This window comes from Clavelina lepadiformis, chromosome 5, assembly GCF_947623445.1.
Source record: "Clavelina lepadiformis chromosome 5, kaClaLepa1.1, whole genome shotgun sequence".
NCBI classification, from domain to species: Eukaryota; Metazoa; Chordata; class Ascidiacea; order Aplousobranchia; family Clavelinidae; genus Clavelina; species Clavelina lepadiformis.
This window is the reverse complement of record NC_135244.1, coordinates 16,707,284-17,257,701: the sequence shown is the minus strand read 5'-3', so window position 1 is coordinate 17,257,701 and position 550,418 is coordinate 16,707,284. Positions and strand designations below refer to the sequence as shown.

At 36.2% G+C, this 550,418-nt stretch overlaps 53 protein-coding genes, 1 long non-coding RNA gene and 108 other non-coding genes across 190 annotated transcripts; 136 read left to right on the top strand and 26 right to left on the bottom strand.

The window, feature by feature from the left end:
- Nucleotides 1–22,854: 22,854 nt before the first annotated feature.
- Nucleotides 22,855–32,296, top strand: LOC143459906 (protein Wnt-5a-like). Its single transcript, XM_076957221.1, has 5 exons — nt 22,855–23,131; nt 26,432–26,673; nt 29,095–29,234; nt 29,336–29,488; nt 30,988–32,296. The coding sequence occupies exons 1-5, from the start codon at nt 23,043–23,045 to the stop codon at nt 31,438–31,440; spliced, it is 1,077 nt and encodes a 358-aa protein (XP_076813336.1). The 5' UTR covers nt 22,855–23,042; the 3' UTR covers nt 31,441–32,296.
- A 7,302-nt stretch (nt 32,297–39,598) lies between these two features.
- LOC143458964 (very-long-chain enoyl-CoA reductase-like) lies at nt 39,599–41,537 on the top strand. The gene has a single exon (XM_076955877.1). It carries the CDS (start codon nt 39,679–39,681, stop codon nt 40,594–40,596), a length of 918 nt encoding a protein of 305 aa, XP_076811992.1. The 5' UTR covers nt 39,599–39,678; the 3' UTR covers nt 40,597–41,537.
- Nucleotides 41,538–41,607: 70 nt separating this feature from the next.
- Nucleotides 41,608–47,252, top strand: LOC143458963 (uncharacterized). Its single transcript, XM_076955876.1, has 7 exons — nt 41,608–42,149; nt 42,269–42,395; nt 42,522–42,623; nt 42,747–43,739; nt 44,434–44,536; nt 45,682–45,801; nt 46,099–47,252. The coding sequence occupies exons 1-7, from the start codon at nt 41,628–41,630 to the stop codon at nt 46,283–46,285; spliced, it is 2,154 nt and encodes a 717-aa protein (XP_076811991.1). The 5' UTR covers nt 41,608–41,627; the 3' UTR covers nt 46,286–47,252.
- On the bottom strand, nt 47,101–50,814 carry LOC143458965 (U2 small nuclear ribonucleoprotein A'-like). The gene is made up of 7 exons (XM_076955878.1): nt 50,668–50,814; nt 49,494–49,641; nt 48,728–48,956; nt 48,542–48,621; nt 48,186–48,267; nt 48,022–48,115; nt 47,101–47,390 (listed from the first exon to the last, which is right to left on the bottom strand). Exons 1-7 carry the CDS (start codon nt 50,747–50,749, stop codon nt 47,332–47,334), a joined length of 774 nt encoding a protein of 257 aa, XP_076811993.1. The 5' UTR covers nt 50,750–50,814; the 3' UTR covers nt 47,101–47,331.
- A 5,177-nt stretch (nt 50,815–55,991) lies between these two features.
- On the top strand, nt 55,992–58,386 carry LOC143459815 (uncharacterized). Of its 2 annotated transcripts, none has more exons than XM_076957103.1 (5): nt 55,992–56,174; nt 56,627–56,725; nt 56,855–57,168; nt 57,799–57,880; nt 57,975–58,386. In XM_076957103.1, exons 1-5 carry the CDS (start codon nt 56,061–56,063, stop codon nt 58,044–58,046), a joined length of 681 nt encoding a protein of 226 aa, XP_076813218.1. In that variant the 5' UTR covers nt 55,992–56,060; the 3' UTR covers nt 58,047–58,386. The 2 variants fall into 2 exon arrangements, with proteins under 2 accessions (XP_076813218.1, XP_076813217.1); XM_076957102.1 differs by having other exon boundaries at nt 57,799–57,898.
- Nucleotides 58,387–58,817: 431 nt separating this feature from the next.
- LOC143459816 (uncharacterized) lies at nt 58,818–64,407 on the bottom strand. Of its 2 annotated transcripts, none has more exons than XM_076957104.1 (6): nt 63,823–64,407; nt 63,437–63,682; nt 63,104–63,228; nt 62,194–62,307; nt 59,131–62,019; nt 58,818–59,041 (listed from the first exon to the last, which is right to left on the bottom strand). In XM_076957104.1, the coding sequence occupies exons 5-6, from the start codon at nt 59,633–59,635 to the stop codon at nt 58,974–58,976; spliced, it is 573 nt and encodes a 190-aa protein (XP_076813219.1). In that variant the 5' UTR covers nt 59,636–62,019; nt 62,194–62,307; nt 63,104–63,228; nt 63,437–63,682; nt 63,823–64,407; the 3' UTR covers nt 58,818–58,973. The 2 variants fall into 2 exon arrangements, with proteins under 2 accessions (XP_076813219.1, XP_076813220.1); XM_076957105.1 differs by having other exon boundaries at nt 59,407–62,019.
- Nucleotides 64,408–64,541: 134 nt separating this feature from the next.
- On the bottom strand, nt 64,542–68,575 carry LOC143459813 (uncharacterized). Of its 6 annotated transcripts, none has more exons than XM_076957100.1 (6): nt 67,759–68,574; nt 66,662–66,851; nt 65,680–66,520; nt 65,311–65,467; nt 64,907–65,064; nt 64,542–64,712 (listed from the first exon to the last, which is right to left on the bottom strand). In XM_076957100.1, coding segments are annotated over exons 2-6 (1,263 nt in total). In that variant the 5' UTR covers nt 66,767–66,851; nt 67,759–68,574; the 3' UTR covers nt 64,542–64,710. The 6 variants fall into 6 exon arrangements, with proteins under 6 accessions (XP_076813215.1, XP_076813214.1, XP_076813212.1 ...); XM_076957099.1 differs by having other exon boundaries at nt 64,542–64,685; nt 66,662–66,844; nt 67,299–68,572; XM_076957097.1 differs by having other exon boundaries at nt 64,542–64,685; nt 67,299–68,571.
- A 1,543-nt stretch (nt 68,576–70,118) lies between these two features.
- On the top strand, nt 70,119–80,918 carry LOC143458552 (UDP-N-acetylglucosamine--peptide N-acetylglucosaminyltransferase 110 kDa subunit-like). Of its 2 annotated transcripts, none has more exons than XM_076955327.1 (22): nt 70,119–70,300; nt 72,472–72,622; nt 72,708–72,827; nt 73,040–73,163; nt 73,238–73,306; nt 75,672–75,788; nt 75,864–75,943; nt 76,023–76,213; nt 76,287–76,432; nt 76,532–76,714; nt 76,907–77,080; nt 77,187–77,366; nt 77,513–77,671; nt 77,775–77,882; nt 77,975–78,082; nt 78,234–78,404; nt 78,763–78,915; nt 79,027–79,152; nt 79,283–79,435; nt 79,629–79,839; nt 79,905–80,073; nt 80,215–80,918. In XM_076955327.1, exons 1-22 carry the CDS (start codon nt 70,216–70,218, stop codon nt 80,363–80,365), a joined length of 3,129 nt encoding a protein of 1,042 aa, XP_076811442.1. In that variant the 5' UTR covers nt 70,119–70,215; the 3' UTR covers nt 80,366–80,918. The 2 variants fall into 2 exon arrangements, with proteins under 2 accessions (XP_076811442.1, XP_076811441.1); XM_076955326.1 differs by having other exon boundaries at nt 77,775–77,894.
- A 6,572-nt stretch (nt 80,919–87,490) lies between these two features.
- On the top strand, nt 87,491–101,918 carry LOC143460842 (cytochrome P450 1A1-like). Its single transcript, XM_076958484.1, has 6 exons — nt 87,491–88,059; nt 88,222–88,651; nt 95,955–96,041; nt 98,943–99,019; nt 99,125–99,341; nt 99,493–101,918. Exons 1-6 carry the CDS (start codon nt 87,848–87,850, stop codon nt 100,285–100,287), a joined length of 1,818 nt encoding a protein of 605 aa, XP_076814599.1. The 5' UTR covers nt 87,491–87,847; the 3' UTR covers nt 100,288–101,918.
- Nucleotides 101,919–102,898: 980 nt separating this feature from the next.
- On the bottom strand, nt 102,899–107,501 carry LOC143459370 (uncharacterized). Of its 2 annotated transcripts, XM_076956493.1 has the most exons (12): nt 106,222–107,501; nt 105,955–106,034; nt 105,773–105,881; nt 105,158–105,313; nt 104,980–104,991; nt 104,691–104,788; nt 104,428–104,593; nt 104,248–104,318; nt 104,097–104,145; nt 103,870–103,964; nt 103,711–103,782; nt 102,899–103,548 (listed from the first exon to the last, which is right to left on the bottom strand). In XM_076956493.1, the coding sequence occupies exons 1-12, from the start codon at nt 106,238–106,240 to the stop codon at nt 103,435–103,437; spliced, it is 1,041 nt and encodes a 346-aa protein (XP_076812608.1). In that variant the 5' UTR covers nt 106,241–107,501; the 3' UTR covers nt 102,899–103,434. The 2 variants fall into 2 exon arrangements, with proteins under 2 accessions (XP_076812608.1, XP_076812609.1); XM_076956494.1 differs by lacking the exon at nt 104,980–104,991 and having other exon boundaries at nt 106,222–107,497.
- A 269-nt stretch (nt 107,502–107,770) lies between these two features.
- Nucleotides 107,771–114,504, bottom strand: LOC143459369 (beta-centractin-like). The gene is made up of 10 exons (XM_076956491.1): nt 114,290–114,504; nt 112,277–112,341; nt 111,708–111,822; nt 111,284–111,495; nt 110,756–110,890; nt 110,312–110,393; nt 109,820–109,912; nt 109,572–109,746; nt 109,244–109,346; nt 107,771–109,100 (listed from the first exon to the last, which is right to left on the bottom strand). Exons 1-10 carry the CDS (start codon nt 114,335–114,337, stop codon nt 108,998–109,000), a joined length of 1,131 nt encoding a protein of 376 aa, XP_076812606.1. The 5' UTR covers nt 114,338–114,504; the 3' UTR covers nt 107,771–108,997.
- A 9,252-nt stretch (nt 114,505–123,756) lies between these two features.
- On the top strand, nt 123,757–139,286 carry LOC143459494 (short transient receptor potential channel 5-like). 2 transcript variants are annotated; one of them, XM_076956682.1, is made up of 18 exons: nt 123,757–123,957; nt 131,657–131,807; nt 132,085–132,270; nt 132,458–132,995; nt 133,209–133,335; nt 133,428–133,503; nt 133,626–133,798; nt 134,610–134,725; nt 135,682–135,777; nt 135,950–136,167; nt 136,299–136,494; nt 136,635–136,841; nt 136,994–137,126; nt 137,248–137,369; nt 137,609–137,806; nt 137,932–138,186; nt 138,315–138,457; nt 138,571–139,286. In XM_076956682.1, exons 2-18 carry the CDS (start codon nt 131,677–131,679, stop codon nt 138,677–138,679), a joined length of 3,024 nt encoding a protein of 1,007 aa, XP_076812797.1. In that variant the 5' UTR covers nt 123,757–123,957; nt 131,657–131,676; the 3' UTR covers nt 138,680–139,286. The 2 variants fall into 2 exon arrangements, with proteins under 2 accessions (XP_076812797.1, XP_076812796.1); XM_076956681.1 differs by lacking the exon at nt 123,757–123,957 and adding an exon at nt 130,470–130,857.
- A 1,301-nt stretch (nt 139,287–140,587) lies between these two features.
- On the top strand, nt 140,588–144,053 carry LOC143460307 (actin, muscle-type). The gene is made up of 6 exons (XM_076957766.1): nt 140,588–140,747; nt 142,216–142,359; nt 142,531–142,855; nt 142,963–143,124; nt 143,243–143,434; nt 143,524–144,053. Exons 2-6 carry the CDS (start codon nt 142,228–142,230, stop codon nt 143,847–143,849), a joined length of 1,137 nt encoding a protein of 378 aa, XP_076813881.1. The 5' UTR covers nt 140,588–140,747; nt 142,216–142,227; the 3' UTR covers nt 143,850–144,053.
- Nucleotides 144,054–157,664: 13,611 nt separating this feature from the next.
- Nucleotides 157,665–160,893, top strand: LOC143461024 (uncharacterized). Its single transcript, XM_076958764.1, has 4 exons — nt 157,665–158,696; nt 158,796–158,977; nt 159,057–159,210; nt 159,302–160,893. The coding sequence occupies exons 1-4, from the start codon at nt 157,826–157,828 to the stop codon at nt 160,045–160,047; spliced, it is 1,953 nt and encodes a 650-aa protein (XP_076814879.1). The 5' UTR covers nt 157,665–157,825; the 3' UTR covers nt 160,048–160,893.
- A 1,167-nt stretch (nt 160,894–162,060) lies between these two features.
- Nucleotides 162,061–165,654, bottom strand: LOC143460762 (beta-1 adrenergic receptor-like). The gene is made up of 4 exons (XM_076958379.1): nt 164,510–165,654; nt 164,188–164,369; nt 163,664–163,817; nt 162,061–163,526 (listed from the first exon to the last, which is right to left on the bottom strand). The coding sequence occupies exons 1-4, from the start codon at nt 165,402–165,404 to the stop codon at nt 163,057–163,059; spliced, it is 1,701 nt and encodes a 566-aa protein (XP_076814494.1). The 5' UTR covers nt 165,405–165,654; the 3' UTR covers nt 162,061–163,056.
- A 10,685-nt stretch (nt 165,655–176,339) lies between these two features.
- Nucleotides 176,340–184,581, top strand: LOC143458578 (transcription elongation regulator 1-like). Of its 2 annotated transcripts, none has more exons than XM_076955361.1 (21): nt 176,340–177,224; nt 177,875–178,108; nt 178,269–178,377; nt 178,458–178,568; nt 178,648–178,797; nt 178,964–179,047; nt 179,430–179,627; nt 179,864–179,922; nt 180,048–180,172; nt 180,560–180,708; nt 180,792–180,861; nt 180,965–181,079; nt 181,204–181,293; nt 181,458–181,576; nt 181,856–182,006; nt 182,828–182,995; nt 183,114–183,287; nt 183,400–183,500; nt 183,696–183,858; nt 184,011–184,111; nt 184,203–184,581. In XM_076955361.1, exons 1-21 carry the CDS (start codon nt 176,964–176,966, stop codon nt 184,402–184,404), a joined length of 2,934 nt encoding a protein of 977 aa, XP_076811476.1. In that variant the 5' UTR covers nt 176,340–176,963; the 3' UTR covers nt 184,405–184,581. The 2 variants fall into 2 exon arrangements, with proteins under 2 accessions (XP_076811476.1, XP_076811475.1); XM_076955360.1 differs by having other exon boundaries at nt 176,769–177,224; nt 179,849–179,922.
- Nucleotides 184,582–185,272: 691 nt separating this feature from the next.
- On the bottom strand, nt 185,273–190,985 carry LOC143458579 (E3 ubiquitin-protein transferase MAEA-like). Of its 2 annotated transcripts, none has more exons than XM_076955362.1 (10): nt 190,356–190,985; nt 189,093–189,176; nt 188,745–188,934; nt 188,507–188,571; nt 188,282–188,416; nt 187,906–188,105; nt 187,698–187,755; nt 187,453–187,637; nt 187,026–187,215; nt 185,273–185,977 (listed from the first exon to the last, which is right to left on the bottom strand). In XM_076955362.1, the coding sequence occupies exons 1-10, from the start codon at nt 190,356–190,358 to the stop codon at nt 185,882–185,884; spliced, it is 1,206 nt and encodes a 401-aa protein (XP_076811477.1). In that variant the 5' UTR covers nt 190,359–190,985; the 3' UTR covers nt 185,273–185,881. The 2 variants fall into 2 exon arrangements, with proteins under 2 accessions (XP_076811477.1, XP_076811478.1); XM_076955363.1 differs by lacking the exon at nt 190,356–190,985 and adding an exon at nt 189,332–189,350.
- A 1,124-nt stretch (nt 190,986–192,109) lies between these two features.
- On the top strand, nt 192,110–205,589 carry LOC143461278 (ubiquitin thioesterase zranb1-B-like). Of its 2 annotated transcripts, XM_076959135.1 has the most exons (12): nt 192,110–192,549; nt 192,709–195,508; nt 196,182–196,362; nt 197,243–197,433; nt 197,646–197,799; nt 197,986–198,057; nt 198,467–198,668; nt 202,320–202,434; nt 203,035–203,164; nt 203,373–203,485; nt 203,941–204,045; nt 204,408–205,589. In XM_076959135.1, exons 2-12 carry the CDS (start codon nt 194,591–194,593, stop codon nt 204,612–204,614), a joined length of 2,388 nt encoding a protein of 795 aa, XP_076815250.1. In that variant the 5' UTR covers nt 192,110–192,549; nt 192,709–194,590; the 3' UTR covers nt 204,615–205,589. The 2 variants fall into 2 exon arrangements, with proteins under 2 accessions (XP_076815250.1, XP_076815251.1); XM_076959136.1 differs by lacking the exon at nt 192,110–192,549 and having other exon boundaries at nt 192,557–195,508.
- Nucleotides 205,590–206,120: 531 nt separating this feature from the next.
- LOC143461279 (DDRGK domain-containing protein 1-like) lies at nt 206,121–208,269 on the bottom strand. The gene is made up of 6 exons (XM_076959138.1): nt 207,752–208,269; nt 207,587–207,680; nt 207,195–207,426; nt 206,871–207,032; nt 206,589–206,694; nt 206,121–206,510 (listed from the first exon to the last, which is right to left on the bottom strand). The coding sequence occupies exons 1-6, from the start codon at nt 207,843–207,845 to the stop codon at nt 206,344–206,346; spliced, it is 855 nt and encodes a 284-aa protein (XP_076815253.1). The 5' UTR covers nt 207,846–208,269; the 3' UTR covers nt 206,121–206,343.
- Nucleotides 208,270–212,189: 3,920 nt separating this feature from the next.
- Nucleotides 212,190–213,992, bottom strand: LOC143459784 (uncharacterized). Its single transcript, XM_076957059.1, has 4 exons — nt 213,595–213,992; nt 213,381–213,455; nt 213,031–213,115; nt 212,190–212,564 (listed from the first exon to the last, which is right to left on the bottom strand). Exons 1-4 carry the CDS (start codon nt 213,743–213,745, stop codon nt 212,477–212,479), a joined length of 399 nt encoding a protein of 132 aa, XP_076813174.1. The 5' UTR covers nt 213,746–213,992; the 3' UTR covers nt 212,190–212,476.
- A 736-nt stretch (nt 213,993–214,728) lies between these two features.
- On the top strand, nt 214,729–222,005 carry LOC143459333 (cilia- and flagella-associated protein 337-like). The gene is made up of 22 exons (XM_076956432.1): nt 214,729–215,033; nt 215,398–215,492; nt 215,562–215,682; nt 215,783–215,967; nt 216,076–216,205; nt 216,421–216,560; nt 216,680–216,822; nt 216,928–217,095; nt 217,265–217,413; nt 217,495–217,607; nt 217,745–217,865; nt 218,036–218,177; nt 218,322–218,416; nt 218,588–218,762; nt 218,929–219,108; nt 219,284–219,529; nt 219,740–219,866; nt 220,012–220,222; nt 220,468–220,645; nt 221,081–221,302; nt 221,433–221,554; nt 221,628–222,005. The coding sequence occupies exons 1-22, from the start codon at nt 214,887–214,889 to the stop codon at nt 221,823–221,825; spliced, it is 3,408 nt and encodes a 1,135-aa protein (XP_076812547.1). The 5' UTR covers nt 214,729–214,886; the 3' UTR covers nt 221,826–222,005.
- A 105-nt stretch (nt 222,006–222,110) lies between these two features.
- Nucleotides 222,111–231,550, bottom strand: LOC143459334 (anoctamin-7-like). Of its 2 annotated transcripts, XM_076956434.1 has the most exons (22): nt 231,292–231,550; nt 230,874–231,021; nt 230,375–230,550; nt 230,102–230,209; nt 229,705–229,841; nt 229,509–229,621; nt 229,332–229,423; nt 228,738–228,873; nt 228,465–228,555; nt 228,145–228,302; nt 226,406–226,626; nt 225,959–226,057; nt 225,574–225,676; nt 225,295–225,406; nt 225,064–225,216; nt 224,758–224,900; nt 224,443–224,648; nt 224,157–224,277; nt 223,942–224,048; nt 223,635–223,766; nt 223,288–223,326; nt 222,965–223,104 (listed from the first exon to the last, which is right to left on the bottom strand). In XM_076956434.1, the coding sequence occupies exons 1-21, from the start codon at nt 231,376–231,378 to the stop codon at nt 223,306–223,308; spliced, it is 2,664 nt and encodes an 887-aa protein (XP_076812549.1). In that variant the 5' UTR covers nt 231,379–231,550; the 3' UTR covers nt 222,965–223,104; nt 223,288–223,305. The 2 variants fall into 2 exon arrangements, with proteins under 2 accessions (XP_076812548.1, XP_076812549.1); XM_076956433.1 differs by lacking the exon at nt 223,288–223,326 and having other exon boundaries at nt 222,111–223,104; nt 231,292–231,533.
- A 3,362-nt stretch (nt 231,551–234,912) lies between these two features.
- Nucleotides 234,913–236,581, bottom strand: LOC143460226 (uncharacterized). The gene is made up of 3 exons (XR_013117840.1): nt 236,442–236,581; nt 236,012–236,148; nt 234,913–235,626 (listed from the first exon to the last, which is right to left on the bottom strand). It is a non-coding gene; the product is annotated as an uncharacterized LOC143460226 (long non-coding RNA).
- Nucleotides 236,582–243,209: 6,628 nt separating this feature from the next.
- Nucleotides 243,210–245,799, bottom strand: LOC143460639 (tubulin alpha-1 chain-like). Its single transcript, XM_076958225.1, has 7 exons — nt 245,695–245,799; nt 244,904–245,126; nt 244,710–244,814; nt 244,448–244,644; nt 243,822–244,319; nt 243,562–243,755; nt 243,210–243,453 (listed from the first exon to the last, which is right to left on the bottom strand). Exons 1-7 carry the CDS (start codon nt 245,695–245,697, stop codon nt 243,318–243,320), a joined length of 1,356 nt encoding a protein of 451 aa, XP_076814340.1. The 5' UTR covers nt 245,698–245,799; the 3' UTR covers nt 243,210–243,317.
- Nucleotides 245,800–247,633: 1,834 nt separating this feature from the next.
- On the bottom strand, nt 247,634–248,294 carry LOC143459577 (general transcription factor II-I repeat domain-containing protein 2-like). The gene is made up of 2 exons (XM_076956792.1): nt 247,931–248,294; nt 247,634–247,773 (listed from the first exon to the last, which is right to left on the bottom strand). The coding sequence occupies exons 1-2, from the start codon at nt 248,292–248,294 to the stop codon at nt 247,634–247,636; spliced, it is 504 nt and encodes a 167-aa protein (XP_076812907.1).
- Nucleotides 248,295–252,947: 4,653 nt separating this feature from the next.
- LOC143459516 (carboxypeptidase B-like) lies at nt 252,948–256,924 on the bottom strand. Of its 2 annotated transcripts, none has more exons than XM_076956714.1 (10): nt 256,819–256,924; nt 256,262–256,394; nt 256,082–256,154; nt 255,514–255,741; nt 255,044–255,250; nt 254,839–254,934; nt 254,618–254,711; nt 254,291–254,493; nt 254,076–254,163; nt 252,948–253,296 (listed from the first exon to the last, which is right to left on the bottom strand). In XM_076956714.1, exons 2-10 carry the CDS (start codon nt 256,342–256,344, stop codon nt 253,109–253,111), a joined length of 1,260 nt encoding a protein of 419 aa, XP_076812829.1. In that variant the 5' UTR covers nt 256,345–256,394; nt 256,819–256,924; the 3' UTR covers nt 252,948–253,108. The 2 variants fall into 2 exon arrangements, with proteins under 2 accessions (XP_076812829.1, XP_076812830.1); XM_076956715.1 differs by lacking the exon at nt 256,819–256,924 and adding an exon at nt 256,664–256,746.
- A 2,113-nt stretch (nt 256,925–259,037) lies between these two features.
- Nucleotides 259,038–261,550, top strand: LOC143458915 (heat shock cognate 71 kDa protein-like). The gene has a single exon (XM_076955823.1). It carries the CDS (start codon nt 259,196–259,198, stop codon nt 261,107–261,109), a length of 1,914 nt encoding a protein of 637 aa, XP_076811938.1. The 5' UTR covers nt 259,038–259,195; the 3' UTR covers nt 261,110–261,550.
- Nucleotides 261,551–261,682: 132 nt separating this feature from the next.
- LOC143458914 (1,4-alpha-glucan-branching enzyme-like) lies at nt 261,683–265,640 on the bottom strand. The gene is made up of 15 exons (XM_076955822.1): nt 265,443–265,640; nt 265,184–265,350; nt 264,979–265,088; nt 264,750–264,881; nt 264,427–264,653; nt 264,126–264,335; nt 263,886–264,001; nt 263,659–263,786; nt 263,444–263,542; nt 263,255–263,365; nt 262,981–263,152; nt 262,651–262,835; nt 262,406–262,536; nt 262,194–262,311; nt 261,683–262,064 (listed from the first exon to the last, which is right to left on the bottom strand). The coding sequence occupies exons 1-15, from the start codon at nt 265,553–265,555 to the stop codon at nt 261,939–261,941; spliced, it is 2,145 nt and encodes a 714-aa protein (XP_076811937.1). The 5' UTR covers nt 265,556–265,640; the 3' UTR covers nt 261,683–261,938.
- A 580-nt stretch (nt 265,641–266,220) lies between these two features.
- Nucleotides 266,221–270,162, top strand: LOC143460092 (1,4-alpha-glucan-branching enzyme-like). The gene is made up of 15 exons (XM_076957476.1): nt 266,221–266,405; nt 266,487–266,653; nt 266,748–266,857; nt 266,957–267,088; nt 267,182–267,408; nt 267,502–267,711; nt 267,835–267,950; nt 268,050–268,177; nt 268,294–268,392; nt 268,471–268,581; nt 268,684–268,855; nt 269,001–269,185; nt 269,300–269,430; nt 269,525–269,642; nt 269,796–270,162. Exons 1-15 carry the CDS (start codon nt 266,293–266,295, stop codon nt 269,928–269,930), a joined length of 2,154 nt encoding a protein of 717 aa, XP_076813591.1. The 5' UTR covers nt 266,221–266,292; the 3' UTR covers nt 269,931–270,162.
- A 5,587-nt stretch (nt 270,163–275,749) lies between these two features.
- On the bottom strand, nt 275,750–301,508 carry LOC143458911 (1,4-alpha-glucan-branching enzyme-like). Of its 2 annotated transcripts, none has more exons than XM_076955816.1 (17): nt 301,338–301,508; nt 289,825–289,926; nt 280,240–280,459; nt 279,919–280,085; nt 279,664–279,773; nt 279,126–279,257; nt 278,731–278,957; nt 278,391–278,630; nt 278,192–278,307; nt 277,951–278,078; nt 277,732–277,830; nt 277,426–277,536; nt 277,112–277,283; nt 276,811–276,995; nt 276,595–276,725; nt 276,354–276,471; nt 275,750–276,219 (listed from the first exon to the last, which is right to left on the bottom strand). In XM_076955816.1, exons 3-17 carry the CDS (start codon nt 280,350–280,352, stop codon nt 276,088–276,090), a joined length of 2,181 nt encoding a protein of 726 aa, XP_076811931.1. In that variant the 5' UTR covers nt 280,353–280,459; nt 289,825–289,926; nt 301,338–301,508; the 3' UTR covers nt 275,750–276,087. The 2 variants fall into 2 exon arrangements, with proteins under 2 accessions (XP_076811931.1, XP_076811932.1); XM_076955817.1 differs by lacking the exon at nt 301,338–301,508 and adding an exon at nt 296,266–296,383.
- LOC143458912 (uncharacterized) lies at nt 288,252–293,450 on the top strand. The gene is made up of 7 exons (XM_076955819.1): nt 288,252–288,397; nt 288,516–288,634; nt 288,846–288,998; nt 289,165–289,370; nt 289,524–289,668; nt 289,754–289,938; nt 290,182–293,450. The coding sequence occupies exons 2-7, from the start codon at nt 288,540–288,542 to the stop codon at nt 290,817–290,819; spliced, it is 1,422 nt and encodes a 473-aa protein (XP_076811934.1). The 5' UTR covers nt 288,252–288,397; nt 288,516–288,539; the 3' UTR covers nt 290,820–293,450.
- Nucleotides 294,881–300,512, top strand: LOC143458913 (uncharacterized). 2 transcript variants are annotated; one of them, XM_076955820.1, is made up of 6 exons: nt 294,881–295,592; nt 295,813–295,965; nt 298,363–298,568; nt 298,723–298,867; nt 298,950–299,134; nt 299,669–300,512. In XM_076955820.1, the coding sequence occupies exons 1-6, from the start codon at nt 295,516–295,518 to the stop codon at nt 300,304–300,306; spliced, it is 1,404 nt and encodes a 467-aa protein (XP_076811935.1). In that variant the 5' UTR covers nt 294,881–295,515; the 3' UTR covers nt 300,307–300,512. The 2 variants fall into 2 exon arrangements, with proteins under 2 accessions (XP_076811935.1, XP_076811936.1); XM_076955821.1 differs by lacking the exon at nt 294,881–295,592 and adding an exon at nt 296,053–296,137 and having other exon boundaries at nt 295,827–295,965.
- Nucleotides 301,509–305,554: 4,046 nt separating the features above from the next.
- LOC143459043 (uncharacterized) lies at nt 305,555–310,569 on the top strand. Its single transcript, XM_076956005.1, has 6 exons — nt 305,555–305,744; nt 305,853–305,996; nt 306,357–306,562; nt 306,822–306,957; nt 307,187–307,371; nt 310,370–310,569. Exons 1-6 carry the CDS (start codon nt 305,653–305,655, stop codon nt 310,375–310,377), a joined length of 771 nt encoding a protein of 256 aa, XP_076812120.1. The 5' UTR covers nt 305,555–305,652; the 3' UTR covers nt 310,378–310,569.
- On the top strand, nt 309,727–318,025 carry LOC143459042 (1,4-alpha-glucan-branching enzyme-like). The gene is made up of 15 exons (XM_076956004.1): nt 309,727–312,298; nt 312,382–312,548; nt 312,922–313,037; nt 313,345–313,470; nt 313,591–313,817; nt 314,104–314,313; nt 315,067–315,182; nt 315,558–315,685; nt 315,801–315,899; nt 316,077–316,187; nt 316,354–316,525; nt 316,622–316,806; nt 316,950–317,080; nt 317,198–317,315; nt 317,464–318,025. The coding sequence occupies exons 1-15, from the start codon at nt 312,189–312,191 to the stop codon at nt 317,506–317,508; spliced, it is 2,061 nt and encodes a 686-aa protein (XP_076812119.1). The 5' UTR covers nt 309,727–312,188; the 3' UTR covers nt 317,509–318,025.
- Nucleotides 318,026–318,108: 83 nt separating this feature from the next.
- On the bottom strand, nt 318,109–319,760 carry LOC143459044 (NADH dehydrogenase [ubiquinone] 1 alpha subcomplex assembly factor 3-like). 2 transcript variants are annotated; one of them, XM_076956007.1, is made up of 4 exons: nt 319,319–319,760; nt 318,565–318,769; nt 318,417–318,483; nt 318,109–318,347 (listed from the first exon to the last, which is right to left on the bottom strand). In XM_076956007.1, exons 1-4 carry the CDS (start codon nt 319,384–319,386, stop codon nt 318,109–318,111), a joined length of 579 nt encoding a protein of 192 aa, XP_076812122.1. In that variant the 5' UTR covers nt 319,387–319,760. The 2 variants fall into 2 exon arrangements, with proteins under 2 accessions (XP_076812122.1, XP_076812121.1); XM_076956006.1 differs by having other exon boundaries at nt 318,565–318,772; nt 319,319–319,754.
- Nucleotides 319,761–321,819: 2,059 nt separating this feature from the next.
- Nucleotides 321,820–329,140, top strand: LOC143459299 (alpha-1,3-mannosyl-glycoprotein 4-beta-N-acetylglucosaminyltransferase-like protein MGAT4D). Of its 3 annotated transcripts, none has more exons than XM_076956390.1 (10): nt 321,820–322,353; nt 323,812–323,985; nt 325,303–325,428; nt 325,530–325,744; nt 325,866–326,099; nt 327,001–327,120; nt 327,416–327,579; nt 328,194–328,294; nt 328,474–328,661; nt 328,933–329,140. In XM_076956390.1, the coding sequence occupies exons 1-10, from the start codon at nt 322,330–322,332 to the stop codon at nt 329,138–329,140; spliced, it is 1,554 nt and encodes a 517-aa protein (XP_076812505.1). In that variant the 5' UTR covers nt 321,820–322,329. The 3 variants fall into 3 exon arrangements, with proteins under 3 accessions (XP_076812505.1, XP_076812504.1, XP_076812503.1); XM_076956389.1 differs by lacking the exon at nt 321,820–322,353 and adding an exon at nt 322,379–323,369 and having other exon boundaries at nt 325,306–325,428; XM_076956388.1 differs by lacking the exon at nt 321,820–322,353 and adding an exon at nt 322,382–323,369.
- Nucleotides 329,141–329,470: 330 nt separating this feature from the next.
- LOC143459301 (acidic leucine-rich nuclear phosphoprotein 32 family member A-like) lies at nt 329,471–332,483 on the bottom strand. Of its 2 annotated transcripts, none has more exons than XM_076956392.1 (6): nt 332,285–332,483; nt 331,860–331,953; nt 331,560–331,687; nt 331,202–331,390; nt 330,859–331,004; nt 329,471–329,609 (listed from the first exon to the last, which is right to left on the bottom strand). In XM_076956392.1, the coding sequence occupies exons 1-6, from the start codon at nt 332,351–332,353 to the stop codon at nt 329,528–329,530; spliced, it is 708 nt and encodes a 235-aa protein (XP_076812507.1). In that variant the 5' UTR covers nt 332,354–332,483; the 3' UTR covers nt 329,471–329,527. The 2 variants fall into 2 exon arrangements, with proteins under 2 accessions (XP_076812507.1, XP_076812506.1); XM_076956391.1 differs by lacking the exon at nt 329,471–329,609 and adding an exon at nt 329,985–330,590.
- A 4,945-nt stretch (nt 332,484–337,428) lies between these two features.
- Nucleotides 337,429–340,116, top strand: LOC143461060 (E3 ubiquitin-protein ligase MARCHF5-like). The gene is made up of 6 exons (XM_076958816.1): nt 337,429–337,608; nt 337,726–337,931; nt 338,096–338,226; nt 338,445–338,629; nt 339,290–339,455; nt 339,701–340,116. The coding sequence occupies exons 1-6, from the start codon at nt 337,451–337,453 to the stop codon at nt 339,824–339,826; spliced, it is 972 nt and encodes a 323-aa protein (XP_076814931.1). The 5' UTR covers nt 337,429–337,450; the 3' UTR covers nt 339,827–340,116.
- Nucleotides 340,117–341,717: 1,601 nt separating this feature from the next.
- LOC143459530 (adhesion G protein-coupled receptor A3-like) lies at nt 341,718–356,272 on the bottom strand. Of its 2 annotated transcripts, none has more exons than XM_076956733.1 (30): nt 356,011–356,272; nt 355,382–355,482; nt 354,499–354,579; nt 354,199–354,270; nt 353,777–353,848; nt 353,242–353,313; nt 352,534–352,703; nt 351,422–351,534; nt 351,096–351,222; nt 350,715–350,902; nt 350,322–350,432; nt 349,958–350,116; nt 349,530–349,694; nt 349,199–349,372; nt 348,758–348,840; nt 348,385–348,689; nt 348,090–348,256; nt 347,686–347,819; nt 347,237–347,342; nt 346,892–347,043; nt 346,608–346,700; nt 346,339–346,506; nt 346,096–346,186; nt 345,711–345,878; nt 345,218–345,482; nt 344,852–345,075; nt 344,526–344,681; nt 344,116–344,237; nt 343,805–344,007; nt 341,718–343,383 (listed from the first exon to the last, which is right to left on the bottom strand). In XM_076956733.1, exons 1-30 carry the CDS (start codon nt 356,128–356,130, stop codon nt 342,809–342,811), a joined length of 4,737 nt encoding a protein of 1,578 aa, XP_076812848.1. In that variant the 5' UTR covers nt 356,131–356,272; the 3' UTR covers nt 341,718–342,808. The 2 variants fall into 2 exon arrangements, with proteins under 2 accessions (XP_076812848.1, XP_076812847.1); XM_076956732.1 differs by having other exon boundaries at nt 344,116–344,240; nt 356,011–356,271.
- Nucleotides 356,273–364,879: 8,607 nt separating this feature from the next.
- On the top strand, nt 364,880–372,816 carry LOC143459051 (uncharacterized). 3 transcript variants are annotated; one of them, XM_076956016.1, is made up of 7 exons: nt 364,880–365,036; nt 369,001–369,110; nt 369,987–370,103; nt 370,270–370,441; nt 371,527–371,694; nt 371,967–372,041; nt 372,595–372,816. In XM_076956016.1, exons 2-7 carry the CDS (start codon nt 369,072–369,074, stop codon nt 372,681–372,683), a joined length of 660 nt encoding a protein of 219 aa, XP_076812131.1. In that variant the 5' UTR covers nt 364,880–365,036; nt 369,001–369,071; the 3' UTR covers nt 372,684–372,816. The 3 variants fall into 3 exon arrangements, with proteins under 3 accessions (XP_076812131.1, XP_076812128.1, XP_076812129.1); XM_076956013.1 differs by lacking the exon at nt 364,880–365,036 and adding an exon at nt 366,541–366,824; XM_076956014.1 differs by lacking the exon at nt 364,880–365,036 and adding an exon at nt 366,541–366,824 and having other exon boundaries at nt 371,527–371,698.
- Nucleotides 372,817–373,386: 570 nt separating this feature from the next.
- LOC143459049 (contactin-associated protein-like 2) lies at nt 373,387–375,552 on the top strand. Its single transcript, XM_076956011.1, has 6 exons — nt 373,387–373,641; nt 373,695–373,776; nt 373,957–374,094; nt 374,296–374,447; nt 374,729–374,861; nt 374,962–375,552. Exons 1-6 carry the CDS (start codon nt 373,429–373,431, stop codon nt 375,150–375,152), a joined length of 909 nt encoding a protein of 302 aa, XP_076812126.1. The 5' UTR covers nt 373,387–373,428; the 3' UTR covers nt 375,153–375,552.
- Nucleotides 375,553–375,690: 138 nt separating this feature from the next.
- Nucleotides 375,691–378,893, top strand: LOC143459050 (very long chain fatty acid elongase 7-like). Its single transcript, XM_076956012.1, has 7 exons — nt 375,691–376,554; nt 376,834–377,024; nt 377,215–377,352; nt 377,557–377,662; nt 377,976–378,112; nt 378,480–378,576; nt 378,714–378,893. The coding sequence occupies exons 1-7, from the start codon at nt 376,494–376,496 to the stop codon at nt 378,851–378,853; spliced, it is 870 nt and encodes a 289-aa protein (XP_076812127.1). The 5' UTR covers nt 375,691–376,493; the 3' UTR covers nt 378,854–378,893.
- Nucleotides 378,894–379,796: 903 nt separating this feature from the next.
- On the top strand, nt 379,797–384,981 carry LOC143459047 (crystal protein-like). Its single transcript, XM_076956010.1, has 13 exons — nt 379,797–379,928; nt 380,298–380,392; nt 380,605–380,898; nt 381,129–381,246; nt 381,387–381,588; nt 381,661–381,794; nt 381,978–382,183; nt 382,300–382,555; nt 382,785–382,945; nt 383,234–383,395; nt 383,691–383,820; nt 384,031–384,208; nt 384,609–384,981. Exons 1-13 carry the CDS (start codon nt 379,914–379,916, stop codon nt 384,686–384,688), a joined length of 2,031 nt encoding a protein of 676 aa, XP_076812125.1. The 5' UTR covers nt 379,797–379,913; the 3' UTR covers nt 384,689–384,981.
- Nucleotides 384,982–386,541: 1,560 nt separating this feature from the next.
- On the top strand, nt 386,542–391,023 carry LOC143459045 (crystal protein-like). Its single transcript, XM_076956008.1, has 10 exons — nt 386,542–386,857; nt 387,084–387,201; nt 387,340–387,541; nt 387,614–387,747; nt 387,931–388,136; nt 388,253–388,508; nt 388,731–388,891; nt 389,183–389,344; nt 389,613–389,736; nt 390,448–391,023. Exons 1-10 carry the CDS (start codon nt 386,574–386,576, stop codon nt 390,928–390,930), a joined length of 2,130 nt encoding a protein of 709 aa, XP_076812123.1. The 5' UTR covers nt 386,542–386,573; the 3' UTR covers nt 390,931–391,023.
- A 244-nt stretch (nt 391,024–391,267) lies between these two features.
- LOC143459046 (para-nitrobenzyl esterase-like) lies at nt 391,268–395,445 on the bottom strand. The gene is made up of 10 exons (XM_076956009.1): nt 394,752–395,445; nt 394,437–394,560; nt 394,090–394,291; nt 393,857–393,990; nt 393,539–393,759; nt 393,054–393,330; nt 392,759–392,907; nt 392,376–392,546; nt 392,072–392,198; nt 391,268–391,842 (listed from the first exon to the last, which is right to left on the bottom strand). The coding sequence occupies exons 1-10, from the start codon at nt 395,039–395,041 to the stop codon at nt 391,636–391,638; spliced, it is 1,902 nt and encodes a 633-aa protein (XP_076812124.1). The 5' UTR covers nt 395,042–395,445; the 3' UTR covers nt 391,268–391,635.
- A 7,029-nt stretch (nt 395,446–402,474) lies between these two features.
- LOC143459817 (crystal protein-like) lies at nt 402,475–406,245 on the bottom strand. Its single transcript, XM_076957107.1, has 10 exons — nt 405,938–406,245; nt 405,648–405,765; nt 405,308–405,509; nt 405,100–405,233; nt 404,689–404,894; nt 404,316–404,571; nt 403,903–404,063; nt 403,595–403,756; nt 403,260–403,386; nt 402,475–403,093 (listed from the first exon to the last, which is right to left on the bottom strand). Exons 1-10 carry the CDS (start codon nt 406,219–406,221, stop codon nt 402,779–402,781), a joined length of 1,965 nt encoding a protein of 654 aa, XP_076813222.1. The 5' UTR covers nt 406,222–406,245; the 3' UTR covers nt 402,475–402,778.
- A 4,028-nt stretch (nt 406,246–410,273) lies between these two features.
- Nucleotides 410,274–414,971, top strand: LOC143460713 (cholinesterase-like). Of its 2 annotated transcripts, none has more exons than XM_076958318.1 (10): nt 410,274–410,595; nt 411,118–411,229; nt 411,384–411,585; nt 411,669–411,802; nt 411,965–412,179; nt 412,285–412,552; nt 412,805–412,956; nt 413,084–413,266; nt 413,544–413,670; nt 414,373–414,971. In XM_076958318.1, the coding sequence occupies exons 1-10, from the start codon at nt 410,312–410,314 to the stop codon at nt 414,568–414,570; spliced, it is 1,875 nt and encodes a 624-aa protein (XP_076814433.1). In that variant the 5' UTR covers nt 410,274–410,311; the 3' UTR covers nt 414,571–414,971. The 2 variants fall into 2 exon arrangements, with proteins under 2 accessions (XP_076814433.1, XP_076814432.1); XM_076958317.1 differs by having other exon boundaries at nt 414,370–414,971.
- A 1,457-nt stretch (nt 414,972–416,428) lies between these two features.
- On the bottom strand, nt 416,429–423,928 carry LOC143460162 (terminal uridylyltransferase 7-like). Of its 2 annotated transcripts, none has more exons than XM_076957573.1 (9): nt 420,587–423,928; nt 420,114–420,195; nt 419,577–419,767; nt 418,314–418,436; nt 417,729–417,932; nt 417,451–417,528; nt 417,194–417,337; nt 416,925–417,086; nt 416,429–416,779 (listed from the first exon to the last, which is right to left on the bottom strand). In XM_076957573.1, exons 1-9 carry the CDS (start codon nt 420,587–420,589, stop codon nt 416,534–416,536), a joined length of 1,233 nt encoding a protein of 410 aa, XP_076813688.1. In that variant the 5' UTR covers nt 420,590–423,928; the 3' UTR covers nt 416,429–416,533. The 2 variants fall into 2 exon arrangements, with proteins under 2 accessions (XP_076813688.1, XP_076813687.1); XM_076957572.1 differs by having other exon boundaries at nt 422,141–423,927.
- A 2,395-nt stretch (nt 423,929–426,323) lies between these two features.
- LOC143460693 (kelch-like protein 23) lies at nt 426,324–431,871 on the bottom strand. Of its 2 annotated transcripts, none has more exons than XM_076958299.1 (9): nt 431,214–431,867; nt 430,858–431,047; nt 430,133–430,360; nt 429,445–430,050; nt 429,230–429,366; nt 428,925–429,077; nt 428,481–428,601; nt 427,549–427,640; nt 426,324–426,711 (listed from the first exon to the last, which is right to left on the bottom strand). In XM_076958299.1, the coding sequence occupies exons 1-9, from the start codon at nt 431,299–431,301 to the stop codon at nt 426,575–426,577; spliced, it is 1,752 nt and encodes a 583-aa protein (XP_076814414.1). In that variant the 5' UTR covers nt 431,302–431,867; the 3' UTR covers nt 426,324–426,574. The 2 variants fall into 2 exon arrangements, 1 of the variants encoding a protein (XP_076814414.1); XR_013117936.1 differs by lacking the exon at nt 426,324–426,711 and adding an exon at nt 428,351–428,431 and having other exon boundaries at nt 427,587–427,640; nt 428,519–428,601; nt 431,214–431,871.
- Nucleotides 431,872–436,290: 4,419 nt separating this feature from the next.
- LOC143459576 (uncharacterized) lies at nt 436,291–444,525 on the top strand. Its single transcript, XM_076956791.1, has 8 exons — nt 436,291–436,515; nt 437,720–437,838; nt 440,617–440,740; nt 440,940–441,103; nt 441,518–441,925; nt 442,437–442,592; nt 442,848–443,002; nt 443,730–444,525. Exons 1-8 carry the CDS (start codon nt 436,415–436,417, stop codon nt 443,850–443,852), a joined length of 1,350 nt encoding a protein of 449 aa, XP_076812906.1. The 5' UTR covers nt 436,291–436,414; the 3' UTR covers nt 443,853–444,525.
- A 3,534-nt stretch (nt 444,526–448,059) lies between these two features.
- Nucleotides 448,060–448,131, top strand: Trnag-ucc (transfer RNA glycine (anticodon UCC)). Its single transcript has one exon. It is a non-coding gene; the product is annotated as a tRNA-Gly (tRNA).
- Nucleotides 448,132–448,345: 214 nt separating this feature from the next.
- On the top strand, nt 448,346–448,417 carry Trnag-ucc (transfer RNA glycine (anticodon UCC)). Its single transcript has one exon. It is a non-coding gene; the product is annotated as a tRNA-Gly (tRNA).
- Nucleotides 448,418–449,197: 780 nt separating this feature from the next.
- On the top strand, nt 449,198–449,269 carry Trnag-ucc (transfer RNA glycine (anticodon UCC)). Its single transcript has one exon. It is a non-coding gene; the product is annotated as a tRNA-Gly (tRNA).
- Nucleotides 449,270–450,055: 786 nt separating this feature from the next.
- Nucleotides 450,056–450,127, top strand: Trnag-ucc (transfer RNA glycine (anticodon UCC)). Its single transcript has one exon. It is a non-coding gene; the product is annotated as a tRNA-Gly (tRNA).
- Nucleotides 450,128–450,335: 208 nt separating this feature from the next.
- On the top strand, nt 450,336–450,407 carry Trnag-ucc (transfer RNA glycine (anticodon UCC)). Its single transcript has one exon. It is a non-coding gene; the product is annotated as a tRNA-Gly (tRNA).
- A 217-nt stretch (nt 450,408–450,624) lies between these two features.
- Nucleotides 450,625–450,696, top strand: Trnag-ucc (transfer RNA glycine (anticodon UCC)). Its single transcript has one exon. It is a non-coding gene; the product is annotated as a tRNA-Gly (tRNA).
- Nucleotides 450,697–451,481: 785 nt separating this feature from the next.
- Trnag-ucc (transfer RNA glycine (anticodon UCC)) lies at nt 451,482–451,553 on the top strand. Its single transcript has one exon. It is a non-coding gene; the product is annotated as a tRNA-Gly (tRNA).
- Nucleotides 451,554–451,764: 211 nt separating this feature from the next.
- Nucleotides 451,765–451,836, top strand: Trnag-ucc (transfer RNA glycine (anticodon UCC)). Its single transcript has one exon. It is a non-coding gene; the product is annotated as a tRNA-Gly (tRNA).
- A 666-nt stretch (nt 451,837–452,502) lies between these two features.
- On the top strand, nt 452,503–452,574 carry Trnag-ucc (transfer RNA glycine (anticodon UCC)). Its single transcript has one exon. It is a non-coding gene; the product is annotated as a tRNA-Gly (tRNA).
- A 217-nt stretch (nt 452,575–452,791) lies between these two features.
- Nucleotides 452,792–452,863, top strand: Trnag-ucc (transfer RNA glycine (anticodon UCC)). The gene has a single exon. It is a non-coding gene; the product is annotated as a tRNA-Gly (tRNA).
- A 497-nt stretch (nt 452,864–453,360) lies between these two features.
- Trnag-ucc (transfer RNA glycine (anticodon UCC)) lies at nt 453,361–453,432 on the top strand. The gene has a single exon. It is a non-coding gene; the product is annotated as a tRNA-Gly (tRNA).
- Nucleotides 453,433–453,638: 206 nt separating this feature from the next.
- Nucleotides 453,639–453,710, top strand: Trnag-ucc (transfer RNA glycine (anticodon UCC)). The gene has a single exon. It is a non-coding gene; the product is annotated as a tRNA-Gly (tRNA).
- A 509-nt stretch (nt 453,711–454,219) lies between these two features.
- On the top strand, nt 454,220–454,291 carry Trnag-ucc (transfer RNA glycine (anticodon UCC)). Its single transcript has one exon. It is a non-coding gene; the product is annotated as a tRNA-Gly (tRNA).
- A 212-nt stretch (nt 454,292–454,503) lies between these two features.
- Trnag-ucc (transfer RNA glycine (anticodon UCC)) lies at nt 454,504–454,575 on the top strand. The gene has a single exon. It is a non-coding gene; the product is annotated as a tRNA-Gly (tRNA).
- Nucleotides 454,576–454,787: 212 nt separating this feature from the next.
- Trnag-ucc (transfer RNA glycine (anticodon UCC)) lies at nt 454,788–454,859 on the top strand. The gene has a single exon. It is a non-coding gene; the product is annotated as a tRNA-Gly (tRNA).
- A 206-nt stretch (nt 454,860–455,065) lies between these two features.
- On the top strand, nt 455,066–455,137 carry Trnag-ucc (transfer RNA glycine (anticodon UCC)). The gene has a single exon. It is a non-coding gene; the product is annotated as a tRNA-Gly (tRNA).
- A 503-nt stretch (nt 455,138–455,640) lies between these two features.
- Trnag-ucc (transfer RNA glycine (anticodon UCC)) lies at nt 455,641–455,712 on the top strand. Its single transcript has one exon. It is a non-coding gene; the product is annotated as a tRNA-Gly (tRNA).
- Nucleotides 455,713–456,491: 779 nt separating this feature from the next.
- Trnag-ucc (transfer RNA glycine (anticodon UCC)) lies at nt 456,492–456,563 on the top strand. Its single transcript has one exon. It is a non-coding gene; the product is annotated as a tRNA-Gly (tRNA).
- A 509-nt stretch (nt 456,564–457,072) lies between these two features.
- Nucleotides 457,073–457,144, top strand: Trnag-ucc (transfer RNA glycine (anticodon UCC)). The gene has a single exon. It is a non-coding gene; the product is annotated as a tRNA-Gly (tRNA).
- Nucleotides 457,145–457,356: 212 nt separating this feature from the next.
- Trnag-ucc (transfer RNA glycine (anticodon UCC)) lies at nt 457,357–457,428 on the top strand. The gene has a single exon. It is a non-coding gene; the product is annotated as a tRNA-Gly (tRNA).
- A 212-nt stretch (nt 457,429–457,640) lies between these two features.
- On the top strand, nt 457,641–457,712 carry Trnag-ucc (transfer RNA glycine (anticodon UCC)). Its single transcript has one exon. It is a non-coding gene; the product is annotated as a tRNA-Gly (tRNA).
- A 206-nt stretch (nt 457,713–457,918) lies between these two features.
- Trnag-ucc (transfer RNA glycine (anticodon UCC)) lies at nt 457,919–457,990 on the top strand. The gene has a single exon. It is a non-coding gene; the product is annotated as a tRNA-Gly (tRNA).
- Nucleotides 457,991–458,493: 503 nt separating this feature from the next.
- Nucleotides 458,494–458,565, top strand: Trnag-ucc (transfer RNA glycine (anticodon UCC)). Its single transcript has one exon. It is a non-coding gene; the product is annotated as a tRNA-Gly (tRNA).
- Nucleotides 458,566–459,344: 779 nt separating this feature from the next.
- On the top strand, nt 459,345–459,416 carry Trnag-ucc (transfer RNA glycine (anticodon UCC)). Its single transcript has one exon. It is a non-coding gene; the product is annotated as a tRNA-Gly (tRNA).
- A 509-nt stretch (nt 459,417–459,925) lies between these two features.
- On the top strand, nt 459,926–459,997 carry Trnag-ucc (transfer RNA glycine (anticodon UCC)). Its single transcript has one exon. It is a non-coding gene; the product is annotated as a tRNA-Gly (tRNA).
- Nucleotides 459,998–460,209: 212 nt separating this feature from the next.
- Trnag-ucc (transfer RNA glycine (anticodon UCC)) lies at nt 460,210–460,281 on the top strand. The gene has a single exon. It is a non-coding gene; the product is annotated as a tRNA-Gly (tRNA).
- Nucleotides 460,282–460,779: 498 nt separating this feature from the next.
- Trnag-ucc (transfer RNA glycine (anticodon UCC)) lies at nt 460,780–460,851 on the top strand. Its single transcript has one exon. It is a non-coding gene; the product is annotated as a tRNA-Gly (tRNA).
- Nucleotides 460,852–461,065: 214 nt separating this feature from the next.
- Trnag-ucc (transfer RNA glycine (anticodon UCC)) lies at nt 461,066–461,137 on the top strand. Its single transcript has one exon. It is a non-coding gene; the product is annotated as a tRNA-Gly (tRNA).
- A 210-nt stretch (nt 461,138–461,347) lies between these two features.
- Nucleotides 461,348–461,419, top strand: Trnag-ucc (transfer RNA glycine (anticodon UCC)). Its single transcript has one exon. It is a non-coding gene; the product is annotated as a tRNA-Gly (tRNA).
- A 217-nt stretch (nt 461,420–461,636) lies between these two features.
- Nucleotides 461,637–461,708, top strand: Trnag-ucc (transfer RNA glycine (anticodon UCC)). The gene has a single exon. It is a non-coding gene; the product is annotated as a tRNA-Gly (tRNA).
- Nucleotides 461,709–461,922: 214 nt separating this feature from the next.
- Nucleotides 461,923–461,994, top strand: Trnag-ucc (transfer RNA glycine (anticodon UCC)). The gene has a single exon. It is a non-coding gene; the product is annotated as a tRNA-Gly (tRNA).
- Nucleotides 461,995–462,206: 212 nt separating this feature from the next.
- Trnag-ucc (transfer RNA glycine (anticodon UCC)) lies at nt 462,207–462,278 on the top strand. Its single transcript has one exon. It is a non-coding gene; the product is annotated as a tRNA-Gly (tRNA).
- A 490-nt stretch (nt 462,279–462,768) lies between these two features.
- Nucleotides 462,769–462,840, top strand: Trnag-ucc (transfer RNA glycine (anticodon UCC)). The gene has a single exon. It is a non-coding gene; the product is annotated as a tRNA-Gly (tRNA).
- A 217-nt stretch (nt 462,841–463,057) lies between these two features.
- Nucleotides 463,058–463,129, top strand: Trnag-ucc (transfer RNA glycine (anticodon UCC)). The gene has a single exon. It is a non-coding gene; the product is annotated as a tRNA-Gly (tRNA).
- A 498-nt stretch (nt 463,130–463,627) lies between these two features.
- Nucleotides 463,628–463,699, top strand: Trnag-ucc (transfer RNA glycine (anticodon UCC)). Its single transcript has one exon. It is a non-coding gene; the product is annotated as a tRNA-Gly (tRNA).
- Nucleotides 463,700–463,904: 205 nt separating this feature from the next.
- Trnag-ucc (transfer RNA glycine (anticodon UCC)) lies at nt 463,905–463,976 on the top strand. Its single transcript has one exon. It is a non-coding gene; the product is annotated as a tRNA-Gly (tRNA).
- Nucleotides 463,977–464,467: 491 nt separating this feature from the next.
- On the top strand, nt 464,468–464,539 carry Trnag-ucc (transfer RNA glycine (anticodon UCC)). The gene has a single exon. It is a non-coding gene; the product is annotated as a tRNA-Gly (tRNA).
- Nucleotides 464,540–464,756: 217 nt separating this feature from the next.
- Nucleotides 464,757–464,828, top strand: Trnag-ucc (transfer RNA glycine (anticodon UCC)). Its single transcript has one exon. It is a non-coding gene; the product is annotated as a tRNA-Gly (tRNA).
- Nucleotides 464,829–465,611: 783 nt separating this feature from the next.
- Trnag-ucc (transfer RNA glycine (anticodon UCC)) lies at nt 465,612–465,683 on the top strand. The gene has a single exon. It is a non-coding gene; the product is annotated as a tRNA-Gly (tRNA).
- A 205-nt stretch (nt 465,684–465,888) lies between these two features.
- On the top strand, nt 465,889–465,960 carry Trnag-ucc (transfer RNA glycine (anticodon UCC)). The gene has a single exon. It is a non-coding gene; the product is annotated as a tRNA-Gly (tRNA).
- Nucleotides 465,961–466,451: 491 nt separating this feature from the next.
- On the top strand, nt 466,452–466,523 carry Trnag-ucc (transfer RNA glycine (anticodon UCC)). The gene has a single exon. It is a non-coding gene; the product is annotated as a tRNA-Gly (tRNA).
- Nucleotides 466,524–466,740: 217 nt separating this feature from the next.
- On the top strand, nt 466,741–466,812 carry Trnag-ucc (transfer RNA glycine (anticodon UCC)). Its single transcript has one exon. It is a non-coding gene; the product is annotated as a tRNA-Gly (tRNA).
- A 783-nt stretch (nt 466,813–467,595) lies between these two features.
- Trnag-ucc (transfer RNA glycine (anticodon UCC)) lies at nt 467,596–467,667 on the top strand. Its single transcript has one exon. It is a non-coding gene; the product is annotated as a tRNA-Gly (tRNA).
- A 205-nt stretch (nt 467,668–467,872) lies between these two features.
- On the top strand, nt 467,873–467,944 carry Trnag-ucc (transfer RNA glycine (anticodon UCC)). Its single transcript has one exon. It is a non-coding gene; the product is annotated as a tRNA-Gly (tRNA).
- A 491-nt stretch (nt 467,945–468,435) lies between these two features.
- Trnag-ucc (transfer RNA glycine (anticodon UCC)) lies at nt 468,436–468,507 on the top strand. Its single transcript has one exon. It is a non-coding gene; the product is annotated as a tRNA-Gly (tRNA).
- Nucleotides 468,508–469,005: 498 nt separating this feature from the next.
- Trnag-ucc (transfer RNA glycine (anticodon UCC)) lies at nt 469,006–469,077 on the top strand. Its single transcript has one exon. It is a non-coding gene; the product is annotated as a tRNA-Gly (tRNA).
- A 490-nt stretch (nt 469,078–469,567) lies between these two features.
- Nucleotides 469,568–469,639, top strand: Trnag-ucc (transfer RNA glycine (anticodon UCC)). The gene has a single exon. It is a non-coding gene; the product is annotated as a tRNA-Gly (tRNA).
- A 782-nt stretch (nt 469,640–470,421) lies between these two features.
- Nucleotides 470,422–470,493, top strand: Trnag-ucc (transfer RNA glycine (anticodon UCC)). Its single transcript has one exon. It is a non-coding gene; the product is annotated as a tRNA-Gly (tRNA).
- A 205-nt stretch (nt 470,494–470,698) lies between these two features.
- Nucleotides 470,699–470,770, top strand: Trnag-ucc (transfer RNA glycine (anticodon UCC)). Its single transcript has one exon. It is a non-coding gene; the product is annotated as a tRNA-Gly (tRNA).
- Nucleotides 470,771–471,261: 491 nt separating this feature from the next.
- On the top strand, nt 471,262–471,333 carry Trnag-ucc (transfer RNA glycine (anticodon UCC)). The gene has a single exon. It is a non-coding gene; the product is annotated as a tRNA-Gly (tRNA).
- A 217-nt stretch (nt 471,334–471,550) lies between these two features.
- Trnag-ucc (transfer RNA glycine (anticodon UCC)) lies at nt 471,551–471,622 on the top strand. The gene has a single exon. It is a non-coding gene; the product is annotated as a tRNA-Gly (tRNA).
- A 783-nt stretch (nt 471,623–472,405) lies between these two features.
- Trnag-ucc (transfer RNA glycine (anticodon UCC)) lies at nt 472,406–472,477 on the top strand. Its single transcript has one exon. It is a non-coding gene; the product is annotated as a tRNA-Gly (tRNA).
- Nucleotides 472,478–473,245: 768 nt separating this feature from the next.
- Trnag-ucc (transfer RNA glycine (anticodon UCC)) lies at nt 473,246–473,317 on the top strand. The gene has a single exon. It is a non-coding gene; the product is annotated as a tRNA-Gly (tRNA).
- A 497-nt stretch (nt 473,318–473,814) lies between these two features.
- On the top strand, nt 473,815–473,886 carry Trnag-ucc (transfer RNA glycine (anticodon UCC)). Its single transcript has one exon. It is a non-coding gene; the product is annotated as a tRNA-Gly (tRNA).
- A 491-nt stretch (nt 473,887–474,377) lies between these two features.
- Trnar-ucu (transfer RNA arginine (anticodon UCU)) lies at nt 474,378–474,449 on the top strand. The gene has a single exon. It is a non-coding gene; the product is annotated as a tRNA-Arg (tRNA).
- A 205-nt stretch (nt 474,450–474,654) lies between these two features.
- Trnag-ucc (transfer RNA glycine (anticodon UCC)) lies at nt 474,655–474,726 on the top strand. Its single transcript has one exon. It is a non-coding gene; the product is annotated as a tRNA-Gly (tRNA).
- Nucleotides 474,727–474,943: 217 nt separating this feature from the next.
- Trnag-ucc (transfer RNA glycine (anticodon UCC)) lies at nt 474,944–475,015 on the top strand. The gene has a single exon. It is a non-coding gene; the product is annotated as a tRNA-Gly (tRNA).
- A 783-nt stretch (nt 475,016–475,798) lies between these two features.
- Trnag-ucc (transfer RNA glycine (anticodon UCC)) lies at nt 475,799–475,870 on the top strand. The gene has a single exon. It is a non-coding gene; the product is annotated as a tRNA-Gly (tRNA).
- Nucleotides 475,871–476,075: 205 nt separating this feature from the next.
- Nucleotides 476,076–476,147, top strand: Trnag-ucc (transfer RNA glycine (anticodon UCC)). Its single transcript has one exon. It is a non-coding gene; the product is annotated as a tRNA-Gly (tRNA).
- Nucleotides 476,148–476,638: 491 nt separating this feature from the next.
- Trnag-ucc (transfer RNA glycine (anticodon UCC)) lies at nt 476,639–476,710 on the top strand. The gene has a single exon. It is a non-coding gene; the product is annotated as a tRNA-Gly (tRNA).
- Nucleotides 476,711–477,208: 498 nt separating this feature from the next.
- On the top strand, nt 477,209–477,280 carry Trnag-ucc (transfer RNA glycine (anticodon UCC)). The gene has a single exon. It is a non-coding gene; the product is annotated as a tRNA-Gly (tRNA).
- Nucleotides 477,281–477,771: 491 nt separating this feature from the next.
- On the top strand, nt 477,772–477,843 carry Trnag-ucc (transfer RNA glycine (anticodon UCC)). Its single transcript has one exon. It is a non-coding gene; the product is annotated as a tRNA-Gly (tRNA).
- Nucleotides 477,844–478,060: 217 nt separating this feature from the next.
- On the top strand, nt 478,061–478,132 carry Trnag-ucc (transfer RNA glycine (anticodon UCC)). Its single transcript has one exon. It is a non-coding gene; the product is annotated as a tRNA-Gly (tRNA).
- A 497-nt stretch (nt 478,133–478,629) lies between these two features.
- Nucleotides 478,630–478,701, top strand: Trnag-ucc (transfer RNA glycine (anticodon UCC)). The gene has a single exon. It is a non-coding gene; the product is annotated as a tRNA-Gly (tRNA).
- A 214-nt stretch (nt 478,702–478,915) lies between these two features.
- Trnag-ucc (transfer RNA glycine (anticodon UCC)) lies at nt 478,916–478,987 on the top strand. The gene has a single exon. It is a non-coding gene; the product is annotated as a tRNA-Gly (tRNA).
- Nucleotides 478,988–479,482: 495 nt separating this feature from the next.
- Trnag-ucc (transfer RNA glycine (anticodon UCC)) lies at nt 479,483–479,554 on the top strand. Its single transcript has one exon. It is a non-coding gene; the product is annotated as a tRNA-Gly (tRNA).
- Nucleotides 479,555–480,052: 498 nt separating this feature from the next.
- Trnag-ucc (transfer RNA glycine (anticodon UCC)) lies at nt 480,053–480,124 on the top strand. The gene has a single exon. It is a non-coding gene; the product is annotated as a tRNA-Gly (tRNA).
- A 217-nt stretch (nt 480,125–480,341) lies between these two features.
- Trnag-ucc (transfer RNA glycine (anticodon UCC)) lies at nt 480,342–480,413 on the top strand. The gene has a single exon. It is a non-coding gene; the product is annotated as a tRNA-Gly (tRNA).
- A 214-nt stretch (nt 480,414–480,627) lies between these two features.
- Trnag-ucc (transfer RNA glycine (anticodon UCC)) lies at nt 480,628–480,699 on the top strand. The gene has a single exon. It is a non-coding gene; the product is annotated as a tRNA-Gly (tRNA).
- Nucleotides 480,700–481,758: 1,059 nt separating this feature from the next.
- On the top strand, nt 481,759–481,830 carry Trnag-ucc (transfer RNA glycine (anticodon UCC)). The gene has a single exon. It is a non-coding gene; the product is annotated as a tRNA-Gly (tRNA).
- Nucleotides 481,831–482,885: 1,055 nt separating this feature from the next.
- Nucleotides 482,886–482,957, top strand: Trnag-ucc (transfer RNA glycine (anticodon UCC)). Its single transcript has one exon. It is a non-coding gene; the product is annotated as a tRNA-Gly (tRNA).
- Nucleotides 482,958–483,174: 217 nt separating this feature from the next.
- On the top strand, nt 483,175–483,246 carry Trnag-ucc (transfer RNA glycine (anticodon UCC)). The gene has a single exon. It is a non-coding gene; the product is annotated as a tRNA-Gly (tRNA).
- A 215-nt stretch (nt 483,247–483,461) lies between these two features.
- Trnag-ucc (transfer RNA glycine (anticodon UCC)) lies at nt 483,462–483,533 on the top strand. The gene has a single exon. It is a non-coding gene; the product is annotated as a tRNA-Gly (tRNA).
- A 1,858-nt stretch (nt 483,534–485,391) lies between these two features.
- On the top strand, nt 485,392–488,669 carry LOC143459658 (uncharacterized). The gene is made up of 6 exons (XM_076956883.1): nt 485,392–485,511; nt 485,711–485,844; nt 486,315–486,722; nt 487,249–487,389; nt 487,643–487,797; nt 488,529–488,669. Exons 2-6 carry the CDS (start codon nt 485,763–485,765, stop codon nt 488,649–488,651), a joined length of 909 nt encoding a protein of 302 aa, XP_076812998.1. The 5' UTR covers nt 485,392–485,511; nt 485,711–485,762; the 3' UTR covers nt 488,652–488,669.
- A 4,624-nt stretch (nt 488,670–493,293) lies between these two features.
- Nucleotides 493,294–493,365, top strand: Trnag-ucc (transfer RNA glycine (anticodon UCC)). The gene has a single exon. It is a non-coding gene; the product is annotated as a tRNA-Gly (tRNA).
- Nucleotides 493,366–493,579: 214 nt separating this feature from the next.
- Trnag-ucc (transfer RNA glycine (anticodon UCC)) lies at nt 493,580–493,651 on the top strand. Its single transcript has one exon. It is a non-coding gene; the product is annotated as a tRNA-Gly (tRNA).
- A 497-nt stretch (nt 493,652–494,148) lies between these two features.
- Trnag-ucc (transfer RNA glycine (anticodon UCC)) lies at nt 494,149–494,220 on the top strand. Its single transcript has one exon. It is a non-coding gene; the product is annotated as a tRNA-Gly (tRNA).
- A 217-nt stretch (nt 494,221–494,437) lies between these two features.
- Trnag-ucc (transfer RNA glycine (anticodon UCC)) lies at nt 494,438–494,509 on the top strand. The gene has a single exon. It is a non-coding gene; the product is annotated as a tRNA-Gly (tRNA).
- Nucleotides 494,510–495,001: 492 nt separating this feature from the next.
- Trnag-ucc (transfer RNA glycine (anticodon UCC)) lies at nt 495,002–495,073 on the top strand. The gene has a single exon. It is a non-coding gene; the product is annotated as a tRNA-Gly (tRNA).
- A 214-nt stretch (nt 495,074–495,287) lies between these two features.
- On the top strand, nt 495,288–495,359 carry Trnag-ucc (transfer RNA glycine (anticodon UCC)). Its single transcript has one exon. It is a non-coding gene; the product is annotated as a tRNA-Gly (tRNA).
- A 212-nt stretch (nt 495,360–495,571) lies between these two features.
- On the top strand, nt 495,572–495,643 carry Trnag-ucc (transfer RNA glycine (anticodon UCC)). The gene has a single exon. It is a non-coding gene; the product is annotated as a tRNA-Gly (tRNA).
- A 5,888-nt stretch (nt 495,644–501,531) lies between these two features.
- Trnag-ucc (transfer RNA glycine (anticodon UCC)) lies at nt 501,532–501,603 on the top strand. The gene has a single exon. It is a non-coding gene; the product is annotated as a tRNA-Gly (tRNA).
- A 206-nt stretch (nt 501,604–501,809) lies between these two features.
- On the top strand, nt 501,810–501,881 carry Trnag-ucc (transfer RNA glycine (anticodon UCC)). Its single transcript has one exon. It is a non-coding gene; the product is annotated as a tRNA-Gly (tRNA).
- A 217-nt stretch (nt 501,882–502,098) lies between these two features.
- On the top strand, nt 502,099–502,170 carry Trnag-ucc (transfer RNA glycine (anticodon UCC)). Its single transcript has one exon. It is a non-coding gene; the product is annotated as a tRNA-Gly (tRNA).
- A 212-nt stretch (nt 502,171–502,382) lies between these two features.
- On the top strand, nt 502,383–502,454 carry Trnag-ucc (transfer RNA glycine (anticodon UCC)). The gene has a single exon. It is a non-coding gene; the product is annotated as a tRNA-Gly (tRNA).
- Nucleotides 502,455–502,556: 102 nt separating this feature from the next.
- On the top strand, nt 502,557–502,628 carry Trnag-ucc (transfer RNA glycine (anticodon UCC)). Its single transcript has one exon. It is a non-coding gene; the product is annotated as a tRNA-Gly (tRNA).
- A 217-nt stretch (nt 502,629–502,845) lies between these two features.
- On the top strand, nt 502,846–502,917 carry Trnag-ucc (transfer RNA glycine (anticodon UCC)). The gene has a single exon. It is a non-coding gene; the product is annotated as a tRNA-Gly (tRNA).
- A 1,064-nt stretch (nt 502,918–503,981) lies between these two features.
- Trnag-ucc (transfer RNA glycine (anticodon UCC)) lies at nt 503,982–504,053 on the top strand. The gene has a single exon. It is a non-coding gene; the product is annotated as a tRNA-Gly (tRNA).
- Nucleotides 504,054–504,259: 206 nt separating this feature from the next.
- On the top strand, nt 504,260–504,331 carry Trnag-ucc (transfer RNA glycine (anticodon UCC)). Its single transcript has one exon. It is a non-coding gene; the product is annotated as a tRNA-Gly (tRNA).
- A 497-nt stretch (nt 504,332–504,828) lies between these two features.
- Nucleotides 504,829–504,900, top strand: Trnag-ucc (transfer RNA glycine (anticodon UCC)). The gene has a single exon. It is a non-coding gene; the product is annotated as a tRNA-Gly (tRNA).
- Nucleotides 504,901–505,681: 781 nt separating this feature from the next.
- Trnag-ucc (transfer RNA glycine (anticodon UCC)) lies at nt 505,682–505,753 on the top strand. The gene has a single exon. It is a non-coding gene; the product is annotated as a tRNA-Gly (tRNA).
- A 208-nt stretch (nt 505,754–505,961) lies between these two features.
- Nucleotides 505,962–506,033, top strand: Trnag-ucc (transfer RNA glycine (anticodon UCC)). Its single transcript has one exon. It is a non-coding gene; the product is annotated as a tRNA-Gly (tRNA).
- A 503-nt stretch (nt 506,034–506,536) lies between these two features.
- Trnag-ucc (transfer RNA glycine (anticodon UCC)) lies at nt 506,537–506,608 on the top strand. Its single transcript has one exon. It is a non-coding gene; the product is annotated as a tRNA-Gly (tRNA).
- Nucleotides 506,609–506,822: 214 nt separating this feature from the next.
- Trnag-ucc (transfer RNA glycine (anticodon UCC)) lies at nt 506,823–506,894 on the top strand. The gene has a single exon. It is a non-coding gene; the product is annotated as a tRNA-Gly (tRNA).
- Nucleotides 506,895–507,681: 787 nt separating this feature from the next.
- Trnag-ucc (transfer RNA glycine (anticodon UCC)) lies at nt 507,682–507,753 on the top strand. The gene has a single exon. It is a non-coding gene; the product is annotated as a tRNA-Gly (tRNA).
- A 206-nt stretch (nt 507,754–507,959) lies between these two features.
- Nucleotides 507,960–508,031, top strand: Trnag-ucc (transfer RNA glycine (anticodon UCC)). The gene has a single exon. It is a non-coding gene; the product is annotated as a tRNA-Gly (tRNA).
- Nucleotides 508,032–508,244: 213 nt separating this feature from the next.
- Nucleotides 508,245–508,316, top strand: Trnag-ucc (transfer RNA glycine (anticodon UCC)). Its single transcript has one exon. It is a non-coding gene; the product is annotated as a tRNA-Gly (tRNA).
- A 217-nt stretch (nt 508,317–508,533) lies between these two features.
- Trnag-ucc (transfer RNA glycine (anticodon UCC)) lies at nt 508,534–508,605 on the top strand. The gene has a single exon. It is a non-coding gene; the product is annotated as a tRNA-Gly (tRNA).
- A 498-nt stretch (nt 508,606–509,103) lies between these two features.
- Nucleotides 509,104–509,175, top strand: Trnag-ucc (transfer RNA glycine (anticodon UCC)). The gene has a single exon. It is a non-coding gene; the product is annotated as a tRNA-Gly (tRNA).
- A 498-nt stretch (nt 509,176–509,673) lies between these two features.
- Nucleotides 509,674–509,745, top strand: Trnag-ucc (transfer RNA glycine (anticodon UCC)). Its single transcript has one exon. It is a non-coding gene; the product is annotated as a tRNA-Gly (tRNA).
- A 207-nt stretch (nt 509,746–509,952) lies between these two features.
- On the top strand, nt 509,953–510,024 carry Trnag-ucc (transfer RNA glycine (anticodon UCC)). The gene has a single exon. It is a non-coding gene; the product is annotated as a tRNA-Gly (tRNA).
- A 2,196-nt stretch (nt 510,025–512,220) lies between these two features.
- Trnag-ucc (transfer RNA glycine (anticodon UCC)) lies at nt 512,221–512,292 on the top strand. Its single transcript has one exon. It is a non-coding gene; the product is annotated as a tRNA-Gly (tRNA).
- Nucleotides 512,293–512,509: 217 nt separating this feature from the next.
- Nucleotides 512,510–512,581, top strand: Trnag-ucc (transfer RNA glycine (anticodon UCC)). Its single transcript has one exon. It is a non-coding gene; the product is annotated as a tRNA-Gly (tRNA).
- A 214-nt stretch (nt 512,582–512,795) lies between these two features.
- On the top strand, nt 512,796–512,867 carry Trnag-ucc (transfer RNA glycine (anticodon UCC)). The gene has a single exon. It is a non-coding gene; the product is annotated as a tRNA-Gly (tRNA).
- Nucleotides 512,868–513,079: 212 nt separating this feature from the next.
- On the top strand, nt 513,080–513,151 carry Trnag-ucc (transfer RNA glycine (anticodon UCC)). Its single transcript has one exon. It is a non-coding gene; the product is annotated as a tRNA-Gly (tRNA).
- A 217-nt stretch (nt 513,152–513,368) lies between these two features.
- On the top strand, nt 513,369–513,440 carry Trnag-ucc (transfer RNA glycine (anticodon UCC)). The gene has a single exon. It is a non-coding gene; the product is annotated as a tRNA-Gly (tRNA).
- A 1,627-nt stretch (nt 513,441–515,067) lies between these two features.
- Trnag-ucc (transfer RNA glycine (anticodon UCC)) lies at nt 515,068–515,139 on the top strand. The gene has a single exon. It is a non-coding gene; the product is annotated as a tRNA-Gly (tRNA).
- Nucleotides 515,140–515,356: 217 nt separating this feature from the next.
- On the top strand, nt 515,357–515,428 carry Trnag-ucc (transfer RNA glycine (anticodon UCC)). Its single transcript has one exon. It is a non-coding gene; the product is annotated as a tRNA-Gly (tRNA).
- Nucleotides 515,429–516,121: 693 nt separating this feature from the next.
- Trnag-ucc (transfer RNA glycine (anticodon UCC)) lies at nt 516,122–516,193 on the top strand. Its single transcript has one exon. It is a non-coding gene; the product is annotated as a tRNA-Gly (tRNA).
- A 7,205-nt stretch (nt 516,194–523,398) lies between these two features.
- LOC143461009 (ciliary microtubule inner protein 2B-like) lies at nt 523,399–526,345 on the bottom strand. Its single transcript, XM_076958742.1, has 7 exons — nt 525,876–526,345; nt 525,271–525,442; nt 524,899–524,998; nt 524,470–524,645; nt 524,215–524,353; nt 523,897–524,151; nt 523,399–523,709 (listed from the first exon to the last, which is right to left on the bottom strand). Exons 1-7 carry the CDS (start codon nt 525,956–525,958, stop codon nt 523,612–523,614), a joined length of 1,023 nt encoding a protein of 340 aa, XP_076814857.1. The 5' UTR covers nt 525,959–526,345; the 3' UTR covers nt 523,399–523,611.
- A 1,642-nt stretch (nt 526,346–527,987) lies between these two features.
- LOC143459975 (5,6-dihydroxyindole-2-carboxylic acid oxidase-like) lies at nt 527,988–530,817 on the bottom strand. Its single transcript, XM_076957303.1, has 8 exons — nt 530,502–530,817; nt 530,079–530,291; nt 529,638–529,897; nt 529,322–529,483; nt 529,100–529,252; nt 528,823–528,991; nt 528,543–528,697; nt 527,988–528,385 (listed from the first exon to the last, which is right to left on the bottom strand). The coding sequence occupies exons 1-8, from the start codon at nt 530,774–530,776 to the stop codon at nt 528,174–528,176; spliced, it is 1,599 nt and encodes a 532-aa protein (XP_076813418.1). The 5' UTR covers nt 530,777–530,817; the 3' UTR covers nt 527,988–528,173.
- A 438-nt stretch (nt 530,818–531,255) lies between these two features.
- Nucleotides 531,256–547,313, bottom strand: LOC143458571 (ribonuclease 3-like). Of its 2 annotated transcripts, none has more exons than XM_076955350.1 (31): nt 546,583–547,313; nt 546,141–546,181; nt 545,895–545,937; nt 544,815–544,937; nt 544,625–544,684; nt 544,383–544,450; nt 544,196–544,236; nt 543,855–543,912; nt 540,542–540,659; nt 540,022–540,180; nt 539,610–539,746; nt 539,267–539,403; nt 539,033–539,151; nt 538,637–538,889; nt 537,689–537,876; nt 537,447–537,569; nt 537,123–537,245; nt 536,770–536,839; nt 536,491–536,612; nt 535,190–535,427; nt 534,829–534,931; nt 534,536–534,651; nt 534,136–534,293; nt 533,867–533,961; nt 533,572–533,685; nt 533,163–533,296; nt 532,917–533,037; nt 532,754–532,829; nt 532,588–532,634; nt 532,066–532,167; nt 531,256–531,865 (listed from the first exon to the last, which is right to left on the bottom strand). In XM_076955350.1, exons 1-31 carry the CDS (start codon nt 547,176–547,178, stop codon nt 531,822–531,824), a joined length of 3,927 nt encoding a protein of 1,308 aa, XP_076811465.1. In that variant the 5' UTR covers nt 547,179–547,313; the 3' UTR covers nt 531,256–531,821. The 2 variants fall into 2 exon arrangements, with proteins under 2 accessions (XP_076811465.1, XP_076811466.1); XM_076955351.1 differs by having other exon boundaries at nt 546,141–546,178.
- Between the last annotated feature and the right edge of the window lie 3,105 nt (nt 547,314–550,418).

Sequence of the window (550,418 nt, the reverse complement as noted above, 5' to 3'; positions counted from 1 at the left end):
TGGTTTACTTCGTAACATGTTTGGGTAATGGACACTAGGAAGAATGTTGTTTTAGCGTCTAGTACTCTAGTATAAGATATTACCCCAAACAAACAAATCTATTCCAATCAAGGATGTTGTTAAGCGTTTCTATTGGGCCTACAAGTTTACAAATGCAATTATTTGCTTGGCCAATAAACCATGCGATAAGTTATTCTAAAAATGTCATACAGTAATTACTGGTAGGCGACGAAGTGCCGAAAATATAAATTAAGCGGGTAACTGCATTCTAACTTTGCTGGATTCGGTCTGAAACAGATTTAGTCCTGCATAGAAGTCATTCATGACGATATACTTCATTTCAGTTTGGGTTTTGGTTTGCAAGAAAATTCGTAAAATCTTTCTTCTACTGTAGGTTGGGCTGGGTTGCAATGATGACCAAAGCAACCTGCAACAGTACGGCAGATTTTGCAAACTTTCTGTTGTCTGTTGAGTTGTGGTTTCTAGAGTTCTGTACTGAAATTTCGAGATTAAATTTGTGTGCTTACTAGTTACAATTTCGTATCTTGAGGTCGTGATAATGTTTACTTGAGTGCAAAAGGATTGCTCTGTTTTGATGCATGAGGTAGAACAAATAGATTAAAGCGATGGATGATGATGTAGGTTAATTGCCTGACGTTTTGCCTGTATTGTGATCGATCGAGCGGTTAATTTAATGCAGCAAAAAGTTTGTAAACCATTTGACAAACGATGTGAAGGATGGCAGGGCAACTGTTTCATTAGCTGTCTTGTAACCGAGCAAGCTGCTAGCAACTTTTGATAAACGATTCTTTCGCGACGTACTTGTTTGTCCATTACAGCAGTTCTAAATAATCCTACGTGTAACTGGTGTTTTGAACCACTTAAACAACGTTATCAGACGTTAATGTAAGGGACAGCTTTCTTTTGAAACCTGTAGCGAACAACACTGCTTTGCGTAACGTAGCACGCATTTTGTTGTACGCGCGTGTGTTGAGGAGTAGCAGATTGTTTACGTACGCTTTTGAAGGAGACGCTAGCAGGAGGGAAAGATAATAGGCAGCGGATTAATTGAATTTCCCTCATCCGTCAGGAAACCAGACGATTAGGTCAAAGGAAAATGCTGTAGTTGAATGAGTTGCCAGAAGTAAGTCTTGGTGACGGAATGATAGGTATGGCCGAAAATAGCGCAAAAATATGTGAGTATTGACTATTACTGAAGACACTCATTGTGCACGCCTGCATGTCCAAAAACGCATTTGCCAAACACAGTGGCACAACTTGCTGATTATTTACCAAGCAGTGCGTAAACTGATTTGTCTCTTACTACACGATGACTAGAGGTGTGGTCCCGGGTGTCAGAGTTCAGGAGTTTTGTCATACTTTTTTTCTTCACAACCCATTTGTTGCCCCAAACTAATTTTTGAGGAATTTTAGTCGTCAGGTGTCATTGCATGCTCATTTCCGAACCTAGCAGAAATTTTTGAGGGTTGTTGCACAGCTTTAAAATTTACCTTATATAAGCAAGCAAAAACATTCTTGCTGTTACAAGTATGTATCCTACATACCTTATGTGATTTTTCTCACGCCTCCCACTGTATAAAGCTAGCATGTGCGTTTTTACATTTGCGCGTTACCTGCCTTTTTGGGTGAAAATTTTTCGGGGTTAAATACTCGCCACACATACAGCTTTGATGTCTGTTTTCTTTAGCAAACCAGCGGTAACTTGTTGAGACGCCTCGTCTATCGCCACTTGCACTACCAGTCTACCACACACCAAACCAACCTATACCCGTTAAGTTGGGATTCTGGTACAAGGTCATTCATGACAATATGCATTGCTAACTCTGATGATTTCGGAATGTGAACGAAAGTAGTAGTAGGTATGCGATAAAGAACATTGAGTATGATCTATTTGAATTCTGACGCAACTAAAGCCCGAAGAATAGGCCAGGTTGGCATTAATAAAACCGGAAAATGTTTTCATGTGATGTCCGAATTGCGTTCGACTGTATTCCTTAGATCAAATGTAAGCCGTTGAAAGCTGTCAACGAAGGGTTACGATTGCTATCAACATACATCAAACATTATGATAATAAATTACATTAAGTGCGTGCGTTGTGAACACCCCTATCGGCAAGTCGAGCATTAGCATTCTAAGATTGTTTGATGGTTTTGCCAGTGTTTTGTAACAGACACCATACTCAGCTGCTGTCCTAGTTGTTTCGTAACTGTGTACAGTTCTTGGAAAAACGCAGTAATTATATTTGAATTATAGGTTTTTCCGACACATTTCGTTGAAGCAGTGTTTGGTTGTAAATAACATTTGACATTGCACACATAACTTACTGCAAGGTAAAGCAGCAGTTACTGAAAGGGATCCGATGTAACAAAGTCCTCCTCGAATATCACTATTGCGGACATTATTTTGTTGGACACTATCGCCCATTAAATCGACACTAATTCCCCCAAATCGAGGGACCGAGAAATGGGCTCTTGTTCGCAAATCTTGGCCAACAAAGGTTTTTGACTTGCTAGTTATTTCTTCAACTTCTCGAATTTCTGGGGTCAGACCGTTTAACCTTCTTTTCATCTTCCTGAGTGCTTTGATATCTGGGATATGATCGTTAGAACAATTTTTTGATAAGAGATTGAGCCCTTAGTTTCCTTTGAATTGGGTTTTCTCGTTTCCAATTTATGCTCACAACGCATTGATCGTAATACAATTACGACATGGTATGGTGATATGCTAAATACGCTTCAAATTTCAAACCATTAGATAATGGACAATAGTGGGTGACGCTTATCGTATGGGCATGTGATTTTAGAGTGATTAGAGCTATTTTTATTGGCCAGTACAGATTACTCTTGTCATGCCGGTAATTAAACTTCAAAGGCCCCCTATGGTTTTCATAGCCATGCTGTAAAAAGCAATTTCATCAGGAACCGATACTGTTTTACTTGAAAACGATAAGTGCTGTGTTTTTTCCACGGTTAGTCCTTTAAATTAAAGCTTGCATTACGACTTAGACGCCAAAATTATATGTATTGCACATACAAATCCACTTTAAAATTAGTGCACCTTGTCACTAACATTACGAGTTATGAATTATTAAGTGTGGCCCTGCTACATTATCAACCTGTCTATAGTTATAACGTGTTTATGTTTATTGTCGTCAAGAAAATTTTATAATATGGCTTTGCTGTTCTGCATATTGTATTGTTGGAACTGATAAAGTTATTAATAACTTACTTGTTTCAGTTTTTTTATACACCATACAACCTTTTTGGTATAGTATGCCTTTGTCTGGAGTGCGGTTTCGTTGCTAAGATTAATGCCGTGCACAACCGTTTAGTTTATTTACGGTGTTATTTTTTAAGTGACATTTTCCTTCGTGGATATTTTTAACGAAATAGTTTACGTATGTTCAGTTCTGGTATTTGGCTTTTCAGTGTCAGATTTCATCTGGTTTGTCATTTTTGAACGATTGGTAAACTCAAAACCGCTGTTTTAGTTGAAGTAGTGTCTGCTACCTTGGGAGTGTTTTCCATAAGCCGTGACATGCGTTTTTAATTTGAAATTTCAAATATGCATTTGTTTTATCATAACGATCTGTTCATATTTTGCTCCTTTAATCCGCTGTTTACCTAAGGCAGGTTGATAGCTTTCTGTTCGCACCCATGTTTGTAATTTCTTTCAATTTAACTGGATTTGATCTTTATCTGTGAACATCCGAACATGTTACGCACGTCATTGAGTTTACATATCTGTAACAGCTATAGTTCAGTATCTTTTGAATGTTAAGGATGTTAAATTGGATTTTATTTGCTTCCTATTCAATTGCCCTGACTCTTAAACACTTCCTCCGTCGGCGACAGATTTTACTATAATTAAAGAGCCGGTTCTTAAATTAGCGTATAGTTGCCATATCGGATTTCAGTTTTACGACTTTTGAAGGGTTTATCACTATATATCTCATTCCGGGTTCTTGCGTAATCTTGGAGAAAACGTATGTATTCCACCAATGTCGGGTGGTATTAATTTGCAAGTGTTGTTCTTCTGCGCAGTTGTGTGCATTTCTACAATAAAAGAGAGCTGTTTTTAATAAGAGAACAACCTGTAATGAAACCACGTTTTTACACAAACACAAATGGTTGAAACTGACATTACAGAATACGGAAATAGTCAAACCAAAAGACATTCTTCAAGTGGTGGAAAGCTGATTACACTTATATCCGATTATAGTGGTTCCTGAACTCGAACATGTAATATGTGATTGATTAAATTAATGCACGAGAAAGCGTGGTTGTTATTTGTCAACCGTGATTCTTTTGCAACCAAGTCTAACAGTCACGTTTACCAGTGGGTAACAAAAAGGTCAAAGCGCTTGACACTCACTTGCGAGTGAATGTCTTTCCACTGCAGCAAGTTTACGCGTAGTTATAACCGTGTGTGTCTGCTGTTTGCGTCTTTGACAGGTACACGTGTGTCGAGTACTGTTTTAAACTGTTGTTTTTGTTTCTTTTTTTAATCCAAACAAACAACATTAGCGGCTGGCTTACGGTTGCACACACAAAAGCTTTTGGTAGCTTCATTTTTTGGGTTTTTCGTTTGCAGGAGCCGTTAACTTTAGTACTGTTGCCCTTTTTAATGTTAGGCCATGTATAAACCAAAATACACCTTTTTTGCTAAAACACATTTAGTTTTGTTTGTTTTTGCTTCATTGTGAATGCCAGTATGTATTCTAAACTCGATTACTTATCACATATGTAATAACGCTATGTTTTTCGTTGCCAGTTACACATTTGTTGCACTTTCGCGTCTGTAGTAAGTTTATCTGACGATTCAATCTTTCAGCCTTGTGCTCTTTGCGATGCTCATTGTTTGGTTGGAGGAGTCAGCCAGGCTGTACATTTTGCCTTTGCTTCTCGGTTAATTAGTTGCAGTCTGTCAATTGTGAGCAAGTTACATGCAAACTTGCCTCAATTATTTGGACAGAATTTGAAGTGTTTTTATGTTTAGAATGCAAACATAATCTTTCCATTGTATAAGATAATGATGCGCAACGACGCTGTGCTATCTACGTATAATACGTTCAATGTATAGTGTACAGTTGAGTAAGTATGCCATCCCAAGTAAATTTTAAGGGAAGACACTAAAGCTGTGCATGTTTTTTATTGCCGACGAAATATGAAAACAAGTTACTAAACTGCCATCTTCACAAAAAGATTAATTCTCTCTTGTTGGTACAAAACATGGTGCGGTTGTCCCGACAACCACCTCAAACAAAACCACCGCATTTTTGCGGCACATGCTTCCGCGCTGTTAGCTAAGACAGTTAGCGTTGTCACGTGACTACATGCCATGCAAATACGTGTCTCGATGCGAATCCCGTTGCATCGTATGTTTTTAGCTAATGTTTTCACCCAACAGTGGAAGTTTATCGGTAAAGTCTGCAAATTTTTGCAAGATCTCTCATTTCAAAGAGCCCTGTTTTGGACTTTTAAACAAAATGGCGTGTAGGTGCGCAGAATGGCGCCCGTTAAATCATTAACTTCTTTCTGATTATTGAATTTCAGCTGGTGAATAAAGCTGATTGATGTTATCTGTTAAGATCTACACCTCTAGCAAGGACCCGACGAACTTGGCGTAAAACAGTCATGAAGTCAACGCCTTAGCAAAAAATTTAGGCTGGGATATAACGTTATGACATTGAACAACAGAACTATCACAAACGTCATCAGTAAACAGATCTTTATGGATAAACACAAGGCGACAACAATTTGTTGACTCTTCGAAACTATTTGCGACACTTAGGCTATATATCCTGGTTTCTTGAACAGTTCAAGATGTATTTCGAGACTTTCTCTCAAATGCGAACAAAGGGAAAATGCTTAAAAGATCGCTTGGAAAACCAATAGATAAGAAATGGTTGATTTATCAACAATTTTAATACGTTCCGACACTGACGCAGAATGTATCTGGTTTCGTTGTCGGTCTTTGTTAAACGCGTTGTGGATTTTATTATGTTACGTTATGTTATTGGCTACTGCCAGGTTACTACGCCCTAAACCCCACATGATTCATTTTGATTATCTCAGCTTGATTAAGGGACGCCAATTATTATCAATCGTGACGTTACTTAATTAGGGTATTGTGTTTAAAGATTTGAAATGAAATCAAAAATCATGCACTTTACGAGGCCAGTTCATGAGTAGGTTACGTAGTCGAGCTGCACCACATAGATCTATTTATGGGGTTTGGAGTTTGTTTTTAAATCGTAATTCTTGCAGTTTTTTAAAACACGAAGATCAGCATTCATGACTTTACAAACAGCCGGTAGGGTGGTAGATCCTTTCCCAACACAGTTGAATTAATGTGAAGCATAAATTTGTTGCTAAAACGTATTAGGTTTAAGGAAAATGTTGTTGTCGATTCCTGTGAGCGTGCCCGAATCGTTTAGCGACATATTTTATGAGAATGCAGTACCGTTTATCGTCTATACTGTATATACTCTACAACTAAATTTACCAGAAAACATTATCTATAGCCTACTATAGATGTCTATAGTCTACTCTATGATGGGATTTTTATCAACATTCAAACTTCATTTCACCACGAGTAGGTCATACGAGTCTTGAATTGTGTCCGCAATCGTTTACAATTTCAAGTGCTTTTGGCTTATATCACAGGGAACTGTTTTACTGTACTTGAAATGTTTATATTTAAATTAAATTTCACACCGTTTTGTTGAGAAAGGAAGTGTTGTGTTGCAAAGATTGTTAAGTTCCAAAGTCCGATGACATTTTTTGTCTCACTCCTTTCGTGGAGCATTGTTCGAACGAAATGTTTAACCGAGAATTAATGTTTGCCTTATTAATAACGTGCGTATTAGCTTTAATACTAATATAAGCTCGTGATCTTGTGTATATTTCGTTGTGAAATATGGTAATCTGTCACGCGACAGGGCCGCCTGAGAACAAGTAATTTTACCGATCTTTTCATTTCAGACATCCTTTGATTACTTAGGCAACTTGCTTTTTGATGTTTGTCGTTGTAACGCTTTCAAGTATGCCCTCTGTCAAGTAATTTTCCCCAGATTTTGCTACCAACGTCAGCCTCAAGGGTTTTTGATGTATTGCTAAGGATTTACCGTCACCTTAATCCGTTATAATTTTATAAAAGTGTTTCGAGATCAAGCCAAAAGAATGTCATATTTCTTTTTGACATGTCTCACGCTACTGACCATTGTTGCTTTTGAATCGATGAAAGATAAGCATGAAAGCGTCTTTGTCAAAGAAAATCTCTTTTCAATAAATTGTTAGATTAAGCTTTGAAAAACCTCAGCCCAGGATTTGCAAGGTACATGACTGCCAATCACGACAAGTGGATGTTTGGCGAAACATTAAGGCATCATCTTTTTATCCTTCCCGGAAGATCCTCTTGCGCGAAAAAATCATCAAATCTTCTTCAGTCATCAATCCAATTAAACTGTACATTCGTTAATGTAAGGATAATCCGATCGTGACGAATACCGAAAAATTTTGGGCAAAGCTTTGATCATGATTTAAATGATAAAGCTTTTTTTACACCCATGAGGTCTGTTATTTCTCACGGTAATTATCACGGTTAATGATGTCAAATGATGCACCCAGCATGTCATATAAGGGACTGCTGCTCCTTTAGATCATAGAAACTTTTCAGTTTATCCTTTTGCGCGCATGTCTGACGCAGATATTAACGGTCAGTTGCAAATAATGATGATGTAAAGCACATATTTTCATGGCGCGGAATTCCTGTACAAGTTGTGCAACTAAGAATAAATCTTTGTATTCTTAAATCAAAATTCCTTTGGCATTTTAGTTCACATTGAGAAAGAAGTGCGTCGGACCTTTGTCCTCAGTCCTTTGTAGAATTTTAATTGGTTAAGAATTGTTATTTTTTGTGGATGTGGAAATAAACGGGGATGCATTTCGGAGTTTGTTATCAAATCCCGGCAATTTGCGTTTTGTAATTTTAGCCTCAAGTTTCTTCTTCGCCGGTCTGTCGTGGGAAATGTGGTTTGATGTCGCGAAACGTTCAAGTCGAATTGACTGTGACATTTCACCTAAGGTCGTGAGCATCTTGTTAAACAACTATATAAGTAGTAACATTCTGAGAAATTGATCTTTTTTATTTTGATCTTTTGTACAGTACTTTATGGCCATCGTATGTAACCAAGTGTTGCACCCAATATTATTAAGGGTATTGTTTGAAGTTTGTTCCATATTTAATACAGAACTGAAAATACGAAGATTTTCTTAGTTCGTTGTTTCTACGCTTTGTTACAAAATCGAGTAAATTGTCACGTGAGGGATTGATTGTATAGTATAGTTTATTTTTAGCCATTTACTGTGCGGAGCGAAAGTTGCGATGTAAATTGCTCGTTTCTATTTTCGTCAAATGGTAAATCACAATTAGATGGTATTTGGCTGGGCACGGAAGAGATACGATAATCGCGAGAAACGTTTTGATGACGTAACATCGCTTAAATTATTTCTGCAAAAGCAAGAAAAACCTTGTTTACGTCGAAGTTGATGAATACTACGAAACAATTTTGGACATTTTTCACGACTTGACGCATTTTATGCTGTTGTTTTAGTGATTCAGATTCTTTTAGGGTTGTTATAATTCCATGAATTACACATTTATATTGTGCATTATAAATCTCACAAAGATAAAGTCAATCACATATGCTGAACGTAAAAACCATTCTGATGGCAAAATGTTATTACCAAACTAATTGAAACTTTTTCCGGTGAATCGGTCTTTTTGTGTTCGTATTTTATAGTTCTGACGCCCCACATACGTCAGATTAGGTATCGATTACATCGAAGAAATTGGCAAAAGACTTTCCCGCCATCTTGGTTTTTCTTGGTATTTGCCGGTTTTTAGAGAGATTTTTCTCTTTGCTACAAGTGGATTAAATTGCTGTAACTTGATATCGAGACCGAAATTGGTTTTGTGACATTTGCATTACTTGAAGAAGACTTTGCCATGGCACTGGTTAATTTAACTTGACTTTGGTGATTTTTCTACTGAACCAGGCTGAGTAGGTTTGGAACATAATGGTCAAGATTGAACATGATTTTAGGTGTAATGGATACAGTTTACTTATTCCTAATACACTCGGTGCAGGAATTCGACTGTCGCCAGCGTATCTTGTTCCGGCTCGTTTTTACTCTTGTAGGTTACCAGAGTCAATAATGGCGGAAAGAATTGAGGCAATTTAGGTTTACATCGCTCAGTTAGGATTTACACTCCCGTAATAAATTCCCACTTTTTGAGTGGCCTTTTCCTATTTCTAGTTATTTGAACACCAGATAATCTATTCAGTGTGAGTAACACGACCACAGTTTTGTTAATTGCTTTTCAACAAGTGATGGTCATTTTCGAAAAAAATTTTTGCCAAGGCTATTATCGAAATTACACTGTACAAGAAGCGGTCAAAGTTAATCTCAAATCGCGAATGGATAAACAACAGCCCAATAGTCATAGCGCGCTATTAGCGACATATCAAAAATGTCATCGCTTTTCCCTGTGATGTCGGCCTTTGATGTCATCAAATTCTCCACTTTGTGAGATGTCATATTGATGTTCGGGCGACCAAGATAACAACCGTTGTGCGTTCACGGCCTGTCACTGCATCATGCAAAACAACGAATCCTCTCTTATTGAATGAAATGATGTAATGTCAAAAGTTCGTGGTGGAAAGTGACCCGGTGAAACATCTTGAGAAAAATTAATAATGTTCAATCGCAATTCAATCAGTTTCAGTTATTCTCCTTTTTACTGCAGAATATTGTCTGGTTACATTGCGAGATCAAGTTCATATTAATTTAGTGATTACTTTCTAGAGTTTAGATGACGTGGGTTTTGTTCTTGAAAATTTTGCTATGTTTTACTGCATATGGTCTAGAACGCCTAAATGACCTTAACCTGTCTTCGTCAATAGTACTGTACAAAACATTTTAATGATGCTCGTTTTGGCAAAAGTATCTTTGTAAACCTCGCAATAATGTTTTTATCCGAAGAGTATAAGGAAAAATAATTATTTTGGGCGTATTTATCGTCTAGAAACAGTTTTTGAAAGACGCACCGACCGAGTGACACTTTGTTTACACCCACCCAATTTCTTCAAGTTTGCAGCCCGTCTTCACGGTTCAAATCCCGTATCTCTTCCTGCAATTGGGTGGAGTCAAGCTGAACGTTTTCCAAGAATACTTACACTTTAGTTCCCAAAATAATTGGCGACCTGTTCATATCGAAGCGGCTATTAACAATGTGCATGTTTCATGTCGCTGGAGTTAACACCAACACAATTATTTCAGCCTGCGAGGCTGCGATTGACCGGTTCTCCGAACTTGGTGGCTCTTCAATGGTCTTTGTCAGCTTATCAATGGCTTACAAAGTCTCTCTTTTGTATCGAGCTATTGTAATTGTAGCGTTGAAGACATAGTAATTATGAGATACACACGTGCACCGTCAGATAATATGTTGAAACCGCCTCCTGAAACGTAAAAAGTAACCCTGCGTATTGGTGTGACCGGCGCGACCCACCTAATCCCATTAGCAGAAAAATTTCGAATAACATTACACCTGTGTGTTTTGGAGTGCGTGACGTCGACTCTCCCATTAGTTGTTTTTATAGAAGGGAGGTTCTTTGTGTCCAAAACGCACCGGTTTCACGGGAAATTGCTTCGGCTCTTCACCAGTAAACGATCTCCAAATAATAGGGTTGATTAAGGCAGAAAAAGAACGACAGGTGCTGAAGATCCCGCCACTTGTGTTACGATCGCGTATGCTTTATGATGCTGCTTTGAGGTAACACACCAAGGTGTTACAACTTTGTGTTTTTTCAACTAACTTACAGTATAGTCTTGCTTAGATTTGTGAAACTATTTTGATAGAATTACACAAAGACCAGCACCAGTTTATCCTTACGGTGCCTCTTGTCTGTAAGTGATGATGGTGTGAGCTTAGTCTCGCATTCAAACATCCATTACTCGAACTGCAAAACCGCAGCTTTTCCACCTCACTTTGAGGTTGAACATGCACTGTATAGAACAAATGCTATTTTTTGCGGTAAAGTGAGATGACTCACGAGATGCATTCTTGAGGGGAACGGTTTTCATGAATGTTAGCTAAGACCTAAACTGCAAAGGAAATAGTGTGAAAAACCGGCTGGGGTCAAATTGGCCTGGACCGCGTAAACTCAAGTGTGCTTGACAGCAAAGTTGTATACTTTTTGCGTTATCTTAATCAAGACATATAACTTTTTTAAAGTGTCGAGCACTTCGGGTAAAGATGGACACGTTTTAACAGTGTATGTGTATTACTTATGTACGTCGGCTTTGTGCTTTGAAGTTGAACTTAAACCCTTTTATCTTTTACCTTTTCGACATTATATTTCTTTAAAAAGATTGCCAGTCCAAAACGCAGGAAAGTTACACAAACTTTACATATGTAATGGTTCAGTCGCATGCGATTTTTGTCAACGTTTTCCGAGCATGTCGTTGTGTCTCTCAGAGTTGAGTGTCTGTTAATACGGTTAAATCCTTTACTGGCGAGTACAAGTTATCGTTTTGGTTTCGCTTTTGGTGATCCATCAAAATTAACCACCCCGAAAGCTGTCCTCAACTATATTGTCGACCGCAACGTTGGTTGCGATCTTTTGGCTTTCCTTTTTACCAGTTGGTACTGATACAAGAAAGAGCACTTCGAAATGTATCGTCTTGTGAAAGCCGCATAATATTCTCAAATTTTGCGCATTGAGGAAACATTTGCCACTGATATTTAATATCTAGTTAATTATACTAAAGATTGTTTGCGACTGCCAGTGCCAGTTAAGCTTAGCGAAAGATGTGACATGACCCAACATAGGGCTTTTGCATTGCGTATCATTTTTTAAACATTTCAAAAATGAACTTTTGACATCTTGCTCGCGAGTTTCTCTTCACGTTTGCGCGAAAGCATTTTGCGAAAGTAGCAATTATTTTCATCGGTGCCGTAACGTCAATGGGAATTAAATACGGATTTGTAGGAACTCAAATGATAGCTGTCGGGTAACTTAAGCCGCTTGACCTAGGCAGAGGTTAAGGCAGAAATTGTTATTCTTACCTGCTTTCTTCACACTTTTCGTCGTTTCTCAAGAGCCAAAACAGTGATAAAAAATCTTGCTTCAAAAATAAAATGGGCATATTAGTATCTTTGAAACCTTCAACTGGTTATCAATAATAATCGAAGTCGTTAGATAGAAACACATTCATATACACACAAACGTTATTGCAAGGCTAGGTCAGCAATCATTCTGACAAACAAATTTCAAGTAATTAACAGAAGTTGTAAACCTCGCACTCGAATTAGGAAGAAATTTGACCTAGGGTGGGCCGGATATTAGGCCACATCGAGACATAGTAGTTGCGTGTAGACACTTGTTTTCGAAGAAGAAAAGCATGGTCGACAACATTGTAATTGAAATTTCAAATCTTGAGGCTAAATTGCTACCTTTATTGACCTCACAAACCTATCATTATGATGACAAAGTGGTTCAGCATAGAGGCTGCAAATTTTGAAATACCAAAGCTCGTAGAATGAATTATCAGATGTCTATTTTTAAATGAAATTGTATGAATTCATCGAATGTTGCGTAAATCGGCACATCCTTCAAGTTTATTCACTTTTCTTTGTGTTTTCGTTGAAGATAAATAGGGAGTCAATGAAAACCACGTCAACGAAAGCAGAAAGTTGGGGTCGCCAAAACAATTTCATTCATGATTTGAAAGAACGTTCAACGTTATTTGATAATTTTCGGCTGATTGTAGGATCACTTATATTTTAAAGCTTTTCAACAAACTATAATGTTGACCCGCAATAAGTTGGCAATAATAATGTTCAGATATGTGTATTATTTGAAAAAATAAAAACAGTTGGATTCGTTGAATTCGCGGGCGAGAACACATCTATACAACAACCAGCAAACAAGTTTAACGGCTTATTTTGCTTTGGTGGCGACCAGTACGGTATACTTCAAGCGCTAAAAGGCTTTACAGACCGCACCATTAATCTTGTAATGACTTTGGTTCTTTTCTCATTATTCGACCTCGAGATTTTTGGATTTTGAGATTGATTGAAAATCTATCGCTCATCGCATTTTCTAGGTTACAGTTTCTACAAAGCGGCCTATCTTGTTTGGACCAGAAATAGCTACAAACTATTTTAAGCTGATTGTGATGCCAACAAGTGCGATACTTGAAAAAGTGAGGTTTCTGGAAAATCGTATTTTTACAAGGGTAGAATTTTGACTTACAAATTGACAAATTTTATTGAAGTTTATTGAAGTCAAAAGACACAGAGAATCTTTTGGTTTTCAGCAGAACTTGTTTATTTGAAGCTGGTTCGGATTAGTTTATAAAAAGTCTATTTGTTGTAATGAAATAAAATTTACGCAAGAAAATGTTGGTTGCCTACCCATTATCATATGCGTCGTTTTACTTTGCGCAAGGGTTTGAATTATTTCGAGGATGTATTGAAAGGGCGACTTAGTTAGAAGATTAGTTTTCCCGTGCTCGTGATACTCGTAGCTTCACGCTTAGTCAGCTTATGTTATACTTGACAGTATTGTACAGGACCATAGCAGTGTCGCTTTGAAGCTGTTGATAACAGTTTAAGCCATATAGTCATATGGGGAATATTCCACTACTCAGAAAACTAATTCAGATGCGAGTTGAAATGGTTTGAAAGTTCAGCGCATGTCGTTCTATTCTTGCATAATTTGGTTTGCTTTGTAACGTTGTACAATGCGTACTTAAAATGGCATTGTGATGGAAAACAGAACACATTTAAACGTGTTCATTTTTGACAAAGTTGGAAGACTTGAATACATAAAAGTTGTTTTTTCCGTAGGACTAATATGAAAAGCAAATCCCGGAATAAATATCTTTGTTAAATCAGTTGGATAAGAAGTATATACGAATGTAATCTGTGTGCATGTACCCTATAATTTGATAAATATGTCGTATATATATGCTATTAAAACCGTATGTTAAAGCTGTAGTTGTATGTCCAGGAGTGAGTTTTGTACTTTGGTCGTCCACAGTTATTGGCTATACGTGGTTCGTCGGTCGCTGAACCCGGTTTAACCCTCCAACCTTCGTCATGTTTATGGTCGTTTTCTGCACTTCCCTTTTTGTGGGTTTTTGTCTGAATATTTTAAAGGGGTCGGTGAGTCAAAGCAATGACGTGCAGCTATGCTAATAATTTCGATATTTCACCTTATACAAATTATTGCCGACGACAGTAAATCCGTTTGTAACCCAAGAAAGCTTTACCGGGTTTCGTTACCCTAAACTTCTCTACTTCTATCATACCCAATCACACACCGCATACGTATCATCGGCGTCATTCGCCAAAATGGTTTAGATGCCAACACGCGACCAAGCGTAATGAATTAGCGGTTCTTATATTTACTAGACTGTCCTCGAAAAACTGACTATCGCGAGGATAATTAGTTTACCCTTACTTTGCCACCCCTGTCGCTATCATATTCATTTGGGTGGTCGAATAAGCAACGTTATGGGCTATCCGCTGTCGTGTAATTTAACATTTCGTTTCAAGGGTAAAATCCGAGGACAATTAAGATGTTACATAGCAATTTTATATGCGCGTTTGTCCGTCAAAACTTTAATTATGTTAAAATCGACTTTAGACCTGACCTTAAAAGTACGCGGAAACATATCATTTCCATCTCTATTTAAAGAAAGTATGCAAAAGATTTTGTTAAATTTTACTTTTAAAGCCTGGTATAGGCATGCGTTTTAGCTAAGTTTACGGTATTGGTCAGAAAGAGCCCATTATTATATATACCATCTTCCCAGCGTCACCATATACGGCGCTGTTTGTTGGAAGCACCAATCTCGGCTCAGCAAAGCAGAAAATCAAGATGCAGTTTTCTTCATCGTGGAGGAACGCTAATTAAGGCGGGAGGGATCATCGTTTTAAGCTGGACAAACCCCAGAGTAACTCAGCCACCCACCTTTGCCAGACGCCCCTAGTATTTATACCAATACCAGCGCTCGCTCTCAAACATTTTAGTCACCACATAAGCTGAATTCTTTTACCCATTCGCTAAGGACACAATATGTTGGCTGCGTTGAGATGAGGTCAAAATGTACTTAACATGCATCGGTAAATCCAAGTTTTTATAACGAGGCCTAAGTCGCAGAAACCTTTCGCAGACAACGGTAGATTCTCTAAGCTCTTTTTCAAATTTGCGGTCGAAAAGATTGCACTGCACGTCTGTTTTATGGGTAATTTCAAAAATATCAAACACCTCAAGCAAGGATAATATTGTGTCTACGAAGTAAACTTTTTAGTTGCAGTCACATTTTAGAGCAAAAAATATCAGAATCTTTGTCTGACCAAGTAAATTTCATCTCCACGTGCAAATGGTAGCTTGATGTGATGGAGAGACGTTTTGGTTGTCACTTTACGTATAGTGTTTCCTGCCGTGGCTGATACCTAATAGGATATTTTAATTACGCAAATCGTGCAAATCCTGCTGGAAAAGCTGCTTGGGTTACACTGCTATCGCTTGCAATCGATGAAAAACAAATACCTGCGTTCTAAGTCAACTATTGCTCCCGTTACATTGTCGAATGCTTTCCAGCTACTTCACTTGTACAAGTTTTGTCAGGAGGAGTAAAAGCAAGGTCGGTTGATTGTTCACGTTTAGCTTTATCGTGTTACTGTTTGCTGATGCCGTGCGATTAGCTGGGGCTGAGTTAACATAAGCGTATAAGCTTTTCTAGATAACCCCTGTTTGCCGAAGATAATTGGTGTGCAAGGTGTAACCTTGGGTCAGGGGTCGTACTCACCCCGGTTCCTCATTAGAGGAACGAAACCCGACACCCGAAGGCACTGACGCGTTTTTGAACCCCCTTTGAGTTTTAAAACCCTAAATCTTAGTGTAAATAATATTTTGCATTTCAAGGCTTTATCTATATCTTGCTAATTCGTGCATTGACCATACCTAACACCAATCTGCCCTAAACGTGTGAAACCGAAGTGTAATCCTTACCTCTTGCATACAGGTGAGTATGTTGCCTGCTTGGCCCAAACGACTTCAGTTCAGCGGCTGCGCTAAAGCGATGAAATGCTAAATGCCACCGAGTGTAGCTGACGAAAATTAGGACTAAATTAGCAATATTCAATACACGGATTATATGCCGCATTGTGCTTTGAATTAAGTCATTAAACACTTACTGTTTTTTGCTGTTTGTGTTATGCGTCATTTGGTGCATTTTCCGACATGTAGACATGTGACGCTAAATGACTTAATTACTGGTTACTTATCTAACAACTTTATACTATCTTAAGTAATTGTGACGGTAGGTCCGTGTGATGTTTTATAGCCTGGGATTTACAAGCAGAAAACAACTGTCGATTAACGTTTTGAGAATATAACGTTTTTGTTGGACCAAAGTTAGTTATTCTCGGACGTAATTGCAGGATGTTCGCACGCACGACAGATGCGCCTTTATGACCAAATAGGCGCCCTTTCATTGTGACGACATTTGTGCATCTATTTGTTGAAATTGCGTGAAATTTACGTCCACACTATTAAACAGACATCTTCAAAAAAAACCGCTCGTTAAGCCATCAACTATTTGTCTTGGAATGCGTAGATGAATTGCGCACCCGCAAAGTTTTTGCTCGTAAATTTGTCGTAAACATTTTAACGACTGCAAATAGTGGTATTTCATAATCGATCAGTTGTCGCAACTTTTGTCAAAAGTTATGCAGTGCATTCAAGACTGCGACATTTCAGTATTTTTCGCCCCTTTTTCATTCTTGCAAGTTGCAATGATTTGTTTACCAGCAGCTACTTCAACGAAAACGTTGTTCGGACCTTAAGCCTTTAAGCTCCACGGGAATCCATGCTTTTGGTGTGGATAAAAAACATAAACATTGCCTAGCTCACGGTTACTTCAAGTCTTGATTGACTTTTCTTAAAGAGCAAATTTACTGCCTGGTTTGTTTCTGTTGTCAATCGGAAAAACTGCATGCGCGTCTGTGTGATATAACCACCACAATGTAGATTTGCCTTTTCTAGGGTAATTTATCTTCCGCGATTGGTTTGGCTTTGACCTTGGCCCTTCTCTTTACTACTTCGACATATGCTGGATGCACTCAACTTGGGAAGCTAGATTAATTAAAGTTGCAGACTGCAGTGCTTGCGGTGCTTGCGGTGTTGCGTAGGCTTTATTGAGGTCAGGCTTTTGAATTGTAATATTTGTATTTGGTCAAAATATTGTCGACAGCTGCTTTGCTACGACGGAGGTAAGGACGAGCGAAGAAAAAACCATCGTTGTTCTTCGTCTTCAAAGCTTTGGCTATCATTTACTTCTGTCAGTGAGTTACTATGAAACTCTGAAGTCTTGAAGCGAGCACCGAATTCTCGTATACAAACTCATACACGGATAATCCAGAGCGAAATAATCGGGTTTGAAATTGTAACTTGCTCCGACTCTCCGTTCTCCCCAGGCTGTATCAAAGGTGACGTACGGTATGTTGACAACGTTTTGTGCTAACTTACTCAAACCTCCATTCAAACTTTCATCCCCGCACCGATACGTGTGAACTTTTGCGCATCCTGAACAGATCTGAGGGATTATTGAAAGAGCACAGCTTTTGGAAACCAATGCGCCATATTAGGTAGTTTGTGTATATAAATATTCTTGTCTCTGTGGTAGCATAACATGACAAATAAGGCTTAATTAAGCAAGCTGCGAGGTACCACTTGCTTCTAGGACATTCCAAGTTGGCGGCTTGTAGGGGTAAGACTGCCATTTGTTTTAGTACCATAACGTTCTAAAACCTTGGTAAATTTAATAGCTTTTTTTTACTTTTGACAGCATCAGTGTGTTTGGAATGTAGTTGCTGAAGCTATAAGTGGTGTTCTTAGCTATTAGACAGGCATATGTATAAGTTGCGCAGATTATTCTGGAACTATACCAAGTTTGGGGTGAAAATGTGGTCAATAAAGCTTAAGAAACGATTTGTTTAAACTAAGTTTTAACGCTGTCACTTTCATCTTTCTTCAGAGGGATGAACGCCTGAAAATGTGCAGGTTTCTAATTAAAATCGAACTATTAACTTTGGTCAAGTGCTGTGTTATTGTTTACCCGAGAAACAGTATTTACTAAGCATGATAAACGATTAGTTAATAATGAGAAAAGATTTCTAGTGGCTTTGAAAAAATTCGGTTGCTTTGAATAAGAAAACAAACATTTCACTTTTGGGCTTTGACCTTGTTATTCTCTCGCTTAACCATCTTGTATAATACAATATGGTTAAGTGGTTATTAACAGTTACTTATAAAACTTCAACTTCCACTAAAAGCTCGTGTTTGTACATATATTAGCGAAACGATCGTTAGATGCATCTATCATTATAGCCTTATGGGCATACGTGTCAACCTGGATGCACAATCACGCAAAAATAACCAATTTTTAAAATATTGTTTTTAAACCTAATGCCGCAGTTTTGTATTAATTCCATGACAGTTTGAAGCTCGTAAAAGTATGAAAATATTTTTTTTTTAATTTGATGTTTTTAATCAGTATGATGTCGGAAAGGTGCTATTAGTGCTTTTAGTGAAAGCAATGTGATTTAAATCAGGAAATATTTGAAAACTGATAATTGTTCATGTTTTTTACGTTTCATTTGGTATTTTTCGTTGTGGAAATTTCATTTTGACTTCAGACCTTTGGAAACGTGTTTACCGTTCGAAATCCTTTTTTTAGTTTTTTCACGTATGTACCGCAGACATTTCAAAATATACACCTGAATGATTCTTCGTAGAAGGCGGTAGGCAAACTCTCATTTATCAAATGTCATTAGTGCCAAAGAAAAGGCAACTGAGCGTATTTAGTTTACCAACATAGACCAGACGAATTGCACACAGCGAAAGTGGCCAGATAAAGTAATGTTACTCTTCGTCTCGATCTTCAACCACTGTAAGTGTAAACGTGAGAAATGCATTTTTGCAGTTTTTCCACCGTGTTTTGTTCGTTTATCACTCGTTACAATAACCGTTGTAGAATTTGGGGTTTTAGGCGACCGAAGCTCATAAAAATTCTCAAAAATTCGGTTTACATTTTAGAAATATTTTCCCTAATTAATCATAAGGCTTGACCCCCATGCAATACGACTTCACATTATTCCACTATGAATAGGACCAGTGGAGGTTTACGTTATTGCACTAATCCGAAGCAAATGCTCGTATTTGACGACACACAAGCACAGACTGTGAGCTTGACTGATAATGGGCATCTATTCATGGCGCACAATTCGCCATGTTCAATTTCGCCTTCCATCTTACAACAAACATAAACATCACTCGGTTTTCGGCTAAATCCAATCAGGGAGTGCGCGTTTAATGGTACGTGGAGTTGCTGATTTTCATTTACTAATTGTGCGGTGCGGTTCTAGTTTGGCTCAGAATAGTTAATGATTTGAAAATTATACCTTTAAATATTGTTAAACATGTTAGTGTGGATTTTAGATAAATCATACTCCAACTAAGAGCGTTATTTGCTTAATTTGCTGCACTTATTGTGTAGTTGGTGTCAAAACCTGCTTCTTTTGTATACAATGCCAATGAATTTATTCTTTCATATATTGGCAGCTTTGTTGAGGCCAACATAGACCTTACAGAAGCATAGAAATCGAAAATTTCTAAGAGGAATGTACATCAATAATTCCTTCATTTATTGGAACACGTTATATTGCTTAGTAACACTGTTTTTTTTTGTAGAGATTAAGTTTACGATGGAAAGTAATTGCATTGTATCATTGCTTACTATGATTACGAAATCATAGTAAGCTATGTATTGTATTGATCAATTCTAGGCTAGTTTATGGTAAACAGAACTCAAAGTGTTATCAATATTAGACTTTTATCTTACCCCAAACCCCATTCACACCTTTTGCATTTCATGAAATTACGACTTTCTTTGAAATCTTTTTAGCTCAGTAGAATACCACAGCATGATATTTGAATAAGGATTATCAAAATTTGCCAACTGGTGGTTGGTGATAGGTAACAACTTTTCGCTCATTATCTCACCTTTACTTACAACATATTATTCCAGAATAACAGCATGACTCAGGTATGCAAGGGTTCGAATAACTTCAGGAGTTTTTCACTTTATTTGGCTTATTTTGATCTCAAATGATGCTGTGGTCCATGTAGAAATTTACCAATTATACGTTCATCGTACTTCAATTACATAGCACCACCATGAAATATATCAACCGCGATGGCCAATTAAGTTACATTAAACGTGGGCGATAGCGTGGAAAGTTGTCATTGCATTGATCACATTTAACAAGTACATTAGTGGGATATTTGTTTTTGACGGGTGGCTTAATTTGTTGTCGACTTTATATAACCAAGTCATTTTGAGGTTATTTGAAGATTGTTTCTTATTTCGATATTAAGCACATGGATTGTGACAGTTCTTGAAAATCGTGCACTCAGCACAAAGCACAGCCAAACCGCTGCTTCCACTAATAATACGAGGGTACTTTTGCACTTGTCACTTTGTCTCTAGGTTTTGTTCACGATCTTTATTTTAATACTTTCTGCAGAACCAAAATCAGAAGAATTTTTCTCTATTTCCACCGCCAACGATCACCGGTAGTAATTAAATTGATAATTTACGGTGCAGCACAATTTCGAGGCGGTTATCAGGACGGAACGATAAAGAGTATTTGCTGGGAACTAAAATCCCAGTTAGTGGTTGTCCATTATCGGGTCGGACGTGACGAAATTGCGGTTTAATGACCCCGATCACACGGGAGTAACAGGAGGCATGAAAAATGACACGTGCGTCGTAGGGAGCAGTTAGGATCCACCAGGGAGTTTCTGATAAAGAAAAGAAAATGAAATAATGTCCGGAATTTTCGCCCCTTCTCTATCTCGTGAACGCTAATTACACCCTGGATTTTTACTTTTTTCTTTCTATGCTGACCAGTTATAAATACCTGCAGCAGTCGCCAGTTGAAATCAAACATGTATCCAAAGCAACTTGTTTGATTTTGTTCAAAAGTGCTTGGGCACCGAAGCCAAGTTAGATAAGTGAGCCCGCTCCATTTGGTTAATGGGGCCTAGGCATTATAAGTCGATACATTTGTGTTTTGCACACAAACAGATACCGTTGCTTTGATTTAAGTTATTGGACCCGCAATGTAAGCGCATTAAAGTTGAGCTAAACAAGGTTGAAAATGATGTAAAGTTCCTTTAGCTTCGGGTCGAGAACGACACACTTTGTGAACGTTACAAACAGAAATGCCCACAGTCAACGTCAGAACTGCAGCAGTTTTATAGGAGCAACAAGGTTTCCTCAACTTCTGTTCTGCACCGAAAACGCTAGGGCAAAGGCAAGGCGACAAGAAAAAAAGGGGGCGCCTGAGAAGAACGTTCAGTCAAAGCTCTCGCGTTCTTAAATGCTTTTCCTTCAGGTAACGCTGACAGAAGGAATTAGTCAGCCGGACGGCGTATTGTGACGCGATCTTCACCGAATAATACATTTCGCCATGGGCGTAGAGTGCATTTGTAATCAGGCAATCTTAGATGAAAACACGAGTTACCGACTCGTCGAAGCTAACTCCAGATCAATAAGAATTATCAACCCACTTAACACATGCCGCAGTCAAAGGAAAGGAAGTGAATCAATTGTTCAGGTTAATAGTTACGGAAAAAGCTAAAGCAACTGCATGGAACCCAAGAGTTCAATTAACCTAGAACAAAACCTCTCTCACGTAAAACGACAATTGGTGAGCTTTGTGAAAGGGACCGGCTGTAATTTTGAGCAGAAATTGCAACAAAAGCCATAATTAATAGCAAGGTAAGAAAACGAGTAAAATATTTGTTTTACCGAGTCGAGTCTTACTAGCAGAGGCTGTTCGCTCAGCGATACCAATAAATCAGTTTATCTATGCCGAAGTATAGCATTGTAGACAGTGGAAAGGAAAGCTAGCATTTAACAATAGGTCATAATGGAATCACAACATTTGCCGAGTATACGGCTTGAAATGTGAAACAATGAACGCCAATTCGAGAATGACTTTCCAAAGTTTGGTTCACCAGCAGCAGAAATAAATATCATAGAAATTGTATTTGTGAAGTACCCATTGTTTGATTTTATCAGGTGTATTTTAGCTGAATTGTTCTCAGAACTTTTATCACCTGGCGCGTATTGACAAACGGTCCATTAAACAAATCTACGTACTCGCCGAAGCGACGGTCATTGACAAATAAACAAGCATAGATTTTTAATGAACTTTCGGCACTTGAAGCTATCACAGCGTAATGGGGTAATTGCTTGATTACGATAAGCGTTCGCTCTGCATGGCTCCGTGGGAACGCGCTGTCTGCTACAGTGTCAGTTTTCTTGCCTACGATTGTTAGAGTTTTTTTTTCAAGAAATCTGTCGCGATTCACGCTCGCGGCTTGACTCCACACAAGGCCAGGCGAACGAGTTGGAGAAAAACACAAGGACAGATGAGTAGACAGCCTCCTCTCCGCATATCGGTCATTCGCCTTGGCTGCTCGTCGGGTCAACAAGGGACACCTTACCTGAGCTTGCTATAGCTTCATAGATTTCCTTCGTTTGAAATACGAATAGTTATAGTTGTTTTCTGAAATACTATGGCAGTGGTCTCACAGTTGTTAGCGTTTATAGACTTAAGTTTTTTTGTAAATTTATTCATGTTTTTTATTACATGAATTCCGTTTTTCTTACAGTTTTTGGAACTCTATAATATAACTAAACAATTTATTGCTGTTTGCAATAAATAGTAGCAATAGTCTAAATTTTGAAGCATATCAAAACAAAGTGTTAGTGCCTTTATACAAAGTGTGGAATAATTCTGAAGTGATTTACGTCTTTGGATTAGCAGCGCAACCTCGCCAAATAGCTTAAACGATACCCGAAATATGGCCTTCAAACCCGGCAGAAGAAATATTCTTGTCCCGATGATGGTCATATATGCTGCACTTATCTCCAAAGTCAACTGTTATTGGTGGTGAGTGCTGTTTTTGATCGTGATTACGGAAATACACTTGGCAACGTATACTTTGTAAGGCAGCAGACAGAAGTTTAAAGTTTAATTACATTCTTGGGCGTCAATGTCTACAAAATGTCAAGTTGGCATACGGTTAAAAAGATGGTTACCTTAAGATTTAACTATGCTAAGTCTAGCAGATATTAAACGAATAAAAACATTCACAACAAAATAACCTATTGTGTACTTTAATCCGATTTCGATATGAATGCAATTTGCGCAGGCGAACGCTAGATTGCCTGAGATAATGACATGCATCAAAAGTGGGGTAATAAATTCGAGTGAGCTTAATCCCCTTAAATAAATTTAAATCATATTCAAGGCATCCGAAAACCACATAAGTAGCAAATTGGACTAATTTTGTGTTGAGGTGGTTGTTTAATAACCCGCTCCAATGCTTTTATATAGATGAAAAGCTAGTAAGAACTTTTTCAAGATGATGTATTACGTCTACAGTATAGCTGTTTGGTGCTAAGTTCGGTTTCTAGTTCACCAATGAAGACGTATTTTGCTATCAGAGCGCGCTAGAACTGCACTGACACGGTATCTGTGTTGCTGAGTTGTCATTGTGATCAAGCTTATTGCCCTATAGCCTAGGGTTTGCCCTTTCTTACGGTTATGGATACGAAATACTTTTTTGAGCTATCACGTTTAGCAAAGCCAACAAACGTTACATTAGCAGACCCACTAAATTGCGTTGGAGACATGTGTAACCATCAATTAGATACATTTTAATACTATTGTACCATTTTCACGCACGATGCTTAATTAGTCACAAATCCAGTCAGTAAGCTTGCGTTCGCTCAGGTCATCGAAGCTGAGGCATATGACGTATCAAATGATATAACCATTGCTCAGATTTGTCCCACAAACAAACTCAGTAAAACCAACACCGTGCAAAATGAGATGGCGCTTTCTCTGTAAACTGCAAATACTCGATCTATTTGCCCAAGCGAATAGAAATGAATTGCCTTCTCAACGTGAGCGGGGCCAGCATTGTTAGTCATCGAGGTTTTAAAGTCGACCTCCAGACAGAGAATATTTGAATATTTCTTGATGATAAGCCACCCACCTTTTCCCCTGCGACCTGATGTTTAGTTTTTTTAATGGTTGAATCTTCGTCAGAAAAAGAGAGTTATGGTATTTTTATCGACGCTTGCGGATATTGACATGTTTGCCTACCACTTTCACTTGTTTTCAAAACAATTTACCGCATAGCGCCTGCTTAAAACGGCCTGCTATTGCACTCATGCGTTCAAATCAAGAGTTTTGTCTCAGAGCCTTCAGTACGTTTCGCGGTTCATGGATATCGCCACAACATCATTCTTTTCTTGCGTTAAATGACGCTCGCAAAGCAAGTGCGTTAAACTAAGTACAATCGTAAACCACTCGCCTGCATTAGTGAAAACTAGAACCATAAACTTGGTTCTGTTCGTTTTACGGTCAATTGAATTTGAGGTTATTAGCCATTGAATATGTCAATTTGAACACGTTTTATTAGACACGGTGTTAAGTTAAACTAAATATGAATCTGATAAGTTTATTATCTGATGACAATACTATCAATTTTTCCTCTCAACACGCCTTAAAAATGATATATTGATTTGGCTTGCGGTTTTATTTAAACATTCGGGTCCAGAGACTTCTACCATAAGCTAAGTATTCTAGTTAAACAATTCCGTTAAATTTCAGCATTTTCTTTACTGGGAAGTAATATGCCCGTTCGCAAAAACTTCAAAAATTGTATAAACTTTACATTGAAATAAAACCCAGAAATGACCCGCGGAACTGAAGCTGGATTTCTGTCTTGTTGTGCGGTTATCAAATCCTATTAAGTGTCTGTTAGTGGATGCTTCACGACCATGACTAACTTTACACTCGAACGACGGTTAATAGCGATAAGTTCACCAACAATCTCTTGAGTTTTAAGATTTTAGAAGAACTTGTTTTTAAAGCGAGGTAGATTCTCTGTCCATTAGGAGCCGTAATCCGGCAGCACACTTACAAATTGTCGTGGGTTTAGCCTCACTCTGTACAAAAGCATAATTCTTTTCGTTCAAAGCTGTTTCCTACATTAGCATTAACGTCATATTGTGTGGAACGTCAAGGTGACCTCTAGCGGATGCATTTTGTAAAGTTGAAAGCTAATTTGAGATCTAACTCTGGTGTTGAGTAGAAGTAGTATCTTATCCTGTATGGAGTATGGCGACACTAATGCGATTCTAATTCTCATCCAAGTGCTAATTCTCGGTTTTAATCAAACCTAAACTTTACATTTTTTCATTTGAATAAATGAATACGATTTTGATTTAAAATTTTCACATCTGTTGCGACTGATGCCACAGTCAAGACAGCTTACATTGTCATTTAAGATTAAATAAACATTTACATTCAAAAGGTTAAGCTTTCACGATGACTATATCTGATCTATTTCGTTTGTGGAGGTAGCAATTTTCGCTCAAAAGTGAACAATCACTCGGTCTGCATGTAGAAATCCACTTGAGATGAACATAATTATCGAAACATTATGCCTGTGATAAGGCTGTAATATGACTTTAAGTAAATGGGTTTTTGACATTTTGATTCCCCTGTTGACGTTTTCCGTTGATCAAAGATTAGTCATTCTTGTCAAACGTGATATGTTTATTGTTCTACTTTTAGCTCTGTTTAAAGTAAAAGTGATTAAACCAATGATGGCAAAACTCATCGGGCTCGCTCGCGTGTTGCTTTGCTCTAAAACTTTTTATTTCTTTGTCCGATAAATGACACAGATTGATGTCAGCTGTGGCTATTACGAGGTTGTAAACAGAGGACGATAAGGCCACGAGAAATCCACGAATAAACAAGAAACTATCTGTTTTAACCATTAACCCCTTTTAGCGATGATGCGAAGAAAGTGCTACTAGTTTTAGTGCCTTGCAGTCGCATAATCACCTAAGCGGCAATACCAAGGTCTTGTAAATCGTGGGAACGGCAACAACGCGTTTCCAGGTGAAGGATGTTTAGCCCGCTATCGTTTCCGCTCTAGTTTAGAGCAATCAAACTTTCTCAAGGGCTATGGTAAACTTCTTCGTAATTACGACGCAGTGTGCGCCAGTTTGTCTTATACATTACCCCGGGTTAAGTGCGCTGTAGGTTGAAAATGCTGGAACTTTATGATTAAGAAAACACCGCGACAAAGAAAAAATTTAAGCTAATAACCTATCTTAGAGTTCTACAAATGGAAATTATCAAGGCACTTAACAGTTCCATTTTTTCCAGGTCTATGCCTTACAATCCAGTCATGGACACCTTGATACTGGGCACCACCCCGCTTTGCAGTAGCCTGGAAACCCTCTCTGTAAACCAGCAAGCACTGTGCCGTCGTTATCAGAGTCACATGCAGTTTGTGAGCAGCGGGGCCAAAACAGGAATCGAAGAATGCAAATGGCAATTTCGCGGGGACCGTTGGAATTGTTCTACCTTCGATGACAACACTGTGTTCGGAAAAGTCTTAAAAATCGGTGAGTCGAAATTCAAACCTTGAACATAAAGTTGAAATCACCAGCGCTTGAGAACCTCCTCGACGCCAAATTACTTCTATTTCAATTCCCCATGAGTTCTCCTGGTATAATAATTATAAGGTTTAATGGTACGCGGTTGCCCGCTTTATTCGAAACTATTTCAACACTTGTATCGTAATTGCACCGTGAGTAAAGCCGTGGCGAAAGAATATTACGTAGTCTTGTCGCCGTATACATTTCCTAAGCTACGCAATTTTTAATCACAGTTTGCTGGAAACTCTTATTTAGTTGATGCGATCTGTTGTGAAGCATCACCACAAACTTACCAACTCATGATTTCCCAGCGCCCGTTGATTTGTTTCATGCCCAATTCTTTTGTCCTATAGAAAAAATACACAGACCAACTCCAAGAGTGCTTTAACGTTTAAGAAATAGTTTTATTAAAACAGAATTAATATTTTTTTTCACGTATAGACTATAATATTATACTTGTATGAAAATTATAATCTATCAGCTTTGGCGTCTAGCACGACTTTGGTTACGCACTAAAGCGAAACCTATGAACATCAAACGTACATAGTTGGCGTATTTTCACCGTACAAACACGTACTGGAAGCATTTAAAGCGAAGATCTCCGTGTTTGAATTTATGAATTTGTTATATTTCCACTTAAAAGAAATTTTAAGCCTTACCAGAAATCTAGCCGAAGTTCTTCTGTTTACATTTTGGGTTAAGTTCCGACGCTACTTAAAACAGATGAATTTTGCCCCACGCGTAGCGTTTCATTGGACGAAATCTCAACCATTGATCAAATAGAATTAAGGATTAAAATCCGAATTACTCGTAATAAAAAGCGCGATTTGACCAATTCTACTCAGCAACATATTTTGAATTTTCGTTTGTTGTGTGGGTGAGGTTGATTTACCTGGATTTAGCATCGGAATTTAATATTTCAGCTGTTCATTCCCAAAACCTACAGCTACTTCCGAAAGTCACTGATTTTAATCGCCAAGGTCAACAGCGTTTTGTGTATGCAAGAGAGTCGATTTTTTTAATTCTTGTGTAATAACCTTATGTATTAGATCGCGTACTATTTACTTCTTGGATGGTATCTACTTTTGCACTAAGCCTATATAGACTAGAGCTTTTGCAGTTTGTCGATCTCTCGACATGCCTATTCTAAGCTTCTTGCCAAACGCAAAGGGCATTTTCTTTCTTGACTTCGGTACATTTCATGTCAATATTGAGTTTCAATCGTTGTCATAGATGGCTACATAATGATCATTCACTTACAGCCTTTGTGTATTGTACTGTTATTGAAAAGAAACCGGTAATTTTGACACACTTGTAAGAAAACCTATCCAGCAGTAAAAGCTTAAGCGGTAAACCTTATCCCATAAAAGGACGTCTGTCCACGCCCCTTGTGAGAGTCTAACAGAAGCTTTGACCTTTGCTATGTACCCTACCACATCCGTTGATCCGTGTGTGAAAACGTGCTGCAGATTTTTGTTAAAAAATATCCGCGCTTTAGACGGTAAGTGCACTATACATTTTCCAGCGAATTTCCTTTGCAAAAGTGTGTACGAGGTCCTGTTTTGAGCGTGCATCACTTTTACAATAAAAATCAACCATTGTTGTTAATCGTTTTAAGCCTAGCCCATATTGTAGTCGCCTTGCTATTGTTGTTTTGATTGTGAAACAGCTTAAAAGCCTTTGGGTCGCCCACGTAGCCATCAAGTAGTGCTCATTTATGTCAATTCTAGCGTTCACAAACATCTTTATCCATCCACACGTCTTGGAAGAATGTTTTACCGGGCCGCAGGATGTCAACAGCCGGGCAGATTTGGGGTGTTAATGCTTGCCGCAGCCGTCAATTTTCCTGTGCTGCTTGTAATCTGTGCTGTCTTTCCGGCACTTGAAATAGTCTAGCGGATTTGTCAAACTCAGCAGAGCTGTCGCAAACCGCTTCAATTAGGCTAATTGGGCTTTGGTCCTTTACTTGTAAATCTACTTTAGAGAAGAACTATCTCGTCAAAAGCTTCAGATTTACTGTAAATGCTATACAAAACCGATACAACCGATACAAAATGATTAATTGTGTGAGTGTGCTGCTTTTGTTAAAACGTAATTCACACCGTCATTGCGGTTTGCTCGCTCCACATTTAAGAACCAACGCGTTATTAACGATGGAACGGGATACGACCACGCTATAAAATGTGGCGCCGGTCACGACACCGTTCGATTGGTGTAGGAAGCCACATACACATCAAAGTAAATTATACCAAACTGTCCCTAGGTAAAAAATCAGAAATTTGCAAAGAAACTCTATACTTAAGAACACTTGTGCAAATCAAGCAGCCTATGTAATATGTATATAGTTACAGAGAATTTATTTCAAAGCAGCTTACATTTCTTTCGCAGGAAGCCGTGAGACAGCCTTTGCTTACGCGATATCAGCGGCTGGTGTGGTATACTCTGTGGCAAAGGCTTGCCGCAACGAACAACTTGACGAATGTGGATGCAGCTCGGCAAGAAGACCAGAAGGACTCGACAATAGCTGGGTAGGTGTTAAGCGTCAATTCAATATTAGTAGAGAGCGGTTGCTGACCTCACCCCGTCGATATCCTACTAACAAGCGGGTACTATTTTTTTCTGTATACAGCGTTGGGGTGGGTGCGGCGACAACACGTTTTACGCGTACGGTTTCGCACGGGAATTTATCGATGCCAAGGAACGCGATAACACAAAGCTCAGACGAGGGAAGGACAAAGCAAGGAAAGCGATGAACATGCACAACAACGAAGCTGGTAGAATGGTGAGTATTTTAAAGACTCCATCACCAAAACATAGCCCAAAAACAGCTGAACCTTTTTTGGGTAGAACTCCGAAACGATTTCATCTCACCAAACAGTCAAATCCCAGAAGCAGCGCTTGATGTTTATTACCGATAACGTCCCTATGATAATAGCGGCCGGAAAACCTCAAAATTACGTTGTTTTTGACATGGCGGCACTAAATTTCGCCTTTAGCGGCAATGTTCTTTCTCCTGTGATGACAATCTTACCATTACGTAATGCTCTTGAAAGCAGAAATTAAGCAGGTCAAAATTGTTTTCATCTTTTCTGTGTTCAGAGATTGTATCTCTTCCTTAAAAGTGCTCGGTGCATCTCAACCGTACTGTTATAGCCAGTACTTGCCACACTGTAGTTAACTTGGTGCACATAATAAAATAGAAGAGACGAAACGCATCCATAACGACAGTTTGTTTGTATAAGCCCAGGTACCCGTTGCTTTAATGCGTTGTCCCTGTTTAGGACACAACCAACGCCATTGTCCGAGGGCGACAAGTTCAACTGTAGATGCGACACGGTGAAGTGCATTTATCAGCAATCGGCTTGTCACATCGCTATTGATACAAGCTGCCGATTGCATTCAATAAACGCCCGAAATCGATAAAGGCAACCTGTTACTATTAGTTGTTACCGGGCAATAGATTTCCGTTATTAAACACGCTATCTGTTCGATATTAAAGAAATTGGAAACGATTGCCGATTTTAATCAACCTTACGTTGCTTTTTCATGTCGAGTTCATTGGGTTCGTGAGGTCCATCGAGATGTGTGTTTTAAATTGATATTCCTAAATGAAACCGTCATCAATCAAATACGTTCATTATTAACATGAGCAACATATGGATCAGTAACGCCTTTTGACTTCGCTTTATAGGCGAAGAAGGGATTATTTGACAGTGCAATGTCCTTTCTATACTATAGGGTTTAAATGCTCCCCGTTCGTGCAGACAACCTGTCTCATTTAGGTCACGTGATCTAACGTGCTCCTAGATGGGATCTTGAACTTGACAGTGACTGTTGTAATATCGTCATAAGTCAATATGTGCTATGATTCGGCCTAACGAAGCGATTGTTTAAATGTGCTAATGTTCAATTTTGACTTTCGTGTCTTTCTATAAAGGTCGCAGTGATAGGAATGTAAATACGTATGCGTCATCAAATTGCTATAATGGAAGCGCATCGCTTAAGGGGTCCCGTTGTTCTGCAAAAAAAGTTAAAGACATGAAAGAATTTAAATTTTTTTCAACTTCCTGATACTGAACGTATTTTCATACCATTATGCCTTACGATAAAAAAACATAACATCGTTACAAGGTATACACATTATCATATGTCATTTGGTAAAAATAACTCTGATTTCCTCGTTGCATCTAAAATTCAAATTATTCAGTGTATTTTTCGATCACTGTAATCTCAAGAACGCAAATTGCAGTCGTTTTAGATATTTCTTTTTCTTTTCATCAGGCAGCGGTGCGTTCAGCCACACCCACTTGCAAGTGCCATGGCGTGTCCGGCTCGTGCAGTCTGAAAACCTGCTGGATGCAGATTCCCAACTTCCGTCAGATCGGAGATGAGTTGAAAAACTTGTACGGCGGAGCCGCGGAAGTTCGCTCCAACAGTCGAGGGAAGATAAGAAGAAGAGACGGGCAGAACATCGAGCTCAACAGTTTAGTTTTTCTTGAATCTTCCCCGGACTACTGCGACCGGCACAGGAGAACCGGAGTCACCGGTACGAGAGGACGCGAGTGTGAAGTTGGCTCCCATGGCCCAGACGGATGCGGGTTCCTCTGTTGTGGACGCGGATCTACTCCTCACCAGATTACAGAAACCGTAAAGTGCCGCTGCAAGTTTGAATGGTGTTGCGAGGTTAAGTGCGACACGTGCAGGAATGTCGTCGAGCGGCATATTTGCAACTGATTTTGTTGCCGCGAGATGGCGTCGAGGGGCGCCGTTTAAAAAACTTGACGCAATGTGGCGTGTGTAGACACCGGGCCGGTTGACGGACGGACGGCGCTGCAAAACAGCCGGAGGGCCGAAAAGGCGCGGTGATGGTCATCGTTGTAAGAAAAAACTTTTCTTTTTCACTACTTCCATTGCGCAGCGTTTGGGTGCAGCAACGAACAGACTAAATATTTTAAGTGCTGGTCAAAGAAGCAATGGATTTGCGACGCGAAATGGCAGCGGTATGCACTTATTTATTCCGTTTTCAAGTATTAATATGTCTATAACTTTTATTTATTTTCTCAAATGCCTACAAACTTTTACTTCTCATTCGCTAGTCGTATTAGCACGACAGTTCGTTATTAAGCCCAATTGGTTTTCTTTTCCCACCAAAGTAGAATTCAAAATGGCAAGGCAACTTGTTAAACGTTTTTCCAAACTCGTCTCACTGCCGCAGTAAGCACTGACAACTTTTTAAAACTGCACTTTGACCTCAAAATAAGATGGTTTTTAAGCACTCCATGCGTTAGCTTCTTTCCCGAAGCGCAACGTCAACAAGTTTTGTGTTTTTCCAGTTTTTGACGTCACACGTTCACACCGTGCTTGCACTTTTGTCTAGCGTTTTTTCTAGATTTTGAGACAATAGCTATTTGAAATATGGCTCCCACTAAAATTTTTCAATCGTGTTCATTTTTTATAATAATGTAGCGTTTTTGTAACATTTTGTCATTATTGACCATATGACGTCTACTCTTTGGACTTGACCATCGACAGTTTTCTTTTTCAAGTTTGTCTTTTTCCGATTAATACTTAATAAAGTGTTAAAAATGAATTCTCGATGCTAAGATTTCATGTGAAGTAGAATCGTTTTACTGACACATCAGAAATAATATTTTCTCGAAGTTACCCCTTTACCGACAGTGCAACGGACAGGTTAAATGGAGTTTTTTGTTTATAGAAAGGTTACAGTGAAGATGTGCTGTATGCTAACTCCAGAGTAGTACCAAGGAATCATAAATGCAGAAATAAACCAAATATATTGTCATACAGTGGCAATGAGTTCGCCACGTTTAAACAGACACTTGACGTATTATATGCAGCAAAGTAGGGTAGCGGAAAAACTTTTAGAGTCCCGGGTTAAAAGAAAACCTCACCATCAAGAGAAATATATAAAAATGTAATTCCGTTTCTATAACTTGGTGCTACTTTTTTAAGAAGAGTGATTAATTATCTACCACACGAATATTTCATTAAGTACTCGCCACAGCTCGCGTTTGAGCAGGCTAGGCTACACTCTTGTTATAGGCTTGTGGGTCGCGGGGCGACTTCCTGGATGACACTTCTGCTGCCAGGGACCTGCGCAGTGGGGAATAACTTATATGATTATGTAGAAAATATGTAGAAGTAAATTTGGCATGCTTTCATGAATAATAAGAAAAGCAATATCCACCCGTTAGATTTGATAGGACCAAAGCCACTTTTCCTAAAAAAGCGTGTGGCCTACATCTTTTACGCTTTTCACGCAACTCTCTTTTGACAGATGCGTAAACGCTCTCCTGAAAACCAGACCAGGGTTACCCAATACGCATTTATGTGCGAATGTACATCGAGTTGTTTGTATGTCAATAAAATTATTAGTATTTTACTTATCATTTGCAAGTTTTTTTGTTACTTTCCATACGAGAAAGTTATTCCACTGATTTTAAAGTCTTGGTTGAAGTAAAAAATGTTTGAATATTTTGCGAGTTCAAGTAAATATATTAGTCCATTAATTACTTAAAGCGTTTGGTATTAGAGCTTCTTTATCAGTCGATTATTATGACCTTACCATTGCAAATTTATAAATTATTAAATTGCAAGCAGCCCAAAATGACTGGACACCCTTGCTGAAAAGTGAAAAACAAATGAAGAAGAAACAAAGCCAAAACGTAGAAATAAAATGTGGGGTTATTAGTCTAGTTCTAGTATATACTATGACTATACAGTGCTATAAGTTCAAATCTGTACAGACTTTAATGAAACATCGACGGGATGGGTGTTTTTCTTACAGAATTTGCTTTTATTCCTATTGCATTTTATTTAATTTTGTTCGTTGAGCTTGTTGCAACCTTGTTGCTTTTTCTTATGTTTGCCCATTCTCATAGCCTACAACGTCCTACCGCCATCTCGCGGTTAAAGACATTAAAAATATCTTCAATTTCAAACTTTGTTTGGCCATTGCATTTTAAGAAAAGGATTACTTGCAGAAACCGTTTCCACGATTATATCTAACTTTAAAACGTTAAATATTTGTAAGTATTTAAGCTATATAGAGTACGGACAAAGTGCCGGACTACTTTTTTGAAACAGTAGCCGCTGAATAGCGGTACCAGGTACCGTCGGTACATTTTTCGAAGTACAACCTGTACAGGTACCGACGGTGCTTTTAAAGGGTGCCGAGGAGGATCAACGGACCCAGGAGCGGCCTTTTTCCCCACTCCCCTCTAAAACGTATCTTTTGCTTTAGGTAGAGTTATGAAACTTGGCAGTCTTATTGATGAAGTCATTTGCAAGCTACTTATTAAAAACTAACCGTTTTGCATTTTTCATGCACTTGAATTTAGTGGTAACCTTGTCTCATGCCAAGCGAAAATTATTGATTTATGACCTTGAGAGGGAAAATAAACTGCCTTCTAAGGCAGTAAACGCAAATAACGTAGCATCCCGTTTAGCACGTTTTTTATAGATTTTGTATAAAAGTAGGCTATAAATAAAACGTGAAACGTGGCCTGCTTTTCCTATTAGCCTACATCGCCAATATCACGCTAAGTCGATTGCCAATTTGAAGGGGAACTGATCAAAATAACATCACGCTCCATCAAATTGCTAATTATAATGAATGGTAGATCTTTTGTTTATAAATCGGCCAGACTTGGATAATTGTAATTGTCTTGTTTCGAGCACTAGGTCAAAATGCGACACCACACAACTTGTAATGTTACGCAAATAAGCCGTATTGATGGAACAATGTAAAAAATATTTCATTCTTTGGCGTTGGCAGAACGCAAAGAAAAAGTCATTACCCGGTAAGTCAAGTAGAAATCAACAAAGTTTTGCAAAATCATGGACTTGTAGGTTATAAAATGAATGCATGGAGAGTTTTTAAGAAAGTCACAAAATTACCAAGTCACGGAAAACTCTCTGCTAAGATAAGCGTGCCCCAGTTTTATTTGAGACAATAATAATTGCAGATGGTGCCAAAGCGGAAAGTGGATGTGTAACACTTGTCATTATCCGGATTAGTGGACAGGCTTATTTTTCTATTGATTTAGCATATCCGTTTCTAGATTACAGTGTCGGAGTCGGACAGCGAGGTTTCCCGTATAAAGAAGTGAAATGCAAGGGAATAAGCAGCTTCTTACAGGTTCAAGTCGGAGTCCAAGGATTCTGTGTTTTGAGGTTTGACTGGACACGATTTATCTTTTAAACAGGCAGCCCATATCAAATCCAAACCACTAGTAATCCTGTAAAATATGCTAACTCCGGCCGGAGTCCACTCCGACATTCCTGCTCGGTGATCACATCTGCTGCACTTGTTGAATTTGGAAAATTGTCATGGATATCAAATAAATGAAAAACCCTCATGGAAAATCCTAGCTTAATATTGATCTGGCCAAGGCTTAGGCTAGCCTAGTTTGATAGTAGAGAGACGCATCATAGGTTATGTGCTTTGTCTGTGTGTAGTAAGTCAAGTTTATGACAATTTTGGCAATAGGAACTGTTTTACCGAAGGAACCGGTAGGCCATAGCCTAAATTAAGCTACCGGTAGGCGGCAGACTGACAGTAGGAGGCCTACGATGACGGTAGGCTAGATTACTACCGTCTGACTCAGTGTTCGCCATTGTGTACCGTGGTAGCCTACAGTACAGGTCTAGCCTATACCGGTATACTGTATTACGATAAATGTAAATTTTTATCGGATGTCCTAGCCCTGCCAATACTATGCGAAGTTGACAATGAATGAATGACATGAGTTAGACCTGCTTATTGACCAGATTGGAAAGTTTGCTGTTTTTGTGTTAGAAATGCCTCGCTCAACAAGCTGACAAAATGACCATTATACGAGCAAAACTCGCACAAAAAATGCTTGCCCGCTTGTAATGTCAGAATGTACAAAAAAGTAGCCTATCTACAGGTTGGCATTTCTTCTAAGGGCCGAGGTTTTTGCAGTTATTTTTAACCAAACAAAAACTGTGATGAGTATAAATACGTTTGACTGCTAAGTAAAATATGAATGCTTTTTTGTTGTTTATAATTTTTGACTTTGCATGGGTTTAAGTTCGATCTTTCACGCATAGATTTAACTTTGTTTCCTGACAAGCGTTGTAACAATTTACTATAAATATATCCTCAACAGCAAGAAAATTTACATCTTTTGAAACATGCAACAAGGCACATTCAGATTGATATTATTCTATAAAATCTACCTGATACAAGGGAACCAAACAGTTTATTTTTTATTTTTAACATTAATTATGTTTGTTTTCCAGTTGGTGCATATAAGCCTATTGATTTTTGTTTGGAAGTGTCTATTTTACCGGCTAGCCGATTACCGAATTTGGAAAAAGCTATTTCGGTAAACGGCTAGCCGGTTACGCAATTGGTAGTTTCTTTACTTCGGTAAACGGCAATTACGCTAGTCAGTGAATTGAAATGTACACTAATTTTCAACTTAAAATGTGCTAAAACTTAAATGCTAATTTCAACTAAGAACGAAGTACTAATTTTTCTAAAATGTAACTAATCTCCTCTGACCGAAAATTGCACTTCTCATGTTTAAATTACTAAGCTAGGCTGCGAATTAAAATAAACGCTATTTTTCAACTAAAATCACATTTTTTCCAAAGTCTAGTAGTAATGTAAAACTATTCCTCTCCAACCCAAACTCTCACCTCTTAAACTAAGTTAAATCAAAATAAATTTAGACAAAGAAAAAGTCAAACAATAGCAAGACCCGAGGCCTCCAACACACGAGCCCCCATCGTTAACCATTTCAGTTTTTTTCTAAGTATGGCTATAACTTTTCAGGCCTGTTGTACTTTCGCACTCTGATTTGAAGGTGTGAATGGGATTGAGTTATGAGATAATACAAAAAAATATGTTGTAATCATTCCTCAATACTAGATTCTGATACAGGATTGCAAAAGTGAAAGTGACCCAAATTTTCATCGAAACTGAAATTGCTTTGTTTATTACAAATTGGTGTGTAATTGAAAAATCTTGTCATGCATGTCGATAAGCAGGGTTGGGATGAGTCGGATCTTAGGCCCATGATTTGGCCGGATATTGGCCTACTTTTTATCTTGCCAAGTCTGAGTAATTATCTGCACATTTGGCTAAAGCTATTTAAATAGATATGATATAGAACATGTGTATACCCACCAACCCGGAACTCGCATATAAACCCTTTTCAAGACAAAATATCAGGCCAAAAAACGTTAGGAACCCTGTTTGTTAGGAACTTATACTTTTATTAAAGTAGTTTTTCGGTGGAAGTAACATACTTGAGTAGGTTACCAAATACTGAAGTAAAAAGTAGTAAGGGTTGTAGTAATTTTCATTAGCAATTACATCTGCACAAAGTGTTTTTTGCCAATTTAAAAAAAAAAACTTATACCTATGTCATCGTTTGGTAAAATATATATGTTAAATTCTTTCTATTTTGGAAAACTGTGTTTTTTGCAAAGAAGTAAAAGATTCCTTAACACCTAAAACACCTTTGTAAATTATGGAAATGATTTATAATTCTACCAAGCTAAAGTGCTTTTTGAAAATGCTTGTTTTGGACTAAACTGAAAAGGTCAGCTTTTAACGACATAATGGCAATTTGCATCACTGAGAGCAACTCGCTCAACACTACAACTTCGAAGACTACCACAAACACAAAGTCTATCCATCTCAGCAGTAAACTCTTGTTACCTGCTGAGTTGGGGGTTGGCCACAATCCTTCGGGGTATTATAAGCGAGTGGCAGCCCAGCCCCTTTCGCTACAATTGCGTCTAAGTAGGAATGGTGGCAACGTGAACCCAAACTGGAGTAGATTTGCCAAATATCACTTGTGTAGAAGATTTGGGCGAACAAGAATACTAACTATGGCGAACCCGACTATAAAACTTTGGTATGAAATAATGATCTGCTTTCCTGGCTAAGCTAAACTAAGGTCAAGTCAACTAAGGTTTACGCCATATTATAAAGACATATTTGCCAACTTTTGAATAAAATTTTTATCATTTGGTGCTGATACGAATAGATTTGGGATTTTTTGCACCAAAAATTTATGATATTCGGTTTTGCACAAATCCAAGTAATCTTTTTTGTAGCACATCCCTACCTTTAAGCATTTATTTAAAATTGCACAAATGCCCAAAAACCTCCGTAATAATCAACCACTATATTAGAAGATCATGATTTGTTTTTAATGAGTGCTCGCAGTCAAATCAGAAAAAAGCAACTTGTTTATTGTTATATCTTTTACAATGTGAAATTTTGTTGTAACTTAACAATTTAATACAGGCAACTCTACAACAGTTAAATTTATATATTTTCGGCTTAAGTGTTGTGAAATAACATGAAAGATCACTGACTCTTAAGAACATGATTATTGTGGTTTATTACGGCATGGCTATCTGTCTATTATACTGTGGTACTGTGATAAGTGAAGTCAGAAGTAGACTAAAGTTATCTGTACTAGAGACACACAAAAAAAAATTTTTCCTATATCAGCCATAGATGATGTTTAAAATGTGAGTTAATACAATGCAAGTTTTTTTTGTTTTCATGGTTTGAAATAATATACAGGGAACACTTTTTACATAGATGCCCCTGGGCATTCAAATTTCTAAAACCTGGATGCTTAGTTTTCACTTAGAAACGTATATATATCATACAGTTTAAATCGTATTTGCGAGTATAAGTTGCACTTCCGGTTGTAATCTATAAACAAACAAATGTTTGTCACTTCTGAGTTCTGACACTTGATAGTGTTTTACTATTCACCTATTAACACCTTGAAGATATACTTACTGCACCAACTCTCACATTTTTAGTTTAACCTATTTTGCCAGATTATCGATTTTTGCCCCTTAAACATTTTACTTATTTGGATGGTTGTTGATAACGTGCATTTCACACATACAGATATGTATACACTGCCGAAGTATTTTTATATCATTACCTGGTCAGAGCATTTAAACTTTAAAACAAGGGTCGGCAACCTTTTGTTGGTCACGGGCCAAATGTCGAGTGTACAACTCTTTGGCGGGCCGGAATTTTCATTAATACTATAATTCACACTCACTTCAGTATATTATGCTACATTGCTGCAATCTCAATCATACCAATCACAAACAGAGCAAAATATATGTTTTCACACTTCAACAACACAGCATTAATGTGACACGGCATCTCTCTTTGTATCTATAACGACTAGTCTAGTCTACAGACAATCTCGTACTTAGTACGGGATACTAGTCTACCGCCTTCGCACCAGTTTTATGGCGTAACAATAGACTACTACGACATACTTATGGCGTAACAATACCACAATTTTTTCAAACAGTGCTAACACTGCAGTTTGAAACTCAATAAAAAAGGGCGGGCCGTATTCTCGTGATAACTAATTAATATGTCTCGGGCCGGACGATTTCGCATGGCGGGCCGGATCCGGCCCGCGGGCCGTAGGTTGCCGACCCCTGCTTTAAAGGATGATGTTATGTGCAGTTTAAAACATCCCTTTTGTGTTATATAGTACCGTCCTAGTAGTTAGTGTCCCGGTAGTTTTTCCATAAAGCAGTGGCATCAAGTTTCCATGACAAGCATTAGCCTATTACCCTATTATTTATGCACTAACTAATCAGCGAGTACTCAGATAAACAATTTTCATTTGTTCAACTACCTGGTTGAATGAATACCAAAAAAAATGATTATTACTTTCCAATGCCTTTCTAACTAACATTTCAACACCAGTTTCAGAATAGTGAATAAAACTGAAATACTTTAATTCAATAAAGTATCATTTTTAAATAAGTAAGTATAATTTTTAAGATCTGCAACTAGTTATCCACAAAACTGCTTTATTGAGCAATTATAAAATCAAAATTAACTCATATAATGTTTGTAACAGGGGTTTATATTTATGTAAGAGTAGCGCTCAGGCAACTGCATATTGAAACAAAATGGAATTGCAAATTCTTCACAGTAAAAATAAAAGTAAGATGTGTGCATTGCAAAGGTTGTCCAGTGCCACTACTGTAAGAGATATAAAAGAGCTTTTCCATAAGCAAAATCCGAAATTTTACCCAAGCCGGCAATCATATCGTTTGGAACCTCGTAGCAAGTCTCTTAAGGACAGTGACACGCTTGGAAGTCTCGACCTTAGCAGTGATGGTGTGCTCTATTTCAAGGACCTTGGAACTCAGTTAGGATGGTCGACTGTCTTCTACTTTGAATATGCTGGTCCTTTGGTGCTCTATCTCATGTTTTACTCTCGTCTGCCATTCATTTACGGAGAAGAATATGCATACAAACCCAGTTCTGCAGATGTAGTTAAAATTGCTGCTGTGTGTCACACCGTGCATTATGCTAAACGCCTCTTGGAGACCAAATTTGTACACAGGTTCTCTCATGGTACCATGCCTATTCGTAATTTGTTTAAAAACTGCAGCTATTACTGGACCTTCGCAGCCTGGCTTGCTTATTTTATCAATCATCCTCTCTACACGTTGCCCATGTATGGTGACGTACAAGTCGATATGGCTCTTGGATGTTTCATTTTTTGTGAGCTGGGGAATCTGTTTATTCACTTGGCACTAAAGAATCTAAGAGCACCTGGATCGACTGAAAGAAAGATTCCACTACCCACCAAAAATCCGTTTACCCTGCTCTTTGCTTTGGTCTCGTGCCCAAATTATACTTACGAAGTGGGAGCTTGGGTATCATTTGCTGTCATGACCCAGTCATTAGTCGGATTGCTTTTTGCCTCAGTAGGTTTCATGCAGATGGCTGTTTGGGCTTTGGGTAAGCATCGCTCATATCATAAGGAATTTCGTCAATATCCACGCTCACGTAAAGCTATTATTCCATTTATTCTGTAAGTGGGTTATCTTTGAAGTAGGAATATTCACCCTATATCTATTTTTATCGTATATGATGGGTTGTAAATAAATGATTAGCTTGTCATGAAACACAAGGGTGAAATTTTAGTTTGAAATCATATTCTTTGCAAAAATTGGTTGTGTTTTGTCTGTTCTATCTGGTCTTGTAAGTTGATTAGCATTTTTCACTTACATAATAACCATTTTAGGTACTTGTGGTACTTACAATATTGATGTGGTGACTCATTGCTAAGTAAAGATTGAAAAATTTGAGCGCTATTAAGAACACGCTTTGATATGCTAGGAGTGTCCTATGTTGTCCACTGATGATTGTATATTGGTAGGCTATGTAAGTTATAGATATGGAACCCTTTAAATTGAAGTGTACTTAAAATTATGTGAATATTTAGTAGAATTGCATGTGAAAGCATTTAAATACTGTAATTTTATGGCAATTTTAAATTACATAATGCAGCAATCTTTTTATTACTGTTTTGTCTTCTGTGTACATATATTGTTTGAAGCTAATTAATTTTCATAGTGTCATTTTTGCTGCTAGCAACTCTTCATGTTAAGCTACCTGCTGTACACTGTTAACTATGCAATTGTCAAGTGTTGGTGCAAAACTTCATAAATTTGCCGACAAAGATATCAATATCAAATATATCAATACTTTATGAAATAAACAAAATTAAAAGCATGCCCACAGTAATGTTGAGACTCGGTAAAATGTTGCTCTAGGTAATTTATAATTTGTATATGTTGTTACTAATAACATTGTGATTTAAATCTCAAGTCATTGACCTTTGTGATTGTTGTTTTTCTCATATTAGACTGTAATTGTGTTTGTGCGAAATAGATTGTGTTGCTTGAAGGATATATTGATAACTAATACAAATATGGTCAATGATTAAATTTAACTAAAGTTACTGTTAGAACAGGATTTTTGGTATAGATTATTGTTTTTTTAACTTGGTACAGAAGTGGTTATCATATTTTCACTGAAATTGGTTGTTTTCACCAAAATCAACATGAGTCGGAAATGGAATCTGTTCAGCAAAAGGAAAGGGAGTAAAGTTGACAGCCATGGTACCACGGCCGCCGACGAAGAAATACAATTTAAACCAAACATCAGACCTGGCCAAGAGTCTTCCCATTGGGGCCTCAACACTAATGCCAGGAATAGGGACTCCCACCCAGCCACAAAAGCCCCAGATTACAGAAAGGCAGTTGGTTCTCAAACTAGTGCTCAAAGTGCGCCACAAGCCCAAATGTTGTCGAATCAAAGAAATGACATTGGTGTGGCAGCTGTGACTGATGCCCAGAAACGAATCTCTGAATTGGATGTGTCGAATAACCCTCGCTTTTCGAATCGGAAACTTCACGTCAAAAACGACACCGAATCTGATAAGAACTCATTTGATCAGCATCCTGTTGTTCCGGTTGCAAATATTCCTCGCACCTCACCAAGAGTCGCCAAAAAACTCATCAAGCCTGGTGCTTCCAACACACCACAGCCTGCTTTCTTGACACCTTCTGGAAATACTAACTTGGTGATAGTTTTTGTCCATGTCACACACTTCTATGATCTACTTTTAAATACTCTATACATACAAAATTTTTACTTTGCTATTTTTGCAATATTTTTTTAAATTTTCTTGAAATATTTTAGGGAGTTTCAGTGTCAGATGAATACACTGACCCCTTCGATGCCGTGCCGACACCAACAAAAGAAAAAACAGGTCTTTCGACTGTTGATGGTTATGTTGAACCTTACGAAGCACAACAGATGTACCATGGTAAGTGCAATAATAAACTTTTTGTTTTAATAGATTGATTCAAGATTAATCGGTTCAATAGTTATTACTGTTGACTGACTAATTGCAGGAAACTCATGCTTGCTACATGATTCTATTTTACTGTAGATGTAACAAATAATAACACCAGTGTCACTGAAGAAGATTCAAAGAAAGCGGTTTATGATAATCCGTGGGATAGCAAAGATATCAAGCCTGAACCCCCACAAGGTATATGATGCTTCATAATTGTTTGCATTCTCTGCCCAGTTTTGAGTACAAAGTCATATTGTGACACTATTATTGTAACACTTTTTCTGTCAAGTTGTAAAGTCGTTGCTCTCAATTTTTTAGACGATTATGAGGAACCATGGGACAACAGCTCTGAAACCTTGCCATACCACCGTCCTCAACATTTGCGACCTCCTCCGCGAAGTAAAGGTCATGAACTAGTTTTAGAATATCCAGCCAACAACGTGATGAATGAGTCAGGGGACTCGTCTACCTCTTCCTCTTCAGCCAGTCTTGCCAAACAGCGGATGGTACGGGTGGACAGCCCCAGGAATTCACCCCATGACTCCCCACGTGATTCGCCCAAACTAGATAAAAGACTAATAAGGCCCAAGGATGTAGGCAGTAACATGGACCCTCGTTCACAACTCTATAGTGTGCCTGGTGGAGGTCCAAAATACAAACCTGTGGATCACCGTTTAATCAAAACTGAACTGTCATTAGAAGAAAGGCGGAATTCCCCTATTGAAAGAGCAAACTCTTCTCGGGGTAGTAGTATTAACAACAGTCCAATGAGCAGTAATCGGGGTTCACCAAATCGCTCCCCGTTAAACACTCTTATAGCTGGCGAAGCCATGGACCGATTGCACAATGAACCTTCGCGGAGATCATCTTCGCCGTTTGTACAACCGGTCAATGTGTCTCATTATCTTTTAAGTAAGGCTAAAAGTCGCTCATTGGACATTCGGAACCGACAGTTTCCCCCTAACGTCAAAGGAAAATACCCTAGTGCCATCCCCAAAAGTGCTTCTGACAATCAGCTCATGCAAAGCGAAATGTATAATCCTGCTGCATATCGCGGCAGTCAGCCACTTGGTGGTGTAATGGAGTATGAAGAGCCTTGGGACACTGGTAGCAACCAGCAGGCCCCCAATTCCCGACAACAACAAATGCCACATATTGCCCATTCACGATCGAAATCATATGAATTGAGTTCTTTTACTTCTTCGAACATGTACACTAGACATGGAAAGTCCCATTCATTTGACAAGTGTGATCCAAGTCGGCCGTTGGACTATGAGCCACCTTGGGATGTACATGTTCCACAGACACATTGTAAGTAGTTACTTACTTTAATTTTAGATGTCAGGTTTTGCAAAAAGTGTTGTAATATATATACAGTAGAGTTCACTTATTATCACCACCTTGGGGCCAGACCATTGTGGTCATAATGTCCGAATGATCACAATAACCGCAGCTGATAAATATATATACTGTGTATTTGTATGTATACTAATACTATAACATTTATATAAATTAAGCGACCGCCACCCACCTTGAAAAGTACCACAAGCACAAAGCTTACACAGCTCAGCAATAATTAGCATTCAATAGCTCTTAACACGGTCTGTAATGGTGTGAGTTTGCTCGATCCTTTTCGCTGTTACCATATTAGCAAGTGGCATGCAAGCTCAATTGCTACATTGTTCTTAGTGAAAATGGTTTGCTTTGGTCAATTTTCACTGGCTATAATGTTCCCAACCACTGTTTCCTGCTTATAAAATTAAAGCATGGTTTGTTATTGCTGAGCTTACATATTAACAATGAAAACCCGGCCGAATGTGGGATGCGGGTTCAAAAAATTTGGTCTGGACTGTGACAGCCATTAACTGAGTAAGGGTAAACTGTTGGCAACTACGACTTGTATTTCTTCGTTTTAAAAAATTCATCAATTGTTACTTTTTATTAAACTCATAATGAAATTGAATATTCATGTTATGTGGCGGTTAACTTAAACTTTTGCTTTCAGTGGAATCCATGCACAGGTTCCAGCAACGCCAGTTGGAATTACACCCATCTGAAGCAATCAGCTTGAGGGACTTTGATCCTCTTTTACCACTTGAAAAACAGAGGTGTGTAAGACTATTCAGTTGCATTTTTGTGGTTTCATTTAAACTCATTAAAGTTATACATGTAAGTGAGCCCAATTGGCCCATTACAAAAGAATTTATGATGCTTGAGTACTTTGGTTTATTTCAAGTTCTTTCAGTCAGTTTTCCGGAATTAATGGACTGCATCTCACAAAACAAATATTTGGACAGATATTAACTGGGGCACGTGCTAGAAATGTTATTTGAAAGCATCATGACAAAGCTCCTATAGAGATACTGTGTGAATCTAAAAGATTTTTAAAGTAGAATGATAAATATATCCAGCAATACTTGTATTTGAAAATGTTTGTTTGACAGGCTTGTAATAATTATTTCTCATTAAAAGCGTCTCTTGCATACTAGTATACGATAAATTATTATGATATTGAACATAGTTTGATTGGTATGAAATAACATTATAATCTGTAAACAAATATATGAATAAACTAAGTGTCACTATCACATCACACTTAGAGTCGTGGTAGTAATATCATCACTTCTATCTGGACTTAATCGATAATTACAGGCCTATACACAAGACAATCATGTTATTTACATACCTTTTTTATTACCGCTTGTTCTCTATTATTAAAAGAAATATAAGTCTCGGGCTACGTAGTGGAAGTTAGTCCTACTTGAGATATTCATCGCTTACATACTAAATGGCAAGGTTGTTATGTAGCGCTATGATATCATCAAGTTGTCATGGTTTTGTTTTCTCTGTTTTATTCCTCCTAATCCACAGGTTTTAGTGAATGGTTGCTATCGCTGATTCACAAAAAGACCACTTTTTTGTTAGCCATATCTAGGTGATAGTAATCTTTGCTTGATTACTCAAACACATCCAAAGAAAAATATTTGCGCTCACGCAAAACACATGAAGTGAACCAGATAGTTTGCTAAATTTGCTATTCACGATTTAATTTTGTGATTGAATAAAAATTAGATATACTATATAGCTATTTCACATAACATGGATGATTTAAACAAATTATGTGTTGACTGAATTAAAATGCTTAGTATTTTATTGATATGATATTTTACTATAATAAGTATCCTTACTATTTCCTTATTTATTTCTTCTCAAAGTTAAATTGTATGATCACATATTACATTATTTACCATAGCTGGTTTCATGGAGCTATCACAAGAGATGAAGCAAATCGAAGACTCGATAAGGAAGTAGAAGGATCTTATTTAGTGAGAAACAGCGAAAGTGTTCCAAATAATTACAGCTTATCCCTCCGGTATGTGTGAAGAACTCATGAAGTAATATGTATGTCATTAGGATGCCTGCAACATAGTCCAATAATAGTACCACTTTTTTCTGTGCTTGTGTGTTCCCAGTCTACTAAATTTAAAAAATACAAAAGTTTTTTTCTTGTGTGCCATTAACTTCTTTAAGTCCAAATTTCTAGCTTATGGTTAATGAAAGCATTTAACATCAACGATGTAATACTACTGTACAAACAGTATCCCTTTTATTGGTCACAAGTCGTAATAATTGTGCAAGTTAAATAAACCGAATCGGTCAATTTTTGCAGAACATTAAATGAAACAATTCACATGGTGATATCTCGGACGAGAGATGGTTTCTGGATCCTCGGTGAATTCAGTGCACCATTTCACAGCATACCGGAAATGGTTGCTTTCTATGCAACACATCGCTTGAAAATAAACGATATTCAACAGATTTCCCTTCGGTACCCCTTGCCAGAAGATTATCCTTAGTTATTTTTTTATCGTTAATGTTTTATTTTATAATTTTTATCTCTTTTCATCTTATTTATTTTCAAGCTTTTGCTTAAAGCACTCTTGCGATAAAATATCTGCCTTAAATTGTAATGCTCTACAATCACACTTTAATCGCTACTATGTTTGTTTTTCTATTTTGAGATTAGTTGGGTCTCTTTTAGGCTTTGAAATTTGTCTTTGGTTACAGTCAAAGTTTACCCCGTTGCTTTGCAACTATTATTGTATATATAGTTATATATACGTTCCAGTAATTTTTTTATTGCATATTTCTATTTAATGTTTTTAGAATATACTTGCGTCTATTGTCAAATATCATGCATGTAATAGTTTACATTTTACAGCCATTGTTGCCGTGGATTTAATGTAATCGAAATTTATATCATTATTATGTTACTTGTGTAATGAAGGTACCACAGTGCATATGGGTATCTTTAAAATGCTAGGATGTTGCATGAGATATTTGCCTTTAAGTTAAACTTGATGTACTATTTCAAAACCCGTGATGGGAAGGTGCTAGCTAGCAAACAATATGAGGTGCTACTGATTCTTATAGTTGTGTTATGAGATGCTGTAACTGTTTTTCTTGACCAAAGTACTGAGCTTCCAGTTTATTGTTACCTACTCTCTCATTTTTGATCTTGGTGTTGATTTGATGCAGTTACTAAATCGTGCAAACATTGACAATTGCCTTCAGAAATTTACACTTGTTTTTATGGTGTATTTTTTTGTTGATTTCATAATTTGTTTTTGGAAATTTGCTAAAACACTTGGTCCTGTGAACGCCAATGAAGCATTGCCCATATTTTGTAATCATGGGGACTATTTTATATCACAAAGGCAGTATTAAAATGAATGCACAAAAACATGTTTCATATGTAAGACATTCCAGGAATATATGTGATGCTGAAGTCGATTCTCTACAGCAGCGTATTCAATGCAGGATTTTGATAAATACACTTCCTCATTAAAATCGCAATGAAAAGTGGGAATTTTACAGCAATCGTCTTTTCATTGCTTCCACCTCAGTCATCCTCCTCCATTTCGACTTCAACAACCTCTTGAGCTTGCTTGTTGTTTTGAGCTAAACACAAATCAAAATTTCAAAGTGAGAGTATGCATTTGCAAGATGTAGTTTGACAAGGTTTGCATAGCGTTTTTGCTTGCAAGTAGATGCATGTAATTAACAGTGAGTGGGGTTTTTTTTTCAAATGATCATGGGTTGCCATTAGGGATGTGCCGCGAGGAAGATTATTCGGGTTCGTACAAACCCGAATATCATGAAGGTCGACACGAACGAATCCCGAATCTATTCGTATTAGAACCAAACAATAAAATTTCATCCAAAAGTTGTCAAGTCTTACTTGTAACATGATGTAATCAATAAACAAATCGCTTTCCTTCAAAAAATAGTGTTTAAAACACGATTGAAAAAGCAAAATCGTTAGGAAAACGACCTTCATTATAAGTACTGCTGACTCTAGTTTAGCTTTGTTGGGAAACTAGATCATCATTTTTAACAAAAGTCAGTAAATTTATAAGTAATATTGTATTCGGGTTCGCCATTGTTGGTATTCGTGTTCGCCCGAATCTTCCATAAAGGCGATATTCGGCGAATCTATTCGGGTTTGGGTACGTATCGGCCCATCCCTAGATGCCATATACAATAGCCAATTAATACACCACTTTAGCCCATATCAACCAAATACTCTCACCATCTGGCAAAGCTTTACTTGGAATTTGACCAGCCTGCAACATTTGTTTAAGCCTTTCAACTTCTTCTAAAGATGTTGCCTTCAAGATTGCTTCCTATAAATAAATTCAGTCATGTGGTGAAACTGTCTTATCGAGTTGTGCCAAAATTTTTGCTCAAAGGTACCTTTATTGCTTCTCTATCAGCTTTCGAAGGACCATCAGTGTGTTCTACACCATTGCTTGTAATAGGAGCTCCAGGCACAAAACTGCCAAGTTTGAACACAATGTTATTAAATCCGTTAACTGTAGTTAGGTAACAAAAAATATGCTGCATAAATCTCAGAGTCATTTATCATAAATGATAAACATGTGCAAGTTCAAAATAAAAAAGCAACTAAAAATCATGATTATGCAAAAGCCAGCCACGAAAAAAGTAACATTGGGGAGTTTCTGTTCTTGTCAGGATAAACACCATATTACAATACGGAAAGCAGGGACTTTTTGTGTAAATTTGGTTCTTTAATGCAATCTATTTCTTACGTTTTTTGTTTTTTGCCAATTTCAGTCATGAGTTTTTTTCCTTGCTTGGAACCAAATAACTTCTTCGATTCTTGTCTTTCCTGGTTCCATTATAACCGAGAAAATCAAAAAATACATAATTTTGGAAGCCACGAACCACGTGCACTACAATAGGATGCACTATGAAACAAAAACTCATGGAAATACCTTCAATCTAACTCGACGAAAGTCCAACACCCGCACTTGAGGTATCTGGTGGATAACGTAAAGACGATAATGCTGTCGATGTGTAACTGGATTCCTAAGAAGACTTAAAAATTCCAACTTCTTAAAGTGTGTCAATGAGTCCAAGTCTGAAAGCTCTCGGATTTCGCAGTTTGTAAGGTAAAGTTCGTGAAGGTTGGGAATGAATGTGTGTACGTCTTCACCAATTCGACTACAAATTAAAATCACACTTGATTAATCAACCAAATTTAATACAAACGACTGTTTAAAGAAACAACATGGGGAACGTTTCAAAAATCTTTGGTGTAACTGACAGCCAAACGATATATACAAGGTTAGACTTCGGAATAGCCCGGAATAATCACACATCTTGGCGCAAACATAGCAGCTGCAAATTCATATTGCTCTTCTGTTATTGTCTTGTTTTGACAAAAAAGAGCACAGTGTCTCCTTTTGTTAGACATCACAGTTAGTATAATGTCTTTCGCGTAATTCCTAATGTACGGAATGCACTCTGGTATGCAAGACTCCGTATTCTGTTACAGACTGAAAATTGGGCTATTTTCTGAGCAAACAGAAACCATTTGATAAAAATATCTATACCAAATGGTACTTTGCTGTTAAACTGTGCGCCCAAATACTTGAAATACAGGCGGTAAATTTTTCGCTTGCAATACAAATTTGGCGGTCTAGGGTCTGTGTCGTGCAGTCATACAACAATCAAATAAAGTGCAATAGATTACTATACCATATCCGGTTGTTGTTAAAATGCAATGCTTTAATTCTTGGAAGCAACGGAAAACCATCCAGCTTCCTAATATCATTATCAGAAAAGTCAACCGTGTCGAACTGGTCAAGTGTAGCTCCCATGTTTTCAATGACTGGGATTTTATATCCTAAAAATCAGTTGAATAAAAAGTTTAATCAAGTAGCTCAAGTAGTTTTCAAGTTTAAAAAGTTTAATCTCAGAGTTTAATCAAGTGGCCAAAAATCATAGAACTTATACATATAGCCTAGTGGTATACAATGCTCAACCGGCCCCATAGTGGAAAGTTTGGCAGCTGCATGAGATTAATCAATGTGCAAGTCAAATATTTTTATCTTCACGCCAATGGTGGTGAAATTGGTTCTTTGGCACCAATTTACCAGATTATAAAGTTTTCTCTTTTTGGGAAACGAAGTGAGTTTTTTTAATCCTTTTTTGTTCTAATTTAAGCCAAATCATGAGAGGGTTGGAGGCAATTAGTTTTAAATTAATTTAGACTTTGCAAAAATATGTGATTTTTAGTTGAAAAATAGTATTGATTTCAATTTGCGAGCTAGCTTTATAATTTATTTAAGAGAAGTGGTAGTTTGGGTCAGAGGGGATTAGTTTTAGGTTAATTTACACTTTGGAAAAATTAGTACTTGGTTCTTAGTTGAAATTAGCATACATTACAATTCACTGACTAGCGTAATTGCCATTAACAGTATTCATATTTTCCTACTTCTGTAAACAGTGCCGGTAAAATAACAGTCCACTTCACGGTTTACCGAAGTAAAAAAATACAATAATTAAGTAACCAGCTAGCTGAAGTAGCTTTTGTCAAATTCGGTAACCGGCTTCTAGTGAAATAAGCACTGCCTTTGGGAAATTCCTCACATAACAAGATAAGACATTACCCATTATACAGTATGTTCAATTAACTTTTATCGCCTGCGCACTTAAAAAGCTTTACAATCTGGCCAATTCAAAATATATAGACAAAGAATTAAGGCTTCGGTGCACCTCATCATGCCAAAATTTCCATCTTTGCACGCACAATTTCTTGTCAAATATTGCCGTATTTTCCACTCTGGAACGGGCCTAGGCTACTGCATTAGGATTATCTTGGAAAAGTAGCTTACCGCTTGCATAACAAAACTACACACATAAACCTCACCTCTCAGTAACAGCTCCCTATCTCTTACTGGGTTAATATATTGAATCGCTTGTTCTATTAAATCTGGAGTTAATTTCACCATTTTGAAGGAAATTATCAGATTATATAAAATTCACGACAGCACGTCTGAAAAACAGCCATAAAAGCAAATTAGGGAAATTTTTATAGAAGCTACCGTATAATGCATATTTAAACCAGGAATCTGCAAAATACTGAAATATCTTTTTTTATATATGATACCTACGGAATGTCTGGCAACGTTTTACGTATCACCTAAACCTATAAACAAACTACACCCTACAGCCCTAGCCTACAACTTAGAAGCACAAATTAGGCTGACACTATTTCACCAAAAAAAGTCGGGGTGTCTTTTACTTGGCACTCTCATATCCGAATCGCGTATTGAGGAATATTACGTCAAAATTCTTTCTCTGTTACCTCATAACTCCTTTCCATTCACCTTCAGGTCAATGTGCAGAAATATATAGGAGACGCAAAAATCGGGTCTAATGCAGGTGCACAACCACAGAATACATAGTATACTAGACCCTAACTACTCTTGTGACGCCATTTGGTTGTGCACATCATCACCAGGCCCTAAAAATCGTTCAAAGCTATTTTTTTCATGGTTTCTTTTTTAACCTAAATTACATGCTAATGTTATAACATAGGCTTAGTAACCTAATTCTTCCTTCCAATCTAAATCTAACTACAATTCAACTCCAAATAGCTTAAACCAACTTTTTGCTTACCCATTCTCCTAGGCTAACCGCTTATCTTTAACTATGAGCTGCGTGAGCTACTTGTGGAGAAATAGTCACTCTGCACAAATTATCCAAAAAATGAACATGGCGGGCACATGCAAAACTCAACGATCCAAGCTAGTGGAAGGTTATACGATGTCTATTGTAGCATATTATCTTTGATTTCTTGGCGCTGTGACAGGTATAAGATGAAACATTTCATCTAAGGCTAAATATTCGAGTAACGTTTACTGTGAGTTTCCATTATATTTATATACTTATACAATACTTAGACAAATTTTGATACTTTTCCCATTGCCAATCAATATCATTTTATTTTATGTCAATAGTGCAACGGGGATGAAACAATAAAGCCGGTTATTACTAACATGCGGCGAACTAATAAACGGAAAAAAGCGACAAAGCCGAAAGGCCAACGCTAAAACGTACCCGAAAATAAAATGGGTAATAAGTGCTGTTAACAATAATAGCACGTCTATTAAGCCCAAAAGTTTTGCTAAGTATGTTATAGTATCAAAAATTTATCCTTGGATTGATGCAAGTCTTGTTATAGTATGGGCATAAGTGGGCAGTACCGATACCGGTTCCGTCCGTACTTTTGAAAAATGTCAATGACTTTGAAAAAAGTACCAAATCTCTATACCAAATTAATTTTTTCAAGAAATTTCTGTCGGTTTCGTTACTTGGTACCTTTCACGTGATAATTTCAAAATTTTAGCATCTGTTGATCTTTTTTAATCTAGAAATGTCAAGTACAATTGCAAGCGATTAACGTCTCGTATATTTTGGCCTGGAGTAATCTTTACCGGGAGCATACAATAGCCGCAAACAATGCATTTGCAGCAACTTCTTTTACACAAAAAGTACCGGTACCGAGTATCGACAAAGTACCGAACTACTTTTTTGAAATAGTACCTAATATAACAGGAATCGACGGTACTTTCAAAGTACCGACTGCCGACCTGTGGGTATAAGCATAGCTTCAATCCAAGCAGAGGCTAAAATTAGTCCTTACACTGACCTAAGAAAAACATCCTTAACAGTCTTCTTTAGATTTTTTTTAAGGCAGTTATTAGTGATATTCTGGCCTCTTGGAGATCCCAAGTTGTTCAGGCCTGAAAGGTTTTTCTTTTGCACAGTTTTCTCGCTTAATGTAACCTACTCCAAAGGTGGCCAACAAAGCATTATTATTTGTCTCTGGTTAGCCCTTTTTATTTCTTTGTGTTTTGTGTAAAAAGTACGCATTTTAACTGCTGCGTGATTGTTTGTTATTTGTCCAAACTTTCTACTAAACTTATACCACGTTTTGAGCTCTCGAGGCATTAGTTTATTGTTTATTCGCCGTTAACTGCGCGAAGAGAAAGTTAGGATGCTAACTGTTATGGTAATAGCACAATAAAACAAATCCTCACAAACAATTAACGAGTAGTCTCCAATAAATCACAGATGAGCTTATGTATTAATTAATAGCCTATATAACTTAAGCAAGGATTCTAACAGTAGCATATACCTGAACATATACCTCTCGGATTAACCTATAACAACATAAGTTCGCCATATTCCTACCGCTATCTGTCCGAGAATTTGACAACATCAACGTTCACTGCACCACTAACTCATTACGTACTAACATCTGAAACGTGATTTATTTTACTGCATAAGTTGTGATCTTCTTGAACATATATGATAGGTTTGACTCTACTATATCTTGCAATTCTTATTATGTTGTTCATTCTTTTGCATTCGACGCTAAAGTATAGTGCTAAACTTGTATTACGATAAGACGTGCTTGCATAATTCGACGAACCAGAGATCATGCGTTAAAAGTTCAGCATAGCCATCAAAGATCAAACCCAGATGGAATGCCTAGTTTTCGGAAAGTCAAAGTTGCAAAGGCCACGAAACAAAACGATATGCTTTTATATCTTGCGAAATTCGTTTGTTTAAAAGTAGTAGAAAACAGGAAAAATGCTATTAAATATTAACTTATCTTAACTTTTGCAAGTCATGTATCATACACACAGCATTTATGCCTATTTGTCAGTGATGGATTTCGAAAACTGGAGGTAGACTCAAGTTAAATGCCTAACTAAGTTGTACTCGTTTGCGTGGATTTCCCTCAAAAATCCATTATAGAAACGATTTATACACGGGCCATTTAAGATTTTTTTAATAGGCCTTGACTTTAAAACTTACTGAATTATTTTGTGCTAATAAAACTATCGTTATTAACGTGCAATGATCAGGACCGAAACTATACATTTCTCGGAGGGGAAAATATTTTTCTTCTTTACTTGCGTGAAAATAACGGGTTCTTTTGTGGTTGTCTTCAACGATTCTCTGTGAAGGACGGCACTAGAAATCCTGCTGTGACTGGAGCAAAAATATTCTCTTATGATTAACAATGGAATTAATTTCTCGTAAAGGTTCTTAACCTCGTTTTTTAGTTCCAATGAATCCTTGAAGTTTAAGAAAACTTTCTAAAATCTCTTTTTTATATTTTTCACATTTCTTGTTTGACCAGCCTACAACGAGGTTAGCATTGTACATTTTGTTCCACACAGTCAATGGCAAAAAATATTACATTTCAAACATAATCATTGCAAATGGGTTACAGTGCGGTAGACTATAGCAGAAAAGAAAAAACATCGTATGCAGAGTGCAGATAGTAAAAGTTTTATCCCATTTGTGATTTAGTTTATGGGTTGCTCATTGTAAAAGTTGAAAAATTCAATGCAGGAATAAAAACGTGAATGGTAATTAAATCCTCTGCTTAATGTAAATGCTTTGTAGACAGTCAGGTAGATTTTTCGTTTGGAACTCAAAAGTTAGTAGTACTGTATAAGTTATCGAGGAGTGCTTAATATGTGATTTACAAGGGAACAATAACTTACAGTAAAATCGGTATTTTACAGTATTTCCTTAATTAGAATGTTTTTAGAGTTTAAACTTGAATAACATAATTATCGATAAGTTCAATTATTGCTGATCACGCACGGGAGTCGTGAAGTGAAAACAGGAAAGTGTTCTTTTTTGAAAATAAGTTTGCCTACTTCGCCGACATTCAGAAAATAAGTATACTATATGTAAATAAAATAAATATAAATATATGTAAGAACTTTGCTCTCTAGTGGTCACTACTCACTATCCACTAAAAGTTTTTAATAAGGTAATCCACTAGGATTGCGTTTTGTGGTAGTTTAGTTAGCAATATAGGCCTCTATGGTTTACGGTATGGGAGTTCAGCTTACTGCGCAAGGGTAGCCCAAATTATATTGCACCATTAATCGTTTTTATGTACATAAATGATGCCCAAGTGTACTTGTATTCGCATAAAAGATATCAATCAGATTAGCTTAGATCTTAATAGTTAATAGTATTGGCTGTTGAGCGTTTAGGCTAAGTCTTATTATTGAATCGTAAAACGCGTGTGCGCATATAAGAATTCAGGCGTAGGCTACATTTTGCCGGTCTTGTATACAAGTGCGTAACCAGGTGACGTCACAATTTGAGTAGCTGTGGTCTAGTATAAAAAGGCATCCTGTGATTGTTCACTTTCATTCTAGCCCAGATTTTGCTTGGTAAAAAATGTTGTGCGTGCACGTGCCCAACTTTCCACTATGGTTCACAATTAACGAGCGTCAAAGTCCCAAGAGCTTGGGTTAAAATTATTCTGCAACATTATTACTGTTAACTAACAGCCAGACAGTGGTGCAGTTGCGGTGTTGTAAGAAATAAGACAATATTCTGTTGCTATAAATTGGGTTTTAGTTTAGTGCCATAGTGGAAAGTGTTGTACCTGTATGCACAAGATTGATTAATATGTCACGCAGTACGCCGATTTATAATAAATAACTAAAGTAAAACTGGTTGTTTGTACGCCAATTTAAAGTAAATATACAAAGAATTGAGGCTTCAGTGCTCGTCATCTGCCAACATTTGCGTGTTTAGACGCACGACTTCTTGTCAAAAACTACTGTACTTTTCGGTCAGGCTCTATAGTGCACAACCATCATGATGAATTTTTATACAAGAACCAAGCCACTGAGATATGATACACCCACCGACTCATGCTGATCATTAATACCAATCAGCACTTAATATGGTTGAAATATTGTATTGTGTTGTTTAATTTTTGTCGTTGTGTGTGAAAAAACAAAAAATAAAATGGTAACCATTATAGCGTGATAAAATAACAAATCCACCAACAAACAATGAGCAAGAAAGAGTAGCAAAGCTCCAGGACTTGTAAGGTGCAAGAATAATGTAACCAAATGATCTAACTTAATTAATATAAACCTTACACACAATGAACAAGTTGAGAAAAAATTATAAAAATGACAAAACAGTGCCGACCAGCACAAAAATATCTAAGAAAATAAGTTATATTAAATTAGATACTGATGCGGTGTGGCAACTACCAATCAGCTAATAAAAAAGGACTTATAAAGATACATTTAGTGGCATGGTAATGAAGGCAAATACTAAGTTAAAAATCTGTAGCTATATATCTAGCATAAGTTGTGCTTGATAAGATTATTGATATTGTTACTGCTTAAACTGGAATCTTTTTTTTTAGCAATTAATTTTCTTAAGTAAGGTGGTGGTGGAAATTTAGCATTTTAGAAAATGTCTGCTGGGGTCTCAGACAATGAAATATGCAATCTGGCTTATGATGGTCAAATGGCATTGTTGGCATACAAAATTAAAGAAAATCCAGGAGCTGTAAATGTTAAGGATCAGGTAACTAAACCTAGCAGCCCTAGCTTATTAGCCTATGGTGCTTGCTTGGGAAGTATTTTCAAGATTTGTTCGTTAGTCTATATATAAGTGGAATTTCAGCATTCGCATTTCATTAAAGTGCATCTATTGTTTTGTGGTTTTAATGTTTAACATTTTGCACATAGCTGATAACTGTACGTGTTATTTGTTTATTTGAAAATAAATTTTGCTCAATTTTGGCTTGTTTCCAATTGAATAAATTGAAACATTTCTGAAATTCTAAGTTGTTTACAATCAGTATAATACTTAGTAGTTGTTGATTAGTTTTATCATTAGAAACAAATGTTATTTTATATTTAAGAAACAAATTTAGGTCCCAAAACCCTTTTGAGAGGATGAACTGGATTGCAATGTGAGAGAGAAAGACAACCAAATTTAGGAACATATAAAATATTCTTGTTACTGTGTTACAGACAGATCGTACACCATTGCATTGGGCTGTTTCAGCAGGAAAGAGAGACATTGTTGATTTTTTAGTTGACAACAGTGCCAGTGTTAATAGCATTGATGATGTAAGCCAGTTAATGTTATTTTAACAACATGTTATGATTGACTACCTACTTTTTAAATGCATCTTTATTGTATCTCTTTTGAAACTTTCTAAATTTTACGTTTACCTTTCTTTGTATGGAAATATTCAGAGTCATTGGGCTCCCATTCACATAGCTGCTTCTGTTGGGAATGAAGCCATTCTCACAACGATTCTTTCTCGTGGTGCTAAAATTAACTGCAAAAACAATACCGGCCAGACCCCACTACATTACGCTGCTTCAAAAAATCGAATGGAAGTTGCCAAGGCATTGCTTGCTCGTGGAGCAGACCCAGATGCTTCAGACAATTATGAGGCTACCCCTCTTCACCGATGTGCCTCAAAAGGGAACACTAAATTAGTACAACTCCTACTTGCTCACAGTGCAAATGTTAATGCTCAGGATTCAGAAGGAAACACCCCACTGTAAGTCTGGGTTTTTGTTTTGGTTCCCATCTAAGTAACTTAAGCTTTAAACATTTTTGCATTTGTTTGAGAATACTGTTAATACTGTTACAGCCAACTGCTGCTCTTGCAGCAAACTGCTACTCTGTGTGTTGAGAAAATAATAAACTATTCATTTTAAGTTAGTTGAAAAGCTGTAACACAATATAGATTTATTACAAACTAGGCCATAGCTACATTGAGGTAAATAATTGACTTGCTTCCATAAAATTTTTGGAATTCTAGTATTTTACAACATGTCTAGTCAGGGACTAATTAACATATATGCCTCCATAAAAAATTAACCCTGGCTATGGCCTTAAATTTATTTACGTCCCAAGTTAAAGAACAGCAGCCTACTGTAATCGCTGATGTGTTTGTGCTTACGCACCTGATTTCAGCTCCTAGATTTTCATTAGGTTATACGCTACGCAGACTGTGTTAATTTGATTGTGGTTCAGTAGTTGTTGATAAAGCTCGTGCATGATTGGATTCAAGAACTGAGCAGCTCAAACAGGAATTAATATTATGTCATAAATGCTGTCCAATTAAAGTAAACCAGTAGAATTTCTCAAACTTTAAAATTAAAATGGAATTTCTTCTTACTATTAGGCATCTTGCTTGTGATGAAGATAGGCTTGCTGATGCGCGCTTATTGTTGGAAGCTGGTGCCGATTGTTCCATTCGTAACAGGGTAATACAGAGGCTTCAGGTTTCATTCCGGTGTTAGTTAAGCATAGCAATTTTTTTGATATAACATTTAAAGAAAGATGTTCATTACAATTTAGGAGGAAAAGACGCCGATGAGGCTTGCGACCGAGACGATGAAATCGCAGCTGAAGAAATATCGTGGTGGATGATGATGTCACTTACGTGATAAATGCCTCACTGTGCTGTGCAGAAGACAATCAACCAGTTTTACTTTTATGCTTTTGTAACAGTAGATTTTTGCGCTTGCCCCAGTAGACACATAGAAAGTCATTGTACCATTCATTGATGAACGTACAAGTTTCCAAAAACCCATTACTACACTACCACAGCACTGTGATTGATAAGTCGTATGTAAGATATCTTTAAAAAAACTTAAATGTGTTATATAAGTTCATTTTATTTACTGTGCTTACCGCGAGGCAATTCTACCGTAACTCTTACCAATTCCCATGTCTTAGCCACTTCGCAAAGTAAACAAAACAAACACTTCGTTCGTCTAATGCCCATTTCTTTCAGCTTGATGTGTAGGTTTAAAAGAAAGTGTTGAAAGTACAGTGTAAATGGTTATCATAACCTGTATAAACACAGACTCTCTTATATGAACGGTAACGGTGGCCTTCTGTTCGCTTTGGAGGAAAGGTGTTATTCGTACAATGGATGATAGTGTTTTTGTTAAGAGTTTATTGTTCTACAAACGACGCGTTTTTAAGACTTTCTACAAAGCGCAGTGTAATAATATGCTTTCAAAGTTATCGTCCGATCAAAAGAAAATGTTTTTTGTTGTATTTGCTTCGAAGGAGATCGCGAGTTGTAACTCTTAATTTGGTCGATGTAAGGCCTTAACGTTTAAGGCCGTGTTATGGTTGTGACCGACTCGTTTTACGTCGAAATTGTGCCCTGTAGGCCTAAATTACAATAGATCAGAAATCATAAAAACTTGATATTAAAATGAAGAAATATACGCAAGCCGCCGACAAATACACATTTATTACAGGCCTATATGAATACGAACATAAATTTGCACCACAGTAGTGTAACAAGGATATACGCTTTCTCTTCAGTTTACGACGATTCGTTCATTCAATGCTTCCTTCTTCTTCAGAATAAAAGTTTAGGTCCGAGTCATGTTCATCAAACTCTCTGTCTGCGGAATAATTTAAATGTTTTATGAAATTTAACGCTAACCACGTCACAACTACAGGAAACTTAATTAACTCATACGCCATGTCACACCTGGATCGATTGAGTCAAAGTCACCTCGATCGGGAAAAGCGAAGCAGTCCCAACAAAATGAGAATCTTGTCTTTGATTTTAGAGTAGCAGAAGAATCAAAATTACTCATGGAGAAAGTTTTTGGCGAATTCGGACACGGAGCCCCGTTACTAACCGTAGACACTTGAAAACTCAACGGGAGGATCGTATGTTGATTCTTAATTCGATAACTTTGCCCGGAAGTCGGTTGACGTATAATCGTAGTATAACTCAAAGTTTCAACCTCACATTGCTTACCGTGCGGTTCGCCCTTTGATCTACATATCATCAATTTTTCAAGCAGGTCAGCTTCGTTTGTGGAAGAGTACGCTCCTCTTTCAAAAAATCTCTTCTCCGACGAAACACTTTGCATCACAGGATACTTTGATGAAGAAGCAAAGTATTCTTTGATTGCTTTGGTATTTTTATTGTTGCCGCAAACGCTGCACACTTCGTCAGATAACATCTCTTGGTTGGCGTTTGACATAAAACTGTCTCTTAAGTTAATAGTTGTTTGAGTCTTGTTAAAAAAAACTTTTGATGGGTTTGCCGTTTTTCACTTTGTGCGCAAACTGCAATTTGTCAACCTTGTAAACGTTTACACTGCTGGCACACGATTGTCAATAGCCTTGCTATTTCTCATCAAACGTCTTTCGGGATCTATCCTTACTAATTTGCATTGTGTTTTATGACATAATTCTTATCCAGATTACATCAGATGCGAATATTGTTTATCTAAAGTTATTCTCTTCTATGCTTGCAGGTTGAATTCTAGGCAATTTATCAGTATGTTTTATGTAATATATACAGTAACACCTAGCAGGTCGGCATGCATCTGAAAAAACATTCTTTTATGTACGCTGGAAAATATTATGCATTACTGGTCGACATAACCTGAGATTATTAATCTTGTATATTGATTAGCCAATAAGTTATAAGCTTCGTCATGCGCATAATTGCAATTTTCAAAAGCGAAAAAAGCAAATGTAAAATTGTTATTACAAGATTAGCCTATTCGCACTTGACCGTAATTTTCGCTGCTCTTATCGATTCTCTACGGGTTCGTTCTCCGACATCTGATTGTTTGATATAATTTTCCAATTTCCCGCATTACTTTTGTTTCTTTGCATGTTGCAGCACGCTTCAGCGACGTCCATATAGATTATATGCACATAAATTAATCATAAGCATGCTATGTTGCTAAAAGTATATATAATAGTTGCTTATATATAAATACTATGGCAATAAGAATCTAAATAGTTGCTAAGAAACTTAAAAAATCACTTTTTATAACTTATATAGGCCTACCTTATAAAGATCTGCCCTTTTTTTCAATAGTATAGCCTGCTCGTATAAAGTGTCACCGTGTCTTTTTGCTGATAGCATCACTTATTCAACAAACAAATTCATACCTGGTTTGTTTTTTCCACTGATCGATGTCGCAGGTTGATGTATAATCTAGGCTATTAGGTTTCTAAGATACAACATACCGGTTCACTGCTGATTAATTTCTTGCATGTTTTCAGTAGATAGGTTACGTTTTGTATTGGTTGTTGCGTAACCGACTAGAGAAAAAAATAGATTTTCTTTGTCTCAAACCAGAGTCTATAATAGGATTGCACTGCTTTCAGCCTGCAAGGAACGTGGTTTGCGGCGAAGTGTTAAGACCACATTAAAAATTTATAAACATGACCTGATAAACGAAAAAAATTTTTCGGTCCTCAAGTTGTGCTCTGTTTATAACGATCAATGTTGATGTTTGTTATCACGAAACTACATTTTGCCCACAGAAAATACAACAATAATGATAGTGTGATTTGTTTTTTCCTACTGTTTCGTAGCCTATATCCAGCTTTTATTTGCCTCAAAAACAAACCTTGTGGGTGTACTACCACTATATAGGCCTATTTCTTGCATGGTTGTTTGCAGATATCAAGGTTTAAACGTTGGCCATGATGTTACCATTTGTCTTATCTAATAATCCAATTCTTGTTGTTTATTTTCTTGTGAAGTTGCACGAAAGAAAAGAAATAAAGCCAATAGTAAAGGCTACTTACTTCGGCGTAACCCCTCATACAAACTATAGAGGCACTTTCAGGTAGTATATTGTCAAAAATTTTAATACTTTAGAATACTTTTAATACTTTGGATTAGTTTAGGCAACATAGTATCAAAGAAATTTGAAGAAATTACTGAATGTTCTCAGATAGAATTCTTATTAAGTTATTACGTGATTTAAACTATTTGCCAGCCCGAAGATTCCAGGAGTGAAAGAATGCAGTTCGGGACTTACGTAAGGTTGTGCACCAAGCTGTCGCTACCGATGTTTTTCACTGTAAGTCCACTGAACGCATGAGATATAAACTTGCGTAAGCTAAATCCTGGTATTTTCACGAAAAAGATTTATAAAACCGCCCTTTAGTTAATTATTTGCCTTGCAGTAGCGAAGTAGCCTATATGTTTCGCATACAACGATCAAATACAAAATATGGTGAAACTAAATTGATTGTCATAGGAACAAACCGTTTTCCGTCCAAAACCTCAGAAATACCTGGTTATTTCACTCAGTGACTTAGAATTAGTTTAAGGTAGCCTGTAGTAATTCCATTTACAGAGCTGTCTTACACAAACCTAGTCTCATATTAACATAGTTCACTTTTAACGTTATTGTTTTTCTGCTGAACGCAAGAGCTTGGCTAAATTTGATTCCATTTTCTATATTATCTTCCACCGCAAACGATCTGAAGCCGACAGTGTAGAGCGTTATCAAAGTGTTGCGAAACATCTGTATTCTTTTGACTATGTTGCTGCGTGTTATACCGGCTTGAAGACGAAACTTCACCGTTAGCTGGCGAATGCAAGTCGTTTGTCCTAAACAAACAAACAAGCTTTGGGATAATAATATTTATGCCTACTTTTGTTTGCTATTAACCACTGTATTCAAAACGGGCACACTTCGTTACAATAAGGTCAGCTGAATGTCTTTACAACGTCCTAACAACATCTTGTGGCCACTGATTTTTGTGATATATAGGGAAGGCCTACCAGTTTCCAACATATACACCAGACTGTCTTCCACACTGCTGCCTACTCCATCGACATCAAATGTGACGTGGTCAAGTATCTTAATACTGTGATTCAGCTTCCGTCGGATTGATTCTATCAAAATAGTAGGCCTATTTATAAAGTAGAGTGGAGTTGCTAAACTCAACATGTTGTTTTTCTCATTGAATGGTGGCATTAAGTAGTAGTATGCTAGGTTGGATGAAACGCTATGAAAGATTAAACATCTCCTTTGTGAATTGTTCAAATGGATGAAAAGGTTTTGCAGCTTTTTAAAAAATAATTTCTAAATCGACAAAGATTGGTTAAATATCACTAATGACGACATTTGAAATAACAATGTTTTCGATCGTGAAGTTCTGCAACGCGTGGAAAGTTCAATGCTGTATAAAACTTCACCTCAACCACAGCAAAATATCGCAAAACAAGCTTTATCGAATGTGCTGTGCTTCTGATGTGAGCCTATCGATTACAACCATAAACAATATGTTAATTTCCTATGAAAGTAACAGTCACTTTCTTATACACGCGTTAGCGCTGAATAAAAGGAAATGAAAAGTTACATTACATCTATAACTAGGCCGATGTAAACCGGTACAAAATTGTAAGATGTTGGGCCAAAATATGCAGTGCATCTGGCAGCAAAATGGAATGAATTCCATTTTTTAGCGATATCTATCTCATTAAGGACTCGAACAATTCACTCAAACCCATCACGCAGCACTCTCTACACTAAATGCCATTCTGCCAAAGCATCGTGCTACTTTTTCTTGCAAAGGACATCAAGCAGATGCTGCATCAGCAAACAGTTACTTATATTTTATATTAACTTGAAGAGTTGGACTTGCATAAGCTATACTAAGCCGTAGGTCTACAATCTAAATATGATTACCTAAAGTCATCACATTTCTAGACAAGACGTTAGTCCGATCACTGTTGTTGGCATGCTGTAAGATATCTGTAGTTTGGTAAAATCTTATTGTAGGCTATTCTTCCTGCTTTCTCCTGCAACGATTTCTGGGACAGAGTAATGCAGCAGAACAAGCAGTTTAATAATCTATAAGTATTTTTGTTTACCAATAATTTCATTTTTCTTGAAAACACTACACCGGTCTTGTTTTAATGATTAAATTATCCATAGATATCTTTTGTGTTAAACTCGTTCGCTTTAACTACAGTGTCTATTTACTTCACCGGTTTCGTACTAAAATGCTCAAAAACTTACTTGGATTAAATACGTGAACTTCACAGCCATAGCGGCCCAGTATTTTCTCTACGTTGAAATCAGATTCAGTTAAAAATGAATAAACAAGACATTCGTTGTACTTGGCATTTCTCCCGTAGGGCCAAAAATCCTTTTCTTGGCATATGTTAGGCAATAAAATGTCAGAAACTTGTTTTTTAAACGTCGCCTGGCACTTGTATTGCGTTAAATAAAGAAACTCTTCAAACGCCGACACCTGTTTCAAAGCTGCCAAAACAAGCAAAATCATACTTATTATACCAAAAAAAGATTAAGTTTATTTTAACTCAGACAACACTTGGAAGGATTGCCATCAGCTTAAAGGAAACAAACTTTCCATATCCTATAACAAAATCTAAAAATCGCACCTGTCAACGGCTCGGTTATTCTTGCTATATAGTGGTAGATAAATCCTAAAGCAATGATTCCGCAACCAATTAGAAACAAAAAAATTAATTTTGTGTTAAAGAATGTTAGATGATTTTTGATGGACATTTTCATGGCAAACACAGAAAATCTGACACAACGGCCAGCAAACGATCAAGAGAAACCTCTTAGAACTTTTGAGCTTTGAAACTTTGACAACTTTTTATTCTTCCTTGCATGCTCTATAATCTATATCTTCCAGGTTTGTAAACAACAACGTTAACGTTTTACTGTTTTCCTGTAGAGTGTTTCTAAGGATATAGGGATTCAATTAGCATTATTTCTTTTCTTAAACCGTAACATGATATTACCAATCGTACCACCTAGTGTTACGACGTAGTTGCTGTATAGCTGTTGTATAGTTACCAACGTACATAGAAGTATGCGGCTTCATTGTTACGGCATTGCTTGGGTTTTGTGTGTTGTCTCCATACATTCGTAAAGGACTGTGCGCGTGAGATTGCTCACCAAAACCTTTGTTGTAATTACAATTCCAATTTGAAACATTGCATAAAATGTACCGAAGAATTGATAATTTAGAGAAATTGTTTGTACTTTTGTTTATACTTGCATTTTAATCTCTCAAAACAATGTCTAGCCCTGCCATTAAAGGTTTTATGTGATGTTCATTACAGACTATATGTATATAATAACAATTGAGAAATGTTTCGATGTTCACATTGCACCAAAGTCACGATAAATCAAAGTCGCGTGAGATGAAAGTAATTTGATTCATATGATTCATATCTTCTTTTTTCACTCATGCAGTCCGATGACTCGCCATGCGAAGACTTTCTCCTGCACCCTGGAACAACACTTTGTGATATCAGCTCTAGAACAAACAAAAGTGAACAAAGCTTCCACTTAAATTTCTTATTTTATGGCAAGAGCAATAGTCTGCTGATAATGTTACACGATGAGCAAAAATTAACTCTTAACTTCAGTAAATAATACGGAAGACAGAACTGTTTAATGTGTCACTATTAGCATAAACGGCAAAAAATAATAAATTTTTTTTATTCTCACATCGTATTTCTTCTTCTTCTTCGCTTACGCTTTGGTTATGCAAAGAGTGGTCGTAGTGCAAGAGGTCTTGGTTGATCAGTTCATCGTTAAGTTCGTCGAAATCATGGTGAACATCAATGAAGAGATCGTGTGCAACCATGTGTTCGTCATAAAGAGACCTACAAATTGACTTGTGCAATTTCCCATTATTTTTCTGAACTACAACTAATTCATATAAATCTTTTGTCGTTTCACCTAACAATCATAATGTCAGGCACCGAGGCACCTAAACAGAGCATGTAGGCTATAATACTGTTATCAGCAATACAGGATGAATAATGTATAATCTCCAATCAACAGGCTATACAAGCAGCACAAGATGAACATCGACAGACACACTAGCTACGTTTTAAGTGATTAATTACGGATCGTTGGAGACCGAAGAGTCGTCGGAATCACCACCACCGTCACTGGAGTACTCAAACACCTCCACTTCATCAATTTCATTGAAATCCTCATAGTCGAACCCGTTTTTGCTTCCGCCTCCGTTAATAGATTCAATACCTCCATCACTTCCGCTTTCTGAAGTATCGGTAATGTTTCGTTATCCAAATATGAGTTAAAGTACGCCATTCTCTATTCCAGTTTATTGACCACAAGGTGAAGGTACCTTATCACATATACCAAGCAGTATACCCCGATAAGTACATATTCCATATCAGAAGTAATCTTTATTCTCGTTTTTTTTTTTTATATAAAGACGCTAATCTATAACAAATATATTTTTGACCTACCTGACTCCAGGGAACTTGTTGATTCTTCATCGGCGTCAATTCCAAGACATTTCCAGCAGGAAAACAAATTAATCCCGGAAGATAATTTGTCTGATCTGGGGGAAAAACTCTCCGTAAAAGACCTCGCACGAAAGCGTACAGATAAAGGGCTCCTTCCATTGGGAGACAATAAGTCCTGGGAGAAGATGTTGCAAACGTCATTGGCGTCAGCAGGCTGTCGAATTGGCGCCGTTGGTTCCTTTGTGACTGGTAAAGGATGATAAGGTGGCGAATACCTCTGAACTTGTTGCTTTGTTCTTTGCGGGCTGAGAATCAGCACAGGCCTCACACTGATTCCGTTTATAAAATAACAAGTTTCTTTTTTCAAGACCAACTTTCTTTGAGGTCTGGTTTTAATACCGGCGTCGGTTGATTCATGATAACTTTCTTCCGGCTCTATGCTAATTTTTGTAGTTTTTCTCATGATACCGTCACCATCTGGAAAGTTGTCATTAGGCACAAAGAATACCGGTTTCTTGCAGCACCTTCCGTCCGGAAATCGCAGCACGCCAACTCCTGTGTAAGCTGGGCAAACAAGGTTACTGTCGTTATATGTGATTCCAGAATTATGTAATCGTAGATCACGTCGTTTGTCAGGAGCATCATTGAAAGAGCGTTTTGAATCTAGAAACCGACTTCCAATCTCTATCGGAGCTTTAGAAGAGGAATTGGAAAACAATCGCTTTCCCCGTTTGATGTTATCCGAAACCAAAAGATGACCTTCTATCTTTTTCATATTCTCGCTGACGGTCTTGTGGAACTTCTTGCTGTCCGTGGTCCGTCTCTCCCTTGAGTGTGCTTCCTGCCCAAACCAATACCATTATCAACAAATATAGAGTTGAAATCGTGCCCATACACATCAACGACAACGAATTCTTATATCACTAATAATAAGATATATAAATGCATTAAGGATTTACAAACACAAAAACGCAAACCTTACCTCTCGTGAGAAACGTTCCCAAGAATTCGAGCACGTTTTGGTGACATTTTTTGAAGTTTTAATTTCCCACCCAATTCTTGAGGACTCCCGATGTTGTTTTGACATTACAGAAAGTTGTTGACCGTCTTCAAATTCTTCAAAGATATTGATCACTTCCAACCAGTGAATTGTCCTCTTTAAATCCTGAAATCTATACTTAAATTAGCTTTTCTGTATATTATACACTGCATGTAGCCAAATAAAAATAGATAACGATAAAAGGGCGCAAGGGGCCATGTATTAATATTTAAAAGGATTCTTGTGTCTCGTCTTGCAACATGAGATCGTAAGAAAGAAAGACGAGATTTTCTTCATTAGCACAAATTAAAAGTTAATGAGTGCATGATATATATGTCCGATAAGCCGTGTATTGACATGGTTTCACATAACCCCGCTTTTTTGCGATAACCAAGATTGTCACTTTTGCTTCTTTCATAAAAGGTAAAAGCTATAAAATTTCATCGGAAAATAGGACGAAAATAGAATACAGTAGGCCTATATAACTTCGAATTTATTTTCAAATTGACCATAGGCTTACATGCATGCACGTGAGTCAAAAACGTATATGTACATGAACATGCACCTTTGAAAGACTTACGATATCGACTTTAGCTTTCTTTATAAGACACTTTTTCGCAACTCTCTTCTGTACTGTATATTCTTTTTCACAAACATATTGTACAAGACTTTTTTCAAAACGTAGCTAAAACAAACTTTACTACAAAGGTTGGTTTACACTCATATTTGATCAAATCGCTCTACCGATGTCACAACTGAGATACTTCTGGTTTTGGCTACCTCTAGCCATGTAGCCTGTAGAATGTTTTTCAATTCGAAGTGTTATTTCATCAGGATTGGCAACCGACTGATCAATTTTTTCTATAGGTGAAACGATCATAGATTATAATTAAGACAGGCAATGAAATCAATGATTGTTCCTGACTGAAAATAAAACTGTTTTCGGTGAAAATTTCCTTTTCTTCATAAGATCCATTCATTTTTTTATAAAATGCCCTTATGCCATACGCATACATGCAATGTTGTATTAAGTTACTTACGCTTAGTATTTTGGTTCACCGCGTAGTAAGTTAGTATGCTTCTCCATTTGTTTTTTTATTTCCTTTTCTTGCATTTTTGCTTATCGTTCCGTGTCGGTAGATTTTTATGGTAGATTATGATTTTAAGGCTACTGTATATACGTAATAGATGATAAACGCAAAACCCGCACAAATGTGGCCTCAGTCATAAAGGTTTTACTTTGACAGGCTTTAATAATAAAATTTACTAGCACGCGCACGATTTTCTTCAGGCATATATAACTTATAGGCTATATTTTAGGCTTACAGTCTATTACTGAGCCGAAATTGACTTCGAATGTATACCGTATAGTCGTATACTGTATCAATAAACACAATTGTTTCTTATAAGCTAACATTTAGCCTTTTTGGTGTTAATTTTTCAGTTAATGTCAATAAGTTGATGACAGCAATAGTACTGCTTGAAGACCCTTGTCAATAATTTGTCTTAGATTTGATTATTTGCCTAATTACATCGATAGGCCTACCAGTAACTCCATAGACTGTATTCTATTTTCATTCAGATATAGGAATTACTATAGCTCGTATTTTCCTAATTCTGTTTTACTTATGTTACGAATTCTAATGCATCCTAAAGTACATATAGGCAGGAAGCAAATTGGTTTATCACAGCACCGATATTAAAACATCTTTTCTATGATTGGACTATTTCTTGCTCCTGAACTTAATAAGCGTAAAATTAAAAGTAACCTGAACCAAACGCGGTTGTCTGAAGACTGTTAACATGAAAATGAAATGATATGCTATATATTTATAGGTATTACTTGGGTAAAGTCGCTTACGTTTATGACCATTTTCGTAGGCCACTATTATGGCTCACGGCGTAAAACGATTGCCAGCCTCATTCAATTACAAGTATAGGCCTGCGAGCCATGCTTGGTTTAATCATTGCAATTTACGTAATTGAATGCATGTCCCTGGCTGTCCCGATCCTTTTAATTGTTCTTGACAGGTCATATATTTTTTGTAGGGCTTGACGTTGTCCAGTTAGGCTAAGCTGTGGGAACAAGATAAAGTTATCTTGGCTTGACCAGCTTCATAAACGTTTGTTAATGTTGACTGATGAATGAATCACCGTTTAACAGACGAATCAAATGCTATTTCTTCGGAACATCGAATAGAGTTGCGCTGCCTAAGGTTGAATTTGGGTCTTGTTATATTGCTTTTGCTTACGGGTTGCTTTAACCGCTAAAACACCATGAAGCAGGGTTGTAACCAATTCCTTTTTTTCTGGCTCGAGTCATTTTGAGTTGTGAATCGAGTCCAGTCGAAGTCAAGTCGAGTCGATTTAAACTGCGATTTCAGTCAAGTCAGTGCCTGTAACCTAAAAACTAACTCCCACTATGCGTTGCGTTAAACTGATTAAGTTAGCATAACGTTTTGGCTGTCTACCAATTAGTCTGGTTGATACTTATTACAGAAAGTTAATGTTTAGAAAAATATCCGCTTTTGTTACACAATCGTCAAAACATGATTGTCAATTGTCTTAACGTGACTCGAGTCATTTTGGACTTTGACTCGAGTCAAGTCAAGTCATTCAGTAACTTTGAATCGAGTCAAGTCGAGTCATCAAAAAACGTTACTGGTGACTCGAGTGATATGAAGTATGGACATTGGGCAGTGCCGGCCTTTAGCCGATTGCATCTAATTGGGCCTTGGGCCCCAGCACTTATTAAACGAGAAAGAATCAAATCAAACAAGGTCGGCCGGTCGCGAACCAATGCTGCACAAAAATCCAGTTGAGCCTTCACTTCCAATGACCTGCCCTGAGTAGGGGGACAATTAATTTTTAACATAACTACTGGTCTCGGTATTAATAAGATACTTCAACAATACGGTCAACACAAATCACAACAACTAATACTCTTGCGAAGAGTTGAATATTTGCATATGCTTTTTTCCATCTTACAAGCAATTGGAATTGGATCAAACTTCAAACCAACACATTATTTTGTAAAATAAAAATCTTATAACTGCTTACAACGTGCGGTGACCCCTGGACTGACCCAAGTCTTTTTTACCCACAATGCAATAGCCCTACGTCAGAGTTCGTGAACAAAAATGAGTGAGAACATACCTTGAAAGGTGCTTTGCACACTAGAAGGGCGTTTTATCCAGCAATAGATTAATGCATAACAAATTTTGTTAACATGCTAGTATTTGGTATAGTTTTTGTGAGTTTACAAGCCAAAGGCCATTTTTTATTTATGTTGTAAAATACTGCGCGTGGTCACGTGGTGTGAACTGTTCTTTATGACGTCACACGATCACAAGATTTCGTGATAGGTGAAAGGCGCGTGAGTGTTTGTGAGAGAAAGAGGTACATAGAAAGCAGGTTCAAGCTATTTTGCGTTGGAAGTGTTTGCTTGTGTGCATTAAAATTCGACTTATATGTTGGTTTACACTTAGACTTGTGTCATGTATTCACAAATTAGTAAAGAAGACGCAGTTAAGAAGATAATTATCAATAATCAACAGCAGTCGACGATTATGGATTCCGTGTGTAAGTAGCGTAGGCCTAGTCTAAAAGGGTGTAGTATACAAATGCACAATCACAAAATGCCTATGTATACTTGACCCCAGCTACTCAAATTGTGACATTATCTTGTTGTACATTTGTATAGTAGACCCGTCTAAAAGCTATGCCGGCTGACCAAACTGCAAAGTTTTTCATAGGCGCAATCAGTACACTTTTTCATGAGCTTCAGTGCCGCACTTAAAGTGCGTTATTCTGCTCTCGATTTGAATAGAACGTTTGTGCGCACAATTTCCAATTGATTTAAAGATTGTAATCAAAATGTGTACATCCCTGTATAATTGCGCACTTCCATTGCGTCTGAGCATTCTTGCGCACCGCACTTCTTAATGTGGTTGTTTGGCGCACCCAAGATCTTGCTGAAATCGGCCATACTCTGCAGTCCAGCCAGTTGACGAAGTAATTGGTCGGCTAGTATATCATCAGATTATGACTTCATTGTGCTAGGCCTACCATTCTGGTAAAAGTTTAAACTACCATACTTTTTTGTTTTCTCTTACATTTGTGTATGTTCAGATGTTGTCTTCCGTTTGGTAATAGTGAAGTACCCGTCAGCCAGTAGGGTAGACTAGCTGGGTATAACATACAAGTACAAAACAACAAGATGCCTTTGTATACTAGACCCCATCTACTCAAATTTTGACATCATATTGTTGTTTACTTGTATACTAGATGGATTAACCAATAGGTGAAACTCAAAAATCGCTAATTAAAGTTTTATTTTTCACTCTTTTTTATTGATTTTCATAGGCAAGAGCTCTTCTTCAAAACATGTCAAATTTATAGTTGTTACCTGCAAAATTTTCATCAATCCTGTCGAAAGAATACACTAACTGAAATGCCATTAAGTCTGATTCCTGCACAAATATCTCACAATCTGTAAAAACAATAAATATTTCACAAACTGTAGGACGTAGAGAGCTCTTTTCTCTCGCAATTTTGCTTCAGTTCCTCTTCTGGCTATCTTTACACTGTTGTGCAGCCATCTAATCTTTCCGTTTCTTTTTTAATCACTTTTTTGTATCGGTTTAACTTTGATCACGTAGCCAATAAACGAAAATATTCTATAGTAGCCTTACAGGGAAGTTTGTATGATGTATAGAAAGCTCGTTTTTGCGCCGATTTTCAGGCGTAGAATTGCCATTTTGCCCTATATTATAAGTATTACATTGGCAACTTTTGGCATTTCAAGTTTTGGCGAATATATCCGGCGCGTTGAAAGCAAATTTTCCACTAAGATATAGTAGAACCTGTTGTCTTAGTTTCAAGTGTATGACTTATTGGCTTCAATGTATTTGATCACTTCATCTATAGTGAAAAGTTACAGCTAATTTATAATAAAAAACCCAGCTGATTGTTTGAACGCCAATTTATGATAAGTAAACAAACAATTAAAGCTTTGGTGCATGCCATCATGTCACATTTTGGGTTTTTGCATGTTGGATTATATTTACTCATCAAAAGCTGCTGTACTTTCCAATCTGGCACTTCATAAAGTAAAATTTTACGACCATAAGTCGAGTATGGAAAGTGTGGCAGTGACACTACTAAACTATGGAAGTGATATCACACTGTACGAAACCTAGGAAGAATATTGTTTGCTTCTCACAAAAGTGGGACACGCACTGCTTCGATAAAAATACGATACTCTCTTAACTGCTGTCAAAAACAAAGGTAGGCGTAATAACTGGTGATATTAACGTACTTTGCCAATAAACAAAAATGATACCATGATATTACCATAAAAGAGCACGCGTGGTGGTATAGGAAAAATTACAGAAGTACTGATGGCCATATAGAACACATATTACATAATTAAATTTCGAGTTATGTTGATCATTGGGTACATGCTTTTACTTCTGGCCAGAGATCGTAAAGGGGCCGGACATGTAGATCAACTTACCCCTTAGTTGCACACCTGCTAGTCATGTCTGGTACACACTTTCATTCCATACTGATTCATGGGGTCTTGGCTCGAGATAGCTTCGAAATAGCTATAGGCCTATTTTATAATGAAGTTAAATCATATACTCTTTTTTTCATAAGCTATAAATTATGTATTGTGGCAAAATATTTTGAAAAGAATGATTTGTTCTATGTTAATTAATTGTAAATTTCTGTGTTATTTTTCGGCAAAGCATTAGGAGAGTTGGCTCATCGCGAATATCAGCAAGGTGATTATGAAAATGCTGAGCGTCACTGCATGCAGCTATGGCAGCAAGAACCAGATAATACTGGTGTCCTCTTGTTGCTCAGTTCAATACACTTTCAGTGTCGTCGTTTGGATAAGTAAGTTATTCTGAGACAATATTCTTAGCATAATGATCTATATACCATTTTCTTTAAGTTGTAATTTAATATTGTTTAATTTAAGGTCTGCTTACTTTTCAAAACATGCAATAAAAACTAATCCTATGCTGGCTGAGGCCTATTCCAATCTTGGTAACGTTTACAAGGAGAGGGGTCAGTTACAGGAAGCGTTGGAACATTATAGGTGGTTATAGGGTCTATTGGTAATAGATAAAATATTTGTTGGTAAATATAAATGTGAGTTGTGTTTGTGTGGTCGTTACTGTTCATAAACATTGTACACGAGTAGGCAAGGTCAAGTGAGTAACTGGTATTTAGTAATTTTAAAAATTAAATGTCAGCGGTGCATCTGTATATCAATGTTTGTTTAATTTGGTAAAATTAATTCTTCTGCAGACACGCTGTTCGATTGAAGCCAGACTTCATTGATGGATACATCAACCTGGCTGCAGCTTTGGTAACTGCTGGAGATTTAGAGGGTGCTGTTCATGCATATTTTTCTGCTTTGCAAATTAATCCAGTAAGTATATATCTTTGATAAAAGTGACACAATGCAATCATGTTAAGTGTTTAAAAGTATTTCTTGTATTTTAGGACCTTTACTGCGTTAGAAGCGACCTTGGGAATTTGCTCAAGGCTTTAGGGCGGTTAGAGGAGGCAAAGGTATTGTTCTTTATATGCAGATGAGAATGCTGTCATGCTCTGTTTATGATATTAAGATAAATTAGCTTTATATCCAACAAGTATGAGACCATAAGAGAGGTGGGGAAGATATATTTAATCATAATATGGTCTCATACACTGTAAATGGAGCATTAACCTGAAGCAAACTTAGAATGGCAATGTAAAACCTGTTTGGTTAAAAGGTATATTTTTACCAATACTTGGTCATTGATTGGGCACTAAATTGCCATGTTCGAAGTTTGAATAAGGTACATGGATTGCATTATTTCATTCAAAATTAAACTCTAATCCACATATAAATTCTAAAAAATACAAGTTTTTGATCTTGTAAATACTTCATGTATCAGCATACTGATAGTTAAAAGCCAGTTAAGAAAGATTAGAACTTGAATAAAAATCACTTAATGTTGTCGTGATCAGAATTAGACAACCAGACAGGAGTTAGTGATCTATAGGTAAATTCTGCTTCTCCATTTCAACAAATGGGAAACTCTGAAAATATCATTTTGATGTGATATTTGCTTCCTTGCAGCTTGGCTCCAGGTCATAATGTCATGACTTGAATCAAAAGTTGGAAACTAAATGATTTATGACTTAATGACTTTGTTTACATCGGAATTGACAATTCAAATTTTTTGAGTCAAGCTGGCAAGTGCTTCTGCTGCGCAAGCTGCGTCAATTTTGCGTTTTGCCAACACCTGCTTGGAATAACTGTACGATGTGTTTGAAGTTTGGTGCTTTCAGAGGTTCAAGCTTATTTAATTGTTTTGCTGTTTCTTTGTTCACAAAACAATTACTGCATTGCTAAAGAACCTTGTCAAAATAATAGGGTTGTTTTCGAAATAGTTTGAATAGTCATGCTGTGTGTTGAATTGCTTTTTGCGTAAATTGCTGGTTGGCGCTAAATTGCGTTTTGAAAGAAGGCCGAAAACATCAAGGTCAAGAGAAGTTTAAGTAGTCTTAGGTGAGGTCCTACAGTTCTAGGAGAGACCTTACTCGGCTTTCTTTCATGCTTACCCTCTTCTTTTCAGGATCTTCATTTATATATGTGAAAGCGACGTCTTAAAAATAATCAAATTCCAACCTATGTAAATACTTAGGTGCAGGTAAATGTTTGGCATTATTCTAATGCAGTCCATGTATCGCTCCCATACATTAAGACAAGGAGTGAAGGAATTACAATGTGAGAAGTTTGTTGATGTTTTTAACTTATGGTACAAGTGTTAAAAACTTAAATGACTAGTTTTAAAGTTAAATTGCATCGTCTCATTGTTGTTTCTTTACTCTTGGAACAAAAATAAACTTAAGTAAGCATTGTGATATAAAAACATCTACATCTTGGACTAATGAAACTTGTTCATTTTATTTCTCCTTTTGCGATATTTTTTGCTCGCGTGAAAGGTGTTAACTGAACTACTCCAGTGAATGGCAGCAATGAAGAAACGTCTGGATCAAATAAACTTGGATAGCGCAGCACATCCCATTCTAAAGTGTGTTTTCTACAGGATAAACCATGTGGCGGTACAGTATGTGTCCTACACAACTGGGGGTCATTCACAGCTGACTTTTTCGATAAACCTGGGATTTTCAAAATTCTTATTCTTGGAACAGTTTTTAAATTCGAGTGATATGTCTATATGGGTAACCGTTAATGTTAAATGGTTAGAGCTAAAGTAAATGTAAAACTTAATTAGTTGGGTTAATGTTTAAAATCCCATGACACATGCGCTTTGCAAACTGCGCGCTGCGGCGACATTCTTGCAGTGTAATGGGTATCGCGCTGCTGCGTCTTTTAAAAAAAATTGTGCAGCTTGTCAACAGCTATTGTGGCTTGGCACATTTTTATTGTGTTGATGCTGGATTAGTTCATTCCACACAGTTCCAATATTTCCTAATGATGTTCATACAACTGAATATCACCATCTGGCTGCACAGTTTTTTTAGGTTGTGCAAAACATTTGCATTTCTTTGTTAAAATGTACAGTTTGGCATCTGCTAGAACTCTAGCAATGAAGTAAAATGCACTTTTGACACAACCTCACTGTCCTTTTCCTGCTTTTCGCGAACTATTTACACTTGTCTGCTATGCACATTAGCAAGGTGTTCCAAAGAGATTGTGACAATCTAGAGTTGCCTGAGCTGTCACCATTAATGTAGCTATATCAGCCAAGTGTAAATTTTACTCTTATCTTAAGCTCCCGTTACACTGCATTTCATTAAAAGTTAGTGCCCTTGCCATAATTGCTAACTTAGCTTTTTTTTGTTTTTGCTTTTCCCCATCTCTGATGACCGAAATTCATCGTCGTGTAAATTGTGGTCCACTCATTGGATGTAAACCATGTAGGCATGCTACTTAAAAGCAATCGAAACTCAACCAAGTTTTGCCGTAGCTTGGAGCAATCTTGGTTGCGTCTTCAATAGTCAAGGAGAAATCTGGCTGGCAATTCATCACTTTGAAAAGGTTATCAATTGTATTGGCATGATATAGCAATGTTTTGCACGTAAAGCTTATTTAAAAGAAAATTTTGATGCGCAGGCTGTAAAGTTGGACCCAAACTTTCTTGATGCTTACATCAATCTTGGAAATGTGTTGAAAGAAGCTCGCATTTTTGACAGGTGTAAATTACAAAAGCCTTTGATATCATTGATAACACAGACACACAGAATTGTAGTTAACCTTTGATAACCTTTGCAGAGCTGTTGCAGCTTACTTGCGTGCTTTGAATCTTTCTCCAAACCATGCTGTGGTGCACGGCAACCTAGCATGTGTGTATTATGAGCAAAGTCTTATTGATCTGGCCATTGACACTTACAAGCGTGCCATTGAATTGCAGCCGCATTTTCCTGATGCTTACTGCAACCTGGCCAATGCTCTGAAGGAAAAAGGTAATGGTTGTGAAAAATACAAAAACCTAGTAGCAATGGTTATGTTATAGTATCTAAATTTGTCCATTTACAGGTAAAGTACAAGATGCCGAAGATTGCTACAACAAAGCACTTCGATTGTGCCCATCGCATGCAGATTCTCTCAACAACCTGGCTAACATTAAACGTGAGCAAGGCTTCATTGAAGATGCTATCGCGCTTTACAGCAAAGCATTGGAGGTATTTTTGCATTATTTTGATTTGTAGTCAAAGGCACTGCAACGTTTTTGGTATATTGTTAGGTGCGTTGTCTTTTTTTATACCTAACTTTGGAATTAGGTTTTCCCGGAATTCGCTGCTGCCCATTCCAACTTGGCTAGCGTTCTGCAACAACAAGGCAAGCTCCAGGAAGCTTTGCTTCACTACAAAGAGGCAATCCGCATTAGCCCAACTTTTGCTGATGCTTATTCAAACATGGGTAATACCCTGAAGGAAATGCAAGACGTGCAAGGAGCAATGCAGGTGTGTGGAATAATGTGGATACAGTTATGTCGAAGAGATGCAATTATATATTGATGAATGATCATATTTATAAGATTGTTTTGTGAAATAATAGTTAAATTTTTCTTCTTTTTCCGTCTTTTAATGGATCATTCATGTTGATTTATTTATCTTAAGCTTTTATGGGTTTTAATCGCTTGTCTTTTTTTCCAGTGCTACACCCGGGCAATCCAGATCAATCCAGCCTTTGCAGATGCTCACAGCAACCTCGCATCAGTACACAAGGACAGTGGAAGCATTCCTGCTGCTATCCAGTCATACAGGACTGCATTAAAATTGAAGCCAGATTTTCCCGATGCCTATTGCAACTTGGCCCATTGCTTGCAGGTGTTTAATTTACTGCACTTCGTTTTGAAGCCAGTTCAGAACTGTTTTTGTTGCGTGCTGGTGTTTAGTACTGAATGGTTGTTTTATATACTTAATTGTTTTTTAGATTATTTGCGATTGGAGTGATTATGATGAAAGAATGCAGAAGCTCGTGTCAATTGTTGCAGACCAGCTCTCAAAGAACCGCCTTCCATCTGTGCACCCTCATCACTCCATGCTTTATCCACTCACTCATGAATTCAGGAAGGCCATAGCTGCCAGACATGGAGCTCTGTGTCTGGACAAGGTACAACATTATTGTTGGATTTTTTAGGTTGTTTTAAAGCAGCATGTTTCATTTTTTTGCAAATCGATGATGTTTATGGAGCTCGATTTGGTACTTAGTACTGTTTTGAAAAGCACCAGATGGTATTTACATTAATATTTATTCAGATCAACATCCTTCACAAGCCCCAATACGAATATCCACGCAGTTTGCAAGCCAGTTTTGGAAAACTTCGCGTTGGTTATGTCAGCTCTGACTTTGGGAACCATCCCACTTCCCATCTCATGCAGAGCATCCCTGGAGTCCACAACTTTGACAAAGTCGAGGTAGTTAAGTTTAATTGTTAACCTTAATGCGGCTAACTAAGGTTTCAATGTGAAAAGTTTGTGTGTATCAGCATTGTTTTACCAAATTATTTCCCCTGTGCAGGTGTTCTGTTATGCTTTGAGTCCTGATGATGGCACAAACTTTCGAAAGAAGGTTTCAAATGAAGTTGATCATTTTGTTGATCTTTCTCAAATACAGTGCAATGGCAAAGTAGGACAATTTGTGAGAAAAAGTTTTATAGTCCTAACTGTAGTCTCAAGCTCTTTAAATTGAATTGGACTGTTAATAATAATTTTCTCTAGGCTGCTGACAGGATCCATCAGGATGGCATTCATGTCCTGCTCAACATGAATGGATACACTAAAGGTGCAAGGAATGAGATATTCTCACTCAGACCAGCCCCAATTCAGGTGGCTTTTACATAACTTACATCATATAGTAACTATTTTCTGCTGGAGGTAGAGTAAATAGTTTTTGACAAATGCTACCACCATACTATGGGTCTCCATATCACAAGTTTGCTGACATTTTATGAACCTGAACATAAATTTTTCAAAACAGGTGATGTGGCTCGGTTATCCTGGGACAAGCGGTGCCACGTTCATGGATTACATCATTACCGACGCTGTGACATCACCATATGAACTCAATGCTCAGTACAGTGAGAAGTTGGCATACATGCCTAACACCTTCTTCATCGGAGACCATGCTCAGATGTTTCCTCATATGAGGGTAAGCTTTGATTAAATCCCTTGGAAGACAGCTTAAGGGGTTTACCAATCACATATTGAGGGTTAGTTAAGTAAAAGCTGGATAATAAATGAAAGTTGTAAGAAGTTAACTGCCTTTTAATATGGAATCCAGGATTTGAGGCGCCATAATTGCTATGATTTAAAGTAAAGAGGAATCATTTTATGCTAAGTGAACAATTAAACGATTAAGAAATACTTATTAAAACATGACTTTTACATGACTCATATAGGTATAACATTATTTTGTAAACACAAAAACAGCTAAAACTAGTTTCTAGCTAAATCGGCTCCATTGGCGAATGAGTCCACCTGAATTACACGGTTCAACATTTAAACAGGAAAAGGCTGTGGTTGATGTAAAAGGAAAAGGCGATGAACAAGTGAGCGACACCTACTGCGTTCTCAACTCTGCTGATATGAATGAGATGCTTGACTGGTTTGGCGAAACTTCTTATCAAAGTTCAGCTGTAAAAGATGAAGAAACCACAAAGGTATGCCATGTAAAATATTAATATTTCTTTCTTCAATGAATTATTATCAATATTTAATGTGCAGTAGTGCACCCTGTCATTGAGTTTTCCTTACAAGGTGTTTTGTTAAAGGTTTTGACTCCAGTCGTCCCAATGAACCAACATTCTGTCAACATCTGCAACATGGTCAAGAACGGCCAGCTGACTGTCCAGCTCGATGAGAAGCACATCGCCCACAATGGTCTTGCCCTTGTCCAGGTCCTTACCCTTTTACAAGTTCTTCATTCTTTTAAAATTGGCTACTGTGTTTTTCAATTCTATCTGCTTCAGTGCTGTCTAAGGTTGTTCATAATGTTTTGTACATTAATTTTGTATAATATTCGTTCAGATTGACAGCAAGGCAGCAACTGGCGAGAAGTCACCGGGTGGCATTGTTGTCTCAAGTCGCTCCCAGTACAGGTTGCCGAGTAATGCTATCGTTTATTGCAATTTCAACCAACTCTACAAAATTGATCCTGCTACCTTGCTAATGTGGTGCAATGTAAGCATTAAGTGCGCAGAATCTTTTCAGACTAAAGAATGTGTATTAACCAATCTTTTCAGTTACAACTCAATACTGAGTAACTATGGAAGGTGGTAAAGATCATTTATAGATGCTTTGTACAATGATTAGTTCTAGTTTTGTGACAATTTTTTGCCAGACTCAACTTTACGATTGAACCTGTTATGTTCAGATCTTGAAGCGAGTTCCCAACAGTGTTCTATGGCTTTTGAGATTTCCTGCTGTTGGTGAAGCCAATGTTAAAAAATTTGCAACGCAGACATGCGGCATTGCACCAAACCGAATCATCTTCTCACCAGTGGCACCAAAGGAGGAACATGTCCGCCGCGGACAGCTTGCTGATATATGCTTGGACACACCACTATGCAATGGACATACTACAGGTGTGATCCGTTAACATTTCCACATGTAAGCTTTACCAATTTATTCAAATTAATTCGCTGTTCAGGCATGGATGTTCTATGGGCTGGTTGTCCCATGGTCACTCTTCCAAAAGAAACCCTGGCCAGCCGAGTTGCATCTTCCCAACTAAATTGTCTTGGATGTCCTGAGTTGATAGCAGAAAACCGAGAGCATTATGAGGAAATTGCTGTGAAACTTGGCTCCGACCCAGAATAGTAAGTGTTTTTTTAAACTTAGTTAAATCTACCCTAACCACTATGCTTTAGCGGACTGTTATTTAAGTTTTAATACCATAAGTCAGTATTGATGGAAAGTGTGATATGTTAATTTATTCATGTGCGTCTTCTTATTTTTAGCTTGAAATCTGTTCGTGCAAAAGTCTGGCACCGGCGCACTGCGAGTCCACTTTTCAGCGTTAAACACTACGTCAGTGATCTGGAAGGACTGCTCTTCAAGATGTGGCATCGCTACGAGAGTGGAGAGAAGCCAGACCACATTTTGAAATGAAGCACGACAACCAAGAAAATGAAAGACTATATTTTAGCCCCAAAAAAGACAACCACTCTGCACGGTGCATGCGATGTATAGATAGTATGCTGCCCGCTGCAGGTCGAATGCTATGACGCGCGCGCAATAACGCGAATCCGGGGCACCCCCGACCTTGATTCACTGGGAATCCTGGTCTATTTACAGCGCCGAGGGGAGACAACCGAAAAGTGGCTGTCGCAGCCGATAACGAATGAAGAGCGATAGAGCAGCGCAGGAGTTATTTATGCTTGCCTTAATTGTGATTTATTTTAATGTAGTTGTTAATAATTATTTGTTTAAAATAACGTCTCAGAATTATTTTAAACTTTTTCATTCTATTGCGCCAACTTGCGAGTATATAGCGAACGTGCTTTTCGCCGCTAGCAGCGATCTTACTTAATGTTGATTTTACTTGGGCGTTGTTTACAGTCACACATCGCAACTGGCGTGTGTAGATATACGCAGATTTTCTTTTTTTTCAAATACAAATTGTTATAATCCCGGCTTTAATAAAAAGCGACTGCTTATTAAATTCTTCATTTTCTGTTAAAATAGTGAGTTTCTTTCGTTGATCACGATTGTGACGGTTTATGTAAGATTCTGTTCCAGGGGTACCGCGGCGAGCACATCATCCTCGCACCACACGGTCGGCGACAAGCCAACAGCACGCAAATTGCAAGGATTTTATATGCTGTGTAAGCACAGCGAAAAAGTTCAATTTGATCAATAACAGTGATGCTGATTACACATACAAACCCTTAAGCAGTTGACTTGAGACCGCATGCATGACCAAGATGTTCATTTATTGTGGCTGTTATTCCACCAGGGCACTGAAATGCAACAGCTGGAGCTGACGAAGGCTGTAGCATGTTCATATCTGAACGAAGTGCCTTGCTCAAGGGTACGGCCACTTTTTGAAAATGGATATAATATTTATCAAAATTAAAAAGTTCACAGCGCTCGGAATCAATTCCTTTACACATCCGAACGCCGCTAGGTGACGATTTTTGTCAACGCCCGAAGTGTTACTTGACTCGATAAAATAAAATTTTACAGTACACCTGAAGAAGCTAGTGTCGATAAATAAAAAGTTAACCTTAAGAGTGCCAAAGTATAGGCTACCCTTTTTTACTATTTTAAAATCTCGTTAACACGGTTCAGACAACATCGATAAAATCTGTTACAAATTTATCTCGCAAAATAGCTGAAGAAACCACATTATAACCGACTTGGAGTCGTACTTTTTACTTAAATTTTTAATAATTTAACATAGTTGTTGTCACTGTAAGAAACGTAATTTTTAATGCAGTTGCAGCTAATTAATCGCAAAAATACTTTATAACTCAATTTAACGCAATAAATCCAAATTTTCTGCATATAACTAAATCAAACTTAACGCAAAAATAAAATGTTTTTATCTCAGTTGGTTTCCACATAGAAAACATTTGACTATAAGGTCAGTTTTCACTTAAATTATATACTTGAAAAATATTGCTCTGCGGTATGGTATACCGTATATCAAGTTTAGTGACCGAAAGGAAATACAGCAGTCAACAAGTCTATTTAACAAAGTCAGACAACAAACGTACCTCATAAAATTAAAAAGTACCTCATACAAAAACGTCAGGCAAACTTTAGAGCATAAAGAATAACTTATTAAAAAAAATACCTTTAAATTTTTGTTTGAAAACTCATGTCTTAGACGCATTGGTCCCGGCATGAAGTAGGAAAAAGAAAATTATTATGCCATCAGTTGTAATATAATAATTTAATAAAATGACTAATAAAGATTAGTTTCTTTATTGTATATTTTTTGAATTGTTGTCTCAATCCTTTGTCCAACAACAAGGAAAACATTGCTTATATGTGTGTGGCTTTACTTTTAGACCTTGCTTGCCAATTTTAACAGCAGTATCAGTATTAGCATGACTTTGTTGATTGTTTTCTAAATTTGCAGAGCGAATTAAACGAAATCATTAAATTTATAGATAACATTTTGCCCAAAGAAGGCTTAAATTTTTCACAGAGTACCCTTTTTTCAGCGAACTGCACTTTTGCCAGTTTCTTGCTTACATCCATGTGCGTGACTGCCGTTTTAAGTATAACAAAGTCAGTTTCCATCCAGCGACCTTCCCCCAAACACAGCTGGTATTTAATTACAACGACCAGGCCGCTATAAGACGTCATTAAATCATAATTAGACAACTCCGGGCATGGTTTGTCGCGTTTCTTGCTGCAAAAACTTTGCTTCTCACGCCACCACTAAACTCCCCTCACGCTCTGTTTACATTATCATCGCGTGTGTCACATACCACGCGTCATTGTGCGCAGATTCTAATAATAACCGATAGCGCTGGCACATGAAGGCAATTAAGTGACCCAATAAAACGCTTTGGTAAGGCAATAACAGGGTGTTGTGAAATATTCTGTGGAAATGGCGCTATAGGCCGCGACACTTTAAATTACGACCGTCGACCGTACACTAACTATGCTTTTTCACCACAGGCTTCTATATTTAAGAAGGCTTATGAAAGAAAATATGCGTACGTTAATAAAGACTTTGTAAGTTTATGAACTCCAGCGAAACATTTCCGGCTGAAAGGTCGCGTTTTAATATTAAATGTGTACGTGATGGGCAGCTTCTGGTCAGTTTAAACGTGTTCAGTTTCAAACGAAAGCATTTTCTTACTCTGCTTACTTAGTTGATCTGGCAATTGCACTGGATTTTCTCAAAGAAGTCTCTTTTGAAATGGTTGTTGTACTGACTGGGTTTCCGCTTGAAATGTTTTGATTGAAACCGCTATCATGCTTTGCTGGTTATAAATGGCCCTCTTTACAATTGCCGACTCCATTCCTAAAACGATTAAATAACTAACCGACATTATTTAGTGTGGTCTATTCGTCAACGAAAATGAGCATGTTGGTTTTGTTAAGTTACCCCACGTTTCGGCTATTTTAAGATGAAAACAAACAAGTAAAACAATCGATTTGTGCGCTTACGGCGAGGAGGTCAACCAGCACAAAACTGGTTTACCGCACGCTCTTTTTTCTTTATCCTTTAAAACAATCGACCCGGCTCACGCTGCGTCGTGGTTACGTTTCGACGCAGGATTTTACGTCGGTCAGTAGCGTCGCTTTTTTCATGAAATTCGCGTGCGAATTCGACGCTCGCGTGCGAACGACTGGTGATTATCTTCCAGAAAAAAAGTGTCTCTGTTTGAAGGTATATCAGACCCACTTGACAGGATAGCTAGCGATTTCAAGTGTGTTTCGGTGCTCGAGGTCGCTTTTAGGTTTTGTTACTGAATCGTCATGACAGACTTGTTATTAATGAAGAGGATCAAAATTTGGTCGGTATTAATGCAGCATCAGATGGACTACACACTTCAAGTTGATTCAATTTTACCGAAAACAAGTGTTAATGTTTCAAGAAGATACTATATCAGAGAAGATCTATAGATGCCAGATAACAGAAAGAGAATTCAGATCAAAAATAAGTTTCAAATAATCAAAAATGCAAATAGACTGAAAAACGTTTATGAAATTTGAGGAATGCATAATAATACTGAATACCGCTAAGTTGGAACCAAAAGTACGATTTTAGCTTGAGGGGAAATAATGCTTTTGATTGCCGATGGCTTATAGGGAGACTTGTGGTTAGTCCCATGAAATGACATTCAAAGCGATAAGTGGCAGACAATTGCACTCATCATGACGAGCCGACTGATTATGTTGTTATAGTAGTGTATAGAACTATAGATGCTACGCAGCAAATATCATGGCAATTTTGACCTTGTAAGAGACAAAGACAGTACCTACAGGCGCCCAGTAAGGCCTTGTAAGATTTAATATAAACTAAGATATCAACGATTGAATTATTGACAGGCGGTCAAAGTTGCTTGTATATTTTATTGTAGCACTTGGCATAAAAGTGGTTTATGTTATCCAGGCCGATTGCGAATAACTAATAAACTGACGTTTCTGATGACGAAGCCATATTCTCGGGAATTAAAATTCCTTCCACAAATGAAATGGGGTAAATTGTTTGGTTGTTCTTTTCGCGCTTTTCCATGAGTTGTGTTTAGCAGTTTGAGTTAAATTATTGCCTTTTAAGTGGTGGACGAAATATTTTGAGCGAGTGAAATCAAGCGGACAAGTTCTGTTTAGCTGCTTCGCACATAGCCTACACCTAACATTTGCTTCAGGCTAAAACGAAATTGCGTATTGACTTTAGGTGCATGTAATATCGTCGTTTGTTTCTGCCTAAATGAAGCGACCACTATGTGTCATGTATTTGAAAGCTTTTCTTTTTATCGGCGTTGACATTATATAAGAATAAAACAAAGATTTAAAAAAGCACTTCCATTGACTGAAATAAATTGCGTTTTTACAAATTGTTACGTAACGTGGAAAACATCCTTGTTAATCTTTAAAACAAATACTTTTGTCACATGATCATGATAAGTTCAGCGTGTGCCCACTGCTTTTCCCAATTCAACGTAAAAAAGCAACCTATGTATACCATAACACGGTACGTTTTCTCAATTTCCGCCGTTCGACTTCTGTTTAAAACTCGACCGGTAATTAGCAGCAGAACCGCACGCACTGGTTGCCTTACAACGACATAATTGCCACATTCTTGGACCATATGATGTACTCTTGACATCGACTTATATTTTTAAACCGCGAGAAACGATGTGCTTGCTATTTATCAACTATAACCTTGCATAGCCAAAAGGATTTTTGGACATAACTTGCATTATAGTGACTTAACTAAAAACTAACTAACTTAAAAGGGCTAAGTGACAGATAAATAATATTATAGCATTATTATAGAACACTATTCAAATTAAATTACCATGGCTTTTAGTGCAGTGTTAAGAAATCTACGCTTCAAGCATTTTTAACCGTTTAATTAATTGTATTACGTACAGTGTTTGGTATTAGAGGTAGCAGCAAGCGTACTTGAAAAATGTGACGTAATTCTTGTCGAGTATGTTTAACCTCAGAGACAACCACATCTTTTTCTGTTAACAACTTTGACTAAGCCAATATTTGATGTGCGCTGCTGTTTAACCTTATTCAAAGGTAGCAGATGTTTTAACCAAGCGAAATTATATGTGGTATTACTGCAGACCTGTTCGTGACTCTTTGAACAGAGGTATGGCAATCTTTACTTTAATAAGATCAGCGAAATGAGCCGTGAAAATCTGTCTCTAGTCTGCTTATTGTTAGAAACAGTTGACAAGTGATTTATCACAGTTGGCTTACAAGTGGAATGGATGCTTTGATATTAGTGTCATAACCTAGATAGACTTTCTGGTAATAAACGAATATTCTCATACAAGTATCACGATGGTTACAACCGTTACATAGAGTTCCCACGTTCGCAAAAATTTGGGGATTTTTATTTTATACGTCACTTTTGAAATCCATACAGAGTTGACGTACGATGACGCGTATACACAGGATAAGGCTGAAGAATGCTTGACGAAGCATATTTCATTTTGGGCTATGTTCCTTGTAAGCTGGAGAAAGTGGGGTTTGGTTGCGAGGTTCTTGCAACTTCGTGTCCGGTATTTTGGCTTATGTGATCTAACATGTACTTATTCTTATCACTGTTAAGACCGCTGTGAAATTTTCAGGGTCTTTATAACAATGGTTTAAGAATCTTTTGCATTGATAGTGGGAAACAGTAATTTGGTTGTATCTGATGCAGCCAACGGTTTAAAGAAAAACTTGCTTTCATGATTAAGCCTTTCAATTTTCTATTTCAATTACTTAGTTTATCATAAGTTGAAGTATAGCATGCATACACGGATTTTAGTTGTGCGCTGTGCAATAGCTGCGTTCCTTTTGCATTTTTTTTCCATGCATGCATGCTTTTAATTCATGCATAACGGTATATCCACAATTAAGCTGTGCCTGCAAATGCTATTTCAACTTACAGTAGAGGTGACAATATTTTAGAGATAGCGTTTTAGTGAAGTGGTTTGTATGTAGCCTATCTAGTGTTAAGTGAAGGCCTTTCAGAATGTTATTAACTTTTTAAAAGCTCGCTATTACAAGGTTGGTAGGAGAAGTGCAGCCACAACACCCATGATAAAGCCTTAACCCGGTCTGCCTATATACCAAAGCCATGTTCTCGGTGTACAAGAGGCCTAACCTTTAAAACCTGGGTATTTTTTTCTATAGGACCTCAATATCATTGTTCTCTGAAAATATCTTGAACATTTACGGCCTGTGCCAATAATCCAGCCCAGAAGAATTTCGTTTCGACCCAATCCCTTGTTGTAGGCATACTCCCAATAATGTAAATATGATTTTAATTTGGTCACCTTTTAAACTGTATTGCTCTAATAACATTAAAGGATTTAACGTTCGGGCGTTACTCCGAGGGTCTTTTAAGACGAAATTTGTCATAATACAGACCTTATGTTGTCACAATAAGAGCGTATTGTAAACTAACCACTATGGCGCGTTTTATGGCGGTTCTTGACAAAAAGTGTCAAACAGAGCGACGATAGGAACTGAAGAGGATAGTTAACAAGCACTCGCAAAAGAATTCGGATATCCATCACTTTTCGATTTTTCATTGACAACAGTTTACAAAAAAAAGTCTTCACATGCGCACGTCACCAATACTCCCGCCTAAAGCAAATTATGACCGTGGCGCAGATCCATAAAATATTCCAAGCACCAAAGAGTTACGTATTTCATATATTATAGGCCTATGTCTCGGTTCTTTGATCGAGATTAAACAAAGTCACCGTGAAAAATTTCGTCCCAATAAAGACTCAACGTTTCTGTCAGTGCACTTGGAAAACCCCAAACTAAAAGCAATGCTGTATCTCTTTACAAGAAGAAAAACGACCTTTGACCTGATTGCAGAAGTGGATCGAAACTGTGTTTACATAATTACGATGCAGAATATGCTCTTTAAATAACCAAAGTTTCTATTGTCATAAATTTCTATTGATGTATAGGCACGATTTTATGTAGTTCGCATCGTCTCCCCCGTTCTCTTTATTTCTTTTGTTACAGCTCTGGATTTGTAGTCAGTCATTTCATCTCTATTTCTTGTTTGCTAACTTCACACGTGTGATAGGTTTCATTGGCTTATTGTAATAGTTCCCAAAATGAGGAAGCAGGTCATGTTAGGCCAGTTAATTGCGCTTAATGTCATCAGTATATCATTACAGGGCTACCTAATTGTGCTTAAAATGTTGTCTGTGTTTACAAGGATTAAATTTTACTCAAGTATTAAACTTTAGTTTGCAGATTTCTTGCAGACATTAAGGCGCTGTCAAATGCATTGACTAGAGAAAGGATTTTTTATAAAAAAATTTTTGGACTAATTATTATCGCTCCAGCGTGATTTCCTCCGAGTTCTAGGCCATCATATCTTGGACAATTTTTTATTTTTGGACAGCAAGTTTACCCGGAAATTAAATCAGAAAAATGCCCATTTTGGATTTGTTTTATGAATTTGTCGGCATGTACAAGAATGAACTCTTAATTGTATTTATCGTTGTTCTACTGACACGTCAATTCATTCAGTATTTGTACGGTAATCGCCCTAGAATACCCGGACCTTTTCCGTGGCCGATAATTGGAAACGCAATTTCACTTGGTAGTCAACCACAGCTATCACTGCAGGCCATGTCAAAAAAGTAAGTCACCATTTTTTCTATCCTACTGTTATGTGGCTCGTAACCTTACTAAATAACCGTCAAAAATAGCAATTTTAAAATAATCTGCTTGTCTGCCTTTGCTGTTAATCAGATGAAATAGTCAAGAATGCACAGAATAGCTTGATATCCTTTTTCCTCCAGATATGGACCAATTTTTCTCATGAAACTCGGTGGGGTTGACGTTTTGGTTTTGAGCACGTACCGCTCCATAAAGGAAGCTTTAGGCCGACAGAAACATATATTTTCGGGCAGACCGCAGTTCAAATCGTTCGAGAAAATCTCTCAAGGAAAAGGAATCGTTTTCAACAGCTCGCAGACCCAAGGAGAAAACTGGAAGATTTTGAAAGGACACATTATTCGACTGCTCCATAAATTCATCGTCTCCAACGAAACAAGAGCGATGTTGGAGAGCTATGTTAGCAAGGAAGCCATCGAAATGGTACGCTCTATAGATGAGCAATGTGCCGCAAGCAAAACCGGTGCCATACAGCCGGAAATGACCGTAAATGTGTCAATAGCAAACGTGGTGTGCGCTTTCATGTTCGGACATCGTTACGAATACACGAACAAGGTACGTGGGGGACACCCTTCATGTTTTTATCTTCGTAGATGCTGATTATTCTATATCTATACTATTGTTTGGGTTTATATTTCTTCCTTTTCTGGACTCTGAAATATCGTGGTTAAGGTTAGGCCACATAAAAAGGATAATGCCATCTCTTGGAAAATAAAAAAATTGGAACCAGAACGTTAGCCCTTGGAATAAGATCAAGGTCGTATAATAAGTTTAACTATAGTAGATATATATAACTAAGATATATTGTTTTGACGGAATTATTCCGACCATTTTAAACTTACTAAAGTGATTATGATGATGACAAACTACTTTTTTCAACTGTAATCATCCAACTCCCGTAGTTTGTCAAAAACTATTTGCTTTTATAAACGCTTATAGTACGGCAGACAAATTTTAGTAAGTTATTTGTAAAACTGTAATTTTGCATTGACGTCCGTAAGATGTGCGCCTAACGCGCGGAGTTGTTTCCAAAGTACACGATGGTTTTGACAGGCAATTGCGATTATTGCTTGAACTTAACAGCGTCCCATGATGTGCCCCCCCCCCCAAGTTTGAGCGATTTAATGGATAAGCGAAGGCAATGCTGTCACGCCGTATTCCAGGTGCTATAACTTGCCCAACCTGTTGGTCGCGCTTCATTGCTTCACATTCCGGCACAAACTTGGCTTTAAAACCACTTCGAAATGAAATTCTTGCACTTTAACCTCAGCGTGTTGATCCCCATAAGGGGAAGTTTGCTGAGTTGGACAAAAAGAGATATTTCAAGGACTTTTTCCTGTCTGGTTGCGCGTTGTATTACAATTTCTTTCATTTTTGAATTTTAGCCGCGATTTTTAACAAATTCTTGACAAGTCGAAAATATAAATTGACTTACTTTCATATTAACCCCATTTTCGTCTGATTGTTTTAAGAAGGGGCGTTTAAGAAAACAATTCATTTGTTATGACACAAAATGGATCATCGTATTAAGACAGTGCTATATCATTAAACTTTCACAGTTGTCTGTGAAGCACCCGGGCCGATGAATCATCATCAAAACATTTCAGCTATGATCACATCCACGTGACTAGTACATGTCGCCATTAGTAACAACCTAAACAATCTCGTGCTGACACGTAATAGTAATGAAGCCATTTTTTACGAGAGCCAGTTTTGTGCAAATCAATAGGTTGATCTTAGATTCGAGATGTGTCCCTTAAAAGCATCCCCTTTTCAGTCAAAATCAAGCGAAGATATTTCTCATTTTGGAAATTCCTCGATTTTTGAAACTTATTTTTCAAAATGCAAGTGAGGCTAAGCCTGTAATGGTTTTTAAAATGAGGACAAATTACGCTTCTCAAAACTTCAATGTTTCTCATTATTGCGCCTTGAGCAATTTTTGAAATCTCAGCAAACTGAGTTTGAGGTAGCTGCATATTGCTTTGTTATCGTTACACTTTTTCTAATGCAAAAAAGAAATTTTTTAGCTAGACATAAATATGTGTTAAGTCGTTCATATATAGTTAGTAAATATCTTTTAAATAACTTATGAATGTATTCCCAACATTAACTTGTAGTAGAATCTGGAGTTTGATTTTTTTTAAAGTCGTTGTTTAGCAAACGTTGATGGCTTTCGAAACTAAACCGAAATGATTTTTAATCGTCGCATTATCTTATTGTCATCTTTAGAAGAAGGAGAAACCATAGCTTGCGTGCGAAGTGCTGACGTTTTCTCTAAAGTTGTTTAAGTGGTATAGCCCAATTGTGGTAATCCACTCATGATTGCATGGACCCGTTCGAGTTTGTTTTGCACCGGATCGAAAAAGAGCAAACCATCAGACATATTTTATAACGTAGGTAAAGAAAGAAACACAACAGGAAACAGAAAAAAGTTAGGTTAGGGTAAAGATGTCTTTTTTCAATAATCCTAATTCGACGCCTAAATGCTCACGTTAACTTTAAGACTTATAGTATTTGCGGCGATAGTTTGCTCGTATCATTTACTTGTCAATCCGTTGAACGTGTATGCTTGGGTTAAGTCACTGTTTGGAAAAGACCTACCGGGTTGCAAATAGAATCGGCTTAAGTGTTGTAAGAATCTCAGATGAAACTATCATTGGTGTCAAAAAACGCGCCTTTTTACCGATCTCATATTACTATACATATAAGCAAGCCGCAACATTCGTTTCGCCCAAATACAGGACCACATGCTGTATTAAGCGTGACATTTGGTTGTCGTCCCCAAACATGTTGCAGATTTTCATGCTTGTCTGGAATTTGTGCAAGCAGGACTATAATCTGGCGACTTCTTTCTGACATATTTTTTGTAACTTTATTTCAATTGTTTGCGATACATTGCCAACACGATCATAATTTGATTTTAATTGTTTAACTGTAAAACATATTTGTTGCATCTCTGTCTGGTTTGAAGCTAAGAATGCTTGCAAAGCAGTATGTATGGCTGGTTGGGCGCCTCGAATTGGTGACTTCCACCTGTACGCAATAATGTAAAACACGAAAAAACGCGGAAAATGGAAAAAATCGTCGTTTGAACTCGGCTGTTAAGTTCATCTTGTGTTCGTGACAAAGGCAAGTGCAACTGCAAAGTGATTGGAAAAAATCGTTGATTTGATGTTGTTTGTTGTGCGTCTGCGACGGTCGACTATTTCGAACAAACTTTTATTTCGCTGGAATGCGATTTTTTTGTCTATAGCGAAAGCGTACCCTCACAATCTGCAAACGCCTGGCGACAAAACGATGAGTGTGTTAAAGATATTGAAAGTTATGTGGATTTTTTTCTTCTGGAAAATTTTTTTTCAAATCGCAATTTAATGCAAAGTAGATTTTTCTAGCAGCAAAATTTCACACTTTGCGTTTCATTGCAAATTCTACACTTTGCGTTTTCCGCATTAGCAATGCATGGCCCTGTACAGAAATTCCGAAATTCGTGTCCCTAAGCGCAAAAAAAGCAAAAATATCGAGACAAGAAAAGAAAATTTTGTTCATTTGTTTGTAAAATGCAGTTTGTGTGGAAATTTCGTGCCGCAGTTTGAACGCAGATCAGAGCGACTGATGGGATACAAACGCGTTGACGAGTATAATTAGTTTGGTCTTTATAGAGTTGCTTATCCATCGCACCAACCGTGATCAATAACAAATGTTCTTAATTTTTTTAAATAAAAAAGCTTTTAATTTGTTTTTTTTTTATTATTTTTAGCTTTTTAGCATTTTAGAATTTATAAACACGTTACTGTTCTTTTGTAGAATTGCTTGTAGTCACGTATAAAGGATTTTAAAAACTTTCATAACTTTAAATATTTCGCAAAACTTGTGGCTAAAAGCTGGGTATAAATGATGAAGGTATCAAATAAACCAACTTGTACCATAGATTTCACATCGCGTGCAGAAAAATAAAAGCAATTTCAAACGCCTTTCGCGAACTTATATTTTATAGGGCAATGTGTCAACAACTTTCCATCTATTCTTTTGAGTATTTTCACGTCTGGTTAAGATTTGCAGCTTGACAAGCAAGACTGAAAGGTTTGCGTGCAGACTCTATCGCGCGCCCGAAATGGTTCATGAATTTGTCCGTGTTTTTACCTCGGCAAAAATAAACACAGTCATCAGTATAGTGCCGCGCTTCAAGTGAAATTTGACAGGATGTCCTGTTGGCAAGCAAGCCAAAATTTAAGTCACGCACCAAGTAAAAACCGCATGAAAATTTTAAGTCGTACCAGGAAATCTACAATGACGTTTGTTACAACGCACTTAACCTTTGAACCTGGACCTTACCTTAACTGGAAAACTGTTAAAAAATAGCCGTGACGACATGAGAGAAGTGTCCGGCGGTTATTTTTAGGCGATGACTCCGTGTCAATGACGAGATTAATGCGATTAATTTGACCAGCTACTGGTTACTTATCTTTATTATCTTAGCTGTGCGGTTAGTCCAGGTTGTTTCATGGTAGTCATCACCGGACGATAGCGTGCTAAGATCGTTTTTTACCAAACAAGCTCCACACGCAATTACCAGGTAAAGATGGCCGACTGTTGCTATTAATGGTCAACTATTTTGATGTCTGTATTGATCGTTGCTAACACGCCCGACTTGTAAGTGTTCTTTTTCTGGACTTGCGTGATTGCTTCAAAAGATAAGAAAAAGTACAAAAAGTATATCTACGTTGTATGACTACGGTTACATAATGCTTGTACAATTTGTAATGACTATGTTTGCTAACAGAGGATAGCGATTATGCACTTGTAAAAATTTTAATAAAGATAATTTTTCTAAGATGACCTAGGTGATAATAATTTGTAAATGTGATTGTGAGTGAACTCAGTTTTGCGACATTACATCCTAAACGTCGGGTTTTAATCTGTTAATAGTTATAAGAATAAGTGCGGATGCTTTAGTAAACCTTAAATATGAATGAGAGCCCGCAGGTTTATAGTTAATTAAGGTTAATTGTTTTATGTTTTTCATTCTTCCATAATGTAGGCACAAAATGTGTATGTGGCGTGGTAAATATCGTGACAACAGACCAAAGTGGCGTGTGAACGCAAAGGTTTCAGCTTTAATCGTTACAGCAAGCATATGACGAACTTTTAAAAAATACACGGTATCTTGTTGGCTATTTCACATTTTGTCCGGTGCTCTTTTTTTGATTATTACGACATGAGTAAAAGACAATTTACTGAATTAGCCAAGACATGTATCGGAAAAATACTTTATCAACATTTTTATCGCTGTAGGATTTAACATTCACAATTTTTACCACAGATTATAATAATGCTGTATCATGTTTCAAAATTGCGATGGAATTCCCTGTTTATATTCATCATTTGAAATGTCAAAAACGTGCATCATTGCGTTTAAAACTCCGTTTGTCTGAAAATCAAATTTTCTGAAAAACTTTTATTCGGTTCTTTTTGGCCATTTGAGCTAAAGTTGGAATCTTGATAGAGATAAGGCATAACCTTGCATGGTGTTTGAAGAAAACCACTTTCTAACACATCTTTAGTGAAAGTTTTCTGTTAAAAACAAGTTTGTCTTTCTTTTCCAAAATTTAGGTGTTCTTGACAAAAGGTTGAATATTGTTTTTTACCCTTTTCGGGTCAAATCCAAAGGTGAAAAATGTCGAATGTCTTTTAATTTTCAAAGCAACTCCAAGATAATTTACTCGTATAGCTGCATGGTCAAAATTAAGATAAGATTTTTGGAAAATGCTACAAGAGAAATGTTTTTTGTGAACCAAACCATGCCGTGTAGCCAAGATTGCGAATATAGAACTTGTATATGTTGTGGCCTGTAAGTCAACGAGTAAACGTTAACCGTTGTTCATGTCCTGGTTTCTATAAAGCTTAAATGTGGTAGGTTCGCGGCTTGCCCTTTGTTTAAAATAGGCCTACATATTTTTTTGAAGTCTAACTATTGCAAAATAAAACGCCTCAAATAAAAGCTTTTGCCATAGTGTACTGTTGCGTACAGTGTAGTAAGTTATACGTGCATGGATTTGGGAAGCAATTAAACAATTAACGATTGCGATAGAGATTTAATCTTGAGCTCGAGCTTCAGAAAGGCGTCGACCGCCATTTCCCTTCGCACGCGACCGTGAATTTCCTTGAATTAAATTGGTAATGTAGAAGCCAAACTAAAGGTGTGGCTTCGAGGTCCTTATCTCATATATTTTAGCCGGTAAATTAACCCTCACTAAGCTGAGATTTGCGACGATTGAACCTAACCGGTAGCACTTTTGGCCACTGCCGAGCGTTATTCTTATCAGACGACTTGTGGTGCCCTCTGTTGTCATCTACAACCTCCAAAAAAATTTTGTCTGTTGTTGACCTGTAGTGAATGCTGATGGATCGGGTTTCCACAGAAGGTTTATTATACAAAGCTAAAGTAGTCTGTGTTGCATTTCGCCAATTTAAGCGAAGCAGGAAATAGTGGTTTTGTTAAAAGCATGATTAGAATTTCCTTTGAGAAGGCTAGAGACGCGTGCGAAGTCTCGCATTTAACCTAAAGAGCTTATACAGCGTATACGTAATAGCCTTCCAGCAGCACTGCTGTCAATAAACCAAGTCATTGAGTTATTGGATTTTGCCGAAATAAGCTACTTTCTTGGTTAATCGTTTTGGTATGCTTTATTTGTTACGTTGTCGTTTTTCTTGATTAAATTCGGTGGTTGCTTTGAGCGAAAAGAAAATGATTTACAGAAATCTCTGTTGGATGCTTGTTGCCCCGTTTTTAAAATCTCTTAAAAACCAATTCATTATAATAATTCCTGTTTTTCCTCTTTTGTAAAAGCGGTCTCAGTTTCCTATACGTTTTAAACACAGAGACGTGACCATTAACAGGTGTGATTTTGAAGTCTTTAAACTTGAAGAATAATCATTCCATCTTATGATTAAGGCATATTGCTTTGAAAAAGTTGCTGAATATATAGTTGTTAGTGTATATTGTCGTTTATTTCAGATTGTGATGTTTTTTGTTTTTTTTTGGAAGCATGACATCACAATGCAGTGGGACTAAGTTCTGGACTTCAATTAAATTGTAATGGATTGACGACTGTTATCAGTCTGGGCTTACATACAAATCACTCAGGCGTAACATTTTTCTTTTCAGTGTAACGTCATGGGTATAATTCAACAAATTATTAGGTACCTATAATCCATTTTTGTATCTCCATACATTGTTATACCTAAATAAGCAGCATTAAAAATAAAGGCGGTGTTTTTACATGAAGTAGATTTTGGAATAACTTACAGGTTATTGCAAATAGCAATAATTTCAAGAAAAGTCTCCCGCCAGTTTAAATGCTTAAAAAGGTTCTAAAATACTTTTGATACGTTCAGCAAAATTTAGGAAGCATAAAAAAATTTCTAGGTTTGTTTGATTGCTGTTCTAAATCTAAATCTAAATTTTTTATTTTCACAAAATCTAAATTTTGCTAAATCAGCTGAACAGTGAAACATCCATAACATGTGATTAATGTCATAGGTTTTTGTTGATGCCTCACACCTAATACTCCATCAGTGAAAGCACTTCAGAATTAAAACTTTATGAAAGCCGTTATACTTTGTAAGATATCTCACTGTTAAGACTTTTTAAGGGTAAAAGAGGATTAAGGAAATGCCTCGTTTTAAGTCGAAAATCGCCTAAACTGTTTAAAAAGGCATATTTGGCGGTAATGTTTATTCATATGGATAGAATTCGAATTTAGACCAGGCGTTTTCCGCAACTAATTATAATTTTTTTCTTTTGACCACCGAATTACAAAGATAGAATGAATGTAATAATGTGCTATTTCTTTTTCAGGAATTTCAAGACCTGGTCAGCCTAAACCTCCAATTTGGCGAAGTGGTTGGGGCAGGAAGTCAAATCGACGTCATGCCTTGGATAAAGGTATATAATTTTTTTCCTTTTAAAAGCGTGTGAAACTACTAAAAATAAAACGAAGTTCCATTGAAATACCCGGGGCACTGGTCATTGTATCTTTTGTCAGATACTTTTACGTCCGGTGGTTTTTATACGGCGACATTTGTTATGAAATATTTGAATTGTTATACTCTGGACACAAAAACGTCTTTCACGGGTTTATTATGCAACGTCCTAAATAAGCTCTGCTTTTTACAGATAATTTAAACTCTTAGACAATGTATGTACTCCCGTATCTTTATTGTTTGTTGATCAAGTGAGTGTTTCTCTCTTTTTGCGTGAATTTGCCAAACTCGGGTTTGATTTTCGCCTGGACTGCATAGATAGTCGGAGAAAACAAACAATACGCGTATGAATATGGGGGCGGAATCTTCAACACAGTGACCGGGAAATTTCCCGATGGTTTGCCCCGTCGCCCGACTAACCTTAGGACTCAAGTTCGTTTATCACGTGGTCGCATTTTTATTGTCTGTGATTGTTCTCTTCCTTTTTCGAGGATGACCCGAGCCGAGTTCATCGTCGGTGGAATGTGCGGCGGCGTTTATCGCGTGACAACCGCCAGGATCGTTACACGGTGGCGAAATGGCTCCTTATGTCGTGGTCTGATTATGCGAAGAGAGCATTGGCGTGAAACATTTGAAATGAACCGTGATATTTCAACCATAACGGCTGCTCGATCCTGCAATTTCTTTTCGATTTTATAGACTTTTCATTGTGGTAATTTCGTCTTGTATCGCTGTTTTACCTTATATCTTGCTTTGTGAAGAGATTAACTGATTATTATATAATGTTTATTGGTAAATGTAATTTTATGCTTATAGTTTCCATATAAACAGTGTACTTGTAATCATACAGGTTTCCTTCGTTGCTTATTTCGTCAAAGCATCATTTATCCCGCGAAACTCTGAGCTGCTGGCAATAATTTTTATCCTTATCATATACTTAGAAGAAGAAAAAGTTAACATTTAAGTTAGTCAAATTCTTGTCACCTGTTCGCTTGTTTACGTTTTTAGCACAGTTTATTTTCCTTCTTTAAATCTATTTTGAAGAAACGGGGCAGTTGCCGAAATTTTAAGTCTCTAATTTGCACCAACGAATGTCTTTCCTCTCTTCTATTTTGGAACGTGCAATTTTCTTTTTATCTGTCTCGTAATCTCGCACCCCGGTATTTGGACTCGCAGGGAAGGTTAGAATGAGCGATTTTGCGGCGTATAGAAATGAGTCTATGGGCGATTTCGTGTCAGCAGTTCGAGTGTATTGCACGCTGTAAGTCTGGTTCGAATGGTGCTATGCGCTATTGGGGTGGGTTCATTAATCATTTTCTAATACAAAGAATTTGGAAAATGTTCAAAATTGAATGACCTTGTCTGTCACAATGTATGCGTTTGCCATTAAGACCTTTACTGACACCAAGCGACCGATCAAAACATGTTTTCAACAGGAAAAATTTTGCTTTTCAGTTGTTCTCGCTGGAATTTCAATAAACGTGCAGTAAAGTTAATATTGTTTAAGCGTTTCATCTCAGCGGTTGAGTTGAGAAGGGATACTAATGTTGTATAACGTACTGCAGTTCCTCTTTGTTTAACTCGCGATATAGCTAGTTTTTTATTAACCTGGATAAGAAAGTCTGAGCTGCAGAAATAATCGTTTTGATTTCGCTTTGATGTTTTTCCTTTGCAGAACGCGGAAAGCTCTCCGAAATTTTTGTAGTAAACATAAAGCTGAAAAACGTGCACCCATTGATGGTTAGTAAACATACATGGGTAAACTTATGAAGTCAACTTCACCTGCCATATAAAAGCTTGTTATTGGTCTACACAAGTAATAATCCACAAACCACAAAAGCGGTTTTCTTTTGAGACGTGTTTAAGCTATTTAGATCGCAATGCGGTGAATGGCTAGGCTACCTTCTAACCGTTTCCTTGCTGACTAATATATATTTGTAATGGTTGCTAGTTTTGACCGATTTTCACCTGGAGGACCAATATATCCTAAAATTAAGGCTTTTGGAACCAAATATTGTTCCATTATCTCATGATAAATAGCTTTATTGTTGTGATTATACTACTAATAAACAACCTTTGCAATACTTTGTCTATGCATACTGATTCCCAGTGAACTGAAATGCGACCTTTGGCAGCAAAAAGTTGCCCCCGATCTAGAATAAAACATTTCGGTGAGACCTTTAGCAATTATACTGTTGCTTCTTTTTTATGCTAATTTGTAATTTCTTTTCTGCTATTTCTTTATTCTGTCAGCCGCCTTGAGAATCACATTTTCAATCTGCTGCAATGGCTATTAGAGTACTTTTTACCTATTTTGTGCCCAAGTGGTCAACTTACCGAGTATTCAAATCGTTAAACAATGAACATTGATCAGGATCCTAATCATTTTGCGGTCGATCCTGTGCAGCATAATTACTCGCACGCCATATAGAAATAATTTATCGTTTTGCTTTCACGAGAAGGATCGTTGGTGACGTATTGTTTCATCGAAATTGGTTGGACGTGTAACGCAGCATAAGAACAAGATGAGAAATAATTAATGCGCCACCGCCAGCCAGCATATTTTGTTGCTCTTTTAGCCAGTCAAGTGTGCACTTATTGTGTCATGGGAGACTTGTGGCGTCATAATAGGTGGTTTGTCCTCTTTCAGCGCCCCTTGGCATCACGAATTTGAAATATGTTTTGCAAAGTTTTGTTGTAATCCTCCACTTGCACATCGCGAGACGGTGTTGTGCTCCGGTCACGCTTTCCTGGAGATAATGTGCGATCACGTGGTTATGCTTTTCTTTGTAATTTTTGCTAAAGAGATATCTAAAGAGAGAAATAACAATTTTTGTCTTCTAATTCTTGCTTTTCTTCGTAGGTTTTCCCAAAATTTAAAAAAGCAATCAAAGATTTCGATTTTCTCACTAACCGCCTCAATAAATGGATGAAGCTACGGTGAGTTGCTTTGTTTAGTTGGTCAACTTCCCCGAAACATCCATTAACCATTAATAAAACAAAATTATAAACAGACAGATGAAACAAATAAAACGAATTTTACAGAACTGAAGAACACAAACAGAATTACCAGTACGGTAACATTCGCGATGTGGTCGACACTTTTATAGAAGAAGGAATAAAGGAACCCAATGGGTTGATGAAAGATGACATCATAATGGCGCTAACTACTGATATTTTCGGAGCAGCGCAAGATACGCTTTCCACTACAATACAATGGGTTCTCATCTATATGATGTACTTCAAAGAGCACCAGAAAAAGGTATTCGATTTTTAGCATTCCGGATGAAAGCCTTTTGTTTATAAAGGAGGAAAAGGTGCTTTTTTGTTATTTTTATAAATTATCTTGATTTTGGTTTGTTGTATTTGTTTACAGAGTTTACAATTAACAGTATTGCTAATTTTCTTTGCAGATTCATCAAGAGCTAGACTCCGTCCTAGCAGGGGATAAACTTCCAGATTTTTCTAACAGAGGAGACTTCCCTTACCTAGAGGCGTGTATGCATGAGATCTTCCGTCATTCCACGTTCACATCTACCACAATTCCACATGTGGTTACCGAGGCAACAGTGCTCGGAGGTTTCCATATTCCCAAGAATATGATGGTCTTTGTGAATCAGTTTGCTGCAAATCATGACCCGGAACACTGGGTCAGACCGGATGAGTTCATTCCGGAACGTTTCCTGGATGCAAATGGAAAATTGATTCGAAATCCCCACGACAAATACTTACTCTTCTCTTTCGGACCTAGAAAATGTCCGGGGGATGAGTTGTCCCGACTTTTGCTGATGCACTTCACAGCGACGTTGCTCACTCTTTGTGAAGTCCAGGAGGATCCCAAGCACCCGACGACTCTGGAAGGGGTTTACAACCTCTCCATGCGGCCTAAGTCGCTTTGGACCAAACTCAGAGTCCGCAAACCAGATCTCCTGCGAAAATACACGGACGTAATAAAGGGGGACACTAAGGTGCCAACCGTAAACAACACAAGAAGTATGTATGATCCAGTGGATGTCCATACTGAATCAACCTTTAGAAGTCCGTCTTTAAACAATTCACAAAAGCCGGAGTTTTCCGACGGTGATGAAGAGACTTTAACTCAATTGAATCAATTTTTCCGTCGCAGAAAACTGTCGAGGAGCAAGCGCGGACAGATTAACGAAATAATTCAAAGCGGAATTTCTGCAGAAAGTGGTCCTTCACGTTGATCTTCCGAACAGTACTGATAGCCCATGGTATAAAATATACGGGCAATTTAAAGAAATGCGAAAGATTCTTCACTTTTGTTGCAAATTTCCGGTCGTCTTAGACAAGTTTACAAGAGGTGTTATTATGCAGGCGACAATGTTTGCAGCAGAGACACACATGAGAATCTAAACATGAGCCGTTTTCTTGCCTTTTGTTTTTCTAGTGTTTGTAGGCTCCAGGTTATGTACATCAAGTATGTTGACAAAGCTACAGACATTGATTCCGAAGCCCAGAAATGTTTTTGCGGATGGTGAAAAGCAAACGGGCTTACCGAATTTTAACAACGGTTCTGAAATCATGCCACAAAAAAACTGAGTTACAGGATGGGGATATAATTTTTTTGTGAAAAGTGATGAAATAAATGCACAATCCTTTTTCATTAGCAGTGGTATCACAAAAATGTCTACCAGTGCGTTTTACTTGCGTCAGTCGAAAATTTCGTCAATGCTTGTCAAAATATCAGTTTTAGTACATGATCTGCTGGTTATCGCTTGTGACTATTTTTTGCATTAATCACTTCCCATTTACTTTTCTTTTACCTCAATCCAATCAAAACAATCAAAGTGGATTCACATATCACAAGAGGCACGTTCTCCTGCCAAGTATGCTGTTTGTTTTAATTGCCTTCGTTTTATTCTGATTACGCTTTTCCCTCAAATCTGGTTATTATTGAACCAGTGCTGGAAGAAGTCTTTGTATAACAACTTTACAACGTGTAAATTCGCGAACGATAATAGCATGTGTTTTTGAATAAGACATGTTTTTTCCAAACTTTTTTCATAATTTGCCATTACTGGCTCAATCGTGGTGAACATAAGGTGTTAAAAATCACGATTTTTTGTAAATCACGATACTTTTGCCATTTTTCTTGCAAAATTTTCCAAGATCGCTTGAAATAATGCAACCCTCTCGTCTAATTCTAATTGATTTTGTCTTCTCGAATTCTCCAATATAATCTTGCCACGCAATTTTTCCACTCTCCTCCATAATTTCGTAACATGTTTTTCAAGTTTTTTTTACGTAATTACTGCCGAATTTAATCAGCGGTTTTCTTGCTATTAGAAGAGCATTCTATGAATTGTGCATTTGTTGTTTGTCGATTTTAATCGTCCAACTTGTTGTTACTTTACTTCAAAACTGTTTTCTTATAGCCTGGAAACAAGCATTTATTCGGAAACAATTTAACTGCTGTCAACAAATGTACAAACTACACCAGTTTTATGTTGGTCTTTACTAAAGATTTTTTCATAAAAATTACAAAATACTTGGGAAGCAGAATGGTCAGGCATGCCCGACTGTGCACAGAGTAAACTATATCATTGTATGTCAACTCAGTTTTATCGTTTATAGGCCTCAAGAATTATATGAAAAAGTCTTTATTTTCATGATTTTTATCAAACGTTTCAAGAATTATACGTTGGATCGAATGAGAACAAATATTCTTTTCTGAGCAATGTACAATGTTTTTACCTCTGTTACATTCTACTTATGATTTTGAGCAGTATTATGTATAAGGTATGTTTGTTTGATTCAAAGTTTGCGTGTGCTGAATATATGTAAAAAGAGAAATCACATTGAACTGCAAGCTCTGTTATTATAGAAGGATCCTAGATTCACATTATGTCTGCTGCTTTTAAAGATTAGTCATTTTCGTCTACAGCTGATACCAAGTGAGGTTCTGTGGAAAGTATTACAGGATTGTTTGAGATTAAAAGATTTTCGGTTATATATATTTGGATATTTCCGTGTTTATGAGAGTTTGACTTTAGCTGATATCGGTACGACACGAGGTGAAATTTTTGCTAAATAGTCAAAAATACGTCGCGTGCCGCAATGTGAGATAGATAATTAATCAAAATACTTATCATATAGTAAATTAAAGTCATCATATAGTAACCTATAAAGTAAAAATCGAGCTCAAACCTCTCTTATGTTGCCACGATATCTAGTACGTCAAATAAATATCTTGTACTTATCATGGAAGACTAAAAAAGCAGTAACACCGTCAAATTATCCATTGACCCATTCAAACGGAGCAAAGTATGACTTTTTTGTCACAAAGTAAGTTTCTTCTGTTTTACCAACAATATAAGTTTCAGAGATATTTGTATTTGCCTTAGTTGCCAGTGCTGAAAAGGCAACCCTGGATATATAGGAACTATCTCAATTAGGTGTGAAAACCGCCACCCTGGTAACACTGCTTTTTACTAGCATTTGCTATCTGCTATGCCTACAAAATCAAATGATTAAAATAATCGCATGATTCTCATTCTATTAAGACTTAGAAGTTGTATGACAAAACATTACGGCGGTGTTATGCGCAGACGAGATGTTCATATAAAAGGCCAAACACGTGTGTTTTACAGAATAAAGCGAGTACTATTTAACGTTGCACGTGACATGAACATGTGTCTTGTCCTAATTTCCAGTGTCTTGTTCATATTTACAATATCAATCTATTTTATAGCAGAACACAGAATAAAAAGTTTCATGTGAGAACGCGTCAAACTCTGTCAAATTAATCTTCACCCGAGACAAAAGGTAATGACATGAATGGAACAATGCCAGATGTCATCGTCACAATTTAATTCGCGAACACATAAACAAGAGACGGCTGCATGCAATAGTAGGCATTTGTGACAGTTACCGATTGTGCACAAAAGTGAAAAGTAACATCAAAATACACGTTGTAGTTCAAAGCAGTCTAAAAATTCTCTCACACTATACCGTACATTGATCTAACAAGTATACATTATTTCTTTTCAATTGAGGCCCTTCTGCCAGGAATACTGTTTCGTGCAATAAACAATAGGCCTAAACATATTCGCAGGGATAACCAATTTTTTACTGAAGATGCTAGACCCAATTTCTTACAGAAAAAGTATTCTCAAATTCGTTTGTCCGTAATAATAAATTGTCTGATTTTTATAAAAACCACAACTACAGTTCCACCATGGATTTAACACTGACAAGCTGCACGGAGTAGAAAAACTGAATCATACTTGAAATAAAAACTACTGGAAATATCAACAGAATGAGTACAGGGGATCAAGTCAAGCTTTGCTTCTGACTCTCATGGTACTGGTTGCAATTATTTCAAAGCGAAGTTAAAACAAATGAACCTTCTTCTTCATTTCCATTCGTTTCCATTTAGGCAATCTCCAAAACTGGTCTCGTGTCATTCCAAAGATTTCGTTAAATTCTTTGAAAGTTAGGTGTTGCTACAGAGCACAGAAATCATTAAAAAATAACAGGTTGTACAATTTCACATTAGAAAAAATATACACCACGCCCAAAACGACTTTAAACGTAAACAAAACTTGTCTCAATACCGTTGAGCATAAAAATGGCGGAAACTGTGCTTGAGGGGCCAAAGCACTCACCTCTAATCTTGTGCGGTCAACACCTTTTGGAAGTCGTCGGTTTAACGTGGAAAGAATGTGGTAGGGGAAGAGCTGCGCATTAAAATTGCATTAGACCACAATCTGAAAACTGCCCTGCAAGAAATGGTTTTTCTGATCAAACAGAAAACCACTTTCTACCTTCACTTGACCAGGAATCGCTGGCATGGACACGCCTTTGGTCAATTTAGCTTCACTGTTGACTTTGATAAACGTACTGTTTTCAAACCCGTCTACTGTAAACCAAAAGAGGAAAAATATTGAAATTGGAACTAACTTCGTCAACAAATGTGAAATTCCTGGTGATATTGATTACCTTTGATGACATGAATTGACAAGATCAAGGAAAACGTAAATATTTTGCTTACCGCTGGTATTCAACGTGTTGTCTACGCTGGGACGTATGTTGTTATCTCTCTGCAAGACGAATAACAAACCTGAAACTGCGCTTAAAACTGATCTGGTCGGTTTATCATAAAACATCGTTGCATATTTAACGTGTATTCACTGTCCACTTACATCAATGGTCAAACTTTGGACGCTGTTTGTCACAATACCTTGTTTGCTATTTGTTACTATTCTAGACGGTGCTGAGCAACAAAAAAGTTTCTAAATGTTAAACAAAGTTGAAAAAAACTTAAGAAATTTTCAAAAGCATTGCGATAAGTGACCACTGCAACAGTAAAGTATAAAACTTACAGGCATTGGCAGGATTTCTGTATCGTGGGTGAACATTCAAGGGATTGTTCGCGCTAGGTGATCGTGAAGTTAATCTTGGATCCAGGCCTTGTTTTTCGAGTTCTATCTCCAATCTCTCTTGTTCTTTTAAAACCATCTTTCCCAAGCTGCATGGTAGTTTTTGAATCTGTGAATATAGCAATGGCATAAAAGGCTGTAAGGCAATGATTGCGAAATATTTTTTAAAAAAGATTGTTTGAGATGAGTCTGTCATGCCAATCGACCTCTTCAGTGTTTCTTCTTCTTCTTTCCTCCTTCATTTTCTCCTGGCGATCCATTTCCTCGGCTTCTTCTTTATCTTCCCACCTTGAATACCAAGAACCTGCAGTATCAACGATTATATTCCAGCCTTACAGCACAAAACGGTTTTTCAATTCATGATTTATTCAGCATGCACTCCGACAACATCGATCTGGAGTAAATTCTAGACATGTTGTCGTAGTGAGTTCGTTATGGTTAAGTCACATGTTAGACTCTGGAAATATATCACAGAGATGTTTGCAATGTACTTACATAAACACCAGGCTGCATGAAACAAAAAGTTGACATTCTTTAGTAAAAACATACATAACTTCCACAGCTTTATGCATCAATCAAAATACAATGAACAATAGAGATACCATCAAGATACTTTTATGGATTTTATATTTCACAATATGCCAATTGTAAAGTGCTGCTAAAAGTATATTACATCTGCTGTAAGGGGATGAAGGTTGCCAGTTATTAAGGTCATTTTCAATGATTGAAGTCCGATCAATTCCTGTTTCTGGATGAACATTAACCACAACTTGTTTTGCATGTTCTACCATGCGAGGTTTCTGGTTATCATTGCCCTCTATGAAATATTCTGCAAAAAATGTAAACATTCTTGAGAAAGTAATAAACAACAGCATTTTGTACAAGTTTATGTGAAGCAATTATAGAAAAGACAAAAGCAAGGTAAAAAGTATGGAAAAGATTTAACATTTGTATCACACACATTGCAAAGTGGTGCAACAACGAGCCACTAAAGCTCAGACGTTATTAAAGATCTGGGATACAGCATAATGGTATAAATTATTTATAGTTCCTTAAAAAAGTGTCAGAATAACTTAATGGAAAAGATCGATTTTGAATACTGAACCATAAATACCATAGCACAAACATTTTTGCAAGTCAGCAAAAAACATTGATGAATAACTAAATACTTATTGTTATTGAAATGACCACATAATATTTGTGAATTTTTTTCTTAATGAAGTAAGATAAGAGGATTTAATAAAAATGTACTTCTGCTTTTTGTATCAATAAACTTGTGCTGAATTACCTGGGTGATGAAAATGTGTTGGAGTTTTCACAGGTGAGTAAGAGGAAACGCTGTTACTTGATTTGCTACTTGTCATTGAACTTGCTTTAGCAGAGCTTACCAACACTTCCTGTGTAATTTCAAATAAATTTTAGCTGGGTAAAATATATAATCAGGATTATTCCTTTATTTCAGTTTTCTACCTTGCTGGATGCAATGACATCATTGTTGTTGTTGTCGCCACTCAAAGTTGCATTCATTGCTTTATGTGCCATTTCACTCACTTTAACAAATATTTATAGAATAGGTGTTACTTGACGCAAATAAAACATTTTTTACTTAAGTTATTCATAACACTGCGAATCTTTTAGTTTACACCAAACTACAAATAGTAGGGTTTGAAAACTTAATATAATACTGTAGTATTGACAACTAAAAGTTTATTAAAAACGTTAGTAATTTTATCATACCTTTAGCATCAAATTTCATTCTTTCATTGACAACGGTGTATTTTTTCAACGCCTAGATTGGTACGAAACAATCACAATAACCTTAATTCTAACTGCAGGTTACTCATGAACAAAATCAGTTGAACCAAGATTTTCTTCGTTTCTATCACTCGGACATAGCCTAGCTCAATAACCGAGTAGGTTCCAACAAGGACTCTATCTACTAAAAACCACTAAGTGGTACTTAACATTCTGAAGTGTGAAGTGTTTAGGCATAAAACAGAAGTTGCAATGTTTGTTGATAAGTGGCATTGTAAAACTGCTCCACTTTCGGACTATATGGATTAACTATTGCTGTTCAATTGAATGGTCTATTTCAGTATTCAATTTTAATAATAGATTAAACTTTGATGCAAAGCACTTCTCAATACAGTACAGTGTTGTTTTATCTTTCTCTGCAAGTGGTCACATACCTCAATTGAACATATATAAACTGCATACACTTAAGTGTACTTCTGAGGACACAACTTGTTTCATGCACAGTGGCGTACAGAAAACCACTCTCTTAATGCACCTGGTTGAGAGGACATAAATTATTGATTTAGTTCAGTAAGATTATAAACTTCTTTGCCAGCTGCTTCTGATTATATCAGTAAAACACTTGAACTATGGACTGGGTGTGAGGTATGCACTGGTGTGCCAAACAAACATGCAATGCATGATCAATAAAAGGATTTAATAATGTACCAATGCCTCCCTAATCCTGCAAAGTACAATGATTGAGTGGCCTAATCTGCAGCTTAAATTATTCTGAATTAAATTGTTTAAGACATAACCTTTTGTTTCTTTAAATCAAATTGATAATTATTTAATTACAAATCACAGTTTAATGTCCACCGACTATTAATTTCCCCTCCACTCAATAATCTGACGGCATCATTAACTTAATTCTATTAGTTAATATACATAAACTGTAAGAAAGAATCAAAGGCAGTCAATAGTCAAGTGTGGCATTTCATCAACTTCAAATAGCTACATGCACACTTTATTAAGATGGGTGTTTTTATGTCATCAGCTGACAAAAAACGTCTCTTAGGAAACACAGCTGCCTTAAATCTATAAATTATTTAATAAACCTTATATTAAATCAATGCTTGATTTGGCATAAACTAAAACAAGTCAGAAGGAATTTAAGTTTACTAACTTGTCAGTTACATGGCAAACCTTCGAAGCACTTCAAAAAATTGAGACAGCGCTAGATAGAAGAAAGAATGTAGTCCTAGGTAAGTAAAATGTGACCACATTACAGATCAGCCCAGCTGTATCTGCTGAAGCAAACTTTTAAATAATTCCCAACATCTGTACAAACATGTGACACAGATAATAAATGCCACACCATTCGAAGTGGTCTGGCAGAATCAGTTTTGAAAGGAATACAAGTCATGGCTAAAAGCTAGTATTACTTGGTAATGGCCTGTCTTGATTCGCTCGTTACCAGAACAACATTTGTTTTGTTTAAATCACAAACCAACAAAATATCCCATCATTTTGAAGGAGAAACAGCCAGATATGTTGTTACAAAACATTGATTTTAATGGCATCGACATACAAGACACCAAGACAAACATTTTTAGAATTACTCACTAGTCATGCATGTTCAACAAAGACGAACTTTATAAAGTAAAGAAATTCTGATCCAGTGTTGTCTTTCAAATCAAATGCAACAGGAGAAAGTTGTGCCACAAATAATTGGCTGATCAGGCATGATCCAACCAAACCTTGAAAAACACTTACTCGCTTCAGAAGTTGAGTTATCCAAAACACTGAGTTAGGGCAATACAAAATGGAACGTTGGTAAATGCCATGTGTGAAAAATCTAGTGCATGTTTTCACATAATTAACAAAACGATACCAACACAGTTCTTAATAAGACTTGATGTTAGTTTTTCATCCTAATCAATTTAAAAGCTTTTCATGATAGATGTCTGAAAAAATGACCAATGCAGTGAAGTTACACCAAAAATTGCATAAATCAAAAAATATTGCAATTTATGAAATTTCCAAAATAAGCTTTTGAAATACCGGTACCATTCAATAGTGTTGGTATGTGAAAAAAAAATTATTTAGTTGAATACAGTTTAAATATAATTCATAGAAACACCACACATGCATTAACAAGGACAACAATAGCAGCCTAATAATTTGTCAATGCACAAACTGCAAATTTTATATTCCAACATTTAAAAAAAAGAAGAAACGCCAACATAAGTTTTCTTTAATGCAGCCTATGTCTTCCTATGCACCATGTTTAGAATGATGTGTTATGCACTCAAGGTAAAAGAGTTAACAAAATGTTGGGTATAAATGTTTTAAATGACTAGTTCTGCGTGCCTTGCTTAAAGTTTATAAAGTTTAAAAGTGTATGTGCAATTTGTATTTAAACCCATTGTTCAGTGTTCACAAACTGAAACAATAATATGTCCACCAACTTATTCAAAATGCAAAAACAATATAATGAATAAATATATTTAATTCTCATTAGCCAAGTGAAAATTGGATAGTCCATTTTCTCTCAATTCCACTGTCACGCAGTATCAACTGCCAAGACCAACAAAACATTAGTCGACAAAAAACATTACAAACATATTATGTGAAAATTGCATGACTGTCGGCACATAACAGTAAACTAAGATGCAACAGTGTTCGTAGCAGCTATTACATCATTCTACTTTCTACCCTGTGAATGCTATAGGGCAGCTTACACACTCTGTTGGTGGCACTAATATCTTAACGCCAATTAAAACATTTTTCGATGTATCGCTTTGTGCCTCTCCTCTTCGTATTCTCTTTTAGTCACCCAGATTTTCTTAAAAGTGTCCAACGACGCCAGAATGGACCCACTAAAAATGGGGGAATAAAGTGCATACTGTGTTATGTTCACTGACTATAGCATCGAACAAAAAACAGTCAAACAAAATCCGAAACGAAAGAATGAAGCATAAATAATAATATACTGTTACATGTAGAATTTTAAAAAGCATACCCAATCCATGTTGAATATAACCGCTCCTGCGTAGCCAATATCCTAATTTTTACATCTTTTGGTGCAAGTCGCTTAACTTCTGTTAGAATTCTATCTCCGAACCCTGAAAAATGTAAAGTACAATGTAAATGACTTCACGAACATTTATTTGGAGCTAAACCAGTTACTACATAAAAAACAAAGAATACTGAGATTGAGGCCAGGTAAAACATTGCCAACCAAATATTACAAGAAAAAACCCAGACGAAAGTGATCTAAAATAATTTTGTGCAACTCACAGTACTACTGAGAGTGACAATATCAAAACTAATTGCAGTAGCTTTAAAACCTTTCAGCAACGTTGTGCCACCGGCAAGGACAATATTTTGATAGAGAGTTCTTCTCAGGTCCATATCGCACTTTTGTATACTATCAGAGAGAACTTCGTGAATACCCTGACACTCTTCGCCGATCAAATCCGGTTGAAACAAGACCTCTGGTGCACGAAATTTAGCTGGACCGATCTATACAGAGTAAAACAAATAAAGGAAAAGGTAGAATTGTTTGGAAAGGAAAAATTGGACAAGCATTGCTTACCTCAATGGAACTTCCATCAGGTAGTGGGTATAACTTCTTTTCATTCTCAACACCTTCTTCTTTTGATGCGTTTTGTGCAACATAACATGCTTTCTAGAGATTAGTAGTAAATGGTTGTTAGGATGTAGTTGGTACCTTAATTAGTCGAGCATAAACCTACTTTAACATTTATGATAAAAATAAATAAGGTAAAAATAATGTCAAAGGAAAATTGAACAAAGTTTAAATAAGTTCTCGAATCCATTAGAGAAGTATAGTCTTTGCCCAAGGAACACATCTTCAGTTTCTCATTCTATTTTCAGAAGAAGCTGAAGATGACGTTTTAGGACGAAGTAGATATTTCTTGAAAACAGAATTATTTCTGATAGATTCCAGAACACAGTAGAATTTCTTTCAAAAATAGCTGTATATGGATCATCATCTGAACCCACCTTTACTACGGGGAGATCCTAAAAATGCCTATGTTAATATAAAATAAAAAAGCGTTCTTACTTCTTTGATAGTTTTCACAATCTCTTTTTCCGCTGAGGTTTTGAAGTTAAAACCTTCTTTTCTCAAAAGTAATTGTAGATATCTATGCAACAAGTAAAGGTGATTGAGAAATTTCAGGTCATTACAGTTCATTTTGTGCAATAACACATGGTAGTCATTGTTGGAAGTTTTGGAGTAAAAAGTGATACATGTTTAAGTATGGAAAAACTGCATTTCTAATTCGACTCATGACAAAAATTTCACATCCCATTTTAAATTGAAATATTAGAAATCCATAATTACAGTGCCGCTAACATGCTTATAATGTGCCACCGTTGCACTCTTATTTTAATAAAGAGAATTGATTAAGCTTCATCGCTAAACACCTTGTGAAAGATGCAGTCTTTCTGTAAAAACTACAAAGGAAGTCTAACAAAAATCATCACAAAATATATGACATGTTACTTGGTCACATCTCTGCCAGCCACATCATTTCTCACAATGGAATGAGGTAATGAAAATCCTTCATAAATTGGCACAGCATGTGTCACCCCATCCCCCGCATCAAGAACAACTCCAGTAGTTTTGCCAGCAGCATACCTTGATATGCAAAACATAGGTTTAACATAAGATCTTTTAAGCATAATAAACATATTTTAATTGAAAGATTGAATTTTAATAGCAAGCATAAATGGGTGCTCGATTTATTCTAGAAACAAACACAACATGTTTACTGATACTGAGAATATTGTTTTCCTTGGGTAGGAAACAATAATTGCTAAAAAGTGGTGCAGTCAATTTTTATGCAAACAATCAAAAAAAAAATCTTGAAAATGACTAAAGACAAACATAAAATAAATCACAAACATGCTATTATGTTTGACACACAATACGATACGGTATTAAATACATATTATCACAATAATAATAAAAAATAATATCTAGTGTCATAATAGCCAAAATTCACATATAAATATCACATAAAAATCTTACAAAGATAAAATAGCTTGTATTGAGACAAAAAATGCAGGAACATTGAACGTTTCAAAAAATATTTCTGCTGCCTTTTCTCTGTTTTGTCTTGGATTTAAAGGAGCCTCAGTTAGTAAAACAGGATGTTCCTCAGGAAAAGTCTGCAGCTCACTTTTGGAATAAACATACTGCCATATTCTTTCCATATCGTTCCAATCAGTCACTATTCCATGCTAAGAAAAAACAAAATCAGAAAAATTAATTTACAAACCTTATTTCATTGCATTTATAGATCTATTTATAAGGATTTCACGCCAAGAGAGTAAATTTACGAATAAAGATGTTGTGTAAATTTCCGCGTTATGTTTCTCAGCATTTTCATACCAGATACCTACAATACCATGATCTGTGCTATCCAAAAGTACAACAACAAGACCATACTTACTTCCATTGGGTATTTTATGCTAAGTAAGCCTCTATGTTCTTGCGCTTTCGGGCCAATAAACATGTCACCTTCAAGTGCGCCGGCCATAACTCTAACATGCTTAGGACGGCCAATACTGCAAAGTAAATACAGAAAATAAAGTTGAAAAAATTGGTGACAAATAACATAAAAATGTGATTGAGGAAAATAGGCTAATATTTGCATTTTGAACAATCAATTGATTTTACGCATTTTTCCTGTACAACTTTTTTCACAATAAAAAATTGTTTGCCCTAAAAGTGATAAGTGCTATATATTAATTCAGTGTGATAAAGTGATAATTTTGCGATAACAGTCTGAACTAATCATGTCCTATGTACCACAGAAACACATTGAGTTAACAAAATTTGTAAGTCAAAATCTTGTAATTAGCTGTCTACATGCATTTTAATAAGTAATTTGCTTCGAGTGGAAACTAATGAAGTTGTTTCGAGTTTTCTAAAATTTAAAATTAAGCACAGGCTAGTTACTAAACTCTTACTGTATGCTAAATATATCCACAAACACTGCACAGCATACAATTAACTTACAAGTTGGGGAAATAACTCTTTGGAACTTGGTCACCAGCAAAACCGGCTTTTACCATTCCTGAACCCTACAAAAAACAAAATATTTAAAAAACATAAGTAGCTAGACATATTGATATACAACAGCTTTTGTATACTCTTGATTTATAAAACATTGCTTCCGAATGCTGTAACGGTTGCAAAAGGTTTGTTGGGCTGCTGCCAACACAATTATTTACTGACAAGTTACAACACACATTAGGCTGGCAAGCAAAATGATAAAAATTATGCATATAAGGTATGGTTAACAGTTAACTTTTCAAGCTTTATGCAAAATAAACCAGTTGTAGGGGCAGGCAAGTGTTAAAACAATTCTGTCAAGAACTGGTTAACACATGAAGTGATTGAACTCAGGCACCTACTTCATGGTGCTATACCAAGTAGCTTTTGTGCGTTTGTCGTAGATGACGAAAGCAATAGCCAATTACCTATGTACAATGAAAGCAACAGTGATATAGTAAGATGAGGTCACTATACAAAACGCTGAGTCAGCGCTGACAAGCTAGTTTACTAACAGCACGTAAGTAAAATATAATTTCGTTCCTAGATGATCATTAAAATTTGTTTTTATTTTTTGCAAATGAGTTTTGCGACACTGACTAACTTTTCCCACTTAAAATGCATGCTTTTGTGTACCAAGCTTATCTCATAAAAAATTCTGACCATGACCATTGTGACGTGTTCCCACACAACAATATTTCGCCCCATTACTGTTTTGATTTCGATTATCTGGATACCTCGCTAAACCGACACTTTGTAACAAAACAAAGTGGTCCCGATAAATGAGGTCTAACTGATTGCTTAACACTGAGTTGTAATTTTACAAAAATTCCGCTTCTTTTCGATGACGGTGAACAGAAAACAATCATTTTTTTGTCTTGTTCTATGTTAAAGGAAGTTGAAATGTAAATAAAATTTATTTATTGTAGCCATTATTAATCGGACTTATTTTCTGACAAACATTTTCCCAAACTTAATTTGTTATCATACTTTATCGACGAAGTGTTTGATCTACTTTTGCACAAAATGCGAAAGCGATATTTGTCGTAGGCCTCGCGCAGTGTGATATCACTTTTACAGTTTAGCAGTGTCACTGCCATACTTTCCATACTCGTTTTACGGTCGTAGCAATAGTTATCAAAGGACGGTTATTACGTCAGGGGGAGCCGAGACAGATATCCGACCAGGAGCCGAGTGTGGATATCGCACACATGTCAATTGCATTTACACAGTGAAATAAGTGAATGTATACAGATAAAAAGATAATTATCGATGTTAAGTGTGCATAAAATATACCAAAAAGTGGGTTGCGTAATAAAAATAAAGTAATAAGCTAAACGTTGGTAACAGCAGCTCCGTTACGTAATTACGCAAGTTTCTTAATTATTATCAATTACGTGCAACACTGTTTGAAAGTGAACAACATTACATTGTTGAACATCGACATTTACAATTCTAAAAGGTTCTTAATATTCAACTCGTTTATTAATTATTTGTGGCAAGTATGACCAAAACAAAACTATTGGGACTCCATCAAATTTCCTATAATATTTACAACAAATAATGACAAGCAATTACAGTTGCAGTTAGACACACATTTTACAATGTAAATTTGATGTTTGCAACATACGAACGCAATTGGTGTCCGAAAATGTGCTGATTATTAATCGCCAAAAAGAGCAGGAGCATGAGTGAAAAAACAAGCGCGCTCTTTTCTTTATAGAACAACGTAAGCACAAGTGAGGCTTTTTTACTAGACCGGTGTCTCTGGGTCTGGTGTGAAACTCACAAATGCGACAACGTCGCTAACATGACCATTTAACAATGTCCTCTGGATAGTAGACTTTCTGAGATTCTATTGCAGATAATATAGTGAAATACCTACATAAAATAGAACTTTTTGTCCCCAATTTACCATATGTCACTTTGAGCTTAATGTGATATCGGTTAAGCTTTATAAGTTGACACACCACTTACATTGTCTATAACGACAGGCTGGTTGGTGATAATATCATAAGAATTCATCTTCACACAAGATTTCTCTAACACATGCAGACATACAGCCTACAGCAAACGCGAATTCCAGGACTTGTCCAACTGTTTCAGATCACAGATCTTGTAGTTACAGTAGTATGTAATCTTAATACATATCCCACTCCACGTTTCTAAATGATCAAATGGAGTTATCATCATAAAGAAAGGATTGTTCTTAAAAAATTATCAGTTTATATTTCATCGTTTAACAGTGTGTTTGTGTGTGATAATTAGAAGAACAAATTAAAGCAAAAAATCCCATCAGGCTGTATATAGATACAGTACTAATGATAACTTTTTACCAATTCACACCAAAAGTGCAATCTCATTCCCTATAAGGCCATACTGGAAAGTTTACTTTCAGTGCGCCTGATAAATATAATGATAAGATTTATGCCACTCTGTCGCAATACCTATTTTACAGAATATAGAGTAAAACAGCAATTCTGTGCTCGAATATTGGCACTAAAGCCAATATGTGCGCTGTATTTCACCACACATACTTGCTGGTAGAGCTACTTACCTACCATACCGTATATACTCGAGTACTGTATAGGCCGAGATTTTCGCAACTGATTTTTGAGCTCTTTGTAGGTTTGTCTTAAACAATTGTTGCTGAAGTTTACAGTTATGCAATTGCTACGCAAGTACTGGCAAGCTAGGCTAAAAATTTCACCATGAAGACAGGTTTGAAATGAAGATCAAGAGCGGGCAACGATAAGTTACTGAGGTACAGTCAGTTGAATGTTTACCGAACCACCGGATGGTAGTGCGGGGAATGAGCTAGTCAACTTATACACGAGAGAATAAGAAGATCTCCGATTTTCAGCGAAAAAGTAGGGGTTGACCTATACTCGAGTATATACGATAAACCAGGGGTGGCCAGACCTGCTTCATGCTCGAGCCGCATATAACATATTCCAGTTTTAAAAGAGCCACAACACAAACACAATAAAAAACACGAATTTATTCACTCACAAAGAAGTGTAGCTATTGATTAACATTAGTGCTGCGTGGTGAATCTATGAGTCTCCAACTGGGCTTCACCAACTCTTTTTGCAATTATTATTATAACCGTAACCAAGACTTAAAACTAGGTCAGCCCTGACGTACAGCTTCAATCTGACAGTTTACTTAACTACAGTGTACAAGTTAGCACACTTCTGTACAATAATGTACTTTTTGGAGTGTAATTTGATTATTGCTCAATGAGTCCACTGTTAATACGTGTGATAGAACGCATTGTTTCATAATCTCAACAAACAACTCGTCTAGACCGGGAAAATTGCATGTCTAATTCAACAATGCTAATTCATTAAAGAGCGGCAATCAAAGGCTCAAAGAGCCGCATGCGGCTCGAGAGTCGCAGTTTGGCCACCCCTGAATAAACCAACATTTTTTTAAATATTCTAAAAACTTTGCAAATAGATGTGTTTAAATGAGACTACTCTTGGATCTAATGTATGAGATTTTAAGCCAGTGTGCAAGTGCATAAGCAAACGCTCAAATTTAACATGTATACATTTACGACGTTTCATTACGTGTTAGAGCGCATTTCTCATGAATTACGCCAAAGATATGACCTACAGTAAAGCAGCATAAATTTAGCTTGACATTGGCGTGGCATAGAACAAATAGACAGCTTGGTGCAACCATATTAAAATCAAGGCAACTACAAGCACTGTTTAATTAATTAAAAAGAAACTAATTCACAATGTCACTTTTTTAGAGATTGCAGTTGGCATAACAGGTCTTTAGTGTTTATCTTTGAGGTACGCATTGCATGAAATCTACCCTGGTATGATATGTGCTGGTTTTTGATCGCTTAACTTTCTTAACCTTGAAAGTACTGTCCCTTTTGATTTACAAAGTCTAGCTGTAATTTGTATTGCCAATTTCTCTTAATTTGGTAAAGGTAGTTATCAAACATCGGAAACAAAAATTTTCAAGAAAGCTTCCCTTAGTTGTTTTGATCATGCATTTGTTACAGAGCAATTAATGATGTGTGGTCAACATGGCAATTTGCAATTTGGCTTAGAAACTGATTTGTTTATCCTTTCGAGTGTCACTCAAGTGCCCCAAGGAGAATGCTTAAGGGTCGCAGACAATCAGTGTCTGTTTCCTCAGTGGCGAGGAGGCTATAATGCTGGGCTCACAATTAGGCGTCCTATGTACCATACCCATTAGTTGAATTTTGTACGCATTTATGCAATTGTGTATACACTTTTTATGCATGGTTCATAGCAAGCTGATAAAGGATTGCTAAAGCAAAAAAAACAGCACTTGAAAGCCTGTGAGTGCACACCTAAAGTGCATACCATATTTTCTTGAATAGAAACCGCGGCTACTATTTTTTGTTTTTGAACGTTTTGTGCGGCTTCTATTTTTATTACATGAAGGACCGGTAGTGTTGATTAGGTGACAATAAAATTCTGCGCTCTCTTTCGACAAAAAGGTTTTATTCTATTACTATCCGATCACTACTGTAATGTGACAACTGCTGTTTTTCGCATGTGCAAGCTCTCAATGACAGCCTTTATAGGCCTATTACACCGGAGCGATTTCAGCATTGTCTTCTGCTGCTTCTATGCCAGGGCGGCTTCTATTAGAGCAGGGGTTCTTAACCTTTTTCTTTTCATTATCCACTTCCGCTACTTAATAAACCTATATTCCCCACATACTTTTAAAACTGACTGAAAAATCAAAATGAATCCTAGTGACCTGTGTGACATATCCCAAAGCACAATGGTATTTAACAAAAAGAACAATTTCAATGAGAAGAATAACATTAAAGAACATTTACGTAGTTTCAAACAACGTCAATGCGATTTTTGTTCTTGCTTTTCAGCGACGATCGAGTCAATGTCAGGCTCTATTTTTGAGATTGCACAACGCAAATCTGATTCCAGATTTAACATTGTGTTTCGTTACCCACTTGAAATCCTCAAATTCCCCACTAGTGGGTAATTACCCACAGGTTAAGAACCCCTGTTTTGAGGGTGGCTTCAATTGTTTATTTTTAATCAAATCGTGCGGTTTCTATTCGAGGGCGGCTTCTATTCAAGGGCGGTTTCTATTCAAGAAAATACGGTACTCTTAGATCTTTTGTGCACCAAAGATTTTGTCGAAAAAGGCTAAAAAATGCAGTTTTTCCCTTGGGCATGGCATTAAAAATACGTGTCTCGTGCAGAAGTACACGAGATCAAATGAAATCAATCATCAAATGATGTCACAAACTCACAATTTCGGTAGCAACGGTCTAGTATGCAAATGTATCACACGGTTGCGCACTTCTGCATTACAGATTAGACCTCATTATAAATTGAAACAGAAAAACATGCAAACTCTGGCCCTATAGACACTGCGATCCCTTCTGGTAGTCTGGAAATCACCATTAAACATAACCTACGCTTTTTTTTCATTCATTGATTGTTCGTGAGCGGGTTATTGGTAACGATAACGTATCCCAAAACTTAGCACTATTTTTCGCTTCCCATAATAGTCAATGGCGAAAAATAAACGACACTATACCATAGATATTATATAAACACCATACTGAACATGATGTATAGACATCGCGTGTACTTATTATTTTGCTATGCAATGAAGTTCTAGCCTAAGAGTATAAAGATTTTCATACGCTTTGTTCTAGAACAGATTTAAAAAAAAACATTTTTCTAAACAGGATAATAAAAAGACCTAGAAACAATTACACAAGAATTAAATAAAATAGAAAAATCCAACTAAAAATAAACAAACTGGATGTAGTTATACAGGAGCTTGTCAAACCCGACAATTTTTAACAAGATCACAATAAGTTTGAATGTGTTAGAACAGAAATTAATCTATATGAATATTCTAAACAAAAAATAAGAGTAAATTAAAAGCATATTTTATGCAAGGCCCTGTAAACTACCAGTATCTATAGTTCATTAACTAAAGTTCTTAGTAGTTTATTAAGGCCAAAAAAAAGAACAGTCAAAAGCGCACGTATTCACTAGATAACCTAGTAAAAAACTACCGCCAGCTGACGCACAACAAGTCAAAATGGAATAAATCAACACCCAGAGCCAGATTAAGACCGTGGTGGACCTCGGGCTGCAAGGTATCAAGAGGACATACGGAATTTTGTGTCTACCATTTAATACAAAACAAAATGCATACAGAATATTCATAAACAGTATTACTCCAAACGTGTAATGAAAATCCTTTATTTTTCGAAATATTCAACCAACACATTCATTCAATCAATATATGTTGGCTATACTGTAATGGGTTTAGGAAGTTAAACGGCGCCTTCACATTAGGGCAATTTGGTGTGAACGCAATTTTTATTGCTTCTTCGTTAATCGGAATCAATTAATTACATTATTCGACGACCTACTTATTTTTATAAACCGAGGTGTTTGTTTGCTAAACCTTTGTATGCTGCTCAGCATTCTACTTTAAACTGCGCGTTTAAGCAATCTTTATTTAACCTTTGTCCTACTGCATAATTTAACACCGCTAAAAGGCGGTATGGGTACAATTGTACCCACATACATTTTATATTGAAATTCCCAAATTGGTTATACTTTTTATACGGTGTGGCGTATTTATTGGTCTGAACGTTTAGCTTCTGTGCTCTACGGAAGTATCACACGTGAAATAACAAAGAGAATCTTGAAGATATGTGGAATGTAGATGCTTTGCCTCTTGTACGTGCAGCTATGTCTCGAGACCGCTTCAGTATGATGCTAAGATTTATTAGATTCGACAATGAAAATACTCGTGCAGAGCGTGTGCAAAAAGATAAAGCTGCACCAATACGAGATATTTGGCTCATGCTGAATAAAAATTTGGAGAGAGCCTACAAACCACATGAATCACCATAGATGAACAATTGTTTCCATATCGAGGAAATACTAAATTTACACAGTATATACCATCTAAACCGGCTAAATATGGCATCAAGAATTCCTGGGCTTGTCATGCATCTAACTTCTACCCGCTACATGGTCAGCGTTATACTGGAAAACCAATAGATGGTCCCAGACAGGTAAATGTTGGTGAGCGAACAGTTCTGGACCTGGTCTATTTGTATAAAGGCTCTGGAAGAAATGTCACCACCGATAATTTCTTCACAGGTATGCAGCTAGCTAAAGTATTGAACACATGGGACATGACTTTAGTTGGAACAGTCAGAAAAAACAAAAGGTTCTTGCCTAGCAACAAGCAGCCTGCCAAGGAAAGGACTGTTTACTCGACCAACTTCGCCTACCATCAAGATGCAACAGTCTGTTCATATGTGCCAAAGAAAAAAAAATCAGTTGTGCTTCTATCGTCAATGCACATGACTGGAGAAGTCGAAGCGACGCAATTAAGCAAACCAGAGATAATCAAGTATTACAACAAAACCAAAGGTGGGGTGGACACTGGACACGATGGACAAAATGCTGGGTGAATACATTGTAAAAAGACGGACATTGCTTTGGTCTTTGGCGTTTTTCTAACTTATAACATGATCGACGTCACTGGTTTAGCGTCGTTTATCATCTACAGGGAACACAACCCAGAGTTCAGAAAAAAGGACCAACGAAGAAAGTTTCTGAAAGATCTTGCGAAACAGCTTTGTATGCCTTCAGTGGAAGCTCGCTCTACCAACCGCATGGTGATGAGAAACCGTTTCCTTCGAGCTGCAGTGGAAATGGTTCTAGGACGGCACACTGCGACACCGCCAGAAGGGACTGCAACTAACCCCAAAGAACCCCATGGAAGTCGTGGAGCAACACCGATTGTTGGCAGCTGATATGTCTGCAGAGACCAGAAACGAAAACGACGTAAGACCAGGAAAAGCTGCGTGGCTTGCGTTCAGCCTGTTTGCGACGAACACTCAGTGACAAAAACAAAGTGTATTACTTGTGAAACGGACTAAAACCACCTCGATTAAGTTTTCGTTCATATTTCGTATCAAATAAATCATTTCTGTAATCTGTTTCACTCAAAATTGGAAAAATTGTCTTTGGGTTATGTATTCTGGCGTCATTTCAATACAAAAAGTGTAAGGGTACAATTGTACCCATGCCGCCTCTTAAGGGTGTAAAAACAACTCGATCCTCAATCTCGGTAACGTGTAAAGATTTTTTGCCGAAATTTACTCTGCATAATCTAACACAAAGATGTAGAGATGTCAGGAAATCTCAGGTCCCTCAGGTTTATAGAAAAAAGACTGCCTTAATTTAAAATTGGAAAGGTTACAATTGTACCCATGCAGTAGGACAAAGGTTAAGAATATGGAATGATTACACGAATTAGTATAATGAAATGTATGCGGCGTGTAACCAAACTTTATCTGCAAACAAATAGTAAGTAATAGTAATAAGAATTCACAGGATAGATTACCAACTTCATGTTTTGTATAATAAATAAATAACCAAGGCTGGTGTGCAATTAGTATTAGCCTCAGCGAACATTCCAAAGTGATTTTTTCACTGGGAGTGGTTTTGCGTCTGTTTGACAATTGCTGCGGCGTGCGCAAATCGCCACATAGTACTGTATTATAAAACATGTGCATGAAATTATATTAGGTTGGCTTATTAGTTTAAGCTCCTGTATGTAGGCGCCATATATGCTTTTACAAATGCCTAATTTCTTACAAAGTGAGATTACTAAAAATGCAATTAATCGAAAAATCCCTGAAATTTTGTATGTCACTTTAGAATGCCTTAGTCTATTATGCTATGAAATTCTAGTTACATCACATATCTCTAACTCCTGCCATAAAATGTTAAAGTATAGACTGTAATTTTAGGCCAAAAGAGTCAAATTTATCAATTTTCACCTACAATTTCGGCTTACCTAAACATGTAGGCTAACCTGCAAATTGTAACGCGCCGCATGCTAGGGTAATCACCGCACTGAAAAACAGCACCGGCCAGACTGGCCTCTGATTGGTTTAACACACTTTTTAACCATTAAGTACTGTAGAACGTCCAACAAAACCATGGAAATCGCAAAAGTTCAGCATATACGGCTGCTATACAGCCTATTTTCGGGTTACACAAACTTTTTAGATCCGATTTTTCTATAAAGAGAGGTAGCCTATATTATTTCATCAATACAGTACCAAAAAACACGCTTATTACATTCGGAGATTGACGCACCAATTAACTGTTTATATACTTGCAGACAGAAAGCGTATATTGCTAGAAATATTTTTTGTGAACTCTCAATATAGGCTACCACGGTATTGTTTGTGCTAGGTCGCTAGGAGCTACAGTAGATATAAAAGAAATAAGCCTATACAAAACACTAACAATAACTATGTACCTGCCGCAATAACACGACTTGTTGTCAGGAGATGATCTATTTTTCTGCAGCTTTAGACTAAATCATGTTTAACTTTACACTGAATGTCGCCTGACGTCACGCATAACCAGCGGCGTTTAAACTTTTCGCAGTTATAAAATTAACAACTCCAGCTGAGTTTTCAAAACTATTTCAAGAAAGTTACATTAAAAGTAGACAGCTGGCAATAAAAGCAATGATATTTGAACGAAATTTAACTTTTGTTCGAATAAGTTCAATCCAAATCCTCATTTTTAACCTGTTATGATTTTGTTGATAAAAGGAATGCCACCATCAAAAATGCTTGGTAGTCAACAGCAATCTTTGTCATGTACAAACAAGAACAAAGAATTTTTGAAGAATTCTAGTTAAAGTGATGATACAAAAATAAACTAGTAAGGTTAGTACAGTAAAACGGAAAAGTAAAGGCCGGCAATTGTATGTTTATGACGAATTTTTGATCCTGACTTAAACTTTTTTCCCAGAGTTTTTCACTATAGCTTGTGGTCACTCGTATTTATCACACTGAGGCAGAATCGAAACTAGTTTACTTTGTAGATTGAGACAAATGCAAGACGTATTCATGGTTCAACTTTCCGCTTCCTTTAGTATTCTTTCTCCGCGTGACGTTGCTAGATGTCAAAACACGACTGTAGTTCTGTACCTGGTAGTCGAAACTCAAACCTAGTTTTTCCCGGAAGCTGCTTTACTTGAAAAAACCTAAGAAACGCTATTTATAGATTATATACGCGTTTTCCCGTTTATTGACTGTATGTGACCGTGTTTTTGTTTTACTAAGCTATAAAAAACTCAGCACATTCTTTCCGTTCTCCACATCCAATGACGAGAATAAATGATGCGATGAAATGTAACAAAACAGCGATGCAGAGTTTTGAATTTAGCTATGGGAGCTATTTTATGTTGCTTTAGGAGCTATTAATTGTCTGCATGGATTGTTTGAATTGACGATTTTACGGCGCAAAACGGTATGTCTCAACGGATGCACTCATAGAATAAGCTACTATTGCTGGTTGTAAACGTTTAAGGGAATAGTATAGGTTATACCTGTCATATAAACAGGTTGCTTGTATTGAAGCATCTTTTACAGCTTCCAAGCATTCTATTGCTATTTTAACCAGTTCTTCAGCCTAGTGTTAGGGGGATTACCCGTAACCTGTCTTTAAATTAACAATAGCAAGTTTTTATTGTTACTTCGTGAGCAAGCTGTAACATTCAGCTTGGAACGGTTCCATCAATCGCGCCCTAGTCTGCGTACAATTGTTTGCTTTTTAAACAAACAGCTGAGCACATGGCATGTGATCGCAAATACATAAAGCGTAACGACTGTCAACAGGCCTCGCATCGCAAGCGACAATATTAAACGTCCCCAAAGGAGTTTTAATGGCATCAATCGCTAGGTATTAACATGCTTACTTGAACAGAGCCAGATAACAGCAGGATGTACAGCACTATATGTAGTTGCTATATAAGTACCTGTTATTTATGTTTATCATCATAGACGTAGATCATTTCTATATATAGCGGCAGACAGCTAAATATGTAAGTCCTACAATTGTATTGTATCGCTTGCTTGAAGCCGTTAGTGTTAGCAGTTTTGCAACGAATCTGCATATTGGTCGCATATTGGCTCGATTGGTCGTATCAGCGTAAAGGACATTTTCTTGCAATATGAGCTGTTGTAAACAACATAGGCTGAACACAAAACGTGAACTGACGTGATGACAATTGCCTTCTGGATTACCAAGCTATCTTCTGCATAAGCAAAAGGCCTATATTGGCAGCGAACGCATGAGGTACCGTAAGTTCACTGCCAGGTTAATTCGCTCAGTTTAGTCCCAAGTGGGTATATAGCAGTTTTTCCCTAACAAGAGTTATTTCTTTAGGGTTTACAAATCAATTGGCGTAAATCGATTCAATGCGGTAGCCTACCAGTAGCAGTTATGGTTTATGTAATACAATCTTGGTTCAAAACATTCTGTCATTTTAACTTTAGCATGGTTTAATCTATGAAGCTCTTTCAGTTAAAACGTGGCCTGCTTGATCTTTTTACCCTTTGCAGAGTGGTATGAACGCATTCATTCATTTAATTTCTTAATACATAGCTTTGTACCTTGCTAATTATTGGAAAACAGTTGTATGGTCATCAAAGAATAAACAAAGAAAGACGCAGCCAGTGATGGATTGAAAAATTTAATTGGCCTGCAAAACCGCTCCAAGAGCAATATTTTTCATTGTCCAGGAAATATTTGAAGCTTGAAGAAAAGGTACGTGTTGTTGATTATTTTAAATCATATTAACATGTTGATGACAAACAGCAAACGGTGTGGGTTGTTTGTACGTTGATACAAGCATAATTGCGGGAAAACGAAGCTTAATAAATGCATTAAAATGAGTAGATTATCGCTGGTATCCACATTTTTTATTCTGTATTTTACGAAGAAGTAAATAAAACGAAGAAATCTGTCACAGACTTTGTTGTCAATATTTTTGTCAACGCCGCTGATATTACGTGAAGGTAACGATCAAGGCTACCACCATTTCACCGCAAAATATCGTGCGTTCGAAGCTATTTTCACAGTTTCTTGTTAAACTAACTTAAATGTTACAACATAGTAAACTAAACCTACCTTCTAATCTAAATCTAACTCCAATAAATCGTTAAATAGCTAAAATCAACTTTCTGCGTACCCATTCTCGTAGCCTAACCGATACTTGACTGCCTGTGTGACCTACATACGGTACATACATACAGAACGTGGCTCTGCTCCTGCACAGACTTTATCAAGAATAAGGTTATTATTTTTAAATACTTTTATCTGTTGTATGGTCCTCTGCATCATTGCACTTGTACATTTCGGCCCATTGCGATAAATAGTTGCAATAGTTGTCAGTTAATCTAGATTATTAGGCTATACTCAAATCAAGTGAACGTCTTGAAATTAAAAAAGTTGGCTGGCATCACACTGAGTACCGCTTCAAATTGGTTTTTATTCATGGAAGCTAATTCAAATCCGACCAGTTTAACGATAATGTCTTTCAGAAGTATTAGATTTTGTTATTCATAGCACAATATGTCACTCTTACATCTGTCACAAAACATCATGAATGCACATGGACCACACATTATTTATTGCATTAAGTTAAGGTTAATGCATGCTAACGAGTCACCTTTTTTTACCTTCACTTTGTACAAAGTATTTACCAATATCAGGTATAGATGTTTAGATTACGTATCCTTGGTATATCTTCATTATATGTAAGATATCAACGCTGAAGTGTTTATGAATAATTATGACCTTTAATAGGCCGGGCGTCGTGTTCGATGAATTAAATTATTAACTTGGTTATTTACAAAGTTTGCAAATTATCTTACTTTCCTAAATTGCAAAGGGTCTCGCCTCTGATAAGGTTTGGTGATTTTCCTCGCTTTGGTAATATCCAATAGTTCTATTCTACGGCAAGGATCTTTCTTCCTTTAGCGATAAGTGAAAAGGGCTGTTAGATTCGTTTATGGTTATGCGGTTTTGATAATCTTAACAAAGTCAAGATTACATTTCGAACATCGCCTGTATTACATTAAAGAGCTTAGCCAAAAGTCTTTTTCGGTTTGATAGTGGATGGATGATGGATGGCGCCTGACCTCTAAATATGCAAAAGTGTTTTAATTTCTAGTTTTGCGACCGTTGTAGGCCTAACGCACTTGAGCATGTACGATGCTTGCTTCTGTTCAGTAGTAAACAGTAAACTATAGTATAGTTCCTACAGTAAACAGTTCCGAATTTGGGAGATACAATATAAAAATACAAATAAAAAAGGATCCATCGCAACTTGCACAAAGACAAGTTTGGTTACCGGGTCTCGAACGATGAGAAAACATCGCCATTTGTACGGTATGTCCGCTTGGTGATGCACACGATTGCAATAAAGCCGGTAGCGTGTGAATCGAAACCACGGGCTGCCGTTGCAGTTTGTTTGAATGAAGAGATGTTTGAAAATTTTTTTAATTTGTTCGTGCTAACAAAATCAAAATTTTTTTTTGAAGGGCTGATGCTGTTTTCGAATTACTTTTGTTTCGTTTGACTGGGATTTCTCGTAGCCTACAAAAACCAAATGCTAAAATTCCGATATTTTCTGCTACTTTTTTGCCATTCATACAAAACTCCTAAATATCGCGCCAATGTATCATAACATGATCGTCATTCAGTTAATGAAGAAATAAATGCGCGCCTGCCACCTTTTTTATATATTGGCTAAATAGGGGAAAGTCGTGTAATTTGAACCCCCTATTCGTTTAAGTTATTAGTTAACAAATTTATGAGCAAAGGGTAAGGCGTTAGGCTACGCAGAGAAAACATTAGGCCAATATTGAGCTAAAACAATTGAAAACATAAGCTATTCATTACTATAATAACTGAAATAGCCTACACTGATAATGGTTTTAGTATCGATCGAAACCTTTAATTATTTGAGATTTTTTCTACTATCTTGGCTCTAGTGGCCATTCTTGGTATGACAAATTTTTTGATTACAAAAACTACATAAACTAGTTTAGGTTGAGCACACTTACATAATGAGTCAGCGTAGCACTTCCTAGTATCCTTTAGAAGTAGGCACTCTTTTATGAGTTACTGAAATGTTTATTAACTTAAGTTATAAAAAAATATTGATTTGGTAACTTATCATAATCCTTCTCCTCGGACTGAGGAAAGTCTCTGCACAACTTAAACTCGGGATTGATTCGTCATCACTTGAGCCCCAGTTACCGAGCTTGTTTTTTCTGTAAGTTCCGCTGAGTGGGCTAAACAAACACACGTTTTATTTTTTTGTTATATTGCTTGAAGTTGGAACTGTTCACCAGGACCACTGAACAGAAGTAAGCGTCGTTTTGTCGTTCAAACCTTCGCAATAACCGCCACTTTGACTTAGTTAATACAAGAAGTCAAAGCGTAGCCTATAACTGCGTGCGAACACAAGTGAAGAATAATATCATTAAACTGTATAGGCTGCATTGGCAATTAAATTTTGACAAGCGTTCATAGCGGATTTCCTATACTGTACTTTGGGATTTTTATGCAAAAACATGTTTTATTATGTGACTTCCGCTTCAAAGTTTTATTTAGAAAATTCGTTTTTTTCTGAAACTGGCTGTTTTCGATCGCTGGTCCTATATTTCGATTGCTTAACAAGAAGAAATGTTTTTATAAGTAGCGTCAAACGGATTCTATTATAGTATTTCAGACAACCTTTCGGTACCATAATCATGAAAGGATACATTTATTAACGACAGAACAACGTTGACGATTTTGGATTGCGGCCAGTTTGGAAGCGATTTCGTTTCGGTTCATGGTTTGTGGTCTTGCTTAAGCTGGCTTAGTCTGGTTCATTGCAGTTCACGTGTGGATAGGGGGTTCGTATGATGGCCTATTATCTTCTTACAGTCGAATAGGTCCGAAAAAATGCAATGAGAATTTCTTTGCCTTTATCTCGCTCGACTGGACAAAAAATGAAAATGTTGCAGTTTATGGATCTCAAGTTAAAGTTAAAAGTAGTACTTCGCTCTTTAAGTGCTCGCCCGCTGGGTTTCTGAAGTATTTATTAGTTTAAAGAGCCTGCTCAACTTCGCAAGGGTATGAGATGTTAGGAGATAAAGTTTAAAATCTGTTTTCCACCGTAGCCATAGCTACGAAAGGAAAGCTATGATATCTTTCGCTTCGCTAATCGTGTTCATCAGCACTACAGGTTATATATATATACCGTATATATATCGATCAGCTTTTTTTTCCAGATTTTTATGTTCGCAAAGAAAACCCGCCATAGATTAACAATATAACCTACACGTGGTCATTTCCAATCGATTTGATCAGTAAGCCGTTTTAGATAACTTGGTTCTGACCAGTGTTACGTAAACCGGTGTGCATTGAGCTTCGACAATCTATACCTGACTACATTACGCTGTGAAACGAATGCTTGGAACTAAAAACTTAGCTTGCTATGAAATTAAATAGAGAGGTGTTTCCGCTTTGCATGTAGCTCTTGACTATTATTATCGATAAGACCTAAGCCTGCACAATAACGTGCCTTCGGCAAGACTTTATTTAGCGTGAGGTTATTACATTTGTCAGCTCTTGAGGGTGTGGATACGTTTTTTGAATGTTGTTTATAGAGCAAAGTAAACTTACTTGAAAGTCAGGCTGCCTATACCTAGTACCTACTAGGTTAAAAGATCTCCCAAATCAGCCAAACGTTGTTAATACTTTAGACCAGAAGTCGGGAACCTTATTGGCTAAGGGAGCCATGAAAGCTACATATTTTTAATTGTATTTCCGTGAGAGCCATATAATATTTTTCAACACTTAATGCAACCAACGTGTGAATTTTTAAGAAAAACCAACAATTTTAGAAACGGTAAATGTCTGAATTTAATCTTGAATAACATGCTTCTTACTGTTAATGCGACTTACAATTACAGAAAAAGTTTTATTCCAAACAATTGTGTTAAGAAATGCCAGCTTAGATTTATCTGCGAGCCAGATGCCGTCATCAAAAGAACCACATCTGGTTCGCGAGCCATAAATTCCCGGCCTCTGCTTAAGACTTTTTGTACTACTATACATTCGGCAATGTGGTGTTTGGTTATAATGGTGATGATGGCAAATGCTTGCTCGTGTTACGTCATTAGCGACATAGGATTACTAGGTAGCTTACTAACGCACTACGTTTCACTTAAGCCTTTACTGTACAGCATTAGTTTTCGATAGCACAGTTTTATATTTCAAAAAAAATACTTGTGGCTTGCGGAATTTTATACACACTTTTGGGTGACTATGTGTTCATGTTCTGAGTTACTAATAAAGTAAGAGTTCATTGCGACCTGAACGCCTGAAGTGATAACGATTAGGATATGCCAGCTTTTGATGTTGACCATCATGTAGTGACTGTCCCAGATTACGTGGTCAAGCTGCACGTAGCCCCTATCACGAAAAGTTGTGACATGGGCAGACCAGGGCAGGAAATCAAACGTGTTGGATGTCACAGGGGTTATAATAGCCTGTCATAAACATCGATTATATTATTATCGTATCGATTTCTTTAACATACAAGGAAGCTTGTTTTGTCTTCTGAAATACAGCATGCAGTTTGAGGCTTGTATAGTTCGTTATGTGATGAAGTTTTTTGAAAATTTCTATTTTCCGGCTAAAAATCAAAATTTTCGAGGTAGGCCCTATACTTTTTTGATGTAGTATGGAGAAGTTTAATTTTAGTAAATTAAAAAACAAAAGCAAATGTTTTGCTAAATGCAATTATTGACGTTAAATACAGGAAAAGAGCATTGGTAACGCGGTAGAAGCTTTTGACACAACCTCCAAACAAACACACGCCTACAAACGAATTACAGGTTAAGATAATTGGAAGTACTGTACTTCCATTCAATTTATCTCGTGAATGTGGTCAAGAGGTAGAGATTAACGACCTAGAAAGGCCACTTTGACTATGCTTCCCCACATTACGAGACAACCATGCCAAGGACAGGGGGTATGGTTTCATATTAAAGAAATTAAATCGTAGTAGATCTATGTCATATAAAGAACTGCAACCATCACAAAATTGCTCTTACGAAGGTAGAAGAGTTATTTTATTGACAGCTATCAATTAATCTATACATTAACTTTTGAGTAGGCTGCCATTGTCTTAATTCTAGTAAACATAAAAAGTGTGACTTTCAGCTATGGTCATTCCTGCAATCACCCACATACAATTGCTATAGCGCGTAGGCCACTGCAAAGCTGACGCTGTAAATTACTTTCCACGATATCAAATTGTTGTACGCTTATGAATACCATGTCCAGCCCAGTATGTCTCATAAACCTGTCGTTGTCAGACTTGTGTACTAACTTAGTTCGGTACATACATGCTGTATAATAAATAATGGTGGTAATACACAGCGGGAATTCTTATCTTGACATAACAACTGATTGGCCCAAGTAGACCGAAGAATTGGATTTCTTAGGCCCAAGAAGTTGCTTGTTTTCTTCACAATCCAGGTGAAGATTTATCAAAACCAACAGCTGACGATAGCATTTGGTTGGCCCAGTTGTGCAAAAGTGCTGTAGTTAAACCTGTGCACAAAAAAACGTTCGAAACAAAAGGTATTATTTAGCCTACACACGGCTTCTGGTTAATGTATAAATAAGATAATAAAATGTTGATTCAAGCATAGAACAGATTCAAGGAGAATACTTTTGAGAGATCTAAGCAGCATAAGGTATAACTGTATCATGAAAGAGATGAGAGAAATGGTCAAGGAGCATACAATTAGTTATAAGTGTCTAACTCACTGGACTTCAACGCTATAGTATCACAAAGCATCGTGCGCAAAACGCAATGTAATGCCGCTTCCGTTGGCAGACTTCATCGACACCATTCATTGTGGATACGTACTTCAGTTTACAGCGAAGTATGACGAATAGGGTTGTTGTTGGCGCTGTTGCAACTGATTAAAGGACGAAATTATTGTCGCTATATCACCTTGTATATAGTCATCACCGGCCTATCAAAAAGTTTGCCTGCAGACTGTACTTTAGAGAAACATGTTAAAAGACAACGCAAAAAGTTTATGGTTTCATTTAAACTTTAAAGTCAGTAGCAACCATGCAGATAGGTAGTAACCCTGCAGCAAGTAGTTATCAGAAATTTTTGCTAATTGCTTATTAGACCGGTGGCGTGGCCACTAAAGTAGGCAGAACTACACACGCTGTGCCGACCACAGCGAGATAAACTTCACCTATGGGACGTGCTGTTGGGCTTGCTTGTAGTCTAGCTTGTGTGACTTCTTTTAGGGCAGTAGTTAGCAGAACAATTATGCGTTTGAAGGATGTCGTCAGTTAATCCACTGACAGAAAGAACAGTTGAAAGAAAGAAGCAAGCCCGAGATATTCCATTTGGTTACAAACCAGAAGTCGAGGGCAGGTTTCATTAGCTAGTTTAAAGGTCTCAAACAAAATAAAATATGGTAAATCAAACATGAACAGCAAGATACTCCATACGAAGGTTAAGAGGTATAATGAGCCATTTTTATTTTACTGTCTTTTTTCACTGTCGCAGACATAAGTTTAATTATATTCGGTTATTGTTGAAATGCACAGAACTGCCAACATGGAAGTGAGGTAAGACATTTTATTGCTCAAATATTATCACTGTAAAAGATATTGACAAGTCAATTGATTATTTTGCGTAAGAACCCGCCCTACGCTCATGTCACGGTCTGTGTGTTGTTATAAACAGTACATATCATGGCGCAACTACAAAACGATCTCATGTAAGAAGCTTAAATACGTCATCAAACCCTTCGCTAGCTCTGCGTGTTCGATAATGTATTTCATGCCATATTATTTATTTTAGTCCCTGACATATTTACAATTGGCGGGATATTTGATGTCATTATATTACGCAACGCGTACAAGCAAAATTCAAACAGTCACTGATGTAGTGAAGCAATTTTCAATCATCAGTTGCTTGAACACACAACCTGCTCGTCTGCTAAATTTTTCGATTTTTTAACCTATGTTTTATGGATTTTACTAAGTATAGATTTAGTGGCCGTGCTAGTTGTTACCAGTAATTATTAACGTTATTTTTTTTGAGCACGTTTTAAGCCTTTTCGGCTTTGTCACTTTTTCCTGTTGATTGGCGCATGTTAGCAACAACTGGCTTGATTTTTCGTCTTCACCGCGCTTTTGACGAAAAATAAATGAATGAATAAATACTAACTGCGCACTGACAATACAATCAAATAAATCATAAATTGTTGTTTGCCTATTAACTTAAATAACTCAAGCGTGACGTTCTGTTCATTAAAACGGTTCATATTTATCATTCAAAACATGTAATATTTGGTATTAGTTATAGGGTGATTTACTAGAACTTGTATTTTTGTTGCAGTAAATGTATGTATGCTTTTCTTAGGTTGAGACCCGCTGTGCGCAATGTCCACTCGGCGACTTTGCTCGGATGATGACCGCAAAGTTGAAAGTAGTTTTTATGGCAACAAGTTTAAGTCTCCAAGACGAATATTAGGTTTCAGAGACCACATCCAACAATCATCCATGAATTCAGAGTAAGTTGGGCTTTTATACAAGGGCCTTGCTGTACATGGCCTAGAACCGCTAGGCTATATAAAAATTTCATACGTGGTCAATACATGCTGCCAGTACATATCTTTGCAGATATTATACTGTAAATTAATTCTCCCAAAACTTTGTTGAATGATCATTTTGAACGTATTGTTAACCGCCTTACTGCTTTTCATCAGCATGGCAAACCCTTTTAGACCTAAGTAGTGTTTTTTCACTGTTTCAAATAGCTCAAGCTAACGCCAATATTGTAAACTTTAGCAAAAAGATCATGACCTTAGAGAGAATGGGCAAACGCGGTGACAACAAAGATAATGGTTATGCCCTTACCTTGCCTCGTCGTCACAATTCCCACTATGCAAAGTTCTTGTCGCTCAGTAATTTCGCCTGCTCATACTTCAACAAACACACGTCGCACATCCAAGAGGAAGAGTTGACCTACTTGAAGTAAATAACGTTTATTTTTTCATTGGTATACTGCTTAAATTGTAAGCTACATTAGCAAACGTGTATTTTGTTTGACAACAAGCCAACTTACCTGCTTGGTAACCATCAACTAGCAAACGCAATCGAATGAAATTTAGTTAAATTCTTGTCAGCTTTTACTTGAGGCTTTCATTTACTCAAAAAACAGGGCTGTCGAGAGCGGAGACTTAGAAACGGTGGAAAACATCCTCAAAGAAAACGGGTCAGCTGATGATAGTGACTGCGAAGGTGACAAAAAACTTAATGGGGACGGTGCCGTAAGCAACGTCAAAAACGATGTTTTTCACCATGGATCGTTAGGAGGTTTTCCTACGGAAATCGAAGCAGAAAAACTCCCAAGATCGGAAAACGAAGTCATAGTTGAGATGGTCGAATTGGACCAGAGCACGCCAGTTGAAGCGCGCTCTGCGCCAAACAAAAGGACTCCTGTTAGGACTAAATTCTCTTCAAACAAGTTGTGGAAGAAGGTTAAAGGAACGACACCCACACCGTTACCGGTAACGCTGACTAAAGATCCAAGCCCAAGAAGAACCGACAGTCCTTATCTCAAAGCAAAAAATTCGCAAAACCCTTCAAAACCGATAACGTTCAATCGAAATTGCAAAGACCAGTGGGGAAGATCCGCCATGTTTATTGCGATGCTGCATCAAAATGTGGAAATGTTAGAGCTGCTTTTAACTTACAAGGTACGTATAAACTTTAGTTTTCATGTTCTTTGTCTATAGCGTATTTGCGAACGTGATTAACATGAAGCGCATTCAAAAATCTTGTTTTAGCATGTCCCGCTGTTTGATCCATCAGTAACAGGGATTTCGCTTATGAAGATCCAAAATACTGTAGATTTTGGCTTGGTAAATAAATAATTACTGTATAAATGTGCTTCGCATTAAATGCACCAGGTGGAAATTGAAGAATGTCTCTACCACGCAATTGACTTTGGCTACTACGACATAGTAGAGCTGTTCATGAAATACGACAAGGATACTACTCAGGTTATAACCGGGGAAGACTCCTTCTATCCACCAGGTATTATCAACAGGCTGGCTCTCATATTTCAAAACATTCATCATTTCTGGGGGTTTTTGAAAATGTAACTGTGTGCTTCATGAAAATTTTAGGTTTAACCCCAATTCAACTGGCAGCTCACAAGAACGATTACGTCATGCTGAAAATACTCCACTCGCACAACTTCAGGTAGACCAATTACATGTCAGGCTCCGGTGGTGCCCAGTTGGCAATAAGGAGTAAATTGCATTCAGCTTATTATTACAGCCAATTTATCAAACTGCAGCTAACACAAATATTTCTTTGTGCAGAATTACAGGCCAGGCGGACAAAAGAGATTCTTCCAAGAAAAGCAAGAAATCTCAAGCAGATAACAAAACCGTACTGGAAAAGGCCTGGGACAGATCGAATAATGAAATTCTTTATTATCGTGCCATGGCAAGCCCAGCTTACCTGGTAATGATGTTTAACGAGGGTTTTGAAGGTAAAAAAGTTTGAATGTTCGACTCGCATGTCCACTTTATTTGCATGAAGACATGTTGAAAGTGGATACATATGCTTTTAAGTAGTTGCCATAAACTACTACGCATGAGAATATATTGTGTGCGTTTTTTGTGTACCTATATGAGATCATATAGGTTTCCAAACGGAGGAACGAGATTAAATTTCACATAGTTTGAGGATAAATTTTTTTCTTGACCTGTGCATCTCAATATTAGCGTGGATTTCATCTCAATATTATAGACTTGTAGGGATATTAAGAATGCTCTAACGAAACAAAGGGGCACGGTCAGTGATAGAGATTGGAAACCCCGATAACCTTCTTTACCAAAGTAAACCCTGACATCGCGTGCCACTCTTAACATGATAATTTGTATTTTGGCTTTTTTTCCTATAAACTCAAATTCTGTTGACTTCTTTGTACAGTAGACGGTTTTCGGTTTCTGTTCGTTAGCACGCTTGGTAATTTTACGTTGCAATGAAAAAACGCAAGGAAATGTTTAAAAGGGGATTTTAAACGAATACTATATATAGTTAACCACCAGAAACCATCAACAACTGCGCTGTTGCGGTTATAAACAACAGCACAACTGTAAGGAATTAACACGGTAACAGTGTTGAGGACTGTATAGGTATACACCTATATAGGTTTTACACCATGTGAGAACAGGTTTTACGAATCCTATTTCCGTTAGCAAACATATTTAAATCTTCGCGACACGGCAGGCATCCACAATAAATCAATTTTTATCGTTCTGTCTTTGGATCGTTTACAATTACTGTCTTTCTTTCAGGCAACACACAGAAATGGGATTTTTTAGAGGAGATATTTCTGTTGTACAGGAAACTTAAAAAGAAAGCAAGCGACGAGCCAACGGTGCGATCACTTTATCTTCCTCTCGCTGAACAAGTAAGAAATAGCATTGGCCGTGTGCCTTCTGCTTCTTGTAATCGCTCTGGTAGTAACAAGTCGCCGAAGTATAGGTGGCGGTCTTAACGTGGACCCTGGCGAAATTTTGGTGAAGTGTTGTTAAACTTTTAAGAAATATTTAATAACTTTTTGCAACTTTCACTTTAAAATTGAATGAGAATGCAGCTGTACCTGTTCAATAATGTACTAAGTAGGAGGGCAACCCCCCACTTTTTATGAAAACAGTTTTTTAAAATCCGCTCGTGAACCAAATGTTTGGGAGCCATATATATCGGCTTCATTTTTGTTCCATTTCTTTCATTGCATTCCCTTGTTTTCGACCACATTTTGGCGATAATATAACAGAAAAAAAACGTACAGTATACGGCGTTTCGTGATTGTACATCATAAATGGCTTCCTTTTCTACGTATAAATGTGAGATTTACATTACATTTCGAGGCGTTCTTAAGCCGTTTTTGAGGCATAAAAATCCATTTTGGGCGATTGCCGAGACGGGCAAATGCTTGAATTTTAGACTCAGCTTACAAAAACGTTTGGTCACCTTTCGGCTTAAACCCAATCCTAAATACGCCACTGATGTCTGGGGCGAAACATTTTTTTCGAAAGCAAAAGTGAGGCCTGGGACGAAAAGGTGGAGAAATACTTCCCTTCAGCATGCATGTGTTCATTGGTCATTCATGACTGTAAGCTTCTATAATTTGGAAACACCTAGCAATCGTTGTTTGTTAATAATTAAATGACGCCAGATGCGTTTCCATTGTTGGCATGGCCAATGCAGGTAGCCTGGTAGTAGGCTAATAGATGCCCTATGTAAATACATGGACGAATACGAATAGTCTGTTACGAAGTAGTCAACGTTAACAATTCATTTACCATTTGTACAGATTTACATATACAGTAAGCTTTACCATAGTCACTTTTTTTCCTTGCACAGGTTGAGGAATTTGCCTGTGACCTGTTAAGCGAAGCGCGTTGCTCTCATGACCTCGTCAGCCTTCTACGCTTCGATCCACCTGGCCAGGCACGCATGGTAAGATTTTGACCAGAAGTTTTTATAGAGATGGTTGACTATATCGGAAAACTTGCTCTATGACACCTATATTAATGCAATCCGTTGCCAAACGATATGCTTTGGCCGGTTTTAATGTTCACGTGTAATTATATTTCTGAGTTTTTAACGATTATCGTAATGTTTAACGTAGATTAGTCAGCGAAGTTTCCTCATGCCCGTTCACAGGGCAATTGAAGTTCGAATGAAGCGTTTTGTTGCTCACGATAACAGTCAACTTGCTATCTCCACCTTGCGCCTGGGTACTCTATTTAAACAAGATCACGGATGGCGCACTAACATGACTCGCATACTGCTTGGCCTTATTTTTCCAATTCTATGCCTTGCTTTCATAGTCGCTCCCGAGTCTAAGTAAGTCCGTACGCCAAGGTTTCTATTTCCTCATCTGTGCCATTTAATCAACGCAATGCATTGCTACTTTCGTTACAGAACCCAATACCAATACGAGACCAACCTAATACGTTTTACCTTCATTTTTGTAGAATTGGGCGACTTCTTCGTAACCCTGTTGTTAACATGAGTTGCCATATCACGTCAGAGATTTTTTTTCTTCTTTTGATGGTTCTTCGTCTTATCCTGCTTACCACGGGTGACGCATCGTGTGACTGTCTGGGTTGGCCTCCTAGTCCTCTCGATTATGTCGTCCTGGTTTGGGTGCTGGCCCGCATTGTAAACGTGGTAAGGCGGATGTCATATAATTGCTTTAAAATATTCATTTTCCGCATACAGCTTGTGAAACATCACGTGTGTACAGATGGTACTAGTTTCCTATACAAGAGCGATAAATGACCTAAATATGTACTTTACATATATTCCAGATCAAAAAGCTTCGCGAGATGAATCTGTTCAATACAGTTGCCAACGTGTGGCAGCTGAATGACATGGCTTCAAACCTTCTTTTCACCTTCATAATAGCACTCAAGATATATGACAGTGTTACATTCGATGACCCAAATCGTGGCTATGACTGTAACGCGTTCAGCAATCCGAATGCAATATTAGCGGGTACCAACATGACGTATCAGGTAAACGTCTGCTAAGGGCTAACTTTTAAATTACTGAATTTCGACTTAAGCTATTGTAAATTACACTACAATGCGTATAATTGGTACTCTTTGATGGGCTGTGCCCACGCAAATGCTTCGTAATGACGAAACGTTTAGCCTATTCCTTACAGGACTCATGCGACCGTTCAAAATGGAGTGTAGAGGATTCCTGGCATATTGCGATTTCAGAAGCAGCTTTGGCTCTGGTGTACCTTCTTATATTTGTCAGGGCCATGGAAATGTTATACACTGACCGAACCTTTGGTAAATGCAGTGACATACAAATTGCTATAACCGTTGAACTGGTTGCAAAGTGCGCGGTTGTAGCAATACGGCCGTTTGAAGATAATTCTTAACAACTCACTAATAAGATTTTCAATGTCAGGTCCACTGCAACTTTCACTTGATAAGATGTTGCTGGACACCATGAGGTTTCTTACCATTTTCCTGGTGACGTTCTTTGCATTTGCTTGTGCTATGACTCAGGTCTTCTGGTCTTATGGAAGGGTGGGTACTACCAATTAATATGAAAACTGTGCTTTAATTTCCATATAGAACGAAAAATGGGCTAACGCGACATGAAAAGATGCTCTACTTTTAGCCTGCAGGACAGCAACAGCCGATTACGTTTAACTCTGCAAGTGTCATAGCCTATTTAATTAAGCTATATAGCATGCAGAGATCTTTATTCTATTTATTTACGGCTTTGGTATGCTTTCGTTATTACATTGGTGATGCATTAACAGACAAATCATGGTACAAATGCTACTGTAAAACACCAGCGATGCCTGGACCCACCAGAAGAAAACAGCACATGCTACCCCGTTTATTCCAATCTCGGCGACTCTGTTCTGGAGCAATATTGGACTTTGTATGGATACGGATGGGGTTCAGAACCTCCACAAGCCACATCACTACCAGGAGAAAACAAAGAAATGACAGTGGTGGGTGAAACGGGATGAGGTTTTTTCATTTTGACGGCTGTGTTAACAAGGCTTTTAGATTATTTTTTTTCTTATACCATATAGTACTACAATCATATTTTAAATGTAGCCGATATTTTTTCTAGATAATCAGTGAAACTTCGGGACAGATTGTCTCCATGCTCTTTCATTTATGGGCAGTAGTGGTCATGCTCAACGTTCTAGTCGCTATGCTTTCTCATTCCTTCGATCGAGTTAGAGACAACGCGGAACTGGAGTGGAAGTTTCATCGTTCTGAAATGTGGATGAAGTTCATCCGCAAGGGAATTTATCCTCGTCCTCCTCCGATGAATTTAATTCCTTCTCCAAGAGATTTGAAGAGTGTTTTTCGATACATAAAGGTAGCTGTTTAAGTCAAGATAGGTGCGGTAGTAATATCCTGTTTGTTGATAAATTTCCAGAATGGTTACCTAACTTTCAAAAATATAAAGTTACGTCAACGCGAAATTCACTATCTTGACTTCCACAGAATTCTTTTAAAAAATGCTGCTGCATAAAGTCGTCTCCATCACGCCATAATGCGAAACGCAACGGCGCAAGTGGCGAAGATATTACCAGCAGCACTCGAGAAAATCAGAAATACCGCGAAGCGGTTACAAGAATTGCAACAAGGTATGTCTTTACGTTAGCTTTAAACACGATCATGGTTTCATCATAATATTTCTGATTTAAAAATAAGCTGGTTTTGTATCGTGTTTTTATACTTGGTGTTCGTTCTCATTCAGGTACATGCGAAGATATCTTTTGCCTGACTTTAGACACGATGATGTGTCGATTAACCGATCCACTGGTGGACGCAGAGGCAGCACAACAATCGAAGAGTCAAATGCATGACGTGATAGTATTAGAACTGAAGCCCTTTAAAACTTCAGGAATTTAACGATAGGCTTCTCGTGATTTGCATCTTACAAATGCAACTGACAGAAACACTGGCAGAGTGTACGCATCGCACTGTGTGGAGAGACTTTCGTTTCGCCTTACACGTAGCTATGGTTGTATTCATGTCAGGTTTGCGAGTTGATTTCTAACTTTGTGGACGTTCTTTACTTAAATGACTACTCCGTCGTTTCTTGTGCACTTAACCGCCACGTGCTCTGTACAGTGGAAAGTATCAATAATTAGTTTCACTAAATTCAATATCTCAGTCTTTATGATTGCCGTCCTAAATTATTTTTTCATGTTCTCAGTATAATTACAAATTTATTCTTGTAGCCTTGTCTACTCCAACGTTTTTGAATGCCCGTGCTTCCTTACTGCTGCTGCGTTTATTGTAAAATCCTTTCCTGCATGAGTTGTGCCTTCCGTCTCCTACAATTTCGAAGGCCTTTTGTTTAAACTTTCTGTTTTTGTGTATGTTTGTATTCAAAATTATACCACTGTTGGCGTGATGCAGTAAGTTTCAAATAAACGGATTTGAATGCGTATACATGTTAAAACAGAATTCTTTCAAGCTTGTTATCGTGCATATGCCGATGATGATTAGAATTGTCAAAGTGAGAGAGATATTTACGATAAAATGTTTTGCAATGAAGTAACTGTAAAATTTTTAATTGCTATTTTGCAGTGATTATTGCTTGTTTTCCTAAAAACTGCTTGTATAGTGCAGGCCAAAACGTGTTATACAGAATTATTTATGTCACCGAATATGTTCACTCAATCGAACTTGGAAGCTCAAAGAAGACACACAAGATGATCTATCATACCAAGGTTCTCCAAACACAAGGCATGCACAACCAAATGCAGTATTACTGTCAAGGGTCCTCGGGGAACGCTGGAAACTGCGATGCTTATATAGACGGTTATGCTGAAATCTCTTAAAAACCACAAGGGAACAACTGTTTTGTTTGAACCGTGTGGCTTTAATTAAACCAGTCATGCCACAGCCAGTCTTCCTGTTATAAACTATTTCACACCAACTTTGCTTATGCTACTCATCATAACTGCGTTCAACAAACTTAAAATTCTTTATAGTTCATGATCTCGGATAAGTTTCCATGACTTTTGTCACTAACGTTAAATTTACTAGGTTCCCATATAGGAGAACGCGTTTTAAACAAAAGCTTGATCGCAAGTGAAACTGCAAATCATGATAAAATCGTATACAAGTCAAACGCTCTGTAAATTTGGTATTGTTGCGAATGAGAAATGACAAAACTTAGTTTACAAACATCTTCACAAAAAAAACAATATCAATACTTAATAGACACGTTAGTGAAAGTATATCTGTGCGTGGGTATTGTGAATGAGTAACATTTTTTTGCAAAACGGTGTTTCACATAATCAAATTGACAATTTTTTAAAATTAGTTTTCACAAAACCTGTTTAATTAAACGCAAATATGATTGTGATTCACTAAAAACATAATGCAAAACTCACTGGTCTGTTTAGGTAAAATTTTATTCTATGTACTGCGTAGCTAAACCATGTCACTGATGAAGTTTTATTCAAGGCGCTCTAGCACTTACCCAGATGGCCCAACGCCTAATAAGGCAGCCATTACCACGCCTATGCAATGACTTACACTGGAGTAAATTAGCCGCTGTTATCGCAGTATCTGTGAGCAGTTCACATGAGAAGATAACGTCACAGTGAAGAAACGCAACTTTGCAGAGTAACCAGACGCAGAGATGGGGTACGTCATCGATAAAGAGAAACGATGAGGAAGATTTCAAGCAACCATAAGCGCAAATGTCCGCTTGGATCACTAAGAGAGCAACAACGGCGGTTCCAAATAAGGATGCCGGAATGACTGCACTCCCGACAACTGACTTGCATTCCCTGATGACGAAGATCGACCGACAGCCGCAAAATGATATAAATTGGACCGGTGACTAAACTCGGCACCTCAGTCAGCAAAAACAGCCGAAGAGTAACTTGTAGAAGTCCACCCACAGACTAACAGGTTGGTTATATTGAACTATGTTAGATATTGGTATTAATTGTACATAGGAATAATTAAGTTCCTATTCCTATATGGAATATTAGTGTACGAGGCGCGGTTAGCTACTACAGCATTCGTAGCATACATAACAAATACAATGTCAATGCATTGACGTCGAAGTATAAAAGAGTGAAAAAAATGCAGCGGGTAAAGCACAAATTTGTTTCTGCCGTTTGCACAGAATGGAGGAAACTTATAAAAATCAGATGTTAAAAAAATCTTCGTTAACGAATGAATAACAGTACCTAAAATATTTCGGGTTATGATAGAGTCTTGCGGTAATCATGAAATGCCGATTTTTTCGGGGCTACGCTCTGCGTAGCAAAATTATTCTGGCGTGAGTAAATGTACCTTGTCTCGTTACGTCAAAGGAATATTGTCAAAATATCAAATTTAAAAATCAAACTTTACCAAAATTAAGCTTTAAGAAGCAAAATTAAGAGCCAGTAATGGGAACTAAATTCTAAAAAGTTGCAATTTGTACATAATGCTGCAAAAATTCAGGTATATAACTTTGGTATGTTTAACTACTTAAAAATCTAACAATTGGTTTCAAGTTTATTCCTTTAATTTCTTCTTTACTTCTTAATTTTTGCTTTGTTCATACTGTAGAGTGTATGTTTTAATTTGTACAACAGTTTTGGGCCGTCTAAATAGAAATCTTTCATTCGGTTTTTTTGTTTTATAACGCTTCAATAAAAATTTCCTTCTTACTGGAAAACTTTTATTTAATACTAATAGAAGGTTTAATTGGTGTCATCAATAGTTATTTTAACCCTACATCAATAACCAAGACCGTTAGACGACGGTAGATTGTGCGTCAAGATCAATTTGAAACCGATAAATAACAAACGCATCGATGAGATAGCTCCACACAGATCTTATTGAGGTTTAACATAGACCCGTTCTCGAGCTAAATGAATTCCTTAAGTGGTTCGTTATCGGGGCAATTAGTGCGATAAACTTAGATGGTTATGACCAAATTTGTTCCGGGGTTCCTTCCTAGACAGCTAATGGCTTTCCGTGGCCTTTTTTCTCAGCTGTCAAATGTTACCCTTTTCAGTGATTAATGGTATTCCCCACTGGATTACAAAGCAGGCTGCCTTATATATAAATACCGATAGACAAATTAATAAGTAAATATCTCTAACCAACTTTTAAAATAAGCTTTATCTTTTGGTATTGGATATTCGTACCACGAAAGAATTTTAACTTAAAACCTGCGAAAAGGTTAGATGAGCCTAAATATACTCTTAAACTTAGAAAACAAATACCTAATAATATTCATATGTTGGGCTATAGCAGTCACCGATACCTATCCCATTTGCCATTGGCTGCTTTCTTTACTCAACAGAAAATGTTGTATTATTTCATCTTACCTTTATCAAAAAACAATCCATACTGAGCTTTCGTCAATCTATGCTTGCAGAAACTCACAGCAATGTCGGACGAAGAAGAAGAACAAACCGCGCTTGTATGCGACAACGGTTCCGGACTCGTCAAGGCTGGATTTGCCGGAGATGATGCTCCCAGGGCAGTCTTCCCATCTATTGTCGGTCGCCCTAGACATCAGGTCAGATATTATCACTTCAAATATAAATGCGAGGGTTAGCAGAAAGATACTTGACCAATTTTTATTAATTTAAATTATTTGACTACATAAATAGATTTTTTTATAGCAATGAAAATAATAAGAGGCGTTTCCGCTTAATTTAAAACTAACGAAATTTTCTTTGCCCTGTAGGGTGTCATGGTTGGTATGGGTCAAAAAGATAGCTACGTCGGCGATGAAGCTCAAAGCAAGCGTGGTATCTTGACCCTTAAATACCCCATTGAGCACGGCATCATCACCAACTGGGATGATATGGAAAAGATCTGGCACCACACTTTCTACAACGAACTTCGCGTTGCCCCAGAAGAGCACCCCGTCTTGCTGACTGAAGCCCCACTCAATCCTAAAGCCAACCGCGAAAAGATGACTCAAATCATGTTCGAAACTTTCAACGTACCAGCCATGTATGTCGCCATTCAGGCTGTACTTTCCCTGTACGCCTCTGGCCGTACTACTGGTAAGTTAATCAATTACCTTAAGAACGATCACATATTACATCAACAAAATCTGGAACAAATATACAGGACGTTTATAAAACCAGTCATTAAATAATTTTATTCTCAGGTATTGTGTTGGACTCTGGTGATGGAGTCTCACACAATGTACCCATCTACGAGGGCTACGCTCTCCCCCACGCCATCATGCGGTTGGACTTGGCCGGTCGTGACCTCACTGACTATCTTATGAAGATCCTTACTGAAAGAGGCTACTCTTTTGTCACCACGGGTACTTTATTTGCAGTAATTCTTGCATGTGATACAAACTTGTAGAAAATGATCGGCTAGATGCTTTGTAACGGTTTTCCACCAATTTTGCAACTATAACCTAAACATTTTATTTGTAGCCGAGCGCGAAATCGTTCGTGACATCAAGGAAAAACTTTGCTACGTTGCACTTGACTTCGAACAAGAGATGGCAACCGCGGCCTCAAGCAGCTCTCTTGAAAAGAGCTACGAACTTCCCGACGGTCAAGTCATCACCATCGGAAACGAACGATTCCGTTGCCCTGAAACCATGTTCCAGCCATCTTTCATTGGTAAGTGGGCTATGTATTGTGTGTAACTTTGTAGGCATTGTAAAACCCAGACACGTCCTTTTTCTTACTAAACTTCGATGCTTGATCAGGCATGGAATCGTCCGGTGTTCATGAGACCACTTACAACTCCATCATGAAGTGCGACATTGACATCCGTAAAGATCTTTATGCTAACAACGTCCTCTCCGGAGGTACCACTATGTATCCTGGTATTGCCGACAGGATGCAGAAGGAGATCACCGCTCTTGCTCCGAGCACCATGAAAATCAAGATTATCGCTCCTCCTGAAAGGAAATACTCCGTCTGGATTGGAGGCTCTATCTTGGCTTCTCTCTCCACCTTCCAGCAGATGTGGATTACGAAGCAAGAATACGATGAAGCTGGTCCATCCATCGTGCACAGGAAGTGCTTCTAAGCGCGATGAAATGCTTCGCACTACGTTTCCGGTTTTAGAGATCTTATCAATGAAAGTTAGCGCTGGATAAGTTATAGCCGTGATTGTTTAACTGTGGTTACGCCCCGTATTAAAATATAGAAAAAAATCCTTGCGTACAATTTGTGTGCTTATACCTTTGAAATGTAAATCAGTTTTCGTTTTAATAAATGAATGTAGAATATGCTAAGTGAGTTTCAGTACGCCGCACAATAACTTACAAATCAATATTTTGCGAATCTCCAGCTTCCCTTCGTGCAGTTCCAGTTTGAAAGAATGATTAAAATAACGCGAAAATAAGAGGTGGTAGCGCAAGAAAGCTTTTGATAGAAGTGTAATAAAAATACTAGGTATACATGTGATAAAGTTTGAGGAGCAAGTTAGACATCTTCATCTGAATTTGCATGAAGGAGTGGCAATTAGCAGTTTGTTCGACAAAGCGATGAAAACCGTCAAATAAGTGAAAAAGTATTTACTAGTTTACTTATAATGAAGTGTCGATTTTATAATTAATACCTCGACCATCTACAACACTATATGGCAGTAGAGGATAAGAGTGTCGTCTGTTTTTTGGTCATTGTAACGAAAATGCACACAGCCATGTAGTTCTAAAGGGCATCTTGAGCAGCTTGTTCGTTGCATGAACAACTTTCGAGCCTTAATCCGAAGGTAAAAAAGTGTTTGTAAATTTAAACTTTCGTTAGTTTAAACAGAAGAAGAAGAGAAGAAGTATATTTTCAATGATGATTTAATTATTACCTTACTCTATTAAGTATTAAATGTAAATAGCGTAAACGCTTATAACTTTTAAAGATGCTCAAATTCAAACGCTGCGACATTTCGCATGATGATGTTGTATAACAATACGACCTTAATAAAAACAATGAGATATTGTTAAGAAGTGGAATATAGGTTGATGAAATAGCAATTGTTACCATGAGACGTCATACAATAGCCACAAAAGGCAACCAAATACAACTTTGCCTAACAGGCAGATCTTTCATGAAGTAAAAAACTGAAGTCCCTTGTTCAAACCTACAAGCAACACACAGTTAACCCTTAGGCCCTAGTAAATAACCTCTACAAATGCCATACTGTAAACATTAAAAAAACAGACAGATAACAAGACAAGGAAGACAAGAAAATCTCGTGACATGCACGGAAACTTTAGACTGTACTAAAACTGGTAAATTAAGAAGCTGGGTTTGATTTTAAATTTACTTTTCGCCTGGTAAATTTTATGAGAATTTCCCTACAGCTCTAAAACGTTAAATCGCAAAGGTTGTCTCGCCGCTACCTTGGGTTGTTGTAAAAATAAACCACTGCATACGTAAAAGTCACACTTGGCTTGCTAACAAGCTCTGTTGTTCCCTAGCAAGTCCGTTAATTGATCAACGACCTCGTTAGCCTTTTTCAAATAATCGCCCCTCAGTCTGATAACTGACCACAAGTTAGGTGAAGTTAGTGGACTGAAATAACTAAATTCATGAAAAGCGTTAACCGGAAACCTAGGGTTCAAGTTTTCAGTTGTTTAACATATACTCGGTTTGTTATTTCTCATCGGTAGCTGACCTGCGCCAAACGCGAGTTTTATTCGGACCATTTAAATAGAGGTAAAAATTCCATTCAGAGCATGCAAATCAAGCATTACGAGTTAAACAGGACGTTTTGGGTTTCGAGTGTCCAATTTAAGTCGCTTTGATATGTGATTGCAACCGAAAGATCGCAAATATTGTTTGTAGACTAGAATGTCTAAAACCGATGAGTGTTATGTATACATACGTTGTATACATTTATTAAGCAAGGCATAAACACATGGTGCTTTAAAGCAAGTATGGGCGACAATTAATCAAGCTTAGGGATGGTAATACCATAGTACAGATTTTAAGATCAGCATTTACGTGTTTATAACAATCGATGAACTAAGTGAGTGTCATAGGAAGTTCAATATACTTACACCCTTACTAGCGTTGATGAGTTTTAAATAGAAGCAACCTAAAGGAAAAGCCATGTACTAATATTGACCTGGTAAATGATTAATTAGATTTCAAACGATGTTACAATACAAGGAGTAACTTCTTGGCAGCTGTTGCCGTGTTTGGGTTAGATTACGTCTTCCAGTGAATAATTCAAGAGCAAGTTAAACCGGTGCAAGTATTAAAGATGAGACTATTATTACTATATAAGCTTTGGTGATGACGGATCATTATAAGCATTGGGGTGAATTTCAGAATGGCAGCTGCAGCAACCAACTGGCGGTAATTGCAATTTCTCGCAAATAAGATTCGCATCTCACAAATTTAGATAATGTCAAGTTGTCAACTTATCAGATCTTAGGCAAGGACACAAGGTGTGATAAAATTGCGAAAAATTTGATTTTTCAGTGATGTTCATAAAAAAGAAAGCTTTGGAAATTTACAATCAAAAATCAGAAATACAGTAGCAGAAATTGCGTAAGCATTACATATTTATCTTTCTCAACAGACAAAATGTAATAATCTATGCAGAATTGGAACGAGCGTTCATTCATGAAACATTCGTATAAGTCAACACTGGTTAACGAAACCGCCTTGTAACAACAACAATCGAGCATTCCGTCATTTGCTGAAATGATTGTAAACAAGAGGTAAAAATCGGCTTAGTCTGGTCTGATATGGGATATAAGTTGTATTTCTGCGTTGAGGTTCAGCCCACACAGAGATTGCGCCAAAGGCGTGCGACATGTCAAAATCACGTGACGCTATTTTCTACGCGCCAGGGTCATGTAGAGGTAATTACGTAACGATTGCGTAAATATAGGAAGCAATCCACAAAAAACAAAAAGGTTCAATAGCTCACCACAAGTTAAATCACCGTTGCACCTTTATATATTTTATGTGTGGCTGTACCTGCATGTTGTAAGCAATGGCGACGAAGTGACAATAATCGGTCCACTCTATCCGCAATTATTGAACTGCCTGTAATAATTCCTTCACGGAATTTTAAGATTTTTTTTTCTGGAATGTTCGTAAAGAGAATTGAGAATGAAAAATTTCATAATATGTTTGATAAAACATAAATTTAATTTCCGTTTGAGAGAATGATTATTGTTTGCTTGCTATTAATTCTTAAAACTGAGGTTATTTCCCCTAAATCAAACAAACAATTAACACGAATTTACTTTAATCGTTCATCGTAAACTTCCTGTACTTCCGTTCTCAAGGCCTTTGTAATTAATTCATGTTCTTCGATGAGTATTTACTCGAATTGTTTGATTAAGAGCAAAGATAAACGTATTTCAGTGAACCCATCTCTTGTTTCGAAATTTACAAACTTTCCACCGAGCTCTGGATTAAACCACAAATGGTAGCGTGGATTGGCGGCTTTCCGAACCGGGCAAACAAAATCATGTACCAATATTAGATAAGCAAAGTCATTGGGTGATTTTAATTATGGAAAATAAAATTAAGCCCAAGGTTTAAAGGTTCTTCGTTTGAGAAAGGCCCGACTAAACTACCCCTTTCCTGTAAATGTTTGTTTCTTTAACATTCCGTGACAAGAATTCCGAAAACTGAACTAACTTTAAGAGAAAAGAACAGAATGGGATGAATTTTCAGCGCCTCAAAGAAAATATTTGACGATGACGTACGTAGCTTCGGTCTTTGGTCATTCATGAACATGGAAACGTTTTCCAACGTTCGCTATGCGGCGAATTTCAACTGGAGATTTAAGAGTTGTCGCGCCGACGGTCATTGCGAAATATATACAGTTGAAAAACTTTTTTTATATTTTGGGTGTATCTTGTGGTAAAACCGCAAAACTGGTGTTAAAATTAAATGCCATTACGTTCGTCATAGATTATATTTGTATACAACAAAGTTGCAGTAAAGCCGCAATTTTAGATTCAGACTGAAATGAATCAACGTTAGGGGAAAAGCAGCTAAAGTCGGACGAAATATGACGTATAAAGGGCAGCATTTTCTCATGTCACAATTACTGGTTCCTTAAATATTGTCTGTCTCGTCCTATACGTGCTAATATGTAAGTTAAGAAGGTGTTTGTTCACAATCACAACCTTGAGAATGTTTCACGCTGCGATCGTTATGAAACGCAGTTAGGCCACACACATTAGGTTTAAGTTGATCCAAGTTTCATCCGATGATCACCTGTTTAAGAAAAAATCGACGCAGCAATCGCACGAATTTGCTCGAAAATGCAAAGCTGCATCTAGCCCTTAATCGTTCTAAATGGGTGGCAGCTTAAAGCTATTGCCAATTTGGGTAACACGTCCACACGGGTCACTACAAGCAAGGTATTTGCGTGTTAAGTGACGTTGAGAAAAGCGGCGTTTCCATTGTCGTTTTAATCTGTGAAGTCTTTGCGGGAACAAACATTATCCCATCCGTGTGGTGTTACCAAACAAAACGTACCACACGTAAAAAAGTTGAAGATAATAATGGGCTTAACTTATTGAAGTTTGACGCAGAAAATATGTGATATATTATTATAGTTTAGCAGTCAATCGTATACTATACAGTATAAATGTTAATCCTCAACTTTAGTAGCAGTAATGGAGGTGTCGCATATACCAAAGACATTTAACCAACGCCTTAAACTTTGTTCTCTGTGTGACGCCATATAAAGTTGTTCGACTAATGTATGTGATAATTTGCATTAATTTTTCTTTCAAGATTTAGAAAAGTGCAAGCAATCACTAGCCATTCCCGTCTATGGCGCTCACGTCTGTTTTCAAAATATTACAGATTGGAATAGAATGAAAGGTAGAACACCAGCGCCCGTCTTGATTCAGTTTCGATACTGATGACATTAGTTTAAAAATATAAATGAAATTAGATATATTACAGCAATGACATGAAACGTTAATGGTGTGAAACAAACGTGCCTTTATTCGACCTTATATAGGATTGTAAAAATGACATTCAGAGTAATCGTTATATTATTATCTTAAGAAACAAATAAATTTGCGAAAAGCGCATTAAAATTATAGATGTACTTAAAGTGTTTTACTCTTTGTTAAATATTTTGCGACACTTACACTTACAACATTTTCAAATATACTGCACTATTTTGGCTACGTTTAAATATGTAAGGTTAAAATATGATCAAATGGCGCATGTTTTCGCCCAGACATACGACAATAAAAATAACGGTATCAATCAGATAAAGAATAGACATCACTAATCATATATCTTTTTAAAATAACAAAATTGACAATAAACATATCGGTTTGACGTCATACACTGAAGATATGTCGTCATCAAGCGACTTTTAAACACATCAAACACAGCTGTAAAATAGAATTGTCACTTGTCAGCATTCACTTAGTGACTATAACTGCATCATTGCTATATATATTTTTTACGTTTTTAAAACAAGATTAGATATAAGACATATGATGCAGTTTCTTTCCAAATTTTAGGTTTGCAGTTTCCTGAATTTAACAACTCTTAATATGATTGTGGGAAAGCGTGCAGCATTGGTTGTGCCTTGTGGTAGAGCTGTGTTTATCACACCTTGAGTCGTTCCCTAATCATATTTCACCATCATGATATTATTTCCGGTTGACAAGACAAGGAGACAGTGTTATTCAACACCACTTCAGATTACACAAATCCTGGTGACCGACTTATTGTCCGCGGTTGTCAATGAGGTTTAGGACAGAAACGGTATAGGCACCACAATTGTTAGATATCATTCTAGTCAGTGCAGTAAATTATGAACAGCTTTGCGTATTATTGTTATTGCTTATTTTAAATTAAGTTAGTTGTAACAGACTTAGCCTTCAGAAACAGAGCCACCGTAAAAATCAATTAGGAATACAAAGTATCGCCTATCTTTAACTACACGGGAATGATCGACGACTTTGTATCGTATTCATTGGGGTGAGGCATGTCCATTCGGCGTGGAGGTAGTTTTAAAGATAATTTCATTAATCTTAATTTTAGCGAAGTTAAGTTGTTTGTCAGTCTGGTAAACGGCGGTGTGTGTGTACCAGCGAGTTATTGTAGTTCTGTGACATGCAGGTTTCTTTTGTAGGTTAAACAGTTTATATATGCGTGCAAAAGTGCACTTGCCTTTAACGATTTAGTACTTTGGGTTATGTGTAAATGTGGAATTTGTTTTGTTTATCGTTTGATACGATTACGATTACAGGTATACTATTTCGAAACAAAGTAGGTTTCATAAAATGTTATGCAGAACCTATGGAAAGTGCAGTTTTGTTTTTTCTGTTTTTGTCGTGTGCAAACTTAAGCCTGCTGTTGAAGATTTGAATAAAGTAGGCGAAAAGCCGAGTGAGGTCAATCAGTACCCATATAAAGCAATAGCAAGATATTTGTTACACCCAGTTTCAAGGAATATGCTAACAATATTTCATGACGAGTGCTAGCAAATTTTCAGTGACTGTAATTGAACGAACACAATCAGTTTAATACAACCTTCTCTAACCTTAATAATGTGGCTGAAAATCTGTGTGTAAAATTGTGCCTTCGAAAAAGCCTGACGCTACTTAGCAACGAAAAAACAGCAAATTGTAATAACATGCGTCAAACTCGTTTCGTTTTGTTTACTTTGCCGTTTAAGTACTGTTTGCAATGTCCAATGTTTACAATTCTGGTATACGTACTTCAAGCAAGTCACACCAGTGTCAACATTGGTGTTTATTTGTCAAACTTAAGAACACGGGACCGCAATCAAATTTTACTGGGCTTTCCGGCTATTGTAGGCCTATAGCACGAGGGATTTCATGAGTTTGTTTTGACGGAAGTATTTTTTTAGCTATCTACTTAGTATTTGTGTAGTAAGATATTGCAAAACACTTGGAATGCCAAGCATGGTCACATACGTCATAGTGGTGTAGACCTTGATGTATTTCATTGACGTAAGAGCATTATAGGCGCGCTTACGACCCTCGCCATTACCTATTGAAGCGTTAAGGTTGAGAAATTTACAAAATCAAACAGTAATTTAATAGTGTGTAAACACGTGTTTTGCATTGCTAAGCAATGTTGTCATAACATGCTGCTATCACGCGCTTCATATCGGACAAATGCTACACATAGTTTACCCAGACGCGATTATGTATTCATTATATGACAGATAGAAACATAAACGAATGTTTATTATTATTTATAAATATAAACAACAAAAATTTAACCGGATATATATGACACACTTGGCGCAAAAAAAAACGTTTCAGAAATCACAGCCACTTCGTAAGTCTTGATACCGATGGTGACGATATAAGTGTATTGTTTACAAACGTTTTGCGTGTGGGCTCATGGGCTTAGAGCAAACCAGGTTTAAAGTACCGTGCCTGCTACCGTACCGTACCGTAGATACTAATCTTATATATTTCACTATGTAAGGTTTTTCGGTTTCTAGATCAACCATTACTCAACACTACAATAGTGCCAATTCGTTTATAATACATAGCGAGCATCCTAGCATAGTTCATGGAAAATTTGCGATACGATAGTTTCACAAAGTAGTTTACGCCCAACAAAACTTGCATCCTACATGCCACCTTTCCAAAATCATATAAAATCTTAAGACAAAACCGTAACGGTCTGCAGTATTGAATCGATTAATGACAATGTTATGAAAAACACTTTAATTCGAGTAAGTTATTATAACAAAGTAATTCTGGAAGACGGATGTATCATAAATCATATCATACAGACTGAGCCATAAATTGGATAAGGTTGATATAATCGTTACTTGTCCACGGTCATTCAAAAAGCTGCTTCGTTAATGCGTGAAGCTAATTTGATTCCAGGTACCCGACGCGATTACAAAAGATACGCTTTTTCAACGAGGAGAACAATATGATAGCTAAATGCAAGTGTTTGCAGAGAAAACATTTCGATTCGCTGAAAAGTGGAAGATTTGTTTTAGAGATTGCAAAACCTATTTCGAACACAATGAAGGAGGTGCACAAAACCTGAGTCTTAGCAACGTCACTTCACAAAGCAAATATGACTCGTTTGAAATCCATACGGTACAACGACGACAAAGCATTGTGATTTTTACAACTAAGTTCCCTGTAATAATAACTCATTAATCGCAAAAAGCCAGTTATGTACGAGGTTCAAATTTAGAAGTAACGCGGTAGTCTAAACTATAAGATATAAGTTGCAATTATGTAATAACTACTGCATACAATAAGTTAATAATAGCACGTCGTAGGCCTAACTTGCAGTCCAGTCGTACCTTTGATAAGCAGTATTTTGCATTGGCCTTATGTCGCCGCACAAATTCAAAACATTAAAGGCTCTTCTGCGCGTTATACAAGTTTTGTGACCTTGCCCTGTGATGCAATATGGGTCACTGGAAGTAGGCCTAGTTCACTTGTAAATGGTTACAGGCAAGCTATAGCTACGAGTTAAAGTTTGTAAAGCCCAGCTGCTCAGTTTCAACTACAAAAACCTTAGGGCTTAGTGTGACCAGCCTATTTTTAGAAAACACATGAGATTTTTTATGACAGGCCACATATTGTATCATCCAAAACTGATGATTTAAGAATAGGCAGCAGGAGCAAGGTTTATTGTAGCCAACTTGCAAGCACTGGAGACGTAATAACAACTTAGTTAAGAGTTATGGAACACGCTTCCTGGGCAATTGTGGATTAACAACGTTTAAAATGGCGTAGAATGCATTAAATTTCGCATATTATTAGAAAAGCAACTTTTCAGGAAAGTAGTAATTTCTTAAATTTGCAAAGTAATAAATTTTAATGCTTTTGTACCATTTTCTACATCAACTAACTAAGATCTCTTTTTATGTCTTAGATTTAGAACATAATATGACTGTTCGTGCTAATGTAAGTTATATATCGCGATAGCCAATATGCAGGGTTGCCATCGACCTGGGCTCAAAAATAAGGGCGACTAGGAAACGAAAGAAGAATACTACTTTAACCAGTGCACAACAGGAGAAGACAACCAATGTTCCTAAAAATAAACAAGACACTATTTGCATGTTCTAAATTTTGGTATCTCTTTGGTACAAAATCTTATACTAAAGGGGTCGAAATACCCAAAGTAGGAACTTCTGCCCTAAAAATAAGACAAAAATAAGCATGATTCTTAGAAATAAGCAAATTAGTATTATCTAATTCTAAGACACTGTACTTGAAAATAAGCACAAATCTTAGAAATAAGCACGGAATGGTAATCCTGCCTATATGGCATAAATTTAAAAATTATCAAGTATATGACATTCATATGATAAGCAGTTAGTCACCTAAAAAACCTGTAGTCCTGCATGCTAAAAACGCAACATGGCATAAGCACGGTAAGCAGTCTTTAGATTGGAAGGTCGTCTTCTAAATCCAGCAATCGTGATTATGACATCATCATGTAGTGCAGCCATTGTCTTGAATAGTTTGTCTTGAAAAATAGATTATTTAAAATTTGCGAGGGACTTTGAAGTTAGAATGTAATTTTGCTGAACGTTTATGAGATTGTAACTGAAATAATTAACTGGTGTACCATCTTTAGGACTATGTTCTACTTCATTGTACCAATTTTACGTTGACATTTAACCGTATTTAGCAGTGAAAATGTTTTTAAATGGTGTTGATTTTCAAAAAAGCCACAACTTGGGACATTTGAAAGTGCACTAGGGCATAGGCTTTAAAAAATTTGGATGGATTTTCTTTTCATAAACGATTGACTTCACATCGACATAGAAGTTCGCTTACCTTTTTTGTTGTCATGTTTGAACTTGGCAAGGTGCTTACTTCAAATCCTTACTTTGAAATCCTGATTATAGGTGCCTAGTTTGTGCAATGATGAATGCACAAAGTGTAGTTTGGATTTGTTGGTATAGGCTTAATTATAGATATCGCTGTGCCAGTTTTGTGAAGAAATCTATACTTGGTGCAAATATCACCCAAAATTGCGCAATATGCAGAGCATTATCAAATCAGCGTTGAAGCTTTGACATTTATAAACAATAGACATGTTTAGGTAAAGAGGCCAGATGCTGATACGTCACTTTGTTGGAAAAATACGATTCCTGTTCAGTGGGCAAAATGCTGTTTCCTAAATTTTTTGACTTTTGCTGAAATTAAGAATCTTACTACACTGACTAGCACAAGAATACTAGATTACTTTGTTTGGCTTGCAGTAGCAAGTGCGTAATGCCAGATTTCAGGTGAGATTATTGACGATTAAACCTAGGACGACCCCACCTATGTCTGTGCCTTGAATAGTCCTTGACCAAGGCTGAAATGTTCTGGGCTTAGTCGTCCATTGATTGAATTGTCCTGGGCTGAATCGAAACCACCATGTAGATAAATAGACTTAAGATGGTGGCATCCGGTTGAAATTTTAAATATTGTTAGATAAGCTCTGTTTTCTGCCATTTGTAACGGAAATTAACGCGTTATAGTTTCGCTGTGCACAAAGGGTTTCTGGAGTTATATAGGACTTTGCTTTTATTTTATCAATAGACAAAGTTTCTCATGGATTAATCGTTTTTAGGTTGTGTTACTGCGGCTCTGCCATCTTTTTTTTTTCAATACTTTCATGTCGTGGAAATATTTTATGGTTACGTATTATACAAAAATATTCTTATTGACAATCAGTTAGGTTTCTATACTGCGAAACTGACTTAGAATTCAGAACGATCACAAAGAATTTTAAGTACGAATTCGTATCGTTTGGTAATTTCGTTGTATTTGTTGAAGAGAGTATATTTGAGAAAACGAAATACATTACTTCCATGAGTTCTAAAATCCATCAGGTGTGTTTACAAATGCATGCATGGATGTCGAACAACTGCACGCATGGCACCGCTTTCGGAAATTGACCCGCAATTGCTAATCGAACGTATTCATGTAACTTGAACGCTAAAATGAAGGAAACGTATGCTAAGATGGAGCAAACTCATCTTATAGATTATAGAATATAGATTGTTCGCTAGCAAAAAGTTTTAATGTCAATTGTGGACGAGATAATGTGGTTAGCGATTTAACGCCTTTTGTATTATAAAATCCGGGTTTTCAATACATGGATCTTTCTTTGCCCTTGTCGTGCGCGGTCAACCTCACTGAGAGAAAAAGCGTTATAAAAGAAACATTGGGTCCATGAATTGTATCTGTTTACTTTTCGAAAGGGCTTTTAAAAATCTTTCTCTTTATAACTGTTGTACAGACAGAAATGAATTGTTTTTTCATTGGGATAAATCTATAAAAATGAAGAAGTATTATATTGATCAGCTAGCAGTTACGATTTGCAATTTTTTTGTAATACTGATTATTGTGTTAATATATTATTTCAATAAAAAAAGTCACCTCACGTTTTTATGACGCTTGTCCATTAGCTCTTTCCAATATTTATTTTTGGAAATAAAGGACTTTTGAAAAATTAATGATTTATACATGATTGTATGTAGCAAACAATTCCCGTTAAAGCTCCTGCCTTGAAGGCCAGCTGCTCTGGCTTTTATTTGTTGTACTCTCTCTTTGCAAAGAGCTGAGTTTTAGCTCAAATATTTGCATAACTTTCGCAGGTATTAGCGAGCGGCTCTGCGACGGATGGGTGTTGAATATATAAAGTCGAGCTACGAGTCGCGATGGGTTCATTTATCCATTACCTACTGGAAACGATAAAGCTGGTTTCTAACAAATTAAAGACTAAATCATAGTTGATATAAATGGTGTGCACTTTCTATATTTGCAGAAGGCCGATATGTCATTGCAAAGGAAAAATAAAGCTGTAGTAAAGTTTGTTTAGGTGTCACAAGATGATAGAAACTAAAAATAGAACTATAGAAACAGGTAGTATGTAAATGGAAATGGTAGACAGGAATTTGACGGAAGAAGAAAGTTTGAAAAATCGTATGTAACGCGGAAAATTTGTTTTCAATCGATTATTTTTGGGTAATTGTGTTTTTTCCAAACCCAGATTGGCGTATAAAGGAAATACACCGCGTTATGTTAAACCAACATACACTTTTATAGTTGTGCTCGAAATATAAGTTGGAGATTCATCACAAAGAGATTTTAACTATAAGCATTGTACAGTGGTAAACAAACAAAGCGCTTGAAAAAATGTCTTTGAGACTAGGTGAAGGCGCATTTTACTGGCCCAAGTATTATCGCTTCCATGTGAAAAATTGATCATGATATCGTTTATGTTAACAACAAATCAATTACTTACGCCTAACAAGCAACATCGGACCTAGTTTTCTAGAAAGTGTATACATCGGCCTGGTGACCCCGGCTTCATTGTCAACACTCAAGACGGGTAATTCAATTATGTCTAACGAAAATGGGGTGAATTACTTGTAAGACATTTTTTGTTATGTACATTCAATCTTAAACGTTGCAAACGCTTTTTTCAACTGAGAAAAAAATCATTTTTGTCCCCCAGCATAACGACATCACTACCTTGTTGGATAGTATTAACAATAACTACGTTTTGAAGTCTGGTGACGACATAATTAGGAAATAAGAATAAATTATTCCTGCTGTATTGCGCAGTATACAGTACGTGTGTGAGCTTTCACTCTTGGAAATGCACAAATGTAAGCAACTTGTATGGAAGACCGTCGCTTTAGGTTTTATTGATTGACAGCTACTGATTTGACTAAATACTGTATTTCAGTTTGAGTGGTGTACCACAAAGCTTCTTACGAAGGGAAGAAGTGGCTCTGGTGTGGTGGTTATTATACAGTATAGTAGGTTATTGCGGTTGTGCTGCATGCTTTGTAATGTGTTGTGATTTTTGTGACACATGTTTGCTTTAAGCGACGCAACCCACTTAAAATGGATTTGGTCTTGTTAGAGCACTCGTATGAGAAAACGTAGTGCCCGTTAGCTTGCTTCATATAACACGGAATAAGCTATTCTGTCGACGTTAATAGTCCTTAACTTACGAACGAGTGTATCGAAAATTGGTGATTAATATTTAGCTTACAGCTAACCGATTTGGTTTGTTATAGAGTTTCCCTAGATAGTTATTCGTGTTGCAGATCGAGTTTTGTTGTTGCGAACAAAGACATAAGTTGAAGAATATGAATTCGCTGTAACATGTTGTGGACGAGTGTCCATTAGGAAGAAATTCGATTTGTGCAACATCCAAACGACATTAACTTTCGGTTCGATTGTAATTGCTTATTGTGCGGTCGTCATGCACCAAACCAAGTTGGAATTAACCAGCATGTAATCGGGTTTTACGTAAATTACAACTTTTCTTTGGGACAAAATTAAATTTTGCATGCGTCAGCACGCATTGTGTTTAATGAATGAAATTTGACAGCCATTTTCAACAAGAAGCCAATTTTGTTTCTCAGCCCACCCAAAGACTCTCGCTTTTATTATAGTGATGATTATGAAAGAAGAAAAGGATTAAAATCTTGAAAATATTCGCCTTTCCTGGCACGCAAAACGAAATGCGAGAGGCGTAGTTCGTGGTTTCAACAAATCAAAAAGAATGTGTGAAAGCAACCCAGTTTAAGTCAATTTGATTCCATCCAACCCCATAAGAACGTGACAGGCTTAAGTGGTTGGGCATTACGGCAATCATTCTTTCAGGGTTTAAATTCTGCCTTTGTGTTTTTGTCTCCTAACGTCAGAAAAATTTATTCTGACGTAGTTGATATATCAGCAACTATTGTACAGTTAGATGTTTCCTGTTTGTCTTTATGGTAGGTGTGACCAATGACCTATTCAAAATAGTTAGGAACAGTGGCTTAATTAATTACCGAAATATATATAATTATCCAAATCTAAATCTATTATATTGTATTTATCATACTTTTCTTGCTCTTTTTAAAGATTGCGTTGTGTACATTACAGTAACGCCAGTAAGATAAATGTAAGTTTGCTGTAGTGAAGCAAATAGCTCTGATTGACGTCGTATAACTTGAAACCGGATACCGATCCAATAAATTGCTACATTTTATCAGCTTTTTCAACAAGAGAGTACTGCCGTTTCCAGACTCTGATTATGGCAAGGACAAAGATGTTATCTCAGCTAACACCTCAAACATACCGATGCTGCAGAAAACCAAAAAGTAGAACTTTCAAGCCTCGATCTAAAGGAATTATTGTTTTTGCTGTGTTGGCAATGAACACGATCACAGTTGCTTTAGCTCAGGTCCCAGATATGGTGCTTGATAACAATACCACAATTCAATCAAATTTACAAGAAGCTTTGCAAGCGCCTACTAACGTGTCTAATGCTGCAAACGATTCGGAGAGGCAGCCAAATGACTCACTAGATACCGGGAGTATATTCTCAAGCATAGGACTGTACTTGATTATCGGAGCAGTCTCTTTGGTCACTGTTATTGGCAACGTCCTGGTAATTACGTCCGTGTTAATCTTCAGGAAACTTCAAAAGATACCAAACATGTTCATCGTCAGCCTTGCGTCCGCTGATCTTGTTATGGGAGGTGTCGTTTTACCTATGGGAGCCCACTATGCCGTGGGTTCTAAATGGATGTTGGGGACATTTGCTTGTGATATCTGGACATCTGTGGATGTTTTGAGCGTCACTGCGAGCATTTGCACCCTCTGTGCAATCTCCCTTGACCGTTTCGTTGCCATTACCATGCCGTTTAAATACTCCACAAAGATGACGCGGGTGAGAGCCAGAGTGGCTATCGGGATTATCTGGATAATTTCAGCAGCGATCGCATTTATTCCAATCAACATGGGCTGGTGGAAGACAACCGATCCCAACGACGTCAAATGTTATAATAATCCAGAGTGCTGTGACTTTCGCGTCAATAAGACTTACGCGGTCGTATCATCCTGTATTTCTTTCTACATTCCGCTCTTCGTCATGGTCTTTGCGTATTCCATCGTGTTCAAAAGTAAGTGTCTACTCTTTTATTAGCAAGTAAAACCAATAAAACGTTCATATTAATTGTTCAAAGTTGGGCGTTTGTGATTACTTACACATCTTTTTTCAGTCGCTATCCAGAAACGAAACAAAATTCGAAACAGGGAGGGTGTCTACAGAAGAGCTTCTATGCCTGGCGCGAGAACCTTTTTGTGGGGCAGAGGAGAATACCGAGCGGTCTTTACCATGGGAATCATCATGGGCACTTTTTGCGCCTGTTGGCTGCCATTTTTCATGATAAATGTTTTAACTGTAAGTTGTCACGTTTTAGTAGTAGAGATTGTTCAGAAACATTGCTTAAATTAACGTTTGCTACGTATTTCGGTTTTAGGTTTACTGCAATCTTTGTATATCTACCACCACGTTCAAGGTGTTGAATTGGTTCGGGTATGCAAACAGCTTCTTCAACCCTATCATTTACTGCCACAGCAAAGAATTCAGACGGGCATTTAAGCGTCTTCTTTTATGCGGGATCTGTAGAGATGGTAAGCACTTCTTAACCCTTACTTAACATTAGAAGTGCAGCAGCGAAGAGAATGTTTAAGGTTTTATCAATGAATGTTTCGCTTTTACCAGGTTTCCAACAAACATCCAGAGCGTCTCTCTCCGTTTCCTACACCCCAACGGCCAGCGCCCGGGCCAGTGTACGCACCGAGAGTAGCTTGTTTTTTCTTACCAGTCTCTTATCAGACGGCCGTGGACGAGCAAGTAAATTAAGTACTACGAGCAACAAGTTCGCTAAATCTTCGCCGGTCAACGGCATTGTGTCGCCGAGATACTCAAACACGGAGTCTAACGGGAGGGTCTCACACAACAGCGAGAACGGAAAGTTTATCTACGGACATCGAGGAAGCAATCGTTTTGAGTACGAAACTACATCCAGTTCCACGAACTCAATGGAGACGGAGTCAAACGTTTCCCATCAGCTTCTTCCCCGATTAGACGAAGCGATTGAAGATAGGAGCGACTCAGAGGCGGAAATCGATCTTACGGAGAAACGTTACACTTCTTCAGGAGCGGAAGCTTTTTCGGAAGAGGTGAAATCCTCACTTCGTCTTCCTTCGATTATTATCAAAGATCGACGGTCGAAAAGTATTTTTGAAAGGCTGGCACCCGAATCGTGTAAAAGGGTGCTATTTAAATCCTCTTCTTATCATGACATGAACACAGAGAGCTTGAATCCCGTGTTCTGTAAATTTCTCAACGACGCAGCAGAATCAAACTCGTCGGTAACGACTGATGATCTTGAGAGTGACGTCAAAACCAGTGACGACAAAGACAGTATTTCTGACATCACAGATTCTATCGCTGGTTTGTTATAACAACTTTGAGGCGAGTCCTTTGTAGGCGTGGTGTGTTTTTTTGAATTTTTCTGGGAAATGATATTCCTTTCCTTTGTTATTCAACTTTTTCTGTATGATTAAATATTTCTATTTAAATTTGCTGTTGGCATACCTTCCAACTTCTTACTTCGTATTTTATTTGCACATTAACACGTTTCATTGTTTGGCAATGAGCTAAGAAAAATGTTCCAAGTATTATGAAAGGTTATATGAAATCACTGTGATATCGGGCGCGTAATCAGGTATACGGTAAATAATCTTTTTCTCATTATTTGAAATTTACGCTGCAATACTTGTATGTTACGGTTCACTGGTGTGAGTTTTAAAGCGTTTTGAAGTCGAAACAAAATTCAAATATAACACGATACACTATAAAAGTACTTCAAAATCTCAAGTGTTTGTGAAAACACATTAGGGCTGAAAGATCAACACCGGTATGCACTGTACCCAAGAAAAATCGCTGACATTGTCGTAATCGATTCATGAGAAACTTATGCTACTCTGGTGTTGAGTTATTTGTAAATTATTTTTCGCTCATTCAAGTTTATGTACTTCCATCAAATAACCTACACCTCATTTTCTACCTGTTTTTTTGTAGTTGCATAATTTGTCGACGTTTATTCCCTTTTCTTCGTGTTATTGTTTAGAATGTTATGTAGCATACGATTGGCAGGCATTTGCAATTGACCTTGTCATTTCTCCTGGGATATTTGCAAATTAACAATACACTACCAAATGCAACAGTTAAATTTTTTTTAGAATTTTTCCTGAAAGAGTATACTTTGAACTGATGATTCTATAAAGTTTGACTGTATAAACGTAACGTCTGTTTTATAAAATATACAAACACAACGTAGGCTAAGTGTATCTGTTATGTATACAAGCAAATAGCTTTCGACGATTTGAAAGCAGGGAGGTATTTTCCATATTCCATTCTCATAATTAATGCAGCCCAGCAGCTACATCTAGCAGTCAGCAATTAGGATTGACTAAATGATATCTATGAACTGTTAACCGACTTCTGGGGCTATCTTAACGGGTGATGTTTCCATACGATAACCCATTCTTTATAAAGGTGAAAAAGAGAAAGGTTACGTATACTACAGTAAAAATGTGAAACCTAATATGCCCCGCTCCTACGTGTAGTGCTTCAGCCACTGCAACAAGCGATTGTTTCACGTGCAGCTTAAACTCTTCAAATTTAGTCATATTTACAAAAACGCATTTAACTTTATAATGAAGTGTCACGGATCTGAAGCCACGATGTTACCAGAGTTGCGACAATCACGTAACGTTGTCAAAATTTTGGATTGGCGGAAATGAATTTAAGCATTTAATAAACTAACTTATATTTTAACAAAGATTGTCAATTTTTGTGGGAATGCAATGACAGCTTTTGTTTAAATTTGATAACTTTTTTGTACAAAATTGCATATCAAAATGTTAATGTTTATGGTGGTCTTCTTCAAAACACAAACTTTCAATTTTGTGATTATACAGCTCGTAGTTACAAATTAGACACAAAGTGACGGCCAATGTTCCAGCAATTGCATGTTTGCCCGGACCACAATGTAGTCATGTACAGGGCCAGGCTAGTTCAGCCGTCCAAAAGCTTAACAAAGAAAAACTAATAAGTTATATTATCATTAGATAGCACGCAACCAACACGCGAAACCAATAGTTTTAGCAATAAATAACGAACTCATTTGTTGGCCCGTAAAGGCAAGGCCACAGTATTTACAGCAAACAAAAAAAGAAATTCGAAACAAAATAAACTACCGTTGCTTATCAAGAAAGAGGCTGTTATACGTCAACTGTGACCTAAGAAGAGGTTGGGTGTGCTGATGGTCATTGCATTTCTGAAAGAAATCATAAAAAGTCTGAACGACAGTAGTAAAAATGTTTCCCCTTAATTTGCTGGGTGTAAATGTTGTATTTGTATGTACTCACTGACCCCAAACCAATGCTATGCCAATAACAACCAATAAACCGTCGAAGGAAACATTCGAAGTTTACCATAAGATTTGAAGTAAAAGAAACAACATCCCATAAACCAAAATGTCAGAAATATAACATAATAATAATTTAATCGTTTTGAAAGTTTACATGAGCAGGAATTAGACAAAATAAGCTAGCGATCAATTTACCAACGGTGAATCACTGAAAGAAGCATTACGAAAAGTTCAAAAAACATCATTACCAACACCATTAATTGTGCCAGTGTAATTACAATTACGATATAATTGTATAAGTAAATACAGGTATAAGTGCAGTGAAATAATTATACAGTGACAAGTATTAAAGGCCTTGAAAAAGAGTCAAAGTTGTCGAAAAAATCGTCAAGCATACACCAATGATGTAATAACAAACGTTGAGGAAATAACATAGATATCTTTAAAAATAGCAAATTTTGCTCACGCTTTATTGACCCTGAATCAATTTTAAAACGCCAAAATCTTTAGGTCCATCATCACAATCAAGTTTACAACACCCAAATTTTTGCTGTATGATAACTTGATAAGACATATGTGTATGATAGCAAACGAAATTCGACAAACATGCTGATAAAACGATATGTTCTTGCTTTGTCATAGTTGTATATACAGCACAATCAGCAAAATACTCCTATACAATACCCAACCTAAAACAAGCGCTTAATATCGCTATGTAAGGGTTTTCTCCTGGACTTACGGTACGTCAGTATGTGCTTGTTTTAAAAATGAGCACTTTTTACCAAGTACAGTATATGTAGTCTTTTAAATGCTGTCTGATTGCAAAGATCACGTTGATTTGAGGGTTTGTGAATATTATTGTAGATAAAGTACATCTAAAATGGTATGAACATCACGAAACACGCCTTATATAGTCTAGCCTATACACGTCAAAATATATTTGTAAAATATTAAGTGAGTAATTAACAGATTGTAAAATAACCCCATTGTAGTAATTAGCCCATACGTTCATTTTCTAGCATATGCTGCCAATTCCTTAAAAGGAATGCGTACTCGGGCTTGTTTGGCTTGCCGACGGAGCATCCGTTTCTTGCAAGTTGTCCATCTCCACTCCGCAAGCGCTTTCGGTTTCCGCCGCTTCGTCTAACCGAGGTAGGAGCTGATTGGATTCATCGGAGTCAGTTGATTTGGCGGAGTTAATAGAACAAGAATCTATGCCACTGCCGCGGCGCCCGTAAAGTAATTTTCCACCCTCACTGGAGTAAGATGTCCGGCGGATTCCACCGTTACACAAACTTGATCGTCTGGAAGATAGGTATCCGTTGGAGTAGTATTCCGCGTTATTCGTGATGCCAACGTTGCTCGTTTTTCCAGAGAGCCGACGCGAGTCAGAAGAAAACATGTTTATGAGGAAAGGAAAGCTGTTTTCTGAGCGTATACTCGCCCTTCCGCTTGCCGTGGGAGTGTAAGATACGGATAAGGACGACATCGACGTCTCATCAAAACCTGTCTCGTTAAAATCAAAAGTCATTGTTATGATGACTTGAAACAATATTTTTTGAAGTAATTACAATTCTGCGTTGTCGTATTATATGGTGTGTCAGGAATCTGAAAATTTGATCAACGTATTGGAATTGTCTCACCTTCGCGACATATGCCGCATAAAAGTAACCTTTTAAAGGCTTCTCGAAATTCTTTGCTGTGACAATAAATAATCGGATTAAAGAGACTGTTTGAGTAGCCGAGCCAATTCAATACTGTGAAGGCGGTTGGATCAATGCAGTCACCGCAATAAGCCTGAAACAAAACAAAAAATCATTAAGTTTCATGCAAATTTGTTACAGGTTTTCTGGTATTGATTTGAACAGACCTGTACTTTAGCGAACGAATAGTGTTTAAACAAATCGGTTACAACCAAGAAAAGCACAGTATACATATAAAATTAATATAGATAATGAAAGGTATGTAGGGCAGCACGTAACAATTAAGCCACTCAGTGCTTCAAACTAACAGAGGTGGAAAGTACCGCAAAGCATAGTATTTCAAGCATGACAAAAAGACAGCGCTATGACACAAAAAAGTCATTTTCTGCTAATGTTTTATTGTGCTTTCAGTGGAAGTATGGGTACGTGAAACTCAACATATAACCAAAGGTTTGAAGGCGTACAGTCACGATATTCACGATGAAAAAGGGCAGCCAACAGGCGCAGAATGTGCCCATGATGATTCCCATGGTAAAGACCGCCCTGTATTCTCCGCTACCCCATACGAAATTTCTCACTCCAATCGTGGAAGGTTTCTTGTACATTCCTCTTCTGTTGCGAATTTTTTCCCTCTTTTGAATTGCAACTAAGAAAGAAGTTATCACTTTTTTGTTAACTGTAACTTCTGTAAGGGCAGATAATAACAAAGAATTGGAAAGAGTAAGTTAATTAAAATAATTTTGTTATATTTAAGTTGCCTAAATTAAACAAAATTTCTTGACTTACTTTTAAATACGATGGAATATGCAATAACCATGACGATAAGCGGAATATAGAATGAAATACAGGATGATACGACCGCGTAAGTCTTACTGACGTGGAAGTCACAACTTTCTCCTCTCTCATAGCGTTCATCTTCGGAATCGGTTGTTTTCCACCAACCCATATTTATCGGAATAAAGGAAATTGCGGCGGAAATAATCCAAATAAAACTAATGACGAATGCTGCTCTCACACGAGTCATTTTCCTCGAGTATTTAAACGGCATGGTAATAGCAACGAAACGATCAAGGGAGATCGCACAGAGGGTGCAAATGCTTGCTGTGACGCTCAAAACATCTACGGAAGTCCATATATGGCACCCAAATTTTCCCAGAATCCATTGCGAAGTTACGGCGCTGTGAGCTCCCATGGGTAAAACAACGCCCCCCATTATTAGGTCAGCCAACGCAAGGCTGACAATGAACATGTTTCGAACCTTTCGTAGCTTGTGAAAAATAAGCACAGACATAATCACAAGCAGATTTCCAACAACGGTAAAAAAGGATACAGCGCCAATTATGAGATAGAGGCCGATGCTTGAGATATTTCCGGCTGGAATTGTCATTGAACCATCTGTGGAGTTTTTCACTTCCGATACAATTTTATTTGCTTCTCTCACGGTTGTTTGCGCCGTAGTAGAATTATCCATTAGCAAATCTGCAATTTCGCCTTGAGCCAAAACGAGAGAGAACGTGTCCATTACCAATGCAGCAAAAATAATACTTATTAGCTTAGACTCGATGTGCAAATAACGCAGGGCCTTCAAAGTCCCACAGTTTTTGAAGGTTCTCGATTTTCTGCAGCGTCTTTGTGCTTGAGATTGCGCTTGAGGTAACATATTTTTGCTAGGGTTTGACATTACCAAATCTTGGTACCTTTCAAGTTTTGTGTTCAAATAGCTGATAGGGGTCGAAATTCTATTGGATTGGTGTCCGGTTACAAACAGTCCTACGTCAACAAAACCAATCTGCTTTAATAGCGATAACCACACGAACCTATATGCACACCAATAACTGCAATCTTTAAGTTTTTCCAAATGAGTTATGCATATTTAAATTTAAGCAGAGCTTTATACTCCTGAAAGCAAAGCAAACGACAATATTGCAAATCCAACCTAAATTTGCAAGGCCGATATTTTCTTGCATTTGCGATAAGTTTAGACCTTAAGTCTGCTAATTTTCTTCTCGTGTTGCGGACGTAAGTCCAGCTTTGATCGATAGAATGTATAATTGGGACAAGTTGTGCACACTCAGCGAGCGCAACCCCAATACGAAGCAAGCTCTCCAACCAACTCAATTTTAACGGACGCTTCTGTGCTGAATGTTATCGCCGCCATTATCGTCTTGATCTCTAGGTATTTATCCCGTGGTATTCACCAGCTAAAAAGTATACGTTGAAAAGACTTAGCCACAAATACACCTAACCCCTCAAAGGTAGTTTTGTGTGTTTCTTAGCTGGGTGTTCTAAAAACTTCCAATTACGTACCGTATTTGCGCATTTGGGTATCGAAGAGACAAAACAGAAGATGATCTTATTATCGCCACTTTCATTGTAAATTGCACCTTTCCACAAATAGAAATAAAAGAACTTTAGTCTAGAGTGGGCTACGTAATGAAAAGGTGAAAGAACAGTTTACATTCCTGCTTAAATCCTTCAAAGTTTCTTTTACATAACAGCTTGCTACAGCTTTAAATCTTACACAAAGGTTAGGAAAGATCTCATACCCAACACATTTTAATAGAGTGTAACCGCTACAAAGCTTTTCGACCTTAATCTCCACCCATTTCATTTCCTTACGGTAAGAAGTAGAAAAAAGTCTTTGGGCGTGCTTAACATTTCCACTCACTCATTTTTCCGCGATATCCCTTTTACGAATGATGACCTTACGAAAACGAATGGCCGTCTTTTTTCACACTTTGCGCTTACCTTGTAGCTTTAGCAAATGCGGTAAATAGTAAGTCGTTTGGCAGCATATAAGCCGAACATTAATCAACAATTTACAATGCTATTGTAAGCACTACGAGTGCTCTTGGCGTCAAACAAAATATCTCGTTTTAGTTTGTTATGCGCAAGCTGTAATGGATACTACAATCCACACATAAGTATACTTCTATGAGGCGAAATCCCTTTCAAGTGAGGCACGTCAGAAAAAGCTGGTATAAAGAAGAATCACGCTTTTCAAGCAGCTAATATTTAAAGTGCTTGCAGAACAAACCGCATACCGTATGGTTAATCTTCTGGTAGCTATAACTTGTCAGTATAACACTGATAACGTGATGCATTATAATGGTATAGGTATGAACCTTCAACATGTTAATAAGGGAGCTGTATTTTGAAGGTTGTACGGTTTGAAATCCTGATGATAATTTCCCGTTTTTTTATTTGCTGGGTTTATTCTCAATTTGATATTACGGCTTGTAGGCTATATACGTACAGTACAGTATAGGCTGTATGTCCCTCCGTAAAAATTAAATTTCTATTTTTTTAAATGGTTAGACGTAGCTAATCGACTCGTAATCCCTGAAGAAATAAAAATTGATTTTTGACAGAATTTTCAACTAAAAACAGATGGTTTAATTATAATGTGAAGCGCAAAATGAACTTTATTTTTTAAAAGTAGTTACCATGTTAGTGTTGTTTCAAACCAAAATTGCTTGCTTTGCCAGACCTCTATTCATTCACTAATTTACTTACATCCAAAGTAGAAAGTAAAATAAGGCAGTTTAAAATTTTCCAAGGCGACGCTTTCGTTGTCAATATTTTTCCAGGTTGTTTGACAGTAGTATAGGGGTGTTGATTTAAATGTGCTGGCTTTGAAACTCTTGTAGCATATCTTAGCAAAGGTAAAACTTCTGCTTTGAAAACGTTCACATAATGGAGAAATACCACGCTAAAGCACGCTAAAATACCACATTCTGAAAAGAATACTCAAAAGTCAACCCAAAGTAAACATTTGCGACTTGTTCTGTGGTTTTCTTTCAACTGGCAAGTTTTTACAAAAGATTTTGACCGCATGGCTGGAGCAAACAAACAGCTCGTATTACTAATAATAATGGGATTATAAAGGCGGCTATGCCATCACCATACCATTGTCATTGTCTTGTCCACTTAGAATTAAACGCTGTCAACGTCTCTCAAGTCAAGGATATTTTTCTCAACAAAGCACGCCTATTAATGTGAGTTCATTGTCCAACTGGAAATATAGGAATGGTACACAAACAAATCCGCTTCTAATCGCCCAGATTGAAAATTTTCTCCGGATCTTTCAACAAAAATATCAATAAATCAAATCAAAATATCAAATCTCTTATCTCTATATCTTGTATCAACTTGGATTTGATAGATGTATACCGTAAACAGTATCGAGCATGAACAAATAAACTTCACAATCACTTAAATGATATTTCAGAATTTGTAATCGCTTGTTTAGATTTTGTAATTGCATTTCTTATAAAGAGTGATAGTCTATCGATCATACTAACTCCTATTTTTCATTACGTCTATAAAAGGTAAAAGAGAAACTACTGTACTGTATAAGCCAACACCAATATAATACGATGTCCTTCCTATCGTTTGTCAACTACACTACATGACGTCTGTCAAAAATTTGTCACGATATCTATGCGCTCCATTAGTCAGAAATATCTACATATCTAGTGCGTTGATGTACGTTATACGACAACGTTTTTGCTACTCTGTCACATTGTGCCCTTTGTTGTTTCATTCTCAGTCTCCATCAATCTAGGCATAACAACATTAACCCATTACAAATTTGTTGTGGACTTAGTATCGGGCGTGGCCATTCTACTTACGGATGTGATGCGATAAAACAGTTTTATTTTTTCCTAATTACGCTTTTCTACAGCATTTCCGCCTTTGATTTCGCTGTATCTATTCTTGTCAGACAGGAGACAAGGTTGCATAAGTTATCATAGCGTGACATCTAGATAGCTGACTTGACGGATATGCGACAATGTTCTATTTTACAGAAAATGATGGTGAAAGCCTGAAACCCCATTATTGCAAAATAATGGATCTCATTAAAGCAAAGCAAATTCAACAAGCCATGATAGCTTGATATATCTTACTTACACTCGAAACATGGAAAATACAAAAACCTTCAGTTTTTAGTTACAAAACCCTATTTGGCCATAAATAGTTTTATAAAAGCATTTTTGACTTCAAGCGTTTGGATATCAGCCTTTACCAGTTGTTGAGCTTATCAGGATTGCTGGCAAGGAATCCCTCTATCTTCAAAGTAAACTTACCCCACTGACCACTTTACGCTTTCAACAAAGATAATGCCAAAGGATTTAGTCATGCAAAACATCACGCTATTGCCGTGCACCCACGCTAAGTAAAAAGGTCAAGACAAAACTTTCAATTATTGAAAAAAATAGCAATGATGCAAAGCTTTTTCAAGACAATTTTTTTCCAAAATCTACTTATTATAGCCTACGTCATTTAGTTCTGCTTTTCTTTCAATTGTCTAGTTCACTATAACGTCTTACATTACAGTTGTAATGAATTTTAAGCAAACATCTTTTCTATAAATATTTGGTATCTTTTTAATAAAAATTTTCACTAAACATTGTTATTTTATGTTGCGAAATATATAACGATAAAATGCTAGAATTTGAGCAGCCGATTCATCAACGTACTCTTTTTTGAAGTACATTCAAATCAAAAGCTCTGTTTTAAAACTGTTTCAAATTGAGTTGTGATTAGTCTATAAATTTGAGAAAAAATCTTTGGTTTTTAATCTGTTGCTGGTAAAGCCCGACTTATGCGCTATTTTGTGTATTAAAGCAGTGATTAAAATTATACATTCCTATAATATTTACTTCGATTCGTCATAGATCTTACTTTTGATCGTATAGGCGTCGCTATGCACCTATTACTTTGTTTGCTTTAGGCTACAACTTTGCTTAAAGAATAGAAAATACTTTTAAACGCACTTCAAACCTTTCGACCTATATCTCTTCAATTATACACTTTCTCCCTGTATCCTGTTAATTTGTTGAAAGTAACATATTAGATTCCGAAATCGCTGCTGTCAACAAGTATAGTCTAACAGTGGATGTCAATGCAGTACAATTTTTAGGTATTTCTATTCGTTCTTCCACAGCAGGTTCTGCTTCTATGCTTCTAGCGTTTGAAGCCTAGAAAGAAAAAAACAGCTTTAAATCTTTGTCATTTCACACCTTAATTTAACCTTATCGGTTTATGATCACTTAAGGCTTTGATCTCAGTGAAAATTAAAGCGGGTCGAGTTTACTTTCTATAAGGAAGTAAAACCACACAAGTTTTTTCGCCAATCGCATTGTTCCCAAAGTAGGTATGCTGAGCGTTCTAATCAAAAGCTTTTGTTGTGTGACTGAACAATTGAACGTGGTGTTATTTCTGCAAACATTGCATTCAAAATAGAGAAAGCTTTGTTTTTCCAATTAACGGAATCTATTTTCCAGATGTCGTAATCGATTTTCATATACCTAAAGGTTCCTTTCAAAATAGATGAAAAGAATTTGAAATGATTTTGATTTAGGATTTTTACTTCCGTGTATGGTCAAACTATTTTACCACTCGTCTCTAGTATAAGTTTATATCAATAGCAATGTAAAAAAACATACAGGTGTTGTTATAATAGTCGTTTTAGACGATTTGTTATGAAAATTGAGTGGACAGTTTTGGACTTGAAGCAAATTTTCATTAACGTTTTTTCCTGTCATCGTGATTTATAGCCAACTTCATCGCTGCAGAACTTTTTAGAAGTTCTTTGCTCACTGATATTGCGCAAAGCAATCGGGCTTATAGGCTTGGGTGGAAAATCACCTACAAAACCTACCGAGCTTTTCAAATAGAGGGTGTGGGTGCCACAGCGCCACCACGCGGTTATAGTTACTACATCTCACTTAAAAGGTTCCATTTGTGTTGTGCTAACTACTCGACTATGCAGTAGGTTATAGGCAGTACGTACGATATTTTCTCCACATTGTATATGTTTGTATGCTTGTTGTCAGCACGAGTAGTAGTATTATCGCGGCGTGACGGTATAATATTTTTTTTAATTTTTTGTCAGCTTAGTAACTGTACGCTCGGGAGAAATGGTGCTAACTGGGAAGAACACGCAACATTCGTCACCCGTCGTCATTTTTTAGGAATCTTATACCACCGAGCGTTGTGATAGGAATCGGACCATAAAGTGTAGTGGATAGCTTTTGGGATCAAAAAATGCTGCTGACATGCAAAAAATACGTCAGCACAGAGTTCTTGTGAGAGCAAATGGACTACTTCAATGAGAAATTAAAACGTTTGAAAATCAAATTACTTCAAGATGAAGTCATGCAACTAGCACAATGATGCCAAAGGTTATAGACGACAACCAAAAATACGTGTAATTCGCTTTGTATCAGCAACTCAGCCCCTCATGGCTAGAAGCATACGGTCGTTGCACTGAGTCGATCAGTAGCTTAATCAACACCGGATCCCTGAATAACTGTAAACTATCAGCAAAGCGTCTTTTTTCACAAGAATTGTGTGGAACAAACGATTACTTGCAGAAGAAGCTGTTTTTCGATGTACCACCGACTACCTTTTGCATGACCATAACGACGTCACGTCACACTTGCAATGTGAGGCGGCCGGGCCACCCCATTCGACAATTTTACTTCTTGTTTTCTCGTTTACATTAAACCCTTTTGCTGAACATCTTTCTTTATAAGCGTAGCGTTTCTTACCCACATTACATTTATATTTAGTACGATTAATTATCAGTTCGGCTTAGTAATCTGCCAAAAAGTTTTATTAGTTTTTTATCTGTTGGCCGTTCGGCTGAGCACGTGCAATGCCGAGTTGTACACGCAAACTGCAACCACATGCGGAGTCAGATATAGGTCGTTTCGGCTACCTTTCTCACGCAACCACACAAACGGCGTAGTATCAATTGTATTATTTATTATCAAAGGTTTCAAAATAGGGTTTGTGGTATACGCCTAATGGTCACTAAGCTATGTATCGAAACCTATCATTTTGCCGTGTCCCTATTCTCAGGCAGAAAGCTAGGTGACAAGCGCTACATATTAACCAAATTTCCAAAGGCTTTCCCACACAAGTCATCTCAACTAAGATACGTTACGCCGTCAAGCTCTACAACAAAACTACGTCCATTACACCGCCAAGGTTTATTAGACATCTTGCCTTGTTAAAAATGTTTATGCTTTTGGGTTTTATTTACGGTTTCAAGCTTGATCATTTTATTTTTATTCCATTTAGCGGTGAAGTGGTGTGACTTTGCGGTGATCACTTGGTCAAATTACTTTAAATTGTATACATGTCTGCATGCTTTTTGTCAACACGAGTAGTAGTATAATCGCGGCATGCTGACAGTAGTTGGCTTTTATCAGCCTGATATAACTGCACGTCCATGAGTGCTAACTGGAAAGAACACGCAACCTTCGTCACTCGTCGTTATTTGTAAGGTGTCGTAAACTACCAATGGTGCTACAGTGCTAAGGTCACTTTTAACTTTTGCCGATTTTCGTCGTTTCGGACCCAAAAGATAAGTAGCGATGATTCGAATTGGCATTTTTACATTGCTCAGTGATGGTACCGGTACAAAACGTAAACTAATCGGTTATCGTGACAGCGTGTTTCAGACAAGATTACCTTCCATGATCTTGGTCTTCTTTGAGAACAAACATATACGTTGACGAAAAACAGAAGAGGGAGTTAGGGAGTTAGTGTGGCTTTTAGCGAAGTTTATTGACGCAGACACGTGATCTCATAACCAGAGATCGCTGCATTAGTAACGACAACTAAGTCAACCAACCATGCTTGCGTACAATCGTTCAGAAGTGGTAGAGGTAGGTTAATAGGCTGGTATAGCCTATTGTTCTTTGTTGTTACTGTATTAACGTTTTTTTCTCTCGTGGAATATTGAACATCTCAAAGGCAGGCGACGTCCAGTGTGAGCATTCGTTAAGTCCCCAAATGTTTTCGAGACATGCCCGTAATTAGTGCTTTAATTGCCTGACCATTAAAGGCAGCAGTTTGTTTAAGATATGTATAAGATCCACTTCCGGTACCGGTATACAGATCGTAGCAAAAGTGAGCTATACTAATTTACAGAATATCTGAAAAAAAGAATTAAGAAATAAATAACTTACTCCAAATTTGGTAGCAATTTTGAAAATTAGACATTACAAAATTTAGAAAATAAACAAACCAATTTAAATGCAGAACGATAGAAAAAAACATCTAAGTTTAAGTTACAGCAAATACATTCTTCGAAAATGATTTACTAACATTAAAATGAAAAGTTAAGCCTTTTGTCTAGGTTTATGTCTCTACCAATAGCTTATTGTTCTAGTAGCATGTGATGTGCAGTCAATGCAGTCACAAAGTTGGTCACAACATCAATATCCATAAAATTGATCAATAAGATACTCCGGACTTCCGAACAATCTGACATTCCGCAAATTAATTTTGCCCGGCAATGATTCGAGCTCGTTTTCTTTCAATTCATTGAGTCTTTCGCCACAATGGTGAAGGACGAGAAATTTTGCTGATGATTATGGTCGATCGTATTAGAAACAAATGGTATCACAATTAAGGCAAAAAAATGTGGCAAGGTCTCAAAGGGAAAAAATGTGCATCACATTAAACGATTTTAAGACACTTTTAGAGCGTCAACTTAACACGGCCACCAACCCCGAAATCTCGTTTCGACTTGCTGACTTGACTCGGCTTAACGCTGGCGATTGACATCCGCTCTGTCCGGTAGGTTATCGCCTATCTGCCTTAAAAGAGCCGTACTTGCAAGTTTTAAGTGTTTAAGAGAATAGCCTACCGGCAGACCGCTATGCTATAGCCTAGAGTGAAGGAAAAATTGTAGGCCTAGGCTAGGCTAGCCTAGTAAGATGAAAATTTATGCTTGCCATGATTTTTGTCTCGATATTTTGTAATTTTTACTTTATGTTAACGACAATATAGTTTTGTTAATCAAACAATCATCATAATCATCTGTCGCGTTTAGTGCCGCACAGTCATAACCCATGACATTAACCCTTTAATTTTTCAGACTTCTCCACGCATTCCCACATATAATTATCATTGGCCGTGCTAGGCCTATATAAATGCTTTTGCTGCACCCCATGACAGAATGTTTTATGTTTCATGAGATCGAATAAACGTTTTAGTTTAAGTTTTATCTCACTGTATCTGCAATTAGTGCTGGCTGCTGGCAGAGAAGGACACGTTCGCTTCATGGAAGTCAGGTGAAGCGGAGTTTATCGATGCAGACAAGTGATCTCAGAATCAGAGATCGCCGCAACTTAATTGTTTCTGACTGTAATTTTGCACTCTTTTATCAGTATCGAGTATTAGTTGTTTATTTCGTCTGAAATTCTATTCTATTGTTATGTTTTCTATTACCTCATAACTCCTCATGATTCCTTGGCATATTTTGACAAGACCTTGAATACACATAAGATATAAGAATGCACTGTAAATGTGTACTCATGGGCTGCCAGGAGTGCCATAGGTGTTTGTTTTCATGCTTTAGCAACCAAGTAAGTCTCTGTCAGTTCGTGTTGTATAAAACTTGCTAGGCTATAGGCCTGTGTCCACAATCTCATTCGGAAAGTAGGGTAGTTTCCTATGAGAAATCATGCATGCAAAGGCGCAAATATTGGTGTGATGGTTGTGCTGAAGGTTTAATTCTTTGTTTATTTATTATTAATTGGCATTTAAGTGAATGTTTTTTTCTTTTTTCATAAATTGGTGTGAATATGTAGAAATTCTGCATGCTCATTGATGAATGTCTGGTGTGCAGCTGCCACACTTTCTACTATGGTCCACAATTGATTAAATGCCCATATCCAACTAATCGCACATATATAATTGTTTTCATTAATGCAGCTGATGTGCGCTACTTAATATGTTTATTATCACACTTGAGTTCACTCTTGCCCAACTCTGCAGACTGGTTACATGCAGGTCAGGAAAGAGTGCAAAAATATGAGACCCAGGCCATTGTGGAAAAACTGGTTGTTTGAAAGCTAATTTGAATACCAAATAAACAAAGAGTTAAGGCTTTATGGTATGCCATCAAAATTTGTGTCTTTGCACACACGATTCTTACTAAATTTTGTTGAAAACTGCCATACTTGTACTTTCCAGTTGTTGACTGAGACTCCACTTTTTTAAGTCCCTTAAAATCTGGCAGCCTATTTTCCGGACTGGAAGGCATGGCACTCTTCAACGATATGTCGAAGGTGCAAGATAGCGAAAATCGAGACAACCGTGTGTAAGATGGCAAAAATCAGGGTACACTGGGTGCAAAATGGCGCATTTTGCAGTCTAGTAGGCTATATGCAAAGCCTTTTGGCTCTGTTTTTTTGGCAGTGAATATGCAATCTTCCAAAACAGAGACCTTTTGCTGTTTTTTGTCTGATAGAGACAATGACTGAAGAGCCAATGTTAGCTAACTTCCACAAACACCGTTATGTTGTATGGGGCCTTGAAGCCAAATGATGAAATTAATTGATGTGGGCATTGGAATCCTACTAACAGTCAATTCTTCTGAGTACTGGTACCATAGTCTTAATTATGAAGTATAAATTTGGCTTGTAAAATTTATTAGAAATCATCATTTCAGCAATTCAGACAAAATATAGTTTGAATCTTTTATGTTTGCTGACTATAGCTTGACTTGGATTTGTGTTGCTGGCTATCCTTCGTACATTTTTTGCGAAAAAAATGTTCTTATATGAATAAAAATATGCTTGCATTCTCACTCTTCGGTATGATGTAAAACATCTAGAAAAAACGTCAACTTGCCATGTAATGACCTTTCTCAGACATAACATCTGTTTTTTGTGTCTGAGAGAGGTTACTACCAGGCAAGTTGGATGTTTCCTCTAGATCAAGGCTAGGCAACCTACGGCCCGCGGGCCGGATCCGGCCCGCCATGCGAAATCGTACGGCCCGAGACATGTTAATTAGTTATCACAAGAATACGGCCCGCCGTTTCTTATTGAGTTTCAAACTGCAGTGTTAGCACTGTTTGAAAAAATTGTGGTATTGTTACGCCATAAGTACGTCGTACTAGTCTATTGTTACGCCATAAAACTGGTGCAAAGGCGGTAGACTAGTATCTCGTACTAAGTACGAGACTAGACTAGACTAGACCACTAGTAGACTAGACTAGTCGTTATAGATACAAAGAGAGATGCGACATTCGTTCTCTACAAACTAAATTCAGGCTATTCAGTACTCCGTTTGATGTGGACGCCAATACCATTCCCGAAAAATTTCAAATGGACCTTATTGAAATGCAATGCAGTGACGAATTGAAGGCAAAATTTCATACAAAGGGCATATCGCTGCTTGACTTTTACAAAAAGTACCTTCTTGAAAGTGGTCTTTATCCCAGCTTGACCAACAATGCAAAAGAAATGGCACCGATGTTTGGTAGCACGTACACATGTGAACAAATGTTTTTAACAATGAAATTCACGAAAAGCAAGCTAAGATCACGCATTTCTGACGCCCATTTAGAAAATGTTCTGGTTCTTGCTTCGTCTGACTTGTCATCAGATGTTGAAAAACTTTCACAAAGCAAGCAGCATCAAGTGTCACATTAATGCTGCGTTGTTAAAGTGTGAATACATATATTTTGCTCTTTTTGTGATGGGTATGATTGAGATTGCAGCAATGTAGCGTAATATACTGAAGTGAGTGTGAATTATAGTATTAATGAAAATTCCGGCCCGCCAAAGAGTTGTACACTCAACATTTGGCCCGTGACTAGCAAAAGGTTGCCGACCCCTGCTCTAGATATTTGCTGTTTTAGCAGCTGTAATTAACCACAAAAATTAAAATGGCAAACGAAACATCAACAAGTGGTTTAGCCTAGGTCTAATTCAAATATCAGGCGGCACAAAGTTACCCTATTGCAGGATATGAATATGTAGCTTGTTATGATTTACTTGAAGGCCCAGAATTGGACCTTGACTTGACCACTAAGCCAACAGTCAGTGCTACTGCCATGATACTCCCTTGAATGAAGTTATGTCAAAGTTCTGTACCATATAATGCTTGCAGTTTAAAAAAAATAAAGTAGGCTGATAGCTTCCATTGTTATAAGGCTTTTTGTATACAGAAAAAATCTTACCACTCAAATTAGAAATGTTAACTATCACAAACCAGTAATATTATGAGGGTAAGGTATTTTCCAAACAGGACAAAGAATGCAGTACAGTTTGTTAGAGTTTATCATAGGCCTTACATGTTTTCCAAAATGAAATCCACTATAGCCTAACTGTTCTGTTTTAACCTTATTCTCTCATTAAGGAATCTTGTTGTATTACTGGGTGCTTTAGAATAACTTTTTACATAAAAAACCTATTTTTGCGCAATGAACACACAAATGCATTCCCCTGCAAACATGGGTGGACCTAGGGGAAGTGTACCAGGACCCAGTCCGAGATTTGGAGGGGGATTTAGAGGTCCTGGTCCTGGAGGATTTATGCCTATGGGTCCAAATCAAGGTCCACCAGGTATGGGACCGCAAGGACGACCGCCTTTTCATGGTCCTTTTGATGGAAATTTTGGTCCTCAAATGAACCAAGGACCACCCAGGATCATGGGACCAGACATGAGTGGGCCAGGAATGGGCGTAAGTAATATATTGTTATTATGAATATGATGAACATTTGATATGGTATGGCTAGCAGGTATGTTGGTACAACTGAATTTTACATATACAGTAGAAACTCGTTAATATGACTGCGGATAATATAAGTACTCGCTTCATATTACTATATATTTTCTGTTTACTGTGACCAACCTTTGAATATTATGACCACTGTTTCTATCTTTTTCAAATCTTTCTCAATTTTTTTGTTTCAATTAGCTTACATGACAGTGACAATTGTGCTACGTGTAATCTCTGCTCACATACTGACATTAACTTTGCTGTAGCTGTTTGATATTAACTTAAATGTTAATGAAGTAAATGATAAACTCAGTGTTTTTTATCATTTTGTGCCTAACTGTATCCGTCTTAGTTTGGTTAAACGGTACTATAGCAGTTTCGGTTATTGTGGTCATTTGGATATTATGAACAAACTACTCTTGTCCCAAAATGGTCATAATAAGCAGAGTCAACTGTGTAGCTAAAGCTCTATATTTACATCTAAAAGAACCACTAGCATGGATGTTTAGACTGATATCTTATGATTATGGTAGTCTACATGAAACACAAATATGCAATTTTCAGTTAATTGTGTTGTTTCATTGTCTTGCTGTTTTTTTTATTAATTTTAGAATATGCCACCAGTCAATCAAAGGAACTTCATGGGACCGGGTCCAAATATGCCTGGTGCACCCCAAGATGGAATGATGCCACCACAAAACTGGCCAAATATTGATGCAAATAAAGAAATTTGGGTTGAGACTCTCTCTAATGATGGCAAGGTTTACTTCTACAATGCAAAAACTCGACAGTCTGTTTGGAAAAGACCTGCAGGGCCAAACATACAAGTTATCCAGCAAAATGAAGTATGTTGCAAACCTGCCAAATCACATTGTTCAACCACTGTCGTATTGTAGTTGTTGCACAACTACTACTGATAAGTTTTTCGTATGTGTTCTCTTTAGACTGTATATAGCCTATAACTGCTGTTGTTAGCCTAAACAAAGCAAGTTCTTTATTTTGTAGGCACATGCACTTGCTATTGGTGGACCTTTTTCCAATTCGCAGACGAATGTTGCAAGCAATGAACAGACGAACAAAAATAACTCACAGCAACCCAGTGTTGGAAGTACAGGTCTCATGCACTTCCCTGTTATCATTGTTTTTGGTCCATCTTAACACTATGCCAAACTGAAACAAAAGATTCTCCTTTAGAATCAAGCCAAGGAGAAGGAATAAAGAGTAGTGACAGCATGACCGAAGAAACTTCTAATGATCAACAAATGGACGTGAATACAGATGCTGACAGCAATTCAAAAGACCAAAGTATATGCCTTGATGCTTGCTTCAAACACTGTAACATGCACTGTATGTATATGCTTTGTAACGTGGACCTCTTTTGAAGGTGAAAATGAAAACCAAAATCAAGTGAATTCAGCTGCAGGTGATGATTCTAACGCTCCCATGACTCCTCCATTAACCAACCAAGGTCCCACTTCATCTGCAGGCACTAACGAAGTGATGAATATGCCTCCGCTAATGATGCCTGGCCCAGGTTTGATGCGCCATATATAAAATGACAACACAAACAATCAATCATGTTTCTTGTGTTACACTTCCCCGTCCTATATACTATGTTTTATATAAATGTATAGTGAATTTGAGTTGACAAACTTTTCCTGTGTATTATTTTTACACTTTTATTCTCAAAACAATGACAGGTGGCCCAGGTCCAGGTGGCATGGCTATGACCCGGGGTATGATGCCAATGATGATCGGAATGCCGATGAGACCAATGATGCCAGGTAATGGGATATTCACTTCTTGAAGGCTCCATATCATAATTAGACGTTTCTTCATTTCTGCTTAGAGTAATATTACGCACAAACCGACTCCGACTTCTCAAAACTAATGTAAACTATCTACTTATTGTCGAGTTTCTGATTTTTTTTATGCTATCTCTTGCATAGTGGAATTATTGTGGTGTTTGAATGTGGACGTAAACTTCTTAATACCTTTGTCACACCAAACGTGTTCCCACAATGTATTAAAAGCATTCCTTAAATAGGCTAAAACTGTGTGAAACAAAAAAGAATGAAGTAGCAACTAGCAACCTACTTGGGTCTGTTCGCAAAGTTGAAGACAGGCATGATTGAGATGGCCTTAAAATTTTTGTACATGGCACAGGAATGGCACCTGGCATGGGGATGCCTCCCGGGATGATACCAGGCCCCATGATGCCGGGTGGTCCACCAATGATGGCTCTTGCATTTGAATGGAGGGAGCACAAAACACCAGATGGTCGTACATACTATTTCAACGTCAGAACTATGCAGTCTCGATGGGATAAACCAAAAGAACTAGAAGAACATGAAAAGAAACTTGGTTGGTTTAATGTTTGTCTCTTGTGCAGAAAGTTAAAAATTCACTTTTTGGACTGGTAAGAACAAATGTGTGTAGACTGATTGGCTGAAAATGGAATGCAGTCATACATAGTTTTGTATTTTTATGGTCTCACTTAGTTTGTTTATTTTTAATGGGGTTTAAGTTTCAGTGGTATAAGGTAAATGAGAATTATGAAAATGTTTGTACATTTTTACACGTAGCAGTACAAAACACAGGATCGAGACCTGACATCCATCAACAAGAAAACAAGGAACTTGGTTCCATAAAACACGAGGTAGGAAAACCAATGCTGTATGATAATAATATGATATAAGTATGTAAATTATTGCTGTAATTTTCTTCATGCAACGATTGACTTATTTCTAACGTTGTTGTTTCTATTGCCCTCCATTTCAACAGAAGAAAGTGGAGTTTGTTCAAAAAACTTCAGCAGAACCTATCAAACCTGCAGAATTAACTGAGGAGGAGAAAGCAAAGCAACAGCAAAGACCTGTTGCAACGAAACCGGTTTCTGGAACACCTTGGTATGATATGAAATTTCTTGAAACATACAATACCAACCAATTTGATACTTATTAAAATTGATAGGGTTGTTTCTTTTTTGCTGTATCGATACCAAAAAAACTTTTTCTGGTTATACTTTCGTGCTTGTAAATGAATTTCTTGCAGTACATGGAATGTGTTCAGATGGCGTGGTTTATTGCATATTCTTTTGGCTTCTTTCATTTGCATAGGACATTAAATCTTTACAATCAAGACATGGTTAATCATGTTTAACTTCTCTCTAATAAAGTAGTTCTTGATTCCATCAATCTAACATACGGTGGTTTCTTCTCTTTGGTATAAAACTATAAGTCTTCTATTATATTTGCTTGTTGCATGTAAGTTGGATTGATTTCTTCTTAACCCAGGTGTGTTGTATGGACTGGAGATGAGAAGGTCTTCTTCTTCAACCCAACCACTCGTCTTTCTATGTGGGAGCGTCCAGAGGAGTTGAGAGATCGCATAGATGTTGATCAAATCCTCGCTGATCCTCCTCATAAAAGAAAAAGAGAAGCAGGTTTGGATAAAAAGATTTAATTTCATGTGAAATTTTCAAAACAGTTTTTCTACCTTGAAATAAACCATTTATGTTTTGTGTAGAAGTTAAAATGGAAGAAAGCACGGAAACAGATGCAAATAACGACCAACCAACCAAGAAAAAGAAGAAAAAGTAAGCCCACCATGTTGTTTTACCAAGATTTGCCATTTGAGCTCCGCATGACTTTTGTTTGTGTAATACCCTGTAGTATTTTATATTTTATTTGTTACTGCAGGGATATTGCACTGAAGAAGGAACAAGAAATGGAAAAGAAAGCGGAACGAGAACGTTCTCTCGTCCCCCTTGAGACTAGAATGCAGCAGTTTCGTGAAATGTTGCTAGAAAGACAGGTACTACTCATAATGAAATGCTAATTGTGTTGATATTAAATGTGCTACTGTACATGTGTGGTATGCTGTTGGTATTTTTCTTAAATTTGGTGTTTTTTTAAGGTTTTTATACTCTTTTCTGCAGGTATCTGCCTTTTCTACCTGGGAAAAGGAAATTCCTAAGATTGTCTTTGATTCAAGATATACTCTACTGTCAGCAAAAGAAAGGAAGCAGGTAAAAAATATTTTTACAGGAAACAGGTAATTGTGTGAATTAAGTTTATGAGTACAGGTTTGATCACAATTATTATCACAAATACATGCCATACAACATTTTTTATTACCTTGGTATTGCTTTGGAACACATACATAATTCATAGTGCTGCTTATTGCTAATAGGTTTTTGATGAATTTGTTAAAACCCGAGCTGAAGAAGAGAGAAAAGAGAAAAAAGCTCTTCTTTTGAAAGCCAGAGAGGAGTTTAAGTCTTTGTTAGGAGAAGTTAATTCATCTGGAAAGTATGTCAATATTTCATAGTCCAGCTGACTTGTTCATATTAATTATACTCCACATATTTTCCAAAGTATACTTGGCTAGGTCACTGGGTATAAATGCTTTTGATTAATCCTCTATTTCACTTGGTATATGTTGAAGTTTTAATGTTGCGGTACTAGTAATGTATTGAAAAGCACACTTAGCACACTTGTTTTATCATTCAATGGTACATAATGACCAACTTACTAACTTTCTGTTATTGGGTTCTTTTTTCGTTAAAATCACAACCTTGTGTATTCCAGAATGGGATTCAGCGAGTTTGCTGCTCGTTATTCCAGAGATGCTCGTTTTCGTGCAGTTGATAAGATGAAGGAACGCGAATCACTGTTCAACGAATTCCTTAATGAATCCAGGAAGAAGAAAGAAGATGAAATCCGAAACAAAGCCGAGAAAGTATGGGGGAGGGGTTCGTTCCAAACTACACGGGTGGTGGGGCCTTGCTATGGTTGACTTAAGGCAGTTTTGTTGCATAACTCTGAACATTTAAGGTTAAAAATCAACATTAAACAACAAAATCAGTAGAAAGTATCTTTTGCAAATAACAAAGCTGCCTTACATCACCAATTTTTCGAAATGCAGCCAATTGCAAATGCAATGCTAGCATCTGAACTGCCCTCTTATAAACAAGATATTACTATGCCTAGTCATTATATCTGCACTAACTTGATATTGTCTAACAAAGTTAGTCCTAAACTCTGGTAATCTTTTCAGAAAATGTGCGTAATTATCCTTGTTTCTTATCTGAAGTTTTTAGCTCATCGGAAGTTCACTAATTGCCGTGCTTGGCTGTTCGGACTTGTCAAAGTGCAAAGTGATAGATCCGAATAAATTAGAGGTAGAATTAGTAATGTTATATTGGACACATCGAAGAGTTCTCTAACTAACAATGAAAAAACGTTCGTAAGACGATGCTCAAATTACCTGAAATTTTGTGGTAAAGTGACTTAAAATCAGTCCCAGTTCATTTGTAGATAGATTGTAAATTTTTGTGTGAATACTTCATAAGAAGAAGCTCATTTTTTGAGTGTCATGTGGAGCAGTAGCTATTTTCTTCTTTCCCAATAAGGCAACTTAGTCTAAAACTGAGAAGAATTTTGAAAACTTGAGAAGCAAACTTGTCTGGAAGACTACGGAGCTCAAAAAACATAAATTTGTAATTAATTTATATTTTTTGTTACTAGCTGTTTAAGGCTTTTCTATTTTGTTGTACACAGATTAAATCTAACTTCTTCACGATGATGGAGGAAAGAAAGATCGAAAAATATCCAAGATGGTCAAGAGCTAAAGACAAAATGGGTGACGACAGTCGTTACTTGACAGTAGAGTCTTCATATCAACGTGAGCAATGGTTCAATGAGTACATAACTTCAAAAACGTCAAAGGTTTGTCTTTACGCAATTGCCAATGTATTGATAAAGAAGTTTGAACGAAACTTCGTAGAAATAAGAAAAAATGCTGTAATAGAAGTTTGGGTAAGTTTGCCTCGTGTGCAATTTGCAGAAATCAGAAAATGATGATGCTGAGCGAAAGCGTCGTGCCAAAGAAAGCATGAAAGCTCGTCAGGAGCAAGTTGATAGGGAGAAAGCTTTAAGAAGTCGTGAAATTGACTCAGAGCGACAGAAACATCGTTTAGATGAAGCAGTGCAACATTTCAAAGCATTACTTGCAGACATGGTGAGTTTTTCCTCCAGTGTTATGGTATAAGAACTGTTTGTTGCCACTTGTTTTCCTGTTGTATAACGTAACATTGACATCACCACACTGTACCAATTTTTTGACATATTAGGTTCGAATTACTGATAATTCGTGGTCAGATACTAGACGTCTGTTGAAGAAGGACAATAGATGGGATTTGGCTTCTCTCCTTACAAGAGATGACAAGGAAAGGTAAGGCAAAAACCGGATACCAACATCCATACTACTTGTAGTTTTTTGATTGCTGTTGCTTCTATGTGTAATAATCTGTTATAATAAGTATGATTGTGTGTATGTGTAAATGACATAGTGTGTAAGTGACAATATATGTAATTAATTATTATTAAATACCGTTTATTGTATAATATGCATTACTTTGCTACTAAGGTACTTTTTGAGCCATATTGAATCATTGAAGAAGAAGAAACGCAGCAGCTTCAAACAACTTCTGGAAGACACTCCATCAATCACACTCACAACAAGATGGAAGGAGGCAAAGAAACAGATCAAACATGATCCGAGATACACCAAATTCTCTTCCAGTGATAGAGTTAGTTCATTCAAATGATACTATTTTATAGTTTTGGGCTAGGTAGTAGCAAGAGTTAATTGGATGGGTTGTCATAAACTTTATAAATTCTTACTGTATGAGCATTTCTAAATCAGTACAAACGCTGTTGCAAAACAACCATATTCATTTAGAAACGGGAACATGAGTTTGATGACTTCATCAAAGAGAAGTTCGTTGAGGCCAAAAATGAATTCCGCAATTTGCTTCAAGAGTGTAAGCTCATATCTCACAAGTAAGTTGTCTCTAAATGGCAAAGTAAGACATGCTGCTTTTTTGCAATAAGTCAGACGATGGTTAACAGAATATCTGCTTGTATGTTACAGAACAAAAAATCTGCTCAAGTCTAACCCACAGCACAAGAAGGAGATCGTGGCTGTTCTTGAAAACGACAAACGCTACCTCATTTTAGACTGCGTTGCCAGTGAACGAGAGGACTTACTTACAACCTACATAGAAAGTTTACATCGAAAGGGCCCCCCACCTCCACCCACTGCAACTGAGCCATCAAAAAGGGGACTTAAGTGATATTTGACTTTTATTACTGCCAGCAGCGTGTGTATATCAACATTATCAGGCTTTTGCGTTTAGAAATGTTCTAAATTGATTGTGTGTGGTCATGCTTTCAGCTGTCGATCTATAGAGATTTCTTCTGCAATGTGTGCTAACAATTGCGTGCGTTAAATAAACAAGCATCGGAAGAAACTCAACGGGTTATTGCTATCACCAAAAGAAGATTTCATTACATGCTTCTCCAATTTCTTTGCTTCAACAGAACTACTGTACAAGCTTCAATCACTAAATATATGACTCATTTAGGTAAGAAAAACGTTTAATAGCGCAATGCACCTAATAAACACTCAAATAAAATGCATAGAGAAACCCAAATTACCCAGTTTGAAGAAGTTGTTTTCAATTACAAGTCCAATGAAAACCTATTTAACTTTCAAAACTACAACAAATTAATGACCCGGTTTGATTTACACACAAGGAAGGTATCAGGTGGCTGATTATGTCAAACGTGTATCATTTCTCTTGAGCATACATGTCACCTCACCTTCTTGATGCAAGCAAGTAGTCTTTCGCCTCAAACAGCCAGGCCTACAATGCCAGAAAGTTCATGAAAAAGCCAAGCACTAAATGATTAAAATCATGAACAGTAATTATTCTCTTTGTTAGCAGAATTAAAACAAGAACAAATTTGTTTGCAAAGCTATGGCTCCTATTTCTGTGGTCAGAAGTTTAAACGAAAAGGTAATTTAACAGTAAACTACTTTTGACAGCCATATTGCAATGCAGCCAATCGAAGCTGTGGTTACTAAGTGTCAAATACAACGGAGAACTGTAGTTTTTCACAAATTAAGTTTTGAGGCAACGTTAAAGAAGACATTACGCATTGGGCAGTGACAAACCAATCTGCTTATATTTACAATAAATCACATTGTATGAACTATACCAAACATGAAAAACTTCAAAAATACAGCAGAACTAGAGTATCAATGCAGCAATTGTTACTTCGGAAATAAACCAAAAACGTCTATGGAACATACATAATATTTTAAACTTTGAAGCAAAAGTAAAAACGTTGCTACAGTAACATAAGTTATATCACAACACAACAGCTGCTTTTTAATAACATGCAAATGAAATACCACAAACAAGTCATGGTTAAACACCAAGTGGCAAATATCTCTGTAAATGAGTCATAACAAGCACTATGAGTACTAATATACTAGCAACCAATGAAACACTTGTGACGTATTAATGTATATAATGTACTGTAAACATGCTTCAAGCATCAGTAACAAACTGTGTTGGTGGTGTATAGAATGTAGTGAAGTGGCTGCAGGAAACGTAAAAGCAGTAGGTAGTCTAATAACACCATGGCTGAGTTTCCGGACACAAGAATTTCATTTCAGATCTCACATCTCACTACAATCTTTACTATTTTAACCTTAGAAGGGTAATAAACTTAACTGCATATATACATGTAGTGCAATGCAGGTTACATTACAAATAATTTTTCTGCATGATTCAGGTCAAACTCTTGCTTTGTTTTTGGACAAATGACTCTTCCATTGCAAGCAATTTGAGCCAAACCCTGAAAAACAAGAACAATTTGCCTTTACAGACTTTGTAAGTTCACTAGGTATATATTTGCTAATGCTTTCTGCACTCCCGTGAGTTATATTTTTATGCTGCTAAGTCTACTATATAGGCTTGCCATACGCCCCGGTTTAGCCGGGACAGTCCCGATTTTAAGGCCTGGTCCCGTCGTCCCGCCCGGTTAACCAGTTTGTCCCGGAATTTTCAATTTGAGATTGGCAAAAAAAAATTTGAAAAAATGCTTCGGAAAGAAGGAGAAATAGATGCAAGTGTGTTTCTTACAGAAGTTCGAGATTTTTACGAGAAATGTGAATCCTATCTGAATGGTTATAGCGATGCCTATGAAGATGTGATATCTCATTTTTGGATGAACTTGATTGAAGACTTATCCTGGCCACTTGTACGCGAGTTTGCGGAAAATATCAACAAAATGTTTCAGAAGCAAATGATTAACATCGATTTCCTTTTTGATGAGCACGTTTTGGTAAAGAAATACATGTCTGCAAGTGAGAGGAACGAATTGTGGCAAAATGCCTACATATATTGGTAATTTGCCCATATTAATTAATTAGTTGCATTAAATTATTTTGTATTAGGCCTACATTAAGTTCATTTGCAGTGTTCAATATGCGTCCCGGATTTGCATTTCTAAAAAATGGCAAGCCTACTACTATATAATGTCACAGTACCAATATTGCCCACATAAAACAGGTTACAGCATAATTTTATACTCCAAACACCTACCAACAGATTTATGGTGTTTTTCAACTATTATTTTGTAGTGGTTTCTCACTATGTTTATAATGACAAAGACACAGATTCATTAAAATGCTCAGGGCTACACTTTGCATTAGCTATTCACAGTGAAACATGTTTCAAAACCTGCATTAAATTTAAAAATGCTAAATCACACTATTCTTCAACAGGTAGAAATAGAGACTTCTTAATAACAAATATGATTAATATCTTAATTATTCAGACTCAAGCACCAAAACACCAATTTAGCTTCATACTGATTTCATATTCAAATAATACATACACACCTTTTCACCATAAACATATCCATTAGGCAGCATCATGGGGTGATTGTGTTCATTCATCAGCTTGCCTGTGATGGAACATATCAGCCGTGACTGAGCGCAATGAGCAAACGGCAACGGTCTTGCGAGCTCATTAAACAATGGAGAACATACAGGGCAGTCGGTAGACTTAGAAGTTGCATTGTAACATTGGCTGGTGGTTGGTTAACTTGTTAAGAAAACTTCACTGGTATAATACACAACCTTTCGTTCAGTATGTGAAAATTTGATATTTACAGAACAGACCAAAGAGTTAGTGAATGATATACAAAGTAACATAAAATTGCAATTATAAATACCAAGTGGTGTACACCTATTTTAAAGGTATAAACACTTAATCGCACTCCAGCATGCACAACAAAAAATCAATCAATGCTTTTGTAAAGGATACTGCGTTTTTAATCCAGCCAATCCAGCTTGAAGGGTAACCTTGAAAACAGAGACATCGCCAAGCTGATGAAGTCTATAATTTTCATAACGAAATTGTTCCTTTATATGTTGCCATCTTCCTGCTGAAAAAAGTGTCCTGTAAGGTGATACGTGGGTATCCTGAGGAAAGGCTAGCAAACCCATAACCTGAAAAAAATGTTCACAAATGAACCACTGTGAATAATCTTAGTCTGATAGCTACCTTACCTGCTTCACTTCATCCATTTGAGATCCTTCAGCAGAACTTAAAAACTTGCGGGCATGTCTGCAAGGAAAAGAACATAGCATCTTCCAAAAAATACATACAGCAGATAAAGATACATCATCATCAACACACTATACAATGTATACATCATACACAGCAAGATGCAATAAATGCATGTAAGTCTGGCATACTAATAACATTTATACTTACGCCACGGCTTCAATTCTGCGATTAACTCGAACAAGTTCAATAAATTGCTGCATGTGCAAACTAAACTCCAACGTAGACTTCAATTTTCGCAATCGGGAGCGATTGTCATGACACCATGCAAGACAGAGTTCAATTTCGTGACGATCAATGGATTGCTCCACCTCCCAGGCCGTAATGAAGACGTCAGTGTTCACCAAATCCTGTGGATGAAAAGAAGAGTACATAAACACATTGAACTAGTTATACAGATAGTTATCTATGAACTAAATTAAAGTTTCTGAATGTGCAACATGTGAGTAACAATTCTCAAGTTGTTTGAGTGATTCAAACATTTTGCACATAATGAAGAGGTTTCAGATGATGTTACAAAACTCACAGATATGTCTGTTTCAACTGCTAACTTCAGAGCGCTATCGTAAAATCCACATCGCAGCAAGTGGTCCACTATCATTCTATTAAACCTAGTCTTTTTCCACTGGGTAACAACAGCTGGTATAGGACTTGCATGCTCCTGAGAAGAATTTTAACAGACAATCAAAGGTCACTCATACTATGGCGTTTATGCTTGCATCTCTATTGCAAAATTATTAAAAAAATCTACCTTGAGGTGTTCAACCCTTCTCTTACATAACTTTGCACTTGATTCCTCTAATTCAACGGCATCAGCTGCCTGCAGAAAATACAGGAGTACTGATAAATAATATATATGTACACGGTAAAGATGTGATAAAATTTTTCCCTCGACAATGAAAATTAAAAACAAAAGACCTGGTATGATGTGGTATTGATATAATTTTTTTATTGTATAGTCATCATATCAATAACAAGATAAGGTCAACATAACTTTCTTTTAACAGTTTGCAATTTCTCTACGACCCCATCAAGCATTTGAACAACCGAACCATTCGTTGCATTTCCAGATTCCACACATTTTTCGAGTTCATTCCAAGCACTAGTTAGTCCATGGATCTCTCTATCGATGGTTTTCTGTGCAGAACGGAAACGTTTATTGAGAATTTCATATGGAACCTGCAACAGAAAAAAAATTTTAATGGAATATATGTATCATAATAAACAAAAAATTATGGCCATATTAGAGAAGAACCAGATATATTATAGGTTTATATACTGCTCTTGACCAAAAACAAAAAATATTGTGATGTTCACAATACTTTACATTTTTCTACCTTTAATGTCCCGTATTCTTGCACTTTAATGTCCATCGCATTGGGAGTAGCCATTATGTTCAATAATGCACCACACACTTGACCCTAATTACAAAGACTCATGAAGCCTATTTATTAGCTGTGCAGATAAGTAAATTATTAACCAAATATTCATGCATGTGTAACAAAAACCATCCGTAGCAAAGAGGAGCTACGAACGGGACAACATTGATCTATTCTACAAGGTTTTGGGCACTCACTGTTTTGTAGTTGGAGAGTTTCCCATGTTTATTCTGACGATAGTTATTGACTGAGTGTACAAAAACAATAATCTACATGGAATATTTATGTAGACAAGTAACCTTGTTTAAGTTGACATTATCATTTTGTTTTTGCAATAAATCCTGTCACTGTCTAATGTTAGCTGGTCCCAGTTTAATAACTCTTAAAATATGGATTTTAAAATGTGCAGTATTTTTATCGTTGTTATTAAAACATATTTTTAATTGTTATTAACGTTTATGACGTCAGAAATTCTGTCTCAAAATAACTTACGTTTGTCCTTTCAAGATTTACTTAAATGTGAAAAACCAACCCATTTTATACTTCAATGGCTTACCATTGCTCTTGAATAGCCATTAAGCTCATACTAGGGTTGGGATTTCGGCACCAAATTAGAAATCTTGGGATTTCAACAATCCGAGGATTTTTCGGGATTAATAAAATTGGAAAAAGTACACACTAAGCTGCAGTAATCACATTTATTTCTTACAATATTGACGCATAAACAGGAGCGTATTAAGACTGCAATCATTAAGGCGGTGATAACCAAGGAACATTGCACAGATACTGTACATAACACATGTTGTAATTTTCAATGAATTATTGCATAATAGTGAGTATTCAATACTTGATATTATGTCATTATGACACTGACACCCAATTATGCCCAGGGCAGCTGCCTTGTATTGTAAACCTGCTTTAAAATACAAAATGCACAAATTTATGTGAAATCGCACCGGTTCGACGTTCATGGCTACATTCTTTAAATCCAGGGATTTTGATAAAATTAATCCCAAGATCAGGACTAGAAAAAGGGTTAAAAGCCTGGGATTTCCTGGGATCCTAACCCTAGCTCACACTTGTTTTGCTAAAGTTTTCAAAACATGTTTAAATGCAACTAGTTTCAATGTAACTTTCAAGAATTTCAAATGGACATACGACATACATTCTTGTAATATATAAATAGTGTTCAAATAAACCACAAACAAAAACAGCACTTACCATAAGCTGTGCTCAGAAAACAGACATTTGATACAAAGTTTGTAAAAGCCAAATAAACCATCAAGTCAAATCACATTAATAATAATTTCTTTCGTATAATTTGTAACCGTAACAACTAATGACTATTTAACACAAATAGGGACACACATTTTAAAATAACAAATCTTTATGAACTAAATTTCAAAACATTTTATTCTATTTTTATCTTCTAATAACTAATTCTTATTAACTAATTAATTCTAATTCTAGTTAACTGAATTTCTTCCATATAATTAAACGTTTTTATGCAGGCACAAGCTGAACTTTTTTATGTTTAGTTCCACAAGAAAATATGCAAACATAATATTTTAAGTTGAAGTTTTTAAAACATAAAAATTAAGACAAATTAATTATTTACATCCCCCTGCTTTTGCAATAAACAATGTCACCAATGAACAAAGCTGACCCATCAAGGTAACTTTGATCGGTTTTCAGTTCTTTGCACTTTGTTTAATTATCCTGTACTTCACTCGAGTCGCAATTGAATAAATGCATGCATGCAATATGAATTCCAATTGGTTTTAATTTCAAAATGTGTGCAATTTGTTTATGATTTTGTTCCAAGAAAGTTCTTATTTCTTTGATGGAATTAATATGTTCATCTCGTATTTTTGCGGTAAACGTTTTACTAACTTTCCTTTATAATTATATAATACACTTAGAGTCGCCTCCTAATGGCGTTTGTTTGGATTAAATTTAAAGATTTATGTTTGGACTGTTTCCAATTTTCGAAAAGCGCTGAAACAACGTCGAAGACCTTTTATCCACGAAAGTAAGGGACAAGTCCAAAGACAACTTGGCTTTAAATCAAAGAGTAGTTGTCAGTAAATATACTGGTGAAAGGATTTGTGCTAACATGTAGTGGTTAGGCAGTTATTGCCATAAGCAAGTGACAAAAAGCGCAAATTATAATCGCTTGATTATGACGAAGTTCGCTGTTCTAATTACGTCACAATAAAGAAACGATAGCAAGGATGCAGGTATTTGGATCAAGTATAATTAGAATGTTTTATTTGAAAAAGAAGTAAAGAATAATAGGAATAATTATAGTGTACTTAAGTGTATAACAGGAACATAGGCCTATTGCGTTAAATAAGCCTAAAGTAGTATATCGTTGGTGTATTTGTACTAATTAATGTAAATGTTAAACCTACAGTGCAGTTATGGCTGTTGGCTCTATCCTGGTCGCCAGTCGGGTGCTGGTAACCGTGATAAAAACAAAAATGATTTACAAGTTTATGTCCTGTCATCTGTGACATTTCTGTGCTGAAAATAAACATTACCTGTTACTAATTGCCTACGTATGCAGATGTATTCCATCCAAAGCGCGGTAGCTACAGCTAATACAAACCCCAGTCATCAAGCGTAGGTTTTACATTGTGACGTCGTAGTTCGAGACCAAATTTGTGATACAACTTCAGCATTAACTGCTTAAACATTACGTATTGTTAAAAATCCTTTTATCAATATGTTTATTGACAACTACTCCTTGATTTAAGACCAATTTGTTTATAAACTTGCCCTTCGCTTTAATGAAGCGTGAAGTTCAAGTGCCCATGTCCCCTTTAGCGGTCATGGTGCTGAAAGCTTTGTTTCGTAATCGACCTTGATTTCATTTGAATTTTGAATTTATTCAAGCGTGACGTGTTTAAAAATGACGTCACAAAACCAAAGAAGGTCAGCTGGTTTCCAGAGTACCATTCCACAGATCAGAAAGCTTTGTTGTTGCTGTGTTGTGTGTTTGGGAGAGGAAAAGCGAATTAAAAAAATTAAAAACAATAAATGCTACATAAAAAACCATACAGTTTTTCAAATTTACTACAATCTGTTGCGCAGGATATCAGGCTAGCATAGTTCTATATCAGTACCGGTATTCAGTGCAATGATAGAATGAAGGTCGCTGATAGTGATAGGCTATCTATACCTATAGTGCTTGATCGATATAGAAATCAAAAAATATAACTAGATTGATATTAGACGTTTATACCTAGTTCTTACAAGTCTTGAAAGCTTTAAATAGTTAAATTAAGGTCTATACAAATACAGCATTTGTTATTTAATGCAAAAGTGAACAACCAAGTTCCGATCCAGAGTGTCAAAGTGGAGAGTATGTTTTCAACAAGAAATTGTGCGTGCATTTGCAGAGACGCAATAGGTGAACACCTAAATTGTTAAGTTTGTTTTTGGGTGAGAAATCCTCTGCGCAACAACATTTAAGCCTGGTTATACATGTAATTAACTGTAACTTGCATTTGGCAAACTTTTCAATCTGGGTGAACATCCAGTATGGAATGTAAATTTTTTTGTGCATTAGACATCTGGAGTAATTTTCAAAGACATGTTCCGTGTTCATGTTCATTTTGTGTTCCGGACCTGTCCAGTGCACAACGTTTTCCTTCCATGCTGGTTGAACACAACGGTCTGCGGAAATAAGACAAATCTACAAAAGTGCTGAACTTACAATACCAATCTAACAGCAGTTAGGCTAACCTGCAAGTTATTATATATATGCATTTTGCCAATTTCCAATTTAAAATGTCGAAATAATTTTTCTAAACCCGAAGTCACTTTAATAGTAATCCTCTCACAGAATTGCAATGACTCATTGATCAGTCCTACGTTTCAGCATTAAGGTAAAACAAAGTTTTCTTTTTTCTCAAACTCATTAAAATGTATGTTAAAAGGCAGTTTTTTGTTTACAAACGTATATTGAGCAGCAAAATGATGCAAGTTTGTAAAAATTCCTGAGTGTCACTTTTCGCACTTTACTTCCTCACTTCCATAGATTAGTAAAATTTGTTACTTTCGTGGATCATTGTTGGCCATGCATTATTTGACTTGACAGTGTGCACTGCCAAATCGGAGATTTAATTCTATGCTTATTTGTTAATCAGCATGAATGTAAAAAAGTTTGGCCTGCATGTTGGCAAGTCTCAGGCATGCGTGTAGCACACTTACCAGTTACCACTATCTAACTTGTATCGTATTGCAATCTTTATCCTCAGACAAAGGAAAGGCTCTGCATAACTGAAACTAGACGATAATTTCTCACCGCTTGAGCCCTGGTTACCGACCGGCAACATTGTATTTTATGCAAATTCTGATGAATGCACGGCTGTATATGTTTTTTATTTGAGTTTTTATTTTGTTACCTGAATTTAGGACTGTTCACCAGAACCACTGAACATAAGCAAGCGTCATTCATACTTTGCTCAAGGGTATTACAACAATAGCGCAACTGAGAGTCGAACTCGGCTTGCGCATTTATGAACCATGGATGCTAACTGCTCCGCCACTAAGCTGACATTGATGTACTGAATCTGGATGTATATATACCATGTGATTATAATACTGGAAATTTGTATGGGTTTCTTCAGTATAAAAATGGCTTATGTGCCAATTTACAGATGCACAATGTCTTTCATACCATAATACCTTGTAGGTAGTAAATAGATTTATTGGTATATTTATAAGGCTTACTGGAAGAAAATTTTACAACAGGGCACTTTTTAATTGTCACTTTGTTATGGCTGTCGACTTCGGCACTATACCTCATATTATGCAATATGCTAGGAAAAGAGAGAAAAATGAATGAAGACCTTTGGACTTCAGTTATTTAAAAATATTTAAGTTTACAGACTCCCACACAACTTTAATGCAATGTTTTTGACAATGCTATGTTTTAGTTCGCATATTAGTCCAAAATGTCCAAATTTTAAAATTTAATTGCAAATTTTTACAAATTCGACATGTGACTATTGGTTTGAAGGAAATTTGTTTTTCACAATTTTTTGTAGGCAACACGTTTAGTAAAATATTTGACAATTTGGAGAACATAAATTTTGTGTTGACTGGTCAACGTCAAATGTCGGTTTTGTGTACTTAACAGTGGTAAGGTCACTCATATACAAAATATACATAAAACACTTTGCAGAAGGCCAACAGTGGACTTATAGATTGTTTCTTTTGCATGTAGCTTATCTACGTATTGTTAGATTGAATCTTTTAATTGAATCATGCATATTACCTTGGAACACCACACTTTGTTTATCTGTAACATTACTGCTCATTTTAAATGTATATAATATTTCCGTTACTATTGAATTATAGTTGTTTTGTAATGAAAACATTTTCTTAATAATAACGGTTTGTAAAAGTTGACTTTATGATATTTTAGATAATGTGTTAGTGTTATCATGAGCAGACCTGCTGAAAAGTGGTCTTGCTTGATGTGTACTTATGAAAACTATCAAGCATCTTTGAAGTGTACAATATGTCATCACCCACGTGGTGCAGAGGTAATTAAGGTACCTCCTGCGCACAATGACAAACCGTTACTCATAAAGGACTTAACCTCAGAAAAGGACCTTCACTCTAGTTTGATTATTTCGCCTGGTTGCTCATCACAATGTGATGTTGAAGACAACAAAGACACATCCACAGTCTCATCACTTGAGTCTGAAAATTTTTTAATAAAGAAGTATGATGACCATCCATCAGATTCATTGAAAAGCTATAAAAAATCCTGGCTTTGCGGAGCTTGTACATTTGTCAATGTTCCAAGCAAAGCGTGGTGTTCACAATGCCGCACACCGAAGGACAACTTACAGCAGTTGTCTGCTGCTACAAGTTCGGGATTGACTTCTTCATCTGTCACTCATAGTGAGATAGAACGGAAATGGTTTTGCCCTTCCTGTACATACCAGAACTGGAACGCTTCAAAGCGCTGTGTTTTGTGCAGACACGATCAACTACAAACAGATACACAGCCAAGCTTGGCAAATGCCAATGATGTGCAAAACCTTTCTGAACTTAGTGCCTGTTCAAGTGGTGCCAATTTTATTTCTGAAGTCAGCACGAATTATGAGAACCAGCTGCCAAAATCAAATTCAGATATTGAAATAGTGCCATATACTGTGTCAAATCTGCATGAAGAAGGTATAAAATCTTCAAACATAAATGCAGGCGTCTATTTCAATGAGGGCGTTGGCCGATCTCGGTCGTCAAGTTCATCTTCCAATGATCATCAGACTACCCAAGATGAAAGTCTGACTCAATCCACTAGTCAGCCTCAAAACAAATGGAACTGGCGACAACAAATCCTAGAAAATCAAGTGTGTAAAATTGTCCCATTTATTTTATTTTTCTCGCTTATCATTGATCGGGTGTTAATGCTGATAATTAAATTATTGACTTTACAATATGGTTTATATTTAGCTTTTAAGGTAATTTCATAACGACGTATTTAAATGGTGTGGCACGTTACACATAGTCGCATTATTTGTATCTAATGAGAAAATATCTGTTGATACAGTATATGCAGGTTAATACGGTTAATACTTGTTAACTTGAAACTATAAAAAACTTCACCTATCTTTCTGATCTTGATAGAAACACCTATTAAAATATATGTTAACCACTATCGCCAACTTCAATGCTAGAATCTCATTAGCTTGAAAATTCAGTTAATTTATGTCATTAATTTGTTTGCCCCAGGGCATGAGCAGGGCTTATTATTTAAAACAGAGTTAACATATCAAGGCAATGACTAGTCTAGTATTTGCAAAAATTTTGTACAACTCAAATAATTCCATGGGGAGCTTTCAGTGTGGTGTACATTACAAACTTCATATCAATTAGGCTATAATATATCAACATACTGTTTATATACCGAACGATATATATATGGACTAAGGGCTGTGTATATATGCTGTAGCTATCAGTTTGATTATACTTTCCTTGTTTTTGTTAAGATTATTTATTACTATTAAAAAAACTCCTGTTCAGGAAAGTTCCTCCATGTCAACTGCTTCCAGTAGTCAACGTAACACCACGTCCGCTTGTAATCTCTCTCGAAGCAGTTCTGGAAATCACATCTACTCATCTGGATGCCTGGATATCATTGACAATAGATCATTTAAAAATCGTGCACGAAACCTCAACTGGCTTTTTCTTAAAGCCTGCATCGGTAAGACAACACATATATGCCAAAAACATTTATCTTACATATTAAGTAATGATAGCTATTTTTATGAACTCAAATACTGACGTCATTAAAATGATATTCATTTACTAGACCAGGGGTCGGGAACCTTTTGGCTAAAGTGAGCCATAAAAGCTACATATTTTTAATTGTATTTCCGTGAGAGCCATATGATATTTTTCTAAACTTAAGGCAATTAACATGTACATTTTAAAGCAAAACCAACAATTGTAGACAACAGTAAAAGTGTGAATTTACTCTTTATTCTTCAGTAACACGCTTTTTACAGTTAATGCGTCTTCTGGTGTTGCATGGTATTACTGATGGCTTTGTAGTCTGGTTGATACTTGGTGAGGTTAAGTTAAACGAGATCGTAGGTTAGTCTTGATGTTTTTTAAGTGCGAGAACGACTGCTCACATGCGTACGTGGAGCCAAACAATGGTCATTACAGCATATGGCTGACAATCTGGCATTAGCGCAATTGTTACGAATGGATTGTTACGTTATGGAAAGTTATAAAAAAAGTTGCAGCAATATTGATAATTAAGATGCTAATTAAGAAGTGCCAGCTTAGATTATATCGGAGAGCCAGATGCCATCATCAAAAGAGCCATATATGGCTCGCGAGCCATAGGTTCCCGACCTCTGTACTAGACTGTTAATGCAAATGAACAAGGACATTTATTAATACTCTTGCTTATAAATTATATGCTCTATCATACATTTTTATAACAGAAGCGAAAGATATGATAATGTAAAAATATCAATCATTGAATTTGCTTTAAATTGTGTCCAAGTTTCATGAAATATTTACTGCACTTTTAGTTATATAATTTCCTATTTTATTTACATTTCGTTGAAAAGGTGTTGTTGATGGTAATGCTGAAGTTGTGGATGCCTACTTAGCGCATGGTGGAAATATTGCGCGAACACTCACAGTTGATGAAATCAATTGTTTAAATCGCCCTTCAGCATTTGACATTGGTCACACACTAGTCCACCTTGCCATACGTTTCCAACGACATAATATTCTGGCGTTATTGTTGACTCCAGAGGTAATTAGCTTGCATGGACTTCCCAGCTGATTATTCTTTTAACAGAGGATCTATAATTAGTATAATTGGGTTATGGCCTATCATAATTTTGTATGCGTATTGCAAACAATATATTATGATATATAACTGATATGGAACAGTTGGAGTGAGTTGTATCCTGTCAGGCAAATTTTCCTGTATATGGTCATGAATAATAAATAAACTAACTTTAGATTGCGCCAAGGGGTTTCAAAAGAAATCCTTCACATCTGAGCCCTGACTTAGCCGACTTGATTCGTCGCCAAATAATGACCAGTCTTCGCACACGTAAAGGAGATTTTCACTGTAGATTTTTGTCTGAATGCACTACCTTTCAACTACCCATTGGTATATGATACAAAATCTTTCTTTTTTGTAAATGAAATGTACATATGTAATAATTTTCATATACAATAAACTTTAGGTGACATTGCATTTTAACAGGTTGTACTCATTGCACTCTCGTGTGACGCAGTAATTTTTAGAAAGTTGATAAAAGTATCCAAATTAATTTCTAAAACCTGATTTTCCTAGAAATCTGTGACCTGCCTCCTACAATACAAAAGCTTCTGTTTGATGAACTGCTAGATCAGGATGTTCAAAAAGGTGAGTTGGTTTTAACATAACTGAGCAATTCTATGTATTAGCAAGTGTACTGGAGTTTGTTACAATAACAAACCTTTAAAAATCGAATCTCTATTTAAGATCTGAACCCAAATTTTGCATTTGTATGGAGTTTTAGAAAACCATTAAATGTATTTTTTGGTAACGTATTGTCTTAAACAGCCTCATGGCTCATAAGTCATAACATAGTGGCAGTTTTGTGATAAAAGTATTTGTTATGTCTCCATGTCAGTTGGTTTGTCAGAAGTGGCAGTATATCGCGTAATTTTGTCAACTTCGGAACTAGAAGGGACAGATGCTTACATTACCTGTACGTTTATAAGTTAATGGCCAAGGTCCTAACTGTAGTGTGTTGTGCCCTCGGCTATCTTATTCACTAGAGCATTTTCAGAGCTAGAAGAGGAATCTGCAATTAATTGGTCCACGTCTTTGATGAGCTTTGATGACTGCAATAACCGACTGTACTCTTTGTGGAACCGATCTGCTGGTGACTGCCTTCTTGATTCTGTTCTGCAAGCAACTTGGGGAGTGTTTGATCGTGATAATGTGTTGAGAACAGCCATGTCTGAAAGTTTGCAAGATTGTGCTACAAGGTAATCAAAGGCTGATGTATAAACATGCTAAGTATTCCATCATATCAGCATCATACCAACAAATAATGTTTGGTATGTCAATCTGTTATGAAGCACTGCTTTTTGTGATTTCAGTTTCGGTCACTTTGATATATGGCTGTATAAAACTACAACACAATGTTTTGTAATATATCTGCTAGACACATTATTGTGCTTCAGCAATTAAAATATAGTCAATACTAATAAATTAAGTAAAATGTTGAGATTTTACATTTGTATGTTATGTACCATGCTTTATCTGCATGTACACTATCTGTAATATTATATCACTTTTAATACTTTATTTGAATTTTCAAACTCATTGTTCACTTTGTCAACAACCACAACTATATAGTGTGGCCAATTGCCTGAGTTTTTGAGCCAATTTACAGTAATTACAAGTCTTTTTGGTTGCTCAGAGTTGGCTTTTTGAGAATGCACAGTTGCACACACTATATAGTGTGCAATTTACCCTCATATTGACAGCTGTGAGGGAAATTCGATAGTCACTGCTAAATGGTACTGATGTACAGTACTGCATTAAAATAAAAGTTTAGTGCGGCTGTGGCCTGACTTATCGTCTTGCTGAATACCAAATATATCTGTGTGCAGCATAAAAATCTTGTCCATGTGTTTCTTTATGTTGCTAGTTATTAAACATCTTTAATGTCATGTTTATATATTTTATATGATTAATTGATTTACAAATGATGAAGAAGTGACTTTTGGTTGCTGAAAATTTTGAAAGACTACAATGCCGCAATACTACAAAGCACTTGCTGTGTTAGTATGGGTGCTTGCATCTATGCTTATTTTATAAAAGAAGGAAGTTCTGTTGGCCAATCATTAACATTTTACCTGTTTCTTGTGAGCTTCATAATGATGTAAACTTTGTCAACATTGAGTTAAACATATGTGCTGATGTAGTTTGTTATTTTCTTTCCATCTTAATGTGGTAAGTTTGTGCATACATTTAATTAAGGTATTTTGTGAAGTTATGTTTATTTTGCAATGAAGTTTGAATTTTTTTCTGCTTATGTCTTTGTTAAGTACTTGGTCTTGGACTGTATTTGTAAGGAGGTTGCTACTACTGAGCTCCTTAATATATTTACAGTCAAGTACAACCGTACAACATTTCTCTAAACAAAGTTTATTGAGAAGTTTAATCACTTGTATGTAAAAAGTGTCTGAAACTAATCTAACTAACGTACTACTAACTGATTAATGCTGACTAGCATTTTATTTGAACTGGGTTAGTATTATATTTCCCCTGTGGTTATGGAAGCGGCTTTTTGGACAATATGGTCTAAGACCGTGGTTCCCAACGCATGGGTCGCGACCCAAAGTTGGGTCGCCAGGTTATTGTTTTGGGTCGCTTGCTTTTTAGGCATATTGTATCTTGAGCGAAAAATTACAATAAAAAAATTGAAAACTTGAAGAGATCACAAAACTTGAAAATATAAACTCCAAGACATGAAGCATTTTATGTCGTGAAATGAGAAAGCTGTTCTGCGTGACGCTTGAGTAATTTCGCATCAGTTGCATTTTGTCGTACAAAGAGCTCCCGCAGTGAAAAAGTTTTGAGCGCGTCGTGTGAACTTATTTCATGCAATCCGCAAATGATCCAAACTGTGTGAATAAGCCTGTTGAATTTTTTAAGAGCAAGTTGAAATCGATTCAAGATCAAAAAAGTACTGTTAAAAATACCGTTGCTGTTTACTCTTCGTATGTTGCGGCCTATCAAATTTTTAAGCAGAAAAACTACAGATGGTGAGAATTTGATAATGCCAGTTATGAAAGAAGTAGTAAAAATAATGATTGGTGAGAAAGAAAGTGAAAAGTTAAATGCAATTCCTTCATCCAACAACACAGTGAAAAGACGCAAAGTAGACATGACTGATGATGTTCTTGAGCTGATTCTTATCCAAGTGAAGGAGTCTCCCTTTTATTCCATTCAATTGGATGAACCTACCGACATTGAATGTTTGCCCCAACTTTCCGTCTTTATCAGCTTTATCAACAATGAAGCTGTATGAATGAAGATATGCTATTTTGCAAACCGCTAAAACTGCACACCAAAGGTGAAGATATTTTTCAATTGTTGGATTATTTCTTTACGGAGTATTCCATTCCTTGGGATAAATGTACTGTCATTTGCACCGATGGCGCAGCAGCTTGTACTGGCATCAAGTCTGGTGTGGTAAAACGAATCAAAGACGAAGCCCCAAATGCTTTGTGGACTCATTGCTTTCTCCACAGAAAGGCCGTTGCTGCAAAAAATATGTCTCAAGAGCCGCACGAAGTGTTGAATAATGTTGTGCAGTGTGTAAACTTCATCAAAGCAAGGCCACTAAATCAGCGTTTGTTTTCGTTTTTGTGCACTGACACGGATTCGGATTATCAAGCTCTGCTGCTGCACACAGAAGTGCGATGGTTGTCACGAGGTCGTGTCTTAAAGCGAGTTTGTGGTTTGCGGGAGGAGATTGCTATCTTCCTGAAGCAACACAACTATGTAGGATTAGCCGAGAAGTTTTTGGAAAGAAAATTTCAACGCAAAATTTGCTTACCTTGCCGATATATTTGACTGTATGAATTCTCTAAATTTATCTATGCAAGGCAATTGTTTTACGGTGATTGATCACGCCGCCAAAGTTTCTGCTTTCCACAAAAAACTCATACTCTGGAAAATTTATGTCACTAGAGATGAGTACGATATGTTTCCTGAGCTAACGCAATATATTTGTGGCAAGGAAGTTGATATCAAGCAAACTATAATTTGACACTTGGAACAACTTGCCCAAAAGTTTGTGCACTACCATGGTGAATCTCTAACACCTAATAGCCAAAATGATTGGATAATTGACCCATTTGCTGGAAAGGACCTGCCTTAACTTCCCATCCATGTGCCAGAACAGTTTATAGACATGACGACAGAAGCAGCAAATCGTATTTCTTTTGCGTCCTTTAAAGACAAATACCCCAAATATTCTGCAAATATCCACTTTTGGGCTTCCATGCACAAAGTGTATCCCACACTTTCAAAATATGTGATTCAAAAACTGATTCCATTTGCAACAACTTGGCTTTGTGAGACTGGATTTATCGCCATGTGTGCATTGAAAACTAAACAGCGAAACCGTCTGAAAGTTGAAGCCGATTTGCGGCTATGCTTAAGTAAAATAAGCCTCGATTTCAAAAACTCACTGACAGCAAGCGAGCACAGTTATCTCATTAGTGTGATATATGAATTGATAAACATATTATTTTCAGAAAAAGTTGCTGCTTTTGAAGTGCTGTGTATTTGCAACGCAATCTTGTGTAACTTTTAAAATCTTACGACAATTTACTTGGGTCGCAAGATTTTATACATCTGAATTTTTTTTTTAAATGGTCGCCTTAAAAACGTGTTGGGAATCACTGGTCTAAGACACACAGTACACAGAGACTTTGCCAGGTTTAAGTTCTGCATTGGGATGGATATTTGACCTGAAAGCGTCCTTTATTCCCAATGGGATTGCTGATGCTGTATTTTTACACTCACCTCTTATTCAAATGGCAAACATTAAGGTTATACCACACTAACCACAGCCATTATTAAAAAGTGCATTAATTGGAACACTTTGTGCATTACAGTTTTTTCAAACGCTGGCGTGAGTGGGAATTGTATCAAGCCAGTTTGGTTGGATTTTCATTGACTGAACGCCAGTGCTTGCAAGACTGGGCTTTCATTCATTCCCTTGCTCAACAGGTACATATAGATGTAAACATTCTCCTGTTTTACCTTTGTTTAAACTCATGTTCATCGCATTGTGCATTGTTTACATGTACATTGTTGTTAGAACTTGCTTCTATTAATTATAAAGCTTGTTGCCCTGCCCAGAGTTGCGATTCTATGAATTTGTTTAGATTTTAAGTAAACATTAATCTTCTCTTTGTTTGGTTTTCTGTAAACAATGTCACTCTAATGCCATGACTCATGACGTGATAACTTTTGCAGCCTAAACCACGTCACATATGATACGTGGAAAAGATTAATTATGGATAAAAGCTATTCTGCTAGGCCTATGTCATTTTCAAAATGTTGGATGCCATGTAAATTAGTTGTACTCACTTGACCACGTTCTGCTAATTAGTCTCCACACGATTGAGGATTTTTGTTTAGCATTTTGTCACCTTTTGTTGTAACCTGTTTTCAGACACATTGTCATGCTTTTACTTCAGTTTTAATGCAATGCGTCACTGTCACGTGCCTAGTAAGTATGCATCCTATCGATGCAAACTAGTTACTTCATATTCATATTTTACTTACATGATACTATAAACATGTTTTAAATGTTACTTTTTTTAGCCCGGTGCTTCATTGGAACACTGTCATATTTTCGTCTTGTCTCACATTCTTCGCCGTCCAATTATTGTTTATGGTATCAAATACCTGAAAAGCTTTCGCGGGGATACTCTGGGATTTGCTAAATTTCAAGGTAAAATTTGCTTGGCTTATTTATGCTGAGGACAGGGTGTTGACTTATTCTAGAAAAGCTTTGAGCAACTTAAAAGTGGAAATGACGTGGTTGTATGATAACCCAAATGAAAAACAGATACCAGTAGTTAAAAGGAATTGCTGTTACTCAGCATTATGAACAGAAAATTGTTGTCATTTTGGTTATGGTCGATGTATTGCCTTCGTAGGTGTTTATTTGCCATTTTTGTGGGAAAGATCATTCTGTTTTACAAGCCCTATTGCCCTTGGTTATACAAGGGGCCACTTCACTGCCCTTGTTACAATGGAAAACAACACAAAGGTATGGAGCTGTCATGGTACCTTGTATATGATTAATAACTGTATACCTTTTTGTACTCATTAACTATTCAGCATCAATATACAGTATTTACTTTTTATATTGCGACGGTTATTTTATATGTAGTATAGCTATTAGTGATATGTTATTTTTCAAATTGAAATTGTGAACAAGCTAAGCTTTTTGTCGTAGGTTAGACATATTTCAAAGAATAAACTTAAGAATTAACATAGTTTACTAACAATTACAGTATATGTTCCTGTGGTTTAGCCTTTTCTTTCTTTTACCTTATAATGTTAAAGATTACAAACTGACGTTTCATTGTCAAAAAAGCTCTTGCTACATGTATTTTTCTATCTGTTAACCACTATCAACAATACAATATGCTGCTGAACATGCTTTTCATGGCTAATGTGTGTGCTCACTATTGTAGTATGTAAGCACTCCTTCATTTGTAGGACATAAGCGCTAGGCATCGGAACCCTTTCAATATGGTAAAGAACCTTCCACTCGTTGACAGTGATTGCAAGGTTTTGCCAATACATTTTACTGTGAGGGGCGAGGTAATAATTCATTTGCCTGCTCTAATTATGTTGTTTAGTGGCTGCCAAGAGATATTTCAATGACAATTGTTTGCAAATCATATTACAGCTAGTTTACTTTATTGTGCTACCATGTTTAGTTGTTTGCGTAGAGTAGACAAAGTATGCGGGTAATTGATGAATAAGTTAATTATGTAGTGATATTAATATGGAGCCCAACGTGTTAAGATATATAAAACCTTAAATTTATTATTTTTGACGTTATGCCACGTATCTTTTTACACTGTGCACTTAAAATATTATAGAAGCCGATAAAGTACTTTGCGCAAAATCCTGTTGTCTGCAATAAGTATTTTCAATAAAAGTGTAATCGTCTTGTGCAGGGTGTAAATGAAGATCAACGCAAAGAGATTCTCCAGAAGTGGCTGGACTGTCATATGACCGATGACGGCTTGCTGGTTGCCAGGCAACATCCGGGGAAGCGTCCTCCGTCGGTGACAAGGTTGATTGAGGAATGGCTCGATCATTATCGGCATTTATCGTTCCGCTGTCTCAGGGAAGAAGGAGATACAGATGACGATGAGGAATGATTTTGATCAAATGTTATGGACGTGACAACTTGGTTGTTGGAGGAATTGTTTTTTGGATTATGTGTTTTGAACTACAAATTTCTGTTTTTATCATTCCTGAATTTCATTAACATGAAAATTTTCTATTGCGGGTCTGACATTGTCAAGTGTCAAGGATTCTTGATTGTTTTCATGTGTGGAGAAGGTATGCACTGATTTTGATTCAGAAAAAACTACCAGAAAATATTGCAAGCTTGTACCTGTGTGCCATCTTCATAGATTTTTGTGTACAATCATGTCTCATGATGGTTTTTGCTTGGCATACTTTAATACTTCATTTTCACCCTTGACAAATTATACAATGAGAATGAAAAATTTCGTTTAAGGACACTATTGATTGATATAATTGTCATTTCTGAAATCACGGACCGTTTCTCGTTTAACCTTCTGTGTTGTTTTTCTTGTCATTCATGGATGTGTTATTCACTTCCTTCTTCCCTGTTTGTGTATCAACCGTTCTCCTGAGCATTGTAGGTTTTTGGAAATTTGGCAATGTCCTGCAAACACAAAATTATTTTTGCCTAAACAGTTTTTACACAACTGGGAGCCTTTTAAACTGCACTGTGATCATTTTGCAAAGCCACCAGGCATAAATCTTTCTGGGAAAGCGCATATCTGAGGTTTTAATTAGAGATTATGAATTATAATGTAAGTAGACGTGTTCTTAGAGTGTAGTGGTTTGTAAAGTTGCTTAATTTTTGTGATTATCTGTCTTCTGGGGTTGTTTTCATGATTTTGTTTCGTTTCATGAGCTGTATTTTTTACTGGCTGTGCAGCGATTGGTTGTTTAACAAGCCAGTCGTTCATGTAATTATCTGTTTTATCAAATGCTGAATTTCATGGTACATTTTCAGTTCATTATATCGTCGAGTACAAATTACTGTGCACGTGCAGAATTTTCGTTAAATCGTTTGAAAACAGTTTCAAGACAGCCTTCACCATTTGTGCAACGTAACACTGGGACAGCTTGCAGAAAGAAAGTTGGTGTGACATAATAAAAGCAACAGTTCCTTTTACATTACCATATTTAAATTCCATTTTTTTAAATAAAGCCATTGTAATCAGGGCGCTACAATACCTAACAAGCTCAACCACAAGTGGCAATAAAAGATGGGTACATTTTGAATGAGAATAATCTACACAGACTTACGAGTTAGAAATACAGTTTTGTATATCAAACTAAGAAAAATACTATCATTACGGAATGACACCGCTTGTACTATAATTTAATTCGGAACGTCAAATACTGTAGTCTTAATCAGCATTGAAAGACTTTTTGTCCTTAAAACCAGGTCTTCAGTCACCCAACGTGGGTAAACCTAGATTAGGCCGTTTTGCTTTCATATCTTTGACACCCTCACTGTACTACTAGTTCATAAAATTAATCTCTCAAGTATTATGTCAATTTCAAAATGGTTGAAAGTTAATCTCGCAAACATTAAGGCGCTTTGGTATTGATCACAAATCTTCCAAGCCAACTACAAAAACCATCTATTGCTACACAAAGTTAGTATATTTTTGACACCAACAAAAAAAAATACAAATAGGTGATGTTACCGTTAAAACTTTTGCATCCCATTAAAAACTCATTGCACATAAAATAAATAGCTTGCAAATTAGTTCACTGCAAATGGCTGATTTCACAGCATTTGCTCTTTTCTTTGCACCCTGAAGTTATCTGAACCCTTCATCAGGTAGAAAGAGACAACGTAGTCTCCGATTTCAAATTAATGAGAGAATTACTCGCCCGTGCAAGTTCAGAAATTGATATTCGACCCCTTTGTTCCACAAACTCTGCAACAGCTTTCAGTTCTTCTGTTGAAATGTAAATGAATTTCCCTCTGTCGTCAATGACACCTGTTGACAAGAACAGAATGTTGCCTACGTCGTGTTTCAAGCAGGAATTTATATATATGATCTATTACAATAGCTTACCAGTTAAAATACCATCTTTGAGCAAATCCTGCACTCTGTCGATGGCTTCTTGAGTACGAAGCCCAAAGTGCGAAGCTAAATCTTCAAGAAGGACAACTTTTGACACCTAAAGATATTTGAAGAGACAAACTCATATTTTACCGCACACCAAACTCAAAGCGGAAGAGATCAATTGATGTCAATCAATTTAAGTTAATGTGAAATTATTTACAGAGCTTCCACTGTAAATTCAAAAGTTTGAATCAGCTTTAAATTCAAAGGAACTCTTAAAACAACTGATACCTTTACATAATTGACAAATTCTTGCAGCATATTCTGTGACTGTTCATCGGAGGCAACTTGAGCTTCTCCTTCCTCTTCCAAGACAAACATCTCTTTCATCTTTAAGTATTCCTCATATTCCCTCTTCTCTTTATCTTCTTGTAGTTTTCTTTCTGCTTCCGCCTGGAGAAGTTAAATTATGAAATACATTGAAAGAGAGTCCTTCTTGAGGACAGTAATTCTCTTTCAATTTACCATATCATCAGCCATCGCTTGCAAGACATTTAAAAAAGGTGACACAGTGAATGCAGTATAATGCGATTAAAACAGCAAAATTGTATTTACTTGTTTTTCCTCCTCAATTCTCTTCTTTTCTTCGTCTTGTTTTCGCTGGACTTCTTTTTCTTCTTCTGCCTTCTTCCGCTCCTCTCTTTCCCTTTCTTGTGCCTCTCGAGCGAAACGTCTTTCCTCTTTCTCTTGTAGCTTCCTTTGCTTCTTTGTGCCGATCTTTGCAGAAGGTTGTTCAATTTCTTGATCCTCTTCTTCTTCTCTCTGCATTCGATCTTCTTCTCGTTGCCTTACATAATACAATGAGGTAAAAACAAACTAGACAGAAATGAAAAAATATGAGGTTACAAGAAGTTAAATTTTTTTCTATTGAGCAGCATCATTGACCTTAATGTCCTTGACAGTTTTTTGAAATATATCTGAAGTGGATTAAAGCAAATAGTATCCACCTTTCTACAGCTTGATGAATCCTTTCTCTTCTTCTTCTTCTAGCTCCAGGAGGTGCATCATCTGGAACTTCACGCTGCGCTGGGCGTGGACGACCTGGTAACACCAAAAGGAATTAAATATTTCAATTTGAAATTAAATGTATGGAAACTTGCTATAACACTCACCTCTGGGTTCATTTTTAGGACCAGTGCTTCTTGTTACAAACCACAAAACAACACCAACAATAAGTGCGCCTATCATGTAAATTATGGGATTCATTTTTTTAATCTACCGATAAACTGCCACTGCAAATATAGAGAAATGGGTAGAAATATGGAATATATTTAGGGCAAAGAGACTTGTACAATCAATAACATAGAATAGTATAGAAAATCCAGATTCATCAACATCAACTATTTAAAGCAGTAAATAGAACAGTTACATTTACACAAATACATTGGCGAAACAGGAATACACAGAAACAACAAACTGATTCAAAAATTACGAGTTAGTTTAACTTCTACTTCTAGATAAATTTCTTGGTGTCTTGGGTTGGTTCATTGGTTGACTCCTGTGTAATTATATCTACACGACAGTTTCCTATCGGACTCCATGGCTCCTCCTCAAGATCCTGGAGTATCCAACCACACACATGGACCCATCTCTTTCCAGGTACTGGGTTAAGTTTCTTATTTTTGAATTGACAGGAAATTGAAACACACACATTCTGGGAGGTTAAAATACTGTCGCCTACAGCAGTAAACAACAACACGGAAGATGTAAAAGAAACAGATTCGGATGCACGTAAAGGAGATGTAGGAGAGAGGTTGGATGCATCTTTTTCTTCATCTGATGATGACAAACTACCGTTTGCAACAGCTTCTATAGACCGTGGCCTTTTTGCCCTACTTGGGGTAAGTTTAATCTTGGACAGCTCATTTAAAACTTCTTTAGATTACCATTACCTGCCCATTTGGAATAACAATGCAAGAGTAAATCATCGAAGCCACGCCTTGGGAATTTTTTTCTGTTAATCGGGAATATTCCAGAAACATTAAAACTAGACGTTATGTTTCATTTTGAAAGCTTCTGATGCCAACTTCTCTTAACCATGTTTGTAATTACTGCTATTGTGATGGGCTTATCAGATTTATTTTTTTTAATCCAAGTCAACAAATTTTTATCAACATTTTCTTTAAATGGATTTAAGCAACACTCTTTTAAAAGGCTTCATTATCTCTATTGCAACGAAGGTAGTATAAATATGCTAATGGTTTCTTGCCTTGATTTCGCAGCCATATCTACAGAAAGACATGACAATTGAGTGTCAAATATCAGAAGAAGTGGTCCTTCTTTAACATTTTGGATAAATTCATCAAACCAGCCAGAAAATATATCACTGGTCATGTAACTACTATCCCTAATGGTGTAAGAAGTTCCAGGCAAAGCATTATCATTTCTCCAAGTGAAAGTAAAATGCTAGCCCAAATATATAAATAGTGGATCCATTGTCCTACCAGGCAGCATTAAATGCTGCAAAATTTGTTACAGTTTGCTGCTGAGCACTAGAATAAGAGGTTAAATTTCCACTCTATTCAGCAACCTTGGAGTTCTGATAATTAGCTGAAAATTTGCATTGATCACAATATCAAATTTGGTCTGCCTGCATTTGCTTTTTCCAAAAAAAATCCTCTAAGCCATCATATATTCTGTAGATTGTAAATGGATTGGCCTTTGCAAACTGTAGAGAAATATATACATTAGAACGTTTTTCAGGTAGTCTGTATCAACTGATAAATGATGTATTCCAATCTCTACCAGGATAGTTAGTTTTGAATGGGTTTTTATTCCATGATTTTGAAGGTATTCTTTCACAGATTCTCTACTTTGGTCATTAGTGATACTGAAACCAATGTTGCAAACCATGGAAACAATTTTTCCAAGCTCAGCCTCAATTTCAGCAGACAAAATGAATTTTTTACATTGACCAATAGGAAGACGCCACTCTTTTTCTCTTTGCAAACGCTTCCTAAAAGTAGATTCTGACATTCCATATTTTTTTGCCAAAGCCCTTGTAGACATCTTCCCAAGCCTTTGCTCAGTGATTGCTTCTCTCATATCTGACTCATCCTATTGTCTGGAAGGTTTTATTATTGGATTGTCCTTCTTTGGCATAGTAAATGACAAGCAAAATGCAAAAAACAAGCAGTTAAGGTGTAGGAATTATTCGTCAAGTTACTGTCAGGCTGACTATGAAAATACAACCAGAAGAAACTTTTGCATAGCAAAAACTTAGCCAATAGGCTAAGATGATGAGAAAACAACTTTCATTTTGAGATTTTGGAAATTGTTTCCAATTTTTGGAGACTCATTGATAATAACTCCAAATCAACATTTAAGCAAAATTCAGTGTTGTAACGACTCGAGTCTGTTTTTTCCATGACTTGACTCAACCACTCGAGTCAAATGTCCTAAATGACTTCACTCAAGTCAGAGTTCAAAATAACTTGAGTAACCTTATGACAGAACGCTGTGATGGCAGAAATAGAGCTTAAAGGCAGTAAAAACAAATATTTTTCTAAGAAATCGCCTGAGAAATCTGGCACATCATACAAACTTTTTGGTAGAAACCGAGTACATGCAGAAGAGTATCGTATTGTTTATTTTTCGCCATTAACTGTGCAGAGCGAAAGTTACGATGCTAACCGTTGTAGTTATAGCACAATAAAACACATGCTCACGAACCAGTCGCAGAACCCAGTTGCCCCCAATTTTTGCTCATTGATCGACTCACGCTTATCAATTTCGATAAAATGAATGGGAGTTAAGATTAAATTCTCTGCACATCCACAGCATCAATTTTGACAAGATACAGCGTCAACTACCGGTAGCGAAATTTGTTACCAAATAACTCGCCACTTGGTTGCGTAATTAAGATCGAGTTACGACCGGTTGCGAAGGGCCAAGTTATCTGCGGCGCGTTACATAAGTTGATTTTGTTTTGGATGTCAAGCAGAGTTTAAAGTAATAAAGTAGAAGTAAATACAAACCGAATTATTTCATTCGAACGCGCCGCAAATAACACGCAAAATCTCACGCATTTTACGTCGCATGCTACGCTGATCACGTAACGTGACTTAGAAATCGAACAAATCCAATGCGTAGGACTCAAACCATTGTACATCAAGAACTAGGCAACATATTCAAAAAACTTTTTTATTGCGTAATGGAATTCATATGCTATTCACCTGAACGAAATCTTTACAATCTTATGCCCAAAACAATTGTAATTAAAAAAAGAATTAAAGCGAGTCGTCAATTTCTATCCCATTCCATTTCATTGTTAAGCAGAGGTGAACGAAAAAATCTTGCCACCTAGCCAGTAACTCGGAAACGGTCAATTACCGTTATAGGTAATTTGATTAGTTCTTGCCTTTTTGGGTTATTGTTAAGCAAATCTAAAATACTGTTTAAGTTTTAGACTTACAAATTTACTTTCCTGAAACTGAAGTTCAGGGAAATTCATTTATAAACTAAACTTTCGGTCTGGTGTAGGGCAGTAGGCCAAGGCTACTATAGTGAGCATATCTCAATATTTGTGCAAATCAAACTATATTTTTCACCGTTCGTTGCAACGTGTTTAACTAAAATCGTTAACTGGAGAATCAACTCATACCTTTCAATTTCGACTAAGTTAATGTCCTTTGAATCGGTAGGAATTCCTCTGTTAATTGATAAGATCGATTTTGGTGAAAATCTGATATAGCGCCATCTGCTAATGAGATCGAATAAAAATGGAAAGTCATGGTTAGGGGGACGGGTCCTCCAACATGTAGCCTACTTGTCATGGTGGAGTTTTTGCTAAGTATTCCTAGAGATATTATGCTTTTCAAAAAGACTATAAGTTGGTTCAATGAAGGCTGAATTTTGTTGTAGCGTCTAGTTATTCTAGTTGGCGCCGCTTTACTGGGATTCTTTGTTTTTCTCACGACGTTTTTGTTTCCCCGAGGTGGTCTTATTTACGGGAAACATTGATATAGATTTTTTTCAAAAAGCGTGCTTTTGACTTTTATAGGAGGATTTCCTCGGAAGTTGATGTTATGGAAGGTAGTCACATCAAGTCACATTCTACGTGAAAACATGATATTGTTATTATAACGTCACAGCTTGGTTCTTTTAAGATAGCTGTGCTTGTGCACTTTAGCACTAAAAACTAAACGCTACAACTGTTTGAGACGAGGCGGATCTAAAAGTCGCCCAAAAACGCCCAAAGCCCAATTTCATGAGCCCAATATTGAGCTAAAACGCGAAATTGGCAGCCCCGGAGGGCTACCAAATGTAATAGACATGCTTGCAACAGTGAATGGCTATAAATCACCAACACAAGCTTTAAAATCCAATGGTAGTTGTTCTTTCAAAATTTAGTTTCATTATGGATGTGTCCATCCTGTAGGCATTTGAAAAGTAGCCTTCCGTACAATCTGACACAAGCCTTTATGCTTCCACCTCACCAAACCACCTCACCTTTATGCTTCCACCAAAGATTACCAAGTAGGTTAAGTTAGTTATCCTTCGTAACTTCGGTCAAACGCCAATCAATGCCAGGATATGGTGGAAACACAATGAAAAATTAACTTCTATTTTATGTAAGAGTTCACTCGTAGTGACACTTTGAAACTTTTGGTTTTCACAATCACTGTGACTTATTTTTGTACCAAAAAAAAGAACACGTAAACTTTACAGTTTCAGTATTGACGGTATAACACAAATAACAAAAGTAAATTTGCACATGAAATGTATAGAGACAGTTTGTTTAGTTTATAATCAGTAAAACTGGAAAATGAAATGATTTCAGCACATGAAATGAAGCATGGGAAATTTTATCACAGCAAATTTCTGTTAAAAAGTTTTCATAAAGCCTCTTCTTCATAACTGCTATCGGTTTCACTGTTATCTTTTTGCTGATTTGCTTCCAATGCCTTCAATTGTTTCTTTTGCCTAAAAAATGTCTGTATATTAGCAACAATAGAGTTAGACGAGAACGGGAGGCCTATGTTGCCAAGACGCTTTTTGATAGAAAGTGACTATTTCACTATAAGTTTAATGCAGCCCGTTGTTAAATATCAAAGGTTAGGTTACGGGAATCGGTATTCAAAAATTTTGTTTCAGGATTTCAGGCTTCATAAGGTTACAGTAGATTTAGGTTAGGTATAGGTTACACTGCGTTAGTTATAACTTATAATATCTTAGTTAGGTTAAATCTGTGAAAAATAACTTTAAACGAACAATCTTTCTGGTAAAGTAGTGACAATCTAGATAACATTAGGCTATAGTAAGACGTTGCTTTACAATTAACCTGTATCTGCTGGTTTCGAATTTTATAATTGCCGTATTGTAATTAACATAATTTGGTAAAATAATTAGATGTTTCCGTACGCAAGCACATTGACTCTATTGTTTTTACCGTGAGTGAAGCTGACGTGTTCTCGGTCTTCCTCTTTCCTGAAGTTCTTTTCGGGTTTTCATTCTACGTGGTTGTGTTTCTGGAACTAAGTTTTGTCGGAAATCAATACGCTATCTATTTCAGCGGAACAGTAAACAATCGCCATATAAAAGACCATTTGACTACATATAACTTTCTGTAACAGATTTTAAACGACTACTAACTCTTTTATGAACTTCATAAATGTAATTACATTATACAGATTAAACTTAAGTCATCCCCGTCACAGGTAGGCAGTAGCCTTGTTTATTTAAACATATGGACTACTCCGCTTGAAATTTTAAGTGAATTTAACACTATTAATTTCCTACCAAAAGTAGCATCGGAATCATCCAAATCGGAATCTTTGATGACATATTTTATTTTCTTTCCTTTTTTATTATAATCTAGAAAGTGTACAATATTTAAAGATTAATCACAAAAAGATGCAAAATACAGTTACTCTTGTCCGTTAAACATGTTTACAAATAGCTGTTGAACATAAATTATGAAAAGAATTGCATTTTATCTCAATAGCTTTTAAACCTTTTAATTTCCATCCAGTAATAGCTATTGCTAGAACGACAGCTATACAGTAAGCCCCCATAAAAATTGGAAAAAGTTCTTTTGACATCATTCCACTGACTCCAAAACCGTAAGTGGGATGCTCGTTGTCTTGACCAGGTCCTCCTACCATACTTTAAACGCCAAATCAATCCAGGAACTGCTACAAAGACTTCGTATTTCAACAGACCAAATGCCTTGGCCACTTTCTGTCTTAATCTTAACTTACTGAAATTTTACTCTTTGTATGAAAAAACACGCTCAATGTATAGTCCTCCTATGCTACTCGATTGTGGAATATTCTTACTGTAAAATATTCTCCTTCCATCATGCTTTCTTAGCTGAGTATAACAATTTACTTTAGTACGTGTGAACAATGAATTAATACTGTAGTAATAAAGACGGCGTTGGCTTAATCGTGACGCTTTGAAGTCACATTTGCCTCCGGGGGCTCATTTTGCAAAACTTTTTGAACTCAAGTAATTAATGTAGGTGTATAAGGTGGTAATTGTCCACTACAATTTGTGGTTTTGTTTGTTATACTTAACGATTTTTAATATCTCAAAAGCTTGTTTCCCAGTGAGCAAACTGCACGGTAAAATATTCACAAAAACATTATAAATTTTAATTGCAATTGAAATGTGCAAGAACGCATAAAATAGTGATTACTTTTCTGATGTTGATGTTGTTTGAACCGTGTTAACGAAATATTAAAGTAAAATAAATAGCAGGATATAGTTTGGCACTCGGAAGGTTAACTTTATTTATATTTTTATACACGAGCTTTCGCATGCATAAGCTTGCTTCTTCATGTGTACTGCGAAAAAATGATGTTGATTTTACCTTATTGAATAAATTTTCTGATGTGCTGATCTTACATTAATTGTTAAACCATAACGAACACTTCAAAGTTTGATAGCTCGAAATATATCATTGAAAGAAAATTTGTTCAATATCTTATTATTCTAAACATTTAGCAAAATTTGCTAACCCGGAGCTGTATTATATTTGTTGCGAAAAGTTAAGCTGTGTTTACATATATTGCCGCTGTTTGGCGCTATTATCAGGTGGCGGCCATGGAAACCAAACTACTGTGTCTCTCGCAAGTGTTGACTATTGTGCAGCATAGCCTACAGACAAACAAAGCCTTGGCCTAGCAGCGAAAGTTGCCGACGTTTCCAGTGAATACTGGAAACTAAAAATATCTAAACAGAATTAAAAAAGCAGAATAGAGAGTACTAGTACGTACTACGTAGGTTACTTATCAAAGAATCATGAATGATTCTCATCCTTCCAAGCAAAGGTCGCTAGGATCCTCAAGCACAAGAAGCCAGCTAAGTAAAATTCAGAGTATTGGAAGTGAACAACTGGAATCAAAACTCACATTGAAAGATCTTGAGGAACTTATGCAAGCTTTTATGGTAACTACTTTTTAAAACTTTTTGGCTTAGGCTATCAGGCCTATAGACTAATCAGGCTATGTTGCAGCCTATAGCTAAGTTACAATATATCAATTGTACCAGGTAAGCCTATACCTGCAAACCATACTGTGTTATTAAGTTAAGCGTTTTCTGTAGGTCTAGTGCAGAATTGTGCGACCATTGGTTGCGTTTGTATACTAGTAGTCAATGTTGTCGTCATTATCACTTTTTGTACACTTTTGCATTGGAGATCTTTCTTTTTTGTAAATCACTTAGTTATAGATAGTCGAAAACCTTTAGCTTATCAAATTAACGATAGTTTTCATAAGTTTAGACTTACTCTACCTGTCTTAATCTTGTTAAGCCTGCTGATGATTACTTTGGCACACAAATAAGATTGTCTCGGAACCAATTCAGTGAAAGACTCTCCCGAATAGTGAGGAAAGGAACCAAAGAAGAGTAAGTTAGTACGTAATCCATTATTTAAGCCTTTTTTGGGTATGATATTTCACTTGAAATTATGTTCAGATATGGAGAGCTTTTTGACAAGATTGATATCACTCAGGAGGGGATGGTTGACTGGGACATGTTTGTTCAATTTATGTTGCTTGAGTTTTACGAAGAAGATGAAAAAGTTAAAACTACACAGGTACAGTGATTAGTTGCTCAAAATAATAAAGAAACTTTAGTTTTCGGAAGGTTAACTTTGCAAAAAATACAGCCAGATGATAAACTCTCAACGTTTGTAGGTACCACAGTGGAAAGAAATTAAAACCATACAGAGTCCACATAAGGACTCAATTCAAAGAATTGAACTGATGCGTGCCACCAATCGATACTTAAGTGTAAGCAAGGAAGGTTGCATTGTATTCTGGGACCAGAATGTCAAAATGCAGCGTTCCATTAAGATTTCTACTGAGTCCGTGAAACCAAGGTCAGCTTTTTGTATATCTTACATTTGCAAGGGATTTCATACTATGATATGTTCACTAAGGTCACGGCAAACATTAAGTTATATTTGTGTTTTGAATTTTATATGCAGAGATCTCTGGATTACAGATTTTGTACTTCTACCAAACGTTAACAAAATCGCTGTGTCATTTACTAGTAAAGAAATAGCATTCTATGATCTTAGCTCCAAACTTGATTTCAACTGCCAGTACAAACTTCAGGTGACATTTATACATTATGCTCGATTAGATGTAGGCTATTAGATGACAGTTAATCTCTTTTTATAAAATAAAAGTAGTTATTAATAAATAAAATAATTTTTAGTGTTTTACTTGATAGAAATGTTTTCTATATTACAAAAATGATAGACTGATAGTGTAAATACAGGGTAAAGTTGTAATTTTATCTGATGCACTTGGTTTATGTGTATGCGCAGGGTTTGAAAAGCACTCCGCTATGTATGGACTACTGGGCAAATCCAGATGACCCAAATGAGTCTGTATTGGTATTTGGTGATGTTGGAGGCCAGGTCTCAGCATTATGCTTTTCATCTGCACAAATTGCACTTTTTGACAGGTTTAAGACAGCTGTAACTTTTTTGTTGTTTTGTTTTCCTCTTTTTTCTTTTATGATCATTGGTTTGCAATGCATAAATTTTTTAAGTGACAATCATCTGAACTGATTACTATGAATAGACCTACACAAGGCTCAGACAGCAAGCAATCTGACAATAACACAACGGTCTGTGTCAGGATGAAGGAATTACTAAAAGACAACGCAAAGCATCCAAACTGCCGTGTTGTTTACCATTCTGCCCACACTGGTTGGGTGAGGCAAGGTAAAAATAACTTTAGACAAAACGTTTTTCCTACTGGTGGTTTGTTTTTAATTACAAATATTAATTTTAAAGTTGCAACAAAAATGAGAGTTGTTTATTTTGTAGTGAAATATGCTGAGCATTTGGAATGCTTTATCAGCTGTTCTACTGGGAAGCAAAACTCTGTTATTGTTGGATTCGTGGAGAAGGCAAGCACTGCAATGCGCACTACTTCCTTCAAATATTATCATGGAGTCCATTCGTTTGATTACCACCAACAAATGAATTTGATAGGTTGCTAAACTCTTTGTGAAAAGTAACACAACAGTTACCTTTTAATGTAATTTTAGCTTAATGATTTTAAGGATGAACAGTAACTAATTTTTAAACATTAAACAAAGCTATTGTTTTATGTATGTTTGAAACAACCTGTTCTCATTTTTCAATGAACATTTTGTTACAGCAACTGGCAGCGTCAATCATCAGGTCTGCTTGTGGAACCCTTATGTTATTTCAAAGCCAGTTGGTATTTTGACTGGCCACATGGCAGCAGTGATACAAGTGATTGTAAATGTGAATAAATCACAGCTAATGAGTTTTTCAAAAGATAAGGTACATGCATCATTTGTATTCTTCTGAAAACAACTATAGGCAATAACAGTTACTGTATAATGACATTGTTTCTTGACTTAGGTTCTTCGTATATGGGACATTCAGCAGCAAGTATGTCTTCAAAGATTAGCTGGAATGTTTCCCAAAGGACCTGAAGTCCAGACAAGGCTATATTTTGATGATGTTAAAAACAGGTCGGTCATTGCTGTTGTCGCATAAAATCTCAACTTTAAAACATTATTTATCATACTGCAGAAGTGTCATCTAAACTGGTTTTTACTTTAATCTTGGTTGTAAATGATGCAGTAGACCCATACGTTTTATGTTTCAGACTATTTGTGACGTTTAATTATCAGCTTACATTGCTGGAGATGAAGATTGAGATTCGAGATCGTGTGATGAGCCACGAAAGACCTGTGACATGCGCCATTTACAACAGTCTCTACAATCAGGTGATGGTTGGTAGCCAGGCCAGTGTGAAGTGCTATATCGTAATAATTCCCCTTTATATAAGATATTTGCCAGTATTATATTTCTACGTGTTTCATCGGATAATGTGAGATAACATACCAATTTGTTTGGTAGCACTTGATTAGACATTTTGATACTGACATACTTACAGGTGATCAGCGCATGCCAGGGAGGAACTGTCACTGTTTGGATGATTGACAACGGACAGAAAGTGAAGCAGTTTACAAACTGCCATGGAAAATCAGAAATAACAACTTTAGAGCTCGATCACAGTCGAACACGCCTTTTCACAGGTGAGGTTTTGCCATCAATTTTATAAAACATAAACGGGTATTGTTTTTGCAACATTATTTATTCAACATTTATCGCCTGTATGATTTATTGTAATATACAGTAGCGTACGAGGTATATGGCCCTTTAAATATTTTATGCAACAGGTAGCACTGATGGGACCATAAAAGTTTGGGATTTTAACGGACACTGTCACCACAGTTTGAATGCTGGAAGAGATAGACCAGCCGACATAGCTCAGGTAAAAATATCATGTGTGTAAACAATGATTTAGATTATGTTCAATCAGTTAATTTCACTTAATTAGTTACTTGAATATTGTGAATTTCACGTCAACCGGTATGAGTTTTGGATCCTTTTTGCATTAATTTTGATAAAAACTAACTATCTTATATTTTTGTTTCCTTGTAAGGTTGTCATGTTGAAACGCTCTATCGTGGCCATAGGCTGGGACAAACTTATCACAATTTTCCGGCAAACAGCACTCACACAATATCACGTGCAACCAGCTGACTGGAAAGGTGGAAAAGAACACCAGGATGACATTTTAAGTTCTGCCTACTGCCCACCAAGTATGTTGGCAACCGGTAAGGGATCAAAGAGCTGCTGGAAGTTGAACTTATGTGGAGTACTTCATAATTAGCTACGGCTTAGTTAGTTTAATCAAAGAACATATTTTCTTTGATAAAACGGTGCATTTATTCCACAAATATAATTTCATTCATACATAAATGTTCATTTGATGTTACGTAGGAAGTTATGATGGTGAAATAATTATATGGAACACGAATTCAGAAGGTGTGAGTAAGAAGTTACAGCAGCGATGTCGGCAGCGGTTCTCCAGGAGACAAATACAATCCTCATCGCTTTCCATAAGGGCTAGAGATGAAGAAACACCGATGCTAATGCGCCCTGTGACATCAGATAGCCAAGGTAGGCGTGCTCTTTGTTTTGCTTGTTGGAGTGTGCTAATGTATTGAACTTTTACCGGCACGAAAGTTGAAGAAAACTGTTTTCTGTTTTTTGAGGACATTTTTACCCATTTTCATTTTGTCATGTCACAGTTAAAAAGCTAACAAATGTCTAACACAGAATTCTACTTTTTTAGCAAGTGAATTGGAATTTAGTTTCGTGATCTCACGGCTGGTCTTTCTTAAGACTAGAACTGCTTCACATCATGCAGCGTCAGGCTCATCATCATTCACCGGAGCAGATTTGGTATCATGCGGTGGTGGTGGATGGGTACGGTTTTGGAGCACAGCTAAGAGTGCCTTGCTTTCAGAATTTATAGCCCACCCTCATGCATCCAATGTAATTGCCACAACTGATGCAGAAAATAAATTTTTGGTGACCGGTAAGCACATAACTTTTACCTTTAATCTCAATATCTCAAATGGATTCTTAAATTTCAATGGAAGTTGGCCTGGTAGTTACATTTTAACTGCTCCTCAGCAGTTAAGGCTTGTCTTTTCCGACGCTAATAAATGTATTTTTCTCATTCATGTTATGAAATTTGTAATTCCATTATACAATAGCAAATTCATTGCATTTTTTCCACATGCAGCTGACAGCGAGGGGGCCATGAAAATATGGAGCATTGAAGATTACTTGATCGCTGAACCATCCGACACAATATTTTCACCACCAGAAACCATTGCTAGTTTCCAAGCGCATTCAGACTGCATCAACAGGTGTAATATTTATACACAAAGTGTTATAAAAATTATGCTTTATATTATGTTTATATTAGATATAAACTAAGACCACTGAACTTGGCAGTTAAAGGCATTCACGGTGATCTAAGGTTATTTTCAGCTCAATGTTTTTTAATTTCAGCATCAACATATGTATCAGAAACAACCAAAACTTCATCATCAGCGCGTCGTCCGACTGCAGTGTTGCATTATGGGACATTGCAGGTAACAGCGTGGGTGAGTTTGGACAAGAACAACATTGGAAGTTGGACTTTTCTGATCCTCTCGCTAAACGAAATATCGATGAGGTTGATGGGGAAGAAACAGAACAAGCGGATGAGTCTCTGTTTAAGGCATGTATTGAAGTTTTATAAATCAGAAGGAAAAGTTTTTGGTTCAAGGAGCTAAGCTGCTTAAAGTTTGTCTTAATAATTCAATTGTTGGCAAAAAATAAATTAAAAAAGTTGATACTAGATAGCATTGTAGCAAAGTATTGGGTTTGACCATCAAGGGCTGTCTAAGTTTGATCCTTATTCTGTTATGTTCACTTTTATGCCACAGTTGGTTACCAAAGCTTTATCATTTTGTATTTTCACAGGAGTTTGATATAAATGAAATAGAGTTGGAATCACGTGCTAGCACTGCTGCGGTACCATCCAAGCCGCCAACTGCTCATGGATTTGATCCAGACTTCCGTGCCCAGACTTGGAAGAGCACAGTGCTTGGGAAAGCTTACCAGGAGGACAGAATGCAGAAAAGAGAACGCAAACAACCAGGTAAATTGGAAATGCTTATTACAGATGTGCAGTTTGTGCCAACAGTTGTGTTTAGTAAAAAGTGTTAGGTTATACGATAAGTATTGTTGATTGAAACTATATATCATACTTGAATTAGTAACTATGTCATACAGTTTTAACAAAACGTGCTTCCCAATTGGAGGTGCCGGCACACCTTCATTGAATCTAGTGAATCCATCATAAATAGGGGTCATCTATTTAAAACAGGTCATTTGTACAAAATAAGGGGTGAGACACTGATTTCATTGACCCAAAGGGGTACAAAGTAAAAACACATCGAGTAGAATTGAATCGATTACATCCTAATATCTAGGTGGATGTAACTATTTTATGCATGACATATATTAAGCTTTCCTTGTTAAAGTCGAACTATTCTATACTTTCCATCCCATTTATTTATCACCTACCTTAAAGGTACAGTCCCCGGTTACAAGGAATACATTGAGGAATCAGCGGTTGGACCATATGGTATCCTGGATTATACAGATCTGGATTCAATGCCAGTGATGAGGAAGCCGGACTTTATGCTTCATCCTCATAAATACTTTGGTGAAAAGTCTGAAAAGGATCTATCAAAAAGGAAAGTTGGAAAGCAGCCAACTGAAGTGCAGCAAAGCATACGAGATGTGAGAAAAAGTAAGTAACCATGTAAATAAGAGTGATCGTAAAGTCAACGCTGTTCAAAAGGAACTAAAAGAGTCACGAAAGTGTGCGTTTTTGTAATTTTTCCTTTAATTTTTGTGTTAAATTAGTTTAACCTGTTTAGGCCTAAAAGCTGCATTTGATGAAAGAAGTTTGTTTCCCAAAGAGCTGTTAGATTTTGAGGCTCAGATAAGAACAGAGCACGCACAAAAACTAAAAACACCAGGAAAGGATGCTTCCAAGAAGGTTGGTGGAAATCTGTTGAAACCATTTAATGAAAACTTCATGCATTTTCTAAACAAGATGTACTGTATTTCAGATGAAACCAATACTCAAGTCTTTCACCACCGGCAGTGGAAACGTCAGTTTTAATGAGTTAACCCCCAAACCTGGCGCACTGTCGATGGCGTCCAAAGTTAGCAGTAGAGTTGGATCGTCAACGCATCATAATAAACCTTTGTTGAAGAACAAAAGCAGTGCAAATGTCATTCATGCTGAGAGCATGGTTATGTCATGAGCAGTGAATGGCTCTTTATCATGAATTTTTCCAGCTGCATGTGTTATTTTTTAACACTTACATGATTGTGTTAACCATAACACTGAACTTTAGGCAAGCGTGCCACTCCTTGCACCAGCTATCACGTCAAAGCTGTACTGTACACAACTCACTGTGATATTACACCTTGTTGCGAAATGATGCTTTCTTTTGCTGAGGTGGGCACATTATTAACATGCTTACTGCTTACATCAATCCATAAGATCCTCACAGCTGAGTAAGATTAGTTCTTGAACCACTAAGAAATTCCGTTTCTTCGTCTTTATTCGTAAATGGTGACAAAATGGTCTTGTAGTACTTATGTATGATGACAATAACGCAAAAATAGAGCTTGCAAGTCGCAACAACGATAGAATCTCTTAGTTACTTAAACAGCATACACATACTGCACATAATGATCGAAAAAAGTAATAGGTTGCTATTTGGATCATCTATTGCACAAGACAGCTTCACAGCGTTCGATTAATGATTTCAGAGGTGATAATATTTAATGCTTGACAAGGTAATATGTTTCATGATAGTGCTGCACAACGCTCATAATAAGGGCAAAACAGATGAATCTCCTAAAATTGTAGGTACTGTTATACTACATTTGTACCCAAGGTAAAACTAGGCACATATTTTATGCACAAAAATTAGGTAACAATAATTTACCAGAAAAATAATGCAAGTACAATTAACCACTAATTCTCACTTAAAAACCAAGATTTTACTTTGACTGGTCACGCTTTTGTTTGCTTCTTCGAACAGCTAACCGCTGTCGTCTGGCTAATTTGGCATCGCTGTTTGGTGACCCAGAAGGTTTGAAAAACTGGGGCTGTGTTACAATCTGAACCGAGTGTTGCTTATCCGAAGGTGTATCATCTTCCAATTTCGGAACAAGCTCTTCAGAAGCGGGTGCTGTTGTTGTCTGCTCGGTATCTGTTGTTTCTTTACTTGTATGTGGTTCTTCTTGAACAGAATTGTGAGACTGGTCAGACAGTTCAAAAGGTCTGTAGACTTCATGCATTTTCGACAATGGTCCGGCAGGCTGATCTGTGGGTGTAGCTACGTCGTCGGATGGTGTGGTATCCTCTTCCGGAATCACATTTAAAACATTGGAGGAACTACTTTCCACATTCTCACTCGTAGTTTTTGAATCTTGATGAAGAGGTGGTTTCTTCGATGATGTGGCTTGTGAAGATGGATGGTGACGAACAATTACAGTTGGGTCGTGAGTGTACAACTTAAATACTTCAGTCTAAGAAAAATCAAAGTACTAGAAAGTGATAAAGTCACCTATGAAATTTTTCACTTTCCTACTATAGTGTAGGCAAGCTATTAAATGATATTGATGTTTAACTCTAACTGAATAGCCAATAAAGAGATCAGAGTTCTTTAAAATAAATTTCTTTGATAGTAATGAACTAAATTAATAACATACCAGGAAAAAAGAAGTTGATTAGAGTTGGCCTGCTCCAAGCTAAATTAACCATGCATATATTCATTCATTGAAGTTGAAAATTACAATTCAAGCAATTACATAATAATAAAACACAAAATAATAATTGCAAAATGACTTGATTAATATCACAGACTTTTCTATTCTGATCAATGTTTCATTCAGATCCAATTTCTCAAAGCAAGCAAAACAAAGTAAAATGTAAACTTCCTTTTGCATTCATTAGTCATTGCACATATGCTAATTCAAATTGGCTGCTGCTACTATCATGATAACAATTTATAAGAAAGAATTTCGCTGTAAAATTGTTTGTGCATACAGGAACTTACCATAGAGGTATCAATGTTGTCAGTGAGAGCTTGCTTAGCGAGGTAACGTTCTCGTTTTACTTTTACCATCAAACTTTCAGGAATATCTGGCACACTCCAATCAATCATTCGACTTATGAAGAAAACTACGTGCTGTATAGAGAAGTACACTAATATTGCAGTAAAGGTAAATTAACTTTCTTAAATTTATTCAATAAAATATATTCTTTCTAAATTCTTTAATAAATAAGTTATTTCTGTTCAAAATAACTCTAAAAATAGTTCCAATAGTATTTAAATTTTAATTTGATTACGATCTATTCTCCACCTCAAACACAATCACAAAGGCAAGTTTGCAAACCAGCAACTCATAGTAGTACTGGGTATATTGACCATCAACAGTCCTATGCGCATAATATCGGCATGATTTAAACTCTGAAAAATAAATTTAAGACTACAGAAATGTGCCTTCAAATAGGACTAGTCGTAATATCAAAATACGATTGGCAACTAAGCCAAATGAACCTAACAACTCCAACTAACCGGTATTATTTGGTGCATACGAAAGTGAGAAGTTTGTAAAACCGTTTAAAGTGTCATTGCCAACTCTATATTCATAAAAAAGCCTTGGAATAAATTGAGACGTGAATGCGATGAGAAAAGCCTGAAAAATATACAAGTGTTCAATGAAATTTGATTTAACTCACATCCAACTAATTTAACTATTTGCCCAGTTTTTTTTTACACAGAATACCATTTTTCATCTTAATTTATAGCACACTGTTAAAAAATTCCAATTTACGTGGCACGAGGTCTTATCACAACTCACATTTGTTACCACTGCTATCTGCACAAGGGCGTCGAGAATTTCATACCAAACACCAATGTCTTGTGCCCGTTCTGCTATGGGACGTCTTGTCTCACAAACCATCTTACGAGCGTCTAAACGGATCTCAATCCAATTGTTTAATAGAGCAAACAGTGGGGCGATTGGGAATGCAGCAACGAAAATTGTGATGAAGCCAAACTGCAGAACTAGCCAAAAAGTAAATCAAATTTGGGACATAGGAAAATAGTTGACCACAAACCTTCAAATTTGAGTTATCACTTAAAACTATCATCTGCAAAAAAATCAGTGTCACACCCATTTCCAAATATTCATGAAAAAGTCCTTGAAATTCCACAAGTTCATGGTATTCAATTTCCCATGGTTTAGTTAGATTTTGCTGTCCATCAGACAAAAACACTCTTTTCATCTTCCTCTTTTGCCACTTTTTCTTCAGCCAGCTTTGGGAACACATAAAAAGTTTTCATAAAAAAATGTTCCTTTTTAAACAATTCTTGAAAATTATTTCAGACAATTATCGAATATGTTTTTTCTTTATCAAGCCTCGTATTAACAGTGGTACTGTAGTAGCAGATGCTCTAGTACGGCATCACCATCACTTACGGTACAACCAGTTCTTCTATATTGTTTATGGCTTGCTTTCCAACCATAATAACAAGCAATTGTTGAGCAAGCTCAATCAAACACCCGCCACTTCCACAACCGTCATTACGAATTCCAAACGTGGTATCATAATGTCCAGGATAGCCGACAAACCTGTTGTTAAAGTGTTTAACTTAACAGATGCTTTAACTTTAGACTAAAGTGATGAGTGAAGCGGAATCTTTAGCTTACTTTCCTTTGAAGAAGGCAATGTAGAATATAGACGAGTAATAGTTGACAAACTGGAAGACAAAAACCTTAAAAGTCAGAGAGTCTTCATACTGGGTTTGAGTTCGATGCATTTCTAAGTTAGACAACATTTAATAAAAACTTTGTATAGCCTAAAAATACAACAACATTATCTGCATACAAAATTATCTTAACCATTGAACAGTGTCACATAGGTGGGACAATGGTGCCGCGAAAAATGTATTATGTACGAAGTGTTGTTACATGAAAGACAACACTAACCCCATTTTGTAAGAATTTCAGCAACAACTGTGTAGATATTTGCCATCAACATAATCAATATAAGATTAATTACTGCACCAGAAAATGTTCTCAGGTTACTGGCCTAAACATCAAATTAAAAATTTTTAAGGTTTTATTCTTGGCATTTAGGATAAATCAATGATCAGAATGCACTCCTATAAAATGTGTAATCTATAAGTCTAATAACGAAATTCAAAGGATTATTACTCATTGAAATCAATAACATGCATTATTTAGAGAAAATTAGCCAAAAAATCTGTAAAACCGTAAGCATCGAAAAAGAAAATTTATAGTCACCTAACAAAGAAAATGTAATGGAACAAAAACTGTTTGCATTTTATACCAATGGAATCAGAGAACAAACCTGTCCTTGAACTAACTTGTCTTTGCTTTCAATCATAACTAGACCAATGATAGCTTTATAGACTATCACAGAGAGCACGAATATAATGACTACGCCCAACTGCCAAATAAATAAATACCGTTCATGAAACTTGTTTGATATTCATAAAAGTACCAATCATTTATCTGCACCTTTCTTTAATTTCATAGATTAATTATTATCAACAGTTAATAATACATTGAAAAATTGGTAGGAGTTGTTTGCTTCTAGATACTTTTACATTTATATTTTTAAAGTTTAGGATACTCTATTTCAATGATACAATTTTCTTTTGATGACAAGCTCAGTTTTTAAACTCTTAATTCATTACACAATTATAAAAAAGTTAAAAACAACACACCATAAAAATATGTGTGACGACATTGGTATCCTTCCAATACACCACTGATTAATTATTAGTTAACCTACCATTATTATTAGAATTGTAAATCCAGTGAAAATCCTTCTTAATCTCTGACCAGGTGGGAAATGTGGCTCCATTACTCCAGTAACAGGATTTAACGCCATCGTTGGAGCACGAGCATTGTACTCGGGTCGTGGCCGCTCCTCCTCCGCCTCGAAGTCCATAACCTCCCAGTGATGAGCTAATTGAGCATTCTTCCTCTTCCAGAACTCCAAGAAAAATACGGCTGAAAAAATTAATTTTGATGAGGAACCTCACACTATTTAAAAATCTATTCAGTTTATCCTACGGTTTCAAGGTTTGATAATTGGGAAAATTTATTTACCGTATTAATTTTGCATAATTTACTTACTTTAATCATCCTAAAAATTTATTTGTTTTATCAGAACAAGACAACTACGGAAATGCTAAATGATGAGATGTGATGATTCCAAAATTTTTAACAGTTTTGATACCAATGAAAAAATTAAGATTCTTATACTTAACATTCAAAAATCTAACGGGTAAGAAACCTAATGGGATATGAAAATCAGTTGCTGTTCCATCAACTATTTTGCTTTATTTTTTCATGCTCATTTATAACAAAAAGATTGTTTCAAGACCATGCAGGTTTATGTGGTTGTGTTATGATCTGAACTGTAGCAAAATACAACAAAAAATACATGTAATCCGGTTGACAACAGTTACTCATCAAGCTATGAATAATTTATGTCTGTCGTAAGCACAGCGTAACAAAAGCAGTTTCTACAAGCTTTCAATTTAATAGTTCATTAAAATTTCATGGACATGAAATTAACACGATTATAGAAAGGATAGAAATAGAATAGATAAATAGATTTATAGAAAGAATACATTTCATGAAAGACAAAAAAACACTCCTGGGCATAGAGATGTTTCTTACAAAAATCACTATGTACAACAAAATATGAATGATCTAGATCAGTGGTTGGCAAACGTTTTTTATCGCGGCCCAAAATTTCTAGAGCTATTGAAGGCCCACTACGTGAAACCACTACGACAAAACGAAAAATTTAATTGTTCAACAAAAACACCAATCGCTTGTACAACGCAATAGCTTGCTACTAATACTTTGGTACTTTCTCAGATTATCGCACTACCAAAGACGACAGGCAAAAATTTCATTTTTTTAAAGGAATTTCTTTTTTCAAATATGGAAATTGTTTGTGATAAAGCTCCTGCCAAAACTGCAAGACAGATGTACTATAATTACCATTGGTATCACTTTTTGGGGCTTTTAAAATACAGTACAATGAATGTAGGGCTATCACGCGGCCCACAACTACATGATAAAACTGAAATAATAATAAATAGCTCGCGGCCCACTAAAAATTGCTAAAAGGTCCACAATTTGCCGACCACTGAGCTAGATGAAGCATAGTTAGTTATGGATGTTTATGCAGTACCGGCAGTTTAAAACTGCTTATATAAATGGTTAAGGCTACAATTCTATATGTTCGTAGTGCAGGTAATTAATGCCACATGAAACAGGTTCTCTCCTTTTGTAAGCTTGTAAGCAAAAAAACATGGCCTAATCACTATGTATAGTTACCACCATAAATAATTTAAAGTGTCTGTAACAAGATAACATCTTAAACAAAAAAGTTCAATAATAATTATACCTTCCACAACAGTGACCCTGCTATAACGTAATAAACTTAACAAAATGGTCAAAATTTTTCAAAATACTAACCAAAAGAAAACTTCACATAAAAATCTACCTTACCCCAAAATGACATTACAACAGCAAAGAAGACAGTTCCTCCATTGTCAAAGAGATAGGCAAGCTTAGTCATCAAACAAGTACTGCTTAGATACCACATCCTGCAACCGTCGCACCGAGGACACATCACAAATTTTTTTCCACTACTACACACTTCGTTTCTGCAACAAATACCATTATGTTTCCAAGATAAAGTAGTAAGCATAAAAGAGCAGAAGCCCCAAACACACAACCACATGCATTCGTTGTGTGCATGTGTACCAGTACATGGTATGAAGTTGAAGTACATCTACTTAAGATTGTTGCTTCAAAGAAGGACTTACGCAGGAGTGTTTGTTTCGATTAGCGCTGCACCAACTATAAACACAATAAGGCCCAAAATAGACACAGGGAGCAGCCAGGATGTATAGAAACCTACAAAAATAGCACAATTAATTCAACATCGATTTTATTATAATTTTGGTAAAGTTAAACAAATATAAGCAATTTGCACAAAAGATAACTTGTGTAGTATCATTGCATACAAGGAAAATATACATTGTTGTTAATTTCCAGTATATAGGCGAATATGCAATGGGGGTGAAACATTGAAATACCTAGCCAGGCAAAATAGATTCCAATCTTTTCTCCAAAATAACTGCGAATATGGTCGAGGGGTTGATACTTGTACCACACCCCCCATCGTGCCCAGTACTTGCGTAAAACCTGACGAAGATTTAACAGGGTGGGGTCCTGAAGCAAACAAACTGAAGCTATGATAAAATTAAAAGTACATACTATTTTACTAAAGCTCTGCTCTCATAAAAAGCATTAATATTTGCAAAACATATGCAGCAACATCAGCATATCTAGAGGAAATACATGTTATTCAGTTTCAACAGTCATTGTTAATAACAGCTGTGGTAGCAGCAAATGACTATGACATAACCTAACGCAGGAAACATATGCAAGTGAAAGGAAGTCTGGTACAGAAATGAGCTATTGACATATGGTATTGAGAAATTGTTTTGTTGTGTTGTTTGCATTACGTGTTATGTTACTCACTGTATCTTTGTTTGGAAATTTAATGGAAACAGTTATTATATAGTAATTTCATGCAACGTATACACTGAAATCAAAACTTGCGTTGGTGTTTGACAAGCCTACATAAAAGTTTGCCAAATTAGAAACAGGATGCACAGCCTACTTACCACATCCTGCACAGGGTCTGTGATTTTAAAATCTCCGTCATGCAGTGGAAATGCTGCAGAAAAGACGTTTTCTGACAGAAGCCGTTCGATTCCTGTTACAGTTACACACATTGAAAAAGTTTATGTGCAAGAACATGGAAATACAACACAACAAAAAGCATTTTTACAACAACATACCTAACTCTGCTCGTTTTTTCTTCCCATACACAGTGTTTTGTAATATCTCCCAAGCAATTCGTGCACGTTCAGTATTTGAGAAATATGTTTCATGGTCACTGCTGCCTAAAAAACTATCAAATAACATCAGTTTAAAAGGCAAGATATGAAATTAAAAATAACCATAGTAATTGGTTGCAGTAACAAGCTCACTCACTTCTGTAACTTTGAATTTTTAAATGTACAAGTGAAGTAGAGGCTTGGTGGGTTGGGAACGTCTTGGTCCATGCAGTTTGGAATCTTAAGTTTTTTCAATATTCGACTGGACCACACATGCTGCTTGTATTCTCTCAGCTTGGAAAGCAGCAATAAAAAATAATCAGAAAATCTAAGGTTACTTTCTTTACTGTATAATTTAAGAAAAATTTTACTATACTTAGGATACCAATCACCCGATATTAGCACAGTACAATTAAACATTCTACTAAATTTAATCTTTATAGTTATTCATATACCAGCAGCTAGTACTATATTATACATATACATGGCCTGGCACAAGACATATTTGAAGAACAAAGGCACTTATTGCAGTGCAATCTAACGAATCAACATACTTGTAAAGGCGCCCTGAGGTTTAAATGTTCGGCATAATAGACAAGCAAATCCCAAGAACAACTCAATTTGAAATAATACACAGTTGTCTCTTCACCAGAGTTCTTATCCTATGTTAAAACATAAAACGCAAACTACATTCAGCAGTCACAGATATGCATTAATTTGCCAATAATAACACAGAATAAAAACAATAAGTTCTGTAAAATTTTGCAGAATGTACCCTGGTAAATGTTTATTTAGAGTTATAATATATATTAATGATAGATTCTCACTATTTCAATTAACATTCCTTCACGGCGCAAATTTTTAATAAATTTATTCCTCCATTTTTGATGCTGGTATTCCCAGTTTTTTTGCTTTTGCTTGTTTGCTTTTTCTTCATCTGACTTTCCCTGGTCGCTTTCATTTAGCAAGTCTTTGTGTTGTTCCTCATATACAATCACAAAATCTAAGAAAGCAAGTAAAACTGTTTAATGCACCAAACACAGAATTGAAAACAAAAAAGTGATAGACACATTGATGAACTTCAAAGATATGAATAGTCGTCACACACTGATAAACAATATCAAATACCTTTGAATTACATATTACACATAATATACATTATGCTGTAATCATGAAAAGTGTCATCAAAAAGATTATACAAGTAAAATTGCAGGGCCACGCCTTTACTGAAATTTCCACAAAAGTGGAAAATATTGCTGAAAAGTTGTATTAACATAGGTTTAATCGGTACAATTAAAGTTGAGGCCATCGACATCTTAGTCCTACCTATTTTGGTCACTCCATCGTCAAAGCAATTTCTAATTTTTTGTTGATCATACTTAAGTTTGTCCATATCGTCAAAGCTTCCAAATTTTTTTACTTTACTTGAAGAATCTGGTGATATGTTGACAGAAACTGAAGAGCCCGACTCAACCTTTAGACAAAAGTAGTAAAACTAATAATAATTAGCTTACTGAGTAAATTGATAGGATAGGAGCCTACTGATAGGAGTGATACAAACATTCTAGCTTGAGGAAACAAGTTGAATTATTTGCAAATCTTAGAAAAGACAACGAAACCAGGAACATCTATTGCATTTAAAGATGTTTTTTCTACAATTAGCACTTGTAGTAATGAAAAACACACGAATGCTGTCAAAAAATATCATAGGATTATCATCAAACCTAATGCTACAATAAATCACCTCAAGAGAAGTTTCGTTTAGTATTGGTTGCATCTCTTCACTAGATCCATTTTTACTGAAAACTTTTAATTTTTCCCACTTGCTCATTTTATCTAGTCATGAAATTATCACAGTGTTCATGCCAATAGAATATAATAACGTTGAGCAAACGAGACAATAGGCCTATTTGAAGATTAAGAGTTAAGCTATCTGCAATACATAGGCCAAATAGTTCAGTACTTTTTACTATTTTAACTGCTTTTTACTGTGACATAAAAATGAAGACCCACTAAATTAGATAACCACAACTGGAAAGTATGGCAGTTTCTGACGACAACTCAAGTGCACAAAGATACAAGTTTTGGCAAGATTGCTTGAACTGAATTCTTAGTTTATTTTTAATAAATTGGCATACAAGCAACCAGTGTTTCATTGTTTATTTATTATAAATCAACATGAAGATAAAAAGTTGTGTTTGTTGATGAACCTTGTGCATGCAGGTAACACACTTTCCACCGTGGGTTAAAACTAAGCATAAAGTTACTACTGGGGCCACTTATGATACCACAAACTTTTTTATCTGCCTGTAGGAAGTCTTCTTAAAAGTTAAACTTCGCAATGGTCATCACCACTGATGTCCCGGGTTTCAGGTTTCACATGAAAACACTTGCCAAAATTCTTTTGTTGTATTTTATGTATTAATCTCATAGCTATGACCTATAGTCATGTTTTTAGGACTAGTATACAAGTGCACAACCACAGGATGCCTTTGTATGTACTAGACCCCAGCTTCTCAAATTATGATGTCATCTGGTTGTGCACTTGTATACTAGATCATTTTTTCAAAAGAGCTCAGCAAAAATTTTGAAATTTATAAAATAAACTTAATTAAAATTTAATTTGGGAATCAGCACTGGCAGAGGTTTAAGTCATTAACCTAATCCTATACCAATGACATAAAGTTGGTTGTACCACAGTACCACCTACAACGATAGCCGACCCATATACAGAGAGAAAGAGAGAGAGAGAGAGAGAGAGAGAGAGAGAGTTTATTTCACCATTCAAAACAAACTAAAAAGTATCATAACATAATTCCAACATAATTGATTGGTGTGGGGAAGCGAAAAGACCTCACGGTCACCGAGGTCATCTGCACCAGATTCTATTGCATACAAAACAATTAAAACGGATAGAAAAAACTGAAACTCAATTAATTAAAACAACATTGCAAAAAAATTCAGAGACACACTACAGAACCAACAGCAGAACAAGAAAAAATCAACAACAATATGATGCAACACAAATCAACAACTATACATCTATCGTCTTATTCACAGTTATCTGAACAGCACTTCCCTAAAGTCCCCTTCTTAATTGATATGAGAAATATTTATGAGACTTAATTTTTTTATATTGTTTGATAATTTATTCCAAAATTAGGTCCTCGAAGTATTAACCTTTTTTTTATCTTTTACTGTTTTGGTTCGGGGCAAGAATAAGTTGTCCTGTGATCATCTAATATTGTATTTATGTACTGTCTGCATTTTGCTGAAATAATCATAAAATATTTGGGGAAGAAGATTTGTGTAATAGTTATAATGCATGAATTTACCTGTCTGTAGTTGACAGATTTGAGATATGTTTAGAACAGAGTTGGGCAAACTTTTTGACTCAGGGGCCAAAAATTTCTCAAAATTTTCCAGGCGGGCCATGCGAATATATACTCGACAAAGACTGTTTACACTAGTTTTATGACCTAATTTTTCAATAATAATTTACATTCAAAAACTGTAAAAACAACAAAACTTGCATGAAAATTGGATTTAATTCCAGCATGAATGATATTTTTAGGAACTTTTTTTGCGAAAACATCAAAATTTGGTGTTAGCTTGCTTGTGGCAATTCTCAGAACAGATCTGAGGTGTGCATCAGTTAATTGAGATTTGTGACTAGATTTGTCGATGTTCATCAGGCTGAGCGTCTGTTCACAACTATATGTGGAGCTAAACAACACCAAAATAAAAATAGTTAGTTGTCCACTTCGCTTTGAACACTCTGCGCTCACTGTCGACTTTTCGCTTCTTTGACGTACTCGTGTTGAAAGAAATTATTCTGTATTAATTTAGACGAGCTCTTTTTTAGGTTCGAAGATCAAACATTTTGCACAATTTTACCACAAGAGTTCTTCTATAAATCAACTTTTTTTGAGTTTTGTAACCTTGCTAGGCTAGTTTGATCCAAAGGAAACAGATCGTATGCGCTTGAAAACTCCCAAACAAATATTACACAATTCTTAGCTGTCACGAAACCATAAACCAAGACAGATTGATTGTGTTTGGATTCCAGTTGTCTTGTGGAGTCAACTGTATACGAGAATGAAGAAGAAAAATGAATTGTTTCGATGCTCTAATTTATACCAACATCTGGCGGGCCAGATTAAAAGACACAACGGGCTGGATTTGGCCCGCGGGCCGTAGTGTGCTCATGTCTGCTTTAGAATATTGTTTGCTCTATAAATGTAGTTAGCTTGGTATTTTGTTTCTATTGTTAATTAGTCTTACAATTTTATTGTGAATTATATTCAATGGAGTTAAAACACTATTTGATGCAGATCCCCAAGCCATTATACCATATTGTAAAGCACTATAAACTAGATCAGGGATGTCCAACCTGCGGCCCGCCTGAGATTTTTGTGCGGCCCGCCAGTCATTTTTACTCCGAATACTTTGATGACTGATATTGTCAAAGTGGTTAATTTCATCAATTTTTCTTGAAAATTAATAGTTTCTGCGGCCCATTGAATTATTTCAAGTGACAATGCAGCCCACTATAATAAAAGGTTGGACATCCCTGAACTAGACTATAGTATAACATCATCAAAGCCTTTTTATTGGTAAATTGTCGAATTTTGTACAAGACACCACAGATTCTTGAAAATTTTTTGCAAAGCTTTTCAACAAGATAATTCCATTTAAATTGTTCGTCTAGTATTATGCCTAGATATTTAATTTTGGTAGACCTTTCGATTTTCTGGCTATTTATGGCCAGGTTTACTGTTTCTCATACTTTATACATGTTTGTGTCAGGTGTTCTATCGACGACAACAGCAACATCATAACATCCACCAATGAGTTTTTACAAAAGCAGCCTACAGGTTGAGGTTGACAAGATGAAGAAGTGACAATTTGACAGTTCATAATCCATGGCTTAAAATACCAGATGTGCAGACATTTCTGCATTTGTTCTTTCCAAAACGGCGTAAAATCCTTTAAATGTATACCGGTACCGCCGACTGGTACATGCTATAGAGTATAGACTAATTAAAGAGCCATATCCAGACGAATAACGCTCCTGGTGATAACCATAAACTAAATCAACAAGTATATCTAACTTTCCTAGGTTGTAGATCGGTAGATTGATCAAGTGTTGACTTTTTAGCTTGTTGTGAATCGTGAGAAGTCAACCATCGCGGGACATGTGCTGTCATGCGTGTCAAGATAGGTATTTAAGTTTGTTTTTTCGTTTCAAAAAGGGTCTTGCAGAAATGCTTGTCTTCATTATATTTACTTAAATGCGTTCTTTTGCAACTCCCAGTTATTTTATTCCAGTATCACAATATATCTATAAAAAAAGTACAACACTTTCTTAAAATGCAAGAAATGTGGCGTAGTTTAGATACATCAATTTACTGTAAAAAGATCAATTTACAGTAAATTATTTGCACAGCTTGATTATAATTAAAACTTTGAAAAGAATAGCTTGGAAAGTATAACGTCGGTGTTAAACTGCTTTAAAATGAAAGAAAAACAAAATAAAAAAGAACTATGCTAGCAACTTTTGCAATATTTGGACTGATATTTTATAATCTGATATTTAACACCGTTCAATTTGTTTGTACAAAAAAAATTAGAATTGCATTACATTTACGTTTCCGGGTATATGGATAATATTTAGGTATTTAGAAAGAAAGTATAGGCTATACATGTAAGCTATAAGCATTTATGCACAGAAAGAGTCACTGATACGTTGTATATTTATTTCAAAAAAAAATTAATATCCATGTTCCTTGTGTGGACAACTGTTGATTTGCTGTCGAAAGCGATTATGAGCTTATACAGTAGAATAGGCTATTCAGCCAAATAACTCAGCTTACAGGTAAGCTTGTAACAATTAATTTTTGATTCCGGTTAGTGTTAAAGCACTTGCATTAGCGTTAGTTTATACTAAAAACTGCATTTAAACCTTGAAAGAAGGGGAAAGTAATAACAAAGCAGCGGCCTACAACTAGCCTACAGTTGATCACATTGGTTTTACTTTTTCAAATTCAATGCCGCAATAGGTTGCACTGGGGCGCATCTGAAATATGTAAGAAAAGTTGTCAGTAATTAGCCAAACTTTAAAATAAATTTCATTTTAAAAGTTATATCGATAAGATAAGTTAATTTAATTATTCAATTTTAATTGTAAAATTGTATATTTCAATGTAATTATATGGCTTTATTTTCACAATATCCGAAAAGTTCAGTCTCATTTTGGTTTTAAAAATGATGTAAATATAATCGATTGAATAAATGGGTTATAACTAAGTTAATAAATCATTGATTACAAACTTCAAATAGAATAATAACAGTGCACAAACGCAAATTTATGCTTTCTTTTTAAAGAAAAAACAAGGGATTAATTAAAAGCAAGCACAAAGCGTGTCTACAAATCGAAATTTATGGAAGTAAAAAATGTTTACCTCCAACTGTCCCTGTGACACTTTAGCTCGTAATTCCCAGAAGGCTTGCAGTCATCATCAGTCTTACATTTAGTGCAAGTGCTGGGGAGATTTTCGTGGTCTACGCATTTATGTTGATCATTAACTACTGGACGTGCCTGCGTATAAGTTACAGTCATTTAACATTAATCACTAATTTTTTTTATCGTAACCGATAGACCTACTTGGAAACATGACTTTGTTATCTTTTCGGAACAAATGATGTTTCCAAAAAGGAACAGCTGAAAACATTACAACTACCACTACATATAATAGTGGCTTAACAAGGTTTATCGGATATCTAAAAGCCTAAAAAGTAGGCTAAGCAAAAAGTGGTCTAAACCCGTACGCAAGCATTTTACTTGGAGCATAGGCCTATGTATGTTCGACAGTCGTAAATTTTTATACTTACAGCGCAAACCGCAATGAGACCCAAAAGAAGTACAAAAGCAAACATCTTCATTTTCTTCAATCAAAACTTTTGACAGAAATTACATAGGAAGACAAGACGAAATAAAGTTTTTCAGAGATGATTGTCTGCTGATATAAAGAAGGAATTGCTAGAAAGAAAAAAGGTTTTTAGCTTCTTTAAGTGAGAAAAGGAACATTTTTTTGTGATGACGTTTTTTCAAACTTTCCTTTGAAGTGAGTTTTAACTTCGGACAAAGACAGACATTTAGACGCGTTTTCCTTTTATGTTTATTGTGAAAACAACATAGATGATGTATGAATAATAATAGCTTAGCTTCTCATAATCTAAGCACTAAGTACGGCAGGTTCAAGTGTCTGAAGAAGTTTTACAACAAGTCATATTATATTTATTTTCTTCATACATAAGGAAGAATGTTTTTTTTGCTTTGGTCCAAACTGGCGACAAAGTGTCTTGGCAACAAAGGATAATACAATTATTTCGTCAGCGCTTCCATTAAAATACCAATTGTTACGTAAAATGTTGTTCTTAAAGCTTGCGATAAAGATCCGGTTTTCTAAGTTTTCACAGGCGCTGGCTACTTTTTCTACATGTGTGACTTTTATGTATCAGAAAAGTTATTTTAAATACCCTCTGAAAGATGCTAACATTGTTCAAGTGCCTAAACTGACGTCAATGTCGACATAAGTATGCCAACTTATGGTAAGGAAAATCAAAAAAGTATAAGGAAAGACAAAACTGCAAATCGCTTATTTGTTGCTGCATTTCTTCAGTGAATTGACTTAATGATGAACAAAGCATGGCAAGCAATAGAGTATTACAACTAACAATACACAATAGCGCTGTAGGGTATAAAAATTTAAACAAAATTTACTGTAGTTTATTAGATTGTCGTGAATTAAACTTTCTGAACCTATCATTAAGCACACTGTGCTACAGCCAACGAAATGTTATTACTAACCAGGTTTCATGCTTTGTTAACAAGTCAAGTCCGTGACTTGAATTTTTGCCAATACCTTCTATACCGTCTTCAATTGCACTTGTTCAGCATAGCAGTGAGTTGTCACTGCCCAAACCACCGAGCAAAAAAGCTCCAGAAGATTTAGCAGGGTCTGAAGATATTGAAAAAGACTCTGATGATGAATTCAACATATCTCATACAGACATGAATTCAGAACCACACTTCCCAAGCCAACAAAAATTAAATGATTTAGTTAGAGATATGGGGCCCACTAAGTCAAATGCCGAACTTCTGACTTCAAGGTTGAAACAATGGAACTTATTACATTCAACATGTCGATGTTCTTCATCGAGAAGAAGGCATGAAAAATTTTCAAGGTATTTTTCTGTAGCAGGCTCTCTTTGCTTCCGCTGTAATGTTGATAACCTTTTTGAAGAAATAGGAATTGCTGATGAACCAAGGGAGTGGCGCCTATTTATAGACAGTTCTTCCCGAAGTTTAAAATGTGTCCTCCTTCATAATGGAAACCAGTATCCATCCATACCCGTTGGCCATTCTGTCCAAATGAGAGAAGATTACAAAAATGTAAAGTTCCTCCTTGAAAGTATTAACTATGTCAGATACAACTGGCAGCTTTGTGGAGATTTCAAAATGATTGGGTTCTTGAAAGGATTGCAAGGAGGTTATACAAAGCATTCTTGTTTTCTTTGTTTATGGGACTCCCGATTTGACACTGAACACTACTCTCGAAAAGATTGGCCAGAGAGAACGTTTTTTGTTCCTGGCACACAAAATGTGAAGCACGATCCTTTGGTAGATTCGGAAAAAATTTTAAAGCCTCCTTTGCACATAAAGCGTGAATAAAGATGAAGATGGTTTTCAGCATATTTCTGCCCTGTTTCCTTTTTTGTCAGAAGCTAAGAAGAAGGCTGGAATTTTTACTGGGCAGCAGGTTCGACTTATGCTCCAGTGTAAACAACTTGAACATAAAATCATTACGAGAGAAGCAGGAGCATGGAAGGCATTTCGAGAAGTAGTTAATTTTTTCTTGGTAACAAACGAAGCAATGACTATAAAGTTTTGGTGAACAATCTGATGGAGGAATACAAAAATTGGGATGTCGAATGTCCTTGAAAATGCATTACCTGCACTCTCACCTTGATTTTTTTAGTCCAAATAGGGGTGATGTAAGCGAAGAACACGGTGAAAGGTTTCACCAGGACATTTCTGATATGGAAAGAAGATACCAAGGGAGGTGGAGTTGCAACATGACGGGGGATTATTTGTGGTCCATAATACGAGAAGATTTCTCAGTTCATAGACGCAAGTCACGTAAACAAAACCACTTCTGAAGTTTTTTGGAATGTTTGCAATTTGCATCCGTACATAATGCATGAGTAGGCTATATTATGCACAATACTTCTTTGTGTTTGCGTGTTTGTGAGTCTTATACAAAATTATGCTTATTAATACTGAAAAATTTCGTGACGCGACACTCGATCGAAAGACACTTTATCGAACGACACTTAATCGAACGACAGCTGATCGAAACGACAGCTGATCGAAACGACAGTTGATCAAACGACACTTTATCGAACCGACAGTTGATCAAACGACACTTTATCGAACCGACAGCTGATCAAAGCGACAGTTGATCGAATCGACTGTTGCTTCTCCCGCACACTGTCATAGCAAAACGTGGCGTACCGTTGCATTGTTTGCTGTAGAAAATTAAAATTTGGTGACTTTTCATAAAAAATGTTCAGCTATCTGTCCATGTTTGTTTGATAAAGTTGGATTTTGTAATTTTTGAGATATTGTGATATTTTCATAATTTTGCTCTCTCTCCGCATTGAAGCGTATTACTCATTTACGCACCAATAAGTTGACTAACTATTCTCTTTCGTTCTCTTCTCACAGCGGGGGCGCGGCGTAACAAGAAGAATTTCTAGAAATGTGTCACTTTTAGAAATACCTAATTTACACTAAATTCACTTTCTTTAGTTTTACAATTATGATGTATACAGGAAGCCAGATTATGTTTCTACTAACATGTAAAAATCTCATCAGTCTACGACGCATAGTTTTCTAGTAATTAACGATTGCAAATGTGTGTGCGGGGTCGGCCACACCTAGTTTTTTAGTAAACTCGCGAGCCTGGTTAGGATAGGGTTAAAAGAACCACAATTTAACGAAACAACTGACGATATGCACTGTTAAAAGCACGACAACTGACGAAGTGCACATTTCAATCGCATTCATTTAATTACAAGTTGTGTGCAATTGCTCGAAGATAACTTTTTATGTCAATATTCGTTGAGTCATGATTTTTGACTATGCTCTCCAGCCGTTGGTTGACAGCGTCGTAGCGCCTCTTTCGAGGTGGGCCAGCAATTCCAGCACTCAATTGCTCAATAAACATTTCGTTGGAACCTTGTTCCCGCTTAATTTTTTTGACGAGTCTGCGAAACGTCCGATGGGATATTGAGACACGCTTGCTGAACGCATTGTGCCATCCTTCAATGTTATTATTCGTTCGTGGAAGGTCATCTTGAACCCGGTGGAAGACATTCCAACACCGGATAGGAAATAGAGGTTGACGACGATTCTTGCGACGCAATCGTCCAATCCAAGTAGTTTCGAAATATTCAATGTATTCAGACAAGTGCTGCTCATCGTCGTCACTGAACGTGGCCAGGAAGTCCTCGAACCGTTGTACAACAAAAATTGAAAAAGCTGGGATAAAGACCACTTTCAAGAAGCTACTTTGTGTAAAAGTCAGGCAGCGATATGCCCCTTGCTATGAAATTTTGCCTTCAATTCCTTACTCTTTGTATCTATAACGACTAGTCTAGTCTACTGTACAGACAATCTCGTACTTAGTAATTCTAGTGCGTATTCTTGTGATATCTTATTAATATGTGGGCGGGCCGGCCGCCATGCGAAATCGTCAACTTTATGCTACAAATCTAAAATATAGATATAAAATATAAATCGTCAACTTTATGATATATACATCACAATTCATTAATGTACACCATTACAAAGACCGCACATCACAATGGCTTATTGTTTCAATGTTTGAGAAACACGCAAAAATCTTACTTGAACTGTCGGTTCGATAAAGTGTCGTTCGATCAACTGTCGGTTCGATTAACTGTCGTTCGATAAAGTGTCTTTCGATCATCTGTCGTTTCGATCAGCTGTCGTTCGATAAAGTGTCGTTCGATAAAGTGTCTTTCGATAAGGTGTCATAGTACCGAAAAATTTTGAGTGAAATCAGAAAAAGTGATATTTCTTCGAAAGTAAGGACACTTCAGGAAAAATATTTGTATTTTTGTGATTAGTTCCGAGTAGCAAAACACAATACATAAAAATTTTTATGCAACTAAAACTTTCGCAAAATTTTGTTACATGGTGTAATTGGATATACAATGTCACGTCGTTACAAGGTTCATTTCAAAAAGTAGGTCAGGCGTACAACATTCACGTGTGCATAAAAAAAACAAAGTAAGTACTTGTTTTCAATACTTTCCCAAGTGTGTACTGTTGCTGATTACGAATTAGGCAAGGTCCACATTGTTGAGAGATCTACTAAAAAGGTATTTCTTTTCTTTGCTTACGAACAAAATTCGTGTTGTAAATCAAAACCTTAAAACTTAATTGATATTTAAATGCTTAATAGAGTTCTATGTTATTTTCCAATTTTTTCACAATTAAATTGCAAACAGGGACAAAAGTTTTTCGCGTCATGCTTAACGCTCGCTTTGAATTACATTGTCGTAAACACGAGAAAAAATTATTTAAAAAGTTATGACAGCAGAGATGAATGCTATTAACTTAATTTACAACCTTCAAACAGCATATCTTCATTGGTTTGCTTGCAAAATGTACTTTGCCAATTGAAAGACAGGCTTATAGCATCAGGTTAAACGTCAAGTAGCCAGAACTAAACCTGAACTTTTACACCTGTTTTAGTAGACTTTTATGAGAAAATGAAATGAATGCCAATACAGCATATTGCCTGCAAAATTTTCTCGGAACTATTCTCAGTCGTAATCACGTTATAACTTTGGTAAGTTTATTGAAAAAAGTATTGAAAGCGTGTTTTGGACTTGTAGTCAACGAAATATTGGCCTAATTACATATTGTTAAATGTTAAAAGGTTCTGAACATCTAAACCTGAGAAATACGCAATTTTGACCTAATGTGATGTTACTTGTGTAATGTATATAGTTAAAGTGACGGGAATATGTCCTTAGAAGTTTTAACACGTAACTTACTTGAGGAGGTAAGGCTTTGTCAGAAGAGGGCCAATATTTCCTACCAACAGTTTGTAAGAAATTGGCTTTACGCAAATCTGTGTAGATCAGTGATTTCCAACGTTTTTCAGGGAGTGGACATTTTTATTAAATACTACTTTTATTAAAATTACTATACCATGGACTACTACCAAAATCTATCATTGAAAACAGTGTTCCAAACAATAATACTGTAGGTCTACACTCTACAGTAATGCAGAGAAATACTGATTCCATCCTGACAATGATAAGCTGCCGGTGAACTTTGACAGCAGCACATTTATCTGTGTGTCTCCTATCGAAAAAGCTTACGGAAGCAAACAGTTTCACTCTATAGACCGTTTTGCGTAATTCGTTGTGCGCATACGCGAAAAATGCGTTGTCCTAAAATTTGATGACGAACAAGCTTCAAGTCGAATAGGTAATGAACGTAGATTTCTACATGCCCTGTTTTCGTTACTGTTTAGGCCTCGGTATCAATATCTTTCTTTAAGGATCACAAGTTAAATTACGGGCTCATAAATGCATTCCGACAAATGACAGTCAAATCAATAGTGGTAAACCGTTCAAAAGTCAGGTTGTAGCGTATACTGGAGGAGTAGGTTTGAAATATACAACAACAAATGAACCACCAGGTGAATATTTTGCTGTAATTTGGGACGAAGTTAAAAGTTTCTGGACGAGGATAGTTCAGTTTTTGATTTCGATACAAAAAAGTTAAATTTAGACATGGTATAGGCTTGCAATTAAATTAAAAAATGTACAGTATAGATACTGGACCACCAGTAGACGGTCATAAAGACCAAATTACTGTTTCTAATCAAGATTTTTTTAGTGAAACTATATATGTCGTATCTATTCAAAATTTAAAGAAACTTCGTAAGTTAAACCTATTAGAGGAAACAGCCAAGTGCGAACAAAAAGTATCACGTGAACTAAATTTAAGTGTTTTTAGTGTGCAAATAGTAACTTCAATCTTATCAAATATGGTTTGTGGCCCCTGGTCCGAAATCTCCGTAAAAGGGAAACGACCTTCTAAGAAAACTGTATGCAATTATAGATAACAAACAATATTAGTAAAAACCAGGACAAAAAGATTACATAGAATGCAGACCTAAACCAGTGGGCGTGCATGGCCCAAAAAACTTAATTTTGTGAAACACTGTCTGGTAGAGTTCAGTCATTTTTCTATTATTTTGAACAATTACAAAACATGCTAACGTACCCGACGAACCCCGATCGCATTTCTAGCAGGGCGCTTAAATATGGGTCAAACCTCATGTTAGTAAGTTGTTGATGCTGAAACGTTTAAATGTGTGCCTTTAAAGACAAAACCGAACCGGTGAAATCAAAATGCTAATCGAAACTACAAGCCTCGTTGAAGATAGTTAACAGCGGTCTGTCTTGTTTGCCAGCGACATCTCTGCAACATATTTAAAAGTACAGTAAACAGTTGCCGCCAGGTGTCATGGCAGAGTAAAGGATGTGTAACTTGGCATGTGAATTTTATTGAATGCAACCAGCTTAACCGAGTTAAAGTAGGGAAACAAACTTAATTATCTAATGTTCACAAGTGGACAGCCAGTTCCATATCTTTCAATATTCATCCTCCTCATCTTCGGGATCAGCGTCCGCCGAATCAACACCAACTTCCTCATAGTCTTTCTCAAGGGCAGCAAGATCTTCGCGGGCCTCGGAAAATTCACCTTCCTCCATTCCCTCGCCGACGTACCTACGTGATCAAACAGGTGCGTGTATGTTTATAGTTTTTCATTATTTACGACTTAACTAAGCTATTGCTAGCTTCACATTTGATCTACAGAACTTGAACGGGGCGTACCAATGGACGAAAGCACGTTTGGCGTACATCAAGTCGAATTTGTGGTCCAAGCGGGCCCAGGCCTCAGCAATGGCAGTGGTGTTACTTAACATGCAGACTGCACGTTGTACCTTGGCGAGGTCACCACCGGGGACAACAGTAGGTGGTTGGTAATTAATACCGACCTTAAATCCAGTTGGGCACCAGTCGACGAACTGTCGAAAACAGTTTGTTCTGTAAAAAACGTACAGGAAGAAAACCAGCGACAAATGCAAACCAACCTGAATGGAACGCTTCGTCTTAATAGTAGCAATGGCAGCGTTGACGTCCTTGGGTACAACGTCACCACGATATAACATACAGCAGGCCATGTACTTGCCATGACGTGGGTCGCATTTCACCATCTGGTTGGCCGGCTCGAAGCAAGCGTTGGTAATATCGGCCACCGAGAGCTGCTCATGGTAAGCTTTCTCCGCAGAAATCACCGGGGCGTAGGTGACCAGTGGAAAATGGATCCTCGGATACGGCACCAAGTTTGTCTGGAATTCAGTCAAGTCGACATTTAAAGCACCGTCGAAACGCAGGGAAGCTGTAATGGACGAGACAATCTGGCCGATAAGGCGGTTCAAGTTGGTGTAGCTAGGCCGATCAACATCCAAGTTACGACGGCAAATATCGTAGATGGCCTCGTTGTCTACCATAAAAGCACAATCCGAATGCTCTAAGGTTGTGTGTGTTGTCAAAATAGAATTGTAAGGTTCTACCACTGCAGTGGAAACCTGAAATGCAGTGATTGTTGAAAACGACTGGTTATTTAACACGAAATACAGTCAAACGGTGACATTGAGCTTTCGATAATTGAGACCAATCGCCAAATTGTAGCAATTGCTGCTGGTAACTGCATGACCTGTGGGGCAGGATAGATGGAAAATTCCAACTTTGACTTCTTGCCATAGTCGACGGACAAACGTTCCATCAGTAAAGATGTGAAACCAGAGCCTGTACCGCCCCCAAACGAGTGAAAGAGGAGAAAACCTTGAAGACCCGTGCACTGGTCTGCCAGCTTTCGGATACGATCGAGCACTTGGTCAATGAGTTCTTTACCTGTGATTGAAAAAATAACAGATCTGAGTTTCCGTGCTACCAACATTACGTTCCAAGTCACTTACCAACAGTGTAATGACCACGTGCGTAGTTGTTGGCCGCATCTTCCTTTCCGGTGATCAATTGTTCCGGATGGAAGAGTTGGCGATAAGTTCCAGTTCGAATCTCGTCTGAAATCGAACACATAACATGATTGAGATGAGTCCATTAGCTGACGGGGTACTAAATAACAAAGGCATTGTTTGATACGTTTTCTTACCGACCACAGTTGGCTCCAAATCGACGAAAACTGCTCTTGGCACGTGCTTTCCAGCGCCAGTCTCGCTGAAGAAAGTGTTAAACGAGTCATCCCCTCCACCAACGGTCTTATCACTTGGCATTTGACCATCTGGTTGAATGCCATGCTCAAGGCAATACAGTTCCCAGCAGGAATTACCAATCTGCACACCGGCTTGACCAACGTGGACTGAGATACATTCACGCTGAAGATAATTAGTACGTGCTCAATATAGCACAATGATTTCATTATCTTAGCTACCATTTTAACAATCTATTCGACCTTTTTTAAAGGCGTATATCTTTCGCAGTAATAGTAATAGCCTAACACATCGAATTCTACGAAAAAAATGACAGCTGTATTATGACATGCACAACCTATATGTAACCCATTCACGTTGCGTCAAATCACTCAGTAAACCCGTTACGAAAGATTTAGACACGCCTCACTTGGCACAACAGTAATAGCATTTTCCTGCTATTCAGCTTAGTGGAAAACTAGCCCTTCACGCTACATTCGAGTTGTCACTCAGTCTGCGTACCCACCCAAAAAGTCGCGCTCCAAGTAAAAAAAATCTCTAGTTTAAAAAGAATTAACGCTACCACAGTTCCCAAATCTAAAATTTAAATAAAGTAGAAAAGGCCGCTACCAACCATGCATTTAACCACGTAAGGATTATTACATGTAATATATTACACATACAGCTTAGCAACGACTATCGTATGCATACCTTTCAGACTGCATTATAATGTCAACAATTTACAGTAACTTACCATAATTTTCACTGGTAGAGTTTCCTCAAAAAACAAAACCTTCGAAGATAAGCAGAATAATGACAATAGCAGTTCACAACTACAACTTTACGAAGCGTTCGTAACAGAGCAATGTGGCCACCCTTGCCGAAGCCCTGTGATATATACCACAGTATTACGTCATCTTCTCGGACGCTGATTGGTGGAGAAGTCCGAGAGAATGCGACGCGCCTTTTGCATTATGAATTAGTCACTCAGAAATTCATCTCGCGACAATGCTGCTGGGCAAATCGGGCAAGTGTCAGCTGTGACTTGGTCGTGATAAAGGTAACGTTATTGACCACACGCCAACTGCCTCCCGCCACTATTTAGACCTACTTGCTAACTTGTTATCTTAGTTATTATGTCTTCAGACTGATAAAGTTGAAAAAAATGCAACTTCTTATATGATTTATCAACCACGTTTGTCATCGAAATCTCCAGCGGGCAGCTCCAACGCTGATTAGGATCAATAGAGATTACCATGGCGCAATAATGGTTCTTTGTGGAATTACTGTATAATTTTTGACTAAGCCATATAGAGTAGATGGCCATCCAGCTGTCGCACGAAACAGATTACTCACTGGTCCATAGGGACATCGCCAACAACCAAAAAGTAATTAAGGTCAGCTACTAATGCACTGCAAACTTCAAAATGCTGTGTGGTTTAAGCCATCAATAGCATCTGCATACGTTGTGATTGTTTTCCTTATCCTGTTGTTAGAGCAGTCGGTACTTCGAAAGTACCGTCGTTAACTGTACCGGTACTTGGCAAAAATGTACGGACGGTTCTGGTATTCGGTACTATCTTAAAAAAGTAGTTCGGTACTTTGTCGGTACTCGGTACCGGTACTTTTTCTGTAAAAAATGCAGCTGCAAATGCAATGTTTGTAACTATTATGCCCCTGGTAAAGGTTACTCTAGGTCAGGGGTCGGCAACCTTTTGCTAGTCACGGGCCAAAAGTCGAGTGTACAACTCTTTGGCGGGCCGGAATTTTCATTAATCCTATAATTCACACTCACTTGAGTATATTACGCTACATTGCTGCAATCTCAATCATACCAATCACAAAAAGAGCAAAATTTATGTATTCACACTTCAACAACACAACATTAATGTGACACTTGATGCTGCTTGCTTTGTGAAAGTTTTTCAACATCTGGTGACAAGTCAGAGGAAGCAAGAACCAGAACATTTTCTAAATGGGCGTCGGAAATGCGTGATCTTAGCTTGCTCTTCGTGAATTTCATTGTTGAAAACATTTTTTCACATGTGTACGTGCTACCAAACATCGATGCCATTTCTTTTGCGTTGTTGGTCAAGCTAGGATAAAGACCACTTTCAAGAAGGTACTTTTTGTAAAAGTCAAGCAGCGATATGCCCTTCGTATGAAATTTTGCCTTCACTTCGTCACTGCATTGCATTTCAATAAGGTCCATTTGAAATTGTTCGGGAATGGTATTGGCGTCCACATCAAACGGAGTACTGAATAGCCTGAATTTATTTTGTAGAGAACAAATGTCGGAAAAGCGTGAGGAAAATTCAGTAATTAAATTTCGTGTCACAGTGACAAATGCAGTGTTGCTACTAGGTTTGCTCTCCTCCAGTATAGGAAAGTGAACATAATTTTCTTTGTCCAGTTGACATTCCCAGAGTCGCAGTTTTCTTTCAAATGCGAGTATGTGCCTCCACATCTCATGTATCAGTTGTTTTTTCCCCTGAAGTTGCAAATTCAATTTGTTCAGATGTGACGTTAAATCTACTAAGAAAGCAAGATTAGATACCCATTCTGGATTACGAAATTCTGTGGCGTTAATGTTTTTATTTTCAAGGAACGTTGCTATTTCATTTCTCAGCTCATACACTCGTGCAAGCATAGCTCCTCGACTTAGCCAGCGAGCTTCGCAGAAATACAGGGCATCACCATATTGATTCTCTGCTTCTAGTAACATCTGGCGAAACTGTCGGTGATTCCGTTTGTGAGACAAAATCATATTCACAGCTTTCACCACTGTGTCCATAACACTCATCAAGTTTGTTGTCTTGGCGCACAACGCCTCCTGGTGAATTAAACAGTGTACCTTTGACATTTTGTCATTGCGTCCGAGATCTTCCAAGTGTTTTTGAAGCAAGCAACGGCACCTTTATTTTTACCAATCATTGCAGGAGCTCCGTCGGTTGTTACCGACACCAATTTTTACAGATTGAGGTTCATACTGTTAGTGCACTGCAACAGTGCCTTCAGAATATCTGCTCCCGTTGTAGTGCCCTTCATAGGAACTAACTCAACGAAATCTTCAAAAATATCAAAATTTGAGCTGACTCCACGAACGAATTCCGTAAGCTGAGCTGTGTCCGTTGTATCAGTGCTCTCGTCAATAGCAATTGAAAAGTATTGCAAATTTTTTAGACAATCGTGTTGGCCAGTTTTTACATCCTGTGACATTTCTTCGATTCGTCGGGTGACAGTTCTTGCAGAAAGGCTAACATCGGAGAATAATTTTTTTTTCTCCGGGCATATGACTTCGACAACGGCCATCAAACAGTCTTTCACGTAATCACCATCAGTGAAAGGTTTCATGTTTTTTGCAATTACTTTGGCGACCTCATAGCTTGCCTGAGTGTTTTTTCTGATTCAGTGTTTTGCTTTTGAAATATACTACACTGATTTTCCAAGCAGAGTTTAAGACATTTAATTTTGTCTTTTCTCGTTTGGCCTCTGTACTCCGAAAGCTTCAAATGCTTTGTCTCATAATGACGCTTAATATTAAATTCCTTGTTTACAGAAACAGACTGATTGCAAATTAAGCACGTGGGTTTACCAAAGTGTAGTATGGAAAAGTACTTTTCAGTCCATTCTTCATTAAAACCTCGGCACTCATCATCAACCTTTTGACGTTTCGCTAACATCCTAAATTATAACAAACTTTAGGTTAAAGCTGATGTGCGTCTCTCTTTACATCTATAACGACTAGTCTAGTCTACTCTACAGACAATCTCCTACTTATTACGAGATACTAGTCTACCGTCTTCTCACCAGTTTTATTGCGTAACTATAGACTAGTAAGACGTACTTCTGGCATAACAATACCACAATTTTTTCAAACACTGCAGTTTGAAACTCAATAAGACATGGCGGGCCGTATTCTTGTGATAACTAATTAATATGTCTCGGGCCGGACGATTTCGCATGGCGGGCCGGATCCGGCCCGCGGGCCGTAGGTTGCCTAGCCCTGCTCTAGGTCAAAACACATGAGACGTTAATCGATTGCAATTTTACTTGACATTTCTAGATTAAAAAAGATCAACAGATGCTAAAATTAATATTAAAGATTAATTAACATGTATTTTTGAAAAAATACTTATTAAAATTTTCAAATTATCACGTGAAAAGTACCGAGTACCGGAATCCAGTGGCGTAGGAGCATATGCTGCCGCCCCTGGCTTTCGATAAAAATGCCGCCCTATGTAGACTGCAGCAAATTTTGAAGTAGAGTTTCATGTTCACGCAATCTTTTCAATAAAAATAATTACTAGGGCAACCAGTTTTTTGACCTAAAAAGTTTAAATTTAAATTTTGACCTTAAAATTTGCAAATTTTGACCTCATTTTGAAAAACGCTAAACTGATAGTCTCTACAGTCTACACTGTCTACAGCAACTTTCTAATCTAAAGCTGCATTTAAAAATGACAAAATGCTTTTCTAGTGTTGACTTTTTTTTCGTTTCTGCGTATTAAGATTGACAACATGCAGTTTCAAATGCAATGCCGTCACATCGTGACGTCACCAAACGCGCTGAAAAGCCTTCCCTCTCTTTGTGGCTTAGGTTCTAAGTAAAATTTGCGGCACTGGAATTGTTTGCGGTACAAGAAAAGAGAAAAACGGAAGAATAATATTACAAAATGGTTACAAAATTACAAGTTTAATAGATTTTGACCTAAAAAAAAGACCTAAAGAAACAATTTGACCGTATTTTGACCTAACGTAACATTTTGACTTTATTTGACCTAATAACTTTTATACCACACGTCGTACAAAGCTGAAATTTGTTTTGTGCTTGTTTGATAACATTCTGGGCAGGTTAAAAAAAATTGACCATATTGACTTTTGGTTGCCCTAATAATTACAGATAATGTGCCGCGTCTCAGAAGTTCTATATTGCTTGAGAAAGAAGCCTCACTGTCTCAGCGTTAAGGCCTAAAATAAAAGACAAAAAATGGAGAACAAATGTATTAGGCAAATAAAAGATCAATAGCCACCTCAAAATTGAACTTTTCGAGCTTTCGCCGAAGCAAAATCAGCGATAATATCTTCAAAATCAAGTTTTTGAACGTATAATGTCTTTCTATAGAAAGAATCGATAGAGCTGATAGCCGATCATCATTCATGGTAGAACGTAAATAGGACTTTATCATTTTGAGCTTTGAGAAACTCCTCTCACAACTCGCAATTGAAACACCAATGGTAAGATAAAGTTTCAGACACAAGCATAAATATGGTGTCGAATCAAGTAGGTGTGATTTAGCTAACCACTGTAAAACATCAAACGCTGTTGCATTACGATCAAACGTGATTTCACTGCTTCACACCAGCCTCTTAAATCTGTCAATTTCCGCAGCTAACTCCAAAAAGTCCACCTCGTCGTCATAAGTGCTTCTAAAAGCGTTGGTGAATCCATTGTGACTTTCGCTTTGCAGCAGTGCGTGAGGATTCAAAAATCCAAACATATATTTCGAGTGGTGTATGCCGGTAAACCTAGTTTCAGCTTTAAGTTTAAATCTGTCCAATGCTTGAAACATGCATCGTCTTACTTCTCCAACAACACTAAGGCCAGCATCTTCTGCGTGTTCGCCAGGCATTCTCTTTTTTCTGCTAACTCTCCGATCTTCAACTGGAATCTCCAACTCTGTGCATTTTTTGATCGCTGCATCCACAGAACCTTTAACCAGATTATCTCGTTCTTCCACTAAAAAGTTGACAAACGCTTTCATCTTGTTAGAGCATTGCGCTAACAGCAATCCTTTTTGCTGCAAGTAAGTTTAAGTATGATGAGATTCTCGCAGGATTACTTTCCAAAAACATAAGAAGAAAAAGAAAGAAAAATTCTGAATCGCTTCTAGAATACTATGAGCGTCACCTCGTGTATTAAGATTTTCGTTTGGATTACATAGTTCCTCTAGAGTCTAGACTCTAGAGTCTAGAGCATCCATAAACTCGTCAAAACCTGCGTGAAGGGCCTTTACAGCAGCGTGATGTGCGCTCCATCGCGTATCAATCACTCGCTTCAGCGCGATTGGCGCATGATTTAGAAGGACATCCCATCTATGAGTAGAGGCAGCAAAAAAAACATACTTTGTAAAACAGCGAAAATCTGTCGCTTAAATGCGACGATCCGACGGCATGAACACCTGCAAGATTCAGTGTGTGATTTCCACACGGTACGAGTAGTGCTTTTGGATTTATGTTTTTGATTTTTTGCTGAACTCCAGTATGAAATCCCGACATAGTAGATGCGTTGTCGTAGCCTTTTCCCCTACACATCATCACATCTAAGTTGTTTAGTTCAAGTTCATCTAGAATAGATTGAGCAACTTCAGCTGCCGTTTTTCCGCTCAACGGAAAGAAATTCAAAAACGATTCCTTCAGTTGGGCAATACTGTTTTTGATTGTTACATATCTGACTATAAGAGTCATTTGATCAGTATGTGATACGTCCGGAGTACGTATGTCGCACATAATCGCAAAATATTTAGCTTCGCGCACCTCTTCAAGAACGATGTTTTTGACTTTTTTACTGAGAAGCAAAATAAGTTCATTTTGAATAGTGGGAGAAAGATAAGTAGTTGTCATCTTCGTAGAAATACGAATATCAGCAAGGTATTTGATGATTACGGGACTATATTTTTCCAGAAGCTTCACGGTCTCTAAAAAATTCCCTTGGTTGTTGGATTCAAAAGCTTCACGATGTCCTCGAAAAGGAAGGTTTTGCTTACTTAGAAATAATATGACATCAACAACGCTTTCTAAAATTGCTTTCCACTTTTTTCGCTCTTCATCCATATAAATGGTGATCTATAACTTCAGGCCAAGAGGCCACATCATTGGGCAAATTGTTGACTATTGCAACTGCTTGGTCGTTATTTTCACCTTCGTCTCCATCTATAACTGGCAATGCATAACTGATTTCATTGGTATTACTTTTGATAGACCCTGTTTCTTGCGTTTCTGCTGATAAGCTGATATTTTCAGTATCTCTCTGCAGCTCAGCGTTATTGTCTGGGTTTTCATTTGAATCGTTCTCTGGTAATGTTAAAGAAACATTTGAACCCGAAGAGGTTACAAACTTTAGCATAGCTCCGTTGTGCTTTTTTAATTCTGTTTCTCTTGCTTTCTCTTCTTTTTAAAAAAAGCTCGACTCTCTTTGACACGTTTCATTTTCGAGTCTAAATTAACACTTGTATAAATTTAACCACAACTTGTCATTTAGACGTTTACAATCAATAACAACTTAAAAGTTTACAATTAAACGTTTAAATGCCCAGGACTGGTTCACCTTCCACAGTTTTCTTGGTCAGCGGGACCAAACTGTAACAAAATAGCTTGTTTACCGCTCCATTTTTTTATAATTCTCGTGCTGTGTGCACTGTGCAGCCTCATTTTGCCGCCCCCTTGCAGCCTGCCGCCCCTGGCGCAGAGCCAGAACCGCCAGGTGGCTGCTACGCCACTGCCGGAATCAACTGAAATTCCTTGAAAAAAGTAATTCAGTACAGAGATTCGGTACTTTTTTAAAAGTACCAAATCTACTTTTACTTACTTTTACTTTTACTACTTTTTTTCAAAAGTACCGACGGTACCGGTGCCGGTTCTGAAAAAGTACAGCGGTACAGTAATTCGGTACTGTGCCGCGGTACTGCCCACCGATGACAATGGCATACAATTCGGTATCACAAAACTGGAATTTAAAACGCAGTAGAGATGTTAACATATTGTTTATATGGATTTCAAATATTGGTTACAATTATTAAACAGTGTTTAAATTTTGTATACGTAATAAATTATTAATTATATATTCAATCTGTGTTAGAATCTCATTGGCTATATGCTACACTACTGACATAAAATGCTTTGGTTAATATTTACTTCGTCAAAAATGGTTTGTAGTTTGTTGTTTTGCATACATTTCGTGTAATAGGTAATACTGTAAACAATCCGGATCCAGTGGTAGGCATTTATATTTGAACGATGTTTATGGTAATCGATGTTGTATGTACAACCACGAACGACAGGCATTTATTCACATACCATAGAAATAGTAAAAGTTGTCCATACATGCCGGTGATTAAATCATTTATTTTATAAGCTACAATACGCCTTAGAGAAAATGTCAAGTTCGATCAATGTTTGTTTAAAACATGAGCGGCAAGCACTTCGATTCCAGCCAGTAATTCTTCTCCAGTCGGGACTATCTGCTCGGGCGGCAACATGAAACCATAAGTCCCTTTATCCCGCAGTTCAATGGTGTAAGTAAGTGTAATGTTCGCTTTATCGTATATCCAGTCGATTGTACAGCCAGACCACAGGTCTGTGGTAAAACAAATACAAGTGAAAGCTCGTAACGAATACAGTTATTGCTATCGTGATTTAATAATAATAAATAATAACAATCACTGGGGAATTTGATGGATCTATTACAACTCACGCTGTGGGGAAAACTATTCAATAAAGTATATATACATTATGTATGACTACTCTCTCTGTATATATTCTCTAAAGGTGGCGTATGGGTCAGGAAAAAGTGCTAGTTTATTTATTTATTTCTTTATATAGTGAATTTACCAAAAACGCACTTACTCGAAAAATGCCACTTGGGGTTTCTTGAAATTTTGCATATGAATTAAGCCTGAGGTATCATACATACATACATCATACTCAGGTATCATGCCATGTCATACTAATATATGACTAAATTTACATTTACTAAATTTCTGCAACTCATGTCTAAACTCGAGAGTAGAATTTCTGACCTAAAACACTAATTTTTCCTATTTTCATGACAGGTCTTAGCTACAATCTGCACCCGACTGGAAATTTGAGGCTGTTAGAGGAATTTTCACACTAAAATAACAACACCAACCACAAAAGCGTTTAATTGGTCGACAAAGGATTTTTAAACGCCTACATAAGAATCGAACGAAATCAGTGAAATCTTAATTTCTGACTCACACGCCTCTTAAAACTATGCTTTAGCTTTTGCTGACAGTGGCTTTGAATGATTTAGAAATCAATACATGTAAACTAACAGTTTTATTTACTTAATAGGTTTTATATTTATATTAAAGTTCAATTTAAAAATTTCCTCACAATTTAATCCTTTTGCTCCTTGGGCCGGTGTGTATACCGTCTGGTGGACTTCGTACATCGCTTTACTCATGTTCACCGCTAGCTGGTGCTATTGAACAAGAGATGTAAGAAATTGCTTAGATTGCACCAAGCTCAGCTCGGTACAGGATTTTCATTGCTTGCAATTCATTTGGCACACATAAGGCCGATTACTTATTACTATTTGATTTCTTTACCTGTTCGTCGTGATCGGGGGTATAAGTATTCCTAGCGTAACAGTAAGGGTAGAGAATTAATTGGCTGTAGCTGTGCAACGTGATAAATGCTTTTATTCCCTCCTTCTGTTCGGTTATGAATTGCGTCAAATGCCTGATCTCTGATTCCGATCCGGCGAAAGCTGCGTGGTATGTCAACGAACATGTACTTGGGCTTGATGCCTCTAGTGGACGAAAATATGGTTAGGCTACAGAACAACTTCATTTTTTATGTATGTGCCACTACGGAACATATATGGGCGACTGATCCTTGTATCTTGAGATATTTTTTAACTTTTATGGCTTTACCTGACCAGTGACTGTCCCAGTTTCTGTTGCCATCCACACCCAGGCAAAAGCTTGTTCCAGTGAGACTTCGTGTCTTTCTCCAAAAGCGGTTAAACTAAAATAGTTTTTTCCAAAGTTTCTTTTTGACCAAAAACTTCTTTGAAGTTGTAGACGACCAATATTTCTATACTACAGTACAAATAAAAAATATCGGCCATTGTCTTAGCTTTAGGTGTTCTTACTGTCCAGCTGTAAACATAACCGTCCACGTTTAAAACGGGTAAGATATACCAGTCTAAGCTGTCAATCATCCAACTGTATTGAGGTTTATTGAGGATCTGCAAAGCATTTAAGAACGTAAATTGTACGTTGGTGAAGCTTTTATGTTTATGCCCTTATTTAAGTTAAAATGGAAGTGTTTTGGATCAAATACAGCCTATAGCTTACCTCTTTCCAAATAAACATGAGTGAAGCGCTTGTCACCCACTCGCCAGAGTGGATTAAGGCGTCAATCCAAATGATCGGCTTGGGTGCGCCCGAGGAAGGTTTCTGTATTTTGAGCATGTTTAGCGGCCTTCCTTCGTATGACAAGCCAATTTGTTGTTGCGAAACGAAGGGAAAGCGATCGGTCATGAGATTCATCCATTCCTGTATCTGCGTGAAATAAGATACCGCATTTAAAGCCTGTCACCATAAATAGTTGGAGATGAAATTTTATTATAGGAAGTGGTGGCTGCTCACAGACGCCTTGTCCTTGTCACATTTAAAATTGCATTTTTTTTGTTTTGGCTTATCGTCTTACTTCGAGGGATTAGTAATTCCGCTATGTAGGCCTACTGTTACTGTGCAACGCTTTCACGTTAAACTAGTGTACTTTAACTTCTTGAGGAGAGCTACTTAATTAGGGATGCATATACCTCTTCCAACCTATGGTAAACTGTGTAGTCGAATTCGTCCAAATTTGTAATTGCCCGTTTACTTCTAAACTTTTGCTGGTTTATAACATCATCAAGGTTTTCAACCGTAACTTCATAGGTTATGTTGGCATCGGACAAATAGTTTTCACTAAACTTGATGTGTTCACTTGGAACGTGAATTAAAATCGGTTCGTTTACTTTTTGCGGGTATCTCCACATCTTAACTGTCTGCACAAAACAATTTTGTAAACAAAACTTCTTTATAGTATTAAATATACTGTAGTACGTATATAGTTCATATAGTTTCGCTCATTAATGACAGGCATTGACCATGTATACACGGTAATGTAGATATAAACATTATGTAGCCTGTATTAAATACTAATGCATATTTTATCTACACTCATGCACCTCACTTACACATGCACGCATACCGTACATACATTCAGCGGATATAGCCTATAGTATAGATAATGCAAACTACTGTATTTGCATCAAATCTTTTGTCAAGCAATAACCATGATGAAGTGGCCCGTGTAAGCTACCACGTAGCTGATGATGCCCTTACTTTTGTGTTTTCAAGATCTTTCAAATCCTGCAACTGGTCATCGGTAGCTGCATTAACTCTCCATATTTGATTTCTGTGAAATAAACCTTAAACTAATCCTTTTTAGTAAACGCGTCAAAGTTTCTACTGTAAGTTTATACAGTTATATATGTCTTAATTGATATACAATTTGCTGATTACCTTTCGAGACTATTTGTTACTGTTGCTTGAGCTGATATTGCAATAAGGATTACCAAACAAATTGAGCGAAGTGATTTTTCCATTTTTAAAAGGTTATATCCAGTTCACCGTAAATAAGAACAGCTAACCCAACCTAAAAAACAAGATTGCAAAAAATTACTGCCTTTGCATTTTTCATCACACCAGAAAGAAATTTTGGAATGAAGAAATTTACAGTAGGTCTCATTGTCATCTGTATATATATCAATTCCCTGGCCTTATTATAATTATCTCTTTTTGACAGCTCAAGGCCTGTATATGCCCGGTTCTCTATAAGGTTTGCTTTGCTTAATTTTTTTCTTGCGTTGCGCATATAGCCTTCCGCTGTTTGAAACGGAAGATTTTGATTGATTATTACCTCACCTTTCACAACCAGCAATGGGAGAAGCAATATAAAATAGATATTTACACAGTGGGACATCCGAAAGGAATGTTTGCTGCACTTTACAACCCTAATTTGAAAGAAATAAGTCCTTTAAATCAACAGAGTTATATGGTCAGATGTATAGAACACTCACTTTTCTTTCAAGTTGTGCATAGCTGTCTATATACTTTCGTCTTCCTACAAATAATTCTACTAAGTTTGCGTGAAGAAATTAGGACATTTTGTTTGACGTATTTGAAGGATGTTGTTAGTGGTCGTACTGTAACATTATTGTCTTGTTAATGTAGCCAGACTTAATTTCACGTTTACGGTGAACCGCAGCACCCTTACCTGCTAGTAACTAGATACAGTGTAGCGTTATCACGCTAATAAAACAAACTAATGATCTTTAAAAAGCCACGTTTAATAGCTCACAGCCAGACACCGGCTAAAAAAAAACTTCTAAAAAGCGCACAACCTTTATATTTAATAAGGGTGCCAAATCATGTGATTAAAATAGTTAAGAACAAACACGCAAAAGGTGCTAATTGGTAAAAACACTTCAAACGAAAACACGATGATAAGCAACCACACAACACGTGAGGAACAAAGTTCGTAACGTCTGCTTCCGCTTCATTCAGTTTAGCATCGGAAATATCTGCGTGGCTGTATCTTTATCGGCATTGCTGTCATCTTGCTGGCTTGCTTTCAGCAATAAAGCTCTTTCAGTTTCTACAGCTTTCTTGGGGTTAGTGATGAAGCTGTAAAGATAGTCAAAATCTTTCTTCTCGAAGACAGTCTCTGGGATAGACATGACCATTTATGGATCCCTTAAGCATTTCATCACACACAGAAACATTAAATCTTTTCGAAAGCGTTCTTTTGTTGGTTAGGCCCTTCTACCCAGAGTGTTTACTGTCTTTACAAAGTCACATGCAGATTCGTCTTGTAGTTGTCATCTGTTGAAAAAAGATTTTCGAATTCTTTACAGAGCTTCTGGATAGTCAACAGTCGAATTGATAAACAACGTCTTCTAAAGACATTTCAGCAACAGATAAGTGACTTAACTTCAGAAGGAACATTTCTTGAATCGAAGCCAAGAAAAACGGTTTCTTCACTTATAGGGATAAAAGTACAAAAATCATCTTAAGTCGTCTCCCGCTTTGAAGAACGCCGTGGAAGATAGAAGATTGGATCCATAATATTCATAAAACTGCTAACCCTGGCGGTGGTGAAATCCTGGCGCGCTCGCCAATTGTAACAACTATTTTCTCGTTCAAGTAGTCAGGCGTTTATGGTGAACCGCAACACCCTTAACTGCTTGTAACTAAATACAGTGTAGCGTTATCACGCTAATAAAACAAGCCGATGATCTTTAAAAAGCCACGTTTAATCGCTCACAGCCAGACACCGGCTAAAAAAACTCTAAAAAGAACCTTTATATTTAAAGGGTGCTAAATCATGTGATTAAAATAGTTAACTAACACGCAAAAGGTGCAAATTGGTAAAAACGCTTCAAACGAAAACACGATGATAAGCAACTACATAACACGTGAGGAACAAAGTTCGTAACAGGACTACTTACAACCTATGGCTCATACACTTTGGCTCCATAAATGTTTGGTGGACGTTTAAAGCCTTTAAAGTTAAACTTCTGTTACAAGTTGCACTGTTTTTGCTAAACCTTGCCAATCACGTTTGTTACGGTATCGCTAACATTTTATAATATACAAAGTTACTATTTCACCCGCATAAGTAGGCCACACAGCCTGTTTGTTTTTGATAGTACACGGTTTGGTTGTCGGAAATGCGTAGATAGTCTATACAAAAAGTCGATTGAAGTTATTTAGGGTTTAATGTAAGTGAAATTAAATTTAGGTTAAATGTTTTAGAAATTATAAGTTAGATTTAGATTACTAAACGTAAAACAGCAGGTAACGCAGTTTTACGTAATCATAACATTTTTATACAATCATTACAGCGTTATGAGAATGGCGTTCTATTGTAACACGCGGTTTCAAACTTGTTTTGTCATTGACACCGTTCTTAAAGAATGAAACAATGCTGTACGATCTAGAATCTAAATTTATAGAGTTTAAGTCACAATAAAATTAATGTTTGTCAAAAACTATTTTAAGTTTGAAAATATGTTAAACAAACAATGAAAGTACCCTACTTGTACAATAAATGCTGCTAGTTTTTCAAATATCATACTTATGTAAATAAAAGCTAATGTTTACATCGCATTACTTTTGTAGCGCCGTGTAGTATTACGTAATGACGTCGCGAATATTCTTTTTCTCGAATGTTCTGGCTCTCTCGCTTTCTTTCGCGTATATCTAGCTAGTAATTTCGAGCAAATTTGACCGCGTTATAAATACGAAAGGCAAATACGCTTCATCAATCTTTAGTCGTAAATGATCTATGAGAAGAATTACGCGAATTAGTCAAGGCAGACTTTAAAAAGTTTAAATAGTGTAAAATTTTACAAAACATCTCTAGTTTATCAAGAAAAAAAGCAAAGTAAGAAGATGTCGAAAGCACCAGCTATCGGTATAGATCTCGGCACGACATATTCGTGCGTTGGAATCTTTCAACATGGAAAAGTTGAGATTATTGCAAACGATCAGGGGAATCGAACGACACCTAGCTATGTCGCGTTCACAGACTCAGAAAGACTAATTGGAGACGCAGCAAAGAACCAAGTCGCCATGAATCCGGAAAACACTGTATTTGACGCAAAGAGGTTGATCGGCCGTCGATTTAACGATCCCGCCGTGCAGAGTGACATGAAGCATTGGTCGTTCGGTGTTGTCAATAACGACTCGAAACCGAAAGTGAAGGTCCAATACAAAGGAGAAGAGAAAACTTTCTCCTCGGAGGAAATCAGCTCCATGATTCTTCATCGAATGAAAGAAACGGCCGAAGCTTATCTTGGCAAAACCGTCACCGATGCGGTAATTACTGTACCGGCTTATTTTAACGACTCTCAAAGACTGGCCACAAAAGATGCAGGAGCCATCGCTGGTTTGAACGTTCTTCGAATCATCAATGAACCCACTGCAGCCGCTATCGCTTACGGTTTGGATAAGAAAGTGGGCTCCGAGAAAAACGTCCTAATTTTTGATCTGGGAGGAGGAACGTTTGACGTGAGCATCCTTACTATTGAAAGTGGGCTATTCGAAGTGAAAGCGACAGCAGGAAACACTCACTTGGGAGGCGAAGACTTTGACAACCGCATGGTCAATCACTTTGTCCAGGAGTTCAAGAGAAAGTGCAAGAAAGATATTAGTTCAAACAAGAGAGCTCTGCGACGTCTGAGGACCGCTTGCGAGAGAGCTAAACGTACCTTGTCGTCGTCAGCTCAGGCAACTCTTGAAATCGATTCGCTCTATGAAGGCATCGATTTTTACACGTCAATCACAAGAGCACGTTTCGAAGAACTCAACTCGGAATTATTCCGTTCCACACTCGAACCAGTTGAGAAGGCACTCCGAGACGCCAAGCTCGGAAAAGATCAGATCCATGAGGTGGTGTTAGTCGGCGGATCTACTCGTATCCCGAAGATCCAGAAAATGCTCCAAGAGTTCTTCAATGGCAAAGAATTAAACAAATCCATCAATCCTGACGAAGCAGTTGCTTATGGTGCAGCCGTGCAAGCCGCCGTTCTAAGCGGAGACAAATCGGATGTGGTTCAGGATCTTTTGCTTCTTGATGTTGCTCCTCTGTCTCTTGGAATCGAAACTGCTGGAGGAGTTATGACTTCTCTCATCCAAAGAAATACCACGATACCGACGAAGAAGTCACAAACATTCTCAACTTACGCTGACAACCAACCAGGTGTCCTGATTCAAGTCTACGAAGGAGAGAGAACGATGACAAAAGACAACAATCTTCTGGGAAAATTCGAATTGTCTGGAATTCCTCCAGCTCCACGAGGTGTTCCTCAAGTCGAGGTGACTTTTGACATCGATCAAAACGGCATTTTGAATGTGTCGGCCGTCAATAAAAGCACCAGAAAAGAGAACAAAATCACGATTACTAACGACAAGGGACGACTAAGCAAAGAGGAAATCGAGAGAATGGTCAACGAAGCGGAAAAATATAAAGACGAAGACTCAAAGCAACGCGAGAAGATCGACGCAAAAAACGCTCTCGAATCATACGCGTTCAACTTAAAATCGACGATCGAAGAAGAAAAAATTAAAAGTAAATTATCGGAGCAAGACAGGACGAATGTCCTCAGCAAAGCGAAGGAAACGATCGACTGGCTCGACCACAACCAAACTGCTGAAAAAGATGAGTTCGAATATCAACAGAAAGAACTGGAAAAGGTGGCAGCACCGATCATGAAGAAACTTTACCAACAGAACGGAGGATCTCAGCACGGTGGCATGCCCAACAGTGGAAACAATGGTGGTCCGACTGTTGAAGAAGTTATATAAAAGTTGGCTGCAAGTTTAGTAATGCTTCACGAATGCTGTTGTGCTTGATATTCTGTGTTATGCATGAAAGTTTTCGCTTTAGTTTTGTAATGAACCTAGTGTTTTTATTCAAAGTAACATGATAGCCTAGTATATATACTATTCTATTTGTGAGTAATTCGCGTTAGTTTCTATGTATTAGAAAGTATATGGATGTGTCTGCGTGTCAATTTCTTCTGCAGTGACATGCTCCTCTTTACCATTTTACTTTTCAGCTTTTGCTGGCAAATGTTTGTTTAAAGATTTATTTTTTGGAAGATCTACAAATGTAGGCTAATCAGTTTGTATTAGTATTATTTTTTTTGTAAATTTTTTTCATATAGTTTGTAATTGTGTACATATACTGCTGCCAGATTGAATTATTACAAATTTCCAAATAAAAGATTCTACTTGTATATCATAGCTCTTTTATCAAATTTTAGTATGTATGTATTATCTATAAACCGGTAATACGTGTAAAGCTTTTCGCAATAAAAACGGCTCCCACTGACAACAACAAAAAGTTTATTTATTGTACTTATGATTCACAGACGTTATACAGTTGCAGTTCAAGATTACACAGAAAACAGAAAAACCGTGTTTAAGCCAAATTAATTATTATTTATACAGATACATACCTGCTTTCACATATTACAACAACCTGCTCTTCAACAGCTATATGTAGCAATATCATACAAATAGTTGTAGGGTTTACATACAATACATACACTAACACATTTCACATCGTCAGCAGATAAATAACAGCGTGACGACCGGACACATGGTGCTCAGATGCAAAGAGATTTCCACATCACCAGTAAACGGCAGCCTGACGTTCGTAAGTTGCCAGATTGCTGGGGCGTTCTTCACTGAAATACTCGCCGAGTATGTAACTTTTGTTGCACATTACGATTCCACATCGCGATGGAAGATATACCTGCATAATTTGACACAACAGCTTGAAATAATAATGTCAAACGAAAGGGTTGTAAAAACGGGACGCTGTAGATGAAACATATAGCTACTAATTAGTTATGAGCATATAGTTCAGATCTTTTGAACTTACAAAGAGTGAGTTCCTTCTTCCATCAAACATTCCCTGCCTTGTGTGGAACTCCACGCTTGATTGATTTCGTCCATAACCACCAAAGTATTTGTTATCTGTGTCCAGAATTATCTTGTACCTTTGTGGATAAACGTTATTTGAGTATTTGTATAAGTGAAGCTATACCTCAACAAAAACAAAACATCTCATCAAATATTTCACAATGCACTTACGTTCCAGCTTTATCAACTCCAACTTTGTAATCGGGATAGCTTCTGGTTGGATGAAAGTTGAAAAGAAAAAGTAAATCTCCACGTTCATAAACGAAAACTTTGTCTTGTTCGTGTTTTCGACTTACGAACGCCTGAAAAAATATCATTTATAATGATAAACTGTGTAACTTACACATAATACATATAAGTTATAATTTACATGCAATGATAACACTGGATTGAGCTAAAAATCGCATGAAACTCACCGGAGGAGATGAGAGCCAGCCATATTTCTCTTCAGCCCTGTTTAAAGCTCGGTCAAATCTCTTGAGATATTTGAATCTGAGTTGTTCGTCGTCGCATAATTCAAATCTACGACGAGCGTAATGATAGCTGTCGTTGTTACTCGGACTAGGAAGCTCAAGAAAATCAGGATGACCAAATTCGTTACCTGTGGGAAGAATATTAACAAGAATGAAAGTATTACTAAAACTTTAGCTTAATTAGAAAAAAATTGAAAAGTGGCCCACTTAAAACAGCTCAAATGCACTGTTATAACAATTTCTTAAAATTTGTTTTCTACAACGATGCCAAACCCATAAAGTTCAGGTAGCCATCTCCAATCAAAGAATGCGTCATCAGCCTGAACATCTTGTGCAAACTTATGCCACGATCGACTCGTGACGTCATAGGAATCATGTCTGACATGTTGCGGCAGATTTCTTCTCCCATCAGTTTTGTGATAATTGTACAATTTCCAATTAAACTCTGGAAATGCTTATTGGTTACCAACAATGCAATAAACGGAATATTAAAGTAAGGAATAGCTTAAATGTAACAAATTATTTATACGTAAATAATAAGGATTACTTGATCGTGTCCTTCATTAAGAGCAAGTACTTTCTCTCCTACTCTTCTTTGCGTCATTGCGTTAAAGATAAATTCCATGCTCCAATCTTCATCGCGCTCTTGGTTCAGTAACTTAAGACAATATATCATTAATACGACCCGAATGCTGATGTTTGTCATAAAGGATGTTAGAATTTCAGGATGTTTTACCTGCATCCATTTCTGAGGAATTGATGTGGATATTGTATAATCGAACCCAATTCCACCTTCACGTACAGGACGACTCATTCCAGGCATGTTAGAATGATCCTACGTATAAAACCCGTCTTCAGCTTCTTATATTTAATAAGTGAAACGTGCAGCAACATACAAACTCAATTCAAAAGGAGAGCTATAATTGTTATATTCTCAAATCGTTTTCGTACCTCAGCGATGGTGATTACATTTGGATAACGAGAATGCAGCAAATCATTTGCAAGCGCCAAGTAAGCCATGGATTCAAGATTCATTTGCATGCCAAAATACTGCCTATAGTCATTTGAATGCCACCGATCTATTCACGTTATTAACAAGTAAAATTGACAGACTCTTACTATATGCACAAAATAATTATATTTTTGAAGGCTTTTAGCTTATCCAGAAGCTTACTGACCTCTTCCTTGGTCATGATACAACATTGTGTGGATGCCATTGAAGCGGAATCCATCCATGTTGAACTCGTCCATGTAGTATCGCAGGTTAGAGAGAAGAAAACGAAGAACTTCCCATCTGAACATAAGCGAGGATAAGATTTTAAAAAATGTAACAAACAGATTATAAAAGCAGGTGATAGCAATGAAAATTAACAAAAGTTTATAGATTAATGTTATATTGTTGTTTTCCATGTACGTACTTGGTTAAGTCAAAGATCCTTGAACCATCGGAGTTACGATATCCGCTCTCATCATCCTTGAAATAACAACCTCGAGTTCCATCAAACATGTTTAGTCCATCGTTCACGTTGCTTGATGCTTGATGGTGGACAGCATCCATTATGACCGTGATTCCCATGTCGTGAGCAACATTGACCAGTTCCTTAAGATCTTCTGGAGTTCCAAAACGACTGACATACAAAAATCTAATGATGTATTTCAAGAAACTAAAAATCGGAGACAAAGAATGTAGTTGAATAATTTATTAATCAGAAATCTAACCTGGATGCAGCAAAGAAGTTAGAGACTTGATATCCCAGACTCGGATAGAACGGATGCTCCTTGATCGCCATCAGCAGGACACAGTTGTATCCGAGGTCCTTAATTCTTGGAAGGACGTTGCTTGTGAACTGACGATAACTTGCGATTTCACATCGGTTGGAGGAAACTCCGATATGTGCTTCGTAGATTTTCAAACCAAGTGGCTTCGAAGAGCAACGACTTTGCGACTGAAATAGTTATAAAGAAAAGGACAAAAACTTATAAAGAAATCCGCCTAAAATCCCTGAAAACTTTATTGTAAACCAAAAACTTTTTCCACTTGCCATGCACATTTGATTTTTGGGTGGATTCCAAAACAGCCACTGAAAATCGTTTCCATTTCCTTGTTGTGTAACGTATTTGGCCCACGGTGAGATTCTTTCCAGTCGTTGCTGATCATGAATCTCAATGAACAACTAAGAGAAAAGAATAGATTTAAGTGCGAGTTCAATCTCATCGCTGTGATTACAGATAAAGTTGTAAGCTTTATGTTCTCTATTTTAGGTTGCCCACCTTGAGTTTGCTAAGATGTCGGATGGGACATGAGCCATCTGAATGCGGTCGTATGTACATCTCCCATTTTCCATGGTCCTTGCCTTCATACGACCACTTTTCCCAGTTGTCTGTATGTAAACAATTGCAGATTAGATCAAACAAATCCCCAGATTGTTAAGCATAATGATTTTTCTCAAGAACTTCATATTAACTCATCACTCACTGAAATCTCCGCTCAGGTAAACGGCTCTTGCGTTTGGAATCCATTCTTTGCACATCACACCTCCTTCGGGAGTGACAAAGACTCCGAACTCTTTAAATCCTTGAGTGAAACGATCAAAGCCTTCCGATTGCTCAATCGCCATCTTGGTTTTCTCGTATATCGCGTACCTGACAGAAATGTTATTCAGTGAATTATTATTAACTTATTATTATACAGTAGGTAGAATCAGTTTTAGTTGAAAAGAATTAAAATCTGAAACCTTCTTCTAATATCCATTTCAAATTCTTGCAACTTTGGATCAGATGCAAGGAGGTTATCGATTGAGGGAACTTCCCACTTTTGAAAGTCGTTATAGCAATCTTGGGTGTTCATGATGGTAATTTGAAATTCAAATCAAATAAACAGAATCGACAGAACAAAATCACAAGTCTGCAAGTTATGCTGAAGTGTCTGTAAGCTTAGCTGAAGCAACTGTATGATGCTATGTCATTTTTACCGCTCTTTTATATTTGATTTTAGAGGGAAAGAATGCAATACGTTATTTCATAGCGGACGATTAAAAGGCTATAATGCAACAAAGTTTTTTGTTTGAACGGATATATTTACAATGATCAACCATTCTGGAAGGGATTTTGTACCAGAGCAAATCCAAGTAATAGGATAATCTGCAATTATTGCAATAAAGTGTGTAATTTTTTTCCTTTATTAGACAAATCCTCCCGATATCTCTTTCGATATTACTCTGCAAAAATAGCTTGTAATACATTATTATAAGCAAAGGTGCTCAAAGCAAGTAAATGAATAAACAGATTTTGTGTGTTATTCAATATTAGGAAGTAATAAAGAATTGCCCTTAAGCAACCTTTCCGCTTGCTTGTAATTAAATTCATAATAACTGACTGAACGCTAATATCTCTTAATCCCGTTTCAATTGTGATTGTGTTGCTATGAGAACTTTTTCTTCGTAACGTTCAGTTGTCGTGCAGAAGGGTATATAAGCAACATGGTAGATGGTTAAATCACCACCAGATGTGCCATTAACTTTATTGACCACCAGTCTTTGATTTAGAATTTTACATCAACGCTTCCAACTTCTTTTCTCTACGAAAATGAACTCACAAGATTACAACAACAACTTTCATAAGTGGGAAGTTCCCTCAATCGATAACCTCTTTGCATCTGATCCGAAGTTGAAACAATTTGAAATGGATATTCGCAAAAGGTATATAATATTTTGTGTTTTAAAAAATGAAATTGTCTCTAATTATGTTAGTAATAATTCATTGAATAACATTTCTGTCAGGTACGCGATATATGAGAAAAACAAGATGGCGATTGAGCAATCGGAAGGCTTCGATCGTTTCACTCAAGGATTTAAAGAGTTCGGAGTCTTTGTCACTCCCGAAGGGGGAGTGATGTGCAAAGAATGGATTCCAAACGCAAGAGCCGTTTACCTGAGCGGAGATTTCAGTGAGTGATGAGTTAATATGAAGTTCTTGAGAAAAATTATTATGCGTAACAATCTGGGGATTTTTTGATCTAATCTGCAATTATTTACAAACAGACAACTGGGAAAAGTGGTCGTATGAATGCAAGGACCATGGAAAATGGGAGATGTACATACGACCGCATTCAGATGGCCCATGTCCCATCCGACATCTTAGCAAACTCAAGGTGGGCAACCTAAAAATAGAGAACATAAAGCTTACAACTTTATCTGTAATCACAGCGATGAGAATGAACTCACACTTAAAAGCTATTCTTTTCTCTTAGTTGTTCATTGAGACTCACGATCATCAACGACTGGAAAGAATCTCACCGTGGGCCAAATACGTTACACGACAAGGAAATGGAAACGATTTTCAGTGGCTATTTTGGAATCCACCCAAAAATCAAATGTGCATGGCAAGTGGAAAAAGTTTTTGTTTCACAAAGCTTTCAGGGATTTTAGGCGGATTTCTTTATAAGTTTTTGTTCTTTCCTTTACAATTATTTCAGTCGCAAAGTCGTCGCCCTTTGAAGCCGCTTGGTTTGAAAATCTACGAAGCACATATCGGAGTTTCCTCCAACCGATGTGAAATCGCAAGTTATCGTCAGTTCACAAGCAACGTCCTTCCAAGAATTAAGGACCTCGGATACAACTGTGTCCTGCTGATGGCGATCAAGGAGCATCCGTTCTATCCGAGTCTGGGATATCAAGTCTCTAACTTCTTTGCCGCATCCAGGTTAGATTTCTGATCAATAAATTATTCAACTATACTCTTTGTCACCGGATTGTTAGTTTCTTGAAATACATCATTACTTTTTTCGTATTTCAGTCGTTTTGGAACTCCAGAAGATCTTAAGGAACTGGTCAATGTTGCTCACGGCATGGGAATCACGGTCATAATGGATGTTGTCCACCATCAAGCATCAAGCAACGTGAACGATGGACTAAATATGTTTGATGGAACTCGAGGTTGTTATTTCAAGGATGATGAGAGCGGATATCGTAACTCCGATGGCTCAAGGATTTTTGACTTAACCAAGTACGTACATGGAAAACAACAATATAACATTTATCTATAAACTTTTGTTAATTTTCATTGCTATCACCTGCTTTTATAATCTGTTTGTTACATTTTTAAAGTCTTATCCTCGTTTATGTTCAGATGGGAAGTTCTTCGTTTTCTTCTCTCTAACCTGCGATACTACATGGACGAGTTCAACATGGATGGATTCCGCTTCAATGGCATCCACACAATGTTGTATCATGACCAAGGAAGAGGTCAGTAAGCTTCTGGATAAGCTAAAAGCCTTCAAAAACACAATTATTTTGTGCATATAGTAAGAGTCTGTCAATTTTACTTGTTAATAACATGAATAGATCGGTGGCATTCAAATGACTATAGGCAGTATTTTGGCATGCAAATGAATCTTGAATCCATGGCTTACTTGGCGCTTGCAAATGATTTGCTGCATTCTCGTTATCCAAATGTAATCACCATCGCTGAGGTACGAAAACGATTTGAGAATATAACAATTATAGATCTCCTTTTGAATTGAGTTTGTATGTTGCTGCACGTTTCACTTATTAAATATAAGAAGCTGAAGACGGGTTTTATACGTAGGATCATTCTAACATGCCCGGAATGAGTCGTCCTGTACGTGAAGGTGGAATTGGGTTCGATTATACAATATCCACATCAATTCCTCAGAAATGGATGCAGGTAAAACATCCTGAAATTCTAACATCCTTTATGACAAACATCAGCATTCGGGTCGTATTAATGATATATTGTCTTAAGTTACTGAACCAAGAGCGCGATGAAGATTGGAGCATGGAATTTATCTTTAACGCGATGACGCAAAGAAGAGCAGGAGAGAAAGTACTTGCTCTTAATGAAGGACACGATCAAGTAATCCTTATTATTTACGTATAAATAATTTGTTACATTTAAGCTATTCCTTACTTTAATATTCCGTTTATTGCATTGTTGGTAACCAATAAGCATTCCCAGAGTTTAATTGGAAATTGTACAATTATCACAAAACTGATGGGAGAAGAAATCTGCCGCAACATGTCAGACATGATTCCTATGACGTCACGAGTCGATCGTGGCATAAGTTTGCACAAGGTGTTCAGGCTGATGACGCATTCTTTGATTGGAGATGGCTACCTGAACTTTATGGGTTTGGCATAGTTGTAGGAAACAAATTTTCAGAAATTGTTATAACAGTGCATTTGAGCTGTTTTAAGTGGGCCACGTTTCATTTTTTTTCTAATTAAGCTAAAGTTTTAGTAATACTTTCATTCTTGTTTATATTCTTCCCACAGGTAACGAATTTGGTCATCCTGATTTTCTTGAGCTTCCTAGTCCGAGTAACAACGACAGCTATCATTACGCTCGTCGTAGATTCGAGTTATGCGACGACGAACAACTCAGATTCAAATATCTCAAGAGATTTGACCAAGCTTTAAACAGAGCTGAGGAGAAATATGGCTGGCTCTCATCCCCTCCGGTGAGTTTCATGCGATTTTTAGCTCAATCCAGTGCTATCATTGCATGTAAATGATAACTTATATGTATTATGTATAAGTTACACAGTTTATCATTATAAATGATATTTTTTCAGGCGTTCGTAAGTCGAAAACACGAACAAGACAAAGTTTTCGTTTATGAACGTGGAGATTTACTTTTCCTTTTCAACTTTCATCCAACCAGAAGCTATCCCGATTACAAAGTTGGAGTTGATAAAGCTGGAACGTAAGTGCATCGCGAAGCCTTTGATGAGATGTTTTGTTTTTATTGAGGTATAGCTTCACTTATACAAATACTCAAATAACATTTGTCCACAAAGGTACAAGATAATTCTGGACACAGATGAAAAGTACTTTGGCGGTCATGGGCGAAATCAATCAAGCGTGGAGTTCCACACAAGGCAGGGAATGTTTGATGGAAGAAGGAACTCACTCTTGGTATGTCATTAACGTAATATATTTTATTGCTTTATATTTTAATCCATCAATGTTTGGTAAATTCTTCTTTGTATCAGGCAACAGCTACTACTATTTTACCTATTTCAAAATTGTTAAGTTAGTTCAAGTTAACTGTCAGAGTATTTTATTCAGGTCTATGTTCCATCGCGAAGCGCCCTTGTCTTAAGCAGCAGAACGTACCATAACGTTCCTTTGCATCAGCAAATCGATGGAGGGTTTTCAACTGATAGGACAACCTATACGCCTCACGCTGCCATCTACTGCTAAAACTGATGACCCAATGTGTGAACGGCTTGAACGCGCTCATTATTACTTGCGTTTTGCGTCCACTTTTATGTGTGTAAAAGTCATGTAGGTTTCCACTGTAGTATAAGGAATGTTGTTGGCTATAATAATTTTATTGTAATTCGCTGTATATAGAGCTCGTTAATCTATTGTGTTTGTCCGTTCGTTTGTATTGTATGTATACTGAAAGTAGCAGAAAATAAACTTATTAAAAGTCAAAGTCCTGGTAACGAAAGGTTATGTTTTACTGGTTACTGTCATGACCTTGGAACTCAGATATAAAATCAAAAGTAACTAAGGCTTTATTAAAACAGAATTGCTAGTCTTAAAATAAAATATAATTATATAATTAGTTACGTAAGATTATAAACTATATAACACTTATGTAGATAAACTCTTAGGATTAAGCAGCCGACCCGACGACACTCCGCTTACTACTGAATAACGTCTTAAAGATGAAAACCAACACAATAACCAATTAGGGCGACGTGATTATGCACAAGACAGAAAAGGAATACAAAGGAATGTCACCACAGTTACTGAAGTTAGAAAAAAGAAAGATCTAAATCTATTCCTGCAATATGTTGAATGTCAGAATAGGATTATCCATCATGTTGCACGTTTTCTACATTAAGTTTAGTCCGTATGTAGCGATAGAAAAAGCTTCAAAAACATTTAAATGCAAACCAGCTATAGGATTTTTCGTCTTTCGTATATGTACAAGGAACACAGATTTAGAAGGAAATTATACATTTTAGAAAACTTGCATGAACAATTATTATGTTTGGGTGGCTGGGGTTAACAATCCCGATTTTCATGTTTTACCTTACGTGACGGAAGACTAAAAAATGTTCCTGAAATATTTAGTTATCGATAAAACAAAACCCTTATTAGGAGCCTATTCTTATCATGAATGCAGTTTTTTTAAATATGATTAATGGGCATTCGAATAAAAAAATTGCCTTAAATTTAAAAACCAATACCCTGTCATGGACGTTTCACATTATGGAGAACGAAGTATAACTGCAGCATATTTAAATCTTAAAGGTAAATTACGACATAGCATTTAAAGTCATTTTAACCAGCTTTTGACTCCAAACATTGCTGTATATTGCTGTAGCAAAAATTCTTGCAGTTTTTTTTGATACAAAGCCTAATATCATTTGCCACCCAATACCCAAAAGAAAAATTTATTTTCGGCAAAATGGTTTTGATTGGACGTGATTGACAAATTTCCTGGTAGCAAGTGGAAAGCCAATCAAAAAATCTTGCGTAACACTTCCGTTAGCTAATTCCAAGGAAGGCAACGACTTTGTTTGCAAAGCAATTGTCAGTGCTTGTTTGACGAAAACACATCCGTATCCTGCTTATTTTTATGGACTGCAGGTGAGGCCAATGCAAGAATAAGTCATTCCATAACGTACAGGTCTAAACAATTGCAAATACACAACGAGATTATAGCCTATATCTATAACATTACGTACTGTAAATATTGAAAAGTGTTTCAGTTACCACGAATGCAAAAGTTTACGTTTCTCCATTTATGAACTTGCTTCAGAAAAATTAAATTCTTTTTCTTTAACATTTGACGTTTCCCGAGAAAATTCTTCCAATTCAGTTAATCGTACTAATAAATCTTTGTACTTAATCATTGATACGGGATCGGGGTGAGAGATTTTAAGTTGCCGTACATCAGCGGGATTCGGTCAAAGTTACAGAATTGTTACAATCACCTTTGTTGGCACGTTTAGGAAACTGTGAATAAAACGTTGTTAAAAAGTTAATATTAAAACAGCTTTTAAGTGGAAAACTATAAAAATATTTTTTATTTTATTTTGAAAATTGCATATGTATACGAAAAAAAGACATAATAAACTAAAAAGATTCAAAAGGTTAAAATATGAACATTACTTGATTGAAGAGAAATCCACGGTGAAACCATGCATGCGAAGAAGATTCTTGTAACACTGTAACAAACTTGTCAAAATATTCTTCAAATGGAGGTTTGAAGACAATTCCATCCAGTTTTAAAGAAGGCTTAGAAATTGGTTGAAATTTTTCTAAAACACGTTTAGTTATCACGTTCGTTTGATAGAATACTTAGTGTCGTAAACAATTTAAAAGAAATTATTTTAGACCACAAGAAAATTCAATTTACCACTGTGCATTGGACCGGGTAGTTTTTCATTTTTTGACTGGTAGCTTATAAAATGCACAGTACAAAGCAGATATGGTTTTGTGTGTGTAAAAGGAAGTTTCAACATGGCATTGTCTTAAGTCTAAATCTAATCCATAATGTCTGACATGTGTTATAACGTCGTTGTTGTCATATTCATCCACATTATTTTTTTCGGCTTCGTAGATTCGATCGGAAAAGATGTTGCACTTTCAGTTTTCTCATGTAAGTTATCGTCTTCATAGGAAGAATTGTGCTGAGATCTTTTGAACGAGACCTGTTCCTGCCAAATGTTGTTAGATACGAGGAAGCCTTCGACTGCGGATTCAACAGACAATAGTTTCAAACTTGATGTTAACAAAAAGATGGATAGTTCTCCTAAAGTGAACAGTAGTGCCAATATCTTCCCTGTTTACGAGAGAAAATTTACGAGAAAATTTACGCATATCCTGGACAAACTTTCCAAAAATCTGGGACAGATTCTGTAATCGACTCGAAAGATGCTGTAAGCTTCAAAACTTACGCATGCATGAAAGCAATCTGGAAAGCCTAACATATAACCGACACTTAGCTGCAGACAAATAACCTCTTAATTGTTACGTCATAATTGTAACAGCCGCTGGAAATCTTACATAAGAGACAATAATAAATCATTGGTACAATGATAATTATTACACCAATTATATATTGGTGTTCTTTGTAAAGCTAACTCTTTAAGGGGTCATTAGTCATTACCCTATCTAAAGAGATAGGCTTTTCAATGCAACGTACATTAAATCTGCTGTTCCCCGTCAACCGCTACAGGAATTCGCCAGAGTTTTTGTTTTGCAACGAGATTTAGGCTAGAACCGTCTACGTTTCTGTTTGGTACAAAATTCTTGCACTAAGATTTCTAAACGAACGACTTAAACTTTAAAGCAAGTTTTAAGCTAATTTATATTTAAAAAACATTGGTAAAACACAAAACTTTATATTCCCACTAAATTCATACGTTTGCCTGGACCTGCAATCAGTTTTTGCCAAAACAATAACAAACCAACCCGCATTGACTTCAGATGCTCAATGGATCGAAATAATTCTTACTTTTTGTACATACTGTAGAGTACCTTGATGCTTCAGCTGCAACATCGTCATAAAAAACATGTTGCTTGTTTAAAATTGTCCATGTAAAGGGAAATTATCCCTTAATCCCAAGTTTTTCACGTTTTAGACCAGGAGTTATTAAACGTTTTTCAGCGCGGACCCCTAAAAATTTTTTTGGTTTGCGTGGACCCCCTTTGTGGCCTAGCCTGCTTTTGAACTGCATGAATTGGACATAACGAATAAAATTAAAATGAATTGGTAACAAAATTTATGCTTCATTAAATTTAAGGAATAGCGAATGCAATTTGTTTTTCAATATCTTCGATTTAATCTCCTTAATGTAAAGAATGCTGCTGTTTGTCTTCAACAAGAACATGAAATTATGGCTTCGTCTTTGATACGGCAACACGCATGTCATCCTTTGCACTTTTAAAATGCATAATGCCACCTAAATCTCTTTTCTTTTGAAAAAGTTATTCCAATTTTGACATCATACACTAAGATTTCCATTTGGCCTCCATGGACCTCCTAAAGCTAGTCCGCGCACCCCAATGGGGTTCACGAACACCAGTTTAACAACCCCTGTTATAGACTGAAATGAACCACCAATCTTACTTGTTGATTTGTTTGCAGTGGTGTGCAGTGTTTAAGGTTTATGTCACATATGTCCTTAAAGCCATATTAAACGGCATGGACTGATGCTGCGTTTTGCCTAACAATTTTTTTACATCATCTCGTTAACTGGCTCTTCCATGCAAGCAATTATCTTTTATTGTTTAGTCTTATTGCCTATTTTAATTATCGCTTATTTTCGTACCTCTAGTCTAGAGAGTAAAGTTTACAACTGTCTCTACTGATTGATCTCCACATTTTTACACTCTACTTATAGATTCCCTTTGTTTATCTTTTATAATGTTCCTTATTATTTTACCAATCTGCACTTTTAAACCTGACAAGACTTTGCAGTTTTACAGTAAGATAACTTACGATTTCACATTGGTTATCAAAGTTGGTAGTCTATATGATAACTATAGTCCCATGCCGACTTGTTCAACTAAACTGAAGTGCGGATCAAGAATCTCATTCAACGTTGACTTTGTTATACTTGTTATGCTGCCAACGTTCAATCAGTAGAAATTCGCGTTAAACCTAAATGTTCAATCATAAGTTACACGGAATAATAATTTTTGAAAAACTAACTTTTTATCTGAAAAATGAAAAACAATCTTACGAATGATATCGTAAGCTGACCAACTGCATAGACGCCCCAAGCTATAGCCTATACGAAAAAAGCCTTGCTGGGCAGTGCGGACATATAGCCAAACTTTTTTATGTATGGCAGAATATATAGCTATTATAACAGAACCTGATGATGAAAATATTATTCTTGTGGAAAAATCAAAAACTATTAATTATTTACTTAAAACCCAGTTTTTTATACAAATTACAAGAAAATTGTAAACTTCAAACATCGGAAATAATCAAACAAGACTGGCGTGAAGCTAATTACCGGCTCGCTGACTACTTATTCAGTTAGGTCTACTTATTCAAAACTTCAAGTTGGTTACCGATTTCCTAGCTATTCAGTTACTTTTTGGTAGTTTCCGTTTACATATTCCTTGGTTACTTATTTATCATTTATGGTTAAGTCAGAGCCGGGCTTCACGTGACTCAAACAAGTACGTTGTTGTGTGAACTTGTAGTGGTTGGGGTCGTTTAGAATGCAGAGGTTGATGCCGACAGATGCAGATACAGAGTTTTATCGGTCTTAGCTTACGTTATTGACTTAGTTAACCTGCTACATTAGTATCTGACTCTATTGTTGCGTGCGGTTAGAATTCTCTAACCTTTTTGACAGACGAACGTTCTTATTATATTAAAACAAATACCGTTTGCCAGAAAAGGCTTTTATTGTAGGTGCTGTACACTTTCTCAATATTACAAATAACCAAGAACACAAGTCATACGACTGTTTACACGATCTCTACTGATGCAATCGCCACGACTACAGTAGTACGGTATTACATGGGTCTATAACTTCACGTCTGCGTCAGCGTTTGTGTCTGAGGCTCGGAGGGAGTCTCGCACAGAAGTTCAAGCTTATAAAACGTGCTGCGATGTGGCGGAAATATACGACAAAAAAGGCAAGAACATTTCAAGGCGTGTGGACGTGAAAAACAGTGCGTTTGCAATGCAAATTACATTCGGTTAAAGTTGGAAACAGTTTCTTGGAAGCGACCTGGTAACGTACTAAAAAGGAGCTTTCACACGAAGTTATTCGTAGCAAGTTTTCAAATATCCCAACGATAGTTTGCAGTGTTCTGAAAAGGCAAGTTTATGAACTCCAATTACTAGCTGGAAAACTCTTTCCTAAGAATGATGTGGCGGGACTGAAAGTTTAAAAACTTCAATTGTTCTGGAAAACACATTTCTAAGAATGACGTAATGATTTTACAAAAGCCACCCAGGCCGCCACAAACTTACAAGCCTCGCTTTCGCTTAAAATCCACCATATTCTTTTAAAATTCTTGCATTTTGAATATTTACAATACATTTATTTCAGATACATTTACCATGTTAGCATATCGGGTAGCCAATACAAGAGAAATATTTACAAAGCAAAAATTTGCAAAGTTCTGTCAAACGGTTTTAACGGTCCAGTAACATTAAAATAATAACACTACACACACATGCACAACATATACACATTACACAATGACTTCAGTTAAAAGACATTTTTCAAAGGAATAACAGAGAAGCAGTAACAAGTTACGGCTTTATCCTTTTAATATTTTTTCAACCAACGATAGTACACGTAGCCTAATACAACAAAAGTTAGAATGTTCTGAACTTCTATCTTAATCTTTTGGTGCTAGCTAATTACCATTGGGCTGGAGCTACGTCGTATTTACTTGTGATAATTTCTGTAGGAGAACCATCAAAGTCCTGGAAAGCAACTTTGGAGTTGTTAAGAGCTGACATCACCATGGCACACCGAGAAGGCAAGTACACCTACAAATGCGCGAAGTGCAAATGACTTATGTTTTACCTTTGCTAGTTCATGAAATGTTATTCAAATATTTCTAAAGAGTTATGAATAAAGCAGGCTTACAATTCAGGTATAAAAAATTGGAAACCCTTTTTACCACAAATGAGTGCTGCCTATCGTCATGCTGTAATGCTTGCGTTTGAAGTTCCACGTCTGAGTGATTTCGGTCGTGACCTCCAAAATATCTGTTGTCGGTGTCCAAGATTATCTTATATCTGCGAATAATGGACTCCCGTTCAGACATTATAGCTAAGTTAGAAGCTATTTCACCGGAAGATGATTTAACTTTGATCAAGGGCTTATATCGATATGGAAAAATACGTCCTATTTTCACTTACATTCCAGAATGCTGGATTCCGACGCGGTAGTTTGGATAACTGTTGCAAGGATGGAAGTTAAACAGAAAAAGCAGACCAGCTCTTTCGTATACGAAGACTTTATCTCCATCGTGCCTACGACTCACGTAAGCCTTTGAAACCGGCCATCGGTAAATTTAAAAAATTTTTCTTAAGTGAGATAGAAGTCCTGTATAAATACACTATAGGTCTACTCACCGGAGCAGATGCGAGCCAGCCATATTTCTCTTCAGTTTGGTTTAAAGCTTGGTCAAATCTCTTGAGATATTTGAATCTGAGTTGTTCGTCGTCGCATAACTCGAATCTACGACGAGCGTAATGATAGCTGTCGTTGTTATGTGGACTAGGAAACTGAAGAAAATCAGGATGACCAAATTCATTGCCTGTTATGAAAATCACGGGTGAATCACTATTGAACAGAACTAGTGCTTTCGTGTACCGTTAAAAATATACATTTGATATTGCTGACTAACCGATGTCAAATGAACAAAAACCTTACCGATAAAGTTCATATACGAATCGCCAGCCAAGGAGTGTGTCATCAGCCGGATCATTTTGTGCAAACTCAAACCGCGGTCTATTGTTGGAGTTAACGGACTCATATCAGACATATTCTGGCAGATTTCTTCTCCCATCAGTTTTGAAATTAATGTCTTCTTGCCAAGCATGCTCTAATCATAACAAAACTTGTTAAAGGCACATAAAAAATTTAGCTGTTGATGAAGTTACAACAGAAGTTTAGCTTACAGTATAGATGTAAGACAAAGATTTTTAACAACCAAGATTGTCGAAAACAGGGTTTTTTCGACTCACTTCTTTTCGGGATTCTGGAAGAGAAATCACTTTTTCTCCGGGTCGCTTCTTAATCATTGCGTGGAAGATAAACCCCATGTTCCAGTCCTCATCGCGTTTCTCATCCAACAACTAAACCGCGAATAGAAATCGTTACGAGGTATATGTAAATAATATATTAGTTTGTGTAAGATTGTAGGCCTACTTAAAGATCATAGTTATGTATATTTAGTAATCTGTATATTTTATAAACTTAGGAATTTAAAAATGCAAAATTTAAACAAAAACTAAATTTTTTGTTATAAATTAAGAGGTGTATGTATGTACCTTCATCCATTTATTTGGTACGGAAAGTCCAAGTTTGTAATCAAATCCCAGACCCCCTTCCCTAAGCGGTCTACACAAGCTTGGCATCTCGGTTTTATCCTAAAAAAAAAACAGTATAGTCAACCAAAGGAAAATATTTGAATTCGGAATATTTAGGTTTTTGTATGCAGAAAATTTCAAAAGGGGCTATCAAATAATAATCATAACATTCTATCTTACCTCAGCAATGGTGATGATGTTGGAGTAATAACGATGAAGAATATCGTTTGCCAACATCATGTATGCCATTGATTGAGTATCAACATACGCCCCAAAATAAGTGGAATAATCGTTAGCATATTGTCGGTCTAAAAAGGTCAACGTCATGAGAACTATATTCTTAGCAATTGATAACTTGCACATTTTAATAACTCAAACACCACACAATTTATAAATGAAACTGCAAGTGCGGGTTTTCAACCTGCTCCTTGATCATGATAGATCATGTTGTGGACGCCATTGAAGCGGAATCCATCCATTCTGAACTCGTCCATGTAGTAGCGGAAGTTTGAGAGAAGAAACCGAAGAACTTCCCATCTGTAAACAGCACTAGGTTTGTTCCAAACTGAAAATAACTATCTGGATTTGGAAACGTTTTTACACTTAATCTTTGAGCTTACTTAGTTAGGTCGAAGCGTTTAAAATCGTTTCTCTGATGACATTCCCTCACAGCGTCATCCGTTTCAGGGTACATGTATTCGTCATCTTTGAAATAACAACCTCGAGTTCCATCAAACATATTTAGTCCATCGTTCACGTTGCTTGATGCTTGATGGTGGACAACATCCATTATCACCGTGATTCCCATGCCGTGAGCAACATTGACCAGTTGCTTAAGATCTTCTGGAGTTCCAAAACGACTGAATGAAAGTAGAAATTATTTTCAGCGCTTCGATTTGCCTATTTTACATTATTTGAAAAAAATGCATGGTAAATTATCTTAATTTTTAAACACCTTACCTTGAGCAAGCATAAAAGTGTGAGCTTTGACTTCCCATTGAAGAATAAACGGAATGCTCCATGATTGCCATCAGGAGGACACAGTTGTATCCAAGGTCATTGACCCTTGGCAGCACGTTTTCAGTAAACTGCCTGTAACTGGCAACCTCGCACCGATCGGAAGAAATACCGATGTGAGCTTCGTAAATGCGGAGTCGTATCGGCTTTTGTGGTCGATTGTTGGTTGACTGTCAAAAATAGTACTTTTTATGGAAAAAGATATACACAATGTGCTTTTGTACACTACAGTACACACAAATATCTTTGGGCATTGAAACGTGTTTAACGTATTAGAGTAATTAGACGATGGCTTATTAACACTCTTTGGGCCATAGGGTTTGTGATAGTTTAATTACAAAAAACACTTGACTCCGTGGTGGATTCCAGAACATCCATTTGAAAATTTCATCTTTTTCACCTCCAACTACGTAGGTGGCCCAGGGAGAAATTCTCTGTACCGTTTGCTGCTGTTCAGTTTCTATAAATAGCTGCCAAACACAAAAGGTGCAAAGATACTACCCGATACTACCGATACTACCCTGTAGACTTAAAACTGTTATACAGTATTTGTGGAGACTCTGTTTAGCTTGTACTCAGTAGTCGTTGATTGCATACATCAACGAACCGGTATACCTCGTTTGACGGCAGGAATGCTCGTGCTTTCATAAGCAGTAAGAGTAAATACCGAAAAGCAAAGCAATTTTACAAAAGCAGGAGATAATGTATAAATTGCATTAAACATTAGCAAATAAGAAAAAATTACAACTTTCTGTATTTTTTCAGAACGTTTAGTAAATCCAAGAAAGCTGTACAGCGTAGACGCATATTTAGTATTCAGAATTACCTCTACTACTTTAGTACCTTTAGATTTGCTATTAGTACTTAGATTTATACCTTTAATTCCGACAAATGTTGAATTCTACAAGATCCATCCGTGTTAGGATGAATATACATCTGCCATTTTCCGTGTTCCTTGCGCTGGTATGACCACTTTTCCCAGTTATCTGCGCATGGAAATTATAAAAAAGTAACAAACTTAAAACAGTAACGCAAGCTTCAAATTTTAGTCAGAAAATACCCAAGACTCCATTAGCAACTCACTAATAGGCCAATGTAGAAAAGACTTAATCCATAGAAAATACGACTCACTAAAATCTCCACTCAAGTAAACGGCTCTTGCGTTTGGAATCCATTCTTTGCACATCACTCCCCCTTCGGGAGTGACAAAGACTCCGAACTCTTTAAATCCTTGAGTGAAACGATCGAAGCCTTCCGATTGCTCAATCGCCATCTTGGTTTTCTCATATATCGCGTACCTGAGTCATAATACATTGCAGGTTGTTTTAGCAGCATATAGCGGAAAATATTTTGAAGCATATAGACTATACTTGTGATAACCGCTAAAGATGAAAATGAAGTCGTTAAATGTTTACTTGACATGCATTACTAAGAACCAAACAATCACTATACCGTTTACGAATGTCTTTTTCATATTCTCGAATTTTAGGGTCGTTCTCAAAAAGTGCTTCAATTTCGGGAACTCCCCAAAGGTGAAGATCTTTGCTGTTTTCTTGGCAGTACATTTCGATTGGAAGACGAAAAAACGTTCAAGGCAAAAATTATCTGACAACGTTGTTAGAAGTTGCAGCAACAACTGAAATGGACACCGTAGGTTTTCCTTTATATAGCGCTGGAAAAGATTAAAACGTTTATGAGGATATCGCAATTTTGTGTGGATATCACTTTAATCACATTACATATTCCGGATTCATTTCGTTTAGGAAGTGTTGTTGCGTCATATACGCAAACATATAAGCTTATGTATTTAATTAAAGGGTATTATGGAGTAATTTACAGGCAGATGAGTATAGTTATATCCTTGTTTCATTTTTGAAGAAAAAAGTTATTTTGACTAAAGTTGGATTGTTTGGTGCCTGAACCATTCATGGCATTCCGAACATGTTCATTTTTTGGAACACATGTAAACTAATGATTTTATGAGACTATTATTACTATAATTAATTATCAGCTACGTTCCAAACTTTGAAAATCTATCATAAAAAAAGTCTAAAAACGACTGAATTTTCCAGAATTGGGATAATTAATCAGTTCCAAAACATCGGTTGTTTAAATACTGCCACAATACGTATTGTAAGTTACTACACATATTACATAAGTCTATAATTACTACGTGTGACGTTACAATTACTACGCTATGTAGTTTTCCATATCAGACTATAGTTTAGTGTTATGATCTCAGAACAATATAGCCTTATAAAACTAATTAAACTCAATGAAATTGCTCCGAGGACGAACGAATGCAATTACAAATTCTTACAGTGATAGCTGCTACTTTACCAGATTGTTTTCTAATGCTGTGACGTAGCTTGATGTGTTTTGGCGAATAACGCCTTGGTGATGTATACCTTTGCTAAATGCTTGTCCAAGCTATTGCAACAAATCCAGTAAAATTTGTATATTTTTCGGGTAAGAACATTCAAACAATTTATCGGCTTATTTGATTATAGGAAAAAATAGTTTTAGTTTGATTATTTTGTTCATTAAACGGAAAAGGTGTTACAGTAAATTTCCAAAATTTATGCCTACTGTCTAGTCAGGCGGGTCGAAACCCACAGAAAAAAATTTTCTATTTTTCTATCATATTTTTATTGGTAATTACTGTATATGTCTCTAAAGTCTTAGCCATACCTAAAATTGCCTTTATGAGCTTCCGTATAGCGTGGTACAGCAAACGGGATTTCGTTAAACGACAAAATTTCCATCGAGTTTGAATCTAGTTAATATTGCTTTTTACAAAACAACTACATTTTTTTGAACAGTGACAAAGACAAAGTCGTGTTAAAACATTTCTCCTCCTTGACCGGCGTGAAACTGGTAACCGGTGGTTACTTGTTCAAAACGTGAAGTTGGATACCGGTTACTTATCGGTTACCGCGATGGTTACTTATTCGCAGTTCAAGTGATTTACTTATAAAATTACTTGCTACCTATCGCATATATGATATATAATATTATAGATAAGTTTTTTTGATATGTTTCAGTTTTTATAAACATTACTTGATTTGTGAAAATTATTTTGAATTAAAAACGGAATGTTTTTTCCTAATCTCGAAATAATGTCGTCTACATGGTGTTTATGTAGGGGTCATCATTCTTTCTGCAAAATAGACATAAAATAAATTTGAGGCAGTAAAATAACAACATTCATTAAACCAAGTTTAGTATAATGAAGTTTGAGCGTAAACGATTGCAAAATAGAGCTGTGCCTGCTTGATCTTTTCTGCTCATTAACACAGGAAAAACACTTCATAATGAAATAAACACAAAGAGCGTTGCTCACCGCATGAACACTTGACAGGAAATTACATACAAATAATTCAAAGTTGCTGACACGCTTGAAAGTAGCTTATGCCTTGTGAGCAGCACAAGCACAACTGTTCGAGTCAGAGTTGTAAGTCGGGCCAGATTTGGGACCGGAATTCACACTCGCACTCTGCCACTTCTTTAAGTTCTTTAAGAGCGCAAAAAAACACCCGAAGAGATACGCAATACGCAACTTTAAAAAATGGCTTTCATTCATTCAGTAATACCTACTTTCGGGTCTTATTCGCGTTTCAAATAAATTTTATTACGATTCGAGCTGGGTTCGGTCTTGTATTTTCGGGTTCGGGTTAAAAGTAGAAAGCGGGTTTACAACGCTGGTTAGAGTAACATAATTTCATTTAGGTTATAAGTTAGTGCTTATCTTATTATTGATATCTATACTGTCGATTTATTGCCATATCTTTATATTCAAACGAAAACTCTCAAAAAGCAAATTAACGACGAGAAAGTTTAAAAGCAAATTTAAACTTTGTAAAATCTCCAAGTCCCGTTAGATAAGACTTCAGTCGGTAACTTGTTTTGCAATATCCATTTTACAAATCCGTTTCGTTCCATCGATATATTGATTTAGGGAAAATACATTTCTCAAGATTGTTGCTGAAAGTGTAATGCAATGCAGAAGATGAAACACCAACTTCTACTAGCGGAACTGGATATAGAAATTATTTAAACACGAAATAAAACCATGCAGAGAGTAATTTATTTTGGGAATGGCTCATACAAAGCTACATGCTATTTAGAATAACTTGGTTACCTGTAGGTTCTTCTGTAAAGTGCAGTACGTAAATGTAGTTATGAGTGAGCAAAGTATAGAATGCAAGAAAATTCTTCAAAGCCTTAAGAAATCATCACATGCACATTAAACATTTAGTTGAAACTTCAGACAAAACTAATGATGAACAATTTGTTTATTCGTTTGACTTATTCTTAGCACAGCTAAGTATAGCAGAATCAGTAAAATCCATTGCAATAGCACTTATTACATTACTTCTTGTGTGCAATTACATTCGTTGCATTTAGTTATTGGTTTCTTTATGCTATGCCAACCTGTCATGTAACCGTTTTCCACCTTATTAAGTAGAGTTGTTGAGGTCAAGAAAAGGACTAGCCGACCGTTATAGTGGACATTCTGTAACCTCTAGTTAATTGAACTTGACTGTTGTATGCAGAATGTAATGTTGTTAGATGTTTGTTTAAGTGCAACTGCAACGCTAAAACAAGTTGATCTTAAAATAAAGTAATAATTGTGTCATTAACGTTTTCATAAGTCATTCAACCCAAAACATAATAATAACATAGCCTATACCAATACTAGCCCTCTAGAGTCTAGAGTGTCTGTTTAAAGCTGGCTGATGCCTGTGGATTTCTAGGCTGACACCGCTCCTTTCTGAGAATAGTTAGACAGATGCCATTCACAGATGATACAATAAACAGACATCTTATTATAATAAGTAAACAATCTTTTGATAAATAGTCATACCAATTTCAGTACTAATTAAGTAACCTACTTCGTAGACAAGCAAAACAAAAACTGTACGTAACGCTGTGTCAGTAATTATTATAGTTTCGCAAACGACCATTAGTTCCCTTAAGGACTCAACCACATCCAAAACTTTGAGAAACGCTGCGTTACAGGCAGGGCTTCGGAGCAGGCGTAAATTTTAAATTGCTCCAGCTCCAGCTCCGGAGCTCTCTTTTATCATAAATTAGCTCCAGCTCCAGCTCCAGCTCCAGAGCTCATTGATACCACTGCTCCGGCTCCAGCTCCTACTGCATTACGTCACAAACTGAGGTTTAAGGATGAAGGCTCAATTTGGAATATATAGCTCAATGGGTCAGTCAGTAGTCAGTACCATCGGTTGTTACTATGAACATGTCACTGCTCTGCTGTCAAATCCCCAGTAATTCTTAATTTTGTGAAGGGTTGCTCTTAAATTATGCGAATTCAGCCAATAGTAGTAGGCTAATAGCATAGCATCTTATGAAATACATCGGAGCTATGTTTCAAACAACTGGCTCCAGCTCCGGCTCCATTTGAATTTCACGAAGAGCTCCGGCTCCAGCTCCAGCTCCTTTGAAAATGCACGACTCCGGGGCTCCGGCTCCGGGCTCCAGCTCCGGCTCCAAAGCCCTGGTTACTTACAGGTACAAAAATCCTGCATTGCAAATAGAAGAATTCCACAATTATGATTTCCCGTTCCACAAAAGTTCGCGATCCTCATATATGGATGATATACATTGAATCAAGTTTACAGCCTACCCCGACACAGCAAACAGGTGTTCGCTTCACACATCCTGAAAACTTATAAACCAATATCGTATATATAAGTAGTTACAAACTAATTTTAGCCATGGCTAAAATTGGTGCGATATACAGGTAGAGCAGCACTCTCTATACACCGTTCTCTATACGAACGGTTTTGACCGGAAATGTGCTGCAAGACATTGACTCGGCTCTTCCTGCAGTTAGACAGAATGGCAATGACATGCAACCAACGGAAATACCGTGTTGGATTGCAACAGGGACATGTTATGAAGTGAAGCGGTCGGACGCAAATTTGTGCTACCAGGACAATAATACACGGATAAGACACGTCAGGCACAAAACAGTTCAAACACGTTCTCATTATATTACGTTGATTTACACCGATCATTATATATATTTATATTACATTTATTATATTACATTATATATTATTTTATATCATATTACATTACATATGTTATATTACATTATATTTACGCCGATCGATTTACATTACGCCGATCTATACGATTTATGTGAATATTTACAGAATTTTGAGCCCAATCAAAATTTTAATTTTTGCAAGAAAGAACTACTGGTTCGAAGCGAGATTAATGTACTACGAATACAATTTAAGTACCCAGGTTGTGTTAAAACGCGTTACCGTCACGATTGGGCTTCAGTTCGACTTGTCAAAATATTAGGGCCTAACTGGTACAGTTGCATACTCCAACCAGATCACTACTCGATTTACGAATTTTGACAATGTCTTGAGAGTAAACTTAGTGTTACAGCGATAAAAACTTAAGCTTACAGCGTTTTACTGATGTAAAAGGCTTAATTTAATTTTGTAAAATGCCAACAAATGGTAATCTCGGCTTGCAGAAAACAATTATTCCATTTACGGGAAAAACAAACAACGTTTTAGCGTACACTGAGTCTGTGGAAAATTCCCCAAAATTTAACGAATTGTTCAATTGTTTTCGGAAGTGCTTGCAGTGCAGCAATCCTGACACACAACATGTATTACTGTATCAAACATCACACTAATGTACATCGTACAACCGTATTTAACATAAATTAAATCATATATGCAATGGCTCAATTTGAAAACTTGCTGAACACAATGCACTGAAGAAAGATTACTGTATAGCACAGAATGACTTTATTTTGTGATACTTGTCCAAGCATTGTGTTATTTTATCGTTCACACAGTTTCTGAGTCTCCAAAACTACTTTCCTTAAGTAATATTTATACCTTATATCGCCCCAAAAGGCCTCGTAAAGTATTGGTTAAAAACAAGCAAGCATTCTATAAAACGCTCTTAAGTAATGTGAAGAACTGTAGCCCATAACACTGTGGAAAAATGTCTAGAGTTATATAACTTCAACTACAAGAAAATACTTGAAATAAAAGAAACCGTTAAAGTATATGCAGCTTTAAAACCATAAATATCTGACTTTAAAACCATAAATATCTGACTTTAAAACCATAAATATCTGACTTTAAAATGATAAATCATGTCACTTAAAAAAGCCTTAAAACTGATAAGACGTAATAAAACATCCTTAGTCTTGTCAACACGGGAGCAGTACTTCCTTCAACGCTTTGCCAGCTTTAATAGTTTTTTACGTCACCGGAAATTCAAAATTTATGATTTTATAGATGCGGATGATTCTATCCGTTTCATTTCATTCTCTAAAAAGCCTTTTGTGCTGGTGACAACGTCTTTATGGCAGTAATTGCATGCACGTCACTTGCAACGCGAATTGACCTCGATTTTTTGAATGAAATTATCCAAAATTCTGCGAAAACCGGATACTTCATGACGTACAGCAAATATAAATGACGATCGCGTTTTTTTTTCAGCGGAGCTCTGCGGATACATTTGTAAATTCAAGTATTTTTGTATAATTATATCTATATCAGTGTTTACACAACTTTTTTCTAGGTATCTATCTGTCGCAAATAGTTGTATATCAACCGCTTGTAATGACTAAATATCTAACTTTAGACGTTGTGAAGCAAACGGAAATACTACTCTATGTTCGTAGGTGAGAAAACATGAAAGCAGAATATACCGTTCAATGCCAAATGGGATTTGTAAGGCCGCTACAGCTGACAAAAATTTAATTCAATCGCAAATCTTCTGTAGAGTAACACTTCTGCTTTAACAGACAACTACGAATTTTGGCCATCGTTGGAAAAAGATACATAAGAATTTTGCAAACAAATGCAGGTACGATGCTGCATACAAACCACTTAGTCAAATTTACGGTAATTTACAAGTTAATCCTCTTTTTACCGCTACTGTAATAATAATGAATTGTATATTGTTAATTATGATCTGTTTTGATGGAAGGCAGGAATATTTTGCGCAGAAGAGAATTAGTAAAAGACCATCGAACAAAATTCTTCTCAATTTCCTTAATATCATGGTGTTAGAATCGGTTAATGCTGTGCCAAATACTTCACCACACACGAGCACGCGGTATTGTCACAGTTTGCTTCTTATACATCGCTCTTCGCAGTTGCTTATACTAATATACAAGACAAGGTGTCAATGCCCCCCTGGCTCATTTTGGATAGTTTCAGCATTTCTAGTATAATATATATCTAATATTATATAACGTTGTAATTGACTTTTCTATTCTTCGAAAAAATTTTTCCAAGTTACTTCATACGATAAATCTGTTTTACCGAAAAATATTAAATTAATTTCAATGTTGGAAAATTTGAATTTCGTGTTTTAAGAAATTAGTCCCTTCCAGAAACAACATTTGCGTTTTCCTGTCGCTTTAACTTAATAAATATAACAACTTTGTTACAAGACAAAAATCCATTGAAGACCGCTATGTAAGAGAGACTATTGGAATATATGTATAGGGGGTGGCAACAATCAAAAACACATTCATTAATGTTTCTACAGTCGCCCAAAGCTTTCTACGAAATCATAGCATGGGTGGCTTTGATTGATGAGTGCGAAGTATTTCGGTAAATTCGGAGTGGATACAGACGCAGTATGTCATTTGGCAATACATTCAGCATACACGTAACTGTTACAGAGAGAAAATTACATTGCACGTAAGGTTATACAAGAAGTTCTTACGATGTACCGCTGTTGCTGTATGGTCAATAATTCATGTGCTTATTAATATTCTTGCCATTTTGAAAAAGCAAATGTAAATATCATGATACTATTTTTAATTTGAAATCCGCTTTATTAATTCATAAGGTTGCCTAATGTTTTCACAGTACAGGTACTTTTAAATCAGAAAATTAAAGTTTTACAAGTGGTTCATAAAAAGTTGTTCTAAATATAAATGGGACCTGTTCATGAACTTGTTATGCTTTTGTTCAATCTCTGATGATAGAAATCAGATAAAAGCGATCAAGAAAATGCTGCAGAGGTCGATTGGAACAATGTAAAGAGGAATACTCCATTGAAAATTTAACTTCTATATGTATTGTACATTTAGCAGACAAGTATATAGCTGAAAAACTAAGTCAGATTTATTTAGTTCATCCACTTGTGTGGACACAAATTATTTCAGGCGACTTAAACGTTCTTAAAGAGGTTCGCACAAAAAATAGGAGCTTTTTGCGTAAACTGAGAGCAATTAACATGGCTTAAATTTCAGAATAGCCTTTTTCGCCGCGATTTTATTCCAAAATTAGCGTGTAATTAATATGATAAGTATCGTGCAGTGCAAAACGAAAACAAAACAGGTAAATAGAAATACCACGCTCGGACCGTTGTGAAAAAGAAACCAAGTACTTATAAAGTGAAAGCTTCTCAGAAAGCGTATTAATTATCGGCAGATCCTCCCAACTATATCTTTGGCGACATTGGACCTCCGGTCTCGGCTTAAATTACTACCAATTACCGGTGTCAACGATACTTGAGGTATAAAGTGAGGTTCTAGATTGGAAAGACCCAGAGTCCATTCAGCGACAGCACATTAACCACGATCTATGTGAGTTATAGATAAAGAGTGGAGTTAAGTGGCTTCGAAAAAAGTAGGGATGAAATACAATATTAGTAAATTTTGGGAACCTAAAACTATAAGGAAAGCTTTACTATTGTTTTTGCAGCTATTGTTCTGACTACATTTGTTAATGTCCGCAAATATTACGATGCATGTCGTTGGTGCCGCTGCCTCAATTGAATTAAATTCCGTTCAGGAATCCGCTCGAAACCATTACACTACCAGGTGGGTTATATACCTAATAGTTTTGGGCTAGCGGTTTCAATTTTGTGATTATTACAATGAATACTTATAAAACCTACGTAAAACTATGCCAATAAGAGAATATATGCCAACAATTTCTTATAGACGTATCATTAGTGATATAATTGCTTACGTAAAAAAATTGTAACGCTTTTTTGCTTTAATTCATTTGCAAAATGCTTTCATGTTAAAGGTCTTACGAAGGATCAGCGAGCTTCATGACAAACGCCACAGCCGCACCATATTGCGTTTTAAAAAATAGTGCATTTCGTTCCTCGCATTTAATTACTGGCGCGGCTATCCTTCCAATTCACTTTTTTCTAGCGCTGTCGTTGATCGTGTACAGGTGCAAAATCAAATATCTTTTAGTTTGTCAAACATTCTACGAGCTTTAATGGCTTGGTGCAGTGGTGATAAGGTTTCCTTTTAAACAATAAATTATTGCCTGTCTGATTTGTTTAAACTTCAGTAGTTTGGTCGCTTTTTCGCAACCTGTTTGTTTTACGTTTCAGGCAAAAACTACGACGAAAGGTTATCAACATTTATGCAACTAACGTCGTATTATCCAACTTCTTTATTTGTCTTTGTCGTATTGCCAGCGCGTGGAAATTTATCTTTGTTAGCCCTACAATGCCTTTGTACAACCAGAGAAATATTTCTACCCCTCTTTTGCATGTCTGGTTTGGAATGGAACTACTTTTACCATTGGTAACACTTGGTAAGAGACAACTATTTACAATTAATCAAAATCATCCTGGTATGAAAAGAGATTAAATAGAATATAAACCGAGGTATAATGCGAAGTCTTATTTTATCAATATCTTTATTTATGATTACAGTACTATTTAACTCATCGTGTTGTATGCTTTAGTAAAATCGGGGGGAATTGCTTTGATTATAAAAGCGCTGACCGAAGACATTCTTAGAATTCATAAAATCGTCATTGGTTTGGCCGACTACAATGATGACATACGTAACAGCGGTAGGACAATCGGATCAAGCGCTTCTAACGGAAAGTAAAAATTTTCATATCACACACGTTTTTAAACTGCGTTCAAACTTAAAGATTTTTGATATTAAACAAGTATGTTTTTACGGCAGGTGCTGGAAGTGGACGCACCCAAGTCCTAGAAGAAAAGCTGTTCGCCTTATTTTGCTTTCCTGGATCATACCTGTTATTGTCGGTATCTGTGTTGGGTACGACGGGGACTGCATATACGAATGTGCTTGCGTTGTTTACTATGTCCCTTCTGATAAATCTGTCCCAATCTGCCCTGTTGAGAAAAGTAAGTTTTATTGCTGTATGATTTACCTGCTTATATTGTTATATTGCCAAATCTCTACATTGCTTTACTGTTATTTTGCCACATTGTTCTTATGCAATGAAACCATTCAAAAAAACTGCTGAACGCGACTGTAGTAAATTAACAGAAAACCTTTACAAACATAGTAAAAGTCGTACGAACCGAAATATGACAACAAAAATAAATCAAATCAAACAAAACAACAAAATATAACCAATTTTGCAGATTGCTACCCGAAATGGCCACCTCTAACAAGATCCTCAACCCTTACGCTGGGATTCGTTTGGGTTGCTTACTCGGCAATTTTAATAATTCTGTGCGTTCAGTCTTACATCAATTTTAAGTTATTGGTTCGAAAGAAAATTTCTTGTTTGGAGAAGGGATCAACCGTTACACCAAGAGCAACCTACGTTTCTTCGCCAAGTTCTGACGGATTGACCGTATCAACGCTTACAACCATATCGACACAAACACATCAAACGGAAAATGAAGGGGAAGCAGAAACAAGTGAGAAAGCAACTTCAAAAAAGAAGCCAAAACTTAGTCGAGGCAGCGTAAAGAATCGTTTTCACAAAAGCAAGTCTCAAGGCACAAGCAAGTTACTGCAACACAGTTTATCGAAACGAATCATATTTATGGTTATCGTAAGCATCGTTTTCGTGGTAGGAACCGGGGTTATGATCATAATGACACTCGTTACCGCGCTGAAACCAAGTACTGGAAAACCCCTGGGACACAAGCCCCCACTTTGGGTACTTGCGGTAGTGGCCGATACTATTCTTTCAATTTTCCTCTGCTCGAGTTTTCTTGGCCTAAGGAATGCCGTCAGGTCCATGTTTTGGAGAATCGTAAGGTGTTGTTAAAGTCAGTCAATTAATAAATATTAATATACCGACAGGAGCGTATACAATAAGTAAAGCGTATGATTTAACGCCATATTATTGTCTTAAACTTTGCAGCAGTTGTAAAGATAATACAATTGAAACGTTTAAGTCAGGAATTCAAGTCTAAACCTATGGGTTGCGACCCATTTTGGGGCCAGTTGATTGATTTTGGTGGGTCACCGTCAACCGTAATGGGACATAAACAAGTCCACTTAGATCACGGCAAAAAGTATTCTAAGCAATTAATGTAATAACTAATAACTCAAACCGGATGACGCATGAACATAAAATTAGAACAACAGGGTAATAACTATATATAAACAAGTTTCAGTTTTTGAATCCTTATAATGTCAAATTACCACTTATTATATGAGGATTAAAACTTTATTATACGGTATTTTTAAATAGACTATAATAGGCCGATGCTAGCAAAAATATTATAAACCTAACTATCTAATTGCAAAAGAACAAGATTTAATTTACCAATGAAGTGGTTAAAGAACCAATACCTTGAACACGCAAACACGCAAACACGCTTACAAGTTCTATCATAAGTATAGACGAGTAAGCAAAAAATAACACAACGTTCCCTGGCCACGCTTCCTGCTACTTTTTAGCGATTTGTGGCCAAATAAAGGAACAACAAAAGTAGGAGGTTTTGCAGTGCAGTTTAATGATTTGTTAAGTTTTATAGTGAAACATTTTCGTCAAAATCATGCCACATTTTTTTAGATGTTGTAGATGACTGTTGTAAGAGTATTATGTTATATAGGGTAGGTCGTTTAGGCCTAACGACCTAACTGTAGGTCGTTCCCCTAAAATGATAAGAACCACCAACGGTTGAAGTAATATTGTAAAGTCACATTATTTTAGCTGTTATTTTTAATTGACGTCGGGTGTTCTGTTGGTTGTTGTTGCCTCAGGAATGTAAACTTCTATTTACCATGTACTTGGTGCCTTCATACATTAATTTTATTATTGCGTATTCCTATATATTGCTTTCGAACGTCTGGTAAGATTTATTTCTGAAGTAAAAATATTATTGTTTGGAAAACTTTGATCAATATTTCCTTTTCAGTCATGATTTTTATAAGATCATTATTATGTTTAAAATCAAACAAAGCACCAATTAACACACCTCGCTTCCTCTATTCTATAGGCTTCAGAAGAAAAAGAAAAATAAAATTAAGAAAATGTTTAACACACGCAGCAAATTTTGACAAAACGATATCATTTCCAACACGTTTGCCCTACGGATATGAACAAAACTATCAATTAATGCCCCTAATTGCAAGTTTTCTTTAGGCAATGCCAATAAAACGTTTTCTGAACAAACCTACCTTACTCTACATATCGTATCATTAATTAGATAACAAGCTGTTAAATATGACGTACCTGTTCATAATCAGATTTCATATAATTATCTCAGCACAGTGTTATATCAGACAATAATCAACCATAAATTTAGACATGTTTAGGTAGCGTTACGCTGATTGTATAAATACATATTTATATTGATTCCATATTGAACTATGAATTACAATATTAAGGTTTTGAAAGTCCAAATTCGAACATATACAAATTTTAAATTGCTTGTATTTTGGCAAATAATCGTCAACATCTAAAAAGGAACATTAACTATGAGAAATTTAACATGCAATTGAGCTGACAAGAAAAAGTTCCCAGAAAACTATACTGAACGAAGTTCGGCGCCTTGTGTCATGAAGCCTGCTCTTTAATAATACCTTGTGGTGGCTGGTCTTTGAGATACAAATGTGGGAATTTTTAGCTAAACATAAACTTCCTGTAATTACACCTGTCATGAATAACCTACAAAGTCATATTATTAAAATTCGCCCAACTTCATCCACTTATATGATTTTCTGTCGACGAATGGACGACCGATCAACAAACATGCAATTAAATCAAAAAAGTCACACTAAAGTACGGTGACTGCATATTAGGATTGTGCCACTTACGCGACACAGTCGATTGGCCACATAGGGCCACTTGCACTGGTTATTATCGCAAAATTTGCTAATCTCTGACAGCATTTGTACGACAATAATTGCAATTAATTTGACTTTAAGTGGAAAGTTACATGGACTTCGACTTTCTTTGAATTGTGTTAAGCTTAATTACACAAACTGCAAACGTCAGAAAATTAAAGTAAAAATTTCTTTTCGTTACGGATTAGGTTACAACGTGTTATTAAAATGGTCAAAAATCGCACTCACGGCATGCCAAGTAAGTTACAACAGTTCGAGGCGTGTAAAGCGTTTTACAGCGCGGACATCTTTGTGAGTTGTGCATGTGACTAACACTTTACATTCTATTCTATATGCTGTTTGTCAATTTTTTTCACCTGTCTTAATTTTATAAGCATTTTTTATAGTTCTGTCATCATCGGCGACGTGTCTTAATGTGACATTCCTGGAATTTCATAATTTTGTTAATCATTTTTTACGAATATATATTTTGTTTTTAATCTTTATTTATTGCTGTAAGACTGATTGTTTTTACTCTATCGATGTGGGTTGCGGTTTGTTTATTTATATTTCTTGTGCGTTTGTGTTATTGTCGTTTGGTTTTCGCTGTATTGTGCGTTATCTTTATCCCTATATTCCTTAACTATACTTCAGGTTACTACAATTCGTTTTTTTGTAATTCCACATTGCGTGTGATACCAACAGCTATAGCCACACAAATCAGCTTTGTGTTTTTGTCGTGTTTCCTTTCGAAATTTTTAGCCTGGTCAAAGGTTGAAGGTTCAGTTTGGTTTCAGTCGTTAGAAGGTTTAGATTTAAAGTGTCTGCATTGTTAATGAGTATCTTTTGACGCCCTTTATTCTGTAGTTTCAGTTGCATGCTATGTTGTACATGACCATAGTTTTCCGTTCTGGTATGTAGGCTACGGAATATTTGCTCTGGTACTGTGCGCTATGTAAAGTCCAACGTTTGGTTTTGTCTCCCGCTAACACTTTTGTATTGTAAAAGCAATCAGCGGAAGAACCAAGAAGTTCTATGCTATCCTTAAAAAGTCTATTGTTTCTATACTTTTATGGAGGTTGGTATCCATTTTTTTCTTGGATGATAGAAATAGATCCTACACGTCAACATGTTTTAACTTTTAACGCAAAGTTTAGAAAATATGACGTCATATTTGTCATACACTTTACACAAGTCCTTTTAATTATTACTTCAAGTTTATTAATGACATAGAAACCTTATTTCACAGGGCTCGTGTGCAATAGGCCCAGTATAAAATTACATAATATTATTATAGTGTTATTGTTGTTACAATGACCGCAAGCGATAATTTACATCCGCATTTTATGCATTTACATACCGGTACCTGCAAAAAAATAGAAGTGCAATCACTGAGCACCAGCAAAACTCATTTGACGCCGCGTTTACGTTTAGCTGGTAGATCACCGTTTATAAATCCACACTAACAATTTTAACGTCACAATTGAGCTACTGAATGCTCAGATTGAGTACAACAATGCTATCAGAGAATTTTTAAGTATAAGTGAGATAAGTAAGGCTGCTTGAGATAAGATTATTTGTGAGATTTTTATGTATACATACCCTCTGCTTATAGCTGGTTAAACTTTGCTGTATGGCTCCCCAAGGGGGCAATGACCCTTTAAGGTTGAGTATCACTGCCCGATACTAAACTACTGTAGACTAGAATATAACAAATGCAAAATACTGAAAACAACATTCTAATTAAATTATCGTCACATCTCACATGTTTCAAAGGGGTTGTTTTAAGCTGTGTTTTGAAGCAAAAAAAAATACGCGTACAAACGATTTTAAATCTCCATTGTGAACGTGCCAAGCAAAACGTAGTTCTAAATTGAGGGAACTGATTGGTAGAAAAGAATCCTTTTAATTTTAAACCAAAAACTTGACCTTCAATGAATGGTAATCTGTATCGTGACCGAACTTTGAAACTGGAAAGCAATTAAAATTAAGAGAGCGACTATTGCACCGTATGTAGGTTACGCAGCCCGTTGTTAACGATAGGCGGTCAGGTTAAGAGAATGGGTATGTAAAAACTTAATTTTAGTTTGTTAAGGTTTTATTGGACTTAGACCCAGATTAGAAGATAGATGTATGTTAGGTTTAGACTGCTATGCTATAAAATTTAAGCGAGGTTAACAATAAAAACTGTGAAAAGTAGCTTTGAACGCACTATTTTAATTAAAATAATGGATATACATTTTTGTAAATGCGATTTAAATTTGAAAAGGATGCTTGACTTTCGAACGTCATGCACTTCGTAGAAAACGATACTATTAAATTATTAGCGGCACGTACTTCCAGGACTTTACCAAATTACACCATTGGCCACACTGGTCATCAGTTTTTGTTCAAGGCTAACAGGCAATTAAATACACGCGGTGTCATAAACAAAAAAAGTGTCACAAGTAAAGTACAGGATAAAGGAAAGTCACAGGATTAAGGTCCGTTAGCAAGTAGTAATGCGAAGCATTTTGAGCTATAGTTATGAATATTATATTAAGTTTTAATTTAAAAAAAAGTTTACTAAAGTTGGTCAGATAAAAGGAGCAAATATGCTTTCAGTTGGTTTTAGATTACTAAAAATTACTACAGTTAGAATCTGACTTAAATCTGGTTTAGACCGATTTTATAGTTGCGCCATCACCATGAATGACTTCGGTACCACTCAAGAAAATCAAATAAATTCTTACCATGAGTCTTATCCAAATCGCTGGATTACCAGGTAGATTATTCAATATCTTTAGACGAGAAGTACAGTACTCTTGTTGCTGATACGACTTATACTTGTTCGTCCGAAAGTGAACGATATATCCCAGTGTTAAAACTGATCAAGTTTATTTGTGCATTTGAAGAAAATCAAGTAAAAAGATAAGATTAAAAAAGAAAGAGCCTGAATCTTCCAAATGTTTACAAAGTTTCTTTTTAAAAGTTTTATTTTAAAGGTCTTACGAAGGATCAGCGAGCTTCATCACAAACGCCACAGCCGCACCATATTGCGTTTTAAACGATAGTGCATTTCGTGCTACACATCTAATAACTGGTGGCGTCATTCTTCCAATTCACTTCTTTCTAGCCATGTCCTTGATCGTGTTCAGGTAGAAACAATGTAGATTTTGTCTGATTACACAGACTTAAGAAGATTGATAAAATTGTATGACTAATTTTGTCGCTATTAACTATAGTCTGTTTGGCTTGGAAAGCTTTAAGTAAGAGGCATGTGCGAAAATAAGTCGACTTCAATTGAACTAAATCAATGTGGAGCTATTGGTAAGTATTAAGTATCCCGGAAAAAACTATTCGAAAATATTTAGTGATTAAGTATTGCCGAAAAAAGTATTTCCAAAACGCAAATTTTTCGCTATTTATAGCATACGTGCAGAAATATATAAGCCTACCTGCAGGCACACTGGATGCGATTGCGTCATCGCAGGGCAACGTAGACACAAAATGAAGGAGCATTTAATGTTGTCGAGTTTGGCTTGCCTTATAAAACGCAGGCCCGTAATTAGCATTAAGCTTATTAAGCTTCAGTGTTACAGCATCTCTTACAGTAACAGTTACTTAATCTTAAAGGGAAAAATCTATCGTGAAAATCAAAGAAATAACCTTCAAAATGGAATGTTTTACTGTATTTGTTAGGGTTAGCATCACAAAAGCAAGCAAAATTTCAATTAGATCAACTTAAATAACAAAGCATAAATCATACGTCAAAAGTAAGAAAGCCGTTTCGTAATACACATCACCAAATGCGGTAGTGTATATTTTACAATTGCCAAGGTTGCCTAAAACAAATTATCGCAAAATGTTAACGCAATGACACCATATTGTTATAACAAAGATTGTTATATAACATAAAAGCCACCAAATCGCTCAGATCAAGATAATGTTTTTGTTTTTATTTTTTGCTAACTTCTTAATATACTTCATAAATAAATTGATTTCTTAAATCTCTTTCTATAATTCTAAAGTAACCAAAACGCTTCTAACCCACTGATATTCGTTATACGTATGGTGTAAAAGCGTGGAAAAACAAAGAAAAATATGAAAAAGCAACAGACTTAAAAGTAGTGTCAACTTTTTCTAAATAAGCAATAGAGCTTTTTATCTACTTTTTTGTGTATGTAGCAAAAGCCAACTTGGTAAAGTCATTAACAAAAGGAGGGAGTTCTGACCACCTGGGTTAAGTTGTCATAATTAAAAGGGCATTTTGTTACATTCGCAATAACAATTGTTTTGCATTTAGTTCTCTGTTTTGATAAAACTGGAAGCTTTCGAAATTTGGATATAGTTGTGTTAAGCTTGTGCTTAATCAGCTTTCCACGTAAGAAATACAGTACAAGAACTATAAGGTATTATCTTCACATCAATCATAGGTGTAATTAGGATTGCGTTGAGAGGGGACCAGAAGCTTTTAAAAAAATTTGCCTAAAATTTCTCTGTTCGCCCACTCCGCTCAAAATGCGCAAAAATTTTGAGTTGGGTTGGAGAAATTTCGTTTTAACGCCATTTTAACCGTTTTAAAACACTTTCAATTGAAACGTATTCTCATATTTATAAAACTATATATATTTACAATAGCTGCCAAATAACTTTGTACTCTTTTGAAACAACGTATACAACTATTTTGAAACATACAACTTACTAGCACACAAAGAAATGCAACAAAGGAGATTGACTGAAAACGCAAAAAAAGCCTATGGTCCAATAAAGTTTGGTTTTTGAGGAGCAAAATGGCCCAATAAACCCCTTCAATTTGCTAGTGGTGGCAGAGTATAAAATTCTGTTGAACAGGTTTAAAGGATGCCATACAACTGGCCGACTGATACGATGTGCTGTACATACATCGGTATTTTGACAAGAAGGAGCACAAAAGGATGCACCGGGAGAGGGGCATGTACCTGCCTGGTTACAGGCCTGATAAAACGTACTACAGCGCGTTACAGGAATTTGTTGCCTAACCTCGGTTATATTGGGCTGTTAGCGTTGGCCTTGTTAGCCTTGTTAGCCTTGGCAGTTAGCGCTAGCCTATTCCGGTGTCAGTAACTGCCATCGAAATACACATGCTTCTAGTAGCCTTGAAGTGCTTTTCGTACTACCACCTGCAACAATTATATGCTGAAAATAAACACCAACTGCAAGCAATGGCCTACCAGCGAAGTCGTTTTCCATCCAAAAGGCTTGTCCACTCTACGATACCACTAAAACTTGGTCCAAGCGCCAGCAACCAAACAAGTTGAACTCAGATAATGATCGACGTCCTAATTGCCACCACCCCCATCATAACTAACAACTAACATGAGATACATATTCGGCAATAACTGCATAACCACTGCATATTACTTGTAACGAATTTTCTTTGACATGTTTGCTGACAAACAATTGATTAATTAAATTATCATTCTTAATACAAGGTTAACTTGTTTTTAGATTTGCCGTACTTAAAATATTTCGACTTTTTCTTGTCATGCAACCTTTGTCTTTTGCATTTTTAGGCAAAAACTACGACAAAAGGTTATCAACATTTATGCAACTAACGTCATATTATCCAACTTGTTCACTTCTCTTTGTCGTATTGCCAGCGCGTGGAAATTTATCTTTGTTAGCCCTACAATGCCTTTGTACAACCAGAGAAATATTTCTACCTCTCTTTTGCATGTCTGGTTTGGAATGGAACTACTTTTACCATTGGTAACTCTCGGTAAGCTTCATTTATTCACATTTTACAATTATTGTAGTTAACCTCACCATGCTCTATATATGTAATATAAATATAATGCGAAGTATTATTTCATCACAATCTTTATATTGAAATAATGTATAACGCTTCCTTTTGTATGCTTACACTTTGACAGTAAAATCAGGCGGAATCGCTTTGATTATAAAAGCGCTGACCGAAGACGTACTTCGAACTCATAAAATTGTCAGTGGTTTGGCTGATTACAATGACAACACTTTCAACAGTACAAGACCGAATGGATCAAATGCTGCAATGGGAAGGTAAAAAACGCACGTTGTTCTAAGCTACTAACAAATTCAAGGATCGTTGATGTAACTGTAAACGAATATGTTTTGACGGCAGGTGCTGGAAGTGGACGCACCCGAATCCTAGAGAAAAAGCTGTTCGCCTTATTTTGCTCTCCTGGATTATACCTGTTATTGTCTGTATCTGTGCCGGATACGACGGGGACTGCATATATGAATGTGCTTGCGTTGTTTATTATGTCCCTTCTAATAACTCTGTGCCAATCTGCCCTATGGAAAAAAGTGAGCATGTAGCTTGTATTGGGGACACAGAAAATAGCAGTAGTGACATTGATGGTAATGAACAACAACGGTAACCGGGTGTTTCCTTTCCGTCATACCTTTGAGAGCATAGTAGCCTACCGAATTAAACAAAATTGAAAAATTGATTACCAAAAATGTATGTGGGATGTTTTTTAGACTATAAAAATCGGATTATTCCGGGTTAGGGGTTAAGATAGGAATCCATCTTGACAAGAGCTGTTGTTATAACAGAAATGGAAACACTGGTTGCCGTCATTGTCCATCGCCTTCATAGGGTTTCGTATCGCCATTTTCTAGCGCACCCTTGTTTTGACCAAAAATAGAAAACAGTTTTCCAGACATTTTATTGTGGTTTGGTACAACAGTACAATAGGCTACAAGCTTCATTGCTGTGTTTCAACACACTTGTCTACTTACATAAACGTGATAAAAATCAAGCTGAAAACAAAAGCGTTTGCTGATTTTATGTATAAATTATATCAATCAAACGATAATATTCAAACTACTTTGCAGATTGTTCTCCAACATGGCCACCTCTAACGAAATCCTCAACGCTCACGTTCACATTTATTTGGGTTGCTTACTCGGCAATTATAATAATTTTGTGCGTTCAGTCTTACATCAATTTTAAGTTATTGGTTCGAAAGCAACTTTCTGGTTTGGAGAAGAGATCAACCGATACACCAAGACCAACCTACGTATCTTCGCCTAGCTCTGATGAAGTGACCGTATCAACGCTGACAACCGTATCAACGCAAATAAATCAAACGGAAAATGAACAGGCAGCAGAAACAAGTGACAAGATATCTGATGCGAAAAAGCCAAAACGCAATCGAAGCAGCATCAAGAATCGTTTTCACGAAAGCAAGTCTCACGGCACAAAAAAATTGTTGCATCGAAGTGTATGGAAGCGAATCATATTTATGGTTGTCATAAGCATAATCTATGTGTTAGGGATGGGAGTTCTGGTTATAATGACAATAATTACAACATTGAAGCCGGATACGGCCGAGGCCTCGGGACACAGGCCACCATTTTGGGTAATATCCGTTGTGTCTGAGACTTTTCTTTCGATTTTTCTCTGCTCGAGCTTTCTTGGCCTGAGGAATGCCGTCAGGTCCATGTTTTGGAAGATTGCAGGATGTTGTTAAAACAACGTCAGTAAATATAACTTTCTGCTATATTAGCTAGAACCTGTACAAAAAAACTAATATCTTTGATGCCCATTAATAGACCTTCATTTTTTAAAACTTCTTTATTTCTTTTTGGCAACACTAATGCCTTTCATCAAACTTTTTTGTAGACTTTGCGTTTGAATATTAGCGTTTATAACAGCAATTTACTGCGTATAAAGCGATTTACTGCCAAAATGTGAAAAACTAAGCTTGCGACCTTGAACATTATATGAAAAGGTGCCTTAATAGATATTTTATCTTCAGAAATGACTTTAAGAAGCATATTTTGCTTTCAAAGCAATGCATGCGATACTAAGGCTACACGAGTTTCCAATTCGACGTCAGAAACTTTAAAACTGTTTTTCATTCTAAATGCAGCATTTTTGGCAAATGTTGCAAAGCGCAAATTCACAAAGCAATTATTATTGAAAACTTTTGCCCTGCGGACCACAGAAAATTACCAATTAATGCCTATATATTGTGAAAAGTAAGCTTCAGCAAATACCTACTAAAAATCACCTAACAAACCGCTTACTCTAATTATAGTGCACATAAATGACTGACAAAAAGATTAATTAAATTTGACTCAAAATCGTTTACACTTGAAATGAGCGAGCAAATTTCAGACTTAGTTGGGTTTGTGACTTTCAAAATATATTTTTGGCAGTATTATTTATTTATTATATTTTTCAAGTATATAAGTGGCGCAATATATTTAATATTGGCCATAGTCATCATGCACTTACACGTTAATTAAGATCGTAAATTTGCCAATCTCTGCTCAATTTTACTATATGGTATATGCATTATGCAGCAGTAACACCTTACATTTAATAATGCGGTATAAAGGCAAAAGAGATTTTCAAAACAAAAAGCATTTTCGTATCTATAACTTATAAGTTTACGCAGGTCTTAGAGAGCAAACAAAACAAAGATAATACTTAAAATATTTTGCGTTAAAGTTTAGTTACGTGTAAATATAAATAAGTTACAAAACTGTGCCATACCATACAAGTGGAACCTTGCAGCAAATAAGGCGCAACTTGGTAGAGAAGTGAGATAAGTAGCCCGCGTATTATCGGCCTGTAGGGATTCCCTGTATGTAGTTTGGCGTGACGAAAACTGCTTTGCTTGAAGTGCAGGTTCTTTATACTTGTCGGCTCAGTAGCCGAGTGGTTAGAGCAGGGGTGGGCAAACTTTTTGTACTGAGGGCCACATTTGAAAAAATGTTGCAGCCGGGGGGCCGCACACTCTCATTACAAAGTAGGAAAATTTACCCGGTGTGTAAATAAACGCATATTCATATTAAACACAATTTTTGTATTTCACACTCAGTTACGTTTAAAGCTATGCATTCATCATCACAAAAGTTAATGAGACTTGTGCAACTGTTCACAGTTTTTCACAATCTTCCGCAAATTGGGAGCAAGTTTGCTGGTAGATATCCTCATAACATCACGCAAGTTGGTGTCTGTCAGCAAAGACCTGTTCTTCGACTTGTTTATGTTTAAACAAGAAAATGCTTGTTCGCATATGTATGTGGATCCAAACAGTGTCAAAAACTTAGCAGCAAAGTTTTTTAAGTTTGGAAACAAATCGTCAGACAAGGACTTGTAAACTAAGCAAACTGCTTTATTCCCAATTTCGATAAAATAGTATTTAACAGTCCATTCCTTATTGAAAACACGACTTTCGTCTTCAATCTTTCGCTTCTTAACAGCACTCATTATTTTAACAGAGTAAAATTATAAATCTTTTATTTTTTAACAAAAATCCTGTCGAAGTAGAAAACATTAAACTGTGCGTCTCAAATAACAATGAAAAGTTATTTGGAGGAAAGTAGAAGTACTGGTAGGCCTACAGTAGCCGCTACCGTATTTGTATTTTATGATCAAACAATTGAATCAAACAATGCGTGAGAAGTGTACGGCTAGTTGCTGAGAGCATGTTGCAATACATGCGCTACTGACGTGTGTGTGTTTACGCACTGAACGTGAAGAGAAAAACACACTCGTAAAGGGAATAATATTTTGTCATGTAACCTGTCTAATTAAAACAATAAGTGATGAGTAGAAGTTTCTGCAGGTGCCGGCGGGCCGCATAAAATGGGCACGCGGGCCGTAGTTTGCCCACCCCTGGGTTAGAGCATTGGGCTCGCAATAATGGGGCTCATGTTTCGCATTCGATGTTCATAGCGGAGCTACCGCTATAAACGCTATAAAAGCGGCATGTATCCAAGAACAAGAACATAAACTCAACAATTCATTTTAAGGAATAACGATTAAAGGATAAAAGCCTACTTGCTACAAATATGTACAAAATGTTTTACTGGCAATTACTGCATGTGAACTTCATTAGTGTGAAAGCTTGGCTAAGCGTAAAAGCTCATCTTTCAACAAGGGTCGCCATGCAGCCTTTTATAGCTTGGGCAAATTGCAATGACGATTCCAAACCATAAATTTAAACTAAAAGCTGCAATAAACTGTCACACAATAAAACTACTCTATATTAAGCTAAAATCATACACATTTAAAGGGGCAAACCCCGGAAAATCAATGTTGATTTAAAATCAGCGTAGAAATAAAATCAAATGCGGTTGGAATATACCAATTCCGTTTACATTTCGGGCAAACTGAAACTGGTACTGCATTACACTTGAACCTATTTAAGCAACAGTCGTTTTCAACCTACATATGGGCGTCCGTTTGCTTCAACTAACTAACTTACAAGTCTCAAAGTTGTCAACCCTATTTAAATGTAAGTGACCTCACTCATGTTTTTCATAGGAAACCTTTTATACATAAATTTTAACGTCTCTTTTCGAAAAACTGGGAAACTCATGTATTGGGCCAGATGATACTTAAAAATTTTTTCTGAAATTGTTACTGGCACAACCGGTTGATCGTTGTGCTGGTTTTAAAATCGAGCTGTATCAAAATGTATGACCATATTCGTTACTAAGCAATAAACTCCAATTTCGTTGTTGTCTTAATTAAACGGAAAACGACAAATTTGGCCTTCGTCCAGTGATATTTGGCTTAGTAGAACAAACTCATGTCTTGTTAAGTTAAGAACTTCATAAAGTAGAATAAAATCTGAGCCTAAAATTGAAAAAAAAACTAGAAGCTTCTACCCAAATTTTCCTATAAAAGCATGAGTGTATTGTACAGTTAGTTGATCACGAAGTTCATTGTTAAGATAGGCAAGCTGTTCGCAACCAGTGGGCCATCGGCATGGAGGATTTTCAGGTAGGCCACAGAGCTTTCATTAAATCTCACTTTGTTCCTTTATTTCAGATCTTATATTTCAGAATTTTAGTCTTGTTGTAGCATTTAACCCGAAGAAACCTTGGGCTAGAAAGTAAGAGTTACGCTATAGTAAACTTACTAGTAAGGTATTTCGTTATAATTAAAAATTCCATAAGCACGTTGGCCACAAAATATTTTACAGAAGAAAAGTTGGCCACTGCTATGAAAACACCTGAGAAAGGCGATTGAGGTAAGGTAGAAGACACGCAAACAAGTGACTTTAGCTTACTTATTTAAGGTTAAAATGAGGCAAGGTTTCGACTGTTAGACAACTTTTAGTTAGACTTTTTGCGATGTTTTTTTACCTTACAGTAACATACCTAACCACGAGTTATTTTTCAAAAATATTTTACCAGAATGTTCATTTGATAGCATTCGTTCGTTAAAGATCAACTAGCTTGCTTTTGGACTTGCCCCTCACTTTAAAATCATCATTGTGACAAAAAAAGTTGATATTAAACTGGAAGTCTTTTTGGAATTAAACTACCAAGATAAATATAGCCTAAAAGGTTTCAGTACTATGTAATATAAAATGCCTTGAAAGTATTTTTCAAGTATAGTCTTAGTCAGCAAACAAAAGAATATTAATATTGATGAAGTCGAATAAATGTTGAAAGCGAATGCTAATAATTCAAAAGGCTTTGGCAAAATACTGGGAGCGGAATATTTTTTATCGTTTACAGACATTTCTTGTTTTGAGATATTTTGGACAAGAACCAAATTATACTTACATGTCATATTGTGCAGACGTAAGTATAGCCTGCAGCAAAGTCGAAAAGCTTGATTTATCACTGAATGTACACGTTATAAATGCTCTTACTTAAGATTCAAGACATAAGCCATGTTTTTTGCTTGCTTAGACGTGTTTCAAGTATTCATTACTGGTATGTGTTAGACTTTCTAGGAACAATCTTTTGTAGGTAATTTAATTGAAAGCAGTCGTGTATCGAGTATCGACTTACTTCATTTGTGCAATTTGTAAGCCTACTCGCTTATTTGGCTGACAAATTGCACAAAATTAGACGTAAAAAATTATAGGTTCGAAAATATTTAATAGTTATGTGGGTTAAATGTCGGCAACGGTGATTGATATGTCCGGTGGTATCCAAATATTTGAAAACTTGTCAAATTTTTTCTTTTTTCTACTTTCTATCAAAAGAAATTTGTTTGATTTTTTCATTCGTAAGTTGATTTTTTGAAACAGGCATATAAGATTATCAAAGAATTATGCAAAGATATGCCATATGAAGAGTTGAACTGTTTTGTCGTTTAAAGTGAATGTTTTCTCTCTTTTCGAAACGCAATTCATCCTCTTGTGAGGGTCGGGTGCAACTCTAAGAGCTTTTGGAACAGTCCGCGATATTTCACTGTGTCTGCCAGTTTGGTTAAAGGAATAACTGTGACCAGGCCAGGTTAGTAATGTAATTGTACCACCTGGTTCTTGGTCGACCCGTTGGTCTTTTACTGGTTGATGTGACGAACATGACTTGGTTTGCAATTCTTTCTTGAGGCATTCTGGTGACATGACCAAACCATCGTACTTGGGGTCTTTCAATTCGAAGAAGTATACTGTAGGTTCTCAACATTTAGAAATTTTCGGATTTCTGTGCTACGTATTTGATCTACAGTAGTAGCGTTACACCATTAACGTTTGTTAAAAGTCCCATACTACTTTACTGTCGTTGTGTTTTTATTGTTAAAACAAATGTTTGTGGTTAGGCTGCAATGTCAGTTCACTACAGTTACGACAATTACGCATGTGAAAACTGTGGTTTGCTGTCTATACAGCTTTGTTTATACATTCCGTTTAAATATAGTGCTTAAAACTTTCTGGTTGAAATATTTTGCCAAAAAATATGTCCTTATTCGATATAGCCAATAGAATTGCAATCTATAAATAAGATTTCGAGTTTTTTAATGATTATTTTATACAGCAGTATATAAAAAATTGGTATAAAAATACATTTTGTACGGTATTTTAAACTCATTCCGTTGAAACATCTATTGTTACAAGATGGTGATAAAAACCGTTTTGGCAAATGCTGGCGATATTCTAGTGAAACAATATGTCGACAATTGGATGTACTCGAACCAGTCCAATCTCAGGTACCATAAAACAAAATGAAATCCAAAACTGTAGCTTATAATAAAATTTCTTTATTATAATACTAATAAAAATAAATATAAATATTAATTTTTGTGTTTTTAATATAGTGTGAAGAATGCCGTCAACGGATCGCCGTCCACAGAAGTTTTTTGCGTGATGAAACAGACATTTTCCCGATCTTTGCATCTGATCACTGGTAGTGCGATAATTCCCATCCATCTCTTTTTAGCTATTTCAATGATCGTCTACAGGTATAGGCCTAATCATATGAGCTTTGTTCATTTTTATTAATTAAATTAATTAAAAGCACTCACATCAAACTGCAAAGCCACTGTAGGCAGAATATTTTTAACAACTGCTCGAATGATCGACTGACTGACCGGTGTTTTTGTTTGAGCTACTTAACGCCTATTTTTAGTTTAATAATCACAATATGAATTATTGATAAAAGAAATATATAGTTGTAGAATGTATATTATCAGGTTATCACAGTTTAGTTGTTAAAATGTTTTTACGTTTCTTTAGTTATAAAAAACGATTTATAGTGGGTGAATAAATCAACAACAAGCTATACATTAAACAAAGTATCCTACTTTTATTTTGTTTTGCAGGCAGAAACTCCGCCAGAAAGTAATCAATATCTATGCTTCAAACGTCATTTTTGTTAATTGTTTTGTTTGTCTTTGTCGGATCAGTAGTGCTTGGAAATTTATCTTTACAAGTCAGTCTCAGCCATTACACAACCAAAAAAACATCAGTACCCCGATTTTGTATACTTGGTTAGCCATGGAACTTTTGATGCCCACTGTAACAATTGGCAAGTAATGCATTAATTGAATTTTGTTTGATTTACCGCATAAAACACAAGCGACTTTTTATAATCATTAGTTCGTATAACTGCATATGTAATAATGGTCGCAATGCATTTTATAGAAAACTGAATTGAATTTAAGTACAACATTTAATATAAACTGCTTTCAGTATGACAATAAGTCTTTTTAAAAAATAAAACATTGATTGAAATAAAAGATAAATTGTTTAGATATGCGAAGTTATTATATAAACGTTGAATGCAGTTAAAGCCGGCGGAATAGCTTTGCTTATTAAAGCTTTGACTGAAGATATATTGCAAGTGCACAGGATTGCAGCAGGCCTAATTGACTATGAAGAATCAGCCGTTCCCAGCAATCAAAATGTCGGAATTTGTGACAGGTGTAGTTGAATTACAAACATTTTCAAATACATTTAGTTTTAAAACCTTTAAAGTAATTTAAATTTCAAAGTTAGATTAAGTAGGCTACCATAACAAGAACATACCATCTACTGTAGTATTAAGACTTTGTATATTCTATACTACCAATGGTACATCGTAAATGATCACATTAATTGCGGATCTCTTGTATTGGTTCAATTTCTTGCCTTTACAACCACTGCTTCTTAGATTTCGTTATTGGAAGAAAATGAATCCTCGAACTTTGGCATCAACATTGATTTTCATTTCATGGATTTTTCCTTTTCTTCTCGCTGTCCTACTAGCGTTTGATGGCGATTGCATATATGATTGCTCTTGTCTGGTTTACCACCTACCTTCAGACTCCTCCGTCAAAGCTTGCCCAGCAAGCAAAGGTATGAACTTTGTGTTTGGAATAATTTCAGTTTTCTATAGAAAACTTTTGTTTTGTAGAAAGGTATTTCACAAATAAATGTAAAATGAGTAATTAGTACAATGACACAACGTAATTTATAAACCATGTTTGTCTTAGGTGTTATTGCATAGCCTAACAAAATTTATCATGTTACCTGGGCCTGAATGACTGCGTTGCTGCTAATAACTTATATTCAAAATTAAAAATTGTTTTTCTTGAAAAACATCGAATTTAAGATTTATTTTAGATTGCTATATTAAACTGCCTCCCGTCTCTCGGCCAACCATGCTCGTTATAAACTTCGTTTGGGTTTTCTATGCTGTCTTTCTAATCCTCCTTTGCTTGCGGTCGTATGTCAACTTTAAGTGGCTGGTTTGGAGGAAATCTAAAATCTCAGAAAAACCTGCTTCAATCTGCCCTCGTGATGTTGAAGCAACCGGAGTTGTTACTGTGACACAACCTGAGAATTTTTCGACCACTAAAAATCAATATTTAAGTCGAAAAAGCGTTTCTAAAGCTGATAATTTGGATCCCGATCACATAGAGGAGCCCAGTGTAAAAGAAGATGACTTTAAATCCTCTCAATTTCGACTGTTGCATCGTAGCGTATGGAAAAAAATCACGTCATTAATTTTTGTAAGCGTTGTCTTTATTGTTGGATCTGGGTTCATGCAGCTACTGTCCATCATCACTACGTTACAGCAAGACGCTGGCAAAGGTTTAGGCCACAAGCCTCCATTTTGGGTTATCAATATCGTTAGCGACACATTTCTTTCAGTGTTTCTTTGCACAATGCTGCTTGGCCTGAGGAATGCTGTTAGATGTATGTTTTGGGACGTCGTCTCTGTATTGTTGTGTTTAAAATGCCGCAAATGACTTTTGATGAGACAAACTGCATGTTCACAAATTAGTTAAATGCTTATAAAGCCATTTTGTTGAATTTTGTAAATATTTTTTACCGGTCCAAAAAAATTATACAAATATTATTGAATTCAATGTATACAACTTTTGACAAATTATGAGTTGAACCTAAGCATATTATTCACTTTGTAGTAAATAAAATAAAACAACCTTTACCTTTATACAAATTATATAAGTTACTTTGTGAGTTACAGATGAATTTTACAGAACGGCGAGCTAATTTTCAACTTTAAATATGGTTTTATCAGACGTTAAAGAGCAGTACGTTTGATTGAAATAATTCCATAGTGCCAAAAGCAAGGTATAATTCGGTGTAATTACCAAGTTCGCTAGACGCCAAATGGTACACGCGGTTGTGTAATTTAGTCGTCAAAACCTAAGTATAGGCTAATTTTAGAAACTTTCGAGTGTATGTGGTATGTAATTTATTACATTAAGTTTATGAAATTACAGGCTGCTTATGCCAGTTATATAATTGAGTAAGATTCAGAATACCAGAATTGACAGATTTGGGCCAAACACAAGGGAAAGCTAATTGATCTGAAAATCACATTACAGTCTTTATGAAGTCAATGTAGAATCACTAATTACGAGACGGCTTAAAAAGCTGTTAAACATGTGTTTGTAGTTTTATAATTACGTCTGCAAATATTCAAACGTCGTGAATGTCTTTTTATTTCGCTGCTGTAAACAGAAGTATCACTGTGACTAAACACAAGTGTCGTTAATGCTATGCCCATGCGGATTGGAGCGACGGTGTTGGTGCCGCAATTTCAATACAACGACGCGTAAATAAAACAAAATTGGTTACGATGATCGATTGTCATCTATAGCACAAAAAATGCATCTTTTTATAAAACAATTTAAAATTTAGTAACATTTATGACTTTATGGAATAAATCAACTTAACTATAAACAATAGCCAAGTATTTTGTCACATGAGCAAAACCTTTGCACATTAAAGTAGGAAAAAAATTGTCAAAGCGCTTCTTGATTTGTCAACATTTAGAAATACTATCGGTTCAAAGATAAAATGATTTAACTTACTGGATAGGCTGGCGTCAACAGCAAATTACATGTAATTTACTTTGCTCTGCTGTACTTGTATTTATATACTGTGTTTATAAAAATGATCCTACACACCAGCACCAGCCCAGTGGTATCCTATAGTAAAACATTTCCTAGCTTTTCTGATTTAAAGCTTGAATTTTTAAACAGAAACAGAATAACAATGTTTACCAGACATATCATAGGAATCGCAACCTTTGTGGTGTAGAATTATTTATTTTGAAATTAAAAGTAGTTTGCACGACCTGAGCTCCTCGATGATTTGTCACTGCTTGAGATGGTTTCTGCTGCGCTTATCTTTAACGTTTTTCAGAAAAAGATGTTTAACGAGCTATCTATGTATATTTTCATGGGATTTTTAACATTTGTAGTGATCTTGGAAATTGTTAGGCTAGTGCTGCTAACCAACACATAAAAACTTACAAAATAATGGAAATGTAAAAGCAGTCAACAGCAAAAAAATGAACTAAAACTGAACCAGCGTAAACGAAATTAAAATGATAAAATGAGTGACGATAAAAAGAAGGAATTTACGACGAAAAGCAGTTCATTAAATAAAAGAATGTAAGCTTAGTTTAACTTAAGTGAAAAAAAAACAAAAGCTGTAGAAATGACGTGGTAAGTTAGAAACGTCACACTTGCAGACCATATGTTTGGCCTCAAAAGCTTGGTATCATTCAGTTGTAGGCCTATTATAGGTTACCCAGTACTGCTATTTATTGAATTTATAATACAGCCGCATTTGGCTAGTTGTGAGAACAAATTAGAACATCTCCTTTGCTCTTAGCTGTTTATTAGGTTGAATTGAATCCGATTTGATTAATTTTTTAGAATTAAAAGATTTAAAATCTTAGCAAAAACTTTTTTACTAATCCATTTAAGCCTTTTCGGAAATACATGATGAACTTACATGAGATTGACCCGTAAGGCGAGCAAAACGTTTGCTTGTAAAAACTATAAAAGTCTACAAGCTTGTCTTTATTTTTCAGTGGATTAGGGAAATTGCTGAGGAAAGGACCTGTTTCCAGGAAAAAAATTTGTACGGTGTAACTTTTAAACAGCAGCAACGTAGCCTATCACAGAACAAGAGCTGAAAAGTAAAACAGCCGATTATCAGCAGACTTTCGTCGTATTCAAATAAAGTGACTTTCTTTCTGAAAAATGTTTAATAAAAATAATAAAGCTTTCATTATTTTACAAAAAAATGTTCGAAAATCAGTTTAGAATATCGTTTTTATTTTTGTAAAACTTAACCGTGGCAGTTTGCGATAAAAAAAAGATTTATATCTAACTCATTCGCATGGTGTTGCACATGTTCATGTTCATGTCGGTATTGCATTTGCTTACCAGAACGACAAACAGATAAAAAAAAGGATAAAACTTCAGTGGCAAAAATAACCAAAATAAATATTATCAAACTGATGGTAATAGCTAGAGATGGAATTGTGGGGACGGCAAAAATATAAGAAAAGTAATCAAACAAAAGAATGTAATGTTCGTTAGGAAACAAAACTTTAGAGAAAAATGTCAAATGAATTGGAACTTGCCACCACAAACTTATCCTCAAAGTTATCACACACATTTATTTATCTAAATATTATTCAAATCCATCTTTTTGTTTTAATTTTGTGACAGTTTAACCTTATTCAGTATTCATACAATAAGCCTACATGTATTGACTATGATTCAACCTATAATAATGAAAATTAAGATTTTTCATGTTCTTTGAGTGACTTCATAATCAAATGTGAAATAATCAAAGATTAAAAATCCTGGCTTGAAAACACTTTCACCCAAAATAAACATTTAAAGACACTATTCGTAAACGTTTGTGCGTTTTGATTATGCGCACTCCTAAAAATTGTAATGGTTAACAAAAGCGCACAATTTCAGGCGAAATGTTGGATGTTTTTTTTATTGCAAATACTTTGCCAATAAATTCCCCAATTGTATACTGTGCGAGAGAACACAGTAGGTGAACCATGACATGACCTCAAAAGACGGACAGGAACAGGGTAGTGCGTAGGTCAACAGAAACTTAGCACTGCCAAACTGCCATAGTTACTGCAAACTTCAACCTATAGCATAACCTTTGAAAGGTGTGAAAATTGTTGGTTGCTGTAGAGTGTAGACTGTTTTATTTGTAAGCGTACAACTAAATTTTGCCGACTTAGCAGGAAAGTTTTGCTTCCGGAAACTTTGTGCCCGCGCAGCCGCGTTTACTGAACAGACACGTTACACGTGTCAACTATCATGCGGTAGGCTATTACCACTGCTGACCTTCCTATGTTCGTGATATGAAAGTTATAGCGGAAGGGATTCAACGCTTGCTTGGAAATTGGTAGATGCAGTAAGCAGAAAGAAAGGGTGTCTGACTTCCCAAGTTTTTTTTGGCGTAAACTATATTTTAGGGATTTTAAAGTTATGAATAGGCCTTATAGACCCAAACTTTTTGAGGAATCTGTCTTGCAGACTCAAGGTCACCAAGAAAAAGTTATTCAGTTAGTACCCAGACCTAATTTTTATCAAAAAGTTATCGTTAATCTGCCGTTTGATATTAGGTTTAAAGTGAAATCCTGGCAGACTGGATAAACAGATGTAAGTAGATTTGCTGCAAGCAACTAAGCCGCGGCTCGCATTAGCTGTGTTGTTTGCTTGTGTTTTGCAACTTGTTTCAAATGTATTATCTAGGCTACAGGCTGTTGGATGTATTTTTTCAGCAGCAGTTTTTGTATAAAGTTTATTTGCCTTTCAAAGTGTAGGTTTGTGCCACTAATCTAGGCCTACAGATTACTTGAAATTAGCATAATGGAATATGTAAATGATAAAGATTTGGCAGAAGTACATGTGCCGGATCTTGATAAGTTCTATCAACTTGATTCACATATGAAGCCATTTGAGTCTGAGCTAAAGAGAAGGTTGGTTTCTGTATATAAAAAAGTTAATGTCAAGGAAGCCTATATATTCATGTAGCTGAATTGCTGAACTTGTCTTTTGACAGGTATGCAATGTTTTCAAACATCAAGAAAAAGATAGAAGAATATGAAGGAATGAAGCACTTTTCCCAAGGATATAAAGAATTTGGTGTAAAAGTGTTATCTTCAGGTGGAATTCATTGCAAAGAATGGGCGCCTGGTGCAAAAGCGGTTTACTTACGAGGAGATTTCAGTACGTGGTATTAGTACCTTTGTTCTTGGCCTGATTGGAAACTACTGCACTTTTTGAACGAGAAATCTTGCATGCAGAAGCACAGATTTTGGCGTTAACAATGTGCACAGAAACCTCAAATGTTTGTTATAAATTTGCAATAAAAAAGAGAAGAAATTTTCTTATGTATTATAAATTAGCATGAACATAAAAGTATTTGGTATGCACAATGGTAAGTTTTTGTGTTTGTGTCACTCTTCCCACTATTGTTATTTGAAAAATTAGCTTTACCATTTCAAAGAAAGGGTCTTAGTTTTGGTCTAATTTTGTTAATACGTTATATATTTGTATCGTCAGGTTGTTGACTATCTTAGTGCTTTCTTTTAATTTACAGATAACTGGGAACAGTGGGGGTGGAAATACGAACGGAAAGATAATGGAAAATGGGAACTAATTATACCTCCCAAGGAAGATGGATCATGCCCAATTGCACACCTCAGCCAGTTAATGGTTTGCCATGACTTGTTTTTCTGTTCTGTACTTGTGCTTTATGTAACACCAATGTGGTACTTGGCATGCCACATGCTGTTAGGGAATGAAAAAGGAAGTGAATAACTTATCCTCTATCCGATTTAAGCTAGATACATTATAGAGGAGTCTGTCTGCTCAGTGTAAAGGCAAAATCATGTCAAACGTAAATGTTGTAAAGTTTGTGATCCAGAAATAATGTCACTTTCCTACAGTAATTCCTAGCCAAGGTTAGTCCTTGGTATTACAAAACCTTTAGAGCTATTTATATTTTTTGAAATATTTTCAGCTGATTATCCAAACTCATGATGATCAATATCTTGAACGAATTTCTCCTTGGGCTCCGTACGTTGTACAACATGGTGGTCATGGCACTTACAAATGGATATTCTGGAATCCAGCGTCACCTTATGAAGTAACACATCGTTTGTTTTTGCAGTATGACCTCACATTTAGTCAAAAGGCAATTTTACTTAAAATGAAAATAAAATAAATATGTAACTGTTAACTGTTGCTGCTTTAATATTTTCTATAGTTCAAACATCCAAGACCAGAAAAGCCCAAAAGTGTTCGGATTTACGAAGCTCACATTGGAATTTCATCTTATGAAGGCAAGGTGGCATCTTATACTCACTTCAAGGTCAACGTGCTTCCCAGAATTAAAAAACTGGGTTACAACTGCATTCAATTGATGGCTGTAATGGAACATGCTTACTATGCAAGCTTCGGATATCAAGTCACAAATTTTTTTGCTGCATCCAGGTTGGTAACTAGCCAATCTTAGTCAGTGACATAATCCTGTACACCGAAAAGACATACAATAAACAAAGAGAAAATACTAATATCTTTAAACCAGAATAATCTCATCATACAAGAGATAGCAAGTTAAGAGTTATAGAATATTGTTATTAATTCAAAGTTTTTCAGTAATTTTGAAAGTTAGGATTAATCGGGTCAGCATGACTATGCTAGATCTTCAAAACGAAAACAATTGACAAAAATCCTGCTTGTTGTATCACCCATATTGTTTTTTTTTTGCTGTTAACAGTCGGTACGGTACACCAGATGAACTGAAAGAGCTTCTTGATACAGCCCATGGTATGGGGCTGTACGTACTTCTCGATGTTGTGCACAGTCATGCTTGCAAGAATGTTTTGGATGGCTTGAATATGTTTGATGGCACTGATGGATGCTATTTTCATTCCGGTTATCGTGGAAGCCATGCTTTGTGGGACAGTAGAATTTTCAACTACTCATCGTAAGTGGTTTTAATTTTTTAGATAACTAATTTATTGCATAACCAAGCAAATAAGGCGTTGTTTTTTTACTGTGAAGTAGTGGCACCCAATTCCGTAAAAGTTTGGTAAAATGAAAATACACAAATACTGTATTCCTAAATGTTTTGAATATTTTTTACTCTGTTGTTTGTATTTAACTCAGGGTAGTAATCATTTTCATTCAATGTATGCACATAATTACAGCTACTGTTGCATTGTCACGAAAGTACATGGGTAATCTTGCCTGCATGTTGTCATGTCTAGTAGACTGAATTTGCAATATTTAGATCTATTAACCTAAGATAAATTTAGTTTAGAAAAGCAAAAAATCTTGTACATTTAGTTAAAAATTATGCGCATCAAAGAAAGACATTCTAAAATACTCTTCGAAGCTAAATAGTGGGAACTGCTAATTATTTGAAGAATATATATAAGCTTGAAAGAATTTGCAATAAAGTTAACTTATTTCAGCATCACTTAAAACATTTGCAAATAAAATGATTGCTACTTTTTTGGCTCTCATATCTACTGTTTGAATTAGAATCATGTATATATGGTATGTGCTGTGTAATACCTGTTCATTCCACTTTGCGCCCCTGGTCCTGTGTGTTGCTGCACCGCAGTTGACAACTGCAAAAAGTAATGCAATGAATTTTAATGTCTTCATTCAAAACAGTAAAATTACCTTAAGGTTTTTTAAGTGATGCTCTCAAACATTTTTCAATTTTTTGTAGTTGGGAAGTTATGCGTTTTTTGATATCGAACTTGCGATGGTACATGGACGAGTACATGTTTGATGGCTTCAGATTTGATGGGGTCACGTCAATGCTATACCATGATCATGGCATATGTAAGATATACCGTAGATGGCTTTATTTAAGCTCAATGTTTGGATATTCATTGGCATAGGCGTCACTGCCAAAAATCCAGGCAGTGCGAACCTGAAAAGACTGTTTGAGGCTAAAGATTATAATGCTGTACCAGTGTGTTCAGTAATTTAGACAGAACTACACACAGTGCAAGGTTTTTCCAGGCAGTGCGCACTGCCTGTACTATAGGCAGCAGCGCCTATGTTGATTGGTATGTACATTACACAGAGATTTATTGCTAAACACTGACTGATTGTGATGGTTTTCTTGAATTTTACAAAAAGCGGAATCAGAAGTTTTTTTTTCCTTTAAATAATTACTACAGCTTACAGCAGTATTTTTTCATTGCCTTTCAGCCAGAGGTTTCTCTGGTGATTACCATGAATACTTTGGCTTGCAAATGGACTTAGAAGCGATCGTTTACCTAATGCTTGCAAATGACATGTTAAAAAGTTTTTACCCACATATGATCACAATTGCTGAGGTAACCTACTTACTCATAAAGAAAGTCATCTATTAAAATTAACTTACATCTTTGCCTTTTATTAGATAATAGTAATATTTTGTGCACATCAATTTTATTTCTAATATCTACCCAGGATGTATCAGGAATGCCTGGAATGTGCAGACCAATTTCTGAAGGTGGAATCGGTTTTGACTATAGATTGGCAATGGCAATTCCAGATAAATGGATAAAGGTGTGTAGACATTTAATATTGTGCTCTATGGACCGTAAGTTAGCAGCTATTTCACTATTGCTTCATATTGGGAAATGATATACAAGATGGTTGTTAATGTTTATTAGTTTGTGAAACAAAACTGTCAGTTAGGTCTTATCATTATGTTTATTACTGAAAAATTGTTTTGGTGTTAAGGTGCTGAAAGAGGTTAAAGACGAAAACTGGAACATGGGAAATATTTTTCATACTTTAACCAATAGAAGACACGGTGAAAAATGTATTGCATATGCTGAGAGTCATGATCAGGTAAGCTCACTTGATTGCAAGGTAATGTCTCAGACACAAGTTTCAAACTGCACTCAGTAGTTGGCAATTTTGAGAATTCAATCCTTGAAATTTATACCAAGTCAAAACATGTGCTTCAAGTCTGTATGTTAATTTTGGCAATAGCATGTCGAGTTTTTCTTGTTAGGCACTTGTTGGAGATAAGACGTTAGCATTCTGGCTGATGGACAAGGAAATGTATACTCACATGTCTACAATGACTGACCTAACTCCTATCATAGACAGAGGAATTGCTCTTCATAAAATGGTCAGGTTAATCACTCATGGTTTAGGTGGAGAAGGTTACCTTAACTTTATAGGTGAGGTCACTTCAACTTTGCTTCGAATGAAAGTGAAAACGTGCAGGTTGCATGTTGTATCTGTTCATTATTTATGCTTTGATACCGTACCTGTAGGCAACGAATTTGGACATCCTGAGTGGCTGGACTTCCCAAGAGAGGGAAACAATTCCAGTTATCATTACGCCCGTCGCCAGTTTCATTTAGCAGATGATGACCTGTTACGGTACAAATTTTTGAACCGATTTGATTCAGCCATGCAGAACACAGAAGAAAAATATGGATGGCTGAATGCACCACAAGTAAGCTTGGTTAATGAACTGATTTCAACTGGATAAATTGTAGACTTCTTTGTAGGCTGAGTAGTGATTAATTATTTGTAGTAAAATATTACAACAGAAATGAGGTCTCTAGTTTCTACTTCCAATCTGTTGTGATGTTTTAGGGATATGTCAGCAGAAAACATGAAGATGACAAAGTGTTTATTTTTGAGCGCAATGGAGTCTTGTTCCTCTTTAATTTCCATCCAACAAAAAGTTTTACTGGCTACAGAGTCGGTGTTGGCCAACCTGGAAAGTGAGTTTATGCGGTTTGTTTATTGAATGAAGTTATTTGTTAATTATTAGGTTAGGTTATATTAGCTGCAATTTGTTTAAAATTACAAACCCACTAACTAGGACTATCATTTTTTAGATACAAGGTAGTCTTAGACTCAGATGATCCATTTTTTGGTGGCCATGACAGAAATGACAGATCTGTGGAATTTTTCACTAACAATATTCCTTGGGATGGTAGACAACAATCGCTAATGGTTGGTTGTTATTTACAATTACGTTTCAGAGGTTTATTGGGTAGATACATGATATCTCTATTGTTACTTTTGAAAGTATACTCTATTCTTATCACAAAACGTTTGGTATTTTTGTAAAAAATTAAATTTTTCTTTTCTTGCCTGGTAGGTGTACTTGCCCTGTCGCAGTGCAATGCTCATGGCCAAAGATTGATTTCCAGGTATCACTGGGAATGGAAATACCATAATATATATAGGTGCCAATATTTCACTGCTTACCACGAAGTGTAAATTTATGTAATCCTTTCCTGCTTTGTTAAGCTTTGTGTAGCACAGTTTTGACATACACAATGTGTTCATGCATTTTTTGTTTTACGTTAGTTCTAAAAGTAGCTGCTATTGAGTAATTTTCAGACATCAAAAGGCGTTTCATTCTAGCAGCATAGTACAAGTTTATTTCACTGTGCAATCTAAACCAGAGCTTTAATATATATCTTATTAATAATGTTCCAGTAGCATATTGCAATATTTTGGTTGTGAAATCTCCATTTTCTTTCTCTAAATTGTGCCAATGCTATATGAATCTGATATTTGCTAACGCCATAATCGTAAAATAATGGCAAAATTATTATATTTCTTGTTTTGCCGAATTTGACGTTGAAAGTCTTGTGACCAATGGATTATTGTTGCAGTATGTTTATTAAATAAAGCATGCCAAAAATGTGCAATAATCTGTGACTCCTGTCAGTCTCAACACTTAGTAACTTAAATAAGGACCTGCTGGCTGTACCAGAAATCTTTGCCACAGTATTTGTTATCTATCAATGGCCGGTCTTCCCCCTCTGTGAATCATTTTTGTCACCGGTACATTTTCAGTTATGGGCAGCAATGCTGCTCCTACTAGTTCAGGTCTCTCTTTCTTGAGCAAGTTATATGTGCCGCAAGCATGTCTGCTGTCCTGCACTTCAATGGCCACGCCCTGTGATTTCATGTCTGCAATAACTTTGTTTGATATTGGATGATATTTGTTTCCAGTTCCAACAACAACTATATCTGAAAAAATAATAGAATGTGAAAATAATACTTCCAAGGCAAACAATTTCTGTGCTGACTTTGATTTACCTAGTTTTGGATAAATCATATAAAACATCGCCAAGCTTGATGCAGTGATGTCCTTTGCATCTTCAATCTACAAAACCATCAAGGTTCAAAAATTTGAGATGATAGTTACCAACCAACAATGTAACAACAATCTGTTCGCATGTGCTACCTTCCACCTAAAAACAGCATTGTCAATAATAGCCACTGGTCCAGCAATTATTGTGTTGACAAACTGGAATTTGCCAGGTCCATATCCTGATAAGAGCAGTGGATGCATATCAGGAGTCCTGGATGTCAGTTCAATTGTGGTTTTGTCAACTGAATCTTCAAAGGCTTCAAAATGCAATCCAGAAGATTTCCGAATACTTCTTAACCTACTACGAATCATGTGAAATGTATTAGAAATATGCAAACAACATTTCAAACATCACAAAAACCTAAACTCTTACCCTATCAACCTATGAAATACAGTAGTACATATACTGTACATACAGTATACCGTATGTACATTTACAAAAAATAGAGTACATTTATCTTAACTAAAAATGGTAAGGCTTCTTGGAAAAATAAAATGAATCAGGAAAGTAAAACCAAATGTTTTCATAAAATGAGTGCATAAGAATATTAAAGTATCTTTAGACTGAAAAATCTTTTATTCTTAAACCTAATGCGGTCTAATCTTTTTGGCCAATATCACTAATGCCACTAATTACAAATTAATGAACTACAAAATTCATTAACTCCAAATATAGATTTCAGACCTGTGTATAACATCAAAAACTTTAGCGCTTTACCATGGATAAATGAAAAGTTTTCTTTGTTATATTTGTGTTTTAAACTCTACAGCTATTCGTTTATCCATGGAAATTAAAGGAAATACAATATATTATAAGATATAGTTTGTATACATTAAATTTACTTACACAGAAATATTTGGTGGTACTAATCGTATCCATTGCTTGCAGCATCGTTGAAAACCGAACAATGCCATAAACTTTTTAAGGTGTAAACTTTAAATAGAATTACCGGTATGCAACAAAACTTCTTAATTCTTCTGCCCTTCCAAAAAACTGTCATGCATAAGTACTGAGAAAAGTAAACATTTGTTAAAACTCCGAACAGTAGGGTAATCCCTTTTAAAAAACTGAAAAAAACAGAAGTTTTCAACGAGAAAGATATAGGCTCAGAGCCTATAGTTTTGTACTTTTGTCATTTACACAAATAAGTTTGATGCACGCGTGTGACACATTTTCCCCAAACGAAAGAAATATATTGCAGGCTAAGAAATTTGTTAGCGTTAATCGAAAGAAACTAAATCAAAATTATCAGAAAATTCACGAAGTCTCTTAATACAACTACAGCCTATAGCCAAAACGTCAAATTTCGAAGTTCCTAGAATAGCCATTTGCCTAACTTGAAACCTTTGATTTCGATAAATGGGGATTCCCTAATTTGTGACTTTTAACTGCAGTTTTTATGGAGAAACATCGATACTTGTAGTATCTAATTAATGTTAAATATACACTGTATGGAGTGTATGCTGTATGGCTCGTAAACAATTTTATTAGATATGAACTATGTTATCATACTTATGATTTATCCAAACAATTATAAAGCTCTTCCTCTCAATATAAACGATCAGTATTTATTACAAACTATTGCTGATGTAGTCATGAGATAATACTTGAGTTTTATTAAGATTATGTCATAAAAGTATCAATTGTTATTTGAAGTGCACACCTGTCCAAAACCTTCCGACTTTGATGCGAATATTTTTTCATAGAAAAAGAGAAACTAGATGTCGCAGACGCATGACTAAAATAACAAAACGGGTGTCTGGGGGTCCCTCTGCAGCAATGATCATAGAAATCCCGTAGAAGAGGTCAATGTAGAAGAATAGCGTGAAGCGCGCTTTATCCTACCTTGACCAGTGAAGAGGTTAATATAAAGAAGGCACTGGGTCTGGGCACTCACACATCATGTGCACTGTGCAACTATGCGCAGCTCTGCAATTGGCAAACTTGTGCAATTGTGCAGCTTTAAGTGCTTTGTGCTGAACGTAGGTATCTGATAATTATTTATCTGCGCAAGCATAAAGTAGAAAGTCCCCAGGGTAGGATTAGCCGCTTGGTTATAGGCTTAGTGACGTATTCTTCATGCATGCAATATGCTATGTTAAAAGAGATTTGTATTTGCATGGCCTAGCCTAGTTGCAGGACTGGTCGTAAATTCGTGTTACTGATATGTGGTGTACCATACAGTATTAGGTTTAGTGTCGGTATGGTATCATAGTAGGGTACTAATGCCGGTAATCTTTATCCATGGACTAAGGAAAAATTTTGATGATGGATTGTCATCGTTTTAATGGTCTAGGCCAGGGCTTCCCAAACTTTTTTGCTTGCGACCCCTTTCAAACTTCTGAAGTTTTCCGCGACCCTTCACGTTTAAATTGATTAGCAGTGCGAAATATACATTAGTCATTAGTGACATTTATTGAGATGCAAAGACTGAATTCAAGCAACCAGTACTCAAAGCCTACTTACTACTTTACACATAGCCTATGTAGGCTACTGGAAACAAAAAAGCATACACATTTATTCAGTGTGATTGGTGCGACTGCTTTCTGCTACAAAGCAAGTCCAGCCGTGGCTCAATATATGTTAATGCTGGTCTCAAGGCGGTTTCAATGTTGATTAGGCTGGAACGATATTTTGTTTTGATTGTATTTTGTACTTCGTGTAAAATTGGTATACGCTTTGCGACCCCTGAAGTTCGTTACGCGACCCCCAGTTTGGGAAGCCCTGGTCTAGGCTATTAAAGTTTTTGAAAAACAATAGCAAAAGTAGGATAAATAGCTGGAATGGAATTGATTTGAAAATATTAACTTCAACTTGTTTATTGTTGTTGGGTTAAGTTGACGTGATAACCGTTGGGATATTCATTTTTATCATTAGTTACATTATTGTTGCACGTTGTAAGACCTTGGGCCCTCTGCTTTTTTGTCCGTATTGTTTGCTGATAGACTTGTTATTTTTCTTCTGTCTTGCTATAATTTTTATAATTTTTTTGTTTCCCTTCAAACAATGACGAAGAATAAACAAAAAAATACAACACCAAATCCAGTTAATTAGGCTACTTGTAAGGCTTTGTTTTATAACAAATACTATGATATAATTAATAAAAAATATTCTATAGGCCCTAATATGCTTATTTTTTTTATATTTCAAATAAGATCATGTTTGAAGTTGCTCAAAAACTTACTTAATTCGTACTAAATTTATTAGTCATGGTTCATGGTTATATATGTTTAATGATTAATTACTAGTCTTAACACTCGTTAAAAATTACTATTAAAATTATTACTAGTTAAAAATTGAAAGTATGTCTGATACTTTTTCTTTGAGTTGACAATTTGGATCATATGTTATAGATAATTTATAAGAAAGACTTAAAAATGTTTTAAATTTTAATTGATTAATGGTAACAATTAACCAGTGGTATCAAGGTAGTCAAAATGATGTTATTACCTTTCAAATTTCAAAACGTTTCTCAGGATTCTACATTAAAGAACTCTCCAGAATTTCCAAAAAAAAAAAATTTATTTCGCTTTTTAGGACAGCAAGCAATCTTGGATGCACGTTAAAGTATATGGACAATACTAACTGATCATGAGATTTATTATATAATAGGATCCAGTAAAATGTTTAAAAAAATTTACCAATATTATTGCTTTAACAGCAAGTTCCATGTGCAAACTATTTTGCTTAATTTGTTCAATGTGTATATACCATACTTTTTGGGTAACTATAGATTGTGCTAATTTGGACACAGGCAGTATTTTTAATTGTTCATAGAGCTGTAAGATGTGAATTTGTAAAACTTTTTACCAGCAAACATCTTGCTTTCAGCATAGCCTCTTCATTTTTTGTGAAATATGTTATCTACAAGGCGAATACAGGTACAGTATCAATATGTGGTATGTATCTTTTACGTATATATAAGTATATTATGATTTAAAAATTGTGTTACACTGAAAGCTGTAAGGTTAATCTTGTAAAGAAGTTGGAACTGTATGAGGTAACAATACAGTAAAAGGAACACACTAAGTAGCCTCCAGCGGTTATAGCTAAACAGTGCGACTGGTGTAGCATATTTTCATTAATGTTACTGTACTTGCATTTCATTGTTAAACACAAAATCCTACTCTGTATCTTAAAATTTTGAGAAAGCTTCATATTTGAAAAGTAACGTGAAACGTCAAATATTTCTTTTATCCCTTAAATAAAAGAATTCAGTCATCTCTTTTTTTGCTTATCTATTCAAATTTCTAAAAACATTGTCACAGCTAGACCAAGAAAGAAAGTACTATATTATGCTTATTAACTCCCGTTTATCTCTTATTTTGATTACTGATCAATTTTTTATATATGATATCTTATATTTTGCAAAATTTAAGAAACCTAAATCCCTGTCGAATCTGGCATAAATTAACTGTCCTGACAATTAAAAACCAGATTATGGTTTTAAGGAGAATTAATTTGATCAAATATCTTCAATCATCAGTATGTTGACATTAATCAGTATGTTGAGTGGCTTAAGGTCAAATGTTAAAAACATCTTGATAGCACGCACTATGTCAAACAGAAACTATTTACACGCACATGTAAGAAAACACACCGTTATTCATTGTTATAATGTAGTAATAGAATTTTTCAAACAGTCTATGTGTGTTTACAATATCCTGTGACCCGCAAAGTGAACTAGTTTGAATTGGAGTATGTATGTTATCATCTATAAATGGTGTGAACTCTTTCTAACTATTATGTAACATATGCAAAATTTGCCATAAAGTTAACGCCAAAGTATACTATATAATATTGATTTAAGTGTATACACAAATACATGTTGGCATCACATCACTACAGATCTATTAGAAAATGCCTGAAGATAAGCTCAGTAACCAAATTCAAAGTGGTAAGAAATCATTTAGTATGATAGTATGTTTCTGCAGGTAGCATATTTAGTACAATGAAATCAGTATTGCAGTGCTTTGTTGAAAATCAACAATTCACTTATCTTCAAAATGTTTGTTTATGGTAATTAGCATAAGATAAGACGTGTTTTACGAGTCATATATAATTTTTGCTTCATGCGTTCATTACCCTGATGATCTCTTTTTAACATATGCATGGGAAATTGTTAACCCTTGCTTAATATTTACCTATGATACTGTTAAATTGGTGCATGTGAAAAACACCAGTATTTAACTAATAAATACTGTTTCACAAGTTATATATTAGTTGTGTAATTTATAAGTTCATTTTTAAACTTAATATATCAACAACTGGGTGAGGTATTAATTCCCAAACCCAACCCATCGTACAAGATTGATATTAAACTTCAAAAACATATTTAGGTACTGGCCCTTGCCTGCTTGGTTTTATCACTGGGAGCTATTGTCATCAACACAAACATTATGTTGTCAGTACGTAACTCAGTTAGTCCAGAAAAACTGCATAAGTCGCTTCAAAATGAAATGCAGCACATGGTGAAACATATTCAATTGTTATCTTCAAAAACTAATGAAGAGGTTTGTATTATTAGTGTTTTGATTTGATGCCATGACAGCTCACAAGCCGTTGTGCTTTGCATGTATATCGTATATGTGTAGGACATAAGAAAGACTTCTGGTTTATGTATGGTATACTTTGCACTGATGTGTATGAGAAAGGTATCAGAATGTTTTGTACAACAACTTACTATACTTTTGAACTTTTTCTTTATCATTGGTGATTTATGATTAGCAAACTTAGATAAATTAGAATGTCATTTGAAATCATTTGTATACAAGTACATTTGTATTGTATGTACAATTGTACATGCATCAGTTGGAAAAGATTTAAAATGACTAATGAAGGACAAAGTGAAATTTCACATTCAAGGAATTAAAATTGACCAAGTTATCAAATTTTAGGATGTGAACTGCCAATGTGTCAAACAATGGTAATTACAGTTGCTAATCAAACAAATGCAGAGCAATGAGAGTGAAGTGTAGCAACATGTCCTCGGTTGATGTAAAGTTGTGAAATGATGGCAAACACAAAGATAAATAATACGAGCAATACTGACATATACAAAATGACATAGACAAGCACGCAGGCTATTTCATCTGATTTTGGTATCCAACCTATAAAAATATACTGTATCTGCAACGTCTACAGTATGGTTACGATAACAAAAGTGTTGTTGACAGATAGTGTTAGTTAATTCTGACAAAAGCATTTAATTTACACATTAGTCGGCAATTTTTGTGTAACATTTCCATTTTAAATGCAGTACCTGTTAGTTACTGCAAGTTTTTACACATTGACATATGTATCTTCCATACATTCCTTTATGATATACTTGTAATGGTGAGAATGGAGAGAATCAGGAGATTCATGTTCACAAAAATGAAAATACTGTTAAGATCAAGATTAGCGGCAATGTACCAGCAACCGAAGTTAATGTACTTGTAAACTATCGTTAAGCATTCACTTTTTGCTCAAACGCAAAGTGGTAAAAAAGAGGCAAAACACACATAATATATCCGGTATAATTTAGCTAAAAAATTCAGATTTACAGTAGCTTTTAAGATTTTACTTTGGCCATCTCTTGAATTGACTTTCTCGAATTTTGCTTGCAGGTTCAACGAGTGTATGATGTTTTGTGGTGTGTCTATTAAGATAGAAAAAGTATGACTTAATCGTACAAACTTTTCAAACTAGAGAATGTTGAATAAACATTAACTATCAGTATGTATATGATATATTGATTTTGAAACTTGTCCTATTTGTCTACTGCTTTTCAGTGACACAGTAAGAATACTATAATCATGACTATCAACCATTGTTAATTTATATTTCAGAAGGAGTTACTTGAAGTTTACCACAAACCACGTATGAGACTTCAAAATGGCAGAAGCATAACAACAAAAATCAATGTTCAGCAAAGCAAAGATGACGATAATGATACTGTTCCATTTTTTTTTCAAGTAAGCCTCAAGTTTTGGCATTTCTTCATGATTATATTGTGCTATTGCTAGTTGTGCTTGCCAATTTTTTTTTCAGTAACTAAACTTACTAATTTATAAAGAAAAATTTCACTCCTTTGTTCGTTCTTGGAGTTGGTCGAACGGAAAAGGTGTCAATTTCGATTGGCATTCCATCAGTAAAACGTGCTGGAGTTACATACTTGTACAAAACTCTTCAGAGTATTTTCAGAAACATGTACCCAATTAGTGAGGATGATGTATCTGTCGTGGTATTTTTGGCTGAAACAGATACAAAATTTGTGAAATCAGAATCAAGGTTAATCTTTAAAAAAACATTCAATTATTTTTATATCATAATCGTTATGTATAATAATTTTTTTATAGAAAAATCTATTTTAAAACTTATTTTTCAAAGTCTTTTGATTGATGTATTTCAGCAAAATTTACAGTGAATTTACAAGAGAGGTTGACTGTGGACTTTTGCAAATCATTTCACCACCTAAAAATTTTTACCCATCCTTTGAACGTTTGCCGCAGACCTTGGGTGATCCAACTAACCGCCTACAATGGAGATCAAAAGAAGTTGTTGATGCAGCTTTTCTCATGTTCTACTGTCACAATAAAGCTCAGTACTATCTGATGCTTGAAGATGATGTTACAGCTGCCAAAGGGTAAACTTCAATCTTATTTCTAGCGCAATGATTTTAATCTTAGTTGTGAGCTTAGGGCATTAATTTCTTCCTTAGCTCATATACTGGCATTCTTTTCACGTACAAGTTCTGTGAAGTTTGCTAAGGTGAAAGACTGCTTACTTGATTAATTATTAGTTATGTACCAGTTTACTGTCCCACTTCAAATGTCCTTTCTCCTAACACAACCTCATTTTTAACACCAATGTACAGTACTGTAGTAGGCATAATCATATAAAGAATATAATACTCAAGCAACGCACAGATTGTATACAGTGTAGATAATTTTATTATTCCATGCAGTTTGGATATGCCAACAGGAACATGGGCATTGCAGTCTAGTTCATTTTGTGCATGTGCGATTGTCCATAGACCAGATATGTGATATGAAGGATCTATTTGCCATGGGTAAAGCTATATTTTCCAAAGCCAGGATCTTTTATTTAAAAACACAGTACGAGTCAAAAATTGTTGAAATATATACCCAGCAACACCGATTTGCAAATAGCAACCCTTATTTGAAAAATGCTGTTCCAGTTTGTTTGGTCAAAGACATTATAAGTTCCTTTAGGCAAATGGTAGGCTTGTCATAATTAGCTATTTAATTTTTATAGTGATATTACACAGTTATTTCTACTTGCGTGAAAGTTTTATTTCCATCATGTGTTGTTTTATTGTGAAGCACTGTTTGAGCCATACAGGGGAACATAGACATGTGAACATATTTCCACCTATTCATGAAAGGTTGATCAATTACTTAGGAGCACTGGCTCATTACGCAATATTCGTATTGTTCCTATTGTCAATTATCCTGGACTTGTAATGTCTCATAATTTTGATTTTTAAACTGAGCTATGTCTTTTGTTTTATTACTATTTATTAGATTTATTACTGGAATGAAGGAGTTTGCTGAACAAAACTCAGACAAAGACTTCGCTTATTTATCGTTTTCAGGTTTCAATTCAATTGGAAAGTTATTCAGATCAAAGGATGTTCCGGTCTGGTTGGTACATATATTATAGATTTTTACCAAACCTTGTTTGTGCATGTCGTATTTAAAAACAGTGTGGTAATGACGTTTTGTTTAATTGGTTTGCTTCATTTTATAATTACGTCACCATGAACAGATGGAATACCAGTTTTTGAAAAGTATATGCTAACTTGGAGGAGTTAACAATTACTTGCGAAACCTAACAAGAATAATTACTGCTTGTTGTAATATATGTATATCAGTATCATGTGGCAATACTTGCTGAAATCAAAACAGAATGTAATTATTGTTGTTGTTTTACATCCAGGGTGACTTTTTTTCTAAGTTTTTATGGAAAGAAACCAATAGATTGGTTAATGATTGATTTTGTCCACATGAAGGCTTGCCACCCTGAACTAACAGCAGACCAATGCCGCCAGGCAACACAGAATGTCAAGCCACACTCGGATCGTGGCTATTTCCAACACATAGGTATACTGCTATTGGTAATACCAGCATCATCTACTGTATAACCTTTATAACTTGACTTGACTTGACTGCATTCATCACTTTCTAGATTAACTGCATTAAGGATTTAAACTTTTGAAGGTTATTCCACAACAACCACCTAAGTCATGACAACCAAGCTCTGAGAACTTGTGCAAATTTAACGCACCATGTACAATTGATAACTGTACATAAGTGGGTTGGATAAATGTGCAAAATTTTAACAAAAGAATTTGAATGGTTTTTCCGTGTTTGTACTGCCGGCATTTTAACTTTTTAATACCATTTGAATTATTTAGCTAAATTTAATATGTGACTAAACAACTTGCATGTCAAAATTCTTTCAGCTTTTGTGGATTAGAGTGCAATTACTCTTAACCAATAGCAGTGACTTTGCTGTAATGTAACCGTGTTTCTAATTAACTCAGACTACTTTTATAGTTTTAAGCAGATTCTACATTGATATACAATACATAGTTGGCATAAAATAAAGTTAAGGTTAAAAAAAACGATAAAATTTAAGTTTATTTTTTTGTTTAACTTAACCAGAGCTGCAGTGTTTAGCTAATAAGCAACAACTCTTTTGTGATAATTTTTAGGAAAAAGTTCTTCTTTGACTGGAAAACATCAGGAATTGGTTGATTCCAGTTTCTCTGACAGACAAGTAGCAAATAACCCTCATGAAAATCCAGCAGCAAAGGCATGTTAATAATAAACTAAGTTAATATTTTCCTGTTGCATTAGCTACTACCCCCAAGGCAATCAGATAGTATTTTTTTGATTTTTATTGTTCTTGTAAGCTTTTTTATTTTCCTCTTCAGGTTTTGATATTTTGTTTTAATGTCTTTTTTATAATTATAATTACTATGTTTACTCTAGATTATCGCAACAATGAAGGCGAAGGAAGGTTCCAACGTAGATGACTGGTATGATGATTCTGGTGGATTAAATCAGCACTTTCAATCACGCTCCTTGAATGTTGGTGACAACATCGTAATTGTCTTTGACCGTCCTCAACTTTTGCTGAAAATTCTTGTTAAAACAGGAACCACAACAGAAGAAATGAGGTGAAATTCCGATTTGTTTTATCTAAAATTGCATTTTTATATTTGCTATTTTTGCTCAAAAGTTCCAATTTATCCCTTTGAAAAACTGCTAATGTGTACGTACCGTCATATTGTATGGTGCAGTAATAAAATCGCTTAGAATCAACTTTAATCACATGATAGAGTTAAAGGTCATCATATAATAGTGACTCTGCATTAACGCAGCAATAACTTTGTTGTTGTTGATGTTAATTGTTTCATTAAAGGTCAATAATGAGTTATTTAAATGAAGGTTAAAAGAGGGAAGTGCTGTTATTGAAGTCACACAAGCTGTTAGTATGACAGACCGAGACAAAACCAAAATACAATATCAGATTTGTGCTACATTTGACAGCAACGGTGCTGCTCAGTGCTTACTAAATCATACCATTTCCATGATCAGAATCCGCATGCTAAAAACCTCTTTCTCAGTCTGGTTTGACACTGTATTTGTGCAGTGAAAACAAAGGTTTCTTATCTTGATGTACCATTTCTGAAACCTAAACTAGCACCACGCAAGATTATTTAAAACAAACAAGTGTTTTAAAGAGCGTAGCAGTATTTCATTGAGTACCACTATTTTTTTTGGCCAGTGTTACATAAAGTGTCAAAAACTGTATCACATCAGTTCTGTATCGCATCCGACTTTGGAAAACATCAGCATCAACATAATCATTAATTGTATGGAAATACTAAATTAGTAAAATATTTCCATCTATAATCGTTTGTTTGATAATAAAATTAATTTTTTTTGTGATAGTTGCTTTTTGTTGCAGTCTCTTCATTTTGATTGTTTCTTCAATTTATCTCCGAAAACTGTAGTATACTGTCATGCTGGTACCGTTCAGTTACTGCCATTTTGTTCTGGTGTGCCTATATTGTTCGCTGCTAACAAGTCTTCTGTTTTGGCTCCTTTGCATATCATCTGATCTGTTAAGCGTGAAATGCATTAGTGTGTTAATTTTTAGTTTTCTAAATCTGAAATTTATACTTCCTATATAAAATGTTTATGGCGTTGTTTGAAAGATAGTGTTTGTTTTAGACATGTTTTGTTTTAATTACGGTACTCTTCATTATTATTTGCATATAGATCTTGCATACCCTGTGATCTGTAGCTACCTACCTGGTACTACCTACATTGTACAATAGTGACAATTTGATAATTTTTTTGTTTGCTTCATTAAACTGTTATATGTTGCATGTTTTTAGTTATTCTTGTGCAGTTCAATAAATGTGAATAATTTAAGCAAAACATTTAACAGGTATAGCCCGATTCAGGATTAGAGTTGCTTATTGTGTAATACTGGAGACTATGTATTTCAAATGCAAAAAGTGCTCTCGCCATGTTAAAAATATGAAAAAATTAATATGCTAAACAAAACACAGTGATTGATAAAGCTATATATATGACTGTTCAAACATTCATGTGGATTAAGGAAAACATCAGCATCAAATCATGGCAATGTCGTTTGGACAAAGAGTTTCAGTTTCTAAGAGCTCTAGCCTTAAATAGTTCAACTAAACAACAACCATAACATTTACTGAATGGAATGCAAATGGAATGGACTGCATTACTAGCAAGAGAGCACAGCGCAACATTAATTAACTGTTCCATTTAAAACTACTGATATGATTATGAAAATTAGCACATTGGCATAATCAAATAGTAAAATGCTAGAAAGAATCGATTAGATTTTAGAAATAAAATGTTGGTCTGGGATAAAGTGCAAATAAAAAACTGAGTGCTACAGTTTCATTTACTAAAAGTTTTGTGCAAAGTGGGATATAATTATTATCAATTCCTGCAACTAGAGGATCAGGCAGGCTTTTTCTGGATAATTTTCAGGATGGTCATCATTCAATAAAGGTATCCCATCCAAGTACTTCAAATTTGGAAACTTCGCAAATACTCTGAAATCAAAGTCCGACTGTTTTTGCGGTTGTATGGTTAAATGTGTTTTGCAAATTGTTATGTACTTAAGCATAGATGGACTAAATGGTCACACACAATTATATGTAAAAGACACTGTAGGGTAGACTTGTATCAACTGTGTAATATATGTTATTTATGCAATCTTATATAACTTACACATATTGAAAATGAATAAATATATAACTGCAAAAATTAAATGTAAATGACATCACTTCCGTCGAGTTTGCAACCAATTATAAAACATACCTGCTTCTATAGCCCAGGGTATATTGTATAGGGTTCAGGGAGAGATCTAGAGTTTGAAGGTTCTTGAAACGTTCGCAGCCATCAAGGTCTCCTATATTGTTTACACTCAGGTCCAAATGAAGAAGGCCATCACACTTTGGCAGACTCTAAAGGCATTTATAAAAATTAAGGTTCAGTAAAATGAAATGATAAGTAAATATTTATTTGTTGCAAAACTTGCTAACTATTTGAATAGTCATTAAAATTCTAGCAGTCTAGTACTAAAAAATCTTTTCAAAATACATCATACTTCACAACTACCAAACAAGAGAGAATACATCTGACAAACTGCAATAGTTCTTACCTTGAATGATGTGAAGTGATTCTTTTGCAGATTCAGGGAATGACAGGAAGGAAGTTTGACTGAATGAATGTCTTCAAGTGAATTATCAACCAGATGAAGCTGTATGCAGGACTCGAGCATTTTTAAAACACGGATGAAATTCTTCACTTGATATCCATGGCCCAAATCTTGGTAGGAGAAGTTCACTATCTGTTGATATTGTTTCAAACTATTTAGTAATGTAGATGAGTTTCTTGAGGCTCTATCGGTTTCTTTGTTTTTGTTTGATTTTTTTGTTTCCTAAAATTTGTATTCCCAGAAAAAATGATATTCAGTAGAATTGTAATTAGCATTTCAGCATTCAATTGATGTGAGTTACCGATGCCTTATTCCAGTTTTCTGTTTTGTTTTTATAATTATGTCTGAGTTTGATGCGTTTGCCAGCTTCAACATCACTGTCACTACTGCTGCTTGAACTACTGCTACTACCACTTGATTCATGCGGCCCTGTTATACATAAAAAAAATACAATTTAAGCCTTTCTATTTTTTTCTTGAAATTTCATTCTCAGCTTAAAAAAATGAGAGTCATATATTTTCATAAACACACAAGAAACTAAACTGCTTCTTTTGACTTTTTCACTAACAAATGGCATTTATAAATAAATTATGGCATAAACCTTTTCGTATCCGAGGGCATTTCAATTCATTTCCTTTCACCTTATTCTTTGGGAGTTGATGCCAAACTGCATGCTTGAGGTGATTTCCAGGTAGCTGTAAGATAAGTCAAAAAACATATTTAAATGCAACCAGGGTATAAGTCTAACCAAAGCCAATTCTTCATCAAAGAATTTAGCTCATAATAACTGGAGACACAGATTTTGGCGTGCACAGAAGCCTCATCTTTGTATATTTATTATAAATTGGCGTTTAAACAACCAGTTTTCTTTGTTTATTACAATTAGGCTTGAAGATAAAAAGTACGTTGGTGAAGTTCGTGCATGTAGGTTCCAAACTTTCCTAAATGCCATATACAGCCCACAACTATAATAGGCTATAAATATATAGGTTATAATCTAATAAATTCCGAAATAAGTTTTCTAACCTCACTAGGCGAGATGAATTCTGTGCTCTCCTTGGGATTTGAAACCACAATTACGGGTGTTGTTTTCATAACTGATTTTTACAAAGTCTCACTATAGCCTTGTAAACGTAGTTAATACACCTCTTTTAGAATGTAGATAGTTAGAGCTTCACAAAACCTGTTTTTTAACAAAATGCAACTTCCCCTGTTGATCATAATAACACAAGGCGTCTGTGGTGACGATAATCACAAAATGCTATAGATATCTTAACAAATTGACTGCAAGGAACAAATGAATTTTCACCTTGCGTGGTATAGTTTGATTAAACTTTAAGGACAACAACACTTAAAGTTAGTCACAATCTAAACAGTGATTAACGAATTGTAAATATAAAGTTAACCCTGATCATCATCGTAGTAGCATAGCTCAGTGAAAAGCATTACGCTTATTTATAGCTTATTACTAAGATGTTCCTGGTACAGAACTGATGAGGCTAACTTGAGTTTATTTTGTTGAAAAACAACTTATACCGAAGCACAGGTATAAATTGATATGGATAGAAGCCTCCGAACTTCCAAAGAGTGTTTATGTGGCCTACATGTTTAACAGAGGGGAAGATTAAGATAGGAGTTAAAATTGAGTTAAGGACCTCTTTGGTAAGATTGGACGGTAGGCTATACATCAGTAGTATTAAGTGATTTAATATTGCGTCACAGGTACTTTAATTTTAACCAACAAAAATCTCTCGTCATGTATTAACCAACAACAGAAGTTTTGAACTGCTTTTTGTCAGAAAATGTCACAAAAGCACCCTATTCCTCCCAAAACCCACGTGCCTCTGTATGAACAAGTCAGCCGTCTCATATCTGGTGCCTATGCAATTACTGGGTTGGGGACAACCGTAACCAACAAGCTTCGAGTGTTTTAGAATCGAAAGTGGACAATCACATAAAGCAGACGATTGAATTCACGGCGAACACAGCAACAGGGCACTTACTAAGATAAGCCTTGTGGTGATAGACGCCGGAGAGGATAACAACAGAATCATGGCGATGATTGGTGGTAGCAACACCGCAGGGATCGAGATAATCATGAAAATTCAGTTTGATATTGTTATCATAATAATTTAAAGTCACGTGCACGTAAGTGTGAAGAACCCTGTTCTTGAAACGCCAGTTGGCACAGTGCCATAAAGCCTTCATATTCCTTAGTAAGTTTATAGATCTATGCATTTATTTTAATTGTAAAACGTTTTGTTTGATGGACAACTAATTTAGGGTTTTTATTGAAAATGAGAGTAGGTGCCTTCATAGATTCACGGAGCAAAAGCTTCAGTCTGAAAACAGTTACTTATTAATTCCAGTGGTAATTTTATTACTCTCGAGTTGGTCGAGGAAAAAAGAAATCTTTCAGCGTGATGGAAAGCAACTGCGCCCTTATACTAGGAGTTTGGGGATCGAGTCATGCCAGTAGGCCTATTTGAGTTCTTTTTTGTTTAACTTTATTTTTGAGATAAATTAGTTATGAGCGGTGAGAGTTTGGGATTAGTTTCGAATTTAATTAGAGTTTGGAAAAAATACGTTATCTTAAATTGAAAATTAACGTTTATTTCAATTTGCAGTCTAACTCATACTAGCCTAATTTAGCTATGAAGTGAGAGTTTGGGTTAGAGTAGGGTTACCATATTTTCGTGGCCTAAAATCCGGACACTCTTTAGTGCTCACTAGCGGTTTTTAAAAATGAGGTATGAACACATTGTCTGTCAATATGACGTCACACTAGCAATGCTTTGCCTGTCCATTGTATACCGGAGTGGATTTTTGAACATAGTGTCGTGAATTCACTAGGCTATTGGGCTATTTCTGATTTGACCTCTGGTGATCTCTAGGCTAGGGTTAGGGCGTTAGGCTATGGTGATCTCTAGGCTAGGGTCTAGGTCAGACACGTCGCGTGCCACGTGTTGGACACCCCTGATTTACAGGATTATTCCCGCAATTCTAATTCCCCCAAAGTGCCCATCATAAAATTCCGGACATTTGAGCATTTTTTAAAATTCCTCCCGGACGCAAAATTTAACCCTACATTCCGGACATGTTCGGAATTTTCCGGACGGTATGGCAACCCTACGTTAGAGGGGATTACTTATTGAATAGACTTTTTCACGGTATTATGCCGGTGGCCACGCAGCCTGCTGTTAAAGATAGGTGGTTAGGTTGGGAGAATGGGTAGGGTATGCAAAAAAGTAATTTTAGCTATTTAAGGTTTAACTGGCGTAAGATTGAAGTAACTATGCTATAAATTTGTATAAAACATTCCGTAAGTTAGGTTAACAAGGAAATGTATAAAATAACTTTGAACGCGTATAAACACTAGGCATATAGGCAGGGTTGCCATACCGTCCTTATTTATAAGATTTGTCCTTATTTTAAAGGTCCGTGTCTTAGAAAATATGTTTGTCCTTATTTCTAAGAAATGTCCTTATTTTCACTTTCGTCCTTATTTTTAGGGCGGATGTGGGCACTTTTGTCCTTATTTTGGGCATTTTGTCACTTTACGATACCATTTTGTACCAAAGAGATACCAAAATTATGAACATGCAGATAGTGTCTTGTTTTTTTTTTTTTTTTTTTTTTTTTTTAGGAACATTGGTTGCTTTCTCTTGTTGTACACTGTTTAAGGTGGTATTCCTCATTGATTTTCTAGTCGTCCTTATTTTTGAGTTGAGACTGATGGCAACCCTGCCTATAGGACTAGGTTATGGTTCATATTGCGCCATCTTCAGAAAATCTGTTGAATGACAGTATGACACGGACACAGTGTGTAGATTGTAGAGTATAGAGCAGTGGTGGGCAAACTGCGGCTCTCCGGCATGTTGTTTGTGGCTCTCCTAGTTGAATCGCAAAATTCCAAAAAAATTGTAAAGGCTACCAAGAGTACCGTTTATGAACGTTTCTCTCTTTTTCTTTTCTTTATTTAGCCCAGCATTTCGTTTATGACGTAACACTAGACATAGAATCCAAAGAGTTAGTTAACAGCAAGTCAACGCAATTTCATTGCTAAGACAGTAAGCTTTAGCTCAGTTTAGTCTACTTAAATACACTACAAAACGAAAACGATGACATGTAATGCCAGAAAAAAACGAAAATGTGAAGATGAAAACAGTGGTTTTAACCTAGAGTGGGAAGAAAACTATTCGTTTACTAGTCAAGGAAATAAACCTCTGTGTCTAATCTGCAAAACAAAGGCTTATTTTTATATTGAAATAATTTTGAGGCTCTCTGGTACTTGTATTTTCTGCAAATGGCTCTTCCATTGAATACATTTGCCCACCCCTGGAATAGAGTGTAGACGTGCATTTTGTAGGTTTGGTGGCCATGCTAAGCTACCATCTTATAGCACAGTTCTATTATTGCTATCTTGCATGTTTTAAGTCCTTGGGCTTTGCCACTTTTTCCTACTCGTTAATTATTCGTGAGCATGATTTTTTGTGTTATAACTACAACGTTTAGCACCCTAACTTTCGCTTCGCACAGTTAATGGCAAAAAATAAATAATACGATACAGCATTAGTCCATACAGTACAAGAGTAAAGAGGGCGACCAAAGGCTGGCGAACAAAAAAATTTTAAGTTGGGTGAATTTTTTCTAATAAACCGAAAAAAGGAATTTTAGATCATTTTATTTTTTATTTTGCCCTTTCAGGTTTATTAGCAAAAAGTTCGTCGACTATAAAACGTTTTTGTTTGCCCACTTTTCTTTTGCAAAGCTAGCAAAGATTGTTTGCCAGACACTTTTCGCTAGCTTAACTACAGTACGGTACCTGCTGGGTAAGCTACGGTAGTAATTTTCCAGAGGTTGTGCAATTTATTGGTTCTCGTTTTTACGTGGAACCTTTTGTTATTGGTATGGTATCATAATCATTTCTAACATTGTATACGCTATCATAGGGTAAAATATACAGAGATATACCGGCACAGTGTTGTCTATAGGTCAGATTGGCTGATTAGAAAGTTGCGTCTAGTCGGCATAGACTAGCTATCTGGAACACACACTATTGCACAACACTAGAGCAAGTGTACACGTTACATAGCAATCAGGCAATGTAGTGTCAGAATGTGCACACTCGCGCATATCGGCGCTCACTTTTTGTTCCTTACTGGTGCTTACCAGTCTTTGATAATTAATAATTACCCGGTCTGTAGCCTACTTCATGGCAAGATTCGCCGACATTTGGGGTGTACACTGTACAGACCCGGTAACTCAAGTGTGCAGATGTGTAACGGCAAGTGAAGTGTACACCTATTCAATATTTCTTCAGTCCAGGCTAATACTTGTAATTGTAACTATAAATTTATCTATCGTAACATAACACCTTATCAAAAAACCCTGTAGGCCCAAGAACTTTTTATCGATTCTCACCGAAGTTTGGAGGAAGAGTCGTGACCAAAAGTATATGGGTGCTTTTGTTAAATAACAGCCTGCTATTTTCCAGTAGCGCCCTGTTATCTAACATCTAACCATATTGAATGGCCAAATTTTGATTGGAATTGATGAAAAGGAATTTTTAATGCGCTGTTAGATCAATCTATGATATAGGCTAAGTGTTAGATATGCACTGAAGAAAATTTGGCTTGCGTAGCTAGCTGGGTAGCCATTGCACATCTGAGATAGCAGATCTGAACACTTAAGATTTCGTTGAATCCTGCCGTGAGATAAAGACCTGCTTATAATAGAATCGGCGAAATTAATTTTTTTAGCTGCTGAAAGACTAAAAGAGTTTGCATGCACAGTCAATGGCAAAAATTAAACCATATGATATAGGCACAGCGTATGTGGGATTTTTGTACGAAGGCATGAGTCTGAGTGAGATGGAGTTATGTGATACCGGAAAAGAAATTATGCCGTAATAATACCTCAAAACTTGTTTTTGATATGGGCATGCAAAAGAAAAGGAGACCCTCCTAGTCTTCCTTGGTATAGTAGATAGGGACAACATTAACATGTTGCCAGCCACAAATAAGCCCAACCTCCTAAGCCACTTACTGTATAATTGATGTATCACCAGTAGGCAGCTACGATCTATAACGATTTGTTATTGTTCACATATTTTTTTATTATTTGGTAATTTGTATTTACCCTTCTATCGTTATAATATGTGTAGGTTTTTGTTTATTTTTTCTAAAACTAATGATGGAAAACAGTGAAAATGAAACCACATCTTCAGAAGAAGAATTCTCGGAAAACGAGGAAGTTTTAGTTGAAGTTGAGGATGAAGATGGCAAAGTCAGTGTCACTGTATCTGCAGCTCAAGTCCAACAAACACAGGATGCAAGCACTGATTTACAGTATGCTGAGTGCCATGACACTTTCTGCGTCAAAATTGTTTTGCTTTTCTACAAAGAACCTTGATATGAAATTTGTTGTTAACAAGACAAATTTACCTAATTTTTTTTTTTATTTAGGAAAAGTTGCTGGGTTTGTTTTGGAAACGAGTCTGATGACGCAACAGCCCAGTGGATTAAACCTTGTAGGTGCCGGGGGACAACCAAGTGGGTTCATCACAGTTGCCTGATGCGCTGGGTTGATGAGAAACAAAAAGGACACTCCTACACTAAAGTTTCATGCCCACAATGCAACACAGAATATGTTATTATTTTCCCTCCATTTGGTATGAATCTTTATGCTTGGTAGCAATCCTAGAAGGCTTTACATTGAAATTAGTATGTTGAAAGTTAACGCTCGAACATTTTAAACCAATGTCTGTTTTCAATTCGTAGACCATATTGTAATTGCATTTATTCTTTTTTAACAAGGAATTCATTACTCTTTTAGGTAAATTTTGTGGTATTATTCAAACAATTGATCGTTTAATATACAAGGCTTCTCCATTCTTAGCAACTGGCATGCTGTTGGGGTCTGTTTATTGGACTGCTGTAACTTATGGAGCAATCACTGTTATGCAAGTGAGTTTCTGCTGCTAGCAAGAAAGTGTTAATTGGTACTACAGTTTTGATTGCGGAGACTTGAATCTGATAAATTCTTTTTGCGTGTTACTTGCAATCAACAGTGATAAGCAACCCTCTAACTCATTGTATCATGACAAGCAAAGTTTATGATATGGTATGTATGTATAGTTTATGTTCCCCCATCAAAATAATGCTCCAAGACAATGAATTCGTAGGTTTTAGGCCACAAAGAAGGATTGGACATGATGGAAAGAGCCGATCCACTTTTTCTTCTCATTGGTTTACCAGCAATACCAGTTGGCCTTGTCCTGGGTAAGATGATTCAGTGGGATGAATACTTTCTTCGTATGTGGAGGCGTCACGCTCACAAATTTGCTCTGCTAAACTTTTTATTTCCTGAGTAAGTTACTATAATAGTTAAACCTGCAATATATTGGAAGTGATTTGGTCACGTAGATATGGTTGTTGTTTTAAAACCGTCTTTGAGGATAGTGTTAAATAAGATTTGAATTTGACACGATAATTAATTATTGCTAATTGCCACACTATTGGACAATGATACAACAATTACAATCGCAACAATAAGCAACAATAACATTTAACACGTGCCACATATTCAGTCTTGGAAACATTTAGCATATGAGGTCTAACAAATAAATTGCTTTATATACCATATTTTACGGACCATAAGGCACAATTTAAATCCTTTTTTTTCCTCATAAATTGATCGTGCGCCTTATAAGCCGGTGCGCCTAATGTATGGATCAAGTAGTGCTTTATTGCCTACACTCAAAACCAGTACCGATACTATACGGCAGTCGGCAACCCATACTCAATCAACCAACCAACCAACGGCAACCCATACTTTATACGGCAACCCATACTCCTTAAAATACGTTGCGTTCTATAGCCCGCTGAGCCTTATGTATGAACAAAAAACTAATCAAAGCAATTTATTGACAGTGCGCCTTATAATCGGGTGCGCTTTATGGTCCGTAAAATACGGTAACTAAGAGACCTAATCACTTGAATATATTATTCATAAATTATTTTTTTTCAGATATGAGCAAACTCCAATACGTCCAACCCAACCCCAGGAAACGCCAGCCAGTGAAATTAAATTCACGAGAGTGTTTTGTGGAGCAATGTTCTTTCCAACCGTGGCAACAATTTGTGGAAAGCTCATTTTTCGAAATGTTGATGGAAATCTGCAGAGAAGTATTTTGGTAATTTAAAGTAATACAGACAATGGGCTGAAATAAGTGAATAGCAAATGCAAAGAAATATATGACGTATATATATGCCTTTAATGTTTTAAGTTAATAGTATCTAAAATCTTGTAAAATTTGTTTATTTAACTTTTCTTGTTACTGAAGGTAAGGCAATACTGTGTAAAAGCACTAAAATTGTATTGAAAGTAAAGTGTTATATTTACAGAATACCAACCATGTCATCCTTACTTTTTTACCAGGGAGGCATTGCGTTTGTTGCAATCAAAGGAGTCTTGAAGATTTATTTAAAGCAGCAAATTTACTCCAGGCTTGGTCGGAGGAGAATTGCAAACTTTGATGAAACCGAGGAAGGCACTCCAACATGAAGATCCCATCGCAAAGTTTTGTTGATTTTATCTTGTTGACATTTTTCTGATTTTCTGGTCTGTAGAATCTTCATGAAAGTGTGAATCACCCATTCAAGCAAACAAGCCAAGACTATGTGTACAATTTTTACAAGATTTTTGGTGTTTTGTTGTATGAATTATGTATTTTTTAGTTGTTAGTAATTTTAGTCAAACCTTCAAAACTTTTTGTTATTTATTTACTTTCCTTCTATATTTACTGTATATGACTCATATATTGTAAAAATTAAAAATAAAATACATCCAAATTATGTATGCTTTTAAATTGGCCCAAACTATAAAAGTCTATAGGAGGAACCCAAGTGGAAATGTTTTCATTCTTAAAATTGTGAGTTGTATGGCTTCTTACTAGTGTCATATTTAGAAGTCAGCTGCATCTTTGAGATTGCTTTGATGGGATCCAACAAGAAGTGTTTATAAACCTTTTTTAAACAAGTCTTCTTGATTTAGATATTTGTAAATTTACGTATTTTTAAGTTTTCTGGGATCAGCTGATATAATAATGTGTGGGTTACAGCCATAGATATCCTATAAAACACTAGATCGCTCAACTCGCCTCTGGAATTGAAGCCAAATTGAAACTTTGCGATTCCGCCATTAAGGGACCCAGTCAGTCAGTGTTTTATAGGATATCTATGGTTACAGCCCATGTAAGATTACTTACTATTAAAAAAAATACATGCTACAGCTATATTCAGAATTGGGTATAATGACTTGGAACAAGACAAAAAATAAAATTTCAAATCATGTCGTTTTGTTAAGAGAAGAACTTCTGCTTTAAACTGAGAAAAAAAGCATCACAAGGGCTACAGCAATTGCTTACAAGAGACTGTATTTCATGATATCAGCAGTGAAAATCGAGTCTTGGTGCTCTAACGCGTCCTAGTTGCAAACAAGATTGTAAAACTGTGAAAGTGATGTCAAATTTACAAGTGTTTTTTAAAAGTATACACGGCTTGAATTTTTGTGAAAATATAAGCACATGTTTACCAAGCCTTTATAACCAGCCATGTTTATTTACAAGCGTATTGATAGGTATTTCTATTTATCCAATTGCCCACATGTCACTGCCAAATCATTTCACATCTTTATAGTAACTAATTAATTGCTATTGTTGCATGGCTTTCTATTTTTGTATACATCCTGACTGACTTCATCTTTACATTTAATAATTGAATATGTTAGGTTTAGTATAGCAGGCTTGTATCCAGAGAAATCCCGAACGTTCACTTGATCGACCATGTGACCATAGTAAAAATCCCCTTGGGGGAATACCTTATTATGCTCGTGACTTATACCAAAATTAAATGCAAAATTTGGTTTGTTGACCACCATGACGTGTATTTAATCCGCATGAAATTCAGCCCCAGGTGTGATACGGGAATCGAACTTAATGCCAGACGATCACCATCGGAGTAAACCACAGTCTTTGTTAGAAAGAAAGTAGGCCATGTTAATCAACTGACAACTTATGGCGAATTAATCTATACCACAATTACATGGTGGTCGTATTGATAACTGAATTTAAAGCGATTTTAGTTTATGTACAAACTAACCTTAAATCTGTGCGCTAAGAGGTAGACATGGGCACAATTGGGAATATGTTGTTAACCATGACACTCTTTACGTGGTGTTTAAGTCTTTACATGACACTCTTTATTGGTGTTTAAACTACCGGTAACCATCAAATGGATTAATAAACATTATAATAACGGTAACATGTCTTTAAAGATGCGGGTATGCAGCTGAACCAGCTTATTGTGAGCTGCAGCCCAAACCTTTTTATCTATAAGGCTACAGCAGAGAAAGGTTTGCCTTGGTTGGTTGATTTTATCATTTTAAACACGAACAATTTCCACAACTTTGGTTAACTTTTTATTGAAGTTTTTAGCCAAATCGGAGAGGTAGGCAACTATAAACATCCACAAAATCAATTAATAGAAAGGTGTAAAACATTCAAATAAGTGATTCTAATGTAACATTGGTGATTTTGTGTTTTTGTATAATAAATTCCGACACTAAAACGCACAAAAACGAAGGCAATGTTACTTGGCAGTTTAACGTAATGTTAGTATCAAAAAGTGTAACTTCCGCAAAACAATACAATACCACATATGAACTGCTTGTTCTAATGAGTATTTACATTAAAACACTAATTTTGGAAATTAATTTCGGTCAAAAATCTTTTTTGTCGACAAACAATTCAACCAGACATTTCACGAATTACTTCAACATCAGCTGAGGAAAATGGTTGCAAGTTTACATGTACGGGCACAAGCCACAAATAGACAAACGGAATGCGATAGACATACACATATTAGAAAAAACTTTCAACGCAAATCGCCATAAAATTAGACTTTGATTAAACAGCACGTTTGTTGCAGGCGCAGAGCACTCTAGGTACCTCTTTAAGGTATAGGTAAAATATGTCTGAAATATACTTAAAGGCACTCTCGAAAATCCTGAGTGATTAAAAGTGTCTACACTGTAAAACAAGGCTTTTTTGCAAGCCGATTTCAATAACTTAACCGAGCATTGGTGTAAGGTAAGATACTTGGTTTTGATAAAGATAACGCTATCAAATAAAAGTAAATGATGTCATTTTTTAGTTTAAGCCAAATTTCCAATGAAATTAAAACAAACTACTACACACGACAAGGTATTGTCAGGAAAATTTGACATAATTAATCGATTGGCGACTTAAAAATGTAACGCAAGATGTACAAAATAAGCAAACACAATTATCAAGCGACTTTAACATACCGCAAGCTCGTAACAAAATAAATTGTTTCATAGAATTAGTTGATTAAGAAATACTCACAATGAAATGATGCCACTGCAAGGTTGTGTAAAAAAGCGCATCATAATAAAAGATGAAAAGACGGCACTAAAGCATTGTTTTGATATGAACAGACATATGAACAATATAAAAAAACAAAAAGTTTAAAGAGTAGTCTCGGCCCTCTCGTTGTTGAAAACATCGTCATCATTAGCATCGGGGGCCTTACTAGTCGTCGAATTTCGTTGTGCGAGTTTTGAACCGTCGAGTTCGCACCTAGATGCTTTTCTCGATGGTACATGGAAGGACGAAGAGAGCACGTCACTGGCGGTTAAATAACTGTGGCTTTTGTGCGAGGTTTGAGCTGGCGTGTTATTACTTGATATCCCGTGAAGCGACATATCCATCTCCGCGTCTTTCAAGACGGTGGTGCTGTTCACTGCGGTTACTGCAGCTGGATTCTTATCCCGGTTAGGGTCATGACTTCTCAATTGACCTGGCTTCCTCCGAGATCCTGACGATCTTCTTCTGTTTGAACCCATTCTGGAGGATTGGGCTTTATTATTCTGCTGAGAGGACCTGCGCTTATAGTTCGAAGCGAGGTTGGGATTTCTGCTCAATCTTGGTGGCTTCGATTCCTCCTTCTTGCGACTTGGGGAAGAGATAAGCAAGGGTCGGTAATTTTGCTCTAGATCGATCCCGTTGTTAAACTTCTCGTTCATGTCCGCTTTCTTGTATTCTACTCAACATAAGTTCATTGAAAAAGCTTCCTTAAAATGTGTACTAAGCGGCACTGCGTGTATGTACAATTGTACAGTGTAGAAGTTGCATAAGGTGCTAGTGCAACGCTATATACAATTATGTATTGTTTTACCTAATATACGGTATGCAATCATCTGTGAATTGCACATTGCTGAGGTGAAAAAACGTTTTTTTTTAATTCTATTTTCATTCGTATATATTTCTTGTAATGACCCTTACTGGCCAGAAGCATTTTCGGGAATTTTACACTTTTTCTTCATCTCCCGATTTTGAGTTAAAAAAATCCATTTTAGGTAAGAATTGTAAAAAATCGCTACATGTGAGGTTATATTTTCGTATTCAATACTACGCTTTCCTTTCAGGCAAAATCAACAAGGCGCTGCATTTTGAAAACTCACCGTTTATAGCAAGGTTGTCATTATAAGCATCGTCCTTGCCGTACTGGTCCACTACCAAGGGGGTGGTTTCGTTGCGATCTTTTTCCCTGCTCCCATCCTTCTCATCATTACTGGTGAGCGGATCCTGAGCGTACTCCCGGAGCACGGTGAGTTTGCGCTGACGATTTCGCTTTGCTTCCAGATTTTTGCGAATCTTTTGGTATCTGGAAAAAATGAATAACAATTGTCATCTTGTTTAAAGCTGTTGCTGAAAGTTACTGTTTTTCTTAAGTTCTGTTTTATGAAGCAAGGATGCATACAAAGTAAATTACTTATGAAACAAAGCGCTGTTGTCTATCTTCGGTTGAGCAGTCTGCATTACAACAGGTATGGTGTGCATCTTCATCTGCGTTTCGTCAAAACTGTGTTCAGTCATGCTCGAGTCATGGCGGTGCTGCTGCAAGAAAATGCTGACGTCATGTTTGTGGAGCAAAGTTATGTTTTGTCGCCATTATGGTATTTTCAAAACAGTTGTAAAAATAACTTGAAATATTCAGATGATTCTCAAAACATGAACAAAAATACTTTTAATGTGAATATGAAAGTATCGCTTGCTCTATGAAAACAAATGCTCTCCGCGTTTTTCGTATAAGCTGTGTTTTCAGTATAATTTTACGGACAAATCCTTCGAATAATGCCGCAGAATTTTGTTATAACACATAACACTGCAAAAGACACCTACTTGTAGATTTGTTATTTTAATTGGCTTGGAACCATCTATGGTGTAATGGTGTCTGTAAAACTGGTGATCACTATGGCGATGGTGGCAATTTCCATACGAATCGATTTTATTACTGTGTTGGTGTCCGGTCGAATAAAGCCTGTTGCAACCAGTCGTCTGCAAGCAAAGACGAAAATCATTGGAAAACAACCTGGTCAATTTGGATGGTGAACGGGGAAAGACAATGCAATGCTCGAATCGCACTCAAACAACAACTGAGCTGCCCTTGAGCAGCAGTTGACGTACACTTGAGTGACATTCTCTCTAATGATAGTAACGGCACCTACCGTAGAAGCATTAGTAGACCTTGTCTTGCCCTTGTGCCTGTTGTCACTTCGCGAAGGTTCCTTGTAGCTCGACACGTCATCTCCACTACACATGCTGTTCACGATGAAGTAGTTTTCGTTAAAGTGATTCGATGTTTTCATTTGAGCTTCGTGTGATAAGTTTGACGATGTTACGTCTCCACCGGTAGTATGCAAAACTGTTTCCAATGTATTGCCTTCCGTGACTGCGAAATTATTTATTACTGAAATTATATGGAATAGCAACCGGCACACAAGCTATGAATGATCAGATAAAAGCACTTGGTTAACATTTCTTTGATCAACAGGCTACCTAGTGGAAATTGGCTACCACGAATAAATCCTTACCACTCGCAGCATTGTCCCGTTTTGATTTGTTTGAGCTTTTGAAGTTCGTAATTACGTCAATGTCATTGCTACGACAGTCGTTGTCGTTGGATATCGTTCTTTGTCTTTTCCTTTGGCAGAAAGACTTCCAATTAGCCACCACGTCCCTACGCGTGAGTAAATGTTGCAGAGAGACAAAGACACCCATGGCTGATGAAAAAGCGGCAAAAAGACAAGAGAACACGATACTCAAGTCAACAGCGTGGGTAGATTTCTCAGTAAAATCCTGTGCAGAACACGTACATATTGATCATTAAGTGGACTAAGTATCTTAATCTTTGAAAAAATACCGACACCTGAATACTACAATACACATTAATCGTTGCTCCTTGTAAAAAAATTAAAACCTTTCCTTTAAAATGCAAAAAATTTCTAATTAAGGGAGTATCTTTCGATAGACACTGCAGCAATGTGTTCGTTTATACAAGTTATATACACTATACAGTTTATATACCTTGTATATCTGGTAGTCGAATCTTTCATCCATCGCATTTCCATAAGTATCCGGTTGCAATTGAGGAGCTGCCACGGACAAGGCGGCGAACACCCATGTTGCCACGAAAAAGAAAAGAAGCAATGACACACCGCGAAGTCGCGTCCGAAAATTATGCTCGTTGTCAATCTAACAATGAGGGTAACTTTGAAACATAAAACGTAAAACGCTAATGCAAAGCATTAATATAAGGGCAACTATTTTCAACCTTTAAGTGAAATAATCGACAGGTATCGCATACCATATCATATGCCATTATGAAACGCACGTGATGGGGTATTGCGACCGTTTTAAACGCGGTTTGGAATACGGACAGATGCATAACGCATAAACAATGAACACAAACCTCCTTCGGGAGTGGGCCAAGCAGACAAGGGTCATTGAGGGTGTTACCGTTGTACGTTGAATCCCGATATCTAAGAGGAGTGCCTTCGTCGCTGACGGTATTGAAGAAGAGAAACGAGTAAGTATTAACGATCATTCAAAAAATGGATGGGTTCGTTGTATTTAGGTAACCGCAGTCAAGTTGGCATTATAAAACTTCGCTGAACTTAAAACAACAGACATAGAAAAGTTCAAAATTACTCACATGTCAGCATCATTTCCATACAAATGTTTATGCTGTGTATTGAGTTCACTGGTGGGAGCACAGTTCAAAGTAGCGAGAATACGCAGAAGCACAAGAATGCAACCGATCGTCATTAATGCCGCAGGTGCGTAAAAAGCATACAAGCTGGTCTCCCAAGATAGCCAACAACTGCAAAAAACTCGGCATAAATACCACCTTATACTTATAATTTACGAACAGGTATATAGTTTAGCGAAGTAGAAAATTGTTCTTTCTTCAGATCTACTTACTATTTCTTTTCATCTCCGTTGTAATTCTCTATTTTGGCAGCAGCAGTGATGCCGCAGATTATTATGGGGATGCCAGAACCGAGTAAGTAAAATCTTAACAAAGAAACGTAAGTATGCTTATGACTGCATTGTAAGAAAAAAGAGCGGAAATTGACACATAAAAAAGTAGTTAAATCTATGGTTACATCATACAAAAGATGATTGAAAGAGTCATTAAGTAATTTAAGGCTTACAAAATATCAAACTGGATCTTCAAAATAAAGATTTAGCACCACAAACCCTACCTTAGCATGGGACGCTGGGGCTTGGGTTCAAGGGTGGGCGGTTGCTGGGAAAGTAGCATTTCCTTGCTGATGTTTCGAGCCGAAAGAAGAATCCATAATAATACAGAAAGTGAAGCATAATGCAGCGATATGCCGGCACTATAGCAGAAAACCTGAATCAAAACGTAATAAATAGTCTAAAGCGGTTAATTGCTATACCCAACCTTTAATTAAGAGAGCACTATTTCATTGCTTTAGTTATCATAAACATATATTTTAACTGCTAGCTGAATACGCAGTACTTTCCGCTCCAACCGCATGAAAGACTTAAATTTGAAAGCAGAGTTCGTGGAAGAGCTATGTTACCTTTTCATCGACCCTCCATACGCCAATAGCAAATGCGATCACGCCAAGCAGAATATGGAAACATGTGTTGATGACCATGTGACGAGCGTCTCGCGATATGACCAGACTGTGAAAACAAGTGTAAGGTTTGTTTGCTGGTATTTTCACTGCATTTGATTTAGGCGGTTAACGTTTATTTTGCAACAGTGTAGATATAAAGGAAGTATTTCTTCAACAATGAACTGAACAGAAAGGGGAAAAACAAAGTATATAGAACAGATATAATGGTATATAGTGATAATGGTAGAATAAAAGAGACAATTTAGACAAAACTATAAACATACTGTACAGCAGATAAAACAACTTATATAGACATATGCTGTACCGAAATGTAGATTTTAAAAAGTTGAGAAAAAACGTTTTAATTTTAGTTTTTAAAGTATTAGTATTAGGAAAGAAACACCACCCACTTAGCAAACGTGATGTAGGTAAAAATGATCATGATGAGAGCGACAGTTAAAAGACCTGATCCCACAAAGACAGTGGGATGAAGAAGTTGAACAGGACTCGCTGCTTCTCCAACATCGCTCTTTTTATTGATGTTCTGCAGAAATAGTTGATTAAATTACTTGAATATCAAATAAGAATATGTGATGTTGTCTTTTTTACATGGGCACTGTACATTCTTTCAGTTGGCTCTATTTACACGACTGAATTTATTTTTGATGTTCCAGCAAAAGATATCTGGATTTTTGCATTTGCAAAAAAAACTTCAACTATTTGAAAACACAAAGACTATTTTTAAAGTATAACATTATATGAAACAAAATACTTTTAGCGCTGAAATACCCAAAGTACAAAAACAAGGTGCTACCTTAATAATTGCAAAAGTACCCAAAGCTGAACACTCCACAATTGTAATGTTTTCCATTCTCTGCTGCTTGCTGCTTCGATTAAACCGACAAAAGCCATTGCTTTGTAACCATTTTTCCCCATTCCACATCGCAACATAATGCTGCTTATCCCTAGGTGGCCAATACACTAAACAAGCATAGTTCATTAGATGAAAGCTACAGTTCCATGTATACAGTAATCACAATGATCGAACTACTACAACTTTTATGCAAAATAATTTGAATTTGTGTTGTTCAAGGGACTTGTAGATTTACCTATTTCTTTTGTTTGAAATAACATCACAATTGGTTTTGTCAAATTAAACTTCTCATTAACATCAGTTGTTACTGAATAGACGTTTGAAATGATGACATGCTTTTCAGGCAAATATTCATCACTAAGTTTTTCGTTGTCAAGTTGATCGTAATCTTTTGTATTATCTCTGTTGTCGTTATTGTAATCATCAATCTCTGATTGTTCTTTTTCAGGGTCAACATTTTTAGATGATTTTGCTTTCCAAGCAGAATATTCACCCAAAGTTATTGAATGTGCTTCAGATGACTGGAACAAGCTTCCTGTCCTAAAAGGTTAAAGATTATAAATATGAGTGTTCTGTTGAAAGAATGAAGAAATTTGGTTAAAACTTACCTATAAATTTTGACATAAATTTGGTGAACTTGATGATTTTTTAGATTAAACACGGTTGGCACTATGATGGCTGGTTGAGAGGCCTAAAATAAAACAAAATTGTAAAAGAATTATAAATAAACAATCCATTTCGCTTACAAAGGTATTGGTAACCTTTTTATAAATAATAACTCTATTGATTCAGCAAGTACCAGAGCAAAGGATAAATATCATCATAAATTTACATGTAATAAATGTTTGATGTTAACATGATTTGTAGTTTCAAACGTTGCAAGTTAGAATGATTTACACCTTATTTTTCTTTGCTTTGTTTAACTACTGGTTACAAAAAAATTAATACCAGTACATATTTGCACAAGCTATTTAAAACCAACAGCTGCTCTGTTCAGATTTATGGTATTCAAACCGCTGTTTGTTAGTGAAAATTTATGGTTGGGTTACCTCTGCCTGTTCAGACGAGATCAAAGAATAGATGGGTGTATTTGACCGGTAGGTGGTGGGTTTATTTGTATCACAATGAAGGAGCAAGTCTCTGCTGGAATGAGAGACATTGCAAAGCAAGACTTTCATCGAAGGTCGCTTTTGGTATGCTGTGATTGCCAGGTTTGCAGAGGTCTAAAAAGTAAACATAGATGAATTCTTGCAAATGATTGTCGTTCTTACATGACTAAACATGCCTTGACAAAAATCTTCCAAATTATCGCGCAGACTTTATCGATTTGTATGAGCATTCACACATACATGTATGTAAGTAAAGCTTTAAGCAATTTACCTTTACAAATGATGATACATTTTGCAGCATTTCTACAGTGAACCTTTGCACTATGTTTCTGATTTTATCACACGATTCAGCTGACAATTGTGATGCCATAGTGGCATTTGATGATGCGGTCAAAGAATGACTTGCCAGCTTTGTTAAAGCGTCACCAATTGGAATCTTTGCAAAACAGACATCAAACAATAAACCACTGGATTAAATAGAAGTATATCAGATAAGCATTTCTTTATATATATCAAAGGGTTTCTAGGCATCAAGGTTATGCTTGATTAATAATGGAATAATAGATTATTATAGCTGGAGCTGAATTATAGAAGCTTTTTCTCTGTTTGCCTTTCTGCTTGATGGCATGTTTCATACTTGATATATATAAGCTCTTGCAAACTATGCAGTGTTAATAACTGTAAAAAAAAACAACATACAAAATTTGAATTGACAAAAAACTGGTGACATTCATCCATGAGAGCAGCAATCATCTTAAGACCAATTGGTTCTTTGATTGGAATGTTACTTATAGTTTTAGTCATATCTGCACAATTTGTAATTGCATTGTTGGCAGATATATTTTGCCGAAGATCGTTCTGTAACGAAAAAATTAATAATTTCATCAAAAAAGCAGACAAGATCGAAACATCAACTATCAGTACACTTAAACCTTTACCTAGAATTAACATTATTCTATTGTCTATTAACTCAGCCCTTCAGTATAAAGCAGAATCCTTGTTGACATATATACGCCACCCTTTAAACTGTTAACCTGTAAGCAAGAAAAATCACTCCTCTTACCGCAATTATCCTTGCTAGATTATCTACATATTGACAACGGGAGTAATCTCCTTCAGACCACACACCATTGCTTAAACAAGATCGAGTAGCCAAATGTGGAAGGCTCCTGTCCTAAAATTAACAACTTTACTACTTACTTTACAAGCCACTTATTGAATAGATACTGGCACTTAAAGTTTATTGTGTCAGTATTTTTAAAATAGTCTTTAAATTGCATTACTCATATAACATTGCAAAGAGATATAACATATATATAGCATTTCTATTTTGCATTCACAGTTGGACAAAATTATTTTTTAACATAAAATAGAAATTGTGAGAATTTTACAGCATCACATCATTATGGTAATAATCACAGCATTATTAAATGGTTATACTTAAAAAGCAACTAACTGTGTTTTCCTGGTGGGTGCAGTTTTGAGTGAGAACGGCCCCTGATATGGCCTCAACCCACTGGAAAAAACCGTAGTCATTCGTAACATTGACACGATTGCAATAAGTGGCATTATTTTCAATTACAATAATATCCACTTGGTCTGACTTTCGTGAGACATTTGACTTGATAGTACATTTCCACAAGCCTACAACAAAAAAGGGCTTCAATGTACAGCTATAACCACTATATTATATATTTTAAGGAGATGGAACAACTTGGTTTGTTTACTTAAATCATAACACGATCTTCCAACTTAATGGAGTATTAGCTTTGCATAATTTTGTATAATAATGGTTTACAAAGGAGACGTGGGTAATATATCAGTACAATTTACTCACCAGATAGTCTTGCGGCGGCCTTAAGTTGAATGCTGCTAGATATGACTGTTCTATTGGGATGAAGAGTTGTATTCTGGAAAACTTCTGTTGATGAATCAAACTCCTGATCATAGAGTGTCCATTTCACCTACAAGTGGAAAATAACATTGAAACAACCTGAGCTGTAAAAATGAATCAATGTTAAACCAAAAAAGATACAGTAATCGTTGTGCAAGATAAAAGTACTAGTAGAACCATTCATTACCACCTGCCAATACATAACAATATAACTGTATGATCAAATTGAATTACAATACTGTCTGTGGTTGTTAATAAGATTGTGATACCTTAGATTCAACCAAGTCAGTACCCTCACAGTTCAGTATGACCTGATCATCTTCGAACACAACCTGTCGTTGGGATGGTTGAATTTGAAAATATGGAAGGTCATTGATAACATCTAAACATAAAATTTAAGTGTAAGCAAACGTTATCTAAAACCACTAATACAATAACACAGAAAACATAACCTTTTAACAAATGAAAGAAATTGAAAAATAAAATGCATTGCAAAAAGGAGTATGCTGAGAAGTGGGAAACAGATGAGACCAGTTGCAACAATAAATTTAAGTGTGAGGGCAGTGGAAGAAGCTTGTGTAAGTCTGACTGTAATAAACAAGTTTCATGATCAGATGATGAAAGACATCAACTGTTTATTAAAACAAAACAACATTATGCTGATCACTAAGTGATATTTGCAAATCTGTTATGATATGACATTGCTTTAAAATCGGCAGTCATTTTTAGCAAAGTCACACCTGCTTTCAAAGACTATCTATCAAAACACAAGAATGGAACAAAAAACCTAATGTTTGTTTTAACAACAAGCAGACAGATAGGCATTTGTGTTGACAGCCTTATCTTCATGCAATAAAGTTTGACATGAAGAATTTTAGTTACATCAAACATGATTGATGTAAATAATTGAGTAGTGCCGCTCAAACAGTTTTAGCTTGTGCCAAATCCAATGAATGCGCTTCACGCTGTTTAAAAGATTAAAGGTATATAGCCCTATTAAACCATATCATTTCTTGGCAAATTAACCGCAAATATTTACTTTTCAAATTTTGTTTGATGCTAAAATTGATGTCTTTGGTACAACAGGTAAAATTATAATGGAAAATACTCATTAAACCATTTTACACCTGTTTGCACTGAATAAAACAAAGACATTTATACACAAAACACTAATGTAAATGCTTAGGTAAATATGTTGCATATAAAGTCATTACAACAAGAGCAGTTGACATAGTTAGTTAAAAACAAGCAAAAAACTTTATCCAGTAAGCAAGATACAACCTGATATAGCCACGAGCACAACTCAACACACCATAAGTAAGCCAGTACAAAAATAACTACAAAGCGAAATACCGACAGGATAGTAAACAACCTTACATACCACAACTGAGATTATTTCGAAGTTTCCTTAGTGCTGTTCTATTTCCATCCTGATTAAGGGGCAAGTGGCATTTACCGGTTAATTTGATCTTGTTGGTCACGTTTGACCGATACCAAGCGACGAAACTGTCCATCAGGCAATTACATACCAGGTAGTCGGATGCAATGTCACTGCCAAAGTATAAACAAACATGTTGCCACTAATGTTTTTTGACTAGTTAAATTTTAGAACCATAATCAAAACTAACCTAGAAACATGTAACCATATATGTAGAAGAAACTAATAAAGTGAATTTATTTTTGCAATTCGTTAAAAAGGAAGCAATAAGGAAGTAATTAAGTTGATCACTTATTTATCGGTATAAAATAATTGACCATATTCATAATAGTTATAATTTCAATATGGATTTCCAGCAGGGATAGATATTATTGTGCTACCAAGGTTTTAAATAGCCTGAAGATTTGGCCAAAACTCAAAGTTTATCATTATACTGTTAGCTTATATAGTTATTGATCACAGCAAACCAATCTGGTTTTATCAGAGTCATAGATAAGTGAAGAGATACAGTAAACATAAAATTAACACACCAAAGCATTAATCACTGTAGGTGACATGTACAGGATACCAATTTGGCAAAGAAACACACATGAAAAAGTGATAATTTATCTGGTAATTTACGGAAACATTTTAAGAACTTTGATGACTCACAGTCGTTTAAGCAAATGTAAGTTTGTAAATGCATCACCGGTGATTATTGGAAACATATTGTAGTTTAAAATCCTGAAAATAAAATCAATGTTTAAAATCACTACAAAAGATATTTATGTGAATAAGTACTATTTTATGACATAGTGCATTTCACAAAAGAACTAATTTAAACTAAATAAAAACATGTTATATTAAACAAACTAGGTGATAGTAAGTGATAAACATTTTGAATGCTTAACATTATATTCATACAGAAAGTGTATCCACAGCATGTGCGTAATTATATACATAACATAAAGGATTTTACTGAAAACTATTCACGCAACCTATATATACAAAATCACATTATAAACGCCCAGCACACCTATAAAGACTTCTTGCTTAAGCCGTGTCAGAGGGAAATAAAATTTTCCTAATATTTCCTATGTCATTTATCATTTTTGCTATGATTGGCATTTTAAAATTCCTATAACGCTTTAAACTGGATTGATAAATTTGTCATAAACAAATATTTGGTGGAAAGAATTTAACTCACAGTCTTTGCAGGGATGGAAGGCCTGTAAACATTTCTTTGTTTATTCTTCCAAGGCTATTGGAGCTTAAATTTCTGCAAATATTTGGCTTGTAAACAATAATAAAACACCTTTTAACGACGACTAATTTCAAATTAAGTAATCGCTTTAAGAAAACTTTGTTAAGATGGAAAAAAGCACAAAAATAATGGTTTCCACTTCGACAAGAAAAGGCAGCTCTAATTACATGGTTGTCTGTTTCAAGACATCAAAACCAAGACCATAACACAAAAATAAACACATGAAGTTGTCTCTGTAAGCAAAGAAAGAGACCCTTAACATTTAAAGTTTGGGGCGAAAGGTTCACAATCAGACAATGGGGAAATGTGATTTTTTAATAAATAATATGAGGTATATATATGTGGATTTAAAAGTTAATACTCACAGAAATTTCAGATTCTGAAAATCAGCAAATGCACCTGGTGCTATATGACCTAACTGATTTTCACCCAGTAAACTGCAAATTATAAAAGCTTCTTTAAGATTTGTGCACAACAATAACAATTGAATAGTCAGTATTGGCAATTTTATGCGTTATACCACCACATAAAATAATATCTACATACTTATGAATATAAATAATATTTATCTATTTGCAGACGAGTCTAAATAACACAAATTAGGGATAAACTCAAGTATACCTAACAAATAACGATCCCTAAATTGTATATAAATGTGCTCTTACAGTTTAAGCGTGTTTTTCAGAGCAGGCAATGAACGAAAAAAACTCCGGGTTAGTTCTTCAATTCCATTGTTTGTTAAATCACTGAAAGAAAGAATAATATTTTAACAAAAGAACATCATTGATTGTTTAGGCAAAAAAAGTTGAATAAGCTCAACATTAATGATACAAATACGGCATATACACTGATTTAGCCTAGTCATAATTTTTCCAAAAGTATTTTGAGTATGTAGATCAGATTAATCATTCCTAATTTTTATTTCAAAAAAACTAAAGATTGTAATGATAAGGGCAGGATAAGAATTTGCTTTTATCATTACAATTGCAACCACATGGTATTTTACAGCAAATTCAAGTCTTCCTAAGTCAAACTAAAGATCGAGAAATATATATATATGTATATATATATATATGCATACTGATAATTACAGATGTCATAATAAATGGTATTTTGTTTAATATATATATATATATATATATACATATATACCAGAAGGTTTTAGACCCTTATATGCTGTATTAGTTTGAATATAAACCACAACTTATAGGCTCTATGAACACCTTTGTAAATGCGGCTTATATTATTTTTAACATCTTAGAACATTTTCCTAACCCAACAAAGTACATGTATCATAACTTTAAAACTTCAGGCAAACATATCCTTTAATCTAAATTTACCTGCAATTTGTTCTATCAACTTTCCTGCACATCTTTGGAACAAGATGTATGAATATATATCCTAATTATGATGAAATATAGGTTTGGTCGCTGCCTTACGTTTAATAACAATTCTTGCTGCTTTTTTCATTGGACTTTCTGTCATTTTTGTGCAACTTGCTCTCAAATAAATATGATAACGAATTTTATAGAAATCACCACTACTTACATTGAAATGATGTCAAGGCTAGGTTTCTTTGTGTGCAGAAATATATCTTGGTAGTTGGTGACCTGGTGACAGTAGGCACCTTTTCCTTTTTGTTTCTGAAACTGCAACAATATCAACATAGCTTTATACATTTGAATTGCCATTTGTATGAAACTACACTAACGGCATTTTCCATGAGCATAGTATTAAATATTATATACTTTCCAAATATCTAACGCTAAAATATTGCTTTGAAATTTAAAAATGCTTTGAACTTAAACAGCCTCCAAGAATGAATTAAGTTAAGTTGTGAGATATATCACTGCACTATGCATAATGATTTATATATATTGATAAAGATATGGCACATATGACGAATAAATGACTTAATACAAACTAAAAAAGCCGAAAACATAGCTGTTGTAGTCTAAAGTTTCTATGTAACCGCAAATTTTTGTTCACTCTTTAAAATACAGAGCTGACAAAATAAGAATGCTAGTGAAAACTTTTTTTAATATATAAATATATTGTTGAATGCAAAAAAGTTACCACCTTGGCCCAACTTTTGTGACAAACAATTGTAAAAGAGCAGAGTAATGTAGCCGATGTGTGCATGACATATATTACATGTGTAATGTAACCATACGAACCGTGACAGTCTGACATCCACATGCTGATGAATCCAAAAAGAAACATGACAAAACCGGATTGATGGAGAAAAGTACAAAAAAGAGACAAAACATCAATCGTATTATTCCCAAGAATTCCATTCAATTGCCTTTGGTTATATTTCTCATTAGACCAAGTGCAATCTTCCACATTTTGTTTGGCATTTATATGAATTAGCAGAACTGGTTTAGTGATACACTAATACGTATAAATGAAAAAAAACACCATTACTGTTCACTTAAACACGGCAAGATATAAAAGCTTAAACATTTTTAGTTCAATGTAAAACAATGATAACTTTAAAAAAGGTATAAAGCAGCTTATGGAGTTAAATGAAGACACTGAGTACAAGCCAATATAGTAGAATTTGCCTAAGTCACTACCTTAAGAGGAATGGAAAAAATTTGACTTAGGCAAACAACACAAAATCAAATTTTTTATTGCATATTTTGAGGTACTACATTTAGATTAAAAAAACTCTGTAAATAGTTTTTGGTAAAAACTTAATGCATGTCTAGATATTTTGATATTAATTTTGTACATAAACTAGCCTTTTAGCGTAAATCTACTAAACAGGCACTACCTCATACCTAACAGCCCTAAGCTGCTACAATCATAACCGGTTTGATGGTTTTCTGCAGAAGACAGAACACGACTCTCCATTCGATAGTAAAAGCAAAACTGCGCTTTTAAAACCGACATTTTCTATTCACTATAGCTAGTCTCTTCTCGTCGTCAAGTGTTTTAAAAGCCTGACTACTTATGTGAATTATTTTGGCCATACAAGCAAGAACGGTAGCGAGTTAAGCGAATTATTCCACTCATTGTAACCAAGAACAATGACAAATTAAACAAATAGACGAGTTAGGTTAAGATGACTGAGCCGAAATTGATACTACAGAAAACAATAGGCTTTCTGTGGGGACCAAGCGATAGGCAACGGCTTAGGTGAGTTCTACTGTAACACATTGCAAGTGAAAACTGATAAAATACCAGAATATTTTTGCCAAGGACAAAAATATTTTCCAGGCTGACAACAACATGTTTGCCAAGGCATAACTTCATATCTGACTGATATATCTGCTATATGTTTAGTGCTTATTTACAATAAAATTATATTTTCTAATACATATCACAATATAGGCCATTATAAAAGTACCAAGGAAAACGACAGTATACACCATTGATAATTGGAACATTATGTAAAAGTTTTAACAGCTTGCCTGCTGGGGCACTTGGCTGACTAATACTGGTAACATAATTTCACTTATAAATATATAATGAAGCAAATTGGTTGTGCAAAATCGTGTGTGCACAAACCAAACTTTTGGCGTGATGGCGTACACTGAAGCCTCATTTCTTGGTTTATTTACTATAAATTGGCATGATGAGTAAAATGTTCAAGATGCATTAACTTTCAGCTCTCCTAACCAGCAGGTGGCAACCACACAGGGCCGAAATTAGACCATGAGAGGCCGTAGGCTATTCCATTTGTGAGGCCTATACCCAGGGTTGCCATCGGTACATCTTAAACAGGAGAAAGCAACCAATGTTCCTAAAAAAAAAAATTAAAAAAAAGGCACTATCTACATGTTCGTAATTTTGGTATCTCTTTGGTACAAAATGGTATACTAAAGGTGTCAAAATTCCCTCAGTAGTTATGCATAGAAAATGGATTCTCTAAAGCAATTAAATCGACATCAATCCCAAACTTCGAAATTGAATTTCGAGGCCCCCTGGACTTTGAGGCCCTAGGCTTCAGCCTGCCTAGCCTATTGGTAAATCCGGCCTTGCAACCACAAACCTTTTACGTGCCGCAACCGCATAACCTAATTACAGTAAAAGAGGCACTTTCTTTAGTGGCCTAAATACTATATAAGCCTATTCGATTCACCATATTCACTGTTTCACTGGAAAAACATTTGTACATTGCTTGAAGTTATTTCTTGTTAACCTAACTAAATGTAATTAACATAGCCTATAATAGCCTAAACACAAATTGTTCCTCCTTCATTCTACACCTAATTTCAAGTAAACCCTATAAATAGGCCTAACTTAAACTAACTTTTACACCGAAAAAAAGTTTTTCCATTTCAGTCCTTTCGTGACTCCTAGGCTACAATGGGAACTTGCACAAATGCAGAAATGCTAGGCTAGGCCTAGCTCGGTAACCAGGGCTCCAGCGATAAGAAATCCTCCCGGTTTCAAGTAGTGCAAAGACTATCCTCAGTCCGAGGATAAACATACCAAATCGTGATTAAAGTTGGCCGAAGCCTTTCGGTATTATGGGTAATAATTAATAGACGGAATATAATTTTCGCTTGGCACATATAAGCTAGATTACTGTAACTTGGTAGCGCAATGACAAATGAACTTTCGTTTAACTTTAAACTGTATAACGGATGTTCATACCAGTATACCGCTACCGGTATTCCAAAATTTACAATTTTCATCACCGTTTGGCCAAGGCTACTGTATTCACTAGACTAGAGAAATTAGACTAACAGTACACACTCTCGCCCAGCACTGACAAATTGAGCAAACTAAATCAAAGTAAAGCCCTTAGTTAGTAAAAAACACGTTCGGTCTTTTGCGAGAATTGTGTTGCTTTATTAACCATGGTGAAGCCAGTTTGAATTTTTCGTATGTGGCTAGTGGCGTGTCACAAATTAACTTCAAACAGAGCTGGAGAAAAATAAGGTAGAAAATGAAAATATTTGGCTACGAAAATTTGGCTTATTCTAAAGGTAAAAATTAAAGAGATACAAAGATGTAACCACCCGCTCGGTAGTCAAGTGGTTAGTGAACTTGGTTCCTATAGTGCAGTCTGTGCATGTTACACAGTGAAGTTTTCGCTTTAAGTAATGCCTTTGTGTTGTGACGGTTATGTCACGTGTCATGGGTTGTTTTGTAAATGCTGGGATTTTATTTTGGGATCTTGTGATTCAGTTGTTGACCAAACTTAAACTCTCCTTTATGACGTTCAGATAAATTACCTCGCTTGAACTGGTGTGCCATATATATACTGTTGTAACGTTTACAATCTTTCTACCCTTTTACTCTTTCACTTGTTACCAAGCGCAATGTAACATTCAGTTAAGCCTTTGTGTCTGATAATAAATAAAAATGGGAACTTTATCAAATTAGCTGAAATGACAATTAAGGGTTGTCTTGTGCATATATCATATCTCAAAAACGTGATGTGTTAGAAAAAATCTAAGGGCAGATTTGGATTCAGCATGGCCACATTAGTCTAGAATCTAGATAAACTTGAAACGAGCAAGGAATAAAAAATAAGTTGAAAAATGTTGCCCAGTGCAAAGAGATTTAAACACGTGTTTAAATCTCTTTGCCCAGTGTAATCTATTTAGACAAAGTGTGTACGGGTTTGACAACGACCATTCGTATTTACTCTAAAATAAATAAACGAAAACCATAGAAATGAGATGCAACAGTAGTGTTTCCTTTAAGAAACTTTCAAACTGAGGATTTTTTTTGTTTCACTGAGCAAAACTTTCTGAAACTACAATATAAGCAGAAACCTTACAGACGGATTTGTGATTTCAGAAGTAAATCAGTTAACTTTTGTAGTAAGACTACAGTGTCATTAAATGAATTGCATAAAGATATGCAACTGTGCTAACACTTAATTGACAGATGGTGAATTAGTTCAAAAGTTCATTTGTTTTCGTTGACCGCTAACTTCATACTTTAACTTTGCATGGTTTTTAGTTCTTATGTTAGACATACGTCACCTAAAACGTATTTGAAATTAAGAAAAACGTATGTGAAATTCTTTCCAGTCTAATGCTTTCGGCAAAAAGATTAGTAAATTTAACATGCCCTGTACGCATGATTTTGCCATAAATATAGTATAATAAACAAGCATTAAAACCTTTTAACTGCAATAATATACGCGAAAAATAGAACACCCAGTTTGGATGATGCTCCAATAAAGACTCTCATGTCTTCGGCGCAAAACATTTGTCAGAATAGAAAAAGTGAGAATATTTACATGCCTGGTATTGCCTATCTATATTAAAACCTATTTTTGGTTGTAGAAATTAGGGAGGCTTTTAGGTTCTATGCGCAAGATAGATATTGGCTTATATGTGGTATATAACAACATCATAAGTTTACACCCTGAAGCTGACTTAAGTACATTTCTTGTATTTCAAATCTTTATGTGGATTAATGAAACGTGTCCTAACATCATATTTCACTGCTCAAACATTAGCTGGAAACAGCGTATAGATATAGAACAATGCTAAGCGGGAACGTTCTTCTCCGTCGCTAACCTTTTCGAAAGCAATTATGACCAATTAGGAGCAAAGGGCAAAAAAGTCAAAAAAGCAGTGATATAATTAATAGGCCTACTATATATACCGAGATGTAACTTGTTAAAAGTAGTGATGTTTTTTCCTATAGAAAGTATGAGTTTTATAACGTTGCAATGATACTGCAAACGGAAATTCAAAATATTTCGCAATTAGCTTTTGAAAATCCAACCATTCTTTAGCAAGTCGTTTTCGTTTAATTTTTGTGTAAATCTTTTTGTGGGAGATATATAGACTACTCACACACACTTGACCTTTATATTGAAGTGATACCCTGACTTGATAGAAGCTTAAAAGCTATAGCCTATGCTACCGATTTTGTTATCTGTAATTCTAAGCGACGGTGCTTTTTTCATTCTCATTTCTTATAAGCATTAACCTGGGATTTTCATTCGTCTGTATCAACGTCTTCAAAGCTTTTTCCGAAAGTATGGTCGTGAAAGAGGCTGCTGGGAGTCAAGATAACGTTCAAAATCCTGTTTATCAAAACACCCATTAATATGTGATCAGATTTATTAGTCTGCTCGCAAAATTCTACAAACGTCCCCTTTCTGCAAATACAAAATGAGATAGATTTGCTTCGGGAAAAAAGAAAGGTTGGATAAATTGGACGTAAAATTCATATAGAAACTGATGTCACCGTTCACCACTATATTGCTATAAGCTTAGTAAAACTCTAAAAGCTTTCAAAGTGGCGTGTAAGTTAATTGGTGCTCTAAATAATTCATTTAGAACGTGTGGTAAGCATATTAAGATTAGCATTCTTAAGACAAAGTTAACTTACCCAAAAAATGGTTTCATTAAGCGAGTTAAAGACCTCGATAAGCACTCGATACACTTCCAGTAAAATATTGACCGTAGTATTGGGGGCCCAGAAAATTAATCTTGTGTTATAGAATTGTTTCAAATTCAAACATAGTATAAAACAGAAAGACTTAAAGTTACAGACAGACAACTGACACCATCTTTGCGATTAAGCTAACAATAATACAGTATTCTCGAAAATAATTTTTAAAATTGCCTTGAAACCGCAATGCAATCCACGATCATTTCCAATATAGTGAGGTTCTTTCCAGGTTAAGTTTCTAAATACTCCAGCAGGCGGTCAATATTGACGTTAGTGTCATCGTCAAAATGGCACCACCATCTGAAAGCATTCAATGTGGCATTGATCAAGGCTGTAAAATTAGGAATGTTTCTACACCTTTACTTAGTATACCTTCTGCGTTTTCACTTAATTTGCTGTGCTGTTGAAGTAGAAGATCTCAAACTCCATCTCCGGCTTGCAACATAAGTCGGATCTGACTGAAGCCGAAAACATTTGATCGAAGCAGAAAACCATTTTATTACAGTATAAAGCCTATATTAAATCATGCTTTACTGGCTTTTATCATTTTGAGAAACCTAATCAACTCCTAGCTATATAGATATATAGATTCACCTTTGGTGAACCTTTCCATAGTTTGACGGTACCAGATGGTTTCCTGTAAAAAGCAACAATTATGAAAATGGAATAAAACTATATCAGCTAAATCATACAAGATTGTTTATAACAAATGCTTCTTTTCATGTTAATATACCAGCGGCTTGCTGAAGACTTTCGTCGTCTCTGACGGTGATAAAATATACCCTTAACAGAAAATTGCTAATATGAGGTACAGGTTACAGGCTACTGGCAACACTGATCTTTGGTAGGGTTGCCATGCGTCCCGATTTTTCGAGACATGTCCTGAATTTCGCTGCTAAAATCTGCGTCCCGAAAAAAAGATGAAAATCTGACATAAGTCCCGAATCTTGTTGTAGTGGTTATTTTTTGTTATTTTTTCCTGATGCAGTCGCACCGGTGGCCAGCCGATGGCAAGTTTTATAATGAACACTAAGTAAATAAACAGATATATGTCCTGAAGACCTTGCCGTCACTTTGCTGCCATTCCTGACACATAGTAATTGCTTTTACATTATCTTAACGTGTTTTATTTTTTGGTTTATTACTATGTGTCATGAAAAATAAACTTGAAACTTGCTATAAAAAAGGTTATAGCTTCAGTCACTGCATACAATCAGTTTCAAAAGAGTAGCACTAACATTCAGCACTTTATTTTGGTTCAGACCGAAATGGTGATCGAAGTTCGTCCCGAATTTTGCCTCTTCAGAATTGGTAACCCTAATCTTTGGAGATCCCTGTACTCATTGTACTGTATCCCATTAAAATTTATCCAATGCCTTTACCTAAACTAATCCAAACTCTCCAAATTTTCTTAAAATGTCGGAAATTTTCATTACATTTTGTGCTTCTATGGTACAGGGTATATACAGTGGAATTATTTCGGTGTATCGGTGATAGCCGCTAAGGCAGGCAATATTTACCTGTTTCTGTTCTACGGCGCAAATGTCGATGCACGTTGTCGGACGGAATCAAAGCGGTTACAAGGAAAAGGGCTGACACGTAGCCTACTGCGCCATATACATCGCAAAACAACTGTATACGCTGTTCCAGGAAACGTTGTGTTTATTGTGTTATAACGGTGGCGCAGATTTGTAACGAATAGAGTTATCAACCTCGAGTGGCAAGTTAAGAAAAGTCAGTCGTTTTAAAACACAAGTCGAGTCATTTAGAAATCATGATTCGATTCAAGTTGACCGCATAGAAAAGTTAATGGTTATGAGTAATTTCATCGCCGTAGAAACGGAAAACAGATTTGTTTTTAGGCCTACATTCACCAACAAAAAGACAACTTTATGCATCATTATGTTGCTCGATATGTACTTTGATAAAAAGGAAATGGCTGAGCAAATTATCAGATTCGGATTTACCCAATTATCTCAACCTTATTCGAATTCATACAAATCAGCATATTTTTGAATTTGGCACATCCCTGTATATAAGCTCAATCGAACATGCGCTCAAAGGTACAAAGTAAAAGACTCTGACATCTTGCAATGAAGCGGTTCACATGCAAAGGACCATACTTTTATTAAAAAATGAACTAGCATTTTGAATTTGAGTATACCGCGTTGTTCTTCACCAAACAAAAAAAATCGAAGTTTGTGGCTTGGTGAAATAACTAAACGATCGTACTACTGTATACGCTATATAAGCTTTTCTATCGACACACGTGCCATATACCCCATAAACATATCTAATTTATAAGATATTAAAACTAAACCTCAGTATTTTTACCTCAAACAACTTGGCTATTTATGCTGATTGTACTGAAGTAAATTTTAGATTCATCAAGTATCATTTATCAGTTCTTACCTGTTTTAGCACTGATGACTTAATCCAAGTTTTTAATATAAGAGAGAGATTCACTTTTTATAATTGTTGTAAGTTGTTTTGATGGTCGTCAAAATATATTTCAATTGCAACTTGAAGACAGCTTTGCTAAATTGTACATCAAAGTTTATAAGTTACTGACGTAAAAGCGGTGACGATACCTTGACCTTGACGATTGATACCTGGGCCAGGCTGGGGCACAGCTTACTAAGATTGTGCAGAGCGTTGTAGCAAGTCAGGCCGGCGCAAAAAAGTAAAAAGATTATTAAGTTTAAAATAAAATTCTTGGGCTATTTAACATGGTGCGAATAGCAGCCTTTCTCGCAAGAGGTTTGAAGTCGATCCGTCTCACTATTGTGCTGACTACAGCGAGTGGTGAACTCCTACACAATTATATTTAGTAGCCAATATGTATAGATTGTTAATCGGACACAATTGCGTTGCATTTGTTATTCGCTTAATTAAACTATAATATAATCAGTCATTCAGAATGTTGGTCAAATTAGAGATTGTTGTTGTTGCCAAATCGTACTGATTAATTTTTATAAGCCAAACGAATACTCGTTTCAGAAATATGTCTTCTCAAAGATCTTGCAACCAGTCGTATTATTCACCTATCCTAGAAAGTTCCATTATGTGTGGGAACATCACGTACATGGCGTGACTTATTTGAGCCTGGTCATATGACCAACGGAAGTATAATTATGATGTATGAATTACATATGTAATTCATGTAGACAACGTTCAACAAATCGAGGTCAAATTGTAGCGTTAACCACCCTGTCCGTTAGGTAGCGGCAGGACACCACGTTTATTTGCCCAAAGAATTATTGCGTTTACCTCTCTTCATTCGAATCAGTCGTGTTTTAGACAAGGAGGAATATAGACGCTCTTTTGTGACGTCTCTCCGGGTCAAGTTATGCCTGGGCTTCGAAAAATTTTATTTATCAATAAAAAAATATCAAGTTAGCCGCAGTGGTGTGCTTGGAACAGCTCAACAACATATATATCGCGAAATGTCTTCCGTTGCTATGAATCACACATCATGCCTCCATGGACAGGGTAAGCGAGAAAACGTCAAACTTGCACAACCAATCAGCGTTGCTTAAGAATAAGAAAAATAATAATAAATTAGAAACGATTTTCATTCGAACTTCATCCGCACCATGTTCGTCATCCGCACTACCGTTTTTTTCTATACGCACTAGTGCGTACAATCTCACAGGTTGAAAAGCAATGAGCTAGTACAGTACATGCGAATTTTCCACATCCCATATAAGCATTTTATCGTAGCCTGTTCAATATGAGGTTGAAGCGCATTGAGTTGCGTTAAGGCACTCGAAGGCTGACATCACACCAACAGAAATTGTTTGACGTGAAAGACATTTATAAGGTAACTCTAGTAGGCTTATACCATAACTTATTCATTTTTTGTAATGTCTATTTATGTTGATTATTATGGTTTCCAGATTGATTAGTTAGCCGTAGCAAGTAGGGTTTATGAAAACCTTGAAAACATTTACCTGTAGTTTTTACCTGTAGGAAGACATCATTAAACGTTAATATCACATGAATTTTTGAATACACAGCAGGTAATGAAGGCATTCTAGTACCAGTCTGTCAGCAAGTTCGAAAAGTCTATAACATTCCCGAATTCATGTTAAGAGAAGTCAATATGCTGTGGTTTGACTTGTATTAACAGCGTTGCATCAACCTCGAATTCATCTCAGGATACTGTATGTGCGCTTCGTCTTTTGATCTGGATTTTGTGTCAATAGACTGAAAAAGGAGTTGAAACGCACATGTTCATGAAATAAGTCACGCAAAGTGTCAATAATAGTTAACTAACCAAATTCGCGTAATGTTTAAAAACTTAAACAATACAATAGAGAATATTGAAAACGTGGTTGGCCAAACATACCATAAATTCTATTTAATAATTGATTAAAATTAATTGTAAAACGTTCATGACTTAAACATCTACTTGAGAACACGTCATATTCCTTTACAGGAAGCCTTATTTCTGGTCAGAACAATGACTAAAAGTTGTTAATGTAATGGTTTGTGTAACAAATTGCTGGTGGTAATGCTATACACAAGCTTACAGTATCAATTATTATCAGCAATATAATCTCAATACCAATATGTGTGCGATAAAACAAAACGTAGCTTGGTTCTCTGTTTTGCTGAAATTATTAAATTAAATGAGTTGAAGCAATATATCGTCATGCAGTTTGAATCGTTTCTGCTTTTAATCCGCGTCTGCGTCTTATTGCGACACAAGAAAACTCGTAAACAACGACCAAAGGTTTTGCGTAATCTTAAGAAATCTTTCACAGCCTACAACAGGTGATATCCCTATTTCAACAGGTAACGCCGACAGACTTGCTGACGTAGCCTACAATAATTAAAGACTGCGCCCAATTAAACTCAGCAGCAAATATTGCGAAAGTGCTACTTGCTAACGTTTCCAAAATGCTAAAGTACACAGTTTTTAACGAGGTTGAAAATTTTATGTCCACCTATGAAAAACGGTATCCATTACGTAAAAACATTTCTGTTAATGAAATAACTAATATGGTGCTTTCACGTGTTTCCATTTAATGTAATTTCGTTCATTGCTATCTCTATCATACGACTCCGACCAATTTACCAATATGATGAAAACCTACAAGTGTAAGTGTAGCTTACACACTTAGGTGGCTGGCTGCGTACCGTAACCTGCAAGTTATCGATTGCTTCGTTGACATTGAAAAGCATTTTTAGACCTTCACAAAACACTAAACTAAAACAATCCAGTGCTCATCAGCCAGCGGGGCTTTTTTCACTGCGACACCATTTTTTTCTTCACGAAAAAGTAGGGCAGCTACGCAACCACATTGCTAGTTGCTGTTACAATATATATATTACTTCAGTCACCACACTAAAGGGAGTGTTTTTGCTTCGCTAGTAGTTTTCACGACTCGTGCAGCTTGCGTGTTAAGCAGTTGGTTTGAGAAAGCTAAGCATTATAGAGTTTTGATGACAATAGCCTTATAAAAAGGACCAGAACAGCAAAGGACAAGCAAAGCTAAGAAAGACAATTGTAACAAAATGTGGCAAGCGAAAGTTACTTCCAACAACCTCACGAGAATGTCGATTTACTTCTGCCAGATATTACTGATGTGGACCGTAGCAGCTGGTAAGGCTAGCTAAAATTTAAGGTGTAGCTGTAAATACATTGCTTGCATCCGCACATTTGATTAAGTGATAAAGCTCGACTACGGCAGTACGATTTCTTCAGCGTTCTGTGCTTGGTTTCCATATTTAAGTAAATGAGTAGCCCTAACGTGAAATACTGCCTATCGCAATTTTATTTGAGAAAGTTGTAAAACACTTTTTGCGCCTTCCATTTTGAACAGCTTTCTTGGAGAATGGGTCTGTATGGATAAACAAGCCGACTAGTAGGAATGCTCGTTGCCTACTTTTCAATAACGGGTCCATAAGAATCGAAATTCAAAAAAATTACATCCTATTTTCATTTTATTTCATGATTTTACAAACCGGTGTTGTTCATAACAAAATGGTTTTATTGTCACACGCAGTAGATTTCATTTCAGATCGCGACACCAAGAGTTGCACGGTAATTAGTATAGTCCGTTCTTCATGACTTGAATAGCATCCATGTCAATTTGACAGTCGTCATCTTACTTCAACCATCTGACGGTTATGAACGTTGTCGCCCTATTGTAAATGTAAAGGAATAGCACTACTGGGGCTTCAACTTTTTAAAGTTCAAAGTATTCCAGAACGGCATTCGAAGTTCTGGATTCAGAATGGACTATTGTAGAATAATTGAGTACACTGTTTTGTACTTCCCTACCTGTTAGCTTGCTTTGATGGAATCTTGATATTATATTATAAGAACAAAGTTTTTGGTAATACTTTTGGGTGGACGTGTTTAGAACAAGTTTTTGAAATTTGAAAAAAAACAACCGTTTTCCTTCAGCGTTCTCGCGTTATGATAAATGTTAAGTGCTTATCTCTTAATGCAATGGTTTTTAATTCACAGACTCAGCGTTAATGGCCAACGTAATAGGAATCCATTCATGAAATAGATTTTATGCAAATGACATGCCCCAATTTAATTTCTGCGCTTTTGCATTTAATGGATGTGTCTGGTTTTTTACCGGCAACTGAGATTTCCAATTATGACAAAACAATGACCATTCAAAATCATTGCGCTAAAATATTTTCCAAATCGGGTTCTTTACAATGCATTGGAAAGGCATGCTTTTCACATTATCAGGAATTTGCATTGTGTTTGCAAATAACTTAAAGTGACGATTAGGTATTGCCAGTACAATCAAAGTAAATGATTTACTTGTATTGATGAATGTAGGCTATTGGTACTTAATTTTTAGCTTTTGCTACTGCAGTAGTTAGTTATCATTATCACATACAGCGCTACTTTAAATTACGAACACATAGGCCAAAACTTACCAAATCGTTTGCGTAAAAAATTTGTATTTTTTGCTTTTTCGCAGTGATAATTGCTTTTCACATGGTTTTTGTATGAATAGCAGGACGCTTTACCTGTTATTGATTCTATAATACGAAGCAATGTTTTGTGATTGATCTGTTATACAGCTACTGTTTATTTATTTAAGCCGATGTTTTGACGTTTGATGTTGAACAAAATATTGTCTTTTAAACATATTTACGTAAAGTTTTCTACATTGCGCTGGAGTAGTTACATAATTTGCATCTGCCCATAGCTTATCACCGGAATTAGCTCTTTCTATTGTTACGTCATGCAAATGGCGCCCAAATTGCCCCTGCACACAAAATGCATAGGAGACTGCTGCAGCTGACAGCTGGAAGTGGGCAGTGATGTCACACAATCAGCTCTATTATCTGACAGAGAGTTTGAATAACAGTATCTTCTCTACTCATGAAAGGCTATATTCGTCAATCGTCATTTGGTTTAATATTAATAACTGAAGTCTGGCTGCTAGACTTTAACTATCTACTAGATTTTATTAGAACTATAATTATCGTGTTAAGTTACTGAAATTGAATTACACTTAAAAGACCAATACACGTGCAAATTTATTAGCCATTTCCTAGGTGACAATTCTGTCAGGTATAATAAACAACCATCAAGCCGGTGGCGTTTGGTTGTCGCTTTTCATATATCCCACAGATATAAGCATTGTGTTAAACTGAGCGTGTGCGCGTTAAATTGCTCGTGAAAAGATTATAGTTCAGCGCTTTGTTTGGCATTAGTCTATATGTCAGATGCAATAATGCTTTTTCCCACTAGCGCGCCAATCGATATAGGCCTATCTGTTCCATTAATATTTGATTTTCTTCAGGACGACACGGCACCGACATACTGCAAAGACCAGATGACGTCATCGGTGCAAAGTGCGGCGACGAATTGAAGATGACGTGCATAGCCAAGGCTAGTGGTCAACAGCGAAAGGTTAAAGACGCTTACTAGCTGCTAATTTTTGCCGACAGCGCGGTTTGATTGAAAAATGACATGCTATGTTTCCTCCCTTTTGTTCATGTAGCATGCGTGTTGTCTCGGTGCGTTATGCGTATATGTCATCAACTGATCAACAGTTATGTTGTTCCTAAAATATCAAACTAATAATTATTATAGGCTGTACTCTAATATGCAAGTTGGAATTGTAAGCGGGCAGCCCTGTTTATTCTGCGATATGTTGCAGCCTACTGTTACGGTTTTAGAAATAATAAACTACCTTGCACATTCTTTGAAGCTTGGCTTTTCACAAATATTATGTAGGCCTACACCACTATTTTGTAGCACCACAGTAATTAATTAAAGAGTTGTCGACTCTATTTTGTTGATAAAGAAGTTTACAAACGATAACTTTCCATCGATGAAGCAAGATGAACGATTTTTTAGTTTGACAAAGCAAACACGTTTATAAATAAAACAAAACTTTTTAATTACAAATGCACTCACTTTTTTATATGTTACGCGGGAGGCGCCTTTTTAAAAATGTACGAAACCCTTGTAGCGGACCAGCTAAATTGCGCTGTGAGAAACATGTGTTGTTAACCACTTGTTTGTTTTCAATGCGATTGGTATAATGTACTTGGTATGAGTTTGTTTAAAATTTTGCAGTTAGTTTTATTCTCGTAACTGTAAACGGGTATTAACTCTGTGATTTAGATTTTAGAAAGAAACGCCTTTTTTTTGACAAGTTGCGAACGTTTACTTTAATTATACTAAGCCAATAAAGCTAATATAATAGAAGCTCATACCCAAAATATCTTATGAAAAATAAGTTTGCTTTACGTTGTAACTTTTTTAATTTCCGATTTTTAGGGCCAAACCAAAACTCCGGATATAGAATGGTGGTATTGGGATTCAGAAGCGATGACGTCAAAACCGGGCAAACTCATTGAACTTGACAGGGAAGGAAGAGTTGCAGTTCACATCGAAGTATGAATACTTAAATGTTAACGGCAGCACAACATATTGTGTAAACATTGAAGCCCTAGCAAAATTTCGACTTCGTCATTAGTAATGTCTGTTTTCATTTAATTTGCGGCGGTCTAACATGATTGCTTGGTATAACAATTAAAATCATGTGTTTTCGTCGACGCAGGAATTTTACGTTGTCCGCAGCACTTTGATCATTAAAGACGCTGAGAAAGTAGATGAAGGAGTCTACCAATGTCGCGCTAGTAACAGCCCTAACAGATTCAAAGAAAATGTCAACGTCTATCAACACTGGCGAATAGAAGAGGCCCCTATCAGAGATCTAAAATGTGGCGAAGGTATTAAAGTTATACAAAGAATGTGTTAAAAGCGAATCTTTCCAAGTAGAAAGTTTGTTACATGCTTTTGCGAATATTTACAAGCTTGTACTATAGGCAGTAAAACATATAAAAATTTTTTGATCGTTATTAAAATACAATGCAAATTTTGCGAATGCGTTAATGCATTCTCATAATTGGAGAAAGTGTCATGTGTTTACTGAAGCAGCGTTAAGAATATGAAAATAAGGGAAACATCAATCTTGCTAGTGTCATTCAACAAACCTCCGCACCTTGCAACACAGATGCATGTTAAGGAATGATGCGTTGCATTGTTAAAAACAAAGTTGCTTTGTCGATGCAAGTGTAATTTTATTATTTTTCTGTGTGACTCTTCCTAAAAATGTGAAAACATACTTTATCATACGTAAATGTAAACAGAATGTTTAATAAGTCTGGAAACAGGCCGTGATAATTCTGAGGTGGCAACCCACTCCCCTATAGCATTTCAGCGTTCAAAGGCCTTATTAGTCTAAAGTTTAGTTTAGACTCTAGTCTAAACGATGTTGTTGTCTTTAAAACTTTGCCATAACTCATCGAAAATAGCGAATCAATCGCTTGGGAAGTGTTGAGTACGAGGTATGCTTCTTTTGTGTAACTTGACGCTGGGTTAAAGTGTTTGTAATGTCCCTGGGGAATAACTTCGGCATGCCATAAACAACTTTTTGATGACGTAATACCACATGTTGCTCTGTTACTCTGTCCGCCTTACGGTATGGTTATTGAAATATTGTTTTTGTCGCTCAATTACAATATACACGTGCCCTTTACACGTTGCCTATGATTTAGTAGTTAGATAGCTACTCACAATATTTTATCGTAGTAGTCTATTTTACAGCAAAGTGGTAAAGTATAAAAATATTAAGTAAAGTATGGGAAGAGTGATCGTAGTGCGCATGGTTTATACATGGTGGTGCAAATAGTGTGGAAATAGCTTCCTGTATGCTTGAAGAAGATCCACTTTGATCTTTGATCTATGTCATATGACATTTTATGTTCTTAAAAGGTTTGACATCATTAAGTATTTTCATTGCCAAAAAATGCAGACACTACAACCATTTCGACAAGCTCAACAACGACATCCACCGTCAATATAATACCGAGCCAGTCGTACAACCGCTCCAAGATAGATGACATCATTGTGGCAACTGTGAAGTCAACCACAACGCAAACGCCGCAAAAAAGTTTGGCTACGCCGCCATCACGAAAGTCGAGTAGGTACAGTAAATTAGTAGCAGTGTGTGTTCTGCCGTCGGTATGGTCTACAGTATTATTGTACTGTATCGTGCCACTTTGCTGAAACTTACAGCATCAGATATGTCTGTGAAACATCTCACGTTGTTGGTAGATGTATCAAAAGCACAATTTTTGTTGAAATTCGGTCCATATCCGTTTGTATCTTGCAAAACCATCGTTATAAAACGAAATTTGCCGTTGTTGCATTGAAGGAAAAAGTTTCCATATAATCATATTCTGTCATTTTAAGAAACTGCGAGAAATTTCATCAAACGCCATCCCCGTAGAACTACGTCACCATCAAATTCGGGTGGCAGGAGCTCTGGTAAGTTGTGATACTTTTCGTTTGATGACTATTCCTTTGGAAGAGTGCAACGCCCGTTTGTTACCATGGAACATAGATAAGACTCGACATGTTTTTATGAAAGCTTTGGGTTTTAGCTTTTGTTAATATGGTCAATTTTGGTAATATGGTTTCTTACGTTTGAGGTCAACTTTTTTAACTAACGTTTCTTACCAAGCTTCTCGTTTTTTATTATCATGAACATAAGCATAAGCTTTAAGAACAAATTTTACTGAACAAAGATTGATGAGTCGTTTTCAGTTAATAGCAAACCACGCACAATTGAAATTTACTACAAAACTTTGAACATAATTCTAACATTTTGTACAAGTCGCATTTGAAACCACCACAACAAACGAAGGATTGCGTAGCAAACAAAAACGTTTCTTCACTTTAAACTGGCCGCATGCTAAATAGCTTCGTATAACTCTCTGCAAAAAGGCATATATTGTTTTGTTTTACATAAAAAGATATTAGCATATATAGCTTTAGGTGCTTTGATGTAAAAATGTAATAAATTCGTTTTTTAATGCAGGTTCGGCCCTATTCCGTCGTCACAAAGAGTGGTTCTATGTGATCATAACTGCTGTGCTGTTGACATTGACTTTGTATCTGTCATCGTGAAAATTGTTCTCTATCATTTTCTTTATACCTATGCTGGAGTTCCTTTTGTACAGTGTATTTCATTTTACCAATTTCAGAACAACTATTTTTCCTATTTATTTGACGTATATCGAATAAATATTTCTTTGCATTAGTTAATACCCTGCTGATAAGCCATTGTATAGAAAAGATTTGCCGGTTTGAATGTGATTTTCCTGTTTCAATGTGGGGTTTGACAACACGAAACACATAAACTCAGTATTATCAAAACTCCAAAGTAGACGCCATACAGCGCTGATTGCTCGCAGGACAAAACAGCTACCTTATAGCTCATGAAACGATTTCAATCGCCTCCGGTCACGTGCAAGTTGTTATTGCTCTACCAAGGCTAGATTTTGAAGAAAGTTTCAAGCATCTTGAAAGTTAACTTAATAGTCCTTAACAGTCCACACTTAGAAAAGCGTTCCGTTTGAAGCGGATTCACAAATGCAGTGAAGTCCGTTTACCGTCAGATTTATACTGTATACAGTATATAAAAGAAGATTCGTACTTCTAGTTATTCTTGGACGCATAAGATAGCTGATTTAGTTCGGCTCGAAATGAGCTATTACTGATTCACGAAAAATGTGATGAAAGGTTTTTGCCAACTGCGCATTATGTTGCATATGGCTTGCCATTAAACAAAAGAGCTACGTAATCAACACAAAAGAAGTTAACATAACATTAATACCTCACATTTTGTTTATAGTATAGCCTTTAGGAGAGCATGCTGAACATAGTCCTTTGTTCCCTTTTCATGTTGCCAGCTGTGCTGCCTCAAACCAACAACCCTAATAGTTCAGCATGTACCGGTTCAACCCATATATACTACAATTACGCCCCCGACCATGTCGCCCCTTTCATAGCACCAGAAAGAAACATGCAAAGGGTCCAAGGAAAAAGCGGACCCCGCGGGCAGAAGGGAGAACCCGGGCAGAAAGTAAGCACAATTATTTAGGTCCTAGAAGTTCAAAACTAACACTAAAAGTTTAGGGAGAATCTGCAAGAACGGAAGGCCTGGAAAATCGCCTAGCAAAAGTTGAAGAAGAACTCACTTTGGCGAAAAGACAATTAGGTATATAGGCTTATTAGACCTCTCGTATACTTTGTTTGCACTTTGAAAAGCCACAAAGCACATTAAAAAGTTTCTATAACGCCTACCATAGAATTAAGCTTGAGTCTAGACAATGTTAATATAATTGATTACTGTAATTACCAGTATATGTCTACTAGTATAAACTGCTCTAACTTGCAGATGCTCTTCGTGTTCCACCAAGTACATGCGCTTATTACGATGAGCTCGATTTCGAATCCGGCTATTACTTAATTTCGCCGGACCCAACCAGATTTCAGCCGGTCTATGTATACTGCAACTTTTCACAACATTCCGCTGGTATGGAAACGTAGTTAGAAAGAAGAATAAGGATTGTGTATAGCCGCATTTGTAATAATATTTTCATAGATTCAGCTTTTCAGATTCAAATTCAGTCAACCCATTTTTTTGATTCAGCTGTATCCGGCTATTTCTTTTGTCGTTATACATTGCATATAAGATCTTTTAGCATTATTTCTTTCTGTCGTCTTACTCGTTCAGCTACAATTATGAACCATGATCTCACTGGCGAGATAGAAGTGGAGAGGTGTGAAGCACGAAAATGTTCTGAAGTGTCGGTGAATTACAACTTACCTCTTGAAGTAATGATACAAATAGCAAACTTGTCTGCAGAGTGCAAACAATATGTCAAGGTGAGAAGAAACGCAGTCACTTTCAACTTGCAACAAATACCGCAAATGCGTACAATTTTCAAAACTTGTAAGCCTACATAAGAACGTCTTTGAAAAATAGAAATACCTGCTCAATGTGTTTGGATAGTTTACGTCAACGCACAACTTGACAATATGGGACATATAGCTATAACATTGAAGGCCAATAGCTAAAAGAAGCTTCACAAAACAATTGCTTGCTTATCCTTAACCTCATTCATTTTACCTGTAACTCATACACAACAGTTTCTCTATAATTTCAGTTTCGATGCCAAAGCGTGTTTCTATTTCGAAATAGCCCGGCCGCCGCCTGGCTATCACGTGGCGGTATTGCTATGCACTATTGGGGAGGGGCAACGTCTGGCAGGGATTATTACTGCGCTTGCGGGGAGACTGGTAATGATATCGCTGTATTAGATTGTTTTTAAATAAATTACAACTGATAAATTGTTTACAATGAACGTATATATAGCTTACATACATATTTTTTGTGTAGGTAGCTGCGTTGATCCTGTCTGGAAATGCAATTGTGATAAAAACTCTGCCCCTGAAGCATTAGATGAGGGCTTCTTGACCACCAAAGATGCTTTGCCAGTAACCGGCTTTTTGTTTGGTGACAATGGCGACAACGAAGAAAACGCCTGGTTTATGTTGGGTCCCCTTGTATGTACTGGCCGGCAAGGATAAAACAAGGTCTAGCTTTATACCATTCACGTGCATGTAGTAGATGATGCAAACTGTTCAGTTGATTTTGATTCACTTATTGCCACAAAGTGGCTCCGTCATGTAAGCCTAAACTTTAGACACAGGGTTTTTCCTATATTTAATAGCTGTAAATAGCGCAATGCACCAAAATCAACAAGCTATACGAAATTTTGTTTAGTAAGCAGACTATACAGTAATATGTAAAGGGATATACGTGTAAACCATTATCGCAAAATGGTTGCATATAAATGATGTAATAATTAAAAGCGCCAAATCTCTGAGAACAAAACATACATTTTGAACTTGTCAACACGCTAAGGTAATTTAATTAATTAATTTTGAAATAAAATATACGAAATAAAGAACTGTGAAACTGTGAAAACATTGGCCTAAAAGTGTTGTATTTATTTTGTACAAAGCACTTTACTGTCTACTTACAGAAAACTCTCTCTCTTCATTTATACTAACTTAATTATGATTATAAAAGTTTTTATTTGTCATAGACAAACCATATAACTCAGTGTTTCTCAAACTTTTCTCTCCAGACGCTTTCTTATATGATAAGACTGAGAGGCTAAGCAATGACCTTGTTATCCCAGGATAAGCATGCTCGACAGTCATTTTGAGCCTAAATGTAGGATGTGTGTCACAGTGTGTGCGTGGGGGAGAAGAGAAAACGATTTGTCGTCATGGAATATCAACACGCAAATAATATGTCGCTCATATATGTCATTTTCTTCTGGTAAAGAAATTAAGTATTGCCTTTTGGTATTGCTTTACTGCTATGGCCACAGAGTCAATTTGCTTTCGCACAACATTATGCCCATCAGTCAGCCTGTAGCTATTGGTTTTAAAAACGTATTGAGTTAGCACTGTAAGGGAATATTTGGTTAAGGTTATGGCGTTTAGTGTTTCAAATGTAAGACGGAGGTTAGAAATAAAAAAGAAATTTGCTTTAACAAGACTGAATGGAAATGATGTTACCGCTCTCATGTTGTAGTTACTGGTTATCAGGTTATACATATATTTGGCAAATGAAAATGCAAGATTTATGCCGTTCAGAAAGCAAATTTTAAGTAAAAGTGTGAAATTCTAAGCGTAAATGTGCGAAAATGTGAATTTTTTATATTTTCAATTTAACGATATCTTTTCGTTAGCTATATCAAGAAAACTTTGAGAACATTGTCATGACTTTTTTAGCTTTTAAGACAGCTTTCTCATAAAATATTGTTAGGTTTGTTGCACAGCTACATACAGCAAATACGCTTTAAACAAACTCTTGTACTGGTTGGAAAAGCTATATACAAACAAAAGGCTACCATCATGTCTGTAAGCTTGATGAAAAAAGTCAACAAGTTGTACAACGAAACTATGGCTTTGGCAGGTAATAGCATCAACTATTTAGCAGGCTAATGACAAAACTATACAAGATATGCATCATGTAAGATCCCGTATAAGTTATCTAACCATTTTCCAATATTTGTGTTGTTTTAGATTGATTGAGATTAGTCTTAAGCGATTCATTGTTATGGGTACGACCTACGAATCGCTACGTAGGCCTGCTACCATAAATAACAATAATATCTAAGCAGCCTTATTTTAGGGATAGGCCGACATATATTGAAAGCAGATATGCTCATGGTTTTAATGCTATTGCTTATAGATCCCAGGGCGGACGATTATCCATTTACCGATTCCCCCTTAATTAACACCCTTCATGTCATCTTCTATTTGTTAATCGTTGTCTACGTCGGACCACGTTTAATGAAAAACCGGAAAGCTTATAATATGCGGGAAATTATCGTCACGTATAACTTCCTTATGGTGGCGTTCTCCTCTTACACCTTTTATGAGGTAAATCGTGCAATTATACCGCAATGTAATAACACAAGCAAAATTTTAATTGCTTAAAAATGAGTTGAAGGAGCGGCTTTTCCAGTAATAATGTAACTTATAAGTGAATTCGTGTGGTTAAAATTTTCTGAGATAAATAAAAGCAAAAAAGAAACAAGGGCTTGGTAATGAGATGTCGCTGTCTATATAGCTATTGGCCGGGGGATGGGCAAACGGTTATTCGCTGGTTTGCCAAGAATGCGATTTTTCCCGATCTCCCCAAGCTCTCCGCATGCAACGAGCCTGCTTTCTCTTCTGGATGTCAAAGCATATTGAATTCTTCGACACTGTAAGTAAGCCAGGAATTAATGCACGGTTACTGAATTCTTTTATGGTCATTTTACTTCTATTTTCATTAAGTTCAGACGATACTTATGTCGGTTCACTTTTATCAGTCAACAGCACTGCACAACAAAAAATTGCCTGTTAAATATTTTATTAATTACAATATCTTAAGTCATAGATAGCTGGATAAACCCTCTAATATGTGCAGTACTTTTTCGTCTTGAAGAAGAAAACCAATCAGATAACATTCCTGCACGTATTCCACCACAGTTACATGGCTTACATATGGTGGTGGGGATTCAAATTTACACCAGGTAATATGATGACATAATCACTTGCGAACCAAACGTGGCTTATGCAGCACGTGCTTTATAACGCTCAACAGCATGAATCTAGCGTGTACTACATTAAATATGCAATTTCACGTTTCGTTTCTGGGACCGGTAGGCTATACCCCTGCGTGCATGCTGCCCAGTCCTGCGCACTTTTATTTCCGCGTGACATGTTTTAAGCCCGAGTTGAAAAAACAAATTCAGCTACAATAAACAAAAAATGTACACAATACAATATACAAAAAATGCAGCTACAGTAATAACGTTTATGTTTGCCTATTTCTAATATTCTCAGGTGGTCTCGGTACGTTTCACGCTCCGATAAATTCACTTGTTCATGTCATAATGTACATATACTACGGGATTTCGGCCATGGGTCCCTCCTACCGGAAGTACCTTTGGTGGAAAAAGTATCTTACTGCACTTCAAATGGTAAACGTTTGTTCTTATCTTGTGATATAAGCTGCACTCAACGTTCCGGTTCAGTGGTTCCAAAATTATTTTGAATACTTTATTTTAGGCGTTAGAAACACTGTTTTAAATCAAAAAACTTGTGAAAGATTTTGGTTATAAATGCTTTACTAATTGGTTGTTAAGATTTTACTGTTTGGATAAAAAGATATTAGTTAAAGACACATGATATAACCTACTTACTTGCTGTCATATGATCCTTAAACATACTTTGTAGATTGCTGAAGATTGACTAAAAGTAAAACGCTGCATTGAAAACTCGGTACTTCAATTAGGCTATCACTTGTTATGATACGCTGAGTAATACACTACCATGTTTTGGTTCCAGGTACAGTTTTGCACCACAACCGCACACTTGTTGAATATATTACTCTTCAATGATTGCAACTATGCAACTGCTTTCGTATATATATTGTTGGCCAGTGGTAAGCCAATTATGTAGTCTTTCACTATATTATGTTAGCATGAAAACTCCCATAATTGTTCTATTTACCAAACTGCTTGAACTGCTATGAAAGATTTCAGTTTTAAATTGTGTTCAAAACTTTTTGTTTTGCCTCAGGGATTGTCTTCTTTATCTTATTTGCCGATTTTTGGGTCAAAACGTATTTAAAACAACGACAACAACAAGTTGACAGCCAACTATGCAAACGAAGTGGAAAACCAGAAGAACAAGAAATATATTCAAAGAAACATAACTGAATTCGCTATAAATTGCTTCTTGTTATTTAATATCTATTTATATTTTTATGCGCTATAGCATACAATTCACATTCCTTTCATCAGCTAATGTTATAATTATTTAGTCTTTGTAATTAGATATGAACCACAAAATCGAAAAAGCTACTGTTTATTCTTTCGCATGATAATACGCATACGTACTGCACATGATGACGGATTATGCATAAAAATGACATAATTTATTTATACGGGATTGGAAGAAGTGTTGTAAACTAATAATGTAGCCTAATTAGGTTTCTGTCTTTAAGAGAAAGACAGTAACATTTTACAGTATTATCTACAAATAATTTTTTTAGCCGACAAAAGCTATATTTGTAACTTAAACCTGAAACAGCAGGTAATCAATAGTTTGCATTTCCAAATTATTTATGGTTGGATAGCAATATTATTAACGGTAAGGAGCAATCAAGCTCTTAGACATATGCTTCTGTTTGAATTCCTTTCAAGCCTAAAATCCAAAACCAGACTGTAATATGCGACTTAACCAATGAGCGCATAGTTATTGATCACAAACCTAGATTGGTTTTCCAAAAGTGATATATAGAATCTCAATTATTCCAATAAGTTTGTACTTGGAAGGGACAGGTGAAAGTTATTGGAATCTGTTAATCTTAACCAACAAAGCTTGCATGAAAAACTTAAAATCCAACAACTGTAAAGTTTGTATATATGCTATTGGTATGTATCAGCTTATATGAAATATTACTCTATTCGTGAAAATTTTTTGTTTAAAAGAAGAATATTTTAGTTATATTCAAACCTATTTACCAGCACAATTGCCGGGAAAAGACCAAGAGGAAGGCGAAACTCATTTGCATGGACATCGTCAAGCAATTTACATGACAAAGCTGTACACAGCTAATACCTGTAGAGTAGACTATAGGCGGTAGATAAAGAAATAAAACTGAAAGGCCGAATTCACCGCTGATCAATCTGTATAAGAAGAAGAAGACGAAGAAGATATAAAAGAAAATATGTCTACAAAAGATGTACAAACCAGGATATAAGAAGAAGTGGAATAATGCCAAATAAAAAAGTAACGTTAAATTTTACCGTAACGTAATGCAATTAGGAAAGTTTGCTACGTTTGCAGCAAGAATCATACCAGACAGAAGTACTCGTATAGCAGTAGTAGTAAAATCTGAAACTATTCGTTAATAGCGATAATAAAGCAATATAAATTGTGTTGTAAAACCATTTAAGTGGCGATTAAAAACAATTAATCTCGTTTTCCATTAGTTACGAGCTAAAGAACATTCATTATGCACAATACCTTAAATTTATGATACTGTTTATGGCATTTTGGAAGCTTACGTAATATTAAAATAGAACACGTTCCTACAGAAACAATTTAACGTGTAAATATTTATTTACCTCCTCAAACACAACCGTTTCTGTTTCCCAGGAATGCATTAAAGTTTTTACGAGGCTTGTTTCCGGTTTTCCAAGGCTTTGTTTCATTGTGGTCTTTGTGAAACATTATGTTACTGTCATAAGGAGGTTTGGTAGCAACCAGTAATGTGGTTTTTGCAAAATCTTAAAAGTAATGTTGATGGCGTAAATTAAACTGTATTAATGAAAATATTTAGGACAAAACCAACTATATAAAATAAATATACTAATGTAACGAGATAATTCTCATTGTAATTACGAATTATTACTACTTTTATTGCTATCTGCCATGATTAAAAACTTTTTCCGCACTTTTTCAGGGTGAAAATGAAGCTTATTTTAGGTTTTTCGCTTTTACCAACAATGCTGGCCCTTGCAAACCAAAACCCCGTCTTAATGGGTTTGGAAGTTGCCTTGAGCAACGTAATTGACGGGATGAAGTTTAACGCTGACCTCTTCATTCGTGCTCATGGAAATACAAAAATATCAAACTCAACCGTTATTGATAACCCAAAAGTTAACACCACCAGTGGAGTAGTTACAGGAGCAACTACCGTAGAAGGTCATGCGTTTTACAGCGTCCCGTACGGTGAAGCTCCCATCGGAGAACTGAGGTTTGTTTCCAGTGACGAAGATGCTTTTTTATTATTGCTGCAGTAATATGCGATCTTATCAAAATTTTTTAACTTTAGTACTAACTTACAAGCTGTTAATAACATTGCAAAAATGGTAAAAATGTTATTTATACTTAAGTTCAAAAAGTCAAACCGTTCAAAAATTACTTATTTTATTAAACAATATTTACGCCCACGTCACTATATAAATCTTTGGTTTTCTTGATAAGATTTAAAGCGCCTGTGCCAAGAAATGGCAAAGGCCCAATTGATGGATCGGGTCCAGACTATGTTAACTGTTTTGAATTTCCTCTAAACTGCACAAGTGACGACAAATGCGATAAATACGTAAACCTTTACTTTAACATTAGTTTTAATTGTGTCCTTAAACCGATTTAATTATATCAATGTATTTTGACATAAAGCGCTTATTCTCAAAAAAAACCCTTGGTTTTAAATAACTCATCTAACTTCTTACATGTGCTCAGTATTCTGAAGATTGCTTGCGGTTAAACGTGTTTGTCCCTCCCACAATCGACTTTTCATCGCCACCTGGGGAAAAAAATCCGGTGATGGTCTGGCTACATGGTGGCGGATTTTATGCTGGAAGCGGGACATTGGAGTTTTACGACGCAGTAAAACTTAGCAACCAAACTAACACAATTATAGTTTCTGTTAACTACAGACTTGGTAAATGAATAATCTGGTTTTCAAATTCATTAAGATAAATGTTTGATTGATATTAAAAATCTTCATTGAAAGGACCGCTTGGATTTCTTGTTTTCGATGAAAACGGAACACGACTGTTTGAAGGAAACCAGGGAATAAAAGATCAGCAATTGGCAATGCAGTGGGTGCAGGACAACATAGAGAAATTTGGAGGAAACAAATCCATGGTATGGTTAATATACATAAATATGTCAACTTCTGCAAACGATGATAAACCCACCGAGTGCGACATAACTTAAACAATATTAAACACGTAACATCATAACGTACGTTATTGTGAAATTGGTAACTTTTATTATCCTAGAAAATATATAAGCATATTTTTGTTAAAGTCTGATTTCAATTTTAAGGTCACTTTATTTGGTCAAAGTGCTGGAGCTCAATCAATCATGTACCACTTGATGTCGCCTGTGAGCGAACCATTGTTCCACAGAGCGATCATGGAAAGCAATCCTGCCTCTTTCCCTTATCCTACCAAGGAAGAAGCTATAAATACCGTCACAAAAGGACTGCTACGAGCGTTAAATTGTACAGGGAGTGAACTGCAATGCTTGACGTTAGTAGCAACCGGTCAAAAAAGTAACGTAATTATCCTGCAGGACTTAACGTTTGTTTTTGCAAAACACAAGAAGTCGAATTAGTCAGGGTTAATGAAGTACTGTACACTTCCAGGGATGCCCCAGCGTACATGTTACTGGAGCTTCACGTCCAAACGCTCATGTTCAATGAAAATCCAGATCTATTTTTCATCATCGAACCTTACCGTCCGGTGTTGGATGGTGTGGAGATCAACGAGCAGCCACTGGACTTTTTTCAATCCGGAAAATGGCAAAACTACAAGGAAGTTGTCATCGGTGTTATGAAGGACGAAGAGGCTTTTGTTAACGTTCTTTTGAAAAATACCATTTTGGTACTTAGCATGTTTGAAGTAAGCATACGACAAATTTTTAGTGCAAAAATTTATCACAATTCGTCGTTTGCATGCATTTCAACTTAACTGATGTAAAGAAATCTTATATGCAATGTATTAGGAAAAATTATAAGAATCAAAACGTAAAACATTATTTATTCAATGTCATATAGCGCAAAACCCTTAAATTGTTGAACATTTTTATATAGCATTTCGAAATTTGTTATAAACTTTGACTACATTTTAGAGTTTCTTAAATTGGATTGTTGGGCCCGAAAACGGTGAAAAAGTGGTTGAGAAATATTCAGAACTTGCTGGTAACCCAGGTCCAGGATACGACTATACTGATTTGCTTGCACAAGCAGCTGCTGATCTGTTATTCGTTTGTCCCACAAGAGCATTGACTCGGTGGGTATAACAACACTTGTTATTTGGCTGATGTGCTGTTAGATTACTTTGTGTTATAATTTTTCTTTGTATATGTGAGTTATTTTGAAAACTCATAAAAATATTTCAAATGAGGATTCATTGCCAGGGCGTAAATAAATTTCAGTTTGTGCTGGCTGAGGTAGATAAATGACAAGAGATTGTATACATGCCAAAGTATTTTTTATGAATATGTCATTTTAGCTGAGCCACCCCCAGCACCAATGCAATAGATAACTTAATCTTGTTCCATCGATGTAATATCGGCAGATTTATGTCTGAAACTTCAACCCTTTCAAAGCCATCAGTGTATCTGTACGTAGATCACCACCCTTTATCGGGTGATGCTTGCGTCCTGAATCCAGATCGTTGCGGATACGCTTACCACACGTTGGACATATTTTACCTTTTCAACGTTGAGTCAGTTACAAGGTAAGCAATTGCTTAACATGCATGAGTTTGATAATAGAAAAGCAGCATATACAGTACAGGTTTGAAATCGTTGTGATTGCTAGACATGACTGGCTTTTAGAGCATTGAATAAGGTAACTGTATTGAGAAGATTTGTAATATAATGGTTTTTATGAAACAACAACAATATACTTTTTATGAGTATGTATTCGCTGCTTTATGGTTAACATTACTGATAGTTGCTTCTAAAACATACTTTTTTGGCCACAAAGCATGATATCAATTTTTGATCATTTGAATGTCTTGTTTTCTGCAGTGATGTGTTTGCTACAAACGATACAGCGGTGGCTATTAGCCAGTTCAGCAAATTTTGGAGCAACTATGCTTATCACGGCGCCCCATCAAAGGAACCTTTTGAATGGCCACCTTACGTGTCCAAAAGCTTGGTATGTATAATATTGTTAATGATAACAATTGACACTGGCTGTTTATGCAAGAATGAATGGGTCTCATTATATGATACATACAGCGTAGAAAACTGTAAGTGTTGAACCATTCGTTATAGCTCTTAACGCAGTTCTAAACAAATTAATAAATGTACAAATTTTTAACTTGCTGCAATAATATAATAACTAAAACATAAACTTCCGATTCAGAACGACCAAAGCATAAACGAATGGACAAACATCCGCTTGGAAGCGCCAACAACTTCTACTGAGAGCGATTTTAGGCAAGAACTGTGTGATTTCTGGGACACGCTCGGATTTTACGTGAACTTTACGTCAGCTGATGTGACGACAGAACCAACAGTAGACAACACTGAGACAACCACCGGTGCTGCTAGTGTACTTATTGCAAATGTTTTTGGTACATTGTGTATGCTATCACTTGTACAAATCTTGTGTTTTTTATTGGCCACTATTGAGCAACATTTATAATTTCATTAATATCGTATTAAACAATTATTAATCATTATCTTCATAGTTTATAATAAAACCAATTGAAAAAATATTATGGTTACTGCGTAAATCTGCAGAAAATCCCTTCATTACAGCAAAACTTATGAGTAGTACATGAACTCATGAAAAATGCTTTGTAATTCGTTTACGAGTGAAAAAATACTGTTCTAGGTTTGGTGGTATGTATTACTTTTTATTGTCCTCACTCTTAGATTAACAGATTTACACGCACATCATTTATTTAAAAAGAGTTTAGTTAAGTTTCTTTTACACAGCTCATTTCAGGAGCTCCAATATAAAGCTGATCTTGCGTCTACCTCTCGGACACAAGCCGAAAACAGACACATGTGCTTAATTAAGCACGAAAAAGCGTAATCGGCCACAAGGAAAAAAAGCAATAAATATAGGGCAAAAACAAACGTAACATATGCATAACTCTAAACAAGCAAAATAAAAATTTTCTATGGCTCTTTCTTACAAAGCCTGTTTTAGTTCTTTTATTTCTTCTTCATCTTGTTTTAAAAGTCAACTTGCTTAATGAGGCAAAATATAGTTTTGCACAATTGTTTCCTGCTTTCGCCTGTTTCTCACACTTTGTTTATTTTGTTAGTGTTACCTTGAGTATATCACGATGATTTCTTTTGCCCACATTGTTATTAAATTTTGTTTAACGCCTCAGTAACTCGATATAGTTGAGTTAACCATTATGTGTCTTTTTCCGATTGGCGTCCTGCATTTACTTTACGCATGATTAGTTGTCCTGTGGAAAGGAAGGTGGCCTTTAGATATTTGACTTTCTTAGGTGCAGAAGGAGGACATGTCTTATTTTGGTTGCTTCGGTGTCCTGTTGCAGTTTTTATAATATTTTGTTAATTTATTTTACAATTTTGTTTGTGACTTCAAGCCCCGATCGGAGAAGAGTTTTTAATCTCGCATGAACAATGCAATCAAGCTGCATTGTGCAACGTTTGTTGGTTTTGAGTGGGCCGTGAAAGCGGTAGAAAACGTACCTGGCAGAAGACACATTATTTTTGTAACAATTTCGCATGCTACAACTTTTACATATATAGAAACGTTTTTTGCTGGTGTTTTGCTCTATTTAGATTTGCTGGTGTTACAAATGGTTTTTTTACAATACACCTTCTTTTAAGACAATACTATATGCACACTATGTAATGAAATATTTCTTTTGTTAACTCGCCTCGATATATTTTATTTATTTCTTGTGCTTTGTTTCTGTTTCAGGCAGAGGGTATATTGCTCTTCGTTATAGACTACATAGTTTGCATTGTGACGAACGAACTTATTTGAGCTATGAGGTTGTGTTACTTTGCTTATCCTTATTCCTGAATTTAATTCAGACGTATAATTTTACGTTTAATAAAGCTAAGAATATCAGTATCATTTAGTACACACCCTACAATACTAAACCAACCATAAATGGGGAAGATGTATATTGGCTTGCACACATAATACATACCCCTGTATTGTTGGAAATTTCTAAGCGGTTGCCAGAGCCAAATCTTAAAAAAAGTTTTTGTCAACTACAGCAAACATGAAAGAATCTAAATAAAGCTAACTTTAAACTTGTCGAAACATGTTTGCAATTAAGATGTTTGACTTGTTTGTATCGTTAAACGCTTTGCAAACAACGGCTGCTGTTATTGTCTTTTAAGACTTGAAGCCTTAATAAATCAACATAACTTTTTATACTTATAAATATTAAATGAGGCATTAATGACGATAATAAATTGACATAAAATGTTAAACGTCGTTAAACGTTAACAAATGTTGCGAGCTGGAAACATTATTTTAAGTAAGTGTTGCTAAGTAAGCATCTACACATAACAAGATCACATAGTAACAGTGGAATATGTAACTATTAATATAAACTTTGGCAAACTCAACAGTTGCTGTTTTTTTTGGAATGGATTGAAGCTTTCACGAGCGTTATTTATTCTTTTTCATTAAAACAAGAAAAGGTTTCCTTAGTGTAGCTTTGAACATTTTTGCTTTGGCATATAGTGGAAGTAAGGTAGCATTGAAGTCATTTAAAACAAATTTAAAGTAAATGTTTATCATTTTGCAGTATCAAATAATTTCAGGTATAAAGATAGTTATCCAAAACTCAAAACTGTAAAAACATTATTTTCGTTACGTAACTTTTATGCATTTATCTTTATTATAAACAGTTGTGTTTACGCATTAGGGGCTTTGTTGGCAGTTCTTTCAAAACAAAAATGCGTTTAGTTCTACTTTTGCCATTTTTACCAATGCTTGCCCTTGCCAGTCAAGACCCCGTCTTAATGGGTTTGGAAGTTGCCTTGAGCAAAGTAATTGGCGGAGTGAAGTTTAACACTGACCACTTCATTCGTGCTCAAGGAAATACAAAAATATCAAACTCAACCGTTATTGATAACCCAAAAGTTAACACCACCAGTGGAGTAGTAACAGGAGCAACTACCGCAGAAGGTCATGCGTTTTACAGCGTCCCGTACGGTGAAGCTCCTATCGGAGAACTGAGGTTTGTTTCCAGTGCAAAGATGCTTTCTTAACGTTGCTGCAGTAATATGCGATCTTATCAAAGATTTTTAACTTTTATTACTACAAGCTGTTAATAACATTGCGAAAAATATGGCAAAAATGTGATTTATACTTAAGTTCAAAAATTCAAACGGTTTAAAAATTACTTACTTTATTAAACAATATTTACGCCAACTTCACTATACATCTTTGTTTTTCTTGATTAGATTTAAAGCGCCTGTGCCAAGAAATGACAAAGGCCCAATTGATGGATCGGGTCCAGATTATGTTAACTGTTTTGAATTTCCTCTAAACTGCACAAGTGACGACAAATGCAATAAATACGTAAACCTTTACTCTAACATTAGTTTCAATTGTGTCCTTAAACCGATTTAATTATATCAATGTATTTTGACATAAAGCGCTTATTCTCAAAAAAACCTTGGTTTTAAATAACTCATCTAACTTCTTACATGTGCTCAGTATTCTGAAGATTGCTTGCGGTTAAACGTGTTTGTCCCTCCCACAATCGACTTTTCATCGCCACCTGGGGGAAAAAATCCGGTGATGGTCTGGCTACATGGTGGCGGATTTTATGCTGGAAGCGGGACATTGGAGTTTTACGACGCAGCAAAACTTAGCCACCAAACTAACACAATTATAGTTTCTGTTAACTACAGACTTGGTAAATGAATAATCTGGTTTTCAAATTCATTAAGATAAATGTTTGATTGATATTAAAAATCTTCATTGAAAGGACCGCTTGGATTTCTTGTTTTCGATGAAAACGGAACACGACTGTTTGAAGGAAACCAGGGAATAAAAGATCAGCAATTGGCAATGCAGTGGGTGCAGGATAACATAGAGAAATTTGGAGGAAACAAATCCATGGTATGGTTAATATACATAAATATGTCAACTTCTGCAAAAGATGATAAACCCACCGAGTGCGACATAACTTTAACAATATTAAACACGTAACATCATAACGTACGTTATTGTGAAATTGGTAACTTTTATTATCCTAGAAAATATATAAGCATATTTTTGTTAAAGTCTGATTTCAAATTTAAGGTCACTTTATTTGGTCAAAGTGCTGGAGCTCAATCAATCATGTACCACTTGATGTCGCCTGTGAGCGAACCATTGTTCCACAGAGTGATCATGGAAAGCAATCCTGCCTCTTTCCCTTATCCTACCCAGGAAGAAGCTATAAATACCGTCACAAAAGGACTGCTACGAGCGTTGAATTGTACAGGAAGTGAACTGCAATGCTTAATGTTAGTAGCAACCGAGCCAAAAAGTAACGTAATTATCCTGAAGGACTTAACGTTTGTTTTCGAAAAACACGAGAAGTCGAATTAGTCAGGGTTAATGAAGTACTGTACACTTCCAGGGATGCCCCAGCGTACATGTTACTGGAGCTTCACGTCCAAACGCTTATGTTCAATGAAAATCCAGATCTATTTTTCATCATCGAACCTTACCGTCCGGTGTTGGATGGTGTGGAGATCAACGAGCAGCCACTGGACTTTTTTCAATCCGGGAAATGGCAAAACAACAAGGAAGTTATCATCGGTGTTATGAAGGACGAAGAGGCTTTTGTTAACGCTCTTTTAAAAAATACCATTTTGGTACTTAGCATGTTTGAAGTAAGCATACGACAAATTTTTAGTGCACAAATTTATCACAATTCGACGTTTGCATGCATTTCAACTTAACTGATGTAAGGAAATCTTATACGCAATGTATTAGGAAAAATTATAAGAATCAAAATTTAAAACGTTATTTATTCAATGCGCAAAAAACTGAATTGTTGAATATTTTTATATATACTATTCCGAACTTTTTAATAAATTGTGACTACATTTTAGAGTTTCTTAAATTGGATTGTTGGGCCCGAAAACGGCGAAAAAGTGGTTGAGAAATATTCAGAACTTGCTGGTAACCCAGGTCCAGGATACGACTATACCAATTTGCTTGCACAAGCAGCTGCTGATCTGTTATTCGTTTGCCCTACAAGAGCATTGACTCGGTGGGTACCGACACTTGTTATTTGGCTGATGTGCTGTTAGATTACTTTGTGTTATAATTTTTATTTTTATTTTTATTTGTGCGGTTTTTTGAAAATTCTTAAAAAAATTTAAAACGAGGATTCATTGCCAGGGCGTAAATAAATTTCAGTTTGTGCTGGCTGAGGTAGATAAATGACAAGAGATTGTATACATGCCAAAATATTTTTTATGATAATGTCATTTTAGCTGATCTACTCCAGAACCAATGCAATAGATTACTTAATCTAGCTCCATCGATGTAATGTCTGCAGATTTATGTCCGAAACTTCAACTCTTTCAAAGCCATCAGTGTATCTGTACGTAGATCACCACCCTTTATCGGGTGATGCTTGCGTCCTGAATCCAGATCTGTGCGGATACGCTTACCACACGTTGGACATATATTACGTTTTCAACGTTGAGTCAGTAACAAGGTGAGCAATTACTTAACATGTATAAGTTTGGTAATAGAAAAGCAGCATATACAGTACAGGCTCAATATCGTTCTGATTACTAGATATGATTAGATTATAACATTGAATAAAGTATAGCTGTATTGAGAACATATATAGAAAAATAGTTTTTATCATACATCATAACAAACAACAACAACATACTTTTTATGAGTATGTATTCGCTGTTTTATGATTAACATTACAGCAGCAGCAAATTTTGATCATTTGAATGTCTTGTTTTCTGCAGTGATGTGTTTGCTGCAAACGATACAGCGGTCGCTAGCCAGTTTAGCAAATTTTGGGGCAACTTTGCGTATTACGGCGCCCCATCAAAGGAACTTACTGAATGGCCACCTTACGTATCTAGCATGGTATATACATTATTGCTTATGAACACAATTGGTATACAGCAGTGGTTCCCAACCTTTTTTGGTGTCGGGGCCGAATTTCAAACTTCATAGTACGTATGGAGCCGCATGAAAAGACTCAAGTAATTATAACGAAAATTTTAAAGCATGAAATCATGTACCAACGAATATAGCAACACTAACAAGAAAAATAACACAAATCAATTTAATGTCCAACTTGACATTGGCTTTGAGCTTTAACAACTTTGTCAAATCGAGGCGCAATTGTGGTTTAGGATTCAGGAGGCGGTTTATGATTCACAATAAGTAGACAATGGACCATTCACAGCAGTATAAAGTAGGCTACAAGGTGTAACTGTAAGATGTAAAATGAGAAATTTGTAAACAATTTTGACCTAACGCTATAAATTTTGACCAATTTTTGACTTTTTTTGACAACTCAAAAAATAATCGGCCTAATTGTTGCAAATAGATTTTTTATTTTTTTGTGGGATTTTCAGGGGTCATTGAGAGCCGCAAGAAAGCTACCTTGGAGCCGCATGCGGCTCTAAGAGCCGCGGTTGGGAACCAAGGTATACAGCCTATCTGTGCTAGAATAAATAGGTCTCATTATGTGTTACAAACAATTCAAAAAACTGAAAGGTTGACCATTCTTTAGCGCTGAATGCTGTAATTGTAAATATTTTTACTATAGTGTGTTAACTTACTACTCAGAACGGTCCAAGCATAGAGGAATGGACAAGCATTCGATTGGAAGCCCCAACAACTTCCACTGAGTACAATTTCAGGCAGGACTTGTGTGATTTCTGGGACTCGCTCGATTTCTACATGAATTTCACGTCAATTGAAGAAACAGCAAAAGTAACCGCTACTTCGCCTGGTCCGACCAAACCAGTTGTTAAACCATTAACAACTGAAAAGGCAACTGTAATCGCAACAGATAAGTTTCCAATGCTAACAACTGCTAAAACTACAAACGCATCAACTACAACAGTGCGACCGACAACGATTACAACGGGCAGACTACTAGCCACTACCACTTCTAAAACCTCAAAAGTGATAACTGCAACGACTACTACAATGGAAAGCAGCTTGGAGACCACTACCGGTGCTTGTAACACGCTTGTTGCAAACTATTCTGTGTATATCGTGTACACAATTATTTGCACATACCTTTTGCATTTGCTTGGCCAATAGTTCTTTTGTATTCATTGGCAGTGAACACCCCACACATTCATTATTAATAATCACCCTGTCCATCTTAAGCATTTGTTCTTGAGCAACTGACAATACGAACTTGACTATGGCGAGAAATGTTTTTACAGCCATTCACATTTTGCCTCTGGGTTCAAAAAAGCAAATTGCTATTACATGAACTTTTTGCTTTTAGCTCTGAGATCTCCCATGTGTTTGTGCTCTACGTTGTGTACCACATATACAATGGCATAAAAAATTATACGTTACTTTGTGTGCTGGTACAGTACATTATGATGTTACTGTGATAATGTGTATGCTATTGCATATTACGCATATGTAAAGCATGTGTTGGTTCATTATGCTACTTATGCTTTTTATGATATAAAGCTAAATCCAAACTACACAACGAAATAAATACGCTTAAGTGGTATTGAAGCATAACAAATGCAAATTGTACGGTTTACAAATATGATAACCTCAAATTATTGTGGAAGCTAGATGTACTGAATTAATTCTAACTTCGAAAGTTTTTTAAATGTGTTTTGTACAATTTCAATGACACACTATCAGTTTATACGTATTAATTGATCATCCTTTGAGTGTATTTTGCAAATACAAATACATCTCAGTTTTCTTTGGACTAGTCAAACTTTTCATAAGTACGCTAATATGTTCTTGTGCTGTAAATTTTCCTGACATAGCACGTCAAAGGTCTTCATGACTGTGGTTCTCCTCCTGATTCTCTGAAGGGCCACCACCATGCTCATCACTACTTTCCATAGACGTCGCCCATCCTCTGTAGATATCAAGATTGTCCCAGAAATCGCAAAACTCTTCTTTGTAACCCGATTCTACTGAACTGTTTGGCGCTTTCAGACGAATGTTGCTCCATGCATTTACAGTTCCGCCCTTCTGATAAAGCATTTACAATATTAATCATCAATTTAATTGTACTTGAAAGATTTGGTTGTCTTGGTCATATTACTAATTATCTAGATTCTAGAACAAATTATTCACATAAGAATGCAAACTTTGCAACTTTGCATAAAGAGAGCTTATGTAAGCTTTCCAAAGCCTTTATTAAAACTATTGCGATCTTCAGTGAATTGTTAAATGAACTTTTGGTATCAACTCTGCTTACTTGAGCGTTTGATACATATCGTGGCCATTCTGTTGCATCGGTTGTCGGGCTTCCGTGGTAAGCAAAATTCCCCCAAAATTTGCTGAACAATTTCACTATAACTTTGTCAGAGTCAGAAAGCGTATCTCTGAGAACGTAAAAAGAAATTAAAGTTCTATTTATTTGCATTACTTACGAGTTGCTGTCATAATATTAACATCCAACATAACGTGTTGTAAATAAGTATGTTCCTTGTGTCCATGACCAATCTAACCAGATCTTGAACCAGTTTCAAACCCTAATCGATTTAATGACGTTAACTAACCCCGTCACAGCCTCAACGTCGAAAACAAACAATACATCAGATCCATGGAATGCATATCCACAAAAAGATTCTGGTAGACTTAAATGCTTGCATAAATCTCCTGCCAGCGGATGTTGGTTGACGTAAAGATAAACGGGTGGAGTATATAAGCCTGACGTTTGAGACATAGCTCTGCGCAAGATAAATATTCATTGGTTTGATATATATACATTTCAATTAACAAATATTTACATTGAAAACATTGGCTATAACATACGTACATGATATATGGTTGTACGCAACTATCGTCGTAACAACAGATTCTATCGCAGGGCCGCCATATTTTAAAGAGTTTTATAAAACCTTTTCTTATTGGTGAGGGCACTAAAATATATGTAACCTACCTGGCAACTGCTCTAGTTGGGCAGGCAAAAAACATATCCAACGCCTCTTGGACAAACGCCTCTGTGTAATCTCCATCAACGGCAAACTGTTCATATTGTTGCATAACTTTGCCAGCGTTCCAAACTCCAACTGCGGCAGTGGTGATTGTCTACAGTACAGGAAAGTGTTTTGCCTGATTACAAAACCAGTTTTTCGAACAATTTTACACTAAACACACAAGTTGAAACGCTAATGACTTGAACTTAGGAAAAGTTAGACACTGAAACAATCAAAAACCGTAAAACAATGCTTAACCCTAAACAATAGCCTCGGAAGTTTCTTTAAACCGGTCATCTGTACAATCGGTTTCAAAACGGCAAGCTCTTGGGATAAAGTTCCAATGATCACTTCCTTATCCTTGTTCCACTTCCCGGATTGAAACAAGTCGAGCGGAGATGCAGTGATTTCTTTCCCGTCAAGGATAGGTCGAAAAGGTTCGATCAGACGGAACAAATCAAAGTCTAGAAATGATGTTTTTGCCTTATCCATGAGATGTTTATGTGCCTTCAATAGATTTGATACCGTCGCTTCCCTGTAAAAATCAGAAATGAAAAATCTGAGAACATCTTACTGTTTAGCTTGAAACACCAACCAAGATAAATCAAAATAAAATATACAGTATTTTAATACTAGTTAGAGAAATCCAGCAATTTAGTGTAAGATTGCGTAATGTGCAAATTATCAGCTATGACATTCGATTCAAACAAAACTGTGTTTGACTATTGGCCTATTTACAGTACTTCAAGCATAGTAGTTGAGCGGCGGGAAGGGCAAATGGCGAACACTTGAGGCCATTTAATAGTAACTTAGTTGTTTCCTTGAAATATTTGACCCTCGTAAGATAGGGAAATACTGCAGGGTTACTTTGCATGATTGCTCTTTTAAACAATGGGTTACTCTGTTCAGATAAGAGGTGAAACATAACAGACTGGCCACCAGCGCTTTCGCCAAATATTGTAACCTGCGATAAAAAGAAAATTTTAAGTTCATTATTTAAGTCATCTACTAAGAAACCAAAGTATGGACCAGACATTGCCAAGGAAACTGATGAGAGATACCATGTTCTTATCCCCCCCAAAATTTCCAATGTTTTCCTGGACCCATTTTAGGGCGAGTTGTTGATCTTTCATTGCTTGGTTGCCCCCCTCGAAAGTAAATAGAGATTTTTTAAACACGAGAAATCCAAGCGGTCCTGATAAAAAAAATGACCATTGTTCTTTTTTGGCCTGTCGCTTGTTTGTAATAAAAGGGACGCTTTAAGGCTTTTGCAAATGATTTACTTGTCAGTTACCAAGTCGATAATTGATGGTCACCACGACTGTGTTGGTTTCCTGGCTGAATTTTTGTCCGTCGTAAATCATGCTTGTACCGCTTCCAAAACTGTAAGCGCCACCGTGTATCCAAAACATTACGGGAAGCTTCTTGTTGGGTGACGTGTTTAGGTCAATGGTGGATGGAACATGCACATTTAGAACAAGACAATCTTCTTTTTGCTGAGAACAATTTATTAATAAAGATTTATTACAAGTGGAGGTATCCAGAGCGAAGTATTTAATTTGTTCAGTTTTAATAAAAAATGCTTTTTAACCTATCGACATCTACATATCAAATAATCCGGGATTATAAACGAAGATTTACCAAAATTTTCGAAACTGTTTTCTTATTTTTAAGTAAATTCGACGAAAACTCTACGCAGCTGACATAATCTGGTGTCGATTTGTCGAGGGGCCCGTGGTCTTCAGCCATCTGTGGCTCTTGAAACCTTTAAATCGCACAAATCATTTGCAGAGAAACCACGATATACCATACCAAAGTCGATCTTTTGCAATTTAACTACACGAAGTGACACATAGCATTAAATAATTGAACAATGAAATTAACCTTTACATTTAGTGCTGGTTAACGTTGTACAAGTTTTGCCTTTATTTAAGTCAGTAAAAACATCAGGCTCACCGCAAATCACCAACAGGTGGCTTAGCGTACGGGACGCTGTAAAACGAAGTGCAACCTGGGAAGGCAGCTCCGGTGATAAGTCCGCTTGTTGTTTGTACCTTTGGATGAGCAATAGGTTCTTCATCTGGTTCATATTCGAGTTGGTTGGGCAGATGGTATCGAACAGATTTAAGATCTGGCTCCTCACTGAGTTCTCTGAAAGCTTCCTCAAATCCGGCAAAGAAAGGGTCTACACTGATGACGCTGATGACCGATGTGATAAAGACAACAACTCTTAAAATGAACTTCATTTTGTTCAGGTTATTAACCAGTTTTGAGGAAAAACTTAACCTAAATACCTCAAATCACTTTGGTTTTTTTAATAAACTATGAGTAACGCTGTACATCTCTTTATTTTATTACTACACTATATATCTGTATTTACAAGTATTGTAAATACCACTTTACCTGTATTTTGTACCACTCTCAGTGTACTATAAAGTTACTTGTAATTGGTGCTTTGAAATGTTTTACTGAATGCCACCATTACAGTTGCAGTAATGCCTCGCTGCAAAGTTCGTCTTACCATATGTCACATGTATTTGTCCCAAACGTCTGTTCTTTTGACTCATGGCGTGCTATCGTGTTTGCTGAACAGCAAATATCCAATTCTATAGAGGATATTCGTCCGATATTCAGTATGGGAACACCGCCTTCTGCTCAGTTCAAACCAAACAAATGTTTGCTGATCGTCTCAAGCTCTTCCATAGCAACGTTGAAAGAAGTGATATTTCATTGAATACTTGAATACAATCAAAGGCCATTGTTGATTTGCTATGTACGGGAGACCGAGGACAAAAGTGACACCGTCAATTGCAACAGCTCAAATTTTCCTTGTTTAAGTATCTCATTCAACATCGAAAGTTTTGACAATACATTGGCTTTACAACCTGTGTAAACTAAGCTAATCATCTCGATTATAATGTAAGCCAAAAATAAAATATTAGCAGAATTTTTTTTTTTACAAAGTTAAGTAAAGTATTTTTTAAACATGGAATAATTTCACCTGCATCTAAAAAATTAAATCACATTCTTGGTGGTAGCGAGAAGGAAATAGGAGAAAGCGCTATTATGAATTAATCTATATTGGTTGAATTGGGTTATAGAAGAAAAGAAAGTTTGGTCACATGGTGAATGCCTATGCTTGGGTAATTGTAACCAATTGCAACAACCGAACATGATATTCAAATGTCACTTTATCTCCGTTGACTTCACCCACGGTACAATCATTAAAACATTTTGATATTGATGAATTCGACGACAAATCTTAAGTGTTGTAAAGTTTATATACTGAAGGCATTTCAATAGCAGTTGGCAAGATGGATGATGGATTCAATGCATGGTATGCTCGCACTAGGCACACCAACGTCGACCTAGTGAAGTTCTAAAGTCTAAACGTTTTGTTTGTCAGACCTATTACTCCGATACTGATTTAGATTACACATAATTGATTTGAAATAGAATAGCAGCTTTACAAAATGGTGTCGCAGCAAACTCAGCGAGGCGTTGCAAATGATCTACTTTATGGGGTCAATGTAGCTATTGAGATAGCGGTTAAAGGTATATTGTAGGCTGAATAAGTTCTAAATCTTTAGAACATGTGTCCAAAATTGTCATTCATGTATCAGCACTAGGGATGGGCCGATACGAACCCAAACCCGAATAGATTCGCCGAATATCGCTTTTATGGAAGATTCGGGCGAACACGAATACCAACAATGGCGAACCCCAATACAATATTACTTATAAATTTACTGACTTTCGTAAAAAATGATGATCTAGTTTCCCGACAATGCTAAACTAGAGTCAGCAGTACTTACAATGAAGGTCGTTTTCCTAACGAATTTGCTTTTTCGGTCGTTTTTTAAACACTATTTTTCGAAAGAAAGCGATTTGTTTATCGATCACGTCATTTTAGAAGCAAGACTTGACAACTTTTGGAGGAAATTTTATTGTTTTGTTCTAATACGAATAGATTCGGGATTCGTTCGGGTCGACCTTCATGATATTCGGGTTCGCACGAACCCAAATAATCTTCCTCGCGGCACATCCCTAATCAGCACCACTTTGTTTGAATCAGACGCGCAACATTTTGAATTAAACAGCAACATCTGAATTTTGTTACAATTGCCCCCAGTTTACCCTTACATACCAGGTAAAAGTGCAAAATTTCTTGAAGCTTTGGTGTTTATGTCACAATCATTTTGGTTTGTAGCCAAACTTTACCGAAATTCTTTTAGGTTAGGCAAGGCCTATATATAATTTTCAGGTTTCACCGAAGTCCAAATAATTCTTAGCTGCCTTTGCGGTTTTGTTTTTATGTAGGCCTACCATATTTTCATCGCCTAAAAAGAGGACAATTTCGCCAGCTAGTACAATACAAATAGAGTTTTACGTTTAAAGAATTTATCACATGTTTTTGGATAACTATACGCATATGCACAAGTAATGCATTCAGCTTCAAAATCATCACGTCCTTTTCTGAAACAAGGATACTTTTGCCGCAGTTCATCAGAAAACACAGTATATTTCTTTGGCGTTATTGCTTAGCTTTATTTAGCTTTTATGGTTGTCTAAATCAAAACAATGATAACAAAAATGGTTAGACCTCATGCTGTCGCCGAAATGTCACTTGACTTAGGCCTCATGCCAAAAAGTCGGGATCACGTCAATTGACCGTGAACAAATTCACCGGCGACAATTGGTCGTGGTCAACTGACCGGCAACAAATTGGCCAGCGACACAAATCAAACGCTACGCATTTTATTTTTTACGCATATTAGCATTGTTGTTTATTCAAATTATATGATTAAAGTAATAATATGGTTTAAGGTCAGTTGGTTCTAGGTAAATTTACGTCACGGTCAGTTGTTCCCCGGTCAGTTGTCCTCGGTGAGTTTGTTCGCGGTCAATTTCCCACGGTTAATTGTCGTGGAACCCAAAAAGTCACATAAAAATATAATTGTGTTGAAAATATAAGCAAGAAAGCACAAAATGCAAAAAAGAGGACGGACATTTTGACATTTTTCAGTAGGCTATACTTTGAGCACAATTCATTTTTCTTTAGAAAAGAGGATATATGGTAGCCCTAAGTAACACTAATAGTAGGCTAGGCCTACAAAACTCACACCTTTGCTTTATTAATGGGCCTTGTTACATGTGAGGTTCTGTTGCAATTTTTCTGGCGCAAGTTTGAACTTAACAGACCCCAAGTTTGAACTTAACTCAACATGCGCGCATGTAAAACCACGAACTTGTCGAGACGACTAGCGGTACTTTCTTTACGGTCTGTTAAGTTCGAACTCGTGCCAGAAAAATTGCGACAGATCCTCGCATGTTAAAAGGCCCAAATGTTACAGAGAACGTCGAACAATGTTTGCAATAACAATCAAGAAGGTAGGGCTGGTAGGGCAATTTGTTGGAAAACATTTTTTAAACCAGCAATTCATCATGTTTCATGGCTACAGTAATTTTTTAGAAATAAATACAACGTCTCGCCTAAGAGTCTTGATGAAAGTATAAGCAACTAACTCGAAATGCGAAAAAAGAGGACATTTGGGCATTTTTGAGCGTCCTCGGAGGACCATTCACTTTTCTTGAAAAAAGAGGACAAATCCTCCTAAAAGAGGACGTATGGTAGGCCTATTTTTATGTACTGTACTCGAGCAGCGTTCTAAAGCTGTACAAGAAACACGCCCGTGCTTTGGCACAAAAGATTTTGCGAAGCTAAAACAGACAGCCAGCAGAAAAAGTCTTGCGCACAGAAAATCTATCAAAAGCGTATCAACAAAGTGAACAAATCGTTTGCAAACATAAACAAATCACTAAAATTGATCATTGAATGAATGTATAAGCGTGAGTTTTTGTCAATATTATTTGCTAAACTTACTTCTTTAACTATATGTTATTTTATAAATTAGTTTATAAGTTCGCTATATCTTGAATGGTTCTACGACAATTAACCGTGTGAAATTGACCGCGAACAAACTAACCGGGGACAACTGACTGTGACGTAAATTGACCTAGAACCAACTGACCGGAATCAAAATTGACCGAGAGGTAAATTGACCGTGCAAGTGCTGAATTATGGTGTTTAAGTTGATGGTAGTACATTATATGTAAAGTAAATATTTGTTTGTAATTATTTCCTTTTTTTAACAAAATTTATTTTTGTTTTAATACACTACTTATTTCATACAATCGTACGGTTAAAATGCATAGCGGTTGATTTGTGTCGCCGGCCAATTTGTTGCCGGTCAGTTGATCAAGACCAATTGTCGCTGGTTAATTTGTTCACGGTTAATTGACGTGATCCCATCTTGAATAATACAAAACTAAAACGTATAACTTCTGGCCATATATAAAGTCCAAATAATGCATACAAGTTTGGTTTAAAGGCCATCAAAGTATGCTTGTGACCCCCTTCATATATTTCATAAGACATTTCGTTGCATTTGACGATTAGGACTTTCTGTCATGTACACATCATCCTATATACTGTAGAAATCATACGTACTCTTATATGAACCCGGTTTTACGAAGCTCTTACGGCGAATAGCGTTATAGGCTTGTGTCTCACCATGGTTCTTAAGTAGGTAGTAGGTAGGTAGCTAGCTTAAAGTAGGCTACAATAAAAACAAACGTTTCACAACAAAAATTTCATATGAAACACGATGCAAGTGAAGATTTTATAGACTGTATAAGCGTATTTATTGCATGATTAGCAGCTTTCAAGTCTTTGTGGGTGATTTACCCAATTCCAAGCCCACGAGGTGGTTCTGCCAAACCTATCGATTAAAGAAATGTTTGTAAAAACTATACAAATTTTACATTCATGGCATTATATCCGCATAAAACATTTTTTAAACTGTTAAGTTAAAGCATAAACCCTTGCTTGATTCAATTTATTTGTACATATTGTATGTTTTTATTCCATGACGCTTCCAGTGGAAAAACATCCCACTTTTCCCTAATTATACCCTCATTATAATATATATCTTTTATTATACCGCAGTTTCCAGCGCTATCTGCATACGTAACAAGAATTCTCTCGTTCACGAAACCAGGCTAAAATTACAGGTTTTCGCCCAACCGCAACACCCTTAACTGTGAGTAACTATATACTGTGCATAGCGTCGTCACGCTCATAAAACAAACAAAGAAAATGCACCTTTATATTGAATGAGGGTGCTAAGCAATGTGATTAAAAAATCTAAGAACAAAAACACAAAAGGTACTAATTGCTAAAAACGCTTCAAACGAAAACACGATGATAAGCACGATATCTGAGGAACAAAGTTCGTAACACGTTACCCCCCCACGTTACATCTGAGCCCACTGGGGCGAGACTTTTCCTCTGTTCCAAGGAATATGAAATAAATCACGGTGAATCGCGTGTCCGATACAAGTTAAAAACGTCAGAACGATACAAAGTGCTCTATTACCAAAATATCCCCGAACTCTAACACGAGTTCGTGCCCCACAAAATGCTAGTAAAGTAGAATACGCATGTACTTCATCTGCAACGGGCGACGACATTGACTTTTCGTGGGCGTCCTCCGACAGATTGGTCTCTTGATTGTTAAGAATTAAAATGAGGTTAGCAAACCCTCATCCTCTTCATTTGGTTCAGCATCAGAAGTATCAGCGTGTTTGGATTCGTTTTCAACATTGTTATCATCTTTCTAGCTTACTTTATGTTAATTACTACGAACATTCACTAGCAAAGCTTGTTCAGTTTCTGCGGCTTTCTTCAGGTTAATGATGAAGCTGTAACGATAGTCAAAATCTTTCTCCATGAAAACGGTTTCTAAGAGAACCATTATGAATATTATGAAGGTCGACACGAACGAATCCCGAATCTATTCGTATTAGAACCAAACAATAAAATTTCATCGAAAAGTTGTCAAGTCTTGATTGTAACATCATGATGTAATCGAAAAACAAATCGCTTTCTCTTGAAAAATACTGTTTAAAAAAAACGATTGAAAAAGCAAACTCGTTAGGAAAACGACCTTCATTGTAAGTAATGCTGACTCTAGTTTAGCTTTGTCGGGAAACTAGATCATCATTTTTAACAAAAGTCAGTAAATTTATAAGTAATATTGTATTCGGGTTCGCCATTGTTGGTATTCGTGTTCGCCCGAATCTTCCATAAAGGCGATATTCGGCGAATCTATTCGGGTTTGGGTTCGTATCGGCCCATCTCTAGTAACAACAGGGAAATTTAACAAATGCACTTTTTTGCAGTAATTTAGTCACAAAAGTCATCCAGTTGACAGACCAATAAAGCTCTGAAGCTAATAACGTAGCAAGCTACGTTTTACACTGAAAGGCAATAATCTAATGTTTTATGATTTGTAACATGTGTAACTCACTCTCCAGCATTTTTTTCAACTTTTTTATATATGGAGTTACATATTTAATATCAGTTGAAGACCAGGATTTCTTTTTTTCTTTTATCATCCTGACTTCTCTAGTTGTTTTTGGAGATGGAGATGTCTAGAGCCGAAGGAGTATCTTTCACTTTAGGTTACTAATTTTGTTAGGTTCTGGGCTCTGACCGTAAATGTATAACCAGTATGTTTCATTTTTTCGAGTTATCGTTTAGCCTATTATACAGCATGTTTGTGGTCTTAGTCTATTGTGGATGACCCAAATATCAGTCGAAAAATTCGAAAATGCGTTTTTATGATACGGAGACTCTCCGAATTCCTTGCAAATTTCAAAAACTAAGTCTTCACAAATATGAAATAGCATGCAAATATTTCTGTTTTAATTACAGATTTAACATTTATCTAAAACATTCACATCATACTAAAAAGGGATGTTAAAAGTTCAATAATTTCTGATTTATTCTTTTCAATAAAATATTATTTTCAGAATAAACTTGTTTAGAAGGTTTGGATTATTTTGACCTTCTTATAATTTGAATTAAATTATTGAGTTTATATCGGCTTTAATAAAATACAAATTGATTACTGAAACATAACGTAAGCGTACATGCGCTACAGACCATAGTAGCAATTATGTCTTCTGATAGGTGAATTGCGCTATTAACTTAGTAAATACTCAATAAACCATTATGGTAAATATGACACTAAAATATTTTGGAATTTTTTTGTTTTATTTAAAATAAACAGCTTTACTTAAAGGATGTAGATGCTTTGTGAATAGATTTATTTTTATGCTTTCAGTTAAAGTATAAAAGTTAAATTATTTGATTGCTATGAGCTTCATCAAAAACTGTCAGTACACAAACAAGTTTCTTCTTGAATACATCACTCAATGAGCAGTAAATTCATGACTTCCTTCATTATCTGGTGAAATTTGACAATGTAATGAATGTTTGCTGTATTCACCAAATGTGAATCTCATGTTCGGTGGTGCTGCACAGTATATTATCTATATGCAATTTTAATGTTTTGTACATATTATTACATGCAATGTTAGTTTGTTTGCCATGGTTATAAATAAACTATAAGGTTGTTCCAAATTTGCTTAGCAGGTTGTATGGTGTTATTTTAAAAAGTAGCATATCAAAAAAAGCTGCATTATACCAATTACAAAGTCTAACTAACGAAATAGTTATAATATGAAGTTTGCTGCAAAAAACTTACCAAAAGAACTTAAACTCATTAATATAATTAATTACAGATTTCTACTAAAAATGATAGGTATCATGTGTTATTTCCTATTTTTTATTCATTTATACAGTAACATAAGAAACAACCAGGATATTACGTTAATTTTGCATATAGACAGTTATCGCATTATATGAAAACATGGCATAAATTTAGCAGTGATCTTCATTCGCACAACGCAATTCATATCTACAGTAAAACTTACCAACTTCTTGCAATACTAATTAGATTTACTGAAGTGAATTTATAAATGCGTATATAAGTACTATAATTTTCATATTTTTCACATTACTTTAGTTTACAATAATTATTATGGTGATTTGTTATAGTTGATTTGTAGCAAATCTAAACGTTGTCGCATGAAAACATCACAATGCTTGTACAAGTGATAACATGCAAGATGTGCACAAAGTAATTTGCAATAAGCACATTAGCAGCATCAGTCGTCGTCGTCTCAGCGTCGTCTTCAATTCTTGTTGTAGTTTGTTCTATATTAGTTGTTGTTTCCTTTGCTTTTGTCGTTTCATCAGCTGACGTAAAGTTTACGTAAAATCCGAGCGTGTCCCAGAAATCACACAGGTCTTGCCTAAAATCGCTCTCAGTAGAACTTGTTGGCGCTTCCAAGCGGATGTTTGTCCATTCATTTATGTTAAGATCATTCTAGGTGGTTCATTTAAGTTTTGATTAATTATAATGACCATTATTAAAATCTGCAGGAATCTATAGCATCTTTTTATCTTTTCTAAATGTTTTTATAGCTTTGCATAACCTTGTTATTCTTAGATACACAGCTATGTAGTAACAAATTGAGCAATATTATCCATACCAAACTGCTCGGCACGTAATGTGGCCATTCTGTGAGTTCCATTGATGGGGCACCGTAGTATGCAAAGTTGCCCCAAAATTTCCCAAATTGGTCAGCAACTGCTGTATCGTTTGCAGCGAAAACATCACTGCCGAAATATGCAAAAATACGGCAATAATCCTATGCCCTATACCGTAACTGTCATAGTTGCTCACTTTAAATTGATTTACCATTGTGAATTCAGGCGAAACACTTATTCACAAAAAGTGTGCTAAACTTGTGCAATAAGTAAAACAGCGTTTAAAAGTACTTTTCTTCCAATACACAAAGTTAGATATATCTATATGAGCTTTCACCCTGTTCTTGATTCAACATTAAAGACGTAATAAACGTCTAGTCCGTGGTAAGCGTAACTGCACAAGCGTGGGCTCAGGACGCAAGCATCTCCCGACAGAGGGTGGTAGTCAACGTACATATACACTGATGGCTTTGGAAGAGTAGACGTTTTAGACATAAATCTGCAAAAATCACTTTATGTTTTAAATTATCTTATGGCAATTAGAAGAGTTTCAACCACCAGTATACTAAAAATACATATTTATTGATCGTTCTTTGAGTTTGTTTTGGTAGTGACAAAAACTACTCCGAAAAAGCTATTACACACCGAGTTAATGCTCTCGTTGGGCAAACAAATATAAGATCAGCTGCTGCTTGTGCAAGAGAATCGGTGTAGTCATACTCTGGGCCTGGGTTACCAACAAGATCTAAATATTTCTGAATGACTTTGTCACCGATGTCAGGTCCAACAACCCATGTTATAAGACGCTAAAATCAGTCATGTTTGGTTATTGCAATTTCTTAAAAAGTATGATTAATTATGAGAGTGAAAGTATTTCGAATTTAGAAAGGCTATAATGCATGGTGTTTTGATATTAAAGTTTTTAGTAAAATATTCTACAAAATTGAAAAATCTAAGTTTGGTTCAACCCTTACCGGGAATAGATTTATCTGAGAGAACTTGAAACGCTTTGTTTTACAAACGAACTCAATTGCTTGTTGCTGTAAATTTTTTCTTACCTCAAACATGCTTTTTCGCAACTTAACATTTTTCAATGCTGCATTAACATAAGCCACTTCGTTTTTCATAACACCGATGATAACTTCCTTGTAGTTTTGCCACTTCCCGGATTGAAAAAAATCTAGTGGCTGCTCCATGATCTCCACACCATCCAACACCGGATGGTAAGGTTCGATGACGAAAAATAGATCTGGATTGTCACTGAACATGATCGTTTGGATGTGAGAGTCAAGCAACGCGAAAGCTGAAGCTTCCCTATAATTTTATAGCATTTAATAAGCTTATGTGTTATTCCGCTTCTTGTGTTTTGCAAAAATAAGCGTTAAGTCCTTCAGGATAATTACGTTATTTTTTTGCTCGGTTGCTACTAACATCAAGCATTGCAGTCCACTTCCTGTACAATTCAACGCTCGTAGAAGTCCTTTTGTGACGGTATTTATAGCTTCTTCCTGGGTAGGATAAGGGAAAGAGGCAGGATTGCTTTCCATGATCACTCTGTGGAACAATGGCTCGCTCACAGGCGACATCAAGTGGTACATGACCGATTGAGCTCCAGCACTTTCACCAAATAAAGTGACCTTGGAATTGAAACCGGATTTTTAACAACTTAAGTTTTAACACTTTAAGGTAAGTTTGCTTACAACCTTTTAAAAGTAAAGTAAATATGTAATCTACCCAAACTATCTCGCTGTATTTTTATCATTCTTAATTAAGTTTTTTTTTATTCACTTCCTGCGGGGTTTTCAGACTCTTAGTCCTCTTACTATATACTGTTAATCATACCATGAATTTGTTTCCTCCAAATTTCTCTATGTTGTTCTGAACCCATTGCATTGCCAATTGCTGATCTTTTATTCCCTGGTTACCTTCGAACAATCGTGTTCCGTTTTCGTCGTAAACAAGAAATCCAAGCGGTCCTTAAAATAGAAGATCATTTAAATTTTATGCAAAGTCCTGGAAAGACAATATTTTAAGGGGTCTGTTTATGAACCAAGTCTGTAGTTGACCGTCACTATAACAGTGTTGGTTTGATTGCTGAGTCTTGTTGCGTCGTAAACGTTTGATGTCCCACTTCCTGCAAAGAATGCGCCGCCATGTAACCAAACCATCACTGGAAGTTTCTCGTTAGATGGCAATAAAAAGTCAACACTTGGTGGGATGAATACGTTTAATCGCAAGCAATCTTCAGAATACTGCGTAAATATTAAACATCCAACTACAATAATGTTCGAAACCAGTGAAACTCAAGAGTATGTATTTTCTATATAATACAAAACAGCAAAACGACCAAATAACTGCATATAAACGCCAATAGCTTTGTAAAATCTCACGTTGTTGTCACAGTTGTCGTCATCTATGCAGTCTAAAGGAAATTCGAAACACTTCACATAATCTGGAACTGATGCATTAATTGGGCCTTTATCAGCCCTTGGCACTGGTGCTTTAAATCTAATAAAACAGTGGAAAAGAAACGTGGGATTATTGGTAACATGGTTAATATGATTTCGATGTTGAAAAGGAACTTATGAAAATAAAAGGTTTGAGATAGGATCCTATTAACAAACTATACTTTCAACAACAATACAACAGCGATTTTGAAAATGTAAATTTACAAATATACCTGAGTTCTGCTATTGGAGCTTCGCCGTACGGGATACTGTAAAACGCATGACCGTCTGAGGTAGTTGCTCCAGTTATTACTCCAGCGGTAGTGGTTACTTCCGGGTTATCAATAACAGTCGAATCTGGTCTTTTTGTGCTTGTTTGTTTAGGCACAAAGTGATCAGCGCTAAACTTGACGCCATCAATTACTTTGCTCAAAGCAACTTCTAAACCCAAAAAGAAGGGGTCTTGGTTTGCAAGCGTCAGCACTGGTAATAGCAAAAGCAATGGTGGTAGCTGCATTTTTTGGGAATAACTAAACTCCTAAATCTTTTCAAGCAAAAAAAAAAAGCTCATTTTTAAGATCACTTTATTTAATATTGTTTTTGATTTTGTTTGTACTGGTCCTCAACTTTAGTTTATTTCTATTTTGTGTCGGTGCAAACCATTTCAAACGTTATTGTCAAATCTGGTTATGCCTACAACTGAACAACACTATATCCTAAGTAACACATAAGGATAACCCTCTGTCATTTGCAGTGGAAAATGAAAAACGGCGTTCGTAAAAGTATTAATGTTTTCCTGGAATTCTACAACGATTGCTTATGCAATAAAGTCCAACATTTATACATGATAAACCCATGTAAGTACTGTAACTTTCCATATTTACCCATCTCAAATTCTCATAACAACGGTTAAATAATCAAATCTTGTTTAATTATTATTATTAATGCACACACTACAGCGTGTGCAACTGTGCATCTTTATAGCACAAACATTTTTATAGCACAATCTACATTGGTTTATGGTGGCTATAAATAAAACATGTAGCAGTTTGCCATTAACTAGTTCCAATCCTTCCGGCCATAAAAGACAAATTACTATACATCATTGCTTGGTTGTAACCGTTGTAAATAGACCAAACCCTTTGATTGCATCATATTGCGATAAATTCAGGGTTAGATTTCGGCAGCCTTCGTTGCTAGTAATGCAAACATGATGGGTTTAGTTAAAACAGTGAAACGCAAAATTTTCAACCATATTTTGTAGTTAAAACCAGTTACATCAATACTGTACCATATAAAAACTTATTCATGTTTTACTTTATATACTAATAAGAAAACAAAACTCTAGGGCAAACATCGAGAGTGCAATTGCGGCAATGGTGCGAGGTGGTGTATTTGGGACATATGCATGCTGGTTGCGTTGTTTCAGGTAACAACTTACTTTACTGGCGTAGTGGGGTTGACTCTTGTAAGTGGCGATGATACAATGTATTGAGAAAAAATGCTAAAAGGTTCATTAAATTTCAAAGATATGCAAAGATATTTTCCTTTATAGCCTTCACTTAGTATCTGTAATCGGGTCCAAATGAGCTCTTGGGCGCATCTATTGGCGGATATTCGTCTACGGCTGAGGAAAAAAGGAATCGCTCAATTATCTTTTGGAGACTTCAGTAATGCACAGCATGCCGGTGTTTCAGATTTTCAGCATCTACCTCTGCTTTCCATATCGGATTAGGGCCTAGCGTAGATCGGATTCGGTTGGTTATCTTACCACAGACCAAAAAATCATCAATACGTCATCAACCGTCAAAACAAAACACGTCTTTTTATAAAATCCATAATTTTTTGCACCTGCCACGAGTCATATCACGATGTTGCTTGGATGATACAAATAAATTTGAATCTGGTGATTCGTTGTGATACAGTATGTCACGCTATTATTATGAACTTGATCAATGGGTGCTTTAATTCTGCAATGAGATGTGGAGATTGAGATTCTTGGAACTATTATTAGAGCAAATTTATTTGATTTTGACTTAACATATAGGTCTATAGTAGAAATGCCATAACAAAATTTCTCACCCAAAAAGTCTCATAAGTGGTCTCATACACATGGATTTTAAGCATTTTTAACCCTTACGATCTACTGCATCAGTCATCCTTATCATTTACCAACCTATACAAATAAGACGTGAGAATTTAAAACATATTGCACTAGTACAAACATATATACACCAACTTGTACTAGATTCATAGCCGTCCTTTAAATCATATCAAATATGTCAGAATTTTGTATAAGCATCAACACAGCTATATTATTTCATCTATTACCAAATGTGAAGTTAAAGTTGCAATATTGTTAATTTTTTAATCAACTTAATGTATTATTTGTATAATAAATGAGTTTAATTTTTAACTACTTCACTTGGGGGGTTAGCATATGAATGTATTTAAAATGGCAAAACCACACGAAAAAGTTACAACTGGACAAGACAAAACCATTTTCCTTTATTGTCAAACTCTTTGCCAAAGTCTGTAGTTTGAAACCACCAAACTATTTTAAACCATTTTCCATGCAAAATGTGATTTTACCAATAAATTATAAACGTGTTGTCCACTCCATTGAAAAAGAAACAATTGGTAAATTGTCTTTCATCTTTTTATCAATATTCAACAATTTTAATATTTTGCATTAAAAACTTCTAAAACTTTATAAAATTGTTAATATTATTAATGATTTTTACTGATGGATAAGCAGGTTTTTAGATTTAATTGTGGTACGTTTGACCACTTTTGATGAAAACAAGTAATTGTAGGTTGAAAGTACAGTAATTAATTTTGTTATTGGTTGTAGAGTTATCGTGGACGTAAACGCTCAATTAATTAGCACTTGTTTTAATCCGAATAATGCGCGAATGATGGAATTTGACATGTTAATTTTTGCATTACAACCTGTCACGTTACGAGGCCGTACTGTACATACAAGCAATAACCAACAATTATAATGAATAAAATACACCATTAAACGTAGCATTGAGCCTCAGGCCTTGCATGCATATACAAGCATAACCGGTTCGACACATATCTGGATAGTCGTAATTCAACCTGATGAAAGTACACAAACCTTTTTCTTAATTGTACTCTACAGAGCTTCCAAACTGTCTCCAGAAGTCGTAGAGCACAATGAAGTGCTCTCATAACGAGCTAGCAAGTATTCTCGTCAAATAACTATATGTATCAGACTGTAATACATATATACGCAATATGTATGCATTATATCAGTTAATAATCTGTATGATGTTTCAAGATATGTATACTTTAATTTACAGTTTTGGTGTACAATGTATTGGAGTTTGTTCATTTATAAATTCTGCTTTCTTGTCACAGCAGACAGTTAAAACCTATACAGTAGTTATTAATAAGAAAAACTTGTATTCATAAACTCGACTAGGTTACATGTGATCACGAAAATTTATCATGATATTGTTTCGCGCCTGATGTTAGTTCACAGCCTACAATCGACCCTGCTTAACGTGAAAGGTTGTAAGTATACAGTTTGACATGTTGTGAAATTATAGACCAGGACCGCATATGCGTTTTCACACTGGCATAGCATGTATAGTCTACGTTGTTTGCAAGTTTTGAAAATTGTTTTCTATCTAGAATAGCACAAAGTTTACCAATGTAAATTGGTATGTGAGGACTGATACCGATAAATGTCATCTGCATTAAAAATTCATGGAGATTTTTACCTTGACGTGCTCATGATCTACAACTTACACCACCAATAACCTATTCGATCACTTGCAAACCGCATTAATATTTCGTCATTTCGCAATAAAACAAACGTAAGTATAATATTACACCAACATGTATAGAATTTAAAACCATCTTTTTATATAGTAAAATGATATAAGCAAAGAAAAGGCTTAAAGCAGCTATAGGGTTATATAAGCATCGGCACACAACTTTACCTGCCTGTGCAAATTTGTGCATTGTCACAATTTAATGTACTTTTGTGGAGTACAAAAGTAATTATAAGCAAAACTCTGCCAAATGTGCTTCCTGTCACGAAACGTAGAACTTTGCTCCAGTTGAAATGTTATTACTTTTTTCGGCTGTAAGGTTTCAGAACATTCTGTTTAGTTGAAGTTTGTGATTTCCTCTAATGAACTTGTAATCACGAATTGCGTGCACAGACGATTTACTTTTATGCTTATTTCACTTCGTACGTTGGGAATCGGCAATTTGCTTGAAATGAAGTCGTGTTCAGCTATATGGCCTATACAACGATTAAGCTGTGGTTGAAAGTTATCAATAACAATATGCAGATTACACTGAACTGTTCGACTGAATTTTACCAACAAAGCATGGTTACTATACAAAAAGACAAAACAATCTTTTAATTTTACTTATTTTTTTGTTCCAACAACCTTTTAAACAGCTACCGAATATAGGCAAGAAGCAAGAAAATGCTTTTTATCGGCTTAAGTTATAATAAATTTATAGCCTATAGCACTTTAATAGAACATTTTATAGGGAAGGCGTAACGTGTATTTTTGTTTTTAGATATTTATAAGTACAAGAGACCGAGAAAAGTTCAAAAAATGAAACTGATAGTAATCGGGCTAATAGTCTTTGCATTAGCAATTTCTGTCGACTCCATAGATCCATTTTTTGCCGGATTTGAAGCAGCTTTCAGTCGGTTAATTCCAGGGGTTACATTCAATTCTTTACATTATCTAAGACCAGAACCAAAAAGACCTCTAACACAGCCCATTGCTTACCCTAAAGTGCAAACTAGTAGCGGCCTCATTACAGGAGCAAGTTATGAGAATGGTTATGCTTTTTACAGCATCCCTTATGCTAAGCCACCTGTCGGAAACTTAAGGTAAGCATTTTTTTCGTATAAGATTAAAGCTTTATTTACAAAGATATATTAAAAGGCAAACGAAAACCGTATAAAGTTTGGATTGAATTTATAACACACAAACAACTATTAACTTATGTTTTATTGGTTAAAGCTATGCTTTAAGTTATATAGCGTTTATGTTTCCAAGTCGCAAGCTTTATGTTGATATAATAAACTACATTATAAATTCGGGTGTCGTGTATCCGTTCGGCTGTTCATTATTTGTGAGTTGCATATCCAGCTATAGTTGAACTTCTCCCACTGCTTTGTAGTACTTCTTCAACATCTACAAATGGCAGTGACCACCGAGCATGATTTTTGAGTAACAAAGTATAATCTGTATACATCAGTGTCTACCCGCATTCGTTATCCTTCACTTTTCAGACTTTTCATTTTTTAATTTTACATTCTACTTTTCGTTTTGATGCAGCTGTCGTGTTACGAATTCTGTTTGTTCTATCTTCGTGATTTAAGAAAACTAAAAATTATTTGTTTTTGAAGATTTCAGGAACCACAGATGGCTCTGGATAATGGACCACTTGATAAATCTTCTCCAGATTATGTTAACTGTTATGAGTTTTTTGTTTTCGGGCCTCTTCCAAGCAACAAATATGTAAACATTCTTAGAACTTTTATATATTATGAATTGATTTTAAATGTTGTAAATTTGTGAGTGATTAGTTATAACTTAGTTCAATTAACAATTCTAAAAATTAGTTGCATGTAACTTCTTTGTTTGTTTGTAACACATACTCATTATATCATAGTATTCTGAAAATTGTCTTGTGCTCAACGTGTTTGTTCCAACAACTATTGACCTTACGGCGCCAGCTAACAAAAAACTTCCTGTAATGTTTTGGATACATGGGGGAGCATTTTTTCTTGGAAGCGGAACAGCTATCTCCTATGATGCACAAAAACTAAGTCAAGAAACTAACACAGTTGTGGTGTCGATCAACTACAGAATAGGTGATTTTTCTTGTTGAAAATATTGCACGTGAAGAGTTTTACTTATTAGTTAGTTCATTATTTTTTTAATATCTATTTCCAAGGCGCGCTTGGATTTGTCGTGTACAATAAAACTGAAGACACTTATTCTGGAGGTAACCAGGGTATGAAAGATCAGCGACTGGCAATGAAATGGGTGCAAGAAAACATTGAGAACTTTGGAGGGGATAAATCTATGGTGAACTTTTTGCTCAATGATGCAAATACATTACACCATTTAAATCGCAAAAGTTTATGGAATAGCGCTTTGTGCATCTAACCATATAGTAACCTATTTTGTGACAATTTTCAAAATATCGATAACAAAAGTCCATTTATCAATTATTGATCTGTAATGCAGGTAACAATATTCGGTGAAAGTGCAGGAGGTCAGTCTGTGATGTTTCATACTCTGTCGGAGAAAAGTTCACCTTTCTACAACAGTGCTATTATGCACAGCAATCCAGCCGTGTTTGCTTATCCCAAGAAACGTCAAGCTTACAAAAAAGTGACGGAAGGTTTATTGAAAGGACTAGGATGTGACTTGAATTCCAAAACAGATCTGCAGTGTTTGCAGTAAGTTGACAATAAGTTCAATCAATTGTATTACAAAACAACAGAGATGTTTTTGTTCAATTTCAAAGATGCAAATTGATCTAAAACTTTGACCAAATTTTTCAGAGAGGCAACAATTCAAAATTTACTTGACGCCCATTATAATATGTTAGACCAAGCGTGGAAAAACTTTATCTTCTATGATGCGTTTTTCTTTATCGAACCCTACCACCCGGTATTAGATGAAGATGAGATATCAGACCAACCAATTAAGTTGTTTCAATCCGGGAAATGGAACAAAAAAAAGAACGTTATAGCTGGTACATTATCGGAGGAAGTTTCCATATTCTCGCCAATGTTAAACGGGCTCAAAATGCCCAAAATCATATTCGGGGTTAGTATAGCTTGCATGATTACTTAATTTATATATAGTATCTATTAACTTCAAAAACGAAGTTTTCTGCCTAACAAGCCTCCACAGGACGTTTACTCCTTATGAATTCATTATTTAAGTTAACCAGGTTAGTTATTAAAATGTTAGCATAAAGTCCATTTGGCTTCAGGTCGAAGAATTATTGTGGATGAATTTGAAAACAAAAGTATCGATGGTGTTTTAAATATATTTCTTTAACCACTTTATCCTCAGATGCTTGTGGCTTCTGCCATCGGGTTCGGGCACATTGATGATGTCTTGGAAAAGTATGAAAGATATGCCAGTGACGATGGAGATTATACAAAATCGTTTGAGCAAGCAGTTTTAGATTTGGTGTTTGCTTGCCCAACGAGGGCAATGACAAGGTAGAGTATAGGATGTATTTAAAATGGCGTACTTGTTAAAAAGTGGAAAATATTTTAAAAATATTGAAAACTTGTGATATCGCCATTTTTAGAAATACCATCCCAATCTCAATTTTGTTTCATTTAGGTCAATGTCAGAAACAGCAAACCTTTACGATCCTTCTATATACTTATACGTGGATTACCATCCGCTAGACGGCGAGCTATGCAATCACCTCATTCAAAATGATATCAGTCTTCAAAAATTTTGCGGATATGCATTTCATGGAACCGACCTTCTGTTTGTTTTTAATGTTGACGAAGTTACAGGGTATAACTTCTAAATGCAATAGAATTTTTGTATTTTTTACTTTTTAAACTTGTATGAGTTAAACGTTTGCCTGTGACAGCGTAGCGTAAATGGTATATCATACACACGATAACATGCTTTTTAGCTCTACAATAATCCAGAGTGCTTAAAAGCGTTTTTCAACCTATTACTGCAATATCTATGTTTGACTATTATAAAACCAATTCCAGATTCTACGATTAAAGACTTTTATGTTCGACGGTATAACAATACAATAAACTATGGTTATAACATTTAGGGGCCATCTTTCTCAAGCTGACGAGGTACTGGTGAAATTGTTTAGCAAGTTCTGGGGAAACTTTGCATATCACGGTACCCCAACAACATCGTCGTCAGAGTGGCCTCGGTATGTTCCCAGGCCTCAGGTCAGTGTTTTTTCAGTTTACAAGTTGTATACAATATTACAAGTATAACTTACAAGTTTTTAGTTTTTCTGGTTAATTTTGCAAAAAGATTAAGGTGGTTTAATTGGTTCTTAGCAGGCAATTTTGTAGATATCTTTACTTTACATATAGTTATGGTCTTTTAACCACCTCAAATTTATCAAAATTTAAATAAGAGTGCTAGTATTGTGGTCTGATACGTTAGTTGTTACGCTTGCCTCATGATTTGAAGAGATCAAGTACGTGGAGTTGTTTGGTCATTGTGACTCACCATGAAAAGCTATAGTTTGCGTTACAGGATTAGATAACCTTAAAAGGCTAAAATTGATTTTCTGAAAATATTTTAATTAGGTATATTATAAATTTAGCCTATATAGATTTCAGGTTTATTTAAAGTTCTGTGACGGCATTTATATAGAAATAGACCGATATAAATGCTGTGACTAAACGCCTTGTTCATAAACTTTGATTATGTTATACTGCCCTATACTTAATTAGTTATCGGATAATTTTTGTTCTAAATTAATGTAATTTACAAGTTATTTAGAAGATGTAATCCATGTTTTGTGATTGCTGAAAAAGTAAACCTTTACTGAAAACAAAGATCAGACAACTGGGAACATCAAAAAACTAAGCAAATGTCATCGATTAATTTTGACTTTGACAATCCCTTTTTTGTAGCAGTCTGGGGAAAGCGTAAAAGCATGGACAAACATCCGTTTGGAGGCGCCAACAAGCTCGATAGAAGATGGTTACAAAGAAGAGCTGTGTGATTTCTGGGATTCCATCGATGCATACAATAGCTTGTTTGACCCTACAGCGAAAAGAGACATTATTCAAGATCCAACTCCAAAGCTCTCTTCAAACCGTTGTGGAAACTAAACGCGGTGGAGACGAGAGAAAATCGTAGCTTACATAGCATATAGCCAAAGTCATTTAATACTCTCTGGCCTAATTTAGTTGCTTAGCTTACATATAAACTCTTTCTCTTTTTGTCATGGAAATATCGCGTCAAAATTGTGAACACATTCAATGATGCATTTAGTCTAGTCGAAACGTACCAAAGCTGGTGACAACTGATGATAAGCGCTGTTTCACGCTTAGCGTGGAATTGACGCCAGACATGAATATGTAGTGATTCTGTTGCAAGCTTTATCTTGTCAGCATATCTTAATGCAATGCCTGACAAAAAGCTTATATCTATGACTTTATTGCACATGCACATGCATGCTTTAATCTCGTCGTAAATGCTTATTTGAATAAACTACCATCTCCCAAAAGTATTTTACACGATTGCATAAGTCGTTTTGAATATAGAAATAATAGGAGACACTTAACTGCTAGACAAAGAACGATTTCTTCATTAGGCTAACAGTGATATGTTAAAATCTAGTCACATGACTTTTCTTTGTTGTCGATTCTTTTCTGGGCCAAATAATTAATTGCTTTTACTGTATTTGTTTTCTTATTGTCTTGCTGCGTTTATATACCACCGTGCATAGAACTTAGCTGGGGACATGAGTGCGGGAGCAGGTCTAGGGATCGGTGACTGAGTGTCTACCGGATAATAAGCGAGTTTCTTATTGACACTGTCAATCGGGTGGTAACAAATGTTACAGAATGTTTAATGAAGTGAACATAGCCTAGAGCAGTGGCTCTCAAACTTTTTCAGCTTGTGGCACAATAGAAAATTTATAAAATTCTGGCGGCACACTTACAAGAGAAGAAAAGTTGCTTTAAAAAAATTTATTTTCACGTGTTAATGACGTGGCAATTACCCTACTCTATGCCATAATTGGTTTCATCGTCACATGTGCGTATTTATCAGCTATTGAAGCAGTTAGAGCGCTTTTAAGTCGCATATGCTTGTCTGCATGCCTTATTTTAAATATATATACTGTTCTTTTCCGAAAAGATTTGCGGCACACAGTTTGGGAATCACTGGCCTAGAGAGTTAATATGTGAAGTTTAACTTCCGCATATTGTTTTCATCACAAGCGTTAAATAGATCAATTATACGTAGGCATTAGTTTAATACAATGTATATTTACCTGCTAAGTTTAGTTGAAGAGTTTCCGAACTGGACACACAACTTCTTCTGGAAGCTATTTTGGAGTGGGATCAGATAAGAACCAAACACTACATATATATTACCAATTCTTACGCCTAGATTTGGGTCCTTATACCTAACTTCCAAATAGCGCAATCATAAGAGTTACATACGCATTACACAATTTTGGCAGTCTCTTTTAAGTTGAGTTATACTAATCTTAGAACTCGTTACCCTTTGCATGATTATTTTGATGTTGCAGCCCAAGTTTTTTGTAGGACTTGCAAAATTACTCACAATGCGAGTTTAACGTCCAGGGTTGGGATAAACGTTATTTGCAATCATTTGTTAGCATTTTAGTGGTAACCGAATAAACTTAGAATTTTGCAAATAAAAGCAAGAAAATAAGCATTGGGCCATCTGCAGGTTCAAACTGAAGTTCAAACAAAGGAGCCAATTATAGCTCCGTAGAAGGTCGGATGTGTGACGTCACACATATCTTATAGTTTCCCGTCAATTCAACCCTTCGTCGACAATTCAAATTTTATTCCTTCAGATACCAAGAGATGAAGCAGCCGGGCTTCATTCTCTGTCATGTATTCAAAAACTAGACGCTCTTATTAACCGTGTGGCGTGTAATTAAGTTTTATTATGTTACGCTTGCTTTACGAAACAGCCTTGTTCTTGTAGTGAAAAGGCTTTGAGAATCACGTTTATTTAATCTTGAAAAACAAAAAAAATTTTTCGCAAAATTTTTTTAATAGAAATGAAACTATTTGCGCGACAAAGTTTGGGTCACAATAAATGCAGAGACTTAATAGAAAAGTTTCGGGAAAAACTATCGTGAAATTTTTGGGGAAGCCTTCTTCTCTTATAAAGTTTGTGCATGAACTGCTCCATTTGAAATAACGTGTGAAGATATTGTTCATTCGTTTCAGATATTCCACAGGTTTTCATCTCTTTCAGATTATTGTACATTCCACGAAGGACATATACGCAAGTTTCTTCGTGCAGCAGCAGCCCGGGATTAAAACGGGACTCCTGCAGAATGAAGTCGCTTTTTTCAAACAGTTGTTTGCAACCTGATTTACTTAACAGTTCAAGTAGTTTACAGTTGTATTACAACAATATGAAGAATAACACATTTAAATAAAGCACAAAATTAGCTACGCATGCCAAAGCAAACCAAGGGCTTTGTTGACTTCCACGAATGATTTTGTAATTGTGCAAAGTGAGAATATGCTTTTGAAAAGAAATCCTGGATCAACTTTAATTTCTGGACAGATATTCTGCTTGCAAGATTTCTGTTTTCAAAAGGATCTTCTATGACGAAGTTGTCAAAGCGTGACTGGAAAAACGAAATTTTCATGATATTGACAATACGTGTATGCTGGAACATGCTTAAAACTGGACACAAAACGCAATACATATTTATTACAAAAAATATGTGAATACCTCTCGACGCCTCTCTATTGACCGCTGCCTAATCGATACAACATGATTTTCATAATCGAATTTGTTTGCATAGAAATCCAGCATTCCAAGGAAAAGTTGAGATGCAGAATATTCATTTCTTCCATAACTGCACCAAATCCGTGCCTAAGCATGTAAAAACCATGGTTAATGCGCAACTGTATATACAACAATTACAGAACACCGGTTCAATAATGATTATTAATAATCTTCAATTATAATTGAAGATGTCATCATACCAGTTCTTTCTCGCTTCCATCAAAAAATGATGTGTTAAAACCAGAAATCATCGTTGGTACTTGATTAAATGATTGAAGCTAGCAAAAACAAAACAGAAAACTATTCATTGCAATATTTAAAATAGAACGTTTTACACAACATAGCTCCACAGCACACCAAATTAGAACTAAAAACTTTTACACAACTTTTTCTTCATTGAAATATTCTTTATACTGAGACATTTTTGATTTGACTCGGGAACCACGGCACATTTTGATAGAAATATTAAAACTCTAACCTCTTGCAAAACTGGCAGGGCTGGAGGTTCAATCTGTTGAAGATAATAGATGGCTAATATTGTAAAAGCATAAGAAGATATAAAACCAGAGTCAACGTCTGACAAATGGCAACTTTTGGCAAGATATTTAAAGGCATAAATAGCAATCTTGCTTTTTAAACTTATTGTTGAATAACGATGAAGCAGCTTCGTGTTCCTGTGAGCCTACAAATAATAAACAATTAATTTTGGAAGTTTTACAAATGTTTCTATAAATCACTCCAAAAATAGGATTACGGAGTTCATCAGGTAGATAATAAGTGTGGTGTGGTCTGGTCAAGACTGTTTCAATGGACATCTGATAATTTTTTGCAGCAATGTTGTAACAGATTGTAACAAATGGGATAGAAACTATTTCATGTTTTTGGGATATTTTAACAACCTGATCTTTAGGGGTCCTGGAGACAGGTCAATGAAGAGGTAAACCAGGAAAGGCGTAAGAAAATTTACAGGCGTTTAAAATGCACAAACATGCTGCATGTAAAAATATAAGAAAGTGCTTAGTTCCATTATTAAGTGGTCAAAAAGTTCTAACAAAAAACATACCACTTTATTAGTTGCAGTGACGTCCCCAAGCAATCCACTTGGCCTGTAGAAAAACTTGAGCACTGGTATACGACATCTAATCAATACCACATTTGTAAAGTCGTGAGTTTGTTTCAGGATCGCCTTGAAATATAAAATGGCATTTAACATTTTCGAATGATATTTTACCACAAAATTACATATGTTTTGATGATTATCTACATGTAATAAGCTGTTGAGCTTTTTGTAATACAGTAGAATTCGCCTATAGTGACTTTGGCTATAGTGACACTTCACCTATAGTGACACCTGTTACAAAGTCCCGTTTGCAAACCATATGTTTTGCATAGAAATGACTTCGCCTATAGTGACTTCGTGTATAAGAACACTTTGCTTACAGTGACACCACATTTCTGTCCCTTGGGTTCAAAAATTTCTGTGTAAGGACACTTGTTAGTTTGTGATGCAATAATATATACTTTATCCATGCGCAAGCAAGATGATAGAAAAGGTTTATGAGCAGGCTTCATAATTGTGATGTAATAAAATCGTAGGCTACTGTGGCTGCTAGGCTAGTTCCAGGCTTTTGTTCTTGTGAGTTGTGATCTCAGTTCTCTCCGCATAAGCCAGGTTGATTGTCATTGTGTAGAATATAGATTGTCGATCTAGCACAAATTTCTAAGTTTTATACAATGCCACTAAAGAGAAGAGCGTATTCGTTGAAGGAAAGATATGAAGTCGTGAAAGCTGCAGAAAGAGAGCGTAGCAAAAAGTCTGTTGCAGACCGCTTGGAAATGCCAAGAAGTTCCGTTATTAAGATGTGCAAAAACTCGGTTGCCATAATTTCAGAGTATGAAAGTGGGTGTAACGCTCAATTTAAAAGGCAAAGAGGGCACAATTTTGAAGATGTAGATGAGCATCTACTGAACATCATACATGAAGTAGCTGATTAAACAATCGCTATGTACAGTAGAACTTGCATATAATGGACACTTATATAACGGATAACCGTATACAACGGACTAATTCTCCAGTCCCTTTGAGGAAAACAATGTAAAATACCTCGTATATAATGGATATCGCATATAACGGACGAATTTCGCTGGTCCCGACTGGTCCGTTATATGCGAGTTCTACTGTAGTCATCTGCAGCCATTTTACCTTTACTTCGTCTATAGTGACACTTCGCTTATAGTGACACTTTTTCCGCGGTCCCTTCAGGTGTCACTATAGGCGAATTCTACTGTAAAATAGAATGAATGTACAACTAATAAATTTATATACCTTAGCTTGAATGAGAGAAATACCAGCGACATACAAGTCAACATCTGAATTTCTAAACCCAAAACCATTAACAGTGGAACCAAATTGATAGAGAGAGACAGGATTCTTTGAGGTGGCATTTAAACATGAATGTAGCTTTTTGTACAATCTTTCTTGTTTGGCAACATCAGCACTAGTTGGTATGTTTCTTTCTATTTCGTATACAACAAAGATAAATATGATACTGTAATATTTTATGATATATTAATAGTGGATTTTCGGCATGGCTCCAACGCATTAATGCACCCACGATCATAATCTGTTGTGTGGTGATTCTTTTTAATTGGTTTAATTGTATGTATTATCTTGAAAGTGAGCATATATATACGAGTGTGAAAGTGAGAGCATGAATTCAAATTTCGCATGACTGCTACTTCAATGGAACCACTAATAAAACATATTACACCTCTGCAAGTATCAGACCATACTAAATGGTGAACACACAAGACATGAAGCATTGCCTAGTAAGCATATGCGTATATATAACTTAAAACTTACTGTAACATTGTAAACAAATAGATTCAACAAGGGAAGTTGAGTATTTGTGACTTTTGTGTTCTTCTTTCATTTTATGTGATTTCTGTAAATATTAAATGTATATGAGTACAGAGAAGAGAGAGTATAACAACGTTGCTTAGAAGGTAATTGTTATAGTTGCTTAAAGTAATGGAAAGTGTTCCATAAGTAAGCATAAGACTCATCAATTTGCATACCAAACTGTTTCATGTTCATGCCAATTTATATTACAGATACAAGACAATTTCAAATTTAACAATAAACTTGTAATAAATACATAAATGAAGATTTAGTACAAGCTGTTAGTGTTATGTGACAATTTAAGTCTCTCAAAACACACTACACAATTAAATTGAATATCAAAAACTGCCATACTTTTAACGCCTAATCTATATTTAAGCATTAGGAAAGTGTATACAGTTAAGTAAATTTATATAAACTGCGTAGCCTGGTACCATAAGTTCAGTGGTTTTTGACCTTTTTCTGTCCAGCGCCCTTTATAACCGCTTTGGAAAAGTGTCTCCCTACATGTGTTACGGTAAGCTGTGACAATAACTTTTGTGCCGTCACAATCCACTGTTTGCAACGCAATGAAGTTGTACAAAGAAAATGTTTTCCTGGTAAAACTAACTGTGATATAATTGGGCAATGTTACTCGTTTCATCTTTTTAATCAAAGACATCATAGAAATATAACATTATTTTGGTGTACTTCCAACTTCCTAAATAGCATTTGTATCCTTTCAGAATAATATTTTCCAATGCCCAGTATTTGTAATATAACAATATGACGAATATATATGCAAACTCTTACGCCAACAAAAGAAATTGGATATGGTACATACGAAATATATGGTATATTCCATATAGCATTTATTTGTGACAGTTGCATTACCTGGAAGTTTTAACTGTACGACAACGACATTATTTCAATTTGAAACATTTAGGCATCTATAGCAATTAGATGACTTGCTTATCTTTTCTATTGATCAGAGCAGAGTTTTTTTAGCATCTTTCGCGCTTAATCAACAAGCTTACATTGATACAAAAAAATAGATAGCAAAAATGCTTCAAGATGCTAATCATATGTAGCTTAAATCAGGCCAGTATCTAACATAAAGAAATGAAGCCGAAGAGAGTTTTGAAAAGATTCAAATTAAACATGGTGATAAATTGAATTAACTGTTTTATTTTATGATGTTTACATAATTACATTGATTCTAATGCTGTTATAAGTCAACTTGTGCCAAGTTTTGCATAGAGTAGATTTTTTATTTAATGCATTTAAACTAGCTTTCACACAAAACTAGTTTGCAGATAACTAAATATGACGTATATACACTGTGCTTCCAAACCACATCCTTGCTCTTATTATCCCTGAAAAGTTGAAAATGCTTAAAAGGGGCCCTAGCGCAGATGTTAAGAAACATTGCAATAGGCTAGATCAATTACCAAATCGTATTTTTTGTAATGTTTGGAGGATATTTCATCTGTTCAGGATAGGCTACCACAGTCTAACTTCACAGTAAACCAACAAAAATTATCGTCTGGTAAACATAGCAAAAAATGTTGCAAATAAATGCATGTGACTTCTACTTTTACATGATTACGCCAGTTTATAAAAAACAAACGATAAAAATCGGTTGCTTAAACAATTTACAACAACAAATAACAATTTACAATGAAAAACACACAATTAAAGCTTTAGCGCACCAGAAAATTGTAGCTCAAAACAACTTCCTGCATATAAACTTTGTGATAAGTGACTTATGGTAAGGTAAGATGCCAAACTGGAAAGCATATATAAAGCATTTTTACTGTGTGCATACAAAAACACACATTCTGGCATGATGATGTGCACTGAGCATTAATTTACTGTTTATTTATAATAAATTGTTGTTTTTTCGTTTGTTATAAATCGACTTGAAGATGAAAATGTTCAGCATGCGCGTTGATGAATCTCGTAAATGGTGCCCTAGTTTCCGGTATGATTTAGACGGTACCACCTACCATGCATAAACGTGCCTTCATGTGGAAGGAAAGCTTCTTTGACTCATCAAAGCCGGTAGATATTTTGAGAAAATGGTTAGATGTGGCCCAAGAGTTTACGACAGACCGAAAACAATGACCCATTCTAGTCAATAAATTAAAAGGGATTTCTTGTAAATCAATCAGATCAATGTATCAGCAACAATACAGGGGAAGCTTTCTGACTTTGCAATGTCAAAAGTCCACAACCAGTACAAGATGTTGTACTGAACTGTTCACATTGAATTGTTTATTTTCCGTCATTGTCTGTGAGAAAACCAATAAATAAATTGATAGGCTACTAAATAACAACTCTACCAACAAACAAAATAACAGTGATAAAATAACAACTTCACCAGCAAACAATGACTGGGAAGAAGCAGAAAAGCCCAATGGCTTAAAATGTTCAACAATAATGTAACCAAATTCATTGTGACAAACATGAATAATGATTAGCACAGCCACTAAAACCAACATAGAATAAACAAGCTAAAATGATAACAACCAAAAAAATATTGTTGGTATACCATACTTTGCCAGGTACTTTACCATAAGCATTTGTTTAGTCAGTACTCAGCAGTGCTGTAATCATTAGAGTCGGTGACTTAACTCGCACCACAGTTTTTGATGAATGACGACTCTAGTAAAATGTTCAACAAATAGGCCTAGAGGCTATCTGGTGTAATGCGACCTCAGAAAAGTTTTTAAATGAAAGGCATTGAATTGACTTGAAAGAGTTATTCCTAAAATTAACTCTCAAGTCAGAAATAAAAATTCATTACCAATCTGCCGTAGTGCCAGACTGTATAGTTGGCGTAGACACAATCAATACGGTATATGGGTAGGCTACTGGTTTTGATGAGCATCAGTGCATTATTTAGCAATTAATGATTAGGCCTACTAGGACAGAATTTACGTGCAGTCAACTTTTAATCAAGTTAGGCTAGCCAAACTGTCTCCAGTAACTGTATAGGCCTGCCACAGTACCAATAAATTAGTATGTAGTCGTGCACCTAAGACTAATAGCACCCTTAAGTATATACATCTAAACATTTTTCGAGTCTAGTGCACAACCATGTCATGCATTATTATACTAGGACCACACTTCCCAACTTATGATGTCATTTGGTAAGGTTGTGCACTTCTGCACCAGACCCCATTTTTGCGTACCCACACCTGTCATGTTGGTTGTTCAGTGCAGGCAAGGTCGCTGATGGTTTTGCAAATGGCCATAGTAAAAAGCATGGGCCGTAGGGACTGCGCCATCGATATATTTCAGGACTGTACTTGGGGCACCCACATGTCAACTTTAGGAAATGGCGTGATCTCTAAGAAAGAGACGTTCTTTTTGTTTTGCGTCTAATTTTGCCTGTCAGCTGGATTATGGTCTTCCTGTAACCCCAAGGAGCAATATCTGGTCGAAGACTGCGGTAAAGTTTTTTACTCACACTTAAGAATATGAATGGAAAATTGTTATACTCGAGTGACGAACTTGTAGCTTTTTTCACAGTTAGGAAGAAACGCCGTATTTATCGCCATTTGAGTAGATAAGTAAGAGCAAAAGGCATCATCGTAATTTTGGTTTAGTGGCCTTGCTAACCTACCAACTGATAGCACAATTGTAGAATTGCTATCTTGCATGTTTTAAGCCCTTAGGCTTTGTCATTTTTTCCTGCTCGTTAATTGTTCGTGAGCATGTGTTTTATTGTGCTATAACTAAAACGACTAACATAGTAACTTCGCTTTGTACAGTTATAATGGTGAAAATAAACAATACAATACAATATCAGTCCATGTGCTGCCCACATTTACCAATATAAACATAGACATCATAGGTATAGCACCGTCATAGATAGCTTATATAACAGTAAATATGGAACACACTGATTCCATTGTCTTCCAAGTCATAAAGTTATATTTGTGTATCTTATCTCCCACATGCCGCGCTTTCTATTGCATAACTTCATACTTGTCAGAAGTTCATTCTCAGTTTACGACATAATTGTTACCGAATCGAAGAACAATTGAGTGACAAACAGTTTTGCAAAGATGTTTATCCACCTTGCGTTATGAATTCATTGCACTTAAAATAACCCCATGATTGACACCCGGTTTTGTAAACATGTTTATCTACATTTTGAAATGAACTCAACGAATTCGAAATAACCTTGTGTTTGATTGACAACTTGATTGGTAAACAACTTTATCCGTACACTGCACGATTGACCTCGCAATAACTGCATTGTCTCTTTAATTCTCTCCTAGAGTGTAGGCTAAGGTATGTACCTTTTGCATGCTTGAATTTGGATTAGCTGTAATATTGACGCTAATTCTGGTGTTTTGTCCGAAAAGATAGTAATGAAGAGCATTAAAAACCGAGTTAATCAGATTCTCCCTGTTTACTATTAAATCTATTCAGCTGAAGTGTAGAGAATTTCTTCACAGGATTCGCTACCTTCTAATTATTAGTAAGGGTCAGAGTATACTACTTAATGATTAGTCAGAAATTGACTTAATTTTATGGGCACACTAAGTAATCTATCACAAACACATATAAGTAAGTTTTAATGGTGTATAATCATAGAATACCAACAATAGCAAAAAACTCACGAGTTTTTGTTTCTTATGACGTCAAATTAATCACGTATGGTTGCAACTAATTCTTGCAGTTTTGTGTGTATTCCGTATTATCGTGTTTAAGACCCAGTTTCGAACAACACGCCACATTCTTATATGCGCCATTGTGTTCTGGCTCGTGAGTATGGGCTGTGGAACTTGGCCTATAGCGCATGACGTCATTTAAATGTGGCTCTTATAGAGAAATTGGCGCTATGCCAAAGTATTGTTCATTTGGTATTTTTTCGGTTTAACATTTATCAGAAACTAACTTTTTTCAATAAAACGGAAATATTCAATTACAATTGCCACAACAAACCAAATTTTTGTACGTTTGTTTTTCTCACTCCTCCGTCCTTGAGCCCATGATAACTGCCGCAGTGTCACAAAATGTTGGTTCAGTTTTTGCCCACAAAATTATTTGCAAATTATTCGAAATTAAATTTACACTCGACATCAAATATTCTAACGGATAATAAAATAAGTAAAGATTGTTCCTCACAGACATGGTCAATATGTCAAAAAAACACTAGGCCTACTTTGGTACTTATAAGTTTTACATCCAAATTCAATGCAACGTGTCCTAAGATAGATCTGCATTGGTTTGCATGATAGTACAATAAAAGACAAAAATATAAGTACAAGCTGTGCGTTGAAAGCTTAAGGTTATGGAGCCCAAAGAAAATAAAAAGGCTTCCTTTTGGTATTCCTATGGTATGGAGAGAAGTAAAAGACCGTGTCACTGATTGTTATTTTTGCATAACTTACAAGGTATGCTGATACTTGTACTGTATGGAGGCAGTTTCATTTACTGTTTGAGTTAAGAGTAACAGTGTTCTTTTTCATTTCAAGAATAAACCGGAATAACAAACAACATGTGAAGTATAGAAAGCGAGCAGCAGCATCCTTGCAAAGCATAGAAGCCCTGATTCCGAAGGACAGGTTAAAGAGCTGCTTGAAAGCTTTCAATCCCTTGGAGCCCGGATGTCTGTAAAAATGCATTTTCTGAGTTTGCATTTGGATTGCTTTCCTGACAACTGTGGTGACTACAGCGAAGAACAGGGAGAGAGATTCCACCAAGACCATCGCCAGGTAGAAGAAAGGTGCCAAGGATACTGGCACGTAAACATGCTTGCAGGTTACTATTGGTAGTTAAAAAGAGATCTTTCCAATTCCACACATAGAAGAAAATCTTTGAAGCGACACTTTTTGTCAGCATAAAGCATTTGTATTTATATTGTTATTGTATTTATCGTGGGAATATCACCATGCGCCGCACAACACTTTCTGTGTTAGGTTATTTTTGAACACTTCGTTTTTATTCCACCCACTGATGTTGGCGAGTATTTAGCATTTAAAACAAATTTGTGATGTTAAGTGATTACGTGTTAGTAGTGTAACATTAACATACTAACTTCTACTGTTAGGTTGAGCGCCGTTGAACAAATTTTTGTGTTAGGAAGCTTTCTTGGTTAGTTGTGCCTTTATTTCAACTGTGTCATTATATTTTTGCAGTGTTTAAAATGACTGTCATTGCAAAAACTTTGCATTCAATTAAAATTACCATGTTACTTGCAAAAATTGACAACATGCATGACCAACTAAGCTACCACAGAAATTAGTATTTTTGTGCACAATAATGACCAAAGCTAGCATAATTAAAAGTGTGATGAAGAAAAAACTTCATCTGATTGAAAAAAGTGGTTGCATTTTTGAGTTTAGCGCAAAAAATTGATTCAGAAACAGTTAAAACATCTTTGACCTTGGCGAAAAAATTTTCAAACGTAGCTCAGTGAATTGTCAATGTAGGTCTAGTGGTACAACATCAAAAACGTAGCAAAAACCCAAATTTTTTGCCGATTGAGGAAGCAGTGTTTTGCCAAGCGTCCATAATTCTTTGTCCTTATTGTATATTTCCATTGTGTTGAAAAATTCTCCTGCAAAATGAAATTTTAGATATTTTAACGTTTTGTAGGTCACATAACCCACCAATGAACAGGCCTATAGTGTGCAAGAGCGAAAATTTACAGAGCAAAAGTAAAACGGCAAAAGCTCGTTTGGATGTGAAGTGATATGCATTTATATCTTAGTCATTACTAGGGCAACCAAAAGTCAATATGGTCAATTTTTTTTTACCTGCTCAGAATGCTATGAAACAAGCACAAAACAAATTTCAGCTTTGTACGACGTGTGGTATAGAAGTTATTAGGTCAGATAAAGTCAAAATGTTACGTTAGGTCAAAATACGGTCAAATTGTTTCGTTAGGTCTTTTTTTTAGGTCAAAATCTATTAAACTTGTAATTTTGTAACCATTTTGTAATATTATTCTTCCGTTTTTCTCTTTTCTTGTACCGCAAACAATTCCAGTCCCGCAAATTTTACTTAGAACCCAAGCCACAAAGAGAGGGAAGGCTTTTCAGCGCGTTTGGTGACGTCACGATGTGACGTCATTGCATTTGAAACTGCAAGTTGTCAATCTTAATACGCAGAAACGAAAAAAAAGTCAACACTAGAAAAGCATTTTGTCATTTTTAAATGCAGCTTTAGATTAGAAAGTTGCTGTAGACAGTGTAGAGACTATCAGTATAGCGTTTTTCAAAATGAGGTCAAAATTTAAACTTTTTAGGTCAAAATAAGGTCAAAATGTAAACTTTTTAGGTCAAAATAAGGTCAAAATGTAGACTTTTTAGGTCAAAATGAGGTCAAAATTTGCAAATTTTAAGGTCAAAATTTAAAATTTTTAGGTCAAAAAACTGGTTGCCCTAGTCATTACCTGTAGTGTAGTCGTAGCCACCAGCTACCAGTATGATGTTTCTAAACGTGATAGCAGATGCGTCAATTCGCCGGTGTTCCATGTCTTTCAATCTGGTAAATAGTAAAGTATATAGGCTACTTAGACTTGACTTACTATCAATGTTCCCTCTAAGCTGCGCGCGTGCGCGAATGCGCACTGCTGACACGGTCTCCGCGCACAGAAAATCTGTGCTGCGCACAAGAAAAAAATCCAACCTGAATTAAAAATAAAATAAAGGCATAATAATGGCCACAGTGCGCACGTTGCACGTCTGATGTTGCTCACACTGGTCGAAGGGACCGCTCAGGGAGTTAGTGTGTTTGCTCAGACTCGTGAAAAATTAGAGGGAACATTGCTTACTATACCACCATTTTTGCATGGACGTAACCAATAGCTAGTCATCTAACTTTTGGAATATGACACGAGTCATGGAATCAAGTTTTGGAATAATGAGATACGATGCAAGTCTATGACTTGGGTCTCTATAACAATGTATTGGTGTTCGAAGAAAAAATTTTATGGGAAGGGTTTGCAAGGTCACACGTCTCAATTAACGATGTGGTGTAAATGCAAAGGTTGTAGCCTAGCATATGAAATAATGGCAAAAACAATTTAAATCCTGCTGAAAACATGATAATCTAATAATCACGCGTGGCATGGGTAACAAAGTGAAAGCAGTATAGCGTAGGCAATATGCCTATTATATACTTTCATTAACTTATCTAAACTGTTTTGCTTATGGTGAACGGCTGTAGTTAACTTATTAATTATCAATACACACTTGAAATGCAGGACCAGTCGTCCAAACAAGCTTTTTTGCTTGATCTACCCTTGCTTGTTACTGCTCCCAAACATGTGTATTCTACAATTTAATCTCAGTTTATTGAATTGAATAAATTTCATTTTTTAACCTTCTCCATTGTTTCGTCTTTATGTTATACGCATCTACCCTGATAGTTTGCCCTCCGAAGATCACGATCTCGTCCTCAAGAACGGCGCAGCTCATTCCATATTCAGAGTGGGGATAGAAAACTATAGAAATACAACACATTCGGGTACTGTTTGAATGGACTGTTTAAAGATACAACCAGTCAGAAAGTGATTATTTTCTATTCGGAAGATGCGGGTAGGATTGTAAAGTAGTTAACAGTTTGTATATAGGGCTATAGGCAAATAATAAACAAACTTCAAAAAGATGACAACACTTTCATACATTTGAGCAGATTATTCTTTATAACATTCTCATAAAAAGTTGAAGTTATTTGCAAACTATAGAAAAGCTTGCTTTTACTTGCTTACTGTTGTTTACTTGTAGTTACAATATTTTGAAAAAACGCAACCGTGATCCAGATTACCTGGTGACGCATACTCGGCGGGCAGGCTCCATTGCTGTGTAACCGTGTTGAATTGCTGAATTTTTCGCGTTGTATGAATTTTTTTGTTGCCAAATTGACCACATATTACGTATAAATTAACGTCATCAGACGTACACGCAGCATTTCCGACACCTGAAATTATGATATTGCTCACAACAATCATGCACAAAATTTGTCAATTCGACGACAGCGTAACAGGTAATATCTTCTCAAGCAACTATAGTTACTTTGGTAAAAACTTGTATACGATCATAATATACTGTAAATATACATAATGAAATCACCGATTGGCATATCTGGCTGAGCCAACCAACTATTTTTTGCTGGGTTGAACGACTCAGTAGTTTTGTGTACAGCGTTGCCATCGTAACCACCACAAACGTAAATAGTTTCCTTCACTGTAGTTGCGCAGTGTTCCATTCTGCAAGTAACAAGACATTGTTTAAGTTGTTAAATTTGGAGGGAAAGTGTATTAAAAATTTGCTTTGAAAGTTTTTACCTCGGATGTTTTAAAGGAGCTACCGTGCGCCATTCGTTTCGTCTTGTGTCGTACCGCCAGGTAGCGTTAGTAGGTAAATTTTGTTTATAATATATACCTCCTATTACATAGATAAAAGTATCGACAAGAACAGTTCTATAATCCTCTAACAGTTTGTCTGGAAAATTATGAATTTGTTTATATTGAGACTTTTCATTGATTGTGAAGCTTACGATGTCTCTGCTATCATTTTCCGCTCCCTGTTGACTATAACCATAGTCAGATAATAACGCAGTGTCCTCTACAGATTCGTTATCTACTTCGCTGCTGCTTGAAACGCCCTTTGTGACGTCAGTGTTAAACGCGTCAGCGTCGATAGAGAAGCATTCATTCTGTGTCGAATTTTCCCTCTGTTCGTGAAAGTTATAACCTCCAATAACGAATATTTTGTGGGTAAACTTGTACTGATTGAGTAAATTACAGATCGTCTGTAAGTCTTCTTCATTAATGTTGTCTGGTGAATTTGCTTTGTTTTCTTCGTTACCTTTAATATTTTTGTCATCGTGTAAGTGATTATTGCAAAATAAATGCCTAAAATCCAGAAGATTTTCAACTCCTTTCCCAAATCTAAAACACGACAGCAAAAGACTGTTAAAAGCTTAGTTTCAAAAAAAAATGTTATGGAAATGTTAAGTCATTAATACAGTACCTAAACAAAGCTATTTTTCGGACGACTTCAAGAAGAATATTTGAGCGATGAAAGGTGTCTGCCAAGTGGCAGATTTCAACACAATTTTGTGGAGTTATTTGTCCTATTATAAAGTCGTCGCATTTTTGAGCAGCGTGCTCCAAATACAACATATCAGCAATCTCAATGAGTGTCCAGGCTTGATTAACATCTTCAATGAGTTTGTTATCAATTGAAGTCTTATTGGATCTATAACAGTGTATAGGACAACAAATAAACAAACAGAACAATGAAATAGATATGCCAATATCAGAGTTGTAAATGTGCCTTATATTGTTAACTCGAACCCGGTTTTTTATTTGAAGCCCGAATTAGGCCCGAAAGTTAATTTTACTGAATGAATCAAAATCATCATCTTTTGATGCCGTTCTTTGACTATCATCCTTTACTACGTTGCTTTCTGTGGGAGGTTTTTAGCACTCTGCGCGCATGCGCATCAATCATTTTTGCAAAGAAAGTGAAATTACGACGCAAAGCTGTCCATGCTGTGTCAGCATAAATTCTGGTCTAAATCTGGACAATGTCTTGTTTTCAAACAGCCCGAAACCGACCGGAAAAGCCCGACCCCCTTTACAACTCTGATGCGTATACAGTATAATCAAAAGTCGTTATGATTTTTATAGTTACTATTCCGCATATTAAACCAAAGCATACTACTTTGAAGTACCCTACTGTACGTCACCTACTCTGTAAGATGAATTGATTCTGGATAAAATTGAAGCAAGGTGACAAAAAGGTCCCCGGCTACATATGGCAAGCTTATATAGTCATCATTTTTCTCACGGAAATTCCCGAATAAACATGCACGAAAGTAGTCGCTTATTTTTGCTAAACCTGATCTGGAGCAGACAATTTCTTCGTCCTCTCCACATCTAACTGCGCGGTTTACATAACGGAAATCAAATTAACGACACATTTATGCCGCACAACAACCGTTACAGAATAAAGTACACAAACTCAAGGAAGCTAGAATAATAAGAAAGAGAAGAAAAATTAATTTACCACAGTCTCACAGCACAATGACTTATCCATTTATACTTACTTGTGATTGCATCGTTGACTTCGGGGTCTTCGTCTTGGGGTTGGGACAAAATGCAATTATCGTTATTGCCTATCCGAAAATGCCCCATCTAAAGACATCTGCTTGTCCCGTTTGAAAACACTTGCTCACCTTGTTGAGATTTATAGTAACGGTAGTGACGTAGTAACTAGGTAATCCTTAGCTAATACACGCGTGTGCAGTAATAATTTATACAAGTAGGCGTCCGTTCATATGAACTCATCATGCATTGCTACGCTTCAGAGCGTAGTTTCCGATAATGATTTTGACGTCATATCTCTGTTATCGTCATAATTAGTGTTCTCGTGACCAAACAGCTGCAATATTGACTTGGTAATGCTCCTTAGCCTGGTAAAACCAGATAACTTTACTGATAACTTTCTTAACAAAAACCATTATCATATCTTAAATGTTTTACGCAAAGCTTATATACATGTGACCCGTTTTGAAATACCGGTATGAGATCAGCAACTCATTTCAAAAATATCTATGGTATTTCACAGTATAGAGATGTGATTAAAAACTAAAGTTAGTAACAACTAATAACTTTGTAATAAACTCTTGAAAATACGTCAAACTGAAAAAAGCTTTTCTTGTTCTTCTTCGTATAACTCATAGATGCTATTCGGGCACCCGGACTAGATGTCTGGTGGCAATGAATCGAACAGCCACTGGGTTGTGTTGTCGTCCAGAGCTCGTAAGCCATGCATCACGAGGAGCATGATAGTACTTTAAATAGAATAGTCGAATAAAACTTGGGCTACAGCTTACTTCTCTTGGTCACATTCACAAGCAGCAGAGGCTATCAGATTTGACTTGCTTAGTTGCGGTATACAACGATAACGTTATATACCTTAGTTGTTTTAAAGACCTACGTTCGCTTTTCTCATATTAACCATCCACTAAGTGACGCCCCGGGTTGCTTATTTTATTGTTCCGAATGCTAAAGAGATAGACGGAAGTACAAAGATATGACATTTGCATTTATAACGCCACTTTTATAAGCATGAATATCTAGAATAAACTTATATTTAACATAGTTTAAATATTGTTATTGCGTATAAGAGATATTTGTCCAAAATTCAGTGTTTATTCTATGACGTAATCCCTGCTTTCAAAATGCCAACGCCATAAATAGTTATTGATTAGTACAAGAAAATTTAGAACTGAAAGTGTTTTGCTGAAAAGGTATACAATCTTATTTGTTGATGATGATGACGATGATAAGAAATTAACATTCCTTTGAGTCGCGTGTTTGTTAGCTATATACAGACAAACGACCAATCAAGAGGCCAGAAATAAAGCCCGCAAACTAGGTATTTACATATTAACTACACTATTAACTATTTAGGCCTACGCCTATTTCCATATGGCGTTGCAGAATTTGAAAAAATATCCCAAAGTTTTTGTGACTAACGTGTCAGTAGAAGCTTTTTGTTTCGACGTTTTTGTCGAAATTTGGGTGTCACAACATAAAGTATGCATTAAGTGCGTACCGATTACATACTTTAGATCGTCCATTTCTGTTTCATTAACGGATTTCCAATTTTTACTTAAAAAAATTAGTGTTTGACAAACAAGGCAAGACAAGTCCTTTTGTTTAGGTAAAAAGTAAATCAGGATGTAATTTTGCTATAATTTTGTTAAATTACACGAGGTTTTATAAAAGCTGCGATATAAAGATGCCATAACGTTCAAATATGGCGTCCATGCGTCATACTTCAGGCGCCGCTAATGCAACGCCTCCGTAATCTAACTCAGCATGTCAATGTCAGGAAAGTATTTAAAAGCAAACTTTGCCAAACCTCTACAGTACGTATTTACGTTTATATGCTATAAACTGAAAAAGTCGTCGCTAGTTGCTTTGGAAGTGCTACGTTTGTTAATTAATTATCAAATTGTCTCAAGTACACCCACGCTAAAAGCTTATTATCCAAGCCAAGGTAATTACACGACTGGCGTGTACACGAATTTGTGACGTAATATCGAGAGTAATGGCGTCCATACACAACCAGATATCACAATGATATAAAATCAGACAACACCATGAGTACCGGTGGCATTTTCAAAAACAGAATGATAGTTTCAGACAAAGCTATTTACAAGCAAAGCTTAGTACACTTAAAACATTTTTAGAATGCTTTACAAGTTACATGGACAAATGCGTGACTTTGATTGCGCTTTAGCAGCAATTGCAGTTTAAGATCAGTCATGAGGATTCAGCATTCTTAGCGACAACCGCGCAGTTATAGCTCATTATCGGTAGGGCGTTTCAACTTATGCATTCGCCATCAACATACTGTATAATAATTCTGGATAACATTCGAATGAAATGTTTATCTTGCGTTTGTTGACAAGAAGTTCTCGAACGTTTTACGCGTTTGGTCATTGGTAGGTTTTCGTCATTTCCCGTAAGTGTTCTTAACTTTGAGTCAATGCACAGTATTACTGGAAGCAACAGCCGGATTACACAAGGAGAGTTCACAAAATTACATGTAAGGTAATCTGACGCAAGTAAACCATTTTTACTACCGCGGTACCGCTTTATTCTGTATCAAATCTATGCCCTCTAGGGCTGAAATACAAAGAAGCAGTGATGATGCCATAGTGGTCATTCGGTGATTTTGCTTCTTGCGCCTGCATATACTGTAAAGTTCACTACTTTCAATAATGATCTGCTGTAATATGATTTGGAATTGCGATAGTAAATTGGCTTTTGATTTAACACAAAAAAGTGATTGGCAGTAGAACTTATCTTCAGTGGGGTCGGGTTTGTCCCGCACATTTTACGGTATTTTGTGGTCAAAACATTTATTTAAAGTTAGCGTCGTTTAAGTTTATTTGGAGAAGTACATACATGTGTTATCAGAAAATTAATCAGTTCATGTTATGTGGAAAATTTTTACCGTGGCCTGTTGTTCATTAATTCTGTAATTTATATCGCTTATTTATCAACAAAAAGCTATGCGACGGTAAGATTTCATAATATTTAGTGTGTGACGTCGTTTGTTAAAAACCAGCAACGTATCCAAGAGTTAATTATGCTAATTATTCTATTGTCTTGATTATAAGCGGCATTCCAACATTAGCTGCACGAAAACTGACGAAGAAAAGAAACATAAACTGCCAATGAATTTAAGCTTCACAAAATAACCATTGAATATAAGGGAGTATTAAGCATGTATCTGTAGTTAAGCCATCTAGCCTATTGCCAATGATGCGCTCCTAGGTTGGAACATGATACGTGTGGGCATAAAAGGTTGTTAACTAAAAAATACAACAAACAAAGCTTTTCTAAAAAGATTTATTTCAGTTGTTATCAAAGACATTAACAACCTCGAATTTACTGAGTATATTTAAAGTGAAACGCGTTCAGTTGAAATAATTGCCACACTTAAAACTATATAATTTATATTTAGTTTATGTTCTAAAAGAACCTTCTAACTGTTGTGCGTAGTATGGTTTGACTTCTACCAAATGGATTGATGTCGTTAGTGGCATTAAATCTATTAAGTATTACAATACGTAGCTTGAGAGAGGTGGCTATAGTCCTTTTCTAGTTGTAGAGTTTTTGATACAGAGGGCCAAAACGACCAGTGTGTGATTATGTAGAAGTGCATTATTCAATATTTATTTATTTGTGGCTGTTGCTATACTGTTACTTATTCTGCCCATTATCTTTACAAATATAATCCCCACATTTACTAGATTGCAATTATAGGAAATCAAAGTATTTCGAGTTATTGTTTATGACTGCATAAAATATGAATTGTCAACGTCAGACGTAAACGACCAGGCAGTGAAGGGAACTCAATTGATTTATGGCTTTATATATAAATGTTTCCCCGTGACTGTCGTGTCGTTAGGACTAGGATAGCTGTCGGCAAAGCTGAACACGTGTCGGTCCTTGAAGTTACCTGCTTTTATAACTGGTTTGCATTCTTGCTAGTTTGCATGCAGCATGTTGTCATTTTACATTTGCTTGCTTACGAGAACGTTGTTTATGGTCATTGCGCTCTATTAGCCGCATGCAGGTGTGCTATAGGCAACTTTGCAATTACAAACGTTTGGTTTTAGGACATGATATTGCAATTTCAAAGGGCAACCTTAAGGTCGCAGCCAGCCACGACAAAACCAACTTGTTGATGGTGATTTATAGCAGCGATAGTGAAAGCTCAAATTAACTAAAGTATATTGTCAGAATCTAGTTTATTGAAACTTTTACTTGGCCTTTCTCCTTGTCAGACTAACGTGGCAGTGAAGTCTCTCCAGGGTATTGTAACAGAGCTACAATGGCGACAACCACACCTGCGGTGTGTGTAAAAGTATTTTGCGGATTAAGCGATTACTGTTAACGTATTACAGGATTAACTTTTTATTTGTATTGTATTCAGATCAGCATACATGGTAATCAAAACCACGTGAAATTATTATAAACATACTCCTCTCTTGCAAATTGTTTGTATTAGCTTTTTATCACTGTGTGTGTTGTGAACCATAAGTTAAACTGCACAAACACGCAGACTCAGTTGCGTAAAGTTTTTTGGCGGTGCCTTAAATTCGGTTTTGGTTTGTATTAAACAGTGTTACTGTTTTAAACTAATTAGTTTCAATTTCAGTTACAAAATTTATCTTATTGCACAAACAGTCAGGGATGTATAAGCGGTCTGTTGCTATCGTGTAACTGATCTTGACCGTCAAACACTACACAGCGTATAAATTTGTTTGAATAATGCATTAAGCTCTTGTAGATATGTTTGTGACGTTATATTTTTCGATGGGTGCAACAGCAGCGGTAACTAGCAAAGTTAGCGGAATGCGATATGTATATATATAATGTACAGTTATCACATCTTGGTTATTAGTATATTGGTAACATGTTAAATATATTCGTATCATTCATATATAAGAGATGAATTCAGTTCATATGTTTCAATGATTTTTGTACCATATTTGCAGTTCACTAAGATTTTATTGTATAAAAGCAGCTATTTATTAGTAGTGTTTTACTTAATTTTGATTGTATACGTAAATTAAATGGAATCAATTTTGCAGACACTTTGCTGTAGAACGTTTGGTGGTTCATTGGTCTATTTTAAATTTATACCGACGAATGCAATAAACCACATTTTTAAGTTAAAAAGTTAAACTGGTCAATCCCTCGTCACCCAATTGCGGCATCGATGATTAGAACCTGTGAAAAGTTGACAACAATGAAATTATTTTTACATCAGCTCTCACACCACTGCAATCGTACAAGGAACTTTAGCATACAAAATCACAGGTAATTATGCCTATATAATTGCAATCTGTTGATCTTATAAATGTTTTGACAACATTTAGTTTACAAGCAAATTCGAAATGAGTCAATTTTAAATTATAGCTTTGCTGCGTGGTTACTTAGGCCAATTGATTAAGATAGGTTTTCCGCAAACGTTTTTACGAAAAAAGTTTCATTGATTTTAGGTAGATCAGTAAAAGAAATTAGTAATTCAGCAAAAACAGTTTTGCTGGAATATAGCTTTTTAAAAAGGAAGCTAGCTATTTGTGTAAAAATATGTAATAATATCGACCCACAACTAGCAAGCAAACGCGGTTGAACTTCGGCTTCGACGTCATAATTACTTGCGCTAAATCAATAAGGTGAAGTCACTTCTGCTGATATAGATGACTATCAATTAACGTCTCGTGCTTGGCGTTTTTCTTCCTTGTGCCTTTTTAATTGTTTATTTTGCAAATTGGAAACATTTTATTAATGATTTTGCACAAAATCCATGGTTTACGCAAAACGTAAATTATTTGTAACCTTATAAAAGGGGATCACCCTAAAAAGAGCAAACCATATTCTATTACCCAAAACCAACGGAGGCTAAATTATGGGGTCATTTCTAAACCTCATTAAAAGTTGAAGAAAACGGATCTGCATCGTCTTGATATCTTTTGCAAAGGTATTGCTTCTTGAATGATATCAAAAACGCCAGATTTGTTCATATTTGGTTCTTCCACTGAAATGTAATGGGATTGGTGGAAATTTCAGTCTTATTATGATCATGTTTGCACATTTAACTCCAACGTCTAGCTTCAGAGACTATATCGGGAGTTACTTTGGTATTTCAACCTATATTGGTCCATAAAACCTATAGATACTATACTGTGTCGTTGCAGTTTATTTAAAATCTTAATTGATCATTCTTTAAACTCATCAGTTTTGTTTTAATTTCTCTTATACAAGTAAATGTAAATGTTTCTTTCTTGTCTCTTCTTGTAAATGTAAATATTTGTTTTGTAAATGCAATGGAATTTGTTTACCATTCATCTTTTTTTGCATCTCAAACTCTTTTTCTGTTAGCGCACTAAATAAATTCGTTTTATTTGAACGCTTATCAAGTATAATCCATCTTTTCAACATTTCTAAATTTAGCGAATTCGTCTTTGATATGTTACTGCTTAAACCTGCAAAGTTTAACAATGTCAGATGTATTTCGCAGGCTATTGGGATTATTTTGTTTTGTCTTGGTCTTTTTGGACGTCTCTATGGGAATTGAAACTGTCCAATCCAATCTAACTTTTCATGAAGGTAACGGATTGCATCATAAGAACATGGAAGGTAATTATAAAGTGCTGTTGTTGCTATTGTTTTTAACTTACTAATGGCTTATGTTTACAACTTATGATGATTTGTGCAAAAACAACTGCTTGTATGTTTTGTGTATATGACCGGGTTTTCAAATACATGCTTTATACACGTACCTTATAACAAATCATGAAACATGTAATTAACAACTGAAGTTGCTAAAAGTCCTAAGCATGCAAGGCGTCAGTTGGAGAAGAATTAGGAAACAATTACGCTCAACGGGCCCAATTTGGACTGACTTTTTTCGCCATGATAAAATCAGACCAGTAATCAGCTCAAAGCGTGAAGATGCTAGGGCACGAAATGTCGCGATAACGCTTTTAAGAGAACGTAAACCTTAAGCATAACAGGTGCAACATGTGCAAAAATTAAAGCTCAAAACTAGTTCAATATATAACTAACGTGAAATATATGCTCTGTGAGCATTATATGCGTCGACACTTGGTACAGTTATGTCAGCGGGATAAAGAGCGTATATAATAACATATTTTGCAGCAGTGACCACCACCACAAATACAGACGCAACAAAAAGGCAGCGTTTTCTTAACAATAAGACTTTATTGTCCTCAAAATATTTTGGAATATGATTTATTTCATTGCTGTAAGTAGTAGTGGTATTGTAATCAGGGCTGGGAAAATTTATCCGGTTCATAGCAATTACGGGCTAGAGGCTTTTAGCATCTAAATGTTTTGTTAGCCATGAGCCGAAAGCGTACTCATGACAGAGATTTTGGAGCGAAATAAACCATCGATTTGTGGAAACATGTTGTTCCGTTAATCATTTTAATGCGTGATAAGTTTGTTTTCCTAATACATTTCGGAGCCTAGCATGATTTACGTTGCTAATGCAACACTTTTCATTCCACTTCTTAAAAATGAACAGTGCTTTTACCTGCATTTAACGATGTGATTTGCCATTTAGCAACTATGGCAGCTAACCGCCGGTTAACGGCTAAAATTTCAGCACCTAATTGTAATACATTTTGACCTCTTCCTGAGTGAAAATCTGGTGTTCAAACAGAAGCTTAATGCAACGTTTTAAAACTCGCTCCAAGCAATAAAACTATTTGTTTTTATATTGTAATATGTTGACAGCGGCACGTAATTGTTTCGTGCTTAAAAGTATTTATTAGTCATGATAAAATAAGGTAGAAACAATTCTTTGCGCGAACTAAAAATTTTATTGGCGATGCTTATCACATTTTGGCAATATCTTTGACAAACTGGTATAGAAAGTTTGCGTTATATCTTTTTGTTAACGTTCTGCAGGTCTATACCTCATCGCGGCAAAACGAAATGCATAAATGACACAAGTTGAAATTTAAAAAGAGGAAAAGCATAAAATTTTATAAATACGAGCGTCAATGATAGGTTGAAATTAGTTTACTTGCGATATAATTTTCAATAATTTTTTATGGAGACAGCACTTAACGAAAATTATAGGCTTAATTGACATTGGTATACAAGAGAGTGTGTGACATATAAACTAAAGAATGCAAGGCCGTGAGATCGTACCCGTCAACATAAATATATAGTAACGTTGCAAGTTAATTCTATCTGGCAAACATTAATTGCATGATAACAATTTTGTTTCGACAAATTCAGTTTTGATGAGAAAATAGTAGATGTGCACCTAATTAGTTCAAACAGGAAGAAAACTTTGTCAAAATAACACGTTTGTTTGACAGCTAAAACTTCTTCACATTCTTAATTCTTGCCTAATTTACTGTATGTATAATTTTTGCATATATGATCACTGCTCTTTGTAAAACATACATAAACTCAAGATAATCTTGCGTACCGTAACACACTGAGAAGCTTTTTGGTTACGATCTTATCTCTCATCACAGAAGATTTTCATAATACCATTAACTGATTGAAGGTATCGTATCGCTTCCATCAGCATCTTAAAACCCGCGAAATAATTAGGAATTATTTATCCATTATTTGTCCCTGTCAGGAAACCGATGGGAAATTGCGGTAATTTTTAAAATGTCTAAACGATGTGTTTGTGAAATTATGTTCAAATGTAATTTGCTTTCGTTTGAACAATACATTAAAGTATTTACTGCACATTTGAACACATTTGAACACACATCATCAGTTGAACACATTTGAACACACATCATCAGAAAGCTTTTGGCACGTTCTTTGGATATTGAATACCCACTCGAATGGAAATATGAGCTTTTATAAGACTTAAACTATTAATGGTTTGATCAAATTTCAGAAAATAAAGACGTTTTGACTATAACAAATCCCTATATTGCGCTAACAACGTATTAAAATCAGAAAGCAGGATAGCAAATAAATATTTCTATATAAACGTCAACCAGATCAGCATTATCGCTTGACAATTGAAAGATATATTCCGTTGACAGATATCCTCTTTACATGTGGTTATTTTCATCCTGCTTTTGGAAGTTTAGTTGCATCACAAATTTGGTTTAAATTCATTTCCTCAATAATTTTGAAACGCCGTCATCCGCAAAGACCCTCTACAATATCGAATCAGTAGTTAAAGATTATGCAGTTTTTAGTTTCATACGTCACACACTTTAATCTAAGTTTAGACTAAGGTGACTACTTTGAGGCCAATCCAAAAGCTAATAGTATGATCCTTATTACAAAACTCATGCTTTGTTATTGCTTTTTTGACCATATTAACGTGTGGCTTATAAAACTTAAAAACGTTTAATAATAGTGCGTCACTAAATTATAAAAATAAAACGTTTTCTCTCATGTTTTCAGATTGCTTGTCTGACTTTGAAGGATTCAAAAATATATATCTGCAAGGTGTGAAGGAAGAATTTTTCGTCACATACAACCAAACTACATTAGAAGAATGTAAAACACTTTGCTGTAAAGAAGAAAGGTTCGTAAATTTAAACTTGCATTTCTATCTTTAACGTTTAATGTATAAGTTACATTCTTTTTTAGTTTTTGTGATTTAAAACTTGTAATTTATCAGTATACACCGCATAATAGCAATGCTATATTGTTTTCTTGTGTAGCAGCCACAACTAATCTATACCAAATAGCTTTCAAGTTATAGCTCTGCAAATCACTTCTAGATTTGAGTGTCAATCATTCAGTTATTTTGTTCCTCTCAAAGTGTGTTGGGTTATGAACGTCACCGACGATCATGGGAATGCAAAGAAGGAAAACGCCCAAAATTGGTTTCATTATCATCATGTTAGGCCTGGTGGTAAGTTTGTACCAAATTTTTGTGACATATAAAGCGTTAAATGAACTTGAGAGGCTTTTGGTCTTTCATTTTGGGTGTTTGCAATATACTGTACATTAATCCATACTATATACCGTATGTCAATGTCCAACCTGAAACATGGTACCGACGTATCATTTACGCCGTTAATAATTGTTTGTGTTACAAGATTACCAAACTAACATGGCCTCTAATGTACTGCTACATTGTGGAGAAAAGCATGTACACCTTATCTAATGTTGAACGTTGTACACCTTGTCTATGTTTTTGCAATAAAATTTGATTACTCTTAACCGCAAACCGGGAAGCTCCTCCCTGTTTTTGATGTGGTGGTGAAGTCATTTGTTCAATAAAAACGTTTCTGTGTTACGTATACTGTAATGAAACCCGTGCACGTGATCAACATATCCTCCAACCACTCTCTAGATTTAACAACTGCCTCTCCTGAAATTTCTTCGGTTGCCTATGGGGTCAATTTTGAGAATGTCACTAGTGCGTCGTCTAGCGGCTTGTTTTCCCATCTTCGAGACTCTCTCGTCGTTAGCACAAATGCTCAAACACTAGGCGAAAATGACGAAGAAAAGAATGGCGTTGCAGACCCCACTAGTACGTCACTTGACATCAATAAACGTACAGATGACCCAAGGACACTTAAAGATAACAAGGATGACGATGCAAGCAAAACATTGGCTTTAACTCGTTCCGACGTCACTTACTCTCTAAACGTCTTACCAGGTGAAGAAGATACAACTGCTTATAATGATGTCACAAAAAAGGCATTTTTGCCACGTCGTAGAACAACAACATTGAAACCGTTAACTTCCACGGCGAAAGGTAAACACAGTTTTGTTTTAAGGATGATGCAACAGAGGTATCTTGCGAGAATAATATCTTCTGTAGTTCACGCGCGTTATTTCATATTAAAATCTTATTTTCAGTAATTATACAGTAAACATAGAAGTTGGTTTGTGTTTACAATTGGTATACAATAAATAATTTACAAATTTTACCATAATTAATCATTTAAAAACAACAATTTCGCACTCGATGGAATAAATAACATATCTTGTAAATATGATCAGCAGTGTTGGTAATGTAAAGCAATGAAGAATGACGTTATTACAAATTAATTTAGGCAAACAAATAATATTTACAAATATTTTGGCAATCTGCTTAAGTTGAAAAAAAAAACATTGCTAACTTTGCCTTGAGCAACATAATGAAATCAGGTTCTTATCTTGTTACCTTGTTGCCAATCTATTTGAAATACATCATTAGTTACTTAAATTTCCTGCTATTATTTTGTAAAAGAATATGTGTTTGAAACTCTATCATCTACGATAATTTCATGTGACTGCAGGTCGACGTAATTGCAACATCCCTTGTCAAAATGGGGGAAAGTGCTCAAGCGTCGTTGATGAGACGAACGAAAGAACCGAACTTTGTTCATGCAAGGAAGGATACAGCGGGCTGTATTGCGAAAATCCTGAAATTTTTTCAGGTTTGATGTGTGGTGTATTTTAAAGCCTATTGATTCTGTTATTCTCTTGCAATGGTACCGGTATTAAACTTTTCTTAATGCAGTAATAAATCTCAGAAGATCTTTCCATTATGCTTTGGATTTAAAGAAATATCTTTTATCGCCCTGCAATTTGAATGAAATTTGATAATTAATAATTTAATTAATCATCAGCATTGTACGATTTTATGTCCATATTTATTTATGTTTGAAAAACGTTTCTATTTTTGACATCAGGGGGCATAGCAGATTACATCATTCCAGTCGCCATCCTGGGTGTTATTATCTTCATCCTTTTTATCATTCTCCTGGCTGTTTATCTTCTGTACAGAAAGCGAACAGGGAAGTATAGAGTGAAGCGGAGAGCGGACAAGTGGAACAGGAGATCACAGGTAGGCTATATGGTTAAACTGCTTTTTGAACCGGTTGGGTTCTCAACATAAAACGATTTTTAGTTTTCTTTTTTCCTCAACGCTTAATATTTACAAAGTACTTTCACTGAACTACCTCTTGTTTTTGACTTGTACAGGCTATCCGTCCAACATGCTTTTTTATATTTTTTCCTAATAGACTGTGAAACTGCCACGCTTATACCGCCCACATAGTAATTATTTTCAATTGCACTTCAGCACATCCTATTACTTGTCATTATCGACGATTTTAAATACTTTGTATATGGGAAGGCGGAAAAATACTTATGTAGGCAGGACAATTAGGTATACGATACCTAATTAGACCATTATACCACAAATACGTAATCGAAAAACACAATTGCGAACTGCCAAGTTTAACTCAATTTGTTAGGAACATTTATAGTTTGAAAAGATTTCATATCTTCCTGTTTGGGGTTTTAGTTTCTTAGCTGGACGTTGATTCTTATTGGGGCGTTGCTGACACCTGCAACATGTGTATTTTGATTATGCAAATCAGATTTTCTACAGTATTTACTCAGTTTCTTGAACCATTTTTACTTAAGTACAGTATATAGCGAGTGAACTAAATTGACAGAACATCATGCTTCAAATTGATCTTTGCTACAGCAAGTGCAAGTTAGAATAATTTATTTGGTTTTGCATAATTATCACATTAAACTAATTCATTGTATCACATTTATTAAAGGCTCAAGCCCGTCGAACACATAGTTTTCATTCGGGTTCACACGGATCATCAGGTGTTAGTGAGATAAGCGCTCCGGGATCGGTACATTCTACCGCCACAAGTTCGACAACAACCTCGGTGTAAGAACTGCTCCAGCAGGTTCCACAATACAAGTTCCATTCTACGTTTAAGGAACCGTATGTTCCATCGAAATTGCTTTCAATACTACTGTATGAGTAAAGTTTTTTGTGTCGTCGCTTAAACACATGAAGTCATCAAGAGATGTAAGAGTTGGTGCTTCGTTGTTCACAAACTGTAACATATGATTCAAATGTCACTGCACAGTTTTGTCATTCAGTTTTTTGGCCAGGGAATATAAATTATCTTTTAAGCCAATAAAGTAGAGGGAAGTTTCCAAAAATGGATGATATGTCGATTGCATTTACACTTTCTGGATCGTTTGGACAAGGCGCAGCTGCTGTATTTGAATTCCTTTTTTGTAATTGTTTCCTTTTACAACGTTTATTGTTCCCATCACTGTGATTTCATACTTTGTATATATTACATGCTAAAACATTTTTAATTCGTTCGTTCACAGAAAATGTTAAGTTTCGAAAAACGTATTGACCCAATCATGCAAGCAAAAATCAACTTGTGCAAACAAAACCACCAGAAAATCAATTTATAGCAAATATTTATGTACAACGAGCGTATTTGCGTAATATTTTATTTTGGAAATCAATGGAATTGTTGCTAAAAGTGAATATTTTATCAAGTGCCTTGTGATCATTGTATTAATATAATTCCTTTAGTTTACTATTGTTACGTTTTGCTTGTCCTCACTCTTAGAATTACAGGCATATGTTTTATTTAAAAGCAGTTAAGTTAAGTTTGTCTTCATACAGCTCATCTCAGGAGCTCCAATACAAAACTGTCAGTCCAACTACTTGTCGGACACACCTCGATAAAAAGACACATGTGCTTAATTAACCACGGAAACGCGCAATCAGCCGCAAGGGAGAAATGTAACAGATACAGGCGAAAACAAGTGTAACACTATTGTATAATATTTTTGGAATGCTATTGAAATAAAATATTAAGTGATGAAAAAGGGTTATATTTACAACAACAAAAAATATTCCAATCAATTGCAAAATACACTAAATACATCATAAAAAATAAAAAAGCATAAAATGGTTGAGCTTTCTTAATCAAATTAATCACTATACAGAAACATTTGTAAACCAGGAAAAAACTATTATGTAGCCTACAAAAACCTATAGAGCTGTAGGCACTTAAATTGCTCTTCAAGATTTGTATTTTATCAGAAAATGATGTTATTTTGCAGAATATTTCTTGATAAATCAAAAAGTTAGAACTAAATTTCAGTATCTGAAGAAACAGGAATACTTTTTTGAAAAAAGGTGGAAGCATATTACACTGCATTTGTAGTTTTCCATTGTGTTTGATGACATAGAGTATAGCTTATTTACTTATGTTACTTACGTACTGCACTTATTGGTTTATCGTTAGTTCGTTAATATCATTTACAATTCATTGATTTGTTTTTTTAATTGTTTTATTTTTATTTTTTTTAACTAGAATTGTTAATACTATGGGTATTGTGCGGTATGCATTTGTAGTCTGCCACATTTTTATATGGCGATTCGCAATAATAAATGCAAAAAGTACTTGGCATAAACAACCCAAAAATATCGCAACGCTTATTGAAAACAATGACACAATAACGTTAATACTACTACAATGAAATAAAAAAGAATACTAAGACTATAATTATACTTCTTAAAAAAAATGAAAAATTTCCTTTCTATCATTTACTATACACAGACTAGCTCACAGACAATCCGTTGCTATCTGCTTCGTAGCATTTCAAACAATGTTTTTTTTCCAATGTGGTTAGCATTTGTTAAAGTAAAAGTTAGGATCTATAACCTTCTTAAATTATTTTTAATTACGACGTACCAAAAAAGAATCCTTCGTGTTCTTGTCTTTCAACAACAGCGTCGATATAATAACGGCTAGAATTGATGTCTGCCAAGCATTATGACAGTTCTGGATTCGACTCCGTGTAGAAGCAGATTAATAACCTATTTTATTTTAATTAAACTATGTTAATAACTTAGTAATTTTCTTCTAATTAACCAAAACCAACTTTTATTTAACAATTGCTTTCAACAACAGCGTCGGTGTTGTAACAGTTAGCAATGGTGCTTGCCTCTATAGTTCCATAGTCGGCTACCGGTCGACGCAGGTTAATAACCTAGTAATATTTTTTAAGTAGCCTATATCTAAAATTAATTATTTGTATTCATGTCTTTCGACAAAGCTTCGATGGTGTAACTGTTAAACTTGGTGCTCTCCAAGTACTATTTCCGGTTTACAAGTAGACTTTTGGTAAACGAAAGTTCATAGAATAGTAATTTACTTTATAGTTGATTCATATCTGAAAAGAAATTTTGTATTCTTGCCGTTCAACAACATCGTCGATAATTAATTAATGTAATGGTTAGCATTGGTGCTTTCCAAACACTAGTTCCTTGTTCGCCTCATGGTCGACGCATGTTAATGGATTAGTAGTTTTCGCTTTAGTTGATGCATAAGTTCAAGTAATTCTTTTTATGCTTGCCTTTGAACATTAACATTAATGATGTAACTGTAGACAATTGTACCTTTCAAACAGAATTTCCGGCTTCTACTTTCGGTCCAAACAGATTAATAACCCAGCAATTTTCTTTTCAATTACAAATTAGCGAAAAATAAATCTTCGTATACTTGCGTTCCAACAACAAATAACCAGCATTTACTTTTCAGAAAAACTTTTATTAAATGTAATTCTTCGTAATCTTGCGTTACAACAAAAGCGTTGGTGGTGTAACGGTTAGCATTGGTGCCTTCCAAGCACTAGCTTTGAGTTCGACTCCTGGTTTACGCTCGTTGACAACCTTGTAATATTTTTTTAATAACCTTACAAGTAAAATCAATTCGTTGTATTCTTGCATATATGCAACACCTTCAATGGTGTAACGGTTAGCAATTGTGACTTCCAAGCTTTTGTTCAGTATTCGAGTCTCTGTTTATTCATGTTGATTACCTTGTAAATTTCCTTTTAATTTCCTCGTAACAAAAACATCGTTGTCACCCATTATTTCCGGTTACGTTGTTAAATTTTTGCACCTGAAAATAATGGCAGAAAGTAAACCCGTTTCCTACTAGGAAAAAGTTTAAAAGAAACTAATGCATATGGAGTATGCTCGACCAAATTGCTTACCATTTAGAGTAGCTTATGGTACCAAAAGAGATGATCTTTGGAAAATGTTTGAAAGATTAAATTCTCATTAAAATGTCTCGTGGGACTTGTGAAGAAAAAAGGTGGTAATAATATCGATATTAACTGCAAATCTGTAGAGTACGTACTGGAACGTCATGACAAGCTTCCAAATCTTGAAGAAATTAGATATCTACGGTTGTAGGAACCGGATAAAGTATATGTTCATATATCCTGGATTCCCATACCGAATAAAAGATCGCAATAACTTTATAGCGCACAAAGTTAAATGAGGCACAAAGTTTTTTTTACTTTCAGTTGATGCATAACAAGGAGAATGCATTGTAATCTGTGTACATTCTATACATGGTAATTCTGCATTTCAACATCAACATCGATGGTGTAACATTTAGCATTAGAAACAAATTTATATATTAGCATACTTTTTTAATTGAGGTATATCTAAGTGGAAAACATTGTATTTTTGTATAACAGCAACAGCGTCGATAGTGTAACGATTAGCATTGGTGCCTTCCAAGCACAAGTTCCGAGTTCGACTCCCGAACGACGCAGATTAATTGAATTGTTTTTTAAAATTTCAGTTGATGCATAACAAAAAAAATACATTGTATTCGGTTTAAAACCGATGCATTGTATTCCTGCATTTCAACATCAGCGTAGATGGTGTAACATTTAACATTAGAAGCAGATATATAATTAGTATACTTTGTGTTAATTGAGGTATGTCTAAGACGAAAACATTGTATTCTTGAACTTCAGCAACAGCGTCAATGGTGTAACGGTTAGCATTGATGCCTTTCAAGCACTAGTTCCGGGTACGAATGCCGGTCGACGCAGACTAACTGAATTGTTTGTTTACTTGCAGTTGATGAAGAAGAAGAATACATTGTATTCTGTCTACATTCTATACATGATAATTCTGCACTTCAACATCAACATCGATGGTGTAACCTTTACTATTAGAAGCAGATTTATAGATTAGCATATTTTTTTATTTGAGGTATATCTAAGTGAAACACATTGTATTCTTGTAAAACAAAAACAGCGTCGATGGTGTAACGGTTAGCATTGGTGCCTTCCAAGCACTAGTTCCGGGTTCGACTCCCGGTCGACGCAGACTATCTGAATTGTTTGTTTACTTGCAGTTGATGCATAACAAAGAAGAATTCGTTGTATTTGGTATAAAACCAATGCATTTTATACCAGCATTTCAACATCAGCGTAGAAGGTGTGACATTTAGCATTAGAAACAGATGTATAGAATTGTGCAATTAGTTTTAGTTGACGTTTACCTAAGAGCAAAACATTGTTCTGTTTCACTTTAGCAACAGCGTCGATGGTGTAACGGTTAGCATTGGTGCCTTCCAAGCACTAGTTCCGGGTTCGACTCCCGGTCGACGCAGACTAACTTAATTTTTTGTTTACTTTCAGTTGATGCATAACAAGAAGAATGCATTGTATTTTGTGTACATTCTATACAAGGTAATTCTGCATTTCAACATCAACATCGATGGTGTAACATTTACCATTAGAAGCAGATTTATAGATTAGCATATTTTTTTTAGTTGAGTTATATATAAGTGGAAATCATTGTATTCTTGTACAACAGCAACAGCGTCGATGGTTTAACGGTTAGCATTGGTGCCTTCCCAGCACTAGTTCCGGGTTCGACTCCCGGTCGACGCAGACTAAATGAATGGTTTGTTTACTTTCAGTTGATGTATGACAAGAAAAATGCATAGAATTCTTCCTACATTCTATACATGATAATTTTGCACTTCAACATCAACATCGATGATGTAACCTTTACTATTAGAAGCAGAATTCTATATTAATATACTTTTTTTTAATTTAGGTATATCTAAGTGGAAAACATTGTATTCTTGTACAACAGCAACAGCGTCGATGGTGCGGTTAGCATTGGTGCCTTCCAAGCACTAGTTCCGGGTTCAACTCCCGGTCGACGCAGACTAACTGAATTATTTGTTTACTTTCAGTTCATGCATAACAAAGAAGAATACATTGTATTTGGTATAAAACCCATGCATTGTATACAAGCATTTCAACATCAGCGTAGAAGGTGAGACATTTAGCATTAGAAGCAGATGTATAGAATTGTGCAATTAGTTTTAGTTGACGTTTATCTAAGACCAAAACATTGTTCTGTTTCAATTTAGCAACAGCGTCGATGGTGTAACGGTTAGCATTGGTGCCTTCCAAGCACTAGTTCCGGGTTCGACTCCCGGTCGACGCAGAATAATTGAATTCTTTGTTTTCTTGCAGTTGATGTATAACAAGAAAGATGCATTGTATTAAGTGTACATTCTATACGTGATAATTCTGCACTTCAACATCAACATCGATGGTGTAACCTTTACTATTAGATGCAGATTTATAGATTAGCATACTTCTTTTATTTGAGGTATAAGTTATATAAGTGGAAAACATTGTATTCGTGTACAACAGCAACATTGTCGATGGTGTAACGGTTAGCATTGGTGCCTTCTAAGCACTAGTTCCGGGTTCGACTCCCGGTCGACGCAAATTAGCTGAATTGTTTGTTTACTTTCAGTTGATGCATAACAAAGAAGAATACATTGTATTTGGTATAAAACCCATGCATTGTATACAAGCATTTCAACATCAGCGTAGATGGTGTAACATTTAACATTAGAAACAAATTTATATATTAGCATACTTTTTTTATTGAGGTATATCTAAGTGGAAAACATTGTATTTTTGTATAACAGCAACAGCGTCGATAGCGTAACGATTAGCATTGGTGCCTTCCAAGCACTAGTTCCGAGTTCGACTCCCGAATGACGCAGACTAATTGAATTGTTTTTTTAAATTTCAGTTGATGCATAACAAAAAAAATACATTGTATTCGATTTAAATCCGATGCATTGTATTCCTGCACTTCAACATCAGCGTAGATGGTGTAACATTTAACATTAGAAGCAGATATATAATTATTATACTTTGTGTTAAATGAGGTATGTCTAAGAGCAAAACATTGTATTCTTGAACTTCAGCAACAGCGTCGATGGTGTAACGGTTAGCATTGGTGCCTTCCAAGCACAAGTTCCGGGTTCGACTCCCGGTCGACGCAGACTAATTGAATTGTTTGTTTACTTGCAGTTGATGAAGAAGAAGAATACATTGTTTTCTGTCTACATTCTATACATCATAATTCTGCACTTCAACATCAACATCGATGGTGTAACCTTTACTATTAGAAGCAGATTTATAGATTGGCATTTTTTTTTATTTGAGGTATATCTAAGTAAAATACATTGTATTCTTGTAAAACAGCAACAGCGTCGATGGTGTAACGGTTAGCATTGGTGCCTTCCAAGCACTAGTTCCGGGTTCGACTCCCGGTCGACGCAGACTAATTGAATTCTTTGTTTACTTGCAGTTGATGTATAACAAGAAAGATGCATTGTATTTTGTGTACATTCTATAAATGATAATTCTGCACTTCAACATCAGCATCGATGGTGTAACCTTTACTATTAGATGCAGATTTATAGATTAGCATACTTCTTTTATTTGAGGTATAAGTTATATAAGTGGAAAACATTGTATTCGTGTACAAAAGCAACAGCGTCGATGGTGTAACGGTTAGCATTGGTGCCTTCCAAGCACTAGTTCCGGGTTCGAATCCCGGTCGACGCAGACTAACTGAATTATTTGTTTACTTTCAGTTGATGCATAACAAAGAAGAATACATTGTATTTGGTATAAAACCCATGCATTGTATACAAGCATTTCAACATCAGCGTAGAAGGTGTGACATTTAGCATTAGAAGCAGATGTATAGAATTGTGCAATTAGTTTTAGTTGACGTTTATCTAAGAGCAAAACATTGTTCTGTTTCACTTTAGCAACAGCGTCGATGGTGTAACGGTTAGCATTGGTGCCTTCCAAGCACTAGTTCCGGATTCGACTCCCGCTCGACGCAGACTAACTGAATTCTTTGTTTACTTTCAGTTGATACATAACAAGAAGAATGCATTGTATTTTGTGTACATTCCATACATGGTAATTCTGCATTTCAACATCAACATCGATGGTGTAAAATTTACTATTAGAAGCAGATTTATAGATTAGCATATTTTTTTTTGTTGAAGTATATCTAATTGGAAATCATTGTATTCTTGTACAACAGCAACAGCTTCGATGGTTTAACGGTTAGCATTGGTGCCTTCCAAGCACTAGTTCCGGGTTCGACTCCCGGTCGACGCAGACTAACTGAATTCTTTGTTTACTTGCAGTTGATGTATAACAAGAAAGATACATTGTATTGTGTGTACATTCTATACATGATAATTGTGCACTTCAACATCAACATCGATGGTGTAACCTTTACTATTAAAAGCAGATTTATATATATTAGTATACTTTTTTTTTATTGAGCAATATCTAAGTGGAAATCATTGTATTCTTGTACAACAGCAACAGCGTCGATGGTGTAACGGTTAGCATTGGTGCCTTCCAAGCACTAGTTCCGGGTTCGACTCCCGGTCGACGCAGACTAATTGAATTCTTTGTTTACTTTCAAGTGATGAATAACAAGAAGAATGCATTGCATTCTGTTTACATTCTATACATTGTAATTCTGCACTTCAACATCAACATCGATGGTGTAACATTTACCATTAGAAGCAGATTTATAGATTAGCATTTTTTTTTAGTGGAGGTATATCTAAGTGGAAATCATTGTATTCTTGTACAACAGCAACAGCGTCGATGGTGTAACGGTTAGCATTGGTGCCTTCCAAGCACTAGTTACGGGTTAGATTCCCGGTCGACGCAGACTAATTGAATTCTTTGTTTACTTTCAGTTGATGCATAATAAAAAAAATACATTGTATTCGATTTAAAACCGATGCATTGTATTCATGCATTTCAACATCAGCGTAGATGGTGTAACATTTAACATTAGAAACAAATTTATATATTAGCATACTTTTTTAATTGAGGTATATCTAAGTGGAAAACATTGTATTTTTATATAACAGCAACAGCGTCGATAGTGTAACGATTAGCATTGGTGCCTTCCAAGCACCAGTTCCGAGTTCGACTCCCGAACGACGCAGACTAATTGAATTGTTTTTTTAAATTTCAGTTGATGCATAACAAAACAAATACATTGTAATCGATTTAAAACCGATGCATTGTATTCCTGCATTTCAACATCAGCGTAGATGGTGTAACTGTTAGCATTGGTGCCTTCCAAGCACTAGTTCCGGGTACGAATCCCGGTCGACGCAGACTAATTGAATTGTTTGTTTAGTTGCAGTTGATGAAGAAGAAGAATACATTGTATTCTGTCTACATTCTATACATGATAATTCTGCACTTCAACATCAACATCGATGGTGTAACCTTTACTATTAGAAGCAGATTTATAGATTAGCATATTTTTTTATTTGAGGTATATCTAAGTGAAACACATTGTATTCTTGTAAAACAAAAACAGCGTCGATGGTGTAACGGTTAGCATTGGTGCCTTCCAAGCACTCGTTCCGGGTTCGACTCCCGGTCGACGCAGACTAATTGAATTGTTTGTTTACTTGCAGTTGATGTATAACAAGAAAGATGCATTGTTTTAAGTGTACATTCTATACATGATAATTCTGCACTGCAACATCAACATCGATGGTTTAATCTTTACCATTAGCAGCAGATTTATAGATTAGCATACTTCTTTTATTTGAGGTATAAGTTATATAAGTGGAAAACATTGTATTCGTGTACAACAGCATCAGCGTCGATAGTGTAACGGTTAGCATTGGTGCCTTCCAAGCACTAGTTCCGGGTTCGACTCCCGGTTGACGCAGACTAACTTAATTCTTTGTTTACTTTCAGTTGATGCATAACAAGAAGAATGCATTGTATTTTGTGTACATTCTATACATTGTAATTCTGCATTTCAACATCAACATCGATGGTGTAACATTTACTATTAGAAGCAGATTTATAGATTAGAATATTTTTTTTAGTTTAGGTATATCTAAGTGGAAATCATTGTATTCTTGTACAACAGCAACAGCGTCGATGGTGTAACGTTTAGCATTGGTGCCTTCCAAGCTCTAGTTCCGGGTTCGACTCCCGGTCGACGCAGACTAACTGAATTCTTTGTTTACTTTCAGTTGATGTATGACAAGAAAAAAGGATAGAATTCTGTCTACATTCTATACATGATAATTTTGCACTTCAACATCAACATCGATGGTGTAACCTTTACTATTAGAAGCAGAATTCTATATTAGCAGACTTTATTTTAATTTAGGTATATCTAAGTGGAAAACGTTGTATTCTTGTACAACAGCAACAGCGTCGATGGTGTAACGGTTAGCATTGGTGCCTTCCAAGCACTAGTTACGGGTTCGACTCCCGGTCGACGCAGAATAATTGAATTCTTTGTTTACTTTCAGGTGATGAATAACAAGAAGAATGCATTGCATTCTGTGTACATTCTATACATGATAATTCTGCACTGCAATATCGATGGTGTAACCTTTACTATTAGAAGCAGATTTATAGATTAGCATACTTTTTTTATTTGAGGTATATCTAAGTAAAATACATTGTATTCTTGTTAAAAAGCAACAGCGTCGATGGTGTAACGGTTAGCATTGGTGCCTTCCAAGCACTAGTTCCGGGTTCGACTCCCGGTCGACGCAGACTAATTGAATTCTTTGTTTTCTTGCAGTTGATGTATAACAATAAAGATGCATTGTATTAAGTGTACGTTCTATAAATGATAATTTTGCACTTCAACATCAGCATCGATGGTGTAACCTTTATTATTAGAAGCAGATTTATAGATTAGCATACTTCTTTTATTTGAGGTATAAGTTATATAAGTGGAAAACATTGTATTCGTGTACAACAGCAACAGCGTCGATGGTGTAACGGTTAGCATTGGTGCCTTCAAAGCACTAGTTCCGGGTTCGAATCCCGGTCGACGCAGACTAACTGAATTGTTTGTTTACTTTCAGTTCATGCATAACAAAGAAGAATACATTGTATTCGGTATAAAACCCATGCATTGTATACAAGCATTTCAACATCAGCGTAGAAGGTGAAACATTTAGCATTAGCATTAGAAGGAGATGTATAGAATTGTGCAATTACTTTCAGTTGACGTTTACCTAAGACCAAAACATTGTTCTGTTTCAATTTAGCAACAGCGTCGATGGTGTAATGGTTAGCATTGGTGCTTTCCAAGCACTAGTACAGGGTTCGACTCCCGGTCGACGCAGACTAACTGAATTCTTTGTTTACTTTCAGTTGATGTATAACAAGAAGAATGCATTGTATTTTGTGTACATTCTATACATGGTAATTCTGCATTTCAACATCAACATCGATGGTGTAACATTTACCATTAGAAGCAGATTTATAGATTAGCATATTATTTTCAGTTGGGGTATATCTAAGTGGAAATCCTTGTATTCTTGTACAACAGCAACAGCGTCGATGGTGTAACGGTTAGCATTGGTGCCTTCCAAGCATTAGTTACGGGTTCGATTCCCGGTCGACGCAGACTAATTGAATTCTTGGTTTACTTTCAGTTGATGCATAACAAAAAAAATACATTGTATTCGATTTAAAACCGATGCATTGTATTCATGCATTTCAACATCAGCGTAGATGGTGTAACATTTAACATTAGAAGCAGATATATAATTAATATACTTTGTGTTAATTGAGGTATGTCTAAGACGAAAACATTGTATTCTTGTACAACAGCAACAGCGTCGATGGTGTAACGGTTAGCATTGGTGCCTTCCAAGCACTAGTTACGGGTTCGATTCCCGGTCGACGCAGACTAATTGAATTCTTTGTTTACTTTCAGGTGATGAATAACAAGAAGAATGCATTGCATTCTGTGTACATTCTATACATAGTAATTCTGCACTGCAATATCGATGGTGTAACGATTACTATTAGAAGCAGATTTATAGATTAGCATACTTTTTTTATTTGAGGTATATCTAAGTGAAATACATTGTATTCTTGTAAAACAGCAACAGCGTCGATAGTGTAACGGTTAGCATTGGTGCCTTCCAAGCACTAGTTCCGGGTTCGACTCCCGGTCGACGCTGACTAATTGAATTGTTTGTTTTCTTGCAGTTGATGTATAACAAGAAAGATGCATTGTATTAAGTGTACATTCTATACATGATAATTTTGCACTTCAACATCAACATCGATGGTGTAACCTTTACTATTAGAAGCAGATTTATAGATTAGCATACTTCTTTTATTTGAGGTATAAGTTATATAAGTGGAAAACATTGTATTCGTGTACAACAGCAACAGCGTCGATGGTGACACGGTTAGCATTGGTGCCTTCCAAGCACTAGTTCCGGGTTCGACTCCCGGTCGACGCAGACGAACTGAATTGTTTGTTTACTTGCAGTTGATGCATAACAAAGAAGAATACGTTGTATTTGGTATAAAACCCATGCATTGTATACAAGCATTTAAACATCCGCGTAGAAGTTGTGACATTTAGCATTAGAAGTAGATGTATAGAATTGTGCAATTAGTTTTAGTTGACGTTTACCTAAGACCAAAACATTGTTCTGTTTCACTTTAGCAACAGCGTCGATGGTGTAACGGTTAGCATTGGTGCCTTCCAAGCACTAGTACCGGGTTCGACTCCCGGTTGACGCAGACTAACTTAATTCTTTGTTTTCTTGCAGTTGATGTATAACAAGAAAGATGCATTGTATTAAGTGTACATTCTATACATGATAATTGTGCACTTCAACATCAGCATCGATGGTGTAACCTTTACTATTAGAAGCAGATTTATAGATTAGCATACTTCTTTTATTTGAGGTATAAGTTATATAAATGGAAAACATTGTATTCTTGTACAACAGCAACAGCTTCGATGGTGTAACGGTTAGCATTGGTGCCTTCCAAGCACTAGTTCCGGATTCGACTCCCGGTCGACGCAGACTAACTGAATTCTTTGTTTACTTGTAGTTGATGAATAACAAGAAGAATGCATTGCATTGCATTCTGTGTACATTCTATACATAGTAATTCTGCACTGCAATATCGATGGTGTAACGTTTACTATTAGAAGCAGATTTTTATATATTAATATACTTTTTTTATTGAGGTATATCTAAGTGGAAAATATTGTATTCTTGTACAACAGCAACAGCATCGATGGTGTAACGGTTAGCATTGGTGCCTTCCAAGCACTAGTTCCAGGTTCGACTCCCGGTCGACGCAGACTAATTGAATTCTTTGTTTACTTTCAGGTGATGAATAACAAGAAGAATGCATTGCATTCTGTGTACATTCTATACATAGTAATTCTGCACTGCAATATCGATGGTGTAACGATTACTATTAGAAGCAGATTTATAAATTAGCATACTTTTTTTATTTGAGGTATATCTAAGTGAAATACATTGTATTCTTGTAAAACAGCAACAGCGTCGATAGTGTAACGGTTAGCATTGGTGCCTTCCAAGCACTAGTTCCGGGTTCGACTCCCGGTCGACGCTGACTAATTGAATTGTTTGTTTTCTTGCAGTTGATGTATAACAAGAAAGATGCATTGTATTAAGTGTACATTCTATACATGATAATTCTGCACTTCAACATCAACATCGATGGTGTAACCTTTACTATTAGAAGCAGATTTATAGATTAGCAAACTTCTTTTATTTGAGGTATAAGTTATATAAGTGGAAAACATTGTATTCGTGTACAACAGCAACAGCGTCGATGGTGACACGGTTAGCATTGGTGCCTTCCAAGCACTAGTTCCGGGTTCGACTCCCGGTCGACGCAGACTAACTGAATTGTTTGTTTACTTTCAGTTCATGCATAACAAAGAAGAATACATTGTATTCGGTATAAAACCCATGCATTGTATACAAGCATTTCAACAACAGCGTAGAAGGTGAAACATTTAGCATTAGCATTAGAAGGAGATGTATAGAATTGTGCAATTACTTTCAGTTGACGTTTACCTAAGACCAAAACATTGTTCTGTTTCAATTTAGCAACAGCGTCGATGGTGTAATGGTTAGCATTGGTGCTTTCCAAGCACTAGTACCGGGTTCGACTTCCGGTCGACGCAGACTAACTGAATTCTTTGTTTACTTTCAGTTGATGTATAACAAGAAGAATGCATTGTATTTTGTGTACATTCTATACATGGTAATTCTGCATTTCAACATCAACATCGATGGTGTAACATTTACCATTAGAAGCAGATTTATAGATTAGCATATTATTTTCAGTTGGGGTATATCTAAGTGGAAATCCTTGTATTCTTGTACAACAGCAACAGCGTCGATGGTGTAACGGTTAGCATTGGTGCCTTCCAAGCATTAGTTACGGGTTCGATTCCCGGTCGACGCAGACTAATTGAATTCTTGGTTTACTTTCAGTTGATGCATAACAAAAAAAATACATTGTATTCGATTTAAAACCGATGCATTGTATTCATGCATTTCAACATCAGCGTAGATGGTGTAACATTTAACATTAGAAGCAGATATATAATTAATATACTTTGTGTTAATTGAGGTATGTCTAAGACGAAAACATTGTATTCTTGTACAACAGCAACAGCGTCGATGGTGTAACGGTTAGCATTGGTGCCTTCCAAGCACTAGTTACGGGTTCGATTCCCGGTCGACGCAGACTAATTGAATTCTTTGTTTACTTTCAGGTGATGAATAACAAGAAGAATGCATTGCATTCTGTGTACATTCTATACATAGTAATTCTGCACTGCAATATCGATGGTGTAACGATTACTATTAGAAGCAGATTTATAGATTAGCATACTTTTTTTATTTGAGGTATATCTAAGTGAAATACATTGTATTCTTGTAAAACAGCAACAGCGTCGATAGTGTAACGGTTAGCATTGGTGCCTTCCAAGCACTAGTTCCGGGTTCGACTCCCGGTCGACGCTGACTAATTGAATTGTTTGTTTTCTTGCAGTTGATGTATAACAAGAAAGATGCATTGTATTAAGTGTACATTCTATACATGATAATTTTGCACTTCAACATCAACATCGATGGTGTAACCTTTACTATTAGAAGCAGATTTATAGATTAGCATACTTCTTTTATTTGAGGTATAAGTTATATAAGTGGAAAACATTGTATTCGTGTACAACAGCAACAGCGTCGATGGTGACACGGTTAGCATTGGTGCCTTCCAAGCACTAGTTCCGGGTTCGACTCCCGGTCGACGCAGACGAACTGAATTGTTTGTTTACTTGCAGTTGATGCATAACAAAGAAGAATACGTTGTATTTGGTATAAAACCCATGCATTGTATACAAGCATTTAAACATCCGCGTAGAAGTTGTGACATTTAGCATTAGAAGTAGATGTATAGAATTGTGCAATTAGTTTTAGTTGACGTTTACCTAAGACCAAAACATTGTTCTGTTTCACTTTAGCAACAGCGTCGATGGTGTAACGGTTAGCATTGGTGCCTTCCAAGCACTAGTACCGGGTTCGACTCCCGGTTGACGCAGACTAACTTAATTCTTTGTTTTCTTGCAGTTGATGTATAACAAGAAAGATGCATTGTATTAAGTGTACATTCTATACATGATAATTGTGCACTTCAACATCAGCATCGATGGTGTAACCTTTACTATTAGAAGCAGATTTATAGATTAGCATACTTCTTTTATTTGAGGTATAAGTTATATAAATGGAAAACATTGTATTCTTGTACAACAGCAACAGCTTCGATGGTGTAACGGTTAGCATTGGTGCCTTCCAAGCACTAGTTCCGGATTCGACTCCCGGTCGACGCAGACTAACTGAATTCTTTGTTTACTTGTAGTTGATGAATAACAAGAAGAATGCATTGCATTGCATTCTGTGTACATTCTATACATAGTAATTCTGCACTGCAATATCGATGGTGTAACGTTTACTATTAGAAGCAGATTTTTATATATTAATATACTTTTTTTATTGAGGTATATCTAAGTGGAAAATATTGTATTCTTGTACAACAGCAACAGCATCGATGGTGTAACGGTTAGCATTGGTGCCTTCCAAGCACTAGTTCCAGGTTCGACTCCCGGTCGACGCAGACTAATTGAATTCTTTGTTTACTTTCAGGTGATGAATAACAAGAAGAATGCATTGCATTCTGTGTACATTCTATACATAGTAATTCTGCACTGCAATATCGATGGTGTAACGATTACTATTAGAAGCAGATTTATAAATTAGCATACTTTTTTTATTTGAGGTATATCTAAGTGAAATACATTGTATTCTTGTAAAACAGCAACAGCGTCGATAGTGTAACGGTTAGCATTGGTGCCTTCCAAGCACTAGTTCCGGGTTCGACTCCCGGTCGACGCTGACTAATTGAATTGTTTGTTTTCTTGCAGTTGATGTATAACAAGAAAGATGCATTGTATTAAGTGTACATTCTATACATGATAATTCTGCACTTCAACATCAACATCGATGGTGTAACCTTTACTATTAGAAGCAGATTTATAGATTAGCAAACTTCTTTTATTTGAGGTATAAGTTATATAAGTGGAAAACATTGTATTCGTGTACAACAGCAACAGCGTCGATGGTGACACGGTTAGCATTGGTGCCTTCCAAGCACTAGTTCCGGGTTCGACTCCCGGTCGACGCAGACTAACTGAATTGTTTGTTTACTTTCAGTTCATGCATAACAAAGAAGAATACATTGTATTCGGTATAAAACCCATGCATTGTATACAAGCATTTCAACAACAGCGTAGAAGGTGAAACATTTAGCATTAGCATTAGAAGGAGATGTATAGAATTGTGCAATTACTTTCAGTTGACGTTTACCTAAGACCAAAACATTGTTCTGTTTCAATTTAGCAACAGCGTCGATGGTGTAATGGTTAGCATTGGTGCTTTCCAAGCACTAGTACCGGGTTCGACTTCCGGTCGACGCAGACTAACTGAATTCTTTGTTTACTTTCAGTTGATGTATAACAAGAAGAATGCATTGTATTTTGTGTACATTCTATACATGGTAATTCTGCATTTCAACATCAACATCGATGGTGTAACATTTACCATTAGAAGCAGATTTATAGATTAGCATATTATTTTCAGTTGGGGTATATCTAAGTGGAAATCCTTGTATTCTTGTACAACAGCAACAGCGTCGATGGTGTAACGGTTAGCATTGGTGCCTTCCAAGCATTAGTTACGGGTTCGATTCCCGGTCGACGCAGACTAATTGAATTCTTGGTTTACTTTCAGTTGATGCATAACAAAAAAAATACATTGTATTCGATTTAAAACCGATGCATTGTATTCATGCATTTCAACATCAGCGTAGATGGTGTAACATTTAACATTAGAAGCAGATATATAATTAATATACTTTGTGTTAATTGAGGTATGTCTAAGACGAAAACATTGTATTCTTGAACTTCAGCAACAGCGTCGATGGTGTAACGGTTAGCATTGGTGCCTTCTAAGCACTAGTTCCGGATACGAATCCCGGTCGACGCAAACTAACTGAGTTGTTTGTTTACTTGCAGTTGATGCATAACAAAGAAGAATACGTTGTATTTGGTATAAAACCTATGCATTGTATACCAGCATTTCAACATCAGCGTAGAAGGTGTGACGTTTAGCATTAGAAGCAGATGTATAGAATTGTGCAATTACTTTTAGTTGACGTTTACCTAAGAGCAAAACATTGTTCTTTTTCACTTTAGCAACAGCGTCGATGGTGTAACGGTTAGCATTGGTGCTTTCCAAGCACTAGTTCCGGGTTCGACTCCCGGTCGACGCAGACTAACTGAATTGTTTGTTTACTTTCAGTTCATCCATAACAAAGAAGAATACATTGTATTCGGTATAAAACCCATGCCTTTTATAAAAGCATTTCAACATCAGCGTAGAAGGTGAGACATTTATCATTAGAAGCAGATGTATAGAATTGTGCAATTACTTTCAGTTGACGTTTACTTAAGACGAAAACATTGTTCTGTTTCAATTTAGCAACAGCGTCGATGGTGTAATGGTTAGCATTGGTGCTTTCCAAGCACTAGTTCCGGGTTCGACTCCCGGTCGACGCAGACTAACTGAATTCTTTGTTTACTTTCAGTTGATGTATAACAAGAAGAATGCATTGTATTTTGTGTACATTCTATACATGATAATTCTGCACTTTAACATCAACATCGATGGTGTAACCTTTACTATTAGAAGCAGATTTATAGATTAGCATATTTTTTTTTTGAGGTATATCTAAGTGAAATACATTGTATTCTTGTAAAACAAAAACAGCGTCGATGGTGTAACGGTTAGCATTGGTGCCTTCCAAGCACTAGTTCCGGGTTCGACTCCCGGTCGATGCAGACTAATTGAATTGTTTGTTTACTTGCAGTTGATGTATAACAAGAAAGATGCATTGTTTTAAGTGTACATTCTATACATGATAATTCCGCACTGCAACATCAACATCGATAGTTTAACCTTTACTATTAGAAGCAGATTTATAGATTAGCATACTTCTTTTATTTGAGGTATAAGTTATATAAGTGGAAAACATTGTATTCGTGTACAACAGCAACAGCGTCGATGGTGTAACGGTTAGCATTGGTGCCTTCCAAGCACTAGTTCCGGGTTCGACTCCCGGTCGACGCAGACTAACTGAATTGTTTGTTTACTTGCAGTTGATGCATAACAAAGAAGAATACGTTGTATTTGGTATAAAACCCATGCATTGTATACCAGCATTTCAACATCAGCGTAGAAGTTGTGACATTTAGCGTTAGAAGCATATGTATAGAATTGTGCAATTACTTTTAGTTGACGTTTACCTAACAGCAAAACATTGTTTTGTTTCACTTTAGCAACAGCGTCGATGGTGTAACGGTTAGCATTGGTGCCTTCCAAGCACTAGTTCCGGGTTCGACTCCCGGCTGACGCAGACTAACTTAATTCTTTGTTTACTTTCAGTTGATGCATAACAAGAAGAATGCATTGTATTTTGTGTACATTCTATACATGGTAATTCTGCATTTCAACATCAACATCGATGGTGTAACATTTACCATTAGAAGCAGATTTATAGATTAAAATATTTTTTTTAGTTGAGGTATATCTAAGTGGAAATCATTGTATTCTTGTTCAACAGCAACAGCGTCGATGGTGTAACGGTTAGCATTGGTGCCTTCCAAGCACTAGTTCCGGGTTCGACTCCCGGTCGACGCAGACTAACTGAATTGTTTGTTTACTTTCAGTTGATGTATGACAAGAAAAATGCATAGAATTCTGTCTACATTCTATACATGATAATTTTGCACTTCAACATCAACATCGATGGTGTAACCTTTACTATTAGAAGCAGAATTCTATATTAGCATACTTTTTTTTAATTTAGGTATATCTAAGTGGAAAACGTTGTATTCTTGTACAACAGCAACAGCGTCGATGGTGTAACGGTTAGCATTGGTGCCTTCTAAGCACTAGTTACGTGTTCGACTCCCGGTCGACGCAGACTAATTGAATTCTTTGTTTACTTTCAGGTGAGAATAACAAGAAGAATGCATTGCATTCTGTGTACATTCTATACATGATAATTCTGCACTGCAATATCGATGGTGTAACGTTTACTATTAGAAGCAGATTTATAGATTAGCATACTTTTTTTATTTGAGGTATATCTAATTAAAATACATTGTATTCTTGTAAAAAAGCAACAGCGTCGATGGTGTAACGGTTAGCATTGGTGCCTTCCAAGCACTAGTTCCGGGTTCGACTCCCGGTCGACGCAGACTAATTGAATTCTTTGTTTTCTTGCAGTTGATGTATAACAAGAAGAATGCATTGTATTAAGTGTACATTCTATAAATGATAATTCTGCACTTCAACATCAGCATCGATGGTGTAACCTTTACTATTAGAAGCAGATTTACAGATTAGCATACTTCTTTTATTTGAGTTATAAGTTATATAAATGGAAAACATTGTATTCGTGTACAACAGCAACAGCGTCGATGGTGTAACGGTTAGCATTGGTGCCTTCCAAGCACTAGTTCCGTGTTCGACTCCCGGTCGACGCAGACTAACTGAATTGTTTGTTTACTTTCAGTTGATGCATAACTAAGAAGAATACATTGTATTTGGTATAAAACCCATGCATTGTATACAAGCATTTCAACATCAGCGTAGAAGGTGTGACATTTAGCATTAGAAGCAGATGTATAGAATTGTGCAATTACTTTTAGTTGACGTTTATCTAAGACCAAAACATTGTTCTGTTTCACTTTAGCAACAGCGTCGATGGTGTAACGGTTAGCATTGGTGCCTTCCAAGCACTAGTTCCGGATTCGACTCCCGCTCGACGCAGACTAACTGAATTCTTTGTTTACTTTCAGTTGATGCATAACAAGAAGAATGCATTGTATTTTGTGTACATTCTATACATGGTAATTCTGCATTTAAACATCAACATCGATGGTGTAACATTTACCATTAGAAGCAGATTTATAGATTAGAATATTTTTTTTAGTTGAGGTATATCTAAGTGGAAATCATTGTATTCTTGTACAACAGCAACAGCGTCGATGGTGTAACGGTTAGCATTGGTGCCTTCCAAGCACTAGTTACGGGTTCGACTCCCGGTCGACGCAGACTAATTGAATTCTTTGTTTACTTTCAGGTGATGAATAACAAGAAGAATGCATTGAATTCTGTGTACATTCTATACATGATAATTCTGCACTGCAATATCGATGGTGTAACGTTTAGTATTAGAAGCAGATTTATAGATTAGCATACTTTTTTATTTGAGGTATATCTAAGTAAAATACATTGTATTCTTGTAAAACAGCAACAGCGTCGATGGTGTAATGGTTGGCATTGGTGCCTTCCAAGCACTAGTTCCGGGTTCGACTCCCGGTCGACGCAGACTAACTGAATTGTTTGTTTACTTTCAGTTGATTTATGACAAGAAAAATGCATAGAATTCTGTCTACATTCTATACATGATAATTTTGCACTTCAACATCAATATCGATGGTGTAACCTTTACTATTAGAAGCAGAATTCTATATTAGCATACTTTTTTTTAATTTAGGTATATCTAAGTGGAAAACGTTGTATTCTTGTACAACAGCAACAGCGTCGATTGTGTAACGGTTAATATTGGTGCCTTCCAAGCACTAGTTACGGGTTCGACTCCCGGTCGACGCAGACTAATTGAATTCTTTGTTTACTTTCAGGTGATGAATAACAAGAAGAATACATTGCATTCTGTGTACATTCTATACATGATAATTCTGCACTGCAATATCGATGGTGTAACGTTTACTATTAGAAGCAGATTTATAGATTAGCATACTTTTTTTATTTGAGGTATATCTAATTAAAATACATTTTATTCTTGTAAAACAGCAACAGCGTCGATGGTGTAACGGTTAGCATTGGTGCCTTCCAAGCACTAGTTCCGGGTTCGACTCCCGGTCGACGCAGACTAATTGAATTCTTTGTTTTCTTGCAGTTGATGTATAACAAGAAAGATGCATTGTATTAAGTGTACATTCTATAAATGATAATTCTGCACTTCAACATCAGCAACGATGGTGTAACCTTTACTATTAGAAGCAGATTTATAGATTAGCATACTTCTTTTATTTGAGGTATAAGTTATATAAATGGAAAACATTGTATTCGTGTACAACAGCAACAGCGTCGATGGTGTAACGGTTAGCATTGGTGCCTTCCAAGCACTAGTTCCGGGTTCGACTCCCGGTGGACGCAGACTAACTGAATTCTTTGTTTACTTTCAGTTGATGCATAACTAAGAAGAATACATTGTATTTGGTATAAAACCCATGCATTGTATACAAGCATTTCAACATCAGCGTAGAAGGTGTGACATTTAGCATTAGAAGCAGATGTATAGAATTGTGCAATTACTTTTAGTTGACGTTTATCTAAGACCAAAACATTGTTCTGTTTCACTTTAGCAACAGCGTCGATGGTGTAACGGTTAGCATTGGTGCCTTCCAAGCACTAGTTCCGGATTCGACTCCCGCTCGACGCAGACTAACTGAATTCTTTGTTTACTTTCAGTTGATGCATAACAAGAAGAATGCATTGTATTTTGTGTACATTCTATACATGGTAATTCTGCATTTCAACATCAACATCGATGGTGTAACATTTACCATTAGAAGCAGATTTATAGATTAGAATATTTTTTTTAGTTGAGGTATATCTAAGTGGAAATCATTGTATTCTTGTACAACAGCAACAGCGTCGATGGTGTAACGGTTAGCATTGGTGCCTTCCAAGTACTAGTTCCGGGTTCGAATCCCGGTCGCATCAGACTAACTGAATTGTTTGTTTACTTTCGGTTGATGTATGACAAGAAAAATGCATAGAATTCTGTCTACATTCTATACATGATAATTTTGCACTTCAACTACAACATCGATGGTGTAACCTTTACTATTAGAAGCAGAATTCTATATTAGCAAATTTTTTTTTAATTTAGGTATATCTAAGTGGAAAACGTTGTATTCTTGCACAACAGCAACAGCGTCGATGGTGTAACGGTTAGCATTGGTGCCTTCCAAGCACTAGTTACGGGTTCGACTCCCGGTCGACGCAGACTAATTGAATTCTTTGTTTACTTTCAGGTGATGAATAACAAGAAGAATGCATTGCATTCTGTGTACATTCTATACATGATAATTCTGCACTGCAATATCGATGGTGTAACGTTTAGTATTAGAAGCAGATTTATAGATTAGCATACTTTTTTATTTGAGGTATATCTAAGTAAAATACATTGTATTCTTGTAAAACAGCAACAGCGTCGATGGTGTAATGGTTGGCATTGGTGCCTTCCAAGCACTAGTTCCGGGTTCGACTCCCGGTCGACGCAGACTAACTGAATTGTTTGTTTACTTTCAGTTGATTTATGACAAGAAAAATGCATAGAATTCTGTCTACATTCTATACATGATAATTTTGCACTTCAACATCAATATCGATGGTGTAACCTTTACTATTAGAAGCAGAATTCTATATTAGCATACTTTTTTTTAATTTAGGTATATCTAAGTGGAAAACGTTGTATTCTTGTACAACAGCAACAGCGTCGATTGTGTAACGGTTAATATTGGTGCCTTCCAAGCACTAGTTACGGGTTCGACTCCCGGTCGACGCAGACTAATTGAATTCTTTGTTTACTTTCAGGTGATGAATAACAAGAAGAATACATTGCATTCTGTGTACATTCTATACATGATAATTCTGCACTGCAATATCGATGGTGTAACGTTTACTATTAGAAGCAGATTTATAGATTAGCATACTTTTTTTATTTGAGGTATATCTAATTAAAATACATTTTATTCTTGTAAAACAGCAACAGCGTCGATGGTGTAACGGTTAGCATTGGTGCCTTCCAAGCACTAGTTCCGGGTTCGACTCCCGGTCGACGCAGACTAATTGAATTCTTTGTTTTCTTGCAGTTGATGTATAACAAGAAAGATGCATTGTATTAAGTGTACATTCTATAAATGATAATTCTGCACTTCAACATCAGCAACGATGGTGTAACCTTTACTATTAGAAGCAGATTTATAGATTAGCATACTTCTTTTATTTGAGGTATAAGTTATATAAATGGAAAACATTGTATTCGTGTACAACAGCAACAGCGTCGATGGTGTAACGGTTAGCATTGGTGCCTTCCAAGCACTAGTTCCGGGTTCGACTCCCGGTGGACGCAGACTAACTGAATTCTTTGTTTACTTTCAGTTGATGCATAACTAAGAAGAATACATTGTATTTGGTATAAAACCCATGCATTGTATACAAGCATTTCAACATCAGCGTAGAAGGTGTGACATTTAGCATTAGAAGCAGATGTATAGAATTGTGCAATTACTTTTAGTTGACGTTTATCTAAGACCAAAACATTGTTCTGTTTCACTTTAGCAACAGCGTCGATGGTGTAACGGTTAGCATTGGTGCCTTCCAAGCACTAGTTCCGGATTCGACTCCCGCTCGACGCAGACTAACTGAATTCTTTGTTTACTTTCAGTTGATGCATAACAAGAAGAATGCATTGTATTTTGTGTACATTCTATACATGGTAATTCTGCATTTCAACATCAACATCGATGGTGTAACATTTACCATTAGAAGCAGATTTATAGATTAGAATATTTTTTTTAGTTGAGGTATATCTAAGTGGAAATCATTGTATTCTTGTACAACAGCAACAGCGTCGATGGTGTAACGGTTAGCATTGGTGCCTTCCAAGTACTAGTTCCGGGTTCGAATCCCGGTCGCATCAGACTAACTGAATTGTTTGTTTACTTTCGGTTGATGTATGACAAGAAAAATGCATAGAATTCTGTCTACATTCTATACATGATAATTTTGCACTTCAACTACAACATCGATGGTGTAACCTTTACTATTAGAAGCAGAATTCTATATTAGCAAATTTTTTTTTAATTTAGGTATATCTAAGTGGAAAACGTTGTATTCTTGCACAACAGCAACAGCGTCGATGGTGTAACGGTTAGCATTGGTGCCTTCCAAGCACTAGTTACGGGTTCGACTCCCGGTCGACGCAGACTAATTGAATTCTTTGTTTACTTTCAGGTGATGAATAACAAGAAGAATGCATTGCATTCTGTGTACATTCTATACATGATAATTCTGCACTGCAATATCGATGGTGTAACGTTTAGTATTAGAAGCAGATTTATAGATTAGCATACTTTTTTATTTGAGGTATATCTAAGTAAAATACATTGTATTCTTGTAAAACAGCAACAGCGTCGATGGTGTAATGGTTGGCATTGGTGCCTTCCAAGCACTAGTTCCGGGTTCGACTCCCGGTCGACGCAGACTAACTGAATTGTTTGTTTACTTTCAGTTGATTTATGACAAGAAAAATGCATAGAATTCTGTCTACATTCTATACATGATAATTTTGCACTTCAACATCAACATCGATGGTGTAACCTTTACTATTAGAAGCAGAATTCTATATTAGCATACTTTTTTTTAATTTAGGTATATCTAAGTGGAAAACGTTGTATTCTTGTACAACAGCAACAGCGTCGATTGTGTAACGGTTAATATTGGTGCCTTCCAAGCACTAGTTACGGGTTCGACTCCCGGTCGACGCAGACTAATTGAATTCTTTGTTTACTTTCAGGTGATGAATAACAAGAAGAATACATTGCATTCTGTGTACATTCTATACATGATAATTCTGCACTGCAATATCGATGGTGTAACGTTTAGTATTAGAAGCAGATTTATAGATTAGCATACTTTTTTTATTTGAGGTATATCTAAGTAAAATACATTGTATTCTTGTAAAACAGCAACAGCGTCGATGGTGTAACGGTTAGAATTGGTGCCTTCCAAGCACTAGTTCCGGGTTCGACTCCCGGTCGACGCAGACTAACTGAATTGTTTGTTTACTTTCAGTTCATCCATAACAAAGAAGAATACATTGTATTCGGTATAAAACCCATGCCTTTTATACAAACATTTCAACATAAGCGTAGAAGGTGAGACATTTAGCATTACAAGCAGATGTATAGAATTGTGCAATTACTTTCAGTTGACGTTTACCTAAGAGCAAAACATTGTTCTGTTTCAATTTAGCAACAGCGTCGATGGTGTAACGGTTAGCATTGGTGCCTTCCAAGCACTAGTTCCGGATTCGACTCCCGCTCGACGCAGACTAACTGAATTCTTTGTTTACTTTCAGTTGATGCATAACAAGAAGAATGCATTGTATTTTGTGTACAATCTATACATGGTAATTCTGCATTTCAACATCAACATCGATGGTGTAACATTTACCATTAGAAGCAGTTTTATAGATTAGAATATTTTTTTTAGTTGAGGTATATCTAAGTGGAAATCATTGTATTCTTGTTCAACAGCAACAGCGTCGATGGTGTAACGGTTAGCATTGGTGCCTTCCAAGCACTAGTTCCGGGTTCGACTCCCGGTCGACGCAGACTAACTGAATTCTTTGTTTACTTTCAGGTGATGAATAACAAGAAGAATGCATTGCATTCTGTGTACATTCTATACATGATAATTCTGCACTGCAATATCGATGGTGTAACGTTTACTATTAGAAGCAGATTTATAGATTAGCATACTTTTTTTATTTGAGGTATATCTAAGTAAAATACATTGTATTCTTGTAAAACAGCAACAGCGTCGATGGTGTAACGGTTAGCATTGGTGCCTTCCAAGCACTAGTTCCGGATTCGACTCCCGCTCGACGCAGACTAACTGAATTCTTTGTTTACTTTCAGTTGATGCATAACAAGAAGAATGCATTGTATTTTGTGTACATTCTATACATGGTAATTTTGCATTTCAACATCAACATCGATGGTGTAACATTTACCATTAGAAGCAGTTTTATAGATTAGAATATTTTTTTTAGTTGAGGTATATCTAAGTGGAAATCATTGTATTCTTGTAAAACAGCAACAGCGTCGATGGTGTAACGGTTAGCATTGGTGCCTTCCAAGCACTAGTTCCGGGTTCGACTCCCGGTCGACGCAGACTAACTGAATTCTTTGTTTACTTTCAGTTGATGTATGACAAGAAAAATGCATAGAATTCTGTCTACATTCTATACATGATAATGTTGCACTTCAACATCAACATCGATGGTGTAACCTTTACTATTAGAAGCAGAATTTTATATTAGCATACTTTTTTTTAATTTAGGTATATCTAAGTGGAAAACGTTGTATTCTTGTACAACAGCAACAGCTTCGATGGTGTAACGGTTAGCATTGGTGCCTTCCAAGCACTAGTTCCGGATTCGACTTCCGCTCGACGCAGACTAACTGAATTCTTTGTTTACTTTCAGTTGATGCATAACAAGAAGAATGCATTGTATTTTGTGTACATTCTATACATGGTAATTCTGCATTTCAACATCAACATCGATGGTGTAACATTTACCATTAGAAGCAGATTTATAGATTAGAATATTTTTTTTAGTTGAGGTATATCTAAGTGGAAATCATTGTATTCTTGTACAACAGCAACAGCGTCGATGGTGTAACGGTTAGCATTGGTGCCTTCCAAGCACTAGTTCCGGGTTCGACTCCCGGTCGCATCAGACTAACTGAATTGTTTGTTTACTTTCGGTTGATGTATGACAAGAAAAATGCATAGAATTCTGTCTACATTCTATACATGATAATTTTGCACTTCAACATCAACATCGATGGTGTAACCTTTACTATTAGAAGCAGAATTCTATATTAGCATACTTTTTTTTAATTTAGGTATATCTAAGTGGAAAACGTTGTATTCTTGCACAACAGCAACAGCGTCGATGGTGTAACGGTTAGCATTGGTGCCTTCCAAGCACTAGTTACGGGTTCGACTCCCGGTCGACGCAGACTAATTGAATTCTTTGTTTACTTTCAGGTGATGAATAACAAGAAGAATGCATTGAATTCTGTGTACATTCTATACATGATAATTCTGCACTGCAATATCGATGGTGTAACGTTTAGTATTAGAAGCAGATTTATAGATTAGCATACTTTTTTATTTGAGGTATATCTAAGTAAAATACATTGTATTCTTGTAAAACAGCAACAGCGTCGATGGTGTAATGGTTGGCATTGGTGCCTTCCAAGCACTAGTTCCGGGTTCGACTCCCGGTCGACGCAGACTAACTGAATTGTTTGTTTACTTTCAGTTGATTTATGACAAGAAAAATGCATAGAATTCTGTCTACATTCTATACATGATAATTTTGCACTTCAACATCAACATCGATGGTGTAACCTTTACTATTAGAAGTAGAATTCTATATTAGCATACTTTTTTTTAATTTAGGTATATCTAAGTGGAAAACGTTGTATTCTTGTACAACAGCAACAGCGTCGATTGTGTAACGGTTAATATTGGTGCCTTCCAAGCACTAGTTACGGGTTCGACTCCCGGTCGACGCAGACTAATTGAATTCTTTGTTTACTTTCAGGTGATGAATAACAAGAAGAATACATTGCATTCTGTGTACATTCTATACATGATAATTCTGCACTGCAATATCGATGGTGTAACGTTTACTATTAGAAGCAGATTTATAGATTAGCATACTTTTTTTATTTGAGGTATATCTAATTAAAATACATTGTATTCTTGTAAAACAGCAACAGCGTCGATGGTGTAACGGTTAGCATTGGTGCCTTCCAAGCACTAGTTCCGGGTTCGACTCCCGGTCGACGCAGACTAATTGAATTCTTTGTTTTCTTGCAGTTGATGTATAACAAGAAAGATGCATTGTATTAAGTGTACATTCTATAAATGATAATTCTGCACTTCAACATCAGCAACGATGGTGTAACCTTTACTATTAGAAGCAGATTTATAGATTAGCATACTTCTTTTATTTGAGGTATAAGTTATATAAATGGAAAACATTGTATTCGTGTACAACAGCAACAGCGTCGATGGTGTAACGGTTAGCATTGGTGCCTTCCAAGCACTAGTTCCGGGTTCGACTCCCGGTCGACGCAGACTAACTGAATTCTTTGTTTACTTTCAGTTGATGCATAACTAAGAAGAATACATTGTATTTGGTATAAAACCCATGCATTGTATACAAGCATTTCAACATCAGCGTAGAAGGTGTGACATTTAGCATTAGAAGCAGATGTATAGAATTGTGCAATTACTTTTAGTTGACGTTTATCTAAGACCAAAACATTGTTCTGTTTCACTTTAGCAACAGCGTCGATGGTGTAACGGTTAGCATTGGTGCCTTCCAAGCACTAGTTCCGGATTCGACTCCCGCTCGACGCAGACTAACTGAATTCTTTGTTTACTTTCAGTTGATGCATAACAAGAAGAATGCATTGTATTTTGTGTACATTCTATACATGGTAATTCTGCATTTCAACATCAACATCGATGGTGTAACATTTACCATTAGAAGCAGATTTATAGATTAGAATATTTTTTTTAGTTGAGGTATATCTAAGTGGAAATCATTGTATTCTTGTACAACAGCAACAGCGTCGATGGTGTAACGGTTAGCATTGGTGCCTTCCAAGTACTAGTTCCGGGTTCGACTCCCGGTCGCATCAGACTAACTGAATTGTTTGTTTACTTTCGGTTGATGTATGACAAGAAAAATGCATAGAATTCTGTCTACATTCTATACATGATAATTTTGCACTTCAACTACAACATCGATGGTGTAACCTTTACTATTAGAAGCAGAATTCTATATTAGCAAATTTTTTTTTAATTTAGGTATATCTAAGTGGAAAACGTTGTATTCTTGCACAACAGCAACAGCGTCGATGGTGTAACGGTTAGCATTGGTGCCTTCCAAGCACTAGTTACGGGTTCGACTCCCGGTCGACGCAGACTAATTGAATTCTTTGTTTACTTTCAGGTGATGAATAACAAGAAGAATGCATTGCATTCTGTGTACATTCTATACATGATAATTCTGCACTGCAATATCGATGGTGTAACGTTTAGTATTAGAAGCAGATTTATAGATTAGCATACTTTTTTATTTGAGGTATATCTAAGTAAAATACATTGTATTCTTGTAAAACAGCAACAGCGTCGATGGTGTAATGGTTGGCATTGGTGCCTTCCAAGCACTAGTTCCGGGTTCGACTTCCGGTCGACGCAGACTAACTGAATTGTTTGTTTACTTTCAGTTGATTTATGACAAGAAAAATGCATAGAATTCTGTCTACATTCTATACATGATAATTTTGCACTTCAACATCAACATCGATGGTGTAACCTTTACTATTAGAAGCAGAATTCTATATTAGCATACTTTTTTTTAATTTAGGTATATCTAAGTGGAAAACGTTGTTTTCTTGTACAACAGCAACAGCGTCGATTGTGTAACGGTTAATATTGGTGCCTTCCAAGCACTAGTTACGGGTTCGACTCCCGGTTGACGCAGACTAATTGAATTCTTTGTTTACTTTCAGGTGATGAATAACAAGAAGAATACATTGCATTCTGTGTACATTCTATACATGATAATTCTGCACTGCAATATCGATGGTGTAACGTTTACTATTAGAAGCAGATTTATAGATTAGCATACTTTTTTTATTTGAGGTATATCTAAGTAAAATACATTGTATTCTTGTAAAACAGCAACAGCGTCGATGGTGTAACGGTTAGAATTGGTGCCTTCCAAGCACTAGTTCCGGGTTCGACTCCCGGTCGACGCAGACTAACTGAATTGTTTGTTTACTTTCAGTTCATCCATAACAAAGAAGAATACATTGTATTCGGTATAAAACCCATGCCTTTTATACAAACATTTCAACATCAGCGTAGAAGGTGAGACATTTAGCATTAGAAGCAGATGTATAGAATTGTGCAATTACTTTCAGTTGACGTTTACCTAAGAGCAAAACATTGTTCTGTTTCAATTTAGCAACAGCGTCGATGGTGTAACGGTTAGCATTGGTGCCTTCCAAGCACTAGTTCCGGATTCGACTCCCGCTCGACGCAGACTAACTGAATTCTTTGTTTACTTTCAGTTGATGCATAACAAGAAGAATGCATTGTATTTTGTGTACATTCTATACATGGTAATTCTGCATTTCAACATCAACATCGATGGTGTAACATTTACCATTAGAAGCAGTTTTATAGATTAGAATATTTTTTTTGTTGAGGTATATCTAAGTGGAAATCATTGTATTCTTGTTCAACAGCAACAGCGTCGATGGTGTAACGGTTAGCATTGGTGCCTTCCAAGCACTAGTTCCGGGTTCGACTCCCGGTCGACGCAGACTAACTGAATTCTTTGTTTACTTTCAGTTGATGTATGACAAGAAAAATGCATAGAATTCTGTCTACATTCTATACATGATAATGTTGCACTTCAACATCAACATCGATGGTGTAACCTTTACTATTAGAAGCAGAATTTTATATTAGCATACTTTTTTTTAATTTAGGTATATCTAAGTGGAAAACGTTGTATTCTTGTACAACAGCAACAGCGTCGATGGTGTAACGGTTAGCATTGGTGCCTTCGAAGCACTAGTTACGGGTTCGACTTCCGGTCGACGCAGACTAATTGAATTCTTTGTTTACTTTCAGGTGATGAATAACAAGAAGAATGCATTGCATTCTGTGTACATTCTATACATGATAATTCTGCACTGCAATATCGATGGTGTAACGTTTACTATTAGAAGCAGATTTATAGATTAGCATACTTTTTTTATTTGAGGTATATCTAAGTAAAATACATTGTATTCTTGTACAACAGCAACAGCGTCGATGGTGTAACGGTTAGCATTGGTGCCTTCTAAGCACTAGTTACGGGTTCGACTCCCGGTCGACGCAGACTAATTGAATTCTTTGTTTACTTTCAGGTGAGAATAACAAGAAGAATGCATTGCATTCTGTGTACATTCTATACATGATAATTCTGCACTGCAATATCGATGGTGTAACGTTTACTATTAGAAGCAGATTTATAGATTAGCATACTTTTTTTATTTGAGGTATATCTAATTAAAATACATTGTATTCTTGTAAAACAGCAACAACGTCGATGGTGTAACGGTTAGCATTGGTGCCTTCCAAGCACTAGTTCCGGGTTCGACTCCCGGTCGACGCAGACTAATTGAATTCTTTGTTTTCTTGCAGTTGATGCGTAACAAGAAAGATGCATTGTATTAAGTGTACATTCTAAAAATGATAATCCTGCACTTCAACATCAGCATCGATGGTGTAACCTTTACTATTAGAAGCAGATTTATAGATTAGCATACTTCTTTTATTTGAGGTATAAGTTATATAAATGGAAAACATTGTATTCGTGTACAACAGCAACAGCGTCGATGGTGTAACGGTTAGCATTGGTGCCTTCCAAGCACTAGTTCCGGGTTCGACTCCCGGTCGACGCAGACTAACTGAATTATTTGTTTACTTTCAGTTGATGCATAACTAAGAAGAAAACATTGTATTTGGTATAAAACCCATGCATTGTATACAAGCATTTCAACATCAGCGTAGAAGGTGTGACATTTAGCATTAGAAGCAGATGTATAGAATTGTGCAATTACTTTTAGTTGACGTTTATCTAAGACCAAAACATTGTTCTGTTTCACTTTAGCAACAGCGTCGATGGTGTAACGGTTAGCATTGGTGCCTTCCAAGCACTAGTACCGGATTCGACTCCCGGTGGACGCAGACTAACTGAATTCTTTGTTTACTTTCAGTTGATGCATAACAAGAAGAATGCATTGTATTTTGTGTACATTCTATACATGGTAATTCTGCATTTCAACATCAACATCGATGGTGTAACATTTACCATTAGAAGCAGATTTATAGATTAGAATATTTTTTTTAGTTGAGGTATATCTATGTGGAAATCATTGTATTCTTGTACAACAGCAACAGCGTCGATGGTGTAACGGTTAGCATTGGTGCCTTCCAAGCACTAGTTCCGGGTTCGACTCCCGGTCGCATCAGACTAACTGAATTGTTTGTTTACTTTCGGTTGATGTATGACAAGAAAAATGCATAGAATTCTGTCTACATTCTATACATGATAATTTTGCACTTCAACATCAACATCGATGGTGTAACCTTTACTATTAGAAGCAGAATTCTATATTAGCATACTTTTTTTTAATTTAGGTATATCTAAGTGGAAAACGTTGTATTCTTGCACAACAGCAACAGCGTCGATGGTGTAACGGTTAGCATTGGTGCCTTCCATGCACTAGTTACGGGTTCGACTCCCGGTCGACGCAGACTAATTGAATTCTTTGTTTACTTTCAGGTGATGAATAACAAGAAGAATGCATTGCATTCTGTGTACATTCTATACATGATAATTCTGCACTGCAATATCGATGGTGTAACGTTTAGTATTAGAAGCAGATTTATAGATTAGCATACTTTTTTATTTGAGGTATATCTAAGTAAAATACATTGTATTCTTGTAAAACAGCAACAGCGTCGATGGTGTAATGGTTGGCATTGGTGCCTTCCAAGCACTAGTTCCGGGTTCGACTCCCGGTCGACGCAGACTAACTGAATTGTTTGTTTACTTTCAGTTGATTTATGACAAGAAAAATGCATAGAATTCTGTCTACATTCTATACATGATAATTTTGCACTTCAACATCAACATCGATGGTGTAACCTTTACTATTAGAAGCAGAATTCTATATTAGCATACTTTTTTTTAATTTAGGTATATCTAAGTGGAAAACGTTGTATTCTTGTACAACAGCAACAGCGTCGATTGTGTAACGGTTAATATTGGTGCCTTCCAAGCACTAGTTCCGGGTTCGACTCCCGGTCGAAGCAGACTAATTGAATTCTTTGTTTACTTTCAGGTGATGAATAACAAGAAGAATACATTGCATTCTGTGTACATTCTATACATGATAATTCTGCACTGCAATATCGATGGTGTAACGTTTACTATTAGAAGCAGATTTATAGATTAGCATACTTTTTTTATTTGAGGTATATCTAAGTAAAATACATTGTATTCTTGTAAAACAGCAACAGCGTCGATGGTGTAACGGTTAGAATTGGTGCCTTCCAAGCACTAGTTCCGGGTTCGACTCCCGGTCGACGCAGACTAACTGAATTGTTTGTTTACTTTCAGTTCATCCATAACAAAGAAGAATACATTGTATTCGGTATAAAACCCATGCCTTTTATACAAACATTTCAACATCAGCGTAGAAGGTGAGACATTTAGCATTAGAAGCAGATGTATAGAATTGTGCAATTACTTTCAGTTGACGTTTACCTAAGAGCAAAACATTGTTCTGTTTCAATTTAGCAACAGCGTCGATGGTGTAACGGTTAGCATTGGTGCCTTCCAAGCACTAGTTCCGGATTCGACTCCCGCTCGACGCAGACTAACTGAATTCTTTGTTTACTTTCAGTTGATGCATAACAAGAAGAATGCATTGTATTTTGTGTACATTCTATACATGGTAATTCTGCATTTCAACATCAACATCGATGGTGTAACATTTACCATTAGAAGCAGTTTTATAGATTAGAATATTTTTTTTAGTTGAGGTATATCTAAGTGGAAATCATTGTATTCTTGTTCAACAGCAACAGCGTCGATGGTGTAACGGTTAGCATTGGTGCCTTCCAAGCACTAGTTCCGGGTTCGATTCCCGGTCGACGCAGACTAACTGAATTCTTTGTTTACTTTCAGTTGATGTATGACAAGAAAAATGCATAGAATTCTGTCTACATTCTATACATGATAATGTTGCACTTCAACATCAACATCGATGGTGTAACCTTTACTATTAGAAGCAGAATTTTATATTAGCATACTTTTTTTTAATTTAGGTATATCTAAGTGGAAAACGTTGTATTCTTGTACAACAGCAACAGCGTCGATGGTGTAACGGTTAGCATTGGTGCCTTCGAAGCACTAGTTACGGGTTCGACTTCCGGTCGACGCAGACTAATTGAATTCTTTGTTTACTTTCAGGTGATGAATAACAAGAAGAATGCATTGCATTCTGTGTACATTCTATACATGATAATTCTGCACTGCAATATCGATGGTGTAACGTTTACTATTAGAAGCAGATTTATAGATTAGCATACTTTTTTTATTTGAGGTATATCTAAGTAAAATACATTGTATTCTTGTAAAACAGCAACAGCGTCGATGGTGTAACGGTTAGCATTGGTGCCTTCCAAGCACTAGTTCCGGGTTCGACTCCCGGGCGACGCAGACTAATTGAATTCTTTGTTTTCTTGCAGTTGATGTATAACAAGAAAGATGCATTGTTTTAAGTGTACATTCTATAAATGATAATTCTGCACTTCAACATCAGCATCGATGGTGTAACCTTTACTATTAGAAGCAGATTTATAGATTAGCATACTTCTTTTATTTGAGGTATAAGTTATATAAGTGGAAAACATTGTATTCGTGTACAACAGCAACAGCGTCGATGGTGTAACGGTTAGCATTGGTGCCTTCCAAGCACTAGTTCCGGGTTCGACTCCCGGTCGACGCAGACTAACTGAATTCTTTGTTTACTTTCAGTTGATGCATAACTAAGAAGAATACATTGTATTTGGTATAAAACCCATGCATTGTATACAAGCATTTCAACATCAGCGTAGAAGGTGTGACATTTAGCATTAGAAGCAGATGTATAGAATTGTGCAATTACTTTTAGTTGACGTTTATCTAAGAGCAAAACATTGGTCTGTTTCACTTTAGCAACAGCGTCGATTGTGTATCGGTTAGCATTGGTGCCTTCCAAGCACTAGTTCCGGATTCGACTCCCGCTCGACGCAGACTAACTGAATTCTTTGTTTACTTTCAGTTGATGCATAACAAGAAGAATGCATTGTATTTTGTGTACATTCTATACATGGTAATTCTGCATTTCAACATCAACATCGATGGTGTAAAATTTACCATTAGAAGCAGATTTATAGATTAGAATATTTTTTTTGTTGAGGTATATCTAAGTGGAAATCATTGTATTCTTGTACAACAGCAACAGCGTCGATGGTTTAACGGTTAGCATTGGTGCCTTCCAAGCACTAGTTCCGGGTTCGACTCCCGGTCGATGCAGACTAACTGAATTGTTTGTTTACTTGCAGTTGATGTATAACAAGAAAGATACATTGAATTGTGTGTACATTCTATACATGATAATTTTGCACTTCAACATCAACATCGATGGTGTAACCTTTACTATTAGAAGCAGATTTATATATATTAGTATACTTTTTTTTATTGAGGTATATCTAAGTGGAAAACATTATATTCTTCTACAACAGCAACAGCGTCGATGGTGTAACGGTTAGCATTGGTGCCTTCCAAGCACTAGTTACGGGTTCGACTCCCGGTCGACGCAGACTAATTGAATTCTTTGTTTACTTTCAGGTGATGAATAACAAGAAGAATGCATTGCATTCTGTCTACATTCTGTACATAGTAATTCTGCACTGCAATATCGATGGTGTAACGTTTACTATTAGAAGCAGATTTATAGATTAGCATACTTTTTTTATTTGAGGTATATCTACGTGAAATACATTGTATTCTTGTAAAACAGCAACAGCGTCGATGGTGTAACGGTTAGCATTGGTGCCTTCCAAGCACTAGTTCCTGGTTCGACACCCGGTCGACGCAGGCTAATTGAATTCTTTGTTTTCTTGCAGTTGATGTATAACAAGAAAGATGCATTGTATTAAGTGTACATTCTACACATGATAATTCTGCACTTCAACATCAACATCGATGGTGTAACCTTTACTATTAGATGCAGATTTATAGATGAGCATACTTCTTTTATTTGAGGTATAAGTTATATAAGTCGAAAACATTGTATTCGTGTACAACAGCAACAGCGTCGATGGTGTAACGGTTAGCATTGGTGCCTTCCAAGCACTAGTTCCGGGTTCGACTCTCGGTCGACGCAAACTAACTGAATTGTTTGTTTACTTTCAGTTCATGCATAACAAAGAAGAATACATTGTAGTTGGTATAAAACCCATGCATTGTATACAAGCATTTCAACATCAGCGTAGAAGGTGAGACATTTAGCATTAGAAGCAGATGTATAGAATTGTGCAATTACTTTCAGTTGACGTTTACCTAAGAGCAAAACATTGTTCTGTTTCAATTTAGCAACAGCGTAGATGGTGTAATGGTTAGCATTGGGGCCTTCCAAGCACTAGTTCCGGGTTCGACTCCCGGTCGATGCAGACTAACTGAATTGTTTGTTTACTTTCAGTTGACGCATAACAAGAAGAATGCATTGTATTTTGTGTACATTCTATACATGGTAATTCTGCATTTCAACATCAACATCGATGGTGTAACATTTACCATTAGAAGCAGATTTATAGATTAGCATAATTTTTTTAGTTGAGGTATATCTAAGTGGAAATCATTGTATTCTTGTACAACAGCAACAGCGTCGATGGTGTAACGGTTAGCATTGGTGCCTTCCAAGCACTAGTTCCGGGTTCGACTCCCGGTCGACGCAGACTAATTGAATTGTTTTTTTTATTGCAGTTGATGTATAACAAGAAAGATGCATTGTATTAAGTTTACATTCTATACATGATAATTCTGCACTTCAACATCAACATCGATGGTGTAACCTTTACTATTAGATGCAGATTTATAGATTAACATACTTCTTTTATTTCAGGTTTAAGTTATATAACTGGAAAACATTGTATTCGTGTACAACAGCAACAGCGTCGATGGTGTAACGGTTAGCATTGGTGCCTTCCAAGCACTAGTTCCGGGTTCGACTCCCGGTGGACGCAGACTAACTGAATTGTTTGTTTACTTTCAGTTCATGCATAACAAAGAAGAATGCAATGTATTTGGTATAAAACCCATGCATTGTATACAAGCATTTCAACATCAGCGTAGAAGGTGAGACATTTAGCATTAGAAGCAGATGTATAGAATTGTGCAATTACTTTCAGTTGACTTTTACCTAAGACCAAAACATTGTTCTGTTTCATTTTAGCAACAGCGCCGATGGTGTAACGGTTAGCATTGGTGCCTTCCAAGCACTAGTTACGGGTTCGATTCCCGGTCGACGCAGACTAATTGAATTCTATGTTTACTTTCAGGTGATGAATAACAAGAAGAATGCATTGCATTCTGTGTACATTCTATACATAGTAATTCTGCAATGCAATATCGATGGTGTAACGTTTACTATTAGAAGCAGATTTATAGATTAGCATACTTTATTTTTTTGAGGTATATTTAAGTGGAAAACATTGTATTCTTGTACAACAGCAACAGCGTCTATGTTGTAATGGTTAGCATTGGTGCCTTCCAAGCACTAGTTCCGGGTTCGACTCCAGGTCGAAGCAGATTAACTGAAATATTTGTTTACTTGCAGTTGATGTATAACAAGAAAGATGCATTGTAATCTGTTTACATTCTATACATGATAATTCTGCACTTCAACATCAACATCGATGGTGTAACCTTTACTATTAGAAGCAGATTTATATACATTAGTATACTTTTTTTTATTGAGGTATATCTAAATGGAAAACATTGTATTCTTGTACAACAGCAACAGCGTCTATGTTGTAATGGTTAGCATTGGTGCCTTCCAAGCACTAGTTCCGGGTTCGACTCCCGGTCGACACAGACTAATTGAATTGTTTGTTTTCTTGCAGTTGATGTATAACAAGAAAGATGCATTGTAATCTGTTTACATTCTATACATGATAATTCAGCACTTCAACATCAACATCGATGGTGTAACCTTTACTATTAGATGCAGATTTATAGATTAGCATACTTCTTTTATTTGAGGTATAAGTTATATAAGTGGAAAACATTGTATTCGTGTACAACAGCAACAGCGTCTATGGTGTAACAGTTAGCATTGGTGCCTTCCAAGCACTAGTTTCGGGTTCGACTCCCGGTCGACGCAGACTAATTGAATTCTTTGTTTACGTTCAGGTCATGAATAACAAGAAGAATGCATTGCATTCTGTGTACATTCTATACATAGTAATTCTGCACTGCAATATCGATGGTGTAACGTTTACTATTAGAAGCAGATTTATAGATTAGCATACTTTTTTTATTTGAGTTATATCTAAGTGAAATACATTGTATTCTTGTAAAACAGCAACAGCGTCGATTGTGTAACGGTTAGCATTGGTGCCTTCCGAGCACTAGTTCCGGGTTCGACTCCCGGTCGACGCAGACTAATTGAGTTCTTTGTTTACTTTCAGGTGATGAATGACAAGAAGAATGCATTGCATTCTGTGTACATTCTATACATAGTAATTCTGCAATGCAATATCGATGGTGTAACGTTTACTATTAGAAGCAGATTTATAGATTAGCATACTTTATTTATTTGAGGTATATTTAAGTGGAAAACATTGTATTCTTGTACAACAGCAACAGCGTCGATTGTGTAACGGTTAGAATTGGTGCCTTCCAAGCACTACTTCCGTGTTCGACTCCAGGTCGACGAAGACTAACTCAATTCTTTGTTTACATTCAGTTGATGTATAACAAAGAAGAATACATTGCATTCGGTACAAAACCCATGCATTGTATGCCAGCATTTCAACATCAGCGTAGATGGTGTGACATTTTGCATTACAAGCAAATGTATAGGATTGTGCAATTAGTTTTAGTTGACGTTTACCTAAGAGGAAAACATTTTTCTTTTTTACTTCAGCAACAGCGTCGATGGTGTAACGGTTAGCATTGGTGCATTCCAAGCACTAATTCCGGGTTTGACTCCCGGTCGACGCAGATTAACTGAATTCTTTTTTTACTATCGATTGATGTATAACAAGAAGATTGCTTTGTATTCTGTGTACATTCCATAAATGGTAATTCTGCATTTAAACATCAACATTGATGGTATAATATTTACTATTAGAAGCAGATTTATAGATTGGCAAACTTTTTTTTAATTGAGGTATAACTAAGTGGAAAACATTGTATTCTTGTACAACAGCAACAGCGTCGATGGTGTGACGGTTAGCATTGGTGCCTTCCAAGCACTAGTTCCGGGTTCGACTCCTGGTCGACGCAGACTAATTGAATTCTTTGTTTACTTTCAGGTGATGAATAACAAGAAGAATGCATTGCATTCTGTGTACATTCTATACATAGTAATTCTGCTTTGCAATATCGATGGTTTAACGTTTACTATTAAAAGCAGATTTATAGATTAGCATACTTTTTTTATCTGAGGTATATCTAAGTGAAATACATTGTATTCTTGTAAAACAGCAACAGCGTCGATGGTGTAACGGTTAGCATTGGTGCCTTCCAAGCACTAGTTCCGGGTTCGACTCCCGGTCGACGCAGACTAATTGAATTCTTTGTTTTCTTGTAGTTGATGTACAACAAGAAAGATGCATTGTATTAAGTGTACATTCTATGCATGATAAATCTGCATTTCAACATCAACATCGATGGTGTAACCTTTACTATTAGAAGCAGATTTATAGATTAGCATACTTCTTTTATTTCAGGTATAAGTTATATAAGTGGAAAACATTGTATTCTTGTACAACAGCAACAGCGTCGATGGTGTAACGGTTAGCATTGGTGCCTTCCAAGCACAAGTTCCGGGTTCGACTCCCGGTCGACGCAGACTAACTGAATTGTTTGTTTACTTTCAGTTGATGCATAAGTAGGAAGAATACATTGTATTTGGTATAAAACCCATGCATTGTATACAAGCATTTCAACATCAGCGTAGAAGGTGTGACATTTAGCATTAGAAGCAGATGTATAGATTTGCGCAATTATCTTTTATTTGACGTTTACCTAAGACCAAAACATTGTTCTGTTTCACTTTAGCAACAGCGTCGATGGTGTAACGGTTAGCATTGGTGCCTTCCAAGCACTAGTTCCGGGTTCGACTCCCGGTCGACGAAGATTAACTGAATTGTTTTTTACTTGCAGTTGATGTATGACAAGAAAAATGCATAGAATTCTGTTTACATTCTATACATGATAATTCTGCACTTCAACATCAACATCGATGGTGTAACCTTTACTATTAGAAGCAGAATTCTATATTAGCATATTTTTTTTAATTTAGGTATATCTAAGTGGAAATAATTGTATTCTTGTACAACAGCAACAGCGTCGATAGTGTAACGGTTAGCATTGGTGCCTTCCAAGCACTAGTTCCGGATTCGACTCCCGGTCGACGCCGATTAACTGAATTGTTTTTTTAATTGAAGTTGATGTATAACAAGAAAGATGCATTGTATTGTGTGTACCTTCTATACATGGTAATTCTGCATTTCAATATCAACATCGATGGTGTAACCTTTACTATTAGAAGCAGATTTATAAATTGGCAAACTTTTTTTTAATTTAGGTATAACTAAGTGGAAAACATTGTATTCTTGTACAACAGCAACAGCGTCGATGGTGTAACGGTTAGCATTGGTGCCTTCCAAGCACTAGTTCCGGGTTCGACTCCTGATCGACGCAGACTAACTGAATTGTTTGTTTACTTTCAGTTGATGATTCAGTTGGGATCGTACCCGTCAACAAAATATATAGTAACGTTGCAAGTTAATTCTATCTGGCGAACATTAATTGCATGATAACAATTTTGTTTCGACAAATTCAGTTTTGATGAGAAAATAGTTGATGTGCACCTAATTAGTTCAAACAGGAAAAAAACTTTGTCAAAATAACACGTTTGTTTGACAGCTAAAACTTCTTCACTTTCTTAATTCTTGCTTAATTTACTGTATGTATAATTTTTGCATTTATGATCACTGCTCTTTGTAAAACATACATAAACTCAAGATAATCTTGCGTACCGTAACACACTGAAAAGCTTTTTGGTTACGATCTCATCTTTCATCACAGAAGATTTTCATAATACCATTAACTGATTGAAGGTATCGTATCGCTTCCATCAGCATCTTAAAACCCGCGAAATAATTAGGAATTATTTATGCATTATTTGTCCCTGTCAGGAAACCGATGGGAAATTGTAAATGTTTAAAATGTCGAAACGATGTGTTTGTGAAATTATGTTCAAATGTAATTTGCTTTCGTTTGAACAATACATTAAAGGATTTACTGCACATTTGAACACATTTCAACACACATCATCAGTTGAACACATTTGAACACACATCATCAGAAAGCTTTTGGCACGTTCTTTGGATATTGAATACCCACTCGAATGGAAATATGAGCTTTTATAAGACTTAAACTATTAATGGTTTGATCAAATTTCAGAAAATAAATACGTTTTGACTATAACAAATCCCTTTATTGTGCTAACCACGTATTAAAATCAGAAAACAGGATAGCAAATAAATATTTCTATATAAGCGTCAACCAGATCAGCATTATTGCTTGACAATTGAAAGATATATTCCGTTGACAAATATCCTCTTTACATGTGGTTATTTTCATCCTGCTTTTGGAAGTTTAGTTGCATCACAAATTTGGTTTAAATTCATTTCCTCAATAATTTTGAAACGCCGTCATCCGCAAAGACCCTCTACAATATCGAATCAGTAGTTAAAGATTATGCAGTTTTTAGTTTCATACGTCACACACTTTAATCTAAGTTTAGACTAAGGTGACTACTTTGAGGCCAATCCAAAAGCTAATAATATGATCCTTATTCCAAAACTCCTGCTTTGTTATTGCTTTTTTGACCATATTAACGTGTGGCTTCTAAAGCTTAAAAACGTTTAAAAATAGTGCGTAACTAAATTATAAAAATAAAACGCTTTCTCTCATGTTTTCAGATTGCTTGTCTGACTTTGAAGGATTCAAAAATATATATCTGCAAGGTGTGAAGGAAGAATTTTTCGTCACATACAACCAAACTACATTAGAAGAATGTAAAACACTTTGCTGTAAAGAAGAAAGGTTCGTAAATTTAAACTTGCATTTCTATCTTTATCGTTTAATGTATAAGTTACATTCTTTTTTAGTTTTTGTGATTTAAAACTTGTAATTTATCAGTATACACCGCATAATAGCAATGCTATATTGTTTTCTTGTGGAGCAGCCACAACTAATCTATACCAAATAGCTTTCAAGTTATAGCTCTGCAAATCACTTCTAGATTTGAGTGTCAATCATTCAGTTATTTTGTTCCTCTCAAAGTGTGTTGGGTTATGAACGTCACCGACGATCATGGTAATGCAAAGAAGGAAAACGCCCAAAATTGGTTTCATTATCACCATGTTAGGCCTGGTGGTAAGTTTGTACGAAATGTTTGTGAAATATAAAGCGTTAAATGAACTTGAGAGGTTTCTGGTGTTCCATTTTGGGTGTTTGCAATATACTGTACATTAATCAATACTATACATCAAATACAATACAATACAGTACATACCGTATGTCAATGTCCAACCTGAAACATGGTACCGACGCATCATTTACGCCGTTAATAATTGTTTGTGTTACAAGATTACCAAAATAACATGGCCTCTAATGTACTGCTTCATTGTGGAGAAAAGCATGTACACCTTGTCTAATGTTGAACGTTGTACACCTTGTCTATGTTTTCCTAATAAAATTTGATTACTTTTAACCGCAAACCGGGAAGTTTTTCGCTGTTTTTGATGTGGTGGTGACGTCACTTGTTCAATGAAAACGTTTCTGTGTTAAGTATACTGTAATGAAACCCATGAACGTGATCAACATATCCTCCAACCACTCTCTAGATTTAACAACTGCCTCTCCTGAAATTTCTTCGGTTGCCAATGGGGTCGATTATGAGAATGTCACTAGTGCGTCGTCTAGCGGCTTGTTTTCCCATCTTCGAGACTCTCTAGTCGTTAGCACAAATGCTCAAACACTAGGCGAAAATGACGAAGAAAAGAATGGCGTTGCAGACCCCACTAGTACGTCACTTGACATCAATAAGCGTACAGATAACCCCAGGACACTTAAAGATAACAAGGATGACGATGCAAGCAAAGCATTGGCTTTAACTCGTTCCGACGTCACTTACTCTCTGAACGTCTTACCAGGTGAAGAAGATACAACTGCTTATAATGATGTCACAAAAAAGGCATTTTTGCCACGTCATAGAACAACAACATTGAAACCGTTAACTTCCACGGCGAAAGGTAAACACAGTTTTGTTTTAAGGATGATGCAACAGAGGTATCTTGCGAGAATAATATCTTCTGTAGTTCACGCGCGTTATTTCATATTAAAATCTTATTTTCAGTAATTATACAGTAAACATAGAAGTTGGTTTGTGTTTACAATTGGTATACAATAAATAATTTACAAATTTTACCATAATTAATCATTTAAAAACAACAATTTCGCACTCGATGGAATAAATAACATATCTTGTAAATATGATCAGCAGTGTTGGTAATGTAAAGCAATGAAGAATGACGTTATTACAAATTAATTTAGGCAAACAAATAATATTTACAAATATTTTGGCAATCTGCTTAAGTTGAAAAAAAAAACATTGCTAACTTTGCCTTGAGCAACATAATGAAATCAGATTCTTATCTTGTTACCTTGTTGCCAATCTATTTGAAATACATCATTAGTTACTTATATTTCCTGCTATTATTTTGTAAAAGAATATGTGTTTGAAACTCTATCATCTACGATAATTTCATGTGACTGCAGGTCGACGTAATTGCAACATCCCTTGTCAAAATGGGGGAAAGTGCTCAAGCGTCGTTGATGAGACGAACGAAAGAACCGAACTTTGTTCATGCAAGGAAGGATACAGCGGGCTGTATTGCGAAAATCCTGAAATTTTTTCAGGTTGGATGTGTGGTGTATTTTAAAGCCCATGATTCTGTTATTCTCTTGCAATGGTACCGGTATTAAACTTTTCTTAATGCAGTAATAAATCTCAGAAGATCTTTCCATTATGCTTTGGATTTAAAGAAATATCTTTTATCGCCCTACAATTTGAATGAAATTTGATAATTAATAATTTAATTAATCATCAGCATTGTACGATTTTATGTCCATATTTATTTATGTTTGTAAACGTTTCTATTTTTGACATCAGGGGGCATAGCAGATTACATCATTCCAGTCGCCATCCTGGGTGTTATTATCTTCATCCTTTTTATCATTCTCCTGGCTGTTTATCTTCTGTACAGAAAGCGAACAGGGAAGTATAGAGTGAAGCGGAGAGCGGACAAGTGGAACAGGAGATCACAGGTAGGCTATATGGTTAAACTGCTTTTTGAACCGGTTGGGTTCTCAACATAAAACTATTTTTAGTTTTCTTTTTTCCTCAACGCTTAATATTTACAAAGTACTTTCACTGAACTATCTCGTTCTTGTTTTTGACTTGTACAGGCTATCCGTCCAACATGCTTTTTTATATTTTTTCCTAATAGACTGTGAAACTGCCACGCTTATACCGCCCACATAGTAATTATTTTCAATTGCACTTCAGCACATCCTATTACTTGTCATTATCGACGATTTTAAATACTTTGTATATGGGAAGGCGGAAAAAGACTTATGTAGGCAGGAAAATTAGGTATACGATACCTAATTAGACCATTATACCACAAATACGTAATCGAAAAACACAATTGCGAACTGCCAAGTTTAATTCGATTTGTTAGGAATATTTATAGTTTGAAAAGATTTCATATTTTTCTCTTTGGGGTTTTAGTTTCTTAGCTGGACGTTGATTCTTATTGGGGCGTTGCTGACACCTGCAACATGTGTATTTTGATTATGCAAATCAGATTTTCTACAGTATTTACTCAGTTTCTTGAACCATTTTTACTTAAGTACAGTATATAGCGAGTGAACTAAATTGACAGAACATCATGCTTCAAATTGATCTTTGCTACAGCAAGTGCAAGTTAGAATAATTGATTTGGTTTTGCATAATTATCACATTAAACTAATTCATTGTATCACATTTATTAAAGGCTCAAGCCAGTCGAACACATAGTTTTCATTCGGGTTCACACGGATCATCAGGTGTTAGTGAGATAAGCGCTCCGGGATCGGTACATTCTACCGCCACAAGTTCGACAACAACCTCGGTGTAAGAACTGCTCCAACAGGTTCCACAATACAAGTTCCATTCTACGTTTAAGGAACCGTTGGTTCCATCGAAATTGCTTTCAATACTACTGTATGAGTAAAGTTTTTGTGTCGTCGCTTAAACACATGAAGTCATCAAGAGATGTAAGAGCTGGTGCTTCGTTGTTCACAAACTGTAACATATGATTCAAATGTCACTGCACAGTTTTGTCATTCAGTTTTTTGGCCAGGGAATATAAATTATCTTTTAAGCCAATAAAGTAGAGGGAAGTTTCCAAAAATGGATGATATGTCGATTGCATTTACACTTTCTGGATCGTTTGGACAAGGCGCAGCTGCTGTATTTGAATTCCTTTTTTGTAATTGTTTCCTTTTACAACGTTTATTGTTCCCATCACTGTGATTTCATACTTTGTATATATTACACGCTAAAACATTTTTAATTCGTTCGTTCACAGAAAATGTTAAGTTTCGAAAAACGTATTGACCCAATCATGCAAGCAAAACATCAACTTGTGCAAACAAAACCACCAGAAAATCAATTTATAGCAAATATTTATGTGCAACGAGCGTATTTGCGTAATATTTTATTTTGGAAATCTAATGGAATTGTTGCTAAAAGTGAATATTTTATCAAGTGCCTTGTGATCATTGTATTAATATAATTCCTTTAGTTTACTATTGTTACGTTTTGCTTGTCCTCACTCTTAGAATTACAGGGATATGTTTTATTTAAAAGCAGTTAAGTTAAGTTTGTCTTCATACAGCTCATCTCAGGAGCTCCAATACAAAACTGTCAGTCCAACTACTTGTCGGACACACCTCGATAAAAAGACACATGTGCTTAATTAACCACGGAAACGCGAAATCAGCCGCAAGGGAGAAATGTAACAGATACAGGGCAAAACAAGTGTAACACTATTGTATAATATTTTTGGAATGCTATTGAAATAAAATATTAAGTGATGAAAAAGGGTTATATTTACAACAACAAAAAATATTCCAATCAATTGCAAAATACACTAAATACATCATAAAAAATAAAAAAGCATAAAATGGTTGAGCTTTCTTAATCAAATTAATCACTATACAGAAACATTTGTAAACCAGGAAAAAACTATTATGTAGCCTACAAAAACCTATAGAGCTGTAGGCACTTAAATTGCTCTTCAAGATTTGTATTTTATCAGAAAATGATGTTATTTTGCAGAATATTCCTTGATAAATCAAAAAGTTAGAACTAAATTTCAGTATCTGAAGAAACAGGAATACTTTTTTGAAAAAAGGTGGAAGCATATTACACAGTATTTGTAGTTTTCCATTGTGTTTGATGACATAGAGCAGGGGTGGGCAAACTTGTTCAATGAAAGAGTCACTTGCGGAAAAATATACACACCAGCGAGACGCAAAATCAGTAATGATTGTCAATTTGATTATTACATTATTAGTAGTCATTTTGGGAGATTACTTTTTAGCTAGAAGACCCATAAAAAACATGTTGGTGAGGTGCACTTTGACAACCTTTGCCATAGAGTATAGAATCTATACCTGAAAACAATGTCGGATTCAATGTCTATTGTTACGTCATAAACGAAATGCTGGCCTAAATAAAGAAAAAATAGACAGAAACGTTCATAAACGGTACTCTTGGTAGCCTTTACATTTTTTTTATGAATTTTACGATTCGACTAGAAGAGCCACAAAAAACATGCCGGAGAGCCGCAGTTTGCCCACCCCTGACATAGAGTATAGCTTATTTACTTATGTTACTTACGTACTGCACTTATTGGTTTATCGTTAGTTCGTTAATATCATTTACAATTCATTGATTTGTTTTTTCAATTGTTTTTTTTTAATTTTTTTAACTAAAATTGTTAATACTATGGGTATTGTGCGGTATGCATTTGTAGTCTGCCACATTTTTATATGGCGATTCGCAATAATAAATGCAAAAAATACTTGGCACAAACAACCCAAAAATATCGCAACGCTTATTGAAAACAATGACACAATAACTACTACAATGAAATAAAAAAGAATACTAAGACTATAATTATACTTCTTAAAAATAATGAAAAATTTCCTTTCTATCATTTACTATACACAGACCAGCTCACAGACCAGCTCACAGACCAGCTCACAGACCAGCTCACAGACAATCCGTTGCTATCTGCTGCGTAGAATTTCAAACAATGTTTTTTTTTTCAATGTGGTTAGCATTTGTTAAAGTAAAAGTTAGGATCTATAACCTTCTTAAATTATTTTTAATTACGACGTACCAAAAAAGAATCCTTCGTGTTCTTGTCTTTCAACAACAGCGTCGATATAATAACGGCTAGAATTGATGTCTGCCAAGCATTATGACAGTTCTGGATTCGACTCCGTGTAGAAGCAGATTAATAACCTATTTTATTTTAATTAAACTATGTTAATAACTTAGTAATTTTCTTCTAATTAACCAAAACCAACTTTTATTTAACAATTGCTTTCAACAACAGCGTCGGTGTTGTAACAGTTAGCAATGGTGCTTGCCTCTATAGTTCCATAGTCGGCTACCGGTCGACGCAGGTTAATAACCTAGTAATATTTTTTAAGTAGCCTATATCTAAAATTAATTATTTGTATTCATGTCTTTCGACAAAGCTTCGATGGTGTAACTGTTAAACTTGGTGCTCTCCAAGTACTATTTCCGGTTTACAAGTAGACTTTTGGTAAACGAAAGTTCATAGAATAGTAATTTACTTTATAGTTGATTCATATCTGAAAAGAAATTTTGTATTCTTGCCGTTCAACAACATCGTCGATAATTAATTAATGTAATGGTTAGCATTGGTGCTTTCCAAACACTAGTTCCTTGTTCGCCTCATGGTCGACGCATGTTAATGGATTAGTAGTTTTCGCTTTAGTTGATGCATAAGTTCAAGTAATTCTTTTTATGCTTGCCTTTGAACATTAACATTAATGATGTAACTGTAGACAATTGTACCTTTCAAACAGAATTTCCGGCTTCTACTTTCGGTCCAAACAGATTAATAACCCAGCAATTTTCTTTTCAATTACAAATTAGCGAAAAATAAATCTTCGTATACTTGCGTTCCAACAACAAATAACCAGCATTTACTTTTCAGAAAAACTTTTATTAAATGTAATTCTTCGTAATCTTGCGTTACAACAAAAGCGTTGGTGGTGTAACGGTTAGCATTGGTGCCTTCCAAGCACTAGCTTTGAGTTCGACTCCTGGTTTACGCTCGTTGACAACCTTGTAATATTTTTTTAATAACCTTACAAGTAAAATCAATTCGTTGTATTCTTGCATATATGCAACACCTTCAATGGTGTAACGGTTAGCAATTGTGACTTCCAAGCTTTTGTTCAGTATTCGAGTCTCTGTTTATTCATGTTGATTACCTTGTAAATTTCCTTTTAATTTCCTCGTAACAAAAACATCGTTGTCACCCATTATTTCCGGTTACGTTGTTAAATTTTTGCACCTGAAAATAATGGCAGAAAGTAAACCCGTTTCCTACTAGGAAAAAGTTTAAAAGAAACTAATGCATATGGAGTATGCTCGACCAAATTGCTTACCATTTAGAGTAGCTTATGGTACCAAAAGAGATGATCTTTGGAAAATGTTTGAAAGATTAAATTCTCATTAAAATGTCTCGTGGGACTTGTGAAGAAAAAAGGTGGTAATAATATCGATATTAACTGCAAATCTGTAGAGTACGTACTGGAACGTCATGACAAGCTTCCAAATCTTGAAGAAATTAGATATCTACGGTTGTAGGAACCGGATAAAGTATATGTTCATATATCCTGGATTCCCATACCGAATAAAAGATCGCAATAACTTTATAGCGCACAAAGTTAAATGAGGCACAAAGTTTTTTTTACTTTCAGTTGATGCATAACAAGGAGAATGCATTGTAATCTGTGTACATTCTATACATGGTAATTCTGCATTTCAACATCAACATCGATGGTGTAACATTTAGCATTAGAAACAAATTTATATATTAGCATACTTTTTTAATTGAGGTATATCTAAGTGGAAAACATTGTATTTTTGTATAACAGCAACAGCGTCGATAGTGTAACGATTAGCATTGGTGCCTTCCAAGCACAAGTTCCGAGTTCGACTCCCGAACGACGCAGATTAATTGAATTGTTTTTTAAAATTTCAGTTGATGCATAACAAAAAAAATACATTGTATTCGGTTTAAAACCGATGCATTGTATTCCTGCATTTCAACATCAGCGTAGATGGTGTAACATTTAACATTAGAAGCAGATATATAATTAGTATACTTTGTGTTAATTGAGGTATGTCTAAGACGAAAACATTGTATTCTTGAACTTCAGCAACAGCGTCAATGGTGTAACGGTTAGCATTGATGCCTTTCAAGCACTAGTTCCGGGTACGAATGCCGGTCGACGCAGACTAACTGAATTGTTTGTTTACTTGCAGTTGATGAAGAAGAAGAATACATTGTATTCTGTCTACATTCTATACATGATAATTCTGCACTTCAACATCAACATCGATGGTGTAACCTTTACTATTAGAAGCAGATTTATAGATTAGCATATTTTTTTATTTGAGGTATATCTAAGTGAAACACATTGTATTCTTGTAAAACAAAAACAGCGTCGATGGTGTAACGGTTAGCATTGGTGCCTTCCAAGCACTAGTTCCGGGTTCGACTCCCGGTCGACGCAGACTATCTGAATTGTTTGTTTACTTGCAGTTGATGCATAACAAAGAAGAATTCGTTGTATTTGGTATAAAACCAATGCATTTTATACCAGCATTTCAACATCAGCGTAGAAGGTGTGACATTTAGCATTAGAAACAGATGTATAGAATTGTGCAATTAGTTTTAGTTGACGTTTACCTAAGAGCAAAACATTGTTCTGTTTCACTTTAGCAACAGCGTCGATGGTGTAACGGTTAGCATTGGTGCCTTCCAAGCACTAGTTCCGGGTTCGACTCCCGGTCGACGCAGACTAACTTAATTTTTTGTTTACTTTCAGTTGATGCATAACAAGAAGAATGCATTGTATTTTGTGTACATTCTATACAAGGTAATTCTGCATTTCAACATCAACATCGATGGTGTAACATTTACCATTAGAAGCAGATTTATAGATTAGCATATTTTTTTTAGTTGAGTTATATATAAGTGGAAATCATTGTATTCTTGTACAACAGCAACAGCGTCGATGGTTTAACGGTTAGCATTGGTGCCTTCCCAGCACTAGTTCCGGGTTCGACTCCCGGTCGACGCAGACTAAATGAATGGTTTGTTTACTTTCAGTTGATGTATGACAAGAAAAATGCATAGAATTCTTCCTACATTCTATACATGATAATTTTGCACTTCAACATCAACATCGATGATGTAACCTTTACTATTAGAAGCAGAATTCTATATTAACATACTTTTTTTTAATTTAGGTATATCTAAGTGGAAAACATTGTATTCTTGTACAACAGCAACAGCGTCGATGGTGTAACGGTTAGCATTATTGCCTTCCAAGCAATAGTTCCGGGTTCGACTCCCGGTCGACGCAGACTAATTGAATTCTTTGTTTTCTTGCAGTTGATGTATAACAAGAAAGATGCATTGTATTAAGTGTACATTCTATACGTGATAATTCTGCACTTCAACATCAACATCGATGGTGTAACCTTTACTATTAGAAGCAGATTTATAGATTAGCATACTTCTTTTATTTGAGGTATAAGTTATATAAGTGGAAAACATTGTATTCGTGTACAACAGCAACAGTGTCGATGGTGTAACGGTTAGCATTGGTGCCTTCCAAGCACTAGTTCCGGATTCGATTCCCGGTCGACGCAGGTTAGCTGAATTGTTTGTTTACTTTCAGTTGATGCATAACAAAGAAGAATACATTGTATTTGGTATAAAACCCATGCATTGTATACAAGCATTTCAACATCAGCGTAGATGGTGTAACATTTAACATTAGAAACAAATTTATATATTAGCATACTTTTTTAATTGAGGTATATCTAAGTGGAAAACATTGTATTCTTGAACTTCAGCAACAGCGTCGATGGTGTAACTGTTAGCATTGGTGCCTTCCAAGCACAAGTTCCGGGTTCGACTCCCGGTCGACGCAGACTAACTGAATTGTTTGTTTACTTGCAGTTGATGAAGAAGAAGAATACATTGTATTCTGTCTACATTCTATACATGATAATTCTGCACTTCAACATCAACATCGATGGTGTAACCTTTACTATTAGAAGCAGATTTATAGATTAGCATATTTTTTTATTTGAGGTATATCTAAGTAAAATACATTGTATTCTTGTAAAACAGCAACAGCGTCTATGGTGTAACGGTTAGCATTGGTGCCTTCCAAGCACTAGTTCCGGGTTCGACTCCCGGTCGACGCAGACTAACTGAATTCTTTGTTTACTTGCAGTTGATGCATAACAAAGAAGAATACGTTGTATTTGGTATAAAACCCATGCATTGTATACAAGCATTTAAACATCCGCGTAGAAGGTGTGACATTTAGCATTAGAAGTAGATGTATAGAATTGTACAATTACTTTTAGTTGACGTTTACCTAAGACCAAAACATTGTTCTGTTTCACTTTAGCAACAGCGTCGATGGTGTAACGGCTAGCATTGGTGCCTTCCAAGCACTAGTTCCGGGTTCGACTCCCGGTTGACGCAGACTAACTTAATTCTTTGTTTACTTTCAGTTGATGCATAACAAGAAGAATGCATTGTATTTTGTGTACATTCTATACATTGTAATTTTGCACTTCAACATCAACATCGATGGTGTAACCTTTACTATTAGAAGCAGATTTATAGATTAGAATATTTATTTTAGTTGAGGTATATCTAAGTGGAAATCATTGTATTCTTGTACAACAGCAACAGCGTCGATGGTGTAACGGTTAGCATTGGTGCCTTCCAAGCTCTAGTTCCGGGTTCGATTCCCGGTCGACGCAGACTAACTGAATTCTTTGTTTACTTTCAGTTGATGTATGACAAGAAAAATGCATAGAATGGAAGATATGAGCTGGGTGGACTGTAGCGGACGAAGTTAAGCAACCGCGTGGAAATCTGGTAGAATATTTTGGGTTAGCCACCCATTACGCCGGCTTATATTGTTAAATATTTGCACTTGAGTGCTCTGAATCATCGAAAGTTATGGCAGAAAGTAAACCCGTTTCTTATTCGGACAAAGTTAAGAAGAAGTTAAGACCTATGGAGTATGCAAGGCCAAATTGCCTAACGTTTAGAGTATCTTATGGTACCAAAAGGGAAGATCTTTGGAAAATTTTTGAAAAGATTAACTTTTCTTTAAAATTACTCGTTGGCCTAGTGGAGAAGAAAGGCGGCAATATCGATATTACCTGCAAGTCGAGAGAACATGTTCTGGATTTACATGAAAAACTTCTTAATCTTGAAGAAATTCGGTACCTAAAGCTGTATGAACCGGATAAGGTATATGTTCATATATCTTTTATTCCTACACCATTTCCTATTGAAGCCTTGAAATCATACTTAGAAGAAAATCATGGTAAAATCATTAAATGTTTCCCAAAAAAAGATGCAAAGGCTTTGTTCAGTGGTGTTTATATTATGGAAATGGCTAAAGATGAACTGGATCAAACACCAATACCAAGCTATTTAAATATTCTTGGAGAAGAACTACTAGTCAAATACCATGGACAGTTGGCAACATGCCAGTACTGCAACAAACCAGGACACAAACACATCAACTGTCCTGCCAAAAATAACTCTGAATACCCCCCACTGGAAGAGAACAATCAGCCAAACCCTAGAAGAGGTATGGATTATTATAGAAACCCTCTCACTAGACACCAATCACCTGGCCACACTCACAATGAAGAAAACCATGAAAATTCTATAATGAACACAAACAAGGACAATACTGAAGATGGAAAGAACAATGACAGCAATGAACCTGATACAGCAACCACAAAGAAAGGGGAAGAACAACCTAGGGACTGGTTTGACATGACAGAAAACAATCTAACAGAAGTACATATGAATGAAGACAACTCAATAGAAAAGAATACTGAGAGGAGGAGTGACAGGAAAAGACCTTCTCCAGATGAGGCATCTGAGAAGCCCTGCACAAAGGTTAGCCATAATGATAATACTTACATAGTCAAATGTCTAGCATGTAACAATGAAGAACATATCTTGGAGTGCAAGAAATGGAAATGTAGTAAATGCCCTGAAGATTATATAGTAATAAATACCTGTAATGACAGAATTAAACAGATAATTCCAGAAGGAAACATGCATGACTTTCCTTGTGATGTGTGTCAAAGTGAATTAAAATACCTATCCTGCTGTAAAGCACACACTCATGTATCAGAGTATGGTGAGAACTTTGTTGAATGTGCAACCTGTAATGCTTCATTGTGTGAGTGTTTATGTAAGAGCTACAACCTAATACCCCCTGTTAGAACACAAGGCAAATGTGTGAACACAGAATGCAATTTGTGTGTTATACATTGTGACTGTGAAGAGGTGGTTTGTAAGGCCATAAGCCCCTCTCAATCATACTTTTGTAATTGTGGATATAAATACACATGTGAGAGTATTGAAGGGATTAAAGATTATATTTAAATAGTAATTATTGTATTCGTTTTTTCCGGATTTAGATACCTTACGTTATCGTTTATTATGTTTCTTCTACGTATTCTCAGTCTTAATTGTAATGGATTGCGAAAGCAAGACAAACGCGCCTTCGTTTATGACTTGCTACGCACCAAAAACGTTGACGTTGCCTTGTTACAAGAAACGCACTCTAGCCCGGGGGACGAAATACAGTGGACAAAAGAATGGGGTAAGCGTGCGCTGTGGAATTCAGGAAACACGCAATCAAGAGGCCTGGCTATACTAATAAATAACAAGCATATAGAGGTTAAAAGCGTAAATTTTGACAATTTTGGGAGAGCATTAGCCGCGGATATTAGTGTTTTTGGCGAAAGTATGCACATTGTAAACGTTTACGCACCAGTACGCGAAAGTGGCAACGAATGCAACACGCAAGATCGGTTTTATGACGGCATATATCCTTATGTGCACAGTAAATTACCAACACTGTTGGCGGGGGATTTCAACTGCGTCGACGACCGACTAAAAGATCGCAATAACTTTATGGCGCACCAAGTTAAACGGTATGAGTCGAAGTCCCTGAAGGATTTGTGCGAAACCTACGGATTGAAAGACCTCTATAGAATATCACGACCGAACGGAAAAGATTTTACTTGGCATGGCAACGAAGCGCACTCAAGGCTGGACCGCTTTTACGGTTCAGACGAGCTCACGCACATTAATCATGTCATCGAACCTTGCGCTGTAAGTGATCACGATGCGATTCACGTTGATATCAAATTAAATTTTTCATTACATTTCCAGATGTAATTATCATTACATTTCCAGAAACTACGGCAATGGCTACTGGAAAAACAATGTCACCGTTTACGAAAATGAAGACCTTACTCAAGAATTAAAAGAAAGCTGGCATGATTATAAAAGTCTGCAAGTTCTTTACAAAAATAAACTCGATTGGTGGATTGATACAAAGTACCGAATAAGAGAACTGGTGCAGAAACACTCGAAGCGAATTCACCAAAAAAAGAATCAGCGAGAACACGAATTAAACGCAAGCCTCAATGATTTGCGCCAAGACTTAAATGAAGGCAAAAAAGTCATGACAGAGTTTCGCAAAACAAAAGCCGAACTAATTACTATCCACAAAGAAAAACGAAAGAAAATTAGAATAATTGCTCATGCAAATGAACTTGACTACGGAGATCGCCCGACAAAGTTTTTCTACCGCAAGCTGAAAGAACATCATAGAGCGACCTACATCGAGTCGCTGCGCACAAATCAAAACATAGAAGCAAACACGCCGAAAGAAAAACTAGACGTTGCGACTGATTTCTATAAAACCTTATACTCGAAACAAAAACTTGACAAACGGAGACAAAGCGCGTTCCTACAGGATATTGAACAAAAAATAGATAGAGACACCACAGAGACCTTAGATCTAGAAGTAACTAAGGACGAGATGCTTTTCGCCGTTAAATCCATGAAAAATGGTAAAACACCGGGGCTCGATGGCTTAAGCATAGAATTCTACAAAACGTTTTGGAGCCTTGTAGGCGACACGCTGATTGAAGTAGCGAAAGAGTTTTTTGCTGAATCACAACCACCCGCCGAGTTGACTCGGGGATTGATAACTCTGATATTTAAGAAAGGCGAACGGACTGATATAAAAAATTATCGACCGATAACATTACTGAATGTCGATTATAAAATATTTAGCAAAATGATGACGTTACGATTGAAAAGCTTAGTACCAAAACTTATCAATGACACGCAGTTTGCTGTGTGTGGCAGAGATATAAACGATGGAACAGCGCTGCTTAGAGACTGTATTGAATATATTAAAAACAGAAACACCGATGGATACATTGTATCTCTTGACATCTACAAAGCATTTGACTGCGTCGATCATGAATTCTTGGTTGAAATTCTGAAAAAATTCGGGCTTGGTGAAATTTTTACGAAAATGATTACAACTACGCTGATAAATAATCAAACATGTGTAATGATAAATGGGCACATAGGGGCAGATTTTCGCGTCGAACGCGGTTTACGACAAGGAGATCCATTAAGCTTGTATTTGTTTCTGTTAGCAATGGAGCCGGTTATAATTGCTTTAAACAAGAATACAGCTATACAAGGTTTACATCTACCAGCTTCAGGCGGTAAAGTTGTGAAAACTATAGCATACGCTGATGATACAACCTTGGTGCTCCAAGATGAACAATCGGTGTCACAGGCCTTTGTTGTATTAGGTGAATACCTTACAGCGACGGGAATAAAAGTGAACTTCAGTAAAGTAACGGCTTTGAAACTAGGTAGGAAGCAAAGCAAAAACTCTCAGCTTCTCACGCTTTCCTGGGTCGATTCGATAAATGTTTTAAACGTTCCTTATGGTAAACCTCAGGCAATTACTGATTGGCTCGAAAACAAGGTGCGTAGCATGCGTTTGAAGGTATCGAATTTCTCAAAATTTAGATCGACGTATGATGGAAAATCGCTCATTGTAAAAACACTATTATTGCCCATTTTTGTGTATGGTTCTAGAGTGTATGATCTTGCGCTTCAGCAACGCCGAAATGTACGCAAAATTGTTGAAAATTATGTTTTTAGCACTAGTGCAAGATTAAACATGGAAACGATAAGTAAAACCAGGGAAAACGGTGGATACGACTTTATCGACATTCCATTGTATTTAGATATCTTGAAGTTAAAAGTTGTTAAGAAATATTACAACGCTCGAAAGCAAAATAACAGCATACACTTACCGCTGTATTTCCTTGAATATTACATTGGCTTTACTTTGTGTAAAATGCTGGCAATGCCTGTAAATAATTCTGTGCTGCATGCTTCACAACCCACGTCATATTATAGCAACGTAGTTGATATCCTGAAACGTTACAGCATTACCATAGATGAAATTGCTGAAAAGACAACCAAACAAATTTACAGGAGAATTGTAAACGAGAGAAATGCACAAGTACTAGTACCTATGTTCCCCATAAATATGCAAAACATGTGGACTGGCATTCACAATAAGGTACTACCAAATTATTTAAAAACTTTTGGTTACAAGATGGTATGGAATGTGCTACCCTTATGTACAGGGTTGCCATACCGTCCTTATTTCTAAGATTTGTCCTTATTTTGAAGGTCCGTGTCTTAGAAAATATTTTTGTCCTTTTTTCTAAGAAATGTCCTTATTTTCACTTGCGTCCTTATTTTCGTCTTATTTTTAGGGCAGAGGTTCGTATTTTGGGCATTTTGTCACCTTTACGATACCATTTTGTACCAAAGAGATACCAAAATTATGAACATGCAGATAGTGTCTTGTTTTTTTTTAGGAACATTGGTTGCTTTCTCCTGTTGTACACTGTTTAAGGTGGTATTCGTCTTTCATTTTCTAGTCGTCCTTATTTTTGAGTTGAGACTGATGGCAACCCTGCTTATGTATTAATGAGCGCATAGCACGTATACAAAAAACATCAAGATGCCCATTATGTGACCTTCATGATGAAGATGTATATCATTTGTTTTATGATTGTGTATGTATACAACCCATATGGGATTATGTAAACGTGGTAATATTTAACATCAGTGGTGTTTTGATGCCGAAAGTTTCTCCACAAATGTGTATTGCCTTGGACTTGAGTCCACTAAAACAACTTTGTGTTTGCGAAACCAATTTGAATGCAACAATATTATTGTTAAGCATTTCAAGGTACTGCATATGGCTATCTAGAAACAAAGTGATTTTCGAACAAGAACCGTTTCTCTATCAAGAGGTGATAAACAGAATAAAAGCCATGTCAAAAGCGCGCAATAGCGCAGAGAAAAGTCGCCAGACAAGTGTTCACAACTCAGTAACACAAACCCTTTGGAATAGTATGTGCTCAAATTAATTTCGATTGTGACAGTATCAAAAGAAGTATTTATGTACAAAAGTGTGTTGCATATCGAATAGTGTTTTCGTGTATTGATCGTGCATTGTCGTGTTAAAACCCATGAAAAGGTTAAAAAAAAAAAAAAAAGTTAGGCAAAAAAAAAAAAAAAAAAAAAAAAAAAAAAAAAAGGAAAAAAGGATAGAATTCTGTCTACATTCTATTCATGATAATTTTGCACTTCAACATCAACATCGATGGTGTAACCTTTACTATTAGAAGCAGAATTCCATATTACCGTACTTTATTTTAATTTAGGTATATCTAAGTGGAAAACGTTGTATTCTTGTACAACAGCAACAGCGTCGATGGTGTAACGGTTAGCATTGGTGCCTTCCAAGCACTAGTTACGGGTTCGACTCCCGGTCGACGCAGACTAATTGAATTCTTTGTTTACTTTCAGGTGATGAATAACAAGAAGAATGCATTGCATTCTGTGTACATTCTATACATGATAATTCTGCACTGCAATATCGATGGTGTAACCTTTACTATTAGAAGCAGATTTATAGATTAGCATACTTTTTTTATTTGAGGTATATCTAAGTGGAAAACATTGTATTCTTGTACAACAGCAACAGCGTCGATGGTGTAACGGTTAGCATTGGTGCCTTCCAAGCACTAGTTACGGGTTCGATTCCCGGTCGACGCAGACTAATTGAATTCTTTGTTTACTTTCAGTTGATGTATAACAAGAAAGATGCATTGTATTAAGTGTACATTCTATAAATGATAATTCTGCACTTCAACATCAGCATCGATGGTGTAACCTTTATTATTAGAAGCAGATTTATAGATTAGCATACTTCTTTTATTTGAGGTATAAGTTATATAAGTGGAAAACATTGTATTCGTGTACAACATCAACAGCGTCGATGGTGTAACGGTTAGCATTGGTGCCTTCCAAGCACTAGTTCCGGGTTCGAATCCCGGTCGACGCAGACTAACTGAATTCTTTGTTTACTTTCAGTTGATGTATAACAAGAAGAATACATTGTATTTTGTGTACATTCTATACATGGTAATTCTGCATTTCAACATCAACATCGATGGTGTAACATTTACCATTAAAAGCAGATTTATTGATTAGCATATTTTTTTTAGTGGAGGTATATCTAAGTGGAAATCATTGTATTCTTGTACAACAGCAACAGCGTCGATGGTGTAACGGTTAGCATTGGTGCCTTCCAAGCACTAGTTACGGGTTCGATTCCCGGTCGACGCAGACTAATTGAATTCTTTGTTTACTTTCAGTTGATGCATAACAAAAAAAATACATTGTATTCGATTTAAAACCGATGCATTGTTTTCTTGTACAACAGCAACAGCGTCGATGGTGTAACGGTTAGCATTGGTGCCTTCCAAGCACTAGTTCCGGGTTCGACTCCCGGTCGACGCAGACTAATTGAATTCTTTGTTTTCTTGCAGTTGATGTATAACAAGAAAGATGCATTGTATTAAGTGTACATTCTATAAATGATAATTCTGCACTTCAACATCAACATCGATGGTGTAACCTTTACTATTAGAAGCAGATTTATAGATTAGCATACTTCTTTTATTTGAGGTATAAGTTATATAAGTGGAAAACATTGTATTCGTGTACAACAGCAACAGCGTCGATGGTGTAACGGTTAGCATTGGTGCCTTCCAAGCACTAGTTCCGGGTTCGACTCCCGGTCGACGCAGACTAATTGAATTCTTGTTTCCTTGCAGTTGATGTATAACAAGAAAGATGCATTTTATTAAGTGTACATTCTATACATGATAATTCTGCACTTCAACATCAACATCGATGGTGTAACCTTTACTATTAGATGCAGAATTCTATATTAGCATACATTTTTTAAATTTAGGTATATCTAAGTGGAAAACATTGTATTCTTGTACAACAGCAACAGCGTCGATGGTGTAACGGTTAGCATTGGTGCCTTCCAAGCACTAGTTCCGGATTCGACAACCGCTCGACGCAGACTAACTGAATTCTTTGTTTACTTTCAGTTGATGCGTAACAAGAAGAATGCATTGTATTTTGTGTACATTCTATACATGGTAATTCTGCATTTCAACATCAACATCGATGGTGTAACGTTTACTATTAGAAGCAGATTTATAGATTAGCATACTTTTTTTATTTGAGGTATATCTAAGTGGAAAACATTGTATTTTTGTATAACAGCAACAGCGTCGATAGTGTAACGATTAGCATTGGTGCCTTCCAAGCACTAGTTCCGAGTACGAGTCCCGAACGACGCAGACTAATTGAATTGTTTTTTTAAATTTCAGTTGATGCATAACAAAAAAAATACATTATATTCGATTTAAAACCGATGCATTGTATTCCTGCATTTCAACATCAGCGTAGATGGTGTAACATTTAACATTAGAAGCAGATATATAATTAGTATACTTTGTGTTAATTGAGGTATGTCTAAGACGAAAACATTGTATTCTTGAACTTCAGCAACAGCGTCGATGGTGTAACGATTAGCATTGGTGCCTTCCAAGCACTAGTTCCGGGTACAAATCCCGGTCGACGCAGACTAACTGAATTGTTTGTTTACTTTCAGTTGATGTATGACAAGAAAAATGCATTGTATTAATGTACATTCTGTACATGATAATTTTGCACTTCAACATCAACATCGATGGTGTAACCTTTATTATTAGAAGCAGAATTCTATATTAGCATACTTTTTTTAATTTAGGTATATCTAAGTGGAAAACATTGTATTCTTGTACAACAGCAACAGCGTCGATGGTGTAACGGTTAGCATTGGTGCCTTCCAAGCACTAGTTCCGGGTTCGACTCCCGGTCGACGCAGACTAATTGAATTCTTTGTTTACTTTCAGGTGATGAATAACAAGAAGAATGCATTGCATTCTGTGTACATCCTATACATAGCAATTCTGCACTGTAATATCGATGGTGTAACGTTTACTATTAGAAGCAGATTTATAGATTAGCATACTTTTTTTCTTTGAGGTATATCTAAGTGAAATACATCGTATTCTTGTAAAACAGCAACAGCGTCGATGGTGTAACGGTTAGCATTGGTGCCTTCCAAGCAATAGTTCCGGGTTCGACTCCCGGTCGACGCAGACTAACTGAATTGTTTGTTTACTTTCAGTTGATGTATGACAAAAAAAATGCATAGAATTCTGTCTACATTCTATACATGATAATTTTGCACTTCAACATCAACATCGATGGTGTAAACTTTACTATTAGATGCAGAATTCTATATTAGCATACATTTTTTAAATTTAGGTATATCTAAGTGGAAAACATTGTATTCTTGTACAACAGCAACAGCGTCGATGGTGTAACGGTTAGCATTGGTGCCTTCCAAGCACTAGTTCCGGATTCGACTCCCGCTCGACGCAGACTAACTGAATTCTTTGTTTACTTTCAGTTGATGCGTAACAAGAAGAATGCATTGTATTTTGTGTACATTCTATACATGGTAATTCTGCATTTCAACATCAAAATCGATGGTGTAACATTTACCATTAGAAGCAGATTTATAGATTAGCATATTTTTTTTAGTTGAGGTATATCTAAGTGGAAATCATTGTATTCTTGTACAACAGCAACAGCGTCGATAGTGTAACGGTTAGCATTGGTGCCTTCCAAGCACTAGTTCCGGGTTCGACTCCCGGTCGACGCAGACTAACTGAATTGTTTGTTTACTTTCAGGTGATGAATAACAAGAAAGATGCATTGCATTCTGTGTACATCCTATACATAGTAATTCTGCAGTGTAATATCGATGGTGTAACGTTTACTATTAGAAGCAGATTTATAGATTAGCATACTTTTTTTCTTTGAGGTATAAGTGATATAAGTGGAAAACATTGTATTCGTGTACAACAGCAACATCGTCGATGGTGTAACGGTTAGCATTGGTGCCTTCCAAGCACTAGTTCCGGGTTCGACTCCCGGTCAACGCAGACTAACTGAATTGTTTGTTTACTTTCAGTTCTTGCATAACAAAGAAGAATACATTGAATTTGGTATAAAACCCATGCATTGTATACAAGCATTTCAACATAAGCGTAGAAGGTGAGACATTTGGCATTAGAAGCAGATGTATAGAATTGTGCAATTACTTTTAGTTGACGTTCACCTAAGACCAAAACATTGTTCTGTTTCAATTTAGCAACAGCGTCGATGGTGTAACGGTTAGCATTGGTGCCTTCCTGGCACTAGTTCCGGATTCGACTCCCGGTCGACGCAGACTAACTGAATTCTTTGTTTACTTTCACTTGATGCATAACAAGAAGAATGCATTGTATTTTGTGTACATTCTATACATGGTAATTCTGCATTTCAACATCAACGTCGATGGTGTAACATTTACCATTAGAAGCAGATTTATAGATTAGCATATTTTTTTTAGTTGAGGTATATCTAATTGGAAATCATTGTATTCTTGCACAACAGCAACAGCGTCGATGGTGTAACGGTTAGCATTGGTGCCTTCCAAGCACTAGTTCCGGGTTCGACTCCCGGTCGACGCAGACTAACTGAATTGTTTGTTTACTTGCAGTTGATGTATAACAAGAAAGATTCATTGTATTGTGTATACATTCTATACATGATAATTGTGCACTTCAACATCGATGGTGTAACCTTAACTATTAGAAGCAGATTTATATATATTAGTATACTTTTTTTTATTGAGGTATATCTAAGTGTAAAACATTGTATTCTTGCACAACAGCAACAGCGTCGATGGTGTAACGGTTAGCATTGGTGCCTTCCAAGCACTAGTTCCGGGTTCGACTCCCGGTCGACGCAGACTAATTGAATTCTTTGTTTTCTTGCAGTTGATGTATAACAAGAAAGATGCATTGTATTAAGTGTACATTCTATAAATGATAATTCTGCACTTCAACATCAACATCGATGGTGTAACCTTTACTATTAGAAGCAGATTTATAGATTAGCATACTTCTTTTGTTTGAGGTATAAGTTATATAAGTGGAAAACATTGTATTCGTGTACAACAGCAACAGCGTCGATGGTGTAACGGTTAGCATTGGTGCCTTCCAAGCGCTAGTTCCGGTATCGACTCCCGGTCGACGCAGACTAACTGAATTGTTTGTTTACTTTCAGTTCATGCATAACAAAGAAGAATACATTGTATTTGGTATAAAACCCGTGCATTGTATACAAGCATTTCAACATCAGCGTAGAAGGTGTGACATTTAGCAAAAGAAGCAGATGTATAGTATTGTGCAATTAGTTTTAGTTGACGTTTATCTAAGACCAAAACATTGTTCTGTTTCAGTCTAGCAACAGCGTCGATGGTGTAACGGTTAGCATTGGTGCCTTCCAAGCACTAGTTCCGGGTTCGACTCCCGGTCGACGCAGACTAACTGAATTGTTTGTTTACTTTCAATTCTTGCATAACAAAGAAGAATACATTGTATTTGGTATAAAACCCATGCATTGTATACAAGCATTTCAACTTCAGCGTAGAAGGTGTGACATTTAGCAAAAGAAGCAGATGTATAGAATTGTGCAATTACTTTTAGTTGACGTTCACCTAAGAGCAAAACATTGTTCTGTTTCAATTTAGCAACAGCGTCGATGGTGTAACGGTTAGCATTGGTGCCTTCCAAGCACTAGTTCCGGGTTCGACTCCCGGTCGACGCAGACTAACTTAATTCTTTGTTTACTTTCAGTTGATGCATAACAAGAAGAATGCATTGTATTTTGTGTACATTCTATACATGGTAATTCTGCATTTCAACATCAACATCGATGGTGTAATATTTACCATTAGAAGCAGATTTATAGATTAGCATACTTCTTTTTTTTGAGGTATAAGTTATATAATTGGAAAACATTGTATTGGTGTACAACATCAACAGCGTCGATGGTGTAACGGTTAGCATTGGTGCCTTCCAAGCACTAGTTCCGGTATCGACTCCCGGTCGACGCAGGCTAACTGAATTGTTTGTTTACTTTCAGTTCATGCATAACAAAGAAGAATACATTGTATTTGGTATAAAACCCGTGCATTGTATACAAGCATTTCAACATCAGCGTAGAAGGTGTGACATTTAGCAAAAGAAGCAGATGTATAGAATTGTGCAATTAGTTTTAGTTGACGTTTATCTAAGACCAAAACATTGTTCTGTTTCACTTTAGCAACAGCGTCGATGGTGTAACGGTTAGCATTGGTGCCTTCCAAGCACTAGTTCCGGATTGGACTCCCGCTCGACACAGACTAAATGAATTCTTTGTTTACTTTCAGTTGATGCATAACAAGAGGAATGCATTGTATTTTGTGTACATTCTATATATGGTAATTCTGCATTTCAACATCAAAATCGATGGTGTAACATTTACCATTAGAAGCAGATTTATAGATTAGCATATTTTTTTTAGTTGAGGTATATCTAAGTGGAAATCATTGTATTCTTGTACAACAGCAACAGCGTCGATAGTGTAACGGTTAGCATTGGTGCCTTCCAAGCACTAGTTCCGGGTTCGACTCCCGGTCGACGCAGACTAACTGAATTGTTTGTTTACTTTCAGGTGATGAATAACAAGAAAGATGCATTGCATTCTGTGTACATCCTATACATAGTAATTCTGCAGTGTAATATCGATGGTGTAACGTTTACTATTAGAAGCAGATTTATAGATTAGCATACTTTTTTTCTTTGAGGTATATCTAAGTGAAATACATTGTATTCTTTTAAAACAGCAACAGCGTCGATGGTGTAACGGTTAGCATTGGTGCCTTCCAAGCACTAGTTCCGGGTTTGACTCCCGGTCGACGCAGACTAATTGAATTCTTTGTTTTCTTGCAGTTGATGTATAACATGAAAGATGCATTGTATTAAGTGTACATTCTATACATGATAATTCTGCACTTCAACATCAACATCGATGGTGTAACCTTTACTATTAGAAGCAGAATTCTATATTAGCATACTTTTTTTTAATTTAGGTATATCTAAGTGGAAAACATTGTATTCTTGTACAACAGCAACAGCGTCGATGGTGTAACGGTTAGCATTGGTGCCTTCCAAGCACTAGTTCCGGGTTCGACTCCCGGTCGACGCAGACTAATTGAATTCTTTGTTTTCTTGCAGTTGATGTATAACAAGAAAGATGCATTGTATTAAGTGTACATTCTATAAATGATAATTCTGCACTTCAACATCAACATCGATGGTGTAACCTTTACTATTAGAAGCAGATTTATAGATTAGCATACTTCTTTTATTTGAGGTATAAGTTATATAAGTGGAAAACATTGTATTCGTGTACAACAGCAACAGCGTCGATGGTGTAACGGTTAGCATTGGTGCCTTCCAAGCACTAGTTCCGGTATCGATTCCCGGTCGACGCAGACTAACTGAATTGTTTGTTTACTTTCAGTTCATGCATAACAAAGAAGAATACATTGTATTTGGTATAAAACCCATGCATTGTATACAAGCATTTCAACATCAGCGTAGAAGGTGTGACATTTAGCAAAAGAAGCAGATGTATAGAATTGTGCAATTAGTTTTAGTTGACGTTTATCTAAGACCAAAACATTGTTCTGTTTCACTTTAGCAACAGCGTCGATGGTGTAACGGTTAGCATTGGTGCCTTCCAAGCACTAGTTCCGGATTCGACTCCCGCTCGACGCAGACTAAATGAATTCTTTGTTTACTTTCAGTTGATGTATAACAAGAGGAATGCATTGTATTTTGTGTACATTCTATATATGATAATTCTGCATTTCAACATCAAAATCGATGGTGTAACATTTACCATTAGAAGCAGATTTATAGATTAGCATATTTTTTTTAGTTGAGGTATATCTAAGTGGAAATCATTGTATTCTTGTACAACAGCAACAGCGTCGATGGTGTAACGGTTAGCATTGGTGCCTTCCAAGCACTAGTTCCGGGTTCGACTCCCGGTCGACGCAGACTAACTGAATTGTTTGTTTACTTTCAGTTCATGCATAACAAAGAAGAATACATTGTATTTGGTATAAAACCCATGCATTGTATACAAGCAATTCAACATAAGCGTAGAAGGTGAGACATTTAGCATTAGAAGCAGATGTATAGAATTGTGCAATTACTTTTAGTTGACGTTCACCTAAGACCAAAACATTGTTCTGTTTCAGTTTAGCAACAGCGTCGATGGTGTAACGGTTAGCATTGGTGCCTTCCTGGCACTAGTTCCGGATTCGACTCCCGGTCGACGCAGACTAACTGAATTCTTTGTTTACTTTCAGTTGATGCATAACAAGAAGAATGCATTGTATTTTGTGTACATTCTATACATGGTAATTCTGCATTTCAACATCAACGTCGATGGTGTAACATTTACCATTAGAAGCAGATTTATAGATTAGCATATTTTTTTTAGTTGAGGTATATCTAAGTGGAAAACCTTGTATTCATGCACAACAGCAACAGCGTCGATGGTGTAACGGTTAGCATTGGTGCCTTCCAAGCACTAGTTCCGGGTTCGACTCCCGGTCGACGCGGACTAACTGAATTGTTTTTTACTTGCAGTTGATGTATAACAAGAAAGATTCATTGTATTGTGTATACATTCTATACATGATAATTGTGCACTTCAACATCGATGGTGTAACCTTTACTATTAGAAGCAGATTTATATATATTAGTATACTTTTTTTTATTAAGGTATATCTAAGTGTAAAACATTGTATTCTTGCACAACAGCAACAGCGTCGATGGTGTAACGGTTAGCATTGGTGCCTTCCAAGCACTAGTTCCGGGTTTGACTCCCGGTCGACGCAGACTAATTGAATTCTTTGTTTTCTTGCAGTTGATGTATAACAAGAAAGATGCATTGTATTAAGTGTACATCCTATAAATGATAATTCTGCACTTCAACATCAACATCGATGGTGTAACCTTTACTATTAGAAGCAGATTTATAGATTAGCATACTTCTTTTATTTGAGGTATGAGTTATATAAGTGGAAAACATTGTATTCGTGTACAACAGCAACAGCGTCGATGGTGTAACGGTTAGCATTGGTGCCTTCCAAGCGCTAGTTCCGGTATCGACTCCCGGTCGACGCAGACTAACTGAATTGTTTGTTTACTTTCAGTTCATGCATAACAAAGAAGAATACATTGTATTTGGTATAAAACCCATGCATTGTATACAAGCATTTCAACATCAGCGTAGAAGGTGTGACATTTAGCAAAAGAAGCAGATGTATAGAATTGTGCAATTAGTTTTAGTTGACGTTTATCTAAGACCAAAACATTGTTCTGTTTCAGTCTAGCAACAGCGACGATGGTGTAACGGTTAGCATTGGTGCCTTCCAAGCACTAGTTCCGGTTTCGACTCCCGGTCGACGCAGACTAACTGAATTGTTTGTTTACTTTCAGTTCTTGCATAACAAAGAAGAATACATTGTATTTGGTATAAAACCCATGCATTGTATACAAGCATTTCAACTTCAGCGTAGAAGGTGTGACATTTAGCATTAGAAGCAGATGTATAGAATTGTGCAAATAGTTTTAGTTGACGTTTATCTAAGACCAAAACATTGTTCTGTTTCACTTTAGAAACAGCGTAGATGGTGTAACGGTTAGCATTGGTGCCTTCCAAGCACTAGTTCCGGATTCGACTCCCGCTCGACGCAGAATAACTGAATTGTTTGTTTACTTTCAGGGGATGAATAACAAGAAGAATGCATTGCATTCTGTGTACATACTATACATAGTAATTCTGCACTGCAATATCGATGGTGTAACCTTTACTATTAGATGCAGATTTATATATTAGCATACTTTTTTTATTTGAGGTATATCTAAGTGAAATACATTGTATTCTTGTAAAACAGCAACAGCGTCGATGGTGTAACGGTTAGCATTGGTGCCTTCCAAGCACTAGTTCCGAATTCGACTCCCGCTCGACGCAGACTAACTGAATTCTTTGTTTACTTTCAGTCGATGCATAACAAAGAAGAATACATTTTATTTGGTATAAAACCCATGCATTGTGTACAAGCATTTCAACATCAGCGTAGAAAGTGAGACATTTAGCATTAGAAGCAGATGTATACAATTGTGCAATTACTTTTAGTTGACGTTTACCTAAGACCAAAACATTGTTCTGTTTCAATTTAGCAACAGCGTCGATGGTGTAACGGTTAGCATTGGTGCCTTCCAAGCAATAGTTCCGGATTCGACTCCCGGTCGACGAAGACTAACTGAATTCTTTGTTTACTTTCAGTTGATGCATAACAAGAAGAATGCATTGTATTTTGTGTACATTCTATAGATGGTAATTCTGCATTTCAACATCAACGTCGATGGTGTAACATTTACCATTAGAAGCAGATTTATAGATTAGCATATTTTTTTTAGTTGAGGTATATCTAAGTGGAAATCATTGTATTCATGCACAACAGCAACAGCGTCGATGGTGTAACGGTTAGCATTGGTGCCTTCCAAGCACTAGTTCCGGTATCGACTCCCGGTCGACGCAGACTAACTGAATTCTTTGTTTACTTTCAGTTGATGCATAACAAGAAGAATGCATTGTATTTTGTGTACATTCTATACATGGTAATTTTGCATTTCAACATCAACATCGATGGTGTAACATTTACCATTAGAAGCAGATTTATAGATTAGCATATTTTTTTTAGTTGAGGTATATCTAAGTGGAAATCATTGTATTCTTGTACAACAGCAACAGCGTCGATGGTGCGGTTAGCATTGGTGCCTTCCAAGCACTAGTTTCGGGTTCGACTCCCGGTCGACGCAGACTAACTGAATTGTTTGTTTACTTTCAGGTGATGAATAACAAGAAGAATGCATTGCATTCTGTGTACATACTATACATAGTAATTCTGCACTGCAATATCGATGATGTAACGTTTACTATTAGAAGCAGATTTATATATTAGCATACTTTTTTTATTTGAAGTATATCTAAGTGAAATACATTGTATTCTTGTAAAAAAGCAACAGCGTCGATGGTGTAACGGTTAGCATTGGTGCCTTCCAAGCACTAGTTCCGGGTTCGACTCCCGGTCGACGCAGACTAATTGAATTCTTTGTTTTCTTGCAGTTGATGTATAACAAGAAAGATGCATTGTATTAAGTGTACATTCTATACATGATAATTCTGCACTTCAACATCAACATCGATGGTGTAACCTTTACTATTAGATGCAGATTTATAGATTAGCATACTTCTTTTATTTGAGGTATAAGTTATATAAGTGGAAAACATTGTATTCGTGTACAACAGCAACAGCGTCGATGGTGTAACGGTTAGCATTGGTGCCTTCCAAGCACTAGTTCCGGGTTCGACTCCCGGTTGACGCAGACTAACTGAATTGTTTGTTTATTTTCAGTTCTTGCATAACAAAGAAGAATACATTGTATTTGGTATAAAACCCATGCATTGTATACAAGCATTTCAACATCAGCGTAGAAGGTGAGACATTTAGCATTAGAAACAGATGTATAGAATTGTGCAACTACTTTTAGTTGACGTTTACCTAAGACCAAAACATTGTTCTGTTTCAATTTAGCAACAGCGTCGATGGTGTAACGGTTATCATTGGTGCCTTCCAAGCACTAGTTCCGGATTCGACTCCCGGTCGACGCAGACTAACTGAATTCTTTGTTTACTTTCAGTTGATGCATAACAAGAAGAATGCATTGTATTTTGTGTACATTCTATACATGGTAATTCTGCATTTCATCATCAACGTCGATGGTGTAACATTTACCATTAGGAGCAGATTTATAGATTAGCATATTTTTTTTAGTTGAGGTATATCTAAGTGGAAATCATTGTATTCTTGCACAACAGCAACAGCGTCGATGGTGTAACGGTTAGCATTGGTGCCTTCCAAGCACTAGTTCCGGGTTCGACTCCCGGTCAACGCAGACTAATTGAATTCTTTGTTTTCTTGCAGTTGATGTATAACAAGAAAGATGCATTGTATTAAATGCACATTCTATACATGATAATTCTGCACTTCAACATCAACATCGATGGTGTAACCTTTACTATTAGATGCAGATTTATAGATTAGCATACTTCTTTTATTTGAGGTATAAGTTATATAAGTGGAAAACATTGTATTCGTGTACAACAGCAACAGCGTCGATGGTGTAACGGTTAGCATTGGTGCCTTCCAAGCACTAGTTCCGGGTTCGACTCCCGGTCGACGCAGACTAACTGAATTCTTTGTTTACTTTCAGTTCATGCATAACAAAGAAGAATACATTGTATTTGGTATAAAACCCATGCATTGTATACAAGCATTTCAACATCAGCGTAGAAGGTGACAAATTTAGCATTAGAAGCAGATGTATAGAATTGTGCAATTACTTTTAGTTGACGTTTACCTAAGACAAAACATTGTTCTGTTTCACTTTAGCAACAGCGTAGATGTTGTAACGGTTAGCATTGGTGCCTTCCAAGCACTAGTTCCGGATTCGACTCCCGGTCGACGCAGACTAATTGAATTCTTTGTTTTCTTGCAGTTGATGTATAACAAGAAAGATGCATTGTATTAAGTGTACATTCTATAAATGATAATTCTGCACTTCAACATCAACATCGATGGTGTAACCTTTACTATTAGAAGCAGATTTATAGATTAGCATACTTTTTTTAGTTGAGGTATATCTAAGTGAAATACATTGTATTCTTGTAAAACAGCAACAGCGTCGTTGGTGTAACGGTTAGCATTGGTGCCTTCCAAGCACTAGTTCCGGGTTTGACTCCCGGTCGACGCAGACTAATTGAATTCTTTGTTTACTTTCAGTTCATGCATAACAAAGAAGAATACATTGTATTTGGTATAAAACCCATGCATTGTATACAAGCATTTCAACATCAGCGTAGAAGGTGTGACATTTAGCATTAGAAGCAGATGTATAGAATTGTGCAATTAGTTTTAGTTGACGTTTATCTAAGACAAAACATTGTTCTGTTTCACTTTAGCAACAGCGTAGATGTTGTAACGGTTAGCATTGGTGCCTTCCAAGCACTAGTTCCGGATTCGACTCCCGGTCGACGCAGACTAACTGAATTGTTTGTTTACTTTCAGGTGATGAATAACAAGAAGAATGCATTGCATTCTGTGTACAAACTATACATAGTAATTCTGCACTGCAATATCGATGGTGTAACGTTTACTATTAGAAGCAGATTTATATATTAGCATACTTTTTTTATTTGAGGTATATCTAAGTGAAATACATTGTATTCTTGTAAAACAGCAAAAGCGTCGATGGTGTAACGGTTAGCATTGGTGCCTTCCAAGCACTAGTTCCGAATTCGACTCCCGCTCGACGCAGACTAACTGAATTCTTTGTTTACTTTCAGTTGATGCATAACAAGAAGAATGCATTGTATTTTGTGTACATTCTATACATGGTAATTCTGCACTTCAACATCAACATCGATGGTGTAACATTTACCATTAGAAGCAGATTTATAGATTAGCATATTTTTTTTAGTTGAGGTATATCTAAGTGGAAATCATTGTATTCTTGTACAACAGCAACAGCGTCGATGGTGCGGTTAGCATTGGTGCCTTCCAAGCACTAGTTCCGGGTTCTACTCCCGGTCGACGCAGACTAACTGAATGTTTTGTTTATATTCAGTTGATGTATAACAAAGAAGAATACATTGTATTCGGTACAAAACCCATTCATTGTATGCCAGCATTTCAACATCAGCGTAGATGGTGTGACATTTAGCAATAGAAGCAGATGTATAGAATTGTGCAATTAATTTTAGTTGACGTTTACCTAAGAGGAAAATATTTTTCTTTTTCACTTCAGCAACAGCGTCGATGGTGTAATGGTTAGCATTGGTGCCTTCCAAGCACTAGTTCCGGGTTCGACTCCCGGTCGACGCAGACTAACTGAATTGTTTGTTTACATTCAGTTGATGTATAACAAGAAAGATAAATTGTATTGTGTGTACATTCTATACATGATAATTCTGCACTTCAACATCAACATCGATGGTGTAACCTTCACTATTAGAAGCAGATTTATAGATTCGCATACTTCTTTTATTTGAGGTATAAGTTATATAATTGGAAAACATTGTATTGGTATACAACATCAACAGCGTCGATGGTGTAACGGTTAGCATTGGTGCCTTCCAAGCACTAGTTCCGGGTTCGACTCCCGGTCGACGCAGACTATCTGAATTGTTTGTTTACTTGCAGTTGATGCATAACAAATAAGAATACATTGTATTTGGTATAAAACCCATGCATTGTATTCCAGCATTTCAACATCAACATCGATGGTGTAACCTTCACTATTAGAAGCAGATTTATAGATTAGCATACCTCTTTTTAATTGAGGTATATCTAAGTGGAAATCATTGTATTCTTGTACAACAACAACAGCGTCGATGGTGTAACGGTTAGCATTGGTTCCTTCCAAGCACTAGATCCGGGTTCGACTCCTGGTCGACGCAAACTAATTGAATTGTTTTTTTACTTCCAGTTGATGCATCACAAAGAAGAATACATTGTATTCGGTATAAAAATCATGCATTGTATTCCGGCATTTCAACATGAGCGTAGATGGTGTGACATTTAGCATTAGAAGCAGATGTATAGAATTGTGCAATATGTTTTAGTTAACGTTTCCTCAAGTGGAAAACATTGTTGTTTTTCACTTCAGCAAAAGCGTTGGTGGTGTAACTGTTAGCATTGGTGCCATTGTATTCTGTGTACATTCCTTACATGGTAATTCTGCACTTCAACATCAACATCGATGTTGAAACATTTACTATTAGAAGCAGATTTATGGATTGGTATACTTTTTTTTAATTGAGTTATATCTAAGTGGAAAACATTGTATTCTTGTACAACAGCAACAGCGTCGATGGTGTAACGGTTAGCATTGGTGCCTTCCAAGCACTAGATCCGGGTTCGACTCCTGGTCGACGCAGACTAATTGAATTATCTTTTTACCTTCAGTTGATGCATAAGAAGGAAGAATACATTGTATTCTGTATACAGTCTATACATTGCAAACCTACTCTTCAACATCAGGGACGATGATCTAACATTTAGAATTCGTAGCAGATTTATATATTAGTATATTTTTTTAATTGAGGTATATATAAGTGGAAAACATTGTATTCTTGTACCACAGCAACAGCGTCGATGGTATAACGGTTAGCATTGGTGCCTTCCAAGCACTAGTTCCGGTTTCGACTCCCGGTCGACGCAGACTAATTGAATTTTTTGTTTAATTTCAGTTGAAGAATAACAAGAAGAATGCATTGCATTCTGTGTACATTCTATACATGATAATTCTGCACTGCAACATCGATGGTGTAACGTTTGCTATTACAAGCAGATTTGTAGATTAGCATACTTTTTTTAGTTGAGGTATGTCTAAGAATAAAACATTGTATTCTTGTACAACTGAATTGTTTGTTTACATTCAGTTGATGTATAACAAAGAAGAATACATTGCATTCGGTACAAATCCCATGCATTGTATGCCAGCATTTCAACATCAGCGTAGATAGTGTGACATTTAGCATTAGAAGCAGATGTGTAGAATTGTGCAATTACTTTTAATTGACGTTTACTTAAGAGGAAAACATTGTTCTTTTTCACTTCAGCAAAAGCGTAAATGGTGTAACGGTTAGCATTGGTGCCTTCCAAGCACTAGTTCCGGAATTGACACGCGGTCGACGAGTATTAACTGAATTGTTTGTTTACTTTCGGTTGATGTATAACAAGAAAAATGCATTGTATTCTGTGTACATTCCATACATGGTAATTCTGCATTTCAACATCAACATCGATAGTGTAACCTTTACTATTAGAAGCAGATTTATAGATTGGCAAACTTTTTTTTAATTGAGGTATATCTAAGTGGAAAACATTGTATTCTTGTACAACAGCAACAGCGTCGATGGTGTAACGGTTAGCATTGGTGCCTTCCAAGCACTAGCTCCGGGTTCGACTTCCTGTCGACGCAGACTAATTAGATGCCCATGCATTTTATTCCTGCATTTCTACATGAGCGTAGATGGTGTAACATTTAGCAATACAAGCAGATGTATAGAATTGTTTAATTAGTTTTAGTTGAATTTTACCTAAGAGAAAAACATTGTTCTTATTCATTTCAGCAACAGAGTCGATGGTGTAACGGTTAGCATTGGTGCCTTCCAAGCACTAGTTCCGGGTTCGACTACCTGTCGACGCAGACTAATTAGATGCCCATGCATTGTATTCCTGCATTTCTACATGAGCGTAGATGGTGTAACATTTAGCATTACAAGCAGATGTATAGAATTGTGTAATTAGTTTTAGTTGAATTTTACCTAAGAGAAAAACATTGTTCTTATTCATTTCGGCAACAGCGTCGACGTTGTAACGGTTAGCATTGGTGCCTTCCAAGCACTAGTTCCAGGTTCGACTACCGGTCGATGCAGACTAACTGAATTGTTTGTATACTTGCAGTTGATGTTGTAACGGTTAGCATTGGTGCCTTCCAAGCACTAGTTCCGGGTTCGACTCCCGGTCGACCCAAACTAACTGATTTGTCATTTTACTTTCCGTTGATGCATAACAATAAGAATCCGTTGTTTTCTATATACAATCTATACATGAAAATTCTGAATTCCAACATCAACATTGATAGTGTAACATTTAGCATTAGCAGCAGATTTATAGATTAACAAACTTTGATTGAGCTATAATTAAGTCCAAAACATTGTATCTAAGAGGAAAACATTGTATTCTTGTTCTTCAGCAACAGCGTCGACTGTTGAACGGTTAGCATTGGTGCATTCCAAGCACTAGTTTCGGGATCGACTCCCGGTCGACGCAGACTAATTCAATTATCATTTTACTTTCAGTTCATCTCCTGCGTCAGCTTCATTTCAACGTCAGCGTCGATGGTTTAACTTTAACATATAGCATTAGAAGCAGATTTATAGATTAATATATTTTTTTTTAATTGAAGTTTATCTAAGTGGAAAACGTTGTATTCTTGTACTTCAGCAACACCGTCGACGGTGTAACGCATGGCTGTCAAACTCAATCGCACCAAGGGCCAAGACTCAATACTTTTTTAACGCTGCGGGCCGTATGGATGATAAATTGATAACTAATTGAATGTTTCGTAACTTGATGTGATTTTATTAAACGTTTTGCGACACCAGTACATTAATTGGAACAGGCAGCGAAATAAAACCAAATTTTTTATGTTTAAAGCTCAGTGTAGTATTCTTCTTCGAAAATAAATCGCACAAATACCTACGAAAAAAAGTAAAAATACGTCGCACTCGATGATGTACCCTACCAAGAAGTAGAATAAAAGCTCACCTACCACGAAGTAGGCTTATTATTGAAAACAAGGCTTTGGGGAAAACCAGTCTATTTCACGGAATTTCGGCCGTGTAATCAGTTGGAACAACGTGAATTGAAAACTATTTTGTTAAATTTGTGCTGCATTTTACGATGTTTAAAGAAGCCGCTCTCAAATATGAGCACAAAGTAAACTGATAAAATAAATATATAAAAAATGAATGTACGCGACTTACGGTATGCTGTATCTATAAGCTCATACGCAGAAATGCAATAACAAGATTCTGTCAAACACGACCATACTACAGGTAACCTGTATAAAAAAATGTAAATGAAACTGTGCATTTGAAAGTTAAAAGGTTAGCAAATTAAAGCATTCCACTGTCTTTACTTCATTGGTACCACTTTATCAGCGCTGGATGTTTGACATCTTTTTATGGAAACAAGTTTGTTAATGTTTGGGGTAAGACTTTGTGTTGTCGAAATTCTTAAAATGGACTGTGGGTGTTCATCAGTAAAACGACTTCTGTGTGATGTTTTGTTAATCTTCGTCACAGAAAATAACTGTTCACATTGATATGTGCTACCAAACATACAAAAGGTTCGAGCCGCATGTAGACGGAGATGGGGCACTGTTTCAGGAATGAAGTAAATAAATTTTGTAGGCCCAACTGTGCTGTACTTTTCTTTTAGTGTCCCATTACACTGCAGTTCTATAAGAACCATCTGAATATTTGCAGGCGCAGTTTCTACGTCAACTGCAAATGGATTGCGTAGCAGCTCAAAATTACTTTTCTGTGATTCAAAGTCACCAAAACGTCGTGTAAACTAGGAGCGAAGTTCGCTCAGTTTTTCAGCATAACATTAGAGTTGATGCATAACATAGAAGAATACATCGTATTCTGAATAAAATCTATACATTGTATTCCTGCATTTCAACATGAGTGTCGATGGTTTAACATTTAACGTTAGAAGCAGATATAAAATTATTGTGTAATAAGTTTTAGTTGACGTATATCTAAGAGAAAAACAGTGTTCTTATTCACTTCATCTACAGCGGCGATGGTGTAACTGTTGGCATTGGTTCTTTCCAAGCACTATTTCCGGATTCGACTCCCGGTCGATGTAGATCAATTGAAATATAATTTTAATTTCTGTTGATGCGTAACAAAGAAGGAAACATTATATTGTAAATAAAATCCATGCATTGTACTCCTGCACTTAACATCAGCGTCGATGATTTAACATATGGCATTAGAAGCAGATTTATAGATTAGTATAACTTGTTTTAATTGAGGTATATGTAAGAGTAAAACATTGTATTCTTGTTATTTAGCAACAGCGGCGATGGGGTAACGGTTAGCAATAGTGCCTTCCAAGCACTACTTCTGGGTTCGACTCCCGATCGTCGCAGCCTGATTGAATTGTCATATTAAATTCTGTTGATGCAAATTATACAATAATACCTTATATTTCCGCGCTTCAACATCAACGTCGATGTTGCAACAGTTAGTATTAGATGCAGATATATATACAGGGTTGCCATCAGTCTCAACTCAAAAATAAGGACGACTAGAAAATGAACGAGGAATACCACCAGACTAGACGACTAGAAATGAACGACTAGAAATGAACGAGGAATACCAGACACTATATGCATGTTCATAATTTTGGTATCTCTTTGTTACAAAATGGTATCGTAAAGGTGACAAAATGCCCAAAATAAGGACAAAAGTGCCCACCTCCGCCCTAAAAATAAGGACGAAAGTGAAAATAAGGACATTTCTTAGAAAAAAGGACAAACATATTTTCTAAGACACGAACCTTTAAAATAAGGACAAATCTTAGAAATAAGGACGGTATGGCAACCCTGTATATATATAAGAAGAATGTAAGTAGTTTTAGTTGACGTATATCTAAAAAGAAAACATTGCATTTTTTCACTTCAACATCAAAGTCGATGGTGTAACGGTTAGCATTGGTGCCTTCCAAGCACTATTTCCGGGTTCGACTCCCGGTCGACGTAGATCAATTGAATTGAATTATTTTTTCCCGTCAGCAGCAGCGTCGATGGTCTAATAGTTAGCTTTGATGCTTTCCAAGTACTTGTTCCGGGTTCGAAACCCGGTCGACCCAGTTTTATTAAATAGTACGTTTCGTTTCAGTTGTTGCATAAATTAGAGGAATACATATCGTTCTTGTATTTCAACATCAGCGTCGATTGGGCAAAAGTTGGCATTAGCATCAGATTGATAAAATAGTATATAAAGTTTTAGTTGACGTATTTTTAAGAGAAATACATTTTATTCTTGCAAGTCAACAACAGCGTCGATGGTGCAACGGTAAGAAATGGTGCCTTCCAAACATTAGTTCGGTGTTCGACTCCAGGTTGACGCAGGTGAATTGAATTGCAATTTTGGTTTCAGTTAATGCAATGAAGAATCCTTTTTTTTCGGTATATATAATCGATACCTTGCATTCTGAATTTCAACATTAGCTTCGATGGTGCAACAATTATCAATAGAAGCAGATTAATTAAGTAGTATATATAGTTTTTGTTTAAGTATATACTAAAAAAGAATACATTCTTTTCTGGCACTTTAGCAAGAGCGTTGATGGTGTGACGGTTAGCATTGGAAGGCATCAATGCCAATCCCTTCCCGCTTTAGGCAGATTAATTGAATAGTAATTTTCGTTTCAATTGATGTATAACTAAGTGGAAAACATTGTAGTCTTGCACTTCAGTAATAGCGTCCATTGTGTTTCAGTTTGCATTGGTGCCTTCAAGCAATAGTTTCGATTCGACTAAAGGTCATCGCAGATTAATTGAATACAGTGGGACCTCGTTAATCCGGACCCCGAACAACCGGAATCCCCGCTATCCGACACAAAACTGCCGGGAACGGATTTCTTCCTATGCATTTTACCCCTTTAATCCGGAAACCCCGCTGTCCGACTCCGACACAAAAGTTTTGGAACAAATGTGCTAAATCAATAGCAATAAAATCCGATAAACCGGATTATTAACAATTAAGCGAAAATAATTCACGATTGTCCTAATACACTATGTACACTGGGTAGTTAGTTGACGAAACAATAGCCGATTATCTACGCATAATAACGTTGCGGTCTTTATTGATTCAAAAGTACAGTACTGTACAGCATTGCGCTTTGTAAAAAATTTTAGCCGCACAGCTTTTTAGTCATACTATGAAATACTGTACAGTATTTTAGAAACGAAAAAATAAATTGTTCATCAACAGTAACAAACAACACTTCCGCGGTCGCAAAAAAATACGTACATTACATCGGTTGAGTGCGGCAATCTATTGAAGACATACTGCTGCAACTCAATTGTGCGATCAGCTTTTGATATCGCATTGCGCAAAGATTGGAAACAGGTCAAAGAAAGTTCAAGACTGCTGGTCCCGCCGGAATGCTTCGCCATGCAAGAGCGGTTGTCAAACCGATTTGCGGCCGAATGTTCGTCACTTGGAGAGCATTCGTCTTTAATACGGTGGTTCTGGGGTTCGACATTGGGTCGGATCATACAAAAAATATAATTTTATTTTAGTTGCTGTCCAGCCAGAAAGTCGGTACTTAGAATTGGAGTAAGGTGCATACTGCGTTTTGAACACGGTGCTGCATTTGCAAGATTGATTGATTTTTTACTTTCCGATAATCCGGAAACCCCGCTAAACCGACATTTTTTGACGAAACGAAGTGGTCCGGATTAACGAGGTCTCACTGTAGTATAATTTTTTGGCTAACTGGGAGAAATAAATTGTGTTCCCCCACTTCAACATCATCGTCGATAGTGAAATAGTTAGCATTAGAGCCAGATTAATAGGATAGTAATTTTAGTTTTAGTTGATGTATATCTTACACGAAAAATTGTATTCTTTCACTTCGGCAACAACGTGGATGGTGTAACGGTTAGCATTGCTGCCTTCCAGGAACTAAGTCTGGGTTCGACTCCCCGTCCATGCAGATTATTTGAATATTTATTTTCATTTTAGTTGATGCGTAATTAAGAAGTATACATTATCTCTTTTCAATTAAACATCATCATCGATTGTGCAACATTTATCATTAGAAGCAGATTAACAGAATAATGTATTAAGTTGAAGTTGACGTATTTCTAAGAGAATCTATTTAAGGGATATCTATTTAAGAGAAATACATTGTATTTTTGCACTTCAATTACAGCGTCGATGTCCATGGTGTAATGGTAAACATTGGTGCCTTCCAAGCACTAGTTCCTGGTTCGGTTTCCGGTCGACGCAGACTAATTAAATTGTAATTTTAGGATCAGTTGAAGCATAATAAAGAAGATTGCATTTTGAAGAATACATTGTTTTCTGATACTTTAGCCACAGTGTCGATGGTGCAACCGGTTAGCATTTGTGACAAGTACTAGTCCAAGTATTAGTTCCAATTTCGAATTCCGTTTTACGCCGAAGAATTAAATATTAGTGTTCGTTTCATTTCATTCATAACTAAGAGGAATACATTGTAGTGTTGCATTTCAATAGTAGCACCAGTCCCTTTGTTACTGGTCGCCCCGCATAAGTTTTGCTGCTTATTGGTTAATTGGTATGTTTTCCCATTAGCTTTTACGTTTCTTTTGCTTTATTTGTCTCATTTACCACCATTGTTCGAGAAGGACACAGCTGTTCGTTTCTACTCCCCGTCGGCTCACATTATTAATCTAGTTATTTTCTTTTTAATATTTTTTACAATTAATGGGATCACCTCGTGAATCATGACCACAACCTGTCCTTGCTTGTGATTTTTACATACCATTCAAACAGTTTCGGCACATCTACATATGTTTATGTATTTGTCAAACTGTCGAAAACTTTTTTACCAATCGTATACTTTTCTTTTATCAATCTTCAATTTACTTAAACGGCTTTCTACATCAACAAGAGCAATATACCTACATACAGTTATTTCAACATTCATAAAATGAAAGGAGTATGTATAGAATTTTTTTGAAGTAAAGAAAGTGTTTATGCAGAAACTGCAGCTACTTCAGGAAAGTATTGATAAAACTTTGGGGCTTTCCACTTTAACATTTAGCGGATTTTCTGTTGAATGGCCGAAGGTTTGCCCAAAGCGGAATTTTTGACCTGAAACGCAACAATCACTTACCATTCATTAATTATTCACCGAAATCAAAAGAGCAACGTCAGGCTTTAATACTGGCAAAACGTCATGTAACTAAAATTGATACATTGATACACGTCTACTGAATCGTAAATCTTAAGCGCATAGTTATGCAAACTTTTAATACACCTATCGTTTCGTAATCTATACCTGGTACGTATCCTGCATATCTTGGTATAATTCCGGAATCAACGAGGAAAATATTTTGCTTTGATGAGCGTCCAGGGAAGGAGACACTCTTCACGGGAGGATACGGTGCCCCTATTTTTGCCGGAGACAGAGGTTGGTCCACGCTGGATAGTATACGTTTTCGTTCCTTGGTAAACTCCCGCAAAGCTTGGTTTGTGACTATCGGGTAACCATGGCCTCCCAAGTCTTTGTAAAATGGAACGTGACCGGCAAATCCTATACAAATACAAACCAAGTTTTAAAACTGTTATTATTTACAGCTAATGAAGTTTGATAGACCTGATCTGAAATGTTTATGTGGGTGTTCATCCGGGAGAAAGTATGGGGAGTCATGACGTTGATGGGTCGACGATGAAACGTATGGACGCATTGTGGAGCGTATGGAATATAATGGGAGCTTTGTTGAAGTTAATAACACCTGTTTCATATTAACCATTAAAATATATCAGCGTCTGAGTGGCTCAAGAATTTTTGATTAATTTTACTTCTAAGACTACGTTCGCGCTAATCGTCTGTCATTGAAGGCATACGCACATTTCTTTGAGAACCCACTAAACCACCCGATTCTTGCATCCGCATGGTGTCGCGTAGGTGTCGCGCTTTATCTTTGTGGTTTGCTTGGTCTTCAGTAAAATCTTTCAAAGCGGTATTGCAAATTTCAGGAAAAGTCTTCGAATGATAACTTGAAAAATGAGCTTTTGGAACAAACCCTGTAGAAACAAAAATAATTGTATATTTTGAATAAGATTAAGTTATAAAAATGCAAGAGAATGATAGAATAAAAACGTTCCAGCATTGTCAGGCTTGCTTGGAAACTTGCCTATGTATTTTGCATATGTTTATATGTTTGCCACAAATCGTCACCGGGACAAAGACTATTAAGAGATTTTCCCGATAAAAGTCTTTGTTACTTGCGTTTAAATACGCGATAGCGATATATCCGATTACAGCAATTAAACTTACCCATGTAACCTGATCGCATATCTGGTTTGAAGAGCTGGTCTCCCCATTTTGACCGACGGCTTTCTAATATTTCCCCGATGTCAAACTGATCTCCTTCAAGCTTTTTGAAAATAAAGTTTATTCTTTCTCCTTAAACGTTAGTTAAACACTTTTTTGACCAACTTTGAGAACTAATTTATTATCAACTTAAAGCATAAAACAAAATATATTGAAGCATACAGATGTTTCGTTTATTATAACATTCTTCATGGCAACACGATCATAAATTACCTTAGTAAATATTACTAAATCAATAATCGTGTTTTATTCCAAACAGATAGGCCTGCTCTACATAAGTGTATAGTAAATACACTTCATCATCAGTCAGTTTACCTTGGGTACGTCATGGAAACCAAGGGGAACGGTACGCGATCGGGGTTGGTCTATTGGTCTTAAAACTGAATTACTTGATTTTCGAACGTCGGCTGAGGCTAGCAGTCTGTTGGTCGTGTTTCCGAAGGTCTCACTGCACTGGAATTTGTACTGGGGCCTGTAGCCAGCGTATCTGCAAAAGAAACTCTGTACTTCAACAAAGTTTTATTTAATACAATGGATTATCAGAACGTTTACTGCTAATGCTCTGTATAAGGTTTTTCTATTTGATTTTATTTAAATATTTTGATTTCTCTCAGATTCTTAGAGTTTTCCTTACTTGCATACTAAAATAGTCTAACTACAACCACAAAATACTGATTACGGCAAAAGCTACAGAACACAAAAGAAATTACAACAAACAAGTTATCATTAAAGTAAGACGATGATATTGGCAAAGCAAAATTACTGTACCACAAGTAACTAATGCATTTTTTAAGAAGCCGCATAAATAATGACAAAGCACAATATAATTAAAAACAAGGTAAAACAGTCAAAACAACTTCAGCAACACCCGATTTATGCTTTGTAATGTTTTGAAGTGTACGATAATTTTTTTCACTTACCCAGGTACATGATAAGGTTCTTTTGGGGCAAGGGTACTACCTCTTAAATCCGGGCTGGTATTTTCCGGTAGGAGAGCTGGCATAATTGTCTAAAAGAATTTCTGGTGGTTTCAAAAACTTTCTACTTCGATGTAGGAAGATAAAAATCTTGAGAAACTGCAGCAAATGTTTTGAAATCTTAACCAAAAATTGAAGTCCAGACTCGCTTCAAAATGGATCCAACTTCTCTGCAGCTACGTGTTGGCAAAATCGCAAAGGTCACTCATTTCCATTTTTTCTTTTTCTGTCTTGTACAAAAGGCTTTTATCTAGACGGATATGATGAAAACATAACATAAATATGATAACATATGTAAGTCGATAATAAAAACAAGCCGGACCAAGTATCTAGGCTTTCCTTTAGTATCCACACAAACGTAAACCTTTCAGCAGTCGGTTATATTGAACACATTCAGAAAAGGGACGATCCGTTCAGATTTTTGCCATTCTTTTTTATCGACCCATGTCTTAGCCTGTTTTTGTATTAAACCTCATTGTTGTGCGAGGATTTATAGAAATAGCGGCTAGATCTTCATAACACGCTTTTCTTTCGTATCGACCTCCCATATCATGTTCTGCTTTGTGTTTTCTATTGTTTTAACACAATCTAGGCGTTCGACCTTCCTTTGCGGTTTATTGTCTGGTAACAAAGCCGCATAATAAGTGTTTGGTGCTACAGTTTTAGACTGCGTGGAAGATTCTGTTTATCTCCTTTACTGAAATGTATGGTATTGGAAAACCTACCGCCTGCATTCCGTCCTATTTTAAGCCCGTCCTAAGCACGTTAATCATTTTCTTTTATATGGTGTCTATAGGCTGAAATTCATTTCACGATATTATGACTTTTTAACACGGAGTAAAATGTTTCTTTCAAAATATCAAATTGAAAAACCTTTAAGGAAAAATTCTTGATAATTCCATGATGGGTTTTTCGTGACAAGAAACTTTTTATTTCAACTGTGTAAATATCGAAAAAGCAGCGTGACCAAAAAGTGAAATAAAACATTGCTGTGTCATATTAATATTACCAAGGACATTACTACGCCTTTTTCTGGAGTCAGAAAATTAAGCAACAAAACTTTAAGTGTTTGTTCTAGTCTGACAATTATCAATGGAACAAATACGTTTAGCCTATACTTAATTGGGTTTGTGTTTCTTTACATCTATATACGCATCAATAAACAGATAACATGGCAGTAATTTAATTGTAACGTATTAAGTTTCAAAATACTTGAGAGGAAGAGCATAAGGATCAGCTAGGGCTTGTTGATTTGAAATTTCCTTTATAGAATATCACACGAAACTACACAAAAGCACATTGAGCTTACAAATCACCAATCGGCTAGAAACTTTCGCCTTTAAGTTATGATAACGGCGGCGGGTAATGTTTTGATAGTGGATCATATCGGATTAATTCAAACAATGGACGTGGTAATCCCTACTCGGGATGTTTGCGTTAAACTGACGTAACAATGGCAGTTATTTTGATTTTTAAACCAATGACCGACACAATGAAGTTACCAAAGAAGCATTATCAGATAGAAACATGGAAAACTACTTCTAACGCTCATAAATGTTAAATGCGAAAAGGATTTCAAACATTCATAATGTATACGAGCCAGTCTCGCCTGTATTAAAGTGTCCTAAAAGGTTTTAGTGTCTTTTTGATGTAAAATTTGGGATCATTTTGACCACACTAAGAAAATTCCAACTTCATTTTCACCCACCAATTGACTTTTGAAAAATGAGTGGTTTCGAATATTTTTTCTTCCACCGGCCGAAGGAAGCCTGCGGTATACATTGCAGGAATGTCGTATTTTTTAATAACATCCACCGTTTTACAGCAGGTGTTTAATACTTTAGAACAGATTTGTTATACCTTGAGACAGGGCTATAATTCAACGTTTTGAGGATATTTTCGATGTTGGATTTTTCCAAACGTTTGTGGTGGATTTTTCATCACTTTGTTAAAAATTTGCAAAAGAACTTAGAGCATTTTCCAATTGCTTTGTTTATGAGTATGTATGTTTCAAGGAGATAGAACAACGTGCGTTTTAATAATGCGACGCAAGACTTGCAGTCATTTGTGTGTATTTATTTTCCCAGAATAATAAGTTCTCTTAATAAGTCTAAATATTTACATAAATTACAAAGATATATATACATTTGAAACTGCAAATGACTTCGTCGAAATTAATTGACATCCATAACATTTAGCGTTATATCGATTTGCAAGTGTCTTTTCAGTGTTGTTGTATATCTACACAGAATCGGTAGCCTTGTACTTCATCGAGTGACAAGGTTCCCCACCAATGAGACTCTCGTAAAGTTTTTCCTCCCTTCTTTTTCTCATGTGATATCGGAAGGATTGCACTAACGCCACCACGATGATAGTACCGACTACAAACAGGCCGACTCCGATAATGGACCAAATGAACGAAACGTCGTTTAAATCACTGGAGTCTGCTGAGTCTATATGCATTACAAGTCGATTAGGGGAAGTCGCATCGTTTAATTTTACAGACTATGGTTTTTATATAGCCACAAGCTTTTGCAAACAAACCCAACTTTATACGGCGGAAAATATTTCAATTGAAGCTTTAAAATTAACAACTCCATTTTTTGTTACCTGGAAATTCCACAGCATAACTATATCCAAGTTGCTCGGCTGGGACAAACATTTCTTTGTTTTGGACCGGTGGAAAGAAAGGAACCATGTTGAAATTGCGGTTGTGACCTATAGGTGCGTCCTCTTGTGGATATTCAGAAATATTTGCATTAGATCTGAAAAAAACGTTTGTTAATTTCAAGCGAAAAGCGCAAGAAAAGCGAATAAGCTCAATCCCACTTTTTGCCTTTGAAACAGACTTATAACTAGTAAGCTCTGTAACAAACAGCATCAGGATTACCTGTTCATCCATTCGTCGAAGATTGCATCCGTAAAAGTATGGAGAAGAACAAAAAGTGGATCGTTGGCGGAGGCGTGGGTCAGTCCTCCAGTTCCATTCAAAAAGAGATGAGCGAGGTTATGCAGAGTTCGGACACCGTTCTCGAACTCACCACCAGGATGAGAATAACCTGAGAAAAACATCTGAATTGGCATCATATACCGAATTAAAACTTTGCATGTAGGAAATGAAAACCATGTCATGTTTATTTATATGAGTGTTGTGTTTCATTTGTCACCTTCCAAGGCATTTCTGAAACCGTCTGAGGTAGAAAAAAACGGAAAAGTATCGTATTGATCAACTTGCAAGCACTGTGCGACATCACCGGGCTGGGGAAGCACTTGAACTGTTGGACGATCGACATTGCCACCGGGGTTGCGACGGATCGGGCCTGTGGACGGGTCACGTTTCAAGTCATGTCAATCTGAGTTAAGACTACCTAGTAAACTTGGCCAGTTACCTTCTTCGGTACCATTACATAGCTTGACATTGTCGTTGAACCAGTCTAAACTGAGGCAGACAACTTGCCAATCAGCAAAACGAGAACCAACATCGAGCAACGTTTGGTCGATAGCGTCTCGTGCACCAAGAAGAGTATTGTTACAAATATCACATTCGGTACCTGCATGAAATTGCTGTCATTGTCCGAAAAATAAAATGTCGGAAAAATGCAAGTAAGTAAGTAACAATAGAAAGCATTTAAGATCCTTATATTTGCTGCCTTTCTATTGCTATTCTAACGATCTATTCAAATGGGTTGATAACGCTAGAATTACCTCCGGTGGCAAAGTTCCAGTAAGGAAGGGCGAAGTCCGGATCACCAGATAGTTGCTGAAGATCTCCTTCAAGAGCAAGAAGATGCATTCTGTGCCAGGTGAGGAAAGCGGGACCTTCATGGGAAAAGTCGATGGCGGTATATGCTTGCCCCGGGCCCAGCAAGGTGTCTCGAACAGAGTAGTAATGAACCCAGACAAAAAGGTCGTAGATAGAAATGTTAACATAATTTAGCCGGGTCCCGTTCTCAGAAAGCAGATTTCTGCCAAAATCGAGAACAATCTTACACTTTTATAGATTGCATTCTACGTATTTTATAGATTGTTTATAATTGTTTTCAGTATTCCGAAATAGATTAATATCAAAAAAATACATAACAAGAAAATAATTTTTATAAAGAAAAATTTTAAGTAAGCTTTATAATCACTTACGTCGTATTTTACCTATAATGGTCTTGTGCTATGACGTAATCTGGATGTGGAGTGGTTTTAGAAAGATCTAGAACCTCTAGAAATTTTTCCCTTTCGTCTTCATCCATGTTCAGTACGTTTTTTCTAACCACCACAGGGCGTCTTTGGGAACAATCGTTTCCTTGCCAACCGTATTTGCAACCAGAGCAATCGAAACCACCAAAGTTGCGATTGCAGACGCAGGAACTGAAAAACATGCAATTCAGTTAGAAGTCATCCATATAAAATGTCTATTAGGCTACTTTTGTGAATCTGATTGAGTAATATAAGAGCAATATTGCCATTTTCGTCGCATTCTTGATTATAACCGTCTTTAACCTTTTGGTAAAAAATTTGAAATCTCTCTTCTGCAATAAGGCTAGTTTGTACAGTAAAAAATAACATTGCTACAAATACCGATTGAAAAATCGTTCAGGCCATCGTTCGCGGTCATCAATTCCCACCAAGACATATTGCTGACCATGGGGTGCGTCATCAATGCTAATGTCACTGCAAGATCCCCTTCCCGTGTCCTCGGCACAGGCGGATCCGTTTACAAGAGGACAGCATTCGTGAGATAAATAGGCTTGCAAAGTAGCACAGGCCCGTGGAAACTGGGCACGTGAGGCAGGAATGAATGACAATACTACTAACAACACGTTCACAAAAAGGCTAACAGAAAACTTAGACATATCCGCTAAAGTTGAAATTATTCTACAAATGCAAGAATATGTATGCTACGAAAATGAGTAAATTATATGCTGGCGGATTTAACTATCCAGTAAAAGCATCTATAAATATATGCTACGCCTGAAAGCTATCCATACGCTACTTCGCACACAGTCACCCACTTCATAAGATGCAGAATTGCAGATGTCTGCTTCTTCGAACACGACTCACCAACTAAACAGACAGTCGTACATGAACTTAGTTCAATGTGTCAGGTTGCTGACTGTGATGAGCCGAGAGCTCCGCGTTCGATTTTATACGTTTTGCAGTTGGCTAAGTGGTCACAAGACGGGGAAGGAAATTTTTAATCCTGGTTGAAGGCTTTCATCTGTTCGACTTAGTGGGGAAGTGGAAGTCAGCAGCAAGGAATTAGCAAGACATAAAATGGACTCTATAGTGTTAAACCGATCATGTGACTGAGTTTCGATCAAAGAAATATGCGTTGAAAAGTAACAAGCAACTGTTTATAGAGAAACAACAAAGTTAAAATTCTTTTTAATATGAGGTATATCTAACGAGATAGCGTTGGGTATTGTGTAGTACGTAAAATATAGTCATCAGCGACAGTTACTAATTGTTGCAGCACAGAATAAGACTATTCATTTCGACTAAATATTTTTATTGCCTCTAAACTTCATCACAAATCCAAGAGATGATATAACAAGCTGGACAACTGGTGAAGATCGTAATTTCTTCACAGAATTTTCACTTTCAACAAACTTTGTAAAAGCTGTTATGGTCTAGGACTCTAGGGTAAGCGGCACATGGCGTATCGGCCGCGTAAGCACTTCATTTAAGTTAATTTAAGGTTGTAATCGTTTATGTCAATTGAGGTTAGAACGAATTACTTCAACATGATTGTCAAAATGGAATAACCAGCTTTGCTCTCGATTTAATGACAGTCTAATAAAGAACAATGTTCGGTCATTAGCGTACAATGCGCGATGTTTGGAAATTAAAACTTTCGAAAAAGCTTCATCCTCAAGATGGCAGGAAAGATGGCTGACATCAGGTTTTCTTTCTTTTCTTAACTGGTCCTGACGGATGTTCATCTGAGTAAGAGTTAAAACATCCGCATGAAAGTTGAGAATTGTAAGTTCAAACAAAATAACAAGCGCTATTACACATAAAAGAAATAGCACTGTCTTATAAAGTGGCAATTGCCAATTGCAAGTACTGTAATGAAAGGTCAGAGGTACATGATTTAGCTATAAAGTTTGAGTAATGCATGAAGTATTAAATGAGGGCATACCCGGGCGAACTTCAATTTTCTTCAAGTTTGATCGAGGTTGGTAGGGAAGATCATGTTTCTCGGCTACATAGCGTCGCTGCCACTCCAACTGTGGGAAGTTATCTGATAAAAACAGAATAAATCACAATGAGACAATGCTCGGATTTCTAAGACCACATACAGCTGGAAATTAAGCAATAAAAATTGCAAACTTCAAAATAGGTAAAATTAGAAATTGATAAACAGGGTAATATACATTCGGAACCATATGTGCCCACGCACTGTGCGCATCGTACACGCACTAAGCGTATTATGTCAACGTAAAACTAGGTACTCGCGGGAAATAGGAGTAGTGTAGTCACAGTGCACAAGAATATTTTAAAAGGATTAAATTCAAAGCTATTTTCAACAACACGCATGCCTTTGTGGTAATCCACATACACCAAAACTAAACACCCATCGAAAAGTTTAAAGTGTTCTGCAAGGACTGGGGCAAAATTTAGCTGAAAATGACGCCATCCAGTATCACATCTGCATACTTACATTCATTTAATGCCTTCCTTGCCGCGTTCCTTTCGGCCCTTTGTATGCTGTCAGTACAGAAGAATATTTGGAATGAAAATATTGCATTTAAAATGAAATTTTTCTTCATCGTAATATTGTTTCAAAAGAAAACATCAGATGTAATTTACAAAACGATAACAAATACCTTTCTCCACTTCCTTTCCCAATTTCTTTGCCTTTGAAGTAAACAGAAATAACATACTTTCGGGCGTGGGATGGTCCTGCAAATAAAAATGCTTGCTTACTCCACCTAGCGGTACATGACATATATTACATGTCGTCGCCAAGTAATGCACAACTACACCAACCAGCCTGTTGTGATATTTCATAGGTAGGCAACTGCGGTTCTTTCCCTTCTTGTCGTAAGGTCAGACAACACTGCTGTAGGCAAGACTTGGGATCATTCCATTCTTGAGTGAGGATAAATTCCTAAATTATCCAGAAAACTTCATCATTTTACAGCTTACATTACATATTCTGCCGTTTTCTGTTACTATAATCCCTTTCAGCGCTAGGGCTGAGTTATGCCTAAACAAATGAAAAGTGATACTTACCTTCAGCCTGGGGAAAAAGCAGACTTTCATGAAACCTTCAACATATTCCAGCCCTTTATCAAGGAAGAGTGAAGCCACGAAGGCTTCAAGCAGATCAGCCAAATTCTTCTCCCGCCATTCTGGTGCGCGTCCTCCTTCACAATGAAATAAATGCGCACGTCGCATAAAATCAATTGTTGCATTTACAGAAATGAAAGCATGTGAATGCATTACGTACTATAGCAAGTGCTCAAATGTGTATTGTTAATCACTTAGTGACGCAGAGAGTATTGTAGTTTTGCTGACGTGTAATGATAAATTCATCAAAATACAGCCAAAATCAACCAACAACAAGGCAAATATAATTAATACATGTAACTAAACAATAAGTACATAAATTTACATTTCATACAAAATGCACATATCTCACCTGGATTGTCGCTATCCAAATTGCATATGACATATTCTGGCATGCCAAGTTCGGTGGCAACCAGGGATTGTGTTCGTCCGTTCACGACCGTTGCCCTAAGTAGGGTCAAATGTCCTGAAACATTAGTTTTACTACGTAAATAAATAAGCAAATAATTATATAGGCAATTTAAGTGGTGTCTTTCTTATAAACTGTAATCGGCAAAAGTTACAATGTGAAAGCAAAGGTTCTGGTGTCAAGATTTACCATTTAACGTGAATGCAATAAAAGTTGACCAGTACAAGAAATATATCACCTTCGTGGTGGGTTGGATAAAGCTTGAAGAGGTATGTGGACGCCACTAAATTGCAAACTGAATCACCAAGAAACTCCAAACGTTGGTTGTGGCCGCTGTGTGTTTGTACACAATGATTGTTACATATGACGCAATGAGTTTAACTCTTATAAGTTATGACTGAACTGAGTCTGAATGATTAAATCGAGGCATAGTTTGAACTACGATAACAAGCACACAACGATGGGAACAAAATTACTGCATTAATAACGAGGTAAGTAGCTGCTTACTGGGTTAGGATGTTCTCGTGGACATTACGCCAAGTAAACGCTTTCGCTAGCAGCCGAATATGATCGAACTGAACACCGATCGAATCCTCGAACTTTGTCAATTTTTGCAAAATCGGAATTCCCTTTATGCAACGTCGATCGCTGATTGGCTCTTCCTCCTATTGACGTAATAAAAACATCTCTATTAAAATAAAATATTAACGCTATATTTTAACTATAAGGTCTATTAACTGTTATTAATATTATCCATTATAAAACAATACGTTACACTATATTACGTTAATGCAATTTTTTTGTCATGTTAGTACAAAAAAGTTTTAAATATGACACAAGTGCGGAGATGTGAACAAATAAAATCATTTTAAAAACAAACTTCCTGTTAAAAATATTACTTCTATACCTGTAACGGGTGTAAAGGCAGATCTTTCCACACATTTTGCAATTCAGTTGTTTCCCAAAGAAATCTTCCAAACAGCTCTTGGGCTTTTTCCAGGCCAGCTTCCATGAAAATGGCGCCTGTACAGGTTGTTTCAGTTGTTAAAAAACCAAAATTATTGACAAAAAAACCCAAAGCAATACCAAATATTTCGAAAAATCCCTTGATACACACTAACGTCTATTTGTTGTATTAGTAACAGGATTTAAAAAAAGCAACAGGAAATTCCACCAATGACATAAAATATGACAAGTTACCCATGAGCGCTTCAAAGCAGTTTGCCATGGCGTGACGTAAGTCTGCCTTCCTACACAGGTCGGGTCCATGAGCATAGAGCATGTACTCGTCCAACTGTAGTCTCTACAAATCGTATACATACGATTAAGACACAATGCTCACTGCCTTAAAAATACATTGATTGAATTGGCTAATTTTGGCATTTGCTTTCTTCGTATTTTCACTTACAGGTTACATGCTAAGCACAAAAGAAAAAAACGCGGCGGTCATATACCTGGTTATGTTTTACGCCCACGAACATCGGAATATACAGTAATTATGCAATTAACAGAAATAGTAATAAACAAACTTATTACGGCCAAACACAACGTATCATCTAACCTCAGCAAGCAAAGCGAGATGCAAGTTATTGACCAGAACCGTTCGAAACGTGGTCAGAGCCCCTTCTGATAGATCAGGAAACATGAGAAAGAGATGGACACTAGTGAAGTAGCCGACCACGGCATCCCCCAAGAACTCAAGTCTTTCGTTGTGTTCGATCGGCGACAATACTGGGCGTTGCTGGCCAAGTCGTGCCATGATACGAATCAAAGTGGTGATTCCTCGTTTCCTGGTGTACCTTTAAGTGGAATTAGAGCAAAATTGTTAAAAGTCGCCAATGGTCGGGTGTAGAAGATGTTTATTACATCCAGTTCCGCGCTACGCCCTGCCCAGTTTAGTTTCTTTCAGAGGTAAAGGACTTTGATATTTTATAAATGCATTTATATTTGGTCGCTAATAACAAAAACAGTCGTAAGTCCAAAATCATGGTTTTAAGAAAAATGCATTTTAATGTTTTTTGTTTTAAAAAGTTTTTACATCTTGTGTATTTATTAATGAAACGAAATAGTTTTAACATTTGATATTAACTACTGAACACTAGACGTAATCGTACGAGTTAAATTTCTCATTACTTATAGCTTTGTTTATTTTTTGTTAAAGTAGCGCTATTTACTATATATTATATAGTATATATCAGGAGTGCTCAGACCTGCTTCATGCTCGAGCCGCATATAACAAATTCCAGTTTTAAAAGAGCCACAACACAAACACAATAAAAAAAAAAATTTATTCACTTACAAAAAAGTGTAGCAATTGATTAACATTAGTGCTGCGTGGTGATACAATGAGTCTCCAACTGGGCTTCACCAACTCTTTTTGCAATTATTAGTTTAACCGTAACCAAGACTGAAAACTAGGTCAGTCCTGACGTACAGCTTCAATCTGACAGTTTACTTAACTACAGTGTACAAATTAGCACACTTCTGTACAATAATGTACTTTTTGGAGTGTAATTTGATTATTACTAACAATGAGTCCATTGTTACTACGTGAACGATAACACAACGCATTGTTTCATAATCTGATCAAACAACTCGTCTAGACCGGGAAAATGCATGTCTAATTCATCAATGCTAATTCATTAAAGAGCCGCAATCAAAGGCTCAAAGAGCCGAATGTGGCTCGAGAGCCGCAGTTTGGCCACCCCTGGTATATATTATATACTTTTCATACAGTTTAGATACAATCAGTAATACTATAAAACCACAAAAAAAACGATTTCAAACAGAACGAAGAACCCGCAACAAACCCTTATGAGAGACCAGATGAATTAGTATGAAGTAGAGCAAGTGGCAACCTACTTGTAGTGAATTGAACTATCTCCATATCTCGGCAATCGAAGTCCACAGTTGGACAGCGCGTTTCTCACGTGATCTGGATTCAAACCGAAATTCATCTGACAGCTTGGATGGTTCATAGCGTGCTAATAATGTCAACAAGTTACGTGATAAAAATAATTTACTAACAAGTTAACGAAGTTTTTTCATCAGAATAAATTCCCCAGCACCGTGAGGATTTGTAAATACAGTGCTAGTATAAGTAGCAGTCATGTGTGGTGTTTGAAAACATGATATACTTACGCTAAGCCATTTTCTTTCTTTGAACTGATATCCAATCGTCTTCTCCAAATTTCTCAAACACAAGTGATACCTTTATAAAATGATACGCGACGATGACTGATATGTAAACAACAGCCAGAACTAACGCCGCAAGTGTAGTCATTGCCACTTTTAAGATGTTGTATTACTCGATTGCAAAGAATTAAAACAAAACTCGATATTACTTTTCGGTTAAGAATCGCAATTTATTAAACCAAAGCTTTCTTTGTCCATTGGTATTTTCAAGATAATAGACCACAATTATTGAAAGGAATCTATATTTCCGTCAATGTGTAGCTTTCAGTAAAACCTAGAGTGCTTTAAACCACATATACCTGAGATGGTGAGTTAAAACCGGCAGTAGAAGAGCGTGTTGGCAAATATCAGAGAAGATTCCTGTTCTTCGAAACCCCTGACTGCTAAGTTCCACTGTAACTTCCCGTTGCATGTCTTTGGATCTGTGCAATGTGCATAGTAAGAATATGATTTATACCAACTACAGAAATTCAATAAACCAATGGAATTACAGGTCACCTCTCTTAACAAACTAACTGAGTGGTTAAAATGAGCTGCTGTATTGTACCATTAACTAGAACGTTTTTTCAGACAAACAATAACTATTTGTCAAGCAACCACTGAATCAATAAATCATAAGTCACCTTCTAAACTTTTGCAAGGCGTTCTCCCTTTCTTTAAGCTTTTGTTTGTCACTGGCTTTCACTTTCGGTGAATTTGCCATTAGATGGCGAAGTTTTAAGTAAGCTCTCCATATGCGCTGATAGCTGCAAAGCACGTAAATGTGTAAAAAATGCTTCGTTACTCGATGAACTCATGCCACACACCAAGGATTGTCAAATGACAAAAGACGAGCATTTTAAAATATTTTCTGATCAAAACATACGTCGGATCTCCTGCGTAGCTCAAGTTGGCGGGTCTTATGCCAAAGTGCACAATCATGGGATATCGATCATCTACCGCATGCCCCTGAAGTGTTGTAGATTCCAGAGGTTTCCTATCGTACCGATCAAGCTGATCCACACGGAGCGAACTTGGCTTCTTTCCAGGTAATGTCACGATCATTCCACGGACCTGAAGTTCGGTAGGTTAGGAGTTTGTTACATAGAGCACAACTAAGGCTATAAATATTTTATTCAAAGTTGTGCGGGATTTGGCTATTGGCCTGAAAGTCGATTTCGCAAGCGTATGAAGAAGGTACAATACTTGGCAGGGATACAATGACTTTGCAATGTTGTTGGATCTTGGGTAAGGCAATAATGGGACTGTGCATAAACTGCATATATACAGGACAACATACCGTTAGCATTATCTAACTCTACTAAGATATCGAAATTTTAGAAATACAAATTTGCAGATAAATATCTTTTGAGGTGATTTGGGAGATTTGGACTAGTTCTGGTCATAGTATCAAATAAGATTCAAGAAGTTATGATAATAGTATATTTAAGATTCTGATCTTGTGACTTGAATTATTTTGGTGTTGGGCTCATCATAGGGGACCTGCATTATCAGTGGACCTGTTGCAATGCTGCACCTTTTTATTGGTTCTTATGAAGAGTACCAAATTTTAGCAAGACCTCAAGAAAACTAAAATATGAAGAAATATGTACCTAGAGGAAAATGCTTACAGATAAGCTCGGTAACCAGTTATTATCTACGCCTCAGATTTCAACAACATCACTTTCTTCAAAGATTAGCGATAATTTAGTAAGCAAACATGTCTTTTGCCTTTAACCTTTTCTAAGCTAGCATTATTTTTATGATACAGAAAAAAATACTTCAACTGTCACACAATCAATTACAGTTATTTGTAAAACAGAAAGGTAGCTACTTTTTCTGTGTAGTCAAGCCACTCTTTGTGCGAACATTTCATCAGCCAGTCCAAGTCAGTTTCAGAGACAAGAGGTTTGTCATTTTCCAAGAGGTATTCTAAGACCTTGCAAAGTGATAATATTTCTTTTCCATTATCGGGAAGAGACCTCACAAAGCGAGGATAGAAGCGAAATTTTCGGAAATATTCCGCATCATTGTTTTCAGGGCACTTATTATCCTTTGCTTGCCAGTCATAGAGTTCAAGAATCTCTCTACAAAAATATCGAAATTCAGCCATGAAAAAAATTATGCAATTGCTACACAGGAAGTTATTCATCCTGGAAACCTTTGAAACACAGCCTTATGCAAAGGCAGCAAGCCTGTTTCACGCAATATTTCAAATGCTGGTTCCTACCTGAACAAGTATTCATGATACAGTTCCATACCCCTCATGCAAAAGTTTTCGGGTGGTGTTTCTTCAATTAAATATATTGTGTAGCGAATATGAAAACGAATGATATCACACAAGGGAATCTATTGAAAAAATGTAAAACATTCCTTTAAACATTCCTATTTAGCAATTAAAAAAACTCTTCTAATTCATGTATCCAGAAAACCGCTTTCAGCACAAAGACCAACCCAACCTCACCTTATCCAATGGTTCATGGGAGAAAATAGAAAATCCTTCAAACATGAAGTCATGGCCATTGTGCTCGATCAAAGTTGGGGCAGAACTCATAAAATTGATTGCAGGTCCAACCATTACACGGTAGTGATGCAGTTTACCTAAGAACAGAAAAATGAAACTTTTGCGAACATCTTTATACTGAGCAGTCAAGCACACCAGGACCAGGAGTGTTATAATTACTTAAGTTTCAGTCTCGCATGGATACGTTTCACTTTTATTACTTAAAGTTGTTGACTTAAATACAAATCAAATACAGTACTACACCAGAGCAACAACAACTACGATGAAGTTGTAACAACTGTACCAATGTTGTTTCTCATGGAATGGCATGGTAGAGGGGTGTCTTCGCCAGGGTAAATATTATGTCGGATCCCTTTCACTCTTGCATCTTCTGTGCAATGACAGAGAGGGCCGTCATTGGCTTGAAGTGGTTCATTGTACCTTAGGCAGAAAAATTTATTTAAATGGTCTTTGCCATTAAATATTTAATTAAAATGAAATTAGTGCACTGAATCGAGTTGGTAATAAAGGCAAACAAGACTTCTTGTTAGCTTCATTAATCAGTACAACCATCTTTTAATTGGTGTTCAACTTGGTTCATCTATGCATATAGGGAGAGAAAGAGAGACATTTATACATACAAACCCATAAACATAAAGAGACCCGGCCTGAATGTTATTAGAAGTTAATAGCGAACGTCATGAGATAATACTTGCCATAGTTCATCATGAAGTCTATCTGGATGAGCTTTTATCTTTCGGATGTTGCTGATGACTTCTCCAGCTCGATCAATATCATCATCATCATCAGTTTCCTGATCGTCGTTGAGTGATCCACCATTTTCAATCACAGACTTAAGTTTGCTCAAAGCAAAACTAAAAACAATTTCACAGGATTAGATAATTGTCATACATGACTACCACTTTGCAAGACTTAGTGAAAACTGAGCTAAAAATAGTTTAATGAGGGACTGCTTTTACATTGGTTAAAGCACCTTTGCTCATTATTTGGATGCATCGATAATATACAAGCTTTATTTGCATCATTACTATAACCACACAAATAGCTAAGTTTCCTCGATATAATTAAATCAATCTAGTGGTTTAATTTGCAAGGACAAGCTAAACTGGCTTGGTTCAGCAGTCTTTCTACAATCCAAGTGAGGTAACAGATCAAGAAATTGTTATGAAGAATTACAAAACGCAATCTGCAATTTGACTTTTAGCATTGCCATACTTTGGAAGGCTGGGCTGAACCTCATCAAGGTATGTTTCAATTGTCATGTCCTGCTTTGCAGCGTTTTCAGTGAGTTTCTTCACCAGTATGGTTGATTTAACTCTTTGATGACGGGTCACTAAAAATAAAGATACCACTGAAAGTGTTACTTGCAACTTTGGTTGCATAATTTAATCTGATTAACTCCTAGGAGTATAGCGTTAAAAACATCATTTACTCAATTTTACTTTCTGGAATTTTTTCACAGCTTTAAGTAACTTAACGGCAAAATGCCAATACACTGATAGTAACTATGGTGGAACTGGAAGCTTGTTAATATAAGCAGACATCATTCGGGCTAACAAAACAGCGGTGTTACTAATGTTGCCTCATTACTGAGATTTTGTCTGCAACAGATGTCGGGAACCTATGGCTCACGAGCCAGATGTGGCTCTTTTGATGACGATATCTGGCTCGCTGATAAATTTAAGTTGGCATTTCTTAGCACGATTGTTACGAATAAAACTTTTTTTGTAATGTTCCATAACATAACAATCCATTCGTAACAATCAACCAAAACAATCCATTTGTAACAATCGTGCTAGGAAATGCCAGACGTTATTTCGATCGCGTGAACTTGTTTACCAAGACGTTTCTGTAAATCGAGATTTGCTAATTCAGCAATATTGTGGAATCAAATATATTCTTTTGCTTGAAAAGAGAGTTCTGATATTGCAATAGACACTGTATTAATAAAATTCTTGTGGTAGCTGACACAAGTCGTTGAGAAGTCAACATTAAGATAAAGAAGATCCCACCTTTTTTTGGAAAAGCAAAGCTATTTTTTAGAGCACTACTGAGATGCCTAAAAGAAAGAAAGATGATGAGTATCGTACATTTCAGCATGAATGGACAGAGGAATTTGCCTTTGTGGAGAAAACAGGTTCTGCAGTGTGTCTAATATGCAATGATAAAATTTCGTCAATGAAACAGTCAAATGTAAAGCGGTATTTCAACACAGGCCATGCAACATTTGCATCAAAATATCCAGCGGGGGACAGCAGACAGAAGGCACGCATAGAACTACTATGCAGAGTGGAAGCAAGTCAGCAGCAAGGTGGCTGCAATTTGGCTAGCTTTGCTGGTTCTTCAGCAATAGTGAGGGACGGAATGCCATTCACAGATGGCGAGTATACTAAAATATTTATGCTTGATGTGGCTACTGAATTTTTTGAAGATTTTCCGAATAAAGATAAAATAATCAAAAGAATAAAATACATGCCTCGGTCAGCAAGAACTGTTCACAATCGCACCATCATGATGGCCAAGTGGAGGAAACAGAATTGAAGGACAGAAATGCAGCGGCATACTTTTCCCTCGCTTTGGATAAGTCTACACACGCAAGTCATTTATCCCAGTTCAGTGTAATTGCAATGTATGTTGCCGCTGACACACTGCCCGAGGAAAGTCTTGCTGTTTTACCAATGAAATGAACAACAAGAGGGAAGGATTTATTCAGGCCTTTCATTAAGTTCGCTAAACAAAAAAATATGCTGATGGATAAACTTATTTCAGTGTATACTGATGGTGCTCTCTGTATGGTGAAGAAAAACAAAGGATTTGTAGCGCTTCTTCGTGAACATGAAAATAGACCTATCCTAAGTTTTCATTGCATTCTGCATCAGGAAGCACTTTGTGCTCAACTGTGTGGCAAGCAATTTGGTGAAGTGATGGCTGTGGTCATTTCGGTGGTCAACTTTATCGTTGCCCAAGCTTTAAATGATCGCCAATTTAAGACATTGCAGGATGAAGTTGGAAATAATTATCTCGGTCTGCTTTTAAACAGCAATGTGCATTGGTTGTCAAAAGGGAAGGTGCTCAGCCATTTTGCAGGTTGCCTGAGAGAAATACGGACTTTTCTTGAAATGAAAAACGTTAAGCACCCTGAACTAACTAACACTGACTGGCTTCGGAAGTTTTACTATCTCATGGACATGACTGAACATCTAAACCAGCTAAATGTGAAAATGCAAGGCATTGGAAATACAATCTTATCTCTTCAACAAGCAGTGTTTGCATTTGAAAAAAAGCTGGAGCTGTTTATTGCGGATGTTGAAACAGGTCATCTGTTACATTTTGAAATAACTTAAAGATGCATTAACAACAAGTAACCCCACTAAACATTTTGGCCTCCAGCATCTAGTTGGCTTCACATCTAATCTTCTGCAGTCATTCAAAGAATGCTTTGATGAATTTCGTGAGCGCACTTGTCTTTTTAAGTTCGTCACTATCAACATGAGTGTGCTGTGGACGAAGTCGACTTGAGTTACTTCCCTGGTGTTTCTATCAGGGATTTTGCTTTAGGAATTGCTGGTCTGAAGGTTTCAGACATGTGGGTGAACAAGTTTAAGTCACTGAATGAAAATACTTGCACGACAGCAAGCACAAGTGGACAGAAAAGAAAATAAATTCCACCCGCAACCCAGTTGATTGTCAAAATCTGGAAAGCACTTCCTGCCACATACCACACACTGCAGAACGTGCGTACTGCTGTAATGACCATGTTTGGCTCAACGTATGCATGTGAACAGTCATTTTCATACTTAAAAACATCAAGACCAACCTATGATCTCGTTTAACGGATGGAAGCCTCAACGCTTGTATGAAGGTTAACCTTACCGAAGTATCAACCAGACTAGAAAGCCATCAGCAATACCATGCAGCACCAGAAGTCGCATTAACAGTAAGAAGCATGTTATTAAAGATAAATTCAGACATTTACCGTTGTCTAAAATTGTTGGTTTTGCTTGAAAATGCACAACTTAGTTGCATTAAGTATTGAAAAATATTATATAATTCTCATGGAAATACAGTTAAAAATATGTAGCTTTCATGGCTCCCATTACCAAAACGATTCCCAACCCCTGGTCTACAAGGTCTACCAAGACAAATTACCATTAAAAAAGAAAAATTTAGGACTAAAAAACGTGGTCACTTAATCAGAACAGTCTCATTATACAGGTAGTTGGTAACTGAGGTTCAAACGTATATCAACTTTGGCTAGCTCAAAGTAATCGAACAGGTTCCTTTTAGCTTGGAGTTAAAGAGCTTCAATTGTAGTTTACTTTATAGAAACAGTTTTAGCAGTTGGACTTTATAGTAAAATGATTGCCTCATCAAACTGGTTGTTTAACCGCGAGTTTTATTTTAATAACTATGTAATTTATTGCCATTACTGGAGCATCCAAACTTGCATGTTTGTTTCATAATTTACATTACTACAACAACAACAACCTGGACAACATTTAGCATAAAAACAAATCTTTTGACTTACAAGGAACATGATGATTCCACAACTGTATTTTTTTCATTGTAACTGGATTGCTTTGGTTCTGTAAAATATACCGAGATCAATGCAAAATAAATATTATTAACAATATTACACAAAGCAGGATTCAATCAACTGTGGTAAAAAAGCATTGGAGGATTAGTTGAACTGGAGACTACGCTTTAAAAATAACATACGATACAAATATTGATGTAGGGTTACCGTAAGGAGAAATTTACAAAAAAATTTGGTCGAGCAATACAACATATGTACAATGTACTGTACATATACTAAGCATTATCTCATTATCCTACATAGATTTCATACAATTATAAGTATTTACATACAAAGTTTATTAGTTCCCCTACATTCCCAGATGGCAGTCGAGCTAAAAAAAAGAAAAAATACCTAAAATTAACACAGAATACAACAGACAATACAACAATATTTGCTAACATCACATGTCTTTGTCGAGACGTTAGTTTATGTTTATTTGAGTCTATTTAGCATAAATTTGGTTCATATAATCTATACCAGATGCACAGGAATGCTCATTGACTCGCCACAAAGATTTGTGTCTGTTTGAAAGTTGTGTTTCAAATCTACAAAAAAAAACGTTCTTCAATGAGGCAAAAAATAAGTTTTATGGAGCACATATTTAAGATAATCAAATCATTAAAAGTGATATTATTCATTATGAAATGCCAAAGCTATGGAGCAGTTGATACTAAATAAATAGAAAAAGCTGCTGAAGATTCATAGAATATTGATACAACCTGTCGAAGAGATTTTTCAACTTTTCCGTACCCTCCACGGTGGAGTCAGAGTGCATGATTCTAAAAAAGAGCATTGAAATATTGTTGAAGTGATTCAGACTCTTAAATTTACACAGACAAACTTTTGAACATCATAATTACAAAGTATGCATTTATAAATAACAAAAAATCACAAAAATATATGCAAGACCTTTTGTACATGTTTCCATGCTGAGTGCATTGAACATAACTTGCTTTCAATGTTTTAATTTCTTCTTCAATATCGACTTGGGATTCAATTTCACTGATATCATCATCCGATGTATTTTCACTCCTGAAAATTATGGGAAAATAGTAAAGGTGAATTACCGTTCACAAATTTAGACGCAGTTTAATGTAAATCTTAATCTGCAATGTCAATATCAGACGCAGTTTTACTGCACTAACTCTCAAAAATTGATACACCTATACTTCAGGGCTTGCCATCTGCTAAAAAATTTTATTTTTTATAAATGCATTATAAAATTCATTCCATGGTATTAACATTCACTGGTCTGGTCATTTAAAACTACTTCACATACAGCACATTGTATCTTCATTCTTTGTACAGCACAGCGTAATTTTATCATATTATTTGTTAAAAAATATTGCTTTTACTTTTAAATGTCAAGTGATGACATCATTGAGAATGTCCCGTTGTTGAGAAGATTGTGAGGTTAGTGTGATATTTGACAATAACTAGAATGGCATTACCACATTTAAGTTACGTTACCATATACGCTACGTCCCATTAATTAAAGTAAGATCACTAATACGTTCCAATACATTTATATACTTAAATGACATAGTGCAGTAAGTTACTAGTTGGTGCTATAGCACTAGCATTCCTGTGCTATATTGCTATGGTGTCACGAAGGAAGTGTGATATTTGAACGACCTATGTCGCAACAATGCTAAGTTGCTCATTTTGATTAGATGGCACAAGTAAGGCTGGTAAATGTTCGATTTTCTCACTTCCTGTCGCACTTAGAAGCAAACCGCTTTCACAAGTAGAAAGGAGAATGTCTTGCCAAGTTACAAATATTTTAGTTGCCTAAACCGACAAAACGTACGTTGAGTAATAGCGAAACGTTCAACAAATTTCAGGTCAGTTTTCTTCCAGGGTCCAAAAAAATTTCTGGTTTGTCACTTACATACAGAGTCACAGACTGACTTAATCCCACATATTTGAAGGTACATATATTTTCCAGTAAGGAGAAAGGAAAAGAAAATTATGACAAAAATCTCAAACCTGCTCCTTTTGCTCGCTGAAATAATTTTTCTCTCAGTGGAACCTTCACAAGGACGCAAAAAAAGAGTGAAACATTATATACCGGAATAAACCTTTAAACAATACTCATTTAATAAGTATGAATATCTATGTTACTAGACTAAGTAACACATTACATATTATAATCATAAAAGATAATTAATCAAACATCATTAAGTAACCACACCAGCAAGAAATAACTAAACATTAAACAAAACCAAAACTCACTTCTTCTGTCTCCATCTTCATGCATTCTATGCCCATGTCTACTTGAGTTCATGCAAAACAATTTTATAACTATTAAATCGTAATTGTATTTCTTTTACAATATATATACCTATTATTACTGCTAAGGCTGACAAAATATATGTTCACCAAAATAATATTTTAGATAAAAAGAATTATTGAACAAATATTATGAAAATACTAATACACACACCACACAAATGAGATAACAAATTATTTTAAAAACACACTGGCATTTATGATGTTTATAGGCTTACATTAAGACATTGAGCAGGTGCTGTTTTTTAAAAAACATACAGAAATGCGGGTGGAACACAATTACTTTGATTTTATGAATTCACTTAAGATCAAAATAAAACAGATAGTCTGACCAAACATTAAAATAATGCTACTGGACATTGGCACTATGTAAAATTTATGATACCTAGAAGAATGTGAAGTTTCACGGCGACTTCTATATGATCTATCTTCGCCCCGATTGTAGGAGTTTGATCTATAAGATCTGTTGTGATGCTCAGTATCTCTCTTGCTTTCATTTCTTACAGGACTTCTGCATCTTCTAGGAGGTGATGGGTGACGTGAAAAAGATGAACTGGCTGATGGTGTATGAAAGCATCCTGGAGAATTTCTACCATCCCCTGATGATTCTCTGTAATTACCACTGTCGTGAGAATGACTTGGTTGCCAAACTTTTCTTTGTGGAGGATAAGGACCTGGCATTGGAGGCGGTGGAAAGGAATGGAATTCACCACCAGGAAAACGCTGACCATGGCCCCAGGGTGGAGGTTGATATCCTACACCCATATTAGGGGGCATGTTTGGTGGATATCCTACAGCCATAATAGGGGGCATGTTTGGATTTCTAAACTGTTCTTCAGGGCGCCAACATGGTTGCGTATTTGGTGACGAAAAACCTAGCGGACCTCTGTAGTGACCCACTGGACGCTGGTTATTATCACCTACAGGATGGTGTGGGGAATTTCTTGGTGGGCCTTGGCCATGTGATCTCCAGCCAGACATCTACAACTTTGAAATTACTTTAACTGAAGTATGGTAACAAGAATGATTTGTTCAAACAAGCGTATAGTAAACTTTGTTCAGGATGTTGTTATCTACATTTGACAACCTACAAAAAATAACTTTAAATATTTAATTCCTGTAAACTACACATTGTAACTCAAGATTTTTATTGAAAAAACATTTATATATAGTCCCAACTGGAAACGGTTACCAGTGCTATTGGTACAAAGTGAAATCGGTACGCTTTTTCAATAGTGCCTTCAGTACAAGATTTTTTTCTTTTTCTACCCTCCCTGCTTCCTTTGCTCTCGTTTTTGTTTTTTTCTTTCTCCTCACGCGTAGTGTATTTGCTTGTTTTCACTGATGGTAGACGTTTTGTTCTAATGTCATGCAGTACCTATGGAGATAAAGGCTGTAAATGGTAAACCAATGAACATGCGACAAAGCTATTTTATCTGGACAAGATAAAAACTTGCAACATAAGCTACGTTTAAAAAGCAAAGCATTGAAAGAAACAACGATACAATAAATTGTCGATGATACAATATCTTTTGTTTTTTTACAGTTTATGGTTATGCTTAGTTGTCAAGGTATCAGTCGTCTGGTCTAAATAACATAGGCTAATCTTGGTATGAGCCCATTTTATAGGTTTCATTTTATATTTTAGGTTTCATAGTATTCATGTTCAAAGGAATCATATGGCATTAGAACTAAACGTCTGACATTATCAGTGAAAACAAAGAAATACACGACGCGTTAGGGAGAAGAAAGAAACAGAAAATGAGAGCAAAGGAAGAAGGGAGGGGAATCAAAGAGAAAAAATCTAAAACCACTAAGCCTATTGAAAAAGTATACTGATATCACTGAATACGACTGAAAAGTATGGCGGTTTTTGACGAGAAATCACGCTTGCAAAGACGCAAATTTTAGCGAGATGGCATGCACTCAGGCCTCAATTCTTTGTTTGTTTATTATAATGTGGTGTTCAAACTACCAGTTTTTCTAGTTTGAATACCCAGGATAAATTCATTCAAGTGTTATATAATTTTAAGCCAAACTGTACAGTATAGCAAGAGCACACCGGAGATTTTTTTCGGAGATTTTTAGGCTAAAACGGCATTGCACGCCAGGGCAAACCGCAGTGTCTCCAAAAAAAGAAGACACTAATTTTTGCCCCAATTTATACAGCAAAATTAGTATTTAAAACCGATATTTAATAAAAAAACGGAAAACACTGATTTCGGCAAATTCTACCACGAAATACACAGCCTACCGGGTTATCTGGTGCTTAAAGTAGCTAAGGTAGCTATCTGGTTCACAAAATGGGACAAAAAAGCTGTTATATATATGAGCTAAGTAATTCCGAAAGAGCGACAGCTGGTGAACACTCGCGCATGGACGCACACTTAGATAGATGCACACTTTTTGTTGTCTATCCTGCTTCACACAAGTCTGTCATTGGAAATGCTGCTGTACGTGCACAAAAACTGGCATTAGGCTTCATACTGGCTTTTACTGCAGCACTAAAAAATGAAGTTATGCCCAAAACCTGACTCGAGTCAAGTCAGTGATGAGCCATAGACAGTAAGAACTCTAGTGTTCTGTTCAGGTATCCATGTCAAGCTCAGACCGTATATGTCTGCTCTTGTCTGGAAGCAGGTAGGCTAGTCACTAGTCAGTTTTCCATTTCATGCTACAGTTTTGTTGCAGAAAATTAGGGAATGTCCCAAAGCCGAATCATTTTTGATGAAAAGTGTCAGATACATAGAAAAAATGTAAATTCAAGCGAGCTCTATGTTCAAGAATGAAGTGAATATCAGAGCGTAAATAACCTAATAAACGAAACTGGTTAAACGAAAAACTAAGAAGCTAGGTATAATCAAAAATTAAATAAACAAATAGCATAATTCCGAACGGGACAATGCTTAATTCAGGGTTTCTCAAGGAGAGAAAGGGGATGCAAACAAATATAAAAAACTATTTTCTATGCACCTATACCGTACATTTAAACACAAATGTGGACTGTTACAGAGTTATAGCTGAGGCTAAGATATCATATAAACTCTACATCATTATAAACTACACAATTTGGTTTTGTCTCAAAAATTTTGCTTTTCAATTTCTTTTTGAACAAAATATTTAAGCAAATAAATCAGTTTAAGCACTTAAACTGATTTAGCCTATGCAACAACCTTTTAAGAAAATTCTCATCTTCAAAAGTTTTACAAAAAAAGTAGTTCTCTACTTTTTGTTTTAAGACCACCTGCTTACACAGACTTGTTACTAAATCAAGATACGCAAATGGTTTCATTAATTTTATTAGAGAAATATGTTATTTATATTTAGTGGTGAGGCGGTTAACGCAAAGCGTTAATGCCAGTGGGGCATTGGTCTTTAAATTCCTGCATTCTTCATATTTTTATACTTAGGCGTACCTCGAATTAGGCTACCTAGTTCGGTATATGAGTTTATAAGAACTCGTGCGTCTTGTAGGGAGATTCATTCAGTTTATTTTATTCAGTTCTGTGGACTTCGTTTGAATAAAAGTTTTAAACAACGTTCCCATTTTGTTGGCAATCCCGGTTAAAATCAATCAACGTGTCGATAAGTCGGGTTACGCATCCATTAATTTCTCAAACAATGAAACACGTTTCCTTGCTATCCAAGTGAACTGCCTTCAACTGCTAGGGAGGCGACTGCTCATCCAACACTGTACCAACCTCAACAGATGAGGTCAAATTAGTTAACCGTTTATATTGGAATAAGTTCTACGTCCTCAAAGAAAATTAGTGGTACGGTTTTGAAACCTATTTGAAATAGTTTTGCATTAATTAAATGATGTAGTGCTGTACATATCACATAAAACTATTACAACAATAGAAAGAAATTGAAAACAGTACATGTGAGATTTAGCTTATGATTTGAAACAACATTGATTGCACGGTCGAATGCAAAGCATTAAAAACCTAGGACAAAGAAAACTTGAAAGCAGTTTTTTTTAACAATAGCGCAGAAGTGTATGGCTGTCTACAGTAGTTCAAAGGTTTATACAACATTTCATGGTGATACAGACCAATTTTTACAACAGAATTTTGCAACTCTGATAAGATGCATGTCTTAACAATCATGGATAGTCCGGTTAAGAAGTCACGGGTTTAAAACTACGCTTCAGTGCAGTGCACTCTCCGGCAAGATTCTCTGGAAATTTCAAGGAAAACATCAAGCAAGTTTTGTTGTACT

Excerpts from the sequence above, each read along its gene's own strand:
- LOC143459906 (XM_076957221.1), top strand. The coding sequence starts at position 23,043 with ATGGCCTTCAAACCCGGCAGAAGAAATATTCTTGTCCCGATGATGGTC. Across the intron at positions 23,132-26,431 it reads AAAGTCAACTGTTATTGGTG|GTCTATGCCTTACAATCCAG; the intron begins GTGAGTGCTGTT and ends CATTTTTTCCAG. Across the intron at positions 26,674-29,094 it reads CGGAAAAGTCTTAAAAATCG|GAAGCCGTGAGACAGCCTTT; the intron begins GTGAGTCGAAAT and ends TTTCTTTCGCAG.
- LOC143458964 (XM_076955877.1), top strand. The coding sequence starts at position 39,679 with ATGGAATTGCAAATTCTTCACAGTAAAAATAAAAGTAAGATGTGTGCA.
- LOC143458963 (XM_076955876.1), top strand. The coding sequence starts at position 41,628 with ATGAGTCGGAAATGGAATCTGTTCAGCAAAAGGAAAGGGAGTAAAGTT. Across the intron at positions 43,740-44,433 it reads ACATGTTCCACAGACACATT|TGGAATCCATGCACAGGTTC; the intron begins GTAAGTAGTTAC and ends TTTTGCTTTCAG. Across the intron at positions 45,802-46,098 it reads AATTACAGCTTATCCCTCCG|AACATTAAATGAAACAATTC; the intron begins GTATGTGTGAAG and ends CAATTTTTGCAG.
- LOC143458965 (XM_076955878.1), bottom strand. The coding sequence starts at position 50,749 with ATGGTGAAATTAACTCCAGATTTAATAGAACAAGCGATTCAATATATT. Across the intron at positions 48,957-49,493 it reads TTTAACAACAACCGGATATG|TCGAATTGGTGAAGACGTAC; the intron begins GTATAGTAATCT and ends TTTAATTTGTAG. Across the intron at positions 47,391-48,021 it reads AAGTAAAGCTTTGCCAGATG|CTCAAAACAACAAGCAAGCT; the intron begins GTGAGAGTATTT and ends ATTTGTGTTTAG.
- LOC143459815 (XM_076957102.1), top strand. The coding sequence starts at position 56,061 with ATGTCTGCTGGGGTCTCAGACAATGAAATATGCAATCTGGCTTATGAT. Across the intron at positions 56,175-56,626 it reads CTGTAAATGTTAAGGATCAG|ACAGATCGTACACCATTGCA; the intron begins GTAACTAAACCT and ends ACTGTGTTACAG. Across the intron at positions 57,899-57,974 it reads GGGTAATACAGAGGCTTCAG|GAGGAAAAGACGCCGATGAG; the intron begins GTTTCATTCCGG and ends ATTACAATTTAG.
- LOC143459816 (XM_076957104.1), bottom strand. The coding sequence starts at position 59,635 with ATGTCAAACGCCAACCAAGAGATGTTATCTGACGAAGTGTGCAGCGTT. Across the intron at positions 59,042-59,130 it reads CTTTGACTCAATCGATCCAG|ACAGAGAGTTTGATGAACAT; the intron begins GTGTGACATGGC and ends ATTATTCCGCAG.
- LOC143459813 (XM_076957099.1), bottom strand. The coding sequence starts at position 66,766 with ATGTCAAAACAACATCGGGAGTCCTCAAGAATTGGGTGGGAAATTAAA. Across the intron at positions 66,521-66,661 it reads GGGAACGTTTCTCACGAGAG|GAAGCACACTCAAGGGAGAG; the intron begins GTAAGGTTTGCG and ends TGGTTTGGGCAG. Across the intron at positions 65,065-65,310 it reads TCTTCGGTCTCCAACGATCC|GTCTCTTTATGACGAACACA; the intron begins GTAATTAATCAC and ends GTCAATTTGTAG.
- LOC143458552 (XM_076955326.1), top strand. The coding sequence starts at position 70,216 with ATGTATTCACAAATTAGTAAAGAAGACGCAGTTAAGAAGATAATTATC. Across the intron at positions 73,164-73,237 it reads CTGCTTTGCAAATTAATCCA|GACCTTTACTGCGTTAGAAG; the intron begins GTAAGTATATAT and ends CTTGTATTTTAG. Across the intron at positions 76,433-76,531 it reads TTTACAGCAAAGCATTGGAG|GTTTTCCCGGAATTCGCTGC; the intron begins GTATTTTTGCAT and ends CTTTGGAATTAG.
- LOC143460842 (XM_076958484.1), top strand. The coding sequence starts at position 87,848 with ATGCCCATTTTGGATTTGTTTTATGAATTTGTCGGCATGTACAAGAAT. Across the intron at positions 96,042-98,942 it reads ACGTCATGCCTTGGATAAAG|GTTTTCCCAAAATTTAAAAA; the intron begins GTATATAATTTT and ends TTTTCTTCGTAG. Across the intron at positions 99,342-99,492 it reads TCAAAGAGCACCAGAAAAAG|ATTCATCAAGAGCTAGACTC; the intron begins GTATTCGATTTT and ends TTTTCTTTGCAG.
- LOC143459370 (XM_076956493.1), bottom strand. Across the intron at positions 105,882-105,954 it reads ATGTCATTGCATCCAGCAAG|GAAGTGTTGGTAAGCTCTGC; the intron begins GTAGAAAACTGA and ends GAAATTACACAG. Across the intron at positions 103,965-104,096 it reads CAACACGTTGAATACCAGCG|TAGACGGGTTTGAAAACAGT; the intron begins GTAAGCAAAATA and ends TTTGGTTTACAG.
- LOC143459369 (XM_076956491.1), bottom strand. The coding sequence starts at position 114,337 with ATGAATTCTTATGATATTATCACCAACCAGCCTGTCGTTATAGACAAT. Across the intron at positions 109,913-110,311 it reads TTGTGAAAACTATCAAAGAA|AAAGCATGTTATGTTGCACA; the intron begins GTAAGAACGCTT and ends ACTAATCTCTAG. Across the intron at positions 109,347-109,571 it reads TGGCACAACGTTGCTGAAAG|GGTTCGGAGATAGAATTCTA; the intron begins GTTTTAAAGCTA and ends TACATTTTTCAG.
- LOC143459494 (XM_076956682.1), top strand. The coding sequence starts at position 131,677 with ATGTCCACTCGGCGACTTTGCTCGGATGATGACCGCAAAGTTGAAAGT. Across the intron at positions 133,504-133,625 it reads CTCCACTCGCACAACTTCAG|AATTACAGGCCAGGCGGACA; the intron begins GTAGACCAATTA and ends TTCTTTGTGCAG. Across the intron at positions 137,127-137,247 it reads ATACACTGACCGAACCTTTG|GTCCACTGCAACTTTCACTT; the intron begins GTAAATGCAGTG and ends TTTCAATGTCAG.
- LOC143460307 (XM_076957766.1), top strand. The coding sequence starts at position 142,228 with ATGTCGGACGAAGAAGAAGAACAAACCGCGCTTGTATGCGACAACGGT. Across the intron at positions 143,125-143,242 it reads CTACTCTTTTGTCACCACGG|CCGAGCGCGAAATCGTTCGT; the intron begins GTACTTTATTTG and ends TTTTATTTGTAG. Across the intron at positions 143,435-143,523 it reads GTTCCAGCCATCTTTCATTG|GCATGGAATCGTCCGGTGTT; the intron begins GTAAGTGGGCTA and ends ATGCTTGATCAG.
- LOC143461024 (XM_076958764.1), top strand. The coding sequence starts at position 157,826 with ATGGCAAGGACAAAGATGTTATCTCAGCTAACACCTCAAACATACCGA. Across the intron at positions 158,697-158,795 it reads GTATTCCATCGTGTTCAAAA|TCGCTATCCAGAAACGAAAC; the intron begins GTAAGTGTCTAC and ends ATCTTTTTTCAG. Across the intron at positions 158,978-159,056 it reads TCATGATAAATGTTTTAACT|GTTTACTGCAATCTTTGTAT; the intron begins GTAAGTTGTCAC and ends TTTCGGTTTTAG.
- LOC143460762 (XM_076958379.1), bottom strand. The coding sequence starts at position 165,404 with ATGTCAAACCCTAGCAAAAATATGTTACCTCAAGCGCAATCTCAAGCA. Across the intron at positions 163,818-164,187 it reads TCATCGTGAATATCGTGACT|GCTTATTGCGGTGACTGCAT; the intron begins GTACGCCTTCAA and ends GTTTTGTTTCAG. Across the intron at positions 163,527-163,663 it reads ATGCGGCATATGTCGCGAAG|GTTTTGATGAGACGTCGATG; the intron begins GTGAGACAATTC and ends TTAACGAGACAG.
- LOC143458578 (XM_076955360.1), top strand. The coding sequence starts at position 176,964 with ATGAACACACAAATGCATTCCCCTGCAAACATGGGTGGACCTAGGGGA. Across the intron at positions 182,996-183,113 it reads TAACTTCAAAAACGTCAAAG|AAATCAGAAAATGATGATGC; the intron begins GTTTGTCTTTAC and ends TGCAATTTGCAG. Across the intron at positions 183,288-183,399 it reads AAGCATTACTTGCAGACATG|GTTCGAATTACTGATAATTC; the intron begins GTGAGTTTTTCC and ends TTGACATATTAG.
- LOC143458579 (XM_076955362.1), bottom strand. Across the intron at positions 187,756-187,905 it reads CGCAGAATTGAAGCCGTGGC|ACATGCCCGCAAGTTTTTAA; the intron begins GTAAGTATAAAT and ends TTTTCCTTGCAG. Across the intron at positions 187,216-187,452 it reads TTGGCTGGATTAAAAACGCA|CCAATGTTACAATGCAACTT; the intron begins GTATCCTTTACA and ends ACCAACCACCAG.
- LOC143461278 (XM_076959135.1), top strand. The coding sequence starts at position 194,591 with ATGAGCAGACCTGCTGAAAAGTGGTCTTGCTTGATGTGTACTTATGAA. Across the intron at positions 197,434-197,645 it reads CGTTATTGTTGACTCCAGAG|ATTGCGCCAAGGGGTTTCAA; the intron begins GTAATTAGCTTG and ends AACTAACTTTAG. Across the intron at positions 203,165-203,372 it reads GGGATTTGCTAAATTTCAAG|GTGTTTATTTGCCATTTTTG; the intron begins GTAAAATTTGCT and ends TTGCCTTCGTAG.
- LOC143461279 (XM_076959138.1), bottom strand. The coding sequence starts at position 207,845 with ATGAATCCCATAATTTACATGATAGGCGCACTTATTGTTGGTGTTGTT. Across the intron at positions 207,681-207,751 it reads TCCTAAAAATGAACCCAGAG|GTCGTCCACGCCCAGCGCAG; the intron begins GTGAGTGTTATA and ends TGGTGTTACCAG. Across the intron at positions 207,427-207,586 it reads ATTCATCAAGCTGTAGAAAG|GCAACGAGAAGAAGATCGAA; the intron begins GTGGATACTATT and ends GTATTATGTAAG.
- LOC143459784 (XM_076957059.1), bottom strand. The coding sequence starts at position 213,745 with ATGGTAGGAGGACCTGGTCAAGACAACGAGCATCCCACTTACGGTTTT. Across the intron at positions 213,456-213,594 it reads TACTGGATGGAAATTAAAAG|ATTATAATAAAAAAGGAAAG; the intron begins GTTTAAAAGCTA and ends TACACTTTCTAG. Across the intron at positions 213,116-213,380 it reads TGATTCCGATGCTACTTTTG|TTCCAGAAACACAACCACGT; the intron begins GTAGGAAATTAA and ends GACAAAACTTAG.
- LOC143459333 (XM_076956432.1), top strand. The coding sequence starts at position 214,887 with ATGAATGATTCTCATCCTTCCAAGCAAAGGTCGCTAGGATCCTCAAGC. Across the intron at positions 216,823-216,927 it reads CACTGGTTGGGTGAGGCAAG|TGAAATATGCTGAGCATTTG; the intron begins GTAAAAATAACT and ends TTTATTTTGTAG. Across the intron at positions 220,646-221,080 it reads AAGAGAACGCAAACAACCAG|GTACAGTCCCCGGTTACAAG; the intron begins GTAAATTGGAAA and ends CCTACCTTAAAG.
- LOC143459334 (XM_076956433.1), bottom strand. The coding sequence starts at position 231,378 with ATGAGCAAGTGGGAAAAATTAAAAGTTTTCAGTAAAAATGGATCTAGT. Across the intron at positions 224,649-224,757 it reads TCATGAATATTTGGAAATGG|TTCTGCAGTTTGGCTTCATC; the intron begins GTGTGACACTGA and ends CTTTTTGGCTAG. Across the intron at positions 224,049-224,156 it reads GTATGCACCAAATAATACCG|AGTTTAAATCATGCCGATAT; the intron begins GTTAGTTGGAGT and ends TTTATTTTTCAG.
- LOC143460639 (XM_076958225.1), bottom strand. Across the intron at positions 244,815-244,903 it reads TTTGGAGCCAACTGTGGTCG|ACGAGATTCGAACTGGAACT; the intron begins GTAAGAAAACGT and ends GTTCGATTTCAG. Across the intron at positions 244,320-244,447 it reads CCATCTATCCTGCCCCACAG|GTTTCCACTGCAGTGGTAGA; the intron begins GTCATGCAGTTA and ends ACTGCATTTCAG.
- LOC143459577 (XM_076956792.1), bottom strand. The coding sequence starts at position 248,294 with ATGAAACCTTTCACTGATGGTGATTACGTGAAAGACTGTTTGATGGCC. Across the intron at positions 247,774-247,930 it reads ACTGTTGCAGTGCACTAACA|GAGGCGTTGTGCGCCAAGAC; the intron begins GTATGAACCTCA and ends TTAATTCACCAG.
- LOC143459516 (XM_076956714.1), bottom strand. The coding sequence starts at position 256,344 with ATGGAAAAATCACTTCGCTCAATTTGTTTGGTAATCCTTATTGCAATA. Across the intron at positions 255,742-256,081 it reads AAGATCTTGAAAACACAAAA|ACAGTTAAGATGTGGAGATA; the intron begins GTAAGGGCATCA and ends TGTTTTGTGCAG. Across the intron at positions 254,164-254,290 it reads CCCCCGATCACGACGAACAG|CACCAGCTAGCGGTGAACAT; the intron begins GTAAAGAAATCA and ends CTTGTTCAATAG.
- LOC143458915 (XM_076955823.1), top strand. The coding sequence starts at position 259,196 with ATGTCGAAAGCACCAGCTATCGGTATAGATCTCGGCACGACATATTCG.
- LOC143458914 (XM_076955822.1), bottom strand. The coding sequence starts at position 265,555 with ATGAACACCCAAGATTGCTATAACGACTTTCAAAAGTGGGAAGTTCCC. Across the intron at positions 263,787-263,885 it reads GTATCATGACCAAGGAAGAG|ATCGGTGGCATTCAAATGAC; the intron begins GTCAGTAAGCTT and ends TAACGTGAATAG. Across the intron at positions 263,153-263,254 it reads TTAATGAAGGACACGATCAA|AGTTTAATTGGAAATTGTAC; the intron begins GTAATCCTTATT and ends AAGCATTTCCAG.
- LOC143460092 (XM_076957476.1), top strand. The coding sequence starts at position 266,293 with ATGAACTCACAAGATTACAACAACAACTTTCATAAGTGGGAAGTTCCC. Across the intron at positions 266,654-266,747 it reads TTACCTGAGCGGAGATTTCA|ACAACTGGGAAAAGTGGTCG; the intron begins GTGAGTGATGAG and ends ATTTACAAACAG. Across the intron at positions 267,409-267,501 it reads AACTTCTTTGCCGCATCCAG|TCGTTTTGGAACTCCAGAAG; the intron begins GTTAGATTTCTG and ends TTCGTATTTCAG.
- LOC143458911 (XM_076955816.1), bottom strand. The coding sequence starts at position 280,352 with ATGTACTGCCAAGAAAACAGCAAAGATCTTCACCTTTGGGGAGTTCCC. Across the intron at positions 280,086-280,239 it reads GAAAAAGACATTCGTAAACG|GTACGCGATATATGAGAAAA; the intron begins GTATAGTGATTG and ends ATTATGACTCAG. Across the intron at positions 278,079-278,191 it reads CTATCATGATCAAGGAGCAG|ACCGACAATATGCTAACGAT; the intron begins GTTGAAAACCCG and ends TGACCTTTTTAG.
- LOC143458912 (XM_076955819.1), top strand. The coding sequence starts at position 288,540 with ATGTCCGCAAATATTACGATGCATGTCGTTGGTGCCGCTGCCTCAATT. Across the intron at positions 288,635-288,845 it reads CGAAACCATTACACTACCAG|GTCTTACGAAGGATCAGCGA; the intron begins GTGGGTTATATA and ends TTCATGTTAAAG. Across the intron at positions 289,939-290,181 it reads AATCTGCCCTGTTGAGAAAA|ATTGCTACCCGAAATGGCCA; the intron begins GTAAGTTTTATT and ends CCAATTTTGCAG.
- LOC143458913 (XM_076955820.1), top strand. The coding sequence starts at position 295,516 with ATGAATGACTTCGGTACCACTCAAGAAAATCAAATAAATTCTTACCAT. Across the intron at positions 295,593-295,812 it reads CCAAATCGCTGGATTACCAG|GTCTTACGAAGGATCAGCGA; the intron begins GTAGATTATTCA and ends TTTATTTTAAAG. Across the intron at positions 299,135-299,668 it reads AATCTGCCCTATGGAAAAAA|ATTGTTCTCCAACATGGCCA; the intron begins GTGAGCATGTAG and ends ACTACTTTGCAG.
- LOC143459043 (XM_076956005.1), top strand. The coding sequence starts at position 305,653 with ATGGTGATAAAAACCGTTTTGGCAAATGCTGGCGATATTCTAGTGAAA. Across the intron at positions 305,745-305,852 it reads TCGAACCAGTCCAATCTCAG|TGTGAAGAATGCCGTCAACG; the intron begins GTACCATAAAAC and ends TTTTTAATATAG. Across the intron at positions 306,958-307,186 it reads AATGTCGGAATTTGTGACAG|ATTTCGTTATTGGAAGAAAA; the intron begins GTGTAGTTGAAT and ends ACTGCTTCTTAG.
- LOC143459042 (XM_076956004.1), top strand. The coding sequence starts at position 312,189 with ATGGAATATGTAAATGATAAAGATTTGGCAGAAGTACATGTGCCGGAT. Across the intron at positions 312,299-312,381 it reads GAGTCTGAGCTAAAGAGAAG|GTATGCAATGTTTTCAAACA; the intron begins GTTGGTTTCTGT and ends GTCTTTTGACAG. Across the intron at positions 317,081-317,197 it reads GGTGTTGGCCAACCTGGAAA|ATACAAGGTAGTCTTAGACT; the intron begins GTGAGTTTATGC and ends ATCATTTTTTAG.
- LOC143459044 (XM_076956006.1), bottom strand. The coding sequence starts at position 319,386 with ATGGCATTGTTCGGTTTTCAACGATGCTGCAAGCAATGGATACGATTA. Across the intron at positions 318,773-319,318 it reads GTACCACCAAATATTTCTGT|TAGGTTAAGAAGTATTCGGA; the intron begins GTAAGTAAATTT and ends CATGATTCGTAG. Across the intron at positions 318,484-318,564 it reads ATGCTGTTTTTAGGTGGAAG|ATTGAAGATGCAAAGGACAT; the intron begins GTAGCACATGCG and ends ATGGTTTTGTAG.
- LOC143459299 (XM_076956388.1), top strand. The coding sequence starts at position 323,298 with ATGTTGGCATCACATCACTACAGATCTATTAGAAAATGCCTGAAGATA. Across the intron at positions 323,370-323,811 it reads CAGTAACCAAATTCAAAGTG|GTACTGGCCCTTGCCTGCTT; the intron begins GTAAGAAATCAT and ends AAACATATTTAG. Across the intron at positions 326,100-327,000 it reads GATGTTACAGCTGCCAAAGG|ATTTATTACTGGAATGAAGG; the intron begins GTAAACTTCAAT and ends ACTATTTATTAG.
- LOC143459301 (XM_076956391.1), bottom strand. The coding sequence starts at position 332,353 with ATGAAAACAACACCCGTAATTGTGGTTTCAAATCCCAAGGAGAGCACA. Across the intron at positions 331,688-331,859 it reads ATGCCCTCGGATACGAAAAG|GGCCGCATGAATCAAGTGGT; the intron begins GTTTATGCCATA and ends TATGTATAACAG. Across the intron at positions 331,005-331,201 it reads ATCACTTCACATCATTCAAG|AGTCTGCCAAAGTGTGATGG; the intron begins GTAAGAACTATT and ends AAATGCCTTTAG.
- LOC143461060 (XM_076958816.1), top strand. The coding sequence starts at position 337,451 with ATGATGGAAAACAGTGAAAATGAAACCACATCTTCAGAAGAAGAATTC. Across the intron at positions 338,630-339,289 it reads CTAAACTTTTTATTTCCTGA|ATATGAGCAAACTCCAATAC; the intron begins GTAAGTTACTAT and ends ATTTTTTTTCAG. Across the intron at positions 339,456-339,700 it reads ATCTGCAGAGAAGTATTTTG|GGAGGCATTGCGTTTGTTGC; the intron begins GTAATTTAAAGT and ends CTTTTTTACCAG.
- LOC143459530 (XM_076956732.1), bottom strand. The coding sequence starts at position 356,130 with ATGGAATTCTTGGGAATAATACGATTGATGTTTTGTCTCTTTTTTGTA. Across the intron at positions 350,903-351,095 it reads GGCCGCCGCAAGACTATCTG|GCTTGTGGAAATGTACTATC; the intron begins GTGAGTAAATTG and ends TTTTTGTTGTAG. Across the intron at positions 350,433-350,714 it reads GCACCCACCAGGAAAACACA|GACAGGAGCCTTCCACATTT; the intron begins GTTAGTTGCTTT and ends TGTTAATTTTAG.
- LOC143459051 (XM_076956013.1), top strand. The coding sequence starts at position 366,737 with ATGTGGCAAGCGAAAGTTACTTCCAACAACCTCACGAGAATGTCGATT. Across the intron at positions 371,695-371,966 it reads GCCGCCATCACGAAAGTCGA|AAACTGCGAGAAATTTCATC; the intron begins GTAGGTACAGTA and ends TGTCATTTTAAG. Across the intron at positions 372,042-372,594 it reads TTCGGGTGGCAGGAGCTCTG|GTTCGGCCCTATTCCGTCGT; the intron begins GTAAGTTGTGAT and ends TTTTTAATGCAG.
- LOC143459049 (XM_076956011.1), top strand. The coding sequence starts at position 373,429 with ATGCTGAACATAGTCCTTTGTTCCCTTTTCATGTTGCCAGCTGTGCTG. Across the intron at positions 373,642-373,694 it reads AGGGAGAACCCGGGCAGAAA|GGAGAATCTGCAAGAACGGA; the intron begins GTAAGCACAATT and ends CTAAAAGTTTAG. Across the intron at positions 374,862-374,961 it reads CTGCGCTTGCGGGGAGACTG|GTAGCTGCGTTGATCCTGTC; the intron begins GTAATGATATCG and ends TTTTTTGTGTAG.
- LOC143459050 (XM_076956012.1), top strand. The coding sequence starts at position 376,494 with ATGTCTGTAAGCTTGATGAAAAAAGTCAACAAGTTGTACAACGAAACT. Across the intron at positions 377,025-377,214 it reads CCTCTTACACCTTTTATGAG|CTATTGGCCGGGGGATGGGC; the intron begins GTAAATCGTGCA and ends CTGTCTATATAG. Across the intron at positions 378,113-378,479 it reads ATCTTACTGCACTTCAAATG|GTACAGTTTTGCACCACAAC; the intron begins GTAAACGTTTGT and ends TTTTGGTTCCAG.
- LOC143459047 (XM_076956010.1), top strand. Across the intron at positions 382,556-382,784 it reads TGGTACTTAGCATGTTTGAA|AGTTTCTTAAATTGGATTGT; the intron begins GTAAGCATACGA and ends ACTACATTTTAG. Across the intron at positions 382,946-383,233 it reads CCCACAAGAGCATTGACTCG|ATTTATGTCTGAAACTTCAA; the intron begins GTGGGTATAACA and ends TAATATCGGCAG.
- LOC143459045 (XM_076956008.1), top strand. The coding sequence starts at position 386,574 with ATGCGTTTAGTTCTACTTTTGCCATTTTTACCAATGCTTGCCCTTGCC. Across the intron at positions 387,542-387,613 it reads TTCTGTTAACTACAGACTTG|GACCGCTTGGATTTCTTGTT; the intron begins GTAAATGAATAA and ends CTTCATTGAAAG. Across the intron at positions 389,345-389,612 it reads AACGTTGAGTCAGTAACAAG|TGATGTGTTTGCTGCAAACG; the intron begins GTGAGCAATTAC and ends TGTTTTCTGCAG.
- LOC143459046 (XM_076956009.1), bottom strand. The coding sequence starts at position 395,041 with ATGAAGTTCATTTTAAGAGTTGTTGTCTTTATCACATCGGTCATCAGC. Across the intron at positions 393,760-393,856 it reads TTGGGGGGGATAAGAACATG|GTTACAATATTTGGCGAAAG; the intron begins GTATCTCTCATC and ends TTTTTATCGCAG. Across the intron at positions 392,547-392,758 it reads CCAACTAGAGCAGTTGCCAG|AGCTATGTCTCAAACGTCAG; the intron begins GTAGGTTACATA and ends TATCTTGCGCAG.
- LOC143459817 (XM_076957107.1), bottom strand. The coding sequence starts at position 406,221 with ATGCAGCTACCACCATTGCTTTTGCTATTACCAGTGCTGACGCTTGCA. Across the intron at positions 404,572-404,688 it reads AGTGGACTGCAATGCTTGAT|GGAAGCTTCAGCTTTCGCGT; the intron begins GTTAGTAGCAAC and ends ATAAAATTATAG. Across the intron at positions 403,094-403,259 it reads ATTACGTGCCGAGCAGTTTG|AATGATCTTAACATAAATGA; the intron begins GTATGGATAATA and ends TGAACCACCTAG.
- LOC143460713 (XM_076958317.1), top strand. The coding sequence starts at position 410,312 with ATGAAACTGATAGTAATCGGGCTAATAGTCTTTGCATTAGCAATTTCT. Across the intron at positions 411,803-411,964 it reads TTGGAGGGGATAAATCTATG|GTAACAATATTCGGTGAAAG; the intron begins GTGAACTTTTTG and ends TCTGTAATGCAG. Across the intron at positions 412,553-412,804 it reads TGCCCAAAATCATATTCGGG|ATGCTTGTGGCTTCTGCCAT; the intron begins GTTAGTATAGCT and ends CTTTATCCTCAG.
- LOC143460162 (XM_076957572.1), bottom strand. The coding sequence starts at position 422,263 with ATGGGTCATTGTTTTCGGTCTGTCGTAAACTCTTGGGCCACATCTAAC. Across the intron at positions 420,196-422,140 it reads TGAAGGCACGTTTATGCATG|AAATCACATAAAATGAAAGA; the intron begins GTAGGTGGTACC and ends TAATATTTACAG. Across the intron at positions 418,437-419,576 it reads TTTCTCTCATTCAAGCTAAG|GCGATCCTGAAACAAACTCA; the intron begins GTATATAAATTT and ends TTATATTTCAAG.
- LOC143460693 (XM_076958299.1), bottom strand. The coding sequence starts at position 431,301 with ATGGGGCATTTTCGGATAGGCAATAACGATAATTGCATTTTGTCCCAA. Across the intron at positions 430,361-430,857 it reads GAATCAATTCATCTTACAGA|ATCCAATAAGACTTCAATTG; the intron begins GTAGGTGACGTA and ends ACACTGTTATAG. Across the intron at positions 430,051-430,132 it reads CGAAAAATAGCTTTGTTTAG|ATTTGGGAAAGGAGTTGAAA; the intron begins GTACTGTATTAA and ends GTCGTGTTTTAG.
- LOC143459576 (XM_076956791.1), top strand. The coding sequence starts at position 436,415 with ATGATTAGAACCTGTGAAAAGTTGACAACAATGAAATTATTTTTACAT. Across the intron at positions 437,839-440,616 it reads GCATCATAAGAACATGGAAG|ATTGCTTGTCTGACTTTGAA; the intron begins GTAATTATAAAG and ends TCATGTTTTCAG. Across the intron at positions 442,593-442,847 it reads AAATCCTGAAATTTTTTCAG|GGGGCATAGCAGATTACATC; the intron begins GTTTGATGTGTG and ends TTTTGACATCAG.
- LOC143459658 (XM_076956883.1), top strand. The coding sequence starts at position 485,763 with ATGAACGTCACCGACGATCATGGTAATGCAAAGAAGGAAAACGCCCAA. Across the intron at positions 485,845-486,314 it reads TCACCATGTTAGGCCTGGTG|ATTTAACAACTGCCTCTCCT; the intron begins GTAAGTTTGTAC and ends ACCACTCTCTAG. Across the intron at positions 487,798-488,528 it reads AGTGGAACAGGAGATCACAG|GCTCAAGCCAGTCGAACACA; the intron begins GTAGGCTATATG and ends CATTTATTAAAG.
- LOC143461009 (XM_076958742.1), bottom strand. The coding sequence starts at position 525,958 with ATGCCAGCTCTCCTACCGGAAAATACCAGCCCGGATTTAAGAGGTAGT. Across the intron at positions 524,999-525,270 it reads GTTTCCATGACGTACCCAAG|CTTGAAGGAGATCAGTTTGA; the intron begins GTAAACTGACTG and ends ATTTTCAAAAAG. Across the intron at positions 524,646-524,898 it reads TATGCGATCAGGTTACATGG|GGTTTGTTCCAAAAGCTCAT; the intron begins GTAAGTTTAATT and ends TTGTTTCTACAG.
- LOC143459975 (XM_076957303.1), bottom strand. The coding sequence starts at position 530,776 with ATGTCTAAGTTTTCTGTTAGCCTTTTTGTGAACGTGTTGTTAGTAGTA. Across the intron at positions 529,484-529,637 it reads CTGGAACTTTGCCACCGGAG|GTACCGAATGTGATATTTGT; the intron begins GTAATTCTAGCG and ends AATTTCATGCAG. Across the intron at positions 529,253-529,321 it reads ATGTAATGGTACCGAAGAAG|GCCCGATCCGTCGCAACCCC; the intron begins GTAACTGGCCAA and ends ACCCGTCCACAG.
- LOC143458571 (XM_076955350.1), bottom strand. The coding sequence starts at position 547,178 with ATGTCTGGCTGGAGATCACATGGCCAAGGCCCACCAAGAAATTCCCCA. Across the intron at positions 544,451-544,624 it reads TTGAAAAATCTCTTCGACAG|ATTTGAAACACAACTTTCAA; the intron begins GTTGTATCAATA and ends TTTTTTTTGTAG. Across the intron at positions 536,840-537,122 it reads GTTTTAACTCACCATCTCAG|GTATCACTTGTGTTTGAGAA; the intron begins GTATATGTGGTT and ends CATTTTATAAAG.